Source organism: Battus philenor, unplaced genomic scaffold, assembly GCF_028537555.1.
Source record: "Battus philenor isolate CCGP_79_NKW_IND1 unplaced genomic scaffold, ilBatPhil1.0.hap1 SCAF_18, whole genome shotgun sequence".
Lineage (NCBI taxonomy): Eukaryota > Metazoa > Arthropoda > Insecta > Lepidoptera > Papilionidae > Battus > Battus philenor.
In genome coordinates this window covers 8221752-8798467 of record NW_027181680.1, presented here as the reverse complement: position 1 = coordinate 8798467, position 576716 = coordinate 8221752, and the positions used below count along the sequence as shown (strand labels likewise).

The 576716-nt window shown below is 33.3% G+C and overlaps 13 protein-coding genes and 2 non-coding genes across 21 annotated transcripts in view; 7 read left to right on the top strand and 8 right to left on the bottom strand.

Annotated features, from left to right (window-relative positions):
- Window positions 1-54037: 54037 nt before the first annotated feature.
- Window positions 54038-54110, top strand: TRNAV-UAC (transfer RNA valine (anticodon UAC)). The gene has a single exon. It is a non-coding gene; the product is annotated as a tRNA-Val (tRNA).
- A 21155-nt stretch (window positions 54111-75265) lies between these two features.
- Window positions 75266-112465, top strand: Delta (neurogenic locus protein delta). Its single transcript, XM_068763551.1, has 7 exons — window positions 75266-75583; window positions 84291-84590; window positions 96689-96749; window positions 103464-103721; window positions 108297-108357; window positions 108540-109901; window positions 110226-112465. Exons 1-7 carry the CDS (start codon window positions 75536-75538, stop codon window positions 110317-110319), a joined length of 2184 nt encoding a protein of 727 aa, XP_068619652.1. The 5' UTR covers window positions 75266-75535; the 3' UTR covers window positions 110320-112465.
- A 1854-nt stretch (window positions 112466-114319) lies between these two features.
- B52 (serine and arginine rich splicing factor B52) lies at window positions 114320-127570 on the bottom strand. Of its 6 annotated transcripts, none has more exons than XM_068763734.1 (10): window positions 127400-127570; window positions 126580-126708; window positions 124813-124883; window positions 123453-123578; window positions 122488-122572; window positions 120870-120943; window positions 120190-120369; window positions 119506-119604; window positions 118570-118713; window positions 114320-115524 (listed from the first exon to the last, which is right to left on the bottom strand). In XM_068763734.1, the coding sequence occupies exons 2-10, from the start codon at window positions 126703-126705 to the stop codon at window positions 115308-115310; spliced, it is 1122 nt and encodes a 373-aa protein (XP_068619835.1). In that variant the 5' UTR covers window positions 126706-126708; window positions 127400-127570; the 3' UTR covers window positions 114320-115307. The 6 variants fall into 6 exon arrangements, with proteins under 6 accessions (XP_068619835.1, XP_068619834.1, XP_068619833.1 ...); XM_068763733.1 differs by having other exon boundaries at window positions 127413-127570; XM_068763732.1 differs by lacking the exon at window positions 127400-127570 and adding an exon at window positions 126777-126883.
- Window positions 127571-130247: 2677 nt separating this feature from the next.
- Rlip (Ral interacting protein) lies at window positions 130248-152015 on the top strand. Of its 2 annotated transcripts, XM_068763520.1 has the most exons (10): window positions 130248-130458; window positions 131054-131192; window positions 132422-132641; window positions 136188-136404; window positions 141697-141806; window positions 145380-145531; window positions 148052-148232; window positions 148825-148949; window positions 149567-149750; window positions 150375-152015. In XM_068763520.1, exons 1-10 carry the CDS (start codon window positions 130374-130376, stop codon window positions 151023-151025), a joined length of 2064 nt encoding a protein of 687 aa, XP_068619621.1. In that variant the 5' UTR covers window positions 130248-130373; the 3' UTR covers window positions 151026-152015. The 2 variants fall into 2 exon arrangements, with proteins under 2 accessions (XP_068619621.1, XP_068619622.1); XM_068763521.1 differs by lacking the exons at window positions 130248-130458; window positions 131054-131192; window positions 132422-132641 and adding an exon at window positions 135881-135990.
- A 16232-nt stretch (window positions 152016-168247) lies between these two features.
- Window positions 168248-171282, top strand: LOC137920167 (uncharacterized). The gene has a single exon (XM_068763421.1). It carries the CDS (start codon window positions 168603-168605, stop codon window positions 169884-169886), a length of 1284 nt encoding a protein of 427 aa, XP_068619522.1. The 5' UTR covers window positions 168248-168602; the 3' UTR covers window positions 169887-171282.
- Window positions 171283-172011: 729 nt separating this feature from the next.
- On the bottom strand, window positions 172012-173720 carry LOC137920317 (putative glutathione-specific gamma-glutamylcyclotransferase 2). Its single transcript, XM_068763613.1, has 3 exons — window positions 173443-173720; window positions 172961-173189; window positions 172012-172332 (listed from the first exon to the last, which is right to left on the bottom strand). Exons 1-3 carry the CDS (start codon window positions 173575-173577, stop codon window positions 172154-172156), a joined length of 543 nt encoding a protein of 180 aa, XP_068619714.1. The 5' UTR covers window positions 173578-173720; the 3' UTR covers window positions 172012-172153.
- Window positions 173721-176252: 2532 nt separating this feature from the next.
- Rcd-1 (Required for cell differentiation 1) lies at window positions 176253-178057 on the bottom strand. Its single transcript, XM_068763463.1, has 2 exons — window positions 176952-178057; window positions 176253-176325 (listed from the first exon to the last, which is right to left on the bottom strand). The coding sequence occupies exons 1-2, from the start codon at window positions 177845-177847 to the stop codon at window positions 176310-176312; spliced, it is 912 nt and encodes a 303-aa protein (XP_068619564.1). The 5' UTR covers window positions 177848-178057; the 3' UTR covers window positions 176253-176309.
- A 931-nt stretch (window positions 178058-178988) lies between these two features.
- Window positions 178989-213506, top strand: LOC137920148 (HEAT repeat-containing protein 5B). Its single transcript, XM_068763393.1, has 40 exons — window positions 178989-179150; window positions 179819-179948; window positions 180889-181100; window positions 182027-182174; window positions 182879-183096; window positions 183888-183985; window positions 184786-184949; window positions 185408-185541; window positions 185769-185919; window positions 187630-187761; window positions 187987-188137; window positions 189773-189961; window positions 190791-190909; window positions 191521-191657; window positions 192200-192384; window positions 193353-193447; window positions 193980-194140; window positions 194320-194494; window positions 195097-195363; window positions 196008-196197; window positions 196536-196693; window positions 197650-197788; window positions 198299-198481; window positions 198941-199059; window positions 199733-199844; window positions 199940-200121; window positions 201261-201385; window positions 202069-202189; window positions 202279-202389; window positions 203113-203290; window positions 203965-204126; window positions 204863-204961; window positions 205319-205442; window positions 206098-206249; window positions 206906-207202; window positions 208024-208233; window positions 209108-209247; window positions 209632-209845; window positions 210905-211050; window positions 211861-213506. Exons 2-40 carry the CDS (start codon window positions 179823-179825, stop codon window positions 212035-212037), a joined length of 6201 nt encoding a protein of 2066 aa, XP_068619494.1. The 5' UTR covers window positions 178989-179150; window positions 179819-179822; the 3' UTR covers window positions 212038-213506.
- A 2075-nt stretch (window positions 213507-215581) lies between these two features.
- Trmt61 (tRNA methyltransferase 61) lies at window positions 215582-305115 on the bottom strand. Its single transcript, XM_068763523.1, has 7 exons — window positions 304871-305115; window positions 304251-304407; window positions 303642-303784; window positions 298312-298441; window positions 254488-254657; window positions 216885-217014; window positions 215582-215768 (listed from the first exon to the last, which is right to left on the bottom strand). The coding sequence occupies exons 1-7, from the start codon at window positions 305063-305065 to the stop codon at window positions 215668-215670; spliced, it is 1026 nt and encodes a 341-aa protein (XP_068619624.1). The 5' UTR covers window positions 305066-305115; the 3' UTR covers window positions 215582-215667.
- Window positions 226833-226959, bottom strand: LOC137920725 (U4 spliceosomal RNA). Its single transcript, XR_011106981.1, has one exon. It is a non-coding gene; the product is annotated as a U4 spliceosomal RNA (small nuclear RNA).
- Window positions 305116-305428: 313 nt separating the features above from the next.
- Window positions 305429-308607, top strand: MED24 (mediator complex subunit 24). The gene has a single exon (XM_068763472.1). The coding sequence runs from the start codon at window positions 305590-305592 to the stop codon at window positions 308521-308523; it is 2934 nt and encodes a 977-aa protein (XP_068619573.1). The 5' UTR covers window positions 305429-305589; the 3' UTR covers window positions 308524-308607.
- A 661-nt stretch (window positions 308608-309268) lies between these two features.
- On the bottom strand, window positions 309269-478069 carry LOC137920129 (PAS domain-containing protein cky-1-like). Its single transcript, XM_068763362.1, has 12 exons — window positions 477773-478069; window positions 460817-460950; window positions 430563-430744; window positions 394442-394503; window positions 390514-390603; window positions 375717-375890; window positions 345671-345855; window positions 336901-337007; window positions 324583-324736; window positions 310899-311222; window positions 310188-310795; window positions 309269-309519 (listed from the first exon to the last, which is right to left on the bottom strand). Exons 2-12 carry the CDS (start codon window positions 460825-460827, stop codon window positions 309473-309475), a joined length of 1944 nt encoding a protein of 647 aa, XP_068619463.1. The 5' UTR covers window positions 460828-460950; window positions 477773-478069; the 3' UTR covers window positions 309269-309472.
- A 42416-nt stretch (window positions 478070-520485) lies between these two features.
- On the bottom strand, window positions 520486-523986 carry LOC137920473 (vesicle-associated membrane protein 2-like). The gene is made up of 6 exons (XM_068763842.1): window positions 523922-523986; window positions 523587-523731; window positions 522642-522720; window positions 522151-522230; window positions 521100-521151; window positions 520486-520577 (listed from the first exon to the last, which is right to left on the bottom strand). The coding sequence occupies exons 1-6, from the start codon at window positions 523984-523986 to the stop codon at window positions 520486-520488; spliced, it is 513 nt and encodes a 170-aa protein (XP_068619943.1).
- Window positions 523987-544902: 20916 nt separating this feature from the next.
- Window positions 544903-546981, bottom strand: LOC137920472 (uncharacterized). Its single transcript, XM_068763841.1, has 4 exons — window positions 546957-546981; window positions 546193-546275; window positions 545738-545873; window positions 544903-544967 (listed from the first exon to the last, which is right to left on the bottom strand). The coding sequence occupies exons 1-4, from the start codon at window positions 546979-546981 to the stop codon at window positions 544903-544905; spliced, it is 309 nt and encodes a 102-aa protein (XP_068619942.1).
- Window positions 546982-561193: 14212 nt separating this feature from the next.
- LOC137920327 (PAS domain-containing protein cky-1-like) overlaps window positions 561194-576716 on the top strand; it is an 18156-nt gene continuing 2633 nt past the window's right edge. Inside the window, exons 1-9 of the mRNA XM_068763627.1 lie at window positions 561194-561204; window positions 570506-570687; window positions 571521-571594; window positions 571675-571764; window positions 571841-572029; window positions 572751-572935; window positions 574222-574328; window positions 575031-575181; window positions 575786-576091. Of these exons, the coding sequence (XP_068619728.1) occupies window positions 561194-561204; window positions 570506-570687; window positions 571521-571594; window positions 571675-571764; window positions 571841-572029; window positions 572751-572935; window positions 574222-574328; window positions 575031-575181; window positions 575786-576091 (1295 nt within the window). The remainder of the gene's footprint in view (window positions 561205-570505; window positions 570688-571520; window positions 571595-571674; window positions 571765-571840; window positions 572030-572750; window positions 572936-574221; window positions 574329-575030; window positions 575182-575785; window positions 576092-576716) is intronic.

Below are 576716 nucleotides of genomic sequence, written 5' to 3'. Positions count from 1 at the left end.
TTTAAGAAATTATCTGACTTCATGGAACAGGCATCGGATCATAAGGCTATATAGTGTAAGAATCCGACTCAGAGTTTCAAGAAGGTTCTGCTCAGATCAATGAGCGTTAGGAAGTCTCGCAGCTTTAAGTTGAAGGACGCGGTTATAAGAGAGTTCTTCTGACTTATCATGACGTACATAAGAAGTAACTGTTATTAATACCATGTGGATAATCATCATAATAAATGTGTAGAAAAATTGTTAATATATAAATCAGTAAAATTTTTTTAATCTACTTAGGTTGTTTCCATATTTTTATGTCGTTATTTATTTTTATTTTAATTATTTACCGTAATGACAATATCGTAATATTTTGTCTTTGTTAATTATAAGGCAAATAAGGTAAGACCTCGTAAGGTGGTGTATCCTTAACCGTTTCAATGAAGATTAACTTTATGATGATAGATAAAATAAAATAATGGAACTGCCAACGTGAACTTGTAACCTAAATCTCTACATATCGTAGTCTATTGGCGTTTTCAAACTTGCAAATCACCGCAAAAATCAATAACAAGGTTGCCATGTACTCATTACTCACCATGAAATTTACATAGTAAAAAAATTAATGTTAAAGGTCCAATCACGCACTACTTGCAAACGTAGTTAGTATGCTGTACAAGAAAGCCGTGTTGTGGGAAAAACTACCTCGACGCGGCCGCGGATAAAAATCCTTCAACTGTGATTTACGTATCCTGCAAACAGAACGGACGCTGTAGACATATATTTGAATTCTTTATAATTGTATCAACAGTTATGTAGAATTCAAAAATACCAAGATATGTTCACTGGTTCTTTCATTTTTAACATAACACTTCACTCAATAATTCCCCTATATAAGCAAACATTTAAAGAAAACATTTTTTTAGTAATGCTACTATTATATATTATTTATTAACGTGCTCGTCTTTAAGAGAGAGACTAAAGAATTCCTCCGTAGATATCACACAGGACCGGTAGCCCAACTACGAGATAAATGGTGAAATAAATAATAGCTAATTAAATAACTGAAAAAACAAATGTAACCTGGAATGAAGATGAGGGGGAAAAGGTGACCTGTGAAAGAAGATTAGAAAGAAATGAATAAATGAAATGTGGAGGATGCAAGGAAAAGAAAAAGAAATCGTATTAATACACAAAATGATAAACGCAAAACAATATCTAATTATATATTGCGTAAATGCGTAGAAAAGTGAAGTAATAAGCAGAAGTCCCTGCCAAATATATAACACATGGTAAGTCCATTTTGTATTTCGTTGATTAATTGCGTAAAGATGGTTTGCGTTAAACTATAGGCACAGATGCAGTAACAGATACAGTAGAAATTTAAAGAGAAAGTCTATGCTCAAATAAAACATTTCATAAGTAACATATATAAATAAATAATAGTAACAATAACTTTCGAATGATTCTGGAAATTAATATAAAGCTGGGTGGAAGCGGTCTGAAAACATCGTCTTCAAACGACCTGTATAAGTTTGTCAGTCCTCCTTGAGGGTGAAGGTCCTGCGCTGCGCTTGCGCATCCGTAGTCCACCCGCGAACCCTAACGCCCCAGCAACGATCCGTTCAGCGCACAATGCTGCTTACCCATTATTACTTCAACTTGCCATTCCGCTAGTTTCATTCATTTCCTCATTAAAAAAAATTCAAATTTTACATCTTTTCGCAATAAATGATTGGTATTATAATATAATCCATTTCATTACATTATGAAAATGTTTTCAATATTATCAAAACATTTTAATAACTGCGTAGAATGATCAGTATATTAATTGATATTTTAATATATTAATGCTATCATTTGTAATACCGAAGGCTTTAAAAAACGTTTTCTTCCATACTTTTTTGTAATAAAATCATCAGAATTAAATAGGATAAATGTATATTTCATTAGTTATCACATTAAGTATATCTTATTTAAATATAACTCATACAGCATATATAATGTCTTAACCTACTAAATCCTTATCTGGATTTTTTATTAATAACACAAGGAGGCTTGATGGTTTGAATGTATGTCAACTTGACCGCGTTGTAAAATGCGCTATAGTTGAAAATTAATTATTGTACCGTAAACACATACTTCTAGAACAACTGATTATTATTTTTTTGTTACGTAATCATATGCCATCAGTTGTATATCTATAATCAGATTTGTGATTCAAACGTGAGTTTTAAAAGATCAAGAGACTATTGCCTTACTGGCTTAGCAAAGCACGTGGTTTCTCTTAAATCTTTTGACCACATTGGCGTCATTAAGAAATCAAGTAGTTGATTATTCATATAAAATATAATTATTGAGTTTGAACTAATGTAAGTCACTTGTTTGTTGGTAAATATAAACAACGACGCATCGACTGGACGAGAGTAAAATCCGATAATACTGTAGAAGAAAGCAGCCCGTTCCAAGGCTGCCAAGGGATATCTCGAGCTTAACTATCGATAAAGAAGGTTTAGGCTAAATGGCATAAGCGCCCTGCTGCCTTGCAACCGCAGAAACCACTTATGTCACTTGGCAACAGTGCAGTCCAGTCATATTAAAAGGCACAGGAGAGCTGTCACTTGTACTGCCGGAACGTTCGGGTGTTTCTAGATATTAAGCTGTCACTTGATTATAAGAAGAATTTCCAACACTGTTATATATAAATTATGATAGCAATGCTTACATCACTCTTATAAATAACATTATTCCAATTCTTTCCACAACTTTTAAGCTTCAACTATAAAAATCTATATGTATATATAAAATAAAACGAAGTTATGTTACTTACACCATTTATCACTCAAGAGAGACTAATTAATGAAGATGTGTCTTTGAAGGGAATAGAATAATATTTATAAAAATATTATATACATCAATACCAAAAAAGGATATTAAAAAAGTCTAGCTATGTACTTAATAACTATGTATAAATCTGCTCATGCGTTGTCTGTCAGACGAAATAAAATTCACCGGACCAGCTAAGGTAGAATACATAGTATGTAGCATAGATGGACGCCGAAGCTTTAAGATTCTGAAGAGAAGACTATGGACCCACAAAGTGGACAGACTACTTGTTAAGGTCGTTGCAATAGGCTGGATGTCGCTTCCAACTGATCCTATTGAATATCTTTAAGGAGACCTATATCCAATGGATATCTGAAGGCAAAAATAATAATGATATTTTAACATCTATACTCGTTTTTTATAGCCCTCGCGGTTGAGGACCGCTCCTTCCAGCCCTATTTGTGAGGGAAAAGGGATTTTATATTTCTCGTATTAATTATTTTACATTCACTTTTTTATTCCAATAGTCTTCTCCGATACATCACAGTGTATATCTTTCCGTTCTTTCACTCTACCATTCTATCTTTCTCTTCTATTCTATTCTATTCATCGATCCTCATTACTGCAGTTTGGTCTTTTTGTATTTCAGTGTATCACAGATTTTTGTTTATGTATTTTCTTATAGGTATATTTATCACATTTTCAATACTTATCAGTCAATTTAATTACATTTTAATTTATTCCTAATATGATTCTTATTTCTTTTACACCTATAAAGTTTGTCATACTTACATAGATATGCACAGGGGTAGAAAATTATCTTGGATATCGCTTATTTTAATAACAATGATACAGACGCAGGTATACTACAGAGGGACCTTGTCCAGCTAAATCATTATTCTCTTTGTCAAACTTTCAAACTAATCAGGTGCCGGCTATTCACACTGTTGAATGAACTAACTCAAACATTAGTTTTTAACATTGAATATTCGACCTTATTCTAAAGAAAATAATACAAAACAATTTTGTATAGGACGTTTTGAATTTGGAAACAGTGAATTTGGCCAAAGACAGCATCTGTCTCAAAAGAATTGGCGAACAGAGAATAACTAGCAGCTGCTGACATTTGGTACGTGCCGTGTTCTTAAAAAAAACTTCCTAAGAGAAGGAATAACAGAGCACATAAGACGTCATTCAAATGACGCTTTCAATTTTTAAATCGATTTAAAGTAAAGCAAAATAAATTCGGTTAAAGTTTTTATGACACAATTTTCTTTTACAATATCAAGCGTACTTACATAAAAGACAAAAGGTACTATATCTTTTGAAGGCTTAAGACAACGATGCGAGCATGACGCAATGGTTACATTAAAAAGTATAATGGTTACATTAAATATTCTTTGAATAAAAAAGCATCACTTTAATTCTTAACTAATAAATAAAAAACAAATGAGACATTATTAAATTAGCAGGTAACTCGTTTGAACAGTCTTTACACGACTTGATTATTGATTTACAGAAGAATTCAAATTAATTAGTTTAGTTTTATAATTAACGTTTTTAATTAACATATTAATATATTTATATTTGCATTTAAGTTTAAATTGTTAATTAAGCAAATAATCTTTATAGTGGGATAAATCTTAAACTTATTTTATAAGAGCCGGCATATGACCAGGTAAAAGACAACGCTGAGTATCTTAAGTGGTGGCTTTCCAAGCTTACTTAAATTATTAATGTTACTTATATTTTACTAAATTTTTTACTTTTGTTTGATATTAATTTTTAAAAGTTTGTTATATTTTTAGTTCAACTGATGATATGAAAGGAAAAAATAAAGATTGACATCAGTCTAAAATTATCTTATTAATGATTACTATTACTTTTAATAACTTTAACTAGATCATGATTAATTTATATATTTATTTGTCTACATATTTATTAGTTTATTTATTTCATTTTTAAGTACATCGGCAACATAAATACAAACTAATCCGAAAAACCTTAGATTAATGACAAATGTGTACGGAATTTAATTTAAATTAAATACAATTAAAATATAATTCTAAGTGAATGAAAATTTATACCTTAGTAAATGCGTAATAATATGAATAATACTATAATGTAATTTTCTAGTAATTATGTGTTTATTAAACATGAGTCAATCTATAATAATAATAAGAGTAACGTGAATCATGTTTAAAGAACTAGCTGGTGTATTTGTCTATCATTTATAGAATAAACATAAAAGACACAACTTTGTTTTGTAAAATTTTGCCGGATACATGGTGATTGGCGATATGGCTATATTCGAATGTTGATGCGCGCTGCTAGCCGTTTTGGCTTTTACAGCTTCATCGGTGATTGAAGCTCTATTCACGTGTTTACGGGTGGGTGGTTGCCGCTCTACTATGACACGTTATGACACTAGGCCGCTGCCGTTAAAACCACTATTTCTGACTACGCATCCTCCTATCATCAAGGATATCCATGGGATTTTATCCCGTGGAAATCCGACATTACTCTTTCATTGGCGTTGCAACGGAGGGGTATCTCACATAAGATTTCTCCGACAAAAAATGGCTTCCGATCAGATCAGCTTCTGTATTACCATTTCAATTCGTGGATGCCCGAGAGCAGATAAACCTTGGTCAAATCGGTTGCTATTTTAGTTTTAGTAAGTCGAATAATTCGCTGTAATAGTAGTAAATAGCGGCAGGAACCGAGGTCCCCTGGCAATCCCTTGAACTTCGCTACTTTGAAACAGGCTTAAAGCTAAACGCCCCACACTTTCTTTTCCCTTACTACCGCAGAATCTGAAAATGCCATTTGAAGAACATTATAAGCCTCATAAAAAAATCATACTTCAATTAAATCACTTTACATATGCGCGCACACGTTTTATTCGGGAACAGAACTTTGTCTATTACGAAAACAATAATAGAGGATTAACTAGATAACTAGTGACTATTGCCCAGTGTATTCGATACATAGTAAGGCATCGGGGCCGCACTCGACCGCAGCCTCACGGATGCATTTGACATTTTACTTGTAGTCCCGGATGCCGGTTCGAGAGATGTTCGCGGTCTGTTATTGAATAAAATAAATGTCAGCGCAGGCAAGGTTTACGTATATCACAAATTGTATTTGAATCTCTTATTTAGTACATCTAAAGTACATGCAATGAAACAAGTATCTCCATATCTTTGCAAAATAATAAATAAAATGATTATCGTTTTCAGCCAGCAGCCTAACTATAAACCGTGTGATATAATAACGGGACTCTGTTAAAAGATAAATAACAATTAAAATTACTTACCGTTATGTGAATTTCCTAATCGCCGTAAAATACATAATAATAAAAATTGCTGTCCCACGCCTGCTTGCTTTGCTTGAAATATTTTTAACGCCTCCATACTGCCTTCTGTGCATGTTATTTTATAAAATCAATTCTTGATCATTTGTAACATGCCATTATTAAATATTCTGGACAAGTTTTATGCCTACCAGAGAATATGAAAATTTCAACCAATCCCCTCATTCTCTTTTATGGCTGCAATTTCGTAAAATTTATTCTTAACTAATCTTTACTCAGAAAGGAATATTTCTAACAAGTTTAAAATCTTTAAGCGTCAAATATTTAAATTTTTTGCCGTCGAATGAGCTCCAAATTTACCACTTTGAAGCTTTTACTTACAAGTAACCAATTATTCTGTAGGTTGAGTAAAACTCCTATCATTTATTAAAATAATTAATGGCTTACAGCACTGATCTATTAAATGTAAAACTATCGTTTAGATGTAAATAAAGCATACGTAAAAACCTAGTCAATATACAATGTGTCGAAAACGCATCTGTTTAGCTTCGTTCTCCTACCTGGTTGTCTTTCTTCAAATTGCATATGTCTTCCTCAAGAAAAAAATCTCATAATGATACAAAACTTATTCGAAAAGTGTGTGAAAAACATCTGCTGCCCAATCTCACCGTGACAAGCAACATTTGCAAACGAAAATAGATCTTACTGCGATATAATACAGTTCTAAATAGACTAAACAAGACCTCATATGTTGAAAAAAAAATGAAGACGCTTCTCAATGGACGTGATATATTAAAATTAAATTTAATGCGGAAACTTTTAAAGCTCATATTTCAACGATTGAAACTTTTACCGTTCGCTTTCGTCAGCAATCGCCGTTGTCCGTGGATCTTCGGGCGCGTGTCGCCTTATTAATATTGCTTCAAGGAAATGTTCAGCACTTAAAATGGTCGACGAACAAATTTATCTACGCTTAGCATTAAAGTGTAATTTATTTAAAGTATCTGTTTAGTACAATTATTGTCATCATGAGCTCGCGTGCAAGTTGTGATAAATATTGACTAAACAAAAATTTTTGTTGAAACCACCGATATTATTTATTTTGTAAATTTCGAAGTTTCATTTCCATACAGGATGATAAGTCATAAGTATAAAAGCTTCAATTTATTGCATTCGTCAATTTATTGCTCGTGTGCTGTAACGTATGATATGATACACATTATCAAAAATGAATGATATCAGAAATAATAAGGGTAGCAAAAAAAGAAAAAACGTTTTCAAAATTCGAAATATTACATTTTAAAATTAATTACCGAATACCATTTATCCATGCATACTTTGCCATGTGATTGGCCTGCTGCATTCATAATAAATAGGCCTTGTAATTTTTTCAGTGATAATATGATTTCAAAATAAAGTAACTCTGTTAACAAAATTATTATTAAGCTAACATAATAAGCATGTAGCCACACAGCAGTAAAGGTCCTTGTTTCAGCTTATAGGCGCCCATTACAAGGAGTAAGCCTAGATATCTTTGGAGGAGGCACTATAATCACGACGCCCAGCAGGAGGGCTGGCGATCACAATATGGTGTACGCAGAGGACGCTACTACCCATCCTCTGGAAACCAATTTGTGAGCCGAGGCAATCCTATTTCATTAATGCACAAAGTGTGGATTATATATAAGACTGTGTCCTGGTAATTGAAACCGCGACCTACGATCGTAAGTCTCAATTATCTCCTTGGTGAGTACCTAGCAAATATCAAATAATACTTCATTATCTCTTAAAAAACTTTCACACTTCATTAAGATTTTTTATAAGTTTAATTTGAATACAGTTCTTTCAATTTAAGGGTAATTACAGATATTTTTTGTCAAAATGTTGTAAGTAGTTTGAAAAAAAACGAACATTTTGAATTTATTGCATGTACCAGTGATAAACAATAATATTTTTCGTTATTTATTTCTAATGTACTGCAAGAAACCGAAAGAAATAATTAATGGAGTCCGAGGCGAAAGGTGTTCAATTTTTTTTTTTCGGGAAACACTTTCAAGGTATTTTGCGTGCATCTGCCCTATCTCGGAAGTGTTGTATTTTTAACAAAACATCTGCATAAGATTGTCGGCAAAAACCTGACCTAGAAAACTTAAAACATCTATGTTTTTTTCCGTTTAATTTTTTATATCGTCTCAAAAATCATTAACAAATAATTAATTGCAGTCGAAAGTCAACTTTAAAGCTTCGAGCGTAAAGTGCTACTCTAACGTTATTTCGAGCTTAAATAAAAAGATGCCAATTTCCGTTCAGATGTCGCGTATCCGTTCTTAAAAATCGGCTCAGAGTGATTAGTGTCGCATGTGAATAGTTTTTGCCATTTTAAAAACGTACGCAACCTTTCTGCAATTTATTAACATTTTGACAGGCAGCTGGTATTAAAACATTAAAGGGAATGGTGACAAAAATGTGAGAAACATACTCATAAAACAAAAAAATATTTATTAAACGTGAATTTCCTTTTCACTAGATGCCTTCTAGATAAATACCTACATCGTCAATATATAATGCCAAACAATACTATACTGTTATTGAAGTGTGGTCAATTTTCATATAGTTATCATGAAGCTCTTATAAGTCCTCATTTATAGCCAAGTAAAAGGAATATATGATTATAGTGGCGTCAACAACTGTGCACAAATCTTATGACACGTTTGTTTTTCTTATGTTTTACACTTATACACTTTTTTAAAAGAGCGCAAGTAACATTTTTATTATAATCCGTTACATGCTTTTATCAAAGTTTGAATTGTACTAACCTAAGTTCTGACGTTAAAAACACAATATGAAAGCAGGGGAGCCTGTCTGAACTATACAAACATCAAAAACATGTAAACGCTTCATTAACTCGTTATCACTATAGTTCATTCGCGTTAAGAATGCAGTATCTATTGAGATATAGAGGTGGTACAACAGGCGTGTTATCTATCACTCGAGACGACCAGAGAACGTGGTTCTAATTAGTTGCAAATAAACATCAATTTTACTACAAATTTAACAGCTTTCTCATTAACAGTACAAACCTTTCGAAAAAGTATCTCAAATTAACTAAACTTAAAATTTCATATAATACTTCATTACATGTAGTGGCAACACGTCACGCCATTTAATAGTTAAAAAGGAATGGTGTTGTTTGTTCCGTTATCCTTAATCTGCAAGAAACGCCACGTCGAACTTACCTGATCTAAAACTATACACACCCGAACACAGTTCACTTTCCCACACTCAACAAAGAGTCGAACATTTCCGTATCCACCTTCCTCAATAACCGAGTGCAACTTGTCGCCAAAAAACCGCGGGAACACACCTTGCTACCCTTTGGAAAGCAACCTCCGCATCCTCTCTGTGCGGTCCAAGATAATAGACAACATAGCAATAAAATATTATTTGCGTGGTCACACCTGAATTAGAAAGTTTTTTATCGACATCATCATATCAACCTGTTTTAATAAGTTTTTGTAGATCATTCTTATAGAAAAAAAGAATTAGAAATTTGAAAAAAAAAAACATAATTGAAATTTGTGAGTATATCTTCGCATATTACTGTTAGCTTTGAACTTTGCGCGGTCAACAGTTCGTCTTGGCAAAATTATATTGCCATTAACAGCTGCATCGGTTAGTACTTGCCGGTCATAAATCCGAACTTATTTTTGAATATCTTTGAAATAAATCAAGCGATTACAACATTAATGGCATTAAGGAGTCGCTACAACTTCAGCGTAAGTTGTTTTCAATCTCTCAACGGTGATGATCTTAAATCTTCTTTACTTCTTTCTTTTTCTAAAAATAGAATGTATTGCCTTTTTAATTTTGATTCAAGCACAATACTAGTTTATACGTAAATCCTTTTCAAGGAATTACCTAACACTTTCTATCTCTCTCAGCGTCGAATAATAGAGAATGCTTATATTCATTACTTTTACCCTATGCCTATACGTAAGCAAGAAAATCAATGAATGAATAAAATAATATATTTTTATTTAACATATCTACATACAGTTAACACAAACGTTGGTAAAGATTGACAATTTATTTTTAAAATTCTGAACAAAATATTTGTTTAACATCTTATCACTTAGACCACACACAGTACTGTCTACCGGCTGTGTTCAAATGGAACCCGTTAGGTGTTTTGTTAAAGCGCGGTTTGAAATGTTTACCGGTGACATCCCTTACCTCCACCCTTTTGTGTCTTACACGTTTCACATGTATCTTAATACTATATTTACTGTTCTACTGTCATCTTTGTAACGTCGTAATCATTATTTTAGCCATGGCTGTTTATTGCTGGATTAGCCTGACCCATTTTAGATCGCTGGATCAGGTGGCTACTAACCGGTCCTGCTTCGGCCTTCTGACAACCTTAACAAGGACATCTGTCTATCTTGTTCATGGAGGTTCTGCGCTGCGTCTGTCTGTGGTCTCTACTGCATAACCTTAAGGCACTAGTGGCAATTGGTTTTGAGCGTAACGTGGCTTGCCCATTGCCACTTCAACTGGTTCAAATTCGCTGGACAATGTTGGCTACATCCGTTCGTCTACAGATCTTCTCATTCGGATATACTTTGTGATGCATAAGTCAACTATTATGTTATTTCTTTATTTATATTGTTATGTCTACCAACGGTTCGAAACTAGTACATGTAACCGGATTTCAAATAAAAACATTAATTTAAAAGTGACAAATGATTATATACATACACAAAGCTTTCCTTTAAAGTAATGGCATATTTTAATTGCCTATTTATTACAAAGATTTTGTAATAGACAAATTAAGACAATTTTTTCGTGGAATACAACTGGTAAAATACCAGTTAAAACAGAGAAAAGAAAGAACAAAGACGAAATCACAGAACAGAAAAAAATTAACATTATTGGTGTCGTTATTTCAGAGATATCGAAATCGCTGCATTAGGCCTCAGATATACGCGCTGCGATATAAGCAAAGAAATATACCAATAATTATACTATTATTGTCATTATTATGTCAGTCGATAGACGCCCACTGTAAGACCTAAGCCTACGCCAAAGATGACCAGAATGACGTGTCTTGGGCTGCCCGCATCCATCGACTTTCTGCAACTGCAACGTCAGTTCACATATTGGAGGCCCACCCATCTAGTGTCCGGCTGGTCGTAGGCAGGCAAGCGTTCCGCTCTAATGGTCGTCGGTTTCATGAGCGATGTCCCGCCCATTGCCGCTAAATACAAATAAAGAAACTTAGTTATTCTGCGGACCTTATTTCTGATTCAGTCTCAAAGTTAAACTCCGAGAACACTTAAATGATCACGTAAAAATTACATCATTAAAAGAAATCTCATATATTTTCTGAGTGGCCTGACTCGATGTGCTTTTACTTTCATTATAAAAAAAACATGTAAATACATAGAGCTTCTAACGCGCTGTGAACGTTTCTGGCACTAACCTGCCACGCCTGATGGCCCGTCCGTCACGCGCTTACATCAGATTCAGAACACACACGTATCTTCAATTTACAACATTCACTTTACTGTGACGCAATTATAAAAAAACAACCATTCGTAATGTAATATTCTCTTTATAGCCATTAAACTAATACATTTGCTGGATCTTTTTTATATAGTACTTACTAAAGAAAAATTTAAAACTGTAATAAACGTTACTAGGTTATTATGTGGATAAAATTCTAATCATCGCAAAATAGACAGCGCCCACGAGGCCGCTGCTCCATATGCTGGTCCGATCGGGTACAAACCGCGCGATACCACAGTAGCTGAACCAATTCACATCGTCGAAGACCAGCACAGATGGCATTGCACACTGCGCGACACTTTTTTCTAAAAATGTTCAAGATCCTCTCATGTAATAAGGGATGCGACGTGAGGAGGAAAGAAAGGATGTTTCCAACAAAAAAAATCACTGGTCTAGTTAGACCTGGCAGAGTAACTTTTCAGTTTTGCATGTATTCACCGTGCGGTCTTGAATTTAATAAAGATTCCTAGGTATGTACTGACGTTTATCTTCAGTGATCAGTCTCCGCCCTACCTAACCAAATTTGGTCAGAATAGGTTAGCCTTGAAATAAGCCTTTTAAAGCTGTTTTAGAAGCCGTTTTCAAAAATTTGCTGATCGAAAGTGGACATGCGCTCTTAACAGGCCTAAATCCGTCAGCTGGTTATAAAATTTTCGCTGTTATACTTCTACCGCATACAAATTCACCATTACATCTTAAAAGAAAACTAGGAATAATGTCGATCAGCACCGAATTGTAAAAAGAAGATCTGGAATAATTTGTCTCATAATATTTTAACATTTAGCCGTGAAAGTTATAATGATTTAGCCATTAGACCATTACTGGATGGCCACTAAGCTTTTTATCACTTAGGCGGACGTCCCATGTAGTGACTCGAGGTGAAGGCCCTCGAGAGGATCTCGGTCAATCAAATCGCGTTTAGTATTTGCATTGGAAGTTACCAGTGAAGATTAAATTATGACTCGATCGATGGATATTAGAAGAACTTCAAGCTAACATTATTACAACTTCAGAGAGAAGTCTTTCTGGAGATTCTGTTGCCACTTGTTCTACCAGCGGCAACGCTTTCAGGAGTTTGTAGTAATGTTAGCTAGGCAATATCAAACGATCAAGTGGAGGTTCAGCTCTTTTTCGCGCCTTTAAGTTCTATTGAGCGAGCCTGTGAAGAGTGCAAAGAGAGGTTGTTTTTGAAAAACGATAACTCACTCCTAACCTGAGTATTAACCACTTCAATCATATAAGGACTCGACGGCTAATAAGGTAATATTGCATGTAATGTAACGGAGGGACCACATTTCAAGATCCCACTAACTAAGAGATCCCACTAACGTAAACAAATATTAGACAAAGGGTCTTCTACGCTCTGCCTCCTCAAGCACATGGAATCTGTAAACGTAAATAAGGCAACAATGTACATCCAAACAGAAAAAAAATCCTCGTAACTTCAGTACAAACATCGATGACCGTATCATCGATGCGATAAAACTGTTAAAGTAGGTAATTAGGTAACGGGTCAGCAAATAAAAGCAGACGATCGTCTGAAATAAACTTTTACTGTCGATACGATGTTAGACACAGGCGGTTATCTGCTTGGTACTTTTACTGCGTAACTGTAATGTATTTTGTATGATGAAACTTTCTTCGGTTTGTTTATCGTACAAAACTTTCTATTAATAGTCAGCAATAATATTCATCCACGTTAAATTAAATTTATTTTATTTTATTTACATCAATAGGGTTGTCACGAGCTACAAACAAAAGGCGTGTCAGGGTTGCAAATCGCATGGTAATAACATCAAAAACATACCATGTTCATTTTATCTCCGTTTCTAGGAGATAACCTTATCGTTCCAAATTAATTGAGGCCCGTGGCTTAATGGACATATTTACAGCACGTTGTGGCATCTGCCTAAGTGGTCTTATGCCGGTTTTACTACGTGTAAAACTATACCTGTTTAAAGCGCATTTTCTATAACAACATGGAAAATTAAATGATCGTAATTTAATAAACTTTTTTCCAGTTTTAAAATTAGCATATACGGCAGTCTGCCAGTTTCACATATTTTACAATTCTCTCTTCATCAAGAAGTTAAGATTAAAATCATAATTTATTTTACCGTTTGCAAAATAAGTAAGTTATTGCTTGAAATTAAGTAATAAGTGATAACATAGATACCACTTGTACGTTGCTTTGTCCATTAATAACATATGTTTAGGCTTTAAATTTTAAAACATGTCTTCTAAATAGATAAAAATAACTTAATCAATAAGCAATCAACGTCTTTTGAGAATCATTTTAAATACACACCTGCTGTTATCAAAGTGCGCCGATTATTGAGAAGTAAAAATATGGCTCCCAGATTTTCTATTGAGTGTTATTAATAGATGTTTTTCTAAATTTTCGTTATTTATGCTCACATCATCATCATCACTTAACCGGGGAAAGTCAGTGGACTTGAATATCTATGGGTAAAGCCAATGTTCAGATGTGACTTGGATTACACATAGGTCTTGTTGGATGGGGTCTGCATCCAGCGGCTTCCGACGAGTAAGGTTGTCTGACCACCGTGCTAGTGGGCAAACCCAGTTGCGTTTGTCGGTCGGTGGTCTTCATTTCAAAACCGTATTCAATAAAGTACATGTAATAAAACACTATAATAACGAATTTTGGGGAAAATAAATTTAAAGAGAACTATACTCGTATATTTCAGTTGTCGATCGGTGTTTGACAAAGTGCTGGCAACGGACCTGAGTAAATGGTCTTCTTGATCAATATATCTTTATGATATAATTTTGTGGATAATACTTAAATTAAATCCAAAATCATGTTTATCGTTACTAATCCGGTAAAACTATCTCAATAAAGATATCACTGAAGGTTAAGTTTAATGTAATACTTCATATATTGTAATCATTTAGATACAGTCACATCCAGTTTTTAATTGGACCAATTAATATAATCTTAAATATTTTTCCTATTTTAAGATAAAAAGAATGATTGGCACTATCCTACACTGAGTTTGGCTAATCATTATTTTAATTAATTATTAGAAAAAATTCCCACAAAAACTAAAGAAAAATTCTCACCACCGCGTGTTAAAACATCTCATATAAAATACCACTTATTATTAGCCTTGATTTAAATTAATTTATATTAATTTATCGGTGATTATTTTAGAATTAAATTGCGACGAAGACCGTATTTACATAATCTAATGTTAATTCTGTACGTAAGAAGTGTAAATTCCATTAACTGTTTAATTTATTGCGACGATCTGTTTAAAATTATGTTAATTTCAAATAGTGTCTTTGCAATAATAGCAAAAAATCATAGTGAAGTCTATATTATAGTGAACGAAAGAAAAGAATTGCACACGGAATGAAATTTGGTCACTATGGTAACCGTTTACAAAAAAAACAACAAAATCAAAATTCCAAAGGCTCATCGCTATCATGGCGTACAAGAATTTGTAGACAAAGATTAAGGCATACATACGAAAAAGATCCTAACACATCACAGCGTCTTCATGTCGAACTGAAGTGCACAATTCTAGATATACAATATACACTTTAATACATGAAATGTGGCCCTGAGGACCATAATCGAAAATGAGGTGTTATTAAGATTTTGTATTACAAAATTCAATATACCGCGGCATTTGCCTCTATGAACGTATCACACATCTCTTCCCCCTGAGAATTTATAAAAAAGCATATTTATACCAATGTCATGATCTATGTTTATTATCACATCCATAGAAGCCTTTCCAAGCAACTGGCGTTGCCAAATGTGATATCTGAAATATTGCAATAATTGAAGATACCGCAGTTCTGTATAGGCATATTAAAACAAACACCGCAAAGGACACAACACAATAAAAATTTTAATTTTATTTCATTAAATGAAACCTAAGCACACACATAAACATATGATAATATTATTTTAATATATAATAATGATAGTTTTCATATATGCTACTATATATCGGTATGTAGACAAAATAATAACAGAAATGTAATAACCTAATACATATTTTTGAAATGACTCCCGATTTTGAAAACCTCCAGTTCACATGTGGTAGGGACGTTATATTTCAGGTAAATGACTTTTTCAGATTTTCTAATTTTTATTCACAAACTTCTTTCTTTCTTCAGAATACCTTTTATGCCTTCATTTTGTCCTCCACATGTTCGATCTTTCCTCATCTGAGAATCTTCCATATATCGCCTTTCTTCCCTCATGTACATTCTTTGATCACAATTTTACATTACATATCAAAAAAAATTATGACTCATATTTATTCCTAGTTTTACAATTAGATTAAACCATTCCTTTTTATGTTGTTTTGCCGGTATTGCTTCTAAAACAAGTTATAGCACACTCTGGTAGTGGAAGATACGAAATAAAACGATAAATACGATTTATTAGAAAAATTCTGTTGTAAAATTATTAGGTGTGGATTACCAGTGTTATCAATCACATTATCAGATTTTACTTTTAGTAATCCATATTAAACACATCACCTTTCCGTACCAAAAAACATCTCCCACTCACTTAATAAGAAATTTTAAAGGATAAAGATTGGACTTCATACTGATATACTTAAAGTTATCACTTCACTAAGTAATTTTAATACAGTAACCAGAAATAATTTAAATAATCTTTATAGCCCATCAGAATAGAGACAGTCTCTAGGAGGCCATTCCTCACAGGACCCTAGCCTCTTTATCAAACGGAGCAATTAAAGGAATCAGGAGTGAGAGTTAAGAGGGGGAAAATTTAGGGTCCGGTCAATCTACACCTTTCCATCGGCAGGTGATATCTGTACGTTTATAACTTTTTTTAGTTTTTTGTTTTTTAATTAAAAACATCAAGGCGTCATGTGTCGCGATGCAATCGACTGACAGTCTGACCGCACACGCTAAGCTTATGTGCGATATTTAATTCGTTTTTATTTTACTTTGACCATAACTTTAAAACATACTGATAACCGTATACATAAGTATTTACAGCCAACGGTATCGCCCCTCTCATTGTCAATGTCACTTTGTTAATTACACAAAAAAATAGGTTGAAGACACGAGCAATTTTAAAGGCTTATAATGAAACTAAATCTTTAAAAATTTCATTATTGTTTCTTATTGGGGTTTCTACTAATAATATAAATAACAATACCATTAATATTCATATTCATGTCTGAATGCGTACACAAGGGTTCAATGTAAATAACACTATTCGGATATTTATATGAATAAATAGTACATCATCACAAGTTGATCTTCTAATTATCTTCTTTCTAATAGGACTGGTTGTGAGCAACTCGAATCCAACTTCTTCTGACGACCTTCACAAAATCGACTGGCCACCTTTTGTGAATATAAATAATAGTAAAGAATGACAACACAGTAAATTAATAAAAATATTTCTAAAGCCGCACCATAATTGTGCGCGCGCACAATAATTTCGTTCGCAGCAAGATTATCGGGGTCGGATGACATAAAAGTGTCTCACTGACTGCGTCCCATTATAACCCGTACGGTTTACGAGCGGCTGCGGGTTCAGTGCCAATATGCAGAGGCACGTGGCATTGCTGACACTTTATTTCTTTTTTTTTAAATTAACACCAGAGCACGAAGCATATGCTTTACGCTAACGTCAGAAGTGTCAGATGGTACCGCCGCAACATGTTTAAATGCTCTGCTGAAAATAACTCACATAACTGCCTTTTTTGCAACATGCTCAACTTAAGATGATCAAGTGCAAAATTCGGATGCAAATAATTCTTTGTGGAATATTTTCCTTTTAATTTTTATGGTTTGTATAACACTGCTGGAGCAATATTAGCAGGTTCCGCGGCTTTGATAGGACAGATTGCAATGGGCGCTAAGCTTAAAATATCTTTTAAGATAGCTCAAGGACTCGTAAGGAGCCTCGGCTGGGGTCATATTTCACAGAGCTCTTAGGTCGCTTAAACGGGCCCCCGACAGAATCTAACTTTTCGATGACATTAATTTTAGGTAATATGTTCTAAATCTCGATGTTACTGACGAAACAATTTATAAACGGTGTTGATAAATTATTATGATTCATACATTTTCATCTATCAAGCAATTTTCGTCAAGCGCATTTAGCTCTGACTTCAATGAATTTGTTAAGACCCAAAAGCCACGAATGGTTGACGATCAAGATACATCCACTCGCTAGTTTGTCTGCCATTAAGAAACAAACACTAACTTCAACTGTCATAGACTAAACTATTTTTTTATTGCTGAACCAGTCCAATTTTTCAAAAAGAAATTTTATCCTTTTGTTGGTAGCGTAATTAACCAAAGACATAACAGTCATCACGGTTATTAAAAAGATATTCTTATATCAATAATCAAATTTTTATGTGGTAATTAACGCATGGAAAATGTTATTATCTTTTTAATTGCGCACAGAAGCCGGTGATGTTAAGCTAGTGGCTTTTAGCACTATTGAATATTAAGTTATAAACACTTTGTCTTTTAATATCTTCATTTTATATCACTTTTACATATAGTGAAATTACATTCAATTAAAACACCGACATATCGTATATGCGTACATTTAATATATAATATGTATATGATTGACTATAGATACACGCTGTTTTTTTAATATTATTATTCTTGAATATTTTATATATGATAATATGCTATATAACATGTGTATGTTGTATGGGACAATGCCACCGATTTTAATTCTTTATTAATTTTACAGAAAAGAGCTTTATGGTATGTGTACATAACTTAAAAGCTGGAGATTCCCTCGGGAATTTTGTTAAAAAAAATTTTCATTCAATCAATTTCAAAACAATAAAATTTTAATAACATGTTATATTATGAAAAATAGTGACAGACAGATGATGAATTTCGTCTTCTAGTAGTTAGGTGTAGGGTTAAATAATAAAGTTCCACAAGATGTCTTAGACCTTTCGTTTCGTAGTTATTAATCTAAAATTGAAGGTATATATATATACATCTTTGAAGGAAGCCTATGCCTTGCAAATAGCGTCTATTTGCGGACATGAATTAATTAATTCACGGTGTGCTGACTGTAATTCAGCGAGAGTAGAGTGTTCAACCGCTCTTTGCTACATGTTGTACAAACACGAGTGCACAGGCGCCAATGCAAACTTATAAAGTATTAAATATGCAATATAATGCATTATTTTTCTTCTAATCGTATACTTTACTCTACTAAACAACCAAATTATGAAACTACTTTAAATTATCCGTGAAAATTGTGTGTAATTTTCTTTTTAACCATGTACGTATCATTGTTTTCTTTTTCATTTTAAAAATAAAAATAATAGTAAATCAGTAGGAGACAGATCTCGTGGAAATGGGTAAGAAAATAGAGGAGGAAAGTATCGCCTTTCTCATGTGCTACAATAAATGTCGCCCCATATTTCTCAGGTTTCGTAAAGAAGTAGTGCAGATCATCGTTAGGAATAAAAGTAAAGAATAAAAATAAAGGGTCGGGTAAAGCCCGACTTCAAGAACACAAAACAAAATAAGATATGGGATTAACAATCGATGTAATTTTTTTAATTAATAATAGTAGAATAACGTATAAAATTGTAAATAAAAAAACAAAATAAAACAGATGCTGTATTAAGAAGCAAATGTTACTAGGAATGTTGATGAGGGGGACAAAAGGTGATGTGTTAAAGAAGATCAGAACGCGATGAATAAATGAAAATGTGAAGGAAATAAGGAAAGTGGAAAAGATATTGTGAAGAAAGAAAGGTGAAACATTAATATATATATAAAACTAAGAATGCGACGTCTCTATCCCACACAAAGCAGGAGGGAGGAACGAGTAGTACCCCAAAAAGAGAGTAAGTAAAAGAAACTTTCATATCTCAGAGTATTTTATTTTTTTACTTACAAATTGATATTAATTAGCATCAAGTTCATTCATATATTAGAGTTCACTTTTCTGATGTTACGAGTACATGATATATGCGAATAGAACACATTAATCGTGCACTAATGTTACTCTGATTTGACATTTGAGTCGCATATCTTTTGCAGGTTCTATCTCATAAATTACAAGCTAATTTATTGACAACATTAATACGTTAGCTTTGATAAAGATTAAAGTTTTCCTAAATAAAGTATTTCCAGTTTTTATTTCACCACTTGTGTAAGTTTACCATTAACAGAAACTATTTCGGTAAATGAAACTTTAATCAGATAATTAATTATTAAATAAAAACGAGTTGTTCTTGATAATGCTGCACAAACTGTCATAAATATTAAATGTATATGTTGTCTCTATCATAACTAAAAGAAAGTATGTCAAAAATACAAAATTTATACAAAAAAGATTTAATAAATCTTTTTAAGTCACAATAATGCAAATTGTTATTGCTAAAAGGATGGAAGTAAATATACTCGACCATTAAAGTTTACAGAGAATTTTGCAAATAAATTGAAAATAAGACATATGTATTTTAATATATCCATAAGAATTATATGACAATATTTCTGTAGCTTAAATACATTTTCATTTTAACTAATATTCAGATAAATTATGCAGTAACCATCCATAATGAATCGGTGGATCATAAGAAATCCCTCAAACACAGTTGCTTTTTTTGTTACCAGCTACAATACCCAGTTACAATATAAAATTATGGGGATTTGAATATTTTAACACATCTGCTTACGAAACAAAAGCCTACCAGCATTGAAGCCGTTCTACACGAAAATTAGGTAAAAATGTTAGCGTTAATAAATCAGGCCGACGGGCACCCCATTCTCACCTCGGAGCCAGGTACGGGCCAGATGTTGTAACTTTATAAATCTCTCCGCCCGTTGTCTGTGGGCATTTGGACCTTTTTTAACAATTAACTGGACACATGGCCGCGGCGAAGCGCTTGTGATGGGCCGGCAGATGCTCGGAATTATCTCAATTCGCTCAAAACAATACTCGTGAACACTGAAAGTAAATAAAAAAATTCTTTCTTTTTTTTCATCCTAAAATGTCTCTTATTGTATGATTAAAAGCCGTAATTATCTAAAACAAACGTCATAAGTCACCTGAGCTCTATTCGTGATAAAAGTATAATCATTTGTGTAAAATCTTTAAAAGGGTAAATATTGCAAAAATCCTTAAAGCTTTTGACACACATTTCCAATTACTCTATATTAAATCATTCAGAATTATGTTACAATAATTTATTTTTTCTATAGATATACGACAGACCAATACAATTGGCAGTACAAAGTCTTTAGGAACGTATAGTGAACAATAATTGATTTTAATATGTATAAGACCCAATTTTAGGTTTTTAGGTAAGGTGTATCATGCATTAATTTAAAGGTAATGTGCTGATAAAGCCCTTTTAAGCCCTAAAAGGCTACCAATAATTCAACCAGTATAATTATAATATTTTTATTTATTACATAAACCCAAAGCGACTCACAACCAATGACCAAAATTTATATAAAAATCAAAGCACTGATATTTTACCGATTAAAACAAAAATAAGCAAAACACAAGTTTAACATCACATAATCTTGAAGTAATTATCGTAATTCCGTTCGATATCATCAAGTTTTTGTATGAAATAAGAGTAACATCGGATGCTGTGGGGGCGTCGTAATGTATTCGTTTTATTAGATTGTTATCTGTCAGATTCCTTTTGTAACTGAGATTTGGTCGTGTTCTACCATCTCGAACTCGCCTCCTGTACTGTGCCTAACTGCTCGGTGTTTATGGCCGTCGCCTCACCGTATTTCGTGTTTTAATCAGATGTCATCGGCGTCTAGTAATAGTGTGCTATTATTTATATACAAATCATAAACGAGAGATATTTGTCATTAATTCAGATCTAAATGCGTATGCGTACTTTCATTAGATTTGTCAAGAATCTGATTCAGATTTTTTTATTATTAATATAAGCTAAACTTTTTTGTGGAGACACGTGGGAATTTCATAAATATCGAAAATTTGCCATAAAAACTAACAAATTAAGACTAATAAAGTTTGTTGTGTTAAAATTATTTAATTTCCTTTCAATTACAGAGATGTTTATAAACAATTAAAAGATTATTTTTTTTTCAAACTGTTTCTCAAAACACACACTCAAGGGGTAGGATATAAAATAATGGACTCACAACTTTCGAAAATTGGCATGCCTCCAAAAACGGAATGACAAAACAGACCTGAATGCAACTGATGTTCGCCTGTTGGTTTCTACAGCTATGGCTTAAGGTGAATGCGCAGCGCGGTGAAGGCTCTTGTCCTAAACCTCTAAGAACGTAACTAAGAATTAAGTTTCCCATGGGGGCCCCGGGCTCTGGCAGTTTGTATACTTCCATATTATTCACAGGCCAAAATTTAAATACTCATCTAAAATAATGACAGGCAAATAATAAATACAAGAAATAAGACTGAACCCCTAACGGCTAAATTTCGTCTATAAAAAGTTAACAAATCCTTCATAAATATGAGTATAACATATGTAATAAAATTCCACAAGATATCGGAGACACATTTTCATAATTTTAAATATAAAATTAAATGTCTATTATTAAATTAATCATGCATTCAAGGGTTTCTATTTGATCAAAATGCGTGGAACTTGATTCGTTGATAGTGATGATAATGTAATGTATTTATCCAACATTGCTAAATTTAATTTAAAAAACAATTGTTTACTTTGTTGCCGGCTTTTCTCAACGGATCAGGATTAAGAGCCAGTTGTAACTTACTCACAGACTGACTACACTGTGCTTTTTATATTGTTAAAAAGACGATTAAAATGTACGTAAATGCTTACTTGAATCAACGAATTTTGAAATTGAATTTTGATTAACAGGTCGCTATATTGCTTAGGGTGCTTGCACGGTCGTTGCATTGTTTTTTCCCCACATTGTGAAGATAATGTAACGCTATAAATTAGTCCTGTAGCACTATGATCTACTAATCCCAAAATCTTTTTTTATTGTATACCCGTTGATAACTGGCAACAATTTTTTTTGCAAAAAAAAAAATATGATGTAGATTTTAAATAACATACAATATTACCACGTGATCAGCCTGCATTCCTTCTAAAATCCTACCGAAACAGCTGTACCGCGAATTATGAAAAAAGAGCATTAGCGACGCCGCCTCGAGCATTGACGACTGACGGAACGGAGCAGTTGATACTACCTCCTCCCTCTATTTTGCTGCGCATATCTAAGGCGCGGTATAGCGGTTTACGTAACACTGTAACGTTAATATAAGGATCGGAGCAAAAACAGTGAACATTCTTTATAATTTATATTCCTAAATGATTTAATCGTGTAAATATTGTCAAAACGAACTTACAAATGTCTAATTAAAAGTTAAAGGGACGATTAAGCAACGCAGAGTCCGTTTGTCCTATCTGATCTTTTAATAAAGCTCTAGCTACATAGACTTGGATAGTACGCAGCTATGTCGAGTGAAGGCAGTCCTTGTGGAATTCAGAACCCCTACTCCGCATACCGACGTTCGTCGGCTCAGACTGCTTGTCTAACTTTATGCATTTACTATATTCGATCTATATAGGTCTTGTTAACCGTTATAAGTTATACAGCTTCGTTGTACTGAATGAGACGAATAGATTGTGATGCAGTATACATTATAATGCCTGTATGTATGTATAGTGCTACCAAAACTGCTGTACCACACTATAGGAAAGCGTGGTGAGGTAGCGGCCAAATATTAAAAAAGAGCGCCGCCGCCTCAAGCGTTGACGGCGCACTGAGAGAGGTTCAGACAGAGATAATAAAGCCGATAACAACATATTAAAATTAATTATTGTTTACTATCTGTTCCTGCAAAATTTGTGTCGCCAGAAATTATTAGCCTGCCGCATGCCAATAAAAAAATTAATTAATTTAGTACACTTCAGAGTGCATATTTATTGTTATTGAAAATAGGTATAAACACAATAAATCTTTTTGTCCCTTTAAAAAAATTATACGTATTTGCAATCACGCTGTATGATAGGATGATTGAAGTAAACTAAAATTCCAAAAGATTAATACGGCATAATGGTTGTATAAAGAAATCGCATATGAACTAAGAACATTTAAATACCGCATAGCAGAATCGAACCTACACTATTCGGGTTGCGAAAGCGCGCCGACGGTGGCGGTGGCTGCGCCCAGGAGTGCCGGGCGCCGACCCGATCTCAGGGCCCCATCGGCCTTAAAGGTCGCCTCTCGCTGCCGCTGCTAGGGCTGCTACTCTTCAAACCCAAATTATTTGTATCAATTAATTCCTTTTAACTGTTTAATGCAAGCCATTATCATCATCAATTATGAAGAATGAGAGAGAAAAGAAAAGTCAAAAAAAGTATTATTGGAAAATGTATCCCTGTACCAAAAATCAGAACAAGTATAAAAAAGCTATTATCATAATGTCAGCAAATAAACATTCACGGCAAGGCATAGACTTCAGGCTAGAATTAGCTATACCACCATGCTAAATGCTATCTATTGGACTAATAATATAGCACACGAATAATTATAGTATTAAAATTATGATTTATATAGAATAATGATAAGAACGATAAGAGCTATAGTTAGGATAATTTCTTATAGTATCAAGGAAAGTAAGAAAAGAAAAAAAACTTTATAAATAATAAAGTAGTGTATGATCTCTGTCAATTTAGAGTAGAGGTGTATGTACATTGCTCTGGACAGCTTGAAATGTTAGCTAAAAGTCCAAAATGATGAACATCATAATAATGTCAACCAAAAGACATCCACTGTAAGCCTTAAACCTCTTAAAGATCGATACGTCAGTTGACAGTGTCTATATAACGGAAAATATTTATATATACAAAAGTATATAGTTACTTCTAATCTGCTGTGTGTAAATTTAATGTGTATTTATAAAAAATAAAACGAAACGATTCATTAAATGTTTTAATTATGAAAATGCCCACTATGATTATAAATTAAGAAAACTATTAAAAAGTAAAACACGATATTTTTTAGGATATTGTCAACCCTAAACGTCTGTCGCGGAATGCCGCTTTGCTTCACAATAAGGCTTTCGAAGCTGCTCTTAGATTTGGGTGACTTCAAATGTCCCAATTTCCGAAATAGAGAAGCGGTAACTCTAAATAACTTCAGTAAATCCAACCAAACTATTGCAACTTCAGCGTTAGATATTAAAACAATAATATTTAATATATTAAGCGTTTACAACATATAATTAAAAAAGTGGATTAGCTGTTAATTAATAAAATTACGTTGTTGAATCGATATGTAACGTATACATAAAGAATTAATCATCATCAGACCAGCTGAAGGACGTCCACTGCTGGACATGAGCTTCTTCCAAAGATTTCCATAAAAATCTGACGACCGTCTGTCCACCTTGTGGTTGAACAGGATACGCTACGTTTACCTGCCCGTGGTCTCCGCCCCAACACCTTAAATCTCCAGCGACCATCAATAAAGTAGCCAACATGACTACAGACAAGCCACATGACTGAATAACTTAAAAATAAATGAAAATTTAATCACTTACTCTAGTATCTAAAAAATCTCTCTTACACATATTTTTTACGTCAACGAACCAATGAGTGATTTTTTGAATGAATTAGTCGTGATCCGAAATTGTTGTAAATGTTTTAAAGAAGTAAATAATGCTCAATTGTGAGCGAAATGCTCTGAAGCTTTCACATATATTTCCAATCACCCGTCATTTTTTTAAATAATAAGCGTTCTTATACAATATTTCAAAGTAATACTCTTTGCAAATAGCAGATATTGCATTGACAACGACGATATATATGTAAATAATATCAGTAACAACCAGGTGAGGCATTCCTTGTAAAGTCGTGTAATGTCATATGGTAAAAATATGTATTGAGGTAGCTAAACAAAAAGCATGTATTTACGTACTTTTTCTAAAATCTTAACTAAGGATTGTTTTCTGCACATTAAAGAAAATAAAACATTTTGTAAAACACGTGTGCCTTCGATGAGTACCGAACTTTTTTTTCCCGTAAATACCTTCTTTGTTTCTTTACACTCAGGTAATACACGGGCAAATTGCAACAATAGAACAAAAAGTTTGGCGCATCTGGCACGGGAGATAACAAGTCAAATGACCGACATCTGTTTTTAATGCGCTTTCCAATTGTCTTAGTTCTTTCCTTGTTTAAACGGACCTCAGCACAGATGTTAGGGATTGTGGAAACCTGAAACGGATTTATTTACATTTCTTTGTATACGTTTTATAGGCCGTACCTTAATGGTTAACTTATTCGTGTGAAAATTTTTTCTAAGTGAAATTAACAAAAACATTAACAAATTAAAATTCAATACCCGTTTCTTATGACATACATAAATTTTAACAACTGTAAACTTTGGAAGTTCTATTTTACGTTTGGTATATTGAAACTGTACACTGGCTTTTGCAAAGTGGTGTGTGTTCTGTATGTGTATATTAGTGCTAAACAACAACTTATATTAATTAATTATAATAATTAATTATTAAATAATAATAAATCAATAAACTTATACTTCAGATATCGCTTAATTAATGCATATTAATTCGGTTAATCTCACCTTATGAACGAGTTCACCTTTAAATAAAAAAACAACTAACCCATTAACAGAAACGGATTAGCAAATTGAAATGGTAGTGGAAAATTTTCAAAGCGTACAGATCAGATGGCCGCTGGGGAACTAAGAATTCAGAATGGAGACCGGCAAGCATAGCGTAAGACTTCCACCTACAGACGGCCTGGAGAGACAATCTTGCTAAGGTTAAGAAACTGGACAAAGAATGTATATATATAAATTAAATATATATCTATTTATATAATTATGAAGAAATAAAACATTGAAAATTTAAATAAAAAAACGGCAATTGGTTGAAATTCATTATCATTAACTGTTTTAAACATATTTTATTAGGTTTACAGAGATTTTTTTACTACGAACAACTGTTATGTAATATATATAACATTAAATTTGCGCTCTTTATAAAGTAGTGGTTGATGTCTTTTTTATTTTGGTGACAGTTGCTCTATTGTCATTTATTGCTTCCACGATAGACGTGGCAGGGCGCAATTGGCGCGTATTCTAAACCTCTTTTTAGGTAGGAAAGTTCGAAGGTTCTCTTAAGAATTTTAGGTCGCATGTTGCCTTAATATGGTCAGATGATATTACGAATGTAACACATATCAGCAATCATTGTATCTATAACAATTAGAGATTGTAGTCTTTTGTAGTTAACGAGCCTATTTCGCCAGTAACCTAGCTTGTTCTTGACTGGATGTGAATTATTTTACATTTTGCTTATCTTATTGTCGTCGCATATTCAGATCATAGATTTATTGACGATCTTTTGTTGGTTTTCCATTGCTTTCTAATTGATATATTAAAGGTTATTATTATGCAAACATGATGAATCAATAAAAATAATCATTTTTACCTAGAACTGTTATGTTACAAAGTATTTATTAATTTCGTTGAATTAAAAAAATTAGTTCATAGGAACTAAACTAAATGATAAAATGTGCATGACAGTGATTGACAGACGAATGACCTACCACAGTGGTGACGTGTGATGTTCATCCGTGATTTATGTTATAATTTCATTTTACATAATGCACCATAAACCATTTAATGGCCGCGATGGTAATCTTTCAGAGATGTCGTTAAAACGACCCATTTTTCAATAAATATCAACAGGTTTTAGAAATCAATATTTTTTATTACTCTTATTGTTATTTAAATAGTTGTTTAATCGATCTTTATAAATATAAATTAATCTCCAGATGTTTTGCTGACGGTATACTTCGAGCATTTTAGACTAATTTTTGAATAACAGATTCGTTAAGGCACGAGATTAATTTATATGGAAAGAATAATGTAACAATTGCGAGAAAAACACTAAAAAATCGCAGTAATACTTTCCCACACAAAGCATAAAAAGGCGTAAATTGAAAAAAAAAAAACAATAACTTGTACCCAGTAGTCAAAAATTTTACTACTTGCGACAGGTTATTGTTTTAATATTAAATATCTCATATAACTTTAAAACAATTTTTATTTAATTATTTAATGATTATTATAAAAAGGTTATAATATTCGACGGAATATAACAAAAAAAACCAACCTGGTTTCGTTGGCGAAGGTTGTTTCAGCCCACTGCAATACCAAAGCCTCCCCCAAAGATATCTTAACTTGTTTTTGAGCTATAGCAATCCCATATAATTAAGGCATAGTATGAATTATAAAAGATTTTATCGAAGGAATCAAATTATTAATTTCTTTACCACTGGGTTACTTCTGCTCAGAGTGCCCACCCGGGTTTATATTTCTAATAAAATTAAAATAATTAAAAATGAAGTTACAATTATGGCAACGAGTAAAGGAATAAAATCTGCTTTGAGAATTGCACCGGGAGCATGCGCATATTATGCCGCATACTTTTGACATTTTTTAATAAGTTTTTTATTTTTACTGCCGATATATAAAATAAGAGAATCAAAGGTACGTAAAAACAATTATTTTTTTTTCCTTTTTTCATTAAATATTTAAAGAAAATCACAATTACAAACGCTTATCTCTGATACATGAAATAAGCAGGATGCTGAATTATTCCCCATGCTTATACGGAGTATGTATAGCTAACAGTTAGCTGGCACATATGCCCGCGGATCACGGAATCACGATCTTAAGAATTACAACCACAATGCTGAGTCACTCTCATCTCACGGCACCTGTATCGCCGCTGTTTGTCGCGGATGGTCGGGGCTATCGTTTTTTTGTTTATATATTGCGCGGTTAGTTAGAAATCTTTAATTCTCTTAAACACACCATTGTTCAAAATGTACCAAAATTAATAAAAGTTTTGAACGCCTTTTATAACTTTTTATTGAGTTTTACTGTACCTATGCTTCTATTACATGATATTAAAGCGTTAAGGTGTGAATATATGCACGAACTGATTACTCTGAAACTCTGTGCGGCAGGCCAATACCATATAGCAATACATTTTTTAAAATGATTTTGCTTACTATATTTTTATTACGTTATCTGATATTTCTAAAACCATCTTTACATAAGGTGTACAAAGCATTAATTGACAGCAAATTGATTACATTTTCACCCCTTGAAAGCTTTTATGCTATTGTATTATATATTTTTGTATTATATTACAAGTATCTAAATATAAAAAAAAAACATTTATTATAGAACTTGTTCCACTTAAAGGAGAGCTATACCTTTACTGCTGATACAGAATTCACATATAGTAAATAAAAGCAATTACGAATAACAGAAGTGTGAACAATTTAAAGTTAACAAAGCAAGCAATGTATGTACAACATACAATTTCAGTCGCCGTCAAATAGAACCGCGATAACTACAGGTGGGAAGTGATTCACAAGTCCAAACGTGTCAGTACTTTTTGTACATACGGCCTTTCTTCTGGTTCATTACTCATGAGCTGTCTACGGCACTCGACCCTCAATGACGTCTCGTTCTCATGGAAACCTGTTCAGCGGCCATTATTTTAACTAATCAAATATACTTGTTATACCACGACACTTCAAACTCGGTGATCAGTGACCTCGTCTGCCGAGCAACTGACTTCTTTGTAGGATTTAAAAAAATGTTGGTGTAATAATTTAATATTTTTCAAGTCTTATTAATTTACAACCTGCTTGCGTAGAGATCAGATAATCTTTAAGGGGTTAAGTTGCTTTTACAACATGGTTTCGAAGCCTGTTATCTTTTTTTACTTTTAACCAAAAGTTTATTTTTTATACAAACAAACTATCTACTTGTTAAAGATGTAATACAATTGAGGAACATATGAGTGACAAACTTCTGTCAACAAATATAATAAAAATTAATATGTTACGCTACGTTCTTGGCTTTATGAAAATAACAAGTGTAATTTCTAGCTGCCGTCCTAACATAAGTCCTTCTCGTAAACAGTGGTAATATATGTACACACACATACTTATATATATATATATATATATATATATATATATAAATATATAATTATATATATAATATAATAAGTATGTGTATGTGTATACAGGCCTACTTAAAAAAAGTAATAAAGAATTTTTAAATTAAAATTTTTTAACACATCGTGTAGATTACATGACATTAAAATCTTTGTAGATATACCTATTTAAGTAAAAATCCGGGTTCGTATTCCAACTAAAACCATTTATAATCCCAACTCTCGTCTCTTCTCGATAATTCACCAACGATTTTCTAACTACATTGTACCGTGGCACGGCGATTGTCAAGCTGTTTGGCCGCAAGTAATTCGCTTTCCAAAGAAGAAGATTCTCGACTTTCTGTTAGCAGTTAATGCATACCGCGGCCCCCGTGCCAGACGCGGACTGATCCACCGATGTCCGGATAAATGGATACGCTATCAATATAACGTCGATGATGGCATATGACATAAGGCACTGTTTCGTTCGGAGAAGGCATTCTCGGAATATCGCTTTCAAATTGAAACTTGGTTACTAATAGGAGTTATTCTTAAATTTTAAATTGTATTTGTCATCATCATTTCAACCGTAAACCATTCTCTGCTGAACATTGAACACTCTCACAAATTTCCAACAGGTAAAGAGACGGCTCCCATCCTCCGACGAACTAAACAAGGCCTTATGATCACCTAGTGGGATCTAGCATTCCAGAACCTTAAAGCCTCATCGGTCATCCATTCCAAGAGCTATGTGGCCACCCACCACTAAGAAGTCGATTACTTTCGTTCATATATAGACCTTCTTATTTCTGCGATTTTCTTTTTTATAAACAAAATGGACCTAATCAATAAAAGTTAACAATTAAAGATAACTTACACTCGTGTAGCTGTACATCAAGGACTCAGAACTAACATTTTAAATACATTAACAACTAAAAGTACATTAATGTCACGAAATTTTGAAAGTTTTTATTAAATTAATACAAACATATAGTGAACTTCGTTTCTCCCACACATGCCGGCTAATAGAAAAAAATGTATAAAATCAGCGCGAATATAATTTGCTATTGTCAAGTTTGTCCGATAGGACATCGATTAAGAGAAGATGGCAATACATAAATCATACTTCAAACAAGAAGCTAAAAGTCACCTAATTTATTCCGTTATTACATGTGTAGGTTGAAAAGGTGCGCGACATATCATCTAAGTCAAAATAATAGCTTGCCATTTAAATTGTTTAATAAATTACAAAAATCACTATAGATTAGTATGTGTTCAAAATAATCTCCTAAGTAAATAAATCAATAAACCATGTATGCATCACACAAATGCGTACAAGAAGGGAATGAAATAATTCGCATGCATTAATAATTGTAGCCAGACATACATAATATATGTAACTTTTAAAGAAACCGACAAGCGCAGCGGAAGTAGACAGACGAACTTGTTAAAGTCGTCAAAAGACGCTAAATGCGGGCCAGCTCCAACTGCTCGTATTGAAAATACACGAAGGAGGACCATATCCTGAGGTGAACCTTCTACAACTGAAATAATGTTAATGACTTTGTAGAAATAAGTTATTAATAATGATTGAAGCATTAGTGTATGTTCCGTTACTAGTTCTTATCTCAGAGCTAACGTTTGAAACTAGTGGTGGAATCTTTTCCGAAATTTTTGCTCAGACACTCGTTGGTACGTCTGCCTGAGCGACCTATGAACTTGGCGGTATTCCTACTAATTAAAAAATAAACACGGAGCACCTGAGCTTGGTTACTGTAAAAAGATACAGGCTAAGCATTTTTAGCACTCTGCCATCTTTAAATAAAAACTTTAAACTACTAAAGTAACACCATCTGTCAATCATCAAAACATGGCTATTATTAAGCTCATGTATGTATTATACTGGAAAAATCTGCAAATCTGTGACTTAAAGGTGATGAAAGTCCTACGCTATTATTATATGAATACAAATTGTATCGTATACAAACACATATAAAATGTAAGAAAAGTTTTAACATTTTCTATTCATACTCTAATACCAGACAATCACTTATAGACCTCTGTGACCATGGACTAGTAACGAAAGAACATTTATTTTTATCTTTCTCGCTCTTGTATTAAAGATATCATCACTAATGTGAAGGCAACAACATTTTTATCATCGCACGAATAACATGTCGTAATGTGAGAAATAAGTACTTGCGTTCTGAAGTATTTTGACTCCGGCGTAATTCTTCAAGCTCTCTTTCTTATCTTATTAAGGTCAAAATTAGTCTACTACCTATTTGGATAAAACATGCCTTAAAAAACAGGCGAGAGATACTATACGAGACTATACTTTTTTAGAAGAATATAAAATGACGTACTTAATTAATATTACTACAATACATCATCCCAAGGTGTGGTATCTTCTGTGAAGCTATTTACAATATAGTAACCGATACCACACAAACGTATGACGAAGAACGTTTTTTTTTAAATCTAGTAATAGGTGCCTTCTAAACTTTATCTATGTTCCTCTTGTAAAAGCGTATTGCTCAAGTTTTAAGTACACAACATTATATGTTATAGCTTTTGACGTTTACTTTCTTTGTATCACCGCTCCCATGAAATATGATAATGATTTTATAAACACAGTATAAATTTTCGTGTTGAGAAGCAACAGTCAAGTAATTGATTTCTTAATTCATAATTCTAAAAATTTTGTCAAGCTTAACCTTAAACGGTATAATACCTTGCAATTATTTAAATAGTTTCAGTTTTAAAAGGCATTTGTACGAAATTAATAAACAAAAACTGCCCTCTCCACAAACCGAATCTTTCGTATCTGAATGTAAATGAATAGCTATAATGATACGTCCCAACCGAGAGCTAGGTCGCAGGGCATGTGCCCAAAGGTCGCGCGCGATCATAGACACACAGGCAGACATATGCATGTATATATAAAACTATGAACACCGTTGTTAGAACATGACAGTATCAGTTGCATCCGTTGACTTCTAAGAAATTTTAAATTTAAGTAGCCCTATTAAATTTTAAATTTTATTTTCATAGTTACGATATATGAAGTCATTCGTTTATAAAATCACAATACCTAGCAGTTGTTTTATTTTTTTGACTGATAATCTCTGTTAACCACTGACATGTCTTAAATCTGCAGTTTTGAAGACGCAGGACGTCGGATACAGCAGATGCCATTTGGGCAACGGTGATAGTCTAGTCCAAAACAATATCTCAGGAGCTGTTTAGGTTCCTACATACTATTTTATTGTCACGTTGAATAGGTTATTTTACTAAACAATGTTAAATTGTTCAGCGTTAATTATTTAAAATTAATAAATGAATTATCTCAATGTGAGGATCGTCTACTACTTTCTCTATTTAATTTTATTTTGTATTAAAGAAAATATATAATTAAAAATTGTAAGTAAATGTATACTACTTAATCGTATATTCTATATATGGCAAGAAATCCACAATCGAAAACCCAGCTTCGCGATGTGGCGAAATAAATAATATCTCTGTCCAATCAGTACAAATTGTCTATAAATAAACGTCAGAGCAGAAGAAGTCCCCTAACTTAGTTATTGAATACAATCCTAGGTAAGCTACCTTTTTTTATTAGGAACGTCACAGCTGCCTTATTGACATTTCTAGATTTTCGCTTTCAAGTTTAAGGGGAGCAAAGCGCAAAGATTCTTTATCCTTGACATTAAGTAGCAATATTTCCCTATTTGTCTTCGTAAGGTTTGGGCTAGGCAGGTCACGTGGGCCTCGAGGTACTAAAACGAGAGGCAGACCTAATGCCAGATGGGCTGACGAGATCGTGGTTGGCACCAAGTTGTCATAGGTGGAAAAAATTTTAAGCTTTGGAGGGTCTTTTACCCTTAAGGGGTCCATACAAACTTAGTACAAAATTATTATAACTATTATCTAAAATTTAAAATTACTAATTTTAAGTCATTTGTATGTTATAAAATTTAGCTTTATTATTATTAGGTAGCAAAACTCGAGGACTCGCCCGGCAGCCTCGACTCGGACAGCTATATATTTTCTTCATTACTCGATCGAAAGACCGCCAACTCTTTTGGTTTTGCTTGGTTGGAAACTCCATGAAGTATCTTAGCACAAGGGTCTCTAAGAGGGGCATCGGTTTGGGGTATCGCTCAGAACGAGCTTAGCATTCTGGCACAGATGCGCCCCGAAGGTTACTTCTCCTTCAACAGCTGCTATTACCTATCCACCACTATTATGGAAGTGACGAAAGAAACTTTAGCACCGCTTCTAAGTATAATAATTAGGGTTTTATATATCACCTTCTACGATCTGACACCTTAATCCCAGTATAACTGAAAACAAATAGAATTATTAAACAACACATATAAACTTATGAAAAAATATATCTTAAGCAATGCATTAATGTTCCACAATGTGGTTATACTTGTTTATATTAAGAAAGGTAAATATTGAAGTCATATCCGTAAACTATTACGAACTCGTAACAATTTACACACAGGCCGAGCGAACACTTGGTTACATCAGAGGAAATTAAATATTTATTAAAACGCGATCATCGCCAATTCACATTATACATTAACCTAAAATGTTAATGGACTTAGAAACACTCCCCAGTTACACCTGGCTGAGTAACAAATAAATTTAAAATGCAATCGTGTTTGAACGAGCCGAACGGCTCTCAGCTGCCACGGGTCAGGTGATATGAAAATCTGATGCAAAGTTATATCGCAGATTAACTAATAATAACCAAGAAGAGACACAAATACAATAATAACCTTTAGTTTAGATACCAGTGAGTTCATAGAATATTAGAACTTACTTAATAATATTCTGCTCTTCATTTCATGTCCGACTTGAAACGCCTTGACGAAATAGACGAGAAGTTCTTTCCATACTATGCCATTTTATACTTTCCTTAGGGTAGTAGAATCAAAAGTTTCCACGTGGTCTATTTTCTCTAAAATCAGTGGTTTGTCGAAGTTATCTTGTTGTCTGTGGGCGATGTGGTATATACATATATAGATATTTGGTCATTTAGGTAAGGTAAATAAGTAACAGTCAGGTACAGTAAAAGTTAACTAAAACTATAATAAAGGTTTGACTATCTTTTTTTAGTTTTAAAATATGTCATAATTTTTATTCGCCATATTAGATACGCTATTTTATAAAAAGGCAATGTGTTTCCAATAAATAGATCCGACTTATAGCAATTAATTTAGTTGTTACTGGATACGAAAGTAAGTAAAATAAAATAATGTTTGTAAAGCGCCAAATCAACACTATTTAAATTATTAAGAGAACTGGCCGTCTATAAGCTGAAACGACAGACTTTTTCAGACTTTTCCTACTATATTATAAATACAACTAGTTAATATTTTGCTGTCTTTAAGTTTTACCACGTATGAATAAACCTTAGAACCTTGTTGTACCTGCAGAAGCGAAAATGATTAGTGTATCATATAACCTTGATCATATAACTGTCCCAATTTTATTGTATTAAAAAATTAAAATGTTAGATTTTTTAACAGTTAAGATATAATTATCATAAAACTATATTTTTATTAAATTTTAATTAGCTGTGGCAGCACCGCTATGTAATTATATGATCGAGTTCACTTGAAGCTAATAAATCGTCCAATTCGCGTACAAGTTACGTGCTCTAGCGTTAATAAATTGTATTTAGTGGGTACTGGTTCCTCTGCTTTAAATATTTGATCATAAATTGATTCATTTTATGGTTCCGTAACGCTAAGTCTAAACCCTTAGCTTTATGCCAATAATTTACCCAACCTTTTTATAAACGTAATTGTAAAGTAATTGGCCAACCTTTTTGTAAAGTAAAAATAACGCGAAGTAATTGGCTAGATGTTTGATATCAAACATCTAGCCAATTACTTCGCGTTATTTCATATAAAAATTGGTTAAAATAATTTTTTTTATATTTTTACATACCGAAATACCAAGTTTTAAACTTAAAATAGCAGTAGTTTGAAAATATACGTTTTAGTAAATGACGCCAACTCAACCCTCTTCCAAATACAGTTCGGTATAATTATCTTGGCTTATCTCTTCTTGGCACAAGGAACACTCCTTCCAAAATATCAAGTCATGACGCCTTGTGGTTTAGACATATCGTGGTTAGACAGTCGAACAGGTTCGATTCCCGGGATACAGTCTTTTTTAACTCACTTTGTGTATTAATTTTTAGGATTGCCACTGTTCTTCTAGAGAATAGGCAGCAATGCTCTGGGTATACCAGATTACCACACTATGCTACATACTAAACGTACCACTATGAAAACTTACAATGCAGATCTAATGTACACACGATATGTCGTCCCATCAAAGCCAAAGTAAAATAGGTTTTAAGTAAATACCAGTGAAGACATAAGTTACATTACCAATTTATTATAGATAACAACTAACAGTTCTTTGTGCACCATTTTTTTTTTTTTTAATCTTATGTACGGAACCATTTTACAAATTTTCTGTAATCAGTACTAACAAGCTTCTTCATTAAACGCAGCCGTAAAAAACATCTAAACAGTGCATAGGCCGTATATTATCCGCTTTCGGATAATTTATTTAACGAATTATACAATAATGTTACTTTTATGCCTTCACGCGGTCAAACGAGACAACACGTAACTGTAAAAGAAATTAAGAAGTTCAATGGCATCCTAAAATGAAATATTCGCACCGTGAGGCATTGTATTATTATTCCGAATTTATTACTAATTAAAATGTGAACTTGCTCTTTCTAAAAAACATCTGAAAGTCGAAGTATGTTTCGTCATCATCTTCATTTCAGCCGATAGACAGCCACTGCAAGGCATAGGCGTAACCCAAAGATCACCAGGATGACTGGTCTTGCGCTGCCTGCATAGTGATAGAGTGACTTGCCGCGACCTTCATTATGTCGTCCACCTGGTGAAGGCCTATCCACGCTACGGCTACTGCCTCGTGGTCGCTATTTGAAAATCTTTCGGCTCTAACAGCCATCAGTTGCATGAGCTACATGTCAATAGAGACGAGCAATTTTCAAGCTACGTGGGTGACCACGGTTCTTCTGCAGATCTCCTCAAATGTAATACATTAAATATTTTCAATATTTCAAATTTATCCGAAACCAGTAGCGTTTTAACTGTTGAAGATTACTTTGGTACATTTTGGAAGCATAAGAATCCTGGCCAAAAATAAACAATCATTAAATACAACGAAGGAAGTGAAATAAGTTGTACATTTCACATGTAAATACGTACGTCGTATTTGCCTGCATGGGAAACGTGCTATCAACTTTCTTTGTATGTATGTATTTGGGATATAACTAAAATAGATTCCTGGTTCAATATAAATAACAATATATAATGAATAAAGTCTTCATATTTCAGATATAAGCTGTCCGCCGCCCGATTCGCGAACTATAAACGCGCCCTTAACCTTGAGGGTGAAATTTCGTGAAATCCGTTCTTAGTTGACTTTTATTCGGTGTAAGAAATATTTTTACTAAATCTCTAGGTTTTAAGCCTTATGGTTCTAGAGATATCGTAATGATTTACTAGATAATTAAAACTCTTATATATCCATAGATAAATAGGACACTGAAATGTCAATGCATTGTATATAATGTTAATATCAGTTCATACTTTCATATATTCAAATTTATACATATATTTACAGATACATCAGCAGGTAAATACACCGTAAACTATGTATATACTTAATATACTATTTCCAATTGATGAATGATTTCCGTGATTTTACTATTGTTTTGAAACAAATGTTGATCTTACTAATTATTACTTTATGGCGAAATGTCGCTGTAGGCATTACAGTCGCTTACAATTGTCGGGTATTGGGAGGAGCGTTTTTTAGTAACTACGCTTGATTGCTCGAGTGCTACGATTCAAGATTGGGAGGTCTTCTTACTCTAATGTCGTTTTGATCACCATCATCATCGATCATCATTTGAGCCGTTGGACGTCTACAGATAGAGAAGCAGCGTCTTTTTTTTAAAACCTTGTGGGTATGCATCTTTGGCTGCGCTTACCAGGCCGTGGTTCCACTTCAAAATATAAATACACAGTGATGATGACACACACAGTGACCACCAAGTCTTTGCTCTTTGTGGCCTACTTACTGCCACTTTTATGGAGTAACCATACTTAAACGTCATTTAGAGACGACTTAGAGATTTTAGCTTATACCGTCACTCAATAAGTATTAAGTATTCAGATACGAATGTGTCAATAAAAACCGATAAATTTTATCAGTTGCTATCGTCGGACAATTAAATTTTGTTTAAGAAATAAAAAAAATATATAAGGGAAAAATAGAATATGCAAACTAAGCAGATTGATAATAAAAAAATGTTGTTTGTCTTTACATAGTAGATTATATCAAGCACTTTCGGTCTTTTAGTTAATATATTGGCGCTTAAGAAGTCACCTGTTGCTTCTCTGCACCTGGTCCCTACAATCACATCTGACGGAAGAATGCACACAAAAGCGACATCTATTGCTTGCAGCAAAGAATTCGTTATTGCACCACCCATTTGGTTACATTTTTTTCCGCGATTGACGTTAACTGGCCAAACAAGTCAAAAAAGTTTTTCGACAAGTTTTTTGTATTGAATATTAAGTTGTTTGAGATTGTTTATGACTGTAGAAACTTCAATGAACGTCGTATGCGATAATTTGGATCTATTTTAATTTTAATTGTGTTTTTATTCTAATAAACTGTCAAAAATTTATTTTTCTACGCCAGTTTTATTGTGTTAATACAAAAATTATTTAAATAATGAATTATGTATGAACAACAATGAGTGCGCTCTTGTCTTCTCTATCATATATTATAATCGGACTTCTCAAAAAGGAATATTGATTTTATGTCTGTTTTATACGGCCGTTAAATTAGATGAAATGGTTTTTTTTTTGTTTTCTCAATAAAAATTTAAATAATATTATTGCTTTCCCTACGTGGAATCAGGCGACATACAATTTGATATATGAAAATCAAGGAGTTTCAAAATTGATGCCACAAAGACTTTACTTCTGCCATTGCAATTTACTTATATATGTTAAATATGCGAGCAGCACAGAAAATAGGATTATTTCTAGAACCTTTCACAAAGTACTAAAAACGTATAAAAAGACAAATGAAATCGATAAAATAGTCCACATGTAATGCCGTGACCAACGGAAATAGACATTATTTATTTTTGTATATAGATACAGTAACATTGCCACTAAATAACGTACTAATACATTTTATAACTATAAATTACTACAAGTCTTAACCACTGGATTATTAAAAACTTAAAGGACCGCATGTTACTTCTTGACATATTATTTTCAAAAATAACACATGAAAACTCTATTGTTCATAATTGATACGTCGTCGACGACGTTTGAGTCTATAGACGCTATCTCTATGTAATAATATCTCTATTTCTGTACATGTCTGTGTGAAATTGTGGTAATAATTATAAATAATAATTAATTTTAATTAAGATAACGGGAAATAAGGTAATAAATGTGAGCATATACATAACAATTCTATTACAGTGTGAAGGATTTGTGAAAGTGACCACAAGAAAAAATCCGTCCAAGTTCATTTTGGGCTCTTTTCGGATCACGGCGACTTTGTACCCTCGTCGCTTGTTGAATAATGTTAAAGAATGCCATTATAGAGAAGCTCAATATGAGTCTAGTTTGTATCATAAATTTGGCTCTACGGGCATTCTTCTCATGAGGTACAAAAGTGAATTATCCTATGTAAATAGTAATATGAATAAATAAATATATATACACAATCCTAAAAGAAAAATAAAACAAAAATGTACCGCGACTTCGCTTGGGTCAAATACTACTGTGCAAATATTTTTATAATGATAACGGCAGACAATTATCTCTAACAAAGCATGAAACCATAAGGGTACTATCCGTCCCCGCTCTTATTGAGGAATTCCGTTTTTCCAGCGCATTTCTAACAAACAATCGTAAGGTTTTCTTTGCGCTGATCATTAAGCGGCGTCTGCCACTTTCTTGTCCTTATTCGGCGGCAATAATCACTTGTACGATCGAAGAAAGTTGTGACCGCAGTTGCAACAATGGCTGAACCGGCGCTCGTCTCCGCTACTGAGGTGCAAAGTTTATTTACATCGACCTGATTACAAGCCTTTCGACTTCATCCTCTAGGGTGACACCGCATCTCGATCTAACAAATCGTACATACTTTGTAGTCTCAACATTAACCTGTTTTTATTTATTTTAAATAACGCTACTCACATTTATACCTCAACTATGTAACGGCAGAAACCTTGCAATTTGCATGTATCTTATTTATTAATAATTTTTACGGTTTTTCTGTGTGGAACCAATTTTGAAAACTTATATTTATCGGTAATATTATTTATTTACGCACCTGAAAGTATAACTAACAAATCAAATAGATAATTCTTCTTTTCAGCTGATAGATGACCACTGCAAGGTATGCCTTGCCTCCGCCAAAGATCACCACGGTTAACGGTCTTGCGAAGCCGGTACCCAGCGATTTCCGTTCGAGCGAGTTATGTCATCGTTCTACCTGGCGGGAGCTTACCCACCTGGTCTACCGGGTCATGTTCGCTACTCGAGAACATTTCAGCTACAACAGCCAACAGTTGCATGCAGATGCGCCCACTGCTACTTCGCTTTTTACGGTTACTTGTGATACTACTTTTCATTTCTATTCCGTTTTATCCATTTACACTTATATACTATTATCAGACATTATTATTTATTATATTGTGCCTAATCCCAACTTTTATTTAAAATCATACTATTTTCAAGTACTATTTTTAAATATTTTTCTCACCCTGATTAGGTTTCTTATACTCTTCACTTATTTGCGATCTATCTGCAATAGCAATCTATTGTTATTAAACTATTAGTACGCCTGAGAATTTTTGTCATCTCAAGTTTAAAAAAATGAATTCTAAACTTTGGTTACATTTATTTGTGAATTATTATTGATCAAATTTTTATATAACTGATTTTATTACTGACATTACAATTACAATACACGAAGAAATGTAAATAAATTATATTTATAGCAGACAATTTAATGTTCTCTTGGTATCTGAAAATAATCTTTTCTATAGTTTTGTTCATAATTTAATTAAAGGCCCCCAAAATTATCGCAGATAAGTGACGTTTCTTGTACTTTCGTACAAGTAATAATTAGATAAAAAATAGTACATGCAGGAAACACCTTTCTCACATAATGGGGAATAATCTAAGTTAACAATAAATATTTAATAGAATCAGTCGTTACCTTGCGAAAGTCCATCCTAAGTCACTCTGTGTTTAGTTATGTTACACCGATTAGTGCCAAACACAGAGTGACTCTGTGTAAAATATAATCGGTGTAACATAACTCCTGAAGATGCCCCGTGGAGGGGTGAAACACGTGTTGAGTGATTTGACGGTGGCAGTTGTGTAATTCGCATTGTTTGCCGCATACGCATTTATCAGCGGGCTGGCGGACGGTGCACTTTGTTGCACGACTATCACTGCATGTGCGGAAGTGGCTAAATATTGGTCCTTTTCTTACTAACTATAAATAATAACAAAATGATTTCAATATCGTATCAGTTGTATAACATTTACCGCTAGACATAAGCCTCCTCCATAGTAATCCAACTTAATAAAATATATATGAAAAGTTTTTGAATTGCGACCACCAGTCGGCAGACGCGGCATTGGCAGGCCTCGCACTAGTTGGACCGACGACGTTGTCAAGGTCGAACGAAGTCGCTGGATATGGGATATATATAAGACGTGTCATGGTGGCGATCTTTGAGGGACCTCTATGCCTTGCAGTAGACGTCTATTGGCTGATAAGATGATGATGATTATAAAAGTATACAGATGTTGATGTTGTCTTATTCCAGGCAAGAGAAAAATCATTATAAAACTATCACAATGTTATAAAACGCAAAAAAAATACGTTTTCATTTCCATTACCATCGTAAACCGACGTTCCATTCACAATTATAATTCTCAACCCGCGCAGAGAGCACAGGCCGAGCCGGTTTACTCATCCTGGCTAGCTAACACCCATACTGCCTGCCTTTCACTTATCCAATCTAACTATAAGATTATTTGAATCTCTCCGCAGTTTCTTCGCTAATATATTACATTCCGAAACCCGTGTCGGGGCTCAGCTCGCATCTCGTTGCCTATAATCTCGCTGGTCGAACCCCGGTCAATGGTAATTGTGCAATAAATTAAAAAACTAGGCATTCACGTTTCGCTTATTTTACTTCTGCATTTTACATCTACTGGCTACGATGGCTTGTGTTTTTACATTGTAATAAATTGTATTTTTTTTATCGAATTCATAATGCGTATAATTTAAGATTAATAGATATCCAAACAATTTAAAAACGATGCGTCCGAAATAAAATATAAGAAACAAAGTGTCAAAGGTTTACTTTTTATACACAAACGTCATACCAAATTTACGTTTTCTTTTTAAATTTGAAGACAATTTTCAAATTTGAAAAGAACTACTTTACAATTATACAACAAAAAAGAATTACTTTACTTCAAGGAGATCAATACTCAATTACTGTTGTTACGTTTGTTAAGGACAATGTATGCGTCATCTGGCAAAGATAATAAAAAAAATACTGAACTCATTAATAAAATACCTGCTTAAATTTTATGAAATAAATAACATTTTTAATTAAAATCAAAGGAACAAGATGTAGTTTAACTTATAATCCTATTATATATAAACTAACAGATGATATCACGTGAAAACTCACAGAGTTTGTGATTGATATATTAAAGCTAATTATCATTGTAGAAAAATGTAAATAAAAATACATAAATAAATAATGAATATCTTCATAATATACAAAGAAATAAGAACTAATCATAGTATTCTGTACGTATCTGCATTACTCTATTGTCCAAGTGGCATTTGCAGATTTTGTAAGCACGATGGGCCAGTGTGAGGAGAGCGTTTAGCATAAAACCTCTTTTAAGATGGCGAAATTCGGAGGCTTCCTTGGCTTGGGTGGCATGCTATAGTTTCACCGGATTGTGTGGCATCCGAGTAGCATTTACTTTAATATTAAAGCGAATTATTTATTCTTTTGAAAGTACAGCCACCCTCATACTTAATCGCACCAATTAAAATTTTAGCAAGATACGGAAAAGTGTCTGACTAGACTTTTCTGACTAGTGGAGATGAACGCAAATCAATTGCAACAAGGCCTTCCCAAAACTGCGACGAAAGTCAGTCCAACAACGCGATGTACCTGGCACCCGCACGGTAATTTAACTCAGTTATAAAAGTTACGTCTCGTCGATGAAAAAAGAACTTACGAGGGAGTAATCAATAAATAAATCTTCGAACTTCTACAAAAAACAGCCAGTAGTAATTCTATAAAGAAAACTACTCATTTCATTAAAATACAAATGCAGCTTATTGTATGATAGTAATATCAAAACCACTATACCGCGCTTCAACAGAGTGTGGTAAGTGGAGAAAATGCGCATAATACAAAACGGAGCGGCCGATACGCTCCCCCTCGCCGCGGGCTTGCCTAAAGCGCGGTACAACGGTTTTGGTACTACTACCACCCCTTTATACTTACTCCAAAATAATCTTATAGATTCGTTTATAGTCAAACTAAATACTACATTTCTTATTTAGCCGACGTTTGAATAGAAGTAATACCAAAGCAAGGATATATAACTATTCTGTGTGACTTATTAGTTAAAACGACTAAATTAAAGTGAGTACACGTATAGAAATTGAATATTTATGACAAAAAAACATCAGTAGATTACATCAGTTTAATCTGTTAACAGGTTAATTGTGTTAATTAATGACTTCAAACAGAAAGGAAAATTAGATACAATCAATCAAAATCACATTTAAATAGATTAAAAAAAACTTAATCTATTTAAAATTCACCTACCGATTTTTTTCTTGAACCGGTTTGTCACTACTGCCCAACTAGCATTGGCAGATTCAGCTAGTTTGAGATAGCAGAAGGCGCCTAACTAAGACTTCAGTAGCGAAGCTCAACAATCCGGGGGGCTCAAGCCGCTAAATATTACTATTTTACCGGATCAAGAGGCCGCCGCTTCGCTAAACTCATGGCTTCAGCTGCCACTTGTCTATAATACATTAGCATTCCGAAACAAGGGCACCTGATACGGCCGAACTTCGGCTTGGCCGATTGATATTGCATGATTAATATCACTACTACTATTTCTAATGATGAAGATACCACACTGATTATTTTAGTTTTAATTCAATATATGTATAATCTTAATCTGGAGTGATAGAGGGCAGGGCATATCGCGTCAAATTGTTTGACTGTATAAATAAATAAATTATTTTAAATACTTTTGCGCTTTTTTAAAAAAAAAAGTAGCTTTGTGTAAACAAATCCTTAAATAGCCGTATTAATACAGCTAATCCCACCCTCTACAATCATCTGTCACTTGCTTTCAAAATGCGGTTGAAAGAGCACTTTATTAACTCTGACGAATATAGCACAGCTATGCTCTACAAATGGAACAATATCTTTTGCAACTATATTTCGTAAACGGCCGAAATATATGCTATATTCTCTTGATACTATGCGTTTTCTTAAAAATATATATATCATCATAAGCAAACGGCGGAGTATGAATGATAAATGATAACTTTTTTGCACGGATGCCCGACATTGCATTAACGATTTCGTAAACTAGCAAACAGATTAAGGGGCGGGTGGAAGCCGTACCCATTCTGATCCGATTAGGCCAAATAAAGCGTATCGCATCACCGCTAAAGTATAAATAAAAATCTACAGGGACTTTGATTTCGATACATTTGCCAACTATTTACGGCGAACAGTAATATAGGTGTTCTCTAATAGTAAATGATAACCCTCCTCTATAACACTGCGGATGCCAATCTTCAACTCACTTAGGTTTTGGGCACTGCACATCTGCATTGGCAACATAAGAAAACATCTCTTTCTATATATATAGTAAATATAAGACAATTTGTTTGTTTTATGTATACTTTTAAGATGTTTTACACCTATTTCCAACCACTCTGTATAAAATGATTACTCTGAAATATGTTACATTAATTAATTTTTTCTTTTGAAATGCCATAAAAAACTGACGGTACAAAGTACGCAGTGATAATAAGCAATAATTAATTTTTATATGTCGTAAATTGAATATTGAAAATGTTTTTCTTACTAAATTATCATTATGTTATTTATTATATTGGATACTATTGATTTTCAAGCTGGGGGAATAAGAAATAAATGTATCCGTTAGAGCTTTTAAATCTACTTAAGGATTTTAAGAGATATCCACTTATGTACTGACTCGTCACAGTATCTTTGCATCTATAAGATTTGACTTGAAGTTTGATAATTTTTCTTTCGCTAATTAGTGATCAGCTAAGAAAAGATTCCAGCCACAAAGGAGATTAGAGTGGCGTTTATTGTATTCGCGACGCGGGCGGATGACAGCTGATTAGAGGTACGGAATTTTCGCAAAAAAAAATCACCAATTTCGCATTTAAATTTTTCAAACATTGCAAATTTCGCATTAATTTCGCATTTATACTTTAAAACTTATTAAATTTGGGGTAATAGGCATTTTTCGACAAAAATTTTTCAAAATTAAAGGTGCATGCCTTAACATTTGACAAGTTTAGTTAATTAAAAAATCGTAAAAAAATTAATATTCGCAACCTTAAGCTTTTTTTTTTAGTTTGTTACGACGACATTGTACATTTTAAAGATGAGTTAAGCGTCCACTATGTAAAGTTGGATGTCAAATACTCTGTATTAGATTCTGCTCCATCAAAGGACGAAAAGTTGCATTTGACGGCCAACAAATTGTCATGCATATTATGATTTATATTTTTATTAATGAGTTCATGAATTAGCCCATTGATGGCAGAGTTCGAAAAAAAGATAAGGCGTTTTTCTATAATTAGGGATTTTCAACTGACCAGAGGTCTTTTACACAAAACAAAGAGCTTCTTAACTGATAAGTAAGCCAAGAAATATATCCCGTAGGCCTTAGGGGTCTATGATACGGGGTTGACATCACTGAATTTACCTATGAAAGTGTGTATATTCATCAATTAACTCATTTAAAAATGATCTTGAAGAACAGAAAAATTGCATACATTTCGCATTTATTCGCATTTATAAGAAATTTTCGCATTTATTCGCATCTATTTCGTAAATACGAAATTTCCGTACCCCTACAGCTGATTAATTATATGTAAAGAGCTTTTAAACATATCGAAAATAAATTGACATTTGGTAGTAGACGCCTTGACAGTAAAATAATAAAATATCTCTGGCAAAAGCTAATTCTTTTTAATTTATTTATTACTTAATTATAATTAAGCTAATTCGGTAAATAATTAATGTAACGACCCGAGCCAAGGCTCACTAGGAAACCGATAAGTTAAGTTAATAAAAGCGAGGTTTAAATCCGCGAAATCTTTAAATGCCAGTAAATAAAACAACATCTCGCTAGATATCTACATTAATTTCAAATGCCAATATTTAAATAAAAATTATTATTAAATTAACTCTATCGCTAATAACTTTGTTTTTTTTACCAGATTTTATCATTTCAGTCGTGCATAATATTTATGTGATTATAATTAATTTTTTTTTTAATTTTTAATTTACATAAATTAATTACACATTCGAGGAAAATTTTACAACAAGGTTACACTTGTTATCTAATATGGCATCAATCTATATCTTTGATCTAAATAGCAAAATTAGCTTACAAGTGCGAATAATTAAAAAATTAATTCTAAAATTCAATAGCGTATATCATGGTGCCATATTGATATATTATTCGTCTGATTCTGCATTCTTTAAATATTGAATTTAAACTCTTTTTATTTAGTATATGATATTGTAATAAAAATTTTATGTATGTTTTACAAGGGTTTTGTTTCAAAACTGATCGGCGAGGCTTCCATAAAAACATACCTGAATTAAAAAACTCCACTCTTCCTTAACTAAAACATTACTTTTAATTCTAAAAATTATAATGAATAATAATAATTTTGACACTTACCTACGTTGCTTAATATCGCCTTTTAAATATTATAATATAGTTTATTGCACATATACGTAATAAGGTGCCTGTATCCAGCATCTTCTGACGACCTAACCGTCTGTCTCACAGCGAATGAGATTATCCAATATTTAATAAAAATATAAAAAGGCATGCATGCAAATCAAAAACAGATCCTTTAATTGAGAACGAAAATGAATTAACGAAAAATATTGTAGTTTTAAATTATTGCATCTGCATGAAGTAACACTAGACGTATATAAACTGGGGGGGGCTATTCTACACAGTAGTAAGGATGAGGTATCCCCGAATTTCCACCGAGCGTGTGAGAGAGTCATGCTCCCAAAGAGGCAATGTTTTCCACGACGTCAATGTTCCTTCCCTGGTTGCAATCGAATAATGGTGCTTTGAGGCCAGCTTCATAACACGTTAAGAGATTGAAAATTATTTTTTCTATGTAATTTTCGCATTTTTCATGTCATAACTTAAGAACTATCTTATCTTTTTTACACATCTTTAAAAAAATCATTTTTCATTACGACTTACGTTTCCAATGTCGATACATAAACTGAAAGAGTGGTCTAGTGTTTGGGATCTTAAAAATCCATGTTTTTCGACCACATTATTTAATTACTGCCACTGATGACATAACTAACAAATTTATGTATCAAATACTATATTAATAAACAATTCCTCTTTTCAGCCGACAAACGCCCAATGCAAGGCATAGACCTCACTCAAAGACCGCAACGATGACTGGTCGTCCTGTGACTTCTCGCGACTTTTACTATATCATCGATCCACCTGATTAAAGCCTACTTATAACTAATACTAATGTTTTTGAAAAAAACTTTTTATTTCTTAAGGTTCGAATTGATTATTTATATTTTGATTAAAACGGGTCCAAGATAAAACCAACCGATTAAGTAGTCATTTAGAATTTTGACAAATAAAAACATGGAGTAATGATTTATAAATAAAGCGGACAACAGTGCAGTTGTTACATTGCGCTGCCGCTCTACTTGAGGTTTAAATATATTTAGTCCATGAAACCATAAATTTGGTCGATTCGAGTGAAGTGAGTCGCATGATTCGTTTTTCAAGCCAGCCGCCGGGGCTGACCGGTTCGGGACGATATCAATTAAATGGCCAGTCACACTCCACAAGATCTATCGCACCGTATGTGGCGCACGTTCCAATTAGGCGTTATATTGCTATGTAATATTTAATACGCGTGTCTTTATGTCTGTCTGTGAGATAGCACGCGAACCGAACGCGTCGTATACGGAATTATGCCGTGACCGGCGGCTTAGGCTGCGGGCACACTCATAGATTGACGTTGCGTAAGAAATGTCTGCAATTTATACATTGAAAGCGAGCTACAATAACAGCGAAAGTAAAAACGGTATAGCTTACAAGACCCTGACACTGTCATTGGCATATCATAATTTCAGCCAAAGGATGTCCAATATAAATAGTCCTCCCCCATAGGATTAGGGCCGATGGGACTTTGACAAGGTCGTTTGTACACCTTATGGGTTAACGACTGGTTAACTTCACTCCAAAATCTAAAGGCCCTAGTAAACCCATGCAAAGATACGAATTACACAAATACCACCGTTAAATCACTCAACACGTGTGCCAGAGACTCAGTGTTTGGCACTAATCGGTGTAACATTACTCCTGAGGATCGTGGAGGGGTGAAACACGTGTTGAGTGATTTAACGGTGGTAGTTGTGCAACTTGCATTGTTTGCCGCATGCGCATTTATCAGCGGGCTGGCGGGCGGTGCACTTTATTGCACGACTTCTGCTACATATCGAAAGTAGCTATATATTAGGCTGGACTTCCGCAAAATAACGCCTGAATCTATTATATACCATGCAAAGATAATTCACGCTGAAAAATAGTTATGAAAAAAACTACGATGCTTTGAATATGTTCTATCTAATTTCTTGTAATAATAGCATTTTTAATTTGGATACAGTAAATACCCTGGTAAATTTTCCTTAAGGTTCTGGGATGGATTCACGGATTGTCAAGTGACTTTCTTAACTCTGTTAAAATCGTCGATCGATACGGGCAGCTTCCTGTCGTTACTATTGGATGTCTATGGAAAAAAATCTACGTCTAGCTATGGACATCCTACGGCTGAAACAATGGTGATGATGAAATATAAATAAAGCTGATAATTCTTTCTTACCGCTTCCCATTTATTAATACCGCAGTGGTTTCTCGTTGAAGATTTTTTAATATATTTCGTATGTGACGATATCATTCCAGTTAAAATTTATTTTAAAAAAAACAACTAGGCGAGGAGTATAGTCCAAAAAATCAAAAAAAAAAAAACTGAGTAGTTTAATGTGGGGCATTCATTACAAGTTTTTTTATTTTATTTAAGTATAGTTAAACTATGTCATATTCAAATTAGATAAAGGTAATTAATGGTCTAATGCCCATATAAATATGAAAATGCCTAATATGTTTAACATAAAGACGTTAATTAGCTGACAGTTCTAAAAACAGAAATTTGTCAAAAAAATATTTGCATAAGCTAACATGATATATATTTTCCAAAATTGCTTTGAAATTAACATATTGATATTTTTTTAATCCGCAATAATTTTTAAAATTCCTTTTTAAAGCATTTTTCTCGTGGTATGAAACCATTTAAACTTTGATACATAGATGCGTTAATCCATATTATTATTTTTTGATTATTGATACTAAAAAATCCAAACTTTACGTAATAATAAAAAGCTTATTTCGGATAATATAAAATATAATTATTTGGATTTACCCTACTGGACATAAGACTCTCTCATAGATTTCGAATAGAAAGGGTTGGAAGCGGTCTGCACCCCGGATCTTCTTTTACAAGTCCTTTCTTAACAAGGTTGTCTGACCGCCTCGCTGGAGATAATTCTATGCTGGGCGTGCCGGTCTGTGGTCTCCTCTTCAGCACCTTAAGGCCCGTTTTATTTTTATTTATAAATGCAATTGTATTTAATAAAGTAACTGACGACGTACGTATAAATAAAATTGAATTATTACTTTTTATAAACTTTTATAACTTCTTTTATTTTTTTTAATCCGTTGTCTGTTTGCCGGTGCCGCTGGTGTGCGCGCGGCCGATGCACACGGCTCTTACGCCATCAAACCGTGTTGATTGCTAACGATCCATCGATTCGTCACAAAGCCTAAAAACTATTCCATATAACAACAAAATGTACATTCGTTCTACATACAACGCTCCCCGGCCGTCGTAACATCGCCACACTATCCGGGTTTTACGTTTTATTGATTCCTATAATGATTAGTTTAACGATTCAACAAATTCTTTGGGAGCAAGCGGGTTCCCGGCAAGTTTTTATTGAGAAAAAGAACTGAAATAACTCGAAAGTCGATGCATTTTGAAGTTAAGTAAATGACATACACTTGTATGATTATCTCGTCCGAATCTAATGTGTTTTAAAAGTATAACTTTAAAATTTTTATCGAATCAAAAACACATGAAATATTGTTATCGTGAAAAGCAAAAAAAATTGCGGTGTCATTAATGCTTGCGAAAACCAGCTCTGTGTAGTTTTCGGTTTTTATAAAAGATTGTTAGCTCCAGACGTCAATTTTTTATTATTTAGAAAACAAATTATTTTAAGATTAAATGTGGTCTACTCCAAAACGTTTTTATAGATTACTTACTACCAAAGCTAATCCGGAAATAACGACAGTTTGAAGGTACGACAGGTGTGCCGTGGTAAGTGCGTAATAAAGATCTGCATGTAGACTTGGAGCTAACGATTGCTCAGTTTTTAAAACAAGAATCAATCGATAATTACGACACTTCCGCTAACCATCCAAATTCATTAATTATTGGTGCCGCCAGCAACAAAACAATCAGGCACTTTCAACCGCTGAACCGTTTTACTTATTCTCAGTTGAAATTGATACTGTCAGCCCAGGGGCTTTTAGAGCTTCATCGGAGCTGAGTTCACAGGACGGAATAGTCCGTGAACTTAAAAATGAACATGGCTGGATGGGCGCGTTTCAGTTGCACGAAGTCGTTCGCACGTAGTAAACCGCTCTACCCGAGTAGAGGTGTGTAGTGTTGATGTTGTGTGTATGAGGTTTAGGACGGCAGCGTGGACCACAGGCGAGCCAAGAAGAGATCCAGATCCAACCTCGGTTGGCCCACGCTGTTCGCGGTTAGAGAGCGGGCGGCTGTCCTCTTAAAACAGGTGTTAGGGTCAAACCGTTCTGAGATCGAGACACTCGCTCGAGTCTCCGGACGTCGCATAAACATAAAAACAGGCTACATGCAAAATAATTCGAAGCCTCTTGAAAACCAAATGGCCTTGACGGCGCGGTCGGCTTGTGAATCATATCCTATGCTAACGCCATACGCCAACCTACGATCATAGTAGAAAGAAACGTTGTTAATATATTTTCAAATAATTTTTATCCCAACGCTAACGTCTTCCGAAGTGGTAGTGATGTTAGCCAGGCAATAGCAACTGACCAAGTTAAGATCTATCCGTAACCAGCGCCTATGAGTCAGCTTGGTTAAGGGGTAATATCGACAGCCCAAACTGAGGTCCTCTCAAGTGACTCCTCGAGTCGAAATTTCCACTCACGCCAAAAAAAGACTACCTAAACCAAAGCAATAATTTATTTACAATTTGTATTTTCAATTCATACTTACGTTTCATAGATATTTTGTAGTTATGCGACGAAGAAAGGCATACTTGGAATCATCCATGCGTCAGAACATAGAAATTATAGATCACGCTGTGCTTTTCAAAAATAAACCTTATAGTTATGAAATAAGAGTTAAATGGACTGTAAAATACTTGCTGCAAGCGCCTGTGACGTACAAAAGCCAATGTATGAAATAATTCGCATTACAAACAAGTGAGTTTCGTACACAACGTTTCGAATTGTTCTTTGAAGCGATTAACGACTGGACATGTGCGTTTAATGAACAAATGACTTTTTAAATAGTTTACAATGCATCCGTAATTATTAATTGCACGAGTAACAAATTGATCCACGTTGAGATAACTTGTTTTCTACCATTTTAGCAAACAGGAAGCATAATCAAATGTATTTTTTTACTTGATGAACGAAGCTGCAAATTTAGTACTTATGTGGACTTACCTTTTTAATACGTTCATTGTTATATGAAGCTTGTGTTCAGAGTAAGGAATCGGGCCGTAATCTAAGTATCTAGTAACAAACCGTACCCTATGCAAAATGGAAACAGATGCGAGTTAAAATATACTGACTGTCCCGAAATTTGTCTTTCACAGTGTACAGTTTAAAACCTTTTAACTTTAAGTTCATGTTTAAAACGTTCATTAATTGATCATCGATTTTACTTTTTATTTATCTTAGAAGCCTATTTTCAGCAGTCTTAAGGCTGAAATGATCACAATTATATTATACTGTGATTTAACATGATAGTACTTACTTCTAAATTTTTATCGCCCTAAAGACGACAGCGTCGGTCGTTATAAAATGGTTTGCGTATATCATTCTAAATTTCGTCCAATGCGGACTAGATTGCCAAATAATCTGCTGTCACCCTAAGCCCTAAAACTTGCCGCTTTCTGCAGGAATGGACACGAGGTGTTACTCAACAAAATTAATGTACTGCAAGTTTTCGCCGGCCGTTACGCTAGCCCGTCGTTTGGACACAAAAATTCCAACGAGACATTCCAATGCTTTTAATTATAGTTAAACAAAATACATTGTGCAAAAGATACAAACTATGAACGAGAGACTTATTATAAAAGTTGTGTTTTATATAAAAATAACAAATCCAAACGATCATCTTATAAGCTAAAATACTAAATACACGTCCTCATTAAATTATCCATACATGAACGAAAGCAATCGTCATAACTCAAAGGATCGACAATATTAAGTGACAGTGAGCAAGTCACATAGTGTGCTGAACCGATGGTCGCTGTTAGCTTAAGGTATTGTAGTGGACACCATCGATGGAGTAGATAAACGACCCTGATAAGTTCTTCGAAAGACGCTGTAGGGAAGGCTGATTCAAACCTGTCCTTTTAAAAGTTTTTGCGGGAACCTATATCTAACTGTGGACGTCCTGCAGCTGAAATATCGATGATAATACTCACACAGATACAACGAGTTTTTATAGCCAGTGCTCGGAAGACGCTTAGAACTCTCGCATACATTACTTCCTTCGAGTGCTCCCCCAGGAACAGTACATTACATCACATACAATATTATTAGATTCGGAGGACGCAGGGATTTTAGAATATTTAGGAAAGAAGGACTTCGGCCTAGGCTGCCACTGAATCCAAATTAACAATTCGTACGCAAAGGTACACGATAGGTCCGAACTTTGACTTTATCAGTGGTTATTGCCTGGCTAACTTGACTAGCAATTCAGAAAGCGTCAACTCTGGAAGACGAAGAATATAATAATCAGATGAAACAAATGCTTGCCATATAATAATGGCAAAAAATGTAAAATGTAATTTAGGAAAATATTTTACAATTGACAACTAGGGTAAAGAAAGGCCGATTGAGTTATCCATCGATCTAGCTTCGCTCCTAACTGATCAAATCCTAATTAGAAAGTTAAGTTCACAGTGACCAACTGTAAGCATACTTTCTAAATGCTTACATCTGTTTTTTAAATTGACTGCATTCTTAATGCAAAGGGTTTCTATCCATATTCCAAGAAAATCCCTGTAGGCTATGTATGTATTAGGCTAACAATAATTCTATTACACAGTTATGTACATAAGGCATTTTCGTTCGAGCCTTTCACAGAATTTGAGCATGCTCCGAGAATGTGGTGTTACGTAAGGAATGCTTGTTGGTGGCCAATGCGATTAAAATACACTGCCTACCCGTTTATGTTAACAGGCCTTTGCTATAACTTTACATGTTTCCGGCCAATACACTGAACGGCCCAGTGACAATAAGTCTTGTCTTGTTTTAGATTAAAATATTATTAGGAACAGTATTTGCTATCACTGATGTGCCTACTAAAAGAAATTTTTAATAATGTAATCTGAACTGTTAACTGAAATCTGTGGTATTTATATGTTGTAAATAAACATTTTATATTCATATATATCATGAATTTATATACATAATGCTAAAATGCTTATTTATAATAATAAATTTAAAGTTAATCTATAATTTCATAATATTGCTGTAATAGGTTCCGTGGTGTAGTGGTTATCACATCCGCTTTACACGCGGAAGGCCGCCAGTTCGATCCTGGCCGGAATCATAAACTTTTTGTCTTTTTGCAAGTCGATTATATTGTATTGAAATTTTTCAAAGAATACATTCAATTATTAAGATACGTTTAATGCTGTATGAGTAGAAATTTGCTACAACTGGAAATTTTTCTTGCTTTTTAGTCAAGTTTGGACATAATCATTGTTTCAGCTGAAGACGTCCACCGTTGGACATAAGCCTTTACGATAGATTTCCAATAGAACCGGTTGAAAGCGGCTTGCACCCTTTCGAGCACCTTAACAAGATCGTTTGTGGGCATGCAGAATTAAAATACTTTAATATATTTTTAACTTTTATTAATACGAGTATAATGTTTCATGTGATTTATTCTATATCTATATACTCACATTAAATATAAACCTAATTAATATAATTCTGATTAAATCTGATTTCATTATCATACCGAAAATGTTTAATGCATATTATAATACTAAATAGTATAAAAAAGGGAAATGAATTAAAAATGTGGTTTCATTTAACTGCATGTATTTATAATCTTAATTTATATATAATATGTAGGTTATCGAGCAGTACATTCACAAATATTCAGTAAAATAAATGGCATGACAATAAATAATTGAAGTTTAAGGCAAATAAAGCGAAATAGTTAGGTCAAGAACTTTTTACAATCAATAATTACGTAGCTCTTTCGGAATTTTCGCACATAATCGCAGTTACATATACTTTACAAAATTACATTCAATTCAAACATATGTGTTTTATTGTCAAGAGTATATTTAATGCTATTATTACATATTACATTTATAAAACTTGATTTTTAATTTATTTATCATCAATAAAATATTTATATAACATCCATCATATTTTTTTTTCAAAATGTCTTCTTGAGCGTAAGCATCTCTTATATTTTCGCTGCTATTTTTATATTCATTTTTAACACTGTTATAATCTTTTCTTTCTTAGAGAATAATTTGTTAAGGACGTTATATCACAGGTTAGTTATGTTTAAAATAAAAATATATTTCGCATAAGAAATTTTAATAATATTGTTGAAAAATATAAATAAATATACAGTGTGAGAAATTTTAAGCTTCTCTTTCTCTTTCTGGTTTCTGTTAGATGTCGTCGCTGTTAGCCTTGAGGGGCTGTTATAGCTTCGTTGGTAACAAGGCTCTAAAATTTAAATTTCTCCCGCTACTAGTTCTGACAGTTCCCGTGCGCCATTTGCATGTTATGTGTCGCGTCTGTGTGAGTGGGGTACACTGTTGCTTCGGTCCTCCGGGTGGTGTTGGGGGAAACACTCCCCGTTCCATAGCTGGTGCCGTCGTTTTAGTTCCTTCTGAAGCTCACAATGTTGAAGTTTTATACTTTCCCAGGTTTCTTTTTTCTGGCGGCCCTCTTGCATAAATGTGTCTAGTCATACTCATGTAAGTGATCCTGCTCTTGGGAATCGGCGCTTTACCACTTTCAGAGACGATTCGTCGAGTGGTGAAAAACGTGGCATAGCCGATGCTTTATTGTAGCATGGTTAACCTCTGGTATATAATTTTCCGCCGCGATGGTACGCTCTTTGACCAGAGTACAGCCCTCACCAAATCAAATGACATTTTTTATGTATCGTCATTTATAAATCTTTAACACTATAGTAGGAATTTTTTACATTTTATTTTATTTTACGATTATAACTAGCTTTCAAGAATGAGGCTAAACTTATCCTACACTGATATCAAAAAACTATTTTTATGACGGAATATCATTGAAAACATAATAAAGGTGTTTTATATTCCACCATATATTCACTTCAAGATATAGCAGGATGCGTTCAGTACAAGATGTTAGTTTCATAATTATAGGTATAAAACCTATTTAGTATCACTCGAAGTCGTCTAAACTAAGCACAGACCACTTCATACATAACCGCTGTCAGTGGTAAAGTACTCGGGTCGTATTACTAGCGAATAATGAATAGACGTGTTCTCTTCGGCATTTTAATTAACAGAGCAAACCTGCTGTGTACGCTGATCATCAGAATGCCTCACGAAAGTGAAAACCGTCGCACAGAGACCGTGTAAGGTTAGCATGCAAATATCTTGCTTCGCCTGAGACCAGTTTTATTGTAAATTTAGTTATATCTTTAATGGCGAAGGCTGTGCAAAAGATATAATATAATGAATAATGTTGTTATATCTTTGATTTTTTTATCGAATATGTATCCATTCATTGTCTCAACTTATTATCGACATCTATTTTATTTATAAGCGATCCGATATATTCCGATGTATTCCATAATTTTTCTTTTCACTTTTTTATTCTCACAAACACTGTTGAATTCTTGTCCTTTCTTTCTTTCTTCAAAATCCTTTCTTTCTTCAAAAATAATTCGTCTAAAAGAATTAGAGCTGATGTGATGTGTGACTTGTGTTATAAAAATTTTCCTAGAGAATTTTGGATTTTTTCCTGAAAAGAAATTGTGATATTAACCAAACTATTAAAAAAACTAGTTTACATATTTTACAAATTGACAAACAAGTAAAATTCAAGAAAAACTAAATATTTTGCTCAGTATACCCGTCTTAAAATACCGTGAGTTTTTGTTGAAAAGCGAATACAGTAAGGACTCAAGTACTACTCAAAATTAAAATATAAAACTGTGCGAGGATCCTCAATAAGTGGTAATTATATATATATGCATTTTCTTCGTATATAAGTAGTGCTAATAATAATATACATAAAATGATAAATCAAAAATATTAAGTATAGTTTAGTTCGAAGATTTTTATTTTATTAAGCTAATAATTTAAACATAATTTTTATATTTTCATAGACACATGCTGCAAGACATAGGCCTCACCCAAAGACCTGTACGCATCATAATCACCACTCTCAGCGGACGGATTGATGATGTGGTAGTAGACAGAGGATGCTGCTGTCCATCCTCTGGAAAGTTGTTTGTGGGCACATTGGTTTAATCGGTAATTAGAATTGTAATTAAAATATAGTCAAAGTAATCATGTGAAGAAGAAAATAGTACAATTTACCTAATAATCCTCATACTTACACTCTGGTAGGATGTCAATACTCGAATTCAACTCGGCTGGGCAACATTCGGGAAACTATAAAACATAATATCGTCCAATATTCCTCAGTACCTCAAGATGAAAATCTATAACCTATCTGTTGCCAGTTATGACTTACGACACACAAACGTCATTCTGGCCTTCATTAGCAAGCTCACTGTCACTAATCGAACCATCGAGTGATATACTCGGGATTTGTAATTGTTATTGTATTAGACTTGTAATGTTAACCGTTGAGAAAAAGTACATGCCGTAATATACCACGCATAACCAGTACAGAGGGCGGTTTATATTACATGCCTTTAATTTTTAAACCTAGAAAAATCCGACTTTCTCACTACAATATAAGTAACATAACCTGTTTACTTATTTATTTACACTTTTTCGTACGCCTCAAATAATTACTAAAAAGAGGAAACAATTCATACAAAGATACAAGAGGCAGTCTTATAACCAATGTACCAGATAGGTATCGAAGCCTCTGTTATTTTCGATCATAAGTCACAATTGTAACTTTGCTGTTCCGCAGTGATTCGAAGCAATAATTATTAGCAATATTTATAACATTTGTATTAGATTCGTATGTATAGTTCGTAAAAACTAATATTTGTTCTAATCATGAGCCGAAGAAATTCTACCTCTGAAAGATTTCCAGAGTTGGATTCATCGTTAGATCTATACTTTATGAGTACATACTTCATTTTTATTTTTTTGATCGCCATCATCTTCTTGGCAATCTTAATTTTTCTAACATCACGACTTTGAAGATCGAAAGGGTGCTCTTTCCAAAGCACTGGCGTAAAGCACTTACCATATAAATAATTTTAGGTAAACTATATGTATATTAAACATAATATGGAACGTATTGAATAGATTATTTTATAACTAAATAACTGTATAAATAACTCGGCTATCCCGTTCTTAATATAACGAGATTGCAAATGTAGCAACATCATCTAATATCAACAAGATGCGTTAACATAGCGACATCGTGTCATAGGTCGGAGTCGGGAACATGAAATTAATTACGTAGGTGCGTCCGCGTAATGGCCGATCTTGTTTCCGCCTAAATGTCAAATCGGACCGATGTACCACTAATAGAATTATTTATTACGTAATTACCTTTCGTGCATCTTGCATTGCTAAGAATCTAGACGAACTGCAATTTAATCTTTGTCATATGATAGATTTTGAATCTGATTTCGTATTACTATAAATCATTCTTAATTTTAAATATAAAAAAATACTAGTTCGACACTTCTAATGATTCAATTTTTCTATCGTGTCTTTTCTGTGGATGTAACGTTGGAATATACAAACTTTATGGTCGCAAATTTCTGACATATGCACATTCTAATTTTAAAATTGAGTAAATAATTTCACTACATAAATATTGAAATATACCATGATATGTAAATGTATTTTGTATAATTTATTCATATTAATCAAATGATTGAAATAATACATCCAGGGTTACAGGAATAAAAACTTTGAACAGGTGAATGTATAGCTGATTTGCAATCATTAATATCACCTTATCCAAAAATCAACGTGTTTAGATATAATAAGTAATAGTAAAAAAAACGTTAACAAAATTCAGATTACTAAATATTAAAAATAATAATTTTGACTTTATACAGGCAGAAATTGCCTGTTGCTTGTGGCCTGTTGCGTTTTTATAGAAAAAATAAATTAATGTAACATATTTCAGACTACTTTATACGTAAAATAAATTTAAAACTTTTTGCAGTCAAACAAGCTAAGCATTCGACCGTGAAAAGCTTTTCCACGTATAACCAATTACCTTGTATGATATAATTTTCGAAAATAAAGTGCAATACTTAATTAATTTTTTGATGCTGTGATTTAAAAGCTGGCTATATGTGAGTTTGAACAAAAAACTCGACACTTGCCTTAACGAATAGATATTCACTTATCGTAATTATAAATTTAAAAAAACCTTTTAATAAAAAACGTATTTTTGATTTTTGTTTACAGAGCTGAGCATACGTTACCAAAAGCTACATTATGAAAGTACAAGGTTATCAAGTGCATATTTCAACACTTTAAAATGTTTCTTTATTGTTTGTAAAAAAAATAAAAAATATATTTACAAATTGTAAATGGTAGTCGGCAGGCCACATGGCGCGCAGAACGGAAGGCTCTTAAGGATCTTAAAGTTCTGGAGTGAGATCCCGGACCGGCAAGCACAAGGTAAACAAATAGCTTTGTAAAGGTCGCCGGAATACGTTGAATATACGCCGCTTGCTGGAACCGTCGTATTGGAAATCTATGAGGAAGATCTATGTGCAACAACAGATGTCTTACAGCTGAAATGATGTCATCATGATGAACACATATCGTGATATGCGCTAATAAACAGTAAATACTATATAATATATATATATATATATATATATATATATATATATATATATATATGTATATATATATATATATATATGTATAATATTAATTATAGCATATAGCAACGCCCTCTGCCTACCATAATACTACATTGCGATTGCCAACCCGCATATCAAACATGGCGATTATGTTATTTCCCCCTCTTGGAAATCTTTGAGGTAGCTGCTATTCCTTGCAGAGGGTGTCTATGGTCTGAAATGACGACGATTGGGATTAGTAATGGTGATGTAAAGGTGTAACAAATTTTAAGGTCTATTCTGAACATGAACATTTGCTAATAATTAATTAATCAATAACAAACTTTCAATACACACTAAAAGAAACCAACGCTTTAAAAAATAATAAGTAACGTAATCCGTAAAAAGTGTTTTCAAAATTCGAATTACGATATAAATTTTTTTTTTTCACTCTGTCCTTTCGGGCTTTGTACTGCCAGAATTTATTGGCCTGTCTTATTCAGCCCGTAACATACTTCATAATGATAACTTTATAAAGGGTTGAATAGATATAGGTGTAAAATCTTTGAATTTCTCGCTGATAAATCAGCTGTACATTTACCCGTTAAAAACTTATACACCTTTAACCAATGTATTTATAAAAACACAAAATATTTATGTATTTAGAAATAACATACATCGATAATTAAAGATGCTTTTGAATACCGCGGTAATACATGTTTTACATTAATATTAAATTGAGAGTACATAAAAACCGCATAATAACTCTGGATATTTCTGTAGATTAATACTATTTTTGTGTCAGAATTCATTTATTACTCGACTATGTACGTACGTTATGGGATGCAATAAAATGGTTGTTTGTTGGAAGGTTTGGCGCGGAGTTAGATGCAGTGAGCCCGCTTTCTTGGGGTCCCGTCTCCCATTAATTACCGGTTGACGCGTCGCATGACGACGTAGAAAGCTCGACCTGAGGTCAACCGGGAGAGCCGCTCTAGTGCACGACGATATTCGCTCAAACTGGATTTTTGCGCGTCCAACCAATATTGTAATGTGCTAACAGCTTAACTGATTTTTACTAAAACTTTATTATTTAACTTTATTTATTTTATTTTAGTTCAGTTTAAAACTTACAGATATGTATTCAAGAGATTCAGAGTTACAATGCGATTTTGAAGTGCTTCGAAAAACTTACCTAAATTTAATAACACTGCAATCATGATATGAGAAATATTATTTTTAATCTACACACGTTAATAGATTTGATACATAAACAGTTGTTTCCTTGTTTATTACATTAATATTGTTACTGTTATTACAATTTGAATAAAAAATAATATTTCATCTCTTTAATCGTATCTTAAAGTTATACATCAAATAAAATTTAGATAGTCCTGTTCACCGTTAAAGTGTTATACTTAAAAAAAGTTAATCTTAAATTAAAATCATTATTTAAACTAAAATACACAATTTAATTTTTTTATTAAATTATAGAAATTTGACCAATTTACGAAGTTTCAATTTCCTTTTTTTAAAAATTAAACTTTTAAGTCGTATAAATAAAACAGGAACATATGCCTGACACGGCTGCGGTTTGGAGCATGTCTTGTCAAACCAAATCGATAGAATTTAAAAAAAAGCTAATCGATTTCGAATCAAGATCTCGACGAACGATTAACCCCACTTTACAACAAATAATTATATACACAATATACGAGCCTGTCGGTCATATATTTGGAGGGATTAATCCAAACGAACTCCAAACATTCAAAGTTCAAAGCAATTTGAGAGCGATAAAGAACGATCGATCCCCAAAAGAATCCGCCTTATAGCCTTCATTACGGAGACGCTGTAAATGCACAAGCCAACAAACATACCACCGCGCCGTACCCCCAAACATAAACGCCTAAACACTGATTTGTTAATTTATATTTGGATGACGTTATTACAATTCTACACCTTCAAACCCATAAGCGTCTCGGGGACCAATTTGTTGCCTTGTCAAAATTTCAGATTATTTTCGATTCGATGTCAGTGTGACCATATTTATATAAGCTAATTTCATTAAGTACTATCTGCTTCTACAGAATTTTCAATCAATAATAGTTGTCGCATTCAAAATAATACGTCAAATTTTAAAGCGATTACTTTTATTCATTGATTTTTTATCGATTTAATGTCTAAAGTACTTTCAAACATTATTTTTCTATTTCCTACCCTGTAACCTAGTTAAGCTCGTTGAAGACGCCGGAAGTAGGCCGCTTATAAAAGGTCCTATTGGAAATCTATAAGGGAATCCCATGTCCAGTAGTTGATGTCCTTTGGTAGAAATGATGATGATCACACTGTAACAATTTAATTAAAATGCGTTAGGTTGTCATTGTAATGCTATATGGTACATAACACACAGTACACTTTTGACAGTTAGGTACAGCCGTTAACTAACTCTGTGATTAATACGAAATAGAAAATTGATGAATGATGATTGACATCTCTTTAATTACCATTTATTTGAGAAAGATTTTAACATTTTTTACAGAAATGTTCAATTTATTCGACATAAAAACTTTCACGGTGCTTTAATATAATTTGTTTGTCCGCTTAGCAACACGTTATTAAGCTATTAATTTTTATTTATGTAAATTTACACAAATTTGTTCGAAACCGGCGGTCACAAATATTTTTTTTTAGAACTTCATGTAATCACATAGTACTCTGTGAAATACATATTTTTTGAGAAAATTTTTGCAAATACCCACGTCTGGCTAATTTAAATCATATCTATGTTACTGCAGCATTATATTTACCGTTAACACTAGATTGTATACCTATTATTATCCAGTAAAAAACAAATTCATAACGTTTACAAAAAAAAATTGATCACACGCAGAAATATAAGATTACAAGGTTATCTGGTATTGTTATACGACAAAAGATACCAAAGTATTGTGTTATTTAACAATAAAAATATCACTTAAAATATTAAGAAGATACATTTTGGTGAAAGGAATGTCCAAGAAGCGATAAGAGCTATGGTAACCCTACTCGTCAAGTTCAATCATCTAGACCGCGCTACATAAATATTTGCTTTTAATTAATGAAAACGAAGTTTAGTCGATGAAACGCTCCGCCGTTGAAGGAAATTTACATAATGCGATAGAAGAATTCGTGAAGATTAAAGATCTTAGCATCTTAGTTGTTGCGGCACTGGATTTCTATGGACACGAAATTCCTCGGTTCTGTTAATAGTTTCAAACATTGAACTGTTAATTTATATTTGAATTACTTAGAATAGATCTTTAGTAATTATATAACAATCAAATAATAATGATTCATTATAAAATGCTTCATTTTATACAAGTACGAACTAATGTCAGCAACATAACGCATCGGATTTGGCAGTTGAAGTGGCAGTTATTAGACCCCATAGCGCGCAGAACTTATGGCCGCTAGGGTCCTGAAGTGAATACCACTTACCGGCAAACGCAACGCAAAGTGTACAGACGACCTTGTTAAGGTCAACAACGCTCGATACCGGCTTCGAACCAGGTCTTTTGGAAATCTACGTGTGAGGCATGTATCCAGCAGAGAACATCTAATGTTTGAAATTTAAATAATGACATAAGTAAATTCTTTTCTAACTTTGTTACAGTTCAAGAGTCATCTACATTTAAAACTATCTCCATATAAAATTTAAAATTTAATAGACCAATAGTCAGCAGTTTTAACGATGTTTAAAAACGAACATTAGTCATCTTCAATTCAAAATGGATGAACATTTTCTTTATTAACACATTCTGCAGTGTTTTGGGCATATATTTAGAAAGTCACAAAAGATCCAAGATTTTTAAGTTCAATATATTTAATTGTTATTACTAAACAGCGCTTATATCTATGTGCGTGATGCAAAAAGCAAGTGCGATGAAATTCGTAAACACGAAATTTTACAATCTAACTTGCCTTATAAAAAAACGCAGCTGAATCAAAAACATGCAAAATTTGAATTGCAAGCAAAGCGTGAATACGAAATGACCGTAGAACGTTATCAGTTCTGATGCCCTCAATCTAAACAAAGCGTGTCCGTCTTATGAGCGTTATCATAAGGAAATAATGATCCATAATTACAATTCATTATAATACGTTATTCGGTAGTTGCAACTTTGTGGTAAAGGTTGTTCGAAGAGCTTCAGTATGTACAATGTTCTCAACAAACAAATTTAAAATATTACATTACAATTCAAGTGTGTGCCTACAAGCACCTTTGAATCGTCAAAATAAGTAATAAGCTACTAACAGGATCGGAAAGCTGATCTTCTGAGAAGAACCGACAAAAACTCAACAGTTGCTCTTTTAAATGAAATTGAACAATGTTTAATGTATACATTATAATATCAATCATGTAAACGACTCAACAAACCAAGTTCCATACATTTTTTAAACTAAAGACTCCTGAATGTTGTAATACGAATGATATAACAATGATGGGTCTTATAATAATGACAGGTATTTATAACGAAGTAATAAAGTAAACCAGTAGATATGGCACTTTAATATTTAGCCACACTGTGTCAACCAAACAGCGTACGCTTGCAAGAGTAAAACAAAACACTGCGACAGCGTTGTTCTTCCGTCAGGATCACTTTGATGGTGTAGTTGCGGCCCCACAGCAGTACATCAAATTTGAAATATTGTGAAAGTATGAAAGTAAAATTTTATATAGATAATAATAATGAAAGTTATAATAGTTTCGATTCGTTTTTTTAATAATGCCAATGCTAAGAAACAAGCCACTTCTTAAAGACGGTCGTGTGAGAACAAGTTGAAGGATGTCATATACGTAGCGTAAGGACTTATGAGGAATTTATGATCCTTATAATTGTAAAAGTGTGTACAAAAATAAAATTTACATTTTTTTGCTTTTATACCATATTAGACCCATTGTTGTATAAGTCGCCTATTATAGTGTAACTAGTTATTAAGTTTCCTCGAATAATAAAAAAAAAAAAAAAATTAGCTAATAAAAATAAACACTATAACGTACACGTAAGTATTTACTTCTTGCGGTACGTGTGAGACGAAAGAGGTAGACAAACAAAAGACAAAAGGTAGACAAGCCGTCTGTTCTCAAATATCTCGTGTGCGTCTTGACAATTTCGCATAATACAAGACGAATAGGTGTTCTTTGGCCGTGTATTTTTTTAATTATAATCACAATGTTTTTAACATTCGTTAATATCTGAGAAAACTAGTTTTTTACTTAAAGGATTAAATAAGCAAAATTACTTATAAGTGAGGGTCGCCAGACATGTTGCAAAATCGACCAATTCGATAAATCCACTGTCTCCATGCTATATCAATATGCAACTATAAACCTTTACTTAATCAATGAAACCAAAACGTCATAAATCACATAATGAATGTAAAAGAAATGTGTTTAGAAAAAAATCACGCTCACGATTGGTAAAATCATTATTATCATCATCATATCAGCGGATAGAGGTCCATTGCAAGACACAGGCCTCCCCCAAAGATCGTCACGATAACAGGTCTTGCGCTGCTCGCATCCAGTGATTTCCCGAGACCTATGTGACGTCATTAAAGGAATACTATATAATTGGCAAACTTACTTTATCAATAATATTTAAAAAATATTTATCACAGCAATAACTAACTCCGAGTAGGGCAAGGGCACTTGCTTTAAATGGTTTCCGAACTCAAACCAATCGGCATTTTAAAACACATACGAATAATTAAATGTTTATTGGAATATTCAACGAATTCTTTTGCTAAAATCATTAAACGAATTTTTGTTGCGTGTATCGACAATTATTTATCTACCCGCATATGTCCTAGCATATGAAAATATAAGTTATCAGTACTAGGTCCGTTGATGGTAGATGTATTGATGGCAGCCATATTTTTTTTTTTTGAATTAGACTTTCACTACTGCCCAAGTGGCATTTCCTGTTACGCGGATTCTAGGTGGCAAGACGCACAGGGCGTCTAGCTTATAACCTCTTTTAATGAAGCCTATTTTAGCTCGAGGGCTTCCTGGATGGGGCGGCCGCCAAGTACATAGATTGTTACGACAGACGCTCCATGGAGTGCTATGCTCAAGGGGCCAACAAATGGACTTCCACTTGCTCTGTCGCCCGTTGAAAATAGCCGTTTATCATTTAGATATAAGGCCACCAGAGAGCCCAGAACCAGTATTTCACAAGGGACAGAGCAAAGACTATTAAGGAACCAGTAGGAAAAAAAAACAAAAGTATATGACTAGTCAAACTAGTAAGACTAGTCAAAATAAATCCTAATATCTGTAATAAATGTCGTGTGAAAATGGAAAAGTATAATTAAAATACAAAAGAAAGTAAATATAAAAATAAAACAAAACGTTAACCTGTAGTATCCTAGTGGGAAGGTGACGAAAGTGATGTGATGAATGAAAGGATCAGGAAAGAATAAAAGTTATGAAAGAATTTGTGAACAAGAAAAGATGAATGAATAAATGACATTATGAATAAAACAGATGAGAACGTAATATAAAAATCTGTGGAATGTTTTTTTTTTTTGTAAAAAAAAAGTTCCTGTGTACCAAAGACAAAGAAAGTACGGGAGATCCCCAAAAACGGGGGCCAAATACAAAAGAAAGGGCAGAATCTCGAATTAGTTGCTATTACGAGGCCAATAACAATAACCACGGAAGAAACTACAACAACGCTTCTGTCTTGTATGACGGCGACTATGTGCATATATGCGACAATAAGTAGTTTTTTTTCTAAGGCCACAAACGGCTACGAAACGTGAAAATACACAATATCACTTGACATAAAGTTAGTAAAAGAGGACAGATTTTATCCCGCAATTCTAAATATCGCTACGGCTGCAAGCTCAGAATAGAAATAACGCCATAAAAAGATCTATGTTTGAAATTTCTCTACAAGATCGAATTAACAATAAAAGGATCTGAAGACGAACTAAAATAATTGACGTATACTGGCAGATTAGCAAATAGAAGTCGCAGTGGGCAGGTGATATAAAACACAAACCTGATAGCTGCTGGGGCCTGGAGTAAACACCATAGACTGAAAAGCGCCGTGTATGAAATCCAACCACAAGGTGGTGAAAAGGCCTTTTCAACGTCGTCGGAACACGCTGCATGCAGGCGACGCGACGCATGCATTCCAATCGGTGCTACTAAAAACCAATGGCAAGTTCTTTATCCAACAGTGGACATCTTATGGCTGTAATGATGTTGATTTATTTACGAAATCACCGACGCATCTCTTGTTTTCTTGACACTAATAACGGTGTATTATTTGAAAAACTGTTATTTGCTTTTTTATATTATGATATAGATACATACTTTACTGCCTAGTTACGTCCCCCTCAATTTCGAGGTTCGTAACACCCATCAGCTTTCGTTATATCTCAATCCCGATTACAACTGCTGGCTTGATTTACAGGTTTATGGCGTCCTAATGGCATCAAGTGCTGCGCGGATCTGATCTGACCATCGTATTGGTGGACTGCGTCTACTTACTCATTGTCTTTCTTCTTTATCAATAACCATTTTTCGTTTCAGTTTGTCCAAGTTATTTTTATTATTAGCAAAGACGAATATACTCAATCACTCAAGGAAAATGGTAGTGATTTTAAAATTATTAAGTATAAAGACATTAATTCGTCGCTTTGTATAACTAATGTACAAAATTCTCATATTTATTAACCGTAAATGTGATTCCCGTTTGTAATTTTCAGTGTGGACGTCTAAGCATGATAAAGAAAAATTTATAAAACCTGAAGAAACCGAAAGAAATGTTTTATAATGACGTCTCCAAGTCCGACCCATAATACGTTCACATCATAACAGTTAAGTCACTTACGTAAACGGTAAGCTTCTGACACACACTAGAGTTAACGCTGGAATAACAGTCCATAGAAATCTTCCCAGCGTAAGCCCGGTCATCTAAATAATGGAATCCGGCAGCAGTGCTATAATGACAATGACGTGAAACAATGGCGTCTCATTAAAAACGTTTGCTTATACAATGTTATAACGAGCGGCGTGGAGCAGTGGCCTCAAGTGGTAGTGTGTCAGGGACATGAGCAAGGAAGCGACGGACCGGGCGTGGCCGAGGGTGTGGTGAGGCTTTGTTCGTTGTAATTGATTCCATTGTTGCGAGCCACGCGATGCGAAATATTCTTTTTTTAAGATGAACGTACCTGCACGTTTAATTGGGTGCAAAAACGCTTTGAACACTAATTACTTTAATCAGAGTATTAATTGAAGATTACGCATGAACAGATGCGGAATATTTATGCAAAAATAAATTACTTTAATTTAAAAAATCCCAAATACAACCAACGAACGATTGTTTAACTGGATAAATTTATTATCACATTTAAAAATATACAGAATAATTGTTTATCAGTGTAAAAGCTTTGAAGGGGTGAATATATAAATCATTTGTTACCAAAAACCTTTTAAGTCATTAAACCCATAAACCTGTATAAAGTGATAATTCTGAAATATCTGTCGTTGATTAATTTTTTCCATAAGAATACGTCAAATATATAATTTCTGGCATTACACTCTGCAGGGGCAAATAGAATAATTATTTTTATATATAATATGTAATAATCAAATCACATAAACACATTTTCTTACTGTATTATCATTAAGTCATTATTTCTAAAACCATTGATTTTTGGGAAGGATGAACCATAGATTAAAATAAATAAAATAGCCTTCATTGCTGTTTACATTAGAGTTTACATAACATACATTTAATTATATCTTCATTAGGTAATATAAATATCGGGAAATGGTTGTTAGTTTCATTTAACTCGTCTTCCGAATAGGAATTCCTCTAAAACTTTCATATAATTTCCATGATCTTCTATACCTTCTCCATAGCTTTTCATTTCGCTAATCCTGATGACATTCCATTATATTTCTTCTATTGTAAGATCTAGTTTTTTTCAGTTTTTCAGGGGTTGAAATTACATCATTGTTTGTTTATATTTAAAAAGTCATGGATATTTTCTCCTGCGATGAGTAAACAGCTTGGAAACGTGAACTATACATTAATTAACAGCAAATGAACTATGTTAATCCGAAGTGGCAGTTGTTCGTGGTGGCCGTTGGGGCTGAAAAGGTCTCGATTAGCGACCACGTGCGGGAGAGGCGGCGAGGGTAAGCCCGCTCGCTACTAAGTAGACCGACAAAGTTATTAATATCGCTAGCAGTCGCTGGATACGGGCAACGCAAAACCGGCCATCGTGACGATCCTTGGAGTAGGCCTCGCAGTGGGCATCTATCAACTGATATGATGATGATGAAATGAACTATACATTTAACTCTTTGAAACTTTTACATTTATAATCAATCACCCTGTGTACATACTGCTCAGATGGATCTGGTGGCGGTGGAACAAGCCAGCGGTCTATACTGAAAGCATGGCACGTAATATTACATGTATCAGAAAACGTCGACAGTTCTTAATGTTTTTTTTTGAGGACATGTTATTTAAAAACAGAATTTTTTGGTTATAATAAAGCTACAAAAATTTCCATCTAGGTCGTCTTACGGAAGACCATTCGGCACACAGGTTCAGGGCGGGTAGACAGCTTTATGGATAGAGAAAAGTTCTCTATTCTAATTAAAATGAAAGACTTGTGTGGAGTAGATCGCACGGTTATTCCATACGGAACTCTTTTACACAAAACTTGTATTATCAAATTTAAAGTTATATTTATACACCTGCAGGATATATAATGATGACTTTCCATGCTCGCGCTGAGCATGCGCTATAGTTCTGTTGCATTTTTAGGATGGTCTATTGACTTATTTTTAGAGAGGAAAATTAACTTTGTGTTCTAGGCCTTATGTCAGTTTTTTTTTCTACCCGTATCTTGGTTGGGACGGGGTCTTTTTTACAATTTAATATTTTTTTCAAAGAGTTGTTATTTTATTTTATCTCTTTACGCACACAGGTATGTCACACAAATATTCGTATATGCCTTTTTAAGAACCCAATTGCAATCACTATCAGATATCGAAGATTGGAGTTCATTTACTTCGAATGTTAATATTCACTTATAAAGAAATATGAGAATTTACTGATCTAATCATAGAATTGATTATATTATAAAATGCTCGGGTCTTGGCCATTGCGGGTCAAATTCTGCAACGTAATTAAATTATCAATTATTTTTGGGATTATTAAATGCTGCCTTTAGAATTTCTACGCTTAAAAGATAATTGTAACAAATTATTACCATGTAACCAGAATACTTTTTATCTATTGAATATTTTGTATTGTACACGCTAGGTAACATTTAAATAGTTTCATAAATATAAACAAAAAAGTAAATTGGGCGGTCTTATCACACGAAGCAATCTCTTACAGATAATCATAGTAAGGAAACAGGAGAAGTATAAATAATGGTTAGTTAACGTTTTTACTGCAATAATTTTTAAAAAATATTAATACTATTATTCAGAGCCATTTTTATGACCAGGATATGATAATGATGATTTGATATGATTATAGTTACGGTGAGCCGATTCAGACTTTGTCCGCGAACTATGACCAGAATTATTAACGAGCTCTGTTCTTACTTAGAAGATCACACGCAAAAAGTAGCGAATCTTCGCACCCACGTATAACGTTTTCATCATTATTATTATTTCTGCCGAAGGATGTCCAGTGTCGGACATATACCTCCTCTGTAGATTTACTATAGGACCGCTTGCAGGCTTTCTACGTTTCAACGACCTTAACAAGCTTTTCTGTTCACCTCGAAAGTGGTTGTCAACAATCTTAAGACTCCTGCGTCTGATCCAAGCATCCATCTGTTCTGCGTTCATTCGCCAAAAGATCTTATTCCTGATTCGATAACTATCGTTTAACTTAATATAATTTTACCATGATCCTATTTTAACATCAATTGTACCAATTTGCGAGAAAATCACAGTTTTTTCAGTTACTATTTTACGTAATTTTTATTAAATAAATAAATAACTGATAAATTTCACTTGTATTTCTAGAGTAGCAATTAAAAAATAATTTTCTGAAATTAAATAAAGTTTCTCCTTAAACTAAAACATCAGATTGAAGTTCGTAAAACTTTTCCATTTGTACCAAAAAAATCGAGTTCTTAAATCGTAGCTATGTTATATACGTTTTACATTATTGAAAAATCAATTATATAAATAAAATTAAAAATAAACGTAATAAATACCAAAATCAAAAATTAACTTACGTAATTTTTATATCATTTATAAATCTCATTTTAAAGTAAACCTTATTGAACATAATTAAACTGAACAATGTGATTGCCGAAAATTGTATCCTTAACCAACATACGCAAGGCCGAGTGTAATTCACTGCGTTACCGACATTCCTTTACGCAGACTTCCAGTTGGCAGTCGCTCGAAATCCATATCTAACTAGAACGTATAAGATTTCACATTAATGTATAATTCTTACTGGAATTTTTTAAAATCAAAAGTGTATTAATTTAAGTTATTTTAAATTATACAGTTATATATAAACAGTTTACCTTTCGCTTCTCGTAGCCTATACTAGGTATGCTTGGTATATTTTCATAAAATTTCCTACAAGAACTATGACGTGTATATGCACTTTTTTAAAGAACGCCCCACTGGTAGGGTCCCTGATGATGAAATTCTAAAAACTCTTCTTAACTGACCTCTACTTTAGGAAAGAAATATTCCAATCAAATTTTAACTCTCCTAACTTCTTGATTTCAGAGATATCGTGATGAGTCAGTACATGGATCGAAATCTCTTATAAATATGTAGATAATGTCACATTTCTAAGAATATAATTACATTATAACAGTACATTAATGCAATATTATGCCATCCAAAATAAAGTTAAATGTAATTACATATATTTATTCATATTATATTTATTTATATATACGTATATGATTTTGGATACTCTTTTTTCCCTAATGATTTCTTTAATTAAGATGCATATTTTCTTCGCTATGATTTATCGGTAGAACTATTCACTTAGAGACATTTACATTGATCATTGTTGTGCGTCGTGAAAAAAATGCCTGAGGAACCGGAGTTCATAGAAATTAGAATCAGAATGAAGTCGCTTATAATGGCATCCTTCAACTTAAAGCTATGAGGTTTGCGCACACTGACCTATAAAGAGCCCGCAACAAACACTTACGAAGTTTTTTGAGATCACTTTTAAAATACTTAGATAGTAGTACAACAATTCATTTCAATTTTATTAAAAATCTTTCCCGTTGTAATGGAATTTCTTAATAAACTTTTTGTTATAAATTTTTACATTTATTAAACTATAATTCAGACATGTAACATAAGAGTGGGTTGTAAAATGACAGCTTCCCACAAAAGAGTTACTAATTTTACAAAGCCTACAAAAGGATGAAATGTTATATATTGAATCTGAATCTAAAAACGCCACGTATTCACGACACTTCTTAAGTAACATCGATTTGTATTTAGAAACTGTTTAAAAATAGTCTTTTCTTGGTATACTGATTGTTATCATAATCATATGAGTTAACTCAGGGCAAAACTCCAAGGACCACCAGTTTTATTACTTATAAAACTAATTATTTTTAAGAAAATAATTATTGAGACTAGCTTGCGTGTGATAACTTATCGGCACAAAGTAAAATGTAAGGTTTCATATTTTAATTAAATTACAAAACATGCTAGAAACTAAAATATTAGAAAATCATTACCTGCTTCAACTGACCGAAAAGTGGAAGATTAAAATCCCATGTTTCATTGTCTATAGCTTTTGTATTAAAAACTTAACGCAACATCTGTTTTGACTTACAACGGTGAATTCCTAGATATTGTAAATCTGTGGCATTATGAGCAACAATGCGCTCGGTTGCTGTTTTGTATTTAACATTTATGGTTAACATAATGAGCGAAGGTCGTGGAAAACATTATTTAAATACATAAAATTAGCATGCCTAAAGTTTTTAAATTAAGACTGTTTATAATTAAAACGATGTGTTATGATTGTACTATATTAAAAGATTATTAAATAGTTTAGGTATAAAACAATTTTATTTAGTTTTAATGCAAGGTTTAACGGGTGTACGGTTTGAAATTAAATTCTTTTCTTTCAGATTCGGCAGGCAATTCAATAACCTGATTGTTACATAAGAGAATGTGAATGTCAATGATTCAAAAAATAAAACTTTAAATCACTAAGCGGTAATTGTTTCATCTTAATTGTAGCTTTTAAGACAAACAGTACTTAAGTTTAAAGCCATGGTATCAATTGCAAAATGATGCTTCCTTCGTCTAGAAGTAGACTTCCAAGTCATTACCATCTATCACAAATAAACTTTTACAATTATTATTTTATAATTAAAATAAATGCTTCGTTTATTTAGCATTCTCTTAAATAAATTAATATATCGGACAATCTTAACTAGTCACGCCATCTCGCGGCGGGTGCATTCACATGTTTTCAAATCCCTCTATGACGGTAAATTACATCTTTACATCTGGCTAACCAATTTCGTTAAAGTTTATACTAAATTATGTGAACCTACATAAAACATAAATCTTAGTAGTGTCTGTACATAAACGAAATCAGGACAATAAAAAAATTATTCATAACAGAGACATTTTTTTTTTCTTTAAAATAAGCCATGAGAATTTATTTATTGTAAACCATACATTATTATAACAGTATTATTATTACAAAATCTAAAACAATTATAAAATGTTAAACATCGAAATATAATCAAACAACTTAAACGTGAAATATTATATCAAACCTATTTATAACCAAAAATCATATAGATTTATAACATTCATTTTTTAAAAACAATGATAGAACATTGGACTTATTATAACTTATTTATATGTATTATTTTATATTTGTTTCACAAAAGGTTTAGGCTTTTGCCTGTTTTATAATCACTTCTCATAACCGGTTAGGTATAACGAAAAGAATGAAAACATCACACTGAACGCGTCATACCTACAATAGGCGTGGTCCATCGCGTCCAATAAAACTATGTTAGCTGTTAGGTACAGTACATACTAACCACGTCACCCGTAGGCCATGCAAAAATTGTAACTTGTAATAAACATAACATTATCAAATTATTAAACTAATAAGAAAATCTTGTGAATGTAAGAATCTAATACCATGTAGTCATCTACTCGTCATAAACTACCGACTATTTTTTTTATTTTCTAATGTTTTCTATGTAACTGCTGTAGCTGTTATAGTAATAATAATAAACAGTCTATAAATTATTTAAAAATATCAAATACTTAATAACGGCTCTTATAGCTTTAATGCCTAATTAAACAGTTAAAAAAGAAACAAGTATGCAGCTTCACGAGTACTAAGTTTGTTTTTTTAAAGTATCTTTAATTTTTGTCACTTATTATAAAAAAATGGACAATTGAAAGCCTTATTCGTGTAACAAAGTACGTTTTAGTTCTCAGAGATACAATATTTTCAGCATGTCGATAGTCGAGATAACACCAAGGAAAATGTTCGACAGCTCGTTAAATATTACAAAAACATTGATTTTTAACTAACACTGTTACAAAAATATAAAATTTTTGAACGTTAATTTGTTAAAGGAAGAAGGTACAGACAAAAAATAAGCTTAAATACTATTGTTAGCTGCCTCAGTTTATTTAACCTAAGGGTGTATTATTAAATTAATTTGTTAGCTTCCAGGGCCCGAGGCTGTCCGGAAGCCAAGTCATGAATATTTTTATCACTTGCAAACGCTTATCGAAAAGCGAGCAGCTGCCGGTAATAATTGTGGAGATTTAAATTTGCATATGTGAATGGACCCTTATCACGCGATCCACAAAACATCGCCCAATACTTAATCAAATTCATTTACAGCGAATTTTAACTTAAATCGATATGTAAAATCATTTTAATGTCTTTACAAGCTAAACAAAAATAAACTATTACAATCAATAATACAGGTTTCATAATAAAACTAATATTGCAACATGGCTGTTAAAATCTTATTTTGTCGGGACATTAACGCTACTAAATAAAGTTAAATTTAAAAATAATGTCAAAGAACATTTGAATACTTAGGTTAGCATACTGTAAATTATTTCATAAAGATAGCACCTTAGAAATGATGTATTTGCCTTCAGCCTATTTCAATATCTATTAAATTATATAAAGTTTAAAGTTAAAAAAAATTATGGTTCCGGTGGTTTCTTTCCCCTGTTCTCAGGTTTGAGGCCTTTGAACCTAAAAGACGGTAGACTCAACTTTGTTTCAACAAGAGATCGTATAATTCGTGTAAAATTATGGAATTGTTAAAAAATGGTAGTGTAGGTAGATGCACCAATTGTTGTAAGTCAACAAAATGCTTGCTGCACAACATACGTGATAAGAAACCGCACACCGCCTGGATCTTAGAAGTTTTTACGTGGGCATTATGGTGCGGGCACGTGTTCGCGACATTCAGCAGAACACGGGACGGCTGTTTTCCGTGTATTTTCTGGTCGGCTGAGCGGCGCGGCGTCGGGGCGCGCGGGCTGCGGAGCGGGCGGCGGGGGCGGCGGGCGGCGGGGCCGCGGGGCCGACAGATGCGCCGCGCAGCGCCATCTCTCGGGCTCCGCGCGGCCGCCAGGTGCGCCGTCCGCGCCGCGGCCGCCACCCGCCCTCAGTTCGCCGTCACGCACCGCCGCGATCACACGTTGTTACGGCTGCCACACGCCAGCCGCACGCGACGCGCGCGTTTCGAACGTAGTGCACGATACACCTCGCGACCGGTTCCCGTGGCCGATGAGCGCGACCAGTGACATCTCGATATTTGTGCTGTGTGACTTACAGTGAAACGCTCAGTGCATACATGTGCGAGTGATGGATTACTGCGGATTCCTCTCCGTGGAGTGCTGACGGGCTTCGGTCCCGACGTATATGCTCCGGCGCCGATAGCCCGGACGCGCCACTATGCGCGCCCCCGCGGTGCTCATCGCCCTGCTAGGGTTTCTGCCCCAGGTACTGATACCGATATCGCAAACCGCGAATCCCTGTTTGTTTACGTTTCGCGACGGAATGGGCTTCGGTGGGCCTGCGATCGGAACGCGTCGAGTCGGTGGCCGCGGGCTCGAGGCCATTCCGTCGGCACGACCGTCACTTTCCCACGAGCGCGGCTCCGGCGAGCGGGCTCCTAGATCGTCCTGGATAGTCGGGAGCGAGGGTTTAGGTTAGGCCGCGCGTCGTGACCGGGCCCGGCCGCGGGCGCCGGCACACGCTCGCTGCGTTGCCGAGCAAACATAGTGAACTGCATAGTTATAAAGAAAGTTCAGGTTTTAACGCGGCCGCGCGCAGGGTCACTTGGGTCGCGAGGCTCTTCGTTTAAAATTAGATGCATTCCGAGGCTTTGCGATCAACTCGGTGCCCAAAAGGAGTAATCCGCGTACAAAGACAAGAATAACTTCCAGACGAGCCGGGTCCATCCCGACGCGTTATATTATTTCGGGCAGGGTTAGTAGTTCGGTCTAGTTTGCACGACTACTTTACGTCGTTATTCTTCACTCGTCGCTAAGTTACATTTTTCTTAAAAAGAATAGAAATATTTTCATTGTTTTCCAAAATAGTTGTACAATTTGATATAAATTATGTTATGGAATCGATCTTAGTTTGATAACATACTCCTGTTTCATAATAGAGGGTCATCGCACCCACGACGCGGTCAAGGTTAAATGTTTTATTAACGGGGATGATTTTCATTCAGATGTACTAAAATTTTAACAGTGAATATTAAATGATTCGATAACAGCATGCACTAATTGTTATCTGTGAAATATAACTGTATGTTTATTTATTCGTAACTATAACGTGCCAACCCTATTTAAATTAAATCGAAAATGATTTGAAGCTTTTCGTGTAAATTATTATAATAAAGCCAAATGAGCAGCGACCATTTCACCGATATACGGAAACGTTTGTTTATTTATACACGAGTTCCGAAGCGACTGAGAACGCAGAGTGAATCATCTTAGCATCGAATAATGTAATCTTAATGGATTTCTGCAATGGACATTTCATTGCTAATTTCGTAGTGCATTGCTGCTATGCTTGTAACGCAAGACCCATATAAAAATCGATTGTATTACTAGTTGAGTGTTCTCCCGCATGTTGTCCCACATCGGCTATTTGCGAGGGATCCAAACTCGATACGCGTTTAGTAACGACTTTTATTACGGAGCGTAGTGTACCGTTATTATTAAACACAATTATAGTTTGTTACTTACATGTTATTAGCCACGGCGGTGTGAGCGGCGACCGGTTGCAAGTTATCTCGGACCTATCCGTGTGATTTTAGTGCACTTTTCATTGTATTGCCAACATTTATCAGTTTTTATCTTCTTTTTCACTGTCAGCGGACTGGTTGTGATGGGGTTTAATGAGTGTTTTCGATTTATGAATAACGGGTTATCATATCCGCTGATATTGCGGTCTGCAATTTACAGATATAAAAGCTTTATCCGTTTTATTTTTCTTTTGAGACTAATCTATTTTTTACCTATATGTTCTAATTAAAGTTGAGAAATAGGTGAAACATATTTCTCAATTATTTCGCATCGCGTGAACGAATATCCTTCACTTGTTTCACACGTGTGGGTGTAACAAGAAGCATGAGTGTATAGATTTGAAGAATTGCCGTTTGTGTGCGAATCCAAAGTGCCATAATACATTATGAATGAAGACGCCTCGTTTTATTGAAAAAAAAAAGATGTTCTACCTCGGCACGACGGGTTTGAGTTGCTCCCGGGCGTGGGGGCGAGCTTTGATGTGATTGTCCGTCTATTTATGAAGAACACATCCGCAGGAATTAGTTTGCGCTTTTGTTTTACTTGCGGCTCTCGAGTTATCGCGTGATTGCGTTCAATCGGAAACGGCGTCGGAAACACGTCAGTCCCAAACCGCAGAGGAATAATATCCAATTTATTTATAATAAAACTCGAGGGTTCGTTCGCTTACCTACTCCATAAGTCCGCTGGCGTTCTCAAGAACTGCTACGATACATAAATGGACGTCTAGTATTTTTATAGGTTTGCAACATTACTGTATGTAATATCGAGATTGTTTCTACGGCGCCTACCGCCGTCGCATATCTGGGACAAGATATAGCAAGCGTACATTGGCAATTTCAGAACTACTACACCTTATTACAATTGTCTAAGGTTCATATTTTACTAAACTTTCAAATTATACGCCTATATGCCTGTAAATCTCCAGATTGCATTTTATTTCTTGGCATACAAGACTAACGCGCGGATCCGCTTGCATGTGAATGTTCTCGACGTCAAATCAAACTTCTACTCAGTTATTTCTACCAATGACAGATAGGAAAATAATAATATTTAGTAATGCTTAAATATCTCATGCATAAAGATTTTTTTCGTACGTATCTCATGGGTTCGCGCTCGCTGGTCGTTCGAGTCGAAACGGCAGGTGTGCTTTTAATGGCATTTCTTAAAACCCCTCAACATCTGCTTTTTTTCGTAATTTACTCGTGTACGCGCATTCTAATTGGCTTCACGATAATTTAATATTGAAATCAAACATCACTAACACGTTAACTAGATGCATTCTAAACTCATTTCCTCAAATCGTCACGATAACCGTTAATCATGAATTTAAGTGTATACATTTAAATTACATGTCGCTGTAAATTTGACAGTTGCGTCGTTAATAACATTTTTTTGACATTTTCCCAACGTATTCCGCGACATGCATTCTTGGTGTCCATTTTAACGTTATTTCTCACAGAGGAATAATTAATCGTCATATGTCATGATCGTCGCAATAATCTAAGTATGTGAAACGATTTAACCCTGTTATAATTTCGTCCATTGTCCGTTCTATGAGAACCGTCTCAATTATGTGAACGGTGTACGAAATCTGTATAATCGTCAAGTTTTTAACTGCCTAACTATGTGAAACTAAAGTTTCGAACTTATTGTCCGAGTGTGTGTAATGGCTCTTTTGTGCATCGAAATTGTCGCAGCTAAAATAACACGTACTTCTGATACAAGCCAGTCCAACCACCCATTATTAAGGGATAACCATACATATAAATATATATGTATATAGTGTGTGTGTAATACTTTCTATTATAATAAGAAAATCCAATGACTTCAGGGAGTGCATTCTTTAAGGACAGAATGCGTTTTTTAACTACAATATTGTCATTACGCTATATATTGTGTAATTATCCATTTTTGGACAGGGTGTACATTATCATACATTAATTAACAACTTTTGCATCTATTACCACTAAACATGTATACCACGACTATTATAAATCACGGCATTATAAATCATTAAATATTGTAAAAAGTCAATAAACTATAATAATTATTTTTATAAACACCGCATTTTCATTTTAATTGAGAAAACGATAAATGCATGCATCACTAGCTACTGCATCACGCTATTGTACGGGACGATCGCCATTTTATCTAATAACTGCCGGTTATCATGTTTGCTTCTTTTCAAATCCATTCCAACAATTAATTGATTTCTGATACTGACGTGAAAAAACACGACCGTCTGGATCATTGATCAGATTACGCAATGTCGCAGAACTGGATCCTAGACGCATTCAACATTATACATTATTTATTAACACCGATATTTATTTTATTAGGTTTGTAATTTTCACAAAATTTAGCAATTAAAGTTTATTATTTTATGCCATTATACTGGTTGATGGTTTTAGATGTATAAGCTTTAAAAGGTTGGATATATAGCTAATTTGTCAGCAAAACCCTTTAAAGCATTCGAACATTATTTCAATCATCCCCTATATAAGGCGTTCACTCCGAAATATTTTACGTTAATTTTTTTTATTTAAAAAAATGCGATAGGCCAATAACTTGTAGCCTGCAGCAATAGATAGTAAACGATTACATTTAAATAATTGTTTTAATTATGTAGTAATCAGAATTTTGAAAACTCTTTATATATATATACACATCTTTTACACCTCTTGAATTGACAGCAAATTCTTTTACACCTATAACAATTCCACCTGTATGTATTACGTCATTTACGTTCCATATTTGTTTTCTCATTAATCTATCAACAAGAGTTCTGTTTCTATACAATGCTAAATTCCGAATTGGGTAAACGTGTCAGTAACGCCCGAGTAGGTTGCACAATATTTCAGGCATAGCGTAAAGATGAGTTGTACTTACGTACGTGGGATGAAAGTTAAGGTCGTCTGTCGACAGATATGAATGCGTAAATCCTTTACTATGAACACTAATTACACCGTGTAGGTGTTTGCAGAAGTGTAAAGAATAATTAGTTATACCATTGTATATTATTGCATTGAGTTCATATAATTAGCAAAGATAACTTTTCGAATTGTATGCGCTTAATACAAATAAATTTATTGAAACGTTCGTGAGCTCTCAAACGTAATCATCATTTCGTGAATCGTTTCGAGCGTGCAGTAAGAGAAATCATGTTTTTCCGTCTATTTACTATAGTTAAAAAGGCAAATCTAATTTGTTTAAATAATTTTTTGCACAGGTAATAAAAACATGTACATTATAACATGTAATAACACTTAATTCCCTATTTATTGTGTCTTAGACTTTACTTGAATTAGGTCATCACGAGGCAGATAATCTAATATAATGTAGTTATCTAACATTCGAGTTGTGCAAGTCCACCGAAGTACTGGATTACATGACTCCCATCCCATCGCAAAGTACCAAACACCAACGCACGAAATCCCAATCCGCTTGTGCAACTTTTAACCGCAAAACGCTTTATTATTGGCTCTTCATGTACGTCCTTAGCCTATGTAGCCTATTACTCGAACGCTCTCCGTTACTTTTGAATTCCAGAGATAGGTCGCGTGTATTGCAACTTTTGTCGATAGCAGCTGCCAACTGAATTAACCACAGAACAAAGGTATTGCGACAAAAGTCGCTCGAAGTCGATTTTCAAAACCGTTTTGTTCCCTTTCAAGATGAATGTCCCTTTCATTCAGCATCGTGTAAAGTTCTTCGAAACGGTACCCCATTGTTGTGAACGTCCCTTCGTGTAATATTTGCTCGAGGTATTCTTAAAGTCAACGGATATCAATTAAATATAGCATTCAGCAAAAATCCACAATAAAATTTTTATTTTACACTATTCCTTATTAATTAATGTGTTTTACGAATGCTTTCTATTTATAAACCGATTGTTTTCATCACATGTGTATGAATGGCAGTAAAAAAAAGATGTTAAAAAGAGACCATATCGAGCCGTTCCAAAATTAAATTTCCATTTGCGAATTTTGTGCAATGGCCACATCGTCGCTCTATTAAAAGACCTGTGTTTGAATGTTTATTTTAACACATTTCGCGTGTGTATAACAGCCGAGATGAAAAACATTCCCCTGTGTTTCATTATTTCAGCTATTTTTAGACTGCGCTTAACCTGACTCGAACGAGTGTTTACTTTGTTGCCTCACTTGTACAATAGCCTTTATATACATCATAACTGGGTATTATCTACCCTGTTAAAACGACATCCTTGCGTAAAGCTCCAAGTAAAGCTGTTAAAAATAAACAGGACAACCGCGACAGGTAATCACTGTACGAGCGATTGCGTTTGCCTATCTTCAAAATTAGAATTAATGATTACATCAATTATCTAAATTATTATACCTTAAATTTATAAGGGTAATAACATCGCGTGTTTTTAAGATAAATCATTTTGACACGACAATTTTGTTTAAAATATCGTACGCAAGATCGTGGGCATATTGCACGGCAATTATAACGATAGAAATTGATGTAAGACGATATATCAAAGATGGTAACTACGAAACAGTCGATTATGTACTCGAAATCAATTAAGACTTGTATTTGCTTGTAGATGCCACGTACATTCGTATATTAACTGCGATCAATGTGTTAAATAGTTATATATAGGTTGGTTTCATTTAGTTTTTATAAATGATATATAACATTAATACTTTCGGTGAGCTAGGTTTGAACGCTTCACATAAAATTTTTATTGAATGATATACGTACGACGCCGAGTATCTCACCATAATGCGTAATAAAAATCATATCTCTAATTTATAAAACCCTTTTTTTTTTCAAATCATTCACAGATTGAACCATTGAACCATTTTACTGTAGAATTATAATTGTTATAGTATTTATAAAACTTTGGTACATTATTATAATTAAAAAAAACATTAAAACAGTTTTATTCGTAATTATAGGCGACCGGTAACCGGCTGTAAACAAAGTTAAGCTCCCGTTTTAAAAAGTTTTTCTTAAACTTCAATCAGACAGTCATCGCGTCAAAACGCCCGAAGACACTATAATATATCTTATTCGGTAGTCCGTAAGTATTATTTAATTGTTAATTTGTGGCCGGCCCGGGGCGAGGCGTTCAGACTCACGGCCGCTTGCGCTCGCTTCTTTTAGTACAGATATCTTTTTGATAGACTTTCAAATCCTTGAAAAAACTTTGAAACTTTAAAAACTTTGAAAAAAAATCTTTGAAAGAATTCGTATCGTTCTAAATATGAATTTTGAATTTAATTTTTTTATAGTAATATCACAAGTCTCTGCTACTACTGCCAATATAAACAATCCATCAACTTGCTCTAAAAAAGGGGATGTTTAGAGTGTCAGTGTGTTTTTTGGAGGCATTTTTTTGGTTCCGGCTTCTACCTGACGAACGAACCACGTGGACGTGTGAAAATAGCGTGGCGTCCTGTTCTGTACAACGTCAACGGAGTGGGAGAGGCGAACGTTTTGCGTTTTCAGATGTGAAATCCACGGATTCCACCCCCTGTCACCCGCGGCAGGAAGTCGCCCGAAATCTGGTGTCTTTCTCAGGCTGCTCTTTGTTTAAACTGTGGTTATATGTCGGTGGCACAAGTTTGCCGTCTGTTTACTAGATAAGATATTTTGAATGGATCATTGTTCATTATATTACTTTTGTTTGTGTTGCTCGAGGAAACTAAATGTTATTGTGGTACATGAGAAATCTTTACTTTCTCGATGTGAGATTTTCATCTAAAGCTATTTAAAATTCAATGGATTATTGTATACTGACTGTCGCCCGCCCGATTCGCGCGGCCCGCACTGTCGTTTGTGGGCGTTATTACATAAAATCAATCCTTAATCATTTTAAAGTTTTAACTTTTTTAAATAAAATAAGCATTTTTATTAACTCAGTTATAAAATCCGTTCTTAGCTGATCTTTACACAGGAAAATAAATATTCTTGCTAAATTTTAAGTCTCTGTGCCTTATGGTTCCAGATTTATCGTGATGAGCCGATACTTAGTAAGAAACCTTGTTTATACATATTGATAGGTACGGAATTCAGAATAACAGATTGCTGTGTATAATTCAGTACACGCGATATTTAACGAGCCTTGAGTAATCTTATACGAATGCTAATGTAACTGCACATAACCGACACATACACAATCATTTGGATAGAAAGCGCACAGGAAACAATATGTTTTTTACTCCTTTATCGACCGGCACACGTGAGCTGAGGGACCGGTAATGATCCGCCAAGACACGATACTATAACTTAATACCTACCACTTCCTTCCGATGCCTTATAATACAAACCGACAAAGACATTAAAAAAAAAGAACTTAAGCATAATGTTTGTCAATATTTTTAATTTTCATTTCATCCCACATGCAACGCGACCAACTGCGCATTCCGTATTATTAAAAGGGTTGCAATACCCTAAAGGGCGCCAGTAAGCTATTATTATTCATATAATACAAAAACCAACGGCATTAAGCTACTGTGCTGTCATCTACTTATCTTTCAGCGTTATTAGCCGTTTTTTATCAGTTCTGTTAGCGTAAAAATCGTTTAAAACAACGCTGGGGGTGACAGCCAGTACTAAATATTATTTTTTTTAATTTCTCACCAATTTTTTTTAGTTTTTCGATATTTGAACGCTTGTGATTTTTTAATTATTTCACATTATTATTATTCTTTATGTTTATATCTTTTTGATAATAGTTTTGCGTAGCGGTTTAGAACTGATACGTTCATTGACAGCTAATGTAATTTCACCCTTACACGTTGCAAAGCATTGGTCCGTTTGAAATATAACTCGGGCTTAGGGGAGTCGCGTAAAATTACCCCACGTGGTCTACTACCCCACTTTCGAGCACCATATTTTTATATGCGGAGTAAAACCGTTGAACGTGTAGTTGGGATCGATCAAACGGGCAGTTGTGCAAATAATTTTATTCGATTATTACTCTGCTTGTTTACTATTTGCTTACGTCATTGATCAATCGACACCGATCTACAGGCTGATTCGTAATAGGTGTAAAACTTTAAAAGGTTGGATGTGTAGCTCCTTAGCTATCAAATAATAACACACAATAACGTAACGCGTATAGAGCGAAAAGGTTTTTCAAAATTTGGATTGTTAACCTTAATTTATTATTATTTTTTATCTGTCCCTTCAGAGGTTATTAACCTAACCCATTTCAAGAAAAGAAATATTTCAGAGTAATCATTTTACATATGTTTATTGGAAATAGATGTAAAAACTTTAAAAGTCATTGCTGACATTATCTGTTCATTCATTCATTTTACCTTTACACCTATTTCCAATCTTCCTGTATATTCTTACGTTTTCGTCGTTTTCTTGTATAAAGACTAATTGTTTTTTTTTTCTTTTTGCAGGTGCTGTCATCTGGCTCATTTGAACTAAGGATAAAAAGTTTTACGAACTCGTTGGGTAGGTTAAATAGTGGACAGTGCTGTGATGAATCCTCAAATAGTGACGCGCCGTGCTTGGCGCCGTGCAGGACTAAATTCCGCGTGTGCCTCAAGATATACCAAGCTAATATCGATACGACATCACCGTGTACCTTCGGGGACATCACTACGCCGGTGTTGGGAGGGAACACCTTAGACGTTCCAAACCTAAACGTTGAAGGGTTCAGTAATCCCATCGTTTTCCCCTTCGATTTTACATGGCCGGTGAGTTTCTTTCAATTATCATTTTAGATTAGTTACTAAACTTAAAATAATGTTAAGTCATATTAATAAATAAAAGCCGCCCATTCGATGGCCGTAGTTAAATCAATACATCGTAAAAGATGCATTAAGTGGCAACCCCACATCCATAAATCAACGCTATGGTGTTGCCGACATTCAAATTCCGATAATATACGTATGCTGTGCTCCGTCGTGCTTGTAAATAGAAGCAACGTATACCGACGGCAGCCGCATAGAGGATAAGGTGGGTGCGGCGTTCTGCGTCAAGCGGGGCGCCGTAGAGTCATACACAAAGAAACTCAAGTTGGGCAACTTCTGCACCGTATACCAGGCAGAGCTGCTGGCTCTAGCTGAGGCAACAGGGTACGCGGCCGGCGAGTCGGCGCAAGTCTGTGCCGTACTGAGCGACTCGCGGTCCGCTCTCGAAACTGTCGCAAGATCGGACACCCTCCATCCCTTAGCGTTAAGAGTGAAGGAGAATGTAATGAAAGCGAGAGAGAAAGGGAAGGATGTAAGGTTGTTCTGGGTGAAAGCGCACGCGGGGATGGAGGGGAACGAGAGGGCGGACCAGCTGGCCAAGGAAGCGGCCCTGAAGAGTAAAAGACGACCAGAGTACGAGAGATGCCCTGTTTCATTCGTCAAGCGGCAACTGAGACTGGAGTCGCTCGACGAATGGAACAGGAGGTATGTGGAAGGAACGACGGCTTCGGTAACGAGGATGTTTTTCCCGGACGCCGTCTCAGCCTACCGCGTGCTCCGCAGCATCGAGGTGGACGCGGTCTCGGCCCAGCTCTTCACGGGGCACGGGGGGTTCTCTGAGTACCTTCATAGGTTCAAGCTCAAGGAGGACCCCTCGTGCTTCTGTGAACCGGGCGTGGACCAGACCGTGATCCACCTTGTGGCCCGGTGTCCCGCATTCGGGGGACTCCGGTTCGGCTTCGAGTGCCGGTCTGGGGTTCAAATCAGGGAGGAGTCAATAGCCTCCCTGATAGGCGGAGAATACCAGCAAGATTTCATAACCCTCTGCAAAGAAATAGTTAAAAGAACAATAGAAATAAATAAAAGACAAACATAAGTAAGTAACAAAGCGACAATAAAATGGGAAAAAATTAAGAAATAAGACTGTGATAAATAAAAAAATAATTATAAAATAAGAAATCCAAATGTAAATAAAAAGATAAAAATGTAATTATTAATAAGAAAAGAGGGAAGAATGAAAGCTGAATAGGGCGAATGAGAAAGAAAGATGAATTGTGGAATGAAAGATAGAAAATAGAATGAAAGAAATGACATTATAAGGAAAGAAAGAAGAGAAAGAAAATAATAAGAAATGTGAAAAATTATATTGATACAAAAGACCCTGTCCCAAACTAGATAGGGGTACGAAATAAAAAAAAAAAAAAAAAAAAAAAAATAGAAGCAACGTATGTTATCAGATTTAAATTTAATCAAACAAAATATGTTTCATTAAAGATTGAACGGTTTTAAAAAAAATAGCGCACACTGTTATGGCGGACATCCGTGGGTATTCGTTGAGGACATTTTTTTCCACTTATCCCGGACGGAACAGCGTAATAAAAAAAGTTTCCGTTTTAATTTTTTATGATCTCTCAACTACTTAATTAAGATATTTATATTTAGCTATGTCGCTTTAAGTTACTAATTTTTACCTGAAGTTTGGTTCTCATTAGGTTATTATGAATTGCATTATACAGTTGGCCACCATCATCCGTACATATGTTCATATATATCTGTATATCGTTTGACTTGAATTCAATGGTGTCATTATAAGGTGTACGTAAGATAACCTTGATTGCTGAGGCATTCTCATCTTCGCCGACAATTACGGCGAGGTCACTCGGGATCGTGATTCTATATCGTAATTATGTTATTTATTTACCTATCTCGACTCCAAGGATATCGGACATCTTAATTGGACCTCGGTGAATTCCCTTCCACGCTGCGTGTGTACGCATCGTTTCTAAAGCTGTTTGCATTTTGTTTAGCGGCTCACTTCAAATGTCGAACCGACTTGTAATATTTGAGCAAACAACAGGGCCCGGGCTTGCATAACCGACCATCTGGGGAAGCGTGACATTTGGTGAGACCAGGTAGGAGCGTTCCGAAATGAAATATTTTTTTTTTCGACAAAAATGTATATGTCCGTCCGGCTTCCACAGTATCATTACAGATGAATTGACGCTAAATTGAAACTTCCTGTTTAAATTCATACACGGTTGCCTATCGCCGGGGCGACGGGAGATCAGTTGAGCGAAAGCGACGCAAAATAATACGGTCTATCGAATTTCAAATGTGACAAGTAAAGCCTTAAACGTCTGCTGTAAAATTCACAACGTATGGCTTTCGTCCCGATCCATATGAAAACCGCTAACTTAAATTTTCTAAAACCCTATGGCATTTCAATTCCTTTTGATGTCTAACATACGCGATGACTTTTACTAGGGTTACATCTAATCTGCCCTCATGGTATTTTTTTTAATAATAAGGTCATTGCTGGTGTGTTTCACGAAGCATATCGTTTAGACAACTAAGTGCCGCGTAATGTATCGGTACAATAAAATACGAACGTTACCTTCGTGACTCGGTCGGCAGGTGAACGGAGAACTAACTTAAAAAGACGTTCGTTCCTTTTTTTTAATTTATTTAAATTATTCAAATTACAATAATTTTATAAATCTGCAATTTTTATGGTTTCTTTATAAATACGTAATTTAATTTTATAAATTAATATTATTCAATTGTATGTACAAGAACATGGTGCCGTAGTAGTAGCAGACGTTACTAGTACTATAATGAAACTACTCGGGATGAACTTGGAAAAATAAAAAAAATTTAAACGAGATAGACCCCTTCGATAAAAGACATCCAGATTATTAATATAACTGACAGCATCGAGCAGTGAAATTACAAGTAAAGCGGTACGGAGCTAACGACGCATAAAAACGATTTATCATACAGTCTTTAGAGTAAGAGATGGCTCACTCCGAAAAAGAAATCCTCATTGGTATTCAAGTGCTCGTTCGGCGGCGAGTATTCATTTATTTTACTTTTAAACAATTTGTGTTTGTAAATCACGAGTTTATATAGTAATGTGTTCGGCATCTTACAAGTTGAGCCGTCCGGTGTCAGAAGAGGCTTTGAAATTTGTTTACACGAAGCCACGCGAAGGGTTATTAAATGCACCACAAGGGAAGTCACCCCACTAGCATGAACGGACCCATTCAGAATTCCTCAGCGGGCACCGTTACGTTGTTTTAATGCGAAAAAATGTGACCGAGAAATTGAATATTTTTATGGCAACACCTGCCCTGAGCGAGCGAGACAGGCGACGTTGAAATGTCAAAGTATACATACAAATATCGGCGCAGGGCGTGCGCCAGGCGGCTTGCATTCCGACACTGAAGTACATTTTTATAGGCTAAACATTTACGTGAAGACTACTCGACAATAGTGTTACGGTGCAACTAAAATAGATTGTTTATAACGTAGCATACGATACGTAAGCATAACGTAAACGAGAATATTATTATCCCAAACTCTGTTAAACAACCAGCAGTTAATTTCTCATAGAGGTTTACATAAAAATGAACGTCTATTGTAGCTTCGGCTCCTTTAATTGCGACGTGTCCCAATCATTGTTAAAAAGCATTATGCGTTTTGGCAAGTCACTTTCCCACAATGATTACGACCGAGGTTGGGACACCGGGCTCACAAAAACATGATAACGCTCACAAAGCGACGGCGAAACGCATTAATTAAGTGTCCTTTTTGTTTGATTTACAGTCAATTTTTATACGACAAAAGGAATTTATGTCCAATAACAAATAAGATATTTTGATGTAATATTAAATTTATATCAAGAGACAAAATTAAATGAAATTGATTATATAAAACTGATAAAATGCATATTGTTTATCGATGGTTCATATTATCGAACTCATACATTTTATTTATTGTAATATCAAAACTCGGTAAATTGTAATTACCCTGTAAACTTTATTTAAACATTAAATAAATAAAATGTAATTTACTCAATTCTAACAATTGTTCTTGGAAATGATAATGTTGTTCAAAACATAAAAAAAAACAAAGGACCACTAGCATATCCTTTTAAACGTTCGATAACGTCGCACAGGTCGTAGAAGTATAAATTAGCATCGACTTTCAGGACGTTGCTATTTGACTTTAAATGTAATGTGATCTTGACTGGAAATGTTTTTTTTTTTTTCAACTTGGCAACACTCCTGACAGTTAAATATTAGAATGGTAACATTATGTTTTTACCCGTGAGACAACTGCTGGCGTGCTTGTAGTTAATTAAGGTTAATTACTTATATCAAAAGATCACAGTCGTGCTTGAATTTAAACATGGAAAAATAAGGGTTATTCTTCAAATATCATTAACTTTAAAAATGGAACATAATAGGAAGTTAAAATTTCAATGTTTTGATAGGCAATGTAAAGATGAAGTTAATGTTTATTTTAAATTATGAAATATAAAGAAACAATGGTTAACGTATGTGTATCTTAGCAATGAAGAAACGCGCATCTTTATAAGTAGACTAAGCAACGGCGTAACTAATTCTAGAGATTGTTAGTTATTTTGCATGTTTCGTCAGTGTTCACGGTCCAAATATCGCCACATATTCGGTGTGAAAGTTGTGCATCCTTGGCGCAATCGTGCCAGTAAAAGGACCATTTACTCTGTTACTAACTTTTTTTACGCAATTTTGTAATAAAACGGCGCATCAATAAGAATTTTTTCATAATTGTTTATGTACATGCACGAATCTTTAAAAAAATATTTTATAATTATACATGAAGCGTGCAATAAAATGTTAACGTAATTTAGTAAATAGCTGGATATTAATAATTATACAAGTAATATTAGATAACAAAAAAACGTAATACTTTATAATAACAGAAAAATTCGTTAATAACGGACAAAATAGCTTTTCTAAATACTTATGTAATATGAATTTCATTATTACTTATGCACGGTTGTTTAAGAAAATAGGATTTTTATCTACCACGAATTTTTCGCAGGCTTTTCCAAAGGAACGTATATGTCGTGTAAAAAGAGTTGGGTGTACATGGGGCGTATCAACGCGGGACCGGTTGTTACGGCGAAGTGTATAACGTAGTGTTAGTTTCGAGGAAGTTAACGTTCCAGTGACGTCAGCTGCGATTAGTTTCAAAACAATTGTACGGTAAAGCACGCGGCGACTGTCTTCAGCCTATTGTCGCGTGAGAACATCTTTCTTGCGCCCTAGAACGGCGTCTCCAATAGAAAGTATCTGCTTGCATGGATTTATGAATTTCTTTTATATTTACATGCAACATAAACAATAAAAACATACCATCACACATCACACATGCCTTCAAAAATTTGAATTAAAAATATTTTTTAATAATTAATATTTATTATTAATAATATTATATATTAATTCTATTTAATATTATCTGAAGATTATGATGATGTATTTGCAAATAAAAGATATCTTCATCGTTCATATTGTTGCATCATATGAGACATGTACCTATAAAAAAATTATTATATTAACATTTTTAATTTATCTGCTTTGTCAAAAACTTGATTTTATAAGTTAAGAAAATTTCAAAGTGCATATTTCGAATTTTAATTATGATTTCTTAAGTTTACAACATGCGATTAATATTACATTTTCGATGCTGGTAAAGATATATAATCAATGTTGTTTTAGATAATTAAATTTTTACATTTTTAAACTTCTAACACAATTTTAAAAATACGTATAACATGTTTTTATGGAATTGTACCGATTACAAATTTATAAGCTTCAAAGTAAAATAAACTAATTCCTTACCTAATTCTTTATTATTGTTGATAGAATATAAGCTCACTTGTTAATATGCCTTGTAAATAAATAAAAATTCGTCGAATCGTACCACTATATTCGCGCGCGAAATTGCAACAGCGAATGTGCGACTTACATAAACGACCGAAAAACCAAAAAGCGCGCGCCTTCGCACGGATCATCGACTTATTACTTCACACCGTAACGCGATATCCGTCGCTCATAAACTATAGTCTCGGAAGCTTCCGTCTGCGGTGTCTTTTTGTCGTATAGAGAGCTCTTAATAATTTCCTTTATCTCAATCCACTCCGTTCGGGATCCTCTTAAAATACTTACCCCCACATCCGCTTCTTTTAATATCCGACGAAGCTACGGAATGCTCTCTCGATCCTGTTCCCTCGACACAATCTTTTATCTCTCTCCTTTCCGACGAACAGCAATTAAAGGCGGACAAAAAGGGCGAAATGAAATTCCACGTAAAAGTAGTTCGAAGTGCATGCTTTAGACGTTCACCATTGCGAATACGGACTCCAGTTCAAATTAAGACAATTACACGCCAATTATAGTTCGCGTTTAGCTAACTTTATTTTTATTGCGGCTCTCGTCTCGGGGCAGATAGATGATCACGTCAAAAATTCCAATTATTTCAAGTGTACTCTAGGAACTAAAATAACAACCTGCCCCGATGGGCGCGCGGATCGTAAATAACGATTAGTCATAGTGCGGAGATAAAGAAAATAAGCTCATCACGGACATGACAGTGGAGATGAATAGACGGTAGAGCTTTTACTGACTTTGCGGCAGCGTTAAGAAAACACTCCTTTTTCAAATGCCCACTCGTTTATGGTCACATTCTGACATTTTAACTGCGTCTCAAACATTAACTGTTGCAATAAACTAATCACCGAATAATTACAGCTTACGATGCAGTAAAAATTTGCGAGAAATTTTCAGCTTTCAAAAATATTATATAGATAAAATATTAATAATTATTCTATGATAATCACAATTTGAATTAGGAACGTGGTTAAGACAGCGACGTCGTTCCGTTCCAAAATTAAATCGGCCTCTCCGTTTTAAGCTATCATTTATCGTCAGGGCTACCATATAAATATTTTTCCTTTTCGATCATATTTATTATTTACCTATTTGTTTACTAATTTCGTTAATCAATTACTAGTGTGTTCGTTTATAAAAATTGTATACACACAGAGAGCTATTGTTTAACACTCTGTTTTTAAAATATTTTATGTTTTACCATGCATGTTTTCATTTCAATTTCTATTAAAGACACAGTTCGAATTGGTTCTCACGTTTGTTAGGGGCGCGACGAGTCCTCTTATCTGCGGTGATGAAATTCCTCGCGTTCCCTTCTTTATTCATCACACGCGTTCGGCTTCTAGGAATTGTGAGTGGTAGGCAGGCTGGTAGCGCAGCGCTCGTATCCGCAATGTGCGAATAAATCCTCGTCATTATTTAGTATGGGAGGTGGTGTACTTACGTGCGTCGAACATACTTCGCTGAATTTATCGACGTGTCAAAGGACGAACGCCCTGGGAACCTCGGAAACGCGGTCATCTCTTATTATTTTATATTGTTGTTAAAAGATTAGGATGTAATACTTAAAGTTAACTTTCTTAATATAAAAATTTAAAATTATTTCTTACAGACGTTTTGATGTAAATACTCTATTATACTTGCTAAGAAATACGAAATATAGCTGATTAATATCAGAATAAGGATCTGTCCTATGTAAATTAAATTTGTAGCAAATAATCAAGGCAGTAACACCAAATGTGTCATAATCTTTTGTTAAAGATACATTTACATACGATCATAGCTATATTAAGCTTCTTATCATTTCGAGTATGCGTAATAGATTAGCATAAAAACAGCATCAGTTTGAAATCTCGACCAAATCATGTCTAAACTTGTATTAATAAGGATTCTCAATTCAATATGAACCGATCACGAGGTCTTGGTATTCGAGGCTAAGTAGGGTTGCCAGTGAAAACAAAATGTATAATAAGATACGGTTAATAAAATTGCGGTTATTAAATTAAATATTTTAGTGTTAACAGTTTAATCTTTACGTATGCGACAGTTATTTCCCGTAACTTCGGGAAAGTTGATGTGACCTGACAACCCTGTCGTTTACCCTTCTCAACGTTATCACCCGATCTACCGTAGCGAGGTCGGTCTCAAGAAATTTGTTAGGTCCGCTTTTATTTTTTAATTCTTATGCCTCATTCAAATCATTCCGTTGTTTATTGCCGACATTTTCATTTTTCGAATTCCTGTGCACCGGTGAGACAGTGTGCGTCCAGACTGCCGCGAATCCCACCTATGCCATGTGAAATTAAAAGTCGTTCTTTACTTTTTTTCGTTAAAATTTACTCCGGGATTCTTTCCTGGGTTGCGCCCGGTGATTGTAATTGTGGTCAATAAATTAATGATCTTTGTTTTGTTTTCCTAAAACGAGCCAAATACCAAGTCGACTAGGCTACGTAAAATGTTCGAGTATAATGTGTAACATTTCGTCTTAAATTACAGCCGTCTTTAACTTTTTAATGCTTCTCGGTATCACCGCTTGGGGTAATTAATCCTTTTATAATGAGCCAGAGTTTCTCCAATACAGCGACCTCTGTTTATTTTGACTTTCGACTATGGCAACACTTGTCGCTGGGAGTTACGTTTTATGATTGCCGTGAGAAATTTTTAACCGCTTTAATTGGAGGATATTAATTGCACGCGTGTAAATCTCTTGAGAAATGTTTCTATTGGTTTGTTGACAAATAAATTACACCTTTATTCTTTATACAGTTTGAAATATAGATAGTTAATCATTTGAAAAAAAATCATTATTTGAGATAAAATCGAATTTTTAAAACTATAATTGTTATTCCTGACCATTTAGGACGTCCTAAATATAGTTTTAAGAAACAACTTTTGTCTCTTCACGGCGTTGTCAGTATACCAACCAATATAACCCGTCTCTTTTACGACGTCCGCATTAGAAAGTCGCGAGCATAGTACAACCAGCATCCTAAATTCTGACGCATTGTCGGCTTGAACTCGCCATACTTACTCGTGTTTACCACGAAACTGTTTAGCATTCTAACCGTACCGTGCACTGTCGCCAATAAAGCGTCGACCTGGATATTTTTTTATAGAATATTCGTACATAAAAATTTTACATTCACACGGTTACAACACTGTATATAATTTATTCTATAATCTTTAACATTTCCTAAATTGTTCTTGTACGCGACTACACGTGTACGAATATAGCATTAATTTTTTTTTTCCTAGTTATAAACGCGTTATTAAATCTTCAAAGGCTTACACAAATTTCGATGAACTAAAACCGTTAAGATCTCCGTGAATCATGAGTTCGGTCCTCTCGTTCGGCGCAAGAATAGAATGCGATAAAGTTAATTAAAACCATTAATAATTCGGATTAAACGTGTCTGAAACACTTTAACGTCGAAACGCTACGGGTCCTTCATTATCGTGCATTTCGCATATCTTTTAATTTGATGGACGGTACACGATGCTCCCTCGGCCCGTCTACGTGAACCGGTCCCGTGAACCAGCTCACGTTTCGATGCACATAGAACCTTATTCCAATGCAGTTAAATCACAAATGCTATTGGGACTCGCGGGGATATAGTTAAATGAAAAAAAAACCTGTTCAAACGACGTTACCACACTAGCAAAGTGTGAAATATGAAATCACGATCTTCACCATTCGCCCCGCTGTTTGTGTTCCGAATAACTAGGTAGTTTCTTATGAGGAAAGGAGAACTGCTCTCTGGGTTTGCTTTAACATTTTATTTCAATAATTCTTGTATCACAACCCGAATAGTTACGCGTTGAACATCCCTGTTTTGGTTTTTAAATCTATAACCAGCCAAATTGGTAGCCGTAAAAAGAAATGAATACGGATCTGTACCTTTTATACAAAACAAACAAACAATAAATGTAAACAATGATGGTCGGTACACGTGGGCAAAGCTGTGGGTAAGTAAGTCTTAGGATAATTTCTTTTGTTCAGTAAAATGTCCGAAACAGATGACGTTATTGAAAAGCATAAACTGACCGTTTCCCACGCATCCCCGAGTGTCCTTAATTAATAAACGAAATATGCAGGCTCCGATATCATAGTAGCGTTTGAGGTACCCTCATAAAACGATTATGAAATAACTCTCGGCTATTCAATTCCCGATATGCCTACTTCTATCGCGTTTTCTTCCTAAACTCAATTTAACGTGTCGTATTCGAGGAATACAATTAATGGCGTCGCTTTTAGGGTTACTATTAAGTTTTATTATTTTATTTAAAAGAAATGTTCCGTACTACTTATTATAAATAGACATTAGATTATTCTATTTTTAAATTAAAAACTGGTACATTAAGAAAATACTTCATTACTTCAATTGGTAACACTAAAACGTAACACTCCATTGTATAATGTACAAAATTAAATAAAAACTTCAGCGCCAGATATGGAACAATATTTAAAAATGGAACACACCGAAATTCTTATCGAAATGCATTTAATAAATAAAGCGAGTTTACACCGACAAGTATGTTTCCTTAATTGCCGCGTAGCTAGTCTGCGCGAGCATTGTAAGTGTACGGTATCGGGCCCGGCACGTTTATAAAGGCTACCTGTACACGTACGCTTACGTCGGCGGCCGCTTTTTATGGGCTGCGCCGAGTCACTGTCGTGGGAACCGGCATACACTTACAGCGGGCACAGCTGACCGAAATGCGCTCTCCATACCCGATTAACAAATCAATACATTGTGTACTACGGCTTAGCGCTCACGACCACCCGACGCCCTCCGACGATTTGCTCCTTCGCCACCAACGAATAAAGTCCACGTTATATCGGACGATGAAATAAAGGATAAATCTGAAGTTTGTTTATTCAGATCGGTAGTGTTTGGTATTCAGAGCGGTGCGATAACGCGTCCGACCACGGCTCCGACTTTATTATAAATTCGTCAAAACCACCTCATAACTCGAAAAGAAAACTTTCCTATTACGGCGTGAGACGCTGAGAAAATGTGATTTCTAGTATCGATTTCCATCTACAATGATGATTGTTAGCGGGTTATGCTAAATAGCTCATTGTTACGTCTCTCGGCGCTTGTAATGTTTTCATTCGCCTCTAATTGACGTGAAGGGACATCTGGCGGTGAAAAATTGAATCATGCGGTAAGCGTGTCATATGAAGGAATTAAGTTGACCTTTCATATCCGCCGGTCACAGCTGCCGCCCCGTTGATTGCCTTTACAACGTTACGTCGCTCCGCGTCTAAGATTTTAAAGCCGGTTAATTCTAAAACAAGGCGATCGGCCTTTCTGATTATATACAATCTGCTTCTAATGAAAGCCAATTTCTTCGACTGTAATTATGAAAGCGGTATAAACAAATTTCGTCATTACTAAACAAATTTTATTGTTGTTATGCTTTTGGCTGCACTTTAACAGATGAATGTGGCAACCGAAGCTTTTTGCGATCGCCAACTAGACAATTATATGCGTCGTTCACACTCGAACAAGCGTTTATCCTTCATTGCGAGAACCCGCTGCACTTCGTCGTATGAATCTATTGTCTCAGCTAATTGGAGGTTAATGAACTAGACGGAAGCTACTACGCCATTTTTATAGACATTTTTGCATGGCCGGGAGTGTCCGGGCAATAAAAGCCATTGATAAACCGCGGCCAGGCGCCGCCGCGCTGCCGTCGTCCGCTATCGCCTCTAATCGTATTTTCGACAACCGTTTTGCCTCCTTAAGCAAACATTCACAAATGTCAACAGCGCACTATCTGATACCAACGCATTTCAGTACAATTTTTTATACGCGCACGTACGGAAACGATGATTCCATATTGGGCGAGCTATGTACGAATGGTCGGGTATTTTTAGCCCGTATTAATACAATTCAGAGTGCATCTGCTCATGCTTCACCTGTCTCTCTGTGCTGTTAATTTACACTCATCCGCCGCTCCGAAACACGTCGTAAAGTAAAGGAAATATTTGAAATGCTCGACCGCCGCCCATTCCGAAGGTCTCCTACCTATATGCTCGCTTGCTTTATCTTTACTTGAAACGAGAAAACGTGTACACTTTTGCTGCGAGAATACTTACAGGTTTTTTGTTATGAAATGTAATGATGAATGATTTTAATATTATTTTTTGGTTTGCAGGGTACTTTCTCGCTCATTGTGGAAGCGTGGCACGATACGAATGAGACCTCAAGATCTGACGGTGAGTACATGAGTTTTCATTTTATTAAAGTCGTGAAAACGCATATTTTTTTTTTTGTAAAATTCAAATCACGTACGCCACGAGACGCTCACATTCAGGTTTCACTGTAATTCTGGGTGTTTATCGTGCATTTAACGGACAGTATGTATATTTGAATGCTTATATTATCACATCGTGGAAGACAAAAATGTTCCCATGGTGTGGACACTTGGCGTTCTGGGCACGCCGCGTTGTGCGTGATTCGCGTGCCAATGCGGCCCGTATTCTAATAAACTCAGCCTTCTGTAGGACGAAAATTTAGTAGAAATGTTCTAATGTATTCCGGTGGCCGTTGACCGGTGCTTAGACGTCAGATCAAATCAAAAATATCTAACATATATGATACACTGTGTACGTTTTTGAATACGTGCTATTTTAAATTAGATGGTTTGCTTTCGATTCGACCTCTGCTGTAGATATCACCCGGGCGGAGACCCTATAAACTATTGACAGGTTACGTCGCACATGCGACATGGCGTGACCGAAAACCGATCCCAAATGAAATATAACCGCACCAAACGTAAATACATCATCATGATTATTTTCTCGTGCATCGATACTCGATTATTGAGCTCTAAAATTTCATACGCATGCAAATACGGCATGCTTCTGAAATGTTATCGCTAGCTTTTATAAAAAAAATTGTCGTTTTTTAAAATGAGAATGAAACATTTTAAAATTTATATTTTCAATATTTTTTCATTAATAAACCTTTTCTTTTAATCTGTTGAATAGACTTGCGACACGCCCGCATCGGGTTATGATATTCGCATACTCAACTCTAAGAACCGCCTATTTCATAATTAGATTTTGAACCCACTGCACTCCTGCCGTCATAATTACAACCCTGTTCAAAAAAAAAAAGAAACTAGCGTGATTTACTTAAAAAGAGATTCGAAGATATGGTGCGCTACGGAGCCGGTTACCGAAAATCATTAGCGTCCTGAGTGGATAACTTAAGATTAGGGCAACCATATCTAATGTCATAAAACAAGGACTTGAATTATTTGATTCGATTTGTTATTTGTGTATAATTTTAAATTAAGAAAAAACAAATGAATTGTATTTAACAAAAAGAATGTAGTATGATGTATATGTCAAGTATATCATTTCGAAAATCAATCGCATATTATGCGTCGCATATGGCAACACTAACAAGAGGACGGTGTATTTTTAATATGGCGCGGGAGCGATGGGCGTCGCCGCATCACTACCGAGAAACGTAACCAACAGAAATCTAATCAACCATAATAACAGGTTAGAGCGCGGCAGTTTGTGTGCACTCGCTATCCGCTGCACGACGCTTAATTAAATCACATTCGACTTTTTTTTAACTATTTCTAATATCAGTCGCGACTATTCGACCAAGAAAGAGGACTAGAAGTAACCTACAATATACAAGTTCAAAGAAAAAGTATTCTTTTTGTAATCCACATAGGATCATTTAAAATTAACCACTTTAGTACATCATGAGTAGAATACTAAAAGAGCTTAATTTGAAAGAAACTAGTTCGATACATCAGAATAAACTTCTCTATAAAGCATTCTCTAACTTAACCCTTAATTAGGCGCATTAAGAAAATCACTCAATTAGGCGCATGGGGTCTTAAATGACCCCAAAAAAATATTGGGAAAAGAGTATCAAAAAGGAATAAAACTTAATGGATTTCTATAGTAATTAATAAAGTTCTTTAATATACTTAACTTCAAGAAACAAATACTTACTATGACATTAAAAATATTAAAAAAAAACAAAACAGTAAACCTCTCTTTAAACTAATTTTTTTGGCATAGCCGAGATCAACTTAAGAAATAAAGTTTATTTAGCCTCATCAGCGGAATCTTCTGTTCTGCATCCGACGCAGTAAATCCTTGAGTATTGCTGACAAATAAATTTACGACACTTGAAACATTTTGGTGGCACTTTTTTGTCGTCCTTTCTAGGACATGATGAACAGCGCCCGCGCTTAGCTGTCGATTGATAAACCGCCGTGTTCACATTATAAACTTCATGGAGCCGTTTTTTTGTTGTCGCTGGTACAGCACGTAGTTGTATGCGACGTTTTTGGTGATCTTCCACAAGTGCCGCAGCTATTTTCTTCAAGAAAATCCGTCTAGTATATGTCAAAGTCTTCTCAGTATTCGCTTTGTGTATGACACATGGGTTGATGCCAGATATGTTTATACTCCAGGTAAATGTAAAATAATATTTTGTGCTCGGATCCTTACTGCGTTAGATGGTGGTACTTTACACCATTTCACTTTCGGGCCATTTCTCTGAGTATGTCGAGAAAAAAATAATTATCTTCCGTTGATACAAGAATGTCTTGGATATGTTCAGACTCCTCAATTTCGCTTTCTGAATTATGAGCACTATCAATGACAGCATCGTTTAAAGTTTCGTCTTGCGAATCCGAAGCAGCAACATCTTGCTCTTCATCAAGCTCTTCATCCAGCCATTGCAATACTTGTTTGTCGTTAGGCATTTCAATTTTAAAAAAAAGAAAATGCATAGAAAAAAACTCAAAAATACATAAAGAAATCATACCGGATCAATATACTCACATTCAAAGATAAACAGTAAACAATATACTAATATAAACACAAAAAAAATTACAAAAGTAAAAACTTACCTTTGCCAAAAAATGGAACGTAACTGGGCGCATGGGGTCAGCTCTCTAAAGGACAGCGATGTGTGGGCAAGAGTTAATGTTCTGGATGCGACTAATTTGCGTACCCTGCGGGGAGTTAGGAAGCTAGAAAGAGCGTTAGTACGCTCTGAAGACTGTAAGCCATTATTTTTTGAATTTCAAGCAGCCCTGACCCCATGCGCCTAATTAAGGGTTAAAGCTATGAGGGTTGAAACGATTCCTAATATAAGAGACCACAACAAACTAACAGGTTTTTTTGTGTTCACTTTTACAATATTCTTATTACAGTAGTTAAAGCAATTCATTCTCAAGCTATAACTTAAAATCCTTCACTTAAAACACGAAACAAGAATTTATTGTTTAGAATAGGCATAGCATTTTGAAAAAGATAAAACAATAATGTAAGGTACATTTAAAAATATATTTTTACATGAACTACCGCCTGGTTCGGAAGGTTGATTTAAGATTAGATACTTTTTCATACTGATACTATTAGTATATTTGTCACTTAAAAACCATGATAAATCAAACATTTTTATCTCTTATATTATTTAATATAATAATATGCTTTATTGATCAATCTTGTCTTAACTGGTTTTAAATTTTTTACCTTTAATGAAAATTAGTTTAAAATAGTGTCTGTGTTCCAAAAGAATTAAATCACTTTAAGTAAAAGAAAAATTAAGCAAAAAGAAAAGTGTCTAAAAGTTATTGTCCGGCTCTTATTAAAAGAGTGGTGGACGTTCTATTTTTATTTCGACAAATTTTTACAAAATGAATGTGAAGTCGTTGCACAAACTTTAGAGCTGACACTTGCAAAGTATCGAATGCAAGATATATGTTCGCCATTGTTGTAAATATAAAAGAGATTCTGCGACTTAACGAATCGCACGTCATTGTCGCCTACCTAGACGAACCCGCAGGGATTCAGAGAGATGTTTTACGCCCGGGGCGACGACCAACACACCTGGTGCGCTAACGGGCCCCGCGTTATTGTTCGAAAAATACAGAGAGCAGCTTCCTTACCTTGTCCATCGTCGTACGGCATGCTGGAAAAAATGAAGAGGCACCGGAAGATTCAATTTATGATGTTACCAGAAAGTGTCGACAGATGGCGAGCACATGCCTCGGGCACTATGAGTCGCTTTGTTTACCGGCGTCTCCGCTCACGATATCGCCGCGGTCTCGCCTTACGCCGCCGAGAGCGTGTGAAATAAAGCATCAAGTGATTCCTCCACAATGTTGCCCAGATATCCGGTATTGAACCGGACTGCGTCTATACCGGTTCAAAAATCACATTTCCTGTCTTATCTAAAGAAATTATCGCTTCGTGTAATATATATAAAAGTTTAATAAATATTTTCTATCGCCTTTGAATTAAATAAAGCGTTAAAAAGTAGTTGACGACAGGCGGATTATAAACTAAAATGGAATTATCGACGGCCATGTTGTGACGCCCGCTTATCTGTACGTACGTTATTAGTCAATTCATTACGCATTCCCTGATCTCAGTTCCCAGAGCTTTCTCGTAGCGACGCTTTAATTGCCTCTCGCCGGGCCTTGCGTTGCGCAATCCGCGATTCGTAAGTTTTCGGCGCGGAATTACCGCTTCCACAAATATAATGGGCAATTAACGCTTCGAACCACGTGCGAAAGATTTAATACTTCTTTAATCTCGTCCGAGTACAAGCTTCACGTTCGGAGACTTGCGAGATGTTTACCCGTCCCGCCGTGAAGCGCCGTTCAAATTGAAAACTCGAAGCATTAGAAGTGGACAGTTTTATAAACAAAAGGAGTGAGCCGTTTGTGTGCACAGTCCATTGATGAAATTCCGTTTCCCACAGCGTCGCCGCGGGCCGGTCGGACCACTGCCAGAAACGAGACGCTCGAATATACAATACAAACCGAGACGCGTCGAGACTCGACTTGCTTATTTACGCCTTACGTTAAAATCTACGTGCTCATATGCAAATTGATGACTCGATTCGCACGTCTCTCGCTAATTAGACGGTACAGGCCGAGTCCACATAGCACGATGTCAATCCGAGCGTAATGAGCATTCGCATCCTTTTGCATCGATGCCGTCCATCGGAAGCTGCATCGCGTGATCGCATCGGCGTTTTCTTCAAAATCGCATTTAATGCATCCCAAATCGTCCGCATCCGACGTATCAGCCAATCCAAATTGTTAAATCGCTTTCTTTTATTTCGTATAACTCGAGCTTGGTCTGACCTCTGCCCGTAATAACACGGTTCCTAAACACGTACACCGTCCTCCTTTAAATGGGTTATTTATTTATATATTAAAACATGGTGCGTATGTGTTCATTTTCTGTCTGCGTCGATTTACGATGATGAGTGTAATTTGTGACGCACAGGGTTTTGAGTGAGCGTGGTTGAAAACAAAAACCAGCACTCTTCCTACAAATTACCTACCGTAGCTAATAGGGTTAGCAAATCCAGTAAAAGAAAATAATGTATTTTAGCTACGGTTGCAAGTTTTAAAAAGGAATTTATTTATTTTCAGTCATTATCATTGTGCTATTTAAGAAAATAAAAGTTGCGAAACACTTTTGAACGTAGCAACCCTACCACACCTGAACGAACTCACGGTTGCCATAATTCTCCTGCGCACATTTGAGCTAAATTGTACGCCGTTGTGCTTGGTTCCCACACATCATTTTTCTAATCTCCTCTCCCTTCTACTCTACAGCCTTACTACAATAACATTTTCTTGACAATGCTAATAAATGCCAACATTATAAATCTATATATGCTTTCAATTTTAAATAAAACCTACATAAAATACAGTCTTGATAATATCACGAATGTAGAATTTCTTGTAGGACGTTATGAAACATGGTCGTCTTGTTGTGTAGACAGATTTAACTTTTTACGTAATGATATATCACAAGGTGTTCTCTCCCGTTCCCGATGCGATTGATTTACGCTTTCTATTCGTAATCGGAATAAATCTATATTTATTATGTTTTGTAGATGGTAGGCAGCGAGTGTATCTACGCGGTTTATCTGTCAGATTTATTGCTTCGATAGTATCGGCGTAAGCTTAAACAGTTGAATCCGACTCTGTTTTAACCAGAAATATCTGTCAGTTGAACAGATTATGAAGTGGATCTCACGCCAAAAACGTTCATAGCATCAAGCGTTCAAAAACGAGATAGATCGAGTACAGTGCGTTGATATCCATTAGCCTACAGGTTGGGTAATAAACAATCGAGCCGCGGAATGCCCGATCGGAGATAAACCACCATCTCATTACTCGATATCCTTTATCGCTGACACCCCACGCAACACAAAGAACAATCCGTCCGTGCCCGTGTACCATGCGCCACGAAATTAGTCGGCTACGATCGTTTTTATGTACCTTTTAATTTTGTTTCGCGTCTGGTTTAATTTTATCGGCCGTCGGGATTACCGGCTTAGGAATGTAGCGTCGGGATGGGCAAAAAGGCGAAGACGAGCGCGAGTGGAAATAAATAAATGTAGGAACTCCACGGCACCATAGCCCGCCTCGCCTTGCCGCCGCGAGTGCGAGTTTCATCAATGAAGCGCCGTTTTTTTATAACCCCCTGTAGTTTCCGCAGATACGGAGATGTAGTTTTTCCAATAACACTAGTTTTTGTGTTACTGAAGAATGTGTTTAGTGAGTCTCAATGAAAACGGACGCCGTCGTAGCAAATCACTGAATCACGTTTGGTAACAATGAATTCCCGCGTTCGAATGCGGGCGTCAAATAGACACTAACAGGTCAATTTACTCGTGTAACCCTTTCCCACGGCGATAAACAAACGCAGATAATACTTTTTTCGACTTAATCAAATTAAGCGTGTCGTTATCCTACACAGATTCGAATCTCTGGCGTCCGCACGAACTTCGCCTTTATTAACATGATCTTATGCTGCAGTTTTTCTATGAACATAAATCAACTAATACGGTCCGAAATATACACTCGTTTATAAATAAAGTCACAAAAGCATTATTAATAAAATAATTTTATTTTTCAGATTCATTGATTGCCCGTATGACGAAACAAAGTATAGCAGACGTTGGAGGTCCTTGGGTGGAAGAAGAGCAGCGGTGGGGCGGGGTTGGCGGCGTTCACTTAAGGCTATCGTACCGAGTCACCTGCGCAGCGCACTACTATGGCCCCGGCTGTGAGGTCCTCTGCAGACCGAGGAACGACTCCTTTGGACACTACACATGTTCGCCCGCCGGAGAAATCGTCTGCCGACCAGGCTGGACGGGCGACTACTGCTCGAAACGTAAGTTTTTTATTAACTTCTAATTTCAGTTCTAAAATCGATTTCAAATCGATTTCATTTAAATCAATGATAACATTTAGTAAATTCATGATTGTAGCACAGGTATGAAGCAAATCGGTTATACAGTCTCACGGTACTCGTGTTACACTACGTCAAGCGTTGTGTTACAACGAACTATTGAAATTTCGAGGCGAATTATGTGTCACAACGCGCTGCAATTTAAATATGGAACGTCCCCCCAATTCACTCATCCTCATTAATAACGCGTTACGACAAAAATTTTAGCCGAACATCCTCTCGTAAATGTATCTAATTGTAGCACGCGACCTTTCCACTAGCAACACCGGCGAAACGTTTTCTCTCGGCGTCCTGCTTTTTGCGGACAAGCGCCGCACCTAAGTGACTCATCGGGTCAAAGGCTCACCTTCCTTTATTTCAAAGATATTATAACACCATCGAATTCACCGCATTCGATTCAATTTCTTACATTTACTTATTGCGCACAAACACACGATAATACGATTGTTTTTATCCCTGGAAAGGTGCTATTTAATTTATTTATAAACACATATACACAAGTTACGTAATTGTTGTAGAACTTTGAATAAACCATTTTAAGGATTAATCGATGTTAATGTGCTAGAATAAGCAGGGATCAAAAACATTTTGTGTTAAGGCGCTCGTAAAATCTTTAACGACTCGCCTGCTTTATTAGTCTGCCGTGATGAATACTTTCAGAAGATATGAAACTGAAAATGTAGCCGAAACTTTGTTTTAAATTAATCCTTATAATGTCTTCATACAGCCCGAACAAAGAAACATTAAAGTTAATCAAGAGATCGAAAAATTTTAATTAAATAGTTCTCATTCATAGCTGTAATGAAGTCAATAACCCCATATCACTAATTTCTTAAAAAAGCATCGGAAGATTAATTACATGAATTTTTATTGTTAATTGTTTTAAGTCCAAGTTTCCACATAAAGTAATTAATACATAAAAACTATTTTTATGACACTCCGTAACGGCTTCAGCGGCCAACACTGTGCAACATTTTTAATTTTGTTGATTCTTATCTCAAGTATAATTAAACTTTATTACATAGATATCACGTCGAATATTTATTAAAAATGGCGTTGAGAAAAAATAACATATTCTATTAGTATATAGGATAAATAATAGTTACAGGTGTAAGTTAAAACATAGCTCCTTTGTCAGCGAAAAGCTTTTTCATCTGTTTCCAGACATTCTATATAACTTTTTTTTATATTGGAATGTGACTGGCCAATAATTTCCGATAGTTAAGTCTGACAGAATAAAGTAATATATAGCTTTAATTTCGGATTTTATTATTTATGCATACGTCGATTTTTGGATAAGGTATACCATACATCTTTACGTTCACCCCTTTTAAAGCTTTAACATCTATAACCAATCATCCTGTATTAGAACAACGAATTATTTATATTTCATTTACCCGCCAAAACCAAAACTGATAAAACTTTTTTTCTTCACAAGAGGCACAGATCAAATATCTATTTAGTCAACAGCGGTGTGGGCTTAATGCTCTTTTAATAAATTAACGGAGTAATAATTAATTGCATCGATTTATTATATGGTACATTAGTAAAGCCGTCTATTTGTACGTCGCGCTGTCGGATATGCGTGTGGTCTTTGTCAGCTTGTTTGTCCCCGTCTCTATAGATGTATGCGTAAACAATGGCATCCGAGATGGTCTTGATCAACACAACATTAATCAGTGTCTACCTGTACATTTTTATTAACATATTTCGGGCCACTTACAATTCGTATGAGAAATTAAAAGTAATAACTTGATTACTTAGTTGTTAAATCTTAAATAAGTTATATGTGATTAATATCATAACTGCTGTACTATTTTAAAATGGATATTTAAAAAATGACAGCAAAAAATCCTCCTGAGTTTGTTGTGGGCTTTTCTTAGATCAGAACGCTTTTGGTACCCGCATTACTTTAAGTAGGGGGATGACTTATAGAGGAGTTCAATCAGATGATAGTCTTTTTCAGATTGGGTTCTGATAAGAATGTCAGTTCTTATCATAACGTACACAAGTGGTCTCTTTAAATCATCATACGTGGATAATAATATAAATAATTGAATATTACGATAAATTCATAACGCGGTAACTGAAGCGTGCGATTAAAACAATCGATACGTACACGATTTGCAATTCTATCGAGCGGACGCGCACAAAAAGGGCCCGTCTAAACCTTTCAAACGCTGGCGTATGTTGAACGCATCGTAAAACAACTCGAGATGCATTGTGGCGGGGCGGATGTCATCGCAATCTCGGCAGCCCCACCTGCTGCCGCGTTCCCACACTCCGGCGCCGCAAAAAAACCCGCCAGACAGAGACAACACGTCCCTCCGTCCCTCTCGCGCGCCAGGGCTGACACCTCACGCATCTTCGGAACTTTTTTTTGACCTAGTCATTGTACTGCTGCCCAAGTGGCATTTGCAGATTCTGGGGCGCTTTGCTCAAGACTGGGAAGCCTTGGCTCAAACCGCTGCATACTACAATTTCACCGGATTGGACTTCGGAACTCCATTATCATGGACGTACTGATTTGTTACCGTTCACAAAACTTGACAGTCTCGTCAAATATTTCAGATAAACTCTTTAAAATTTACTTCGAAATTTATTCCCATTTAGATTAGTACTTTCGAGCCCGATTCCTTAAAATTTGAAGTTATTACAATCTATTATTTGCAGTCAGTCTAATATAACTTTAACATATATATATATATATTATTGCTTAAACCATGAAACTTGGCCTTTGTACAACTGGCGACAGCCCTACAGCGAAGTTTGTATCGTCGATTACGAAAATGTAAAAGCGAGAGAAGCGGCCATAATGAAATGAAAACAACGCTCGCTCCGCGCGCACGCACGCCGCGCCGACCGGGTCAAAAACACCTTTAAACGAGAAACGAAACGCCAATCGAAATAAACTCCGCACTTGACCGTGTCACGAACCATCTGCCGAACGGTATCCAGCCTTCTGGGAAAGCTTAACAAACCCGAAAAGACATTCGCATGCACCGAACGCATTACCATCCACCTTCGCTAATGACGGGGTAAACAACGCAATTTCGCCTAATTGTCGATCCGGGCCTCGTTCTCACGAGCGTATCCCGAATTGCGAATCCCACGCGGCCCGTATTTCCCTACTCGAACAGATGGAACGACTAAATATTTGCACAGGACCGGAACGCGTGTAACATGTCTAGGGAAGGTTTTTTCAACGACTTACCTGTGCCTCCCGTAAAGCACCCAAGAAATAGATGCCTCTACCTTCTTATAATTAATAACTCAGCGGGGGGTAGCCACCCGCGGCACTTGTTCTTTAACCCTACTGACACTTACTAACTTTTACGACTCCCGTTTTACCAACCGTTCAAGGAGCCAGATAAGATTGTAGTCGAGTGCCGTCGCTTTGGAGTGCATAGTGCAACGAGTCATTAACTTGACTACTTCAAACTCTTTGATCTGCGCCTTGATGCGCCTGTACATCTAAAATAAACTCGATCTTATTCACTAATTAAGCTAAATATTGTACTACGTCGGAAGTGTAACATGAATTATTAAACTAGCCATTTCAATTTGTTAGAACGAGTCGTAAGCCGATTAGCTCGGTGCACTTTCGGGAGCTTTGAGCGGCTTATGCGAAGTTTAAACCTATATAACGGTCCGGGGGCGCCGGGAGAGGCTAATCTCCTATATCCCAGCGCGCCGAGCCGGGCAAGATGCATCGTTTCAGTAAAATACACGCAGCGCTTCCTCGTGTGGTTCAAACGGGTATAAAGTTGGATTATACGCGATGGAAACGCGAGTGGCGGGCAAAATGGCGCCTTAGTATTTTTCTAGTTAGGGGACTAGTAACGGTCGAGCGTCGGTTAGGCTCCCCGCGCTATCTGCCCTCTTTGTATTCGCTCCGATAAGTTGCCCATGCGCACCCGAGCGCTACGACTACGCGCCACAGTTCTTATTTCCAAACACAATTTTTTACACAATACGACAACTTACATTACTGCCATCACCTTTATTATCTACGCCTCCACTAGTTTATAAACCGCAATGCACTCGAAACACTCGCACGCCTCGCCGTCACATATTCGCATGGTACTAAAACAGGGGTAAGGATCTTGCTGTGCGGAGCTATGATCGCATATTACGACTCGCATTTTCATTTAAAATTATTCATCTAAATTAATATACACCACCGTTTCTATGGCAACAGAATCGGTTTACAACAAGGAAGAGCACACCTGTTCGACGTTCGAGGTAAAAACGTATTTAATGCGGGCCGTAAAGTTTATAGAGGATGTTACGGCGCGAGATAAACTGCCGCCGCGCGCGACCTCGCCCGCTCGCTAACGAACCTCTCTCTTTGTTCGCGTCCTTTGCAAATCGAGATCCAAGTCACCTCGGGAGGCTACGACCATTTGGAAGACATAGTGATAATTTTGTGCAAAGATTAGCTTAAGCCATACTTCACATTTACCGTATTTTTAACGAAGGTTTTCTTTGTTTCAGCGCGCTGCCTGCCCGGCTGCGACTCCGAGCACGGCCACTGCCTAAAGCCCGACGAGTGCATGTGAGTATCCACTTCGCACCGCCGCGCTAAACGCTCTGCCTGCCTCCCGCCGCCTCCCGACGGCCCCCAACGCGCCTAAATCATTCATACGCCTCATTGTTCCGCTAGCACAAAATACACGCTTTTTAGACGCTTGTTATCACGTCGTGTCTTTACTGACCGATGTTTTGTTTTCATTTCAGTTGTCATTTGGGCTGGGTGGGCGAACTCTGCGATCAATGCGAGAGACATCCGGGTTGCGTTCACGGCACCTGCTCCAAACCGTGGGATTGTATCTGCGAGGAGGGCTGGGGCGGTCTGTTCTGCAACCAGGACCTTAACTACTGCACAAACCACCGGCCATGCAGGAACGGCGGCACGTGCCACAACACGGGCCAGGGCAGCTATACCTGCGTCTGTCCCGCCGAGTACACGGGCCCCGACTGCGAGAAGTCGCTGCACTCGTGCGCGGTGCGGCCCTGTCGCAACGGCGGCGCTTGCGTGACCGACGAGGGCGGGGAGTTGTCGTGCGCCTGTCCCTCGGGCTACGAGGGTGCTCGCTGCGAGACCAGGAGATTGACTTGCGCCGACCAACCGTGCCGCAACGGCGGGACATGTGAACCTCGATCCACCGGCTACGTGTGCTTGTGCCCTGCGGGCTACGCCGGCGGCGACTGCGCCGTGGAAGCGGACCCCTGCGCTGCCAACCCATGCCGCAACGGCGCCACGTGCTCGCGCGCTGGCGATGGCTTCCGCTGCAGCTGCAAGCCCGGCTTTCGCGGCAACCGCTGCGAGATCGACATCGACGACTGTACCGGCATCCTTTGTGAGCACGGCGGCACCTGTGTCGACCTGGTCAACGGGCAGCGCTGTCAGTGCGCGCCAGGATTTCTCGGACCGCGATGCGAGACCAGAGTCGACCTGTGTCTCGCGAAACCTTGTGCTAACGGCGGGGAATGTTTCGTGCTCGACAACGACTACGAGTGCCGCTGCCGGCCAGGCTTTGCCGGGAAGGACTGCAGCATCGACGTGGATGAGTGCTCGTCCTCGCCGTGTCGGAACGGAGGCACATGCAAGGATCGCGTCGACGGCTACACATGCATATGTCCGCGGGGTTGGAGCGGAAAGCTGTGCACCGTGTCGTTAGCGGAGCTGGCGGCGGTGAAGCCAGCCGGCGGGCACTTGCGGCGCGTGGGCGATGAGACTGAAGAGGTGGACGATGGGCGGTTGTCGCGCGGGCACGTGGCCCTGATCGCAGCGCTGTCGGCGCTGGTGCCGCTACTGGCGCTGGCGGCGGGCGCGCTGCTGTGCGTGCGCAGAAGGCGCGCCGCCCGTGCCGCCGACGCGGAGGCGCGGGCGCAGAACGCCGCCAACGCCGGCGGGCGCGTGATCCGCAACACGTGGGGCAAGTGCGACGCACCCGCCGAGTGCCAAAATGCGCATAACGCGGCGGCCGAGGAGTGCAAGCGCAAGACACTGAACACCGAGAGCGCCGCGCGCCTGCTCGCCGCGCTCGACCCGCGCTTGTCGCGGCTCTCCGCAGACTCCGCCTACTGCGCAAATAGGTCAGTACCTATTCACATACCTTGACAAATTTTGATGTCCCCAAATTTTCTCATAGACTAGAATTCTAAATTTCCTAGTAGACAAATTTTAGATTACCTCCAGCTCGAAGCAAATAATTAATATTTTCGTGGACTCCCCGCTTAAGAAGTTTGAACTACTATTTTGGGACCCATACATTTATATTAATGACACCTGTAAATAATTTCCGGCTGGTAACCGCCAAATCGCCATGATCTTACGTACCGTTTAACAATATTTTAGTTCTCTTGTGCGACTTCATCGTTCTTGTTAGACTATGTCTGAAGATTACGTTTTGTTTTCAGTGATACATCCCTAGTGAAGCGAGCGCTCGAAGGCGGAGGGGTGTACGTGCTGGACGACCACTGCCTGCCGCCGACGTTTGCCACACAAGTGTAGTGCATACTAACGCGTCAATGGACACATTAACTTATTTATTCATAACGGACGCTCGTGCGAAACAGGCTGTGCGCCGCGTGTATATATAGCGTTAATTGTAAAGTGACCCCCTGTATAGACGGCTAGTTGTAAGCATTCGGATGTATTTATTTGTGAGTGCGATCTGTACGCCCCTGTAAATAGTACCGGCGGAACGGATCGTGTTTTTCCGCCCCCGATCGGCGAGCGTCGCCCGCGGGCCTCGGCACGGCGCCAGCAAAAAGCGCGAAACGAGGAACGTCAAAACTAGAACTTTAGTGCTCAGCGAAGCGGCGTGTTGATCAGCTCAGTTCCCGGGCGAGGACCGCGCTCGTCGAGGGGCCAAGTGGACAAGTCCACGTCTGCGATCTCTAATAGGTAACGGTGCGAATATTCGCGCGCTCGGTCCGTCGCGCGAGCGCTTTGCGCAGGGAATCGATGCCACGTCATCGATTATCTTATCGATGTTAGTGTTAGTCGATACGTCACATCGATTCCGTGCTATTTTCACACACGCTATCCCTCTCCTAGACTCGCACTATCGCCAAACCGTGCGTATAATAAGTTTTCTTTTAAGACTAATTAATAAAAAAACGCTATGTTGCGTTCATCAGTTTTACATTGATTATATATTATATATTTTTGTGATTGACTAATTATTGTCATTTGTTCCTATGATTATAATTAATTGATAGTGAATGCATTCAAAAATCTTGTTCCGGTTTTGTTGAAAATCGACATAGATTTTTCTACATTTTCACTTCCCGTTTCTCCGTACTCGCTGAAATGATAGCACAAAGAGCGTTGCACGAGCGTCACCTGCGACGCCTCTATTTCGTTGTAGCACTTAGAGGCGGCGAAGGTCGCGCCCGGACGACGCCGCGCACCTTATTACTCCATAAGCTAAAATAATATGTGTACTTATAAGTTAACAAAACGTCGGAACCTAAGTCATTGTGTATAAAAACTATTAAGTTGTAGCGATGTAAGTATATCTCCGTTACTCCCATAAGAGTACTGTGACAATAATGTTGGGCAACGCAGGACACCTGTGCACTTTGTTTTTAACTTATTTATTGTGAGTAGGTTCAGCAGGAATGCTATCGTTGTGTACCGACCTCGGCACGACTCGCAGCGGGCCCGTCTTCGGCCCGTTGCGTCTCGTCACCGGATCGTATCAGTTTGTTAAATTTGCCGCTGCAGTTTGTAGATATTAATGTAATGATGTTACATCCTGTGTTGTCTCTTGTACTCGGGCATAGATTAAAAAGGTTAAATCGACAAGTTTGAAGAATTGTGAAATTTATATCAAACTAAGAATAGACTGATGATCAATAATAATGTTTTCGTATTTAATTTTGTAAGATGACAAAATGTAAGTTTAAATTATGTGAAAAGATGAACACCGACCCTATGTTGCTAACGTTAAACAATGTACTTAAAACGTTGATCACAAAAAACCACTGCTTTCATTTTTCTTATTGATTTTATTTTGATAAATTTTATTTTTGTCGTAATTTGATTTTGTTGGGCGCGAATAAAATGACAGCAGTATTTTAATATATTTAATAATAAAATACTATACATAAAGAAAAATCGATAGCATATTATTTTTTGAATTTACTTTACAATTGACTGAAGCTGATTTGTCTTCTGGATAAATAATTTGAACTTGATAGTTTGAGAATAACAATGCATTTAAAGTTGTGTGAGTATACTGAAAGATAAAATTTTAAATCATTCCATTTTACATAAGTATCCTTTTACCTTTTTTAATTACTTTTTTACTTTGCTATTTTTCTAAGTTTATTTTGCATGTATACCAATTGATTATTGTTTTAAATATACTATATTATCGTCTTAGATAAAATACAATTTCAATTGTTCCTTTCTTACCATGTACCTTTTAGTATATTCACATTGTTTGAATTTCAAAAGAAAAATGAAAGATTCTTGTATAAAAAATGTAATAAGTAATTCCATAAATAGATCATATCGAATAAAAGTCATACTGTGTGATGTTGCCACTGTTTCTACCCCATTATGGCGTTCAGGGCAGCGAGTGTTTGCGACGATTGTGTATTATTATGTGCAGAAATGCAACGAGATAAAATGTTAATAAACAATTGTTTACAAAAGATTAACAAGATATTTTATTTGACCTTGCCTTTTCGATTTAGTTATTTTTATAATTGAACGTTTATGAAGAATATATCATACCTACTTTGAAACATATACACATTTAGTCATATCTAATAAGATTATTTAATTTTTATAATGGTTTTTAAATTAGTGTTTTACATTGAATTTATATCTATTAAACAATTATTTTATAAGCTTCATAGAGCGATACATATGAAAAAAGCTTGGCAAATTACCGTAAATTCAAATTTCCTTTCCTCTCAACCACTTCGGTACGAGCTTCGATTATAGTCGACAGCCACAGGTGAATACGCACAGCCGGCACTTACCTGCCGCGCGCTGAACCAACCAGCGAAACTGAACCTGTCTTACTCTTTAACACGTTATGTAATTAGAACAGCGTTTGTTTTTATTTCGGTATTTCAATATGTTTACTTTTATTTTTATATATAAAATATTTTAAACAAAGGTTTATTCTATATTGCAAGTTTTAGAGTATTCGAGTAAATGTTATTTTTTTAATATCAGACCAAACATTTCAAAACATGGTAGTACATAGGTTAAGATTGCATTACTTTGTTGTGACAACCTTACGTCATCGTCAGCGGCACATCAAAAAGGGGAGTTCCACAGAAATAAAATTGTTGATTTACGTCGGTATAAATATGGATGAAACTCGAAATACACTTCTACTCCGGACTTGGTGTTGTCAAGACCTACCGGCCCTAGGGAGAATCTCATGTCTATAAGTGTCTGGTATTACTTTTCTTATAAATAGCAAGTAAATAATTCATTGTAGTTGTAGCGGACTTATTTTTAACGACGAACATATGTCTTTGCTGTGTGTAGGTAGAAACTATTGGTGATAATTACAATCTCTTGTACAAAATTTTCGAAAATTGCCTAAAAATATTGGAAGAGACACTAATAATTTTTGCTTTCGTCATTCCATACATTTTATTTCATCTTGACGAATCGGAATCCAATCTGAGTTGGAGAATTTTTAAAAAATAAATAAAATTTAAAAATGTCAATTGCACCAGCGTCCAATGGTTCTCGAGTGGCGACCACAATCGGCGAGCATGTGATCTCAACAACATGTTTATAAGGGTTAAAGTCATCACATAGTTACACTAAGTCAGATCAACCTTAGGTGGCCACTCGCACCAAGTAAATTGAATGCTTACTTTTTTTACATGCGTTAAGCTGGCTTGCAAATTCCCTTCTGATGTATATATATTCTTTAGTGTAAAACATGCCCGTAGTCTGCCCTTAACATATTATAAAACAGACGAATTTGGAAAACGTGCAACTAACCTTTTAAAATTTAAATCACATCTTTTCAAAGTCATTTAAACAAACAAGATAACATATGTGGGAAAATTGTTTTGGCATACGATGCAACAAGCTTGTATCTCGTATTGGAACTTCGTGTTGAGTTTCTAGATGTGTAGAAAATGTTGACAATTTGTTAGCCGATAGACGCCCTCTCCAAGGAATATGTCTCCGTCACGGCCTTGCGTTGCCCACATACTTCATGCAGCTTTGACTATCGTCGGTCCACCGATGGGAGGCCTTACTCATGTCGCGTCCACCTGCTCCTGGTTGCCAATCGATGATAACATACGGTTGCATGAGCGATATGCCCTGCCTGCCACTTCAGACAATTCTTGGAGTCAGTGGCAAACTCTTCTGCACATTTCAGATTCGACCTAGCTTAGAGCGTACCCCCATTGCTTGTGGATGACTCTAGGCCTTTTATAAATCCCATTGTAAACGTTTTAAACTGTTCCGTAGAATATGTATAGTACAATAATTTCGGTAAATAAAACAACCAAAATTAGCATCTTATCATTTATTGTATTTGGTTACTATAACAAATTTAGTATTTACAAAAAATACCGTTACACCTAACGAAAGGATTGTCCTACACAAAATATTTAAAAAATTCACCAAAAAAAACATGGTGAAACACTCCTAATATATCAATTTACATGAATTAAATGTGATACATTCAAAATGACAAGTTTCTGAAAATTTTGCAATTAATCTATCCAAAAAGTTTTTACTTCGATTTATAAATAAGTTTCAACAATGTGAAAAGGATTTTACAAAAATATTAAATTGAAAACAAGTTCTGCGTCACAGTCCAGAGGACTCTTGCTATGTACTTTCAGTGGTGTACATGACGGTAACAACGATGAAAATTGTGTAATGAAGTACCGCACATGCGGCGAGTTTACTCGCGTTACCACCGCGACCCCGAACACCTCACAACTGCCTGCATAAGGATACCTTATAACCAATAACTTCTTACTTAAATCAATCTTTTTACACGAATGCATACATTTTACATTCAATATTCTCATCTATCTATATTAAATCTCACCTTAGACGTTTAGGTGAGTATAAACATACAAAATATTACAAATGTAAGCATTTACTATTTTTCAGCTTTCCACTCAGGAATAACTTAATGTGCAAAAACTCAGTAAAATATTGAAATAGGAATCTCACAAATTATAGTTTATAAACTGTGTACAACCATTTCCTATTTGGGGAAAAGGTTGTATACTGGTTGTACTATGTTTTAATAATTTCATTTTCAATTTATATATTTTTATTACATTTGTAACAAGTGTCTAATAGTCAATGTCAGGAGCACAAGAATTCAAGTCGATGTACAAATAGCAAATTTCAAAGAAGCGAACGTATCATATCACGAGTGTCACATGAAAAGTATCCATATGCCTTATAGATAGATGCTCGAAGCCACGAGATCATAAACCTACAGAGCTAAGCCTATGAGATAAACTAATGTAAGTACGCTAGTCGGCACTGCGCGGCGAGCGATCTGCGCTGGGGCGCTCCTGCGCGGTGCCGTTTTGCCGAGGCGAGCCCGACTGCGAGCGTGATCGCGAGCGCGACTGAGAGCGGTCGCGCGAGACCGAGCGTGAATGAGACCGTGACCTCGATTTGCTCACGCGGCGCTCCTCCTCACGTTTGGGCGACGCCGCCTCCTTGCTTCGGGAACGAGATCTCTCCCTGCAAAATAACAAGTAAGTTGATTCAAATTGTACGTTCCGGCGTTTTTAGTATCGAGCAAGTGATGCGATGTCAAAATCGTGAAAGGAAACATCCACGAATCCCACGATATTAGGTGTCGCACTAGAATACAACACGAGCGGCCAGTAGTAGCAATGCATAACTATCTACGTCGAAAATCTTCCATACGAGAAATATGATTAAACGTATGAACAACAATACTGAATATTTTTGAATTAAAATGTAATTTACATCACTGTTAAATGTACAATAATTCAATAGTATAGACAAAAAAGATGAATATTATGAAGTAATTTTGATTTTTTTTAGTTGTGAAGCTGTGAATTAGGACAACATCGCTAATTATCATTGTAATTAGCAGTTTATTTGCGATCTATATCAGAAAAGCACAGTTTTTCATTTGAACGCAAATATAATTGAGCAGATTAAAAAAAATATTTCGCAGTTCTAAAATTTGCCGCAAGATACAATTTAACATAAACTAGATGTCTTCATTTAACATTAAAATATATTTTACCAAAATTTTATGTCTATTAACGGAGCTTTTATCTTAATTAATATATAACGCATAAAAACAAATCATTAAAAAATCGCTTATAAATTTTACTACCAAATGACCGTAATAAGTCATCAAAAACAAATTAGTTAACAACAACATATTTCAAATTAATCTAAAATTATAATATATTCTTAGTGGTTGTAAATCTGTGTAATATTCAGGAAGTCTTCTGAACTTTAAAATAGTATAAATGAAATAATAGGTGTTTTTGCACGTCCTACAACTATATTGTAGTTTATTGTACCACACTTCAAGACTTCTCATAAGGGGCCATTTTCACCTGACTTACGAAATTAACAATGCGCCTGTTCTATTTATCTATTGATATTGCTTAGCACATATAATTTATAACTATCCATGATCATATACAGTGGTACCTCGACATACGAGTGCCCCAACATACGAGTATTTCGAGATACGAGCCGACGAGCAAGTGATTTTTTGCTTTGAGCTACGAGCGAAATTCGAGATACGACTTCGGTTCGGGAGTAACTCAAGATACAAGAGTTACAGTCACAGTAGCATTCTGAGGTTATGCAAGGAATTGGTTTTGAGGAGTCAGAGGAGGAGGTTATTTCTACAAGTGAGATAAAGGAGATCTTAGGAATGTGGGAGAGAGTTTCACAGTTCGTGGGAAAAAAAACACCCAGAAAAAGTTGCAACAGTCGCATCTGACCTTTATAATGACACTTGCCTTATTCATTTCCGGAACATTCTTAGAGGGAGGAAGAAACAAACCTCCTTGAACATGTTTTTTTCTAAACGGCCTACGGTGATAGCGAGAAAAATGTAGCGAAAAAGGCAAAGACCAGTGAGGATATCTAATTTATTTCTTTACATTCTCTTTTTTGTTTTTGTGCAATACATATTTGTTATTTATAAATACGTTTTTATTGTTCAAAACCACGTAACAAAAATAACTAGGGTGACATTTTGGAGGTTGGAACGGATTAATGGTAGTTCAATTGTTTTGTATAGGGAAATTTGCTTCGAGACACGAGTAATTCGAGATACGAGTAATTCAAGATACGAGCAAAGTTGCGGAACGAATTAAACTCGTATGTCGAGGTACCACTGTATATATTCATAACTATCAATGATCGACCCCCATCTTGTCTGGCTTATGTTCACACACCTTCATCCCCATCATTCTTTAATTTCAATAAGTAACTTAACTTTTAAATTTATGTAGTTTAACCTTTGTATTTCTTGTTTCATAATTTGATTCATAAAGATCTCAAAGCAGAAGCATTTTTTATTTGATTGCCAACACAGCAACAAAACAAAAAAGTTGTAGAATTGTAAATACTACAAAATATTACAAAAGAAATAGAAAAAATACAGGTATCTAAATACAGAAGACACTAACAAGAGATTAAAAAACAAGCTGAAATAGGCAGATTACAAAAACAACACTCACCTTTTGCCATCAGCCTTATCTCTTGAGACGCAGGAAAACATGGATACAGAGTTAATAAAATGTTTGTGCTGTCAATTATTAGTCACATTCAAAAAATTTTGATAAATAAACACCAATGGATGAATGTATTGTTGCGTCGGTGGCCGACGGAATTGCTTCGAATGGGCATGAGAGATTATTTTTCATGGCACTAAACAATTATTAGCTACAGTAGAAACAGTAGTCTCAGTGATGTCAAATGAATTATGTTGACCTAACATGATGTGCTGCTCAAGTGGCATATGCGGATTCCGAGGCTGTGGGTCTCTTAGCCTAAAATCTTTTTAAGGTGTGAAGCTCGAAGGGAACAAGTACAATTCGGCGGAGGCTCGATGGAGTTACAACTAGGGTAGCAAAACACCCCCCCCCCCACCCCGGGGATACCTTGGCTTGAGCTGCAATTTACTTTACTTCACCCGAGTGCACATATTGTACTCCCGAATATTTAATAAAGGATAGACACGGTTTAGAACGAGGGAAGTCTTTATTGGAGAGTTAGTGACGTGTGCACTAAAATTAAGTTTGTCTTACTGACAATAAGACTTGATTTGCTTGGAGGTATTCCAAGAATATATTTTGGATAGAGAAGTATTTATGTTTACATTTCATACTTTTACAATGATTTTACAAAATGTGTGCTTTGACTTATAAATGCTATGGGGGGTGCACATAAGGTTAGGTTAAAATATAATACTGGACAATCACTACCAATGGCTTGATAGCTAATGACAATTGCAAAGTCTCCATAGTGAACAGAAGTGCAGTGTTAGGATTTTTGCACCCACAGAATCTATTAATGCCACTTGGGTAGTGGTAAGTAGAAAAAATGTTATTTTTTTTTGTTCATTTGGTAAATGTAGATTTGTGAAAGTTCTCAATGTATTATGCATAAACAGATATTAATAAAATTAAATTTCCCGCATAAAATCTTTGAAATGAACGCGAAGAGAAATAACCTCACATAAAAGCAGGCCCGTGGGCATATATTGAAAGCACAGAAACTTACTTGGAGCCTTTAGGTGAGCGGGATTTGGATCTAGAGGCAGAGCGGTGTCCGTTCCTGTCCGCGGACTTGTGCGACGTTGATCTCTCGCGCCGGTCAGACTTATGCGACGGCGAGCGGGACCCGGACTTGGAACGGCTGCGCTCCCTAGTGGTACGGTTGGGATAATCGAGACGAGGTTACATTTAGTTTGCTACTTGGCTACACCTAGTGTTTAGTCAAAACTATCATACAGTATACCCACAATACTTCTAGTATCAACAACCATTTAAAAAAAATGTATTAAGAAATATTAATAAAATATGTTACCTGTCATATTCTTAAAGTATTTTATTTTGTTTAAACCATAGATACAATCTTTTCAGATAGTAATTTTTATCAATTCTGTTAATTTTTAAACAGATACAACCAAAAAATTACCAATGACAAAAAGGATATCCAAAATTTGTTCAATTTTTATTCCATTTGTTAATATAAATTGCTATTTAACTCTAACTGATCTTTGTTTGGTTGTACTTGTAGTGAAATTAGTAATAAAACTTCTTATAAATGATTCCCAAAGTAAATCTAAACATACAGCTTCCGTCTACTTCATCACATATTATTAACTATGCAGTGTACTTACGTCTTCAAGTTTTGCTCAGCGCATGAAATAACACACCTAGCCAAATGAATACTAGGTTATTATTTTAGTCATGCAACATTATATATTTAATATTGTATATGAAGCTAAACTGCGGTTTAGGAAAGAGAAAAGAAGCATGCAAGCCAAATTAATAAAACTTTCAGAACTTTTGCAGACTTTTTAGCAATAATCATATTTTGATTTTTCTTTAATTTATAGTGTACGGACGGACATATTAACCTATTTTAGATCTGAGATGTTTCATCTGCGAACTAAAAAGTCTGCCCTGTAATGTTTTATTGCAAGTTACTCACTTGGATTGCGACCTCGATCGAGACTTTGCGACCGGGCTCTTGCTCTTCGGTCGTGACTTGGAGCGAGATCGGCTGCGAGATGAACGGCGGGAGCGAGATCTGAAACATTAATTATTGTTAATAATACTTGTATAGTAGCTCTGTCACCATTTATTAAATATAATTAACTTTTCAGTAAGAAATTTGTCATTCATAACATTTCAGCCCCGAAAGATGGTAGAAATAGTATCATCATGAAAAAGTTGTGTAAAGAGTACTAAATCTAATTGAATATAGTTATAACTTGATTTAATTTTAGAGTAAACAATTTAAAAGACTGACAGTGCCTTGCTGTATCACTTAGTGATAACAGGTAAAAGGATAAACATCATAAAGTTTCTGGTATAGATACTAAGTTCCGAATCAATTCTTTGAATAGACTATATTATTTATATAAAAGTACAATAACAAATTGAAAGTGATATCTTGGGAAGCATACTCGAGTAAACAATAAAAAAAAATTTTACAATGCTATTAAGTTGTTGTGTCAGTTGGTCCACAAAATTTGGATATACAGTTTCTGATAAATTAACAAGTAAATTTAGTTTCATTTAGAGAACATGACTGCATTGCATTCGAACTATGTATGTGTGTATATGTATGGCACAATATATTTTTTTTATGTAAGAGGAAAGGTATAGCGACCTGGAGCGTGTGCGGCGACGGTCGCGGGAACGGCTGCGAGAGCGGCTTGACGAGGAACGCGTGCGACGGCGTGACGAGCGCCGATCTTCCACCAGACGGATGCGACGACCATTCAGCTCTGTGCCGTCCAGCTTCTCGATAGCCGCACGCATGTCAGAGTGTGTAGCAAACTCGACGACCCTAGATATAAAAATATACAATATTGCCTTATAATTTTTATCATAATTGCAATTTAACATTGACTTAACGTTAGAGCTATGAGCAACCATTTTTTTATTTATAAAACAGCATTTTAACAAAATATATAATAAACAAGTCTGCTTTTTATGAGTAGGCCCTTCCCAATTACAGACTATTTTCAAGTTCAAAGAAAGTTGCTGGATGCAGGCAGTACAAAACTTGACATCAAGGTATTTATCCACTGACATGATGAAGTCTGCTTTTGGTGTATATTTATCGATAATACCACGTAATGAGAATGTGAAAGTAATATTATCACCTGTTACAATTGTTTAAGAATTTGATCACTTCTAAATTAATAATGTGAAGTGGTCTAAAATAGATGCTACGAATTTTAAACCTCATGTTTCTCCCTTTACTAAGAATAAGTTAATATTATTATGTTAACCCCAAAAATTATTAATGTAATGTAATTTAATGTTATAATCAACAAAACACACCCTTCATTTCTATGTTGTTTATGGGCGTCAGCGTACGTTACTTCACCAGCTTGCCGCATGTAATCCTTGAGGTCCTGTCAATCAAACATAGACATTAAACATTGTTTTGCAGAGATGATAAAAACATTGAATATTATTTTTATCAGATTAAAAAATTGGCATCAAATCTTTCAGCCCCGAAAGATGGTTAAAATACGATATCATCATTAAGACTAATAATTGTATTAAAATAATGAAAACCTAATTTTGGATGTTATTGTGTGTAACCTGATCAATGATAGGACCTGATGAACCAAATTAAAATGAAAATGCGTGTCGACACAAAAGTTTCGTGAATGTTTACTCATTAGTTATCATTGCTTAAAGTCTCCCAGATGAAATCTTGAAGTGTTCATATTGCGTCTGTCATCTCAAGCAGCAATTTCCATCCCTTTTGGATTGTCCTGAAGTCCGGTCCCTCATGGGTTTCTGTTCCAGCTCCTTCAATATATCCATAAAATACCCCATAGATTCATCCATCTCTTTTGATTGTTGATAGGCTTTGGAGGTCATTAGTAAAGCATCTTTTGCCTGCATTAATTTTGTGTTAGCATTGCAATGTTATCAGCTTCTGTTCAAAACTATTCCATTCTCGAGTTTGGAGTCCATACAGATCGGGCGCGGGCTTGTGTGACATCCACGTCTGCGCATTCTTCTTCTTATAGCGTTCCGCAATCCACCGAGACGTGCCATCTTCTTCATAAGCAAGGATAACAATGAACATGGAGCAAACACGAAACATTGTCCGAACACAAAACAAAAAAGGGGAAAAACAAAATGTTGAATGAGATTCCACAATAGTGGCAGATTAAAACGCAGAGACCGATACTCGTGTGTCGAAAATAAGAGGATGATTAAATGAAATATAAAATGTGAGGTTTGCACATAACGAGATCAGGTCCTGTTGTGCCCCCCTACTTTACCTTGTGTTCGGCGACGCGGTGGCGGCTGCAGCGACGAAACCCTCATATTAACGCCTCAGACCACATCACACTGCGCTACATCGGGGGCTCAGGGCACGAAACGCCACCTTCTGTCGTTTTTAAAAATCATCTATAAGCTCGTAAGTTTGCATTACAATAATATTTTGTATATGAACTCTATGCAATGGCTATTGAAACTAACTTACAATGTTAAGAAGCCTACATTTGTTTTTAGGTTACATTGCCTCCATAGCATATGGTTTGCGCCGTGGATCTCGTCCCTTCACAGTGGCTGAGTCATCCGTTGAGATTATCCCTCCATTCATGTCATAATAATCTTCGTCATTCTTCTTCATCAAGGATTCGCCTCCAAATAGATACATATAGGTTCATTATTTCCAGGGGTTTTTAGTCTTGTCTCCATTGAGTCCTCCAATTTTTTTTACTCAGTTTGTTGTGTCTTTTACCAGTATTTCACCAAGTCCACTTGTCAGGGCAGCAGTTTCCCGGAAAGTTCGTCAGTACCCGATTGCGCGTGTGAGTAGGCCAGTGTGATGCTACCAGATCCGCCCTCTTTCGACCAAGCTCGTCCAGACCCTGGGTGAGTTGTGATGGAATGATGATGGAGCCAATGGCGTTCCCGCTCAGTCTCTTACCTGCCAGCTAATGCGGCTAGACAGATTTTCGACGATAAGTCGATACTCGGTGCGCGTTGGCGGTCCGTATCTGTAATTGTAGTCACTGTAAACACAAAATGCCTTTTTTGATATTTTGGGAAAAAATTTACTTTCAGACTATCCGTGCTTATTTCATTTGCAAATTATGAAATATATTGATAATAATATGTGTGTATAATTAATATTAATTTTGAAATGATCTGCAATACTCAGCAAGTTTAAAAAAAAAACCGAATAATAGCCACATACTTTTATCATTTTCATAGTTTATCACGTTTTAATGGAATATTAACAAAAAATGTAATAGGTACTCTGTAAATTTGATTTCGTTTGGATGTAAAAAGCACATAAACGTAGTGCAAGTTAAAAAAATATTAATTTATGATGTCTTATTTTTTTTAACATATAAAAATTCAAAAACAAAATTACAGTTGCTTTGTTAAAAATCCTATAATAAACAATCAAAGTAAGCGAAAATTTCTCTGCCAACTTGTGATAAAAGTAGAACTAGTTTATTTGGTTTAAGCAAAACTATTTGCTTAAAGCTCCTAACATATTCATTGTTCTGTCCGCTACTACCACTGCTTTTATTACTACTTACGTGTGTATGGAGGGGGGAAGGAAAAATTATTTAATGAAAAAATAGTAGTATTCCTTTTGACGTGTGTATAAATTGTAACCGGAATACATATCAGCTGTTAAGTTATACCTAGTGTGACAATGTGTTCTATTTAATGTGAAAGTTTAAAAGGATATTTAACCTTTTGTCTATACCTTTATATTTACGGTTATTTGGCAACAAGAAAGTACTGTAAATAATTTCTCATGTAAGCTGTACGGCAAAGTTGTGCCAGGCCGCGCAGACACGGGCACATGGGTCAAAAGGATCACACCAAGGTGGATTAGGTGAAGAGAAGTGTGGTGTGCGTCGTGTGTGTACAAACGCGTCTCTGTGCGGCGGGTGGTGCGGGTGGAGCGGGTGGGGCGCGTGGGCACGCGGTGTGGGCGCGTCGCGACCACGGCGACGATCGGCGCCGCGAGGCACGCCCCGCGCGCGCTCCACCGACACCCTACAACACACGCACTCACTCGTATCGCGAGCGGCCACGGTCGCGCTCGTAGTAGCGGTCTCGCCGGTAGCGGTCCGCGCTGCGGTCGATGCCCCTCGCCGGCTCCACCACCACCCTGCGGCAACCCCGCGCGTTAGCCAACCCCCAGCGCTCCACTCAACCCCAAATATCGCAACTCTCCTCAGTGCTCACTGGATCTTCCATCAAAACCTGCCGTGGAAGCTTTTCCACGGCCTTTTTATGATAATAAAAGTGACAAAGAAGCTTAAAGTAAAGCCTTAAAATACTTGTGTAAGTAGGCACTGTGTATTTTGTTAACTTGCCGAACATGATTGCCCTCTAATGGTAATAAAATCTTTTACTATTAGACATTCCTAAACCTATTTTCTCATAGACCACTGTAGACACATGGGACTGAAAATGGAATGAGCTAGTTTTTCCAAGCAACAGTCACTATTACATTGAACTACTAAAAGGATATAAAAGAATGTTTTTTTGTTAAATCTAATGATTAAATTAAATGAGATTTTACTCTAGTGATTCAAATAATGAAAATATTAAAAAGCTTTTACATTATACTCATTTGTCACAATTATTACCATATTTTTTTCTAGTATCTATAAAATATGAGGCATAATTGCCTCAAGCTATACACCTCATATGGAGATCCCATGTTTTGTACATGAATAAAACAACTATTGCAAATACAGACACTAAGCTAATATCTCATTACCTTCTTGTAATGTCTAAATTTCTTTCAAGTCTAGAAAAAAATTTCAACTTTTCACTTTAAGAAGACAAACACACTGAAATATATGTAACACAAAATTTTGTTTAATAGGTATGTATAAAAAATAGTCATGTTTGAAATCCCTAATAATGTCTTTTTAACTGAAGAAAATAAAAACAAATGATCCATCCACTCAACCCTTTCATAAATGTGGAGCCGGCTGGTAAAGAAAATTGTTGTTAAAACATCATTAAATACTAAGATTAATTCTATATAATTCTACTAACATTTGGTATAGATTTGAGGCTAAGTAATATTTTCTACACAATTAAATCTTATTTATAAGCCTTGTAGATTGGTATAACTGGAAAGATTGCTAAGAAAAATGTAAAAATTATTCCAGATATTTTAGTTTTTTAGCACTGTGTTGAAATATAAACGTGGTATCACAAAAGATATGTTAAATTTTTTTTTTTTCTAAAATTACTATGATCTTATCCTTACCTTTCTCCAAGTAGCTCTTTCCCATTAAGTTCATACACAGCATCATCTGCATCTCTATAGTCTTCAAATTCCTGTAAAATTAATCACCACTTATAAACATAAAGGCATAGTAATATGTTCCATAAATTCACCCGCCTCTCGCACCAGGGTGAAACGACACACTAAGCTGTCAATACAATAGTCATTACTTTTTGGACAATTAATATATAGTAATATTGAAAGATGATAAAAATATGAAAAGAATGTTTATTATATGGCAATTTTCTTCCTTATATTATAATATAGACAACAAAATTTCAGTTTGATAGGACATATATCAGTGCATTGCAAGGGCAGGTTTTTACAAAACAATAAATTTTGCTACAGTATTACTGTTATCATTGAAACATGAGATAATAATTTCCACATCCACTAGTTATGAATGAAAGACAAATGTTTAGATTAAGACATTCATGTTTGGAGACAAATATATACTACACCAAAATAGTCTTAAGCAACAAAGTTTTCGCTATCTTAACTCTTTGTTATCAAGTTTTTATTTCACAGTTAAGCTTTAAATGTGGACGTGCGGTCTCACAGATCGCTTGCAGTTAGTAATTTTTGTGTTTACCCCTTTCACCTTGCTCCCCGTGTTTAAAGCTCTCAGTAGGTTTAGTTTTAGCGCCGAAACATATGTTGAGATGAGAGATCGTGTCGGCGGCCACAAATTAGGTGAATTATTTAACTTTATACTTTAACCGCGGTCTGTCGGACCGCACGTCCACGTTTCCTGCGTAAATAATATAAAGATGATTTTGTTTAATTTGATTGTTTTATGTTATTTTCATTCAAAATGTCAATGAATATTGAACAAGATGGCCTATGCTCATTTTATGTCAAATTCTGGGCTTGTGTGGTATAAATGCTCATGTACTACACAATGAGCATCAGAGCAAAAAAATAGAAAGAGGAGAATTCCTAAAAAAAATTGCACGATCTTTAGTCGTTCCGCATATGCAAAGACGAACAATAAAACCAAATATCAAACGAATTGAAAACGATAATGAGGCTAGTTTTAGGGGAAGATATGCTCCTAGTATATCTATATGAACCCCCTAGCCAGGAAAGTGATCCATTAAAGCGAAAAACATGTCGTCTTTGTCCACCAAAACTAAAGAGAAAGTCCAATTACACTTGTATAAGTTGTAGGCAGGTCATATGTTTACATTATTCCAAACCCTTGTACAAGGACTGCCAATCATTTTAAACAATAGGACCAATGTCAAAAATTTTGTATTTTAATTTGAGAAGACTTTTATTCGTTTTTATATTAGGTTATACCTTACATTTATAGTTTTGATTGCTATTTTTTCTAAACAGTTTAATTCATTCAAGTTTTTCGTCAAAAATTGATCTCTAGTATATGTATGCCAAAAAAAGTGCCTTTAATTGTTAGTATGCTTAAAATAAATACAAAAGTGTACAAATAAAATTAATATTTACGTAATATTTGGACTTCAAAACATAGCGGTCTGAGAGACCGCGCGCCCATGGTAGTGTGACAAAAAAATGACGTCCATAGTTAAAGGTTAAGGTAACGTTTTCGTATGAAACCATTAATACAAAAGATATAGAAATGTCAAATTAATTCATATAATAAACAAATAAGAGAGTACTGTAACAGATTTTTTCGGAACTTAAGTATTGAAACTAAAGGGTAGTCAAAACATTAATTTGATCAGTTAAAAACGAAGATATACATAAAAACTATACAGGTATAATACTTACCACAAAACCATATCCGTTTTTTATAAGAATGTCCCGTATGCGACCGAAACCTTTGAAAAATTTTTCTAAATCTCGGTCTCTGACGCCAAATGGTAGCCCGCCGACGTACACCCGTGATCCCACCATTTTCTAAAATAAAAAAAATCCCATTTTATTTGCAATATTAAAAAGATGATGCAAAAAATTATTCATCTCACCATAAAATTAGGAAATTGTATTTCTTGCTTTAATTTATAGTAACTTCAGTAAGATTGTATGCACAAACAATAACCACATTGCACAGCCTCGTGTTTTAGCAATAAACAAAATGGCGGCAAGAATGTATTCATTAAAATTTTGGTAATATCGAAAAACACCACTTTATCAGTGATAATAAAAAGCAATTAGTAACTATTATTAATATTTTTCCCCTGTTTAAAAAGTAAATTACTCATATATTCATAAAAATGAGTGTTATAATATCCAACGCGTGAATTTATGAAACCTTACTTAATCCATCTTTAAGAATACACAAATCATGAATATGCAAAATTAAGATCAATAGTAACGTATATTTATTAAATTGTAGTTTTAACTATTCAAATTGAAAATTTAAATACAAATGGTGGCACGATTAATACACTTGCGTACAAAATAAAACTCAACTACGCATGTTTTGAGATTCATTATAAACTGAAAATTATCAAATTAATCATTAATAACTTCTAATCACCCTCCCGTAATGCTCTCGTAGAAAGTTAATCATTAGGTAATATAAAACAATTTAATCATGACAAAATGGCGACTTAAATAATAAATAAAACTGAAAACTATCAAATACTTTAGGTACTCACCACCTTCCACTGCTTTATTAAATATTGAAAAAGAGAGCGATATTATTCAATAAAATTAACAAAATGAAGGCACAACTACAATTGTTAAATTTATTTGAGAGTAATTAAACACGTGCATGGACTGACAACTCACGAAGCACCGCGTTCCCGGAAATGGTCATAAATAGGGCAATACTTTTTGCCTCTAAGTTCTCATGTCTATGATTTTTCAATGTCAAAAAAAAGGAATTGTTGATAATAAATGAATAGTAAGCTTTTACGACCAGAACATAATAAGGCTTTATTTACAATAAAAATTACCGTTAAAAACCTTTTTATTTGTTAGTAACAGACACTAGCCACATAGTCAAGTATTTCATAAAATATTTTTTTTATGACGTGTTATGTTTTTTTATGAAATATTGATCTATTACTTTAAATACTGATTGTTATAGTCAAAGTTATATTTTTAACCCAAATCTATTTACTAATTTTCCATCAAGCTTAAAATGTTTAAAATTCTTTTTCTATACTGTATTTATTACAGTACGTCACAGCAATGCAATATTTCCACAAAACTCTGCAATGAATTGATTACATTAGACGTTAAAAGTATGTATATGGCAATACAGATTGTAATGCTATGCTTTATTTTAGTACTTGCATTTTATGTTTATATTTAGGCATAAAATTAATAAGTTATATTTTAAATTAATAAAATTTTATTTTAGCACAATATTTAATAATATTTTTAACATAAAAAATCACCACAATCGAAGTTTAAAAATTCAACACCGTCATGCTCTGCCTACAGGGGAAAAGACTACCTTGTTAAGGCCATCGAACTACAAAAATGTTGGATAACGTCCGCTTCTAACTGGTCCCGTTCGAAGTGTATGGAGGAGCAGCAGTGGACGTCTCACAGCTGAAATGATAGTATTTTCCTGAACGTCTCTTCATTTTCAATGTTTTGAGTCATCATTAAATGCTATTCATCAATATTGCTGCGATTATCACGCATATGTGCGTTGGGCCTCTCCCATGGATTTATAAATGGACCACTATAATTTTATTACCAAACTTTTCTCCGAGTCTTTTATATTATATGTTTCACGAACAGCTCTTTTACAGCAAAAAATTGTATCTACATCAAAAATATTACCTCAAATAAGTACCACATCATGTTGTAAAAGTAACTAAAATACTGAGTTTATTCGTAGCCTCCCCTCCTCATCATTCATACGTTTGTAATATACCAATCATGTAATTTTGCCTATGAAGTTAATCAAAGAAAAACTGCAATGTACTAATTACCTTGTTATTGAGTCGCACATTAATTTCAGTAATTTTAAAAGTATTGTTATATATAAAATGAAACCACTCTTAGTATAATATTTTATTTATTAAAAAATATTTTACCTCTCAACCTCTCTGTCTTCTTCCAATTCCCTTTTGTAATATATTTTTCGGTTCATACATGAAAAGTACAACTTTTCACGTGACCTTTATTTTAATTAATATATTGACTACAATTCATAATGAATTTATAGTCAATTTCATCTCATATCATAAAAAAATAATTTTTAAATGGATCCAAAAATTTTTATGTAATAATAAGTAACCGAGGCCACAAGTTAAACATTTTGACAAAAATCTTTAGTAATTTTATTTAATGAAGGTTTACTTAAGCTATATTCTTTCAAGTTTGTGAATATGTGAATGATTCTTGACAGTCAGCGACTTGCACAGTTATTTTGTCCAAACTTCTTAAAAATAAAGCGATACATTTACATGCTTTTCTCTCTGGTGGTTCCACTTTTTCTATTGCCACTTGACCAACTTATAATGATGCGTACTATTGATGAAAATATAAATTATGTTAAAATATATACATTCATTTAGCATTAGAAACCTGAAATCTTTACAATCATACAGGCTAATCATAACATATCTCTTCTTTAGTAAACCACCCCAAGCTTGGTAAAATATTATCTGTCTACATTGATAAGTAAAGTTAAGCCAACTTTTTAGTTTTTCACAATCGACAGCAGAAAAATTGCCGTCCTCATACTAATTGTGAACTCACATTTTCTGTCACATCATCGTAGACCCACTTAGAATCTCTCGTGGACGAGCCGACTCAAAGCCGATGATGTTTTAAGTTATTTTGCTACTCCAGTCTGCGTTTTAAAAACCAGCCCATAAAAGGAATTAGAAGATTTAAAACTTGTATTTCCAGTATTACATAAATATGCGCAAATATAATAAAGTTGTGCGTACTTCTATACCCTGCAGAAGAATATTCTCTAAAGCGAGCGCAACAGTCACTGCACCTAGAAATCATCTAACAGACAAACACAGAAAAACTAATATTTCGGGGAGTATCACAAAAACTGACTTATTCATAATTTCTTTTATAAACTTATTTACATATTAATATAGATTGAATATCTCTGTTAGGACTTTTATCTGCTTTATTCTAAAACGTGGAAGTATAGATACTTAAAGTCCGATACCAAATAAGTAACAATCATCTACAACCGGTACTGTATAGATAAAAGAAATTTATACTACGATTGTGTCGTTTCCTCCGTAAATGTACTAGCCAGTAATTTCTTGAAAATAAAAACACAAAAACAAATTAAAGCTACGTTCAAAATTGTAAAATTATAAGAAGAGAATTGCAATGAAAACTGTTGTATACATAAATATTAGTTTGTAAATAATTGCCTTTCTGTTGCCAGTTTTTAGTTTAACAACTTAATCAAGTCCGTAAATAAAGTAAAAAAATATATTTTTTAAATGGTATGCTCAAGCATTATATCTAGCACATGTACATGTGTGTGTTAGCAATTTTTTTCAATGCAGGATGACAGATCTTGTTGACGTATATTTTGTTGTTATTTGCAGATAATTGATAAGCGACATAAATGTATTGAAGGATAAATTAATACAATACATCGAGTATTATAAATATTTACAATGGACTTTGAGAGTCCTGACGTTGAAAAAGATTTTCCAGGTTTATACGCCTCGGAAACGGGACGCAAAAGTAATGAGAGTGATTGTAAGTACATATTATTTCTTAAACTTCATTTTATAAGCTTAACTAGCAGATTATAATAATGGATTATCATAACACGAGCGGTTTTAATTATCGGGTAAAACCTTTGAAAAGGGTTTTGGGAATTATTAAGGAAATTTAAAAAAATAGATCAATAGAAATATGTCTTGCAATTTTCTTCGTAAATATGACATGCGTTAATGTGCGATGCGATTTAATTTTTCTAATGGTAAACTATTTATATAAAATACCATATACTATGCATTTGAATTTTCTGAAGTGTAAAAATGCGAATCCCTATTATAATAAGGATTTCAAGTATGTTTAGTCAGATTTAAAATATATTAGAAATACATAGCAATAACATTCAGTAGCTAAAGGATAAAACAAGCCATGGTTTATTATTCTGGAGCAATCTTGGTTCAATGAAATATGAGAAAACTATAGACCTAGCCCAAGTCATCTCTGATGGCTCTTGTGCAAAGTCAATCTATGTGTATGTAAATGCTTTTAGGTAAACAGCATTTATTAATGATTTTAAAAAACCTGTACACCATTGAATTTTACATCAAATACATGTAATCTTTAATAATTTTAGTTAGTGATGGTGCTGACCATGAAAAACCCAGTAAAAAAGATTTACTGGGTCGACGTAAAGATAAAAAAGAATCAAAAAAAGATAGGGGATATGCAGCATTGGAAGGAGAAAGCTCCCCTGAAGAAGACACAGATACAAAGTTAGTATTTCTTTATTTTTGATTACAGGTAAGATTTTGATTCCTGAATCTTACCTGTATTAATTTTTTTTACTATATTTCAAATTATTTACTGTTGTTATTTGAATATGAAATTCGCAAAGCAGTAACTGCAAGATGGTTAAACTGATTATATATTTGGTTAAAATATGGCCCATACTAGAACACTTCTTACTGAAACAAGGCTGATAAGTGAAAATGCTACTATATCTTTTTTTGTGCAAGTGAAGCAACAAGTTACACCTGCGGGTGCGCTGGTAGTTACCTAAATTATTTTCTTAATTTAATTATTAGTAACACATTGAAGTTAGCAATGTGAGAGGTCTCTAGAAAAAAATGATGTGAATGAAGAAACAAGATGGTTAGGAGTAGATAAATAAAGAAAAAGAATCAAATTACTTAGTAGACATACTTGACCAAATAGACCAACAGAAATGGAGATGACCCAGACAGAATCCAAGAGAAACAAAACAAATGATCCACAACATTTCTAGATATGTACCCTGGAATGGCAACATGGTAGATGGGAAGATGATCTTAAGCTCTCAGTGTAATATTACTGAAAACATTAGAATAGGCTTATGCCAAAAGGCACACAGAATTCCAGAAGTTATAATAGAAGAATATTAATATAATTACTGAATAAAAAACTTATTATTAACACCTTGCAAAGCAAAGGTAATAATTGCTGTGCTTATAATATGCATCATTTATTTGTTTATCCTGTCTCTAGTTATAACATTCATGTTAGTTGATAGATGGTTGTTGCAAGGCATAGGCTTGCCCCAAAGATTGCCACAATCGGTATTGTGCTGCCTGCAACCAGGTACTTCCTGCAACCTTGATAATGTTGTTGGTCCACTTAGTAGGGACCTACCCATGTTGGTTATAACATAATAATTATTATTTTGTGTATTCATTACTGCCTATGATAGTTTAAATTAAACTGCAATATGCTTACCAAAGATAAACAATAAATTTTGTCTAAACATTGTAATGGGCGTAAGGCGATACAGGGAAAAAAGAGTGATAGAAATTGTGAATGATAAATGAAGAAAAATGTAAGATAAATAACATTAATTATCAAATTTTTTACCCTGAAATTGTGAGAAGCAGAGGGAGAAAAAAGTACCAAATTTTAGGTTTATTCTGAATAATTTTCTTTACTAAAACTTAATGCTAGAGTATTTATAGCAATTTATTACTTTTAGAAGTCCATCGAAATCAAAAAAGACAAAGTCATTTAAATTTCCTTCCAAGAACAAAGAAAAGCGTGAAAAATCACGCGATAAGGAGAAGGTTTTAGAAGATTCTTTGAAGCATAAGGAACATAGTGAAAAAGATAAGAAAAAAGAGAAGGAGAGAGAAAAGGAACGTGAGAAGGAGAAGAAAGAAAAAGAAAAGCGGGAGAAATTAAGGGAGAAAGATAAGGTATATTGTTATGTATCAAGTATTTTGTTTTCAATTCACTGATTAACATTACCTCATACTAGAAATGTAGTTTTAACAAATACATTCTTGGCACTTTTTAGGTCCATTGGAAATCTGTGGTGAGAGACCTATGTAGTAATTTGTAAAACAGATTGTCTAATTATTATAAGTTTAACTTCCCTCTGCCTAAAAATCTATGCTGACTAGATTTATAAAATATCCTGCTGATCACTCTTCTTAACCCATATGTGTCTCCAAGTATCTTTGACCGATGGTGCTTAATAGTATTATCTTAAAGGAACTAAGGAGTATTACATTCTGCTATTCATTCACTGTACAGAGTTAGTACAAGATAACATAATTAATATCACCGATTAGTGATAAAGAGTTAAGGATGCGTTAACATGCACCTACTATTGCACACTTTATTGTTATATATCAAAAGGTTAGGAGTTGTTTCCTATATTGAATTTTCTTTTTTACCGCATGTTCTTATGTGGTTTTGGCCTAAATTTCATTATATGCTTAATTCATGATGAACCTGTAAAAATACATCCAGTATACAGTATTAAAAAAAGGTATTTTTCACATAAAGAATGTTAAAAAAAAATCTTCTAAAAATTATTTTCTGTACAATTGTTGACGGGTTACAATCTCGTATTCGGTATCACTCGATATAGATATGGCATCGTGATATCAACGTTACTGTTCATTAGTATATGTTATGAAATAGTTTAAAATAATTTGGTACACACGCTTTGTTGTATAAATTTATTGCGTAAATATAGACCGAACTAAGGGACAAATTCTGATAAATTGTCTCCAAATTTTGGAATCTTAACTACTGTCACGTTGGCCAATTATTTTTTTAAATTTTATTGTAATTTGCGTTATTTGAGAATCATTTATAGAATATCGTATTCTTTTATTGTTATTCTAGCGTTAAATTACAAAGTAGAAACAGGAATGATTAAAATCAATTTAACTGGTAAATGCGATTATAATGTATACAACTTTGTTAAATTACATTAACGAGCAAATGTTGAGTTTCTCGTTAATGTTCACAGCAGATTATTATTCCAAACTGATGGTATTTTTACGAATAATTTTACGAAAAAAAAGGGGCCTTTTTATAATGTTAAAATACTTTGTATTTGATAACTTTATGACGCGATGAAATGAAAATTATTTCTGACAAAATACAGAAGGTCTGTTGACACAATGAAAGAATAGCTTTAGAGTGTGGTGCATGTTTAAACCTAATTATTAATAACCAGCAGTAAGATAACTGTCATCTTATGTTTATATAAGAAAGATAATAAAAAGAAATGGTATACGACATTATAACGTGCTCCCTCACTTTTTTTTCTAGCACCATTTTTGGGCCATCTTGTTCCTTCCCTATCAGGAGTTGTGTGACAATCTTTTCTTAATAATTTATTCACGTAAATAATTTTATTCTTTTCTTTCATCCGTCACAATTTCTTTCATTCTTTTCTATATTTTTTTTATTAATTCTAATATGTATCGTTAGGGTTTTTCGTTTACAATATATTTTTTCGTGTTTACTAAACGCAGGCGAGGAGGGATTGTCGCTATTTAATACGGATTTTCTCACAGTTCATTTCTTTTATGCTCCACCATCTTTCCATCGCCACGTTCTCAGAGTATTACATTTCCGTACTATTTTTTTGTTTTATTTCTTTTATTATTCACATTTCATTATTTAATTTATTTCATTATTCTTATAAATATTTTATGCGATCTTTTTGGTCCACTTCATTATTTACTATTCTTGCCTTATTGTATTTTGTTTTTCTTATTGTTTTATTTATTGTGAATAGTAACCTTATTTACCCGACCCGTGACGCGTCTTTGGGTCAAATTGACAAATTCACAATCAATGAACGAGCCATAGTCGAATATCTCTACAAGATAGGATCAACAAAGATGAGATCAGTAGATGAATGAAAGTAAATAAATAGCCCAGCGTATGGGCAAATTAAAGTGACAGTGGGCCGATCACATAGCGATGACAGATGACAGGTTCTATGGTGGACACCACGGATCAGAACTCTCCTTCAAGATTAGGGTCGTCGAAAGACACTGAATGCAGGCCGCTTGTAACACCCCATTTTAGGAATCTTTTGATGAGTTGGCCCGGCACATTGTCTTGAACCTTAACACATTGAAGTCTGTATATGGCGTCCTTCAGCTGAAATTGTTGACGATGTTGATCCCATACCAATGACAATATCTATTTTCTGTTGAATTAAGATAACCATAATTATTCTATGGTAGATCGAATACAAAACCATATTAAAGTAATAATATATGCCTACATGCCACGTTGTATCAGCGTGATCAATACTTATATGAATGCATGCAATTCAGTAGATTACTTCGCTAAGTAATCATGTGAAAACATGATAAAACTTTTTACAAAATTAATCACTACTTCTCAATTACTCAAAAATAAAGACGCTCGCTTTTTAAGTTTAATTTAAAATAATTATGTAATCGGTAAACCTTATTGAAGCCCAAGGAACTGATTTTTTTATTATCCTTTACGAATATAAATAACAGAATTCCAGCTACAAATATTGATATATGTAAAAAGTGAATCATTTCAATAATAAGTGCTGCTGCGTTTGTCCTTTCGTGGCGTCCTCTTGAAAACCTTAATGCCTCTGCGGCTATCTATCAATCCGAAAAAAAGAACGTACTTATATAAACCAACAGATCCATTTGATATTATATAATATAGATATTTTTAAAATACAATTTTCGATTAAATTTCCACTGGCTATATAATTGCAATCTGTTATAGACGATACAACGGCCATTAAATTTAATGTCTCGGAGTTATTATAGTCAATACCTCTTTTTCTCATTTATACGTTATTACGAGAGCTATTACTCTATTTTTAGCTTCATTTTTTATTTACTATATGAAATATTATGAAAATATGCATTTTAACCTCGGTTAAGAAATGGAAACTACATTAAGTGTCTCATAGTTTTTATTACTGACCAATTATTTAGCGTGCAAATATGTAGCGAGTAACAAACTGATCGTCAGAGGGTAGCATATTACAATAATATAGCAGGTCAGAGGTTGTTTTAATGAACAAATAGGACAACTCTTGTCTATTCAACTTGTGTTATTATATTTGACAGTATATATTAATAATTTCACAGTTCAACGGCTCGACTGTGGCTTATGCATAAATTTGACGCTTAGTTGTTAGACACTGCGACCTTGTCGGGTAAACACTCGTCGAAGAGCGCCCATTCAGTTGGCTTTTGAAATCGCGACATGCATCACCTGCGCAGCGTTTTTACAAAGGTGCCATTTTGTTTGGCTACGTGTCCGCAAGATACGTGTTATATATTTTTTTGTTATACAAATATAAATAACTCTTTATATGTACTACAAATCTTTATTTGATTTATAATAATCAATACGAAATTTGTTGTTAAAAGAAAACAAACAAAACATGATAATAATTATTATTCGCTTAACAAAACAAAAATATTTAACAGGAAAAAGAAGAGAAGGCGAAATTCAAGTTGGAGTCTAAAGAAAAATTGAAAGATGATAAAAAAGACAAAGTCAAAGAGAAGGAAAAGGAGAAGGTGAAGGAAAAAGATAAGGAGAAAGTAAAAGAAAAAGATAAGGACAAGAAAGATAAGAAGTTAACTAAAGTGCCTTCGACAGTGACTTCTGGAGTTCCTTTTGAAGAGATTTTTACTTTAGGAGGTAAGACGATTGGAACAATCTGTTTGGAAAATATTTACTTCTGTAAAATATTTTGTGCTCCTTACCGGATTGCTATCTCTCCCTTTAATTTTAACGTTAGTATAGTATTGCATAAATTCTTAAAATTATTAACGTTAATTTGAATGGTTTACTAACAAAGGTGTTGAATCGTTATACACATTATATAAAACAAACAAGTGTTGTTATCAATTTATCTCGGATTTCAAACTATTTAAATAATGTATGAACGTTCTCCCAATACAAACATATTGAATTATTCATTAATGCAAAGTGTTCCGGAATATTTTTGTCGGGAATCCCAAATATGAATGTCAATAGATATGATTATATTTAACGAAAATCGCAAAATAATTTCAGTTTAGACATAGCAGTTGTGATAAAATCTATGAAGAAAAGTGTCTTTAACATCATTTTTCCCTCTTAATGAAAGAAGAAATTTCAGATATTGTATTGTTGGTTGAAATTGATCAAAACCTATCTGATATTCCGCATTTTCTTAGAAATTAATATAAAAACTACAGCTGACCTATGTGTCCTATGCATTTTTCATCAGAACTATAAATGACCTAAACGCGCCAGTAGAATCCTTAGGCCATGGTCTGTTCAATTCCAAATCGTTTTTTTTTTAGAAGATACGAGGTATTAGTTTCTCCAGTTAGACTTATTTTAATCAATTACATTAATACCTCGCTTTGCGTAGTTTCGTTTTGCTTTTTTTTCGAAGTTGCGTCGCTGCTTAATTAGTACTAATTTTCATTGTGCGCCGTTAGATTTTCGAAGTTGCGTTGTTTTGGGTTCAAGTTTTTAATTTTTTTTAATTTTTTTTTTTCTAAAAGATTTTACCACTTTTTAACATTTTTGTTTCTAATTGCGCCATGCCATCAAAACTCGGGGATTCCATTTCTAACTTAAAATCAACGCAATTTTAAAACAGTTTTATTTTCACTTTGCTTTGCTAATTTTAAGAGTTCAGTTTCAATTACGTAGTGTGTTGTGGTTTTTTTTTAAAGAGAGTAATAAATTTATATAAATTTTTATGTGTCGTATCTGGTTACAAAAAAAGTAAATATTATTCCAACTTATTTATTGGCAGAGTTATATTATTTTTGTTTTTAAATGTTTCCCTATGTTCAATTGTCTTTTTAAAAAGTAGTATTTTTGTGACCCTGAAACCTATCTTCGATCTTTACATGGTTTACTATAGAAAATCATAATTCACTTTGCGGCGTTTCAATTTGCGTCGTGTTTTTTTGGAACGTAACCACGACGCAAAGTGAGTTATTGATGTATATATATAAGTATTATAAATAAATCATATCAATTACCTCGAAGCTTCACTATGAGATCGAATCAGAAATGTGAAGATCCGCAGAAGAACCAAGGTAAAGGCATGACACATCGCTCATGCAATTGACGACCAGGATGGTGACCATGAACCGGTAGACGCGGCGTGGGTAGGTCCTCTAGGTTGACGGATATAATCAAGAATGCGGGCAGCGCACAATCATTCATCGTGGCGATGTTTCGAAGGGCCTTTGCCTTGCAGTGGAGGTCTATCAGATAATGATGATGAGTTTTAGAGAGTGTGCGTCGGAGTTACATCAATTAATCCCTCCATCACATTTCTCCTATCGGACAACATGACGCACTGATTCACAATATCCATACACATGAAAGTTGAAATCGCTTCAACCCACACTAACTGTGTTGATATAACTTTTATAATACGAACAACCAAAGTATGGTAACTATGACTCGGAAGCCTTTAAGTGAAGAGTGAATAGGTTTCTCCCAGGAAAGGAACATCGGAGTCACATAACATCAAGCGTAACAGAGTTCAAATGCTTTGCCTATCGATAGAGTCGATAAAAAATTCGAGTCTGTTTTATATATACACTTTTATATATTTATTTTACTATATTTTTTAATTATTGTCCTCGAAGTAAGCCTGTTACATGCCTTATTTTTTATCGTTTCGAACAATTAATTATTGTATAGATATTTATTTTGTCCTCATCTTTTATCATTTTCTCCCTAAAATAAATATATTAAAGTCCACAAATTAATTGACTTCTCGGTGTAATCGTGAAGTCATTCTGGTTTTGGTATCAGATTTAATGGTGCTTAAACACCCTTCGAGGGAATTACAGTAAAAAGTTTTAACATTTTCAAAATATATTGGAATCACCACCGTCGAAGAATATTGGCGGAAGCCCACTAGGTGCACCAGAGGATCTGGTTAAAGTCGTTCGGAGACGCAAGATGTAAACTGCTTCCTGCCGGTCCAATTGGAAATCTGTGAGGGAGGTTTATGTCCATCAGTGGCTGCAATGACGATCATGAAACAATATTAACAGCTTGTGAAGATAGTACTTACGCGGTTGAGTATCAGGATTGATAGTAAAAATTATAATTCGTTAATAGCAAACGAGTGATTAAGGCCTCTTCGGGCGTTTTCGAACTGTTATACTAACGCGTTGCATGTTATAGCTTAAGCTGTGGTTATTCCAAGGGTTTTTGCACCCGATCACTCTAAGGACGGTACACCTAAATTCCCAAGAACTAGGCGACTCCAATCTGGCTAATAAAATATGTAACTTTTCGATCCGTGACTTTTGAAAATTCCCGTAAACTTATTATCTATAAAGAGGTCTAAACGAAGCTCTTAATTGCTCTACCGCGTCAAATCCAATGAACCTGTAATTGTCAACAAATAAACGGTATATGTCTACGACAAAAATAAAGTTTCGTGTAGCTCTGTTTAGATTAAGGTTCAAACAAATATTACTAAAAACACAGCAATAACAGAATGCCCCGCCCCGTTTGCAATAAAATAAGTATTCCGTAAGGCGCCATATATGCGTTTGGATTCACTACCACCCACTTAAGTTTAAAACCAATGGGGGGACTGCGCCATACTCGATATTATTAATGTTAATTTAATATATGAACTGTCCTATTAGTAGGTAAATTCTTCCAAAAACAATTGCATGATGTAATTAGCTTATCCAGCTACGAGGTCAGAGACCTGGAGCTTAAAGCTTGATGGAGTATAAATGTTTCTAGAGATTCGTTATTGACTTAAGACGCTGCAGATTCTGTGAAGTAGTTTCAAAAGCACGCAACACTGTCTTGCACGGCTCTTTAAAACATTTGCAAAATTGTACAGCCTGAAAAAAGAAGGTAGCAGATACATACTTGAGCACGACCTCCAATCATGAGGAATATTTTACGCGATCTCAAAATCATAACGTGGGTTTCTCCTATTTTCTTGATTCTTTCTTTCTTCTACTATCTGTCTGTGGCGACTAACTAATTTTTTTTTGGTCATTTAACCTGCAAAGACTACTATAACTTCGAACAGCTGATGGTGATTGGAAAAGTCTAGGGCAACGTCACCATGTCTAGTCGGTACAGTCGGACTAAATTCGCTTGCTGCTTGGCATTAAGCTGCATAACCATATGGGAGCAGCATGATATAAAGATTACTACTACGTGTCCAGAGTATCACGACATTACGCCATATAGATAACGATACGTAAAGAAGGCCATAAAGCAATGTCTACACTGTTTTCAAAGTTTAGGAGTTTCGATTTAATATGTATGAACCTTTATCAATCGTTTGAGTCACGGTAAATCAGTGACCATTTTCACGTTACGCTCTAATAATTAGAATTTGTTTTGGTCTTTCGAATATTGCGTCTGAAGCCATTGATTTTATATGTTTTATTTGTACAAAATACTTCGTATTTTTATTGATTATAGTAAAAAGTAGTAGTAATTACCCACTAAAAAAATTAATTAATTTTTAGATTAAATGTTTTTTCTAATTTAGAACAATTCACTAGATGATTACTGCGCTATACATAAAAGCGAAATTGAGTAATTCTTCTTTTAAAAGTTTGAAAAAAAAAGCGTTAATTTTCGTGAAATGGAGAAGAAATTAATATAAGCGCCTAGCAATTATAATAAGTCATCTTTCAAACTATTTGATCGAAAACAGGTGTTTTATCTTTGGCCGCAAAATAAAACAACATCGGTTCAAGGCGACAGATAACAAATGCTCGTAGGTTTCGTAACGTCTTGTTATAATAGCGCTAACTTTCTGTTCTTTATTTTTAAAAAGTGAAAATGAATCCATTTTTAAACGGTTTTCCCATAAGCGGTAAGTTCAATTTGTTTAACCTCAATTTTATTACAGTATTTACGTTGTGTTTTTCCGGTGATGACCTATGGATGTGAGACGCGGTCGCTTACGATGGACCTTATTATTACTAGAAGACTTACTACTCATAGTGTAACGGATCGAATCAGAAATGATGAGATCTGCAGAAGAATCTAGGTCACCGACGTAGCTCAAATTGCTGGTCCGAAGTGGCAGAGACAGTGGCGGTGGTGGCCTTTGTGGTCGAAAGCTACTCTAGTGGCTGCCACGAACCGGTAGATTAAACGACTAGGTGTACCGATGACACAGTCAAGGTCACGTGACCTAGAGGCGGCCAGTGCAGCAGTACCTGTCATCGTTATGATCTTTGGGGGAAGGCAATGCCTGGCAGTAGGTTTTATTAAGTTTTCAATTGTAGAAAAGTTTATAACTTGTAAATATTATTGCACTCTTCGAGATTATTTTTATACAGAAATAACTATATAATAATAAGAATACTTTTTGTGCAAAAAATTGTCTCCACAGTTTCCTTATGCCGGTTGCTGCTATTGTTCGGTGACGCGTTACGTTTGCGACATTGAGTTTAGTTTATGATCTGTCTTCTATATTAGGCCTGCAAATTTGTAATATAGATATACACTGAATTAAAAAATTCTATGTAATACCAAATTTATTAAACGGCTCTTTGAAGAATTATTTTTGGCTCTCGATAAATGTTCCCGAAATCCCATTTCATTTGTGTAATTGTATTTTAAAAAAAATATTTCCTTCGGTATGTGTTTTTAAACTTCTTTTAAATTAATGTAATATTTAACTAGTATATATATTTCGTATTTTAGTAAAAGAATATTTCCATACCTTTTAAAAACGTATTTATTTGAGGCACGCGAAAAATCTTAAATTTTGAAAAAAGTTTTTGACCATCAACGTGCTTGGCCACTCCTGAAGTACATAATACACTCTTTACATAATTAATAATTGATTGTATTCTTTAAATATCATCAAATTAATTTAGCTTTTCGTTTATTTGTTGTGTACGGTCCTACACAAAACAATATATAAAGTTCTATTTTCAAAGCCTTATTAAGTTGAACGATTTATTTTAGTGGCGTTGCCGATATTCGGAGTGCCCCTTCAGCAATCAGTGGAGCGCTCAAGATGCCACGACGACACGGGGCTTCCTTTAGTAGTGCGCGATAGCATCGATTACCTGCAGGTAAGCAAACATAAACACTATTTGGTTCATTATGAAGTAGAGTATGTTATATTATATGTATATATTATTTATATTATCATCTTTCCTAGTTATTAAGGTTACCGGTTACCGGTTTACTGTGCCAAAAAATGGTGACTATATAGCAAATAAAAGCTGAACTCTTTCCTAATTACCATACTCGACAGCCAGCTTAAAACTAATTATAAATATGCATACTTATATTTAAAAATCCTACTTAATTGAAAACATATAGTATGGTTAAAAAGTGGACCGAAACAGTAGTAGCGGTTGAGAACTGTGACTTGCGATCGTAGGTCGCAGGTTCAGTTTCCGGAATACTATCTTATATAATTCAAACATTGTGCATTAATTATATAAGATTGCCACTGCTCACAAACTTGATTCCAGAGGATGGGCAGCAGCGTCCTCTACGTACCATAATACCACAGTGCGATCTCCAACCCATTTGCCAAGTATGGCGATTATGGTATATCCACCGATAGATATCTTTGTGGAAGGCCTATGTCTTGCAGTGGGTGTTTATGAACTGAAATGACGACTTCGATGATGTTAATAAGATAATTATATAAAGTTAGTCATGTATATTTGATAAAAATTGTTACCACTTAACTTGAGATAAAATTAAATGACAATAAGCAATGCACAAAAATGACAGAATCGGAAAAAAAAAGAAAGTCGTTCATAACGGTACAAAATTATATTTATTTGCATATGTGATAAGCTTGTTGTTAGCTACTTGAAAATACACTTGAAAAATTCATATGAATGGTTGAGAAACAGGTTTAACACCGCTTCCAGATATTTTACATAATCTATTTTAAACATTAAAAGTATAATTTAGTTCATCTCGGAATATTTTTTTTCTAAATTATAATTTTTTTCTGCTATATGTTAATTGATAGATGATATAACAGTGTTTTTGGCCTTCTTCATATTTTTAAAATGGATCGAAAGATATATATTTGTATTCTTTATGACGATAATATGTATTCTTTGTGACGAGGATTTGCACATACCCAGTCTATGATAGACAAGAGGACCAAACCGCCTTCTCCGCTATTCCTCGCGAGTGTAGCTGGCACGGTAACGGCGCAGTAGGAGTTGTTCTATGATCTTTAATGATCTTACGTATCTAAATCTATGAATGAAGTGTACGTCTTACTGTGGACGTCCCAGGGCTAAAATCGTGATGATGATTTAACGTATTTTAATACAAAAACCTTCAATTAATCCTAACTCAGTGCCATAAGACGAAAGTCTGCGGTCAATGTGTGTTACCAATGATGACTTACTCCACGAGTTATGGGGAAGATTATGTTAGGGATTTGTTCAGGAATGAAGAAATACGTAGATATAGCCCAGCGGATTGGCAAATTAAAGTGACAGTACGCTCGCCGTTGTGGCTCCAGGGGCCTTATGATTCTGGAATAGATACCACGAATCCAAGAATTTGTCACATTGACATGCAACATTGTTAAGGTCGTCAGAAGACGCTTGATGGAAGCCGCTTCCAACCAGGTCCTATTGGCATTCAATTTGGTAGACCTATGTCCGTCCAAAAGACCTATGAGCATCCTTTGGCTGAAATGATAAGGTTGAATCTTATATTTGAACGCCAATTTACTAAAGAAGTTTTGTATAAGTTATGAAGGCAGAGGAAGTTTACTAATAGATAAATTAACAATGGGATATGTTTCCGGATTACACAAGCATTTCTACCTTCCACCCGCCCAAACAGATATTTTCGTTACAAGAGTGCTTTCCATACTAATACCAAATTCAGAATTAAGTAAATACCGGATATTCGATCTGTAGTTATTATACCATTCATACACGTAAAGTACACTGATGGTCGATTTTACTATTGTATTATCAAAGCCTCCTGCGATCGTCCGCGCTGATTAGAAAAATAGATTGAGTTGTAATAATCACACACACATATATATACACATACATACTTACTGTACGACCGTGCTGAAGGATTTGCGAAAAATAGAGCAGGAGCGGAGGAAGCTGGCCTGAACAGCCAGTTTATCAGAGAAAGCTGCGGCTAAATCCCCCCCCTCGAAGTAATGCCTAGCGGCCATGCCGTGGGGACCAGGGATACCGAAGAAAGAGTATTGTTTTTGTGACATACGGGGCACCACCATCAGGCCCTATGATACGTAAACGTATTTTTAAACCTCTTCGAAAAAAAAATACACATACATACACATATATATACACAGAATAAACGTAAAATCGTTATACTATTTTATGTAGAATATGTGTGACATTGCAATAGCTTCCATGGCGATGTAATTGTACTAATGATGTCGAGACTAGGCGATACAGTGCTGATATTATATTGTACATTCTGCACATTCCATAGGAGAATTTAAAGCAATATACGGCGTATCATGGTTTTTTTTTTAAATAGTTACTTTATTGTTATTTAAACAATAAGCACTTTTAACAATGTTTATTTTATATAGTCGGAACAAAAACATATCTAACGCCATTAAAAAGTTTTTGCAGTGACGATTTATTAAATATTATACGAATTAAATCAGAGGAATTTCATTGTTATCCTATAATGTTATGTATGCTGGGCAATTATGTGAGCAAAGGCATTGAAAAACTGCCGGCGATTTTTTCAATGACATTGGTTGAAAAATAAATCTACTCTGACTCACCAGTATGCGTTAAAAATTTTATACAAATTATTTTTCATGACAAATAGAATACCAAATTTTGTGCTCTGGAATTATACCGATAAGCAATTTGATCTACAGGCGAGACACAATTAATTTTTTGGCTATTAAGAACAGGTTCACTTTGATGTTTCTGACAAGAAAATATCTGTCAGACATTTTAAGGTTTTTATACATAACATGGACTATAACTTACTATAGGAAGAAATGTTGAAAACTTTTTTTGTCACATCTCGGCAAAGTCAAATTCTGCAAGTCTAAGATAAGTTATTTTGTTACTTATCTGTTTAATTGTAGTTATTTGTTTGAACAAATTTTCGAATTCTATACATCAATCAAAAATTCTACCTAATCCTTTGATCTAAGGCACTTATCTCTTTAGATCAAGGTTGAAGAAACGTACAAGAAGATTTTAATGAGTGTATACGTTTATTGCAAATTGATATTAGATTGTTATAATTTATATTATATAGGCGATTGGAAATAGGTGTAAAAACTTAAAATGGTGAATATATAAACTTATTTGGTGTCAATTATTGTACGTTGCTACCAATTCAAAAACCAATGGTTTTAGAAACAATTAAAAACGTTATCACAATATAAATCATATAGTACGAAAAGGCGTCTTTATTATTATCTGCTGTTCCTGCATACTTTGTACAATAAAATATATATGTAATATATTTCAAAGTGATCACTTTATACGGATTGATTACACAGATAAAAAATTGCCGGTAAAAAAAAACTATAAATCGTTTCGATCATACCAATTGCGATGTGCAATAAAATTTATAACTTCTCTGTACTCCTACTAAGATTTATTTTTTAAGTTTTAGTCTTTGATTTTCTCGATCCACAGACGCACGGCTTAAAGTCGACGCAGATCTACAGAACCGAGCCGGACAAGATCAAACTGCAACAGCTCCGCAAGCTGTTCACAGACCGCGGCCCCACCTTCCCCTACCACTGGGACGTGCCCGTCGCTTGTGCTATGCTTAAAGCGTATATAAGGTATGCTTCGATACTCGAACATGCTGTTTTATCCTCTACTTTATTTAGAGCAGCAGTAATAGGGACAAGTTGTTGACTTGGTTTGATTAAACCAGTGGGCCGTTCATAAAACACGTCCGCTTTGAAGTGGAGAAGCGGGGCATTGCTTAGCGAGTAGGATCAAAGGGTAGGTAACGATCACCATTAAGATACATCAATGCCGATTATTGATATACAAGAAATTCTTGAATATATGTACAGTAAAGGAAGTATTCAAAATTTCGTTTATACCAAAAATCCAAATTTTTGCACAACTATTCACTATTTTCAGGGGGAAAAAGGGGTGGATTTTGTCATGTAATATTTCGGAAGGGGCTGACAGAAAGTGTGACATGGTCGTCACACCACAGAAGGGGTTTAGATAACAGAAACTTCGAGTGACGTTCTTTATAAAGGGCCCTCAGGTCATCATACGTGGTCTTTTACTGTCTACTTTCCTCTTTCCTCCTCTCGTACCCCTATCTTGTTTTTATCCCTCTTTAATTTTTTTTAATATTCTCTTTTTATGCTCTTCTGTCATTTCTCTTAAGTTTTATCTTTCCTCTTCTTTCATTCTACAGTTTTTTTTATCATACTAATTTCCGTTCATTCATCGCCTCACTTCCCTCGCCTCGTTTCTCAAATATCACAGAATTATCACATTTGTATATTTCTTTATGCTATTTTACATTTTTATTCTCCTTATTATTAGGTAGTTTAGTCGGATACTTAATGGAGTGATTTTAGTGTTATTGAAAGCGCAATTACCGCGCTTCCGGAAAACGCAGAGAGTTGATGCCCCGTGTGATTGCCCCGTCAATAGAGCATGGATGAATGAGAGTCTATAGGCGCAATGGAATTTTACTTAGTTGTAATTTTAGTTATATATACGGAACGAGTCAGATACTTTCATAGTCGAAGTTTATGCCCGTACATGCCCACTGCAAGGCGTAGGTCTCAAACAGATATCTATGATACACAGATATCCCCCTCCCCCTCGGATGTATCATAGTCGCCACACTTAGCACGCAAAGGTGTTGCCCATACTCTGGAAACTTGTTTGTGAGCAGTGGAAATCCAATATAACTAATGCACAAAGTTTGAATTATATAACATTGTATCTCGGGACTCAAACCCGCGACTTATTATTGCATGTCATGTCATCACTGCTCCATGATCCTTTAGATAAGGAAAATGAGTATTTCAACGTGAAGAATACAAATGTATCTAGATATATGCATCGCTAATAAACTTCGCATTACATTAATAGGAATGTCAAGAATAATGAATGTGCACCTTCAACAGGTTTTACTGCGTAGTAATGTAATGTATATGTAGGCGCTTAAATATGTCTTAACTCCTCAATTAGTATTGTATACAAAGTTAATTCTATACACAATTCCATCTATTCGATTAATTAAATTCGTAGTCATCTTATATAATTTTTATTTTTGTATATTTTAATTCACGTCAATCGGTACTTGTTAATGATCAGAGTATATTTTGTTCGAATGCTTATATATAATTCTATTCATTACAAATGGTAAGAGTGATATTATCCAAGCAATAGCAACCGACCAAGCCGTGGTTGAACACTTTCGGCTACCTTGTGTCGGAATGCTAAGCGTGTATTATCGACGAGTGACAGCTCAAGCTGAGGTCCCTTCATGGGGGGGGGGGAGGCGTGAGCCTAATCTCTCCATGGAGCGGTCTCCCATTCCGATAAAATAGCAGTAAAAAAATTCTAAATTTTCTTTCATATATTTACACAAATAACTCAATAACAAAAAAAGATAATTAGGCGAAATGTCTATCTGTATTTAGTCGGAACATCTCTCTCTCTTTCTCTCCTAGCATTATTTATCCCATCTGATCATGGGGTCTGCTTTCTTTATCTTCTTTCTCTACCTCACGCGATTGGACACGTCGTTCTCGGAAACTTTGCAGCCAGTCATGTCTTTCGCTATGGTGTCTGCCCATCTTGTTTACGGTCTTTCTCTTCTCGACCCAAAAATGTTTAGATTCATAGCGACATTTCCGATGTGTTTAGGAGATCTCCTCTTTACGTTTCCGTACCATCTAAGCCGACTCTCTTGTAGCTTATCGGCGATGTCACGTACCCCGAGGCTACAGCGAACGCACTCGTTGCGTATTTTATCGAGCCTCGTTACTCCGCACATCCACAGAAGCATCTCCATTTCAGCGACTTGAACTGAACGGATATGGCTTTTGTGTCATAGCCCATGTTTCACTCCTTTAAGTCAGAACAGCTGTTATCATGCTCTTATATATCAGGCCTTTAAGCTTCACTGGCATATACTTCCCGATTTAGTCGGAACATAAATACTGCAATATTAAAAAAAAAACAACATTACATTTAAATTTGGAATTTGTCATTTTTATATAAATATTGATTGTGTATTTTTCTTTTTCCGTGAGAATCGGTGTTTAATATTTTTGTGATATTAAAATGAAGGTGATTTAGAAACTATATGTTTACAGTGAACTACCGGAGTCTATCTTGACGCAGGAGTTGCACGGTCAGTTCGAACAGGCCACCGCCATAGCGGAACCGCAAAGAGAAGCCACTATGGTTTCGCTAATTGCGAAGCTACCCACTTGCAACCACAACTTACTCGCTTGGCTGATGAGACATTTTGCGAGCGTCGTCGCCAATGAACAGGTAAACAAGTTTTTCAGCAAAACAGTAACAGTACAAGCGTTCCTTTCTTTGTCTTTTAAATTTGAGCGACTGCATTTGAAATTTTAATATCAATAAAACAATAGCTATAGGACATCAGTTTACTTAGTGGTTTAGGTGCGCACGGGAAGTCGACAGGGCCTGCGTTGGCGTGACAAAGGTGGGCGTTCACAATTCGTAAGAGGGAGTTCATGAAAATTCACCTGCTTTCGAACACTATCGACTTCACTATAAACTTAAATGTTGGCTTGATTTTACTTATCGATCTGGACAGATAATATTTGAAGAAGTTCGGGATCATATAAGTAACATACTTATGAAAATATACATATTTTATTCTGTCAGTCAAATAATTAACTAATCAATTCTCATTAAAAAAAAAAAACTATTAATTCGTGGTTGGATCTCAGCCGTAACGCAATTTTTCATAGTTAAACCTAACCTGTAAATTTTTTTGGAATTATGAGAATATGGTAAAAATTTACTGCAGAGGGTACACTGACTGGAACCTCTTAAATTAACTAAAAAAAATTAGGTGTCAATTAACTTTTTGATTTTATTTTGTATATTTCAGGTAAATCAAGCGAACATGCAGACGATCGCGAACGCTATGGCTCCAGGTCTAAATATGTCCCACAATCTGCTAGCGTACCTAGTCGCGAAGGCGGACAAGCTGTTTCCAGATGTCATACTCTCCAAGTAAGTTTATTCGTATTTTTCCTCTTGCGATCAGCGCTGTAGGTAATTTGATTGTATGACGCCCACTTTTGTCAGCTTAACTTAGCTTTAAACATTATTGTTCTTATTTAAACTATAGTTTAATGTACCTACTGGTATAGTGCTACCAAAATTTCTGTACGAGGCCTTAGGAAAGCGTGGTCAGATAAGAAATGTTATCCAAACAAACAAGCGGGGAGAGTATTGGCAACTTTGGCCAAATTGGCCTTTCCGTTAGTACACTGTTGTCGTCATTGCGTTTTTTCTAAGGACTCCGAAAAAAATATTAGTATTGTTATACATCCTGATCACGTGTTAAAAGAGCAAAAAAATGTTATATGTAAATTATGACAAGGTAGTTTTTAATACGTCATATGTTTAAATTGTCCAAAATATTATAAGACTGACTATAGTTATCATGAAGCCTAATAATTTTGTTTATTAATTAGATCGCTTTATAAAAATATTAAGTAAATACGGATAAATATCCAATGAAAAAATCGTTCAGTTCACAATATAGTTGAATGTGATTAGACAAAAAAAAAAACACGAGAAAACGAAAATAATATGTTAGTAATATATGTCGCGTTTGTTTACAGGTACGTTCCTCCGCTTCTGTCTATTCCGGCTGACTTCCCCGAGACGGCTGCGGAGATAAGCGCGGAGCTGCGAAAACAGGAGTCACTTCTCAGTCAGATACACGCCGAGATGCACGCGGGCTTCGTAACCAGCACTCGAGATCAACAGCTGTGGGAGGCGCAGAGAATTGTCACCCAACTTAAGGTAACAAACTCCTCGAATCATCCACTTATACAGGGATGATTGTTTATAATGTTATGGTAGGTGTAAAAACTTTAAAGGTTTTTACTGATAAATGAGCTATATTTAAATCTTTTATGCTTATAACTAATCACCCTGTATATATCGTCATCATCATTTCAGCCATGGGATGTCCACTACTGAACATAGTTTTCCCTCATAAATTTTCAATAGAACTAGGAGGAAGTGGCCAACATCCAACGCCTTCAGAAAATCTTAACTGTCTAACTATCTACTATCCACCTTGTGTTGCACTTGTTATGTCGTATAATGTTTAGAGAACTACTGCTAGAATTAAAATGTCAAAGAACTGCGGACTACCGAAAAGAAGCGTAAATTCCGTTAAATTAACAGTTAAAGAATTTAAATGAATTGAAAATTTTAACAAAAAAAACTATTTTTGGAACATCTACCAGCGCACAAGCAATCACTTGTCATGATGTATAGTAGTAGTAGCTATAAGTCATGTATATTCGCGCATCAAAACTTTAATTTTATATAAATATGCGTTCTAATATTTATGCCATTAAGTTAGATTATAAACAAACATATATTATTCAGATCAAAATACTTCTCAATTTATTTCAGAGAAAACTACGATCGGTTCAGAAGTCTGTAGAACCGAATGCCTTACATCAACAGCCTTCCGTGGAGGAGAAAGCTCCTGAAGACGAGGCAGTGAGAGATGCACAAGCAAACGAAGCAGTTGTTCATGAGGTCGAAATAATCAAAACTCCTACAGATGCATTCCAGGTCACTAAAGAATCTCCAGATATGTCTGATGGTGCATTCCCAGTTGAATTTGAAGACAATTTCAACTTCCAATCTGAAGTCAAAGAAACGCCAGAAGAAGAAACGTCACAAACAGAACTCGCAAAAGAGAAACCAAAATTAACAGAAAAAGAATTGAAAGTACTGAGACTTGAACTAGAGAATGCAGAATACCTGCAATTAAAGTCTCTATTACAAGCGAAAATAAATTCAGAACAGTTCGAAATAGTAAAACTAAGAAGTCATGTCGCTTTGAAAAACAAGCAAGAAGGTAACGTGCAGAACAATAAAGAAACAAAAGAGAGTTACACAGCAGAAGAACAAGAGTTGAGACAGAGATTGATGAAGGAAAACGCAATGTTAGAACAGAAAAGACTGAGTCTTGTCAACCAGATATTTCAAGAGAGAGTCGCTTGCGTTCAGCTCAAAATAGAGCTGGCGATGAAAGAGATTCTCTCTAAATCATAGATTACTTTATTATACAATTTTATTTATTTTTATATATACATGATTTTTATAATCAAATCTTTAGCTTTTAGTGTCATTTATATGTTTTAGAATATTTATTATTCCCTTAACGAGTGTTTGTTAATTGTTTTTGTTAGTTTATTCTTTAATATTACTAATAGATGGTGTCTTTATAGTAAAGATTATCCCATAAATCAACGTCAAGCAGAATTCGAACGCATGTAATTGGTAGCCACAGAAAAATAATAAAATTATCATTTCACCAATCTTTAAAATTTTATACAATCTGTAATGTTTTTTTCATGTCAAACCAAGACACTTTTAAAAGTAAAATAGAAAAATAAAGAACTTCTATAACGGAGTAAAATTCGTCTTGCAAAGGTTGGTTGGTTTTGCAAACTATAACTACATTTTACTTATAATTTTCTTAAAAATACATTGCGTAGATTCCTTCGATTAATTTACTAAGATTAGATACTATTTGCCATATCATCAGATTTTGGATAGACGTTGATTTATGGGAAAACCTATAAGTAGCTGTGACAATGTTGTTAAATAACGTAAAAGCGTTAGTTATTTACAAAGCTATTATAGCAATGCGCCTGTAGCATAGTCGGCAGTCAGTCGGCATATTCTATTCTATAGAAATAAATTTAAAAAATGGAAACATTAAAATGTAAACTTCTACTTGTCATAGGTATAAAAAAATACTTATTTAAGAATATAACCTTTTTTACGGTATCTTCTCACTGAACTACAAGTTGCTAGCAAGCCATGGTTTACCGACTTTTAAGATCTCATTAATATCCAATTAATAATTCAGAATCAATGAAGTAGATGATAAGTTTTATGTTTTTCCACTAAAACTAAACATGTGTCACTTGTAATGTGATCCAAGAAAAAAATAAGTAAATGTGTTTCGAAATAATAATACATAAGATTGTTCAGTATTGTAACACTAATCAAATTGAATAAACCAAATTACCCATGCGCTGTTTTTTGTTTCAAATAACCTAAAATTTGACAACTAAACTATATACATATATATTTATCTATATAAAAATGAATCCATATTTCCCTGGTTTACACTATAAGTTGAGACTGGCTGTAACAATTTTATCATTTACCTCATAGTACTTTGTAGAAATAAATCATGACCATCATAATAGGAGTGACAAGACGAAACATTGTAATTCCAATTTTTGTAAAAAAGAAATTAGCAATGAGATTTAAAAGAATACTATATAATTACATCGCCCGTTAGGCAGATGTAGTTAAAAACCATGCCTTTTTCGAAAACGTATTTTCATACTTTAAAATATTAATATTTGAAATCGGACCGAAACATGATACATTTATTTTTTCCGATAAGAATACATATATAATTTGTTAACAAAATATGTTAAAAAGCGTAATAAATAACTTTTACAGTTATCTATTTATTAAAATACGTATTTTCTTTTTTAGTACAAAAGCAAAGTTCGACTAGTTGGACCGAGGACATAGTTTAGGTCGAGGGAAGTCACGTGATACGGACATCGCAAGGTCTGTCATCTTAGTGGTCTTTCAGGGAAGCCTGTGCCTTGCAGTGGGCGTCTATCGTCTATCTTTACACTTTTTCAATACTGCAAAGCTATAATTAGCGAGTAAAGTTATAAATTTTTTTATGCATTACGTACGCGGTGGTATAAAGTTATCTATATTCGACCCTATAATACATGTTTTCAAGAATCCTTTGTTTTTCAATAAGAACTGCAAATGGATTGAACAGAAAGTATGTGTTAATCATATACCCATAGAGATTCCAAAGATTTCAATAATTATCATACTATCGAAAAATCAACTGTTTTATAAATACACAATGTGATTTTTTTTTAATTCGGATTACTATATATTAAAACTGATTATTGTCTACCCAGAAAAAGTTATTGGTCTTTCGCATTTAAAAAAAAAAAACATTGACACAAACATTGCCACAAATTGACCCCTAAAACTTTAATACCTATAACTAATCACCTTGTTAATCGTTTTTATACTTTTTTTACGTTATCTTGTAGAAACTCTTGTTGTAAGATAATATCTAGATACAGAAGGTTCTTCCCAGAGTTCTTAATAGAATTATCGTAACATTATAATTTAATATATATATATATTTTTAGCACGGTATCAAGTCAGCTTAATTTCTTATGATGGCTTTGGTCGATCTATTTCTGTTTTAACCATTTATTTACTGTGAAGACACAATCTGCTCCTTGCTATTTTTAAGCAGTTTTCTTCATATTAGATAAGACGTCATTTATTTCCAAATCTTGTCAACTGATTTTATGGTTTAAAAAACCCCTTTCTCGATGTAGACCAGCCAACTTATTCCATATAACCTTTTCGTATTTCCCAATCTTACAACTCTTCAATCTGACTTTGCAAATAACAATAATAAAATTGTTCATGTTTTCTACCGTATCGATTAATTCTCTAGCTGCCACTTGAACCTTCTTATTTTATCAGCTGCTTGCTAATCCGCGAGAACTGGCTGACGCCAAAAGAATGACAAACAGACGTCGGACTTTGAATAAAAGAACAATTATAAGCGGATTTTTTTGTGAGCACTTTCACTACATCCCTAATGCAGTAGTTGTGCAATTCAGGTTCAGGCTTTATTATTAATTATACATCTTTTACGCTATCCTAAAAAATTGTAATTGTTGAAAAATTAAAAATAGCGATCTTTCCTTGTAGAGCCAATTCTTTCACACTACATAAAGTAATCGAAAACCTGCATGTTCAAATTTATAATGAGGTTCATAACTATACTATATTATTTTGGGATACTTTGAATCTTAAAAATTAAGGATAAATGTTACAATTTACCTGTTATTTAATATAAACGATTGCTATAAAATTTAGTAAATAAATATTAAAACTCAAAACTCCTCAGACACATAGAAATGTTGGATGGGTTTTTGATAACTCATTAAATCTATTTTGTTGTTGCTACTGATTAAAAGCAATCATAATAGATAATTATCAGTTAAATTTCACAAAACACCATAAAATATTGTTAGCGAAATAATTAAAAAACACGATTAATTGAATTTCTAACTAAAACATTGCAATACTTAATAATTATTTATTTCCGCATTATTCTTTGGTACTTTTATTAAATTTGTATGTTTTGCTGCCACGTTACATCTTTGTACTCTTGTATGTCTGTTAGTTAACCGTATTAGTGAACCAAGTTCGGTAAGTGTTATTTAAAATGTATAAAATTTTGTAATAAATTCTACCTATATATAACTATACTCCTTCTCCTTGCGTGTTTAAAATACAATATCTCTTTGACCTGGCTTACACTGCTGCCCTAGTGACATTGCAGATTCGACGGATGTAAGGAGACAGGGCGTTGAAAACGCTTAGCTTAAAACCTCTTTAACGGTGGTGAAGCTCAATTACTCCCTGGGGAGCCCTGGCTCGTGCTGCATTACCATCAGCCATACGATATCATTATAGTATATACTATAATTTTACTGGATTGGTAATATCTAACACGGTAATTCAATGGCAGTGTTCAAATTCGAACGGTTATTCAAATTTATTTTCGTACAAAAACTATCACTTTTTTTTCTTTTATAGACGAAGCATTTGACCTTTGTCTCGCCTGATTTTACGCAATGATAAGGTCTACAATGGTACATGCTTTCCTATAAGAAACCTATTCACTCTTATCTTGAATGCCGGTAGGTTGTATACTCGTACTCCTTGACTGTGCGCAAATAAAAGTAAAAGTATAAACAAAACACTTAGTGCGGGTGAATGGAATTTCAACCGTGTACGATGTCGTGAATCCGTACCGGAAATGAGGAAATTACTTGGAAATGTTTGAAATATTTGTAGCTAATGTAAGTCCCACACTTGTATACAATAAACTGCTCTAAATTGTCACTCAATGACTATAAAATATCCTAAATCAGTGTAAAGGATATTAACGTGAAAATTATTATAAAAAAACCATTTGATAAATTAAGTCGATGTCATTATAGGTGACCATAATTTATTTGAATAATTTTTGAATTTATTTGGTAAACAAAGAATAGATTCACACATGTGGACACATTACAGATTAAAATAAATGTAATATAAAAAAGACAAGTGTTAACGACGTCGTATACGGGTTACATTTGTAAGTACATGCTAAATACGAGTGACAATAGTGTGATACACAACAAAATATAAAAAATGAAATAGAGGAAAAGCTGGTCATAAAATGAGTGGTGGATCATCTCCAAAATATCGGAACCACAGGTTGAAAACCAATGAATTTTGTTTACAATTATCTGTATCTATATCATAATCTATAAAATATTTATTAAAATTAAAAGTAATTTATTGTAGATGTGTGCGTTACGCACGCACATCATTGATCTGAAAAAAAAAACGGCAAAAAACTTAATCCACGTACATCCCGTTACTTGTGAGTTTTGTTGGCAAAAATGTAGTTTTATACCAGGGGTAGCAACACCTTAATAGAACGACCCAATTTTCTAAATATGTAATATTCCACGAATCGTAATACGTACGAAAATACGAACTATATGTTTTTAAATTAAATATTATAGTAATCTTAAAAAAGTTTTGAAACATACGAAACTCTGTTATATATCGCGAATTACAAATAATCCTCCAAAGAGCCACATGTGTCTCCGGAGCCGCAGGTTGGCTACCTCTGTTATATATTATAATCACAAGAAGCTTTCTCTACTCGGACGTTACATAGATATGTGTCATTCACTTATTTTCTACACACAGTGCGTTGATTATTTTACAGTCTTCACTTGGGATTTTGCTATAAGATCGGAACATACCGATACCGTATAGGATATGAAAGTAAACGTCAGAGCTCAACGGAATGGCTGTATTAAATATAATGGGAGTGGCAGTACGCATGCCTTATGGCGTGCAGAATTGATAGACACAGGGATCTTACGGTCCTGAAGTTTAGACCAAGAACTGACAGGTACAACGTGGGTCTATCTACTCACAAGACTATGGATGCAACGCGTTTCCAACCACTCTTATTAACATATGGGGGACATCTATTACCAATAATGGATGTCTTACGGCTAAAATGATAACGATGACTAATTTTCTCTAGTCACTCTTCTGTAGAAGGCCTATGTCATAGTCTTCTTCACTATTCATTAAAGTTTTTATATACAAGTACTTACGTGAATTCTAAATAAATGGAATAATGTTCTAGAACTTGTACAATATATGAAAATAATCTGAGCGTGTAGACGTTGTCCTAATTGCATAACTATGTATCGATGTTATCGCATATATATCAATTATTTATCGCAATAAGTACACAGATATCGTAATAATACTCAGATACACTTCTTATTATAGATAATGTTGTAATGTTACACTTAGAAAATACAATGAGGTAATTAGTTTCTACTACCAAATGTACATTATGTATATTTACTTTGAATTAAGATTTATTAAATGACAAATTATATATAATCATTATAAGCATTTCAGACGTAGAATGTCTGTTTCCAAAAAGACAAGCGAAGGCAGGAGCCATCCGCACCTTCCAGTATATTACAACCATGTTCACTGCGGCTTGAGGTCGATTCAGCCTCATGTTAGACTTTGCACTGGTGCGGCGCGTAAAATTCGTGTTTTCTCTCTAGTGCGGCGGCTGTTAACACTCAACCGTATGAGGTATGACAAAGACAAATATAGCTTTCTTAATGTCTGCGAAGCATTGACACAATATTGTAAAAAAATATTGATGAACATGAGGCAGAAAAGGCCTCAACCGCACTACTAGGAAGTTCAGCTTGAGGCTGATTCGACCTCAGCCGCACCAGCTGAAAGTTCTTCAAAATTGGGCCCGCAGTGAAAGTGTTAACAAGAGCATTTGTCAACGTTGTGAGTAGACGTCTTAAACTGCGATTGCCGGTCCAGCGCCTTAACTCTATAACCTTAGGCCCCAATCTGTTCTGCGCACTATGTGGTCTGTCCACTGCCAGTTCAACTTGCCAGCCCACTAGGCAATGTCGGTTACTCCGTTTTTTATCTACGTATCTTCTCATTCCTGCTTCAATGTCGAAGAGAATTACCAGCATAGCCTTCTGGTTACTCTTACGCTGCGCTTTTTCTCATGGCCTCCGTTTTTGAGTGCCTTTCGTACTTCCTCCGTGACACAACAGGATATTAAAATAATTATAAATTCTTCACAAAATTCTATTATATACATCTTCATTTTTCTTCCATCTTAAGATCTATTATTCTTTCTTCGTTTATTCCTTTTTATTCTTTTTTCCGTTCATACCTCACCTTTCTTTCGTCGCATTCTCTTACAAAATTTAACAGGTATTATATTTTTTGTATTACTTTATTTTGTCTTTTTACTTTTTATACAATATGCATATATATTTAATTTTACGTTTTTATTTATTTCTACTTATTTATTTTATTAATATTATTAGTACTATATCACAGTTCTTTACAGATTTAATAGTCTACCACAGTTCGCTTCACAATAATAATTTGTTTGTCCAACCTGTTTGTATCTCTTTGTGTACTTTCCTATAACCTTCCTGCAATACTCCAGAAAGATCCGGCGACTCTCTTTTCTGTTCATAAACGAGGCGATGATGTCTTCACTGATCCTATCCTGCAACCCAGACTGATATTCTACCCTCAGCACCACAAATACCGGACAGCCAATGATGGTGCGTTTACCGGTCGTGGTTTGTTCCTAAACTTACAGATAGCATGTAATTCTCAAAATAATGATATGCTAGATTTTATATTTTTATATTAAATTGGTGTAAATACACAAATTGTATTTATTATTTCATAGGGTAAGTGACCATTGATCTTTATCGTAATTGGCGGTACCTTTATGAGTCTCAATAGAGTTGAAATGCTAAAAATGTGAGACGAAGATGACTACAGATGTAAGATTATTGACCCTGACCAATAACCCTTGAGATTGATCAATGGTAGCGGGTAGCCGATTGATACCGTTTTGAGCACATTGCCTATCAAATACACATGTACATGCACGCAACATACGTACATGCAACATATGATGCATACGTTGCGCCAGTGCAATAAGACAATGACCTAAAAAGTTAATAGAAACAAAACAGTATAGATAAGTAGGTACCAAATAAACTGCACATAAAATAACTAGTCAATTAATAATAGGAAAAATAGACTAAAAATAGAATAAGATAAGTGTAGTAATGTAGAAGACTGTTTTAAAAAAATAGAATATGTAAATAATAAAATAAATAATAACAAAATGTACCTAGCTACTTAAGAGTAATAAGATGATAGAAGGAAGGCGATGAAAGCAAGAAGGAATGAAAGAACAAAATGAAAGATATTGTGATGGAAATAAGTTAAGAAAAAAAGAAATTGAGAAGTATGACAGTGAGTGAAGAATAAAGATGAAAAATCTGAAAAACTTATTTGTAAACAAAGACCCTGATCCCAACTAATTAGGGGTACGGAAGGCCTCCAATAGCGGGAGCCATAAATATTATTATTAAATTAAATTTAATATTTATACATAAATTTCAAAAATACAACACATTTTGTGCTGCTTTAAAATAGTAATCGATTTATTCACGTTTTTTGTTTATACATTTGTAAACAATTTTATTAAATGCACTTTGTGACTTCTGACAAAATGCACATCATTTTAGTCACCAATTTAACATATTATATTAAATTTTTTATAATTAACTTTATCTAAAAACGTTTAAAAATATATATATTGTAACGACCTGTTTAAAATATTTATTTGCCTTTTTAATCCGCTTATAATTATTAACACTGTGAACATTTTTATAAGCTCTTGTTGATACCTGAGAACACGTCATCTTAGTTTAATTTATAAAAAGTTATATATTTTTATAAATTAATTTATTCATTATAATAATATTAAACTACATGTACAAAATAATTATAGCTTATAATGGTTTGATTTATTCTGAATCTTCTAAATCTGAAAATTCTTTTGTTGCGTATAATTTAATTTATTTATATCCAAAAATGACCTATACCGCTAGCTATAATATTGCGGTTCCTAACAGAGTCCCAAAAATACTCTATTCAGCATCTCTTTTGCACTTAAATAATTAAATACCTAGACCCAATACCACCCTTACAATGTGGAGTTTCCTTGGAGACGACAGACTCCACGTTTTAAATCCGCATAGCCTATGGTACGATCTATCTTCTTTATTTCCCTTAAATTATAACCCAAGTCTTCTCAGAGTCAGACTGAATAAGTGCAACTGAATTTGCGTATATCATGTCCGACCACGTCGAACTTCTATTAGGCGAGTTGATGGGTGGACGCGGACATGATACTCGTGGCTTAAAAAATAATAAATAATTTCCCCGGAATATCATCGTCATCGTCATTATTTGATTTCAGTCGTGTACTACGGCTAGGGACTTCCCCCAAAGATTTCCTATAAAATCTGTTGGTAATAACGGTATATAGAATTCAAGTGTTCAAATATTAAAATTTTAATAATAAGTAAATGCTGTTTATGAAAGAGAGTAATGATGCAGGCAAAGAAAAAGAGAAACGAAATTCTTTTTATTATTATTAACTAGCACGGAACCCTTATAACTTTATAGTAATATATCATTCAACCCAAATCGTAAGTCTTGAGAAATTCATTGAGAGTGAGCCACGTGCACTTAAAAGGTCGAATTAAATTATGTTCCTATAAAGGAGTGAGTCAGAATTGAACGGCGTTCCACGTATCAAAAACTTCCAACCAAAAGACTTAGCAACGTTTTAACTACTGCATCAAGTTTTGCCGTTTTAAACCCACAGTTGATTAAAAATACATATTAAAAATTTCCCCAATGATTAACTTATCAAGATTTGTAATCACGATGCTTCAAATTTGGTACAATATGAGAATTAAAAACAATTATAAGTTGCGAACAGTGCACTGCACATAAAAAAATTAACGCAGCCCATTAAATTGAGCAGCGTTTCACGTTCACCCGGTAATTGATTGTGTAGTGAACACAGCCTTTCTCTTTTGTCTAATTGCAAGTAATCGTTACAATTCAGGTGAAATCAGCAAAAATAGAAAATATGAACCTAATGCACGAATGCTGGCCTATCGTTATATTTGAAACATTTATTATAGTGCTCCGAAATCGCTCGTCAGTAAAGCGCGGCGAGGTCGGACGAAGAAAAGAGCATGAGCGCCGCCGCAAGTAGCAATGTAGCAGGTGATAGCCCTTCCTGTCTCACCGTGGGTATATTTAAGGCGCGGTACAGCGGTTTTGGTAGCAATATATAAAAGCAGATTAGGACACAAGTTTGCTGCACGGAATGTACTGACTCTCGTATCTTTTGCAACGTTATTATTATAACTTAGGTATATCCGATAATTAAAATGTTCATTGTTACCATAGATAATAAATTACCCGTCAATATTTTATAGGATAATAAAGGTAAATTAATCGACGCTAATAAAAGACGTATCTCGTCGTCATCATTTCAGCCCACAGACGCCCACTGCAACTCATAGGTCTCGCCCATAGATATCATAGGTTGGCCCATAGATATACCATAGGTTGGCGATTGCAATTTGATACTGTGGTGTTCGAGAAAACTGCTGCCTATCCTCTGGAGAGTTGTTTGTGAGCAGTTGCGATCCCATATAAATAATACACAAAGTGTAAATTACATAAGATTGTACCCTGGGGATCGAACTCGCGACCTACGATCGCAAATCTTAGACCTCTACCACTGGGCTACCATTTACTTCAAGTTATTTACGGTTTCTGTATTCGATATGTACATAATTACCAACAATGTAATGGAATCGTTATTACTTACTACACGTTATTACACTGCGATGTAGATTAAAGTGAATACATAGTTGTTTTTATGTACATATTTACGAGTACGTGTAAATACATCTTTGAAAACTTTAAAAAATCGTGCAACAGTAATATAAAGTCGTAAGGAAATTTTTTAAATACTCTTAATTATCTTTTTTTTATAATAATAACTAATCTAAACAGTGACTCATGCCCTATGAAATGATAATCGAATGACCAAAAATGTTAGCGAGCGTGTGGACTGTATAAACGGATTAAATAGATGAAAATGATGGTGGTCATTTAATTATAATTTTACAAAACTAGCTAACGGTAAAATAATACGTAACAACTTTGTCTGTGAGCAGTAGTAATCCCATACAATTAATACACAAACTGTGATATTCATAAAATTTTATCCCGGGAATTGAACCCGTGACCTGCGATCGTAAGTGTTACTCTTTTACCGCCAGGCTGCCACTGCTATTTTTGCATTATGTATTAGTAATTAAAGCCGTTTAAATGATTTCTTAACTGAAATGAGTTTAATTATATATACATCGCAATATTCGACCTCCGACCAAAAGGAACTCGTTAAAAAACCTATTATATAAAAAAAAACTTTACACTATTACACAAAATAATTAGCATTTTTTAAATATTCAATTAATAATTGGCAGCTAATATTAAAATGTAAAAAGTGAGACGTCAAAGAATAGACGTAGATTATAGTTATTATTGTTTCTAAGTTTATCGTGTGAGACCTGAAATGAGAGCATTAAATTTAGTACCTTTCATGTTTACTGAGGAAAGTAATTTTATTATTCCATTTAAACATAAAGAAAATAGTTTTATGAAAATTATTTTGCATATATTTAATTAAATTAAAAAATCTATTCAGAAGTAACAATATTTTTTAATAAGAACAAACGAACGTTAAATCTACTTTTAAAATTGTTATCTACGTTATTAATTGTTTTAAAATTAAATATAAAAAATCGTTTGTCCTGCATATTGAAATATCTCTGTCGTTGAAGATAATATTAAAACTATAGTGCTTGTTATCTAGTTTTCCTATAAGGAGTTTTTATAATCTTTTACGTTATTTTAAGAAATGATCGGTAAAAGCTTCGAAATATAAATTGTTAGCTTTGCACGATTTTTAACACGCTGGATAAACTTTTTGTTTGAGCAGTCTTGTTTTCGTAATGTAGCTAAGGATGGGATTAAACTTTAGTTTAATCATCTTTGTGGTCGTCCAGTCTTGTCTGAGTGGTTGTGGTTATGTCCCGGTCGTTTGTGATGCTCCCGCTGCTCTTGACATGCGTTGCCATGGAGCTGGTGTTTGGCCAAATAACAGCATTAATTAACTGCCTTTTTTGTGGCAATTTTTATGAGATCTGTCCATCTTGTTGGAGATTGTCCACGAGATTGTTTGCTTTCCGGTTTGCCTTGCACCACCAAACTTTCTATTACGTCCACATTACAGGTGACATGTCCAAAGAACTTAAAAAAATTACGTTTGCACCATCGACAATAATTTTTTTTTTATGTTGAGTTCTTTGAGGGTAGAAATGTTGCTTTGCAATGTTTGAGCTTAATCGTAGTCTCATGTATATTTAACATATAAATATGATATATACTTCAATGATGGCAGAGGACAGGTCATAAAACGCGGAGAACACATAACCGCTGAGGACTTGTAGTTCTGAAGTCAACAGACCGTCAAGCGTAGCAGTGGACGTTTCCTCACAAAGTGAACAAACAGCCTAAGGTCGTCGGAAGACACTAAATGAAATCTAAGAGGGTTCGACTCGAATGTCGGTTGGGTAAATAGATTAGTGAGGACAACATCGCCTCATGGATTCATGATGATCAAGACAGGCCGGCGTTCCTCAAATGCTGCAGGGCAATAGTTAAGGCAACAATAAAAAGAAACAAAATAAAAAAGGTCAGGTGAATAATTAAATAAATGGAAAGTAATCAAAACAAATGAAATATGAATCACAAATAAAATAGGGAGATATTAGTAAAATAGAAGTAATGTAAAGATTGAAAATTGTCTCATGAAATGACTGATGTCTCATGAAATGTCTCATAAAATGTGACAACCTATGTTAGATAAATATAAGAAATAATAATTAAAAATAGTATAGCATAAAAATAAAGCTAAAAGCGAAAAAAATGAAAAAAACCTAAACCTGTGATATTTGAGGAACAATGTGAAGGTAGAAAGGCGATGCATGAAAGGAAATTAGTATGTAGAGGAATGCTAGAGAATTATAGAATGAAAGAAGAGAAAAGTTAGACCATATGATGAATAAAAGAAGAGAAAAGAAATAAAAAAGTATGTGAAAAGAATTATTAAAAAGAAAATGTGAATGCCCTGTCCCAAAATCATACAGAGGAGTACGAGAGGTTCTCAATAACAGGGATAATTTAAAAAAAATGTAAGGGAGAGTTATCTGGGGCTTTATGATTCTGGAATGAAGACCATGGTCCGACAAGTGCAGCGTATGAGGTCCAACGACGTCGTCATCAATACACCTTGTATTGATGACGACATCGAAAAACACTGGATGCACTCCACTTTAACCTGTTTAATTGGAAAAATATGGAGATAATACGTCCTACGGCTGGAATGACCAAAATTTATATGAATATAGAGTAGATAAAATATGGAGGAAAATGTATCATACGTCAACTAAGAAGTCGATGATAAAAATTGTTACTAACACACATTTTAATAAAATTACTGCATGTAAACCCATCTTTAAATTTCTTTGAAATTTACTAAAATCCTCTATCACTTTCACATAACCACAAATGTACAGTTGAAAGTGCTATTCACTTCGGAAAGTGAAATATAGCTAGATCACGAATTCGCTGCTAGGTATTGAAAACATTTGTTTATTCAGCTAAATGTCACAAGTGCCTAGCATCTACCTACATAGAAGGATAAGCACGTCTCTACACCCATATATGCAAAGATTACTCCGAACTTGTATGCAAATTGAATGAGATCACTGTCGGAACGGAATTTTCGCAACACCTACTATCGGACAGTCGTTTAAATATGTAAATTATGAAAAATGACACATTTCAACGACTATAAACACTATTTTATTTATTATTCCTATCGACGCATATGTCGTCCCAAGCTTTTGTATTAGGTTATATTATATTTTAAATAGCCCTGTTCAGCTAATGTTTTTATTTAATAAATTCTTCATTGCCGTTTTTCGGGGAGGCTAATGTGCAACAGTTGACGTGCTATAACTAAAATGACGATGATTTAATTGTTTTCGTTTTGAACCACCTTGTAATATTACAACGGAGAAAAGGCCACAGAAGCTCCAGAGACAATGATGCTGTAGATTAATAAATCCAGCCAGTAGGCTAGGAGAGGCTACAGCATAGTGCTACGCTCGTACCGCTTCCTTCCCACCTCCCACTATCTCCCTATCAATCGGTAAAGCCATATCTCTCAAATCGGAGCATACTGGAAGTCAACACGTTAAAATTACCGGCTCTCCAAAACCCTGCTCCAGCTTTCGCGATCCAGACAGCGTCTGGTGAATGGTGTGACAACTGGTCATTGTCTTTTTAACAAACATCTGTTTACTTTAGGGCAGCCGCAGGGTATGGCTGGAAGAGAAGGAGTCTACTGCTCTTTGCACGTAGTACCCCTGTGTACTATTACTAGTACTACTAGTGTATACTACAAGGCCAACCACATGTGTTACCGGAAAGCCTTATCAAAATTGCGGCGACATCGTGGGTATTCTGGGATTTTTCGAAAAGTTGGATTGGCTAGATTAAAGCCAACTTCAACGCACAGTGAGCTATTTACGTGAATTGACAGTTAAATCAGATTTATAAAAATTATATGTACAATATGTAGTCAATACATAAATTTATTTTTTTTGTAATCAAACACTTAATTGTGGTAAGCAAACAATATCGCACCGCAAGTTTCAACACCTACAGACCGAGAAATTGCAACATGATATAGCAAATAATGTATCTCAATAGTATACAATTTTAATTACAAAGCAAATCATTATCAGGGAGTTAAAATAAACACGAATGTTATTGAATTCCGATGCAGGAAAGAGGAAAAATATTGTTGTTTAACATCATCATTAGTTTAATGTACATTTTAGAACTAATTAAAGTTTATTTATTCATTTGCACTCAAAATTCCCTCGGACGAAAACATAGGTCCATAGACTAAAAGAATATTAACCATAGAAGAATATTTTGTGTAATTCAAATATGGAACGCTACAATTTAAATTGTAATTAATTTAATGATAAAATAATTAACATGAGATGTAATTTTATTAAATTAAAAAAATTGGTGTTTAGTTAATGACTTTACATTAGTAGTTAATGACTATATTAATGCCGGTTCAAAAAAATAACAATAAGTTTTTGACATTCATTTTCCTTTTTGCTGTCACAGAAATCAAGGCGCAAGTAATGTTGCAAAAGGAGACTGTGGAGAGATAGAGAAATAACATAAAAGTTACTTAGCCCCAGTCGGAGAGACCTGAACATCGGAGGAGGTTATAACAAGCCCTTTTCCAACATCAATAATATATAATAGCCATGTAGACGAATTCGAGTTGATCTGTTGCGCGTATGACAGTTTGTGACATTAGATAACGCGTGGATGGCTATAATTCTTCCTTAAGACATTGAAGTGTGATAGTTAGCGAGAGGGTTGGGCCGTGGCCAAGAAAACGGAGTTTTAACGGGTAGTCCGGGAAAACTCTTTCGTTGTCCCCCACACGACAGATTTCCCCACGAGAAAAATAAGGTTTAATGTGAAGCCTTTTGCAGTTTTTTTACATATTGATTTATAGGTGATTCCGTGAGGGCTTTCACTTGATCTGTCACTGTAAAGAGTAAAGTCTTCTGGTATCATTCACTTTACCAGGGTCACAAGTTTTACCATAGTGCTGTCTTCCTTTCGCATGAAGCATGTCAAAAGATACTGAATTATTGCTGAGAGGCGTTACACAGTTTTAAGCTCTTAGTGGATATCAGCAGTGTAGTCTGTTATGCGGTTTTTTATTATGATTTGGATGAAAATCTATGTTAATTTTGAGGCAACCAGCAAGGCATTGTTTTAATTTCTTCATATTAAGTCAAAAGCTAAACGTTATTAAAAGTGAAAACAAGCTTATATCCAAATCTATAAATGCTCTAGATTTCTCTCATATGTTTTTTGTCATAGAATTATTTTTTTACAAACCTTTTTATTTGAAAAATAGTTTTTAAATTTCGGAACACGCTTAAAATCTTCTTTAGTTACATCCTTATGTAATTCTTTGGCTTAGTCATTTTTTAATGACACAACCTAGGTTCGTGATCAAATATGTCAACCTTCGCTACCATTTTTCTCTAGGCTTTTCGGTTTTCGGAAAGTTTTATGGAGACGTGCACGATGGTGTTGCACGCTTTTATAACTGCGTCAGTTCAGCGAATAGGTGGCTTCTAGGCTTTTCACCTTCTACATCGCTGACAAATATTAGCTTTTTACGCTCTGAGTTCCTCCGTAACGTGGCTGAAGTATTTGAGGCTTCTACTCAAGGAAACTGTTAATAGTCGGGTCCTTATTTTGAGTTCTTTGAGGATAGATAAAGTAGCAGTGGGCGGGGAAATAAAGGTCCTGCGACCGACGCCTGTTGGAACAGATTCCCGAGTCGGTAGGCATCGCGTGGGTAGGTTACGAGAAGTCGCTTGATGTGGGCAGCGCAAGACTGGTCAAAGTGACCATTTTTGAGGAGACCTTTGCCCTCTAGTGGGCGTCTATCGGCTGACGTATGTTAATGATGTTGGTCAAACTAGTACAGTTATGGTGTATTTACAGATGTATAAAAATTTATTAGTATAAAATGGAAATATATAAATATTATCAGTAAAGAAATTACGAAATTCTGTAATCATTATTTAATATAAACAACCACAAAAATATGATTTATATTTAATTTTTGGAGAAGTAAGTACGCTAGGGGCTGTATACTGTGATAAAATACAAATAGAACCGTTGAAAATAAAATGTGTACAAAACCTCGAACCCAGAACAAAAACCCGATAGAATAGCTCATACGTATTATTGTCTAGCGTCTCTTTGTCACATGTAATACAAAATCTATATGAATATTTTAGATGGCGTTATTAATAGCGTGACTTCACTATGGGAGAGTTCTATTCATAGCTAAGTACTGCAATAGACGAACATTTTGAGATTTAATAACAATTGTATGTTATAAAATATATAGTCACCCTAATGCATATCAAACTAGGTTTTATTTGTCAATACTAGTAAGCGCTTTACTATTATATTACCATTCCATTTTTGATTATCAACTTTGGAGAATAGTAACGTTTAAAGTAATGTATATCAATAATATCAATTTGATGTACATTCATTAATTATAATCATAGACGAACAAAACTGTCGGATGTGTCATTTATTTTTTAATACAAGATTGTAACAAAGAGTTTTACATTGCAATAATGGTAGAAAATGTTTTAAATACACTATTGTATGTACATATTTTTCAGAATACGAAACAAATTATTGCCTAACCTAAAAACGTAACATCGGTTCAGTTAAAAATTACCGTAACTATGTAAGCTGTTTACCTCGCTTCTATTTTTAACGATCACTTATATGATAGGTACTTACCTACTTAACTGTAAATAGAATAAGGTGAAAATTGGGTGCGCCATGAGTAATATTTGCTTCGCTACAAAAAGGAATATTTTGAGTAACAAATTGTTTATATTAAAGGAAATGTGTAGTGTTTCATTTAATGCTTGAAACGTATAGTCTATTTAACTGAAATAATTTGAGTGCGTTCTATTTTTAACAACAATAAACATAATAAAACTAATACATAATACCAAATTATTTGAATTTGTTATCATATTTAGTACAGAAATAAGGAAAGTTGAGTTAAAAATCAAAAATAATACCCGTGAACTGTCATAAGTTAACTATTTATAATTAAAATTTCTCAATTATTTACTATTTTAAACCGGCTTTGACTGTTATTTTAAATTAAACATTATACCGTTATATATTTTTTGCTGCGCCGCCATACTGAACTTTTGCTATTAATTAACTAGCTTAATTAGTGTGCAACCATGTGAATAATTACGATTCACTTTTTAGCAAATGTTCGAAAACATAAGGTCGCTGTAAGCGTCTACTTAATATTCGTAAGATTGTCAATTAAGTGCAGTGTCTCTAGCGTGTCGTATTTGGGACGTTTGTTTTATTATTCATTACATAAAGAGCGTTCGCCGAACGGCGGCCGCCCGCGGTCGGCTTTCACTCGGTCCGCGATTAATTACGAGTACGATTGTGTTCGTTCGCTGCTATTTACTCAACTGCTTCCAATGCGTGAAGATAAAGAAACGGCTAAGCACCGCGATACGCGACGTACCTATCTTATCGGAGCCACTCTATTGATCACTCATCATTATAGCGCGAACGGCTCGCCATATACGGACGACGCGACTACCTTTATTGTCCAATTTACCGTGTAGACGTGTACTCTTTTATAACCGCGATGTTACCGGTGAAGTCATAATGTGTGCTGTACGAAAATAGAAACAAAGTGGTTTGCAGGAAAATAGTATCAATAACAAAAGAATTGTGGTTTGTAATCGAACGGAAATGGCGGCCAAATCGCCTACGGCCAGTGTGAGGTCGCGAGAAATCATCGGAGTGGAGCAGTTCAGTCAGCGGCGCGAGGTGTTCGGCAAGCACGACACCGTGTTCATGCCTCTAGCGTCACCTACTACTCCCACACCCGCTTACAAACAAGTGGAACCAATTGTGACGTCAAATCACGGGAAAACAACGTCCAACTTCAAACGCAACACACCAGGGTACTCCAGTATGCGCGAGACGAGGAGCGAAGATCGAAACCATTTCGACTTTCGACCACGAAAGTACTCCGATAACTTCACATCCGAACTCAACCAGAGCGATGATGTCGACTACAGGCACACTATGACTGAAAGAACTCGGCGCCTATCCAAACTTCGAAGGGATTTTTTAATTTCTAATTTACATGACCCAAGCGGCAGCCCTCAGTTCACTCGCGCTGGTGTCCGTGCGTCAATGCCAACTAATAGTGCTTCGGTGGTGAAATATAAAATTGAAAGTCCTAATTTGTTCAAGTTTCCTTTTGCGGAGCCATATTCCACGCCGACACCTGTACGTAAAGTAATTGTTGACTTAGGATCTTCTGAAATCGATGGAAAAGAAAATCAAGATCCCGACGATGTAAAGGTTAGGCATAAGAGCTTGCCAGAACAAGAAGCGTCACCAAAATCTGATCCACAAAAACTGTTTGAAGAATTAGTTAAGCGCTATTCTCCTCAACGCAAACCCGTTGACTGGACTTTACCTCCAACTCGGCCTAGAGTTGTAGCTTCAGTCCCTAAATCCATTTCAAGTGCAACCGATAGCGTTGATAGTGATGACAAAAAGCCCAACGATGAAAAAGTCAATAGTATGGAAAACGATGATGTATTTAATAACAACAAAGATTTAAGAAGAGTAGAGAGCACTAAGGAACTTGATTCAGTGCAACAAAACAATACAGAGATAGTGTCAAACGGGCCCGCAAAATTACCTGAAGGAATAAGTTTGTCTGATGATTCTAAAGACATAAACCCAACCGAAGTAAGGACCGAATTAAATTCTTCTTTATCGGAGTTAGAAGAGAAAAATGATAAAGTTCCTGAATTAACAATACTACAAAATCAAATAAGTAGAGAGAGTAGCAAAAGACAACCGAACGAAACAATTACAGATTTGTCCATCCCGGCGTTAATAGAAAAAATAACAGTGGAAGGTGACACTGTAGAAAACAATAAAACTAAAAGTAAGAAAGTTAAAAGAAAAAGAAGTTTCTTAGATAAACTGTTGGGACGCAAAAAAGAAAAGTGATAAAGAGATGGAAACATGACAATATTATATTGCAAAGTTGCTTTGCAGTAAAAAAAACCTGCCAAAGATTAATAAAACAATATTATCCTAAAGTTCCGGCTAAAATGACGTCAATGTATGTAATCTTTCTGTATTAGATATATGTATATATAATAAAATATTTTACTTTGGATATTGATAGGTATAACGCTGCGGCAAGAAATGAAGGCCGAATTTTTATTTTATTTTATCTAAATGCAATGGGTGGGTTATCAGTAGCTGATTATATTTGTGCCATGTGACACTCCATATCTACAAAGTTCTAATTCAAATGTGAAGAAAGCCGTGCTGTTTTAAAGTTTATTAAATACGTTAATAAAATAGGTATTTATTAATTGCATGTTACCGGGTACTGTTACCATGTGTGGTTGATTATTTTCTTAAAATTTTATATATTTTTTTATTTTACACAAATTTTAAATGTAAATATCAGTTTTTAAAGTATTACTTTTACAAATTATTCTTAAATGTCTGTCTTTGTAATAAACGAAAATATTATGTATGTTTTTGCTTATTAAATGTTTTCATTAAAAAGGTTTTATTCCAATTGCAATGGCAAATAAAACATGTTGTGAATAGATTATAAATGATAAACTGATATATGAGCAGTTGCGGCCTGCATATGTGTCAAAATATTATCACTACTCGGAAATGATGAACGATTGCGAGATAATCGGTACATACTTAAACCAAAAACTCCAAATGATAAATCCTATATTTATCCACCAATCATTATATGCCCTATTCGATTATGAAGGTACATGACCTTCATTTTAAAAAGTGCTTCATATCCCAGCAGAAGTAACAGTAATTACAAGTTTGAAAAAAAATATTGCAAGTGTAACAACATTAACGATAAAATTTTATTTAAATCGTACTATTAACAAAATATTGTTGTTCTTTTGACATTGACAACACCAAGTTTCTGTAAATACATAAAGATCGCCTATTTCACGTAAAAAGGAAATAGGTTCAAGAAACAACTCAAATGGGATGAAATTTATCATACTGGATAAAAATTATAATAAATAATGCTCGAGAACTCTGAAAGTGAATTATTATAAATCTAAAGATATATAAATCATGTGAAATTAATTTCCAATCATTTCCATTTCTTTAAAAAAATATTACGTAACTAATGAAACCAACCTATAATAAACATTTAACAAATTTCAAAATAATATATCACAATAGTCATCTTTTAGTCAATTTTATATGCTCGATAAATATATATTTAAGATAAACAATTACATTTAGTTTCAATGCTTAAAGTTATTATTAAATGTGATTAATAAAAAATACAACAGTGGAAATCCTTAACGAAGTTTGTTTTAAAATATATTTATATTTCCGTCAAACCAAGCAATATGTATTGATAGAAGTTTAAGACAGATTATATATTTTGCATGTAATACTTAATAATAAATTTGTACTTTTTCACAAGCATTTTCCTTGCCTTTGTATATTTATTCTTAAAAAATTCAGAAGGCACATTAAACCATAGATCACACGAAATGTATGTATAGAGGTTAAAACTCAATACTTCACATTGTAATATTTGCAATGTGTTTTTCATACTTGTCCTCTGAAAAGACAAATGTTCAGTGAATAATTATTAACCAGTGTAGCGAAAAAAAAAACCACAAATATGACATTATAATTCGTGTACATATATGAAAATTAGCAAAATACTTTATTAGAACAACTCTAATGGTTACTTAGATGCATTTCAAACTGACCAAATTATACAAGTATAAGATCAAAAAGATTAGCTAAATTTTCTTAGCTAAATTTAATTAGCTAATTATTCTTTATTGGCTAAATTTATTATAAAAATATGACAATCTTCACCACAATATTTAACTTCTTATTTATTGCAACTAGGGCAACATAATTCATTAAATGTTATATGCCTTAAGATCACAGGGGATCATCACAGGACATTTTTTATAATTAAGAACCTATTTATGAATAAAAAATATGCAATGAGATATTGCACTAAATTAAAAATATTGTTACAACTTTCAATACAACTTAAGTACAACATTTTTAAAGAACTTTGAAAAGAATTTTATTTAAAAAAATTTTATCTTCTTATCTGTAAATATTTGACTGTATAATATTAAAACTATAAATTTTAAACCAAATATTTAATTTGCATATTATTCATTTTATACAATAATTTAAAAAAATTGTTAAGATTTTTTATTTTTATTACACTATATTTATTAATTTTTTTTTTCTAATTTCAGCAATGCTTCTTCTAGAGAAAATAAGTGTTCATCTTCAACATCTGGAGCAATTTCCCGCATGGCTTTTGCTAAATTATATACATATTCCTTATTAGTTCCACTTGGACCACAGCAATTAATTACTTGCTTTGCTATCTCTTCTACAGACGCTGGACCTATAATAACTAATAATAATAAATTTCCACCACACCACATCAATGTAAAAATACATTTAAATAATTGTAGATGAAGTAAACATCATTAAATTTAGTAAATTAAAAATATTAATATTTGAGAAATATAACTGTTGTTTATAAAAGGTGGAAAAATTTTAAAGTGGAGAATTTGTAGCATTTGTTGTCAATTAATATATAGTACACTCAGTCAACAGTTTAAGAAATAATCAATAACATAATGATAATACTGTGAGAAAAATGTTTTTAAAATTCAGATTGCTACATATCAAAATTAATTATTATTTACTACCTGTTCGTACAGGCTTTGTACTATCAGAAGACATTGCCCTGTTCCATTTTAACAGAAAAAATAAAGTAATATAACAATTTTCAGAGTAATTCCTTTGTACAGGTGATTAAAAATAAGTATAAAAGGTTTAACACTTTTTGCTGAAAACTAAGCTATACATTTACAGCTTTCAAGCTTAAACACTGCATTAAAGATCTCTTATGTCTCTACTCAATATATGTATAAGTATGTTGATAAAAATCTACTACTTCAAGAAAATTCTTTTTGTTAATTTAGAAAATAAGTAAGTAATTCTACAAATGTAATGTTATTTTATACCTGCATAAGACTCATTTTCCTTTGTAGCTACATATAATGTTAACATAAAAGGGTCTACACTCTTATCCCTGGGATAAAATGTAACAACCCTCTTACAATAACCATTCTTTTCTCTATAATCTAGATGTTTAGTTACATTTTCTACATCCTCTTTTCTAATTTTATATGCCACGCCCCAAACCACACTATTTGGATCTTCACTTGGAACTAGAGTTACAACTCTCCCAGGCTGTAATATTAAAAAATTTATATGTAAGTGTTTACAATGTAGATATAAAAGTTCATCTGCAAATCCTTTTATTCTTTCCTGATAATCGTAAACAATTTGTGTTTGCATATGAAATGCTAACAGTTCTGTAGCATCGTTTATCAGCTTTGAGCTTTATTACAAAATGAACGAAAAATGTATATGTAGTAATTATATGAAAAAAATAAGATTATCATTAAAATTTAATTAATAGGGGCAAAATTCCATTACCTACTTTTTCAGGTATTCCTCTGTGGTCAATACTGTGTTGGTAAAATCTTCTTAAATATCCTTTGATATAACCTATGATTTTGTACTCGAAATCAAAATCAACTTTCCAAACTAAAGACCCGTACCCAAAAACCCACATGATGGAATGTTAAAATTTAAACATATTCAAGTTTACATTTAAAGCTATTTATCTGCTTAAACATTTTAATTTAATATTTTTTAATTTATTAACCATTTTGCCTAATAAAAAACCTGACGGAATATCAGCTGTTAAACTGACATTGACATATTATTTTACAAGCAAAGTATTATTGAATTTTCCTTTAAAATATTATAATTTTTAAAAGTTTTAAAGTAAAGAAAATAAACATATTAATACGCTATTACATTTTTTACGGAGAATCATAGGTGTCAATAAAAATAGAACATATATTTCAAAGACGTTTAATGCATAATTTTAAACCAATTACGATTAAATTTGTCATCTATTCTTTGTTTTCCTGCCGGAAGGTGATTGTTCGCCCTAGTAATATTACCAGCTTCCCTGAATTTTAGGTGGTAATTAGTTAATCGAGCTCTTAGTACACGACGTCCAATAATTTAAATAGCAAAATTCAAAATTTTTAATGGTTTAATTGTGTTCACGGTTGCCTGAAGCTGAAGGTCCCCTTTTAAAATATTTAATTAACTAAAATCACGACCTGTTTTAGAAGCTTCGCTGAAACCATTACATCCGTATTTTATTGCTCCATTGTGTTACCGAAAGCAAGAGCGAGCATGGGAGACCTACCTGCATTGAGCGAACGAATAAAGTTGAACTTACTCGATAGAGCTAATTCTACTCGATCAGTTGTTATTGTGGGTTTAATTCCTCTCGAATCCAAACTCTTATTTTTTTAAATTAATATTCTGTTTTGGCATCTTTTCGATTTTGACTTTATTAAATCCCAGGCCCAGGCATTCGAATCTCAGTAGCTAAAATAACATGAATTGTAATTCTAAACAGGTAATATCTTTTCATCTATGAAAATAATTGACAATTAAAAAAGCTTATTTTTTTCCGTGAACGGTGGGAAAAAACTGATAACATTTACTGAGATACTGTTTTATGACTATCAGGGATAAATCCGCCGTAATGATAGTGAACCTGCTTGGTTATTGATAAATTTTAAAAAATAATTCTCTGTTAATGCATTATTTTTATGAGAAAGAGTTCTAATCAAATAGTTATTTAACTTTTTTTGCTTTAAAGTTAATTTTGATACCTGCGGTCAAGTTATGTAGTACATTTAGAAACTTCTATGTACGTAAATATCTTTAATCTGATTACTATAATATCAACATAGTGTGGGCAGTTTTACTAGCTTACTTACAAATAGACTTACTGCGTAAAGTTATATTTCCTGTAGATTTTTTGAATCGTGTTAGAAAATTTCTAATAATGAATACAGAGATAATTACTTCCGTTTTCAACATTTTAACAGTACCCTATGAAAAATATATATGTTTAATATTTATGCGTGTAATCGCCCAGCGGAGATAATTAAAAAAAATTAAAAGGTAGATAATACACATAACGTATATATGATAAAAAAATTAATTTGTGTTAATTTATTTACTATCTTTGCAATAAATTTTGGAACACCAATTCCTCCTGTCGTTAAACTATACATACTACAGCATAAATATAATGTGGACTAAATTCACGATCATACATAAGAAACACCGATTAATTTCAAGGTGTCCATAAGATACCAGACTATATTTACCTTTTCTTGATTCCAAGTTCGTTTACCCCTATTAATTTCTTAATAATAATTAATAATGTAATAAGTACTTGAGTAGAAAACTAACATTAGAAATATTAGTAATTGGCATAATGTTTATTGTCATTGACAGTAAGGTAAAACAAATAATTTTGATTGATATGTAGGCGAAATGAAAATTTCTTATTTTCGTCAAAAATAATACAAAACTATGAGTTTAAACATTTAAAATAATTATTAAAATTAGATGTATGAGATTTGACATTATATATTAATGCCCACCATAGCTCAAAAACTGTGCAGTGACATAGTAAATCCTGTTCTTGAGCAGTCGTCACAACCGGCGTCATATTTTTCACATAATAAAAAAACCCAAAACATTGAAAACACTACAAGATCTGTCTTGATAGAGAAAAGGAAAGTTGTGAATAATATCATACCTAAGGGCAAGACTAAAGTCGTTATTAATAAATATAAAACTCGGGAAACTTTGTACAACAAAGAGTTTGTGGACAGGTCATTAAACACAATTATTTCAGGACCTTTAACTACTAACAATTACTGTTTAACGAACATTCGCCAAAGGAATCGCCATTGCAAGTGTGGTCAAAAACCTGATACTAAGAATGTCCATACTTCAAATGTTCTTTTGTTCTGTCAAGCAGATAAAGCTTGTTATAATTTTACCGAAACAATGACATGTGGTACACAAGTTTTGGACAGCACAGGAGCTAAACAGAAAAATTCTCCAACTTCTACGAAATATAGCATAGATGACATTTATAGACCTCAATCTGCTAGAACATTTGAAAATCCAATCAACATCAATCATTATAATGCAAGACGTTGGGCATTGTCAAAATATCCCATTAGAGGACCAGACTTTTAAAAATACATTGTACTTTATATGACCCATATTTTTTATTTAATACTTATGTACTTTGTGTTATTCTAATATTGTAACAAAAAATAATGATTGTTCTACTTATCTAGAATGCTTTGAACAGATTTTTAAATTATGTGCAAGAGGAAATAACAATAAAACATAAACATTTTTAAAAGTGTATTTCTATTCCAGTCCACTACACCTGCATACAAAATGTTTTCATCGGGTTTTGTACCTAAAAAAATAATACATTTAAAACATGTGACAATAGAAATATACTTCACACAGTTTCATTCAGCAAAATATTAGGAGAACCAGAAAGTATGTCGCTTTCTGATGTTAAATTCACACACTACTACATTTTTAACAAGTTTTTATTTCTAATTAACAATATATTCACCTTCATTATCAACAACCTTTTGCATCTAGTATACAAATTATCAATGCCAGAAAAGTAAAAATCAGCCAGTTTTTCTGTAATGTATGTTGACAGAATCAACATTACTTTCCAGTCCCTCTAATATGTTTGTATGGTAAATTTTGAAATTGTCACAGTATATGGTGGTATGTAACAGAAGTCAATGAAAGAAGGGATTAACAGTACTCCTTAACATAAAATATAACAAAAAAAAATAATGATTCATTTTAATTGTCGATTTGTAGAAATTACTAACACTTCAGAGCAACAAATCTTTGTAGACCACAAAACCATTGCAAATAGATTGCAGAGCACACTTTCATGAGAATCTCAAGAAGTTTGGTAATAATGTAAAATTTAAACTACATGATGTAAATGTTTAAAGATTTATCAAAATAAATTTCAATAGATTTGCAAATATGGCTTCTTTATTTGATGCTCACATGTTCTGTTGAGCAGGGCTTGCAGGTGGAGGCTGAGCTTCCAAGTTCTTTATAAGTTGTGCCAACCAATGTTTAGTGGAATTGTCTTCTTGCAAACATGCAGTAAATGTGGCATCACGCAGCTGATCTGGAAGACACTGCCTTAATGCTTCTCTTGCTCTTGGATTATCAGATAAACGAAGGTAACAACGAACAACATGTTTTAATAATCGAGCCGATGGATCCTTTGCAAGAGACAGCACCATTTTACCAAGAATCATGGCTACATGAGAGAATCTGTCATAAGTTTGGCAAATGTAACATAGGCCACTGTCGTCCAATAAAATTTTTTGAAGTATGAATGTGGCCACTGTTTTGGAGAGCTCAGAACCATTTTCCATGATACGTAAACAAAGCGGTATGATTTCAGTTGTCAGCAGGAAAGTGATCACTTCCTGCTCATCAGTTTTCACTAAAGCTCCTATCACACCTAAACTGGTCAAACGCAGATATTCAAAAGGGCGAGTTTTAGACACTGTGTGAAGAAAAGGATACAGGAACAATGGCACGTGAGCTTGAAGAAAAGCAGACCTTGTTTCTGGATGAGAAGCTACACATTGCATCAAGGCTAAAGCATTACAGACACGATTGCTTTGATGGGCTGTGAGAGTTGGAGGTATCATAGCAACATAAATATTAGTGATTTCTTGTAATAAAGCGGCAATAGTTCCAAAACTATGCCATAGCATAGGAGCTAGGTCCTGTACGACCTCCCTTTTCTTACTCAGTTCCAGTAAAGCATTTTCACGAGTCTCCGGGTTACACAACTCCAAAATCCAAGTATATACTTTCTCCCTATCGACCGCCGCTTGCATATTTGTTTGAGCCGGGCTTTGTTGTGCACTCATGTTATTCATTTATTGTGTATACCCTGCAATTTTTTTTAAACATAATTTCTTTTAGCATGATACAACTGGTAACGATTAGCCAATCCAGCAGGGGTTAGTGTTTCAATGGACACTTTCTTTTTCTTTAGCAATTAAAGAAAATTAAAGTTGATTTTAAGTGTATACAACAGGTAATTAATAAAAATCACACGCGAGCACTCCTAAGTAATCATAGACGCACAGGTTTGCATTCAAAGACAACAGCACAGATTATTTAAAGAATGATTTTAAAATAGTATGCGTAAAATTTAACAAAAAATTAAAAATGTCATCACTCTAAGATAAATTATTATACCACCAAATAATTGTTCAACATAAAAATGTTTATTGTTACATATACATTTAGTTAATTTACACACTAAAATTTAATATAAACCTAATATCATTTTCAACTAAGAATGTAACATAGTTAAGTAAAATACGTTTCCTTGATTCCACTTGAAAAATTGATCTAACGCTTCTGATTTTTTGTTTAAAATTAACTTACTTTTAATGGTAAAAACCGAAATAACGCCCACAAGTATAAATATTATTGCTACCATCTTTTTAGAAAATATGTTAAAATACTTTTTAACCTTGTGTTACATATAATAATTTTATTTTAAAGTAATAATATGAATTATTAAAATTTTTTATTTTTTCGAAAATGACAGAAAATAGCTTATGCTGAAATATTAGCCAATTATTTGTGCTGATTTCTGTTTGAACATTAGACGTTATGGTGGGTCACTAAGCAACATCCTGTTTATTTCGAAAACGAATTATAACGTAAAATATAATTTAATTTATCTATAATAGTAAATTTTTGCGGTCAAAACCTACGTTATTTTTTTTCCAGTTTTTTTTACCTTATTTATCGCCTCTGCAATTTATTATGATATTATGAGTACTAAAATTAATTATATTTTAAATCATATTAAAATAATCTGCCTTCTTATAGTTGTAAATTAAGAAATAAATAAAATAATGAAGTAGATATTAAAAAAAATAAAGTACTATCAAGATTAGGGAATTATTGTTTAGAAATGTAAGACGGCTATAATATTCAAATGTCAATTTCGTAATTGTCAAATCGATCAATTATTAATTTTCGTTTTCGTTCGGTGCTCAATATTTATTTCAAAAGTTGTTACATTAACCCAATTTGTCGTATCTTTTATGTAGTACCCATACGCAGCAATTACTATCTAACTGTGATGAAATGATATAATTATTTTTGGTAAAAATCTGTAATATCAATAATATTATCGGATATTATTCCAGTGGAAACTAGGTTTGCTACACAATTACCATTTATTTCCTCTTATCGTTAATCTATATCAAGTATTCTAACGTCTTTTATTATACCTTATATTCTAACATTCTTCCATCAAACGTACATTGATTCATTTCATGTATGACGCCATTGTTTATATAAACCGAACTTGATTTGGATTGTTTGTGAATTTGAATTTCACCTGTATTTTGTTATAAGATTTCGCAGTTCTTAAGAAAAAAATTTTTCATCAAAAGGTCATGTCATTTATAGCTTCACTAAGTTTGAAGTAGCATAATGCAGGCATTTTACATAGCCTTAAGTCTTTACAGTATTTTAACAGCTCCTTTGCAGGTGGAATTTTGTAAAATTAGTTCTTAGCTATACTCTACTTGGAAGAAGGAATATACCTACCAAAATTCTAAGTATCTAAGTTTAAAATGATTGTGATAAGTCAGTACTTAAATAGAAATCTCCTATATATACATATTGGGTTATTCAAATTGTTCAAGCATTGAACATTATAAATTATAATTAATAAATTTTGACTAAGTTTCAAACAATTTCCGATGAGGACTTTGAGGCAAATTATACATTTTATAAAATATTAAGTTACTTGTTTATTTTCAAAGTATATTGTATAAGAAAATATAAATATTATTATTGTATAAGAAAATATGTTTTAGCAACATGGAAGTATCTCACTCACTGACTTTGAATGAAACTGCGCTCCAGCAGTTACCAGATGACAAGAAACCTCATTTTATTTTTGAATGGCTACGTTTTCTAGATAAAGTTTTAGTTGCAGCACATAAGGTATGGTCTAATGTTATATTGAAAAAAAATGTTGAAAATTTCATATAATGCAATACATATGGCAAGTGGTGATTTTGTCTAATATTTAGGGTTGATGGATTACAAAGAATTTAGTAATATAATATTCATGATGTTATGTCTCATCAAAAGGTTTTTGATGGATTATATGTTGTAGCATTTTGGTTTAAGTAAATTTATTATTTATTGGATGATTATAACAGTTGTACTGTAATGAATGTATTGTCAACTATAATCTATTAAATGCCTAAATTGTAAATTTGTTTTTGTTAAGTGTTTAGTGTTAGGTTCCTTTGCAGTTACATACATCAGTGGTGTAGATAAATAGATGTAGAAAATGAGTTTAGAGCCCAAAAAAGATTCCTGAGGAATAACTTAATATACTTCTGCCTCACTATGTGTTTTTGTTTAGTAACATGATATATGTCATTAACCTGGTAACTTACCCTTGCCTTTTTAATAAAAGAATTCAGGGAGTAGTTCAATTGGAGGATAAATATGCTATGCAATATGTATGGCTAACATGGATAGAGACAGCCTTCAGCAAAAGAAAAGTATTTTCATTGAGTTAGGAGGCTTCCAGAGACAATTATTGCTTGCAATTATGAAATGTAGTTATTATAAGATAACATCATTATCATGTAAGACATAGGATATACACTGCTGGGCAGAAGCTTCCTTCATATATCTCCAATATTAGAGGTTTAAAGAGGCATGCATCCAGTAATTTTAGACAACTTAAAAAAGGTCAATAATGTACATGCATTTTATGCTGTGATTGTCTGTTCATTGTCTCTACTCCAAAACCATAGATTATGTTGATTGTTTGCAATTGTCTTTTGATGGCCTCATTTGTGATTTGATCATTAATTCATTGATATATATTTATTGTTAACAACAGCTTAATAATTTCGTTTTCTAGTCTGACATCAAGAGCTGCCAACAAAAATTAGTAGCTCAGCTTGTTAATCTACTCAGAGAAACACTTGGTCCACCGGCTCGTCGATTGCTTGCAAGATGCTTGGCAACTCTGTTCTCTGTTGGCGATACATTCCTACTTTTTGATACAGTTAATAAATGCAATGATATCATAAAAGTGAAAGATGATTCTCCTTCATATCTACCCACTAGACTGTAAGTGTATTAAGAATTACCATTTGACTACTATTATAATATAGTGTATTGAATGTAATGTATACTTCTTATATACTATTGCTTTACACTCAAAGTTTTATTCATTTATATTATGGGTAACTCCTAGAGATATTAGAGAAAAATAACATTAAAAGAAAAGTTTTTGTGTTAAAAAAAAAACAGAATTATAAAATCAAAGATTTTATTCTTTTGTTGAAAATTTAAAATCATTTGTATTGCCTCCATAGCAAAGCCTTTGGAGTGCAAAGGATTAATGTTTGCTTTTATATAGGCACTATTTAAAACTTTAATTTTTTAAGCTTCATATTCAGTACATAATTAACTACTTTGCTGCCTTTGTTAGGTCTTAAAATAATATTTTTTAATAATTTATGTACTATATGTGTCTTTCCTGTGATGGAACCAACACTCTTTCTTTTGTTAAAAGAATTACCTATGTATATTCTATAATTTAATAAAGGAATACTTCATGAGAAAAAAAAACATGTTGATGTCATCTGTTTATTATGTTAGGTACCATCACTTGAATGGCGTCTTTCTAAACCTTATCACAAAAACAGTTCTTAATATAGATTTTATCTGCATAGAAGTCTTAAATATTAATTTTGATAATCAGGGACTAATAAATCGCAAGCTCAAACTGTCGAACTCTCGGTAAAATAAAGGATAAGAGGCCTTAACAAATACTTCCTAATATTGTAGCTGCCTACAATATTAGGAAGTATTTATATGTGGTATATATTATATATGGTAATAACATTGTATAAAAAACTTATTAAATTTTATAAAAAAGGGGGATGGCTTTTTGTTGTTGTAAAAAGGTGTGGTAGTCCATAAAAGGTTGAAAGCCTCTAATAGTAATGTTTGTCAGTACGTTCTATGTAACTTTACATGTGTCCTTGCAGAGCTGCTATTTGTTGTCTTGGAAGTATGTATGAAAAATTGGGACGAATGATGGGCAGGTCATATGAGGAGACAGTTGCTACTTTGGTGAGATCTCTGAAAAGTTCCGAATCACAGACTAGGTTGGAAATAATGATTACATTGGAAAAGGTAAATGTTTTGAAATATTAACATTATTTACAGCACATATAAAATAGTACTGTTTTATTGCCACACCATTGTAGGCTCTCATTGAGTCTTCTAAGTATGCCTAGAAGTTCACCTGGAGTATTACAGAAGCTAAGGATTCAAAGTTGAAAATATTGAAAACAATTCATTGGGTTGTTGATATGGTAGTTCTAAGAATTTATTTTTTCTCTGATCTCTACGAGTACAAAACAATGCGGGTTCACAATTCGTAAGGGGGGTCCACAAAAATGTATCAGCCGTTGATTTGACTTCACCTATCAATGTAGGCAGATAATTTTTGACGTAACCTTATCAAATCAAAAATACCATACTTAGGATTTATCTTCACATTTTTGTCGATTTTTGGGTATATGAAAGAAAGATAGTTGGACATTTAATAGACAAGTTAAGTTTTTAGTGTTCTCTGAGAAAAAAAGTCTCTAAAAGACTGGTTTAAGTAAATTAAAACGGAGTTTCAAGTTATTCCTAAATATATTTTTGTCTTAATATGTGCTAGTGTCATTCAGATTTTTTTCTTCTATTTTTGATCAGAGGCATGATTATGTTTTTCACACAGAGTGATACTGCCCGATCGTTAACTACGGCTTAACACTAAGATTAAAATATTAAAATAAATTACTTGGGTCATTAAAATAATATTGTTCTAATATTTTTTTGTTTCTTAGATCTGTATAGGTATGGGAACGGCAGCGGGGCCGGCGTTGCGTGAAATTTCTCGTGCCTCTCGCACTGCGTTGCTGAGTGAACGAGTGTTTGCCGTGCGCGCCGCAGCTGCGCATGCGCTGCGACGAGTGCTGCCGCTGTTGCGCCTCGCGCCCGCTGATGTGGACGCGATTGCCGCCGCCTGCCTACGTGCCGCCCACCCCAGTGACTACGCCCTGCGGTCAGTCTTTCTCGGAACAGCTTACAAACCCTTTTTTACACGATAGATATGTACCTTAGAAAAGAATTTGGGGACCTGTTCCACAACTTTAAAAAACGTCAGTTGTAACAAGTTTATTTTATCATAAGCATTTATAAAAGAAAAACAATTTATATTTATTATAAATACAAATCCAAAAGTACTAAACATATAAACTGAAATTGAAAATAATAATCAATTTTGTAACTATTCTTCAAAATGCTGTTGTCATTGGTAAATGCGTCCGATATGCAGATGTCCAGCACAACTTTTGCGTTCAAAGAACTATGTATGCTCCCAATTGTAATTAGTTGCAGTATAGCTAAGTTTCAAAATAAGAATTAGGAAAATTGTACAAGTCATGTCACAAAAAATCTTGTTAATTATATTTATTCTTATGGGTAAACTGCAGTTTTTTAAAATCGTAAACAAGGTGGGTGTATATAGAGGGGACCTTAGCTTGAGATGTCGCTCCTCGATATCCTGGGATCACAGCGCACGCCAACCTCAAAATCATACTAGATAAAAGTATTGCCAAAGTTTCTTCTACCACTTCCTCCAGCGAAAGCCTTTTGGGTTTCCGAAGTGTTGTGTGTTGTTACACCTTAAGTACTTATTTTAAGTATCAATGTATATTGTGTATGTATATTGTATATGTAATATACATAAGCGATTAAAAATAGTGTCATCCGAATAAATTACAATAAAAGGAAAAAATATACATTAGATATTAAGTTGATGTTGTATATTGCAAATGCATTTTTTTACTCTAGGTGTGCTGTAGCAGAACTCTTAGGTGCTCTTATCGCAACCACTCAAGCTGGAGAAGTAACTACCACGAGTAGTAAAACGAAGATCGGCATTCAATCAGGTAATCTTGGTTGGTATTTGTTTTCGAGGATTAATAATTTTTCATACACATATTGGAATTATTACAATTTTATATGTAATATTTGTTGTGTTAATAATCCACTGTTACCGACAAAGCATAGTCATATATTTATTTATTTACACTTTTTGTATACCATAGCCAATAATATCCTTCCATATTTTACGCATAAATACTTTAATATTTATACCATATATATGAATACCTTGTTTAACGAGGGTTACTCAACAATAAAAAAATAGTTATACCTTAATTTAAGCTCCATAAGATCAGTAAGTCCTTTTAGGCACTTTGACAATAAACTCCATGCTATGCAAATATAAAAAGTGTATCAAATGTGAAAGTGAAAAAATTATATAGCAGTGAACAGGATTTTTAGTAAATCAGCATCACCACAAATCACCACAAAAAACCAACTGCGTTTGTTGTGGGCTTCACTTTAAACAGAACGCGTGTAAAACCCTTGGAGTTACGTATTTTAACTTAAAGTTTTCATTATAGTGGAGCATCTTTTAGTATTCTGTTTATGACGTATAAAAGTGATCATTATAAGTGATTCTAACTTGATAAATTAACAAACTAAATGCTTGTTGTTAAGCTATCATGTTTATATTTAATTTATTAGTTTTATATGATTAGTAAACTTGAGTAGTGTATAGTTAGTTAATGATAAAGTTTAGTTTTATTCATCCGATAGTCGCTAATGTTTTCTTGAATATTTATTCCATGTTAAAATCCCACCTTTACTATGAAATATTTATTTATCAAGAACATATTTTCAGTTCAACAAAGCAAAAAGGATCCACAAAAAAACGTGGTATCCTTGGACGAAGCTTTAAACCTGCTGATGAGTGCCTTCTTAAGAGGCGGTACATCATTTTTGAAGGGCGACATCATAAAATCCGGTTCGGGTGTGAATAGAGAAGTTCGTGTTTGTGTGACGCATGTAAGTAATCAAAGTATAACTACAGTTAGTTTGTAAACTATTAGAAAACTAAATTCACAATGACCATTTTTTTAATGATTTGTCTATGATTTACTTATATACATTTATTCAACAATTTTTGATAAAATATCTAAAGTTAAAGCTATATAAGCATTTACCCACAAAAAATACATATATGTAATTTATCTTATTAATTGTAAAATTTAATAAACAAAACAGCTTTAATTTCCGACATTTTAAACTTTTTTTCCAACCTTTTTAGTTTACTTTAAAAAAACTAACCTGCTTAGTACATCCTCGTATGTCTTTTTTTCTGACTTTCTCTTTTTAAAGGTACTAAAACTTAAGTAATAAGTGGCATTGACTTGTAAAGTGTGTCACAAAGTAATTTACAAATTTCATGTCTAAGTGACAAAAATGGAATAGTGTACTAAATTATAGTGAATGTTGTGTTTCAGGCATATGTTATCTTCGTTCAGAACATGGGGGGCGTGTGGTTGGAGCGTAACATGACAACTTTCCTTACACATGTATTAGATTTAGTTGCTAATCCAAAGGCTGCCAGTTCCCATGTGGATGCTGTTTATTCTAGGTAATATATTTTTACATATTTGATTGCAAATGTTTGCGTGAACGATGTATCCCCGCCCACTGTCACCTCAGATGAACAATTCTTAGACCTCGAGTATAGCCCTCTCCATTGTTCTTTGGGTGACCTTGAGCCTTATTCAATCTGTATATAATTTAATACTTATTATTCATTGTAATTCCATATATTTTTACAACGAAAAAAATAGTTACAATATGTTTACATTACAGAAAATGCATTAACTACATACTGCGTAACACTCTAGGGAAGATGCTCGGTGAAAAGGCACAAGCGTCGGCCTGTCGAGAGATTATACAAATTGTCTCCAAACAGATGAACAGCATCGACTTTAATCCTGAAAATGCCAAGGACTGTAATCAGGTGAAACTTTTCAATTTCATGTCGGATATTCATGTAAGAACACCTAGAGAAATAGTTTCATTAGTGTTTTATTTTATAATTTCGATTGCTACATGTGTTTACAATGAAATCTCTATCAGACTACCTATTTAAGCGCAGAAAGCATTTACAGTAATATCTCACTTTGCGTTGTGATTACCTTCCGAAAAAACACGACGCAAATTGTATTGCGATTTTCTATAGCAAATCCATGTAAAGATCGAAGACACGTTCCCAGGTTTACCTTTTTTGTAACCAAAAAACAAAACTTTAAAATTAAGTATTCTTAAGTAAAATTCACACTACTGTATTTTTAAGAAGCCTTTATTTGTAATCAACAATATACCTTCATTATCAACAACCTTTTGCCATGTGGTATATAAATATGCAATTCCGGAGAAAATTAATCGGTTTTTCTTTAAAATATGTTGACAGAAACGACATTACTTGCTGGTATTATTTCATATTACAGACAATTACATTTTTTTCTTTATACACTACTTTACAACACACTACTTAATTGCAACTGAACTTTAAAATTAGCAAAACAGAGTGAAAATAAAACTGCATGGATTTTAAGTTACAAAGAGAATTCCCGAGTTTTGATGACAAGGCGGAATAAGAAACAAAACTGCTATATTTTAGAAAAAAAAGACTCGAATCTAAAACCACGCAATTTTGAAAATGTAACGAGGTGAAAATTAGTATTAATTAAAGCAGCGACGAAACTTCGAAAAAATGACTTAAAGCGAGGCATAAGTATACAATTACATTTCTTCAGATGCTCTCCTATTGACCTACTTGAAATTTGAATTGACTTATTGGAAATTTAGAAGAGATGCCATGGACATCTCGTATCAGGTTCTGCAGGTGAAGTTATGGTGTTGACAAGTTTAATGTACTTTTAAATATGTCTGGACACCCTTTTTCGAATGAGGATATGTTACCCCAAGCAGTCACATAAGTAAGGGCTGACGGGCCGCATGAGAACTTTAGTTGTCACCTGAATATGACGTTGGATGAGAATCTATATTGTCACCGTGATATGGTTGACAGGATAGTCAAGTTAAGAGTGGTGTCAGTTTAACCCATGTCACTAATATTAATGATTACTTCTAATATAGATGATTTCAATCGTATTTGCTGAGGCTCAAGTGAGAACCAATGTATTGTTATTTATGCCTCATACAGTATGTGTCTATTAATATATTCTTACATCCGCTGCAGACCCTCACAACACTTACAAGCGTTAACCACACAGCAGCAGCGACTACTTCACCTGCGACACTCTGCACAGGACATCGTGTTATTCACAATCACCACACCACAACACTCATTCTTATGTGGCGGCCGCCCGATCTGTAACCGCGAACAGTGAGGGCGAACCGAGGTTCAATCCGGATCCTAGGCTCACTTGTGGTCAACGCTGCTGTCCCAAGCCGGCATATACACAACATTACTACTATACAGCTCTACTCGGGTTAAGCGGTTTACTACGTGCGAACGTCATCGTACAACTGGAATCCGTCCGAAAGTTCCGATGAAGCTGTAAAACCCCCCTGGTCTAATAGCATCAACTACAACAGAAACCAAGCAGTAATATATTCAACCAATTTTTCCCGATTTTTAATCACATTATTTACATGTGAATAAGTCGAAAGTATGTTAATAAAATATATATTGACATTTCAGGAGACATTGTTCAGTCAACACCTGCTGGTTTGCGCATTGACTGAGGCCGGGGAGTTGGCGCAACAATTGGGCACGTCTGTTCACAATCTGGTTACGGATACGTCTCTTAATATGATCGACACGGTTTTTACGGTATGAGTCTATTTTATTGTATTTTAATAAATATTGATTTAAAAACTATTTCATTACTACCTTCGCTATACATAATAAATTTGAACCATTATTAATAAAAAGATGTATGCCTAGTACCATTATATTGAAAACCATACATATTTACTGCCAGTCCAATGGAACCTGTTAAATTTTGTGGTGTGAAAGTGATCTCTGAGAAATTAAGCCTGAAAATCTCTGCTGTAGGTGCTACAGCATCCTTGTGTGGCGGCTCGGTTGGCAGCAGCGCGGTGCTTGCGGGGCGTGTGCGAAGCCCTGCCGGCTCAGATCGCTCCGCTTCTTGATCGTTGCGTAGATGCGCTGGACGCTGCACGTCCCACTCCTCATCACATATCCGGTATGTCATTTATTACTTCATCTGCAGGACATCCCATGCTGGATATGGGCTTCTCCCACAGTATTTCAAACGGCTTGCATCGAGCGTCTTCTGATGATTTTACAAGATTTTTTTTTAAATGTCTATCAACCTAGTGTGTTCACACCTTACGCTGTGCTTGGCGTTCCATGACCGCTTCCTAAAATCCTAGCGATCAGTAGCATTTTCGAATAAGATTTGCAAATTGATAGTACGAGAAATAGTAATGAAAAAGAAGATTAATCTCTAGAACCTAGAAAAATAGATTAGCCTTTCTTAATATCGATTGGAAGCGGCCAGCATCCAGCGTCTTACAATCACCTTAAAGGTTGTCGGTCTACCTTATTTGATATTCCATGCTCTTGCTGATCGATGGACCTCTGTGGGAATACACAGGTTTACAATAGATAGAGAAAAAAAAATAAGATGTGCCGTTAATATTTATGAAATGGTAGATATTTTCTTTGAATACCTCTATAAAATTTGGTTAGTCTAAAGCAAGCATGGCGCGGGGACCCAATTTTCGAATGTTATTTGAAGAACTGACGCTATGCGCCATTATAATAGAAAGACGATCAATAATTGGGTGGTTCTGTTTATTCAGGCATATGTGAACAGATATCTCCAAAATACTGGATATGATGACCAGTAAAAAAGGAAACCAATAAAATTGTTATTACTGGTTATATTGTTATCGACTTTGGATCATTTTTCCAATATGTACACTATAAATGCCAGTAGAGTCCAATTTGACAAAAACTGGTATCAAATTGAGCTTAAATTATAATGGTATGTTTTAAAATAAATCTAAGAGGGTTTACCGCTTCCTGGTCAGAGAGAAGCTCAATCTATTTTTTTATTCAATCTAGTGATAAAGCATTGATCTTTTAAGTTAAGGACTAATTGGTCCATCATTAACTTCAAGGCTCGGGTATAACTTAATCTATATTTTAATTTATATGCTTAAACATATTATCAAGTATGTTGAAAGTTTTTGAGCCGTTCAATATGAGGTAATAGGCCTTAGTGAGAAGAGAGTAGGCCTAGTAGAGTGAGGATATAGGAGCGCAATTAATAACAAATAAACTGTAATTTGAGATAGTAGAGCTTCGGTTAACTATATTTTATGTTCTTCCTTTGACTAGATCTTCACAGGTGTTTTTGTTTATACAACTTAGGGGTTCTCTTATAAAACATTCATACCATTATTTGTGAACATCTGTTTTTGCTATAAGTAAATATATTAAAAAGTGTTTAAGAGTACTATTGGAACAATTTAATTAATCATATTTAAATATTAACTCTTTATGTAAAGTTATTAATAAAAAATATTGTGACGACACTACCGTCAGTAACAATTTTTGAATGACCGGAATCTATCAAATACATTTAAAATGCTTTAAAAGGGCAATGAATGAATAAATAAATATTAAAAATTATATTGTTGAATAATTAGCTTGATAATGTACTCAAAATTACCACATAAATCGCTATTGTAAATGTTCAGTGGTACTTCCTCGAGGCTCTGTTACTAACAGTTCATTGCTAATTTTTCTAATTCTGTGATGTTTATAATTGTGTGGGTAAAATCTTAAAAAGGCGTTTGGTGTTAACTAGGTTACTCAGCGGCACTTGCTGCGATACTTGGAGCAGTTCGTCTCTCCCCTCTCGGAGTTCCGCACGGCAGAGGTAAAGTCGCGTTCAACGCCGCGGAACAGCTGCTGCGTTCAGCCGGTCAGAGCAGCCGTTTGACAGCCGCCAGAACCAACGCCGGCTGGCTGATTGTCGGCGCCATTTGCACCTTGGGTAAGTTTTATATAAATTGTGTGATTTTTAGTTACTATATATTCTTTCTTCTTACATTTCCTTTTAGATGTATTTTTTACGGTTATTTTAGCGGACAATAAAGTTTAAACATACAAATGAATAAAGTACCAAATTATTTTGCACAGTCTATCGGCAAATTAAAGTGGCAGTGGTTAGGTTCAATAACATACGTAACAGATGGCCGCTGGAGCCTTAAGGTTGTGGAGTAGAAACGCCGAACCGAAGAGCGCAGTGAAGGTCATTGGGCGTTGATGGATGCAGGCCACTTCCAACCAGTCTTATTGGAGATCTACGGGGGAAGCCTGTATCCAGTTGGGGACTTCCAACGGCAATGATGATGAATTATCACATTAATGTCGGACGCAACTCTTACATGATGTGCTTTATTTCTATCTATAAAAATTGGTACAGATAGCTTATCCTGGAAAGTTTTTATGAACATGATTCAGGAAATAACCCTGGGTGATCATGTGATTCTTATTATTTACTTAATGTTCTATTGTACTTAAATATTACACATGTCATACTTATATCTGAAACTTCATGGTATGCACCTGAAACACAATAACGCGTGTAGGTGCTGTTTTATTAATTTAAGTAAGTGCCAGGCAATAAACCCATGTGCTTTTTTACAGCCATAATTTTTTTGATAATTAAAATAAAAAAAAGTGTTATTTGGAGCTATGTTTACAATTGACTAAATGTATTGATTATTTTATTTATAAATAAAATAGTAGTGACGTAAAGAAATTAGGATTTATAACGAATTTTAAATAAATTCTATAGTGAAAGTGTTTCTTTAATGCAGGTGTTCCAGTTGTACGTGGCTTGTTGCCGCGAATGTTATTGCTGTGGAGGAATAGCTTTCCACGATCTACTAAAGAATTGGAATCGGAGAAAGCCAGAGGAGATGCTTTTACTTGGCAGGTAATCACTCAACGCTAAAATATTAATGAAAATAATGTTTTTATTTCCTTTATATCAATGTGTATCATCATCCTTATTTCAGTTGTATGACGTCCACCGACAGATTAAAGATTCTTCTATAGATTTACAATGCTTTTTTTATGAACAATAATAATTTTTTAATTTTCTAAACAAAAATGTTAATAATTTTGACGAATTTCAAAAACTAATTCAGGCCTCTCATTAGGCCAAGTATAAAAATTAAAATTTTAAAATTGATGCTAAAAACACTCAATGATTGCTCTTTATCAATTTAGTTGTATAATGTCCACTGCTGGATTTTAGCTTCCTATATGGATTTTCAATAAGACCGGTTGGAACTAGCCTGAATCCAGTTTCTCCCGACAACCATAGCAAAAAAGATATCCTTGTGGACGTCTTACACCGCTTTCCTAATCATGATCTCCTCTCTAAAACTTTAATGCCCCTGCGGCCAGCTGTTTTGCTTTCTATATAGCCTGCCTGCTTACTACTACTCCAACTTGCCAATATTCTGAGCTAAATACACATACATTTATATTTATTGTTATGATGAAATCATATGACAGGACATCTAACTTTTTTTGTCACAGGTGACGTTGGAAGGTCGTGCTGGAGCGTTGTCGGCGTTACACAGTTTGCTTATACACTGTCCATCGCTTGTTAACAATGAAGATACGGCGAAGAGGCTTACGCAACCCATCGATGGTGCTATTGCCGTTCTTACCAAGTGAGTTTTAATTTTTTATTGTCTTATTAAAATCTCGCTTACCATAAATCAAGATTTCTTTTCTTATGTGACTCACATGACAAGTTGCTTCGATCATCGAAGAACTTGAAATTGACTATGCATGCACATTCTATTGTTTCAAAACTACTTTCTTTTCAAATACTTCAAATTCTTTAATAACGTGGCGAGGATGTATTTAATTTGGACTATCTAATAAACTTATTAACGATTTAAATCTAAGGTAAAAACAAAAAAACTATTTATCACTTTTTTATTTTAACACCTAAAATTGAAATAAACAACGTTAACAAACGGCAATCCTTTTATAAATTAGCGCACACCTTAAAACGATTCTAATTAAGACAGTGTCTCTCTGACAATAATCTTTCTGTTTTTAAAAAATATTTCTAAGGATACCTACACTTCTATCACTTGAAATTCTTTTCATAAACATTTATCCACAACATTTTATCGCCTAATTGTAACAATAATAAAATTTAACAATGATTATAATATACATTTGTTTCCCTATTTCAATTCAGTGTGGGAACCGTGGTCCGAAACTATGGTGGTGCTTTGAAAGCCCCGGGGGCGTTACTACGGCTTCGTTTGTACCAGGCGTGCGGTGCTTTGGGCGGTGCTGGAGCTCCTGCGGCTCCGTTGTTGCGACTGCTGGCTGCAGAACTAGCAGGCTCCGCGGACCCCAGTGGAGCTAACGTTGCAACTGGTAAAATCTTGAAAAATAAAAGAACGCATGTAATATTAGATCTATTATATATAAGGAACACAAAACAAAGAAAAGCAAAATGATTAAAAAGAAAGTATAATATCATGTAGTGTACAACTAAAAGAATGGTTATTTACACATTCTCAATAGTATGTACTGCGCTTTACGAATGCGCACGGAGAGACGGTGGTGGTGGTGGTGGTGGTGGTGGTGGGGGGGGGGGCGGTGGAGTATTGGCCGCTTCGTCCGATGGAATGACGTTCTAGTTCGTTCTCCTTGCTTCCCAGCTTTTCTGAGGCGAGATACACCGTTTTGCTATATCTATAGACTGATTTTTTTTTCAACAAAAAGTATTATTATAAATATGTAGTAAAATGTTCTGAACTGAAGTCTATAAGACTTCAAAGTATTAGAGTGAGAGTATAAAGGAAAGAGATTATGAGAAATGGAGGGAAACTATTGGAAAGTAGTCTGAAGAAAGTTTTGCTGTCATGGCATTTGGACAGATGTTATAATTCATAAAAATCTCACTTTAACCGTAGGACGTCCATTTCTGAACTTAAGCTTCCCAAAAAAAAGTTCAAAAGGACCGACTTGAAGCGATATTCCTCCAGTATTTTTCGATGATCCTAACTAGATTGTTTGTGTACCTCGTGGGAGGAACTACATTCCTATGCGGTGTTTTTTGTTCTACGATCTCCACTTTTGGACCTAAGACCCCAGCAGCTATCTGTTCTGTCAGCTACGTGGCCTGCCGAATGCCATCTATGACTTCGAATATATTTACGTTCGTCTACGAATCTCCTCATTCACGATGAGATTTTGCAGAGAAAGCCCATACAGACAATGTTTGGGGTTTCACTTCATGGTGTATTCTTCGAGGTGAGAGATTGTGAATTTGGCAATAAGGCCCGAAGACCTTTACGTGACGTTGTTAGATTTATGAGAGTTAATTTTTTTTATTTAAGGCATGCTGAGAAACGCAATGCATCCCCGAGACACTATTTTGCTGGGCGAAGAGAGCTGGATTTACGATACTGATCATGCTGAAATAGAAGAGCAGGTAACAATAATAAAAATATAATAAAAATAAAATATACACATATTAATTGATACTCAATAACCGTCGAGTAGGTGCACTTTCACTTTTTAATTAAACTTATGATAAATTTAATTTACAGGTTTTATATGGCTTGCATGTTGCTGGGATTTAAATTGCGTAGTCAGTGTTTATTTATACATTGTAGTCATGTTCTTATTTTGAAAAAGAAGAGAATATCCGCATCGAATAAATGCTTGAGAAACGACCATCCATTTAACGACCATCACTCGACTCACTGTTGACCAGTTCCACGAGCTACATCAGTAACCTTAGTTCTTCTACGGATCTCATTTTTGATTTTATTTCGTAGTGACCTCCCAGCATAACCCCAGCTTCATTGATCTCTGGGTGACCTAGAGCCTTCTTTAATAAATATTACCTGTATTTATTTAAATTTTTTGTATCAAGTTCGATGTGTATATTGTATTAATTTTAAGGCGAGGCCGCTGAAGAAGGGAGGAAGGTTGAATAATAAAGACTTGGTGTGTTTCAGCTGATCTCACCGCTCAGTGCAAGCGGTTCTGGTGCATTGGAGCATGATCCTTGCTGCTTGTACCGCCTGGTGCCGGGCGCACAGCCGCTAGGCGTCGCAGTCATCGACGCGTCGGTCATGCTTTTCCCGCAAATATTCTCCAGGGCGGCCAATAAACATAGGTATACCAGTCTCTTTTCATATATTGTACTCATCCAATATCGATGTATTCTATAAATGCCTTAAACCAAAAATTAAGCTTTTAAATTTGTGTAAAATATTTGTATAATCAAGTATATCTAATTAAATTCGTCTTTTTGCCAAGTAATCTACTTCATCCGTTAAAATAACTTTGTTTTAGGCAACAGATGCTGGAACATTTCGCCGAATGCATTAAGATGTCAAAGGGTGCTCGTCAAGAGGCAATTCAGATCAACGTCTACACAGCTCTGTTACTTGCGCTGCGTGCTCTGGCGGAATTGAAGACCTCTTTGGGACAGGAGGCGGTAAAGAATATCGCAATAGACTTGATTATTGTAAGTTTTTATTTTATACTTCACCTACTTCTAATATCTTTAATATTTATATTTACACTGTGAAATTAAAATTATCCAGCAAACATTGCCAGGTAAACGCCGTGTAAGACCTCTCCACCCATAAGGAGAATAGACTGCTAAGGTTGCTCAGAGAATCTGGATGCAGGCAACTTTTATGAGGAAAGCCTATGTCCAGCAGTGGACATTCTATGGCTTAAATGATGATGCTGATGATATATTGCGAGCATCTGTGCGTTGTTTGCTGTGCTTGTCTTGTAGGTCATTGTAATTATTATTTTTTTTAATTTCTTAATTTATAGTAGAACTATACTGATGTAGACCTCAACACTTTTTCCTATTTACTTTAGGTGATTGCCTCGCTTGATAATGTATAATACATCTTCATCTCCTTGAAATGCAGGAGTTATGGATTATTACTATTCTTAAGCTTCATCATTCATCCAGCTTCTTCCGAAGACATTAACACAGCTATTTGCTGTCCACATTATAAGTGGATGGCAAAAAGTAGTACCACATTACCTTAGTCTACCATTTTTTGCTAATCTGAAGATGTGTTCCTAATTTGGTATATTGTTATGCAGAATGGCTTATCAGCGAATAGTAGTACTGTTCGCGCGGCGGCGGCGTCGTGTGCCGGTCGCTTGTGTGGATGTGTTACTGAAGCTGACTCCCAGGCACTGAGTGATCGTGTCATAGCGCTTGCAAGGACCTCCGCTAATCGCTCCATTCGAGCGGCTGCAGCAGCCGCCGTCGGCACCGTACAGCGAGCCAGGGGTGCTGCATCAAGCGCTGCAGCGCTACCAGTGTTACGAGCGTTAGCGCAAGACACGGCTGCTGTTGAATTGCAGGTCAGTACACGAAACTCTTTCGACTATGAAACTATGCGGTCCATTAATAAAAATAAATACACTTTTCTATAGGAATTTTTTGTTTCAATACAAATATCTATTTTTGTATTCTATTTGACTGTTTCTTACAGAAACTCATCTATTTATTAACAAAGCATATTTGAGTGGATACCGTAATTCCTGGTATATATATAAAAAGAAACCATAGGTCGGTTTATGACCTTAATCTTTTTTTAAAAAATGAACGGTCTCGGAAATCATAAATAGTGCAAATAAGAAAGCGTTTTAAAAACTTAGGTTACTTGTTAGTCTGTTTCTGGAGATGTTGTACTTCCAGAAGTTATAGGCCTGTTTCATTCCACTTCCAGAGGTTATAGACCTGTTTCATTCCAATAGAAAAAATATAACTTTGTGTTTGGAAAAACGTAAAAACTTTAAAGCTTGCTGCCAAATGATATACACTATTTTAAAAACCTATTAATATTTTGCTGTTATCAATTTAGCTTTTTATTTTATGTAGGCTGCGATAAACATTAGAAAATACTGATAATAACTCATATATTAGTAGTATCTCAATTTGTCATAAATATTATATTTAAAGCATTTAAACTAGTACAATAATCTGATATACACTTTGTTTACAGGTGTGGTCTCTGCATGCATTATCGGTGCTTGTAGACGCGTCAGGGCCCATGTTCCGTGGACACGTGGAATCTACTCTTAACCTGGCATTGAAGCTACTTTTCACTTCACCACCATTTCTTGAAGATTTACATCGTAGCATTGGACGTTTGTTGTCCGCTTTGATCACTGTCGTCGGACCAGAGTTGCAAGGTGATAAAATTAAAACAACATTTATTTATATAATAGTTTTTACTATAAGCCCTAAACTAATAAATAAAAACATATATGCTTACGAGTACTCATTAGGACATACTTGGTGGCGATGGTTTCAGAAATAATAAATAATCTAATGATAATATAGTAAAGCGTTTCCAAAATGCGGATTACTACATATTAAAATTAATAGTTTATTATCTGTCCTAGTGGATTAATATTATCTTGTAATAATATTTTACACAGATTTCAAAAATGATCGTGATAATCAGTTTTGAAATCGGTGTAATCACACTTTAAGTTTGCCACATTAAATTTATGTATAAATTGTGCAGTTGGCGGCGGTGCAGTGAGTCGGTTCATATGCGCATGCGCCGCACTGCAAGAGTGCAGCGGAGGGGGCGCTCGCGCAGAGAGTATTGGCTGCTTGCAGCAACTGCAGATGTTCTCACCACGCAACATCAACTTGCACCCGTTAGTTCCACAGCTTTGCGTGAGTATATTAAATTATTAGAACCATTATTACCATCACCGTGTCAGTCGGTGGATACATACAACAATGCTATCCGCCTTCTGTGACTTCCCATGATCTTGGCTATATCGGTCCACATCGAGAGAAGCTTTTCGGCTCCAACAGCTGTCGGTTTCACGAGCCTGCTGCGACTTCAAACTTGTAATTCTTCGAGCTACATCCAGTAATTTTGGTTTATATATTTTCATATTTTATTGATAAATAGATTACCAATATATTTTAAAACAAAAACATTATAGGTTATGAATATTTTGAAAAATTTATGCCAAAAATTGTTATGTGGTGTAATATTATGAGAGTCGTTTCACCTATCGCATTTGAATCATGGTTGCACAGACTTATTAAGACTAGGGGTCACTCGGGCAAATCATAAACTAATTAAACTTTTTTGGTTTTATTCTGGAATAGAATTCAATATTTTTCGAATGTACGAGAGTATTATTTTTGCTGTCGGTGGGCCACCAGTATTCGACCGGCGAACCGCTTGCGGCCCGCAGGACGCTGTCTGTGCAATCATAAAAAAATCATGGAGATTTGAATATACAAAATAAATTAATATTAATATATTTTAGATTGATCATTTTGTACAGGATGATTTAAAGCTTTTTGCTGAAAAATGAGCCAAACATTTACACCTTTAAAACTTTTACTTTTAATAATGAATCATGTTGTTTATCTAATTTTGAAAGATTAATAATATCAGAAAATAATAACCATTGCTACTCCAACAGAAAACGATAAGCATGTAGGATGTTATTAAAATAAATGTTACGACTTGTTAGAGAAATCAAAATGTCTTTCGCTTTCGTATTAAAACAATAATTTCCTGAATTTGTCCACATTAAAATAAATGCAAATATTTTTTTATTGCAAATAAGATTAAATTATTATAAATCACCTTGTATTTGTGTTTGCAGCGCGATTTGTCAAGTCCAGAATTGGCGGTGCGTCGGGCAGCGCTATGCTGTTTGAGGCAGCTGTCGCAGAAGGAAGCGGCCGAAGTCTGCCGCTACGCTTTGTTAGCCAAAGACTATGTACCGGCAAAACCATACTGTGGTATGCTTTAAATTAATTTATGAAACAAATAAAATATCTCTACAGAAACAAAATAAAATGGGGCGTTTACGAAGTACTTTAAACCTAACAGTTGTGCCAGACATCTGCATATCTGACATTCAACTGACTATAGCGTGGACTTTATGGAATTTCTTGTTGCTTTAAGACCTGTGGTCAAAAATAAAATAGATTAAAAAGTATCAACCAATCAAAGTTCTGTTAAAATTGCAATGTTGATGAAATGAATTTTATCTATATCATTAGCATTTTTTTTTCTAATTATACTTATGGTTTGAATTTTGTCTGTGCACTAATATTATTTGTTTTCGTTATGAAAATGAAATATTTTCGTTTTATATATATTTATACACTATGGAATTAATTATCACTTCTTTATTAAATTTACCATGTGTGACATTAATTTATTTACTGAATTTTTGATCTTTTTTCCAAGGAACTTCCTTGTAAAAAAAGGTTGGGTGTACGTATATAGAGAAAGTGTTTGTGTAGGTGTGGCGATAACGGAGGGCGGATTACCAGGCGCGTTGTTCGCTTACCTGGACGTGGAGCGAGATGTGACTGCGCAAGCTCACGCTCGCGACGCCCTCACCTGTTGCCTGCTAGCGTCTGCCGGCGCTCGGCTACTGCGTGACTGGCTGTTGCTTGCCAAGCGCGTACTCACTCTGCGACTTGGTTTGTTTATATTTTCTTTGATAATTTTAACACTATATTGACCATCGATTCCAAAATCATATTTTCCAATAGAATTACATAATGAACTGATACCTCAACCCTCCTAGTCAAATTACATTCAGAATCAAATACCTCGTTAATTTTTTTTTAAATTGCTTAAAAACAGTAAATACCAAACGCACTTTTGTATTTTTGCCTGTCAGGCATTAAAACTTCGGTTTTATAAAATCATGGTTTTAATGTATAGTTGGGCAATTGTGTTATATTATTCATAAAAAAGATATCCATGATTTACACAACTTAATTTCATCATCATTTTAGCCGTAGGACATCCGCCGCTGGACATAGGCCATCTCCATAGATTTCTAGCGACCTTAACCTAGGCTAAGCTAAAGTGTATACTTTATCACAACTTAACTTGGTATAATTAATTGTATATATTTTCAATTTTGTTAACAGAAGACACCAGCAACCAGGAAATAGATTTAGACGGCGAAGGTGATGACGATCAGGCAGAGTTTCACGCAGAGTCAGAACAGTCCACGCACCCGGCTATTCAGCCGAGATGGTCTACAAAGGTTATTGTTTTAATTAAAAAATGCCACAGTCGATTGACATAAATATTAGAGGTACAGATGACGCATAAACTAACTCCTGATTAAGACTGTCTACCTGTTACAGTCAAACTAAAAAACTAAAATTATTTTCTAATGCAAAATTATAAAAAATTAAAAAAATCTTTTCAATATACCTATAACTTTTATAATTTCTCTTCAGAATCAGTTTTTCTCATTAATGTTCTTAAAGATCATTAACTTTGACTCAAGTTACTCAGTGAACTCAACTTCATATTGCTGCAATATCACCAACATCATTAAAAGTAAATTGGTTGCTATGTTACGTAACACATGCAGCCTTAGTGTTGTCCTACAAAAATTATTTTTTTTACACAAGCTGTATTTTAAAGTAGAAAATTCGTTTGCGCAATCAGTTGCAGATAATGATATGATAAATTCAAATAAAATATCTTCTTTTTTATAAATTAGTAGAATATATTATTTGTCAAAAAATATTTGGTGGATGGTGCTGGTTGCGTCATTGTTAAGTTCCTAGGCTATTTTAAATAGCTTACAACTTATAGAACTGTTTTTTGTTTCAAATGATGTGATGTTCTCGTAATTAAGGTAAATTTGTAGTGCTTTTTTTACTTAATATTTGATGGTATAAGAATATTATTTTATTCTACTATAGGTGTTCGCAATGGAATGCATACAGAAAATAATGGGGGCATGTGAAGCAACTGGAGACAGCGCGCATTTCGATCTTGTGAAAGCCAAAGAAAAGTTGCGAAGCGAGCCTAATGGTATGACTTTTAAAAGTTCATTGTAATATCACATATAGGTTTTATTTATTTATATATTTACGATATGTAATTAAATTTGTTTAATATATTTTCAGGTGATTATTTATCTCTCCATTTGTCGGATCTGGTTCGCATGGCGTTTGTGGGGGCGACCGGCGAGTCCGATGCCTTGCGGCTGTCTGGGCTTCACACACTCCAGATGATTATCCAGCTGTTTGCCCGCGCTCCCGAACCGGACTTCCCCGGCCATCTGTTGCTCGAGCAGTATCAGGCGCAGGTCAGTTCAGTTAATGTTACGAATGATGTCGTCTATGGCCCATAAATACAAAAATCTACAACGATACTGAGTTTAACTTGTAATAGCGCCGTCTAGCTGTAAGAACGAAATAAGTTCGTGGTAAATTCGTGATACACTAAGCTATATTTAATTATGGTCTGTTATTCCAATTCAAATCATCAAAGGATTTGTAGTGAGTCGAGGAACAACTTACTTTTTCCCCTCTTTCTTGAAAAGGGACTTTAAAAGTCCTATTGTATTAATTTTATTTGAAGGAGAAATATAATGATAAGCGATATTTAACAGATGATTTCTTGGCTAAGGAAACGGGGCGGTATAAATTTCATCATTAGCCTCATCATTTCAGCCGTAAGATGTCCATTACTGGTTTTAGCCAGAGTTTTTTTAATATATCGTACCCCGTATCCATTTGTCTTCTGATGATCTAAATAAGGTCATCAGTCTGTATGTGTTAATTTATTCCAAATAAAATCCGCAGCCGACATATAGCTGTGTCTAAAGGTTGGAAGCAGTTCTTTTTTTTAATACTCTTTCCCCTAGCTTCTTTTTGGGGCAGAATACTTACCTTCCTGTTTTCATCCTCTCTCGCTCATCCTTCGCAATTTCCTTCTTTCTTCCCTCAGCATTCACCAACATTACATTCACGCAACGCATCCCATCCCCCGCTACATTTGTTGGTTTATTGCCCTTAATTACATCACTCACCACCCTACAACAAAACCGAAAGAAAATGTGGTGGCTCTTCCCCTCGTCCAAAAGCGATGCTTTCGCAAGCAACGCTGTAACCCATTTCCACTTCAAAAGCCACTCTTAGCCGTGCATATACGAGACAGAAGTAATTGCGTGCACCATGGTCTGGTCTGGTCATGCTGGTCACAGATGCGCTAGGGACTCATTTTGAAGTAAACCTATATAGGTGCTTTGAGAATCTGAAGACTGGTATGGTAAAGTGTGTAGTCTCCCTACAGAGGGTAACGTTCACTCGCAAAAGGTCAGACGACTTTGTTAAGGTCGTCGAGAATCTGTGGTCGAGAGAGCTATGTTCAGCAGTGGATGTCTTATAGCTGAAATAAAGATGATGATTAAACTGTGAGACATAAAATTGTGTGTGTTTCCAGGTGGGTGCTGCAGTGCGGCCTGCGTTCGCTCGCGACACGGCGTCTCACGTGACGGCGGCCGCCTGCGAGCTCTGCTCCGCTTGGCTTGGCTGCGGAGTAGCTCGTGATATTGATGACCTGCGCAGGTATTTCTCCTTTAGACATATTATTTTACAAATATATTATATCATTTACTTCATTTTTTAGTAACAACGCCCTCTTTTATCACCTTAACGTAGTAAAGTGTCTGTGACGTATGTTCAAGTTGTTGGTATTTACAGAATGCACGTCTTTTACATATATTTTGCTATTGCCAGAAATGCTTTCTTTCAGTATATTTTTTTTGTACTTTTTGCAATGGATGGTCATTGCTATCCCATTGGTGTTTATAAATTCTTAGGCTGGGTTTGAAGGATTAGGGCGCAGATGTCGCTTAACATAAACTTCTATTTGAGTAGCAAAGCCAGAAGGCTATTTCACGGGCCTTGGTTCAGGCCCGCCACATACTCTTTTCGTACCGGTTTGGGAGGCCATCGAGCTCTAACATGGCTTGAGCGGGTGTTTCAAAGAGGGCAGCTCAATTTAGGATGTCTTTATACGCGTTAAGGTTTTCGACTTAATGTTGTCAGAAAGGATGGAATCTCGACATGATCTTTTGCTATGGCTGGCTAAAAATTTTCTTGTTTTGAAAGATGTATTAATAATAAATATTAACATTAACTTATAACAATAAATAAATTAAAACGACTTATTAAAATTGACATTTTTTTTTAGATTTTTTGTTACAAGTATCAATTATTAAACTGATCATAAAACAATTTAATTTTAGAGTACACCAGCTGTTGGTATCCAGTTTAGACAAATTAAACAAGAAAGGCAATACGACGCTTATTTACAACGAAAGTATGGCGACATTGGAAAAATTATCCATTTTGAAAGCATGGGCAGAGGTATGTAAACAAAAATAAAGTTAATTAAAGAAATATGTATAACTTTTTGATAAATAATATTTTTTTAATGAATAAATTGGCGATATCAGGTGTACATTGTGGCGATGGTGAGCAACGACAGTGCGCCAGGCAGTTACGTGAGGCAGCTGGACACCAAGCCGTTCAACAATAAAGCTGAACTGGCTAAATGGCGTAATCAAGTACGTTGTTTATATTAGTCCTGCATTAAAAAACAAAAACAATTTCTTCAGATTTTTCTTATGCTCATGCATTGCGGTGAAATAATTAATTTAATGAAGAAATTAAAAACATTAGAAGTAAAGTAACGAAAACGAAATAATGTTGTACAGACCCCGACGCAAAATGAGCGCAGTGCCGCTTGGTTGTGGAAACCAGCCCGCCGAGACAAAATAATGTTAAACAAGCCACAAAAAAAAATTGCTGTTTTTAACAGCTGGTTTTTTAAACATCATTTTCAGTCTAGGCATTTGTTTATTAAAGATGAAACTTGGTCTAGTCATGAATCTATATACCTAGTCAGACAAAAGTTTTAATATTTATAATAACAGTAAATAACATTGTTGTAAGCTTACGAGAAAACTGGATCAATATTTCACATCGATAAGTAGATTTCTCTCGAATATTTTATTTAAAATTGACTGAGTCTATAACATTAACCAAAAAAATCTATGTTGTTTTTCTTAACTTGGAAATCATACTAAAGTCTAAGTCCTAAGTTGAAATTTTAACAGGCCGTATTCATTTAGCCCATGCCTAAATGCGGCCCTGGTCGAAACCTTTGAAAACGTTATAGAATGCAATGAAGAAAATTTTTTTGCCAAAAAATGTTTAAAATATGAACATATTTTTGTAATCAAACCTCTTGCTTTGTATTATGTACTAGATGCGTTGTTATTTTACAGCTGTTGCAAAACAACAATCAAATTGACAACGCGAGTGCAGAGGAAGAGGATGACGAGTACGGAGAATTCGAATCCAAGGGCGAAAGTCTTCTGAAGCTCGTGGAACCAGAACTGGAGAGCTTGGGGGAGAACTGGCTGGCAGCTTTAAAAGATCATGCACTTTTGAGTCTACCACCTGGTACGTACCAAAACTCGAACAAATTAACATTATTGCGTCTGATAATTAAAGTGTGTTGAAAAGGGAGTGTATAAGAATAGAGATAAAATTCATTCAACATTGGAACTTTATACTGGACTCTTATCGATCGTAATTTTTTTGTAAATCTATTTTATTTTTAACTTCGCAATGTGTTATGGTTATGGAGGAGAAACAGGAAAAAACACTACAAAACACACAACAAGAAACACATTTTTTTAAAAAGATTAATGTCCTGCGGCGGAAATGGCAAATGTACAATAACATTTTGGCAGTAAGGCGTTTATAAATCAAAGTTCTTGTTAAAAAGTGCTATTCTAATTTTTATACATATGTTTGAATTTATGCGTATGAATATGCATGTATAGTACATTAGTTTTTTTATATAAAAAATATAAATGTGGTCAACCATCTCGAGAAAAAATAAAATTAAAAGACTACTAAAAATAGTAAAAAAAAAGAATAACATTATCGTTAGTAAATAATTCAAGAAGGCACATTAGTAAATTAAGCATTGATAAGCAAAAGTAAACACTGTGTTTTGAAGAAGCCAAAACATGGGCGAAATAGAGTAAAACGTAAATAATAATTGTAATAAAAGGCACCGACTCTAATCTCTGTAAGATAGACTAATAAAAATACGCTTTTGGTTACAGAGTTCGCGTCGCAGCTTCCCCACGGCGGCGGTGCTTTTTACTCAGCGGAGACGGCTGAAGCTTCCCGTGCGCATTACGCACGTGCCTGGCCTTCTTTACTCTACGCTGCTTCACTGCGGTACAACTCCAACTTTAGAGATATACCCAGTTCTGCCGATACAAGTAAGTTTAAGGAACTTTGTTCAAGAAAATTTTTGTACTTTCATTTCGGTCAGCGGATTATTTTTAGGACATGTGACAAGTTATTTTGTAAGAATCGATGGAATCGAGGGCTTAATGACATCAGCCTAGTTTGAGATTATTATGTATTTATTTATTTAATAATGTAGAGTAAAGAGTTCAGTATGTTCACTGGGTCTATACGGAAACAGTCTAAATTATCTTTAATTAATACTAGAATATAAATTGCACAAGTAGACGCGACTGGAGTGTATTAACACAAAAAATACGGTATTTTTAAATATTGCACCATATAAAGTACTTGTTTGTGCTGGTGCTCAAATTTATTTATATTTTGAACTAAATTAAATAGTTATAATTCAAATAATGACAATTAGATTAATTACATCAACTTAAAATAAATTATTTTTTAATACAGAATATTGCCTAAAAAAAAGAACATGTTTACTATTTATTATGCTTAATGCCTTCAGCCGTTTATTAATTTATCAAGATCGTCTACATAACTAGATCTTAAACTTTTTGGAAGTGTTAGGCTTCGGAATTTGACTATCCCATATGATTATTCGATCACCGAATATTTCTTCTGTATGTAATTCTTTTTCAAAATAAAGATTATTTAAGTATTATTTATGTGTAATTACTTTTCAATTCATGACGAAATTGTGGGTTCGTAGAAAATGTGTGTTAGATAAAAGTATTTATTGGTAATTTGCAGAAAACACTGACAACGCCGTGGACAATAGATCTACTAAGACTGAAAACGGCAACTTTGAATTCTTCGAACCCGTTGACGAAAGATTCCATCTGCTTTTTGGTAAGTTGTCTACCAACAATGGGGAGAGATGACCTCGTCGAAGTCCCTGAACGCAGGAAGCTTCTTTATATTTATTGTAAATGTATGGGGGAGGCCTGAATCTAAATAGTTTTAAAAATGTGGAACTTAAATTTAAAGTACGCACAGTGTATACAAATGTCTTATTAGAAGAAAATTATGCACTATAAATTATTGATATAAATTTACAAGAGATACCAGTGTTGTTAAAATTATACCATACCCTCTTTTTGAATATATAATTAGATGTCCCGCTTTTCTAAAGCGCGGTACAGCAGTTTTGGTAGCGCTAATAAAATACTTGTTAGCTATACTTTAGCTTGTTGTTATCTCTTATAGGAATATGCATGGAAGCACTGTGCGCGCAACGTGACATGAGTGACAGGAACACGGTGTCTGTGCTACTGTCTTTAGTGACTCTTTTGGATGCCCCTGAAAACAGGGCGCGTTTGCTGAAAGATAGGTAAGCTATATTTTTGTATTCTTGTAAATGTGTAACTAAATATTTTATTTATAGCGTTATTAGTTAACTAAATAGTCAATATCAATAGTTGTTAATGATTTTACTTAATATTTCACTAAATATTAATTTTGATTTGTTATATGTGTAAAAGAGGTGAATATATAGCTGCACATTTGAAGGCAAAAAGATTTTGCATGTATTTTCAATCTCTCTGTATGAAGTGACTACTCTGAAATATGATTTTTTTTTAATTTATGACCACGTCTTGTTGTCACTACTGTAAAATCACTGAACTTGATGGGACATTCACTGTTGAACATAGGTCTGTCTTATAGACTTACAAAAGGACCGTTGGGATGCAAGCAGCGTCCAGTGTTTTCCGACATTCTTATCAAAGTCGGCCTGTCCACTTTGTCGGTGTATGTCTTCCACTGCGCTTGCTGGTTTAAGATCTCCATTCAAGAACATCTTGAACATAGCGGCCAAGGTGTAATACTTTAATGAAATAGCAGAAAAAATAGTTTTTGAATTTTCAGATCTTATGTAGTAATAAAAATTGACTTTCATAAACATTTCTTGACCAGACCAAGAAGAGTTCAAAATTATGTTTTTTTTTGGATATTGATACGTATAATTTTAAATGTTAAATTTACAGAGCATTGGCGATAGAGTTGTGTCAAATAATTCATCGCACCGGCCTCACACAGGAGAATATCGAAGCATTGCTTCTGGCGGCCGATGTACTGCAATTAATCATTGTCGGAGCCAAGGAACAACTGCAGGCCAGCATGCAATCGAAGATCAAAGGTTTGTAATATTTATTAATATCCCAAGTAAACTACAAGTCACTGTTATATATTAGCCTGAGAAAGTGGACACCACAAAGCTTTTATATTAGTGATAATGAGCTAAGGATGCGTTTACACAAATCTGTCGTTTGCACGGTGTGAACGTGTTCTATAATTTAATTATTTTTGTACAATTAAATGTATTAATTACAGAAGATTCTTCATAACTTTGTTTTTTACCGATTTATATTGAAGCCATGATAATGCTTATTATTGATTCCTGTTGAATCTCTTACATAATTTATTCCTTGGACAGCCCGAGAGGTTACGAAATCATTTTATGTCAAACGACAAGCAAGTGATGGGAAAATAAGCAAACTGTTACTTGCACCCATTTTAAAAAGCATCTACATGTAAACACATTTTATTTTTTTTGTTGTCCACTAATCTAGTCGGACCATAATTGTATTTTTGTAATAATCTAAAATACGTCTATGTTGCAATTTAAATAAAGTTGATTGATCAAAAGTAATGATTCATTAACTAGTGTTATTAAAAATATACAGTTTGTGCCTGTAAGTTCATATTTTTGAATATTTTATAAAACATTGTAATGCATAAATTTGCAGTGGTTTATGTTTGCTTTCAAAGTTAAAGTCGTTATTTTTTCTGCAGAGCTAGCACCAAACGCATCAGAGGGGAACATACCGCAGTCTGTACTGGAAGTAGTTCACACTCTTGGGGAGGGTGGTCCTACGGGTGATCTCCCTCCCTCCAAATCCGTTGTGTTCGCTTGTCTGGAGGCGTGCGTGTGCCTGCTGGTGCGCAGGCTGCCTGCTCTCAGTCCGCTCAAGCAGGAGGGCACCGTGGGCGTGATCGGTGTACCGAAAGGACTCGGTGTCCACGGTGACACATTGCTGGTTAAGAGTTTGGCTTCTATGTCTGAGTTGACGTCTCTTACTAGTCCGCAAGGTGAGCGAATACATTTTTATTCATTGCTATAGTCGTTTTTTATAATTCAAATGATGTGGGTTGCCAGGTTTTTGCAATACAATAGTAATGTGCTATTATCGGAAATTTACTTTAATAAAATCAAGTGTTTTATTTTTGTTTGGATGCGAAAAATGCATGTCTCAATACTTATTTTAAAACATAAAATAGAAAATTATGATGTAGACATATATAATGTGAAGAATATATTTTATATATCAGGAAATAGAAGATTCAAACTTGATGAAAAAATAACTATTGAAACTTGATGTCGTATGAGGTGATTCAGGTAAATAAAATAAAGCCCAGAGTTGTTCCTGTGAAATTTATCGTTTCTGTATTAAAAATCTATAATACTTATTATACATTATTCCAATCAAACGCACTATAATTAAATTAATTTATGATAATTATATATATATATATATATATATATATTATATATAATAATTTTAATAATGGCCATAGTATGGCAGCCCCAGTAAATGTAATAAATTGTTTGTGTTAAAAAAATCATTATTTACAACAAATCCACTTCCTAAGCTTTAACAATTTATCTATACATTAATATTTTTTTCTCAAGGGCTACCACGTGTTTTTAATTTATTGAGGAGTCATTTTCTAATAAAGATAAAGTAACAACAATAATATTTTTTATTTATAAGACTTGAGGCAATAAAATTTGTTGCCTTATTCTAGGCAATAATGTAGACAAAAGTAGGATAAATAAAAGATCACTGTATCATATTAATGATGTAATTTGTAATTTGTCGAAATTAAACAAAAAATGTTGTTATTTACAGGTGCTCTGTCGCTACTGCCAACCATATTGTATCTGGCGACGGAAATACTGAAAGAGAGCAAAGGAGATCCGGTGCTGGCGGAGGCCGGTATTCTCTTGCTGCAGCAAGCAGCTGAATGCAGAAGCGCGCGGCTGCAGGAAGATACTCGTCAGCAGCATGCACAGCTTCTTCAGAGTGCGCTGGCTAAACTCGTTGAGAGCGTTAAAACCGGTACGACACAGACACTTTGATGTTATATTTCACTAGCAACATACTTTTTTATGTTTATTAATAAAGAACTCAGGTAATACAGGAAGACCTTAGAATACGTCTCTCGTTCCTGACTTTCAGTGGTTATATACGAAATAGAAAAATGTAAACTAAACATACTATCTTTGTAATGTATAGACTAGTTTTTTGTTTTTTATAGTAATAAATGATCATCTTGTATGTTAATTTATGAAAAGTAAATATTATTAATGTTATTTTTTTGGATGTCATAACTTTCATGGATCACATCCGAAAGCGGTCGAAGTTGAATTTCAGTGTTACAAGAGGGACTCTACGGGGCTCTACGACGGTGTGTTAAGGGTTGACAACTCGTTAGCGGTTATTTTAAGAATTGATTACTTCTTTGAACTGTGTGTAGATGTCTAAAGATGGTTAGAATTCTTCGATTGGTCAAATTTAATATTTTGACATCCACTCAGAGTTGAATCAATTAATTAATAAGATTATCAATTCACCCTTTTTTTTCTAATACTATTATTTTCTGCTTGGAACTCGATAGCAAATGGAATTTCTATATGTCTAATCTTTATATTTTTTGTCGAGTTTTGAGAATACGATTGAAATGTTCAGCGGAGGGTTTTAAATTTCAAAAATTGTCTATGAGCAAAAAGGTATATGGGGATCTCCGGTATAAGCGATGTACACATACCTAACCGCTGCATAACCGTTCATATAACGTCCAATGACATTGTATTTTATACATAAAAAAAATACAGACGGATTTTTGAGTTCCTACTGATTTATTATTATTACTGGTTTGAAATTGAATTGTAGGTTTTGATAATAATAGTATTTTTTTAATAATGATGAACAGAAGAGCCGGAGCAGCGTATAGAGGCGATCACGGGCGCGCGCGGCATGGCCGCTGTTCTGGGTCGCGCAGCGCCTGCTCCAGCATTGCACTACCCCTGCATCAACCACTTCCGACAGTGCCTGGACACGCGCGACAACGACGTACGTCCCTCTCTATCTCCATCTCTATGATAGCGTTAACTGTATCCTTACACATTTATTACGTATTATGAAATATTAATTCGTCGTTTCAACACTTAGATGCCCACTACAAGGCCTTCTTCAATGATATCTATAGGGGGATATATCTGGAAACTTGTTAATGAGTAGTGGTAATCCATCATATTTAATGCTCAAAGTGAAACTGTGAGATTATATCTCGGGAATCGAAACTGCGACCTACGATCGCAAGTCTCATTCCTGCTACCAAGCTACCACTGTTTCATTAAAAAATATAATCGAAATGACCCGGCGCAGCGCAGCTGGCAATCGAGTTAGTTAAATTCATTTAAAAGATTTAAAAGTAATTTGCGTGATATTGCGCAGGCGTTCGCGTCATGCTGTGCTGTGCTGCGTGGCGTGTGGGGCGCCGGTGGTGGGGGCGGCAGCGCGGTGTCGTGGTGGGCTCGCGCACTGGGCGCCCGCGTGGTCGCGCGCGCTGCCGCCGCCCGCAGACCCACCGACGCGGCCCATGTGCGCGCTGCGTTGGCTGCAGTCACCGCACTCGACGAGCTGGTCGCCTCAGCCCCGGACTCGGCGCGTGAGTTTAGCTCTGCACTTCTATTAGGGGGACCGGAAAGAAATGTCGTTTTTCTCGACATATTTTACGGAAAAACCGATTGATTTTTACAGCTCCGGCACTGAAAACTTGTATACTAAATGGCAAAAGGTTGCCGATAACGAAGGTGAATATTGTTGATTAGAAATAAAAACTTATTAACAATGTAGACGTGTGAATTTATTTTAAGTGAGCGTCATTACTTTCCGGTCCCTCCAAAATAATGCTACGATGCTGTGTTCTCTGGGGCCGTTCATAAAATACGGTCCTTCTAAGTTTATAAGCAGTTAGCAGTGACACATTTCAAATTATGCAACTAATGCTAAAATTTCTTGATGCGTATGTATATATAAACATATATAGTTATAAATATTTATGTTTTCGCTGCTTTGCAGAGGATCCTCACCGAGGTAAGGATTATTTAAAAAATGATTAGAACTCAATGAATTGAAATCTGGTGATTAAAAATACAATTTCATCCCACGTTTTCTGCCATTATTCATTTATTTAAATATTAAGTAATAGAATAATTTAATTAAGATACAAACATAGGTTTCTTAGTTTTACATATATAACCGACATACATTTTTGATATAAAATGTGTTAACCATACCATTGTCATATATAGGCCCTCCAAAAGTTTCTTATAGATTCTGTTACTGTCGACCTGTTCAGCGTCTTGAGACGCCGGTCGGCTGCCAACTTTGTAGGTGGATATCCTACACTGTATTTGCTGGCCCGAGGTCTTCATTTGAAGAACCCGTAGGACCTAGGCAACCATCTGTCCGACGAGCGATATGGCTTGATCACTGCCATTTTAACCAGCCAATCCGTTGGGCTACAATCGCTTAATCTAGGGATCTCTTCATTACTAATTCTATTTATTAGAGAAATCCCAGGTATAGCACTTTTCATGAACTAACTGTAACAACACAGATTGGTTTGGCGCGATGTTTCGAGTTTTTCAAAACGTTGTCCAGCCGAGATGATTTGCAAGATTGGCATTTTTGTGAAAGTTGGATGTGCTTATTAAACTCGCAGGTATACAAATGCTGCGCATGCTGGTACCCATCGTGATCTCGTACCTGCGCGAGGGCAGCGAGCTGGCGGGCGTAGCGCCACACGTGCGCACGCTGCACGACTTCGCACTTAACTGGCTCATGCGAATCGGACCGAAGTACCCGCAGGTAACGAATCCGCTGATTCAGGGCCGCAGACCCAGTTTCGTCAAATAGACATCACCGGATAATTATGAGCGAGAGGAGGGGAGGTACTTCCTGTGCCTTTTTGTTTTTCTAATTCGGCCCAAATTCAATGGCAGCGACCACATAAATGTATATAGTGGCCAGCAACACTGAGCATTCTCATGTAACGTTGCAGAGGTGATATTAATCGAGACGTCCATTTTCTTTTTTGGGAAATGCTGGTAGTCCGATACCTCGCGATATTTTGTACGTCTGTTATAGCCGCAAGACCGCTTACATAGGTCGCTCTATTTTTATCTCTCAGGGTGGAGCTGGTGCTCCCTACACAACAAAATGGCGCGGAATTACCTCGTTTCGGCTCCGTCCAATCCACGGCTTAATCCTTAAGGATCTGAGGCACAGGTCATCCATCCTTGAGGTGAACAGAGGACCTTGTGAAGGTTGTCGGGTAAAACAGGAAGTAAACCGCTTCCAAAATACTTCCAAATGGTGCAGTATTGGAAACCATCAGTAATGGACGTCCTTCTCAACGAAGTCTTATTTTGCGACATAACTTAATGTGCAGCAGACCCTGGCGTATGTTTTTAACATCAAACAATGAGTAGTGTGGTCTAGGTCCTTACTGGTGAAATTGTTTCGATGATTAACAACCATGAATTTGAATAAGATATTTTATTGCAAACTACTGTACTTGTCACCTTGCCATGCAACATCAACTGAACCCTTCTATTATTTAATCTCATAGTAATATTCCTTCTGAATGAAGTAAATAAAGAATTAAAAACATTTCAGGAATTTAAAACGATGATGCAGCAATCACCGGAGCTTCGCAGCAAGTTGGAGGCCGCTATCAAGGCGAATCAGACCAGTCGCGCTAACAAGCAGTCGCAGCCGCAAAGACCCGTGTTCGATTCTCGACCCGCTAAGCCCACTATTCAGCTGAAGACAGACTTTAGCGATTTCAGATAAACATTACTTTGAAGAAATTACGGTAATTCGTTACGAACAACAAAGTATAATGATTCTACAAAGGTTACTAACATTTAAATTTTAAATTTATAATTAAATGCGTAGCGTGAAAGCAATGAAGTATACGTTAATTAAATAAAATAAAATTATTGGAACAAATTTTATCCAACTTTCAGATTTTTTTTGTTAAGGTTTTGTGTTGCTTGTTTTGATAACACACACTTAAGAGGGTTATTCTCTTCATTGTTTAGATCTCAAATTTAATCCAGTGAATAAATAATCAGGCCTGATTGGGCAATTTGAAATTCTTTTAGTTTAGAGTGCGTGTTTAAAATTGTATGACATATTTACGATTAGTTTTTATTAGTCTCTACTTTATTAAATATTTTCGAAGCACTTAGCTAAAACTGTTTCGTAAATTTTAAACTATTATAATATTTTTGGTAACTATACCGGTGTTCTTTAAATGAACGTCAAGCCGAGAAGGTAATAGGGCAGACAGGTAGTACTACCAAAACTGCTGTACCGCGCTTTAAGAATGCGGCAAAGTGGGAGCCGAGGAGAAAGGGAGTGAGTGAGACCGTAAGCGTTGACAGACTGACAGGATCTGATCTGATACTTCCATCTCGCCTCGCCTCGCGACTATCTGACGCGGTACAGCGGATTCAGTAGCGCTAAAGTTTTAAATTCTTAGAAAATTTATTTAAAAAATCTAGACACGGTTATAGTTAGTTGGATGTAGTAATAAATTTTAGCACTTGTTTTGATTAAAAGTACTATTTACTCTTAAAAATAAATCATTGCAGAATTTTTATCTCTTTCACAAAAAGGTAACTAAAAAATTATAGTTTTTACAGTAGAAATACCATCTAATTCATTTACTCAAAATATAGCCAAAATCCTTATTATATATTTTTCTGTTTTTAGGCAGACCTTATCAATGGATTTCAGTTTGATCTTACTTTTTGGGACAGTCTATGTATTCTGTGTTGTGAAGTTTAGTGTGTGCTAGGTGAATGTTAATGTAGTTCTTAAAACATCTGCATACTGTTTCCATAAAAGTAAATTAAGTAGTATTGACTTCAAAAGAGATCATTCACACATTTTGCAAATCTGTCTGATAACAAAGTTGACTATTGTTGATCATGTGAGATTAACCTCTATTAAACTATACTTCATATGTAGTACTTCACTAAATGTAAACAAGATTCAAATGTCAGACTTGGTATATTATTAACAATCTAAAATGTCGGATACCACAAACCTTTAAAAAAATATGCGAGAAATGTTATTTAACTAGATTAAGTAGCAACCGGACGCCATGACAGATGAGGAATCTGTTAAATGCAGGCGATATTTTTGTTTTCACGAATTTCCTTCCGATTTCTTGGTAATTGTATAAAGTTTACTATCTGATTATTTTTATTAATTTTATTAAAGTCTATTGAGATAGAACCTGCATTTTAGGAGCAATGCAACTTTTTTGTATTTGATCGTAAAAAAAAATGTTAATATTTTTAAATGTATCAAGTTGCGTTATATTTTGTTTACATTTGGTCATTGAGTACCTAACCTATAAAGTGTAGAAATTAAACCCAAATGGAGACAATAAACATTATGTATTCATATTAATAATGCATTTCAAAACTAAAATTTTCTAACTCCCGATAAAGTCAAGTAAGTAATTGTAATGTGACGAAATGTCTGTAAGAAGTTTCATACTTTCATACATTCATACATTTTTACATAAAATTATGATATTAGTTATATATAAATAATTATAAGGCAACTAATTGCATATCCATGATATTTTAAAATAAGTTAATATAATTGTAACGTTAGTACTTTTACAACTAATGAAAAAATAAGATTTTGTGGTATTTCCACGCCTGAATCGTAAAAGTATAAAATTACCTGGTTACATCATCAAATAAAAATGAATTTTTAGATATATAGCAATAAAATTTCAAAACATTTGATTGTTCTTGTAAAATTTTAAAAGTATTTTTTTATTATTGATTTATAATACTATATTATTTAAATGTTTAGTTTTAACATGCTTACAGATTTTATAGCAAACAATAAATACCGACAATAGAGTCGCAATAACGAAAAGCTTGCTATTGAGAACTGGTTATTTGTGCGCCATTCGTAAAAAATAGGCATGTTTATGTATTAACATTTTCTTAGCTCTGTAGCGATATAGATAACCTTGTGTTTTATATTTGTAGCAGAGATTTCATATTCGGATATGTCTTTACTTAAACGGTTTATTTCTAAGAAATTTTGGAGGTGGCTTCAGACAGTAATTATAGTGTTGCCGAAATTATCGCACCGCGCCCTAAGAAAGCGCGGCGGGAAAGATGAAGAGCGCCGCCGCTGTGAATGTTGACTGACTGATAGTACGGACTGGTCGATACCCTCCTCCGTCATACCCCGCGCATAACATGGCGCGGTACAGCGATTACGGTCGCATTGTAATAGATAAATTAACGAAGGGAACTATTTTGACTACATTTTTTGTTATAAAAGCGTTTTCCATTCTAAGCCAACACTTAGTTCTTTAGTATGTATGCCTCCGAATATCAGATGTCCGGTTATATTAGTGCATACGTTTACGATGTTCCTTTGGATTGATAATACCGTAGTAAATCTTACTATAATATCTGTATGAGAATTAGGTAATTAGAAATTTTGTTTAAAAGTAGACTTAAATATGGTTACATATTTATTTTATTTTTATTTCGACTGGCAACCCTGCTACACGGATATAGCATGTAATCAAATTTATCTATATATTTGTTTGTAATGTTTACGCTGTTATTGTTGAAAATATATAAACTCGAATAAATCTATTCAAATAATTGTGGATCTAAAGATACACACACCATGAATTTTTAGATTTAGGAAAAGTAAAGCAATATATTAAAGTTTGCCGATGTTAGCTGTGATAGAAAATATATAATGCACACGTGGTCAATACCTAGTTTGCCAAATTAATGTATGGGAATCTACTCATTCATCACTGCCTTTCACTTCCAAATTATGAGGCTACTACTAATCTACAGTTTACTGTAAGTTAGATTAAGTTATAAAAACGATATTAAATTCCTTATTTAATCTGATGTATTTATTTAAACTTAGTTTTGTAGTCAATTTTTCTTTATTCAATAAAAGTGTAACAAAACTTTTTGTTTTATTTACATTTGAAGCTGAAACTTTGACGTTTTTGCATAGAAACAAGAAGCTAAAAGTTTCAGATTAAATTATTATCCAATATGTAGTAGTGTGTCTTTCAATGAGATTTTTGAGTTAACGTGACAAAAAAACTATCTTGTTGTCCAGCATTATTCAAACGCCGAAATGTCAAAGGCAATCTGTTTCTCCCGACAGTAATGTAACATAAAATGAACAAATATTCCCTATTTTATAATCAGATTTGTCTTCTAAATAAAATGAGAACATTTGATTAGGTTTATAAATATTCAAGGTGATTTTTTAAAATTGTTTTTTGATTGTTGATTATAACTAGCAATGAAAAAAAGTTGAAAACGTATTCATTTATTAAGAATATTAATAGAGTATTATACATATATTTATGAATTCATAGTAAATAAAACTTTTGCGGCATCACGTGGCAGCAGCGGCTATGGCCATCGGTTCGTTGTTTGTTACTTCCATAACAACCTCTCCACTCTTTACGGGATCCTTCAGGGTGGGTGTAGTTTTGTCTGGAACAATTGCATAACTTACAAAAATTTTTATCCATCAGTAAAAGACAAAGAACTTTAGTTATGATTTTTTTTAACAATATCAAAAATCTGTTCTTCGAAAAGTTAAAAGCATTGCCGAGGCATATTTTATTACGAACTAACTACCTGATCCGATAGACTGTACACACAAGTCACGACCTTGTCGCATGACTGAAGAAAAAAATAATTATTGTAATTTGTTAGAATTATCACTTTATTGATCAGAGGTGTAATAAATTACTTTTCTGTTCGATATATACAGACAGACTGTTTCAGTCGTTTAAAGATAATATGAATCTACAGTGCGTTAACTATCAAACGCGCAGTTTCCGCGAAATATTAAGAAATTGAAAATGTATATAGCATTACCAAAGGAAATAGGGATTCATTTATTTATATAGATTGACGTGGTATAGACATTACGCAATAAGAAGTTTTACCTAGAAACTAAATGGTGGTTAAGCAATACTGGTTCTAATTTGATTAGAGTGACATTAGGAATATGGATTTATCACTTGAGTACAGGTTGCCATGCTCTGAGGGCACTGAGCCTAAACTTCTGAACTAGATGAACTCTTAAAAGCAAGAAGTAAATAATTACAATTTAAAATGCATAAGTTCTATAATAAAGCAAAGAAAAATAAATGAAGTAAATAAACAAAATGAGACCTGTAGTTGTTCGTTAAGGGAAGGCGACGTAAGAGAGGCGAGGTATGAAAGGAATACAAAGAATGAAATGGTAAGCAAGAAATTATGACGAACCAAAGAGGAATGAATGGATGACATTAAGATGGAAAGAAAGAAGAGTATGGAAAAAAGTTAGTTTTATGCTTAAATTATTATGATAACTGTTATCCCCGTGTATTCAGGACAGGGGAAGTACGTGGGTCCCCCAATAGCGAGAACCGTTAAAAAAGAACTAGATGAACTCTGAAATTAAAGGTTACAAGGGCTCGAAGATCTCGACTTGGACTGTCAATTCACACCAGTATAGCATTCCAACTCGTAGGCTTCTAGAGCAGCTAGATCGGGTGCTGTGTTTGGATCAAAATTTCCAGAGCAGTGTAAAGAAAAAGTTGTCAGAATTTTTCATACTTCGTATAAACGTAGGCGGCAGCGTTGCGACAGTGAGGTAACCCGTGTGACCCGTGGTGGAAGTCGGCCACGTGGCCACCACATACGCCTTCTCGCTGTTGGGCTTCTCCTCAACTGGACTTTCAGAACTCTGAAATGAATTTTTTTTAAGAATATAATTATCCTTACTTTATCAATTGTTTTCATTAAGACTATGTAACACTACATCGAAAGAGTCGTTTTTTGACCTTTTAAAGTTTTTAACACCTCATTATAATAGAATTTTCGAGTAAGCATCTAAATAATATATGTAAAAACAACCTTTTGTATCTAATAATTTTATGACACACGATTTGTATTATAATGCACAGCTTATAGGGATTAGATAATAAAACCACTCTAAGATTATGTTGTCTAACTGCTGACGATAACTTTGGCACATTTTTGGAGTATGGCCATTAAATAATTTAAAATCTGAATAAAAGAAATTTGAACTATATTATTATGTTTTAAGTATGTTATCATTTTCATAGGATATCTAATTATTAAAAAAAAAACTTGATAAATAAGGGCATCCCACGTTTTTGTCGTAGATTAAACCGGACTACATATTATACATACATCAGTCATTCAGTTATTTTTATTAAGAGCAAAACCCTCGCAAGGTAAATGTTGCTCGTGGCACCAGTATTTCCAAGTGAGGAAAATTAATAAGGTTATACCATTTTAATTCATCTTAAAAGTGATCAATAAAAAATAGAGAAATCGATTGATTTATATTTTCATTTGATAAGGATCATAAAGCTGCCATAGCGACGGCCAGTCGTTTTAAATGCGTAAAATGCAAGCGTTTAAGATTGTGACAGAGGAGAGATAAAAACAATTTATATTTATTGCCCCGTTCGGGTAAACAGTTAACGCTGTATAGACAGGAACGTTAGAGCATAAATATATGAATAAATTATTACTATAAAAACGGTCTTAATATGTTCAAATTCTGATCGAGATAAAGAAACTATTTTAGTGTTAGTTTATATTATTAAGCTCGAGAAATTCTCTAAAGAGGTCCAATCTGATGAAATAAATAATAAGTCGAAAGAATGATTAAAACGTAAGCCAAACTTTATCCTACACGTAATTTTTTTTTGAACGATGTAATGTAGTTGACATATTTAATGAAATCAGGCGTTACCTTGCGGAAGTCCATCCTATGTAAGAAAAAGACCATTATTTAGCCACTTCCGCATGTGCAGTGGTAGTCGTGCAACGAAGTGCACCGCCCGCCAGCCCGCTGATAAATGCGTATGCGGAAAACAATGCGAATTACACAACTGCCACTGTCAAATTACTCAACACGTGTTTCACCCCTCCACGGGGCATCTTTAGGAGTTATGTTACAACGAGTAGTGCCAAACACAGAGAACTCTGTGACGGTGGCAGTGTGGCTAAATATTGGTCCTTTTCTTATGTTGTTGACATTTATTAAAATGTAAAGAGCCAGTAGACACGGCGTGAGTATGCCCTCCATTATGTGGACCGACGACATAGTCAAGGTAGCGTGATGTCGCTGGATTCGGGCAGCGCAGGACCGGTCATCGTGGCGATATTTAGACTTGGCCTATGCTTTTCTGTGGGCATCTATCACTTGACACGTTCTTGATGGAAGAGCGCAAAAAGTTTATTTCACGGCTTCTTACCTAAAGAATCAATGTTTATTTAAACGGTTAATTAAAAAATCAACGTTAATCAACGATAATTAAACATAGTTGCTGATAAATACTCATTATCATTAGTGTTTAACTTTAATAAAATATTTTTGTTTCGAATAACAACGACTTTAAAAAAAGAACGCCGCCCGAGGAGATAAAACATCATCATGACATAATAATAATGTACCTAATGAAATAACTTTGAAATAACAAGGTAACGGCTAAGGAGTCTTGATTGTCCCTTTCCAAAGTCGATGTGCAATATTTATCGCCGGGTACTGTAGCTGAACGTGCCACAAGGCAAATCATACAGGTATATGACAAAACAAAAAAGGTACAGTTAAAAATAATAGACAATACGTCTTGTTGTTTCTGTGGACTTCAGCAAACTGCACATAAAGTTCCTGTATGGAACATATTTAGTTGAATGTTTATGAGTTTCTAGCAACCATAGGTGTAAATGATAGAGCGGTATTGGCGCCACGCCGTCGATAATGATAAGCCGCATTGTCGCCATATCAGCTGCTCTGTCATTTTGCGGGATCGCTACATGTTTTATTCTAATTATTAGCTTTGCTCCCACTGTTGGAAAAAGCTCCTTTTAGAGATAAAGAATGAATCGTAATCTAGCGCGGGCCAAATGGATATTATTATTGGTATTTATACAACATCCTAGATCATCAGTTGTTTTTGCTAAACTGAATAAGAACGGATACACTGTCAAGGCGTTTAATCTGTAAACCAGTGATTTATTGTGTTATTCAAGGTAATTGGTTATTGGTGTAAAAGTTTTAATAGGGGTGAATGTAGCTATACATTATACTATACATATTTGTCATAGAAAGCTTTTTTATATCACTAAAATTTGTTACATTAATTTATATCTTATATTTGAATGTGACTGACCAAAAACTTCTGATAGTATAAATGCCCTACAGATAGATAGCAAATAATATATTTTTTTTAAAAACTGTTATCCCAATGCTTTTTCTTACTATGTCATCATTAAGTTATTTATAATTTCTGAAAACATTGATTTTTGGAAAGGGTGTATTATTGACAGCAAATGGGCTAACAAATTACTTCGTATATAACTATGAATAATTTTTTCCTTTAGGTTTGAGGTGGACAAGCTAAACTATTTACAATAAATAATGCTTAGTCTCGGGTTCGAAGCTACTAGAAGTTTGGGCCGTGACATTGTTTATTTCATAGCTTATGCCCACATTCTATAGAGAATATACAAGCTAGAGAATAGAATTTATAGAATTACATGGTTAACTTATATGATTAAGTATCTAAACAGCTTTACTTTAACGAAATAAACGGTTCATAAAACAATCAACGTGCCACTGAATTCAATCGAGGTTGTTGTGTTAAATTAGACATCGTTAAAAATATTTCATTAAATCTAAAACGATTCCACCTTTACGTTACTTATAAACTCGAACATAAACTCGATAAAACCAAATAAATCTGTTTAACAGCCTCCTAATACCACAGATTAAAAACATAAAATACAGATTAAAACATAAAACCTTCACGCTGTCGACACAGAATTTAACTTCCCACTTGATGACAAGTTGAAAAAAAGTAAAAGGTGATTTTAAAAAAAGAGCGAGGAGCAAAGAGGCGCATTAAGAATTGAGATAAGAAGATGGACGTGCACTCAGACGGCCGACCGACTTTATTATTTATTGACACTTAAAATAATTACTGGCCCGTTGGCCCGTGCCGCGTGGTCATCGACCATCGCCTCTGACTACAAAATATATAATTCGGCGATGATTTACGTTACGACTTTATAAAAATATAATTTTTATTTTAAAGACAGATTGTGTTGAACATCTCGATTAAAACGAATTAAACAGGTAGTCGATTACCCCGGGGAAAACATAATCTGCGTTTATTATCCAGCGACCTCCATCGCCTTTGACTGTGCCGTTGATCCACCGATTGAGGGCATACCTATGCTACGTCTACCAGCTAGTGGTCGCCACATGAGAACCTTTTGGCCCCAATGGCTGACTGTTAAGCGACCTGTCTGCCCCGTCCACTAACAGTTCAGACGATCAATTCTTCAAGCTACGTCGGTATTTCTGATTAGGTCTAGTGAAGCACCGCGCATAGCCCTCTTTCAAGTAAGACCGGTCATAGGTGCAATCTTTTGATGAGACCTGTGCCTTATAGTGGGCGTCGACCGACTGACATAATGAAATAGATTTCAAAGTGTAATAATTCACGTCATTGTGTTTTCTTATAAACAAAATCAGATAAGTAAACTTGATCCAATCTTACATGAAATAAAAAGATCAGCGGGATACTCCTGCTATTAGACGGAGGCTCCGACGAACAAATTCATTATCCCTTAATGACTCCTAAAAGTTCGCAATGCCGAGATGTTACAGCGTACTTGAAATACCTGCGGACCAGTTTCAGATCTGATAGCAATCGGCGACCACTTAAGAGAGAAGGAACCGCCTCCGTGCTGTGTGCCCATCGGGTAATTAAGTTAGCTTGGCGAGCTTCGACGAAACGTACGCGAAGAAAAAACTACATTTTGGGTTGGAGGCCTACGGCATGAAACGAGCGGAGCAGAAATAAAGTACCATTTCCGAGTTTAATTACGCTTAGAAGTAATGCGTTTAAAACTGAATAGTTTTTTTTTGAATTATCTGAATTTATTCTTTCGAATAGGCTTTCTTAAGCACTCTTGAAAAGTCAAGACAGTCTAGGTTTGTTATGTTGATTCTATCGAGAAGAACCTAGCAAGAAATTTCTTTGAGCTTTTTTGTATTTTGATACTTTTTTACTATAGTGCATACTTTTATTTTTTCTCGTACACAGAATGATTAGTCATAGGCGTAAAAACTTTAAAGAGTAATCTATTAAATAATATATGGTACACCATATTTAAAAAAATAATGGTTACCGAAATAATAATATGGTTTAAAAAACCTTTACAAATTTCTGATTTTTACTCATTAAAATTAATTAATTATTCATTACTTCCTAGTCCTTGTAGATTTTAAGCATAAAATGACAGTAGCCAGAAGTCGTATTCCGACTGAAAAAAATAAATTATTGTACCATTCTTCAGAGTGATCGAAAATTGGTATGTAGGCTTTAAAGCTTTTTACTGACAAACGAGCTATGCATCCTTTAAATTTTTTATACCGATTACCAATCAAACTAATAGAAAAGTGGCTTTAATTGTATTTTGTTTTTTCAATAAACAGCAAATAATTAAATTAATCCATCATTATATTTTTTTTCGTTCCTTTAATTATTTTTATTCACATAATACGAGCTACGTAAGGAATAAAGTTACAAAATTTGATAAGTCAAGTCAAAAACTTGTATATATGCATTAAAATACATCACACTACTAATCGAGGCGCAAAAATTCCGACAAATTTACACATTTAAATTATTATCATCGATAAGTATTCCCGGTACGGAGTGTCGTTTCGCGCCAATCGCGTTCGCGCAAGATGACGCTTCGTAGAAATGATGCCGCACTCAAAATGAATATGCAATTAAAAAGAAAAAGACTGCAGCTGTCTAAAACTTGCGACGAAACATTACCTTAATCGCGAACACATAAAGTTAATAAATTTTTAAATTATGTAATGAAATTTTTAAAATTTTTAAGGTATGAAAACACTATATATTGAATTCCAATACATACAGAGCAGAGAAATTTTAGAAGAATAAAAGAAAACACCAGTCGTGGAAAACGATAGATAAAGGTAATTAAATACACGTACAACTAAAAGTAATTTATGCAAACAACTACAATACGTATATCACAAAGGAAATACTTTTTTAGAACAAATAATTTTAGGGACTTTTATACTTGTTTCAAAATGAGGAATTTCTTTAAGTGATTTGTACACAACTTTTTTGTATAACTTTGTAAACAATTGAAAAAATCAACACTTTTATTTCATGTCTTTTTAACGAAATAATGTTGGTTTCTTTACATTTTTGATTTTGAGTAATATATTATGATTTCACAATTATTTAATAATACAAAACAATTAAAATTTCACGTAAAGACAAATGATTTTTGGTTTGATAATAAATGTAAGAAAAATACATAAGTACATGAGTAATACACGCTTGATAGAACTTTAAATAGCTCTTTTGTAGGAAGTTTTCTACACTTTTACAATTAATTTCCTAGTAACCCCCCTAGAATTATCAACAATTTACAGTGTGAAGGATTTTTAAGAGACAATACAGTTTAATAATGAATTGCTTAAACTAGTGTGTGATGTATAATGACGATACGTAATAATCACAAACAAGAACTTGGTTTTCTTCAGACCTGGTGGCGTTTGAAACCCTCATAATTTTATTTTAAGTGAAATGATGCTATTATAGGGAAGTCCAATTTGTTTTTAGACTCTATCAAAAAAAAAATCTGTAACAATATTTCACGCAATAAAGACGCTTGGGTAGATTAGTAGATAGTATTTTTAAATATCAAATGTTTAGGGTAAAAAGCAGCGCAACCCGAGATTATGTGCATGGACGCAAAAGTTGTTATGTCATCCCGGTCGGTCTTGTTTTAATACAAAAAAGCGAATCCGTGGATGATAGCAATTGATATATTAACATTGCGATCAAATCCTTTAACACTTTTAACGAGTCCATTATATAAAGCGCGAGCTTCCGAATTGACATTCCACGCATATCAGACGCACCCGACGGCCGCCGAGCCTTTAAAGTCTTTATCTCTGCTGCGACACGGTCAATCGTTTTGAATGCTCACCGTTTAAAACATGCCACCAACTTTTTTTTTTTATTTCTTTTGTCACTCAACGTCAAGTACGATATACAAACTGCAAATATATTTATTTTAAAAGAATCATGGCTACACAAAAGTGTTACGAACGGCATACTTGATACGTAAAAAAAACCGAAAAAGTTTGTATATTAAAATTCAAATAATAGTTTTACAAGATGAATAACGAAATCGAGCAAAAAATCATAATATATTACGTTTATGTTTGGTGTTATAAGTTTTTCTAGTTTTTAAAACTTCGTCAATTCAAAGTGGACTGCATGTCTGGTCCGCTTGCAGGTTCCAACTTTTATAAGCAAATAGATGGCCGCTGCGATCTGAAGGTTCTGAACTAAAGACCATAGACCGGCAAGCGCCAATATAATAATATTAACTGTGTTACCAGTGTTGACTTACGAAACATAAACGTGCTCACCGTCGCAATTCTCTATGAGATCGAATCAGGAATGAAGATATCCAGACGAGAGAAAAGGAACTCATATCACGCACCGAAAATGGCACCTGGGACTTTAAGGTTCTGGAGCGGAGACCACAAATCAGCAAGCGTAATATAGGACATCCTCACTCTCGTTAAGGTCGTTGGACGACACCGGACGCAGGCTGTTTTATATTGGTGATCTCACGTGGAAGCCTACATCTAGCAGTCGTGCGCGTAAAATGATGATGACAATAATGCAGCTTTCATAAGGTTGCAATATTTTGAAATTTCAAAACGGAATTGATATTGTTATTAGATATAATGGAGCATTAAAATTTGCATATATTTTATCGCGAAACGAGCACATTAAATGTCCAAAACACACAAGTTTACCAAAACAAGGTGAGCGGTGACTGACATTAACTTCCTTACAGCTTTATATTTAGTCGCGGCTTCTTTAAGGTTACATGGGCATCAATCAGACGGGCACTTAACCCGTGTTTAAAGGACGTTTCATACACGCTCATGCAGACAAAACCCTTGATAAAGTTAAGAGTTTAAAGAAGAAAAATATTATGTCGTCAAATGTTTCTGTTTAAGTTTTCTCTAGTGTTAATTCAAGTTAATTGATAATTGGTGGAAATTTGATAATTTTTACGAGCTTTCTCAGTAAATACACAGACTGTCCCATGAATTAATGCCAAGCTTAAATCGCGTGATTGTAGCAAAATGAGGAAAAAAAAATGTTTGCATTTATTTATAAATAAATGTTTGAAAATAAAACAAAGAAATTTATTAAAATTAAATTAACTTTGACTTCATTTCAATTATTTAAGTTATCGAAAGACGCTGGATTCTAGCAGCTTCCTACCAGTCTTATTCGAAATCAAAGCCGATGTATAACAGTGGACGTCTTGCGGCAGAAATGAAGATGATGATGATTATATAATCAAAATACTGATTAATTATCATAATACTAATATATTTATATCATAATACTTCTAGTTACTACTGAGTAACTAGAAGTAAAAGTTCAAATTACAAATTTAGGCTATTTCAGATATATTCATTATGTTGAAATAGACGGAGAAAAGCCGATGCATGTAAGCCCGACTTTACATTGGACCTTGATAGCAAACACGATCCAATGCAAATGTACAAATCGATACTTGACTTTCATTAACCGAAGCCAAAGTTACCGCAGCATGGGCCACGGGCCACGTGGACTACGATATACAGGCGATTATATAGGTAAATATAGTTTCGCCTGGATATAATACCTTATTATATAGCTTAAAAAAACGTAAAAAAGTTTTTTATTTTTTAAAACTTAAAACGCAGCTTCTTAAAATCGTCTCCAGAGTTAATTACATACAAATAAATAAAGAGAGATTTTCAACAAATCAAGAGGCAAACTAAAAAAATCGAATAAATTGGGCTCCCTTTTAGTAAAATTCTTTAAGATTAATTACTATGAAGGTATCAAGCGCAAGGATTTAAAGAGTCCATAACAAAAAAGGTCAGATTTTTTTGTAATAAGAAAGTAGTTTTATAGCAAAAAAAAAACTGTTTAGCCATTATTTCATACTATTCGTGTTTGATAATGTTATTAAATGTATTGCGTCATAAGTCAGGGAATTTTGTAAAAGATAAAAGAAGAAGAGAACACGGTAGAGTCACTGCTTTTATAAAGTCTAGAGAAAAGTATAACAAGTTTGATTTTATATCTAGTGCTAACCTTATATATACATACATTGACATTCAAAAATAACTTTTACAATTATAGTCATTGCAAACATAACGGTAATAATTAATTCTATATATATATATATATATATTTGAATATACGTGTAAATTTAGTTATAATTTGTGATTCATGATGGACTTATACGTACGCTGTCCATGTCGGTTATAAATTTAAATACTTGTTAATAAAATATGTAATCATTATTAATAGAATGTAAGTGTTTACAATGTTGACATGCCTTGTAAATAAACGAATAAATATTTTTAGTTCCCAGATTTAGACACGTACTGGCTATTTATAAAAAAGGATTTAAATTTCATGTTATTAAGAAGATTACAACTGTTAGAGTGTATGATAATACTATACATTAACTGGCAACGAACTCTATTCCGTGGGACCACCCGCGGACCAATAATGCGATTATACAAAGCAATCGATCGATTAACAATCGATTCCATATTTAATAAGCCAGCACTTTCACAAGTATAAATGTCATATCCCAGAGATGTTATTAAATGTGTATCGTGATAGAGTAATAACTCTTGCAGACATGCTCGTAAATTAGTCTATTTATTTATTTTATCGTATAATTAAATAAGGAGTAAATAAATATCATTAATATAGAAATCCAGACGAATGAATGAATTATCAATGTTTTAAGAAGCACTTAACTCTTTTGGAAAAGGCCTTATTACTTACGTTTGTTTTCTAATGAGCCGTAGAGAAAATGCGATATAGTAAAATATCCACACATTAATTATATTCATATTATTAAAGTAACGCGCTACATCAGCGTAAATATACAATACGTATTAAATAAGAAAAATAATAATAAACGTAAAACCGTTTAATCGCGTTTAAATATTAAGTTCAACTTTATATAGCACTGCTATAAAAATTAACCTTGGACTTATTGATATTTTTTCAATTTTGATTTAGCTCTTATTAAATAAGGAAAATAAAGCTTAATTTTTTTTCGCAAAAAATATTTGTAACGTTTAATAATTAAACGGTCATGTCAAAAACATGTTTCTTGGCGTGTCTAAATTGTTTTGAATATCTACATCTAATTCCCAATATAATCTAAGAGGCTTTCTGTTCTGCTTAGAAATCCCTTTTGTTACAGTTGTTTAATTTTAAATATGATTTGAAGTATACTCGGAGAAAACTTTTTATGCCAGAAAAATTGTTAAATAGTCAAGGATATTACTAATAAAAAGGATACATACATAATCTACTCGCAATGAAGGATATTGGTAACTATCCAAATAACATTTATCATATATTATGGCCTCGTTCAAAATTTGTCATAGCATTGTATTAGACGTTCACAAGGCGGAGTTTTCAACTAGTAATAATCGCACCCCGGACTAACCTCATTGGTTACGATATCGCGTCTGCGCAAAGTTATCTAACAACGTATTTTCATGTGATTGTTGTCTCTACAAATCACAAACTAAGTGCGTGTTGTAAAAGGTTGCTAGCGCGGTATAAAAACATATGGCCCAAATAATTATTTTAAAGAAATTATATTAAAGAAGTAACTAACTACTCAAGTAATTGAGACAGTAAGCAAAAATAAAGTTGTGAATGTCATTTGTGACCATAAATTAAACTTTTAATAACATCGGTATAAATAAGGAGTTATTTTATGATTAATTTCTTAAAATGAAAGATTAGCATGGGTTTTTCCTAATTCATTATTAGTTCCGCAAATCAAGCGTAACTAACAACAATAAAATGTTCGATGAGAGTGACCATTTCTAAAGTCGTTGATTGTGCAGGAGCGCGTCGAATGTCCCGCGAAAATGCTTGCACGTAGCGTTTTCTCAGCTGAATGAGCCGGGGGCGTCACGACGGGATTGTGGATGTTTTTTGTTGGGTCATGACTCCTCCGTGTTCTGTGTCGGAGGTCGCCCGACCGTGTGCTTGTCCACTGCCATCGACTTTTTTAAATTGATTTAATTTATTTCATAATAATACAAGACATCATAAAAATTATTGAACTTATGAGCCATAGCAACTGGCAAAAATTCGTAACAAAATTGAGAATAAAATGCTTTAATCACTGTCTTAAATGTAAGTTTCCTTTAAGAAAAATTTATTCTTACGGATTGCTAATAAATCACATGGATTCGTGTTGGATCTTCTCATCTTTTCTATTTCAAGTCTTTAGGTTCTTTTGTTTAAAAATGTAGCAACTTTTGTTTAAGATTGTGGATAGTAAAGAGCGCATGATGGAATCGAACGCGTCCTGCGACCTTAAGGCAGACTTGATTAGCTTGAAATAAATTATTATCATTTCCGAACAAATATTTTAACAAGAAATATTTAATGAAAATTGTATAATATATTGGTTTGATTGTGATTATACATATATACGTGTATTAACGTTACTTACATGACATGTTAATTATTAGAGGTTCTTAAAGTTAGAGATACGTAACCACATTAAAACTTAAGTCTTCGAGATAAGTGCATACATGACGTGAACGTCATGCCGATGAATTATTCAGTATTGAATTCTAGATGAAGTGATAACCTCAGTGAAGCATTTACGAGTAAACACATAATTCATGTACTCATGGAATTAACATCGCGAAGTGCATGTGACGTCACCGCTTTATTTCCTTATATTTATCGATGTTATTTTCTATATAATTACAAAATAACACTAATTTAGCTTTTGACTGTTACCTTCCTGTATAAAATATTGGTTATGTAAACTCAATTATAATTTATGTTCAAAGTGTTTTTATAATTTTATTATTCAATTATTTTAGTTTTTTACTATATTTAAATAAGCTTTTAGTCAATTTAATAGAGAAAAAAAAGTTCTAATCACAGTAGTTTTAATCGGAATCAAGCATATTTAAATCATTTAAAACAATTTGATGTGTGCATAAGACTAAAGCGGCCGAAATAAAATAAAATAAGACAATGAATTAACATGTAAATGACTTGCTTGGTATGTTATAGGTAAAGTCATTTTAAATTGAAAATATTTTTTTATGTCAAATCATATTTAATTATATTTGGATGTAATCGTACCAAAGAAGTTAGAAGTACATAAACAACATAACGTTAAGTAAATAAAAAGAAAAATAAAATTTGAAAACAGGGATAATTTATAGTAAATAAATTCAAATATTTAAAATTCCGTGTCGACGCCAGTGGGCACACACCAGGTCGGCGATCGGAAGCAATGTCGTGACCTGATCCGGTTCAACTGTTTTGACGTTCGACTCTTCAAACAGCAGCCTTTATTCACAAAACTCAACTTCTTTACAAAAACCTCTCGCCCACTGAAATTTGGCGTGAAACCCGCGGAGCTTCCTTGACCGTGCAATCACGACCTCAATGGGTTGGATAGATTTATTGTTCCAATGGAAATATATCTTTACAAAAGGAACTATAGCAACTGTACTCCAAAGAGAGAGCCTTTTATAAAAAGTAAAGAAGCTTTAGTAACGCTGTAACGTTTAAATAACGAAAAGAACGAAGTCATTAAAATATCGAATCTACTTAACGTTATGCTGTGTGGTATAGTTTTTCTCGTGGTATTAAATAAGTGGAAAATCCTTTGCTACATCAATAAAAAGATATTTAACAATTAAAAAAGTCAAAATTGGAACTCCCCTAGCCTTAAACTCTCGTGGCATGGTACAGGAACTCTATTGGATTCTAGTTTCGATCTAGTTGGATTTTTCTAGCATTATACACATGACGTACACCTATAATGACTACAAATATTAAAAAAAAATTAATAATAATTCATGACATAAAACGTCTTCATTAATAAGAGTCGATATGATCGTCCTTGAATTAAATATTATGTTTCTCATGATATCGAAAAAGTGGAAAAAACTTTAACTATTTTAATAAAAAAAGTACAATTCACAAGTTTCTGTATAAAGTTACCTGTTTGGTGTTCCTTTTATTTAAATAAGGTAAGTGACAGAGATCATCATATGAATATTAACAACATATTTAATTTTTTTATTTACACTTTATATTTATCGTAACGTCGGACGTTTCTATTTTTTGTTAATACTATTTTAAATATTAATTTAAATATAGTTATTGAAGACATATAGGATCTTGAATCCTGTATGTTGAACAAAATATAGGTGTCTTAGATTTATACATAAAATTTAACAAACTCTATCCATACCGAAGTACCAAAGGCATAAATTATAAATAAACTATTAATAACAAGAGTTATTTGTATTTCCCTGTATCCGGCTATACTTGTAAGATTTATTGCTTTACTTATTAAACCAGAATTTATTATTATAAAAACAAATTAAAATACTTCGTTAAAGGATCTTTTCATAAAAGATTAAATAATGATTTTAATAATTATTTTATTTTATTACGATAGTAATCTAATTGAAAAAATAAATCAATAGTTCAAGTATATGTAAGTGGTCCTCTGTATATTACTTATTTGTCTCGGTTTTTCATACTTTTTACATAGTTACGTACTGGTACTGTAGTACCGGAACAAATATTTCTTTATCATCAAAATCATTTTAGCTGTAGGACGTTCTCTAGTGGATGGATCCGTAAATTTTCAAGGAGATTAGTTGGAATAGGCTTTCATTCAGCGAGTTCGTCTTCTGAACTTAGTTAAAGTAACTTAAATAATCTTTCCGAATAAGTAAAATAAATATTAGTCGCTGTCCCCTTCACGTATTTTCGTAATTGTTTAAAAAGGTTAATTCTAACTGAATCATTGAAAGTTTACAATGAATAATTTAAGCAATTACTGGTCCTGTTGCAACGCAACATTTTAATTACACGCGGAGAGTGACGCAGGGCGACGTCGGCCGGTAATCGGAACGAACAAGACGCTTATCATGTCCGACAAAAGCCTAGCGTTTGGCAAGCCCGTGTAACACTGAAACCGAACAACGCGAGTTATCGCCCGGGTGAAAACACGATCGATAAGATAATATCGATATTATGACGTTATCTTGGGCCGCGGCAAAACGCCGCGTTGTTTCACTGACAGCCGACGTGAGTTTAATGAAATAATGAAAGCGTTTTCTATGAACTGCGGGTGTCAATCATTATACAATTTTATCATCGCCCCATCATCGATATATGTATCGGCTTATAGAATAATGTGAGTCGAGATATCGATGAAAGTTTTAGGTGTTTGATTATTTCGTGTTAAGTAACAAGTGGCGCGGAAGTCCAAATCTGTACCAAATGATCTGAATTGACTTTTCATTGCGTACTAGAAAAATATTTAAAAACATATACAATTTTTATTTGTCTAAATTATTTTTCAACATTAACAATTTTAAATTACATTTAAGATTATTATATTCTTTAATTTTTAATATAGTTATGGAAGGTTCGATCGAAAATCTGCTTTTGTGTTTCTTATGATAGATATACTCGTAGAATGAAAACAAATAAGGTATTAAAGGCTTTTTTAGTAGATATTAAGCTCATTGATTTATACTTATTTAGTTTTGCAGTGACTGTTAGGAATATGTAATAACGACCAATCAAGACTTGTTATCACATTTTATCATAATATATAATTCCGTCAATGAGTAGGTTTAAAGCTACTGATAAGGCGCCGATGGCAATCTTCAGCGCTGCCGAGGTCGAATGTCAGTAATGTTATTAATCTGACCGTCGAAGACAATGGCGTCCGAACGAGCTCATGAGGGCTTTCGCAACGTCGATCGCTTTGTTTCAATTCATTTAAGACTCGACGGGGGCGTAAGGCGACATGTAATCGCGTAATTATAAGCTTTCGCTCCCGTGACACGGGCCTAATGTTATGCATAAATGTATGCCTGCCCGTCGGCTATAAGCGTATTTATGGCGAAGTTATTTTTAATTGCTTTTCGAGCTATTTGACGATTTATACTCCATGAAATAAATTTAATTTTCAACGGATTACATAGCGGTTTATAGATTTTATACTCCCCCGTTTCGTGTCCTTTGCAGATCTCATTGTCATGGGTTAGACATGTATTAGACGTCCAAATGTCAGTAATTCTTAGATATTTTTAAAATTGTTTATTAGTTTTACTTCCTCAATAATATTCGCGTGAAATAAAAAAGTCACAAATTTTATTTTTTTAAATGTAAACCGGATGAAACCTATTATCTATCAATTTGCACTTGTTCTAGCCTATGCAGTACGCTCCATACTTTTTCTCTGATGCTGGTGTCCATATGGGTGAAAATTTACAACGATACATCTTCTTTATCTACCAATTTTGATTTTCTTTCTATGGCTTATTATATAGGTGTCTTAATTTATTAAATTTTATATTCTATTATGTTGCAATTATAAATATTTATTAACACAGTGCGCAGTGGTAGTCCAGCGATAAAGAATTGAGACTCGCTATCGTAGGTTGCGGGTTCGATTTCCGGGATAGTACGTTATATATTCCACACTTTGTTCATTTATTATATAGAATTGCCACTGCTCACAAACAAGTTTTCAGAATATGGGGCGTAGTGTCTTCTGCGTATCATAATACTACACTGCGATCGTCAACGCCTGCCTAGCGTAGTGTTTATAGTATATTCCCCAATAGATATCTTTGGGAGAAGCCAACATAGAAGAGTAACAGTAATTTACTTACTACAGCAGTGTAGTAAACTTTTCTGGCAGATTTTGGCTTCATTTGCATTCTACAGCAACACCTTTTTTGCTCTATTTTCTTCTAAAGAAAACTGTTATGTGTTTTTGTTGACATTTTTTAGAGTTATATAAATATTTTACGTATTGAGCGGTAGTGACGGTGTACGTATCGCTATCGCGTGTAAGATGAATAAAGTCCGCTTCGAATACTCGGTAGAATGTTAGTGGTAACATTATTACATTCATATCGTTAATTACAAAAGGAACCCTCGCTCGCGGTGCTTTATAATTGCTACCATGTTAAATGTAGCAACTTATAAACTGTATCGAGCAGAGACAATAGCTTCGGAACGGGTACCGGATCGGGGTCAGGGCGGGTCACGAACCGACGCCGCCGGATTTTGGGTCACGAGCTACCTATGAGCTTGCAAGATGCTTACGTGCAAGCGCTTAGGCGGAACTTTGTCAATTAACAATTATGTTCAAGCAACATTTTTATTAACTTTGTAACTTGAGGAAAAATCTTAATTAAATTGTTTATCTATGACTAGTAGGTACAGAGCAATTTAAAAAAGAAAAGATAGAAAAATCAAATCTTGGAAAGACGATTTTAAAAAGAAAGCTTTTTCTAAATGTCCACATATTGCAAAGGACAGGTCAAAATAGAAAAAAATAATGGAGATCGCTTGATTAGTTAAAATTGTAAACACTTTAAAGGGGTTAATGTAATGCTCATTTATTGAAAAAAAAACCTTTAAAGCTTCTGCATGAAGTGATCCCTTAAAAAATATTTCGTTAATTTATTTTTTAGCCGATGGCTTTTAGCACTACTAAGTTTGCAGGGACAGGCAGTAAACAATATATATTTTTCATTATATAATAATCCGAATTTTGAATACGCTTCTCTAACAATATTATCATTATATTATTTATTATTTCTCAAACCAATGCCCCATAAAAGTTTTTATAGCTATTTCCAATCACTCTGTATTGATCACTTCACAATAAATTTCGTTAATTTATATTTTCTATTGAAATGCGACAGGCCAATAGCTTTCAGCTCTACAAAGTCTGCAGATAGTAAACAATATAAAGTAGTAATCCGAATTTTAAAAACGGTTTTCTAACTGCTTCTTGCTTTTTTACTTTTAAGTTATTTAATATTTTTGAGACCATTGATCTTTGGATAGAGTGTATCATATATTCAGTGACAGCAAAAGAGCTATACTCTTACTCCTTTAAAGCTTTTACACCTATAACCTTTATTATAGTAAAATTTATTTCTTCTCAAAAAGAATGACTGCACACACGAAGTTTTACACTACAGATTTCAGTGAATTGATTTGTTATAACAGATAACTTGGTGTTTCCTGTTATTATATGGCTTATGTAATGATTTTGCACGATGAACTCTTTGATATCATCTTTAAAAAGCATATTTTAATTTTTTTATCATTATTTAGGAAGATCGTCACATGTTTTATGAAGAATATTAAGTGTAATACAGATATAGCATGATTAAGTACAATATGTACGTTGTAACGATGTAAATTGTCTACACGACTGAATCCCGTTCCAATTCCTTGTATTACAGGGTAGTAACTACCCCTGATATTATTCTGCAACAGATTTGTATGGTTCAACTTTTTTACCTAATTTTCAAAGTAACGTTTAAAGTGTTTGTATTGTTTGCTTAAAAACGGTTGAGCAAATTTTCCAAAAGTAGTTTCCAAAAGTTTTATATTCTAGTAAATTAAAAAGCTTAAGCGGATCTAACTTAACAAAGTAACAGATTAAATAAAGTACATATGTATACATATATACACATGCACATAAGTAAGCTTTGGAAAAATTAAAAACTCCAATTATTGTCTAAAAGTTTTTATTACACTTTTTGTTAAGTGAATTATATCATATTTATATACGTTAATATTGTAAGTAGTGTGATAAAGGATTTTAATCTAATTAATCTATATGCTATTGTTGTAATTACTGTGCTTTATTAAACTGTCGGTTGCTAATGAATGGCATTTGTAGTAATAAATCTTAATTAATTGTTCCATTGGAACACTGTCGCAGTACTCGAGGCTTTTCTCAAGAATATTTTTAACATGTATAATACATGCTATATATATCATAATAATCTTTATTTCATAAATACAATTATGAGTACAAAATTTGTTAGCTTCTTAACAAATATTCCACTGTGTTACAAAAACCATTGTTTTACGAATAATAATCTAAATCTAGAATTCTGCTGTAGATTTGTTCACAGATTGTATAGTCCAAACAATTAAATCATGATTTAGAGAGATTTTATTATAATTAGAGAATGTATAATAAAAAAGTATGTATATAAATATTATGATAATTAATTATGTATCCATTAAAATTAGAAATGGTCACGTGCTATGACTTTAATTTGGGCGTTACAATACAGTCATTGGTTATAGATGCAAAAGCTCTAAAGTGTTAAATGTATGATAATACTGTCAATTAGTGTATAGTACGTCCAGTCCGACAATGAATAGTTTGAAGAATAATAAAGAATGTAATAATAAAACGCGTTTTTAACATTAGGGTTACTAAATATTAAAAATAATTATTGTTTACTATGTGTCTGTGAAAATATTTGTACTGCTAGAAGTTGTTGGGCTGTCGTATTCCAATAGAAAAAATTAATTAATGTACCGTACTTTAGAATGATTATTATACAGGATGGTTAGAAATAGGGGTAAAAGTTTTAAAGCATTTTTACTGAAAAAAATAGTAATACATGATAAATGATCGACTTGGTAATACAAAAAAAATTAGATATTTTTTACCACTAAGCAATGGATTAATGAACAACATCCTATGATAAGAAATTTGGTTCGCTCATTACAGTGCTGTTTTTTATATAGGATTTTCTTACGATTTTAAGTGGAGGAACGGAGTGAAAATAAAAGAGTGGTGAGAAATTTATAAGAAATGTAAAAGTCCCTTTTTCACAATTAGTTGGGTGAGTACGAGAGACCACCAAAAACAGGGGTCATATAAAAAAACATGAATTTAAAAAAGATGGATGACGTATTTGTTTATAAACATTATGAAATCAGAAGGTTGTGTCCAAGTATCGAGTATCGTAATTAACCAGACTGTGATAAACTCGTAAACGGGTTGACTGCTTTCATTCCGGCTCCAGATTCGAACCTATTAATAGCTCATAGCGTCCACTGGCGGCCCACGTGGCATTCCATTGTCCGTTGGATCGATCAATCACAATTACGGATGTAGTGCTTAATCATGTTTATTCAATTAATTAAAATGAATACGGTCAAGGTGAGTTCTATTGTTTCGTTATTCGAAGGCCCGTGTAAGAGTTAGTGTTTAGGACACAAAATTCTTTTTTTAATTAATTGCACACAGCTAATTGAAAAGTTCAGAGGTTGGGTAACTTATTTTTGGAACACGGCCTTCACTTATTATATTTAAAAATTTATATTGTCTTAAGACCCGTAGAATGGGAGTCAACGATCGCAATACTTTGATTTTCCTTTAAGTTGAGGACACAAAATCGACTATCGTACAATCCGCTTTAACACAAACCAAGATTTTTAAGAAAATTGATTAATTACCAGTTAAATATACCTGGAGTATATTTAACTGGTAATAAAATGAACTAAAAAGTTTAATACTTACAAATTTGTGACAACTTCTTTTTGTTTAGATCTTTCCGGTACTAAAATAAATATTATTATTAATCCTCAATTGCGTTTTAAAGAACTAAACACGGACGGAATGACGAGCTTTAATGAAGGATCGCTGTAATTTAAAAAAAAATCCTAACCCTATGTTTGGGAATAGACGTCAGCTAACATAAAAATAATGCCTCTTTATCGATCACGCCATAATCTGAGAACAACTTTATCGATTTCATTCATCTCTCTTCCACACATTGTAGAATGTTGTTATGACAAAAAATTGCAATTTACTCTGCATATTTATAAATAATATAAATATCATTCTGAAAAATTCGAAGTTTTTCAGATGACCAGTCTTATGTCACCTGCTATCCTGCCGGAAAAGCATCAACCTTGTTTAAATTTCGATAATAGAATGTTTATGTTACTTTTTTGAGATAAGATTTTTATAATTTATTACGTTTTCAATTGATCATTCATAGCTAAGACAGAACAACGTCCGCCGGGTCAGTACGTAAATGAAATTGATATATAAATATTTGATTTGAGTGTATTTACCAAAATTATAAACATTCAATATACATGGAAGTAATTTGTATATTCTTTCCAGAGAAGAAATGTATCTTAAAACTTATTTTATAATGAATACAGGTAGTGTAATAAGTCTTGATTTGTTCAATTGGTAATCTGAAAACACTTCTATACAATTTCTATTCTTTGTTTTGTTTGAGAATGTTCTAGTGCTAATTTTATCTTGTCACGTTGTTATTTTAAGCGATACTAAACAAACCTAGATTATAGCGGAATCTACATCATATAACTACAAGTCTCCGCAGGCGTCGATTGGTTTACAAGGGTATAAATAATAGCATAATTGGAATATAATGTGCTTACAATCGCATTGTCCCTATACTCCTGGTATCGAGTGAGTCACAGAGCTGCCGGTACAAATGTTTGAATATATTAGACGAATTGATTATACAAAGTGCATTTCATACTTTGATATAGATTATAAATTATTACCTTCATGAATACGTCGAATACAGCGAGTTAAAAACTGTTTGGAGCTTCGTACCGTGAATTACCGGATGAGGATAGCGTGTAATGTTTTAATCAACTATAAAGTTTTTCTTTGATAATAAATGCGCAGGATTAAGACATTAACAATCCCTCGGAGCGACGTGCCGGCACTTCGGCAGTAAAACCAAGATCATAGCAAGATCTAACCGACAGCATCTATGCATCGCCCTGGGCGGAATAGTTATAGTTTAAAATATTCACATTAATAGGTTTCTATTAGCACCGGTAACAAATGTCGTCCGAATAACAATATTCACGAATATAAATCAGTTTTGAATTGATTGCGGTGTAATATTAATGACTCCATTTGCGTAATCGTTAAGAAATTTCGATAGAATTCGTCAGACTATGTGGGACGATATAAACAATTACATACAAAATTTTATTTATTTCACTATTGACGTGCAAATAAATAAAGAAGCACCTATAAGTTATTTTACTTTGAGTTCTGGTTCTAAAAAAATTTATACTATATATAAAATGTATTAATAATTAATAATCTAATTAAATCTTTATTTTTTTTCTTGTTTTCCTTGAAGGCCTATGCTGTCTATCAGCTCACATGATAGAGAGGATGTAAATCTTTACATACAACCAATATAATGCAAGGTCCGCATTATCAAGAGGTTGTAAATAGCAATTAGTAATAGGTCATGGATGATCAGGATCATTTCCAATAGAGTCGTTAAACAATATTATTTCGTTTCAGTGTAATACACAAGTTATCAATTCACGAGTATGGAAGAGTAATTTCGCCTCGTTTGCGTTGCGTTCGAGTGACAGGTAACAAAACTCAACAAAACGTCACGTCGAGAAATAAACGAGACGCGAAAATAAAGCGTCCCCGTGTCCCCGTTCGGAGCCCGGGCGAGTCGCTCGCGCTCATCTTGATAGCGGCCGCTCGTGGGAACGGTTCCGCGGCGAGCGCTAATTTATGGCCCAGCCCTATGCTACATGCGACTGACGACTATATCACGGCTAGGGTTGCCATTGCTAAACGGATTGACGTCTCCCCTGGGAGCCTAAAATGATACAATTGCCGAACTTTACCAAAAAATTATTCAACTGTGTACAATAAATCAAATTACTAATTTACGCTGTTGAAACCATCACTGCGATTAGTTAGGTGGGTAGTCGGAGAAATTTGATTCAGTATAATAGCATGTAAAAATATAAATGTAAGGGCAAACCGGCATATGCCTGTAACCCGAAATAATTTAAAATAAAATCCTGTTCCTGATCCTGGGTGTCTTGTATATGTAATAGTATACTGTTAAAAATAGTTTCTCTATATCATCAATGCCATTGAATCCCCTCATCGGGGTAACAAGAAAAATATATCTTCATGTGTGTAAATGATTACGCCGAATTATTTTTAAAATAATAGCTGTTTTTTTACTTGACTTGCAATGCTGCCCAAGTGACATTTGTAGATTCATGATGAGCCTGGGCGCTAAGGGAGCCGAGCCTAATCTTTCTCAAGGTGGCGCAGCTCGAGGGCACCCTGGGGAGCTTCGGTTCGGGCCGCTACATACTACAATTTCACCGGATTGGTATGGAAGTGCAATAATAGATTGTTAAAAGTTACATGCCGCTCGCAATACAATAATAAATTATTTGTAGATTTATTGTTATATAAAGACTACTCACAAAAATATTTTTTTTTCTAACAACTCAATACTTAATCCTAAAACCCCCTAAAATTTTCAACACTTTTCTATTGACTGGCGTGAAATGAGCAGCTGTTTTTAATTACTCTGTAGTATTTACGGCAAAACAAGTGTTGTTTTAACTATTTCTTATCCGTACAAAACTATCTTCGTACGTAAACGAAAATATGTTCAAAAATTGTTGAAACGAGTCAATCACGATTCCAAGTTTTGTGCTTAGCATAGTATATACGGTCTATATTTGGATATATGTTTTTATTTATAAAGTACATCAGCATATACAACAGCTATTTTCATAATGATATCAATATGTAAAAAAATTCTAGCTCATATTTAGACGGTACCGTAAACGAGTCTTTATTGTAATATAACTGTACTTCTAGATGGTGTCCGTGTTATAAATACGATCAATATAGGGACAAGATAAACGCTCCTAACTGCCTATATGTGTAGCAAGACAAATAAAAGTACACAGATTCTAATTGCCAAAGTAATGTACGCAATTAGATGATACTTTTTAGGTTTAGAATTACAAAAGATGCGAAATGTTTATACAACTACTGTTTAACTACATAGACAAACGGACGTAAATCGGAATGATTCGGTGAAATAACTTTACATGGTTACCCTTTTCCCGCCATCCCCGTGTCGTAAATCCGTACCACAAATGAGTATTCGTACCAAATTCTGGTGCGACGTCTCGCGTTGTCGCGTGCTGCAGTGAATTATGCGGGCGTACTGTTACTTTTACACTCGCTCTTGTACCAGTGTACGGTTGATATCAGAACGTCTTGTTCGAACGATGTAAACATTAGGGATGTTACAAAAAACTTATCAATTATTGACGCATGAAATTAAAAAATAGCGAATGGCGATATGAAACAATTCGTAAATTATTTTTGAAATTAATATTTATTCAAAGCTATAAATATTAAAAACTCTTCTAAAATGATTGATAAATAATATATGTTAAAATTAATCTTAATAATTGACACAATATTTATGTGTTGTATTTTCATCTTGGAAATGAAATGACATTTACGAAACAAGATGATTATATTTTAGTAGTTGTAACAGAAAAATATTTTTTTATTAACACGTAAAAAAATGTTACATATAAATAAATACGAAAAAGACGATTGAAATGGTTTTTTGATAAATATGTATGTGTTACTAAGTTTTACAAAGTGTATACGAAATGATTTGAATGTGCTACGGGCTGTTTCAAAATGAGTGCATCGCGCGGTCGTAATTTTAAGCACATTGCATATCCTTTCTCGTGTACAATTAAAGATTTATTATAAAATAACCCTTCACGGAGTAATGGATATCTTCACGGAGCGTTGCGCAAGGGGCACAGCGCATCAAGCCATATTTCAATGTGGTTGTGTACAGTAAATCAGATTACTAAATTGAGTCAAACCGTTCACTAAGCAGCGCATAAATAAACACCAGCATGTTAGAAATGAATGCACGAATTCTGTGCTAACAATCAACTATTGTTGTGTTTCGTACGCTCGTATGTCATATTGTTTATTTCGTAAGTAAAGTTTAAAAATAATATTTTTATATATAAATGATCAAACACATCAACTTTGTACTATTTTAGAGAGAACCATATTGGACTATACGCATAGTAATTTTTTTATTTGTAATTCCGGTCATTGTAGTGATCTTTGGGGAAGACTATGTCTTGACGATAGCGATGATGGAGTTAATCTGAAAAATCTTCCCTATTGATAATAAAAAATAGTTTAACAAAATTAGTTTTCAATTTTCTGCAGTTATATTTACGTTTTGTTATTCAATCTACTCGATATTTCATCATTGCATATTTTTTCTTTTTTCGATTTACATTGGAAAGAAATAGTAATAAAGTTAGATTAAATACATAACACTTGAAGTCAATTTTAAGGTCGCACAAGAATTTTTTTTAAAAAAATCTGGTGACCTATCATCTACGCTATTTTTTACACAGCGATTACGTATAAGAATTCTTTGGAGCAAGTCTTCTTTATGTTTAACTAAACAACTATCTGTCGGTTACATTCGGTACAAAATTAAAAACCTAATAATGAATATAACTCAAAGGTTCTACATTATTTAAATTAATTATCATTTACATACTTAATTGAAATGAAAGTTCTTATTTTTAAAATTAATAATATTAATGCTAATGTATGTATGTACAGTTGTTTCAATTTAACACTTTGTGTCAAACCATATATTCCGCACATACTAATGGAACCAGGTGTTGCTAACAATATCTCTTTGGAATGTTGAAATTATGGCGCCAATATAGGTTTGATTGCCGAAGTGATAATGAACCGGTCGTAATACAAATGGATCGTTTTGATATGTACGAATTCGCTGCGTGTACGTAAAATTAAGTATAGGTTACCGTCGCGGGTCACTTTATTAACTATTGATATATAGTTGAAACTTGAACCTTTGTTGATATTTGTTCGATTAGTAACACGACTTATTAAAAGACAAAATATCAGTTTATGTGTATAATGAATTTTAATTTGACGAGATCGAAACAGAAATAAAAAATCTGTAAACGAATGAAAGTTACCGATATAGGCCAACGAATTCGCAGGTTGAAGTGGTACTAGGCAGGCTACACGTGCAGAACGGACGATCACAGGGGGCCTCAAAGATTGGAGACCTCAAAAACAAAACGAAAGATGTTCACCCAAAAGGGGGGCAGACAACGTTATTAAGAACGTCGAACGGATTTAACGGAAAGCTATGTCCAGCATTGGACATCGTATGGGTAAATAGATGACGATGACGACATCTGTATATAAACAACATTTTTGACACTAACGGATATAGGCTTTCCAATACGGTAAAATATAAGTAACTCTGCACTCCTTTTTTTCGTCTACTTCAAGCAGCTCTTCTAAGGTCATAAGTTAACTTAGAGGAAGAATACCCTTCGGTGCCTCTTCGTAATGTATTCGAAGCTAACTTTCAGATTGTAGACGGCCTACTGCTACTATCTTTTTAATTTATGACAATATGTCATCTACTTTAGTATTAAAACTTCATAGTTCCGGATAAGACCAGAAACATATTATTTCAACAAATAATATTTCATTGGCATATTATATTTCATTTTTGAAAGATCTTGGACAAAACTCTCACTGTTTGTTGTAGGCGATCAAAGCGCGTTTGGAACCCTCGTAGTCTCATTTTTAAATTGAAAGATGTCATTAAGTACAATTTGATTCTATCACCTTTTTCCACCAAATTAGGCACTTCTGATGTAAATAAGTGATATCTATAACTGACCCAAAGTGAAAAATCAAATAAGTAAGCAAAATTTTCTCTTCTCAGCTTTTTGGTCATCAATCAGAGTCTATAATACCTCGCTATAAGTTGCGGTAAGAATTAGGCATTGAAATATTTACTAGTACAGATGAAATGAAAGCACTGAAAAGCTAATAAATCTACATAAATTTCTTTGGTGAAGTTACTCTGGCTAAACTCACGATTTTAATCTTGACCAAGTAAATCTTCAATCCCACGCATAAATACTGCGTTTAGTGTACGGCTTATCGTCTCCTTATTCTCTGATTAAAACCAAGTTATTGGTAAATCTGAAATGAAAATACACTAGCTTGGCCACACAGCGGATCAAAGAGATGGCTTCTGAGGTCTTAGGGATCTGAAGTGGAGACCACGGAGTAGCAAGCGCGACGTACGACGTCCACTCATAAGGTGGACAGACGTACTTTCTAGAAGTCACTGGAAGCAATCCCCTTCCAGTCGGTTCTATAGAAAATTTATGGGTTCAGCAGTGGATGTCTTAAAGTTGAAATAATGATAGAGATTATGATAAAATAACCAGGTCAATGTCTTGAACATTTGTCAATTTTTAAAGCTTAAACAACGTGCATTGTCTGACAGTTACATCATAAGAAATTACAAGGTTTGGTTTTAAATAAAAAATATGATAATTACTAAATATTTTCGTCTTTAATTTCAGAATATTTTTGTACATTAAAAATGTGACACTGTTTCTTAATCTTGCGACCTCAAAGATAATACATACTATAGGATATATATTATTATTCTGTATCCTAAAAATTTTTGAAAAATTGCTTTTAAGAAATCTTTTCGTTCATAAATTAAAACATTAGGTTTTAATTCCTCAAGATGACATCAGTAGCAATGTATAGTATGCTGTTCGCATAATCTATATATTTTTCATTAATTTTTGAATTTGAATATCACGACACCAAAAATATTATCCTACTGTAAAGACTGATCTCATTAAATGCGAACGGAACTCAACGTGAAAGCTTCGAACGTCTACACATTAGAATCCACTCCTTAGGTTAACGCTTATTTGTGAATTGCAAGGACTTTCCTGTTATTAAAATAGGATTTATATTTATATAAGCAAAAGTCTTATGCTACATTTAGATGTGTGAAACACCATTATTTAGTAAGGCATTATGAATTTTGACTAAAAAAATAAGGTTATCGTGTTTAGAATGGTGACCACGAGCCGGAAGACAAGACATGGGTATGTCATCTAGTTTTTTGCTGGGGTGTTTTGCTTACAATATATTGTTTGTTTTGCGTTTACTAAGCGCAGACAGGAAAGTGCTTGCTGCTATTTGACACAGATCTTTCTACTACCAGCCCTGAGTCACGCGACAGCACTTTAGTAGACCAACGGCATAGTCAAGACCACGGAAAATCGCATAATGATGATGATCATAAACAGAAAGAATCATTTATTACACAAAATTTTCATTTTAAAATAAATATGATCTCGGGTTTTCTAACAAAAGTATGGTCATATCAGCATGTAGCATGTGCCGGCGTTGTTAAAGTCCCCACTATGCTACACACTCGTATTTTGTGCGAGCTTATGCGCAAGTCGAACTATGCAAATTTACCGAGGAGTGCATAAACTCGGACGCTGTTCAAAGCCATTACAGCGACTGCTTGGTTCACTTCGGGGAGGTAGTCGGAGGGAAGGGGTATTTTGTTTTATTTCATGGTTAAATGCGGTGTTTATAATTTACGCGAAACGAGAATATGTCCAAAACTTTTGTTATTAACTTAACTGCTTATATATATATATATATATATACAATATATATATATATATATATACATATATAATAATACCAAAGTCAATAATATATTTACGGTCGCCGGTAATCGCTGGACGTGAGCAGCACTAGATCGGTTATCTTGGCGGTCTTTGGGGGGGACCTACGCCTTGTAGTGGGCGTCTATCAGATAACGTAATGATGATGTAAAATATGCAATAGCGATGTCCTTTAATAATCTAAAATTAGTAACACATCAATTCTGTCTTCTTCCATTATAAATTAACCCAAAAAGGAAAAAAAAGGTTATTACTGTCGTAAGCACTCACATAACGAACTATTTTCGATGATATTGTACTGTAAAAGTTTGTAAAACATGTGCAGGAAGTTTCCTTAGCGGGTATTAATAAGTTTTTCTGTTAAAGGTTATATTCAATTAAAATACTGTAAATGTTCTCTCTTCAACTGTTCAATTTTTTTTTTACTAAAATACATACCATTGGTTCTATTATACATACAGAAATATTAAGACTATTAAAAATACGCCGTGAAAATTAATATTCAATTTATATTACAACCGTATTTCATTTATAGCGTAAAAGTCATCGTACAATAAACCATCTGGAATATTTTATATGCTCTTTGAGTTTTGTAATAAACGTTGTAATTAGAGTTAAAACTAAAGCTATAATTTACATCCTAAATATCTGTCTCATTATCAAAGATTTTCTATAAACAGTAAAAAGTGATAGTTTAATTAAAAAATTGATTAATTGGAAGATGCAAAATGAAACTTGGATGTTATATCGAACGGAATTTATCACTTTATCTCGTAGGATCAGAGGTTTCTATTACGGAGGCCTGTATTAAGGTATCTGATTGAGGTGAGTAGACTCAATATATCTTTCTAGGCGTTAATAGCGTCGAAGTATCGACTCCCCTATTATTTTGTCAAGCGGCGAATTTATAGATCGGTGTGGTAACGGTAAAATAGTATCGCAGTCCCAGGAACATTCGCCGATGGTGTTGCAAAGGTCGGCCGAGATGTTCGCGACACGGGCCTTTACTGCTTACAGCTCAGATGCTATCTGAGAAAAGTGAACGGAATTGGGGGAAAGTGTGCTATCGATACGGGAAGTCGTTGGGGAAAATTATAGGAGCTAGATTACGAGGAAGGTTAACTTCACATTATTTTGCTGAGGTACAATTATTTTTAACTCTAGATCACTAGTTTTAATTTAGTTATGTATGGACAACACTAAATACAAGTAATTAAATGTCATATCTTCAACTGAATGGAATTGTGGAGAAGTTACTACAACTGAGCTTGTATATGTAATATACTTAAAATAAATAAGGGAAAGAATCCTTTTTGTTCGTCGAATTTCATAGTTAAGAACTAAATAATTTTATCGATGTTTTATATCTTTACAAATTTTTTAATTCCTACAATTTCACAAAAATGATATCAAAATCAATATAAATTAATAAAATTTAAAACACCGAAATATTTTTTTATTTCGGTGTTTTATATTTATATTTTATTTTTTTATTAATATCTCAAATCACAAAAAAGAAAGCAATAATAAAAAACTGCTGATATTTAAATCATTAAAATGTATTTAAAATTTCTTAAAATTATTGAAATATTAGAGGAAAGAATAAAAACTATCACTAAACTATAAAAATAAATATTAAAAAAAACTATTATAAATTGTCACTAAAATATCTCTAAAAACATTTAAAATTACCAGCACATAATTAAATAAAGAAAATGATAAAACACTAAAACTCATTCGAAAGTTATTCAATATTCGTTAAGAAAATAAGTTAGACGACTTCCCTATTCGACAATGTAATCAACCCGAAGGCTTTAACTGAGGTTGCCGAGGCAGATCATGGGCTTAGTTTCTATAAAGAGGCAGGTTCGGCTTTCATCTACACTAAATTGGCCAGGCTTTAAGTGCCAATAGGCATACAATCAAAGTCATGAAAAAATAAATCATTTAGCGGTATAAAGACATTACAGGTTCTGGCATTACCACATTGGTAACAAGCGATTTCACGGCACGGGCATCCTTTAGCCACGGCCGTTCTCGCGCGGCCATATTGTCGCACAACAGACTCATTGCATCATACCCACAACAATATGGAAGATCGTGTTACACTGCCCTGAATCTCTTTGTTGGTTGAATCGCGTGTACCAGTTGTCTTATGAATGCGCTTATGTCTATTCGTTTTATTCTTCGGTATTGCAGATTGTATGGCAAAGTTCAATTAATTATTCTGTGATTTCAAGAAAAATAGATTATGCAATAGATATAGTTGTAAATACTGTTTCCTAAACTGACTTATAAATTTTTTGTGTGAAAAATTATATCTCCTTAAAAAGGGTCTAAAGAAATACGTTAACCACCAATTTGTGTTAAAATATTCTTATATTTTATATAAAACATGTTTTCTTTTTATTATTGAAGGAAAGGTTTTATTTCCCTCTAGTGATTTATTGAAATGATTTCTTTTTTAGGAACTAGCAGCAAATGGAGGAATAAGATTACACAAATATGTACACACCATTGTTGGTTTTCTATAGTAAACGAACAACCCAAATAATGAATATTAAGTTAAGAGGTTATATTTGTACTTATTTCACATTTATAAGAATGCATAGACTGTAATGTAAGTATTTATAGGAATAGGATTCTTACGAAAATCCATTGAGAATTTTTTAGGAGATTATGGAAATGCAAAAGAATTCCTGTGGGAATCATTGCCGTTATGTCGTATTGTCGTTCTCTAGACGAATCGACCGAGTAATGTTTATTTTCATTTATTTTGCTATTTAAAGGAAGCTTAGACTATAGTGTTTCATTGAGAATCTTATAGAAATTTTACTAGAAATATTAAAAAAATAAGTTTACGAAATATGTGTGTATTCTACAGTAATAAATTTCCAACAAATTATATAATTTTTCAACTCGGTCGTACAGGTATGAACTAAAAACTATTCAACGTACTAGTCAAAGTTACATTATAAAGGCTAATGAAGATGCTAACAGTGAAATGTATGCATCTTAACACCGAGACGCATTCATTGAAACAATAGAGCGACGACAAGGCGGGTATATGGCCACTGCCCATAATTGAGACAACGGCGTCCACCAATCATACAGACTAGCTGCCGCCACCGGGCTGCACTCAACCCCTGACCTTATTCGGCAATCCAGCGAATATACAACCGACTCCAGAACTAATATTATCATAATAGCACACTTGATGATTTTTATGGGATACGCAAGACAATAGATATAAGCAATATTTTTAAATGGATCTTCATTACATAATTTGCTAATTAAACAATATAAATTTTAAAACAGTTTAAGTTATTATAAATCTCTTAATTTACTTTTACGCATTTTTATTCTTTTCTAATACAAAAGTTGTCGTTTTCGAATTACATGCAAAATATTTTTAATGTGTATGCAATAATAAGCCTGCATCTTTAACAAATATAATAAAAAGTGCAAGTCCAATCCATTCACAACGAATGTGTCCATAGCAAGGTGCTTAAATCCTAACTTTTTTTAAATAACTTTTATCTCTCTCTTTTAAATAACATTAGTCCATGTTGTCGCTTATACATTTAATATAAACTATATCTACGTGACATATCTATTAGCTCATATTTACCTATAAGACTATATATAGTAATAAAATAAGTAAATATTTATTGATGACTAATAAGTATTTACTTGTCTCAAACAGTACTTAAAGTCAACTAGTTTAGAGTTAGTCAGATTTTAAAAGCTGTAAGTTTTTAATATCTTAAATAAATAAACAAGTAGATAAGTAAATAAATAGATTCAAAAACAACCAGTTGGTTCATAAACACTAAGGATTTATATATTAAATATTGATTCGATTTAAAAAAAAAGTTGTTACTTTTTTTAGGTCAACTAAAGTTATTTACAAAAAGTTAAAGGTTGTTTTATCTATAGTTTTGCTCGGCTTCTTTTATAGTCTTCAGTTTCCAAAAGACTATATCATATATGTTTCAAGTTTGACCAGTTTTTGTAAATAAAAGATATGGTATTCATTCATTAAAAATATTCTAAGAATTCTTTTATGTGATGTTATGATGTATGTACCTATTTTATTTATAAAGTTATTAATTAATTAATTTACTGCAAACACCGCTAGTGATTTACGGATCTGGGACGTGGTCGCTTACGCAGGGTCTAATAAGAAAACTCAAGATCACCCAGATAACGATAGAGAGCTTTGTTCCGAAAACAAGTCACAAGTCACAAGAACCGAAATCATCGACGTAGCTAGAAAAATTTCTCGTCTGAAGTGGCAGAGGTTGGGGCCGAAAGGTTCTCGAGTGGCAAGCACGAGCCTAAGACTGGATGGGCTGACGACATAGTTAAAGTCGCAAGAAGTCGCTGGATGCAGGTACAGCGAGATTGTCATCGTGGCGATCTTTAGGGAAGGTCTGTGCCTTGCACTGGGCACGTATTTGCTAAAAGGAAGAAGAAGGACCGCCAATATTGGTTAAAATATTATAAACCGTAATTAAACATTAATTGTTCTAAAAATTAAAGACTCACATTTACCATTTGTGACACTCATTAGAACCACGTTCTTTTTTTTTAAAAAAGGGGAGGGCAAAATCTTAAATAAAAACATTAGAAAAGAAACTATAACTAACTAAAACTATAAAGAAATATAATAACTAAACAAAACTAAATTAAATGAGAAAAAAGTTTATGATGTAAATTAAAAATGTAACTATAATCAATTCAGTGAAAGGTTTTAAATATTTAAAAATTACGCGTATTTGCAGAATCCAACTAAATACTGTAACTATACGGTAGGGCTATACGGCACGTAACTTGGTCAGTAAGAAACCAGCTCAGTGTGGTCGCGGGTGAGTAATTGCCTCGTCTTTAATGTTGGCAATGGGACCGGACAGTTTGAGACCGTGGAACAAACAGCGAAAACATTTCTTCAGCCTTTGTATCCAATTAAATTACGTTTCATGAAGTTTCAATAGCTTAGATTTCATTCGTAATTGATACTTGTAGCAATGTAAGTTTGGAAACTTTGCAATAAACAACTGAGAAGAATTTTGCATTTATTTTGATTTTAAATGCAGTCACTTGTGTACATTAAGAAAAAAAATGTCAAACGAACTAAATTAACCAATTATCATGTTCAGCCTCCCTTGAAATTCCCCAACATTAAGTAAAGCCACAAGAGTTTCATTTTCATAAACTTTTTAATGAAGCTTTTAATGAAAAAAAGTTACTTTATTGACATTTGCGTTTATAAAATTGTTGATCATTTTAATAAATGAAGGAATCGGCTGCGAGAGGAGAACGTGTACTTAGTTGTGATATAATATTAACAATATTTTTTTACAAAAAGTCTAATATAATATTATCAACAGAGATTTGTTCAATCAGGTATACAATATTATATTTATTAAACTCATATTATACAACACGGTGTGGTGAAACTTAATCAAAAATTATTAAAAGTATTTTGAATATATACGATATTATTTTTTAATTATGTAAAGTAAAAAATAACTTTCATTTAAAATTTGCTTTTTAATTAGCTTATTTAGTAGCTTAATTAATTTCCGAAAATTTATTATCAATATCAGAATATCTCTCACGTCCTAAGAACCCATTCTGAACGTTGCATTCTGGCATGACCAAAGTTGGTGTTCCATCTTATATGGGATAAAATAATGCACAAGACGGTAATCTAATGCACCTAATTTATGACTGCTAGGGCAAAAGACCTCGGCTTTTAGCTAGATTTTAAAAAGCTATTCTGATTTTCCCACGGATTTTGTCTTGGGTAGAGTCGTATGCGTTGACTTATCGATAAAAACATTAAAATATTTTAAAAATCATTTTATGTATGTATATATAATATTAACAATAACTGTAAATATTGATAATATTAACTAGTAATTGCAAAATCTATCCATTATTAATTTAATACAAAGGTGAAAAGTTTTAGTTACTGTATAAATGATTAAGAGGTCGCATACAACTTAATCTACTTTTTAATAGCATCTGATCATTAAAATTCTAGTTTTGGGTCTAGTAGATAAAAAATAAGTATGTCAACCAGTTGCATAACTTTATTATTTTTATTACTCGTAACTCACAGATGAGAATAATCTTTTAAAATATCGATAGCGTTGATCGATCTGCGCTCAACACTACTTGCTACCGTCTGCGAAACGTGACTGCTCGCGACAAACGGCGGGCGTGATGTTTCAGAACGCAGACCGATACGTCTTTGATACTGTTGCCTTGCACACCTTTACATCTGCACCAATATTCGGTGTATTTAAGTTTTACATAAAGATTATAACAGATAAACATTAATAATATTTTTTTCTTAAATCTATTTAAATTGTTTTTTACTTTACTTTTCATTTTATCACATTAGGTTCATCGTCATCATCATTATGACAGCGTTTGGACGGTCACTGCAAAGTCCCTAAAAGATTATCACGATTGTCACATTTGGTAATAAGACTTTAATTAAATGTGTTCCTCTTATAAAACTGTAAGTCTATTGAAAAAGACTATTACAGGATCCCAGTAGGTATTTTCAATAGACTTAAAATAACATTAAAAGTGTCAAACACAAAGACAAATGTTTTCCTCTCATCGATTAAGATGTTATTAGAATGCAAATGAATGCGTAATATGATTATAATATACAAATATATTTGCTTTAAATATGCGAAAGTTTATAGTACACGACTATCAAATTCGAAATGACTTAAAAACAACTTGACAGATTTTGCTTTGGTACTGTAGAGTATTATGCTTTATATTGTGGTATTCAATATTTTTATGTTCACTATATATATAAGAGATTTAGCCGTAGCAATATCATGTTAACCAGGACTTCTTATGCCACAAGTTTTGTAAGGTTCATTGCGTTAGGACTAAAAAGGGCACTAATACGTTACGTTCTGTTTATGGACTTAATTACCGTACTAAGGACGCAAACCCTAAGAATAAGTTATGCGATATACATATCATCCAGAATTAATAAGACAAAAATGCTGAGGTTACCACCATTAACTGCAGGAGGTTCCCTGCAGGACATAGTCTTCGTCTCTGTATTTTCAACAGGACTAGATGGAAGCGACCTGCATCTAGCGTCTTCAGTCAACTTTAACAAGTTTGGCTGTTTTGTTTGCAAGTTTAGTCGCTGCGTTTGGCGGATAGATGATATGACCAAATGTACTCCGCGCGTGACGAACTCTATCCACTTCGTATTTTTTACAATTTCGTATTTATCGTCTTTCGGCTTCAAATATAAAATAACCATCATGAGTCATATATATGTATCAGAATTTTTAGGTACAATTTTAATATTTAAATTATGCAATGTATTATTAACAGAGTACCCAAATACACACAAATTTGTTCTACATATTTGTAACGATAAATAAAAAATTAAAAGAAGTATTTCAGACTACAAACAAAGGTTTAAACTATGTTTATTCAAATGTAAGGTAGTGGAACTAGTAGCAAATACTTCACAAATGGTGTTATTCGCACTGATCCATTGATATATTGCCAGTTAGGTTTCATAATAGGCCCCCCGTGTATCGACAGACTACTTTTTCCGCTTCGCGCCATTTATATCTACCCTCGCTCCGATAAATCAGCGCTTCAAATGCAATTTTATACCGATTGAATTCGAAACACGCACTGCGATTGCGACGATGGGACGGTGCGTTCGCGTGAAGACGACCGGGAGCTTAATCTACGTCGTCCGTCACCGGAGATCTATGGCCGCATTCACATTCAAGAGATCCGCGACCCCCAATTATCTGGCCGATCTAATCCGCATCTTGTACACCCATTGATGAATTTTGTCATTCAGTCTCTGTGAGTTAGTTGTTAAGTCTTTTGCGAATCGCTTTGAATTTTAGCGACTGAAGCGAGAGTTTAATTTAAATATGCATCTTGCAAAAATACTGTATACTAGTTTTCTAATATTTTATGTCATTAATATTTATATTTATAACATGTATTTATATTGTTGTGGGTTTTTTACCCTTCGTTTCATTCATAATGGGTTTTCATAGTCCATTTGTATAAACAAATATAAATACTGCCACAGATAGCTACTAATATGTATTGTTAACCTTTAAACAAGTAAGGAGGAAATCTGAAGACGATTGAAAATAGTCCGGCGGGTTGATAAGTTAAAGTGGCAGTAGGCCAGGCCGCACAGCGCTCAGAACAGATGACCGCTGGGGTCTTAAGGTAATGGAGTGGAGAGTATGGCCCGGTAAGCGAAGCGTTAGACGTCCACATAAGCTTGACAGACGGTCTAGTTAACGTTATCGGAAGACACTGGAAGCAAAATACTTCCAACCGGTCCTACAGGAAATCTATGAGAGATGACTATGTCCAGCAGGAAACGTCTTACGTCTGAAATGATAACGACGAGAATGCTGAAGGCGACTAATCCAAGTAACCATAGCTCGACAGGAATCGCGCATATAAAGAACGGACGAAATATAAATACGCGCATATAAAGAACGGAACTAAAGCACGGTTACGGTTGACGGACTATGAGTTCTAGAGCTACTTCAGGGCCTTGGTTCGGACCGTTATATTAGTAATTCCTCCGATTGGGAGGTCGCCTAGTTCACAGGAGATTAAGAGGGAAACTCAGCTCGGGTTCGGAAGCCGAGAAGACTGTACCACGACTATTTTGATTTATTATCAGTTTATTGGGAACATGTAAACAGTTTGTGCTATATAAAAAATAATGGTTAAAAAATCTCTCACCCTTTATTAATATCGAGGGATTTATTCAAAAGGCACATACGAAACAACACAGTTGTGTAACATGGTGGGGAGTGTTACAGATTTCGTTGTGATTTATGGAGTTACGACAGCTTGGCAAGATCATAAGCAGCGCTTCGAATGCGCACCTACAGGTCAACGGTGACAAACAATTCTAAACTTATTATCTTAGATATTCTGACAGACTGCTTTTACATCGCTAGTGTATAGAATCATGAATATTTGTTTCATATGACAGTAGCTGTCGCTAACTTCACAGATTTTTTTTATATTTTTTCGTTTAAATACCATAATCTTCAATTAATTGTGTTGAAGTATAAACACTTTAAATGTTCAAAAGGATAACGTAATTTTTAACACGTCGTCATCTTTTAAGCCGCAGGACTGCACAAAGACCTCCCCTATAGGTTCCGAATAGAACCGGCCACAAGCGGCCTGCAACCGTCAGACTTCCGGTTCCGCTGGAATCTTTATAAAGTGGACGGTCTTTGTGGGTGGACGTCATACATCTTTTCACATAAACAAATGAAAATTGTTGTATATATATTTGAAAAACTCTGCTCTCGTGTCTAGAAATTTCGTGCCGATGTACCCGGTCATACTAACGTATGTGTTGTGGGACTTTATATATGTGTATCAAATCATAGGATGGGCTGACTTTTGTGTGTAGCCCCTGTTGTATATTAAAGGATCTAAAGGCTCGGTGGCTTCACATTCTGGTGAATTCGTTTGTTTTTCGGTGTCCAAAAATGTGAATAAACCACAGTAAAAAGTTAAACACAGTTAAACCTGTACATAAACTCCAAAAAAATTTTAGGGAATATCGTTAATTTCTATGATGTTGTTAATTTGCTAAATATTCGAAGCACGTTCAATAGCAAATAAAATGTCCCTGTACGTTAGTCAAAGGTTATCGGCGTAGAACCCGCCCGCTGACCTCACAAAAACTGACACATTAACTTAGCGGAGTTACGAGGCGTCAGAGGCCAGGGATCGATCAGGCTTAGCGAGCCGATAATTGACAGTATACCTTGCTCCAATATACAGGGGTTGCGACAGACGCCGCACACGCGCCGTGAGCATGTGTGCGTGTGCTACCGTGCTCGTTTGACTGAGTAATCGTGAGGTGGCTGTGCATAAGGCGTTTAAATTATTAATATGTCGCCATATGTGGCGAATTGATTCGTTATTTAAGTCACAATAACAGTGGACAATATAGTTTGCTACACTTAGAGAACATAATAATGAACGCATGTATTTACTAACTACCTGTCTGAGGAAGAAAACAGAGGATAGGATGGTATGGTTAGAGCTTCTAAGCAATTCCGTCAAGGCGTTTCAAGATAGAAACGACGAAATGATTAAAATAACGAGAGGGAAAGAAAAAGAGGGGATATAAGAAATTGCTACGACATTTGTTAATAACATGTGGTTTATCCGATGGCTTTACCGAGTTTAAAGCGGCACAGTAATAAAGCCGCTTATCTCTGACTTCAGTACCAAGCTCGAAGGTTCTATGGAAACCCCAGCTCTGGGTTGTTAAATTACATATTCTACGGAAGGCTAACAATTTACTAGGTCAAGAAAACTCAAAGGCTAAGGCGATCTCGGCTTGGGCTGCAAATTTCTTTATAATTGATTGTAATATATTTGTACCGATATATATTTTGTAACATATTTCTATTGCTAGCTTGATATATGTGTTAAATAGTGGGCTCCTTCGAAATGTTTGATTTGGGATATTATAATGTTTATTCAGCTATGTTGCGAGATGATCCAGACTACGTCGTGTACACTCAAGTATGTTCAACTATTTAGAGTTAAATAAAATATAAAAGTCGTTTTGCTGTTTAAACCAGCGTGAAATATGATAATATTCAACATTGCGGAACTTTTTAAGTAAAATGCATAAGTCGCTCGATGTGTGCTGCACTTACCTTGTGCTTGAGGAATGACAGATCTCGCACTGGTATATTACGCCTGGTGACTTTCAGCTCGCTCTGCAAAACCTCCATCGTGGTCACGTCTTGGAAGCCATGTTCCTTCAGCGCCAGGCAAGTACGCTGAACTTGTTCGATGCAGGGCGAGAACGAACAGAAGCGACCTCCTGTTCACAACAAACAAAAACTATTTATATTTATTTTCTATTTATCAAAGGCCTTTACAACGATCTACTAGGTCGTTTTTGCAATGCTTGCTTTGACTGTATTTTTATTCATTGACAATTGTTTGATTGATCGCATTTAAGATTTTATCATCATCATTTTAGTCGTATCATGTAAACTGGACATATCTTGCCCATTGCCATTTCGACTTGCCAATCTTAAGCCAATTTTCTAGAGCGTAGGTGTCGTGAAAAATGGGTTAAAACATAAATACTCGAAAAAAAAACTCGCCGGTTTTCTTAAGGCACGGTATAACGGTTTCAGTGGAACTATAGTCTAACAGCCTTTCTCACAAAACAATTATTAATAATTTGGTGACAACATTTAACAACCATAATTTACTTAATATAAACTAATTATAATTTTTTTTATTCGAACATGTCACAGCCATCTGTTTTATACTGATGGTCGCTTCAAAGCTTTTGTACTTTATGGACAGTTAATATTTATGCCATCAAAGACGTCGAGCTACTCATCATATTACTCTAAAATATAAAATGTAGGCTATATTGAATGCACAGTGTTTTGTTCCTCTGTTAAAAATTCATACAGTGGCACGATTAAAACATTTATAAAATTTATTGCTATGAAGCAAGATCACAAGTAAATATGAGAGTAATAAAAACGTGCTTGTGAACAACTGCCACGTTCGGCCGTATTTCAAAACGTTGCGTCACATAAATAGCTTACTATTATTGGCTATTATTCAGGGCCCAGGTATCCCGTTACGCGTGCCTTATTATATCATCCACGTGCTACACATTCTATAACAGTACCAGTTTAAAGTCGCCCCCCGCGGCGACGCGCCCGCGTCTACAGATTGGCAGATTGAGTGACGTGCGACGTCCTTATTGGTCGATAAGATGTGACAGATAAGAGCATCGGGCCGCATTAAAGCACCCGATGTCTCCCCGGACGGTTTTCGTCTTGTAGAAATTCAGAAACGGTATCGCCGCCACAAAAACTTAGCTCCGCTATCTGGCCATCACTACCATCATGGGAATGGAAACATCTGTCGGGATATCTCCGACGCTTTTTACTTGGAGCTTTTTGTTCGTTTAAAACTTTTGCTTTAAGCGCGAACTGAAGGTCTTGGAATACCTAATAGCGTCGAATATGGTCCCGAAGTAAAAAGTTTAGGTCATGCCTGATTGCGATAAAACAATACCCAATTTATTATATTTTTTGCTGTATCCTCATTTTGCTAGCGAAGATTATTTATAATTTTAAGGTAATAAACAATAAGTGAAAATAAGACAATAAGACTATGGCACTTTGTAAAATTTGTGTTTGCGGATCCTGAGTTTGCTTATAACGCCAATGACAGGCTTATGTTAAATTGATCACATGATGTTTTGTTCTATTGAGTCGTGGCGGGCGCGACCAGTTTTCAAATGAACTTCATCTGTCCTGTCTCTAAATTCTAAATAAATAAAAATCATTATGTATATACAATTGTGATCGACAAAAAAAAATAATTGTGGATAAAATCGCGTTGGAGTTTAGCCTTTAAGCTTTGGATGTACACCTTGGGTACATCATATTAGCTCAATAACATTATTATATGGGTATCAAAAAGGCTGTTTCAGTCCTTAGATAAGGGAGGCGAAGTGGGGACTAAGGTAAAAAGATCATAAGCGCAGCCATCGCGAGGGTCCTTGACGGACTAATACCCGTCCTTCGTCTCGCCGCGCACATAAGAAGTGTCCGAAGTATTATAATACACCTTCTAACACTACTATAATTGACAAACAAAGATGCACTGTTTTAAAGTTCTTAAGACCATTAAAAAAATTATACACAAAGTAATCTAGTTGCCTGGATAAGATATCAACGCGGTAACACAGAATGTCCTTGCTTAAATGTGATGCGGGAGCTGTTTTTGCGAAAAGATACCTTAGATCAAATCTGGAGACCAAAGATCCTTTAAAAAAAACAGTATTAATGTTTTATATTGTTGTCACATTTTTATTGGCATTTAGATAGTTATCTAATAAACGCTTTTAAAAAATATTATGGTAATTAATTTTTGTTACGTATTTCATACAATATAAACTACATTTTCGTACCAATTAAACCAACTCTAACCAAAGCTCTATTCCTAACAGCAAACCTTAGAGTCCCCGTTAACCTAATTCCCGCGTACATCTCGTGTCGCGTGACAGGGAGGTATAACGCCGGTAAAATGGTCTATTAACATAATGCCCTCCGAGTAATGAAGCTGTTACGAGTAATATTCTTATGAGCACGAAAATAGAAGTGAAGTATGTATTCACTATCTTAATGTATCTTGAGTCACGTATAAGTAAACGAAGTGTGAGGAACTCATTGGATTATTAATTTAATTCGTATTATGCTCCACTCTTAGGCAATGATAGGCTAGCATAGGCCCTCCACCAGTAGGAGTGACGATATAATCAAGTTCGCAAGGAAGTCGATGCATTCGATCAGCGAAAGACCAGTCGTAATAGCCTTGCAGTGAGCATCTATCGGCTATGATGATAATGATCCATCACCTAGTACATTTACAGTTCTTCGTTTGTGTACGTCACAGGGAAATTGATAGAATACCTCAATGTGATCGAAATTTGAATTGAATTGAGTCTCTAATAGCATCCTCTGTCTTAAAGGTACGAGTGTTTCCAATGTGCTTTGATCTGAGAAAAGCCAACAACAAACTCAGGCGAGTTTTTTTTTTGAATCACTTATGTTCTTAAATACATCCAATGTAGGTAGAGACTGTATTATATTTGAAATTAAAATTCAACAAATTTCCACATAATTCAAGATTATTCTTTAAATAAATTAAACTTCGTTTCTCTTTTTTGTTTTATTATTTTATATTACGTACTGAATTTAGTTTTAAAAGTATTGCCATCACAATAAAAATAAAAGTTTTAGCGAAAACAAATCCATAGTTATAATGCAAAAATAAGTTGAATATCATTAAAAATAACGTGTAAGTTAGGCGTTAAAGTTACTATAATATACTAAATGGCATACGTAATTTATCTAGTAGATAAATATTAAGTTAAACAACGGCTAAATATGTGAATGCAAAGACTTAAGGGTTAACAATGGCCGTTAGTCATCCTCTGGGGCTTACGACAGAGAGTGTAGGTCATGGGACAGGAATGCCGGCTAATTGACAGATTAGTAAGGACATCAATTGGGTTTGAATTATGCGCGCCGACGTTGGTAAATTTAGTTTTATTGCTTACTCCATTGTGGTTACCGCTTCGGTAGTTTATCGTGTGACCTTTGCCGGAGCATTGTGTAATGTTTGCTTAATATTTGCCATCATCTGCGTTATTATTTTAAAATTTTATAAAAACGTACAAAACTTTTCTCTATTTTTTACTTTATTTAAACACAAAATAAGTGTACAATGAAGTTCAAGTATGATTATTTTAGGATTAAGTTATTAATCACTCAACAACGTTTTCATGGATTACTTAAAATACATAATTTATAAAACACTTATATACCGGATAAAATTGTAGTAAGAAATACATATGATTTACGCATCATTTTAACACGTATAATTGTTGTTATGCATTATTTATTAAAGTAAGTATATCTGTATTAGTTTAGCTATTATTTTTTCCTAGCTTATGAAGGAATGCATTTGAATTCAAGTGCAAAGTTGAGTAATTTTATCTTTGGTTTTGAGAAGCGAAAGCAGTGGATGGGAACTTAGTCTTGCAATTTAGTGAATTTTAATTTATTTTAACGGAAGAAAGTAATAAAGTCGCTGTCGTACTGCCATAAATAAGTAATCGAATCACATTTTACTTCTTTTTCTTAAGTTTGTATAACTTAGTTAAAGCAAATTTCTAAAGTTGTGCTCGTGCATGTATGTACAATTTATTACTACAAATAATAAATATATTTTTATATAACTGGCATAGTTAATAAGTGAAAGTGATCGAATGAACTTCATTGCTCATTCATAGACGAGTAACAATAGCTGACATAGTCCAGGAGATGAGTAAACTGAAGTGGGTAGCACATATGTTGCACAGAACTGATGACCGCTGGAGCCTTAAGGTTCAAGAGTGGAGACCACGAATGGCAATCGCAATAGGACTTTCACTATCAATGTGGTCAAACGATTTCCTTTAGGTCAACGGAAGGCGCTGACTGCAGACTTTTTTTAATGCTTGTTCTCCCTGTTTTGAGAGGGACAGGGACGTTACAGTTCCGGGTTAAAAAATTTTTTTTCCAATTTTGTACATATTTTTTTTTTGCTTAGTGCAGGATGCTTCTTACCGTTTCTAAATATTTTTTTAAATGGCTTCTGCCATTGGGTACCCCTATCTTGTATTGGAACAATGTTTTTGCTCATTTTTTATTGATTTTTTCACATACTTTTAAATTTTTTGCTCTTCTATCATTCCTTTTAAGATTTATCTTTTATCTCTTCACTTCATTTACCTCTTTGTTCAAATATCACAGAATTATCACATTTGTATATTTCTTTATGCTACTTTATAACGTTCCTATAGAAGATGTATGAAGGAATGTCGGTTTAATTTATGCTATTAACAGTTCATCAAATATTCTTTAACATATAACACAAGAAATAACTGGATAAAAACAAAAGAGTGAACAAACGCTTTAACAGTATTTCCATCCTTATTCAGTTTAGCAAAAGCAACTGATGGTCTCAGTTATTGTGAAATTGTATAGGCAATTTATCGTAAAGTCGACGATACTGTCTTAGCAAATCTTCATACGAGCTATATACCAAGTATTCGATCCGGGTCATTGGCCGGCGTCGCCCCGCAAATATCAGCTGACTGAGTCTGCTCCCATAGTAAATGGGACCGTATTAGGAAATATCGAAAATCCAACGTTTCACGCATTGCATTATGACTTTGTGTAATGCAACTTGGCATTGTAAAGTGCAATTCACATGTGGCGACGTCTATCGCCTTCTATTTATTGTAATGCTTTAAACGTCTATTGCATGTCTTAATTTAAGATTGGCCTGGCGATGGAAAGTTTCCCGCAATATATATTACTTTAATTTACATTAGTAACTGGAAGTTATTGTAATTTAAGACATTTGAAAAAAAAATTACAGCCAATATTATTTTCAAACATGGCAAAATATTTACATATTTGGGTCATCGTTTCAGTTCATAGACGCCCACTGCAAGGCAAAGGCCTTCCCCAAAGATATCTTTGACGGGAATTACCATAATTGCCACGCTTGGCAGGCGGGTTGGCGGTCGCAGTGTGGTATTATGGTACACAGAGGACGCTCTTACCTATCCTATGAACATTTGTTTGTAAATAGAGGCGACCCTATATAATTAATGTACAAAGTGTGAATCATATAAGTTTGAATCCCGGGGAACGAACCCGCGACCTTCGATCGCAAGTCATGGTTCCCTACCGCTGGGCTATCACTACTCAAGTCTGGGTTAATAGTAATTACACAGTATTGTAAATGTACATTTTAAAGGAAGTATTTACAAGAAAACAATATAAATAGTTGTAATTTAACGATTATATACTATGAAAAATCGTTTTCAAAATTCGGATAAATACATATTCGAATTTATTATTTTTTTCTATCAGCCTCTGTAACGAATTTATAAGTTATAACTATGTCCAAGTTGATTGAAAAAATGAAATATAAATGTGTAAAATTTATACATACAACCAAATGGTCTGTATAATAACAATGTCGAACGGTTAAGTTGCAAACTTTATGATTTAACATGATTATAATATATATTTAAGCTAATAATTTACAGTACCGTTATCGTAATTATTTCTTCAGCCGAAAGACGTCTACTGCTAGATTTAAATCTCCTCTATATATTTCCAATGAGACTGATTGGAAGCGGAACGCATTTAGCGTTTTCCGAAGACCCTAACAAGATCATCTGTCTGCCTTGTGGATAGGCCTAGGCCTCACTTACTGTTCCGTGGTCTGTAGTGGAGGGCTGCCAACTGCTACTTCAACTTGTCAATCTGATTGATTATGTTATGAGTAACGTGTAGAATAGTGAACATTATGTTAGATATTTTGATTATTTGTTTCTTTATACAAATTCTGTTTTACATCTGTTATTGGTGAATAAAGAATGTTTGGTATAATAATTGTTGTGGCGACAAACAATAAAAAAACTAAAATAATGTTTTATTACACGACATAAAGGGATGAAACGCACAGAAAGTGTCATAAAGAGTGACCGGCGATATTTAAAAAGCGCTGCTTCAGTACTTGAATATTTTGTAATCATAGAAGTCTTTCACAACAAGTCTTTGTGCCATGAGCACTCCACTGCCATTACTGAACAATAAATAGAGGTGGGCCAAAATGATAGGCCTCGTTATCGATGATAAACAGTGTATAATTATTTCACCGCGGGCTACGGGCCACAGTTTCTATGTAAATGTTAATAAAATAGTCACAATAGTGACAGTCGATCTGTCTTTGAACGGACCCTTTAAGATCAAACCTTTCTAAAATTAATTACCAATATTTATTTAGAATTTTAACTTTAGAGCGATTATATTAGATACGTTCTGTATCAAAAAAAAAATGTAAAAATAGTATTAACGTCCTATTGGAAATTTATGGGAAGACAAATATCTTAGGCTCAGGGTATATCGAATGTACCGATTCTCGACACACTTAGGATGTTAGTCGATTACACTGATCAACAAAAAAAAACTTTCGAAAAATATCTTGGAAACCAACACTTGTTTAAGACAAGTAAGACATGCTGATTACAATATTAAACATATATAAATGGTCAATGCCAAATATCTCAACAACGGTGGGTGATAGAGACAGATTTTTTCAGATTTGTTATTAGCACGAAAAACTGCTTTAGAAAATGTAATCATCAATCAAGATATTTTTGGGTTGTTATTCAGTGTTATATTTTGAAACATTGTCGGGATATACTCCTCCCTATCTTTCGAGATTTTTTTTTCTTAGTCGGCCCGTACCGCAACTACTGGATGAGGGGTTTGGGAACTATTTGTTGCGGTGTTATCACCCGCAAGTGCTCTGATTTATTTTTTGGCTAGTTCACAGTCCCTCTATTAATCATGGTGGATTGACCCGCTAGGAATTTATCTACGAGATTCAATTACAAATATAAAGATCCGTAGACGATCGAAAGTAACAGACTTAGCCCAGCATAGACCAACATGGATTGACAATTTAAAATGGCAGTAGGTAGGGCACATAGCTAGTTGTTAATTAATCTGTACGATTGCCGCTCTGGTGTTAAGGCTATAATATGGACAGATGACATTGTTAAAGTCGTCGATAGACTTTGACAGCAGGCCGCTTCTGCTTCCGATTTAAATATATGGAGAAGGCATAGGCGTCAAACAGTGAACGTCTTTCGGTTGAAATGATATTGACGAATCCGATACTTTTAAAAATTACATATGTTTGATTGTAATATAAAAACACTTTTCTAACGTGTGAGCCCTGATCTGCGCAACATCTAAAATATATTCGTATGAAAGTAGTTTCAGATTTAACAATAGCTTCCGATAGTAAATCGAACCAAATCGATTTCGAAGCGATATTGAGGCAGATAATTTAAAAAAGTTACATCAGGACTCAACAATCAATGGTTTGGTTGCGTCAATGGCGACGTAACGTATTGTACCTCGGTTGCCTGAAGTCTCGTCGGCAACAATACTGGACACGCCATTGATGTATTAGTCGAGATAGCGTAGCGGTGAAATCATATGTGCTATGTAGGGTTGCCAACTGATAAAAATAATATTACATTCATAAATAACGAATGATGTGATTTTTTTTATATCAATAAGGCTATAGCAATTAAAAAGGAAATGAATAGCGACGATGAAACCGCAGCCGCACGCGCTGGACAATCAGATTATAAACACACTTGACACCATAATAGCGAAGCAATACACACCGCCGAAGACCGGCATAGACGACATAACTTAATACACAACAAATTTCTAAAAATAGGTCGCGATTTCTAGTGGGAGGAAAGCAGCTGTTCTAGAAACTTCTACCATACCAATGTGTTTTAAAAACAGATATACAATATTTATTAAAAAAAGTTAATTGAACTGGCACTTAATATAATATTTAAGGTAGTAGTATCATGTGGTCTTTTTGATTTGATCACACGTGGTCACCGCATACTGCAGAACATAATGAGGCCGGCACACGCACCGCATTGTTCTTGCGATGGGGCGATTGAAAAATAATTATATCGATATACTCGCCCGAGACCCTTTGTTAATGCATTACGCATCGATACGCTCGCAGTCGTAATCGAATTTCATTTGTTTTGTTTCTGTTTAGGTGGCCTATGATCGTTGCAATTCTTAATATTTTTTTGTAACTAAAACTGCAAATGTAATTAACTGAATAAATTAAACAAACCTTTTATATATATATTTGTAAATGTCTACTTTTCACATTAATTTATCTACAAACTAAGACCTTTTTTCAAAATTCATGATTCGTGGGTTGTAAGTGCGGTTGGCCTACAACCCCTTTTAAGGTAGCAAAACCTCAAGGTCTCTCTGTAGTGTCTCAGTTCGTGCCGCTACATATTATAGTTTATCTGGATAGGGAGATCATCGAGCATTTAGATCCCTTAGGCAGACGCTTCATGGTTTCTAGGCTCTAAGGCTCGAGATAGGCTTTCGCTGGACCCGTTCAAAGATGCCCGAAAAGAGAGAAACTTGACTCAGTTGAAAACTGGGATCATTTTATGTATTTTTTAAAGTAGTTTCAGTTTAAATTCTGGTGGTGTGTTAAAATAATTAGGATTTATTGTATTTTTCAGATATGGCTTATATTAGTCGTATATTCATACATACACGCGATCTTAATACTTTGAATGACATTTTGTCGACTTTGACATTATCAAAAAGCAGTTCAAATATAGTTATTTTATTTATTGTTTGTTAACTGATAAAGGCGAACACTGATATCTAGACGGATTTTAATAAAAAGTACTAGCAAAGATAAGAGCAGTTTAATTTTCAGTTAAAAATAAATATAAAGTCTGTATTTCCTAAAATTACATTCCCAACGGATGTACGTAGTTGGTGGAATAGTACCTAATGTACGCGTCCTATTACTGCCGGAATATTTTATCTCTTCATACAATCTCAACGTCAGTATGATAAGCCCTAACATCTCGGCCAATTTCCCTCAATTTAACAATATCTATTAAAAGCTTTTGCAAAGCGGTACCGGAATATAACCGGCACACAAGTTTTCAATCGTCTTTCACTCTTGCCTTATCTGAAGTAAATCATTGATACAATCGGTGAGAAGTTTGAATAGTGCTGGAAATATGGAAGCATTTATAATATATGAAATAAACCTGTACTAGACTTTCATAACTGGCGCTGAAATCCTGGTTCTAAAGGGACAGAATGGAGTCCTATCAGGAGATAGAGGCTCATTCTTGACCGTGATGACTAAAACATATATCTCGTATATTCAGTTGATGTATTATGTTACGTAGCATTTCTTATTTTGCATAATCAAGACTTTTGAGATATTATTCTGCTTAGGAACTTACGAGACGGGCCGCTACATCCCACATTTGCACGGCCGACCCTTACGGTTTCCAGCGAGGAGACCTCAGCTAGGGTTGTCATTTGTGGATAACACTTGTTTAGCATTCTAACTCAAAGGTACTTAAGAGATAATTAATTAAAGCATCGAGTAACAAACTTTGGGTTATTATTGAAGAGATTTTGCCCACGCAACTCTAAAAGGATACGGAGTTGTCCGATGACGGCAGAAGCCAAGTGCAAGTGACACATCACCGAATCGCATTCTCTGACCTAAAGAGGCATAAATTAATAATTACCTATACTATGAAATTATCGTATTTTCCAATAAGCTGTAAATATTTTTACGTTATTTCAGCTATAGGACGTCAACTACTAAATGTAGGATTTTCCATAGACTTCCAATAAGACGTGTTAGAAGCGACCTGCTTCCAGAAATTTCGAACTTAACAAGATCGTCCACTACTGACAAGAACGCCTGAAAAATACAATTTGATAGAATCTAGTATAAATTGTACCTGTTTAATATAAACATAATACATAACAAACTTACTGTTTTTACGAACTTTGAAATATTTTTTATATAAAGTAATTTGAGCAATCTTCCGAAGGTTTATCAGCATTAAAAATCCTTTGCACTGTATTATATTCTTTTACTAATTCTCGTTTTATAAAACATTAAAATTGATTGCGTGATAATTTTTAGGTTTTGTAAGAGATTTATTGTAAAAGCTTACACAGTTGCGTAAAAAGGGGTTACTAATTTTATGCAGCCTAGAGAAAATAACAAGCTTGCTTTAATATCTAGTGGTGTACATTGCTATTATTCTTTAGTATTAATTGTGTTTTTCTTTAGTCTTATGTATTACCACTAATTTTTATATGGCGTGAGGACGTTAAGTCGCGTAATTGTTGAAAATTCATTGTTTTGTTGAATGGTAGATGTTTTGTAAACACCCGATCGTTAAAAAATTATAATTGACAGTTGACAAAAATATGCGAATCCTTATGAATGATTATAAATAAAGATATATCGACGGCAAGAGAAAGAGTCGCCGCTTGAACTGTTTGTGTTGTTACCCCATTACTCAAATATTCGTCGCAGATTTGCCAAAACTGAGTTTAATTCGACCATTTGATAACTAACCAGTCTTTTGAATTTTTGCTGGAGTTTCTTTCACCACTAGTGCCAGCGGTAACGCTTTCCGAAATGGGAATAGTATTATTAGCCAGGTAATAGAAACAGAACCAGTAGATGTTCGGCCCTCTCGGTCTCGATTACCGACAGGTGACAGCAAAAGCCGAGGTCTACTGGCGGAGGACCTTGAGCATAGTTACTCCGTGGAGCGTCCGCAGCGATCTAATAGCTCAATGCACTCCCTATCCTTTAAATTAACTATTTTCACACATCGGACCGCTATACACTACCGTATGTAGCGGCCCGAGCCAAGGTTCCACTGAATGCCCTACCCTAAAAGATGTCTTAAGCTAGGCACCTTCTGCTTTCTGTTGCCTCGGAACTGTGGAATCTGCAAATGCCATTGGACAGCAGTGAGAGTCCAGTAAAAAAAAAAATGTTTTATCGAAAGTGTGCAATAATTTCTAAAGTTATATCAGTGGTACCAGAGTTGATGATAAAACTCTTTAAACAAAACTGCTTTTCTCTGACATATACATATATCGACCGCGTAAGTGTCGATGTCAAAATTAATGTGTATGGTCATTATTTTTACTTCAATACTAGAGTACCGTCACTTTTTAAATGTAACAAGCGTTATTTGTGAAGTAAAATTTAGACTCAAAGCTTAAAATTTGTAGGCGGTAATAGGAGTAGAGAAATTTATTTAGATACAGGAAAGAGGATAAAGTCGGCAAAGGTCGGTTGCGCAAATTCTCCGCCGCACGGCACGTCGCCGGGGTGGCCGCGGTCCGCCCCCGCTCGGGGCGAGCCGACGCATGCCCTACGTAACTCAATGTTACAGAGCGACGATTGTCTTGCTTACCTTTAATACTCTTATATATTTTTATACCTCAATTGTTTGAATATCAATTTTGGAGAGATTCAAAGATATAGTTTTATTATAACATCACAGAGTGTTTAATATTTTAAGTCGTCATTTGAAATGTTTGTTTAGCTAATCATATTAGCCAATAAGATCTTCGGATACAGGCTGCTTGATTAATCATTGAGCAAACTTTTGCTCTAAGATTGTAACAGAGATAATTTTTAAATAACCTGAATTTTATTTAATATAAATTATGATATAAGAATATTACATAAATATGATATCGCAAAGTTACGACCCTTCATCAAAATGTAAAACTTATAGACTATAAGTTTAGCTTAAAGATTTTGGATACCTTTGACTTTGACATTTATAAGCTTTGATTAGGTTGTTATTTGTCTATTAGATTTGATGAGATTACTATAACAAATAACTAAACCACAAATTACTATGAAAGTCTGACAAGTTACGATCGAATCATTGAGTTTATACATTATTTACTCACAGTGTTTGTGGTTAAGAAAAAATATCAAATAACGACTACCAAAAATAGTAGGGACTGCTATATTTTTGCATGCGTAAAATTTTCGCTCCGCTGACCTGTTTCAAGACAAGTGACAAGAGTTTCGTTTATCTGTGCTAATAGAGTGATTCTATTAGTTCATAACAAATACATTCCGTTCGTTGCTACGCAGCTTAGTTTTTTTAATTGACTTACACTACTGGAATTTAGATATTTATGGAAAAACATGAAGCAGGGCGCAGAAGGCGCTGAGGCTAAACCTTTGTTAAGGTAACGAAGTAGGGGGGCTTCTTTGGTTACTTCAACTCAGGCCGATTAAAGCTGTTTACCTGTTTGACTTGAAAACTTCACTGCGTTAAAAGCGGCCAAATATGAGAGCTATTGACGTTAAATCTTTTTGTAGTATCTAAATTAGAGTTTAAATTATATGGTTTACCGATTTTGAAGCTAACAAGCTAAGAGACTGGACGACGGAGGTCCCGAAATAAAACTGTCATTGGATACGTGTTTAGCATTTGGCATAGGAGAACAGAACTTTAATTTCATCGGTTTTACAATCCAATAATTATGAATGCTAAAACCGTCTAGCACCGCACCATTGTGGGCGGTATTATTTAGCTGTTTTATTTTCTCTTTATTGTACGTCAACAAGATATAAAAAGAGACCACAAGTCATCATCATTTGAGTAATAGTACGTCCAGTGCTGGACACAAGCCTTTTCCATAGATTTACAACAAGAGTGTTTGGACGCGGCATCAACTTCCGACGACGGATCTTCGCTTGCCGGTTCGGAATTCCTACTCTAAAACTTTAAGGATCAAGTGACCATCAAAATAACAAACATGCAAATGACCTTGTCAAGCGTATGTGATGGCAAAAAAATGAAGTACTAAAAGAGTGGTCTTAACGTAAAATGCGATTTCTTGGTTCAAATCCTTGGATAGATTTAGTTAATAATGACAAATAGAGTGGTAGTCGACAGTCTTTATTTAAAGGTCTGAAAAATCTCTTCATTTGTTGGTATAAAAAAATGATTGGATACCAAATGATTTACTTCGGAGACAGACGCAGTGTTCATCAGTGGGAGGGACCTATATTACTGAGAAGCCAAGTCGTTGGACGCATTTCGATCCCGGATAACGCGAGTTCCGAGTAATGTGCGTTCAATTAATTTAAAGGAACATTCGTTAATTTTATTAATGCGCGTCCAGCCTAAATCTACGATCAGGGCTTTGATGTGATCTTGGGCGCCTTCTCATTTTCGAAATTAGCAAATGAGTAAAAAACAAACTGTTGAAAAACCGCCAACAGAGTGGACGAGATAAAGAAATATACGAAGAGGTGCTGCGTTCGAGAAGCAAGATAACACCATTAACGCCGGGGATGTTGAAGAACAAAACAACAGAAAGGGACAGAGATTGTCAATCCTATGTCAAAACGTCACAAAACATAATGTTAAAAAAATTAAATTGAACTTTATGGTTACGAAGTTAAAGATTATTTAGGAACGGTACTCATTTACCCATTTGATGTTTTAAGTATAGTGGATGATGTTATGGCAACTGCGGGTGCGTAAGGGATAGATAACGATGGTAGTGATAGCGAAATGAGTGGAGTAAGCTTTTCTCAGCCACCCAGCCAGCAACATAATTAATGATGCTCGTGTCGCAGACGTATTTATAAATTGCCTTTATTCCGTTTTAACAAAGAGTTGGACATGCGTGATAGCGATGATAGGGCATCTACGCAAAAACGACTCAGTTATAATTTTTACTTTGAAGCACTTTGAAACACACATGGAAAAAATTTGATTACATATTTTTTACTTAAGGCACTTATGTAAAAAATATAATATAAAATTTCATGATATTTTAAAAAAGTAAAGTTATGGAACTAAGAGATGTCTTGACTATTTTGAAAAAACCGTATTTTTTATTTTAATATTTATTCTAATGGTATTAAATATGATTATATTTTAAATGTAATTCGCTTTGTCTCATTCGACAGAGATGTTTTTCTAGTAATACATAAATTAAAAAAAAATAAGAAATATTAATATTGCACCATAGCAATTAAACTAATCACCATAAACAATTACTAAACTACCCATTATGTTTACTGGTTAAATAAAATAAATTCAAGTAGCTTTTAAATTAATTACTACAACTACAGATTTGAAATCGGAACATCTTTCGTATAGGCCTATGTTTAGCAGTGGACATCCTGCGGCTGAAAAGATCACGATTAACTTACATTTTAGGACTACATTGAAGTTGTAATACAGAGTTTTTTGCAACAACAAATCTTTATGTATTTTTAGTATCAGAGAGTTGCTGATCGCCTTTTGATATTAACAGTATAACTAGTTTCATGGTTGTCGGGAACAGTAACTAAACTATAAGATAGCCACGTGATACTCGACTTGCGCTCAATATATTTAAAGTATAACATTGGGTACTCATTCCTGGAGACAAAGTAATATTTACATTTAGCGTAATAAATTAGTCGTCTTCGATGGCATTAATTTTGGAATCAATATTGCATAGCCATTATAACTATTTTATACCACGAAAGGTAGTTCTACACTTTTCGTAAAAAATACAAATACATTTACAAAATTGAAGACATGTTTATGCGGAATTTCTATCTTCGACGATTATTAAACTACAATACTTTGATCATCATTATCATCATTTTAGCTGCACGACATCCACATCTGGACATAGGTGTTCACTATATTTCCAATTGGATCGGTAGGGTTTATATCCAGTCTCTTCTGACGATCTTAATTAGGTCGTCTATCTACCCTATGTATGGTCGTTCTTCTTCACTTTAGAATCTTAAGGCCTCACCGGCCATTCGTTTTATAATGCAGTATGGTCACTGCCACCTCATCTTTCTTATCCGCTGGGCTATATCAGTTACTTTCGTTCGTCTATAGATCTTAAAAAATGCCGAACTTGGCCCCCTCTGTGGTTTGTTAAGTGACTATTAGCTTGCCAATGAGGCTCTAAGTGAGAGACTACCTTTCAGTACTTTAAACTATTAAAACTACCACACATTGTTTTTAGGTTTTCGTCTTAATGCATGGAGGAATATTGAATGTAAAATGCCTTCAGAACGCTGGCCAGATGAGTGGGTACACTGATAACATACTTTTGTACATTTTTTGTTTTATTATATATCTAAGGTTAATTACATTACTGTGATGTTATAACAAATCCATTTATTTTGTTATAGTTAAATGTGTTTAACTCAAGGGGAAAAACCAGAATCTATAATTATATTAATAAATATGCACACAATTTTATAATAAATTTATACATTCATGTAGGTATTATTTACCCACTTCTTACACTGAACACTGGGAATTTATGCGACTCGAAAAATTCACGTTCTATTTATTATTATTTTTTGAAAAAATACTTTTAGCAGTGTTATAACGCATACAATAAAAAATAATAGAAAAGCATTGATATTCAATGTAATATATAATGTTGATAGCAAGTCTTTAATCGAAGCGAATCTATTCCCACATTGCAAGTAATAAATATTCTCAAATTAGATCCATAAATTAAAAAGAAAATGTTGCAGTGCGAGAGCATTATTTGGTTCGCATGTAATAATGGCATATTTAGTGTGCGATATCGTTTAATGCGGCGAGGCCGGGATAAATCGCGGGCTGCGATCTAGCGCCGGGCCCCCTCGTCCCGCCTCCGAGTAAGTCACTGCTATCTGCCCCGAATATTGTTAATCAGTGTATCATTAGCTCTGGAACGGCGCACACTACCCGACTTATGAATTATTTTTTCATAATTATTCATTAAACAAATTACAATTTGTCATCATCATCGTGTCAGTCGATAAATGTCAAGAGCAAGGCGTAGGCCTCCTCCAAGATGATCACAATGACCTGTTGGATACGCTGACAACATCCTGGACTATATTGTTGATCCATCTAGCCTAGGGCCTACCCACGCTGCGTCTACCGACTCGTGGTCGCCACTAGAGAACATTTCAGCCATTTCTCCAAGTTGAGGCAATATACAATATTTTTAACAACTCATCAACTGTGATTTAAAAAATCTAGAGTATAAGTAAGAATTGTCAATGATTTAAGAAGCAGTATGTCGTGAATATTAATCAGATAAATAGAATAAGTATTTGGCTCAAGTAGATTATTCATTTATTCACCTTTTTTACAGTCTCTGTAATGGCAAACTTAATTCCTTTAAGCATTCTCTACTAGTCAACTCAATTTACAAAAACTAAAACCTAGTTAAGGTTGTCGGTAGACAATGGATACAAACCAACTGACAAAAATATTCCTATGCTCGATTGAAAGCATAACGTCTTGAAACAACTCACACACGTCAACGTCATTTATAACCACAAGTTCAATAACAATCAAATTAAAACAAGTTATTTTTTATTACTTTACCGCTAATAATTACTTTTCAACAATCAAAAGTTTTCAGAAAATATCTAATGAAGTTAAAAAATAGGAAATAAAGCAATGTATAAATATACGAACTTAAAAAACACGCCGTGTGGTTCTTGGGCTAAAGTCCTAAGCCGAGCAGATGGTGGTGGGCGCGCGCGATAGCTCCATAGCGCACCGGAGCGATATAGATAAAGCTAACGGGGAGGCGCTGCTATAAATCCAAAAAACAACCAAACACAATCAACTCTGTCCTTCTCGCGCACGTGAAAAAACTTACTCCTACCCGCCGCTTCTCGCTCTCAGTGTAGTCATTCCTCCAAGCATTGGTCTACACATTGTTTTTAATCGTATTACAAAAAAGCTATATAAATCAAATTAACTTATGGCATATTTTAATAGAACAATAACTTGCTCGATTGTCTGCTTCAACAACCGAAAACGAAATACTTCATCAACATTAATTTCTTTATTCCTTATTATAAATGAACAGGACTTAAAAAGAAATGTAAAAGGCTTTTCAAAAGCTTTCATTTAGACAGCTAACTAGTTAGGGCGGTTACCAAACGATGGGTGATAGAAATGGATGCACATACACATTATAGATTATTATTTATAACACAAAATACTAAGATATAGTATTTTTCAGTTAACCTAATATAGAGAGATAATTACACTCCTTGTACAGTGTAATTGCTTGCAGCTATATAATCTTTAACAGCTTGACTGTCAGTGTCTTGAATATGACAGTCAGACAGAACTCAACTTTCTTTTCTGTTATTCATTTGTTTAAAAGCATTCATATGTTAATAATTAAGCAGCATTTATTAACATAAAGTTATTAAAATAAAATGTACACGTAAGCATATTACTTCACGTGATGCCGGCGCCCTACTGGCTTATAAAAGTTGGTCGAAAGGCATCTCGACTGGTATAGACAGGCAGCACAGTTGTTAAAGAGGCTTAGGTCATTTGCTGTCAATAAATATATATATATATATAGTAAAGCCTATCCAAAAGTCAATGGTTTCAGAAATAATAAATAATCTAATAAAAACTTTGTAAGAAAAGGCGTTTTCAAAGGTCCAGTTACTATATATTAAAATTAATTATAGTTTTCTATGTGTTCCTGTAGACTATATTGGCAGAAGATATTGGCCTATCGCATTCTTATAGAAAAATTAATTATCGTAACATATTTTAGAGTAGTCATTTTAAGTAGGATGTTTGAAAACATATGTCAATGCTTTAGCTCTGTATATTTTGATATTTAAGAATTTTTATTTGTTTTTATATCCAAATAACCCATATATTACTTGAAGACGAAATGTTAAGATATACGGCTTTACAGGACTGAAGAAGGACTACGCTTTCATCTTAGAATTGTTTTAATTGAACTGACAGAAAATTGTTTCTGTTTGGAACTTTCTGTAACAATATAACCGACAGACAGAAGAATAAACAAAAATAAATAAAGTTCAATGACAAAATGTTTACATCGAAAATCGGCCAATGCACAACATGCCGACTACGGAGCAATAAAGTATTCTACAAGTGATACAAGAATGTACGCCAATCGGCGCGCCGGATCTGCCTCGTTGCTTTAACTTTATAAATACTAAGCTATTTATTTCTGGAAATCAGCTATGTTTATCAATATCGGTTTAGGTATTAAATATATTTCAAGTTTCCTCTTCTCGTCTAGAAGACCTGTACTAATATTAAGGGAAAAAGTTTATAGTATACAGTGCACAGCATATTGTCAAACTTTTGTGTCAAAAAACTAATTTAAATGCATCCCATAAATTGATTAAAACGAAATATGAAATCTTTTTTTTTAATATTTGGTCTACTTTTTTGATTTTAGTCGTATTTTTGGATATGTAAAAACTAAGATCAAATCATTGACGACTTACGGTACTGAAAACGGTCTCTCAGTTCGGGGCTCGATGGCAAGTTCAAAGTCCATCAACGAGCCACGGAGAGGGCTATACTCGACATTTCTACGATTTAATTAGAAATTAGGAGATCCGAAAACGAACGAAAGTTACTGACATAGTCCAGCAAATTGGCAAGTTGATGTAGCAGTGGCCACATAGGGTATAGACTTGATGATTGCTAGGACCTTAAGGTTCTACGAGTGGACACCAAGGACCTGCAAGTGCGACTTAAGACGTCCGTTTCCTAGGTAGATCGACCATTATGTTAAGATCATCGGAAGGACACCTGGCGCAAGTCGCTTGTAAGTATTCCTATTAAAATATATGAGATAGCCTTCGTCTAGCAGTGGAAGTCTTGCGGCTGCAATAATAAAGACGATGACAATATTTAACGTATAATATTATTTAAAAGAACTTTGTTATCTATTGGATTTTAAAAAACATATCGCCGCATGGAAACTAGACGTGCGTAAGCGACGTACAACCTTTGGATTCGCAGTCTATCGACTTAAAATGAGAGTCCACTTATTTGTCAAACTTCATACGCAAATAAGGCTTCAGTCCATGTTTAGACTCTCATATATCACGAACGGCTACGTAGACGGTGGCGACAGTGTGCTCATGTACCGTCGACGGGACATCTTGCTACTGCCATTTACGCATCGTATCGCGGAGAAGGTGCGTGTTTCAATCCTTAACAGAATATGAGTATTTTTATTATATTTTAGTAAAAGCAACTGCTTTGTTATTCACACAGGTTCCACTTCTATCACCTCGACAGATCCCCAGTCACAATATAAATTATTCCTTAATTTCTCTTCAATGTTTATGATGGCTAGACAAGTCTAGAAATGAGGCTATTTCGCTACATGAGTTCTTTTTATGTCTTGATGCTATCTCTTCATTTATTTAGTGAAACGGTCAATCTTTTATTGAACAAGCGCCATAATAGTAATTCTCATATAATCATCATTACCATGTCTTCCAATAAACGCTAACAAACTAGCTAACACACAAGTATTTACATTTACAAAAAGCGCTATCTATTATCCGGATTTATATCTATTCAACATAACATCTTTACATAAGAAACATAAATGGCCAATTTAATTTCTAATTATATCTTAATATTAAAATACTAAAAATTAGTTTTGAAAATATACGAATGAAAAATTAATGGTGTACATGACTCAACTAAAAAATAATATAAACATAAAAAGTACCTTACTTAATAGAGCTTCATAAGCACATATCACATTCTCATCGATACATATTTAATCTGTGGTATTTCAAACAAACGTTTGTGGAGGAATCTAAGCACGGTCTCGGTAAATCATTAAGGGACGTGCCAATGCCTCCTTACCTGATACCGAATCGAATAAGGCAAATGAAATTCATTCACACGTTCGTCAAGCTCACAGATGCCTTATTAAACATGTTCCATGAATCGATTCTATAATCTATGCGCCGTTCGATTTATGTATCGATGTTTTCGATTCGAATTAACACTAACCGTTGCGTTTATGTATTCGATCGATTCGGCGCACGGATAAATTTATTCATGTTCTATTTTGCAAGTGGACAGTGTTTTCGAATAACAACTACGGAAGATTTATTTTCGAAATATTTCAGGTTTATATGTGTTTTAAGTTTGTTATTAAAACACGGAATGCTGATGGTAGTTAAGAATTTGATTACAGGCTTATGAAATACATTTGTTTTTTAAACACAGACTTAGATCATAGAACGGACAATGTTTATATCTTTATCAACCACTGCATTTATTATGTGTGTATGAAAGACTACCTATAACGTTTTTTGTTTCAATTGTTACTATAATTTGACGTAGATAGGGCTTAATTCTGAGTTCTTCATGTACGCTGAGTTTAACGAATTTTCTTCGTTTATGAACTGGTATAGAATGAATTGAAGTATGTTTTCAAATTTGATGAAAAGGGTATTTAAAAAAAAACACATTCAGAGAAACAACCAAAACATGAGAAAACATAATTTATAGTTATCGATGAATAGTTACTGAATTCAGTGTGATCAATTCGACACGTCTTTGATTTTTAATTATATCATGGAAAATACTTGTTTGGCATTTATAACTTTATCAGATACTGCGTGCTTAGCCTTAACCTACTTACAAGAACTAAGTTAAAAGGCTTCTTTAGGAACCAAGGCTCGGGCCGTTACATTTATTTCATCAGTTCGAGTTGCAGCTAGAAACGTATCGCTGCAAAGGATTATTGATGGACTGAAGTTGCAACCAACCCGTTAGAAATAAAAGGAGAGTGGCCACCTGTCGGGCTGCGGGCCGCTTCCCTAATTACCCGGGCTCCAGATAACGAGTCTAATTCGCGGCTGCGTGCGCCGGCGCCGGCTCTCACGCACGCATTGTCTTCGGTAATTGCCGATCCTGTTCAATTTGTTGGATTTGTTGCCTCTCCGCGCTGTGATTCCTTTAAGTGGTCTCTTACGACTGCTAAATAAAACGCTCCAATCGTTCGCTTCCTTCGCTGTTAAAGCGGTGGGATTTTTTCAACTCGGTAGTAATGGTTAAATTTTTACTGTCAAATTACGAGTTAGCTCTCTTTATAGATGTATTTTATGTTCATTCGGGAAGCCTCGAAACATCATCTAGTCTAAAATACCACAATGTCTGAAAGTCATGGCCTTTGACCCGTGTGTGTTGTCGATCTGAGAAGTGGTCGTTCAATGGAGAGGATTATGCTTGGCGCTTCGATTGGACAAGAAATGAGGAGATTCCAATAATAACAAAGTTTACCGAAGCAGCTCGAAGAATTACTCATAAGACGTGGCAGGGGCGGTCGTCGGGGCGGCAAAGTAGTCATTTAAGTAAAAACCATTGCATACAAACAATATAATTTTGCTGTTTTTCTTTTCTCGTTTTTCAGAATATTTCTTTCGATGTTTTTTTTTTTCATACTCCATTATCCACAAATTTATTTATCTTATAGTAAATTAGAGATTGTATGTTGGAAATACATTATTATTTATTTTGCCAGTTATAAAAACCTTAAGTGTCACCCAACGTATATAATCATTTTAAAGTCCTACTAATTATTATATATAACATAATTTAATGTATTATGTATAATTATCATAAAATTTTATGATCAAAAGCATTTTAACAATTTTACCACACTTGCACAGATAAAAGAGCTTGGCAGTGTAGATGTGCAAGCTCAGGGCGTTACGCCTGCAGGCGGCTGATGAAGACATCACGTTGCGCGCCAATTGATTAGTCGCGTGACGACCGTCGGGACGTGCGGACGTGTTATTATGCGACGTTAGACACGCGCCTGCTATAGGAAAGATGAGGGATTTGTTCGAATTATGAAAATCTCGGCGTATCGTATAAACTATGAGATAAATTTAAATTATGCATATATGTAGTTATTAACGGATCCTCAATCAATAGATATTTTAAAGAAATTCTACGCACTATTTGTCAAAGATCCTGGTAAACAATATTAAGATAATGTAATTAATATCTGTAATTGTCTTTCTGTAGATATATCATATAAACATTTGAATATTTATTAACAAATTACAAGGGCTTATATTTGTTTAACAGTTGCACTAGAAGTTTGTAATCAATAATGAAATATTTGATTAAGTATAATTTACAGTGATTTATATTAAGTAAATGATGACAGTACTATTTTAATATAACGCCATAATGTTTTATTTTAGTTTAGGTACAAAAAAGTTTAAAGTAACCATAAAATTTTATTTTCTGTTAACGTTGTATGTTATTATCCATATATTTTACAGAGCCCACTCGTGTGTCATAAAAAAATGTCAGAAGACTCCAACATGATAGAAATTAGAATAAAGTTGAACTTAACTATAACAGGCATATTTAAATTTAAGTTATCGCTTTACTAAGCTTGTATAAAAATTAATTACCAAGCATTATTATACGAAACATTATTCACGCCTTCATGTGTGGATATGCTCCTCTCTAAGTGGATTGACTATATAGTTAAGGTCGCAGAAAGTAGTTAGATATTGGCAGCGTAATACCGATCAACGCGTGGAACGGACCGCGATCCACCTGGTAACAGAATGTCCCGCATTTGGAGGGCTCCGATACGAGACGGAATGCCGGATTAGCACAAAGATAAAGGAGGCAACACTTGTCTCCATTATAAAGGAAGAGGATGGGAGAGAGTCTGTCATCAAATTCTTTAGGAAAGTTGCACACTACGCAATAGATAGGAACAAAACATAGCATCATATAAAATATTGTAAAGTTAATAAAATAGTCATTGAAATTAAAATAAAAGATGTGAAATAAATCTGTGGTAAAAATTGATGTACACGAGAAAAATATATAAACCATATAAAACTGTGATACTGTAATAGAAATAGATAACTGAAGTGATTGAGGATGGATGAAAGGAATGATTGAGAAAGGAAGTTGGAATTGTGGAATGATAGAAGAAAGTAAAAAAGATAATTTGACCTATGGAAGATGAGAATGAAAATAAAAATATCATGTAATTTTTTTTTTATTAAATAAAAAACCTTGTTCCCAACTAAGTAAGGGTGAAAGGAGAAGTTTCCAATAGCGGGGGCCAAAAAAAAACCGATCATCGCAGTTATCTTTACGGGAGGCCTATACCTTGCAGTGAGCTTCATCGGCTTAAAGGAAGAAGAAGGGAAGTAGACCCCTAAATTAGAATAATGGGATATACATTTTTATTAATTTTTGTTTAATTAACTTATTACACATGTAAAAAGATAATTTAAAGAGTTGTCCACCAAAGAGCTATAATAATTTTATGAAGCATATAAGCAACAAAAAGTCACAAACCAAAACAACACAACAAAATGACGATGAAAATAAAATTAAGACTTAAAATTAAAATGTATTCGTTACATGTTTTAGACTATTAGATACTTTTTCGTTTACGTACTTTTCCAGATTATATAACATATATTGTTAAAACGTTATGTCAGAAAGTTTTATGAAATCTCGAAAAAATAAGCAAAAAAGCTAACATTTTGATGGTAATTTCTTATTTTTAGTGACTTTTTATTTATTGCTGTTTATTTACATCAACAAGTTTACATAGGTTTACTTGGCCGCGAAAGCTAAAACAAAAAATTATCGCAAAGATCGTTTTTAACCACATTTATTCGAAATTATTCACCATAAACTTGAGTAGATCATAATCATATAAATTTAGCTAGTAACTTAATATTATTTAATACAAATTTCGATAGAGTACATAAACGAGCTGACAACGGTTATCAGATGGCTTACTTTGTTATCAATTGAATATCAATGGATCCTAAATAATCACAGATAGAATCGCAAAATTTTAGCCGTACAATATGTAACGCCGGTGAAACCAACGCAACAATGTAAATCTCGATTAAAGTCAATGGCACCAATTATCGATGGAGAAGAAAACACTGAAGTAATAAACTCATTCAATTAAGTGAACATTTCAATGGGTATTTAAGTCTCAAATTGCCTATTCCCTTGCTCAGGATACACTTGACGGAGATAAGTTTCACATCAAATTGTTTAAAATTACTCGCAAACATCAGAAAAAAAACATAGTACAAAATATTTATAAGAAAAAATTCATAGTCAAATCTTTTGCGTCGAACGTACGGTGTGTTATTTACTGTATATTATCATCATCAACTTCATTGCTTATTTCGTTTTCATTTAGGCTAAATCTGACAAAGTGTTTATGTATAAATCTGTATTGTTAAACTTTATTACAAGATGTGTAAGATATGTTGTTGTGGAGTTTCTTCCTACTTCCTCTCTACTACTATAACACTTGCGAAGCAGAGCAGACAAAAATAAAATAGATAAAGAAGATCGATAAGAGGTCTGTTAAAAGTTCCAATGTTGAATAAATTGACTTTGTCGTTTTATGTTTTAGTCGTAACATGTCCACGGTTGGACATAAACCTCTATTAAAGTTCTCCAATAGGTTCGGTTGGAAGCGACATGCAATCTGCATTATTTTTAGTTTATATTGCTCACTTTAACAAAAATATTAGAGTCGGAGTGAGCAAAGTAAAATTATAACTCCCGTGGTGGCCGATGCAAAGAAAAGTCCCCACATCGTCTTCCCATGGTTGCTATAAACGCCGATAGGGGAAATATATTCACGGACGATTGGTAGTAGCATCTCTAAAATATATTGAGATTAAAAAATTGCACGTCAACCCGTTTATCAATCGTGGAGAGAATCGGCACAAAACTACTTATGAGAAATCATTAAACTACCTGTATCAGCTATAGTAACTGCAAAGCAGTGGTGGAAGAGAAAAAGGGAGGCATATGTACAGCAGTGTACGCCCTAAGGCTGAAATGATGATGAAAATTGTGGGGGAAACTCGAGGAGAATCTTCCCACTTGGAACTAATATAAAAAAGGTGTAAAGGCTAGATGTAATTGTAAAATACTCGATAATACAGCAAACTCCTCGATGTATTACAATAAAAAATAATAGCTAATTTAAAATAAAATGCTTTCAATTAAAATTTTTCCCATCTTTCCCACGTGCACTGCAATAACTTGTAAGCAGGTATAGCTTCTAATAGTTTTATTTCTCCCCGACAATCAATCAGCGACAGACAAGTAAACAATGTTAAATTGTGAAATGGTACGGCAGTACAGCGCGGTGTTAAATATTCAAGTTGAAACACTATTATTAAAGGCCCTGCCTACTATTACGAGATTATTCGTAATTGTGTAATACATATTAAGATTCCCGGGTTTCGTTTGCTTTTATAAAGAAGATGAATGGTACTATTATTTAGTAGTTCTTTTAGTAGTAGTAATTAAAGAGAAGATTCCGTAAGATAATTTTTAATAACATTTTGTAAAGTGATATTGTAATTTCGAATATGAAAGGTATTTGACGTGACGGAATAAAAATCAAGTACTAAATATTGGTCCTTTTCTTACTTAAAATCAAGTAGGGAAATTGACAATGATCATTATTTAAATTTAGAATATTTTATTGAAAATAAAATGTTCTAAATTTGTTTCCGTTCACGTCAGATGACACGAGTCAAAAGATCGCAGTATGCTGATCTGATTGTACGCGGCATGGTACCTATAACCATAAAATGCAATTTTAAAATAAATAAATATTTTATTAATAATGAAACAAATGAATTAAAAAAATATCACAGGGCCTAAAAACGTTTTATGAGTTTTTTTTCTCTAAGTTACTAAAAACTTCGGTAAAATAAATAAAACAGCATTCTAGCTCAAAAAATGTCCATGCGACTGTTAGGAATTTTAATTAAAGCATCTATTTTGCATTGATTACAGTATTCGTATCTGTAAATAATATCAATAAATTAAAAGTACACAGACGTACAAACTCACGTAGGTATGCATTTACGTCTAGTACGTAGCAAGTGAGCGAATCATACACGACTGCGGAATAGCGTGTCTCAGCCCATTTGCCGCATACAACACCGTCGATAGCCCCGGGACAGAGTTGAATGGAGATTGTTTTAAAACCCCCAACGCGTATTAATTGCCAACATAAATGATTTTAATGCGAGCCATTAATTTAGAGGTTTTATAAAGCTGATGCTTACTCACGCCGTTTATGAACGTACAGACAGAATGTAGTTTGATTCTATGAAAGGCGGTTTTCAAAAAAATCATATTAAACTAATTACTAATATCATTTTTATGACAGGTTTTGATAAATGCATACTAAAATATTTGGCGTTGTACATGATAATAGTAGATCATCATTTCAGCCGTAGATCGTCCACAGCTGGACATATGCCTCGCCCATAGATTTCAAACAAGATCAGTTAGGTTCTTCCACCCTCTGCTCTGCCGTAGGAAGCCCAAAGCTGGAAATATGCCACTCCTACAGATTTCCAAAAGGATCAGTTTTCTTCCACACTCTGCTCTGCCCTAGGATGCTTACAGCTGGAATATTCCTCCCCCATGTATCTTCAACAGGACCGGTTAGGTTCTTCTACCCTCTGCTCTGCCGTAGGGTGCCCACAACTGGACATATGCCTCTCCTACAAATTTTCAATAAGACCAGTGTTTTCCACCCTCTGCTCTGCCGTAGGACGCCCACAGCTGGACCTATGCTTCCCCCGTATATCTCCAATAGGACCGGTTAGGTTCTTCCACCTTCTGATCTGTCGTAGGACGTCCACAGCTGGTCATTTCTCTATCACATAGATTTCCAATAGGACCTGTAAAGTTCTTCGACCCTCTGCCGTTACCATGATTGCTACCCCCTATTGGAATAACGGGGCCAAGTGTATGTGGGGTTTAGACCTCTCCATATATTTACAATAAAACCGATTTGAATAGTCCTTAACTAGCGTTGACCTAAATAGTACAAAATACAGATAAACAAAATAGCAAAATAAAAAATTGTAAAAAAAGTCGTCCAGGAGGAAATGGTGAGTGAAGAAAAAAAGTGATTCATAAGAGGCAAAGGAATGAATGATTTTGTGAAGGAAGAAAGAGGAATTAGGCAGAGATATTGAGACGGGTAAAAGAAGAGTGAATAAATAATATGAAAAGAAAGAAAATATATTATTTATTAAAAACTGTTCCTGTGAAGCCAAGACAGGGGTTGTATGAGAGGTCCCCAATAGCGGTGGCAATAGAAAAAAAATATTACATATCAAGGGCAAAATATAAAAAGAGAAAATTATACATACTTAAGTAACTTCTCTAGAAAAAAAAAACGGTTGCTACGTTATCAGAAAACCACAACCATATAGTACGTTATTAAAATAAATGCTGCGACTTGTCAGACAAATTGACAATGCGACGGAAAGTAAATGGCAATTGCATTCGCTTTCAAACCATTATTTCATGAATTTGTCCACATTGAAATTGACATATTTGTTTTATATAACATAAAATTTAATTGATTTCTGTAATGTTTAAAAGGAAATAAAAATTTTATTGAAAAGAGCTAGTTTGAGAGAATCACTACTTATGACACAAATGAATCAGCTTCTTTGAAACTACCTGATTTTTGGAGCGACTTTTTTTGTACTAAACATTGTACAAACACTTGTTTGTACTAAACATTCTTAATGGGTAAAACTATTTTATTCAGAATCCATTAACATTTCTCTAAAACATAAGCCTTTGATTCTGTTCGCACTGTTAGCACTCTCTGCCAATATACTGTTCTATTGATAAAAATACTTTTTGTTTTAGTCTTTTTTAGCTTTAGGTAAATACATTATTAAAAAAAGGCTTGAAAAAGGGTAAATGCGTCCAACCTCCGCTTCTACACTTTTCAACAAAGAAGGCATTGTAGATGATGAAATATGGGATTAATAGAAACAACATTACACATCACAAGGTTCTTGAAAAATGTCTCGTTGTTCAAAATTTTTCAGAGTATTTAAGCCGTATGCTCTACTCATTATGTGAAAGCCAAAGATGTAAATCTTTGTGTCTCTAAATACATTTAGTTATTTATATATTTAACAATGAATATACGTCAAAAATAACATTATATATCTATGTACATTATCATACTTTGTCGAATTATTGTATTTCTCGATTCAAATAATTAAGTATGTTTCAAAATTTATAGAACAGATTCGAAAGTCTACCGCAGAGATTATATTGGTTACAACAATTAACAACCATTTTTTTATCCTTTCTATACAAAATCATTTCCAAATAGTGCATTTCATCATGTTATGAGAGAGTGTGGGTGCTTATTCTGTAAGGTATTCCGGAAGGTGAATAGGGTTATTATAAGAAACGTGTAGAAATCCCCTCAAGGCGTCCGGTTAAAACTGTCCAATCGCAACCGAATAAAAACGACCGCGAGCCGAGCAGTAAAATAAATTTCCACGCGTACCGAGTTTATTACATAAGCAGCACAATAATAAACAAGCATGCTCCGGGTATAAATTACTCGACAGCGGACAGGGGCATTTGCGGCGACGTACGCGAATATTGAAACTAAATCATTTCTACGTGATCCGAGGCCCGTTCCCTACAAATAGCCGCGCTAATGAACTTTGATTAAAATCTTATTTATTCCACACGATTGCCGTTGGACTGTCAATGAAATGGATGTCTTACAATGTTATTTCATGAAAGTCCTTGTGCCACTCCTGATGACCTTAATTCTTTTTTATTCAATATTCTCAACTTTGATAGCACAAATATAAACGAGGATGGTTTTTTGTGTTATCTACTGTTAAAAAACTATACATTTTTCATAATGATAAATTAATGAAAAACCAAAATTACCTTCAACACACCAGAATTTTTTTTTTGGATGAAAAATAATACAGATGTACCAGTTTTTCATCAGATTACGATTTATTCTGGATGCTGGCTAAAATTCACAATTTGACCTGCTGTCAAAACTGCAAGCGCTTTTTCGAATACTACTGACAGTACAACGGTATATCTATTGTCCTAACGACTTGGGAATAGACAAAGCACCCCACGCATAATGATGCGATCGGCATTAATTTAAGCATTACTGGAAGCCTGAACATACATGAGACGGTCTACCAGGGATGCAGCGCAAAGGTTTGGTTATGGAGGTAGGTTATGTCCGCGGTCCGAGCGACGCGGTAAATTTGTTTCCTAATAAATTCAAAACATTTGTTAAGCACAGGCTTTGCTTACTACTTACTCTATTAAAGACTTTGTTTAAGATTAAGATGTTAGGAAGTTAAATGTTCTAATTTTAGGATTTCTTTTTGTTAACACTATATCAAAAAAATTACAAATCCCAATGAGTTTCTTGTTAATGTTTTCAATAGGTGGCTCGTTACGAACTAACATAAACTTAATTTTAAGTTGAAGTTTATAAATAAATATAATGGTCGCATATAGTAAAGCTATTTCGACTTTGACTGTCCAGGTTTGTAATTACGAATAAGGAGTCCTGATGTTCTCTCTCTATCCTTCACACAACCTCATTCTACAACAGTAATATCATCTTTTACCCCTAATAAAAATTATTTCCTAAGTTTGAGTGCTTTGTCATCTTATTTTTTTTAATATAAATCTGATATAAAGGGATAGAAAGAATAGGTGACATTTTTGAAAAAAAGTAAAAATTCTCATTTGAAACCGCACCTTAAATAGAATGGAGCAATAATTCAGAAGCGAACGTGACAATGAAAAAATGCTAAACGACTGTCCACAAGGAGCGGAAATCCTTTATTTAAATCACAATTAGACATTCAATTAAATATAGAACAAATGTATAGGACCCGTAGGCGCAGTGACGTGTATTACGGTATGCGGTACGCAGGGCGCGGCGAGTCAAGGTAAGGGGTCACAGAGAGAAAGGCGGCGGCTCTAATGTCTATATTAATTTTATTCTACCTCAATTATTAATAACGGGCGTAAACAAACACGCGTGAGTTGAATTCCACACATGCGTTCTTAATTGACCGATGTGACGCATTTGGCAGTTGGACACTCAAAAAAATGTACTTGACATGTTATCTTTTGGTTGCAATAAACGTAGAAGTAAAGAAACCTTTAAAACATGAACTAATTTGAAAATATTTAACGAATGAGCTATCGGATTTATTTCATTTAGATATTATAACAAATTAGATTAACTTATGGCACATCGTCGTTTCAGCCTGCCCTTAATATATCTAAGGGGGAATACACCACAATTGCCACGCCTGGCAGGCGGGTTGACGATCGCAGTGTGATATTATAGAACGCAGAGGACGCTGCTACCCTCGGGATTGTACCTCGGGAATCGAACCCGTGATCTACAATCGCAAGTCAGTCCTATACCGCTGGGATACCACTGCACGATGGCGCATCATTACGTTATAATTCAATACACTTTCAAATATGTACCAGTTTCATGTTTTTAATATTCATACAATCTTAACTGAAGAACGTCCACAGTTGGACATAGGCTTCACATATTGAGTTCCAATAGGAGAGGTTGGGAACGGTCTGCAAAGGTTCGCTGTAGATGTAGAAGCTTTGAAGGGTAATTGTATCGCTCCTTAGTCAGCAACTAGCTTTAAAGCGTTTACAACTATTTCCAATCATTCTGTATAAAGTGGTTAGAAACTGTTCAAATTCGGCAGACCAATAAATGCTGGCAGTACAAATTCTGCAGGGACAGATAGCATATAATAATTAATTTTAAAATGTAATATGTAATCAAAAATTTGAAAACATTTTTTCTTACTACATTTTTCCTACATTATTTATATCTAAAACCATTTCGTTTTTTATAGGATGGACTACACATTCATGGACAGCAAATTAGCTATTCACCCTTTTAAGTCTTTTCACCTAAAAAGAATAATCATGTATGTTAAAACATTTTAAACTTAGTTACTTACTTAACCCATAGTTCAAGGTCGTTTAAGCTGTTTTTAAGAATATGTGAAGCTTTTCCTAATTTCTCTTTGATTTTTCTTTAATAATTGTGCCTACCACGAAAAGATATTTTTAAAAATTTATAGTCAACATTTGTACTGTCGTCTAACTTATTCAATAATACCATTGTTATAAATAGGTACACGTAAATTGGTTTCAATTGCGGTGGGTGTAAATTACAATCAATTGCAGGTAACGAGATGAAAATATTGCTTATTAGAATTAAAGTAATAAGCTATCGTGTTATTGGCTGTAATAGAATTTTGAGTGTTATTATTCAATGATCTAAATAATGTGAAACGATTTTTAAGTTTCCGCTTTTTCAGCTTACAGATAAGCATTTCGAGCCAGAGCTACAATACTACTGACATAATAGTTATAATAATAGACGATTTAGAAGCCGCATGAAATTGCACGCTTGAATAAATATATTTTGAATTTGAATTAATTGGAGTTGTTTCCCTTTTGGTCGTTTAAAAAACCGCAATGTTTGAAAGACGCAGGTCTTTGACGAATTGGTGTCACCCAGTTATCTATGGAGACGGCTGTGCTCGGCAGATATGAGGAGTTCCGCAGAAAAACTAAGGTTACCGGCATAGCTCAAAGAATTGCTTGCACTGTCTGAAATGGCAGTGGACCGGGTACATGGGTTTTGCAATCGTTGGCCGATGCTTTATAGTGACCAAGCTTGAGCCTCGATTAAGGCCAATACGTCATATACTGGGTTGAAAAAACGCCAACAAAGGAGGATTCTTAAACGGTTCAATGACCGGGGCAGAATGGGCCCCAGAGGTCTATTGAAAAAAGGACCGAGGAAAAAGACCATGAACGTTATTAGTAGCGGTCTAGTTCCCGCTCCCCCTCGTTTTGCCGTGCGCTATATCGCTCGCCGTATCTCAGGCGCGGTACAGCGGTTTCGGTAGCATAGTAACAGTTGAAACTGTGGATGGTGGAAGCTATATTTCACCCTACCTTCTATTAAACACTCCTTGTATCGATCGCTGTCTGGTTTGTCTCGCCGCGTGCATACCTAAAGTGCAGTACAGAAGTTTCGATGCCACTATTTGTAGTAGTTGCTATTGTTTCTAATGTAAATTATACAGTTCCTTTCTAACACAAATGAAATGATTACTTTTTGATCAAAATTTTATAAAAACCGGTTATATTTTATACAAATAGCTGTCCGCAGTGTATCAGAAGACTCGCTTGTTAATCTTAAACAAATCAGAGTATAAAGCGATGCTATAATATTTTGATATTCCAAATCGATTAGAGAACTTCCAAGTAATTAACATGTATTTTGACAGGATCTCTAAATGATTGTGACAGTAATCCAATAGAACGCTATCAATATTTAACGTAACTATATACGGTTCAAATCACAGATAACGATTCGGCTCAGTCTCCTTAAATCAGTTGTTCTATTATTGTATCGGTGGTATCGATTTCTCGGTACATTAAATCGGTATGTCTGTCAGATCTAGATCAGATATTTCCCTCAATAAATTGTTGCAGCTAACTAATTATATTTAGATTAAAATACCAATAGTCTAAATTCGAGAAGTGTAGTTGGAAATCAACTGGTTCTTGACGTACGTCTGTTACAAAACAAATTATGTATTGTTTGAACCGAAGCTTGAAATTGGCTAAATCAAAGAAATTTTTGTTCATTTATGCATCTATATTATTATATATAATATATCAATTACAGTGACGACTTGATGTCATCAATATTATAGAAACTATAACTTTCAACGTAAAGCTAAGTTTCCGAGTGGTAATAATGAAATTTTTAAATGGACGTATCGAGAAGATAGATTAATAAGTTTTATACTGTTGCAAGTTACTGTTTTATATTGTAGTAAGCAGAATTACGGAAGACCTTTTATATTTCTTGATATTAACTGTCTCTCTAGTTTGATAAATGATAATCTAATATATAAATAGCAGCCAACATATCTTTTCAGGATATGCCACTATATATGATTCAAATACTTAAGCTATATATACTAATGCTATGTTTGGTTTTGAGTGGTTGAATAGTTTCAATGCTATATTTTATATTTTAGAATATTGAATAATACATTTAGCTACAAATCAGTTTTTCACTTTGAGTTAAATTATATTTTTAGTAGAACTTTAGATAAAAGTTATGTAGATATTTGTTTCTGGTGTAACTGTTATGAAATAATACGGCAACATGTTCAAGTACTTAATGTGATAATATTTTTTGGACTACCACTACTAATAAATAATCATTAACAAGTTCAAGATCACCGGCATTGATAAATGATCGGTTCCACTAAAGTGCATTTACTAAACAAAATGACATGCAAGTAGCTGTCAGAAATTGAGAAGTTTTTGACAGTTATTTGCAAGCTTACATGTTTAATATTTTTTTTGGTACTGAACCATTACTCAAAATATTAAGCAACCAATGCTCGAAATATTTAGGTGAAGCAATTTAGTGTTTGCACAATGAAGTCAAGAATACGTTTCTTTTAGTCTAGAATATTCTTGAAATGAATTTTAATTGGCGAAATTTGAAGTTATTCTGTCAGTTAAACGGCGGACACTTTAAAGCTTTAGATCTGAATTATGACGTTCCAATTTGGAAGACTTCATACTGATTTTAATGCAAATCGATTAATAAATAAGAATTAAAATGGCGTTAATCTATTCTAATTTCCAGTGTACTGACGATGAATGAACATTCGGAACTCCCGAAGTACATTCATTCATCATTAGTAATCATATTTGAAATCCTATACCCGTCAATTACTCCTTCTAATCCGACCTAATATATATATATATATATATATATATATATATATATATATGTATATATATGTGTAAAATACATAGAAGAACCAAGGTAGCTCGAAGAGTTGCTCATATGAGGTGGCAATAGGTAAGGCACATCGCTCGTGTACCCGGCGACTGTTGCGACAGAAAGGTTCTCGGGTGCTGATCGCGAGTTGATAGACGCAGCTTGAGACAGACGACATAGAAAGCGGGTTGCATAAGTCTGTTCATCACGGCGACATTTGGGGCAGGCCTATGCCTGGCAGTGGGCGTCTGTTATTATTTCATTTAAAGTTTCATATAAACATCGTACTGGTTGTTCTAAAAATTATGGTTATTAGAATAATTCATACAGCGTAGTATGTTTCTGATAAATAATCATCTCACAACAAAGTTTATTCCATAATCGACATGTTCTACCATAGAATACATCGGGCATTCATTATTAGGTAATAGGAATTCTATTCACAACAGGCGGCCTGGTTGTAATTCAGTTAAGCAAACAAAACGCCGGATTAGTCATATGCCCTATTGTCCGTTGCTGTCGTTTTCTGAGCTTTATCTTAATTGACTGCGATTTGATTTACTAGCACAGTATTTACCAACTTACATTTAGGACTCACCAATTTAAGTATAACCTTAAAAACATACGCAATAGAAGTCAGTTTGTTTTTTTATTAAGCAACTGAGATGCAAACATTGAAAATGTATAATGAAAGTAATTACAAATTTAATGTTGCAGTTAATGAAGTATTTGTCAGTATGTTATCAGTATTATTAGATAGTGTATACGGCTAAGTAAAAGATAGTTCGATTGAAAACTAAAGTTGTTGTGGCGTGTTCGCTAGCGGCGCCTGAAGCGACAAGTTATGTCACATGGCTATTTCATACATGAGACGTCTGGTCGTAAAGCAACAAGGATATAAGATTTTTATCGCGCAGTAGGGAGTTCGATTCAAGTTCAGAAACGTTCGCGCTGTACTACAGTGCCGTCGACGTTCCTTGATCGTTATCTGTAATTATGGTTTTTTTTTGTAATTAAACGTGTCAGGGAATGTGGTATTCGAATAATTATTCATTAACAAATTCAACCTTGTTTATGGCGCGGCGTACTGTCGGTCCTTTCGGTGTTCGGTCAGTTCCATTTATATAATTTGGGTTGCGTAAGTTATTTTGATGTAGTCAGTGTTGCCATGCATATTTTAGGTCCAATCACCGAAATCCAAAACCGTTTGACACTTACACCTAAATCTCATTGCTGTATTTATTTGAATGGAATAATTTAAATATAATCTTGTCTATTTGCTACCACGCTTTTAATTAAATTATATCGCCAAAAATAAATACATTAAAATAAAAGTAAGGTAAATATTTTAAAATGTATTACAATTAATACCAACTACCCTATGTTTCCTTGTTTCGAAGATGAGACAATAGTTTTTTTTTTTAATTTTAGCTCTAAAATATATAGATATTTTTAATACCCATTACGAATAAATTATGAATATCCTTACTATACTGGAGCTATTTAACTAATAATTATTATTTCTTGAACAATCACTCATTGGCAACATTCTAAAGTGCGTCGAGTAATCACCTACTAGCCTTCCGGAACGCATTAAACACTTCTTGTCAATGGTCGCCCTATTGATGAACCTCTAAAAGTGCTGTCGTATATTTTTCGAAAGTATACACAAAGTAAGACTTGCGGATAAAAAAATTTAAATTTAAAATTAACGAAATTACAGTATTTAGTAATAACAAAATTCACAAATTCAACCTTTCACCTTGAACCCAATCTTGGAAAGATTTTAAATCGACGATTTGCAACGGTAACTAAAAGCATAAATTAACGATTTGTTAAGTTTCTGTAATAACTTACAATGGCTGTCCGCTATTCATTTATCAATAGGTGGTTGGCAAACTTATCTAATTAATGTTTCGTTAAAACGCGAGATAGAGACAAATCGCCACAGTAGAGCAGCGCTTGCACTTGCAGCGTTACGATTATAGAATACTGTATTTGTTACGTAAAAGTATACAGATTAATCATATAATATTTGAGCTTCGTGTGACAAAGCAAATAAAACCTTGATTTAGACTTTCTTGTAGTTTTATTTGTAAGAAAGCAAGGTTATAGAATAATATTTACATACATTTAACAGTAACATCTGGCAATTTGAAATCGGGAAATTAATAAAAAAATTTAGAACAACTCTGAAAAAATAATTTAAAATAATAGTAAATTCTGCTTAGTTTTTCAACCATGTTAAATAATTCAAAATAGAGATACTATAACTTTGTCATGGCCTAGTTGAAAAATGAAATTTACGACATAATAAGAATGAGATGTTTAGACGTACGAAAAGAATCGACTTAGCCCAACGGATCGAAAATTTACTGAGATCTTAACGGAGTGGAGTGGAGACTACGGATTAGCAAGCGTACTGTAGAAAGTCCACGCACAAGGTCTACGAAAGACTATGGATTTAGATCACTTGTGGAAACCTGTAGGGGCGACCTATGTCTAATAAGTAACGTCCTACAGCTAAAATGATGACTAAGCAATGGATAAAGTAAAAACAAAATCTTAGAAACAACCGTAAGGCAAACTATTATTATTATAAAACTTTGGTCACACGGAACATTTCTCGCGCGGTCTTTCTATTGCACAAAAGGTGCTATTTTTCACGTAAAGATAACGTCGAAATAGCGACAGGCGAGCTAAGGAGCTGTCCTATTAGACTTTAGTTTGTTCTGACTCCAGACCACCGTGGTTGAGTATTTAGTTTCATTGATATGTCTTGTAGTGCAGCCGGACATTTGTAAGTGTTCTTAATGCGCCGATTAAGGCTAAGTACTCAGATGTGCTTTAGTGCTCGGAATATCACAGAGTGTTTTATAGCTCTCTGCTCATTCTAAATGTTTACGTCAGTCATGATATGCCTGAAATTCACTCTTACCGTCATCTTTTTGTCTGTGGGGACTAATTATTCTCATTTGCTAAGTTTTCCGTTATTACGTAAGACTTGAGATAACCGAACAAAAATATAATACGTAAGCATTTCTATATTGCAGTGAGAATACCTGCAGATTATTCGAGTCAATATAGTACTCTATTAACCGCACTTTTGTGAGCAAGTGAAAGAGACAGATGTTTTTTTATAATATTAGGTGAGACCCTTGAATTCTGCTCTATGATTATTCGATATAACTTTGCTAAAACGCGGACAAATAACAATAAATAGTTTTTTTTTTAATTTGGTTTATTTTTGTGGAAATACCTATACGTTGTTTATTTAGCATCTTCTTCTTTTTCTTTTTAACCGATACATACTCACTGCAAGACATAGGCCTCCCGTAAAGGTCACCACGATGACCGGTCTTGCGCTGCAAGCGTGCACCGAATTTCTACGACCTAAAGTATATCGTCGGTCTACCTAGTGGGGGACTCACTCATGCCGCGTCTACCGAATTGTGGTTGCCACTCGAGAACCTCTAGCCCCGAAGGCCATCGATTGCATAGTGTATAATGTGCCTCGTCGACTGCTACTTCAGACAAGAAATTCTTCGAGATACGTCGGTGATCTTAGTTCTTCTGTGGATCTCTTCATTTCTGATTCGTTCTTGCCATGAAGCTTATTACTTGTAATCGCTGTCCGTATAATACTAACGTACCAATTTAAAAGGAACCAATGTCAAAATACGCGATCACAAGTTAAATAGAAATCAGTCCTAAAAACGAGTCATACGGTAACTGGATGATCAATAGGAATCACAGAAAGCACCTTTACATCGTGCAAACGAAAGACGCATGTAAATGCATCCTTAACTCATCACAAATCAATGCAATAAGCTGTACATTTTCTGTCATAACTGTCTATCGAAAACAATATATTGTAATTACTAGGCTAGTTCTTTTGGCCTCTTTGGCAGGCAGTCGCTCAACAAGCTATGGATGAGACTATGCTCTGGAATTCTCTTTTTCTGAACGTCTAACGGTCAACAGTTCTGTCTAGTAACAGTCTGCCCATTGCCACTAAAATTTTTCAATTCGTTGGGTTTCGCCGGTTAATTTCGTTCGTTTACCAGTTTCCAGGTTCGATCTTTTAGAGAAATACCAAACATAGCCCGCATTGTAAGCTTGCCAATGAGGTTCAAAGTGAGAGAAAGCATACATTCTTATTTATAATTAAAAGAAATGATTTTTTATTTTATCAATTGTATCGATTTATTTGAAGAGCCTGCAAAAAAATGGTCAATTTGTTACATCGCGTTGCTTTTGTTGCTTACGACCCATAGAGCCTCGTCTGTCCATTTATTAATAAGACATATTTGGACAACGGCTTGAACGTGATAAATACTTCTTTAGAATTGTGTAGTAACTTAAAAAGTGCCCGTTAGTCTCACATATATCAATACGAGCATATCAAAATGCTATTGTGCCTGTCTTATTCACACTATGCGTGCAATAATGATCTTAATAATTTTGACTATAAGATATAAAATTCGATGCTTTGATTCTGCATAGAAAAAGAGACACTATGGCTTATGATTTGAGAAATTATTTATTGAGTGGTAGGTCTATTGGGTGTTAACAAAAATATATTTACCTTGACGTGAATACGTCCTTTAGAGGAGAAATTGTCTTGGGAACAGTTGACAGAAATAATATCAAAAACTATACCCAGAAAGGTTCTCAAGTGGCGACGACGAGACGGCAGACGCAGAGGGGGTGAGTTTTCACAGGGTAAACAGACGACATAAACAAAGTCGCGGAAAATCGCTGACTTTGGGGGAGGCCTAAGTCTTGCAGTGGGTGGCTATCGGCTGGCATGAAAGAATGAATATTCAATTTGAGAATATACCGTTTATTTAATCAATATTACTACTATAATTATTTGCGTTGGAAAAGGTAAAGATTGATTTTTGTTAATAGTATAATTTTGTTATAATGGTATTTTATTCTATTTTGTAGTGAATACGTGACATTATTATATATTATTACGATTATTTTACTGTTTACGATGATTATTGTACATATACTGTTTATGTTATAAAATTATACGAGAGTAATTCTCTTTTACAAAGACTCTATAGACTCAATAGTTAAGTTATAATAATCTTCAATTAAATAGACCGAGTTTAATTTATTTTAAACTGGTTAAATTATAATAATATTCATAGAAACTGAACATACCATCTTCAATTAACATGTTTTGCCTTACTTTCGAAACAAACTATAGACACATAAGTGAATTGTCAGTTATGTAGTACTATTTGTTACGAACTAAAGAATTGATTCATGTTTTCACTAAGATTTTAATAGTTTTTATCCTAATCCCGACGACTAATATAAAAACACAAAAATCATAATAATTGCTCTAGCTGATGTAAATAACACAACTTTGTCATATATACTCGTATGTAGATGTAAAAGCATGTCTTTTTACAAACTAATTACATTAAAACTTTTAAATCCATGGAATAAATTTGGGCTTGCAGTATTGAAGAAGGAAAGACGTAACTAACTTAGTATAGCCAATTAACAAGCTCAACTGTTAAAGATAATCGGAAGAAAATAGGTCAACTCTTGTGTATTTACAAGCATTGTTGCAGACGTGAGACAGAAACACGTTAGATCTTGTCTAATAGGTAAACAGGCAACATGTACTAAAGTAGGGTTTCCTCGAGCTTTAGATTTATACCCTTTGGCAAGAGATGAAATATGAATTATTACAATGTTCATATTACGAACGTTCATTTTACGTAATTGTTGTGTTTTTATTAAAAGCTTCACACTTTTGTTTTGTTTTCATTATTAATATTTTCAGTAACGTAAAGAAATTAGTAGTTTCACATTTATTCATGTGAATTGAGATGATAATATTTTATGTTAACGCCTTCTCGTGCCATTCAGCCCGACGAAACTTGAACCCAAATGTCACGCTTCAACGCGTAGTAAAAGATCACAATACGTGGCGAAAAGTAAATGCCTCTAATGTAAACAATTATTTTTTTAAATAATGGCGTTTCTATTACTGCTCTTGTAGTACAATACTGTTGTATATTTGATTTTTTTATTTGACTCATTAATCAGCTCGTTATGTTTAAGTTTGGCTCGACAATCATGAGATGGCTCAGACTGGCTCGACATATTCATGTATGTGCCGAAATTTTCATAACGAGACAGACTCGTTAAAGCACGGCAAGGTGTTAAATTATATTTTGTTATAATATGATTGTGTGATGTATATCATTTTGTAGGTACATGCAATGACACAATAAGCATAGACGAAATGTTTGTAAAACATTAGGCATTTTTTATGTTTGAATAGACAATACATTTCACGATTTTAAAAGAAGAAACGAGTTCCATATTTTCTCTGTGCAAATGCCGAGTTCGTCGCTTAGTAAACAGAGGGGCCGGGTACGTTCTCTAGCCTGACAATCCGCGTAGCTTGATTAGTTAATGCTTCTTGCAATGTATTGGTATTCTCCTTCATCGACCAATGCTATTGTAGAAGTCCGTTCGAGAAGTAAGCTTATATTAGCTTTTTAGGCCTAAATACTTCTGCATATTTGTAGAGAGACTTCGCTATACCACGCAAGTCATCCTTTACTATGAATTTATTTCTACTATTATACCTATTTATACCTATCATTTTTGTTGCTTAGTCTTAATATGCACTTATCTGTTTCACAGGAAACATCAAGTTCTTTTAATACTACATGTTTTAGCCTTCTTGAAATTATCAAGGTCTAGAATACGTCACTGATATCCTGAAAAATTCTTTAAATTTTTTTAAAATTCTTTGCTACATTTCATATGTGTCCAATTAGGAACTGCTTCCAGTATAGAACATGACCTTTGCTGTACCTTAATTTTTGAGCCACCTATCACAAAATTATTGAGTCTTTTGCTCATCAAAATTTATCTGCGTCCTTGCTATTAAAAGAATAATTCCTTCACGTATAATTTCCTAAACTCTATCGCGGATCTAATTATACTCATTAATTTTTTGTACATATTGATATTGTTTTGAAGGTTTTATGAATTTGGAACAATAACTTCTCTCCTTTGAATATTTCCGTTATTGTAGCGGACATTAGGCTACAACTGTCCGGCTTCGGAATGTATCCGCGGCACAAATGTCGTGCAACAATGGGGCAGCTGAGAGCACTCTCAAGGTTAACTAACGACCGCTAATGTGTCGTTTGTTGGTGACTGGACGTGATCGCCTCGCGATGCATATCTTACATCGATATACTCTTTAAGTGGTTCCATAGCAATTAGGCAAATTGATTTAGGGCTGACTTTCGACGTAATTAGCGTTTTTTCCTAATTCAAAGAGGTATAATTTAGTCAAGGTAAATTAAAGTAGGCTTTTATGGAAAGAGTACAAAAAATATGATGAAAAATCTCTTATTACATTAAAGAAATGTACAACGTACAACTGGCCTTTCAATTTTTTTTTTCATTTGTTATTTATACTCAAATTAATTGTATTTGGAGTAAGTTTTATAAAAAATAATGTAGTAATGTAATATGTGCAAGTTGTAACCACATCAAGACATAGGCCTCTCTCGAAGATTTCCAATAAGACCTGTAAGAAGATGCAGAGGTCTTACACTGCGCTTGCGTGTCAGTAGTTTGGAATCCAGAACTTTAAGGTCCAGGCGACCATCTGTTCTGCGCGCTGTAACCTACCCGTTGGTACTTCAACTTGCTAATCTGCAGGGCACATAGCCCATCAAGTAGAAGACAATATTTGAGAAAATAATTAGTACAAGATATATTTAATTTGTTATTGTATTGTTTCGTAAATCGGATAAAATGTTATTTATTACAATGTCTATGTTCTTAAGTTAGATGTTGCAATTTTGAGTAAAAATGTTAATGAAAATGTAATAAAGGAATTATTTATAATTAATCTCACGGAAAGATTATATTGACAACCCTATCCGTTACAAAGAGTTACACTACTTTCAAATCGATATATCGATCCTAACTTCGTTATCTAGTTGTACGCAAGCAAATTTAATGAATAGAATCGAATAACTTACAAGGGGATTGGAATAATCGACACCGAGTAATCAGATTGCAATCGTTTCGCTCGATTTATAAGGATCCTACTTGTTTCCTGCTGCGTATCATCGATACAATATCTAGATACTGTTGCGAGGGTTTACAGATGTAATTTGTTCAAGACTACTAACATTGATATATGGATGTGGACTCAGCACCAGCTCAGTGCATTGCCAAGAGCGTAAGCATTATAATGAATAATGTTTCTACAAATATAGGCAAGGCATAATAATATGCCTATGTCCAGAATTTGATGTCCTATGGCTAAAATAATGACTCTGTTCACTACGATTTTGAAATTTAATCATTTTAAATATATTGTAGAATACCACGTTAGAGCTTGATTCCTAGTGATACAAACTGATTGATGTAAAGCTGATTATGACATTCAGGCCTTTGCAATACACTGGTGGGTGGCGAAAAGACAATTTAAAGAAGTATGCGCTTTTACAGTATCTTGCGGTCGACACCTAGATTCATATTATTCTGCATAGAATTTATTTTTCCAAGATCTAAGAATATATAGCACGAAATTATAATAAAGTTTATTAAAGTAGTTTCTTATTCATGATTTAGCATAGCATCAAATTTCGATATCGTAAATTCAGGCCTATCCTAAAAACTATGCATAATTAAAACAAGCTGAGATCAATTAGCATTGTAACTCCATATTTAATTCAAAACATTGATAATAAATTGAACGCGATTATTATTATAGACGGTCGGCACTTTTGAATTTTGTGATTGGTGTTTGTTTTAATTATGCATATTTAAAGATAAATCCTTATTAATAATAAGTAAACGCTGAGATTTTAATACATTGAATTAGTTTATTGGGTTGATTGTGTAATATAGTTTTATGTTATATACGCTAATTGGTCAAAAGTGTAAAATCATTGAAGGGGCAAATACATAGCTCATTTACTCTAAATTATTATATGGTATAACCTAATCTCTGCACTTTATTTATGGTTTTAGAAATAATAAATAATGCAATGATACATAGAAAGAAAAAGAGTTTTTAAAATCTGAATAATATATACTGAAATTAATTGTTATTTATTACTTTGTAAACGTTCTTCATATCTCAAATTATATAGCAAAAAATATGTCGAAAAATATTGTTGAGTTTTGATACTTTTATTTATTTTAAAATTTCACTGCAAAAAATGTTAAAAAAGAGCGGGCTTAATATACTTTGATACTTCCTCTATCAGTTAACTCTGTGAGAGACTAAATGTTATTAGTGGATCCAAAAAAATAAAAACAACCTTTCTATAGATAACATCCATCTAAATGCAATAAATAAACTTAGTGATTACGAAAACAATACGTACTTTAATGTGAAGGTTTTTCTATTACTAAATTTCTAAGTAAAAGGCATCGTGCATGTGGTTCCATGGATTTTATGTAGAACCAACGAATCGGTACTAATGGAATTATTTTAAGTTCAGCCGGACTCTTACGCTTCGTGAATTCAGTTTCGATAAAGCTCTAACAGTTCCCGAGCTAACAGCGTCAACTTCACCAAAACGCAAAGCAAGAATGGAATTCTGAGTGTCCCAACTCTCTTTCACACTATATAAACAAACCGGATTGAGTTATTCGGACATGCAGTAAAAAAGCGATGACAAATTAGAATAACTTTGCATTTCCGAAAAAGTAGTTAAGAGGCCGCAGTTCCATGCGCTGGTCTAAACCACTCGCGATATTACAGCGGCCGAATACACAAGCCAAAGACCAGTACAGATGTAACATGCACATCAAATTTTCCAAAAAGAGTAACAATTCTTAAAATCTCAGTTTTATGAAACATACCGTGGTTTTTAATAGCAGCAACTGCGTGTGGCACACCGTCCCAAGGCCTAGGTAAGTCAAGAAAGACGGCATCTGCTTTTCCGTTTAAGTCCGTACCAAATCCTTCGGCAAGAACATCCCGATGTTGTATCTAAAAAAAGAGTAAGCAAATAAAATATTTAGTATTTTTCTGATGTAGTGCGATAAAAGCAAAGTTACTTTTTTTTGGGACTTGACGTTCACAGCTGCGCAAATGGCATTTGGTTCAAGGCGACTGGTTTTAGATATCTTTTAAGTTCAGCGAAATTCGGCTTAAGCCATTGGATACTAATATTTCGTTGGATCAGGGAGGCAGGCGAGCGCTTAGATCGTTTAGGGGGACGTTCCATGGAGTGACTAGGTAAAAGAGTCCTCGAAAGGGATGTCGCTCGTCGATAACACCCTCTTAGTTTTACATCAAGTTTAAAAACTTTAATAGGGTGTTTGGGGTGTTTAGTTTTGACTTTTAAAGCCATTATAGTCTTATCAATAAATTTATGAACTAAGATTTTTTGGATTTTCTTATGTGATTGATTGGTTATAGGTGTAAAAGGTTTTAAAATCTTATTTACGGTCAATTAATGTATGGTACACCTCATCCAAAAATCAATGGTTTCAAAAATAATAAACGACGTAATGATATTTGGGACAGGGATATATTTTATAATGATGTTTTCACAAACTTTCCTATTTTCACTCTTTCTCTCTTCCATCCTTCACAATTCCTCTCTTTCTTCCGTATTTCATCTTTCATATTTTCTATCATTTTCACAGCATTCAGTAACATTACGTTCAAGTATCGCCTCCCGTCCCTCGCCACATTTCTTGACATTTTAATTGTTTACGTTTCCAATTGATTATTTTTACCTTCAATTTTTCTATTTTGTATTACTTTATACAATACTATTATAAATTTTTCATTATCTTTATGATAATTTCTATTCAAAATTTTAGAGTAACTCAACATATTACAATGTCTTCTTACATAGTTAAGTTACGCTTAATAACATCACTTTTGTTACTTTGTATTTATATTTTACATTGAAAACTGAAAGAAGGTGCGGTGGCTCTTTTTTTCTTCCAAAAGGGAAGTGATGATGCCTCAAGTAATGATCTTACCCATTTACATTTCACAAGCCACTCTAAACCTTAATACACGGGACGGAATTATTGGGTTATTGCATACGAAAACTAATTAATCCCACATATTTCAGAGGGAACAGTTTCTTTTGCGTCGTTTCGGTTTGCGTTTTTTTCGAAATTGCGTCATTATTAATTAGTACTAATTTGCACTGTGCGTCATTAGATTTTTGAGGTTCCATTGTTTTGGGTTCGAGTTTTTAATTTTTTTGAAATTTTCTCTTTTTTTCTAAAAGAGGGCAACACTTTTGTTTCTAATTGAGCCATCCCATTAAAACTCGAGGATTCCCTTTTTCACTAAAAATCAACGTAATTTAATCAGTTTTATTTTCACTTTGTTTTGCTAATTTTAAGAGTTCAGTTTCAATTACTTAGTGTGTTGTACTTTTTTTAAAGAGAATAATAAATTTATATAAATTTTTACGTTTACGTACGTTATTTCTGGTTACAAATAAGGTAAATATTATTCCAATTTATTTATTGGCAGAGTTATATTATTTTTGTTATTTAAATGTTTACTTTGTTCAATTTTCTTTTTAAAAAGTAGTATTTTCGTGACCCTGGAACCTATCTTCGATCATTACATGGTTTACTATAGAAAATCTTAATTCAATTTGCGTCGAGTTTTTTTGGAACTTACTACGACGCAAAGTGAGGTATTGGTGTAGATGTAAAAGCTTAAAAACTTTTTGCTGTAACCACCGTATCTATATTAGATCTATTTGTATCACTGTATCTATTTTAGAGAGAGAGAGAGCAAGTTTTAATAACGGAATATCATGACTATAATGGATTATATAATATTGAAAGAAACATTCTGTAACAAAAAATATTACAGCCTAACAAATTCGTTGCACAATTTGTAACATTTGTTTGATCCTTTATTTGGCAATCAATGTCATAACCCATATTAGGTGCGTTTTCAGAGTGAGTTAGACACTTGAGAGAGTTGCGCTTTGAGATGTGAACGTCCATCGTTACATTGACCGTGTTTATTGATTATTTATGGTACCAAACACATATTTTGAGTAATTATTAAGAGCTACACTAATATTTGTATCCGTTGAGCGTTCGGATATCTCAAAATATTGTTACGCTGGTAATCGAATATAATAAGATTCTCTAAAACTGTTTTGTAGCACAAACGTGTTTAGTAACAAATTTTTCGTGTGTTGTAGTTAGCAAAATTATATTAGTAATCGACGAAGCAGACGTTACTCTTTTAAAAACCACCACTGGGGCTATTTCTCTGACATACTAGCATATTTTATATTCCTTTATAGTATACATATTTGTAAATAGTTACTGCATTAACAAATATGTTGTTGTATTTTTCCTAGGTCCAGTATGTCTTGAGGTATTAACATCAAGAAGTCCGAAGTAGAAGTGTGTATATTCATTCGAGCTTCGCCTTTGTTTATTTCGACAAAAATGAAAATTTTTATTACTGTGGAATTCCCCTTTTCGATGCGGCTAGGATGATGACGTAATATTGCCCGTACAATGTATTAGCTATAAAATGTATAAAGAACGATATAGTAGATTACGTAAAAAAACATAGGTCAAAGGACATTTCTCACCGAATTTTATGATTATACCATATAGTTTTAAGCATGGCATTATTTTAATAGTAACTTTGTTAATAAAAAGAAGTCTTAATTGATCTGCGATGTCAAACTCACTCCATTCAGTTTATTGGAACTCGTTACGGCTAACACGACGACAATGTAGCATAAATACGAACACAAACCTAAATTTAATAGCAAAGTTCATATTACAAGATATGTTTATTGATAGCAAAGTGTTTCGATATCGTTAAAGGCTTTCGAAGTGTTCAGATTTTAGAATATAATACATTCAAAATGTTACACTTATCTTGAAAGTAAATCTAAATATTGACTTTTTAATGGCTGTTTGTTAGAAAAAATCCTTTCGAATTAACTGTCAAGCCTTGTCACCTGTCGTAACCTTGAGGCCTTTAACATTTGCATTCTAAAAATCTTAGAATTAAACATTTTGAAATGACAACAATGAAACTTCGTTTCGTTGTATTATATAAGCGTTTGTGTTTTTGTGGCGATCAAATCGGAATTTTTTTCTCGGTTTTTGGACCATTGTTTATAGATAACACAAAATTTTAAATCATTTTAATCCTTTCTTACCGCAGCATGTTCCGCCGAAGTGACGCTACTGAACCGGGCAACGCGCCTCGAAATGGGCACATTGCATGGCAGTAGGTTGATATTCGAATTTTCTTATTTAAGTGTTAAATATTTAAAGATTTTACTGGTACATTACATAAAAAAGGAAGTTAGGATAATTCTTGGTAATTTATTTGGCTGTGATAAATCTTAAGACAGGGAGCTACACAAGTCCACATTACAATTTTTACGTTCATATTAAGATTCCCGGCTTTTGCGATTAGCACTGCAAACAACGCACCTTCAACTTCGATTTATAAATTGAAAGTAAAATGGCTCTCGGTCAACCTTAATAGATTATTGCAGTGATACTTTTTTTTTAATTTTAATTTTAGTTTCAAAATACATACTTTACTTTCGATGAATTGTTTTTGAGTAAATGCGCATTCAGATACATGATTGTACCCCTTAGAGGAATCGATTGAAGAACAATGTAATATAAGGAACGGCAAATGAACGCGACGTGTGTCTAGTGGATGCCGTCTAACTTCGACGCTGGTAACGAAAGGGTTAAAATTATAGATGTAAGGCCGGTTTAAAACGAATTAAACCAATCGGTTTAAAACTAAAAAAACCGTTTAAAACCGAAAAAAACCCATTTTTTTCGATTTTAAACGTTTAGTGTTGTCGACTATGTTTTTCTTAAATATAAACACATTATCTATTCCAAGCGTAGACATTACCTAGCTAAGTTGAAAAACTATTACCTAGTTAACTATATTGGTTATTTTGAAAAGATTTATCAATCAGTTTCATTCGGTTTAAAACCAAACTCACACACTTGCACTTCTCACGCGGAGAGACGTCAAGAGACCTTTGAGTAGACCTTAACTACTTGGAAATAAAGGTCAAAACTCCTATCCACAATTTCTTTATGATTTAGGTACATATTTTAATCTATTGTATGTAATATTGTTTCTTTATAATTATAATACTTTATATGTAATATACTTACCTACATAGGTATAAACTGCATAGGTAACTAACACAAGACCAAGTATTGTCGATAATGATGTGTAAAAACACTGTTCTTATATTTTAGTAGGCGAGTTTTAAACCGTTTAAAAAGATTTATTTGGGGTTTTAAACCGCCACTTTTGGTTTTAAACGTTTTAAATCGGCTTTTTTACATCTATAGTTAAAATACTAAATTTGTTAGTTTTGTTACCTTTAATTTTTGTATACCGCGGTATTGAATATATAGAGCGCGGAAGGCGCTGTTTAAACCACGCTTACGTAACTTAACTCGACAGCTCCCTCGGGAATCTCGACTCGGATCGTTAACCGACATATAATATTTCCTGATTGCCGCTGAGCTCTAAGATCGCTTATGCGGGTGCTTTATAGAGTGGTAGACTGCAAGGGCCTGGTGACCTCGTCTGTCACTCAGTATGGGTTTAGCTTTTCGAGATAAAGATGCCCGAGAGGGCCGAACATCAATTTAGATGAGTGTCATTGCCTAACTAACATTCCTACCACTTCCAAACACATAAGCGCCGGGATAAGTCGCCGAAGAAACACCTACAACACTTGTATCTAGGATGATTGAGGATTATCTCCCTCCATATGTACTAAAACGTCGTCGCCGGCGAAACCAAAACGTTTTTGATCGGCTGTGAAATGCTTTGTTTGCTATCTGTTTTATTGTGTCTAGTCGTACAGTGCGTTGATTGAATGTCCTCAAGGGACTGTGGTAGGCAGCAAAGTTGTTTTGTGTGCTAGTATTTCTTTTACCACCTTCTTATTTTAAGAAACTAAATATAATCATTACACTCTTAGTTATTAAATCAAATTCTATACACCCTATAGCAGCGCGTTGGACGATGTCACCGCGACATGAATGACGGCTTCTATAAGAGAGGCCTCCACTTCTACTTTTTCTAAAATTGAGCTACATTATTAACAACGACTTGCAAAAGTAACATCTCATAACCACGTCATTTTGATGATTGATTTTTTACATTGACTTACTGTAACAAAATCGTCAAGTCCATGTTCTTGAAATTCTTCGCTGGCTATTTTAACTCTGTGCTCATGGAAGTCAAACGTGTAGACGTGACCACGTGGGCGCACGCGACGAATGAGTGCATGCGTTAAGGATCCACTTCCGGTACCTGTACGAGTAAATATCTGTTATTAAATGATTGGCCTGATTTATATTTACATGTTATTTCTCATGTTCAAGAATTCCTTGCAGTGAGCGTCTACAGGTTGACATGGTGATAAAGATGCTGGTGATTATATTTTCATTTAAATTTCATTAGAAAAAATAACTTCTGTGTAAATAAATCAGGTTAATGACAGCAGTTAAGATCTTAAAAATTACAAAATAAGCACCATTGACCTCTGAATAATATTTAAATGAATAGGAAAAAAAAGCAATGATAAAAAACGGACTGTAATGAAGGTTACAAATCCTTACGAAATACAAAGTAATGTTCTAAATATTTAAAGACAATCAATTTTTTTAAGCCAAAGATATGAAGAACAAATTTTTAAAATTTATTTAAGGACACAACAAATAGGTCTAATTCAGAATGTATTAATATAATTTACTTCTTTATAAAATAGATAGACTACCTGCTTCAATAACAATGCTCCCAGGCACTAAGTCAAGTTGCAATAATATCATACTGATGTCGGGTGTGTAGATTATTTGAGTGCGATGTGGTAAAGTCTGAGACCACAATTCCGGAGTTGGTTGTAAAACATGTCCCCAGCCTTTAGACAGTTCAACCTATTTGTAGAGGAAAGTTTTAAAAAAATGGTAATAAGTAAAACACAAAAATTAAAAATAAAGCAATCTTAAAGTTGATTTATGTAATTTGTAAATCATTAAATATTTATATATTTAAAATTATTAGAATATGACATAAATTGAAAGTATTTCACATATTTATTCACTATAATATAAAAAATGAAAATTGTTTTGACCATAACAAAACTTTTGCAATTAAAAAAAACATATTATTTGTTAATCTTTAGCAAATGAGGTTTTCAAAAGAGGTTTGCAGTTGCTAGTGATGGATTGACCTTGACCATTAGGTTTTTATTTTATGCAATTTTTATAGAAAAAAAATATTTAAAAATAAACTTAGATGACTTTTGCTATAAAGTATAAAATTGAACAAGTTTTTTTTTCTTTTTATACCAATTTGGTTAAGTTTTATTACAAATTAAAAAAACATTGTAGCACTTACTCGGCTTCCGTAGTCAACTCCTATAAGGTTCCTAACCTTTAAAGCACCATAAGGTGTTTGATAAACATTTTCAACCATATCACCTTTTTTATTTTTTATTTCTGGACTTACTTCTATAGCATACAAATTATTACTTAAATACAATATTACAGTGTCCCCTTCATCAATTTTTTCTTTGTAATTCCTGAAACTCATTTTGATTTTTTTAAACTAAAATAATAACTTTCAGTTTGTAAATAGTAAACACTGTACATGCGGATTTGACATTTGTAGCATTTACGTTTCTACGCTACATGCTATTTAAGAAGAAATTGAGGCATTTTCACAATCATAAATAATTTATAATTTATGACGGTCTACATCGAATTCCATTGCGGTTATTAAAAATTAATAGTGTATTTATGTTCTTCTATTGTATAATTTAGAAAAGGAAAGGAATACTTTATTTTAAACAAAATCGTGTACAAGAAGCGGAACACTTCTATGCGTAAAATGTAGCGTATTCTACTTGATGTGCCACAGGTTAACAATTTAGTTTATTTGTAAAGTTCAGTGTGAACTCTCTTAAATAAATAGATGACATTGATCTAGGTTAGATTTAATTAAAATGTAAAACTTTTCGTCGATCATACAGTGTATCCCATAATTATGTGACGTGAATTTCAAGTGGAACAGAGGTTCGAATAACTTAGCAGAACTGGATATTGAAGTCTGTAAATATGGATGCCTCAAAAACAACAAGTAAAACCAGCTCTCTAAAAGCTTTAATCCTTAAAGCCTGGCGAGAGCGATGGACCGATATACAGTGGGGCATAAATATCAAAACCATATTACCCAGAGGAGTCAGTGGCGATTTATACAACCTCGCTGACTGTATTCTTCAGCAAGCGATGGTTGGATGCGGTGCAAATCAATTAGTAATATCATATCTTAAACATTCTTTGGCGTCTCACCTAGTTTCATATGCAGCAGTTTTACAGAGAATTGCAAAGTTTGATGCGTTCCACAAACCTCATTGCATTTTGAGTCTTCTTGAATTTCTGGAAAGCTTTCTTGACAGTGTTACATGCCGTGGAAAAATGGAAGAGGAAATATTGGCATATGCAGTTTCATCTATAATACTGTGGCTTCTTCAGGTATATCATTACTCTTTAAGTAAATACCCATCATCTAATCCTATTCAAAGTCAAGAGTTATTGGAAAAGTCAACTTCACTTTTAAATTCAATTGTACACACAGACTTTTTACTAGCCATGTTTTACTTAGCTAAACAGAATGATCCGGATGAGTATAATGAAGTAACAAAAAAGTGTCAAGAGATTACTGCTTTCATGATGATGAACACACAATTCAAACCACCTGCTACAATACATGAGACATTGCAGAAGATTTGTAACATGTCTATTGATAAAATTGCACCCTTAAACAATAAACCAGAATCTGTTACATATTGCCTGCAAGCATTAGTTGCAATTAATGTTTTATCAAATCCAAGTGCAGATATACAGCAGCTCTCTAATCAATTTCTGATGGTACAGAGGATAAAAGGTTACACATTATCAAGACTATATTGTGAGATTATTAGAGCATACTTTATATCTCTCAATGACTCCAGTAAAGATGCTTCTAGGCAGGCTTTATGGGCAGCTTTTACATTTCTCAAAGTGCCGCAAGTAATACATTACATACATAATACTTATGGTACTAATAATAAAGACGGTGACTCATCAGAGGTAATTGAATCATTTGAAAAGTTATTACAATCTACACCACTACTTGATATTGTAGACACCAAAAATTGTTGCAATTGTGTTGTTTCTCTTCTTGAACCATTAGTAAAATTGAATGTGGTGTCTGAAAACCATTTGTCTTATTTTAAACAAAAACGAGAGACTAAAGACTTGAAATTGCAGAAGTTTGAACCTATGGGTCTTCAAGGTTCTGTACCATCATTTATTACTCGTGCTGAACCTACTTTAGCTGGTCTTTTGAAAACAATGGGTGGAGATTTTCATAAGACACTAGAGTCTTTCTTTGCTATGTTGTGCCAAATTGTTGGAGGGACTACCTTAGATACAATCTTAGCTGTAGCAACAGTGGAAGGAAAGCTAAAGCTATTTGTATCTAGGCTAATCAAGTTCAATGAATATGCATTACTTGCTGCCAGTGAAAAAGGTGCATCACAATCCAAGGTGTATATATTTGATATGTCATTTTTAATTCTCTGTTCCATTGTACAAGAATATGGGGCAGAAGCTGTTTTGGAAGATAATGGTGATTCATTTTTTGAACAATGGGTGAGAGACTGTATGGTCCATAAAGGAGTTCATAAGTCACCTGAACAAATATTACAAAAATGTGACCCACAACTTGTGGATATTTTTATTCATCACCTTAGTGCTCCAGATTTTGATTTTAAAAACACCAATTTAAAACCACATGACCTTTGCATGAATGTAAGTGGTGTAATTAAAGAAATATTATTTGCTTGGGAACATGGTTCTATTTCTTCTGCTGATGTAAAAAGAATGTTAGATTCATTGAGACAAAAAATGGCATCACTTGCAGTGTGTGCATCTGTTTGGCTGTGCTCATACATCAATGTTGTTCACCAGGATGCATTTTTAAAGCCTATAAACATGGTTCAGCAATTTTTAGCACCATTAACAGAGGTAGAAATAAGCCAAATTGATAACTTTAAAGAGCGTGCAATGTTGATGTGTCAAATAATTCGAAAGATGCAATATGATATTCATCCACCATCAGTTCCAAAATCTAAAGCAATTACTTTTTCACATAGTATAGTATCTCGTCAACCTATACTGGAACAATTGCACACAGTCTGGGAGGATGTTAAATCTAGAGGATATCTGCATATAGATGCCACACATATTGTTCAAAGCTTACTAAACACTGCAGGTCCGGTTTGGTTTGTCACAAATTTAGTGAAAGAAACCCTTAAGTTCTGCTATCAAGATGATTTAGACCGATCAGTGGATATTGTACTCGCAATGTTACATTTAGATATTGAGAATTGCACAGAAGCCTTGTTACTACATGTGCTGCCTCAGTACTTATATAATGCTAAATTATGTGAAGAATTAGTTGAACCTCAATGTGCAACATTAGCAAAATTATCAGTGTATTGTATTTATGCTGCTCTTGAATATAGTAATTCCACGAAAGCATCAATTTCTAGAAAACGTCGCCATGATGAAAGTGAAGATTTGGATGCATTGTGTACAAGCAACAAAGTTCGCAGATTAAATGATAATTCATCTGATAGTAGCTCTATGTATTACACACAAGGTCAAACTGTTACAGGGCCATTATTAAAAGAGCCTTTGCAATCTGCTTTAGAGATGCTTTATAAATCCTTCTCACAATTGGCGGGGAAAAATGGTGATGTTACTCCACAAACACACTTTATTTTAGAGTTTTTGGTGTATATTGTTCAATGTGGACAAGAGAGAGCGCAAGCAGTATTGCAGAAGATGCCAAGTGAAATAGTTCCAACTTTAATAAAGGCTCTACCTGATAGTTTTAATATCGGATTGATTTTGCGACTTTATGATCTGTCGACTGCTTATGGGAGGCGTGATACAGCAAGAGACCTCTGCCTGTTACGTAACATGCGCTTAAGACCAGATTAATTTGTGAATTAATTTAGAAACTTTATAATATTTGCATTTGTCATCCATAACAGATTTGATTTATTAAATATGAAATGAACTAAGTATTATTAGTTTTATTTAATATTCTACTCAGGTAAGGCAAAATAAAACATTAGTACATAAATCATATTTTTTACTCTTAAGAATCAATCAACAAATGTAATGAATTAAATTACAATCATTCTTTTTAATGATGCAAGACATTATTTTACAAATATATTACACATACTTTGTATACAAATTTTGATGATAAATGTAGATAAATACATCTCATAAATTACTAGCTAATAGACTAACTTATCAGTTTTTTGTTTTGGATAGATTTAAATATTATTGTACTTTAAGTCAAAATTTTCTATGGATGTTTAGGTATTGTAGTAAAAATTTTGTATAAAATCAAATTGTGTACTTTCAGGTCCATTGTTTATTTATTGGATTAGAGAAATCGGTATCATAATTAAATCATAGATTCATATTTTCTTTTTTTTTTGCCTCTTGAATAGACTAGGTGAATATTTTGAATTTTCAGTAAATATTGCAAAATTATTTCTGTTTTTTCATTAAACACTTCATTGCTTCTCATTAACTTCCAGACCTATTTATTGTCTACACATGTAAATAGACATTTATGGATTCATTAAATTATTTATACAAAAATAATACATCATTATTTCTTATAAAAAATTTTTCACATTTTATGTGATATTTTAACATTTTATTTATACTATAAACATAAGTTTGTACAACCTTTATTATTGTATTTTAATTATGTACATCTACACATAAGTTTATGTCTTAATAATACATAGATCACAGGAGAGTTCCAGAGCTTGCACTATAAGTAGGTATTTACAAAAATTATCAATAGGATTGGGTAACAAAACATTGAACTAAATACAAAAATTACATATTTATAAATAATCTAAAGTTATAATGCAGGCTTCTTGTTACTGGGCGAATCTGGATGCGGCTGATCTGCAACAATTAGTTCATAAATAATTATGAAATAGTGTCGGTTTGTCTAGCTACAGCTAATTTAAATTATATAACCTCTGTGATATTTCTTTTAAATCTGTATAGGCTAGCGCTTCATTGTGGCCTCATTTACATGGACTCTTCTTGTTGATGTCAATGTCTTACTTAAAAACCCTGATCGCAAATGAAATTAAATTTTACTCAAAACCTACTAGATTTAATGGTTAAATCAGTATTTATCGTATAACACTAGATATTGCCGGACGTTAGGCCTCGTAAATCTATTTAAATTATTATTATTATTATGTCATTATTTTTTTAACACCATAGTGTAGTGACGAAAATCTAATTTACATGATACATGGTCTTAAAATAATAAATTCTACGGAGCAATAGTTGTAATATGTTAGGGTACATTAAACCTATGATTGCACGAACTAAAGTTCTCCTTAAATGTGAATATGATAATAGTACATCTTTGGCAGGAGAGACCAATCTGAAGTAAAATGTAATTAATAAATTTATATAACGCCTGAATTTTATACAAGCTTTATTTTTAGATGTAATACCTATTTAGCTTAATTTGATATAATCTTGATGCAAATTTCTTTGAAATTGATATAATATATATAACCTTTATAGGTTATCTGCTTTACCGTTAGACTTACCAATTTGCCGTCGCAGGATCTCTCCCTCTCTGTTAGTGCTGTATTCTGTCGAAGGGGTACTGACTCTCATTGGTAAACTTAATCTATTAGGATTACAGTTCTCGTCGACTGCGCTTTCTGCGTTAGTAAAACTCGTCCTTTGACCTCTATTCCACGTCTGCTGATAGGAACTTTCCGTTGTAATAGTACTACATCTATTGTTAGTGTGAGGAACATATTGTTCGGGTGACCAGTCGAAGACAAAAGTGTGGCTGTAGTTCTGAGTAAAGGCAGAAGGAGTGCCAGACGGTGTCGGTGGGGTCGTTGTAACGTAAGGGCTAAGGTCCTGGTGACAAACGTCCGGTACCTTTTGCACGGCCGACTCTGACCACGTTGGGCTTGGGTTCCACTGATCAACCATATCTGTTTCTGTTATATTAAAATTCTTCGAGCCTGGCCTTCGATTAGCTATAGACCCTGTCGATATTGCAACAAGCGCTTCTCCCCCAGAATTAGATGAAAAGCGTGGGGAAATATTTGTAACAGGAATGTTAGATTTATCATCATGTTTTCCTTTCCTCTTCGCATTAGATTGAATCCTTGTATCCTCTAAGCGTATGTTATGGTACCTAGAATAGAAATCTGAAGTTACACATAGTGAATTTTTATAACGAAGACAAAAAAGATTTTTAAAAACAAATACGTTATGCAAAATTTGAAGTTTTTCTTTACCTGTTGTCTTGTAACGATACAGAATAGTCTACTGGCCCATTGTCGGTTCTTTCGTAAGCATAATGAATTGGTGTTAAATGCGGGGTAACATGCGATATGTGGGGTTGCAGCCCACTGTTCATCATGATTGGCTGATTGCCGTTGACACACACAGGTGGCGTTTGCGTGTACTGCATAGCTGGTGGGTAAACTTGAATGTCTGGCGGTGGAGGTCCGTACATCCTGGTAGCCGCTTCGTACGCAAGTCCGTAGTGAAGTTTTGACTGGACAGCGTAATAGTGGTACAGCCACGGGTTGGCCTTCATCACGGCGGCTTCCTGTTCACTGTGAACAAAAATTAAATTCTTATTCTATATTATCTTTTTAACTAACGAAGATTTTTGGGTTATACTTGTTAATAAGATACGGTTGAGTTAAATTGAAGAGGTAGTTGTAACCTATTATCTCAATGTATTCACCCATAGTTCTTAAAATAAGACATAAGATAAGAACGGGATAAAGTAACAAACTTAAATGCGGTTTATCTTAAAGATAATCAATATTTATTGCGGTTTTTAAATTTGTTTTTGTTAGTAGTGATAATTGTGGTACATTAAATTACTTTAACGTAAACGACCTATGCTGTGAAGATTGGCGACACTTTTCAAACTATGTTACATGCTTTGCCCATTAGTTGGGCTGGGGAATGGTACCACTAAAGTTTAATGTTTATATTAAGTAGTATCAGAGGTACATGTAAGTACGGTGCATGTGTAAATTGCTTTACATTTTATAATGGTCCATAGCACTAACTAAAATCTAGCCGACGTTAGCAAGGCTTGTATATTATGCAGGCGATTATCATTACAATTTCGTATTGGATTACTGTATACAGTAATGGCAAGAGTTACTAAAATTTCAATAATTGTTTTTGTTAAATTAAATTTGCGTTGGTCGAAGTTATAATCTGTAATTTACATTTATTAATGTGGTTGTGATTGTTCAATTTAAGATGTTGAAATTATAGCGAAAAGGATAAGGTAAATGATTTGATTATAATTGTTGGTAAGAGTAATTTGAAAATATTGAAGTATTATATATGTAACTATTATAACAATATAACAAAATTATTTTTAAAATGTTTTGATTATTGAATTACTATCATTAACACATGTATAATTACTAACAAATTATTATTACTAAGTGTTGTAAAACCATTAATTGCCTTGACTTTTATTATTAGAACGTTTCTCTCTCAAATAAATTAGGAATAGGAATTATTTTATGTTTATTTATTTTATTTCATTTTTAGAACATCAATAGATCGCCGATTTCGGATCTGCGCCCTAGGAATTTACTGGAAAGTCGAAGCCGTGGAAGCTGTAAAGGTCAACAGCCGGACGTCAATGGAATATAATCTTTAAAAACCTGTTGTAAACAAAATCCCGTATAATGTTTTTTTTATTAGGAAGGAGAGAACGCTAGGATAATGTAGTTTTAGTTGTCTAGGAAATCAACAAAAACAAAATTTGCAATTTTGTTTAAAATTTTAGCCCTTATCGCAATTATTAAAGGAAATTCTAATCATAGCTATATTAACAACATGTACGATAATTATTTTACAATTACTGGTGGTACAACTAATCTAAACTATGGATTCCTTCCTCTCTACTTTAGCTGTATAGTCGCAGAGTAAAGCTGCAGTGTTACATACTTTTAGCATTTATCGAATTCTCTAACAGCTCGGCTATAAAGTGAATACTGTCACGACTTGAAAGTATTTAAATAATCATGCATATTTTGGTTATTTTCTTCTTCTTCAGTCGATAGACGTCCACTGAAAGGCATAGGCCTCCAAAGATCGCCACGAAGGCCGTTTTTGCTCTACCCGCATCTAAAGCGACCTTAACTCTGAAGCACGTCTACCTTGTGGGGGACATACATACACCGCGTCTACTGGCTGGTATCGCCGCTCAAGAATCTTTCGGCCCGAACGACCGTAGGCTGCACTAGCTATGTGTCTCGTCCACTGCCATTTCAGACGAGCAATTATTCAAGTTACATCTGTAACTTAGTTACTTTAGTTAATTTATTTCTTTGAGAAAGCCAACAATAACGAGTCTTAGTGTGTAATTCATATACAAAAGTGAAAGGTTATATATTAGGTGCAAAAGCTTTAAAGATGGGTATGTATGGCACATTTGTTAGCGAAACTCAGGTTCTTACATTTAGTTTCAACCAAAGTTCTGGTATAAAACGGTCACTGTAAAATATGTTAAATTTTTTTATTTTTTCTATTAGGCTAATAATTTCTGCCAGTATAAAGTCTGTAGGAACAGATAATAAACAATAATTAATTTGAAAATATAGTAATTCACATTATGAAAACGCTTTTTCTTAATACATTATCATTACGTTATTTATTTTTATTATTTTTGAAACCATTTACTTTTGGATAAAGTTTACAATACATTAATTGATAGCTATCATCTACACTGCCCGCACTTTGTATAACGTTAGAATGTTGCTTACAAGAAAAAAATGAAATATATATTTTATTCATTTCCCGAAGATTAAAATGGTCTTTTTATAATTTTTTATTACATTACTAGACTTCTGAACCTGGATTGAACATATGAAAATTGCTTAATAGTGGTATTAAATTCGTACAACAGTCTCGCAGTAACCTTTTCGCGAAATCATTTGGAGTTTGAGAAGGCAACCTTTCAGTTGGGGAAAATGTCACATAGTTGGACTCAGCCCTGGACTTTAATAGATACAGTCAGTGCTGAAAGTGATTTTAAATTAAAATTATTTTCACCTGTTACAGTTTTTGTAATTTTTTTTATTCATTTAGCCGATCACATTATTAACCTACATAAAATTTTGTGAAAATACTGATTTTGAATTTTCAAAGCTTGTGCACCATTGCATATGCATTGCTATGTTCAGAGTAAGAAAACTACTATTAATAATAAAATTAGATTGTCTTGTCGTTCTATAATATAAAAAATTGATGCAACATTTAGTCTTTATATAAAAGTTAAGGAAACAAGGTTAAGTATAAACGCCTTCCGTTCTCCGCTGCCAAGAACTACAAGCGCGCAGAATTTGGATATGCCAATAGGACCCAGACTTAAAAAAAACTCACACGTCCTTATCAGAGATTTTTCTAATTTTTCAAAACATATATGTTGTTCAGGAACTATAATTTTAAGACATTGTCTTGTTGATTTGTTAGATGAAAAACCTCATCAGGTTATTCGTAAATTAAATAAGGTAGTAACGAATGTATTGGGTTTTACGCGAATGTACTTAAAACTTAGATGTGTGTTGGACGCCGACAAATCGTTTAGCATTCGCATTGAGAAAGGGCAGATAGGTGGGAATCGAAAGGGCGTGCGGATAAGGCGTTCCGTGTTTACATTGCGGCACATGTACTGCATAATGAACTTGAACCTCGAACGCCGTCTGATTCAACTCCAGAATAGTAAGCAATGGATTCTTGTAGACGTGATATGACAGATAATTTGGATATTATTGCGTTTACATGTAGCAAGTAAGCTTATAGATTTCGGGCTCTTCAATAGTTATTATCATTTCGTAGCCTAATAGAAAAATAAAACCCATTCGAAAAAATTAATAGTTTTATTGTATTACAATTAAACAACGATCATTTACCTAAACATGTTTTTTGTAGGTAGAGACTTTTTGTAAGGTAGAATAGTAATACGTATAGTACTACATTGTAAGTATCTTATGTGTGTGCATTCATCAAACTTTATGATTTATGTATTTTAAATTACTTTAGTTCCTAAAACTTAAAATACTTTTCTCTCAAAAACTTAAATAAAAAAAAGATTTTCTTTTGCGAATGTAGCAGGATTGTAATAGTATGATTATGTAGTTGTTATAATACTTTATGGTATGCGATATTTTTTTGTTGATTACTTCCTAACACCCCCTTTTAGCAATTTGACAAATGTCAAAAGTCTGAAAGCTGGGGACATGTTTTAATTTTCTCTATGGTTTGTATTGTGAAAGAAAATTGTTGATTTGTACTATTTAGTTACGTTTTTTCAATTTTTTAAATGGCTCGTGTATTGCCGAAATTATTAACACAAAATTTCTTGAAATTTGTTCTTAGTAAGAAATTTCATGATTCTTTTTTGTTTAAGTACCATAAACCTATTCTTAAGATTATTTTCGTCATGTAAAATGAACACTATTAAATATGTTTATTGGTATTATTAGACAATTTTGTTAAAATAAAGCCTATTTGTCTAGAGGAATATCTTCACTTTTGGGTCTGGAGCCTACTTTTAGTGAGGGAGTACGGACATGTGCGAAACTTTGGATAACACATTCTATGTTTTTCTCGGAGAGAAGTCGCATATTTTCCTTACTAAATATTCATATTTAAGACTTTGTATGACTTCAGCACTGTTGCGCCAATGTTGTATTATACAAATAAAATATGAGCCCGATTAAACCTGTTATTTTGGATTCAAGACACAGTTACTAAAAGAACTAAAGGAGGTTGACGCACAAGGTTTTGAGAAGCAAGAAGAGGCTAAAAACCAGAGCTCCGTGGAACTATCGTTTCGCTCAACATAACCTGAGCCGCCTCTTTATATCTTTGTTATATACTGAATCGATGAAAGTGTAAACAAGGCAATAAATCGATTTTCATATATAATAAAATCTATCAGTTTTACATAGTAATTTATTTTATATATCCACTACAGTTGTTTGAAACGTTCTCCCTTCAGCTCGCAAGATTCGTAGACGGATTTAAATGTACGCGGACGGATTGGCGATTAGTTAAACTAATTAGCGAGTTCAATTCATCGTGGCGATAAGCTCGGCTTTGTAATGCTAGCGGCGGTTGGCGATAGTTTCCTACCTATTGACATTTAAGCGACATTGCCGATTTCCCGCTTCCTATACATCGCTTTCAATATCGTTAATCTTTTTCAAAACAGTTTAATGGTTCATGATAAATTCGCTTACAATTTATTTCTTGATTTTCCATTTTTATATGTTTTATTAAACACGTATTTCTAGTGCTAGAATTCTCAATGATAAACACGTTTTAACTTTTTGAGAAACATCACAGGTAGCTCTGGAAGTACCCCTCGAGCTGGGCGACCCAAAATGAGGTGTTGTCTACTTTTTTTCGTTCATAGACCACTTTCAAAATTTAGCTGCTTGCGGTAGATCCCCTAAAGCTTTCAACAACCTTGCGGAATTTCGACCATATTTTCAAAACTCGATAAAAATTTTTAAGGTAAATTTAATTATGGAAATTTACATTGCGGCTGAGTTCTAACACCAAACTTTTTACAAATTACAGATGTTGAGCGTCTTAAAATATTCCGCCTATGTTTATAGATAAAGTCTAGCCAGCATTTTAGTTTTTCATTATCGAAAATAGATATTTTTTGGTGGACCTCGCTTACGAACTTCTGTCGAGTCGCCCCAGGATCCATGAGGTCTACTGGACCACTTTGTGAACTAAAGATTAAGTGCATTTATTACTTTCGCTAACTTTGTCTACATTGCAATATTAATCACTCTGAATTTATCATAAATCTATAAAAAATAACGGTATGGGTTATATGTAGATCACCGATCTCGTTATGCATAACGGATGTAATGTCGTATTTTGCCCAGGTCCGGCTCTTGGCCAATTTGCGCGTCTGTTTGCTTCGGACGCATAAATCTTCGCGCGACATGAGGTGGGCGGACGACATGTCCACCACACTGCACCATTTTACGGGACGCAAATTAGACGTGTTAGATTTTTAAAACAAACTAAAACTCTAATTTGAAAAATAAAAGCCAGTCTTGTATATGTATGTTTATGATTAAAATGTGTGTATTTTTATGGATAAAAAGAGTTTACTACACGCCATATATACGGGTGATTGATTATTAAAGCTTTAATGAAGTGAATGTATGAGTAATTTGTTGGCAAAAAGCTAGAGAGATTCAATATCTATTTCCAATCACTCTGTATAAATAGATCACTCTGAAAGTTGTTGTATAATTTTTTTTGAATGCTACAGGCTGTAATGGCATGTAGTACATATTAAAATTAATTTTAATATGTTGTAATCTGAATTTTCGTTACGCTTTTTCGCGCTCTATTATCATTATGTTATTGAAAACTTTTACACTGATTTCCAATCATCCTCAATATCAGAGATAAAGCGATGACATTTGTTTTGATAGGAATTAAGGTTATCACACCGATTTACTGTTAATATTTATTACCGGTAGTTTAATCTTAAAACTCAGTAAAGTTATGAGAAATATCACGATTTTAGATAATTCACAATAAAACAATCATAAAGAATGCAAACCTCTTTTTTTTAAATGCCATGTAATAAGCATTAGAACCCGGTAGCTGTAAATGGAAATTGAAAGTCATATTAACCAGTTAAATGTAAATTAAAACAATAGGCAGGACATGTACGCCTTCGTTATTTAAAATTTGCTTTATACTAAATTTCCTGTAGACATACGAGTACGTACATAATTACGTAAACACTCATTTCTATACTGCATATATATATAGAAATGAATATACTTATTAATTCTGGTGTCATCAAGTTTTTAGACGTAAGTTGCTCTCAGATGTATGGTACACATGAACACATGTCCCTACAAAAGAGACGTTCGTCAGAGGAGAGCACAAAGTGACACGACTATATTGCGCATACGCAACGTGACAAATGAAGCAATCCTGCGTACAATGCCGACATGCTTGTGTGCCAGCCTTTTGTACAGATGAACTCGCGGACTAAGTGGCGAGTTATACTTCATATCAGGCTATACCAAATATAATTATTTTTTTTAGCCCTTAATAAAATAAGTTCAATGTAGCGAAAAGTCGAGTGTGCATCAATTCAGTCATCTACTGCAAGATACCGTCTAACGAATTCTTTAGTCTAGCTGCGTGGTACGATAGATTTTGTATTTTAAGACTAATGGCCACTGTTTTTGGGGGCCTATCGTTCCCACTATCATATTGTTAGGACAGGGACTTTACTTTGTCACGAATGATAGTCTTTAATTTATTTATTTATTAATAGTTTACCTCTTTCTTCCTTAACAGTCTCTTTCGCTCTTTCCTTTCATCCGTCATAAAATCTTTTACTCGTTTGGCATTTTTGTAGTTCGTTCATCCCTCTACTTCGTGGAAAAATATTACAGTTATAATCCCAGTATTATTATTAAAGTTTTCTTATCACATTCATTTATTTCCTATATTTTGGGTTTTGTCTCTTAATTTTTATTGTGTTAGTAGTTTAAGGTTGATCTTATGATCAGTTCTGTTATTATTTACTTCTGTTTTATACCCCTTACAATTTTTTTTATGATATTATTCTCCTTTACAATTGCTCTGAAATAATTTAGATATGGCGGGCGACACTCCTCGCTGTCTAAAAAGAGGAAGGCGATAGTTTCGCTCTTTATTTTTATCCCAATCTCCATCTCACAATCTACTCTGGATCTTTCGAATATAAGACAGCAAGTGATAGTAGATATGATTGTGACTAACAATTAAGTGATTGCTCTATCAAGAGCCATAATCAAAGCGTCTCCCTTAACAGTCTAAAAGAGTTTGGCGGCCTCCGAAATCTAACCTAGCAGCTCGAGCCCAGATTTCTGAGGGAATCCTTTAGATCAATTACAGTTAAAATGGCTTAGTAACTTAAGGTTCTGCTATTTCAAGTCCGGGAAGCTAAAAATGTTAATGGACAAAGAGCATTTATTTAAAAGTGGGGAGAAATTTTAATAAATTATTGATGTCGAAAGTTTAAATATCAAAATTAATTAATCCACGAAAACCAAAAGCAGTGTCCGACTTCGCGCCCTTATGAACACTTCGGCGGGTCAGGCGCCCCGTCGCTTAGTTGAGCTTTATTATTAATTAAGATTTACTATATAACAGCCTAAAACCTATTAATTTGGCCCGCCTTAGTCATAGCTCCCTGTTATGCATACTCGCGTTATTACCGAGTTGTCTGTTTCAACAGTAATTTTGACGTTTAGGCGTGGACAATTTTAACGCAATAAATCGTTGCTGCATTACTTATGAGAAGTAGATTAAATATAGAATTTGTTATGCTGTTCCCGAGATACAAAGTTGCAGCTGCATGCAATAACGTGCGCTGAAATATGCAACTCTAATTAGTGATTAAGGCTTCGGTAATCGCAATATTGACTGAACTGTTTAGCATGTTCTTCTGAAAGGGAACCATGAAGTATCTAAAGTAAAAAATGTACGTTGTAACTTTTGCACAAAAGTGTACTTTTTATAGTCATCATCATTATCATGACAGCATAGATCGCTGAGTCGACCGGTCTTGTCCTGCCCGGACCTAGAGACTTCCTGCAACCATGACGATTTCGTCAGTCCACCTGGTAGGAGACCTTTTTATAGCGATATAATTAAATTATTCCTTAGAATATATCGCATTCGTACCGTAATTAAACATATTTACGACTTTTATAAGTACCCAAATTTTTACTGTAAAGTTAAATAAAATACCAGAATACAGGAACTCGGCAATGGTGTTGTAATTAGTTTTGACAGTAAAAGAATCTAAAAACGGAACAGTGTTTTGGTTCTACTTTAAAACCTATCAATATAATTTCTTTTACGAAAAAATGTTCCGTGGACTGGAACTCAATATAGTCCCATTTTGTAGAGCACATAACTCTGTATGATCATTAAAGTATATTGTTAATAATGTAATGTTACATACATTTTTCATCATCATTGTTTCTTGTTGTTTCCTTTGTTACATAAAATAAAAAATACATAAATAAATGAACTATTGGAGCGTGGACTTAGATAATTTGTAATAACACACTAGTTTTATAAATAGTCAACCTAAACTCATTCTGAACTAGGTACAGGTACTTCAAAAAATGTTCGCGAATAATAAATAACAAAAACTTCGTTTTTTTTACAGCAGTATTGTTTATTTAATAAATGATTAGGTATTGGTATCAAAGCTTTAAATTAATTAATGTATAACTGATTTATCAGCTAAAACCTTTAAAGCTTTACATCTATTTTCAACCATCCTGTGACACTCTGGAATAAGTAACATTAATTTATTTTCAGCCTGGGGGGACAGTAGTAAACAATAATTCAGTTAATATGTAGTATACCAAATTCAAAAAATGTTTTTTGCTATATTATCATTGCGTTATTTATTATTTTGGAAACCATACATTTTTACACAGGGTGTAGGGAGTGCCGTAAATTAATTGATTGTAAATGACCTTTCATCCTTTAAAGCTTTTACCTATAACTAATCACCCTGTATAGACGTAACAAGAAAACGTGCAACAACAAACCAACAGAGATAACTTTAAGGTAATTTCATAGAATTAACAAATTTTACCATATCCCGGCGCAAAATACGAGCTCGGGCAAGTGGCAGGCGCGCCATCGATCAAGCACGGCGCTTGTAGCTTGTTAAACACCGTTTCTCACATCACAACAATAGCCCTCCGAGGGCATATTTCAAGCCATCCCGATAGCAACATCGGCCGCCCGATCGGCCCGCGAGCCGCTCTCCGACTTAATAAATCACTACCCTTACAATATTTATTCGCTGTGAACCTTTACTATGGGAACGCGATCCAATTTCTACCGTGAAATAGGGACGATGCCAATATTGTGTACACTCATAAATGCGTACATATGTCTCTTAGAAAAAGCTTTGCAACCATTTGGATGTATATAAAACCTACACTTTTCAGAATTATTTATATAAAAAGCAATAAACTTATTAAAGTTTATTAATTTTTGATGTCCATCTCTTATGTTTATTAATATTTTAAACTAACATTCATTTATTAAATCTCAGAATATAATTTACAATTACGTAAAACGAAGTCGATTAAAGGTGGCGTCGTAATTTATTGAAGGCTTTAATCTTTCATGACGTTCACTGTTGAAAATATGCCTCCCCCATTAATTTCCAATTGAACCGGCTAGAAGCGGCCTACATCCAGCCTGCTTCGACAACCATAACACTCACTGTACATCCCGTGGGTGAATGTTATATGCTACACTTGCCGTTTCACGATCCTCTAGAATGTTAAAGCCCTTGCATCTGTTCTGCGCGTTATGTGCATTATTACTTAAATTGCTAATCAAGCGGACTATATCAGTTACTTTTGTTTATCAAAGAATTTTCTCATTACGGGTTCGATCTTGTTAGAGAAATACCGAGAATAGCCATGATACTTTAAGTGACTATGAGACTGCCAATGAGACTCGAGCTGGAAGACAGTTTCACTGCCGTCTTTCATCACTGGTAACGCATATTGGTCGTAGTTAGTGTGAATTTTTATTATGAATTTTTATGGTCAATTGACCATTTGTCCAGTAGCAGACGTTCTATGGCTGAAAAGATGATGGTGATTATGAAGTCCTAACCTGAACTGAAGGCCTGTTTGGTTGGTTATTATTTGCCCAGAGCAGGCATTGATAGCTCCATCGTGTTTGGGTAGAGCATCAAAGTTTAAGATGCTCAGCCTGAACCCTATACAGTAACTAAACTAGAGGGTTTCCCCACAAAACAGAACAAAAGAGTGCACTCTTCATCGTGTAATAGTAATTTTAAACAAGGGTTACCAAATAAGAGATTAATAATATTTCACACCGCGAACGATAGTAAGGGCCGTGTTTACGAGAGGCGTACGTCGTAGAACGTCATCTAGTATTGATATCTCAATAGGGAAGTCTGTAAGTGACCGCGTTAAGTTATGGCAGCTATTTTTCAAAGTCCGCTGCGCCGCTCTGTGGGGAATTATCGGTCGGCTTAATAGAGCAGCTTTAAAGCCAATTAGTTGGCATAACGGCCACTTTTGAATGCTTTCTGTAATAAAGACACAGAAGATACAAGAGTGTATGTTTTTCATCTATGGCATTGATTGCGTCGGTAACCAAATATAGTATAAGTTTTAATATATCATCTTTTTTAATCAATATATTGCTATGCGCACTTTTCAGATATTTTTTTTGTACAGATATGACTTACACACAAGTGGGTATGTCTAATAGTGCGGCCTTAAGGTTCTGGCATGAAGACCACTGTCCAGAGAGCTCAACCTAGCACTTCCACCAACAAAATGTACAGAAGATATTGTTAAGGTTGCCGGCGACATAGGATGCAGGCTTGAGGTCTTGCAGATTTTAACATACCTGGTTTAAGTTTTAGTATTTTAATTATGGGTTTAAAATTCTATGGCAGTGTTCTGTGATGGTAGTCTGTTAACCCCGGAATACGCTGGATACATGCCCTAACCGCTCCTATTGGAAATCTTATATGTAAATAAGTCTAACAGCCGAAATGATGAAATGCTATAAGATATTTTAAAATCTCCTTTAAAATGATCATGTCTTATACAAATGTACAGCTATGTATATACAATTCAACTTGTGCCTTATTATGTTGTTCTTTGAGTTTGTGAGCGTAGCAAATAAAATTGCGTAGAGCCAAGCCCAATTACGCGCAGATTCGTAATTATTTGTTCGCATAGCATGTAAGTATTAAGGTCGCGATCATGATAGGTTCCATGGGTTATCCGCCGCGTTGACGATCGCTATCGGATATATTAAGCATGGTTTACATAGATCCCAAATAATTATTTATTTTTAAATTGCAACGAAAATGTTTTAGAACGAAAACGAAACGAATATATAATAACTTTTTAGAAACAATTAAAATTTTTTTTTCCAAAATTTAAAATATAATTCACATTGATTCATTTCGATTTGCACGATACAATTATATTGGTAATGATCGTAAGTTGTTTCATATCGGAGAGTTTTAACATGGATAATTTATAACGTTGCTCAAGTGATATTAATATCCTTGCAACTGTGATTAAATACTGCATCCTGCTAAATGCATTACTTGAATTTTTGTTATTTAATTTTATAAGGTGCTTCAACATTATGAAATGCACGACTTCCATATTTATTTATTTATTTAATATCATTTTATACATTAAAATATTATTACGTAACTTATTAACATAATATTAATTAAATTGTAGTTTTGTTCGGTTGATATTTGCACTAGGCTCGCAGGCCTGATCTAACATTAATCTATTACGTATAAAAGAGTTAGTAAATTTTTCGATTGAAAATGCACACACTTTAACAGTACGAATCCATAAAATGTGCAGATTGCTTCTAAAATATTAAGGAATAATTGTGTACCAGGAGTTAATACAATGTAAATAACTAAATATTTTAATCTTTGTAAACATGTACTTTAATGTTCTTTTAAAAAATATAGTCAGGTTTGAGGAATTTGTCATCGGAACAGGTGGTAGTTTCTTTATGATGGCATCTGTAATCTATCTTATGTTTAATAAAGAAATTTGGGATTAAATAATTAAAAGTTTTGTCTAAGCAATTTTACATGATTGCGGAAGACGCAATCATGTAAAAAGAGTACACATGTCATATTACCTGAATGATCGGCTACTGTAAAATATTTTTCAGATTTTAAAACTTAGAATATGTCGGTTTACTCTAGATGTTTTGCTTCACCGTATGTATTCAGTAATAGTGTTATTTACTCCATCAATATACATTTAAAGTATACTATCTTCAGGATTAAACCCGCGACGATAGTCGTAAATCACCGCCTTTAGTCATTATATTTCTACTGCTCAGAAATGATTAAAATTATTTGTTACAATTTATACAAGAACATTAATAGGATATTCAAATTTATTGCCAGATCGTTTCTTACATTTTGTAACTATAAACAACAACTGGCCTTTATAGCCATTAAATAAAAAAAAAAAACAATATTTTTTAATGGAATAGTGTGTTGTCAGCTTATCTATAAGCCATCTTGTGGTCGTATCTCGAGTACGCATAGTACGTATAGTAATTGCCTTGCAACGTCGACCGCCACGATAAAGTTATTCCACTTGCGAATGCTACAACATATTTTATTTTTAAATCTCGATTTTACTTTTTTTTTTTTTTTCGTAAAATTTTAATGTTATCACATTGATATTATTATTATATCTTACAAACATATATTCTTACATTCATATATTCTTATATCTTACATACATTAATACCACATCTTTCAAACTAAATACAATGCAATATATTAGGGTTTATAGTGTCGACTATCTCATATCATTTCATTGACATAGGCCTTCCTCCATTACAATTGAAACGGTTGGAAGCGGACTATATCCAGCGTCTACAGATGAATTTGCCAAGAACTGTCTATCCACGTAGTTGACTGACTTCCTACGCTGTGTTTGTCGGTCTGTGATCTCCTGTTCAGAATTTAAAGGCCACAGCGAACATGTAAAGATGTAAACTGCGCGCCATGTGGATTGTTTACTGTCACTCACACTTCCGTTACTTTCGTTCGTGTCAGGATCTCCTCATTTCAAATTTTATCTCCTCGACTATAATTTAGTTCTTATACACTAATATAATATAACAAGTAGAATGTCTTCAGGGAAATTAATAAAATCAGTCTTATAGTCCTTTGTAAAGCAATTTACTAGTTTCAATTAACCATATCTTCATTGAATTTAAATTAGCAGTCAAAGTTGTTAACACTTTTTGGTACTAGACATAAAAACAATTTTAAATACTTACAGTGTTTGTAATGATTGTACTTACCTTAACACTTGGTTGGTGCATACAATGACTGGCCGTTGGGAGTTTTCCAAGTTATCCTTAAGTTGCAGAACTGCATGCACCCAGAGGAACTGCCCACAGCGGCGTTGTAAGCGCAACAACGCTATGCAGGAACGTTCTTGCTCGGATTGTGTTACTGAGAGAAAATGAAATACACGTCAGAAAAAGGTGTTAATGTATTCGTATTACACAATATATGTTTTACTCGTTCAAGAACAAATTATTTTTGGGAAATTTTAACAGTTTTTGATAGTTATAAAATTATCTTTCTTGTCTCCTTATATACATGATTTACTTTTATAAATTCCAAGAATTATATGAAATTGAGTTAAATGATTACTTTTAAATTGTCTTTTAAGTAAAGTTGATTTTTACTAGATGTGTGTAAATTATTTTATAAAAACACTTAGAAATTTATAATACTGTTAACAAGTATCTTCGTTTTAGTAACAAAAAAACAATTACCCGACGTGATACACAAACAGGCAATCATAGATTCAAACGTAATTGGGCGTGAATTGTTATAATTGAATGGATTCAAAATTAGACCATTGTTAATACTCGGATTATCGAGCATGAGCTAAACACCCGCCGTCTAACTAGACACCTGTCGGACAACTACAGAACTCGTAACTTATTTTTGCCAAAAAAGACTTTAATCCTTTGTCTTACCGACTCAATTCAAATGTATGGCACATGATAGTGTGAAGTTTGACAATGACGTTGTTATAGTAATTTACATGTACTGAGAATAGAGAGAACGAATGATGATTCAGGAAATGGTGGTCGTCCATATATAGAATTCAATTCAAGTCTGTCGGACCGTCTGTGTACAGTTTGTCTATTGATTTGAACGATAGATAGCTGCTTAGAACCCTTGTTGTATTTATAATTTGACAATTGGATAAGATTATAACTCATAATCTATAAATAAGAAATAAATTCTATTTTTAACTTCGAAATATTAAGCAAGATTGTCTGTCCACTTTGTGGGCGGACATCCCACGCTGCCCGTGCCGGTGGTCCCCAATCCAGGTTAAAAAATCTGTGTGAAACTTTCTGGGTCCAAACTTGGGTACAGTCAGTTTTTTACGGTACCTTTTAAATACACTATGGACGTCCCAAACTTTTTTTTAAATTATTGTAAATGTTAATAATATTATCATAAACATATTATGACGCCACATTGTGAATATTGACTTCTTTAAATTAATTTCTCAAGGAAATTCGGAGGATCTAAGCCGTTAATAGCTTGCTACGTACTACCTCTTTCCGAATTGAGATTACTATTTCATTTTTTTTACAAAAAAGTTAGTGAGCGCGCAATTGCTCGCCAACCCTGAAGTTTGTGGGCGGCAAAGCAGCGGACAGATTACTTCTTCAGTTCATAAATATTTATTTAATTATTTTCAGATATACAATTTATTATTTTAGTAATAGCTATTAAACTAGTTGGTCTAGAATGCATCTTAATTATTATAAATAATTGGAACAAATGTTAAAGTTTCCGGACGTCCCTAAATTAGAGCCTAAATATTGCTTAACATGTTTCTGCTAGTTAACTTAAGTTCAAAGTTTAATAAGAAATGAACTCGGAATAAGAAATTTGATTGCGACTATTATTTAATTCAGCGGTCGATAAATTAGAAAAGCAAATAAGCGATAAACAGAATCTCAAGCGGAGTTAGTTTTAATGACTCTCTAGGGCCGCCACACGTTTTGATTTTTATTTAAAACGATTTATCCAAACACCAATTACATAAAATGTCTAATTAAAATTGAAATTATTGTTTTTTATTCAACATGGAATAGATTATATTTCTTATTAACAACAACTGTTCGGAAGATAAAACACTCAGACCTGAGCACGGACAAAAAAACTCGGTTGGATTATGCATTTTTAATAGAACATAGAATTACATGTATTTCAAGCACGGCAATGATCCGGAGGCCCAGAGCGAGACATGATTCTCAAGGTATCACAAACAAAATTTGCATTCCTAAGACTCGACTACAAAGAGTGATTTTTTATGGGCAACAAAATACGCTTGCGCATTAGGATCCAAGATAATGTCCAGAAAGAAATGGAAAATACGTTTATTTGTCTGGAGTCACTACAACTGAAACATCTTCATACTACATAACAAGCTGTTTCAATGTTCATTAAATTTATGATTTAGAATCTCCAGAAAAAAAAATAGACTAACAGATCTTCTTTCGTCTTGTAAAGTCTGAAGTATTTAATATTTGAACAGGTTGTAGACTAGTTTTGGCGTCATTAATAAACATAATTCATTCTATGTTGAATAAAGAATTTTTAAAATTTAAACAACTTGGCTATCATGTCGAGAGCAATGAATAGATTCAAACGATTATTTTGCGCGGCATCACAATGCTAACGTTTGTCTTATATTAAAAATATATTCTATCCTGCTTAGTAAAAAATTCTGGTAACCCGAGAAGTCCAGCGATTGTCAAAGGAAATATAGCGTCAATAAATATTGATTCGGTCTAAGGTCGCTATTAAATATGCGATCTAAGCGCAGTCGGCTAGGACATCCGTGTGGGCTAGAACATTAAAGGACCTTCGCTCACCAACATTCATTACTTCTATTTATGTAACGTTCGTCTATTCCACCTAATTTAATAACATTCCTCTCTCTTAAGCGTTCCATTAGTTATGACGATACGTCTGCTTCTGTTTTAGTAATCTAAAATTAGGTAATATATACTTGGAAAATATATTTAAACTATGACAAGGTAAAATGAAGCGTATTTTAAAAATTTAATATAATGCCTTTTTGCTAGTAAATGGCCAATATATTTTTTTATATTTAAAGTCGTTTTTATACATACAATCGACGAGACAAGGAAAACATTAACTTTAAGCTAATGGCCTTGCTTATAATAAGGTGAAAATTATTGGAAATCTATGGGGGGAGGCTTATGTTCAACAGTGGACCTTCTAAGACTAAAATGATTGGTTGTCACATGACAGATGTCAAAGCTTAACCGCCTCAGTAGAGACGGATGTTAAATTTTTCAATTTTCCTTGTATATTTCTTAATATTTTTGTGTTGTGTGAAGAAGTGAATTTGAGTGACAAATATTATATATAATGATACATACCAATAATAAAGTGTAGTGTATATATAAATAGCGCAAGTTTTGCAGTGGGCGTCTATCGGGTGAAAAGAAGTGTTTATAAAGATATTTTTTTAGTTATATCTTTTTTTTTATTTACACTTTATTGTACAATAAAGTGTAAATAAAAAAAAAACACCTGCAAAATTTGCTAAGGAATATCTTTAATTATTTATACATAATTATCGTCTTTAATCAATTTATTACCGAACACCAAGTTTCTTTGTTATATGTTTTTTTTCAGAATGTTAAATATGTTACATAATGTAATAGTACACTATAATTTCTTTATTCTAGAACTATGTAGTAATAAAACCATATTGTTATAATTCTTCTTTTCAAAATTTAAGTGATTTAATTTCCAAAAAAAATATTAATTGAATTTGCGGTTTTTTATTTTTTAAGATTTCTGCTAGTACGTTGCTTGTGTACGTTTTTGAAATTACAACTAGAGGCGAACATGTAATTTAACTATTGAATACAGGTTTAGTGCTTTCCGCGACTTATCTTGGCCTATTAGTTTTAAACGAATTCGCATTTCAATCGTTTAACGCTTGTTTGTAGGCGTTAATAAATTAACAAACACAATAATTTCCAGCTCGGCGTTATCAGATGCCAATAATTGTTGACATTCCCACGAAACACCTCCGTATCTGATCACGCCACGCAGTAAATCCAAAGCGACAGTTAGCGGGCAAAGAATGGAATTAAATGCTAATACGCCCAGTATTATCTACCCACTTAGATCGCAAAATAGGAAAGTTGACAGACGCATGTTGGGTACGTCCGTTTAAGTTTATCTTTTAAATGTCATCTCATTAACAGTTTCTTGTATTTGATCATTTATACATAATAATATTGGAAATATGGTAATCAGCAAAACTCAGGTGACCACAGTGGTAATAAAATATTACTTAATTCTCTCTTACTATCACTTTTCGAGGTATTCGTTGGATAGTAGACATGGACAATACAAGGCTTCCATTACTTTACTACTTTCGAATTCATCTATTAAAATATTAAAAAAGTGAATATCTCTCATAACAATGGCAACATATACTTTGGTCAGTGGTGGCCCAGCGGTACAGGATTGCGACTTGCGATCATAGGTCGCGGGTTTTGATTCCTTGGATACCATGTAATATAATTCATACTTTGAGCATTAGCTATATCATTTGCCACTGCTCGCAAACCAGTGTCCAGAGGATGACCATCAGCATCCTCTGCGTACCATAATACCACACAGCGCAAAGCAAACCCTCCCGCCAAGCGTGGCGATTATGGTATATCCCCCATGACGACCAGAGAATTGACGATTACGACAATATATACTGAATCGGAGTGATATAATTTTTTTGGTTCACCACTAAGCGAGTAATACGTACGCACAGTTATTTTGTAAGTATACACCGATAATAATCACAAAAGTAGTCAATACTGTAACATGATACTGCATCGCGAAGCACTCATAGAATTTTATTTAATGAAAATAATATGAATACAGTAAACGGCTTGAATATACATTTGTATAGCAAATAACAAGATTTACATATCTAATATCTTAGATAATCTTCAGGTGTGTTAAAAATATTGTTATTCCTACCAACGTGTAAGAGAAAGTTGACGAACTCGCGAAACATAAGCCACGTGAGCGATTTAATCGTGTCGCAAATGTAAGGTATACTTTTAAGTTCGTGGTAGGACTTTTGGCCTACTATTACATGGAAATATTCTCACTCCTAAGTTTATTTGTTTGCGATATTTATGCGTAGCAATCAAAGCAAGTGCCTCAATATATCATCCTTTCGAATTCGTCTGCAGTACTTAATCTCATATAATAATATGTAGTGAAATCATATAAAAATCAGATACAGTGTTAGAAACTGGAAACATTAATAAGTTAATTTTGTTAAGTAATTTTAATTATCTGTTTTGGATATTAGAGACAAATAGAAAATAAAGCTTATAACAAATTTAACTAAAATACAACATCATCAACATGTTAGCCGACAGACGTCTACTGCAAGGTATAGGCCTCCCCCAAAGGCCATGCGCTGTCCGTATCAACGACTTTCTGTGGCCTTGACTATTTCGTCAGTCCAGATCGCCGATTGAGCAGCTTTCGGCCCTAATGAAAAAAAGTTATACACAAGTCAAATAAAACTAATGAACAAGTTATTATAGTTTTATTCTGATCTAAGAATGAAAATGAAGAAAGAAAGGCGATGCATGAAAGGAAATATGAACGTGAAGGCCGAAAAGAGATTGTGAAGAACAGAAGCTAAGCATATAAGAAATTGAGAAGGATGAAAAGAGAATGATGAATATTAAATTACGATAATTAAATGTAATTTAAATACTGAATTAACAGTTAACCCGATAATGCAAATAAAAAGGAGAAAATAAAAATGAAATAAGACATTGTATACATGTATATGGAGGATATGTGGAGGTGGTCAACACATGCTAAGGGAGGGGAAGGAATTGAACCAGACGAGTATCGGAATGGTACCCACGTGAAAGAAAACCAAAAAACAAATAATCCAGACTTTGGAAGACGACTAAAAGAACATGTTTCAAAATAGACACGTAATACAAGAAAAAAGGATAAAGTTTAAAAAGTAGGAATTAAATTGATTTAAAAAGTAATATAGTATAAGTAACAGATTAAGTTTCAGCAATAATAATTTATATTAAATAATTTTTTCTATTATTTAATTTTAATTGTACTTTTTAAGTAATATTCAGGATTTGTCGTCGTATGTTTATTTTATTACTTCATTGTTCATAGTTTAAATATTTGTTAAAGAATATATTTTTAAATGTTATGAATCTAAATAAAGCTCGTGACAAGGCACTTCACAAAAACGTAAGATGAGGTAAATGTTTAGCCGAAACACTTTCGCTTTGTGACGATGGTGCTTGATGTTCGCTGCGCGAAGGTGAGGACGGGTCGAGAGCGTGATCTGTGAATTGATTATAATCATACGACGGTTTATGTGTGACACGCCATGTGAAAAAAGAATACAACTGTTGAGTAACGTAAGGAGCGAGGCATCTTTCTCCTTATAGTAACATTGGACTCACGATATACATAGCATTAGAACTATTAAGCCAATTCGTAGGTTTAATGACACTCAGAACATGAACATATTACAAGAGTTTTCCTAAACTAACAACGAAAATAACCGCCGCGGGAATTTGTTTTCATGCCGTTGTTATAATATATATATAAATTTAGGGCCTTATTGGTAGACACACGGTTGCTCCACGAGAGATGGAGAGAGCTATGCTAGGATTTCTCTACGAGGTTAATTCAGGAATGAGGAGATTTGTAAATTTCGACATAGTTCATCAAATTTACAAGATAAAATGGCAGTGGCCACATAGAGCGCTCAATAGATGCCAGAGGCCGCCAGAGGCTTGTAGTTCTGGACAGATGACTTGGATAGTGTTGTTGAAAAACGTTGGCTGCAGACCCCTTCCTACAGGTCTAATTGGAAATATATAGGGACGCCTATGTACAGCGGTGGACGATCTACGAATCAAATGATGGTATGATGAAGCAAAATAAAATCTTTGTAACTATATTAAATACGAGTTTGTAGACTGAAACGGTAGACAGACTTAACTCTTACAGCTGTTTTTATTAAGTTTTTATGTAATTCCCAAGACAACAAGTGACGTGAAACGAATGCAGTTATTGAACAATCGCGATCGTATCCTAAGAGGGACTAATTAAAAAGAATATGAAGACATTAAGTAAGTTTAATTTAGATCGAAGTTGTGTACCTGTTCCGCGCACTTAAAGAAAGCCGTTAACTGACCTTAAGGGTGGAATTTCGTAAACTCCGACAAATCTTGGCTAATCTCAACTCGTAAGGAATATTCCTATATTCATTTTAAATCTCTTAGCCTTTTGAATGTAGAGATATAATTATAAGTTCGATAAGTTGAAAGTATGTTATATAGATAGATTAATCCTTTCTCCTTATAAAATGATATATCATTATTTTTGTAAAAAATATTCGCTATCTCTTCAAATCTTTACATCTTAATTAAGAAAACACAGAACCACAGTTCAAAATCCTTTCGAACTGTTACTATATTACACCAGTCACATACAAAAAACACACTTGGGGCAGAGACAACAATACGGACGTAAATATTTTTTTAATTTTTAACTATTATTGCTCTTTCCTTTTTCTTTCGCTACAAATTCTTTCTCTCTTTTCCCCACATCCTTCACGAAATCTTTAATTGTTTGCGTTCTGATCTTCTTTCGCCTAACTTTTTTGTCTATCTACTAATTACATTGGATGTTATTTCGCAGCATTTATTATGTGTTTTCTTTGTTTACAATTTTTGTTTAAACATTTTATTTATTTATTCAATGACACACTTAATTAATATTTTTTTATTTAGGCTTGTATTCAAGTAGTCGGCCTTTTTACCTGACCCTTTATTTTAATCCTTGCTTTTGTTCTTAGCAATGGCATGCAACATCTTCACCAACAAACTGTGTATAGTATGGCAATTTTCTATTTACTTTTTTCGGATAAATACAAAGAAAGTAAAAAAATTTTTGGTATACTAACTTATCTAACTTCCGGTGCCCATGATACGAAATAGTTCCTACCATAAGTTTGTTTTTGATAATAAATATAGATAAAATGAAATATCTTCAAATGATAGTTTTTCGAAAAATTAAACGTTATGATACAAATTACTCTAAAATACTTACAAGACATTTGATATTATTAAACTGTAACAAGAAACCTGCAACAAGTTTCGATCTGAGGAAATGCGAACAGGTTACATATCAATCATTCTGATAGTTATCCTCATTACTAAGCAATGCAGGTAAATGCATGATATTGCAGTTTCAATACCAACACCAACACAAACATACAAGCTTTCGCACAAACACACCCGTATTTACCCAAGCCGTACACAATCGTACACAATCGTACCACTCGTCAATCTCTTCTAAAACTAACATTCAAGACTGCACAAATAACTATCATTAACCTTCATTACATATTTACAAACGTACGTATTACATTTATATAAACAAATTTTATCCTTAGTGTCTTTGAATAAAGCGTCAATTTCAATAACAAAGGTTTCAAAAAAGAACTATGGTTGTATTGAACGCAGTGCAGAAACGCGTATATGCGCCTCATGGAGAGAATCAAAATAATTTGAGTAATCATTGGAATTGTTTGATAATCGGTGACGACAGGGACGGGCTTTTAAAGTGACCTTGATAAAATACATTCGTCTAGAGTGAAATCTATTTTTTTTTCTGAAAGAATCTAGAAGTTTGGGAGAGTTTCAATGACAAATAGTATACTTGTTTAAGCGACAGCTGTGGGGCCAAAAAGTTATTATCTCCATTCGTCTACATGTACAGTACCCTGTAAGTACTTGTATTTAAGTAATAAATAATAAGCATATATTTGGAAACTTGTGTATTCTAGAAACATAGTACCCCAGTCTTGATTTGGGTAACGTAAAATTGTTGCATATGATAAGATATCAAACGTAATTGATATTCATAACATGCATAGCCAACTGTAATAAAATTACGAATTAATAGAATAAATGGTTAACACGATATATCAGCTTGGTTCATCGCCTTCGTAGAATTACTAGAATCTTAAATAAAACTAACAGGTAACTCCAGAAGTTCGATAGTTTTTATGTACATGTTTTAAGAATATTTTTTTCAATAACTTAAATAATTTATTTTAAAAAGTTTTAACAGAGATACATTTTAATTTACTAAATATTATTTACTCTAGGCGGACCAACGAAATAATTAAGTTCGCAGGAAACATCGTTGCAAACTTTGGTAGAGGCCTATGCTTTGCAGTGTGCGTTTATTGGCTGAAAAGAAAAAGAGAGGAAGAAATATGATTTCTCCATTTCTTATAATTATAGCTTTTTACCGAGTAAAAGATTTTTGAGTCATGTAATATGTAACGATTATTTATTGCGATAATCGGAATGTAAACAGAAGTTTATTAATTTTATTATGTTGTCGACAGTCTAATATTAGCTTACTTATCTCACGTCTTTCTCTTTCTTCTATCGTCATGATAAATAATTTATTTTTCTCACCTATAACACTTTGTTAAAAATGTCTTTTTTGAACCGCTAATAGTGTAGCAATTCAATTTTAGACTTCGATTGTTTTCTGTTCTCATCACTCTTCACTATCTTTTAGAAGTGCGGGTATAATTCTACTCTACTAGATTTTTACTATAGTCATTAAATTTTATAGAAAGCCCTGAAAGATTTTAGCTTATTTATTATATTACTCTCCTTTTCATTGATACTTCATGAACATAATTTTTATCGCTGGACATCTAGTAGATTCGTCAAGCATGTTCTGTTACAAATTAAAAATGTAACACAACATATTTGTATCTATAACTTCTTTAGTTACATGCTACATCTACAATCTTATTTAGAGGCATATGTTTGTTTTTTTACTGAAATAGTGTCGATTATTCTCTTTTTACTAATGTCCGTTCGACCTTAACGAGAATAAATTATGTTAAAAATTATTTAATTTTACTATTTTTAACAAGGTCCAAATTTTATCAGTTATTATATTATCAATTATCTTCTATGCTATTATTTTGCACGAAGTTCGTATTATCCTGATAAGAACCGAAAATGCGTGCCGCCCCGTAAATTTTGTCTTTTAATTACAAATGTAACAGCGGGATACTGTTATCTTTACGAGGCATAGTTTCGACGCGGTCCCCATAAATTAATAGGCGCGTCCATTAATAACCATCAAATATTCAGGACACTTAAGCATCGGCCGTATAAATCATAAGTTGCGGATAAATGCGTGCCGCTTGTGCAGAAATTCATAAGAGCACATTCACATTTTAATCCAGCCCAAAGAGGAACTGACTGCATATTTACTATAATTAAATTTAATTCAAAAAGTGAATAAAGTTGAGTAACTGACGTATTTATGAACCTTGTGCCTCATTAAATTTAGTGGTGTTCTGTTTTGCACTGATGTAAAAAACCAAATATCTGATATTTTTGCGCACAGCCCGGTGCAAGAAAAATTTCATTAACAATATTTACAAATGAAAAGTGAACGTTGATTTTAATATTTGTACAATGAAATGACTCTCAAAATTAATCACTTTCGATAAATAACGAGAACAACCAAATTTTAGTGTTAGGATTGATTTTCTCCTCGAAAAAAAAATAGTTTAGGTTGCCGTCATAGCGGCTATAAACTTCAACTGTCTTCAGCGACTTTGTATCGAATGTTATGACGTAATCTCGATCCGTCGTGATAAGGGATTCTTGGAGTATAGAATAACGAATGCCTTGGGATAGGCGATATAAAATATCACAGTGCGAGGAACTGCGGTAAACAAGATTACAACGAAGTTACAGGGGTGCCGACGTCACACCGGCATGAAAGACGAAGGGGTTTTAGGGAAGGGAACCCTCACATCATCCTCTGAAGGCAGGGAACGTTGAACATCCAAAAATTTTGAATCTCGAAACCAGAAAAAAGTTAGTTTACTTAAATATCTTTAATGCGGATTAACATATAATCTAATAGTGTTGAAGAAAGAAAGCCTTCAAATTATGTTATGTTATGTATATATGTTAAAAAAGTTATGCAAGAGAAGAAAGAACTTCGTTTATCATTTAATAAGGTAAAACAAAGATTGAATTCTTCAGGTAGTTTAGCGCTTTCAAATTCGATGTGAACGAGTCTTTAGAGTTCAAAGTAAGCGGTCTAGACTGACGGCTCGGCTCGTATTACGCGTCGGCGGGAACGATTTATCATTACTACTCACAAATGCTCGGTGTCTGGACGTATGAATACGAAACATCGATTTCTAAGTGATTTCGAGGCAATTATCAACGTTATTAAATATTACGACAGCGGGGTAGATAGGTTTCCTTGGGAGGACGGTTATGGAGTTACAACGAAAGAGCAAACTTCCTTCGCTAAAGAATAGTCGCCAAGACTAGTTTGTTCCGGTTTGCAGAATACCATATTTTATATGCATATACTTCTATTTTTAGTTATACGTGTATATTTATACTGTGTAATTTTTGTATTAAAATAATATGTTATAATTTTTATGAGTAATTTGTAATATATACGTTTCTGTAATATATAAGTTTACTTTGTATAATGTATTTTATATATATTATAAGTAGGCTTCAGTATGCCTGCAGGTTATATTTTTTCTTATTAACAAATCCTTCCAACGATTTTTTGCACAATATCGCCCTTCTTTGCCTATTGTATATGATTTATATTTTTATTATCTATTGGTGTATAATAAAGAGTACATATATAAATAAATAAAAAATAATAAAAGGAAAGTTTTGGTAAATGACTTTTTTGTGATTAGGATGGATTTTATTGAATTTATGTGAACAGAGATTCTCCATCTCTTACATATATATGTAAATGTATATGAATCCTTTTAATTTTTGAATAGTCCTTCCGTTAGCTGTTTGAAATAACGAAACAGGAGCTGCAAACGTAGGTGGAAACCAGTTGTTGATGGTAATTCAAAGCTTCAAAATTATATATAAATAGCAATAAATTACTTGCATCTATCAATGAGGATTATAAATTCTAAACTTTGACTTTTCCTTTACAAGGTTAAAACGTTCATCTATGATAATATAAGTGGTTGCATTCTCAATTAATTCTTCCAGTTATTGGAAACGCATACATTAATAATAGACATTATATTGTAAACATAATCACAAAAAATATACGACATATTTGTTTAAAAATGTTTTCATTATTTTTAAGGTCCCAGAGGTCAACTGTTCCGTTCGGTAAGTTACTTGTTTACTGCCATTTTAAAAAATAAAATATTCAACCGATATTCTGATATTCTCATCCCAGTTCATTAGGTAAGCTAATGAACAAATGTACTTTACATAGTTTTTGTTTATAATCAATCGGGGCATTAATTAGTTGAACTGAATAGATTTTGAGTTAATTTTAATAATAAACCATATTATTCAACGATCTTAAGAAAAAAAAAAATGCTACAACAAAAACTTTAACACTAGCCAAAATGTAGTTCTAATTTAAATTAGGCGTATTGATCCAGAAAATAAAGAATGACTTACTTAATCGATGTTTACTTTGTGCCTCCTTGCAGCAATCTGGATGCAGAAGGTGATACCAACTGACGCCGTGGAGTGAACTTCGATCCCATCCAAGATGCCATTCGCTACTGGAGAGAAACAAAATCAATATTAGGATTAAAATATTACATATTTTTGTATATACTTTAGTTTCAGATTTTTAGACTGATGTGTTAAGTATTAAACAGTAAGTTCGAATTCGTAAACAATGTTATGACACAAGCCTTAGCTTTGAATGAGGTATCTCACTGAACCACTCCTACACTTTTTTTATTTTCCTTTATTTAATATTAGTGATCGATATTAGTAATAAATCATCGGGGCAATTTTTGGTGGAGACCTACGTCTTGTAGGGGGCGTCTATCAGCTGAAAAGAAAAAGAAGTAATAGATAACCATAATAAGAAAAAAATATGAGAGATCGGAAAAGTTGTTCTAACTTTTCCGATGACGAGGCGTGACTAAAGGATACAGGTATTACTTTTTTTAATTTCGCAACGAGTTTCAAACAAATGAAGTCTTCTTTCATCTAATAATCAAAGAAAAGTATTTGTTAAATAGAAATTTTAACTTATACTGAATCATAACTACCGTGTCAAAATCTTGCAAAACATTTAACGCCCTGAGCGCAAGGCCTAACATTTGATTGATCATTGAGTTGACCCCATCAGATATTTGCTTAGCTGCGCCAAGTTCACTTTAATTACATTTATCATTACTTTTAATCGAATGCCGATGTAACAATTGTACTAAAACAAGGTTAAGAGTTTTTAATTGCACGGCCATTTATTTATTTGTCTGTAAGATTTATCTGTAAAATGATTTAATACTAAAAAAACACTGATTGTAATTACTAATAACAAGCGTTATGGATATGGCATATTTTCTCAGAGATATCTTTAGGGAGGCCTGTGCCTTGCATTGAGTGTCTATTGGCTGAAATTGCAACAACGTTATGTCTACATTATTATTTTGTTAACCATTATAAATAATTTTAGAAAATTTATGAGCCTGAGTGTTACGTATTTTATTATATTTTATTTTAAAGTCCCGATCCTCATGCAGGGATGAGACCCCTGGAAAAGGGCTATTTCTTTTAAAAATTAGCCCTGGCTTCTAAGTTATGCCTGTCCTGCGTTATCAACGCAGGTTCTTATGATACAATCTTACACACTATAATACATAAGTTATTTTAATTAAAATTGATGTATTTCAGAATATCGTTCGTGCAAGTTTACAGAAAGTTAGACAAATGAAACCTTAAAATGGGTTCATGTGATTATTTATCTGGTTCTCTTTACACTATCGGTAATTTTGCTATAACCTGGGGATATATAGGTTTTTAGAGTTTTTAGGGTTCCCATAGATATAATAATATGTTATGTGAATATTTTTTCGCAATGTTATAAAAGTTTATTTTTCTAGTTTCGATAGCGCTTACATTTAAAACTTAAATTTATAACTGAACTGTCTTTTCGGCCTATGAACGAACTTATAAGATATGCAAATAAATTTTGAAATTGTAATTAATTTGATAAATGTGATTTCTGCGAGTTATTTGGTAATTAACGTTAATTTATCTTTATTATTTAACGAGGTACATTATGTATGTTCATACAAAATTAAATTAAATAAACGAAAAAAATATTATACATAAAATGTTACTTAACTCTTGTGTTATTAATAGTTTCCTTTTTGTATTTTTATAATGATTAAAATAATAAGCTATTACTTGCTGTGTGTTAATGAAATTTGATCATTATTGTGCATTATTGTATAGATATGTTTTTTAATAATATGGGAATATATATTTAATAATAGTTATGATAAAATATTGGAGGTTTACTTCGACTGTCAACTTATAAAAATAACTAGTCAGTTATTGTTAATGCACTCATTCCAATAGCTTAATCCATGACACCGTTTATAAGTTATTGTAGTCAAGAAAGATGCAAATACTGTATGATTATTTGTTTTATGACAATTTTTCTGAACGAAAATTCTCCAAAGCCTCTTCTTCGATTGCAATAAAGTTCAAAATGCAATAGCTCCAACTATTTTTTGCTGTAATATGTTCAACATTAAAACAAACAAGAGTAAGTGATGTACAAACTAAAGGTCTTGTGGCGTGTCACTGCTAGAGTATCATTATTTAACAATTAAAAAGGTCAAGCTATTATTAAATGTAAAAAATTACAATAATGTCTACAAGGTTTTTTGTAAATAAGACAAAATAAGGTTAAATAAATATTTTTCTATTGTAAGGTTTATGCAAAAACCATTTAGTTGCATAAAATTTCGTATTCTTTGTATTGTTTTATTGAAGGAATAACTTTAGTAAAGAATATTTTTTTTCTTTTCAGCCAATAGTCGCGTACTGCATAGCATATTACGCTGCCAGCATTCAGCCACTTCTCGCGATATTATTTATGTGGTGGGCCTACCTGTGTCTGTATAAAAATATTGTCTACAATAAATTCTTACAATTGGAAAACTTTTGTTCATATATTATGTAATCGTAGTTTAATATTACGAACATAAATATATAAGTTGTAGCTATAACTACTACGAATAACCAGCTATGTATATATACTATCTATAATTAATAATGATAGCTTACTTTTACAACAGGAGCACATTATATATCGCGTCTTTTATATAAGCCGCCAGATATATTGCATGAGGATTATTTAGTTCCGGTTGTTATAACCACTAGCCATGACAAAGTTAAGCTGTAGAAGGAATTTTACGTAATAAAATAAAGAGCACGAACATCTCTATATTTTACATTTTATAACTTTAAGAATCAAACTGTAGTAAATATTTTAACGCCAAGCGATCATCTCGCTTTTAGTATGGTATGTACGTTTAATAAAAAAATAATTTCAATTGTTAAGGTCTCATTGTTAATTAAAAAGCAAAAATAGATTAGCGATAGCGAGTTGAATCCGATATTAATTAATTAAATTTAAAATAAGATAAATTGTATTCGTGTTGTTTTTATAAAATTTTGAGCCTCATGTGACAATTTCCACTGCTCAACGAGCAATGGAAAGCGTTGTGCTCTAAATTTTGTTGACGTACGTACAGACTGCTTCTAAGTAGTCCGATTAATCCATGGTGGTGGTCTATGTGCAGCAATAAACGTCCCATGGTTGAACTGATGATCCCATAATTAATCAGCGTATCTTACACACAGGATTAATCTCTGCTGTATGATTTATAAAAAAAGTGTCGGTGAACAACACTTGTTTAATATCAAGGATATATTAATAAAATCCTGTTGATGTTATATAAAGTAAGTTCGGCAAAGGTGACGTGCACACATGTTCAAAACAAACGAATGCTAAAGTTTATATGTTGCGGCAATTATACGAAAAGATTTATGCTCGCCCGTGCTCATGGTACATAAAGGGCAACATGCGATTATATTGGAATCGATTACAAAACTCGCAAGAAACGGTATGCGATCGTACGAGGATACCGTGTCGACTGCTTTTTGTATACAAATTCAATTAGATTTATTTTAGTTTTTTTTTTAAATGCCTCTAGTTTTTGTTGGCCGGCAATAGAAATAATACGTAGACCACAATGCAGCTACAAACTGGTTGTTGTATGAATGGAGGACCGGGCAGACTACTTTGTTGTATTCAATTTTTTATGTATTACATGAGCATGATACTGTAGTTAATGTTTTTAATTCCAAATTTGTACTTCTTTACTTGTTAAATGTTATAATCTGTAGGAATCTATGAAATATATAAGTAAGACGGATTTTTTTGTGTCCTCATAATAAACTATTACTTACAAAAATATGTTTTTCTGCCGGTACACTGCAAGACCGTAATGAAGTGATTATATTTTCATTGTGGAGGAGTAGTAGCCCGTCGGTAGAAGACTGAGACTTGCGATCGTATGTCACAGGTTTGATTCCCGTTTGACTAAGTAAGGTTTAGTATAAGTAACACACGGTAATAGGCAGGGAAATAGTGAAAACAATACATTTCCTGAACAAAAAATGAGGAATGACACATGAACAACATATAGATCCGTGTTGGGGTGTAAACAATTTAAAAAATTGTTTACCTTTAAATATTACAGCGACAATCTGTCTACAGGCATAGGCCTCCCCCAAAAATGTTTATGGAGTTATATGCTATAATCGCCTGGTGGGCGGGGTGGCGTTCGCAGTGTGGTACGTAGATGATGCTGGTGCCTATCCTCTTGGAAACTTGTTTGTGAGCAGTGGTATTCCTATAATAATTTAATGCACTAAATGTGAATTTTATAATAATGTTTTGCAGGAAGTCATTTACCGCTGGATTTTTACAGCGCGATTTTTATTGCCACTAAAGTTATGGCGTTTAGGTTTTGTGGTCATAAAACGTGTGCCTCTTGGGGATCGAACCTACTACCGACGTTTGCACAAGTCAGCCACTACAGCATCTTGCTTGGCACTGTTTTAAAAATTTTTTAAAACATGTAACGTAATAACGTATTTACGTTAGGAATAGTAATATATACTTTAAGAATAAAAACTAGTTCGTTAGTTGATTAGTTTATTGTTATGAATTCATTTTACTCGGTATAAAGATAAATTACAATTTCTTGTACAATTTCATCTCAATACATTCAATGGACGTATTTAGACATTTGTTTTAATGTATTGAATTTATTCATATGACTGATAGATTTATGGAAGTCGTTCTAAGGTACGTACGTACAATATTGTCCAAGAGATGTATTGCGCGAATGGCTTTATTGACATTTCTAATGAGGCGCCTAAGTTCATTGGAAGTCACACAATGTGTAATGGAGACAACACAATGATGTTTACTGCGGTCTGATATTATAGAGTGTTATTGTCGTTATACGCGTATTATATTATATGCATGATATGCTTGAATGTTGTGAAGCGACACGCATAATGTATCTTTAATTCTAACAACTGATGACATTCGTTATTTATGATATAATTAAATATAATTATAAGCTTATATTGGTTGTCACGGAAGAAACAAGGTTTTAACTATGCATGTTTTTTATCTTAAATATAACAAGCGGAGATTTATTTAAATAAGTAAAAGGAAACTTATAGTGTACATAAATATAATAAATAAATTTTGATTGATGTTCAATGTGGTTATTTCAGTCTCAGCTTAATTAAACATGGTTTTCTTTTCGCTAAATTTATCATCATTTCATCCGTAAATTCATAGCTGCATACAAGCCTTTACGCTTCCAATAACACTGGATCGAAGCGGCCTGCTTCTAACGTCCTCCGACTCCCGTAGCTAGGTTATCTATCCATTTTGGGGGTCCATAACCTTCAGTCCAGAACCAAGGTCCTAGCGACCATCTGTTATGTGCGCTATGTGGCCTAGATTTAATGTGTTTGCTATAAATATGGCCCACTTTCCTCTTTGTTCTCTGATCTTTAAATATAACATTCTTTTTTAGTCATGTCTTTCAAAGAACACTCATCTGTACGATGCAAACTCGGTAAGTTTTTCCGTGCATCACAATGTCAGCGGATTTATTTTTATATTTATTAATTATAAGTGGTATATGATAGATTATACTATACATGCGTGCAACTAAATCTACTTAAACGTACTAAATGTAGAAAGTTTTTTTTTCTGGATTGGCACGACTGTACGACTAATTATATCAAAATGTATATTTTCTGAAAGAAAAAGCCTACTCTTTCAGAAAATATGCATTAGGTTTAAAATAATATCATTAAAAATCCGTGAAAATTATACGTATTAATAATTTACACACTGGGTGTTCTTATGACCCCTTCCTAAGTGTTTTGATGAAAGACGCTTTGTTTAATTTTATTATGGGTTTTGAAGTAAAGATCACAGACTGTAAATTGCACTGTAGAACTTTCAAAACATGGGTGGATCACCGTATTCAAGTCATCGGAAAAACCTGGATACAGGTCCCTTTCAATTGTTCCTATTGGAAATTTAGGGAAGAGTCCTATCTCCTGCAGTGGATGTTCTACGGTCAAAATGATGATGATAAAATGATCACATTCCTAAGGTGATCAAATCAATCTGATAAGCGGTAAAGATAACGACACTGGACATAATGAAATATAAAATGTGCACATAATCCGTTAAAAAGACAAAGAGACCAGTTTGAGCCAGCAGTTTTTGCCACGAGATGGCATTGCGAAGAATTTTTATTTCAGAATCGAATAGTGAAAATAAATCGCTGTTTGTTCTGATTCTAATTGCGATATAAAATCTTTTTTAATTTAAATTCTTGTATCAAATCTAAAAGTGGCACGTACATTGGTCTGGTTTATACCATTACATACGCCAGCCTGTATATCAGTCATTGTATGCAGAGTGTGCGCTTCCGAGCAGGTGATCCGTTAATATAATCGCGTCAAACTAAAAGAACGCGGAAAACGGCGCTACAGTCGAGTATTTTCATATTAATAATATTTTTTACCTGTTATGATGTTTTATTAATGTTTATTGATTAAGTGAAAGAAAAGCAATCCTACTTGTGTCTAATTTCCGTGTAAGTATTTATTTATTTATTTAAAATACTTTTTATACGTTTTATTTAACGGCGAACTTAATGCCGAAGGTATTCTCTTCCAGCTAAGAGGTAGGCGGTGCTACAGAATTAAAAATAATCACATAAAAAGACCTTACATAAATATACTAATGGATATTACTTACTATAATTTTGTATGATATATATATTTAAATGACCACATATACTTTTTTATATAAATATAATGAATAATGAAACTGAATTATGGTAATCCCGCCAGTTTGTCAAACAACAGCTTTCGAACCTTCACTTTTAATCCATTTCATAAAAGATAAAGTTTATTTTTTGATTTTTACTTCGATTTTTGATCTCATAATAAACAAATAAATAAGGCAGTTACCTGCGGCATATAAATACGAAATACCAGATTAGGAAGCGCTTTAAATATTGGAATTACTGGTATAGAAAGCCTTCATTGAATCTTTTTGGGACTAGCGTAAATATTTTGGTATAAAATATATTTAATATGTTTTAGATTGTGTATGATAATCATTATTATCTTAGCCGTATGACATATACTGCTGAACGTTGGCCTCCCTTTCGGCCCAGAGATTTTCAGAGAAGCGGCCTGTATCTAGTATTTTCTGACGACCTTAAGAATGTCATCTGTACACCTGTGTACCTACGTTATGTTTACCGACCGTAGCCTCTACTCTACAACCTAAAGGCTCCAGTGACCATACTGCCCCTTCAACTGCGTACAATATCCGGTAAAAACATTTTTACATCCGTACGCGCACTTGGTAATTACAATGAAACTTTTATATCGCTCAATTTAATTGCATTTATATTATTGCGGTAAATAATGTAGAGAAAATAGAATTATTTTAATAAACTATGTATCTCCTTAAATAATTATTAAAAAAAAAATTTGAAGAGTTAGAATTATAAGATTATAGACACACAACAATCTTTCCAAGATGTTTTACCTAATTATTATTTATAAAATACGGTGATTACCAAGCATCAGATGGCTGTAATTATAAGTTGTTGAAAACAAGTTATAAATTTATATCAGTGAATTATATAATCAGCGAATGTTTATATACTTGTATCATAAAAAAATATATAATAATAATATGTTGTATTTTCTTTATATTTTTTACCTTAACGTTATGTTGTTTCTCAGTTTATATTGATGTTAAATGAAATAAAAAATTAAAAAATACAATTAATAATATGGTTACCTCAATGTTACGTATACTTTATCCGGCGGTTAACAAAAGCATTAACACATAAAAAATAGATTTTACCTTTATTTAAATTGTATTAGATACTAACATGGCGAAAGAGAATATTCTTAGAAGCTTACAAAAAATTTCGGGCTAAATTTTTTTATTAATTGAAAACAATTTTAATTAATACATATTGCTGTGTTTCTAGATAAGTAAGAGACCATTAAACATGTTGCTGAAGTGGCGAATAATGGACAGCCACCTCCAAAGTGATCCAAAGCGATCGGTGTTCCGCACACAACCACACATTATTCCACTCCTCTTATTATTTCGCGGCGCCGATCGCAGTGCTGACGTCCATGAATATGAAACGGTTTCAATAGAGACGTTGTCATCTGCGACTCTTTGACGTACGGTAGCCCTCGGCGACAGACACGAATCCGTAATGCCGTGCATTGTCTCGGGCCTTGAACTAGTGCTGTAGGAAGTATCGAGGGGGTACTTATGCGGCCGATCGGACCAAAGATTTATGAGCTCAATACTTTTCCGCGCCACGCCTGTGACATTATACAGCGCGTTGGATTTAAACTCGATCGAGATTGTTCTTTCAAATAAGCTGAATTATATATTTTACAATATACCGGAGCAAAGTTAGGCTACATACATACATCAATCTTTAGTAAAGATATATGATGGATCTATATAGAACTTTAACTTAGCAATAATGTTTTTCTATTCGCAATTTAACAAAACCGCATCTATAATCAGCTAAATAACTTTATCCAAATATACGATTACTTGATTACTGTTCATGATGTGGTTTTAGCGCTAAGATATTAATATTGTATAAATACGATATTTTAGTTTATACGATATTTTGTTGAAGTATGGTGGATTTATATTCCATGTATCTAAAACTTCTGGACTAATCTTTGCAGACTTTGGTATGGTTTCTCATAGAGCGAAGGAAAATAATGTGTGGTAACATTAAAAACTAACTTGGTATCGATGTGTAGTATTTTCATGTCCATCGCGTGGACAGTTGTGAAGACGTTCGTGGCGCCGTGGACGACGCACTCGCGGGTCTCGGGCATGGCCAGCGGTGTACACACTGCTAGGAATACCGGCTCGTTGCGGCTGCATAGAGGCAGGTACGATACATAATGACCACGTACGAGCACAACCTGCGAAAAGAACGAAACGTTGAAACATAAATAATAACTTCTATAATCCGTTAATAGCAAAACAGGATATATATATATATATATATATATATATATGTGTGTGTGTGTGTGTATAACTTTTCAAGCTTTTACACCCATTACTAAACATTCTGTATCACCTGAACATGTAACAATAATTTATTTTTTTCTTTGCAATGCGAAGGCTAATAATTTCTAAGAAAATAAAATTTTGCTTAGCAACACATTTGGTGAATTATTATCATTTATATATAGATTTTACTTTCACCGCAACTGTAGGCAATAATAAATGTTCCTTCACGGCTGTCGAGTTAATGCATACATTTTATTACTAAGCATACAAAAGTCAAATGTGACGTAGCCTGACATCTCAAGGTCGCAGTTTTGACGTGAACTGAAAAGCATTTCTATTACAAGTGACGGCTTCACGGAACTCTAAACCTATATGCACGCACTGGGTACGCCAACTCGTAGGAATATTATTAAAGGACACGCTTTAACGGAACTAAAGTTTAAGTAAGTTATTAGTTTTACATGATTTTCTATGATTCACTACACTTTACCAGTTATTGAGTGAAGGTTGCAGATATGATTTACTGAAAGCGCACGACTGTGTCGAGGGAATAGTATAACTAAAATCTTCTCTCGAGAGGTCACTACGCAGATCACCTCGAATTCTTCACCAGGCTTCGCTGGCTGGCAACTGCGGAGGGGGCTCGTACGTACAGATAGCGACTTATGCCAGTCATTATTCATGTATGGTTTAATTATTATAAAATCACCTCATTTCATTACGTGTAAAATTCGATAGTCATGCTTCAATGGGTGAATCTTTACGTTTTCAATTCAATTTAGAGATAGATGTTATTCTGTAATTGTAATATTTGTATCTATTATTATGTAATAACTTATGGATTGTTACATAATTATAGATAAATTTGTATTATAAATATTTTCCAAGTATTAATTACGAAAATTGTAGTTTTTTTTTTAATTAAAAAAATCTTGTGCGTAAGATTCGCTACCAAACCTAATAATGCCTTTTTTTCAACTTCTTTTTGTCTGTTTATGTTTCTTTTCTCATCTTGTGATATCAAAAAATATTTCTGTTAGAAAAATTATGTTTATTCTTTATGCTTTACTATTTTATTACTTATACTATAATTACTATCCCACTTAATACAAACGTTTGGTTGCCGCAGTTAATTTAAAAGGCGTTGCGGGCGTGTCGCATTGACATTCTTTTAAGTTTTAACAACAATGGATAGATAAGTTCGACACTATAGTTCACAGTTGAACCGCTCACCGCGCCGAGAGATCTTCGATCCGGATTCATACGGCCTTGGACGATATATTTTATTGTATTGTGCGCTATCGTATTCATACTATTGGTTTCTTAACTGTCTGTAATGCAATGTAACAGAATTTTATATAATTCTGAATGTTATTGCATATAATAAAATATGTACATGCAATAAGATATTATTTTAGGTAACGATTTTATATTTTTCTTTAGATTTGATTAAAACAGATACTATTGTCTACCATGGGTGGAGTTGCTATGCACGCTTTTAAAATAAAACTTTTCAGTAATGTGTTCTAATTATAATTTAAAAAAAATCATAGGAAAGTGCACCAATAACTATTGCCAAGGATTTTAGAGGACATCAAAACCTTGGAGATTATTGCTCTAATTACTTCATTAAGAAGTTTTTGAAAGTGATCTCATAAGAAGTTTATATCAAATTGAAGTCTTTTTGCATTCTTCTCTTCATGTTAACGCGCAATCTGTATAATTTATTCTTTAATTAATTTATTCGAAGTGAAAAATAAAACGTGTAGATCGATACATTATGATTACTTTAGGAAAAGCCAAGTTTTTAACTCCGAGCAGACTTAAGCTACCATGAACTCATTCGAAACATTGCTTTCGAAACAAAAACAATAATTAATAATTTTGAATATACCCCGAAATAACAATGATAAATAAAAATCCAACATTTACTTCCTTTCCGAGAACATAAGAGCTGTAGCACATGAAACGGCAGAAACATGAATATATAAGTAAATCGCAATAAAATCCGTTAAAAATTATTTGTATTTCATGAATATACGAAATCATTACTATGAAATTAATTGTAATTTTTAAAAGAAAAGTATATTCGAATGAAATTTTTACAAAAAAACTTATTCCTGTAAGATCCTTACCGTCGCCGTAAGGTGTCTAGGCTTTTATTTTTTTAACCTATTGTTTAGAATCTAAAGAAATTAAAAAAAATACTAACTGTACTAAAGTTAAAAGGAAAACATTTCAAATCGCATAGTTAAGTAATCTCATTACAGCGATCTTTATATAAAATATATATTTTTTAATAACTGTAAATACGGCCAAACACAATGAATAGTTAGGATTGGGTAATGAGGTTGTGCAAAAAGTTTAATCTACTTACCAGCATATTAGCAATATTCCCAAATGATTCCTTTTGGTTATTGCTGGCTGATTATATCTGAACATAAAAAAATTCAATATACAGTATTGGATTTTTTTTAATTCGCTATAAATACAATTGCTTCGCAGATAAGGAAATAAACCCGTTCATGTTCATATAAGTGTAAGTATATTTTTACGATCACTTATTAAGTTTTTATCTAAATTTGCTTAAAAACGGTAATGCTTGTGAAGTAAAAATATTTAAAAATTGAAATGTAATTACAGTGAAATTTCCACTACATTGCTAACAAAAAAAAAATTACGACCTATAAATATGACTTACTCTGATAAGAATCTTTTTTGCGGGTTATATGGTATGCTCATTGCATTTAAACTTGTTTTCCGCCAGGCTATACTGTTTACTTTAGTTCACCTAAGTGATAAGTTCATTTGGAGACCTTAAGATAGAGCAAGGTGTAAGTCGTCCGTGCATAAGGAAGACGATGTATGCAGGTCGCTTCCAACCTGTCCTATAGTGGATGCTCTATGACGGAAATGACGATGATGATAGGGAACCTTGCTGTAGAAATAATGTTCTCTACTTATCTATAATGTTTATTTTACTTATTTAAGTAAAAAAAAACTCGACGATATAACACTGGAAAGTGATTACCGATCAGTAGTGCGGTTGTCAGTACTTCTTCTTTTATATCATTACTATCATTATTTGTCTCTTTTTACACATAACTATCATCTTATATGTCTATCTATCTTCATCTCATAATTCTTGCAGTCGGCTATTCATTATTTTGGCTACTCTCGTAGTGTCCTTAAAGACAAAAATATAACTGGATATTGCAAGTATAGCTAGCTGTCTAATGAGAAACTATTAATATATAAAACGTTACCAACGCTATATACATGTGATATAGATATATTCCAATTATCCAACGTATGCAAAACATTATACTTCGAAGAACATGTGATGACCTCTGATTCACAATAAACTCTGAGATCCACGAACATCTAAAAATGGTTACAGTCAAGGAAGGGATGAGAATATTTACTTTTTTACCAATGACTGCTAGAAAACCATTCAAACCGTTTGTCCTACTTTTTACTTGGACAAATTATGACAAGCGTCTGAATAGACATAACTTCCTGAAGCTGCATTAACTGACGGAGATTTGTGTACATGATCAATGTCAACTCTTGAAAGTCGTTTCAGACTATAACCGCAAAGCATCGCCTCTACTAAAGATATATATGGGGAGATATGATACGATAGCAATGTGGTATTATGGTACACACAAGATGCTGCTTTTGCTCTAGAAACTTGTTTGTGAGCAGTAGCAATCCTATACAATTAATGCACAAATTATTTATGTCCCGGGACGTGAACCTGCGACCTACGATCGCAAGTCTAACTCCTTCACCTCTAGGCTACCACTGCTAAACCCTTAAAGCTACTCTACCCTAAAAAAGTTACACAAATCATCCGTTCATAGTTAGGCTCTATCATTTTGTAACTTTAGTTATTTAGAGTGACATTTCTACTTTCGATAAAACACAAGATTCTTTTATTTATATTATCCTGTGTTAGTTGTCGTTGGGCAAGCGAAGGTGAAGCCAACACAATATATTCAAAGTGTTATTTAACAGCAGAAATAGATAAAAAATATGTACACCATAAATGTTTGTTGGATCTCAATTTGTTCTCGTAAAATGTATTTCGCCTTGCTTTGCTCTTGCGAAATAACTGAATAACAAACAAATAGCATTCCTTTTTATGGTTCTAATTAATATTGATGTTTCATAAAACAGAAATGCAAAATATGTTAATTCTATTGGAACTAACAGGTCGTAAAGTATTATATTTTCATATTAACGATTATCGGTGTCGGAGTTGTACGAAATTAATAAATTCACAATCTAACAGAATTAATTTTATTTATTTTCTTGAATTACGTTGAATATATGTATTTGTTTAATAATGTTTTTAGTAAATCTATTGACAAGGGGACATAAATGCATTTCAATGTATACTTAATTTTTGTTTTGTGAATTTTAATATGAAACAATATTTAGTTTCTTCTTATCACGATAGTATCACCGATTATTACACGTATATTAATTTTACTTGGTGATTGGTTATTGGTGTATGCAGCATTAAAAAAGCTAATGCTAACCTCATTTGGTGTCAATTAATGTAAGGTACATCCTATCTGAAAATTAATGGTTTCAGAAATAATACACAGCGTAATGACAAAATAAAAAGAAAAAAACGTTTTTTAATTTCGAATCACTGTATATTAAAATTGGTTTTTATTTACTATCTATCTCTGTAGATTTGAAGTTATTAGTCTGACGCATATTATTAGCAACAAATAATTTAATGCAACATATTTCAAAGTGATTAACATAGACGGTTTAATTGAAAATAAGTATAAAAGCTTTAAACCTTTTTGCTGACTAATGAGCTATATATACCTGTTTGAAGCTTTCCCATCTATATGTGTATATCACGCTGTTAATAAAAGATTTGCGAGTAATAATTTTTACGTTCTTATAGTCCAAAATCGAATGGAGTACGTTACATTTGAAAGAAATAAATATTTAGTTATTTAACAGTTCAGATTCAATTTAGTGTGATGATTATAAATTCTAAATTAGTCATCTAGTTGTCCCCGCCCACAATAACAGCTAAATTTAATGACGACAGATCAACCGGATACGAGGTTTTAGATTACCGCAACAGACGTATTAACGAAACGCCCAAACATACGGCACTGATTTAGCCTATGGTCCAATTAGTATTATGAACGCGATCTTCATAATGTTTTTGTCTCTATTTTTTTTAACTTATTGATTTTTTTTCAATCGAACTAACTTAAATTGTACGAGATTCCAATTGAACAGGATTTATGAACTTTTCCCGAAGTAAATTCTCGCTAGCGTTTAATTGTTGCATTGCAATCTCATTCGTAAACTTATAATAACACCGTTTATTAGAATTGCGTTATATTAGTTTTGTAATAACATTTACTTTGCAAATATTTAGAAACAAGCAAATATATAGTCTAATATTGTACCAACGGATAGCCAATATCTTGGGAAGTCGATAGATATTGGCAGCCCAAGACCGGTCGTCGTGGCGGTCTTCGGGCTAGGTCTATGCCTGATAGCGGGCGTCTATCGACTGCCATGATAATGATAAAGATGAATATTGCAAAATAATTACTTTTAGATATGTTAAGTAATTATAAATAAAAGTGTTCTATGACTCTACAATAATCCATTTATTTAAAAATAATTTATAGTATTCAACGATGTATTTAACCTGTGGAGTTTGTAAACGAACTACTTAATTTTTTGATTCAATATTAATCTACAGTTAAAAACATAAAATAAATATTTTGATTATTGTATTCTTTAACAGGCTGCCGCTTGTCACTTGGACCACATGACTAATCTCACTTTATAAAGTTGAGTAGGTATGACAGCGGCGAGCGATCAATCGTGCCTTATTATCTTGCCAGCTGTACCTGAATCCATCAGACGCAGGAACTCTCACCGCCGAAGTGAACAATGAGCCACGTGGACCACTTTCTAACCATAGATAACACTTTGAAAACGTCGTGACTGCCCGTGACCTGACATCGCGTCTGACCACTGCATCTTTGTCCCTCCGCGTACCTCCAGTATGTTCTATCAGACCTCTCTGATCTACTGTCTCTCCAGGCTACGGCTTGTGCCATGGCTTCACGTATACTGGTAGGTTGATAAGGCTCAGTGAGCCGTCAACTCTTGCAACACTATCTAGTGTCGTTGACAACTCATATTGTTCCGATTGAATTTGTGTCTTAATTGATTAATGATAATTTAGTGCGTTCAATCAACATAAACCTGCATTACAATGTTTTCTGAGGTGGTTTAAATGGCTTAATTACCAAGCTGTTGTTATAATTGAAATAATATATTTGCGCAGTTAGCAGCTTAGTGTATTGAATGGGAATAAAATTTATTTAGCTTGAACTGTTTCTATTGTATTACTGTTTCTTATGGAATTTTTAGTTTAAATTAGTTAACGTTTATCGATGCTATTTACAAAACTGGGAAAATAATAATGAAATTATTTTTTACATTAAATAAATATATATTTTTCTTGTTCTTAATAAAAAACCCTTTTTTCTGTTATGTTCGAAGATGGTTTTCGACTAATGTGTGTTATCAGTGTTGGCTTACTGCATTGTAACCTCGCACAAAAACGCATGAAGAGAGCCATACTCGAGATTTTTTTACGAGATAGAATCAAGAATAGGTAGACGAAAGAGTACCGACATAGCTGAGTGAATCGGCAAACTGAAATGGCCTTAAGGTTTTGGAGTGGAGATCACGAACTGGCAAGCGCAACGTAGGATGTCTGATGCTGTTTGAAAACTATGGGATTGACCTACGACCAACAGTGGACTTACGGTTGAAATGATTATATCAATAACAGTCACGTTACCTGTTTTAAGATGTAAATTAAAATAATTTTAATAATTTTCGGAAAAATATTAATAACTAAGATATGCGGATATATTCGCATCAATTATTTCGCTGGTCGTTACGATTACGTCAAGGAAAAAATTTAGCCAAGGAACCAAAATTCGGATGAGAGGTGTGTCTTGACGTCACACGTCGTGACTTAGAAATGTCGAAACGTGACTTAACTGGCCATACTTTTATATTTAAACCTTTAATTTTGTTACTTCAGTTCACTTTTACGCTCGCGCCTATTCATTTGACCTTTTAATATTTAAGACTGATGTCATATCGGGGTATCCATTTTTAAGATTAATTGAGAAATGTCAATAAATAATTGCTATTTATTTAGAATGAGGATATGCCTTAAAATATACATTACACATAGTACATACATTGGTAATATACATTGGCACATACCAATTTAAAGTATTTTGTGCTTGTTAAATATTATGCTCACTAGATATCCTATTTTATATTAAATAAAGACGAGTAACCATGTCTCTTTTTAAGTCATCGAAATTGAATTTGAATAATACCTTATTGTTTGTATATTTATGAATATATTAACTGCGTTTGCTTCGCGTGATATGCACTGTCTTTTATGTGAAATTTCATAAAATTCATACTTGGTAATTTTTAACATGTCCAGGAATATATTCTGACCATGTTTTCAAAATAAAGTAAAAAAAGTCAGTTTTAAAAATTACTCCTAATTAAGGCCGCCTTCTGCCTTAGAACGGATTTTACAATTATATTTTAAAATCCATTCGTAGGTGACATTTACTCGGCAAAAAAGAATACTCATGTGACAATTAAATTGTTAAAACCTTTTGGTTTTAGAGATCACGATGAGCCAATATATTGATGGAAATATAATTATGGTAGACATTATAACTTACGTATATACCTATAATATTTTCTGAACGATCATTTGTAATGTTTAAAATGATTGCATTCGATATTCTATCATTAATTAATAGCTCATGAAAGCAATATTTCACTCTTAATCTTTAATTTTAATAGCAATACTCATTAGCGTAATCAACTCCGCGGCGTACAAATGTACTTGCGTATCTCATTTCGCGTATTATCGCGATTGAAGAATTTACGGCCTGCGATTTGAGATGCGCGAATGATCAGTAATTCTGTCGCTATGTTATTGTTTAATGGTAAAAGCAAATCGAAAGCAAATAACTTGTTTGAGTTTAACTTACTTATATACATATGTTTATAGTTCGGTTTATCTTATAAAAATAAAAACACATGTTTAAAGAAAGTATAGCTCTTTGACTATTCCTTTTATTACTTTTAATACAGCTATAGTGTTCACGCCCAGTATTGCTTTCCACTACGGCCACAATACTTTTAAGAAAAATCATTGTTGAGCGTTTTGAATTCAGATGCGGTCAGTGATATGGTCCGCTTCCGTTGAGTTAGGGTTCTGTAAATTGTAAATACTCTTTGTACATATGTGAATACAGTATCTCGATCAACTTTGGCTATCAGTTTACTTTCTAACATGCTCGGATGGTAAGTCAGTTCCTACAGCTAATCACGTGTAATGGTAACACCGACGTGATTTGAACACTCAACTATGTAATAAAAAGCAATATGAAATGTTCAATGAACGCAACGCAGTTTCTTTTAAACAGCGATCGCATGTTCGATGTAGTTATTGATATACTCTATAAACGGCACTGTATGTAATGACGGCCGACGCGATCGCTAAAACAAACTAGTTTTGGAAATACGATAGAATTCGCTGTGAATTTTGACATTGGATGATTGTTTATTTCGTGTGTTAAAAGAAGTTGATAATGTAAATAATAAACTTTGAACGTCATTTCTATGTACTCAGAGCAATGCTATTGTTAAATTCCTAATAAATTTTGAGAAATTCTTACGTACGTATAACTCTAGTCATTTTTGACTAAATACAGCTGGAAAGGGTATTGTGCCGAGCAATGAATTCTGTACATAAAATTAAAAAAAAAAATAATTCTAAATGAAGTTCATTGTAAGGGATCACGAAGATGAAACACTTTTGAATAATTTTGCTGTGGACAATGCAATTTCACCGGGTGTAAAACCAGGTCGAGAGGCATAAGTTGGACGCTTAATCTTTTATAGGGAAAAGCGTTCCATAAATAAAAATCAAATCAAATTCAGGTGGTAAAGCAGGACCAGAAAACCTCTCCCGAAATTTGGAAAATTTTTAAATCACACGTTTTTTAAATTATTGCCTCTAAAAAATTTTTATATAAAATTCGCCTTCTGAAGTTATTTTTTGTAATAGTACTATGACTACAAAACTTATATTTCCGATCGTAAACGGTAGAAAAAATTTATAATGCAGTGAATTGATTTTGGAATAAAATAGCACTACTAAAATATTAAAAATGATCATTACATGTAACTTTATACGACTATGCTCAAAAATGGGTTTTATTTAATTTTCTGAGTGCTATTCTCTACTGCGCGATTTCCGTATGACATTGATTTATGGGAGACTATTTACACCCAGAAACTCTCGTGTTGTTTCCTAGCATGATGCATCTGGTATTATTTTTTTCTGTCTCTATTTTTATTAATTCGGGCTATAATTTTTTGTGTAAAATTCATAATATTTTATGAGAATTTTTTATTTTTCTTAAATTTGTAGACAAAAGTATATTTTATTTTATTTTTAGTCATACCTTACGATTGATTATGTATTGATTCAGTAAACAGAATAGACACGCGCCGTCCGTCAGTGGATTGAAACATTTTTTAGCCGAACAGGAAACTGCAGCTGTCGATTCATTGTATGTTCGCACAATATAATGTTTCCATTTACACACTAATCTTTTTAGTTTTATCTTGGTTGTATTTAAACTAGTTTTTGCTCGATTAAAACACATTTATCCGTAGACATGGCTGAAGATGGTGCACTTGTGGTCTTTTTATAAATATTTTTGTCCTGTTGGAATATAAATATTGAAGTGGTAACATAGTGGTAAGTCTCCAGCCATACGATTGCGAAAGAGTCCCGTACCCGTAGGTCAGTTATCTGGACTCGTAATAATTGTATATAATCTTCAATAGTCAAATGATGTAGTAAAATATACCAAGTCAATACTTGGACAATTCTATAGATCAGCAATTTGGATTTATTATTTTTAGGCATTCAAAATTCTCTATAGGGATCTAGTTGTGACCAGACATTGTCCCCCGAGAACTTCACTGTGTTTCATCGATAACATTACATAGTTAACAATGAAAACAATATAAATATACAAATCAATTTTCAAATAATAACTTAATAAAATGACATAAAGAAACAGTAATGACATAAAGACAGAAATATTCAGTGCATAATATGTATAAAAAGTTAAAGTCTACTTAATCAAATAACGATGTTTTTTTTTTTGATTTCTCTTAGTACAGAGTATATTTTTAAATTCCTTGAATTTTAAGTTTCACATAATGATGAGTTTAAAAGACTATAAATCGAGCTACAACATGGATATATAACAAATTAGAAGTTTCAATTCAATTTTTTTTGATGCTGTCTTTTTAAACAATTATATTCTAGCACATTGACTCATCCCCTTTTTATTTAATAATTTTTATTTTAATTCGCAAGTGGGTTGGCGATCGCAGTATTATGGCACGCAGATAACGCTGCTGCCCATACTGTGGAAACTTGTTTATGAGCAGTGATGATCCCATCTCATATAGTTAATGCACAAAGTGTGAAATATTTATATATATATATATGTATAGTTGAGCTACCATTGCTCTTTGTTATTTTATTTGTAAGTTTGACATATTTTTGAATAATTTGATAACACGTAAGTAGCAAAAGCGTAAATTACTTTTTGAAAAAGCAATTCTCTTTTTTAAAATCAAGTAAAGTGTGGTAGAAGCTCGTGTAAAAGATTACTATAGGCAATTTTAAATGTATTTATTACTTTATGATACTTCATTTTAAATTTGATATTTTTATAAATAAATATTAAAAGACAAGAAATCGTAACTAAAACTTTCTTTGAACTTACTGAATTTTTAGGACTTCTTTATTAGTATGTACCTTTAGACTTAAGATACACTTTGTTTTTTTATTGTACTTTTAATGTTACTTGTAATTTCTTGTGCGACCTTTTTGAAGAACTTATGAAATTATTAAGTGCTATTTAAAAAAAATTCCAATTTTTAAAATGTGTTATTGAATTAGTTTTGCAACAATTCTTTAAAAATAAATTATTTGTCTATATAAATATAAATGTCAGATACCTAGCTAGTGGCTGGTGTATCAGATGTTAGTGACATAAGAATCGCTTCATTCATTCGGTCGTGTGGTGTCTGAGAATTCGGGCACGTTGCGCACGCGTGGCCGCTTACGCCGTCACGAGTCCACATCGGAAGATATAACGTCTTTAGTAAAAAACGAAACGAACTCGGACTAAATAATCCAATGACTCGCCGTGTAATAATTATTGACTGCATTTATACGATTTATACACTACCGTTTCCAATCGATCATATTGGAATTGTCTGAGAGTGGTCTATGTCTGATATTGGACTTCATACGGCTGAAATAATAAAGATAATGAAATTTTGATAATGAATAAATAATTCAGCTTATTTCCAAGTTGAAGTGGCAGTAGAAAAGCCACACAGCGCGCAGAGATAATGGGACTTGAGGCCTTAAGGTAATGGAGAGAGGGGCACGGGCGCAGGGTTAACGGAGGTAGGAGGCAGGTTAACGGTTAACGGAGCCTTGCAAGTAGTGAACATCCTACGGCTGCAGTGATCATGATGACGTTTATTATTAAAAAATTAAATAAGTTATTATAGTTGAAATAAGACCAAAGGTTAAAAAAAATTATGGTTATAATATATAAGACCTATCGTTTTTAGATCCATTACTGACAGACGTGAAGAAATATTTTTAAATTTGTATCGTTGTATGTCGATCTTTGGGCAACCAAGGTAAGTTATTAGTTACTTTAATTTTGTTTTGTGTCAATTCTTTAATACCTGTGAGAAAAATACTGATAATATTTGTAATTCTTAAAAATATGTGTTATTTCTTTATGGTAAAGTATGGATTTGAATTGAAGGTAAATGTATTAAATTTTCCAAGCAGAACACCGCAGTGTCGTCGCGTAGCTCTTATATAATCAATCGTCCGTCAAGGCCAGTGATGAGCGAAGCACCGAGAAAGGCAACAACTTGACAATGAAAGAAATAAAACACGCCAAGAGCCATCCGTTACACCCGAGTCACACGTCCCCCAACAATCGTATACAGTATGCAAATCTTACATCTTAATATAGAGAGCAGTGGCTTGCGGTTTTGTTATTACAATCAGATGGATTTACATTTCATAAATAAATGCATCTCCGCTGGCCTAACGACGCCAGCCTGAATGTTTTTGCAGACTTTGAGACTTGTATCGCTTGCATCGAATGTATTCGAGTACGTGTTGCACTCGGCTTAGAATGCTTTCAGACCAATATTGACGACTGCCTTCATTTAAAACAATGTGTAAAATATTCGATCGCATTTTATGAGAAAACTTAAGTTTAACTTTAATAAAATCATACGTTTAACGTTTATAATATAAATTCATTTAAGAAAATGCAATCCAAGTTTAAATTTTTATATCAAATGAATATCCTTTACAAAATTTGTTTATGTTTATCCTTGTTATGTATGTGTGAATATCAAATCCGTAAACATCTAGAATTTTGCTTAAAGGCATGAGATCAGACAGATTGTTACATTATTAGTTAATAGATTTCTGATATCTGCTTTTAGATGATATACATGTAGACATTTGTACGGATATTTTATAACATTTTTTAAACGATGTGTAATATGGCATTTTGGACGTCAATACTTTATCTATAAAATGTAAATATACTCGTAAATATAAAAATGTTACCACGTGTAAAAGTATCATTACACACAAAAAAGTCAAGAGTTTTTTAACAAGCATAGTTTTTTAAACAGGCGTTAGTGATTAAGGCAATATTTTATTTATTTTTTTTAGATCCTTGTTGTAAGTATCGCGAAATAATAAATTGCCTATTAATGTACTTGAAATAGTGCTATGGTTTTTTATGGCTACATTAACGTAGGAATTTAAAATCGAAATACTAAAGTTTTATGTTGATTATGGTTATGTTAATAATGTATTTTTCCGTTTGCCCAACAACAATGCGAATCACTTTTATTTCTTAACAATACGTATATTGGAGAAACACCTTGAGAAGTGTTCATCTCTAACATAATTTCTGAGATTATATATACTAAATTGCTAATATACCACAGTCTCAAAGAATCTTATATTCGACAGTTCGACAATTCTCTCCCTCTACGTCGCCGGTGTGTAATTACTTAAGCGCACTATTTAAAACTTATTTAAAATATACGTCCATTATTAAAATTATTTTTTTACGTTGCCATAATCAATTAATAACAATTACGCGTTTTTCAATCATGCTAACGTAAATACAGGTTGTTAAGTTTTATAAATAGCTTTTCTATACATCTGTAGGTAAACCTAAAAGCTTTAGGGAGATGAATTGTAAACTTATTTCGAATCACATTGTATATGCCGATGTAAAAATAATAAAAAAATTAAATGTATGTACTATAAATACTGGATGCATTACGTTCGTTCTATGGATATTAAATCGATACCATAAGGAGAGAATTTGCTCATTCGCCTTGATATATTAGTTCGTGACAGTTACACAAACTAATGAGCGTTTTAACCTTCATTCTCGTGTTCGGTATGGCATTTCATAAAGGATACAGTTTGCTCAAGATTGCACATGTAAATTGTCACTGGGTTATTACACTAGTTTATGTTAATTGGCCTCAAAATGGCTATAGGTTTATTTCTATTACAAGAAGCGCGCTCATTTAGTGGTGATTCAAAACGACTATAACGGTGCGGTGTTACACAATTTTGTAAAATTTAAGATTTAGACGTACATGTTAAGAGCTTGCTAAAGTTGGTGCAGTTGCCGGTAAGTTACGTAAAAGAAGAATGAAGAAGAAAGAACGTGTGATCAGGCGTAGATGTTGACTTCCAGCATACACTTTCGCTTTCGCTGGAAAGGAATGTTCCCCGGTATTGGTATCAATACAACACTGTTTCTGCCTCCTGAATTGAAGTCTAACATGCTTGTTAAAGTAAATAGTTAACGTTAGATTATATACGAGTAGCTGAATCTAGTGGAAGTTTATGGCCCGCAGCAAAACCCACGACTATGAAGTTTGATTTTATTGGGGAGAATTAATTCCTAGAGGCCCATTATGAATTACTGTAACGAGATCGGAGCATAAATAATCCTTTTTTTGTTTTCGCAGCAAATCTTCTAGATCAGCTGCCCTTTGGGACGAGGACTTGGTTATGAGGAGCTCAATACCTTCTGAGGGCTACTGGAATCTTTTACGCAATGTGCCGGTATCCGTCAGTACTATGTCAAGGCATGTCTTGGGGGAAGTTAGATCTCCTGCGAGATGGTTGCTGCCTTTTTCGGGTTTTGCATGAACGATGAAGGATCCCATCTCGTAAACTAGACACCTCTTTTATTTTCTATTAGGCTTTTCATTTAGTTTAGTATCTTTGAGATTTATTGATTTACATAATAATTTAAACAGTTTCAATTAAATAATTTTAATACATTAGTGTTTATTAGTAGACCTGTGGTATAAAAGTCAGAGTCCTTATCCATAAATAAGAATGAAAATTTAGATTTAATTAAAAATGTGTACAGAATAAAGTAAACAATCAAGGGACTGATTATACGTGTTACAAATATACGGAGATTTTCTGAATCTGTTTTGGAATTGAATTGTAATTAAGAACATAAAAAAGCAGACTATTTCTGCAACATGTATATATAAAACAAACCATTTAATTTTATTTATTTTTTTGATTACAAGAACAACGAAATTCGCTGAATGAGGAGGTGATCGGTCGTTGAGAATCAGGCGATGATGAACGATAAATCAAGCCACACCCGTTAATTTTTATTAAAACCATCTTTATTATAATTGAAGCGTGTTTATCTCCATGAATACGAGAATAGATATTAGCTTACGAATTACCTTTCCAATTTGATTGATGTTTACAGCAATTTATAGTTAAAACAATCTTGTGCCAAATGCAATCACTACGCATTACTCAGAAGCAGTTCAAAGGTCGCATCTTATATAAGAACCGAACAGATTAATTGGCTTTCTGAAGTTACTCATTGAATTTGAAATGACTGTGTTCGTAAAAGCAGATAAAAGAAACAGTTGCGGCCTGGAGGGTTTTAATGAAAAGAATTTAATTAAAACAACCAACTTAAAACACACAGTAATAAAAAAAATTATATTAGATTTATGTAAGGTATTCTTAGTTATTATTTGATATTCTATGTTATTTTCATAAGTAAATTAACTGTGTTAATCCGACAGTCTTTATACTGTCGTCAACTTTACGCATATTGCATTCTAAAATAAAAAATATATTACATGTATATTGTTTAAATGTGAAATAAATTAATAAACTGTCAAACGCGCGATGTTCAGTGCAAACTGTCAAACGCGCGAAGTTCAATGCAAACTGTCAAACGCGTGAAGTTCAATGAAAATTGTCAAATGCGTAAAGTTTAATACAGATTGTCAAACGCGCGTAGTTCAATAGTAATTAAACTTTGTGAAAGGTTTATGAGCAATTTTTTAAGGTTTTCCATGTGGTTCAAGGTTCCAGGTGTTTCCATTTTTAAAAGTTATAACAGAATTTAAGTGTTATAGCGTGATTAAGGTAACAAGGGATTAACTTTTATATGTATTCATAAAGTTTCAGGTTATCTTTCAATCTGAAATGTCTGTTGCAAATTGAATTTATATTACTATCGTAATAAGTCGCATGCAACTTAAATTTACTTATCATTTTTTATCCACAAAGTATGTTGTTACACCGAGAATGCTAACCGCAACATAGTATTTGTTCTGTTTGCAATAGTACGACTTTTAATAAATACTATGATAAGTAAATGTTATGATTGAGAGAAAACGTTCACGTACTGCTGACTTATGGCGTGAATGGATGACTTTATAGGCGTACGGCATAATGCCGCTAATATTCCAGAAAACTGTAGTTCGCAAGTAGGAAGTTATCCAGAATAAACTGTAAACCTTAAAAACGCGCCCCAGATAGTTATGTCCGCCATAATCAAAAGAAATAAAATAGATAAAAATAGTAGTTGCAATAATCTGTACGAATCTTCTACGGATCAAATCTATTGATATCATTTTAATTACTAAGTCGATATTCATTATTATAAAGTTATGAAACCGCACACGGAGGTGCGATTCGCCAGCCGAAACAATTAAAAAAAAAGCGAACGCCGAACCTATCATCAGCGAACACAAAAACGATGTTACACTCATTACACTCCATATCAATAACTCGTTACGTTTCAATAATACATGAAATGTATTAACCTATTGAGTCTTGCAGAGACATATCATTTGGCTGGGTTCTCACGAGCGGTATAAAAATGCAGGCCGTTCATTACGGAACCTCTCGAACTGACACGTAGCCATATTAATTCCAATAATGACCATAGCAATGAGGCATCTTTCGTCACAGCGCGTATAGAAAACATCAAATACATATAATTAGAGGCGTCTATAAACTACGGTAATTGTAATACGTATTCTTTAATTACGAAGGCCGATGTTGAAGGTTGTCGGTGTTGGGAAATAGTGTTTTGATGTTGTGAACAATTGGCGGTAAGGGCGATGATGGTGCGGTGTCACAACGGCTTGCTTGGTTTTAATTGAAGTCACAGTTATATTCTGGTCAATAACGCATGTTCTTTGTATGCGATTTGCCATTGAGGTCAAATATTAAATTATTTTACCAATTCGTGGTGTGCATGAGGCGAGAGAAAATCCATTTAGTCACCTATGAATTTCGATTTTATTGATACATACGTATGAAATCAGAGGGTTTTTTTCTTATAGTCGACTTTAAAATTTAGCTGGATCCGGTGGAACCCCTGCAGAACTTTAATATGGAATGACAAGTAATACTTGCGGAGCTTCATAAAATATTATCTGAACACATAAAGTGAAGTCCACGTTTTATTTCTTCACTATCGAAAGCAGATAAATTTTCTTGGACCCTACCCTCCACGAACGCGTATCCCATGTCTTAGTAGTTGCCCCTTACGACATGATACGTTAGACCTGTTTTTGAATTGAACCCGGGCTAAAAAGTTGAGGATTCTCCTAAACCACTTTGGGTAGTATGGTTTTAAATCTTCAAATACGCTATAATTGGTTGAGGGTAAACAATATCCGTCATTGATTAGTTATAAAATGTCAAATGTATCTAGTACCACCATCTTTTGTCTTGATACAGAACTTCCATTATTTTTGACCCAGTACTTTAAATAACAAGACAAGCCAAATGTCTAACCCAAAATCAGACATAACTACACAACTCGAAGATATGAGGGTATCCGAAACATAAGATAAATTAATTCATAAATGTATAAAACTTTTAAGTCATCCAGTGTTATATCTACCCTGTGTATCGTACCGTGGTTTGTATGTTTCAGCATGTCCGATGTAATGTCGGTTGTATTCGTTTACCGTTACACCGCTGGTATAGCAAGAAATGTTTTGCCGTCGGGAAATGATCGTACCATTATTGTTATATGGAATAAGGTTAGCCCGCTGGTACAGATCGATGGTACCGTCCGCAGCCTAAACAAGAGCGTTGTAAATATAATTAAACTAGTATAAATCTTTCAATATATATGCATTTAAATTTATATTTACGTGTGATGTGTTTTAGACTTTTTCTATGTCTTTTATAATATTTATGTTGTGTTATTAAGCAGTGCTCCTCGATCATTACATTAAAATTAGTAACTCTAATTTGTTAGGATATAATTTGTTATAAAAATGAAACAAAACATTTAAAATTGTGTTCCAAAAATGTTGTGTATTATAATAAAATAAAACTGTGTAAATATATCAACGGATACCAATTAAGATGTGCAAAATCAAATGTCATAATTAAGCATGCGTCTATAACTTTTTTTCCTGTCCCTACCGAGAGATCATACATTTTAAGCAGTTGCACAAGTTTCTTTTGTCATTGTATAATGACGCTCATCGTTTGTGATGTTTTGTGTGTTGGAATGTGCTACGATTAGACTTATGTGCCGTACAAATACAGATTATTCTTGCCGCAGTAATAACCAATGCGCAATATCATTCAAAACACCGTTCAATCAGAAGGAGATAGGGTTTAAATTTTATTACTAAAGGTATAGTGAATGCAAATGTGTAAGTATTTTAGAAATGTCCACGTGATCGATGGATTTGGTGACGGTACTCCGTTAAATGAGTTAAGGTTATATGAAATTTTGACCTGTTATTGATGGAATTGGTTCATAAGCATCGAAAACAACTATGTATATATAAAAATTAATAGAAATCCATCTTGTACAGGCATATGAAAGGTTCTGACGAAAAAAAAATTGCGAGGTAAATAGTGAAACACATCTCTTTTTAACAATAGAAACCGCAGAGTAGATTCAAATATGTCCATAGTTGTCAATCATTCTTCTGAAGTGTAAATTTGTAACAATATAAAAAAATATGAATCTTGAAACATCATCATAAAACTTAATCATATACTGTTACTTAAATCATCATGCATTAAATTTTACGAAACTGAAAATTTATTAAAGTAATCTTTGTTATTTATTTATTATTACAATAAATAAAGTTATCATTCTGAATAAACATATTTTTAACGGATTGCGAATGACAGCTTTTTAGAAGTATAAAATCTGTTTGGGCACGTTTTTAAAAGTCAATGCAAGTTTTTAAATGTGTATTTTCATCGTAGATGATTGAAAGTAATTGGTGTTACCCAGTGGATTGACAAGCTGATGTGGCAATGGGAAGTCCACTAATCGCGCTAAACAAACGGCAGCTGGGGCATTTAGACAAAATAAACCGGCAAGCGCCATGTAGGATGTCCACCTAAGATTTGGATAAACGTTGACGAGGTCATTGGAAGACGACGCGAGCCGCTTCTGCAACCGGTCCTATTGGGAATCTATGTCCAGCAGTGGACATTCCTAAGGTTGAAATAATGATGATAGTGGACATATAGTTAATAATATCTGTTTCTGAATGTATAAAACGTATTTCATATTCAAAGTTATGCAAACACCTGTGTCTATAACAATGAATTCTAATCAATCTCCTTTCAATTATTCATTGTACCGTGCATTAACTCTGGCAAGCAATAAAAATCTATTGACTAATAAAAAGTTAATATCGTAATTTTTTCATGTCACCTTAACCTTGTAGAGTTCTGTGATAAGTGATAAAGTAAATTTTTCACTACTATCTAAATTTACTTTGATTCTTTGATGTTTGTTTTTACGTTTGTATTTACCTAATCGAAATTAACGCCATTTGTAATCAAAATTTGCGATGTCACGTACATGAACAAAGAAAATGAGAGTGTTCGTCTCATTTTTGATCAATTTGCTGTGTCACAGTCAATTAACATTATCTACTATTGATATATCAAAGCAGGAATTTGAATACTTGGCTCGCCATTTAACGAACGGCGAGTGTAGAAAATTGGTCGCTTCTCTTTACTTCTTGTCGACTGATTTGCCCGAAGTTTTGACGTCTGCTGTGAAGAAAATACCATCAGATATTACCTGTTACGATCTACTCATTAATTGGAATAGTGGTAAGGAAAAATGGCAGGGTTGGGGCAAAACCCATGAAATTGTAGAGAGACGATTACGTCAAATATACAAAACTGATTTATCTAAATGGTTCGGTGTTACTGTTTTTCATAATTTAGCAACAGATCTAAATGTTTCAATTATCAATGCTTTTAAGGAAACAAGAATTGATGAAGCTAGTTTTAAGCATAAAATACCCGTTAGGCCTAAATATTTGGGACATAATCGTTGGGAAACTTTGGATTCCATCTTGTGGGCAGGACTCATAAGCATAGCCGGTGCGACAATGTTAACATGTTGTCACGTGCTGTACAAAGCTTGCGGAAGACTCACAAAACGGAAATCCGAGTGCGAAGATGAATTGCAATATTTATTAAAGGATCACGTTGCTAACAAAAGTCGTAAGTGAAATGTAAAAATTATAATATACAATCTAATTGCAAATGTATTACGTAAAAGATGTATTGATCAATAAAGTTAATTAAAATTTCTCTTCTTGTACCAATATTTACACACCTACTTCTTATATCAGGGCTACTTTGGGATGAATAGAGAATATTTATAAGGCATTAAGTACATTCTCCAATGTTGTGTACAAAAGATACTTGATGTTATGTCACCTATAAAGGAACACATAACAGAACCACAATTTGTACGGTACGTTTTAATATATTTTTAACTACTGTGTACGGTTTACTTAAATAAATAAATATATTCGCTCTTACAGTGTATAATGTTTTAAATAAATAAATATTTTTTTGGTAATTATTTACTTAAACTCACTTTAATAAGAAAGGACCAATATCTAGCCACCTCCGCACATGCAGTGGTTGTCGTGCATGAAAGTGCACCGCCCGCCAGCCCGCTCGTAAATGCGCATGCGACAGACAATGACAAAAATAAACTCACTTTGTCAAGTTCGTAATGGCCCTAATAATATAATAGCTATGTTATTTTTAAATACTTTGTAAAGAAAAAAAATACAAAGTTATATAATATGTTTGTATTTATTATGATTCTATTATGTTATTGTCTATATAGGATCATTTAAAGTTACCACTTGTATGCGTTATAATATTTAATTGACAAATATTTCTCTAAGAAGATATCTCTTTTGTAGCAGAAAATTGTACCGATATCAGCAGCATTACTCTATAAAAGTAAGTTTATTGACCATATTACCGATTAAAGAAAAAACTATTTAATTGAAATGTAAAAAATTAATATTTGTTACTTAAATCTAGATTAAATTAAAAATTAATGTAGTTCGAGATCGTAGAAAGGCAAATAAGCCGATCACATTTCCCAGAATGCTACCGGTGGCCCCTCATGGCTGTCGGCAGGGCCATCCACTAACAAGGCGTGTTTAGGCTTTATACGCAGCCATCGTTCGTGTCATCGCTGCACAGGAGTCGATAAGGCTCATTAGCGGTAGTTCTTCTTAACTTCATCAAGCGATACCGCAGTAAACGCAGTATCGGCCTCTCCAGTCAAGCGAATTGAGCAAATAGTTGCGCTTAAGTCCACTGTAAATGGCAAATGCGATTTAATAGTACAAGTCTTGTAACTATCTTGCATACGATTAACTGAGTAATTCGAGTATTTAAGAGACAAAGGTTAGTCGGAATGGGCAGCTCTAATTTAGCATCGATAATTCTTAAAGTAATTGCTTTAAAGCTTCCAGAAATTTCTTCGACCTTACTGGATTATTCTGACATCATTGTTTTTACTTTATACTGTGTTTATGCACCTATATTGATAGTATTAAAACATTCCATTTGTGAATATAGTAAATATTTGTAATAGAAGAGAAAATGATTTCACTGTGGTAGTGAAAAAAAAAATACAGCGAAGGCATGCCAAAGTAAGAGCTAACTTCTGCGTTATTTATTCTTAATATATAGTTCAAGAAAGCAATGAACTTACAAATTATCATTACGTCATACTAATCAAGTGGAATAACTACATTAATTTATTTTATTCAATACTGGTATGTGTGTGTTGGTTGCCAATTTTTTAAATTTAACATTAAAAAATTGTTGGCGATCAGTGAATGAAATAAAAATAAAAAAAGTTACAAGGGCTAGAGATCGAATTTTAAAATTTACAGTATCATCCCATTGAGTTCTGATACAGCCTGCTATAAATTTTAGCATACAATCGAGAATAACACGCTAATAACACAGGGAACAGATTAAATATTTCGCTTATACAAGTTAATTTATTCACGAGGGTACGGTGTAGCGGGAATGTACGCATAGGTCCGATTTCCGATATGATTTATGAAATGCTGCGGCCGCCTATTGGGGCCATTATTTAATGTACTGTGTTACGGCGTTCGAAGCGTTTTACTCTGGATTTAATTCATTCGGCGGCCTAGTCACTTGTCTGTCCTCTTTGCGATAGTGCCTGTAAATATAGCGACGGTTTGTTAATTCGGAAGATTTTCTGTTCTATTTTCTTTTTCTAAATCACCTGTGGAAACCTGACTTGACCTGAATGCTTTTCGTTACTACATTTTTTCTGCACACAAGATTTAAAACAATCGGAACAGAGAAGAATGCAGACCTCGGGAACGATGTCTTTGTGGCTAGGCTATTTCAATGTTTATCATAAATGTGCGGTGTGCGGGTTTTGTTAAGTGGTCTTGACATCAATCTTGACGACGATAAGACAGGTAATCTGTCTAATGTTGTATTAAGATTTTTCAAATTTGAATTTGAAGCGGAGTTCATTGCTTTGGTGGATATTTGTATATGCTTTTGATCTTGGAAACACATTACATTGAGCTTACGAGTTTTATAATGAAAGAGCATTTGCTAATGTATCTACGAAAATGCACATGGCCACGTCTCTTTGGTTGGTCCACTATTGGTCGCTAACATCTGTCTTGTATTTGTTTGTTTGTACATTATTTATTTTACTAATTAATGACAATTTCTCTGTTTTCACTTCTTTCACATTTCGTACATACATTTAACAATTTAGTTGTTTTAGTAAATGTTACTTCTTATTTCGAGTAATTTTCGTCTATGCATTGTTTTTGAACAAAATTTTAAAATAACTAACATCTATGTGTTAAAATAGCTGAAGGTAATTGATTTATCTCCAGGACAAAGAAGATAGACGTAACAAATGTCGAACATTTATTTTTCATTCCAATGCTTCTCGAACTACAGGGAAACTTCGCACGTTAAGTGATTCCGTGATTTATGCAAGCAATCAGCACTGAAACGTGCGACAAGCACGTCTAGTTGCCCAGCTAGTAGCACGTGCGTCCGCGTTATTAATTGGATACAATAAAAGCGTTGATTGCGAGCATTTGTAATTTTCAAAGTGTCCCTCGAGGGCGGGGACGTTTGTGCGTAAATATCGATACTTTTAATACTTAATGACTATTATTATGAGTAAGTGGTATATTTTTATAATGTTTCCAAAAAATTGAGAGATAATATTAAATTTGATTGTGTTTAAATAATAATTGTATGTTATTATCTTTAAGGAAACGCAAAATAGCTTTAGTGACGTATATTAAGCGTGAATACCAATTTTCTCTTTATTTCTCTGGTATAACGCCGCGTAAATACAAGATCAGATCTCCATAATATTTAACAAAGTGTTCATAATGATTACTACTATTATTGAGAGCTGAGCTTTAATATTAAAAGCTATTCATATTATCGCCTATTCTAAAATTGAAGTCTTTTTCCGATACACGGACTCATTTACTGTCTGCGACATAATAGTCTGCGGCTTATTGCGACTTAATTTCTTGATTAAGTTTTAATATTCCTAAATTTATAATAATAGGATTATATGTTTTAGCTTAATTTGAATAACGTAAAATGAAATGTCAATTTTTTTTACATCATCGCTTTGTGTATTAATAAGCATATATAAATTTCTCTCCTAAGAAACTTAGATACCCGACCATATTTCAAAATCTGTATTTAAAAATTAAATGCCTTTTTCCTTTGGTCACGGTATTACTTGAGAACAACTTTTCCGATTTCATTTATCTTGTTATATAAGTTAGGTATAATAGTTTGCTGAAAATTTTTATGAGATAATAGAAAATTATTGCGCAAGACGCTAGAAAACATAATGACTATTTAAAATTTGCGCCTTTCACCGTTCGCTTTGAGATCTGAATTGATTATTCATCACTAATGTAAGACGTCTGTTGGATTAGCTAGTACAATTAATAAAGGTACATAATTATTCTTGATTGATTTCCAATTTAATAACCTTATTTTTAATTAATACTTATATACAAAATGTACGTTATTAATATTTTGTTTGTTGGTTACGTTTAATAGATTATAATCAATGTTGGCGAAAAAAAAGCATCGTAGACAAAACACCCCAGTGATACAAAATAGAGTTAATAAAAAAAGTCGTATACATTTTGTTGTGACTGTGTGAATAAATTTGTTTTTTAATATTTAGGCTTCAGTCAAACATCGATTACAATAAGTTGCTACGAGCTGCGTCTCTACGCTTGCCACACGCTCTTTATCCAGTTTACCACTTATTGCCAGGTGTGGGTGTGGACTTATATTTAAATAAGCCATTTCAATTGCATACATTGATACGGTTGTGGCTTCAAATCCCTGCGCTATTTGCATCTGGGATTACTATTTAATATAACTAATGCGGTACTGTGTTCTTTTGATTGACCGTTCAATAGGCGTTTAAGTGACACAGAACATGCTTTATACAGGGTGATTGGTTGTAGGTGTAAAGGCTTTAAAAGGGTGTATCTATGGCTCATTTTCTACCTGTTAATACACGGTTCACAAAATCCAAGAATTAGTTGTTTCAGAAATAATAAATAACTTATTAATAATATACTGATAAAGTTGGAAAATACCTTTTTAAATTCGGTTTACTGTGTCTAATTAAAACTAATTATTGTTTCCTTTCTGCAGGCTCTGTAGTCTCTGTATTTCAATAAGGGCTTGAAGTGATTGCTTTATAGGATGATTGGAAACAGATGTAAAAGCTTAAAAGCTCTTTGCAGAAAAATGAGTTATACGTTCACCCGTTTAAAACTTTTATACCTGTAATTTATCACGCTATATTATTAGAAATTATTAATTACTTTACTTTGAACAATACTTCAACGATTTCTATAATAACTATTGTACCTTTTAATTAATTTATCAATCACAAAACGAACAGATTAGGGCCCAATTAAAGTATAACTATGAAAAAAATATAAATATTTTACATTAAAATAACATACAGAAAAAACGAGATGTAATGTCGATAGAGATATTGATCCAAAGGATGGCCTGTTCTGCAGAAACATAAAAAAGACAGGCACATTACTATACCTAAAAATTAAATCTAGGATAATTATATAGGATCGCAAATTTCTATGCAGTGTTTCATAACAATCTTGATAGTCTAAAATATTATATATTTTAAATTTTGATGTATGACGTAAATCGTCACATCATTCGGCTCTCTTAATATTGTCGTAAAATATAGAAGTACACTTGGTAAAAGTGCACATATAGTCACATTTTGTAACATAAATCACAGCAAAGTGGTGGTTTTTTCATTTAATTGACGAACAATTCTCGCACATAATTCTTTTCACTTCTTTACGATATAATCGTGCTACTAAAGTAACCATATTTGATTTTTTTTAAAATTAGTAACTGTTATAAGAATTTTATTATATTCAAGCATTAGATTGATTTAATGTTATTAATTCCTTCTATTCTTTTATCGTTTTTTTATATTTTATTTATTCATACTAAACTATTTAAATATTTCATTATTACTGTTTTATTGAAAGGGCTTATAGAACAACGAAGAAGTTCAAATGGCTATTTCTTCCAGAGAAGCATTAGAAAGATTTAGTTAAAAGGAACAATAGAGCATTAATCAAATGATAGAAGGTATTCGAAGTTTGATATATATATGTACTAAAACAAATTACTCGTAATACATATATCATATTGTTACCTAGTTGAAATAAATACACACGTCTATTTCGTGTTAGCGTCGTTCCCATCGTACATGTATTTTAGATTAAAGAGAGGTTAATGCCGGAGTCAAATACAGGAATTAGGCTGTGTTATAAAATCAAGCGAGATCAGAGACTGGCCTTAGGCATACATAATATTCAGTTATTTTAAATCACCCTGTTGTATTTTGCCTGCATATAAGATTTATGTACAGGGACCGGATATTGGATATATAATTAACTGAATATGAACTGATGAATTACTGTGGATAGAACTTTTGAGAAGCGTTTTGTGAATGAGAGAGTAGAGACTAAAAAACTATGTATGTTTGATTATAGATTTTGAATAGGACCAGTTCGAAGCCGCTTAGAACCAGGGTCTTTTGCCAAATTAAACGAGATCATTTGTACACCTTGTGGGTGCTCGTCTTATGTTCTTCGGTCTGTTGTGTTCACTCCAAAATCTGAAGAACCCAGCGACGCTAAAAAGCGAAGTGAGAGACCACGTTTCAGCTCTGTAAAACATCACTATTAACATTGGTCGTAGACCTTCCTTTTAATGCACTGAAGGCTGTAAGAGATGTTCCGTAATGTCTGTGTCTTTGTGTAACTTATACAATTATATAAAATACTTAACTTAATTTTATTTTTGGTTTAGAAAACGGTTTAATGCTATCCATGTTTTTAATGCTGTTAAATTTTTTATTGTATTTTATTCATCGCATACTTTTTATTTCTATACTTATCATGACGTTGTGCTAGTAAAAATATGTACCTGAATATTTAAAACAAACACGGCAACAACGGATTTTGATATAATTTAGTGGTTTTAGATTTTAAGAATAGGTAATGAAAACATGTTTCGTTCTTGACTTTTGTTTTTCACTGTATTGTTTAGATTTTTTTCACAAAAGGATGTTCAGTCGCGGTTATACGTCGTAACGAGGTGCGAGCGACGGACCCGAGGCTAATGCGCACTCCGACCGATCGATCCGATAAGCCTGATTACGCTGATCATATGATTTTACGGCCGTACGAAAATAATTACAGGAGACTGCCCGATTCTCTACTCAACACTTTCCAGCTCGTGAGCATTCAATTACCGGTAATAACTCTACTCTATTGCGGCCTATCAATTTGTGCACAGGGCTGTCAGACACAACTTATCGATATTAAACGTTTGATTATCGAGATAATGCTTCAGATGAAAAATTATGGGCATTAAACAGTTAGTTCTTGTTGCTTTATTTTTTAATGTCTGTTCAAATGTAAATCGAGATACACTGATTTCATAAGAAATTAATACATCTTCTTAATAGTTTCCTCATGACAATGGACTTGACCAATATGTCTGTCTCCACTACCACTTTATTTATAAAAGATTCAGATTGCTTTGCCACCTAGTTAAATAGTTTAAAACTTAAGATATGTACATTTTTAGTGTAAAAGATTCATAAATAAATTAATTGTATGTGTGGCTTATTCAATCAATTATACGTAATAAAACGTAATAAAAATTTGGTTTGTAACTTTTTATTTCATAACTTTTCACTTTGGACCATTTATTCTGGTAAGTTTTTCCATGAAAAAGTCATGAAAATTTCATAGAAACAACGTTTAATATTAATTTCTTTATAAGGATATTCTGATGATAAAACATATGAGTTGAACTCGATCAACATCAAATCCGCAGTGACTAGGGTTCCTTGCGCGTTGATGTACTAACAATCTTTAAAAAGTCTTTACAAGCTGTTTTAACAATAAAATCCTTTACACCCTAGTAGTATGTTTTAAAAGATATTATTTAATGAATTTGTACACCCCCGCATATATTTATACAGGTATGTATACTTATAAACCTTAGTACGTGACTGTTTATTCCTTCCTCATATAAATGTCAGAAATAAAAATTATATTAGTTTGCAAAGAACTACTCAATAGTTGGTCAGTGAAAAATTTTAAAATAAACGATTTCAGTGTATTAACATGTCCATGTCGACATCGGTGATGGTCCTGACATCGAGCCGACATATTTACGTTCACTAAAACGATTCGAAAGTCTACTTGTTAATTGCGTTCTCGTCAATTTCATTTATAATATTTCAATCCATGTGCGTTACGTCGGTTGAGTGACGTTACAATTTTGATAGGAGCGTGCTGACGAAGCGGCTCATCTTCCGGCCATGTTCTTAGCGCGTTAATTAACTTTTGAGTTGTACGAACATTTAATTTTATCGTTTTGTATTCAATTAATATCACCTGCTATTTCGTACATTTCACTATACGCTCGCAAAGAGCATCGACGTACACTTTATTTAAATCTTTTGTATCATGTCGTTATTATTAGATAATCCTTTTCAATCATGTTCTGATAGAATTGGAAATAAGACCATCTATATTAGTGTTTAATAGTAATTGCTAAACTAAGTTCTAATCTCTTTAAGTAAATCTATCTCTATTCTTTTTTATCATATTTACCTATTTTATCAATCTCCTTTAATTTATTTCTGCATCGCCAATGTAGTTAACTGGTAAAAAATTTTTACGTTAATAAGTTCGCTGCAGTACTTTGCATAGTATAAGAAATTAACTAAGAATATTTTTGAATATCGATTTGATAAGTAAAACTATTCTAAAATTCATTTCATGTTCTACTTAATTTCTTATTTCTCAAGTTCACAATAAGGCTGAGATTTTACCGCTATTATTTCACTATAATCGTTTTTTTTGCTATTATTCTATACGAATTAAATCGTTTACGTTTTTCTTTTCATCATACAGAATCCTTTGACAAAATCATTATATGTCGATTGCGATACAAGAGATATATACTCAAACAGACAGAGTGTATCAATTTGGTATTGTTTCTGATAGAGAGCTGTATGGCTGTAATTTATCACATATATAGTGAGGATTAGCAAACGTCTTATATATATACATACATATATTTATATATATATATATATATACATATATATATGTATGTATGTATATAAATACACGCCATAAATTGAAAAAAATAAATTGCTATTTACTTTGGTCACGCTATAAAAATTTTTCATAAATCACGTGATAGAAAATTTATATGGAAAGAAATATATTATTGAGCATAAGCTGGAAAATAAAAGGACTATTGAAATTTAGCGCATTTAATAGGTTGCTATGAATTTCTCGAGTTCAACTGTTCACGCGCTGCAAGCTCGTATTGTCTTTTAATAGCTACGACGATCGGAAGTAATCGAATTTTTCATAAATTGATCATTTATTTTATTTATTTTATTTAACAGTTTATTGTACACAATAAAAACACTAAAGTAACAATACAAATATAACTGACACAACAGGCACTACTTATTTCTAACCAGAAATTTCTTCCAGTAGGCCTACGGAAGGAGATTCATAAAAAGTGAGGCAGACACAACGTGCACAATAATTAAATTGAAATATTTACAATAGATACGACTTTTGACCATAATTACATACTTAACATGAACATAAATGTATACTTACATATTATATACTTACATAAATAAGCATAATAAATAATATATATACATAATATAAGCATAAATACATATATAACATATATAACTAAAAATATTATATATACTAGACAACTAGCGATAAATAGTGCTCTTTGACTCGCTTTTTAAATACAGGTAATGATGGACAATCACGTACTTCGTAGGGGAGAGCGTTCCATAATCTTGCAGCATGGACAGTGAAGGAATAGGAAAAGAAATCAGAGTGATGGGTGGGGATGGCCAGTGACGTCCTTACGTTCGTACGACAAGGTTTGTCCTGGGCCCGGGAGAAGTGGAAGAGGTTACGGAGATAAGAAGGAGCAGAGGGATTGTATAGGATGTTATAGAGAGTAGAAAGAACATGAGCGTTCCTGCGGTGACGAATATTTCATATTTCTAATTTAATCAATAAAAATTAATTACTCTGAAATATGTTGGCAGCACAAAGTCCGTCGGAACGGATAGTTAATAAAATTTCTCAGTTTTACAATATTTTTGAATTAGCCCACTAATTATTGACGAGTTATGATGTAGTTGCAAAGGATAAATAAAATCAGCGTCGTCTGAAAAATTTTAAATGCACCTCTCACCTTTTGGTCGCCGAACCTCATCTGCCTTCTTGCATTCCTTGCCACGTTCATTCTACAGAGGAATACCCTGTCTTCTCCGTCAGATGGCGCACGCGAGAGCTCGGATCTGACCGCCTGTTGATCCTGTTTATCGATCACATCGTAAACGCTATCGCCATGAATTAGCAGATCCTCCTGAAAAGACAAATTTTGATTTAGGATACTAGCAAAGGGCACGAAAATACAGAGTTATCAAATATTATGAAGAATTCATTGAAATTGCATTTCGTTGATTATTTTAGGAAAATAACTTAATAACACAGCACAGAATTTTAAATTATTTTGCAAATATTTGTATAAGTAGCCAGATTTTATTGTATCTCAGACGCACATGTGCAATCAAATTGTGTATATTATGACTCCATCATCAATAAACCCGTCTACATATATATTTTAAGCCGGTCATAAAAACAACATAATACCCATTTTTTTTACAATATTTTCGGATTAAATTTTGAAGATTAATTGAGTTGATTGAATCAATACATAACATTATCTCTGTGCAAAATTAATTATAATGTTAAGTAACACTCGCAGCAGTTACACTGTGCAGAGTAAAGAGGTTTCGAAAAGAGTGCAAAAGAACATATTACATAAAACTTGCAATTTAATATTTATTTTTGGTACACATACTCTTTATAATATAAACAGAAGAAAATTTAGAAATGGTCTTATTTAAAAATGTGTGCTCAGTAAGATTTAAAATTTTGTAGATTTGTTATCACAGTTAAGTTTTGCACTCAACTATACAGAGCGATTAAGTATATTTATAGTAGAAGCTTTAAAGTGGTGAATGTTTAGCTAATTTTCGTCTGTTAATGAATGGTACATCCGATCCAAATATCAATGGTTTCCGATCCAATTATCAATGGTTAGAAATAATAAATAATGTAATGATAATATGGTAACAAAAAGCGTTTTACAAATTCGGGTCACTAAAAATAAATATCGTTAACTACTAGTCCTTGCAGATTTTGTACTGTCGGAAGTTACTAGTTTGTCACATTTCTATAGAATAAATATATTTATGTGATATTGGGTGTTTTAAATAAGCTGAAGCTTTTGTTGACATATGAGTCTTTAAAGCTTTAACAGCTGTAACCAATCCCCTTGTTTATTTTAAACAAATAACTAAAATCACCAAAAAAGTTGTATAATTTCAAGTAATATTAAAAAAAATATTTGTAAGTTATATACAAACGATAGCTATAAAATATTCAATCCCTATATATCGTATAGCTTATACATATTTTTTTTTACTGTCACATGAATACACCTGTCTACTTGTAATCTCTGCACCACACTATGTCGACTAGAGAATGCCTCCACTATTGCACCGAATTTAAAAAGAATAAATAAATAAATGGGAAAATAACGTAAATTATCTTTATCATTTCTCGTTCATAGCGCCCAATGCGGCCGGTACGGAAATTACGTGTAATTATTAGGTGGAACGCAGATATCGACCCGTACTGGACAGGGTTAATAAAATTGTGGTTCGCAGTCAGCTTTCTACATAAACAAATTTCAATTACATTCACTCGCCTTTATTAGCTCCAATTAAATCATAATTCTAGCGTAAATTCCGTGCAAGTTTTCTAGGCTTGACGTAGGGTTGACTAAGGTTCATTAACTAAAAATATTCTATAAGAAGTATTTAACTGTGGTTTGGAAGTACGGTAATCAATTATTTGTTATTTGAACAAAAAATAAGTTGCGAGTTAAGAAAAATTAAAATCTGAAGAAAGATAGTAATTTACTTTAATAATGTTAAAGTTTAATCACTTAAACACGTTCAAAACTTTTGCCATCCTAATCCAAAAATTTTGATAATATATGTACATTGGCATTTGTGGCCTAGTGGCGGTGGACAAACCACATAATGCGCAGAACTGGTAATCACTGGGGCTTTAAGGATCACAGACAAGGTACCGTATCGTGGGACGACCCCACATTCACAAAGTTGACAGTCGACGTTGTTGAGGTCATCGAAAGGCGCTGGATAGGCCGCTACGGACCGGATCTATTGGAAATTTCTGGGAAATGCATCTGTTCAGCACGTGGATGTTCTACGTGTGAAATGATAAGCATGTTAAAATACTGTTTCGACTACAGATATATAGCTTTTTTTTCATTACTTTAGTAAACCATTTTTGTGTTATAAATTACAATTTGCAGATATTTATGTTCTCTTTTCAAATAGGTTAATTTAATAACATAAATTATGCATTGACATTTGCATCCTGTAATAAGTCGTGATTGGCAGCCCTGGGAGTGACGTCACGGTACGTCATAACGCCCCTCCCACCTGTCGCGGGCAGTAAGCTCTAGCCCGAGCGCGTGCGGCTCTACCGCCCACGTGTACACTGTGGGGGGCGACGTACAAAATTCTTGCGGGGAAATCATTAAGCTGTCTTTATTATACGAAGTTTATTGTTGCTGTTATCTTTTCCTGTATCTCACTTTGCGATGCTATAGTTATGTATGAAAAACCACAGCAGTTGCGCTCTCTTTAAAAACCAATTCTATTTTCAAATATCCCTTAAATTGGTGACAATTGCTAATTTTAATGATTTAAGTCTACACTTTAAAATTTCAGTGAATTTAACTGTACTTTTTCCAATGTTATATTAGTTATAAAAGGCTTATATGAGCATATACAACACAGTCTAGAACCTAATTTAAAACATTTAATTCGACTGGAACACAATCAAAAACTAAACGTTGAAGATTTCTGTAAGGCGTTTAGGTATATTAGAACTTAAATAGCGAACATCACCAAATGTCATCGAATCTTATCAAAAATATTCGTTATTAAACTCTATGATTTTTATAAGTTTACCTGTTTTATATAAACAGGTTCATTCTGCTTTAAATAAATGCCATATGTGTGTTAGTTGTCGAGAGTTATCATGAGCCCGTCGTTCATTGATAACTTAAACCAAGCCTTCAAAATGAATTGATGATATGAAACACAACTTAAGGTTATTCATTTAACAAGAATATAAAAACAAAAAGTATGATAACATAGCTAGACTAGTGGTCATCTGTCAGTTTAATACTGAGACTGTTTGCAGGCTTGATTTTCAGTACGTTACAAACATCGTCATTGCTAAAAAATGAAAAAGAAAAGCATTGTAAAGTGGCCGACATAACAGATCAAAAATTAAAAATATATGCTATGGACTTTTTCCATACGGGGGTTTGTTTCTTTACCATCGGGAAATAATAAAACTTCTCAAATAGTAAATATAATGACAACGTGGCGGCGTGGTAAAATTGCGTAACTAGAAAATTGATTATTGTATAGTAGTAATTATTGGGGTGGATGAGTATACGTAAATAGATTGTTGATATAAATACCAAAGTACCGATGTCAGAAAGAATATAAAGTTTTTATTTGAGCTACTGGTGCTTTCGTAACATTCATATATAAAGATGTTACACTCTCGGTTAAATATAAGAATATTCTCCGAAACTATGTTGTATTAGAAGTATTTGGTAATGATAAAAATAATGTTGGTAATGAGTTGCTGATATTTTGCTTTTAAAAATTGCTACTGTGTCTATTTCTTCCAGAAATATTTTAAAAAAATAGCGTTAATTGTTGTATTTATTTACTTACCACAATTGTTTAAAACCAATGAAATAATTAATAGTTGCCGCAAAGCGTTAAGATATTAATGCTATGCCCCAGGCATACTCTGTCGACAACGGCATGAACAGCGGCGTTGTGTATATGCAGTAAGGAATTTATTAATTTACATGATTTTCATTTAGAGGTAATTTTTATATGATATTTTTAAGATTTATCTTCGTAATCGTGTAATGATGGCAGTTTTAGTCTTAAAAGTTTTATTGATTTTAATACGTTTTTGAAACTTCCTCGTCATGATGCTTTAGATTAAATGTTTGCTGATGTTCTACAAAGCATGCTGTCAAGATTCGAGTAAGATATTTCATATATTCAATTTTAAATTGTTAAACATAGTATTTGTACCCGAGCGGGCTCCCCCTCAAATTCAGTTTGACTTTGAAAATGAGTAATTAATTAAAATATATTACTAAATCACGCTACCATTGCGTTATATAATCTGAATTTATTAAATATTTATTTATTCACGCAAAAATTTAAATGAAGATGAACCATACAGATAGTTGTTAACTGCAGTTCTAAGTGTAACTATGTCACAGTTAACGGTGTCCATATCCGGACAGGAAGATAAATAGTTGCAACATAAACACATAGTAAAGATTATTAAAAGCCAAGTTATATGAGAATTGGATTGGAATGGTTTAAATCAAAACTAATTGTCGATGTTGTCTAAAAAATAAATTATTTAGAAATTAATAATTTACATAAGCTATGCAGTTTAAAGTATTCAACGCACCAGGTGTCGAATTATTCTCCATCGAGAATTCGCTTACGTATAAAATAAATTTTACTTAAGAGCAAGTTAATCGTGATACATGTGCTTAAATCTCTAGGCTTCACCGGGTCAAAATACTTAAACAACAATCAGCAAATTGTTGACAATAGCTCTAGCATTAAATGGAATTTGTGTCTAACGACTTGCAAATTTGTTTGTTGATTAAATAAATCGCTAATGTTTTAGATATAGTTAGCGCGATTTTGCACAGAATGTGTTAACGACAACAGTAGATAAAGTTAAGTTATTAGAAACGACGTTTTGAAAACTGATAGTGAATTACATCAAAAGGGACAGACACTTGAAATTTATACGTACGTGTATGGTCATACCTTTACGATAGAGTCGTAAATAATGTTTTTTAAGCCATTGGCATGTGTCGTTTGGTCATCATGATTAACATCTTTATCATACTTGCACTTGCGGTGGAGGAACTTTTTGGACTGGATCCACATTGTTACCGTATGGACATTTACCGACTTTGCGGTCTCCTGGCGACAGAGCGCTAAGCTTTCATTATGAATATATAATTAGCTGGGGCCGTTACACTACATGCAATATCACAAGACTAGAAGGCCGGTTAACTCTTAGATCACTTAAGCAGGCGCTCCATGGTAGTACTCGGTGCATAGGTCCAGACGAACCTCGACTTCTTTAGTTACTATTGCCTAGCTTACATTACTACCATTTCGGAAAGCGTTAGACAGTTCACCTATCTATCAGTACCGTCAAGTACCTAGACCGCTTAAGCGGTAGTTCCATAGAGTAACTCGACGCATCGTTTCCTTATAGTGAATATGACAGGTGTCAGATTATTTACAGTATTTCTAAGTTAATGTCATTTTAATTATTCGGAAAGTGATAGCACAGGTAGAAATTTTTACAGAAAAAAATTAAAAACACTTCTTATGATGCAATATTTAAACTTGGGGGCACCCTCGAGAGATACGGCCTTAATACGAACACGTTCTAGGATGTGTATCTATTGCATCTATTTAATTTTCCATAATAAATGTAATATTTTATTTTTAAAGAAAAGATTTGAATCTTAAGTTTGTGTTGTAAAATATTCTTGATGACAGAACTCTTATTTTCTTAATTTAAAAAACGTTAACAAAAGTTTGTCTTTATTCATCTTAGTTATTAAGGAAAAATAAAAATCATTTATGTGCAAGAGTCTCTAAGATGTCGATTAAAAACTTGTTCTTGTATTTATATAAAAAAAATCAAAATGCACATAGCGTATGTTTTTCACGGTATCGGATAATGTAATACATAATCTTTATGGCATCTAACTTACAATATAAGCTTGATTTATAAATTTAGTTATCACAGTTAAAAAAACAAAATCGATTATCGCCGTGCGGCAGATATTGACCAATAACTCGTCTAAACCGTACTTGTTTAAATTGTCGTTTGTCTGTATAATTATGCAGTTTCCTAAATCCCTGTCTGATAACAAAGATCGTTATGGAATTGTTTATTTAATAACACTAAGCACTGGCGCTGCGGTGGGGCTATTGGAGTTATCTCTGTATCGTCAGAATTACTCTGAACGACGCAGGGCCGGATTGGTATTTTGTTATTTTCAATTGATTCCGCATCGTACTATTGTAATCTAGATGGATGCACCGTTAACTCAACATTTAGATTGGCCGATGATACGGCAAATTATTGGTCCAGTTATTTGTGATTGTGAAATTTTCGTTCGTTCATTGTATTTACATGACCTTTATAACAGACTTAATCGTAATATGCTTGTTTCGTAACATTAAAAGTATCACTAACTCTTTGAATAATTCTGTTTAGGTTAACAATATTGTTGAATTATTTATAATTATTTGGGCCAATTAAAAAAATAATAATTAAGTAAAATTCATTTCACGTATGAAACTTTTAAAGATTATAATTATGATACGAATAACATATTTGATTGTTTATAAGTGTAAAGGCTTTTAAGAAAGAACAAATACCGTAACTATAATAAAGTAAGAAAAATCATTTCCGAAATTCGGATTACTAGGTATTCAAATTAATTAGTATTTGTTACTTTGTACTGTCAGAAGTTATTGTCCTGTTGCAATCACAGAATAACAGAGTACTCACTTTACATATAGTGATTGGGAATTAGTGTAAAATCTTTAAATATAATCTTTAAATATTCACCATTTTGAAGCCTTTATCCCTATAACAAATCATCCTTGTACATGATTTATTATAAAACAAGAAAGAGAAAACTTGATTGTATTAGAAGTGTCAATGATATTGAAATAAGTACAGACAAAGAGAAAACATTGCTTATATAACATTGCTTTTCACAGGTAATTAATCATAACCCACTTCAGCCTCAAAGGCATTGCCGCGGAGCTGTTAATAATTATCATATTATTAAATTCGACGTCAATTGCAGTGCCGGCAACGAAACGCTGTTACAAATGTTCGAACAAACAAACAAGCAAGCCCCCGGTTGTACAGATTAATGACGTGAACAAAAAACCAGACCCCCTAATTGTGTTACAAATGATTGTGTGCTTTCAGTTTGATTTATAGTTCGTTAATTTTTGATGTCCATCTTTTACATTTATTAATGTTTTAAATATTACTTATATTTATTTATTACCTCGCAGAATATAATTACGTTAAATGAAATTGATTTAAGCTGGTGTGTCAATTTATTGATAGCTTTCAGTTATTATTATCATAATTTCTGTTGTAAGATGTCGACTGCAGGACATGGGCCGCTAGGTAATTTTTTTTTGATAAGAACGATCGTCTTCCATCAACTTTAACAAGGTCGTCTGTACACCATGTAGGTGGGTAGCCCTTACCGCGTTTGCTGGTACTTGGTCTGCAATTTCCTTACAGAACTTCAAAGCTTCAGCTAAAGTGTTCTTCGCTATATATTTACCCAATATCTGCTTAACTCGCCAATCTGCTGAGCATTAACGGTTACTTTCGGTCATCTACTCTCGTGGATCTCTTCATTCCTGATTTGATTTTGTAAAGAAATCCCGAGCATAGCTTGGCACAATAAGCAACCCTAAGATTAAAATAAGCCAGAAATTTGTGTAAAATAATAATCATAATTATTGTACACAAGTTAATAAGATACGGTTTTAGTCACGTAATATGTACATACGTTTCAGTAGTATTTGCTAATTAGAGACTTAAATAGCAAATAATTTACTTATAAAATTAATAACTTTTAACCTCTTTAACTTCGAAGAGAACAAGAAGTTACAGGTCACAAGAATATGAATTGAAATATTTTAGATTTTTACATAACTGTTATTTATACCTCTACTGTTTTCATATTGTACACATTTCCTCGTGTACAGTACTCGGCGATAAATATTGCACATCGACTTTTGGAAACAGACAATCGGCTAATTTCGGCTTCGTAGAGCGTTACCTCTGTCGCACTTCTGACAAAACATCACATAGTTAGTGCCCATTGTCTCTTTCCAAAGGTCGACATGGAATATTTATCGCCGGGTACTGTAATAAGAACGCCTATCGTATTTTTATTATTTTGCAACTATGTATATATTTTCTAGGGTGTACAATAAAGAATATTAAATAACAGAAAAAATACATTTTTGTTGTATATTATTAAATCTTATAAATTACATTGATGGTGTTAATTTATACGACCAGCATTTTCAGGCGTTCTTTCATTCCACAAAAGGGCACAGTTACAACAACAATGATAAACACAGAATAGCCACAGGCATAGGCGAAACAAACCGTACTTTCGAAACAACCAGTCATAAAAGATCCACCCTTCTTCCCGCAGTTCTAGTATTTACTACGAAAACGGGGAACGTGTTATGCGTAAAAAGGTCAAATTACATTGGTTAATGTTATTACAGAGGTATTAATAGGGAACATCAATAAATCGGCACAGTGGTTAAGGCGACGAAAGAGCATTGTCTATGGCATTATCATTACATTGTTCGGTTTGCATATTGAATTGTGCGTTCACTATTGTTTATGGTTGAACCGTTCGCTACGTGTGTGGTTTTGATTTTCGCTTTAGTTTGTTCTTATTTGGTTATTAACAGGAAGTATGTGTGGTTTGAAATTTATATGTTCATTACATACCGTACTTCTTAACAAACACATTTTACTCGACTTTCTGAATCCTTTATACGAGATTTTAAGAACTTTTACAAGATAATTTCTCTTGGTCGGACAATTACATTACGAATTATTTATCGTTATAAATAAAACAGTTATTGATGTTTCTTCCACCATTTTTTTACCTGTGCTAACGCTTTACGAAGTGGTAGTAATGTTAGACAGGTAAATGAAACATACCAAGAGGATTATAAACGCGTCTTGAGTGTCAGTTCAAGCTGATGTCTCTTTGCGGAGAACATTACGCCAGATTTGTTTAAGGAGCGTCCGCCTAAGGGATTTAAGTGGTAAGCAGCCTCCCTAACTCAACCTACAGGCTAAGTTATGTGAACATGGTTTCGGCTAGCATCTACTCTATCCTTCATTGCTGTGGTATCAGTAAATGTTAATAAGGAATCATGTGATCCAGAAAAAATTATATCTACTTTTTCAATAAATTATAGCCAGTATCTTCAATAGCTAAATATTAAAACTGTTATATTTAATAAGACCCACCCATAATATAATTTACCTTTATAAACGGCATATTAACGAGACCGGCATTGTTTTTAACTAGATATTTGGATTAAGTACTTACTGCCTCTAAAATCTTATCATTAATCTTAATTGCGGAATAACAATAAAATATTGCCTTTGGGTCCTGATTACTCTGTTACAAATTACACTTAGAGATGAATGTAATAAGGTCCAGTATGCGACTTTCATTGATAATCATAGAGTGTATAGATCATTATGTTGCGGGCTTATAAGAACGGGATCGTGGGAAAACTGCCGATACTTGAGTTATGGAGAACGATTGAGATCGTCTTTGAGACGACGTAATGAAGCTTTAATGGCTGTAAAAGTCGGGAAATGCCAACGTCTGGAGTTTGTGGGCAGGAAGAAATACATCTGTCAAAGGATATAACCTAACTAGAAATAAGTTTTAATTAGTAGATCCGTGTGCCACCTAGATTTGAATCCTTCGAGCTTATGATCAAGAATCTTTTTAACATAATGAAATCTAAACATTTTCTAACCTTATTTTTAATCTATTTAAATACAAATGAATTACTAAACACAGTAAAACAATGTAGAACGATTAAACCAGTTCAGTAAAATATATTTATACCTATTTTCTCTTTCATTTAGAGCGTTCTTATGATAAAATAAATACGTAATAATTGCGGAGTAAAATAGTAAAAATGTTAATATTCTTTATCCATACAAACTATAGAGTAAACACCTGTCGAAAACCAAACCTTTTACGTCAATCAAAACTTAAGTGTGTTATGAAGTAAGCTAACAAAAAATATGGTGTAATATACAACATTGTAAAAACTCACTTTTGTTAGCTACAATTGTATTATTATTTAGATGTTAAATTAATAAATAAAGCGGATACTATGAACAATGCTTCTTCATCTTTTTTATTGGACTATGATTTTTATTGGCAAATAAAAGTGGCAGGTAGTGGTACATAACGCAGAGCGAATGGCGGCCGGGGCCCGAAGAATCTGGAGTAGATATTAGCGACCGTCAAGAGTGGCGTGGTCCGTCCACCCACAAAATTATGTCCTGTCCACTTTGCTAAAGTCCTTGAACGACGTCACTTCCAGTTGATCTAATAAGAAATCAGTTTATAGGGAGGTCTATATCCTGCAGCGGACGTTTTATGGCTGAAATTATGATGATTATTGGATTACGCCTGGCCAATTAAACTTATAATTTCGAATTAGTAATATAAAATGTAAAAAATCTTTATATATTATCTAGTATTATATGGTCTATTTATGTTGAATAATTCTTGTTGTCTATGATATACTCAAAGGTGGTCCGGTGCAATTCTAAAGAAAACTCTAACTCGTATAACCGCTCTAATCAATTGGTATATTTAAGCGGTCAATAAACGAAAACAAGATCGTTATCGGGCAGCGGCCGGACGTATAGATCGCATTGGATCCGTCAGCGTCGTATCTCGTGACATCTGACAAACCATACCGGCTAGAGATCAAAACAGAATCAGCGGAGCGTTTGATTTGAATTTTTGAAAGAGCTTCGCCAATAAACCTTACGTCTTGCTTATGCCAGTGATTTCTTAAAAGCACATTAGTTACTCGTAAAACTCAAGTGAAGACATTTAATGTTAATGTCTTTTAAAATTACTCTTTATCTTTTGCGGAATTGGTTTAACTACCATATGACGTATTAAAATATAATTAAAATACGCTAGTCAATGGTATAGTTTTTATAAAATAGGTTTTCGGTCACTCTTTTCATGACTTACATAGATGGTCAATGTAAATATTCTCTCATATGACTAAATATACAAATACTTTTTACATGATGATCGATAAACATTGGAGTCTCAATTAGTTTTAAACTTAAAATGTATTTATAAGTAATATATAACAATTGGCGTTTGTGATAATTTTTACTTTACAATCAAATTTTACGTGGAAGGCATTCTGATGTTAGTTGGTCGAAATATTGTTTGACTGACTTTGTTTAATTGAACCATATTAAAGGAAGGAATCATGGGCTAGTAAACAGTAAAGGGCCAGTGATCTAGATTTTTCATGTCGGTTAAATAATTCTATTATGATCATCTAACGAAAAAAATATCGAAAAACTTGAATATAATTTAGAATCATAATTATTTAATAAACGCTCACGATCTTTTTAATCATTGTGTACTGTTTGACCTATCTTTTAATAGGCAGCGAATTTATATTATTTACCTGTCTTATTTATGTTTAATTTCTTGATTAATTTACGAAGATACAAATTTCGTTTTAAATTATGAAGAACTTTAGTTAAACAAAACCTATATTTAGAGAAGAAACAATTTCCTGTAATTCGTCGTTTTAATTCAAAGTTATATATAAATATTTGTAAATAGGTATATCAAGTGGACAGCTAGTATTCGATACAGTTTTGATGGAAGCTTTGCGCGTACATAACACTGTACCAATCAATCACAATTTGGATATATTGACGAGCTATCATTACGTGTAGATACATCTGTACTGAGGTGGTTTCACATGCGGCGACCGCCAAATTCATCGACGACTACAGGCTGATTCCGATTTCGTTATCTTTAAGTTACTTTTTATTTTTTTATTTGGGTAACTTTTTTAATATCACCTTATATACCTTCCTCTCTTATTTGTCTTATAAAGTTTTAATAGTTTAAAAAATATAAATAATTATTAAATAAACTATTGCATACGAAATATTCAATCTCAATGTGTTACCCTTACAATATTACTATTGCTATTCGATTTGACTCAGTCCAGTTCCGGTATTGCTTATGGTTAAGAAGGTTAACTGGTGATATTTTAACACATTTAATTATTTGATGACCGCTTCTAATATTTTCCCAGCATAATTCAATGGTTGCCTGGAAGAAATCGCCGTTTGTGATAAGGTCGCCATAAGCACTGAATTTTTTGCCTGTTTGATTCAATCTGTTTATTTATTCCGTGCTAATGTACAATTAAAATTAAATAAATAAATAAGTAGGGGTTGTATGTTAACAATTTGAATTGAACCCATTATCTATAAATATATATAGTCACTGATCTTAATCACTTCGCTTGCCTGTGTGTGAGAGTGTTAATTATAAAAATATTCAATAAGAATGTATTTTAATTTACTTTTTCTAATATAAATTAATTATCAATAAGAAGCGTTAAAAGATAATTTTTATGAATCAGCCTGTAGGTGGTCTATCGTTTGCGGACGCGGTCGCAGCGAACAATAAAGCATAGTGATTAATTTCCCGACGCCGGCGCAGGCTAACGAGGAACTATTTGGGGTCAGATGCGGTACGATTTGTATCCGGACTGCGGACCCACCGGCGCGCTTTGTGCGCCGAGAAAAATTGGGCATATCTAGATATTGATTTCGCTTTTATTACAACACCGGTTTATGTTTGCCGTTCCATTACTCGCTAATGCAGCGATTGTATGAACTTTATACCTGGTTATATATATGTTTTGTGTTTACTATTTTCACAGGATGATTGGAAATAGGTGCCCCTACTCCCCGCTGCGCTGTGTCCCTGACTTCTGAGATCTAGAATTTTTTTGGAAAGTTCATGCCACACTTTGTTACGCCATTTGTGCCGGTTTTGGGCGATGTGCATTGCTTCGGCTACTACTAATTATGTTTTATTCGCTGTCAATTGATGTATTGTACACTGTATCTAATAACCAAAGGATTTCGAAATAATAAATAACGTAATGATAATATCGTAAGAAAAAGCGTTTCCGAATTCGGATCACTGCATATTGAAAATTATATTTGCAATCTGTCTATGCAGGCTTTGTATTTATAGAAGTAAAAAACTTTAAAGGGGTGAATCTCTTACTTGTTAGCAAAGACCTCAAAAATTTTAAACTTATTTCCATTCACTTTATTTAAAGTGCCCACTCTGAAATATGTTACGTTTATTTATATTTTCTATTGGAATGTGACAAACCAAGAGATTCTTGCATTATAAAGTTTACACAGGCAGACAATAATAGTAAATTATAATTTATCTTAATATTAATCTTAATTTTAAAAACACTTTTTCGCAATAAAATTTTACTACCAATTCATTACATATTATTTCTGTAACCATTGATTTTTGTATAGAGTGTACCAATCATTAATTGACAGCGAATGAGGTACATTCACCACTTTGAAGCTATTAATTAATCATCCTGTGTAAGTTTCCCCCAGTAGTAATAAATGGGCGTCGAATGAAGGTCACGCTGTACAGTTAATCCTGGCCGCATCTTAGATAAAGTCATTTCTTGTTCAAAGCTTTGATGTCAAGTTTGCAAGTTATACGGAACAGTCTGCAATAACGAAGGCAGCTCTAAATAAAACTAAGACAATTTTGTATCGCCATGTCTCAGATTTTACATTAAAACGTCAGTTATTGTAATAATTCAAGCGATTTAAACTTACAATTGTAAATACACATTATTGCTAACCCGTTTTTCTGTTTTTACCGGTAAAACCGTATTTTCGATGTTCTTTGGATTAAATAATTTAGATAATCCATTATTCATGTTTTCCTTTTTTGTTTCATTTATGATAACTTTTTTTTAGTAAATATTTTTTTAAATCATAATGGTAAGTAATCATCAAGTAAATTAACTTAATAAATAGATTTCACTTAAATTAAGCGTATTTGTCTAAATTCATTAAGATAATATTGAGCCATGTTTTCACTTTTAGTGTTGATAATACATTCCTATACCTACATATGTTGTAGTTTAATTAAAACAAATAATGAGCTCAAATAGAGGTTAACGCAGACACTATAAATCTTATTGCTATGGAACGACGGGAACATACGTGTTAGTAGTGAGTTATTACTGTAATAAATAAAATCTTTAATGAAAGCCAATACATTTGTTTTATCGTGTACTTGCAGATAATCTTCAGTACAGTTACAATAAATATATAATCCTAGGAATTTGGTAACTATAAAATAAGTTGTAGGAGTTATAAAACGAGAGAGCAATCCATATTACATTTATAAAAATCATTTTATATTATAGTACTACATCAGCACCTTCTCGCCGCACACATACCTTAGATGTGGTGCAAAAGCCAAGGTATTACTTTAGTTTACCTTATTTTCAAGAAAAGCTTACCTTTCTTTTTTCCTAAAGTATACATTATATACTAAAAAAAGAGGTTTGTAGAGAAGAAATATATTATATAATATAAAGCAAGATTTTCAAATAAGGAAAGGAAAGAAAAACCCGAAAACCCTATTTACCCTAAATGTAACGTCCCTGCCCTACACATGGCAGTGAAACGATAGGTTCCCAAAAATGGGAACACAAACAAACAGAAAAATATACAATATACGCTCCGAAATCCTAAGATATGCTGTAATTAAATTAAAAGCAAACCTAATTAAAATGACAACGAGCCAGATATACAACATACTTGAAGTTACCAGAGTTGAACTTTAAAATCTACAAATTAAACAGGAGAATCCTATGAGGAAAATAAAGTATCGAAAAACCATCTAAACGGCTGGCTCATAAAGTGATACGAAAAAAAAATTGAAATAAGAAAAGCACGAAGAAAATCTTTACTGAAACTGAGTTTGAGTTTAACGCTACAACACGATTATAAACATTTAAAGCGTGAAATTAAACTAGTTTGTTATTATTAATATATAAATTGATTCTTACCATAGAATGTCCAAGATATTCAGCGGCGTTGTCAGATATGTAAAGAAGTTTGCCGTTCTGTGTCATCATCATCAGGAATCCGTTGAGTGCCTGAAATAAAAACTTTATAAATAATAAAGAAAATAGTATTTAATAATAAAGAAAATATAATATCAATACAACATGGAATTACAAAATTACATGTTTTATTTAAACGCACACATACGTCAATTTTCTTTATTCACATTACAAAACTGTACAAAATGAATGATTAGATGTCCACCAGACTCCACATAAAAACGTCGATATAAAAATTTTCATCTACATTTTGGCGAAAAGCTGGCCTCTTTTGGTAACCTCGTCTCAGATTGTGAATTACTACGCTAGATTGATTAACTCTATGTAAACTCTGTTTTCCACGTCCTTACGAAAAACTGTCCAGTGATATTGAATTACGTTATTGGGGAGTTAAATTATCATAAAAAATTTGTAATGAAGATATCTGTATGAGTTGAAGTACAAAATTCTCATCAATAAATGTTATATATACTCTGGCATTGTTTTCTTATATAGGCTTTAGATAGCGAAAGTGTTTTTGTAGTTTTCAAATCATATGGATGGGCCGAGGTCACCCCATCAGGGTTAAGCCTGTAAAAACTTGTATAACTGTTCTTCTCTATAGAAGAGTATCCTTAAAAATACTGCAATTATCACAAAAAACAGTCTTTTCATATATCGGATTTTAGTGAGTTTTATAGGTTGACAATATTGGTAATATGATATGTAAGTTTACTTAAACTTGTGTTGTTATGAAAAAATCGGTTTCATTTCCTTTTAGGTTTCATAAAAATCGACAGAAATGTACAGTGATTTTTTTAAAGTTATCTTACATATTTGATTCATGCAATATATTTAAGTTTAATTTATAGATATCATAGCGTTACGACGAAAAATGTAGTTTTATATTCTTATAATTGACGCAATAACCTGGTACATTTCCTTCACGTGAATAGGTCCGTATAGTGATACAATAATAATATGTTGAGTAATGTGTTGAGTCAGAGTCCATCTAGATGGCCTTTGGCTAAAGTTTAACACTAAAGAGTGCGAGTCCTGCATTTATTTCTCGTGAAAGTAAATATAAATATTAGTCTATTATGTATATCGGTTTTGTGTTGCCGCTCTCCATTCTATTATTTGCAACGCGATACCTGAGAGTTATGGCGGGAATATATTAAGTTGCCACACAATCGAGTCGCCATCTCGCCACACGACGACAACTGGGTATTTCTCGCACAAACCGACGAGTTTGGGTCACAGCTGTTCATTTCTATAGGGGAATTAGTTCTATTGTAACTTATACTGTCACTCTGGGTTAGTACCGACATTTTGTTTATGCCCCTTACATTTCAGTCAATACTAATTAAATGTTCTACTAAGCTTTGATCATATTTCTCTGTTCTAGAGTTTGATCAATTTTTAAGTTTGTATATTTAAAAACAAACAATTTTGTACGTGTATTAAAATATATCTTAACACACGTAATGAACCTAAATTAGAAAAAATAGAAAGTTTATATAATAAAAAAAAAATCATTCACGCATTCTTTACATTTATTTTGACACGTAATACTTTTTTGTAGTTGTTAGATATATCCTACTTTACTACTTCACTAATCATTAACGAGCTATCAAATATATATGTATAAAGGATAATGGTAAAATTTCAACTATTACGTGTTAGTATAGAAATGTTACAAACGAATTATTGATAAGGTAATAAATGCACAATTATTATTAATCTGTAGCTCCAATAAAATATCTAGTAAATCATTCATTATTTATTAATATACAGTCCCGTATAATTCGTATAGCGAATTTTTCTATATTTTTTAAGTTCGTAAAAATTTAAAAATTAATTTTTAGAATGAATTAATATTTATAAGTAGCTTGTTGGCAAATTTAAATAACGACGTGCCAAAGGCACAGGAAGAACCTGAGTTATTGATCTATTAAGACTTTGTTACACTGTTAATTGAATATAAGAAAGTATTTCGAAATTGTGTTGTAACCACCGGAATTTTATTATTAATGTTGACAAAGCGAACGCTTTAAATTAAAAATACACAATGGTGTATTTTTAAAAATCTTGAACTAGCCTCAATGGAGGCTAGTTCAAGATTTAAATGATAATAATATATTATTTTTACTAAATACGTGCCCGGTGAAAAATTTAATAAATAATAATATAGATAGTAATAATCAATAATACATCATATTGATTATATCAACTATTTTACTTAACCACATAAAATAAAACTTTAACGTGTTTTGTTATGTTAATACGAGAGATTTCGAAAAGCGATGGAGAATATGCCAGAATTATATCATAAGATCAAAATTATGCAAAAGGATTTCCCCGCCCGGTTCGTTGGTTTCGCGTTTATTATATTTGCACATAATGCACCGTTTAAGTTCTATTATTGGAGGTTGTGGTATAATAAGTAAGTGTTTAGAAAATCAAGGTAATCGAATGTTCACAGCAAAGTTGATTTTCTTTAATATACATAATGGAAAGTTTTTTTTTTAAATTCGAGATAGAAAACTAATTTTTAACATAGATTTAAAAACGGTACCATAAATAAAAACATTTTTCTGTTTAGTCTCAAACATTTTATTTACTAGAGACTATTTTAAATATGTTAATTAATTTCTAATTTTCGATAGCACTGTGAGAATGCTCGCCAGTTAGCCTCACTTTTATTCACGTGTTATAATTTCAGTTTGTTTTACATATATTTAAAATACAAAACCAATTTTATCGCTATTTTTTAAAGTTTAATTCTGGAAATCACTGGCACTGTTGACGTTTTTTTTATAGTATGAAAAAGGCATCTTTTAAAAATACTAACATCTACCTTTTTAGAGGACATTTTAATTAAGATCTGAGATGAACCGAAGAACAGTAAAGATAGAGTCAGTATTATTGTCACTAGATGTCATTAGTAGCTGATTTGTGCTGGAGTCGAAACTTAAACATGTGGAACAAGTGATGCGTAGTGACTAGCTATACTGTAATATAATGTAATAATTATAAAAATTATTTCTATTTTAATGGATGCATGTGTTAAAAGACGCCCTTGTTCTGTAAACGTATAAAGAAATTATAATTTTAAAATTTGATATGTGATAAAAGTTTTCGTTACAAACAATAATAATAATATATACATAATACATCTGTTTGTTACAATTCAATCAGCATTGAAATAATCGTTTCGGAATTATGTCCAAAATGCCCAAATCAGAATTAATGAGCGGTTCCAGCTGACCACGCCTGTTTAATACAAGCTTGTTCTAAAATTTAAATTAACGTACCGTCCGTTCTCTCCTTTTGCCTTATTCATTTGAACACGTGCTAGAATATGACAGAAAATATGAACAGTTCCTGAAGACGTCAATGCTTATCGTGGGAAAGACGGGAACAATACGAGAATATCTAACTTAACTGGCTCCGAATATAAATATAGAAATGGATAATATTAAAGAAAAAACTTTGACTTCTGTAGTTAAGATATCTCTAGGAAGTATATTAAGATACAATTATCTAAAAAACGTTTTCTTAATTTGTATCCGTATGACATGAGTAATATTAAAAAAAGAGTGATGAAATGGTTGTTTCGATACATTATACAATTCGATACATATAAATAAAATTAAAAAGAAAATACTTTTTAATTTTATTTCTATGTAAGAATTTTGAGCTTATTTAGGTATTTTTATACGATTTTATTGCCACTTTCTGGACTCGGAAAATATCTAAAACCCAATATTTTGAGTATTTAATTGAGGCCAATAGAATAATAAATATAAGAAAGGAACAGAGAAAAATTATTCATTAAGTTTTAAAGTAAACATTATTTTTTTATTAAATAATAATGATGTAGTCTTACCTTAGAAAATCCAAAGTTCGATGTGGTAGCCGGTTGTTGATTTATGTCAAAGCGTTTGAAAACTGTAACAAAAGTAATGATATTTTTAATTGTAATAGGAAAAAAAAAACTCACACAGCTGTTACAATGCTAGAAAGAATTAAGTCAACAATAAAATACGTTTTCTTCTGTCAAATACTCTTCAGGGTTACATTCTTGTATGACTACATATATTACGTATATTCGACATTATCGGTTTCACGTCATAATGCGACAATAATCGTTCCGTCTGCACATTGATAAGGAATTACAATCACTCTGAAGTTTTTCATGAATTATCCTGCAAACGTTTTTGGTACTAAATAATTATTTGTCAGGCAAATACTTTTACACAACAATAAAGAATATTAAATTTAATGCATGTCTTGTGCAGTTCATACATTTCCATATGCAACTGAAAAACAGTTTTTTCAATTTGATAACAAATTTTTATTTTCATCTGTTCTTGTGAAACGAGTTTAAAAAAGTCAAGATAAAATTTTCATCGTAAAATACCATATAGTTACATGGTCTTATACACTATATAAAAATATCCAAATTGTAAACATTAAAGTTTAAATCAGGGGAGGTCAACCCGCGGCTCGAGAGCCACATGCAATTCTTTGAAGGACTATTTTCGGAATAAGTATAACCTATAAAGTCACGTCGACTTTTAATATTTTGTAGTTATATTTAAGAAAATCATAACGTTTTTTTTGTGATTCAAAAACTTCTTTTAAATTAATGTACAATGTAGCCTTTTTGGCATGTCTTTTAAATACGTATGTATTATGAGGCTAGTGAAAAATTACAAAATTTGAAAAAAAAAAATATTCAGATTATCAAGGTGTTGCTCACTCTCGTTCTATACAGTAATTTTAAGGACAAATCATCAGCACCTAGAGTCAATAAATGGAAGTTGTGTTTAATTTCTTACTTTTAATTGCGTTCATTAAGAGAATAAACTTTGATCTTTACTTAGCAACTTACATATAAAACCTTAGTTAGAAATACTTTATAATACGCCCTGTCAGGGTGTATGGTCAATACTTTGGAGAGGCATCGAGATCTCTTAAGATACGCACCGGTGTCCCTCGGTACATGCGGGAGAATGACTCTGTCATGTATCATATATATGCCATATTTATCCGTACCACTAGTTGGCTTCTATGTATATTATTTTCTTATTATTGTAATCTAATTTTTTGACACGTAAGAGACAGTTTGTTAACATTCCATGGATACATCGTGAGGGTGCCGGGTTCATCGTGTTGTAGAGAGGAATTGGGTGCAGTGCTCGGGATTGACGATCCGCGTAGCAGAACTAAGGCGACCTTTGGTGTTCAAACGTAATCAGATATCTAATGACTCTACCAACGTTGTTTAAAGTGCCGTTCTAGATATATATATATATATACGTTCTAGATATAATCTTCGCATTTGATAGGCCCAAATCCTTTCGGGGGTTAAAGCGAGATGTTATATACATCGCTCCTACCTTTCCCGCATATAAACCAGTTATGATGTTTTTCCTAATTATTACGTTGAATAGGCCGTAGTAAATACATTTAGTACCATAATGTGTGATTTTTGGGTATATTTATTTCTAAGAAAGAGTAACTTCCATTAATACTATACGTTTCAATGTACTTTGAAATGAGTCCAGTATAGAGAACGTAGGTACCATAAAGCTTGTCTCAAAGCGTAAGTTAATCTGAATATATAAAAAGAAAAGGACTGGAATAATATTCCACAAAGGAGATTCGTAGTAACTTTACATTCTAATATAATAAATGTCGAATTTTTCCTATTTGTCGTAGAAAGTATATAAACCTGTTTTTAAAGCTAATGCTGTATGTATAAGATGTGCGATAAATATGACCATATCATACCGCATAGCAATGAATACAACTTGATGTACATGAGGAAAGTCGAAGATCAATAGCGTATTGTCATTAAGATGTCGCATACTCACACAAGTGTACTGGTTTTGTATATAAAACAGTTAATACGAACATAATGCACCCGTAGCTTATAATGTCAAGGCAAGAAATTGCAATGTTTGCTTAGAATGAGAAATGCTAGCATAAAGGCTGGTATATACTTACATATTCATAATTCAAGAATGCAAGGAATAGATTTATTTATACTTTAAAAACTGTGGCCACCAGATGGTAAGAATAACTTATGGTGCTAAACGAAGCTTATTAATGAGTATCCTGACATACACCATAGATGACTTACCCAACTAACACCACAATATAAATACGTCTTCAACTTATTGATTTCAACAGTAAAATCATTACAAAACCGTTAAGCAGTAACGATTTATGTAAATGTATTACTTATTTTTCATTTTAATTCTCATTTGTATCCCAGAGTTCGTATTACATTTTTTTTTCGCTTTTACTAGGCGCAGACAGTTGGGAGAGGAGTTCCTGCTATTTGATACGGATCTTACTTCTCCCGGCTGCGAGTCGCGTAAATTTACTTACTCGTACTTTAAAGTAGAAATACCACAATGTAACCTTCTCTGTTTCTAATATTAAACATCATTATCTTCATTTCAGCCGTAGGATATACGTTGTTGAACATAGGCCTCCACTATTAAATTATAATAAGATCAGTAGAATCCGGAGAACAATCAGCGTCTTTAAACAAATTATATCAAGTTAAAACATTATTTGCGGCAATCTATTTTACATTCTGTCGCATAGCTAAACATTTTATGTTTATTTAAAGCTATTAATAAAAGTAATTTGCCACTCAAAGATTATTACTATTAAATAGCAGAATAGTTGTCAACTTATGCTTGTAATTTGACGGTACCTTATTTTCAATCTGTCAAAATTTTTTTTTTTAGAAACAAAATTCAGCTGTCGTGTTGTCATTGGTCATCCTATAAAGCGGTTCTTCTTAATGTAGTAAATCAGCTGGCTAATCTAACCTTTATAAATGGATAACATATTCAACCGTATTATGAAATTTACGGTAAGTTTGTTACGGAACCCTAAATCCATGTTTAGTTCCATTCGCGTAATTAATATTTTTTGGTCTTGTTTCTGAAGAAAGTCAGCTTTACCGATATTACTAATATAATTTTGTATATAACAAAACTTTCAATCCAACGTAGTTACGGAGAATTTGCTTATATTCTACTAACAACAGAACAACTTTTCCTCTCTTCTTTGTCTTATAAAATATATTAATTTTCAATTAAAATAATTTAAAGGCACGACCGAAATTTTAAAAGTCAAAAATATTATGTTTCTTACTATCGACAGATGTATCAATAGTTCATAACAAAGAATAGATTAGTTAATAAATTATAAGTGTCGATTAATCTCTACTGTAGATAAGCCACTTCACTGTAATTAGACCGTTAAATCGGAACCGACGTCGATGGAATACGGTTTAAAAATCTCGATTTAAGTTTGACGCTTACTGCGATATATATTTCATTGTGAACTCACCTTAATAATAAGCGATGAAACGCGAACAATCGATGATTTCGAACGACCTATTGTATGTACTATACATCAAGAAACGAGATTTTACGTATATTTACTAAATTATTTACACGGTATTTAGTAGTAAATTCAAAAATAATCGTTTTCTGCAAGCAAACAAATGTACTATCCTAATACATAAAACCTTAGGATTATGAGAAAAACACTATAAGATTTATATTATTACTTCAGTAATAATATTCCTACTGTATTAATCATTTTTAACGAAGTACTATAAAACAAAATGTTTGCTTCCATTATATGAGAAACATTTTTTTAATTCAATTCAATTATAGTAACCACTTATGGACATTACGACATCCCTTTTTGAAAGAAATTAGAATCAGACAGAGCTTCACTATTTTCTCTTACTCTTTTTTCTCTTGCTTTCTATCCTTCAACTTAAACTTTCGTGGGTTTCTACCACGCCTCTGATCCCAAATAATAAATGACTATGGGGAATATACAATAAGGGCTTGGCAGGCGGGTTGACTTGAAGGTATATACTAAAGGTAACAATCAGTTTGATTCGGTTTGTGTTAATAAAAGATTAATATTATCGTGCCAAATAAAATTTCGGATGTATTAAATGTAGTAACATCATTCATTATTTGAAATGTGTAATTTCGTCTTGTTTACATTTTAATTCGTCTATAGAGATATTTCTATTCCAATAGTTTAGTTTGCCTGTCTGGTTAAATATTATTTGCATGTAAACGCTAAGAAAAAAACAATATGTACTATAGTACATTCGCACAGAATCTTCATGTAAGTGAAATAATACCACTGGAGTTAATTTTATCAAAAATAATAAGAATTAATCCGTCTATTTATACAGCTAGTTGGCATATACTTCAAGACATCGGAGACTGTTAAAGTGTTACCGAAATTGCTGTATCTCGTTTTACTTATTCTCTGTTGCTGTTAGCACGTGGGCATTTACAGCTTCAGTTAAGCTGACTTCAAGAAGCGGAAGGGTCCGTGAACTTAAAAACTTAAAAAAAGCTAATCGCTATCGCTCCACCCGTGTAGAGCTCTGTATCGCATGTGTTGATGTTGTGATATCACGTCTTAGGAAATCCCGACAAGTTAGGTTCGTGAAGCATGAGTATTGGCGCCGTCGCCACGCTTCCGCTTCCTCGCCGTTGACGGCGGACTGATGAAACTGAGCAATATGTCCATCGTCTCGCCACGCGCATGTCTTAGGCGCAGTACAATACTTCTGGTAGCACCATTCTTGTAAATAAGGCAAAATAATTTTGAGCTCAGAGTGACGTTGGCATATAAACAACAATGCTTTTTTTATATTTTATTACGATCAACTTTTAAAAGTTTTGGTTTACATTGCAACACAAAAGCAAACGTACAAGTATATGTATATAGACAAAATATCTATAGAATTTTATATGCTTTATAGAATGTGAACTTTGAATTTATACGTTAGTTAGTTCGTAATCCAGTTTAGCAAGATTACTGAAAAAAAAATGTATCTTTTCAAAACAATTGCCGTATTAAAGTACAAATCGAATAAACCCTGAGGCAAAGTATATCTTGTATTGTTGAAAAATCGATGTCATTGCATGCACTTACGGGACAACATTCATAATTAATCGATTTTATCGATCGATACTTTCTCGACCGGCGGCCTAGGAAACGACGATAAACAATAACTAAGAACGGCCACCCGATTATGTCGATAAGATATCGAATAATTCCCGTCTCTAATGGGCCCGCCATGGTGTATAAGGGGATTTACACTTTCTAAACTATCTCTAAAGGAGTTCTCTGGAGGATGGATTAGAATACTGATAAGTCATAACTCCGGTAGTTCTTAGCCAGTGATGTTATATGAAAGAATATAGAGCAGGGAAGTTATATTGAGTTAACTTGTCAGTATGTTTGATCGTGGGCACACACAGCTTGAGAAATCAGGAGTCAGAAAACAAGTGGTACTTGGTCTAAACCTCTTTAGTTATTCAGTTCTAGGACATTCAGGGACCTCTTCTAGGCAGTCACGTTACTTGTTTTACCCCGTTATTTATTTGTAAGCAGATAATCTCTTAGGTTACTTCGGCTTAAGATTCATGGGGCAGTATGGGCTTCCGAGGACTTTGGTTCGGAATCTCACTTTAAACGCGTTTACCATTCTGTTTCAATCCGGCTGAACTTTAGCTGTATGAGGTGCTATTATAAAACAGACTGGACAAAGGAATATTTGTATTAAATTTTACATCTCTGAGCCTTAATTTTCTAAAGATATCGCGATGATTTATAATAGCGATTAGAGACTTGTACTAAACAAGTCTCTAATCGCTATTATAAATTGTTTTCATGTTTTTACTCTGTTCGTATTTTATGCTTATATATTTATGTACTTATATGAAAATCGGAACTAGTCGCTGCGACTTTTAGCGCCTTAATTAGTGCCTGACCTGTCTCTATATATCGAAAATATCTCATAATGAAGAGAATTCTTGGTCGTTTTCTCATGGATGAGGGTCGTAGTCAATCATATTAGTCTTTGATACGATTTATCTTCGAGATTTTTTGTTCTGGAAGTTTTAAAAAGCCTTGCATAGTTATGCAAGCTTAACTGCGTCAGTTTAGCAAGCAGATGACCGTCCTCTGCCCCTTCTATTCTGCCGACAATTATAGACTTTTCCAAGGTTCTTATAAAAAATGTATCGGAGTTTAAACTTTACGGAGTAGTAAGAATAATTTCATTGTTCACACTTCCTAAAAAATTATTTTTTGACTATCTAAATTTTGTATGTAGATGTACTTTGCCTCCATAGATTTGATACGCATACATAGTTTTGTTCTATATTTCTAATGTTAACCTAAAACTTGTAATAAAATAAATAGTATTAACATTAGATTGCCTCTGTTAATTTTTAATATGAAATAAATTCCTCTGTAAATTATTAATACAGATGAGCATTACCCGCATGAATGTTAAAATTACTACAAATGAATACTCATTAATTGTAATAAAGAATATAACACTATTTTATTATTGTAAATTAAGTACAACAAATATTATCGACGACATAGTAAATGTGGTTTATAACGATCCTGCTAAATTCCTAGCGAGTCTGATGTTATCGTACCACCGTAGAAGTAGTCGGCATTTGAACCCGGGCTATTGGTCTATGTATTTATATTATATGAACATCATACTATGCTACTTGCGGTAACTATTTTAATGTCGTGTTATAACAACCTAATAAATTTCCTTTAAATATGTAGGCATAATTTACGTGGAATGTCTACATTTATAGATATTGTTTACTAGAACACTGGGTACAAGAGACACGTGGTTAGTACTAGATATAAACAGCTCTTCAAGCTTATCTATAAGCCGTGTAAAATTGCATATCATATCAAGTCATTTATAGACATATGAGGAATAGAAAAAGCGTATAAGCCCTTATTACGAGTGCGTATACGCTTTTCCTCTTTTTGGTCACAGAAAACATTTCACAAAATAATCATTGCTACGGGCTTTTCTAAAATCAGGACGAGTTTGAAAGCCCTTTAGCTTTAAGTTAAAGGATGTAATTATACGGAAACTCAATATAGTTATAACTTAGTATTTATGTTATCAAATGTCTAAAAGCAAATATTTTTTAATTAAACATTATTGCGATTTATTTTAATACTTACATTGAATATATGTAAATGTAAGTTCACGCATATGCTAAAGTTTTAAATAATTCTTTATATGAAATATATTACAACAAGCATAGTTACTAGATTAAAGATTTCTTTTAGGAAAATGACCACAATAAATATGAGTTTTTTGTGGCCTCATCTCAAAGCTGGGCGTCTATGGAACCCTGTTAATTTTATTTGAAATTGACCTCTCCTATTATCACCATAGGAGAGGTCTATTTGGTTTTAGTTCCTTTCAAAAGGGCTTTTCTAGCGTGAACCAAATATTATTTAGTACGTGACAAATACCTGAATAAAGGAATAAGACGAGCAGGACTCACTTCTTAATTAACCTGTAAGATAGTAAAATTGGACTAGTATATAAAATCACTAAACCTATTACCAATCTAAATGAAATGTACATAACCATGATTTTTGATTTCTAATGTTTATATAAGAATCGCTTAAATTGATTTTACAGAACCCGAGTACAATTTTAAATATTTAGGAGAACCGGAAATGGATTTGTCATTTAGAATGTGTAAAAAGAATTTGTAAGTTAAATGTTTAACATTAAGTAAGTAAATTTTAAGAAGTAAAATAGAGAAAGAAAGTGGAAAATTTTTTGGTTTTTAAATTGTTTGGCAAATAAACGAATCGAAAGCATTTTTTATTGTCTTTATTAACTATTTGTCCTTGCAGACTTTGTACTGCCAGAATTTGATGGCTTTTCGCCTACCAATAATTTTTTTTAAATATATTTTAAGTAATCACACTTCTTAAATTTTTTTGAACAAATTGACCCCTTTAATGATTTCAAACCTATTTACAATCACCCGGTATGATGTAAAACTAGAGTAATCTTTTAGGTTTTCACGACACCAACCCTCCTGTAGACAAGACGAAAGGATACGATTGCCAATATTAAGAAGGTTAGTTATATAATTAAATATTTTTATTCGTTTCTAAAAGAAAGAATTTTTTTTTTGAAATTCAAATTTGGAATCCAGTTTTTCGTTGAAACGAATAAAAGAATACACGAACTTTATGTTTCGAAACACCGAGCTACGAATGGGTACTATGCGCGCTAATGATAACAGGGCACTGCATATCTCGCACTCAGAGCGAAAGCGATGGCTGTACAGCGCGGGCTAATGTGTGAGATTGCATTCCGACCGCTACACTGAATCATTGCTAGTGCACTGATATTTCTAAATAACGTGGAAGAAGAGCCGAGGAGTTCTCAGGCCCGCTTCACGTGCTTAAACTTGATTAATGACAGGCTACGTTTTAACTTAATGCAACATTAAAGTTAAAAAACGTAAACCCGAGTGTAGCGTTTATTTTTTTTCCATAGAATTATGCTTAATTCATCTACATGGTGTTTTACAGACTAGCATTATCTGTTTTATTACTAACTGTTCCGATTGATATTGATATCGAAAGGTTTTGTACAGTTCCATTACGAGTTTAATAAAAAATTATATAAAACGTATTTCAAAATAGATACGTTATTTTATGTTTTATGATTTTTTGGATTTGCTTCAATTTATGACATTTTTATTTATTTATTAAGAATTTGTATGTGTTTTAGTAGCTAACTTTCTTAATTACTGAGGCTGTTTATCTGTGGGTATTTATGTACAGTTCCACCGGAGTTAGGGTGCTACATACTGCCACCCTACTCTCACCTGCAGAAGATGTGTTCCAACACCGCCGGGGCTGTCACATGCCTTATTTTACCACATCGGTAGTTGCTATCTTTCGTAACTTAATGGCTAATATTTCCAACCATAGGCCGTGGATTCATTTCCCGACAAGTGTAAAGTTTGAATTATACAAACCATTAGAGTTATTCACAAATTACATGAAAAACGTTGTGAGTAAAATGTTATGTGTCAAATGACGTTTTAACTTAATTACGGTCTTCAACAATCAAATTGCCATTGAATCCTTTTACAGTATTAGTAGTAAAAGCATTTCGGCCGCTTCTGCCAAGTTTTGCAGAAGTATGCAAATCCTTTTCTTTCACGTCGTCTATTATTCCTTTTTTAAATGAATCATAATCGTTTCCTTTTTTAACCAAAAAAGTTTATACTATTAGTTCTTTATTTAAAATCAGTTAAAGCGTTTCAGGACTGGAATGGTAATCTTGAACAAACGCTTCTTAAAAGTTTACGGAATTTAAATTAATTGTTAATGTGATATATCTTATGATCCAACGATGTGCTGCTTCCGCTGTTTCTTAAGTTTTAGGCAGATCTATAAACACTTTTTTACTAACAGCGTATTTACTTTATAAACAGCCAAAACAGCCTGGTATTAATGATGTATGAAATAAATATAATGTGTTAATAGGTTTTTAATTTTTATAACATATAGTTCTCATTTCAAATTTTAACCGTCAACGTTTATTTCAAAGGAAACATTGCGCACTCTTAAATATAATAGCTGGAGCGACTTACGTATTAGTCAGTGTCGAAGCAAATGAACCTCATGAGCGGGTTCTAACTGATTCTAATGCGCCGACTATTCATCCTTAGCTAGTAACGCCACGAATTATTTCGTTACGTTAAAGCTAATGATAACACAGGAAACCTGGATGAGGATAATTAAACATCACATCAGACGGAGATAGGTAAGGCTAGACGCTAGTTTGCATTGATAACGACTTGCAACGAGATTGTGGGATCTTGTTACGAAGAATGATAACGACTAATTCAACTAATAAGTATTAGTTTACAGTTAATCATTTTTAGTCTTACTACTGCTTTAAAATCTTTTTTTAACTCTATCAGAATAATATAGGCAGAAACATCTTTTAGTTCAATATGTTCCGGTGTTTTAAGTCGAAGGTCTACGATCTATGTATGTATCATTTTAAGACTTAGCGGCAAGCTTATATTCGCTCAACGAGTCATGGAGAAGGCTAAGCTTTTAAGTTCTCTCCGAAATCGAATTAGAAATGAAGAGGTCTATAGGCGAAGTAAAGTAAGCATGGGCAGCAGCGGTCTTGCGTACCATACTACCACACTGTGTTTGCCATCCCTACTTATGGGCTGAATTTGAAAAGATAACTAGGAATTTTCCGATCTACAATTATCATCCACATTTAAAATTAATCAAACGATATGTTCAAAAACGTATAGTCAATTTCCGAACGCAATGCAAACAGATAAATGGGTGCCACTTAGAATTGATTAGCCGAGGCCCGCGAGCGCATTTCAGAACGATCTTCGCCGCGTCGCTAATTAATTTGCTTAACAATATACCTCGTGGAGGTTGCTTTTGGTTAAAATGAAAGCATTTTACGTAATTTCAAAATTTTAATTGAGTTCATACACAAGATTTTGATTTTTCTTTTCTGATGTCTTTAAAGTATATCACTTACTACAAATTGAATGCTCTCTTCGACATGTTATATAAATATTCACTTAACTGCGTGTGTACTAAAAACTTTTTAAAAATATTTTTGTTTTTAAAAAATTATAATGATAATATGGTTCAGATCGTAAACTGTCAGCACAATGCTTTTTAATTTGCACTTTTTTGACCATCTTGTGTAAGAAATTGGTAATAATAATATAGATGAGAGAAAAGATTCTAAAGTCATAATTAGTGAACTACGTCGGCTAAACTTCTAATAATATAAGCAAAAAGAAATTCCAGTTATATTCATTTTATCGTGATTCGCAGTCATTAATTTTTTGACGACCAATGATTTTAAGTGTAAACTAGATCACAATGTGTAATTGTGAATATTTATTCACAGTTACACATACATGTAAATTAAAATTAAAAGAGACCACATAAAATCTCATTGCAAGCGAGAAATGAGGCGTCATTGCTGGAAACCGGTCGCGATCCCTTCAGAATATCCTTCGAGTCTAACGCCGAATTCCATTGAAATAGACGTTGGTTTTATTTAAAGGACTCGCTGGAACCTATCGAGGCAGGTGGTTAGCTAAATTGAGATGTTCGTTAGCTCCCTAATGGTATGTATCGCGTCAATCTCGGGGCCCCAGTTATTCCTGCCGCCCGCGAAAACTGCCCGTGTGTGATTGGGAGACACTGCAGAGACTCCTATCTGATTCAGTTTTGAAGTAATTCAGACCTTGAATTCTCAATGCGCCTCGTCTGCGATTTATGTTCTAAATGTATTGATTACGAGTATTCAAACTCAAAATAATATAAAATTAAAACGGTGGAACAATTTCTTTTAAGCTTTTAAAATATGTATATATTAACTCTACAGTTTTTATAAAAGTTAATAACCTTTTTCGTTTTATTTATAAAACTACATCAATTCTCTCGAATAATGTACAAAGGTTATTAACGACTCAAAAAACATTTTAATAAGTATGGTTATAATCTAGTGCTACCGAAACTGCTGTACCGCGCCGTAGGCATGCAAATGGTAAAATGGAGGGGTGGAGGGGGTATCGGCTGCTCACTTCTGTCATTACGTTAATGCTCGACTTCGGCTTGGTTTTTTTTCTCGACTCCCACCTCGTCTCGCTTTCTATGGCATGTAAAAATTTGAATAAGTAATCGAATTCTTTCACTGTGGATTAAATGTAAATGTTTATACATCGACAACCTGCCCGCACATGTTTACTCGTATTAGTTTTAGATGATTGTAATAACATGGAACGTTTTATTTTGCCTGGACAATATCCAACATCTACAAATCACTCGCCTACACAATGAAAATAAGGCTTTTATTTATATTACTGTCCTCATAATATTATTCACTTGTATCCATCATGAGAAGAGCCGAATTCGATAGAGCCTTGAAGAAAATTTTTCTTCCTTATAATAATAGTATCCTTCAGCTTAAAACTACGAGAGTTCCAGATGTGCCCTAATTTGGGTAGAACCCACAACAAAATCGAACAGGCTTTTTTCTCATCACTTCTACGATATCTATTGGCATTCTACTGTATTTAGAAGTAGAGCAATTTATTTCCAAGCTTTGCCAATTTATTTCTTTCTTTTTTTCTTTTTAGCCGATAAAAACCTACTGTAATGGCTTTCCCCAAAAGGTCGCCATCATGATCGGTCTTGCTCTTCCTTCATCTAGCGATTTCTCGCGATCTTAACTATGTCGTTGGTTTACCCCAGAAGAGAAACAAGGGGCGGAGGATACCCATGCCGCTGCTACCAGCTCGCGATCGTCACTCGATAATATTTTGGCTTTAACTTTATTACAACTTGCAAATATATATACTGTACTTCGCTAGTGTTTAAAATCTTTTTATATTATTATTCACATAGCCCAATTATTAATTGTATAAACAGTTATTTTACTTAAGTTCATTCGTTGTATTTGATTTATTATAACACTTGTTTATATATTTTTATGTTTGCTTTGCATTACAAGTATGTAGTGAGCTTTAAAAACCGTTATGTTAATTGCCAAAAATGAATTTTATTTCAATCAATAGTCGTTCTTTTATTGTTGGAGGATTTCTATATGATTACATGTTACAACCATTAATAACGAATAAACACGGATCATTAAGATAGCACTCATTAAAGGGCCACAAAAGACGATGCGTTCACACATGGCGCACTTCGTACCACAATTAATAGAGCGGAGCTGACAGACAATGGACGTATTTAAGCTCGAACCCGAAAAGGCATCGCACGACCGTGGTGCCTTTAACGCTAGCGTCGCTCGTGAGCTAACTTAGGACCATTTCTTTTGTAGTAATTGCCAATAGCATTTGCATAAGGAGCTCCGGGCGCGGTTTCACGGGTGCCCCGATTGATTTGCTTAGCGTTAAGGACCGCGCCGTTGAGTGGACGCTGTGCGAACGGAAATCTGTCCCTTGCATTAACGCTGCTCTCTACGGAAACAAGTTTGAAGATAAAGAATATTTCAACAAATTAAAAGGAACTTTGTTAGATAAGTCCTAATGGGTTGTTCTCTGATGTTTTTGTAACTCATCGCTGTAAACCAAAACAAAGACGTAATAAACTGACGATACATAGTAAAGAATCTTTAGAACTAATGCCGTCTCTCACCAGTCCAATTGGAGATCATCGGAAAATACGTTTGTCCAGCAGTGGACATCGTACGGCATAAATGGCGATGATGATGACGACTACAGATTAAATAATTACTGCAATCACCCGATGGTTACTTTCCCGGCATTTTTACTAGCGAGATTATTAAAGAGTTTGAAACGAAATAAAGCGAAGCCTTGTTTACGGTAACTAATTTTAAAGAGTCGCATTATAATAACTATAGTATTAGCAATGTAGTGAATCAAGTAATTGTTGCTTGTCAGCTAACCTTATAACCAATCAAATCGATGAAAATAAAAGCCGTTTTCCAACCACCTTAACAACTTCGTTTGTCCACCCCCCTTATGGGTGAATGTCTTACATTGCACTTGCCAATCCGTGATCTCTCCTCCAGGATTTTAAGATGTGACCTGTGACGCAGTGTGACCTGTCCGCTGCCATAACTTGCCAATCTGGTGGACTATATCTGTATATTTTTCGACAAAACGTTCCTCGGCGCCTTCGTAATTTTTATTTATTTTAAAGTAATTAATTGTGTACAAAGCGATAATCTAAAGCTTTTAATTGTCGATGGTCACGGTGGCCGTTCGATGCGCAAGATGAAATGTCAAGGGAAACCGTTATTTTTAATAATTCGACAACGAAACGTGTTGAGGAACACTTCCTAAATTATTATATTTAAAATGGAATTTAATATTTATTGCTTTTGGTACAGGTGTTCGGAAGAAACGCTCGTAAATTTATTAGTGTACATAAAGTCTTTATTATTTGCTGTTTTTATTAATTTATGTTTTTTTTTAATTTATTGGTGTAATATTTTAGTGGCTTCGCTATTCATTATTAGGTATTTAAGATACTACAAACTTTACATACTCTTATTTTCAATATTGTTATAAATTTTAATCACTGTTAATGAACATAGCTTCATTTATATCACTTTTATAGTTATATTAATAAATAAAAATGATATTTAAAACAACGTTACTTTTAAACATCCGAGAAAACAAACGTCTTAATTGTGTCTAAACAACGTAGGATTTCGAAACATAAAATCCCGTTTAGTCGAAGAAACATTACATAAACAACCTTTAATTACAGATTAACGCTACAAATAAGTTTTTTTTTATAACAAATAATATTAAGTTATGCAAGCAGCGTGAAACGATGCCTTTTAGAAGCGTTTCATTAGATTTGCTAGCATCTCTAAAAGCCAAAGATACTATGTTCCTTTAATTTAAAAAATAATAAAACATTAAATTGATAGTACTTATTTTATCTACCTACGCAAATACAGTATTGTCTGTACATTATTACTTGAAACGATAAAACTAGCGTCACAGATGTCAGACGCCTTTTCCCACGTAAAATAAAAAAAAAACTAAAACAAATTACTTATAATTATAATAAATTCATATCGTATATAATTAAATAATATTGATATAACAATTTCGCCTTATTATTATCAATGCGCCACCCTGGATTTATTGGTAAACAATGCTTGAAAGACGTAAAACCCGTAATATTTTTATTTAAAAAGGTAAATAGTTGGTGCTACTGAGGCCTGTGGTTTCGGATTTAATTATTAACATATTTACTGGTGGCAAATTAGGACTTGTTAAATTACAGGAGCAACGTATAAATATTTTTATTTTTTTTGTGATATAAAACAGTAAATTAAAATGTTTGCACTATAAATAATCTATTAACAAGAAACGATACGTTTTGAAATCTATAGAACGCATTTATTTTGACATTTAAAAGATTATAAATCAAATAAAATTATGAATCTACAAACATACATAAAAATAATTAAAACTATAATCGTTAGATATAACCTACAGATAACGATCGAATAAATGTTGTTTATCAAATTAGAAACTATAAAATAAAGAGGGTCCATAAAAATTAACAACAAACCTAAGTAAACTTCATCAATTTGAAATCATTACTTGAGTTTTATAAACCACAAATACGTTTTGATGAGTTATTATACATTCATCGTTTTATGAAATGTTAAAAATTACAATTAAATTACTATTAAAATTTAATAGCTATATTAACATTGTTTATATATTGTATACGTTTAGTTTTTCTAGTAGTTGACTAAAGTTTTGGCATTCATCGTTTTATGAAATGTTAAAAATTACAATTATATTACTATTAAAATTTAATAGCTATATTAACATTGTTTATATATTGTTTACGTTTAGTTTTTCTAGTAGTTGACTAAAGTTTTGGCAATGTAATAAAGTTTAGTCGTTTAAAGAAAAATAAAGATAATTAATAATGGTATCTTTCTGTAGATTTACACTACAGATAAGTTCCCGACAAAACAGTGTAAGTTTAAATATCAAATTTTAATTTAATCGTTTAAAACGAAAGCATCCATTATTAATCATTCATTCATTCATTCATCCATTATTTTATTAGTATAATAAGAGAATAAATGGCAGGACTAGACTAGAAAAAGTACTCTTGACTCTGTGTTGTGAATGTACTTTACGTTTTCCGAACTATTTGACTTTATATATCTACTATAGACTTTTTACATACATACCTGTATCATATGCTTGCATAGCGTGAAGTCCATAATATATATGTACAAATGAAAATTTAGTTTTATTACTCTATCTGTAGAGGGCTCCTGTATTAAAATATGGGCGTCCTATGACTGTATGAATATAACTTGAATAATTCATTCTTTATTGTTCTAGTTGTAATATAAAGTTAATAAAATATTTGCCTTGCCTTTGCTGTATGTTATAACATGACATTTCTCCTTAAGAAGTTTTTGGTTTTAACCCTAATTAATTAATAGAAGAGACAAATCAACAGTCAATACGTGTAAACAGGTCAGTGTTGTTGGCAGTTAACGTGTTTAACCATTACCATGACAAGCCAATTTGTTTGACGAGTTTGAAGAGTTAATTGATGGAACATCCGTAGATAGGACGACCTCTGATGGACAAGCCTTGCGTTTCGTAACATCTCTTAACGTCGTTTATTGGCCAATTATTTTTTTTGTGGTTGGCGATTGTGGTCGGCAGAATGAAGAGTACGTTACAAAATTATAGTATTGATTTTAAAGCTTTTCCATTTTTAAATTCAACTTTACAATAATAGGCCTTTTGTTATAAATTCTTTAGTACGTCTAACAGACATCATTTCAAACAGACAACAACGGATCATGAGCCGTTCCAGTCTACTGTAATAACAAATAAAACGTATCCCTTAATAATAAACAACGGATACTTGTAAATTAAAGTCTTGTACCAAACACGACATTTACACATCCTGATACGACTCCTTTTTAAAGTTTTGTATACCAAAACATTAGGCGATTTTTTATATACTTACTTACTTAGAGACTTGAAATTTGTAATATTCTTTTCTTCGTTTTAACGCAATTTACCCATATGGTGGGTTGAAGAGGTGTTCATAAAGTAAGTGCATATTCTCTGATGATCTCTTTTAGGTATAAATCTTAGTAAAAACATTTTTTGGGATATAGAAATTATCACGAATGCATTTTATGAAATTACACATATAAAGAGCAGTGCGGGTTATTTGTAGAGGGATGGGGGCGGTTAGTACAATACAAAAAAAAAGGATTAAATAAAAAAATATTATTCGATGTTTTAATATTGTGATACTAAATAGTGTGATATATATTATAGAATAGTTACTTTAGTAATTAGACATTATTGTTATAAAATACGAGGCACAAGACTAAAAGACATGGTTCAGACTTTATAAATGACATGTTTGGGCACATGGGAGTAATAATTGTTAACACAATCGTGACACGTTCATGCTGAATATAGACCTCTACAAATATTTTTAACTAGTTTTTACCAACGTCCTTAACAATTGCTGACATTCCGATAACATTGCACGGAGACTTCGTCTAGCTTGCATTTAGCTTATACTTCTTTGATACAACTTTAATCTCTCGTAATCTGGTGATATTTTCTCATCAAGAGCAACTTCCTTGGCCAACACACCCGCTAGCTAGTTACCTTCAATACCCACCTGTATCCTCACTCAAAAAAGTCTCAACTTCATTTTCATTCCTACATTATTACATTAAAATTAATATCTCCAGTGAAGATCTGAAGTTGTTAAAAATGTTCGTTAATACATTCTTTCCTTATAACTTTTGGGCAGTCAAAATAGCAAATAATTCTGCTTGAAACACAGCGCAGTAAGACCTTTCCTGTCTCATTCTGTCCTATTTCTGTTATATTGAAACACGTCGAGCTATTAGTTAAAAGAAAACAAAATATTTTGTACTTCGGTTAACATCTAAGATAATTCATAAAAAACAGAGGCCGCTATTGCAGCACACCGCTCGCAGCCGTTTTATATCAAACCATGAAAAAGCTCTTATTCCTCCGTTTAAATGATCGATGAAAGCGGAAACCAACGATACTGTCCGCTCTAATCGAATCGCCCGAATCGATACAATGCGTAAATACAGGCCGTTCCATTTATAAATCAAGTCCGAAATCGAATTCAACAAGTGGCTATTAATTAAGTTGTTGTTAGATTAGAAATTAGATAGAGTAACCGTTGGGTGCAGATAGTATCTGATATATGGAGCATTCGGGAGAGTACGAATGGTTTTGTGATATAAATAAGAATTATATTAAGTGTTGAGTAATGCATTGATTTATACGATTCGAAAGTGTTAAGTGCTTGTTATAATTAAGGTAATTGTAATTAAAAACGATCGATTTACGTGCGCACAAAGATTTAACTACTAACTATTAATAGAACTTAAATTGCGTGGGATAGCAGCTGTTAGATGCTTAAAGGAAATTGCCAACTTATAGTTATACATTTTACTTGTTCATGAATACTATAACAATTAAAGAAATATGACATAATATTTAAATTAAAAAATTCTCATTGTTATAGATACTTTTACTACCAATTGGTAATAAATATTTTTTACGGTATTAAAATGATGCACTTTGATAAAGAGAACCCAATCGCTGTAATGTATATATGCATTACATAATGTACATATGACGACAAATGTAATATTCAAAACTTTCCATCTGTTTGATGTTAGTCAAATAATTGTATACTGTGCTATATATTGGTGAAAAAAAACTGCACAGAATTTTTTTGACAGAATAAAAAAATGTCTTTCTTCGTAGCATTTGTAAGAAAAAGGCGATCAAAGCACTGAAAGAAATATTTTATGCGGAAGCTAATGAAAATTGTCTGGTGAAATAAAAATAGAAACTATAAATAGATAATCAAGTCGGTTTTAGAGAATATTCCATATTCTAAAAGGCATGATAATTTGAAGACATTGAAACGATTCTTAAAAGTTTCAGTAAAAAAAAAAAACGCATGAAAAGATTGCATGGCACTAATGATGCGTTAAAACTGCATTAAGCCCAATGACGATCATTTTGAGTGAGCTCTGTATATTTGTAACATTGCTATATAAATTTTAGGATACGACGATATATTTAAATTCGCGAGAACTTGCTGGATGCCGGCAGCGTAACACCGGTCATCGTGGTGATCTTCGGGAAAGACCTATGTCTTGCAGTGGGCGTTTATCTGTCGATATAATGATGATGAATAAAAGAAAGAATTTTTCCTTCTAGAAAAAGGTAAAAATTACAAGGACTATATTAAAAACTGTTTTTATCCACAGACATTGGCAGAGTAATTTCAAACTTCTGTTGACAAATTTACTTCAATCAAAACAAATAAGGCATGTAAGAATTCTTTTTTTTTTTTAATCATATTACTAAAATATTGCATCGTAAATTTGAAAGCATATCTTAGTTAGCAATCTTTACTTTTTATTAAACAATTAATTCGATAAATGAAATGATGACTCCAATGTGCGTAGTATTTTTTTCCCTTGCACTTCGTTGGCGACAAGTTTCTCCAGAAAGAAGTCTGTCTGGGTAACCAATGTTAAATAAATTGAACACGTGTACAATTACCTACGTACGTTCCGTTTCAAGGTATGCGGTTTTAAAAAACGTAAACATCAAACAACAATGCAACGATGACAACTGTTTTGCTAAACCGATTTCATATAAATCATGTGAATATCATTCCGTCTCTCAACCTTCGATAAAGAATATTTCCGATTCAAAAATTAATGAAATATTATACGATATATCTCTTCATTAATTCGCCAATCAATAACGATTGTGCTGGCGTGTCGATTGAGTCATCAATTTTAATTACGAGTCCAGTATTAAATGTCTTATACAAATTATACTCGAAATCGCTTTGTTATGAAAAATTATATAGTTTTTTTAAGTATTGTGTGTGGGCTAGCGGCAATAAGGTTATTGCTATTAAAAAACGTTAAAAAATTTCTCTCTAATACTTAAGAAAAAATGTAAAAATGTTTCTTGAGATATTCGTTAGTTTGATTACTGAATTATAGCAAATAGTTTCATTTATAGTGGCTACTTTCCAAGGCCTACGAAAAATCGTACAGGAATAAAATTTCATGAGGAGTTAGGCTGACTGAATTATATAAATATATATGTCTCTATTCCTAAAGCGAAGGTGAGATTCCCCATTGGTGATGTGGTCGTAACATCGTCTTTAATTGCATGACATAACCAAACCAAAAATAGTTTACAATAATCATACCATCAAATTTTGTATCAAGTTTTTCAAGTTTTTTATATATGAAATTTATAAATTGATTAAAATTTGTATTTTTGTTTCACAATAATTTTATTAATTCATCGACATCTTCGGATCTATAAGTCAGTCTTGAATATACATATACAGGGTGTCCGATGGCACAATTCGGATTTCAAATTCAATTTTTTTCGTATATCGTTCGCGAGGTTAGTCCTATCACACGATTACTTCCGCAGCGAGTGGCAAGAAAAATCGAGGCTAAATTCCAAGACTGAGTCCAACATGATCATCAGCATTTAGACGAAATAGTATTTTTCTTTGTTATTTTTATAAAAATTAATGTGTAATTATAGTACTTTTTAATTGAATTTGAAATCCGAATCCTTCCTGTTCGGCGGTAGAAATTTGATTTTTTTTTCATATTCACAAATTTAAAAAAAAAAACTGTAAAATTATTAGGTAATCTGGACAAGCTATTTGTAATCTATAGTTTTATGGTGTTCATATTATACAAAAAAATAGAAAGTAAATATTTAAATTATCATAGAAAGTTGTTAACTATTCACGTATTAACTAACTAGTCTAAATTATTAACCATCGTCGCAGCGTGTATTTTGTTTGCTACAAATATCTTGTATTGATGACATCACCTTCGCCATCGACCGAATTGACCTTTTCTTTCATGATGAAATTACTTTTTATTGTTAAAACAATTGAAACGAACAAATAGCTCACTGTGAGGTCATGTCATGAGGGAATTTGATATAGTAGACATTTGATGAGCGGTCAATACCTTAAATATTAATTTGTTAATTGTACTTGCATATGTTACAAGGTCGCATGCCAGTAAGAATTAATTAATATTTATAATTAATGAAATGAAAATGGTTAATAATTGTAACGTTAACAAGAAGTGACAATAAGGCTTTTATTTAATACTAAAAAATAAACTAATTAATAATCAAATGATCGACGTGGATTCTGTTATGTCTATATAAATAAAGGCATTTTTTTACGCAATACCTCTAAATGTTTCGGTAACAATGGAGCATATATCAGTCGAATTAAAATCCGATTTTCATTTTTTTTAGTTTCTTTAATCTAAAACATAAACATTTAATTTCAGAGTATAATATAATAATAACAAGCCTTTACATTGATTTATAACAGAGTGATATGATAATAAAAAGTTCGACAGCAAGTTCATGGATAAAATTCTTTCATAAGAGAAGATTAAACGTTCTACTGCCATTGCGTTTGGGTCAACTACAATGGTAAGTAGTTTCTGTAATATGCACCATATATAACTCGCACTTTTATTATCCTTACCAGCGAAGAAGGAAACATATATATAGGTGGTTTTCCACCGCTTTGTTGTATTTTTCCACCATACGCAAGTCGCGCATATTGGTAAATATCATGTATACATTATATAACAATATATTAATTATGTTACCATACCACCAAGCATACTGCTTCTAACGGGTTCTATTGGAAATCTATATGTTTATCTATGTACCCATGTCCAGCAGTCAATGTGTTACGGCTGACATGATGATGATGAAACGGAAATTCAACATCAAAACAATCAAGTACACACTTACCTGCACTATCGGTTCGGAATACTGATCTGCTGAAAAGAGCCAGTAAGAAAGGAAGCAGTTGCTCTTTCTAAATAAAATTTAACAATTAAAATACAACCGTCCTAGAAGACGAGATTTTATGTCTTAGTTATTTTTTTTATCAAATAACTAACGGAGATGCTGTGTAGTATTTTATTCGCAGTAAATTGTTATCAAATTTGTTAAAATTAAAATCATTGGTGGTATAAATCAACATCTTAAAACTTTAACGCGTATAAATATGTAATTAAAAGCGATAATTTAAAATTTATTTAACGATTCTTATCGATAGAATTCTGTATATAACCTCTCGTTATCAGATGTAATAGTAAACGAAGATTATAAGCCTCATCATGATTAAGTAATCTACCTTATCACTGTGTAGGGTCAAATCGATATTTTTCGAGTCAGTCGTGTAATTTTTATTCGAATTAAGTTATCATTTTAAACAACTTTGTTAGTAATAAGTCGACGGGTTTGACCCAATCTATTGGGTTCAAGTTTAACACGTATTAAATCGTGAATGCTAAATGGTTGGTGATTGTATTCTTGAGCCATTAATTTGAGAGTTACGCCTTTTTCTATTATATTGAATAATATTATGTATTTAAAAATGTATTTTTAATTTTATCACCGACTCAACTTAAGCTATGTCTATTTATTACCTCATGCAATTAATATTTTAGGATGGTGCTTTTTCATATCAAAGTTTTTTTACGCCCGAACAAAGGCTAAGTTGACACGAAAAATTTGCCTAGAAACGAACCCTGAACTATTCGATTCTAAAGTACTAAGGTGATAAGGATAAGGAAGGTGATAAGTGATAAGGAAGTCTAGGATTAAGGTCCTCGTAAATTATGTTTTAATTGTACTCATTAGTATAAAATAATATTAAATATAAATAAAGAAATTTCCACGTGCTCCTTTCTTTTCCATTTAACCAAAAAATAAAAAGTAAAGGTAAAAATTTATACAAGTTTTGTGACATGGACATACATTTGCATAAAATGTACGAACTACTACTACAAAAAGACTACAAAACTACCAAATTTTAACTGTAAGCGTTACTATTTAATTGTGTTCATCGTTATCATTCCGCCACAGGACGTTCACTCCCGGACATAGGCTTTCTGCTATAAATTTCCAGCTGTGTTGATAAAAATTTATCAAAGTAAAATGATTTAATCAAAATATAATTTTAATTGATTGTAAAATAGCGAAAATGGGTGTCAGGATTTTTTATTCAGTTATATTATTACTAAAGTCTTCCAGTGTGAAAAATAGCAAACATATTTTTATTTGTAAAACATCATTATTCAACATCACTGTTCTACTAAGAACAGTTTATGGTTGGATCTTTAAAAGGATTCCGTCATTTATGAAACTCAAAAACATTTATCTAATAGGTTCAGGCGTTACCTTGCGAAAGTCCATCCTAAGTAAGAAAGGGACTAATATATAGCTACTTCCGCTATGCAGCAGTAGTTGTGCAATGGAGTGCACCGCCCGCCAGCTCGCTGATAAATGTACCAGTAACAAACATGAGACTTTATTGCACGACTACTGCTGTATAGCGAAAGTAGCTATGTATTAGGCCCTTTCTTACTCAAAAACGTTTCTCTCGTTCTATAATATTCATACCAAAAAGATCCCGTTGGAAGATGCTGGACGCAGGTCGCTTACAAAAGTCGTATTAGAAATATATAGGGGGAGTGGCCGTCCGTCGGCTGGAACGATGATAATGATAAAGCTATGGGTTTGAATAATCATAGCGGTGTTGCCTTCAGTTTTGTGTTACTTAAATATTTTATAAAATTCGTATTTAATTTGAGCAAAATTTTATTTGTACTTATAAGCTTTAATAGTTTTATCTTTTAAAGTATGTTATACTTTACAAATGTAGTGTGTTACTGTATTATAAATTAATAGAAGAATTGTAAAAAATTATAATGTATCGCATTGAAAACATGCTGTGTAAAACTGATAAATAGTAACACGTAGTTAACCAGTACGCACGGCCTCTAACCAAATAGCCTCTAGCAGTAATCCGTTTGCCACAAGCAGCTCGTTCACAAAGCCGAAGACTCTATCAACCGAATGCCTGTCCACAATTAACGCTCAGCATCTCTCAACGATTCGATCCGCTTATTGTGTTGAATCGTAATCGCGTATCATAATCGATTTTACAATCGATACGAGAAATAATTATTTCCGACCTTACCGCGGGAGTTAATTGTCGTTAGAACAGCCTGTGAGCAGCACACAATTAATTTAATTAAGAATGTTGCAGCACAATCGTTAGGCGGTTACATAAACTGCTTGGACTACCGAATGGAGAGGTCATGGCGCACCGGGTAAATGCTCGATGTGATGACCATCCATGTCTAGAACTAATTTGGTATTTCTTTGTAATCAAATATAACAAAATGATTTTTGTTGGTCGGTAGTCCGTTCTACCTTTAAATAATCATGACATCGCGATTTGCTTTTCGCATTGTGTTTTGTGCACGGATATTTTACAGTCAGAAATGTCTTTCGTTTTGTTCAATACTTAACGTACTTTTTTACATTATGATTGTTTCATAATGTAAGCTATTATAAATGAATAACAAAACAACATGTTGTTTATCTCCTCTTTTTCTATTTCGATATTTACACACCTAACTTCTTGTTATCTCTACATCACATAAAGTCGACTGGTAGAGAATGCCTATAAGGTATTAATTCCGCTATTTCACAGTGGGTAAGAAGTGTACATAAATAAATAATACTGACAATTTCGAAGTGTAGCAAAAATAACAAATCGTCACTTAATTTGATCTTTTACATAGGCTGACTGGAAATAGGTAACAAAGACTTAAAAAATTTGAAATTTGAAACCGCTTTTTCTTAGTCTATTATCGATTCGTTATTTATTACTCCTGAAATCACTGATTTTTTGACTTAAAAGCAAATGAGCTAAATAAAGTGTGATTGGAAATTGGTGTAAAAGCTTTTAAAGCTTTTTGGAGACTAATAAGCTATGCTACGACTAATACGAGTAAGAGTTTTACCACTCACAACCAACCATCATATATATTAATTACTTACCGTTATTGTTAAAAACAAGAAAAAAATACGCATAAGCTTTATGCTATTACATGTTTTGATAACATGTTCCTCCGTGTTGTGTTCGAAAGTTGAATTGACCCATGGCTACCAAAATATTTATTTGTATTAAATAATTTACAGAATAGACGTCGTATTATTTTATAGTCAGTAGAATTTCTTCATAAAACTTTGAAATATATATCAAATTAAATAAATAACTTAATCACCCCACACATTTAGTAATTATTCCATTAATTCAAGTAAGAACCGGCCGAAGAGAATTAGTAATTCAGGGTCACGGTGGCTGTGCGGCACTCGCACACAACGAATGTACGTATATTTATCAAAAACAATATTCAATTGTAAAATAAGTAATAATGGTACACAAGCGGAGCGATAAATCTTAGAACTACGCGTGTATAGCGGAGTCAGAGCTAAACGAACCTTGACCCACTCCGTAATACATGTGACCCAATACCAGTTAGTCGTTTAGCGTGAGTGCGTTTAGAAATCTCTACAAATGTTCTTATAGAAAAGTCTTCAATTTTTAAAAAAGTTGATACAAAAACCATATTAAACATTTTTTACAACGCTTCTAGACAACTAAGACATTCCATAAATTGTAATATTTCTTTATTAGATTATATTATTAAAATCACCATCAACGATATCTTCTATAAAATTTTCTTTCTTCACAAAGTCAATTACGACATGCTAAATTGTTAATTATTTTATTTACAATTAATATGTAATACTGTGAAAACCTCTAAATGGCCAATTATTTTTTTACGGTTTATTTTTTAGCTGTGTATTTTGAAATAAATAACTTATAAACTTAACTTTTAATCTATCATTAAAAATTATTCGAAATTTGCAATGTATTTTACTTTTCCTTTTTTAAATATAAGTAATGTAGTCTTTTAAACCTATATATACATGTGGTAGATAAATAAAGTATGTCAATATTGTGTTATTATGCAAAGATTACAAAATTAAATTAAATACACTAAATACAAATAATTTTGCTACTCCAAAAGTTTTCAAATAATGAAAAAAAGTTAAAGTTATGGACAAAGATAGACAGATATTCAATTCCAACCGAAGAAAAAACGTATTTCGGATTTATTTAATCATATATCTACACTTTATTAGGAAAGGAAAATTTGTATTTTAGTATAAATGTAAAAGTATTTTAGAACTTTAATTTAAATAAATCTCGAAGCAGTGACTGTTCCATATACATAAGTGCTGATTGTTATTGCGATAATTGTCAAATAATGGTTAATCTGAGCAATGATTATTGACATAATCTGTAGCCGCAGACTCCAAATCCATTGGGCGGACACTTTTGATGAATTATATAACGTTTCGCTATTCATAAACGGCAAAGTTAAAAACAAAAGTAACCGACGTAGCTCGAAGAATTGCTAGTCTGAAATGGCGTTGACGAGGCTTATTGCTCGTGCAGCAGACGACTATTGGCGTCGAATGGTTCTCAAGTAGCAACCACGAATCAGTAGATGCCGCGTAGATTGGCTCTTCTAGGTAGACCTACGACATGACCAAGGTCTTGAAAAGTCGCGACGTGGACAGTGCAAGACCGGTCATTGTGGCTATTTTTACGGGAGGCCTAGGCCTTGCAGTGGGCGTCAATCAGCTGACATGAATGAATGAAAGAACTGTTAAATAATGCTATCTGAGCAATGATTATTGACATAATCTAAGGTCATAGGCTTGAAGCTCAGGAGGCGGATACTTTTGATGAATTTTATTAAATTTCCACTAACTAAACGGCAAATTACAAAGGGAACCGGCGTATGTTCGGACCTAAAATTCGATGTTGTCAAAAACCCATATTTACTGAATGGACGCATTTATCCTCGAGGTACAAGATACAAGGTCATAAAATTGGAAAAAATTAGTAACAATGAAAAAACAACCTTGTTTCGTAAATATTTAAACTGTCTCTTTCAGCTTAGTTGATTTGTAATATCAGTGACCAAATCTATATTCTATGTATTAAATGGAGCAACATATACTGCCTTACTTATCTATCTACACCTGTCTTCGCCTCAACGTAGCTAGTCACTAAGTAATTTTCTGCCTGCTTTGAAATTTAAATGAATGTTAATGTGACACAGGCGTGGATGTTAATTGGATTAACGTCTCTACGGACATACATATATTAGTTACATAACTTTTTAATGTAAAATATAAAAAGACTTTGTCGGTAAGAACATCGTTAAATTTTGAGATTTATTAATATAACTCTTTATTGTACATTAAGACAGAAGAAATTAACAAAACAAAATTAATAAAATTAAAGATACTAACGTCAGTCTTACTGTAAATAATATTATTGTCAGACAATTATTTGATGTCACGGAAAGTCAGATATGCGTAGCGCAAGACGAGTCAGCGTGGCGATATTTAAGGGAGGCATATGCCTTCCAGTGGAAAATGGAACCATTGGATATACTTGGTCACCAAAGAAAATTAGAGCAGATAGTCATCAAGTGATAGAAAGGCCTGAAAATTTACCATCATCGTTGTTCCGCCTATAGAAGCCTTCTGCAAGGCATAGGCTTCCCCCATGGATATCTATGGGAGAGGAGGGTATACCGTAATTGTCAGGCATGAAAAGCGGGTTGGTAATCGAAGTATTATGGTACGCAGAGGACGTTACTGCCTCTCCTCAGGACACTCGTTTGTGAACAGTATCAATCCTATAGAATTAGTGAACAAAGTATGAATATATAAGCTTGCATTCCGGAATGGAACCAGCGACCTACGATCAAGTACGATACTCTACCACTTGGTTACTAGTACTCAAAAAATCTGACGTAAACGTGTATAAATGTTACAGTACATAATAATAAAATAGAACATATATGTTGTGAATGTGTCAGTGAATTTTATTTGATTCTGTTGTTAACTTTACTGTATCACCGACCCACATTTAAATCCAGATATATCTTACGTTACATATAATAACGCTGAAAACTTGTTTTCAGACTAATTAGCATAGTTTTTTCATCGGTGAGAATCGTGATTCGCTGGCTACCGATTAATCTTTACCTTCATTGTGTTGCACCACCTGTTCCAGTCTTACATCGTGGAGAACAACGTGAAGACTGTTGTCAAAAGGCGAGAGGATTTGGTCCGACCAACTGATGCTTTCCAGTCGCCACTACTACTACTACTACTAGTAGTAGTAGTAGTAGTAGTAGTAGTAGCAGCAGCAGCAGTAGTAGTAGTAGTAGCAGCAGCAGCAGCAGCAGCAGCAGCAGCAGCAGCAGCAGTAGTAGTAGTAGTAGTAGTAGTAGTAGTAGTAGTAGTAGTAGTAGTAGTAGTAGTAGTAGTAGTAGTAGTAATCATTCCTCGTTACGTGGCCGAACATTTTCAATACTCGGCGCAGGCAGATGACAAAATGCCTTGAACAGTTTTGTTTTTGTATTTCTTGTGATATTACGGTCTCCCCATATTTTTTCTCCCTAAAGTTTAAAAGCATTAAACTAAACATAATAAGAAATAGAAGTGAATAAATTATTTAGTATATAAAATAGCCCTCGTGGACCCAAGATAGGGGTTATACGAAACGCACCTAAAAATGGGCTACATAAAAAAAAATTGTAGTTTTATTGAGTTTGACTTATTTAAAAACATAGTGAGCAACCTACTCGAGAAAAAGTGTCTTGATATGTCTTGTGTTATAAAATATGGAGACATATTACTCTCTTAAAACAAAAAAAAATTTAACAATGTTTCTATGTAAAAATAAAGTTAAATTTAATAATCGTATGAAAATGGGAAACGATAACCTAAAATATTTTATTTGTTCTGCCTGAACTTTATATTATCGAATTGTTTTCGCACCGTTATAATTATTATTATTGACAACTAAGCCAAATCGTAGACGCAAATCTAGAAACAATTGCGATACCGCGATAAACGTTTGCTAAGTGTTGGCATTCAGCTCTGCCGCTCCCCTCGCGGTTGCGGCGTAATGATATATTGATGCGCGCGTTTGGAGCATTATTACCCTACCTAGTTTCTAGGTTAGTTATAAGGTTGTGAGAATAAGAGCGTAAGAGGGATGTGTTTGCAGCAACATATGTTATTTTCGAAACACACGCTCAGTTGTTTTCGATTTATACTACCAGTGTTATCCAGGAATTTTTTAAAAAGCTTTTATTTGTTGCTTTTGCATTAAAAAAATATGCACAAGTTTTATTGCAAATACCTTGTAGCAATATATTTTGTGTGGAAGGATCCAATTAAGAATTAATTTGATTCTCGTTTAAATACAATTTGATTCCTCTGGTACTATTCTTGCATGTGATAAGAAATAAAAAATGTTTGTAAGCTAATATATACGATAACAATTTAACTGCCAATATATTATACAGAAATAATTATTCTTTATTCAAATCATCATCAGCTTTAGGATGTCTTGCATGCAGTGTAATAATTCGGTTATTTGTCCACTACGTACGTTCTTCACAGAGATTACTGGTAAATAAACTCTACTGATAGCTGCATAACCTTAACTAAATACTATAGTTTAAAAATGCTTTATCTAAAGCTGACCGTCGACCGAGGTGGACCAGTGACGTAGTCAAGATAGCTGGAAGTCTCCGGATGCAAGCAGCGTAAGATCGATCTACGTAACGATCTTTGGGAGAAGCATATACCTTGCAGTAAGCATCTATGGGTTATGATGATGAAGATGATGATGAAAATCTTCATAACAGGTAACAATGCAAAGTGACAATAAAATTAAATTTTATGTTATGTTTGGATCAAATTATATTACATTGTATGTGAAATTATTCATTACGCAATCGATGTGAAAGAGTACTCGCGTTGGTGAGTTCTCACTCGAGATCATCACATTTACGTTATCGCGTAAATAACGTAGGTGTGCAATTAATATCGTAGCTTTGTAAACGATCACTTAAGCCGCGTATCTCGCGCCGTCGTGACGTGGCGTTTCGCGATGAACACTTAAGTACTGATTATTTTATTGCTCTTGTAAATAATTTATATTAAGCGATAGTATCGAATGTGCGCTGTAATTATTAATGACCGCATTAACGGCATTCGTATACGAAGTCGCGTTTAATTGTCAGTAACCATAAAAACATACCACTTTATATTGCTCTAAAATGCAAATATAAAAAATCGCTGTCAATAATTTACGCGTAACTTGCCTTCAATCTCATTCCAGGTTAAATAGCTACGTAAGTTTTTGGTTTATCCAAAGTAGCCAGGGTGTTGGCGAATTGATAGCGCGCAGTGCCGCTTGGGCTTATAGTTCTAGATTACCCAGCTTGCTGGTTGAGTCGTATTGCGCAGAAAGGCGTCCACCCATAAAATGGACAATAAACCTCGATAAGGTCTTTGAAAGACAATTATGATGATAAAATTTTTGATGATAGGCACTCTCGTTTTAGTAGCTTAAGTTCTTCGTGTACTTTTCACATTGATGTAAAAAAAAATTTTTATTTTATTTAATGTCAAAAATACAGGATGATTTTTATTTTAATTGATTTTCCAGGAATTTAAGAGTCCAAAAATTAGTAATATAATTTTAAAGCTAAGTTGTTTGTATTGTGAAATTGAAATGTTGATTTTATAATACATATAGTTATAACAAAATAAACAATTTATTTTTACTCAAAAATTTAGACAAAGACGTTCAAAAATACATACTGCCATTGGTTTTTATCATACTCAAATAATTATTTAATCACAAAAATATTAATTAACATTTATCCGTCATGAGTATCCCAAATCCATTAAAACCATAAGATAAATCGCGATCAAAAGAAACTTTTAGTCCCGGGTTATTTTTAAATACAGAATGCGATACATAATAGCATGACGAGAGCGTAAACATTCCAGCATTCCTGTACATATTATTCATGAGAATGGAAATACGTCAATACACCGGTATCGATGCACTGAACGAGTATTACCAATCACCCGGCACTTAAGGGTTAATTAGGCACAAGAAAGGGGCATACATCTCGCTAGTTCCCATGGCGGTATGCAAAAATTGTTGAGAAAATACGTAGCGGCTGTGCGTGCCTGCTAATTCCCGGCTCTCTTGCTGTAATTTCAGCATTTAGAGCTATAAGACTGGGAACCGTAATCGACTCTCCGAGTGGGTGCAGAGCGCAGCTGTCGTGGTGGGATACCTCCACATCAATACACGTGTTGCGGATTCGATTTTTTGACAGAATAATAGAGAAATTCAAAACTCAGTTTCTTTTTTATTATTATTATCATCTTTATTATTAACTTTCGCCTTAACAAAAATCTATTAATTGCTCTAATTAATTATAAAGATTAATTGGGTTTTAATAAAAATTTAATTATAAAATAAATAAATTTGAAGGTAAAGATATTTATGAATATGTCGCGAAAACATAAACTATCTGAATTAGGTATTTTTGATGATGCGTTGTCTTATTTTATAAAAATAATTCAGACTCATTAACATAAAAAAAGTACAGAAAAGTCCCGGTAAAAGATGGTGTGAGTAAAAAAAAATTCAAGAGACTGGAAGCAACGGATTGTTAAAAGTAGAACGATGTTACTTAATATAGTAGATGATTTATCAACAATTTTTTCAAACAATTTTAATAAACATTTAATCAAGAAAGAACAAAAGCTCTCTTGAAATCTTCGTAGACATTATAGTCAGTAAGAATAATAGTAAATAATACATATATTTTATTTTCTTTGTTTTCAGGTCATGAAAACATATTTATAAGATTAACAATTAGTTGAACTTTTGTACTGAATTATAAATTTAAATTTATAACAAATATATAAAACGGCTTTTATTTCACGTTTACTGTTTATTATATCCGTCGATATTAAAACATTATTAGTAATAGTAAAACGGCATAGATATGCAATATAATATAATATAATATATATAATTTTTATTTTAATAGAAATGTAATTTACTGGATAATTATTGGTTCATATCCTGTATCAAAAATAAATTCTTTGACTCCAAGAGTGAAGTCAGTTTAAGTAGTAATAATTTATTTATAATATTTGACAATAGCGATTAAATTTTATTTCGATCAATCTCAGGCATTTGGATTCCATAAGACCGATTGGATAAATAGTGTTGAGGAAATCATATGCAAATAACGTTTCCCACGTTCCGTGGACAATCGGGCGTTTATCGAATCCCCCGGGCGTGCGGACGAGCCCCTCCCGCGGGAACCTCTCCAGGATTCGCTCGCATGCCTTGGGAAACGCATCTGTATTCATGAAACGAAGATTCTTAAAAAATATAACTTAAAAAATGCTTTGATATTTCTACTCGTATACATAAATATATGGAGTACTTCTGTTTATAAAATACGGAGTTATTGGTTATATTAGATGCAATAGTTTTAAAGGTATTCACCCATTTATCATTTTTTCAATTTCAGGTTGAATGGAAATGGGTGTTACATATTTATAAAAAATTTAATTTTTGTGTTGGAATATGACAACCCAATAATTTCTGGCAGTTATCTAAATTTTAAAAAGCATTTTCGTATTGTATTATTGTTATTTTTATTTCCAAAACTATTGATTTATGGGAAGGATGTACCATTCATTGATTAACAATAAATGAGCTAGCACATTCATTCTTTCCAAGTTTTTGCACCTATCAACTTGTCTCAACAAAGACCATCTGACTTCTGTACGATACAGTTTCAATAGAGGATTTTATAAGTACGAAATTATTTTTAAAAATTTTACAAGTTTAAATGGTTAATTTTCGAAACACAATATTATTTTAATTTATTACAATTTCAAACGTGTATTATCACGAGCAAAATTAATAGGGTGCAAATTATTTTTTTAACTTCTGCACCGTATCGAATCAAAATGAATGCCCATAAAAAATCAAAATGGAAAATGACAGTTGGCCCGTGCGAACTTCGTTCGGATAGTAGCGTGCACTGCGGGCGTGACACGAACTGACGGGGTTCGATTCCCCGAAGGCACCATTACGTCCAATAACAATCAGCCGGTAGCCGGACGAACCCGCTAATTTTCTCTAATTTTCTTATCAGATACGAACCCCTATTTTGTATTAACAGTAACGTCACCTAACTGCGGCCGGGATCGTGTGAACTTCGGCTCCTTATTAATTGTTGATCTGCGCATGAGTTCAGTTCAAGGCCGAGTTTTGATGCAAGCGTGCACAAAATTGAGGTCTCCACGGAACACGGCCTTGTGGTGATGCGATTAATTGAGCTTGAAAACGTTCCCAGATTTTGTCTATGTTTATCGCAAGTTGGTTTGCTCAACGCATTAATTACGACAATTTTGTACATACAATTATTTTTATCTATACTATTAAATGTTTGCAGTTAAAATAATTGTTTAGAAGACAGTTTTATTAGACACAGTAAGAGCTAATAACAAAGTTGATTGGTGTACCTTGGTCAAAATTATGGTATTTGCTTTTTCAAATAAGAAAGAAATGTTTCGTTATTATGACAGCTTTTCAATTCAGTAATATTCAATTATGTGGTATTTCTAGTTGTGTTGACACACTTTGTACTGCCAGAAGTTACTGGCCAGTCGCAACCCAAAAGAAAATTAACGCATTAAAAATGTTCCAGAGTTTTATCTTTAGTAACTGTTTAAAAGTGAACTAAATATATTAATTTGTAATCGAAAACTCGACAAGTGAAACTGATCGATACAGCGTTAATCGACAAAAAGGAGAGTCACATGTTAGCATAAAGTTCACAGCAAAATTCAAGAAGCCATAAGCAATTGTAATAGTAAACAATGGTTTTAAAATAAAATCTAGTATTTTCCGAAAATTTTGAAGTTTCTACGCAATTTCTTTAATTTTATTTTCCATTATAACTTTCCTTACATAAAATTAAATATACAATTAAAAATATTCCAGCCTATTTGGAGCTTTTGTAATAGAAAAATTAAGGAAAGATAGAAAATAAAACCAAAAGTAAATTTTCGATATAATATATGCGTTATTATATAGCGCAATGCGAAGCGGAGACTGAACACTATTGCACTTGCAAATTTAAACAGTGCACTAGAAGTGCAACAAGTGCGCGGTGTGTTTGACGCGACGACAGCTGGTACTGAACGCGTGTTAGATATTAATTTATTACCAACGGAGACGGCCGACTGTGCAGGTGCTCCGAACGCTTTGCTTTATCCATAGTATCGGTCTATCTGGTCGAGGATCTGTTTAATACGTTATCATTAAGTGCTAATGTAAAGAATATTTAATATAAAGTAGGTTTTTTTCTTATTTCAAACGGTAAAGTACTGCGGCGACTATTCTAAGATAATGTTATCATTACTTCATTATTTCTCAAGATGATGTACGCTAGTGTGGTTTTTTTTTGTTATTGACGAGAGCTGTTCGTCAAATGATTTTAATAGCTAGTAATGTTGGGATCCAGCCCAGTGGATTGGCCAGAAGTAGTAGTGGATAGACCACATAGCGCGCACGCCACTGGGAGATTAAGGCTCCAGAGTGGAGATCACGTACCTACCATATGGCGTCCACCAACTAGGTAGACAGATAACCTTGTTAATATCGTAAGAAGATGATGGCAGATCGTTTTCAACCGGTTCTATTGGAAATATGTATGAAGACCTATGTTCAACAATGGACGTCCTGCACCTGAATGATGATAGTGTAGCAGCGGTTTAAGTTGATGAAACGCTAAGGACTTCTTACAAACTAACACGAGATATACATTGATGCTTGGGCTATTGGGAATTCCTACAAGAGCCTGATAACTTCTTAGGTCAAACCAGACGCTCTTTAGAGTGCTTATTATAGGAGACCATGCCTTGAATTCTCACTCCGGGTGCGAGTAGTATTCCGATTCAAAGCCTGTGAGGACCAATACATGGCTCTATCGGTTGGTTTGGAAGCGTCTATTATTACTTTTTTGTTGTGTATGGGCCCTCGTTACTGCGACAGTTTTCAATATAAATTGTCACAGAAGTAATTAATCATGTGTCATGTATATTTGAAAAACAAAAGCAATATTTTCCCGCTGGGTTTTTAATCTGAGTATATTTTGCATAAATTTTCATTTTCATACATGTGTATTAAATATGTATGTTTTGGCTTAAAACATTGCTAATATTAAAAAGATTTTAAATTTTTGATTAATAATATATATTTATCGTTAATAAATCAAGACAACATATATTTATTACACCAGAGTGTGCTCAGGATCATCACTATACCGCAACTGTCTCTTTTGATTAGTAGGTAAACATGATATAAATAAATTCAACTGACATCACCTAGGTAACGTTCTCGACGTTCTGCTGCAACTGGATAATTATAGTGTTCTATCTGATAATTGGCAAGGCTAGTCATGGGAGTGTTTTATGAGAATTATCTGCAGTCTAAGAGTTTTTATCTCTAATTTCATAGAAAAATAACATTATTATGTAATATAATAGCTCATATTTATTTTTTATTTATTTAAGATTGCCGTCAAAATTAATAATTCTATATATCAATAAAAAGTTTAGAATTTAAAAAGATATAAATTTTTATTTGTATAATAGGCCATTAACATACGCCATTAAAATACATTATTATCGATACAATTGATTTTTTAATGTATTTACATTAAAACTGTTGAAAAAAATTCCGACCAATCGATAAAAAAAATCAATTAGTAGTTAGTTTTATTTTGTTTTGACCTGTTTAAACTCAACTTATGCATTTGTAACCTAATAACGAGTTTAGCGTGAAATTCTCATTATAAGAAAACATTCTTAAATTAAATAAAATGTAAAATAAATTATTAATTATAAATAATAAATGAAAATTATTAATTATAAATAATAAATTTTTGGATAATTAAGCTTTTTGTTATAGTCGGTCTATCATTGAGCTGTCTGTTAATTAGCTACAACTTCATAAGGAGATTCTGCTATGATAATATCTATGTGTTGGCGACTGACTGGGTCATTTAAAACCTCTTTATATATTCATTTGTTTTTTATACTTTTTGTATTGACAGTTTCAGGCTTTGCATTTTGTCGTGTTCGTTGGCCGTCAGTCTACTGTCACCTAGTTTTGTAAAATTATTATTAAATTACCTCCATTATTTGCATATATTTAATCCGTTTTACAGTCCACACGCTCTCCAAGACTAAAAGATATTGGATCATGTAACTGATGTCTATGAACTAATATAAATATGATATTGTTTAGACGAATATATCAATAGATAATTTTATCGCCAATGCCTAATTACTGTCGAAGAGTAAGCTACACGCCCACAGCACTTTGCCACCTTACATCCTATCAAATTGTAAATGCCAAAGGGTAAACAAGATTTGTACACGATAAAAGAAACAACTCGCTTATTAAATTAGTTGTATAAAAATATGTTTTTTCTGTCTACTTATAAAATTTATGTATTTAATATGTTATAAAAAATATTGAAGGATTTTTTCATGATGCACAAATTTAATAAATAAAGGCATGTATATAAAAATGTAGAAAACACTTACCTTGCTGGAAATAGTTGGACTTTCTCACATAAACGCAAACGAGGGCCATGAGCTGGAGCTGTGATAGTCGCTGTCGCGTGGACGGAGGTAGAGGCAGAAGGTCCCTCAGGTTGGCGATCTCTGCATTGATGAGGTCCCGCCGGAGCTTGCTTGCACCTTTCGTTGATTTCCCCTGATCGAACCTGGAAAAGACCTGTAAAGTTAAAGATTTCAAATAATCGTGTCGACGTGTGTGGTAATTAATTTAAAATAGTGGAAGGAGGTATGGTTCGATGTTCATTATGAAAACAGGTAACCGTCTGCGATCATAAAAGATTCAAATAATTGGCGGTGATTAAAGATATCCCATGACGTGATACACCTATCTAGAAATAGCCTTGGCTTCAAGCGATCGGAATGCGGTTAATTAGTTTCGCAAATAGTTGCAATTCCGTGCGTGTTACATCGCGTTAGTGTGGTTCAATCATGCAATTTTCAGATTTGTACTGTAAATGTTAACACTTAATTTTCTTTCCACAAACATGCTACCGGTTTTTAAATAGCCATGGATTACGTTTTTAATATTTTTGAACCATTCACCGATACATAACTGTCTTCCTTATTTTTTATTATTAATCCGGATAGAAGATGATGAGTTTCTTTATGGTTATATTTCTCGGCAGTGGAAACGCTGGAAGTTGCTGCATATTTGATAAGCCATTTAGTGTTCCTACCGAAACACAAGTCTCAGTCATATGTTCGAGAAACATCAAAACATTTCCAAGTCCAATATCCTTCAGTGCTTAAAGAAGAAGTTTTAAGTCCAATGTCATGATTTATGGAACTGAAAAATTCCCATGAAAAGGGCTAGGTTCAAGATTTCACTATGAGATCGAATAAGGAACTATGAGATCCATAAACGAACGAAAGTGACTGAAATAGCTCAGTGAAGTAGCATTGGACAAATTACGTAGCATGCAGAACAGATAGTCGCTGTGGCTATAAGATTTTGGTACAGAGGTCACGGACTGTTACTGTAGGACCCACAAGGACGATGTTATTAAGGTTGTTGGAAGATTCTGGATTGTTCTTACTGGTCCTTAGAAATCTTAGATGTGCTAATATTGTTAGGCCTATGTCCAAAAATGGACGTTTTACTTCTAAAATAATGATGATATCCATGAAACGTAAGTCGTCACGTTTTTATTAGATTGTAAGTAGGTGCTACGACGACTCTCATTTTAAAATAAAGCGTGAGCGTGTAAGCAAAAGGTACATCAAATTAATTTTCTACTCTATTATATTCGTTTCTTATAGTATTTTTGCTCAAGATTTTTACAAGTTATTACTACAATAAATTCAAAGTGCACTACGATACCAATAAATGGATGTATACCTGTCAAATATCTGACTCGAAATTTGCATTTCATTTACATACATTTATAACATCTATATATAGCTTCATCAAAAGTTATATAATTATAAAAACATAAAAAGGGCAATGAAAGTCTAAAAAAATAATAAACTGTTCTACCGTAGATGTAGTCCATATCTAAAAAACTTTCACAAAATGACAATGATAAAGTGTTTAGGTAGCGTATTAACTACAAATTAAATATAATGCAACAAAATATATTAGTATAGGTATAGAACTTTATTTAACATTTAAAACTTTTAATAATTTGATCCACAAAAACTATAGCTGCCCAATAAATTTGTTACGCGTCTGTATTATCAAGCCGACAGCTATAGCGAATTTATTAACAATTTAAATTGATTTAGACGTAGTGAGATAAGATTTATTTGAGCTCTACTTCACTAGTTGATTTTGTGTGAAAAAGTTATTTATCATTTTATATGTATATTTTATTTTTTATGTATGACATTGCCTCATTTGAGTATATTGTGTTAGGCGGTTATTTACATAAAACTGTTTATATTTCTCTCTTCACCGTCAGAAGGAAGGTAAAGAAGTGCATGGTTACAATGATATAGTGGAATTGAATTATTAAGTAGTTAATTTTAGGGAATAAATATTTACAAGTTATTCCTTTAATTTTGTATTAGGTTGAGGTATAACCTTCCATTAATATCCGTTAAATACTTAAATATTTAAACCGTATGTTATTATTATTTCAGCCGTAGGATTTCCATTCTAAGACATACTATATAGTCTCATTTATAGCTATATATGTATATATAATTAGAATTAGATTTAAGAATTGCTCTTCTGAGGTGATAGTGGGCGGGGTACATATCTCGTGCAACAGATGCCAGTTGGGGTCCAGAGATTCCTGAGTGGCGACCACGAATCGGTCATCGGACACTGCGTAGGTAAGTTCACCTCTAGGTATATGGGCAATAAAATTAAAGTCGCAGGAAATCGCTTGATAGAGGCAGCGCAAGATCGGTCTTCATGGCGATCTGTGGGCCATATTGGCTGAAAAAAAGAAGATGTACTAGATATATAGATCAGAGGAATTCTGCCTTTAGATTTACCTAATCTCATAAATTTATTTTGTTACAATACTCAAAAGATAAGTTTAAAGCAAAAGGGTATGAAGATAGGAAAATATTATACTATATTAAAACATAACTTAGTTTCAAGTTTTACGCAGTTTGTAAGAGAATTACATTAAATTGTTCCAATAAAATTGGTTACACTTGGTTTCCTAGTCGTTTGTAGCGAGAATCGATGTTATTATTATTACTGTAAATCGATCAATAAATGTTTCTCGACATTATCATTGGAATATTGTTTTGTATTTCCTAAATTTTTGTGTTGGCCTTGAACGTAATTGAAGTGAAATAGAATAAGGCGATTGTAATAAAGGTCAACGATTATTTAGAATACACTTTGCTTATATCATGGTATTAAAAATGTTTTTATTATTGTAGTGCTTTTGGGTATATTAAAGCCTTGGTAAGTATAAATAGTTTTATATATTCAGCTGCCACAACAAGACTTTAGCAAAGGTTTATTATTTTTGTTGCTTACTATGTTATTGGTTTTAGGTGTAGGTGTAGCCCAGTGGTAGAGGATTGAAACTTGCAACTGTAGGTTGCGGGCTCGGGTTCCATGGGACAATGTTATATAATTTACAATCAATGAATTAATCATATAGGATTGCCAATGTTCACAAACAAGTTTTTAATGGACAACAGCGTCGTGTGCGTACCATAATACCACACTGCGATCGCCAACCGGCTGCCAAGCGTGGCGATTATGATTTATCACCCCATAGACATCTTTGGAAGGGCCTATGCCTTGCAGTGGGCGTCTATGGGCACAAGAATGAATTTTATTACTAAATATATATCACTAATTTTCTTCCACACACTAATGCTTTTTATCAACAAATTTGCTAAGAAACCATATTAGGAAATGCTCCATAAAGCATATAAGATACAACAATTCATTTATTCGTTTTAGATCCTCATTTTTTTTATTAATTGAAGAGGTGAATAAAACGTCGCCGTATAATAAGCGACATTTTTACTTTTAGTATGTAATTGGCTAAATTTTAGAAGAGTCTGAGCTTGGAGTACGGCAATACTGTATGCTCTTGTGTGTAATAATAATGTGTGTAGTTTTGTCCCATCTCTTCTTATCGATTATTTAATTTTTTGCATCATTTTCAATAAGGCAGATATACCAAATTCACCATGCTTGACAAGCAAGTGGCGATCGCGGTGTGGTATTATGGTATGCAGAAGACGCTGCTGCCCATTCCTCTGGAAACTTCTTTGTGAGCAGAGGCAATTTCATAAAATTAATGCAAGTTTGAATTATGTATAAGACTATATCCCGGAACACAAACCCGCGATCCGATTACAAGTCTAAGTCCAACCTAAGTTTTAGTTGTATTAATTTTTTTGTATCTAAATCTTTGTCGCTATAATCTTTTCTTAATTATTGTGTAATTGCACGCCAATCCAAAATATTTTTTCAACCGAATTCACTCTACGAGATCGATTGTGACGAAAGCGGAATGATTTATTAAGCAGTAAGGTCTTTTAGGACTTGAACAATATTGAAACAATTATTCTTGAAAGTAATTTTAAATATCAAATACTTTAAAGTAATTTATTCAGCACTTGAAACATTTTCAATTAAATATTACAGAAGTGCGTTGTTCGTTGCGCTTAAACAGTTTTAGCCTCACTTCACTTGCTGTATTAATTTGCATAAACTTTAATTTGTATTCAGAGGCCAATTATCAACATCACTGCAATAGAGCCTAACTCCATTTAAAGTAAAGCTCACTGTTTGAACCCGCGACCCTGCAACCATAAGCTGTCCATCTGCATATTGCACGGTCTACGTTATTTTAGCTGATGAGGCTTTTGCAGTATTATGTGACCTTTGGTCTTAAGACACCAGCGATTGTTATCCCAGAAGGCTTATTCCAGAAATATCCATTAGTTCTGTTTACCTATAAATTTCAATGGGTTTTAATTAAAACTATGAATTCTTGATTTGTTTATTACTTTATTTTTGATCTTATAAACACATAAAACATGTGAATATTACGATAGCAATACAGAAGTACGGTTGGCGATCTTATCGCATTGTGTACTTTCTTGATTTAGTATTTGATTCATATACGATCTCGATAGGATTTTGTCGTATAACTAATAGCTTTCAAAAAATAAATACGAAGATCTTCTATAAAGTGTATTTAAAATATTTTAAATTAATTTATAATTGACTTGATTGTTATGAATTCTCTAACACAAGGAGACAAAGACATTTGACGTATGTATTTGAATACGTTGCTAGCCCGGTCTTAAGTTCTGTCACAAAGAAAATATTTAAATTTTGAATATTGGCCTCAAAATGTTAATGAAAGTTGTACTTCGACATTCGGTTTTGAAAATTAAAAATTATGCACAATATGGAATTCAATTTATTTTTAAGCATGGAGCAGACAAAGACAACCGAGATACGAATACGTATCTATAGATTTCCGGACAACTTAAAATTCTAATAAAACTAAACATTCTTCTATCACTCCATAAAACTATTTATGGTAATTCAAGTGTATAGGATAGAGAAAAATTTTTATCTGTCACACTGTTATGCCTCCAGCAGTGATAAAAGCTGTGAAGACACGAATCAAAAAACATCGCATGCGTAAGTAAAAAATATCCACCTTTTAGATGGAGTTAAATTAGGTTGAAAAGAATGTTGAATGAAGACTTCGGGCTCTGAGATTATCAAAGACGAAAACAAACTTAACCAAACGACACCCCGTTAGGTTAAGTTTGTTTCATAGACTAAAAACTGAACATGGGAACATTTTTGAAGCGTTACGTGGAAAAAAAAATCTTGGAGGAGAGTGTTGTAAATGAAACGACACATTTTACGAAAATAATAGTGAAGAATCAACAAGTCATATTATTAACTTTCTATATACAATAGAACAGCTTGTATACCACGGTGAAGATATAAGCAGGAATAAGACATAGACGCTTTAAAGATATTTATAATAAAATATATATTTACAAAAATATACCTTTATGTTATGTGATGTACATTGAATAACAAATTTTTGTCAATGTGTGGCATTCAAACTCCGTATTTCTGACCACTACGGCTACAATGTTTTTGTGTTTATTCATTCGAATTGTAATTCGAAAGCTGATTTGACTTCGGACGATAACAGTGATGGCTGACATTGCGCTCGGGTCGAAATTGTAAATTGCAAATAATATATGTAAACATGTAAATACACCGCCTAGGTCAATCCTGGTTATCATTTCCTCTATCTCAGGTGGTTACCGCCACCTTGTAAATGTGTATATTGGTAACCTTGCCATTAATGAGGAATAGTTCTTGGATTACCACCGTCAGTGGGTAGAGGTGAGTAGTAACTATCTGGTAACATGGTAATTCTGCACAACTGGAGCTCATCGTAAATTCACGCCAATTTAGCTTATAGAACATAGACTAGAATATTAAGAACAAGGATTGAATGATGATTTAGCACCTATTAAAATTAGGAGCATGAAAAATACCGACAAAAATACTTTAACTACGACTACATCATCAAACGATATGTAACCCTCGATTGAAAGTATTATGTCCATTATTTAATTGGTACATTTGTGAATATTTTAGGATTATTTAAACACAACCACGTGAATTAAGTTACCGTATAAAATAAACACTTATAAGTTAACATATTAATTAAGTGGAAATAGAATTAATTTTAATATGTTTTATTATGATAGATAGAACATATACAATAGATATAGAGTGTGCACATAGAATATTGCAATAAAGCTAGTAGCATTAAGATAATGCATTTAATGGTACTAAGACGTTGTGTTTGAGCAGTTTCACCTGAAAACTTCGCCTGATTTCCCACGGTGGGAGCCGTTACAAAGGCACTCAATAATTTAGACAATTTTCCAATATCAATCCATGTTCCGTGCAAGTCACGAATGCAGAGCGAGATCTCTTACAGTATCAGATTAAAATATATATTCATTTTTAATTTACAATGTTTACTCTTTGTTTAATGGCGGACTAGATATCCAGGGTGCAGAGATATCAAGTAGGCAGATGTGTAAATATATAACTATAATGTAATTACTCATAAACACATACTCATATTGTAAAATATACATATACAGATGTCACATACATATACAGATACTAATAGCATACAGGTGTAGTAAATATGTTTTAGTAGAGTTTTTACAAACTGAGGTAATTGAATAATATTTAAATAGCAGAAGTATTTAAATTTGTTTTCAATTGTAACAGGAATCTGAGAGGAGGTTAGGAGGCCCAGAAACGATACAAGGAGAAGTTTTATAAACATTAGCGTCACAACTTCTCAGGACTCTATGGAATCACCGCGCCGGTGCCAGGTTCTTTTCGTCGCTTTGGGCTGCCGGCCCATTTGCAGCTTAAAGGAGTATTAGTTTGCAATGTACTGGGTTCATTTTGAATGACCGAACTTCTCTTGCTATTTAACAAAATTTTAAATGATGAATCTAAGCTGCTTTGAAAGGCCTATATAGAAATGAACTGTTATTCACTTCCGGGGGTCTAAATGATATAACATTCGATTCAGCCCATAGACACCCATTGCAAGGCATAAGCCTCACCACAGATATCTTCAGGGGATATACCATAATCGCCATACTTGACAGGCGGATTGGCGATCGCAGTGTGGTATTATGCTACGCAGAGGACACTGCCGCCTATCCACTGCAAACTTGTTTGCGAGCAGTGGTAATCCTATATAAACAATGCACAAAGTATGGATTACATAAGATTGTACCCCGGGAATAGAACTCGCGACTTACAATCGCAAGTCTCATTCCTCAAAAAATAGGCTACCACTGCTTAAAATCAAATATCATTGATATTTCTTAATAAGATGAACAAGTAAATATATTTTATTTTCTTTTATCTAACCAGACTTTTACATATTTAAACTTACATGACCTTGCTATCTTATGTTGTACTTGTGTTATAAAATTTATATATTTATTTGTAATTTTATTTACGTTTCACTAGCACAATTTGTGATTTGTGGAGGTTGCAAAAGAAGTTACAACTATGTTCTATATAATTGTTTAATATAATTGCTTTTGTCTGATGATGGTGTCCTTTTTATTTTTATTAATGGTTAAGTTTTATTTTTACTAGACTATCACGATTTAATGTTTTTCGATAACTTATTCACTGAACGATTAACAATAATTCTAACGAAATAATCGATTCAAGTATCATATTTAATGTAAATAAAAAATAGCATCGACATAACTTTATAACAAAATGTAAGAAATCATTGGGCGATGACTCTTTTTAGCAAAAGACCTTACATGATTAGATCACCTCGGCCTATGTTTTAGCCTCAAAACACTTATTAAAAATATTCAAGTAGACATTTACATACACTTTTGAATCGACAATTATGTAAAATAATAATAAAAAATAATTCGGAAGTTGATCTGTTGAGAAGAACCAGCTAGAAACTAAACAGTTGTTCTTTTTAAATATAATTTAACAATTTTTATATGAACATTATAATATCAGTCATAAATGAGTCAACATACCAAGCTTCACATACTTCGATTACCCAATAGAAAATTAATAAGATACCTTGTGAAACTTTATAAAATATATATTCATCATGACAGATAGTGCGAAAAAGTTAGAATTTTTACGTATATTAGTGTATTCCTAAGGCAGGACTGAAAGCTGTATGTATTCATTAGCATACGGTGAAAGTTTCGACTTTTTCGTTATAGAAGAATGAAAATCGCCAGTCGCTGACAACTTGGAGTAGGTTTATAGTGCTCAGCGTATAAACCGCAACAGCATATCGGTCGTAGGCAGAACACGGGCCGCGCATTACTACGTATGGGGAGTTACTCTATCTCCACTTTTAGTGCGCTCTATAAATTCTAATACCATGTTACTGGACCGAAGGCTTTATTACTACTTCATGTTTATGTTATCTTTTGTTCGATATGGTTTATTTAATTTCTTCTGTATCTCGCTCGATATCACGATATTATCTGTTTCGGTATAATTTATTATCGTTAAGCAATCCCGCTGAAATGTTGCGGAGTTATAATGGAATGGACCTGGCACAGTGGCATGGTATAAAAGGGAAATGAATTTTTATACGAAATTTCAAAAGATTTACAATTTTTATTTAGTGTTTTATTGTTTTCCGTGTAACTTTTTTATTTAATTATGATAGCAAAAACTAACAACCACATCTGTCTTAGAGTTTTGATGGATTTTATAAGACATCTATTTTATTTGTTTTACAAATTTATGTTTAATTTTAGGAGTTAATCTTTCTTACATTAAGTAAGAGAGAAAAAGAAACAATAGCTTGTCTCGTATTTAACCTGGTGGTTAAAACCTTTAACTCTTTACTTTTTAATTTATCAATGTGATATGTTAAATAAATTTACTTTTGCCTTTAGAATCATACAGGCCAATTACTTTAGACATTAGTTATAATAATTCATTTTAATACGTAGTTATCAGTACTCTCGAAACGCTTTTTCTCACTTTATTATAACAAGTTATTTTTTCCAAAACCTTAGACTTTTAATACCTTATAATAATGCCACAAATAATCTACCTTTATTTGGATTGTGTCGGGGGTAATAGATTTAAATGACAATAAAATTTAAATCTTAATAACGTAAATTATGAAACGGTACCCCGCAATAAAATCGTTTATAGCCGCGGCCTTATGTTTATTAGAATGACTGGTGTATTTAAATATCTTGTAGAGGCGTAATTCTGTATTATTCAGTGATATGCAGGCGTTTAAAGGATTTTATACTTCTAAGTTTGTTCATGTCAAGTCAGATTAAATGCTGTCACGTTAAGTAGTGCATGTTTCATCTTCCTGGGTACCTACAGGTCTCTTGATTTTAGTCCAGGTTTTCGGGTTATTATTCGTGATAGTATTATAAATAAAAAAAGGAGATCTATGGAAAAATTATAGTATCACTTGTGTACGTCACGAGAACAATGCTAGAAGGGTCCAATATGTTAGAAATTAGAATTAAATTGAGCTCCTATCCAAGGGCATTTTTCAACTTAATGGTACAAGGGTTCAAAATGTCCAGGGTCTGAGAAATTTTCCTTTTCATTTCCCAGAAAAGAAGTTACCAGAAAAAACACATATAAATGTGTTTTTTCTGGTAACTTCCTTATCTCATCTACATTTATGTGGTATTTCTGATTTATTACACGAGACTTTATTGTAAAACGTAAAATTTATGGAACCTAGAGACAGATATAACAGGCATCTAACATCTAACAGGTAGGTAACAGGTATCTTTCTGGTGCTAACCTTATGTACCTCGTTATTTTTTATATTTTATTACTAATAATAATATTTTTATGTACGTTGACAAAATTACCATATGCGTAATATATGGACTATTTATAGTAATATAGTCTTTACGACAATTTTTTAGTCTACTTTTGATGTTAAACTTAGATTTGGTAAACAATTATCTTAAAAAGTATTATTTTTAATCGATAACAATGATTCTCTAAGAGTCATAAGTCATAAGAAATAATCAGACAGTGTATTTAATACCAAGTGTTGTTCAAATTTGTTGTAGAAATCCATCTTCAACAGTAAACATTCATAATAAAACAATGTTCGACTTTGAAATTTCGTAAAACGAGAAATATATTTATACAAATGCTTGTAACTTTTTTCCGAAGTACTTAATGTATATTGTTTTTATTTCTTTCGTGACAGTTAAAGTAAAAGCTAACCTTATTCAGTAAAACATCTATGTAAATACATGAGTATAGTGATCAAAGCTTTCGAGGCACTCTTTACGGTAAAAGGCATTGTACAAATTATGGCACGCAGCCAACAAAACGATTAACGTTCTATTAAAGATAATCACAACTCCTTCGCTAGCCTCTTTAGGCACATCTACAACTTATATATTGACGTATTATAGATAAAAAATTACCCCAAATATTCAAAACTTATTTCTTAAATTAGTTACAACATAACAGTTACCCTAAATAAGCGTGTAAGTAAAACAAAAACTTAATACTTACAATGACAATGACACAATACTAAACAAAGACAATCATCATCATTTCAGTCGTAAGACGTCCACAGCTGGACATACCTCCCTTTCATTTTTTCCGGTGGCTGAAAGTCATACAACTTACTAATGCGCCATTTACTTTCGTTCGATTAAGAAAATAATCAAGGTTTTACCTTGATTATTTGACGCAATAAATTAACAACAGCCAAAATTAAAACTGAGGAGTTTTTTCTCTATTACTTGGCTTGGTCATGAAAAACATCCAGGACATATAGTCTGTACCAACTTTTATACGTGGAGCTAAACCACGCCACAAAAGAATTGCGTCTGACATTAATGCAATATTCAGCTTGCAAGAACTAACTATAAATTTTGACACTGATAGGATCACACCTAAACGTGTATTCTAAAATTAGTAAAACACATTAACATCCATAATTTTCCTTATTTCTTGCAATTATTTAACATTTCTGACATTACTCGTATCAAATCAAAAACAAAATTTAATTTATTATTTTAATCTTGAAATGTGTGAATTAACAACAAAGTACGTTGGTTTTGACAAATTTTAGATTTAATTTATTTATACGTATATGAGAGGGCGCCTATAAGCCGACGTGAATTAATGAATATAAGACAGCGATTGGTCACCCTGGCCTATGCCTTGCAGTGCGCGTCTATCAGCTGACATACGATGAAATGTATAAAAAATAGTTTCCTTATGTTCTGACTCGTCACCATAACCCTCGAATCAAAATGCTTAGTGACTTCAAACTCCAGCTGCTGAAACAGATTTCAATAAATTACAGCCGCAAAGCGATTGAGGAGGGTTCGTAAAGATCGCGAAGTGGATTAGGTTTGTCAAAGTTAGGCTAGTTTTTTAATAATTGCTTACAATTTATTTTCAGTTACCAGAGTACAGATGGACGAAAATATTAACGAAATAACACGTAAAGTAAATACAGATACAAAATGTTAAAAGGCGCCAAACACATATGTATCCCTAGCTATAACAAAAAACATGCGAAGTGCCGGACATCGGGATAGTGACACGGTCGCTCGGTGTCTTAGCAGTAGTCGCGCTGCGATAATTAGCGCGCGCGAATAGCGTACTAATGAGCATGCTATTGTGTGGAGTGCGGCGTCGAGCGACGACCTCCGACAGAGATGTCCTCTTGACGCAGCTTTAATCATTGCATGAATTGACTTTGTTGTTTGCTCAAGTTTCCTTTATCTTCAATCAATGTTAACATATTGTAAAGAAAACACAACAGTTTCTATTTAAAAGCTATTGCTATTTTTAATTAAAGGCTTGGAATCGCTTTCAAGGTTTAAAACATAAACAACCTTTTTAAAAAATAGCTAACAATTATTAACATGAAATTCAATAAATACTACTCATGAGTCATCGTTTCATAACTACGAACCATATTAAAATATGAACGTTCGTAACACAAGGACTGTTAAAATTATGTTCCATAAATACGGACCATTTATGTCCATGTTTACACACTTTTCTTTATTAGTTTCATATCTATCATTGTTATATCATTCTAATACTTTTCCATTGGCCTTATTGGAAAGCACTGGATGCAGACTGCTTCTAACCCGTCCTATGAAAATATACGGGATAGGCCTATATATAGGTATATAGGTGAACAACCTACGGTTGAAGAGATGATAGTGAAGGACGGGTTTTATTAGACTCTTTAGTTTATATGGAGAATGCCTACTTTCAGTAGTGTACGTGCTACTGCTAAAATAATGATGATGATGGTGACGATCACCGTTTATCACAAATTTAACACGGATATGTTTTGGATGCTTGCTTAATTTAGAGAGCCCTTTCATTATCATTTTTCATTTTTTTTTTTAATTTATTAAAGTTTAGTTAAAGGCAAACAGCTTTACACTGCTTTAGCTTACTTTACAAAAGCAACAGCTTTAGCTTACTTAAAAAAGCCTTTAACGATATGTTATACGTTATAACACATTGTTATAACAGTTGATTAATGATGAATAATTTTGACAAAAAACGTGTTCGATTTTTTAATTAGCATAATTCACCAGATGTGACTTTTTATTTGCTGTTTATATTTGAAATAAAAGGTAACCCCATTGAAAGCCAACAGAGTGTTGATATATTTTACAACTCTGATATGAACAATCCCACCATCATTACTCACCGTTAGGTCTGACAGATGTCTAGTGCTTAATCGAAGGTTAAAAATAGCCCGTCCTAAGGGCATGAACACACGTTAATAATCTAATATTTTAAGTAATGTTTTAATGCAAACATTTTCTACCGTAACACTATTGAATTTATCATATACTTGTGATAAAAATATAATTAATATACCATGAAAATTTATAGCGCAATTTTAACATTAAATTCCCTAATAAAAAAACGTTCGTAAACGGGTTCCAAAAAAAAACTACGACTAAGTTTTTTTAAGGTTCTTCTCCGGACGTGTTTAAAACTTAAAGTACTTTAAATTAAATGATGTTTCTATAGAAGAACTCGCATTACGCTATTACACATTACGCTAGCATTTTTCTCCAGACTATAAATGTTAATAATATAAATAATACATTTAAGACTGGACAATTAGTAATTAATATAAGGTCTACAAAACACGCCTTCTTGTTCTGAGTCGTTATTATCATTTCAGCCTATAGATGCTCTTAGGCCTCCCATAAAGATATCTATAGAAGGATATACCAAAGTCGTCACGCTTGGCAGGCGAATTGGCTATCGCAGTGTGGTATGACGATACGCTGTGGACGCTACTACCCATCCTCCGGAAACTTTTATCTGAGCAGTGTCTATTCAATATAATTAACGCACAAAGCGTGAATGTTATGAGTTTATATTTAAGAAATCGAATCCGCGACCTACGATCGAAAATCACTTCTCTACCGCTGAGTTATCACTGCTTAATTAAATGGTAAATATTATTAAAAGTACTCAAACATTTATTCATAGTTTTATTATTCAATTAACTTAAAAATTCTCTTTACGGGTTTCTCCTTATAAATATATAATACTTTATAATATTTGTAGAGTCAAACACAGTAATTGTTTCTGAAATGAAAGTTTTATTTTCGTTAATACTGTACATTACACAAATTTAATATCGGAAAACATATTACAGACAATTTTTTCATTAATTCTCGTTATTAAAGATTGAAGGATAGGAAAAAAATACAAAATTTGTTTTACATAAGCCATTGATACATTAACACTTTGAAATTGAGAGTTAAGAAGTTATGAAATTATAGATAATTCAAATAAATTAATTATTATAGGAAATATATGTTCCTAATGAATATATTCTTAAAATTAATTAGACTTATAATTCTAAAAATTATAAGTCTACAATACTGGCAATAATAACCAAATTTAACCTCTTGATCGACTAATGCATGCAGTCTAATGTATAAGTCGCTAGTGTGTGAACAACCTTAATGAACAAGCGGCGCTGGAGTTATTTAACACCACCTCGGATATATACGATTAATCGAATCATAATTGTTTTTCACGCTCATTACTTGTAATTGAAATAAATCTTTTGTCTTACGTTTATTGTTATTTTATTTCCGAGTTATGCACTTATTGAAGCTTTTAATTTTTTCCTTTGTATAAATTCATTGCCAGGCCATACAAGAAATATTACAAATTATATTCAATTATATTCGTGTTAGTACCTCTTATAGTTTTTATTATGAAGGTTAGTGATGACTTTTACAAGGCGTTTATGCGTCGTAATTGAAACGGCCATTGCATAGTAAATCAACATTATTTTAGATTTTAAAACTTAGAATCCTATACAGTACAACATTAATTACACTTTGTACAGCCTATGTAATTTAATTGTGAGTGTTGGTAACCCAGGGGTAGAAAATTGAGATCATGGTATATCTCCCCATGAATATTTTAGAGGTAGGCCTATGCCTTACAGCTGATATCTATGGGCTCAAACGACCACACTCTTTAAGTCGTGAAACACATAACCTTGCGCTTATTTAGTGGCAGGGAACATTTTTAAAATTTATATCTCCCAAAACCGCTTTATAACTTGAGATTTTAAGTTGCGTTATATAGGAGATGGTAGACTCAACTTGACAAGGGATGTAATGTTTATATTAAATTATGAATTCGAAAATTATACACAATTTTTAAGTGCAGTGTTGATTTTAATCGATAAACACTTACACGCTTATCAATTCGTCGACATACGTCAACTACTACAGAGACTAAGATGATTAAAAATATTTATGATACAAGTTATAGTTTACTATGTACGACATTTTGATAAATATACCCTATCACAAAATAAAACACTAATATAAATTAATATCTTGCTAATAAATTAATATCTGTGCAATGTATATCTAATATAATTATTATTTCTTGTGAAGGTAGACCAAAACCAAGTAGTACTAAGCATAACAAAAACAATTTATTATAAATTCACTTTTTAAACGTCGTCTGATGTTCTTCTTGGCTCCATTCTAGAATCTTAATGCTCCAGTTTGGCTATTTATTCTGCTTGTGACCTGCCCACTGTCATTTTAACTTACAAATCCGCTGGGGTATGTTGGTAAATGTTGTTCATCTACGGATATCATAATTACTAATAAATTTGACTCAGCCAAAGAAACAAATATTGAGTGTATATTAATTTAAAACGTAACATATCGCTAGAATGATTCAGCAGTTTTTAAGTCTATGTATGAATACTCAGTGATACGGATTAAGCTCGCGATTGTGAGGACAAAGCGTATAAGGCACAGTCATTGTTTTACGACCTTGAACGGAACGCAGATGAACAGGAAGCTATGATAAAGCCTTTTAGCCTACCAACCTTTATTGTTGTATTAGTAATGCCAAAAATAACCTTGTAGTCACAAACAAACATCGACACACACATTCTTATGCGCATTCACGTGTACAAACGAGAATGTTTACGAGGTGCCTAAGTATCAATTAAAAATGATAGGTATAACATTTTGCTTTAAATAAAACGTTCTTAATAAAAACAGTACTAAAGAATGTACATAAAAAAGTTAAATAAATACATAAATGAAACCTTTAGAACAGTCACGTCATGTTATCGATGCTATAGAACATGAGATGTCATGTGTCATTTATTCTGAGTTACACTTTTCCTAAGAATGCCCTGATTACACTATATTTGTACTCGTACTATAATCATTATGATCATTTCAACGCCCATTGTAAGGCAAATGTCTCCTCCGAAGATATCTATGGGAAGATATACCATAATCGCTTCCCTTGGCAGGTGGGTTGACTATCCCAGTGTGGTATTATGGTACACATAAGACGCTGCTGTCCTTTCTCTAGAAATTGATTTGTGAGCAGAGGCAATAATAAAATTAATACACAAATTGTGAATTATTTCAGATCGTGTCCAAGGAAACGAACCCGAAACTTATGATCGCCAGTCTTAGTACTCTACCACTGGGTTACCAATGTTCGCAGAATAATAAATACTTATTAATATATAAATAATAATTGAAACTTAAAAAATTACGAAATTTCAATTTATTATTTCCATATATGAATCATTAACATGTTTAAATAATTTTGTTTTTTACATCTCTATTTACACATAAAATATTTTACTTTATTTTATTAATGTTTACTAAACTTTAAGTTTTTACTATACAAGGATACATATTTTTATAATAGATTCGATTATGTCTTTTCATAGTTAGATAGTTTTTTACGTTAGTTTTTTATAGCTAACTATTTAGACTACTTGGTTTATTTTGAGATTTACAAATGACTAAGACAATCCCTGTTATAAATAGTTCACCGTTAAATGTTGTCAAGAGATAATGTTTAAAAAAAAGTTTCTCTCACGTTTATTTATATTGACAAAGGTTTCGTATGAAATAATAAATAAGTCATGTCATTCTCAATACAGTCTGTAATTGGTAGTGTTTTTGATATATGATCTGATTAAATAAGGTAACATAATTATACCCGCTAAATCGCTCAGGGTTGGTACGACAATTTATCTATTATTATGAACTGTTAAGCTGTTCTTGAACTTAATTGCTAACGTTATTTTAAGCGAGGACATGGTGGGATTGATGGTAGGCCTGGGTTCGTAAATTCAGTCCTTGATAATTGCTCTAAATTTTTTTCTGCGATTTTTTGGAAGAAGTACATAGTGAGATAATAAAGTATGTCTTGAAAGAACCATCACCACAATTACTATTTCTGTCGAGAAACCACATAGTACAAATATTAATATCATTAGATTTGAACCAAGGTCTAGCAACAAAAAACTAGCTAAAGTGGTATTTACCCGTGGTACGATTTTTGTTCTATTTGTGTCATAAAACTTAACGTAGTAAATCCTTGATTACTGAATGTCGCTTTACTTCAGAAAATTTTATTACTTAATTTAACTATTTGTAAAATGACAGTTAAATTTAGATTTTAAAAACGAACACTCTTAATAATTACGAATTTAATTCACTTTAACGTGAAATAATAATACTGCGCAAATTCTAACAGTACCTACCAGTATTTCTACAGAGTTTTATTTACAAATTGGTTCAAATGCAATAATAAGTTATAATATTTCTAAATATACTTTTATTTCACAATATGATGAAATAGTTAAGCTAACTTGGTAATAAACAATATTTTATTGTAAGTCATTCTAATATAATGAGAGTTTTGTAGAGTTATTGTATTACTAATTAAATTTTGGACCTGTTGCGTTAGTAAGAGGTAGCGACAGAATTTGGTTTCTGTCGCCTAAAGCCTCGCTGCAACCTGAAGATCGAGTAATTATCTTTCATATTAACTATAGCACTTTTAATGTTTAACAACTGTACACATTGGCCTTTGGCCCTAATTGTACCGCCAGTTTGACAATTCATTTATCTCACTGTACTAATGGTTCATTACGCAAACGATTCGACGTTTGGCAAATCTACAAGGGCAATGAGATTGGGCTTACAAAGCTCTAGGTTGCTCATACGATATACAAATTTCATTCTTAGACGTTTAGGATAAAGTCCAAATTAAAAGGACTACAATACATTAACTTAAACGTGGCGAAGATTTATGTCGATAACTATAAGTTATAGTACTTGTGAAATAATTATAACTGTTGGAAACGTTTGAAGGTTTTTAGTTCGAGGAATAAGTTAAAAAATATTTGTAGTAGAATAACATACGTTAATATACTGAAGGACATAGATAAAATAATATCAGTTGAGGTTGCAAAATCCAATTATAATAAGATATATGTATAAAAGCATTTTAAAAATCGTACAAAAGCAACAAAGAAACTAAAAAACTAAATAGATATTGTCTATTTGTGTTTATGTTTGTATGTTTGCGCTAAAACTTAAGTAGACTATGTATGTACATTTACATAAGCGTCATAAAAACAGATCGACTCAATTAAAAAGTAAATTTTGACTTATAAATGTTATATAGATATAAACACAGATAAGTTAATTATACGAAAGACTTAAGCCTCCATTTAGTGGCAAAAAACATCCACGGGGTGGGTGCAATTTATCAAGAATTATATATTATCTGATTTTATAACAAAGAACCACGCTGTGACCATTTTACGAGAGAAACTGTTGTGTATAAATGCGTGTACAACACTATATTACGCAGTAGAAGATTTAAATATGAAGCGAATGAAGTTCCGCGTACCGGAACTGTGATTTAATGTACTCACTGTTATTGGATCCTGATAATTTATCGGCGTACCGACCGTGGGAACGGGACGCGTACTTAGAATAAAGGCGACTCCACAATGTTATAATGCGGTTTTGTCTCTTTCGTAAATTGGGTCCGAAAAGTCAGTCTAAATGATTGATTGTAAATTATATTATCATAAATATATTATATTATAAGGATTTTAAGACTTGATATACCTTAGTGACAGATGTGCGTATCATTTTAATTTTAATAAATCCTTATTGAATATATAAGCATGACTAAAAATTGTAAATAAGATTTGAATATAACAATAATTAAGCCTTTTATTTCTTTTCATTCATACCTTTACTTTTGACTAATTGTTTGTCAATGGTTTATTTGTTATTGCGGGATATGCATCCTTCTTTGTGTAAAGGCCTTCTCCATCTTCTTCCGTGCGTCTCTTTCTCTAGTTTAGGTCAGTTAGAATTTCCCTGCTATGTCATCAGCCTACCGACTATTTGGTCTTTCCACTTTTTTCTTCCTTTCTGGTTTGTTTGTTTTTTTTGTTGCCTATATGGTCGACCAGTTGTCAGTGTAACGTGATATGTGACTGGCGTATTGCCACTTTAATTTTATGACATGTTGACGCATCAGTTATTTTAATATTTTGCCGTTTACATGACATTTCATTTTTTGTATTTTTCTTATTTTCAGTACGCTAAAAAGAGAGAACTTAAATAACATCTGTTTAAAGACAATATTAAAATCAAAATGTGTATTAAATAGGATAGCAATAGAAACAGGTCTGTCTCCGGGAGCGACATCCAGGCTGCTAGCCGCTACCACCGTGGGCGATCCGAGGTAGAACCCATATCCTTTCTCGTTGCCGAGTGGTCCACGCTACCATCCCAAGCCACTCATGTAGCCATACATGGCCATACTGTAAACCTACACCCATAGAACTGCCACCTTCGTGAGAACGTCATTGGAAACGGAGTACAAAAGACCCTTCCATTGCGTGAACTCAACTGAACCGTTTAAGCTCTAAAACCCCTAGTATCAATAGTGTAAACATCTATAGAAACAATAAGACAAGAACTACAAAACAGGAGTTTTTTTTTTTCTAAATGTCTTGGCCCGTTCATGAAAATATCTAGAATATGAAAGAACTGCTCCCAACATTAGTACAGTAGTTTATTTATTATAGGAAAACTTAATAAATTTTAGTTTGAAAAATATGTCAAATTATAAAACTTATCTTTCAACGTGATCGCTTTATTTATCAAATTAATTTCTTAATGCAAATCAACTATGATTACTTAAAAAATTAAGTTTTTTTCGCACATATATTCATTATTAATGTAAATATATTTTCATTGTAATGCTTTGAAGTAAAAGGTGTATTTTGTTAGATAACATCCTAATACGTCTGTTTAGTTTTTATAGACGTCAAATGTTTGATACCTTGGGACAGGTGTTTGTAAATCAAACCACCTCACACTTAGTTTCGTAGTTTCGTAATGAAGAGTTTTATTTATATTGTTTTCTATTCAATTATTTAATTCTATGGTATATATATATATATCATATATTTATACGAACAATTAAAAATATCTCATCAGTAAATTTGTTCCCATCTTTTGGGCTTATTAATTTTAATTTATATAGAAGATTCTTGAATAAGTATTTAAATAATTTTTTAGTTATTTTTTATGAAAGTCTCTCTAGCAGAGGGAAATTAAAGAGAATTTATGTGTCTAATGTAAAATGTAATGTACGTTGTACATAGTCGAAAAGATTTGTTAAGCATATCTCTGTAATTACTTAAATGTGGGAATGTGGGAAATGGACTCGTAAACAACTTAAGAAATCTTTTATAGTCAGATATTCTTCGTAATCTTATTTCCATTTATATAAACACCATTAAAATATTAAGAGACGAATACAAACTAGAGCACAATGGTAGCGGTATTATATTTTTAATTTCATCAGTCGAAACAATAAGATAAAGGTCGGTACAACAAAAACTTTAAAACGCCCAGGCTGCGGACGTCGAAATGGATCTATCAATTAAACGCATGGAGCGTAAGCCGGCCATTGATTGATGTATCAATAAGTACATAAATCCATTAAGGTAATACGCATGAGTCTGTTAATTGTATACTTTCTGCGGCTGTCAGGTGGGCCGTGATGAGATCTAGCTTCGAAATATTTTGATTGAATTAAGACCATTGATATATTTTAGTTTTATACAATATCATACCCTGCATGTCTTGTTATTTTCCTCTGGTTTAACGTCTCATCTCAGAGGAGGGACGAGTCAAACAACATGTTATAAAAGGAATAAAAATTATTGCACTAAAATCGATTTATATAGGATATAAATAACTAGAGTCCACACATAATCTGAAGGTTGGCGGCAGCGTGCCTCCAGTTTTCTGACGATCTTAAAAATGACGTGCACCTTGTGGGTGGATGTCATACGCTACACTTATAAGAACATGGTCTTCACTTCAGAAGCTACCTTTAGCCGGTAGCATATTCACTGCCACTTTATCATGCCAATCCACTGGACTATTTCAGTTACTTTCGTTTGTCTACGGATGTCCTTATTCCTTGATCTCAAAGAGAACTCCCGAGCGTAGGCCTCTATATGGCCCGTTGAGTGATTGTGAGCGTGCCACTTAGACCCGGAGTGGAAGATTATGTTTAAGTAGCATAAATCGTCACTAAAACACGCATGGGTCGTGGACTTTGTTTTAAGACACTTAAGGATTTAAGTTAACTAAGTGGCAGAAGTGTGAACATGGTTTATATAATTTCATCGCAGTATTCGTAGTGTAATAGATATATTAATTTAAACAGTTGCAGTAGATTGTTTCTAATGATATGAAATGAATCGAATAGTATATTTATTATAAATCAAGTCTTAGATTTACATCCGGCTGCATATTAGTCATATGCAAACTGAATCGCAATTTTAAATCTCAAATACAATTTGGTAAATAACGTATTATTTTTTGTAGCTGTATAAAAGCGTATCTAAAAACTATGCTAGTTTATCTTTATGGCAAATGAAGTTTTTGTTTTGACTGTTTAAAACAAAGGTCAGATTAAAGTTTGTAATGCATTTATAAATAAACAGGAAAACAAATTCAAATTTTTGATTTTTAATTCGTTTTCTTTGAATTGCATATCTTATTTATTAACATACATTACCTCCAATGCACATTAAACACATTACACCTTGGAGGGTTTAATATCATATAGTAATATAATGCTTATAGTGCTGCATAGATAACAGTAAGTAAATGTGCAAATATTTGAATAGATAAAATATATTATATAATAAACACAAAATACTGGACACTATAACATACCAGGGTGAATCAAAAAGTTCTTAGAAGTGCATATATATGAAATCTTTTTGGATCAAGTTCGATATTCAAAGTAAAGAGTGTCTATCACACTATATTTATGCAGACTGTCACTTGTTTTTGTCAGTTCGTTCGCATGTAATAAATTTTTTTGTGCAACGAGTTGCTAAAAAGTCAAAATTATGGATAAAAGTGAGTAACGTGCGGTGATAAAATATCTCAGTTTGAAAAAAATGTCTACGAAGGAAATTTTTTTTTCACAAGGAATAAGGAAGTTAGAAACGCGTTATTCTAAATGCATTGCATTGGAGTGAGATTATGTAGAAAAATAAAATATTATAATATAAATCTTTGCATTTTTTAATATTGATTCCAAGAATTTTTTGATTCACCCTCGTATAATTCTTAAAAAAAGTACTTAAATCATTATCGTCAACTTGTCAAACGCTAGACGCTCACTGCAAGGTGACCATGACTAGGATTGTCGTCGATCCTCCTAGTAGGGTGAGGCAAGAACCTTTCGGCCCCAACAGCTGTCAGCTTACTTAAATACAAACACATCAGTTAATATAATAAAGTCATGATAGCTGCGCCAAATTTTCCGCCGATAAGACTTGAACTCTCTTTTTAACAATTATCGGTTTGCTGACTCTCTAATTCCGATAATTCGCTTTGGGCAGGAAAAGAAGAATTATCGAAAGCCGATGAAATATTTCTCCCGTACTTTTTGTAGTGATCATCGCCATCGCTATTACTTCATCCCTTGGACATCTACCGCTGGTTCCAATAGGATCTCTTGGATCTTCTCTTGAGGTCTGCATCCATTGTTTGATTACTTTGACTTAACGAATTTTCTCTTTAACTCAATAAAGTTGAGTGACCTCATTGAGAGGAGAGTTTCGTCCCAACACTATTGGCAACAACAGACATAAGTCCAACGACAAACTACTATCAGCCCTTCAATCTTCATTATAACACGCATGTGTTAATCCAAACTACAATGGTATCATTAAGTGTAGTGCGTTCATTATCATACCGCGTGTCACAACATTCCCACTCCAGCGCCGTGTCATCCGGACGTCACAGAGCGTCTCACATTTTGCCCTCGCTACGTTGATTTTAGTACGGTACAGTCGCATACAAAATATTTAAATTTTTTTATTTTCTTTTTTCCTATACAGTAAGCATATATATACGTTTACAGATGTTCTTTAAATAAAATATTTTCTTATGCAATAACTCGAAATCTCCGAGGGAGGCCTGTATGCAGCAGTACACGTGCTATAGCAAGAAATGACGATGTATTGATCGCTTCATCTGTCAGTCAAGACATCGTTATAAAAGATAAGCTCACGTGCTCCCACGGAAGGCTTAGCTTGGTATTACTTATTTATTTAAAATCACCAGTTACAGTTTGAAAGATATTATAATCAAACGCAAAATATGATTAATAACCAAGAACTGTGGACACGATTGTTAAAAGTGAATACAGCTTTACAACAATTCTGTGAAAATAATAACAGAAATTTGAGACGTAAATTAAAAATAGTAAATGGTAAAAAAAGTAACTTAATGTACTCTACCGGATTGAGAAGCAGATATGGTTTTGGGTTGCTTTTTCTAATTTATTATGGCTCCGTTTTTGGGGCCTCTCGTTCAACCCTTATCAAGAGTGGACATGGTCTTTGTCCTGAACTTATTGACTTAGGTGATTATAGCTTATAGACTTAGATACAGGCTACTAACCGGTCCTTTTTGAAATCTGAGTAGGCCTATCTCCAAATGTGGAATGACGTCTTGTAGCTGAAGTGGTGAAGAAGTAACTTAGTGTAGTGTGCGTTAGAATTTACACAAAATTATCGTGGAAGTTACTCTTTCAAATAAGGCATTATTTCAAAAATTACTTCGTTTATTTATAATAAATCAAAATAAACCGAGGCTTAGGATTTCAAATGGTTATGAAATTTTTAAAATAATTAATAAAACTTCAAAGATTTTCTTAGTCGCATGTACAATCACTGGCACACAAACCTGCACAAGATGATCGGCTTATGTCACTATCTAAGTCCCCATCGATGGCAGTCCACGTGCCTGAATTAAATGCCATGCGACATCTGATTGTACACTTATTTGTAGCGGTAGGTGTATGATTAATGGTGCAGTGACGCAACAATCAACGGAACGCCACATTAATGGCGCGACTTGAAGAATTGATGCTAGATTACTGAGGTAGTAATGGTAAGAATATCAAATATAATATTATATTATTCATGTCGGCAGTTTACGAATAACGCCATCATCATCATTATTTCACCCACAGAACATCCACTGCTGGACATTGCACATAGATCTCCAATAAGACCAGATTAAAGCGGTCTGCATCCAGCGTCTTCCGAGAAACTTAACAAAATCGTCTGTCCATCTTAATTAATTTACCTGTTTTAGGCAACTATAGTAACTGTGCTCAGGTTTATTTTCAAATTCTTAGAAATTGTATATTGAGATAAGTTTATTTAGCATTAGTTGATACGCAAGCATATGCCTCGCGTATTTTTGATCTTTTAAAAGTTTTTACATAATTTAAATATATTTATCTTTAAAAAACAATCGCTACAATATTTCATCATTTTCAGAATACATTCATTTATAAAAATTGAAATAAGTTTGTTAAGAAAAGGGTTTAATGATAATTCTATGTACTAAAATTAAAACATTGGAATTATTTTAAAATATTAAAATTGGAGTAATATTTTATCTTTTAAATGTGCAAAAAAATAACACATCTCATTAGACGCGAAAACGCGCTTTAGTGAACACTTTATTTTAAATGGCTCCGAAATAATATTTTTTGTCAACTCGCAATGGTTTCTTTATTTTATCTGTTAAAACATTTTAAGCCTACTATAAAAATTTAAAAAAAAGTTTTAATGAACCCTACAATTCATCGCATAAGTTTTTTTATGTCACTGCTCTAGTTATGGCAGAGGTATTTTTTTAATTCATGTTATTTTTGCTTTGCCGCAACAAAAAAACATGTATCTATATGAAATAGTATACTTAAACCTATATGTTCTTTACATTGTATGATTTGTTGATTGATTTAAAAAAAGCTAATCTTACTTAGACAATTAATAGCCCCATGAACTCTAAAATATCAAACACTACATCTGATAAAAGTATTTCTTTTTAATGTATGTAACTTAAGTTTTTGAGTTTTGTTTTCATCTAAATTGATTTTACTCCGCTTCTAGCTGTAATGGATGTCGTCCAGTACAATTCCGGAATGTTCCGGTAAATGCGTGTCAGCTTTTTAGTTGTGCAATAAGTGCAAGTCATCACGTCATCTACACAAATAGCTTCCATTAATCTGAATGATTTTAGACCCAAAGCGTCGGACAGAATCTACTTTTGATTGATTATTTGTATATACGAATAGAATATTTTCAAAAACAGAATAGGTCTTGCATAAAAATGTTTCCTTGAAAATATTATTTGCAAATTAATAAAGTTCAATGTAATGGAGAGGTATTAAGAACATGCCGAAATACGAAGAAACTTATTTTCCCAAGAAATTAATTATTAAACAAGAACTCACTTGGTCGTTCATTTATTCACGTTATTATCCAGTTTGATTTATTTACAGCGATCACATATATACATCATGAGAAGACAATCCTAATTTGAAAGAAATTAAAATTAGATTGAGCTTCCCTATAATATGATCCTTCGATTAAAACACATAGTTAAGATGGTTCCAAAAATACTCTGGTCAGATGGATTTAGGCCATTTTCACAAATGTCATCTGTAGTTGAGCAATTTATTGTAAAGTTTTATTAACAATTAAAAAAATTATACATCGCAATAGGATAATTTTATGAGTTTTTATTTAAAAAAAAACTTTATAAATTTGTTGCGTCATAATTCAGAAGCATTACACGAGAGTTTGTTTTAAAACTACACCCCAATGGGAAGAAGAAAATCTTAGACATTTGCTACGTTTTCGTTATAATATAACTTTAAATAAAAATAAATGCGAACATTATTTATATGTATAATATGTACAAGCAATTAATATTATTTATTTTAGTATAGTAATATTTATGTATAGTTGTCATATTACAAAATTTTTGATGTGATTATAGCTAAAATTTAATGGTCTTATTGTTTAGACATAAAGTATAAGCAGTTTAAAAAAAAACTTCTTAGTTAACTCTTTCGCAACAATATTATTGTGTTATAAATAGTCGCTGCAGTAGTTTGTTTGTCCTCAGAGTGACTTGGGGAAGTCCAAGTCTCGCGTTGTGTTCAGACTGAAGAAACTGAATAACAAGGTATGTATAGCGTCCGTGTTTCCATTGAACTTAGCTGGTACAAGGGGAGAACCTTCACCTCCAAAATTTTGGCTGCATGAACGACCGACGCTGTAGAGGTTCAAAGTATTTTCATAGTGTTCCCATCATAAAACAACAACTAAATTTTACTTTATGCGCATCCGTCATAATGCTTCTTCGCCCCCGCAATAACAATGGTATCAATTTATTAGGGATCCGGAAAATAATGTCGTTTTTGTCGACATATTTTACGGAAAAACTGATTGATTTTTACCGCTTCGGTATTTAAAATTTATTTACTTGATGGCAAAAGGTTTTTGATAACGAAAGTAAATATATTGTTGATTAGAAATAAAAATGTAGTCGTGTGAATTTAACTTGAGAAAATGATATTACTTTCCGGTCTTCCTAAAATTCTATTCACAACAAAAGTTCTTGCATGTTAATACTTGATTTACGAAATAGATGTAATCAAATCAGTTGTATTATAAGTGACACGTAGCCGAATGAATTCTTCCCGTATGTGTAAGTGAAAATATATATTGACATGGATTGTTGAACAGCAACTTCTAACTTCAATTCGTACGTAAGCAAATTTACTTTTAAACTGAATAATCACGGGCTATTGATAATTTTTTTTTCATAAACCACCACTAACTAATGATATTAATACATATATACATAAGTGAGGCGACAAAGGCGACAAATTATGCAATCAACTAACAGCAAACGTCAATAATGGGAGACATTTTGTGACGCGAAATGTACACTTAAATAAATTAGCGAAAATTATGTCGGTTCGTTTGATGTCGTGTTGCAAATTTACCAATGTTTGTTGTAATATTTAACGATGAATTTAAATATTGGTTAGATTATACTGTGACTTTATATAAACTCTTCAATATTTATGTAACAAACAAATGTTATCTTTATGCCGACGAATAATCGGTAACTACGCAACATCTAGTTTTGTGATCTGTATAAAAACGGCACTACTTATTTTAGGTTTAGTTTTTATGTTCATTTATTTTTACAAATAATTGACTGAACGTATTAAAATGTACGTATGAACAGGTCCACATACAAATTACCGATGTAAACCAGAATTCACTTAATGTAACCTATATTACATAATAATAGAAGTAAAAGCAGAACAAGGTTTATAGATAATTTTCGCGATGTTAAAAAATAACCTTTAAAGGAATAATAAATCATTTTCAATTACGCCAAATACGCATTTCATTATTTGTATCTTTTAGCATAAATTTTACAAAATATTTCGACAAAGATTCAAAAGATCGCATACAAGCCCATATATTGTGTAACATTCTAATTCTATTCTAATTTTACTCCCGAAACTAAATCTAAAATGTATTTCTCCTTTTCATATGTGATCTTAGTTTCGGCCAACTTAATGCGAAATAAATCGTGAAGTACACACCGAAGATTATATTTAATTATCAATGCCAGAGATAATTTTTCTTTAACAAATCTTTTCTCCTTTTTACGTTTCAAGAAAATCTATATACATTATAATAGGTAAATGCCTCTACATTGATTGTACATTTGGTGTATGAAGTGTATTTCGTTACAAAACATGGTAACAGAATAAAGTTAGCACTTCTACGTCAGCGGTGCGCCGGCCGCGAGTGCGACGTCACTGATTAGTACATTTACCACCCTACGAAATCAGCTACGTACATAAACTATCAAATTATTATATGTATCTGTCATACATGGAACTAAATTTGTTTTACAAGAACAAAAATTAAATGAAGGACCAATATTTAGCCACTTCCACACATGCAGTGGTAATCGTGCAATAAAGTGCACCGTCCGCCAGCCCGCTGATAAATGCGTAGGCGGCAGTTAGCAAAACAGAGTGACTCTGTGTTTGGCACTAATCGGTGTAACATAACTCCTGAAGATGCCCTGTGGAGGGGTGAAACACCTGTTGAGTAATTTGGCGGTGGCGGTTGTGTGATTCGCGTTGTTTGCCGCATACGCATTTATTAGCGGGCTGGCGGCCGGTGCACTTTATTGCACGACCACCACTGCATGTGCGGAAGTGGCTAAATATTGGTCCTTTGCTTACTTAGGATGGACTTTCGCGAGGTAACTCCTGATTCCATTATATATTTAAGAACAAAAATTATTAGATTTTTCTTACATCATCATGTCAGTGGATAGACGATCACTATAAGACCTATGCCTCCGCCAAAAATAGCCACGATGAACAGTCTTACGTAGCTCGTATCCAACGACATCGAACGACGCTGATTATGTCGTAGATCCATGTAGTGGGAGGCATGAATTATACAGATAACTCAATAATAATCTGCTACACTCACAGGCTGCCAAGTTATCAGGTCGTCAAAAGACGTTGGATAGAGGTTGTTGTCTACCAATCTTATTGGAAATATATAAGGAGAGTTCAGTGCCCAGCAGTATACATCCTCCGAAATAAAGATGATGATGATTCTGTCTTCCACTATCTTCAGTGGAACCAACGGGCACCAGCACCATCTGTCCTTTTAAATAAACCGACGAGTTTGTGGTACTTGGAAATGTAAGTAAATAAAATTATCTAAAATAGGATAATTAAATACCTCAATACCAGAAGACATAGGTCTTTGACCAGTATCACAGTTAACCAAGGTCACAAACGAAGCACGAAGAATTACTCGCCTTAAGTGGTAGTGGTGGTGACACATCGCACGTGCAACCGATGGCTGTTAGGGCAGTTGGGTAGACGAAGCGTCGGTAGGTCCCACAATAAGCGGATCGACGACATAGTCGTGGAAAACCGTTGGATGCGATCATTTCATCATTAGATTGCATCGCAGTCGGCGTCAAGCGACTGATACGACGATGACGATAGCAACATATTTATCCAAAATTGAAATAATGTTACTTATACTAACGTATTAATGATATGAAAAACTGATTTAAGGCGCTTTTTTCAACAGTATAGATCAGTTTTTCAAAACCTTTAAAACCCAATAAAAACTCTTATATGAATTCTGTGGCCACCGTACGTATTCATGTTTATACATTTTGTTTCATTTTAAAGTTTGAAATTATTAGAATGTAATTTGCATTTTTATTTAATACTGTTTGAAAAGTATTGTCTTATATATATAAAAGTATTATATTGTCACAAAGTTGTAAACACAAATGTGTCGATACGTATTTTGTATTTCAAAACCTCTGGCAGAATAATTTTTTTTTATTGTCTAATTAGAGAAAATAATTAAAACAAAATGAAGTATAAAAAGAACCGAAACAGTGGACAGTTCTGTGACTGACTTTAATTTAATACTAAAACACATTTACATATAAGAATCACGAAGCAATAGTGACGTGAACCATAATTGTTCGCATTTCGTCGAAAACTCGTGACGTTTCGTAGTAAAATAATATGTTAATTAGAATTTCACAGAAGCTCTAACGGTTTCTCGTGTAAATGTGATCCTTGATCACGATCGGTCGTTAAAATTTCGTGACTTTTGACTTTGTAGCGCGTACTTACGTACGTGTGTAACTGTACGAAATTTTAGAATGGGCTAATCACGACTTTGTTCGGTGTATCTTGGTCGCAAGTCGAATTCTATGTTAATGAAAGTTGTTGAGTGAATTAATGACGTAATTAATAAATTAACTACTGCGCAAGGGTTTACTATGAGCAAGGGGTTAATGGTTATACCCAATTCGATTGGGCCGCATTCGATAAACTACGAAACATTTTTTTCCAATATCCCTATGTGTCTTAAGAATAAATATGACGATCAATGTATGTTATTTGACATAACTTACTGTACAGCAATGTCGTTTACTACCACGGGCCTCACTGCCAAAGTTCCCTATATGATCTTCATTCAAATATAGCCCGAGATCTATACTTAGGATTTTTTTTTTATTTTTTTTTTCTTATCAAATCAGTAATAAGGAGACCTTTAGACTAACGTAACCAACATAGTCCAGCAGATTGATATATTGAAGTGAGAATGAGCAGGTCGCTGGAGCCTTAAAATTAGGAAATGGAAACCACCAACAAGCGCAACGTAATACGATCACAATGTGGAGAGAAAATTTTCTCAAGGTCGTTTGAAGATGCTGCGTGCCGGTCTCTTCCCAATGGTCCTGCTGGAAATCTATAATAGACGCATGTGTCCAACAATGGACGCGAGTAAACCATACAATAATATTTTACCAATACCTTCAGTATGGTGTTTATTTGCTATATATAAAATAAGGTGTATTAAAAGAGGTAAGCTAAAAACCTTGTGAACATGATGACTGGCTGATGGCTGGAGGCGAGACAGTGACACGCTGTCAGTGGCGTCTCCCCGCACTTCTACCGTTGGCATCATTCGTTTCGATCGCTGCCCCGGCCTGCAAGCGACGCTCCGACAATCTGTTGAAGTATTTAAAAAATATTAAAAAGTTAAGAAATAATTTTAAATTTAAAAAGATATACGTTTCCTTGATCATAATTTCATTTTCTATTTATTTTTACATTATTCTTTCATGTTATACTTATATATATATATATATGGAGAATATAAGTAAGCAATCATTCGGTGCTTTATTATAGAAATGTATAAATAGTTTAAAAATCGCATTGCCATAAAACTTAAAAGATAATTATTTTATACGATTTTTTTAAATTATTAATTTACTCATACACTATTCATGATATAAAATCTAAACGGTTTCGCTGAATATAATGATAATATATTTAGCGAACATAGATAGATACGGAAATAAAAATAACGCAAATTATTTTGCTTGCGATTATGATAGACGGTATAGTCAAACACTTTTTATTTTTACGTATCATGTAGTATATAGCACATCTCTATAATATAATACTTTAAAAAATCCATTTTCTATAAACACGTTTTTAGCGCTAGTTTGTTAGCGGAAACTGGGCAGTTTTTTTATGTGTTTAAATTTAAATACATGTTCGTCCAGTACCGTACTGATACATGTATTTGAAAATATAAGATGCAGGTATTTTTAATAAATTGACATCCCCATAATACAAATTCTAATGCAATTTATTTCTTGAAGTACATTATTTACTCCACAAATATCGAATAGAAATCGGCTGACCATTTCTTGTTATCTATACCACCTTGTATGGTCCGCATTATGTCCTTTGTTCCAAAATTGTACGTGTCATATTTCTATTATGAAACCCATAGCAATACTACCGGTCAATGTAAATCGCGCCAACCAGAGGCGAGCATTTTCCAAAAGCTTTAAAAGGAGATAGGCGTGGCGCTAATAAATACCTCACCAAGACGCATTTGGTAAGTCAAATATGCGCAGTCGACTAAGATATTCGCTCGTAAAAATGCTAACAAGCTGCCTTAACACAGAGGACAAATCAGAAAACAGTAGGCAGCATTTAAACGATTCGTAGAAAAAACTTACTTATCTGCATATCGTTATTTGGTCTTTCGTTCTCCGTTCTGTCGACATTAATTTACGTATATTATTTTTCATACAGGATTATTTACAGTAACTACTTGTATGAAGAAAAATACCAGAAGAGCCTAATTTCAAAGATACTAGAATAGGATTGAGTTCTAATCAAATATTCTAATTGCATCGTATAAATTAAAGTTACCATTGTTCCAAGCGAATCCTGATCTATAAATAGTGTATAACAAATTCACATAAGTTTTGTAGTCACTTTTACATTATAATCAATGTAATAGCATCGTTTTACAAGTTTTTAAACAAATCCCCAAATTTATTACGTGTTTATTCATTTATGTTTTATTTATAACAATATTAAAATACACTACGCATACACTGCATACATTTCCATACAAAAAGTTACTAATTTTATAAAACCGTTAAAAAGTTTACAAGATTATTTTCACTTACAGTACTAACCATATGAACACCGCGAATCATTGAATATTAGCAGTTAGCCTATTTGTGATAACGCGGCCAGTGTTTGTGGAGAGCACGGACCGGCATATCATTGAACGTCTATCTATAAGCTGGATAGGCAAAACTTGTTAAAGTCGTCGGAAGACATTGGTAACAGACCGCTTCCAACTGATCCTTTTGGAAATTTATGAAAGCCTATGTACAGCAGTTTATTAACTGCTGGAACTATTCGAAAGAAATTATGTCTATGATACGACTTATTTTTTTTTATATAGAACAGGTAAATTGTAATTCATTAAAAGTTATAATTAAATATGACATTTATCTTACATTAATTGAAATTATTTTGCCAAACGATGCACTAATTAAAAACAGTAATGTATGCCGATATAGTCACAACGATTAATGTGGAAAATATTTCGGCTTTTGCACCATTACTGACAATTTGCATAGTATTGTAGCAGTTTTTAAGCACTTGTACTCTAATACATAAAAATTGGATATAGAATGAATATTACTTTGTGACGAAATAGTGTAATTGAAGATAATTTCATTCGCATTATAGTAATATAATTTAATTTACACGCTCTGAAGACGTTGAACTATTACGTCGATAAAACGTGTGCATGTAAGCTATTTACTATTCTTATTATTAAGAATTTCAATAAAGTATTTAAGAGAGCCGTCGTTGGGGACAACGTGAATTTTGTCGTCAAATCACGTTTCGTCCTGTGAATTGCTTGAGTTGTTTATTATTAAAACCGGTATGTATCTTGGATTAAATAATTTATGTAGATTAGTTAATAATAATCATCATTAAAGAAGGTACATGCTGGACTAAGGATTGTTCCATAGACTAGCGCCTTCAGATAATCTTTACAGGGTCGTTTTCTCCCCTTTGGGCGGACGTCCTATACGTGTACGTGCCAGTCCATGATCTGAAGGCTCCAGATTTCTAAATCTCAGAACTGTTCTGCGCGCTTTGTCGTTGTCTTTCTTACTGACATTATCACTTATCCTGCCAATCCGCTGGACTATATACTGAAATAAAAGTTGTCATCACATTATGTGTATTTTTTAATAGTGCTTTAAAATATTGTAAGCATCTTCTAAGGAATAATTACGATCCATAATGTGCAGACACTCTAAAATATACTAATATACCCTATATTGGTGTGTTTTAGAGTATCGCCATCTCGTTAAATAGAGATTTTAATCCTAACAGTGAACTCACGGGCTACTATTAAGAAAGTAAAAATTTATTAAAATAATTTATTATTATACATTGATGAACTCATCCATTAGCTGGGCAATGTTCTCTGCACAACGTGGGAAATTTTTAATAATATTTGTTTATACGTTTAAACACCCACCCAATCTATTTTCCTTTCGTACGCAAATTACCATCGTTACGTCCTGCCGCTGACCATTATGGATTAAAATAGTTTGTCAATATGTAATTTATCGCCATATTTCTTAACCTAGTCTTTATGCCTTTAACAAAGCTCCATTTTGGATCTCCAAATTACTGTATTCAATGCATGAACATCGATTTCATTCTAAGTATACTAAGGGCCTATTAAGAGTCATTACATCCACTTTCGTCTGGTAATTGGACCATTTTGCTTCATTTTTGGACCTTTATTGACACAAGATTGTCGATAAAGAACCGTTTTGTGTTTTAATAAAACTTTCTTGTGTTTTAGAATGTATTTTCTTTAATATTTGTAACTCATTGATTCAGTCTTGACGTTGACCGTCATCGCGATGATCTTTGGGGGAGGCCTATACCTTGCGGTGGGCGTGTATTGGCTGACATGATTATGATGAGAATCGAGTTACGTAAATAAGTTAATCAATAACTAAAGCCCTTTTAATGTTTATGTTTCTATTACATAACTAAATACAACATGCACCGTGTAGTGATAAAATTTTAATAATTGAATACTGTTTTTTTTTTTAATTAATCCGTCACCCATCTGTGCTAAAATAGCCCGGCTACATCATTAGAGAAACTCTCCACTTCCCACAAACCTTTTTTTTTCCAAATAATTAAACATCTTTAGCAATCTGATGTACGTGTCTATAGAAATAATATACATTATGTTTAATTTATTTAATCTAAATTGTATAGTAAATTATTTATGCATTTTATAACCAAAATTAGCGATACGACGGCATTCTACTATTGACTTTTAAAACAAAAAAATTACCTAACGGCTCACACTAAAGTCCGTGATTAGAGTTTATTTAATAAAGAGTAGGTAAACATAAAGGTTTGATGCCTTCAGCCTTTTCCCACTTTAAACCCGTGGAATCTGTAAATATATTATTTGCTTTAGTGGGAAAACACCTTCGGTATCGATCAATTAACAGCTTTTTTTTTCGTAAAATTTTGCGATCGGAAAATTTGGCTGATAGTAAATAAGTACATTGTTTCATATATTCATTTATACATAATACCCAATTAGGATCATTAGTTGCGGACACTAGTGTACATTATAAGAAGAATGCAAATAAAGCTCAATTACGCTAACTAGAATCAGATTGAAGTCCCCTCTGTCATTACTCAACTTAATTAAGTTAGTGGAGCCCACGTAGTTACATGGGCTCCAAATGCCCCATCTGGGGAAAACCGAACGCAAAAATGTTTTTTGTTGCCACGTTCACAATATCCTTGATAGAGTAGTAGAGCAATTTATTCCCAAGCTAAGCTATCCCTAAATATTCATTCACAATATGTTTGGATTTTACCAATTTTTCATCAATATTTATAAAAAAAATTACATAAAAACTTACAGACAATACGTTAAGAGATAATGTCAAGTTGATACCATATTTGATATTCGTATCTATTTAAGAAAGATCTCATTAATAAGTAATAACGTCGAAACTAAATTCTCTTTTCATAACTATTAGGGGGACCGGAAAGTAATGTCGTTTTTGTGGACATATTTTAAAGAAAAACCAATTGATTTTTACCGCTCCGGCATTGAAAATTAGTATACCAATTGGCAAAAGGTTGTTGGTAACAAAGCTGAATATATTGTTGATTATAGATAAAAAGTAGTTAAAAATGTAGTCGTATGAATTTAAGAAAGAAAGAACTGAACTTAAGAAAGCAACATTACTTTCCAGTCCCCCTAACACATGATGATGGTCGAAAGTGATCGAAGAAAGTGTATTCACATATTGTATCATATTTACAATTTACACGGTTCTAAGGCAAAACAGTGACCATGTGACTGATGGCGTCCGAATTCAAATCTTTGAATTCGAATGCTGAAGAATGGTTTGTCAAAAATATTGTTGGCCGTTGTGGACAGCAACTACTACACATTACAATATATCTAGCAACATGGAGCGTGGACACTACTTACGTTACTATACTGTGTAGACTGAAAGGTCGTATACATATGTATATAATAAATAAGTTATAAATAAAAAAAAAATATATATAAAAACCATTTATTTAAAATTTCACAATGTAGTGATGAATAAAACTATACCAGTTCATTTTTTGCTTTTAAATAAGTATTTATTACTAAAACAACAAGAACTTTAACTGTACTAATATCCTATATATATATAATTATAACATCACTTGTACTCTCACACAAAAAATATATTTATGAACTTGCACTTCAATATCCTATGTATACTTCTCGGTTATAAAGTTATAACTTATTTCACAGATTGTCAATTATATTTGCTGATATTATCATTTGAAGTACTTCCAGTGGTCATAATGAGTTAATTGTTACCGTGGATACGTTATGGGTAACTAATTATTATTATATATAAGCGCTTATATAAATGGTAGTATAGTGCGTAAATAATATTTCTTTTACCATTTAATTCATGTTATTGGAATAAAATTTCATTTAAACTTTAAGAAAGCAATAGTTATTTCATCTTAGTAAGGATTTTTTTAAGAATTTGTAGATACATTTTATCATAAAATTATGCAGACGTTCACCATACATCATATTACATAAAGCTACCACAAGAACAACCCATCAAAACCATCCCAAAGGAGAATTTATCATTCGTAAAGTCATGAACAAAAAATAGCATCGACAAAGCGCTACTAAAGGAACAATATGAGAAACTGCAACGTATACTGAGTCCTAGCCACTTGCAAATCGTACAAAACGAAACCATATTGTATTATAGCCATCTCTCTTACGTTTCCCACCTACTGAGGCTGAAAAGGACAAAGCTACCGGTTAAAATGTCGTAGGTCATTAGGTTCCGACCATGTAGGGTTTGCAATATGCCAATATGGAAGGAACCGTGACTTTTATATGGTTAGTTAGGTTGCATTTCGAACAATAGATTTAAGTAAAATACGCCGATGACCCGCGCTGTACGCTCCCAGATGACATTGATAAACCAACACCGCAAGTGCTGAGATTAATTGTTTGGTCCGTGCCGGAGTTATTGTGTTGTTTCCCTTCATTTGTTGCGGCTAATTTGAACGGCTCTCGCGAGACTAATTAGTGTTCTCTAACACAAATACCTGAATAGCTAATAATTAAAATGTTTCCTTATGTTTATATAAATTCCAATTCATCTTAAAGATAGGACTTGAAATATATATTTTAGACCAAAAAATAACTTTAATAACACTAAAACGAAAAATATTTAAGCGTCCAAAAATATTGTGTATTTTCAGATGGTTTTAATTTTTATGTCATTGTATGTTGTATCATATACAAGATTTGGTATTAATGCTTCGTGTTATACTGTACTTGTTACAAAGGGTGACTGAACTGGTACAATTTAACCGTTTGATGATCACAAAAGAACGAGGCTCTTGTACAGCTACGTAGTAGAAATTAATAACCGTATAAGAAAACATAAGTTTGTCATCCAAAACTCATCCAGATCGTCGATCCAAATTATGATAAAGCCAAGTTCATTAGTTCTGGTAGGGCTTAATGGCCCACTATTTGGCTTGTGAGTTACATAGAGCGTAGAAACGTAGATGTGGTATGAATATAAATACTATTGCGCTAATTTTCCGATAGAAATATAATTTCTATTGAAATTAATTAATCATTAATTTAATGTTAAATTAACAATGCCATTCATTAAAAAAGAGTTTGAGGTAGATATTTTAAAAAAACTACATTGTTATTGCAGCCCATTGACGTCCACAGTTGGCTTAGGCCTCCCTCAAAGTTATCTATTGGGGATATAGCATAATCGCCTCGCTTCGCAGGCAAGTTGGCGATCGTAGTGTGATATTATGGTACGCAGAGGATGCTACTGCTCATTCTTTGGAAACTTGTTTGCGAGCAACGGCAATCCTATATAATTAATACTCAAAGTGTGAATTATATAACATCGCAAACTGGGAATCGAATCCGCGTTCTACGATGGCAAGTCCTCTACCGCTGGGCTATCACTGCTCTGTAAAAAACTACATGTTTCGTACAAATTACTAATTCGTACCCATATAAAATAAAAAGTTAGGTAAATATTTTTAATAGTCCTTAAAAAATTCTCTTCTTGTTACCAGAATTATTTAGAAATGCCACTAATAACACCGACGGCCGCTGAAAAACGATTTCCGAAATCTCAAATTATCATAATAATAACACAGGAAACTACCATTGCCGAGTGCTGGTGAATTGATTCTATAGGAATTTAATTTATTAACTTATTTGTAAACATTGTTTCATATAAAACAGATGACCAATTCGAAAAATATTATTAATGACGAAAGTTGGAAATCCTAAATGTCATCGTGTCAGTGGTGTCGTGGTCGACTCCGAACGAGCCATTAGAGGTGAGCAGTTCCGTGGGGGGAAGGTTGACCGACGACATAGTCAAGGTTACAAGAAGTCGGCGGCGAAAAATCCATTATTGTGACGAACTTCGGGAAAGGCCTATAGCTTGCTGCGTGCGTCTATCGGCTGACTTGGTGAGAGTTTTATATATTGCAATTTTCGATTTTTTTTTTATATTTTTCGATATAATAAATATTTTAATAATACAATTTCTCCAGAATCAATCAGCTAGCACTCGAAAATAGAAGTTTCGTGTGTTATTATTATAAACGAGTAAAATAAGAACGAAACATTAATTTTAAAAAACAGACAAAAGCTTTAACAAAAATCCTTTTTTTTATTCTCACTTAATAACAAAGAAGCTCGTCACGATGAAGCAAATTTATTTGTTCTGGCGCCACCATTTTACAAAAAGTAACTGTGTATCGTACAAGAAAACATGATTAAAGGCGTTCGGTAGGCACTAAGTACGTTGAAACCAAAACGAAAATATGCGCCTTGTTAAACAAAGACCACCTGGGCCAACCCTGTAAGCAAGGTGCTAAATGGCGGTGTTAATTCGACGACTATTTACCACTGCACCCTGTCCTGGTCCTCCAGGCTCGATGTGCTAATGCGCATGTTAAAAATCTGGGGTAAATATTGGTAGATCGAGTACCTTTATCATTTTATGCTACATATTCGAATTAATGACTGTTCAATGTTTTTAATACATCAAGTATTGAAAACCGTGAGTTTTGGTTTTTCTATGCTATGAAACTTATCCAAAATGTTATAGAAAACATGACATCGAATATGACAGAAAAATTAACTCTGAGTAAGTTTGGTATTCATCGGGATTGTACAAAATGTATTAATGTTAATTATGTCACTTTTGTGCCGGTTTTTTAAATTTGCCTGCTGTGGATTCACGTCATTAAAGAATACGTTACAAAATAAATTGTAAAAATTTGACTCAAAAATGCAAGTTTTTGTTCCTTTGTTGGAAGTTTTTAAATAACATTATTTTTGTAAATAAATTAATAACTGTTAAATTCGAATTGACAAAAATGTTTGCCACCTCTGCCATTAATAGTTGTTGTAGTACAAATTACGTGTACATTCAACGACACACTCGATAGATGATTTTAAAAAAGAATTAATGAAATAGAAATTAGCAGAATACAAGATGCTTGCTAAATTAAATTATTTAATATTTTATCTGTCAAAGAATTTATTGTAATTTCTTTTTGTGGTCCTTTCAAGTACCTTTATAATATTGTAAACTCGACGTACATCGCATGTACGCTTAAATCTCAAATAGTGATATTGAATCTCCCTTGACCTTGTTTTACTCGTAACGTAATTAAGATTTCAATATAAATAGTTTTAGAATTAAATACACGTGATGAGTAAGCGTAAGCCGGAATCGAATCCAGAACTGAATAACATCCTCGTGCATTCTCGAATATTCACGTCGATGATCTAATCATTAACATTAAACCCGTGCGTTTCTGTCTTAATGTTATTACGATTGTAATTATGTTAAACTGGAATCGACCGCTAATGTTTATACCCATACAACTCTACCTGTATTGATCTTTTTACTAGATAAAATCGATTCACTGTTATTATAATACGTATATAAAGATGCAGTCATCTTAACTTCAGAAACTAAATATCTTTTATGACATATTCCTCTTGACTAGAGATATACAGATTTTTCAATTTCCACCATATTCTGAAAACTTGACAAAAAATGTGGAGATTAGATCTAGCTTTTGAAATATGCATTTCTGAATTCCAACAAATAAAAAAAAGTTTTCGAAAAAAAAGGTGAAATTTGATTGGTTAATTAATTAATTAATCATGCTATGAGTGGATGCCAAAAAATTAAAGTGGACCAATCAAAAATGTGATTTCATTAAACTTTTCTTTTTTGAAACTAACTTAGTTCAAGTAACTAATCTATTAACACTTATTTCACACTTGGGGTGGACCCCCTCTCAATGAATTTCGGAAACATTGCTTTAGAAAGTTTGAAAATAAGAATTAAAATCTTTAAGACCCAGCTCTCATTTGCTCTTAGAAAACTAAAAAAAAGCAAACAACAGAGTTACATCGTATTAGTTCAATATTTAGGCAAAAATATTCCAATAGTCTCTGTAGAATATAGAAATGTCAATCCTTAATAATGTTAATGCGGCTTTCAAAATTCCTACTTCATTAACTGTCAGTTTAGACATGTTAACGCATTCGCTTATAACATGTAAGCTTTAACACTTTAAAACAAATTCGAAATGACTCATCAATGACGATATAATTGAAAGCCAAAGTGTTCAGATATAACTTCGCTTACTACATATAAATGTTTACGAGTTTCTCGTTCACGGAAAGTGATAATTCCCTTCTACTATGAATTTGTAATGTCATATTAGAATTCCAATATAAAAAGGAAAATAAACTCTTTAATACTCGTATCCTATTTACACTGTTGCGAGAAATAAAACACGACAAGCAATTTCGTATTCGTATAATTATTTCATATTAATATTAAAATATAGTGTACGAATTTGTTGTACTGTTTAAAAAAAAGGGACATAATAAGTTTTATTAAAGAGTAGACATAATTATTTACAACGTAGCTTCTGACGATAGACCGTGTTTGTGATCGGAAAAAAAGAATCACATGGATGCAGTAACAAAGAAAAAAGTCAACAAGATGCGTCGAAGTACGCCAAGATCTCGGTCAGGCGGGAGCCGACTTCTTTTGTTTTCAGCCTCGAATCAGCCAGTGTTTCGAATCTAGATTCTGTTTTCGAATTGTTCCTTTTTAACCTCTTTTCCCCCTATGCCTTTTTCTTTATTGTCTCTGTGCGGCCACTACGGCTTTTAAGAAAAAAATAAAACAAGCACTCGGTGGCTTATGGCTCCCCATTGATATGCGACGTTCGAATTGAAATTTAAATATTTGCTTACGGATACCGGACGGGCTCCATCGGGTATTTTGTTTTAAAAAGTTCAACGCGCTTTCATCTCAATATTTATAATGCCGGTGTGTACATTTTTGCAAAGGAATGCTTCAATTGTTATTCTTATGGAAATGACAATAAGAAGTGTGATTACTCAAATTTATGTTAACGTCTTATACATGAATATTAATATAAAATCATTGGTTATAGATGTAAAACTTTAATCGGGGGGAATATATAACTAATTTGAAATATGCTACACTAGTTAATTTTTCTATCGGAATGACCAATTACTTCCAATTTACGACAGTAAAAAGTTTATAAACAATAATTGATTTTAATATATAGTAATCTGAATTATAAACGCATTTTATTACAAAATATCAATGCTTTTTTTGTTTATTTCTTCAACTATGTTTATTGATATTTGTATAAGTTGTACTACACATTTATACAATAGCTTTTACACCAATAACCAATCACCCCGTATAAAACAAAATGTTTGAAAATACTTTTCCTAATAAGGTCACCATTATCAATATTGTGTCAAAATTCGATAACGTAACTAATGTATATTTGACGCTGGTATTAAATGTTTCGAAATAGAATTTGGGTGCACCAAATTCGTTGAGCTCGCAACTCGACTAATCTCCCAGCTAGCACAGAAACCACGTAAATGAAGCTTGATAAAATTGAAACGGAACCTGTTCTCCGAAAAAGGCAAACACAAGTATCTGGAGCAAAGAAATTTAATTGCGCTCAACACAGCCGGGGTCATGGGGCGATATCGGAGGTTTTATTTGTAACAGTTCCGATGACTGACTATTACTAGTTTTTTAATTGAACGGACGCGAAGATTTCGAGTTCATGTTTTAATTACTGGAAATGATTTTAATATTTATTTAAAGGAAAATATGATATGTTCTAATTATGAATAGGATAAATATTGAGTTGAAGTGTTAACTTATGACGTGAAAGTACTTTGCATTCAAAAAATTATGAATGATGAAGACAGACAACTAGACCAGCTTATTCCAGAGCAGGAGGGACGGCGAAATATACACGTTTGTGCGGAAGGAGTAATAACTAAAACAGTTCTTTTTATAAAGAATATAAAGAATATAAAACAAGCAGTGTGGCAGTATGGTATGCAGAGGAAGCTATACCCATCTTCTAGAAACTTGTTTATGAGCAATAGCAATCCTATATAATTAGTTCAGAGCGTATTTTATAATATTGTATGCCGGGAATCAAACCTGTGACCTATAATCGCAAGTCTCAGTCCTCTACTTCGATTACATATGCTTTTACATTTCTTTTTTTTAGTCCAAACAATTTTTCCTCGCCGTCTGAGAATATGTTATTTCGTCCCTAAAAGTAGTTAGTGATGTTTCAAAACTAAAACTTAATTTTTACAATTATTAATGAACTTTGAGAACTAAAATTCTTTTCATATATTTTATAATCAAATTATATAATGAAAAAATCAATTTTAACCTGTGAAGACTATTTGTCCGACGCAGTTCTTTGTTTTTATAAATAGTACATAATTCTATGTACATCCAGAGGACATAGATTCATCAGCAAAAATGTAACCACTTTAATTAAATTTCTAATCTGTTAATACTTTTAATGCACTTTTCATAAACTTTTGCTCCGACTTTTAAAAATTAGCAGTGATACCAAAATTTAAGAATAGAAAATCGGTATTAACCTGATAAAAAAATCACAATAAAAATAGACAATGATAATATTTTACCGTAAGAGAAAATCTCCAAACGGATCAAATAGATCACTTATTGACAACTTATTGCAAGCAAGCGTCTTTGTTTTGCGCATAAATGATTTTTTTAAAATGTGTTTACGTTCTTAACCAAGTATTTTTACTATATTTATACATAAAAAAATACACGTGCGTGTTTTTTTAGACATATTGATTTAAAATGCGTGGATGCCTAATGAGGCAATCATCAAAGTGATTCACGCACGCCTGTCAGCCGGTTTTAAAACAAACAATTTATTAAAAATGCTTAAAATTAATAAGTCCGCTGACAACCAGATAAAAAGTCAGACATATGCGAAGGCATATTTTATTCTTTTATAAAAAGGGTTAAAGAGAGGTCTCCTAAATCAAGTTAACCAACCTTACTTGCGGATTCGATTGCTAACAAAGAGACACTTTGACTGAGTTTTAAACTAATACCGGTGGCGTGAGTCCCTGTAGAGAAAAAATTATAATGACATCAACAAACTAACGTAAAATTAGACATAGTTATGCAGACTAGAACCAACTTACAAAATTTGTCAAATGAGTTGGATACACAGTGAAAACTTAAAACTAATTATAATCTTCCTAAAAATATAAACTATGCATTCATCGACTTGCCACAAATTTACGTACTCCCAATAATATCATCCATAACATGTGTTTTGAAAATTAAGTTATATGTCTCTTGGTTCCATAAAAAGTATGAATTACAATTAGCAACATTGCAACCTTCTTAAAAACTTCTACTAATTTTTTTGTTTGTGGTCTATCTCGTTTTCTTCTGATTAACATAATTTATCTGATAATGTTACACTGTAATCTAACTCTCTTATACTGATTTAATTAAAACTCATTATTTATCTATAATAAATGAGAAAGTAATTTTTTTCTATCCATTAATTGATTTGATTTTAACTTTATTTTTATTTTATATTCCCTATGGGAGAGACTCGATTAGTGGACACATGTATGTACTCCGGAAAGTAATGTCGCTTTCTTAAGTTAAATTCACATGACTACCTACATTTATTAATAACTTTTTATTTCTAATTTATACATTCACCTTCGTTATCAACAACCTTTTGCCCTCTAGTATACAAATTTTCATGCCGAAGCGCTAAACATCAATCGGTTTTTCTGTAAAATAAATCGACAGAAACGACATTACTTTCCGCTCCCCCTAATAAAATTCGCAGATTTCAGATAACTGGGTTCTGAGGGTGCCTAAACTAAGCTTAGTTTTTACTAAGCTCAATGGCTTTTCGGTTTTTTATTGAATATGAGAGCCTTTGAGGTTTCAGGTCACTTGGGTTGGTGCTCAAGGTACAAGTGTCCCGAGAATGGACTTCGACGTGCAAAATCATTCAATACGTTTAACATTCCATGTATGCTAGATAAGGTAGAGCTAAATATAAAGAAGGTTCTACAGTTATTATTTAAAATATATAAAACTTAGAATGCAAAACGTTTTTAAATTGTGTACGAATGGAACAATAAAGCTCGAATAACTTAATGCTAAATACAAAGCGGGCGCACAGAGCAAAAACGTTAAGTTACGAAAAAAACCGATGCGTCATAACTTTGACCTATAAAATATAATGATGCGATTGAAAAAAAATTGGATTATTTTGTCGTAAATGTCAAGTGTATCATTTTGAGCTTTTATCAGTGATATAATTGAATTAGATTTATTTTACGAATTAGGCATATATATAAAATATAATAATGTTAAATTCATATTAAACTTTTACTAAGACGAATGTTAAGTTCAAATTGAAACGAACATACATGTAATAATCAACATGTCACTAACGTTTAATGTCTTTAGACGATGAAGATCACGTATAACTAAGTGACTTCTATGAACGTTTGTTGATGAGAGTAACATTAGACCAATGTATTCAAAGGAACGAAAGTAACTGACTTATTGACCAGCGGATTGTCAAGTTAAAGTGCCGGGCAACTTAGCGTGAAGAACAGAGGAAGACTCTGAATGCAGACCGCCTTCGAGGGATCTAACAGTGTAAGTCTTGCGGCAGATATGATGACTTTGGTGGCTTTGTAAAAGGCTTTGCAGTTTAGCAAACACTTTTTTTGTTTAGTACGACCCACCACCAACCTGTATTTAACATTAATTATTTTATGTTATTAATTATGTATGTATGTAATTATTCTACTATTAATAAAACATTGTGTAAAAATACGAAAAAAAATTACCAAGAAACTATAATTTGCTACTCTATCATTTAGAATTTTAAAATTTAGCGTAACTAGAGGTTTTTTAATAATCAGACAACTTAATTTCACAAAGTGTTGTGAAATTTCTGTCAAAAAGTGATTTAGGAAATTCAACTTTTTTAAATAATTTAAAAAGATGAGTATCATAAGTTATAGCTATTTGATTTTGTAAACTATCTAGATTTTATTTATGTAATTTATATAACGTTGGTTAACATTAATTACAATCACGAGCATTATTTTCCAATAAAAAACTAAATAATTGTCAAAGAAATTGTCTTCTTTGCTTAAAATAGTTTAAGGTCATTGTTTATACAATTAAACGATTTGAAAAGAATGTTATTAATAATTTATATAGATATTATAACTAGGTGATTGGAAAGCAGTTGTTTTGTAAATTAATACTTCCTCAGCGTCTCTTTTCACCAGCAAACAAGCTGTCACAATTATTGATTTGTTCTAACTTAAAGATTAAATGACACAGACATATGCAAAAATATCACAATATCATCTTAAGAGAGACCTACTATCGGATCGTCATACGTGTTGTTAGTAACGTAAAAGTGGTTTATAACAAAAAATTAACCGACAAATACACAAGACAGTGTACTCTTGTGTATTAGTTAAGAAATGTAATTTGTGACCTACTGTACCCCATATTTTGTACAAACCGTCGTTACCATAAGCTACTTTTAATTCACATGGAACATTTCCATTAGCTGATTTGATTTATACACGTTTATGAACACATGATATTTGGCTATAGGTGTTAAAACTAAGTAGTAAAGGGAGAAAAGTATAGCTAATTTGTCAGCAAAGTTCTAAATCTTTTATATTTATTTCCAATCATCAATGTACAGATTTTAAAAAAGTTCGAGGACTCCTGGGGGAGCCTCTGCTCGGGTCGCTACATATTACTATTATACCGAACTAGAAGGTCGCCGAACTCTTAGATCACTTCGGTGAACACTTCTTGGACTTGGACTGCCACTCGTCGATAATACATTCCGACACGAGAGCTCCCGCAAGGGCCAAACCTCAACTTGACCGGTTGCTATTGCCTGGCTAATATCACTACTGCCGCTTTGGAAAATGTTAGCGCTGGAATAAGTAGCGGAAAAAACTCCAGTTAGGCTTCTATTTAGAATGATCTGGGTTAGGCATCCCCTTTAATCTACAATCCGACTTCGTTTCTGATGAGACCGGTTGGTTATCGAATGGCGACGATGACAATGTACAGTGTACGTGGCTTGTCTTATTGTAGTCGCGTTGTCAGGGAACTGGAGTACGTGTTTCGGTCTCAGGACGGTGCGGAATTTTATGTACCGGGTATGATCGTATCATAGGTGGTAGCACCTACAATCGACGAATTTTTGAGCGGCAGAGTCAAAGTAATGAACTGATGCCCGTTTAATAAACTGTGCCATCGTCGGCAGTTCTATGTCAACAAGCAGATCTTCATTACGTACATACCATGGCGTACCCGTTGCCCTACGCATGAATCTGTTCAACTTCTGTTACTACAAAAACTGCACTGCAAATGGATAATAAAAAATAACTATTTTTATTATGTAGTATCCCAAATTTTCAAAACTACTTTTGTTACTACATTATCTTTAAGTTTTATATTTATTCTACAACCATTGATTTTTAATAGAATGTACTATGTATTTATTGACAGCAAATGAGCTATACATTCATTCCTTCAAAGCTTTCAATCCTAAGGACTTATAAATAAAAACAGATCATTTTTTTTTCTTAATTTCGATCATGTTAAATATGTTCTGAGTTTGACGAAAAATTTAAAACATTTGTTAAATAATACTTCGAAATAAATTTATTTGTCTGAATAGAGTCGTAGGTTTTAAACCGAAGGTGTTCCAAGTTATCAACGAAGACAATACGCTTCGATAAAATACAATCTTTCCAAATTACACTATTTTGTATTACGGCGTCATTGACTGCGGTCCGGAGGTCACGTGTCATCAAGCTGATTATAGAGATACATAATCATATGTAGTCGAAAATGTTAACCTCAAATGCGTATGAAAAAATGCACATAATGATTTGAATGACTGTATGTAGATGCTGATGACATGCAAATGATTGATGACGGCTTTGACATATTATCAAATGCTCAAATTACGCAGTTAATGTTATTGTGCACGAAAATTTGAAATTTGACCTTAAGAATACGTCTAAATTATTAGTAAATAAATTTCTTTCCTTTATTATTAAAATGTATATGTATTTAAACTTTTTTATAGATATTTTATATATTAGAGGGATCGAAAAGTAATGTCGCTTTCTTAAGTTAAATTCACACGACTACATTTTAACAAGTCTTTGTTTCTAATCAACGATATGTTCACCTTCGTTATCAACAACCTTTTGCCATCTAGTATACAAAGTATTACAAGTACGTAATAAACTACCAAATGACAATCAAATATCAACATGCGCAGAAACGATATTTCTTTCCGGTCCCCCTATTACATTATTAAATATTGTTCATAGTATAACAACACTTTTTAATCCTTTGTAAATTAATATTTGTCAGACATGAGTTCTTACCTTTATATTTACGTATACCTTCAAGAATTCCTCGATACTCTAAGTACCGCGCTGTTACAAGTGCACATTTATTCCAAACAATATAGTTTACACCTTTGCAGTTCACACTTCGTAGCAGTCAATTTACACGCCCTTGTAACCACTGAACTGACTAATCAAAATTAAGCAGACCTTACGAAATGTTTAGCACACGAATTCGGTACACTTACACATTTATTGTGTTTATTTAGAACCTAATGTCACTGCATATTTAGAAGCATCGCTTGATTATGCAAAGTTTGCGAAAGGATTCTCGGATAAAGTCAAGTGAGGTCGATAACAAAGAGGTTGGATACTCTCTGTTCCATTTTACAGATACTGGCCAATCCGCGTTCCGTATTCAAATTCGGAACTGTCACCCGCGAGTTTGACAGCCCGTATGCGCACGCGCAGGTTGCTCTGAGCGTGTGCTGCGCGCGAGCCTCGGCGCCACACTGCGTTCGCGCGCTTTTCGTGCCACAGAACCTTCGCTCAGCCTCCGGCTCTCTAGTATAGGATGTGTTAGGACTCAGCCACACGGGTCACTAATCGAGATTTAGATAATGCGTGTTGTAATTTAACTGATTCATTCGTTCAGTACGTTTTCATAGGGTCGATCGATGCTGATATTCTAAAAACCTAAATAAAGCAATTTGATGTTTCGCTTATTAAAACATATTTGATACTCGTTACCATACAATTTAACATAACTTTCTTATACAGGATGCTTCGTTATAGTTGTAAAAGATTTCAAGGGGTGAACGTATAGCTCATTTGCCGTCAATTAATGTATGGTGCTTACACTCTATCCAAAAATCAATGTTTCATAAATAATTAATAGCGTAATGATAATCTGATAAAAAAAAACATTTTAAAGTTGGGATTACTGCATATTGAAATTACTATTATCTATCTCTGACTTTTAACTATTGGTAATAATATTTAGTTATATATAGAAAGTGATTTGAAAAAAATTAAGGTGCTTCACGTGATTACATCATATGTTTTTGTCTCTCGTATGGTATGTGCATTAATGCGATTAAAGATTTTGAACCTAGAGTGTTTATACATTTTTTAGATATTTAGCTAATAACTATTTTTTACATTAGATATGTAAAAAATAGTTATTTTAAACTTAGTAAAATAGTTTTTTTAACTTAAAACATACATTAAATGTACTCATTAATTTTTATCTGCACCGCCCAAACGGTTAATTGGTAAAAAATGCCTTCGTTATTAAGTTCACTGCTATACAAAAATGTACAAAAAGTTTTTATATAAATAAATAAAAATAAATTTCTAGCAAGTTCTAATTCCCTTATAATTGTTTTCGAATTTGATATATCCATATATTTGTTAGGGATTTTCTCACGGAAGATATGCGAGGCCGACGTACCGAATATCTTCGCTGACTGATACTGATGGCTGAGTGGCGCGTTTTGTTTTCGTTTCGACGTTTCAAACGTCGTCTTTTTTCGAAACGGGATTACCCGATGGATTATGTATGCTGTAGTTTTATGAAGCGTGTTGAATCGATGACGCTTTTTGTTCTGGAGAAGACAGGTCTACTTAATTTTTTTTACATATCACAATAATAAATAGAATAACTATACAGTGTTAAATATAATCTATGTCGGCGACGTTCCACAGGTTAATATTTCAGTAATATTAATATATTATGGTAATAATGATGAAAATCAAAAAGAAGGAAATTCAGGAACCAAAATCATTTTGTTTTAATTTGTCTATTATTTACTTAATCATACTTTTTTATAATAATAAACATTTTCCATCTTATTTCTGTTGTGTGCAATAAATTTTTGAAACTTAAAAAGACATCAACGCGTTCGATTATGACATTTTTATGTAACTCTACGAAATCATTAATTTGATTATACAAATAAAAATTAATATATGTTTTGTTCTCTTTATATAATTAGACTGAAAAAGAGAGTAACAATTTTTATATAGTAGATATATCTTAATATTCAAGCCATCAAAGTTGACACAGTAAATAAAAATTAAAACACATGAAATTAATTTAATTTTATAGGATGAAACGAAGAAAGATAATAATAACGATGAGAATAAATGAAAGGTGTCAAGCCTCTGTTTGGAAGGGCACTAGAAGTCAAGGCTATATGTATTAATTAAATTTGAAAATAATTAAATAAATAAAATACGCTTAAAATAATGTAGTTCAGTTGGCAAAATGTAGATAATAAAAAATTGGACTTGATAATATCAAAGTAAACCACACGTCAACAGACCTAGGTAATTCCATAACAATAGTATTACATCAAGCTGTCAACATATTGTAAAAAAAAATGTGCGAGTGGGACGTCTACTTCGTACTCCGTTCGTCGTTTCCTCTCTAAACAGAACGGCGGTCATGCACCAGCGACAAAGACAACCCACAATAAAGCGAAGCTGAGCATTTATCTTGTATCTCTTTTACTCTCTTTTACGTAGCTACCAAGAGAACGTTCTCTCCCGAAACTGTTCTTTAATTTTTTGTTTAATATAGATCGTCTGTAAAATAAATGTCGTTGAACCCTATTCATAAGTTCCGGTAAATATAGGAGAATCTGTTGGAATTAATCAAGGAATTTCAAAAAAATACATACATTATTTTACATTAATTAAAAAATGCTTTTAAATACTCAACCAGTATTACCGTTAGTTTCAATTATTTTTATATTACATTCAGTGTTCTAGAATGCACTTTAATATTTAATAACTTTCTAACTATCAGTGTTATAAAATTACTACACAACAAGACTTCTTGCATTTTAAGTGATCAGAAGATTCTTGTAATACAAAATCCCGCGATAATCCACTACAATAAGCAATTAATGTTTCGATCAGGTACCTGAAAGTCGGAATAGTAATCGTGTATCAAGCGAGAATCCAAGCTAAGGTTCCCTCTCTAAGGGTTTTAGTTTCCTGTCACTTCGCAGAAAAAAAATTGTAAACATCATCATTTCAACCGCAGGACACTACTAGACATAAGCCTCCTCCGTGAACTTTCATAATGATTGGATAGAAGCGGTCTGTCAAATCAATCGGAGTATATTTCTCTGTGCCGTGACTGCCGAACGAACTCTCAAGCTTAGTTACTTTAAATGCCTTCAACACTCTGCTTCCTCGAAAACCATAAAACTGTAAATGTGAAAACGGCATTTATAAATAAAGAAATATTAATAATTCTAATTCTTTTTGTATATTTACTACCGAAAGAATTTTTACAACTTGTTAATTCTGTTATTAAAACAGTCAATAGAATTTTGTTTTTTTTTTTAACCACAACACAATTTCACAGCTTATTATTTTGTATAATTTTATAGCTACCATTAATAATTTTATACGTTTAAATCGTTACGTTACCTAACGTTACTACAAATAATTAAGACATCAGTGATGACGGCCAAAACGGTCCACACTAAAAGAACCATTACTCAGTATCTGGAAGTTTACAAAAATTGTTCTGTATACGATTTCAAAATTCAAACAAAAAAAAATTAAAAATTTATAAAATCGTTATATTGCAGAAAATAGCAGAAGCACGAGTAGTACATCTAAATAAAAATACGTGACATATGACGTAATTTTGTTTGACTCCTAAACATTGTATTAAGTGTTTATAACAATAATGAAGTTTCCCTACAAACTACATAAAATATTGAATAAAATCATTTTACTTAGCTTATATTTTATTATCATGTTTAATTTTTATTAAAAATGTGTATTCGCGAAAATTTTTGATGAAATGCTGGATGCTACTTCCAACCTGTGTTATTACCTGTGTTATTTATAGAAAATACTATTCCCAACAGCGGACGTTCTATGACTGTAATAATAATTATAATGATGATAATGATTCGTTTAATCGTTATAATTATCCGCAATTAATTTTATTTCAATAAAGTTACAATTACTTATTATTTTATTGTCTTCTAAACTATCAACACAACGAAAGCAAAACTTTGAATAAGTGGGTTATTGAGCTCACTGGAAGTAAATAGACAATACATGCCCCATTTCGACCAATTTCTGTAAATAATAATCAGTTTAACGTCAGGAAGTAAGTTCTTAATGAAGCTAGTGTTCTATAATGGTTTCTTGTAGTTTTAAAATTCTTACTGACCACAACAAGGGCTCGGGTGTCTGACGTTGCGATGACCCGTGATTCTCACGGCCCGTTGCCATGGCAACCGATACCCGCCACATCAGCGCCGATATAGCGCGTAATTTGTAGCCTCGTGGCGGGCCGAGATTTACCGGCCCCGAGATCAACGGGACCACGCTGTAAGGCCACGTCTAGAATCAAATCGAACAATGCCAATACACTTACTTCTATTTATTGCCATTTCATCTATGATACTCCATCTTACATTTACGTGAATTATATTCTTTTAAAGATTATTTATGTATATGAACTATTCAATAGCGGTAATAGTCAATTTCTTTATTTTGCTAAAGATAATCATAGAAGGTTCATGTTGCCATTTTTATTATTTTCCTTTAATAAAATTAATTAAGTATTGTATATTTATAATGTTATATCAAAGTACTTAATTCGACTGTGAATATGAATAAAATATTAAACAAAGCACTTTTCCAACAAATGTGTTTATAATGTAATTCTTTAATTAAAATTACTAGCAATTTTATTCATTTTATCACTATTTTTAAAAAATGTACATACGTACGTACACATGTACTTACAAATGATTAATACGTAATAGTCTCATAGTTACAAGAATCGTCAAATATTTATCACCAGAGACTTAATATTTGCAAATCTTAGATTATAAATAAATTCTTTAAACAAAAATGTTTAAACTGTTTCAAAGCAAGATCTGTACAATGCCTTATATAGAAAGAGGAAAGGAAAGATTTATTTCGCCAATTGGATAAAGGTTAAACTTCTCGCTTTAACCAATCTCGTTAAAAAATCTTTTGTGCAGTGAAACAAACGCTTTGGATGGCCGATAGTTTACGTCATTAATATCACTTTACATAGAACATACAAAACCACTATTTCATTCGTAGAATAAAACATAGTAACTCGTAAATTTAAAAAACTTGAAAAAAATAGCATAATATTAACATCATAAAAATTCGTAGCGTTTCTCAAAGATCTTAATAACGTCATCTGTCCACCTTATGGTTTTTTGTGGAGCTGGAGTAGGACATGTGCTAATAGAAATCTGTAGAGAAGGTCTACCTTCAGCTATGGACGTCAGAAACGTGAATAGTAGAATACGTGGTAAATAGTAGAATACGTGGTGATGGAATTCGGTCGAAAATGCGGAAATTCTTCTCAGACGCCGACAGCTCACCGCGCGCTCTGTAGTATCGAGCTAGACACAGTCTTGGTTCAGATACTCACGGGGCACGAGGTATTCTCTGAGTACCTTCATAGGATTAAGTTCAAGGAGAGTTCTTCTGTGAGCCGGGGGTAGGCCAGGCCGTGGTGCGACTGGTGGCCTGCTGTCCTACATTCGGAGGACTCCGATTCAATTCCGAACTCCTTAAAGGAAAAGAGATTAAATTAAATAAAACATATTGTTATTTAAATAAGCAAAAATTGTTTAATTATTATAAAATTTGAAACTAAATAAGCTTTTTAATTAAATATACTATATATTATAAATAAGATTGTAATGCCCTGGTCCATAAATACGACAGGGGAGCACTAGAGCACCCCCAATAGCGAGGGCCATAAAAAAAGAATATGTTTAACAAAAAGACAGTAATTAGTAATTTAATTATTCAATATGATTCTGAGACAACCAAAAGAAAGAAAAAAAGATGATAAAGCCTACTATTAACTAAAGTAGACGATAAGGATATTAAAATTTAAAAGTAATAAAAGAAAGTGTAGCAATAAAAACATAAAGTAAAAACCGCTAACCGTGAGTTGTGACTGCGTCTTTCAAATGTTCCGCGTGCATTAAATTCCGACAAATTAGATACGACAGTGTTACAAATAAATCAAATTAAACCTAATAAACACAGAGTAAGCTATCAACAGAGCACAGTTTTAAAAAGCTTCGGCAAGAACATTTACTTCGCTTCCAAAAATTCCTTACATTCTTAGGTGTCCATAATAAATCGATACGATTCAGTCAGACCGTGTAGATATTTAGGTAGCAACCATTTGTATTGAACCTTTCGATTTAGCTAAACTTAACAAATTCCCTTGCATAGAAAGTAGTATTAAAACAACGAAGGTCTGCTTACATTGGACACTCTTAAATTTTTTAAAGAAATAAATCGTAATGGATCTCTTAAGGAATCTCATGAATGCTTACAAAAAGTTTTTTTTTAACGAAATCAACTTATCATTTGATCCAACATTTTACAAAATTTGAAACTATACTGGTATGACAAACTTATTACCGAAGCTTTTTCTACAAATCAACAGTTTATCAGGTGTAAAGATAAATTTGTGGCGGTAAGTGAAGTAAATAAATCTCATAAAAGAAAATATCAATCGTAACTATGATAAAAACTGACATAAATATACATATGAATAATAAGAACTATATTTTTTTATAATGTTATAATACATATCTAAAGTGTAACTAGACATCGTGTGAGTATTTGTATGCTTTTATTTTTATTTAATATTTTTCATTATAAGCACTAGAATATGTATAAATAGTTTCATAATAATAAACAAGAAAGTACAATGGGCGGTCTTATCACATGAGAAAATTCTTCTAGACAACCGTAGTATGAAAACAGTAGAAGTATAAATACATAAGTATATAACATATTTACTTATAATAAAAAAGATTATGTATAACTGTATAATACATTTTATAAATACAATTGTAAATAAAAACATCAAACTGACTTGAATTGCACTTGATTCAGAAAGGATAAAAAAGATACAAAGGAAAAAAATGAATTAAAGGATAAGTATTCATAAACATATATATTATTTAATAATTATTTAAATTATACATTACTATAAAGCAACTCTATAAGTTTTGAATCGCCTTTATTACAATTTCTATAACAATCTAAATTTCTTACAATAAAAATTGTAATTGAAAGACTAGAAATGAAATATTCGAAATTAGAAATTTTCATGTAAGACGTCGAAACTGTCAGAGAATTTATTAGAGAATTTTTTGGCAGTTAACTTTTAGTATTGAGAATCCAGCCACATAGTGTGACCTTGCTAATTCTTCTTACAGATATTTTTAATGATTAAAGGAAAAAAAGTTGCACCATTTAACGAGCATGTCATATACATTGAATAAGAATCAACCATAGAGCCATAACGTAAATGTGATACGTAAATGCGCACACTATTCAATCTAATCCATCATCCGTACAAAGTAATCGATGATATCAAGAAAATACCACATTATGCGTGGCGCAGGCACGTGCAACTGGCTTGTTTTATACGCCACGATACATTTCAACACACGCCCGCTGCCCGGCCAAATAAAACAAATGAAGTAGTAGTGATGGGACGCATTGATAAATTGCAAAGATATTTTTTTTTTAATTTATTATTTAAAAAAAAAACTTTCGCTTTTAAATAATATATTTTCATAATAACAATTAGTATATTATGCTTATCATATTTATTATTGCTTCTAGAAATCAGATAATTTGCAAAAGGTATGGAATTTTAAAGAATATTAATAAGTTATTTCATCTTTAAGTTAAACAATTATGTGGTTTTCTATTTTAAATTGTAACATGAAATTGTTGATGCGTAATATTGGACATAAGCACTCTCTCCTACATTTCCAATGGGCCCTGGTGGAAGCGGCGTGCATCCAGCTTTTTATAACGAAGTAGTTAATTCCAACAAATAATCAATTTCCTTTATACAATTCCCGTCCCTAGCGCAATGAATCGCATCACACAGCGGTACGTATGAGAGATCTTTGCATTACGCAGTATCTTACTTTCCTTTTCCTGACCACATTATAACTTTTTTTAAGAAAATTTATATCTAACTATGATAAAAAAAACCTAATACTCATGGATTGCGGTAACCATATGTTGGCAAAGTATTATTTTCTTATAAAATAAGAAATACGTAAATATTTAGAAAATAATGTGGATTTTTACAATTAATTACAATTGATCGCAATGTTGCTATTTGAATTCTTAGACATAAATAGACAAATTTTAATACGTTTTTAATTTTTTAATAAAAAAAATAAAACGATTGAATTGGGATCTTTGGGAAAGACCTATGCTTTCCAGTAGGCGTCCATGAGGTGACATGATGATAAATTTTGTAATAAAAGATCAAATATGATAATGTGATATTTTTTTACTAATTAATAGTGTAACAAGTCTATTATACATACAAATTAAACATATGAACCACTTAACTGTAAAATTTTTAACATCCCTCGTCTATCACCTAAACGGACACTTGAATACAGAAGTTATCATACTCATTATTTTAACTTTAGAGCGCTTTCTGCTGGCAATAGGATTCTCCTATACATTTTCAATAGGACCAGTTTAAAACGACCTGAACCCAACGTCTTCAGACGACCTTAACAAGGTCATGTGTCCACAATGTGGTGGAACGTTCTACGCTGTGCTTGCCGGTCCGTGGTATCTGCTATAGAATCTTAAAGCCCCGGCAGCCATAAATAAGTACTGCCTGTTTATAAAAAAATAATAACTTTTATTAATTAACCATGAACTCTGATTAATCCAAAAATAACATCAAAAATCCCGAATAACAACAGACTACAACCAGGAACTCCGTGATTTAAAATGCTATACCAACATTTCGATAGTACACGGCGGCATTCGCTAAAAGGCAATCCTTGCGCATATTGAAACGTATGCTGGATTCCTTTCGTTGCATCATGAGGATAAAAGGTATTGTTCCGATTGTTTATTGAACGTCCGCAATATCTTGAAATACGCGGTAGTCGAATAAGCTTCGCGGACATAATAAATACGCTCTATCTTATATTTACATTGTAATATACTTCGCTCAAATGTCAACGAGCTTTACCGAGACCTTCATAATGCATTACAAAAGATTCATGAACAAGGTTTTTAATAATTTAGTAATGATAACAAACAAAAACAACGAAAATTTCCATAAATTTTATTAAGTGTGAACTCTATACATCTTTGAAGAAAAGATTTATGTATGTAAAAGTTATTAATTAGTGATGTGTGAACGTAATGTAAATGAATGCGCTAAGAATGGTAGAAAATACGAAGGTTAAAAGAAGTAACAAAGAGAGAAATTATGAAGGAAGCGAGTGATGTGAAAATAGGAATTTTTATATCTCCCTCAAAAATAAGATGGAGAAAGAGAGGCCCCAATAATGGGCCATTAAAAATTAAAATATATATATATATACCTTCTCATTAACTCAATGTAGATATTGACACTTGTATAACACAAGGTGACTAGAGGCGCAATCATTTTTTTCAAACTAAAATTAAAAAAATAGTATTAGCCACATACTTTAAAAGGAATGGAACAATAGAATAGAAATGCAAATTGCATTTTTAAAGACATTTCATTCAATTGTTTTCCGTCGATTTGTACACACTTCAAAACAAAGCTTTGTGTTCTGCGCTACTCACTTCAGTTAATTTGGTTCAATTGAAATGATTTTTCGTCGAATATTTACTTTCAAATTTACAAGAGTTCTAGGATTGTTACTGCAAACTCTCTCTTTGAAGTAGCTTTATAAAACATCCATGAGAGTTAAGACGAGTAACCTAGGTACCCACTGGATATCCCCACAGCAAATGATGTTTTTGTAGGAAAGCTTTTGGAAGCAAGTTCTTCTGAGCTCTAGCCGTGCCGTATGTGAAGTCGCACTATTCTGTCGGAACCACGTGTATGAGCTCGAATATTGTTAGCCATGAATATTTTCGAAAAAGACTATTTTGTCTTTTATGCCATTCAAGGATAAAGTCACACCAAATATTACCCTGGGATAGTTTTCGATGTTTCAGTCGAGGGTTGTGTGTTCTTGGAGTCCAGTTACGGTAGTTTTCCTTGTGGTTAAAATAAGCCACATTGTTTCCAAAATTGGAATCAAAAATGTTTGTGTGAAAGTCAGTTTATTTCAATTCGTAATAAATTTGTTTTTAAAAAGAACGGAACTTTAGATCCTTTTTTAATTTCATGCTCTTGGAAGTATCAGTGAAACTGCCCTTTTTCTCTCATATCTGTCGAATACCAAAGTGTGAACAAAATTGTAGATGACAATTTACGTAACAATCATTATTCTTAAAAAATGTCTCGACAACGAACGCGCCATTTTTACTACCATTGCAACATTATGACTAAGAAATACACACGGTTACTGATTCCAATAGCATCACCATCGTCGCATAGTGTATAACTTTTTTTAAAGATAATCGTATTTAAAGATTAATATTCCATCAGACTGTTGACATTTTTTTGGATGACGGTCATTGTTACCTTACTGAAATTTACAGGTTTCGCGGGTTTGAAGTTGTAGAGTTGTATCTCGCTTTAGGTGGCAAAGCTCGAAGGGTTAACCCACAGCTTGGCCGCTAGTTATTGTTTTCATAACCGAATTGAGTGGCCTTTCGATTGCTTAGAGAGTTGCTCCTAAGTGACCTGGTGCAAAGGCCTCTGAAAGAGTATCTCCGCATGGGATTTCACTCAGTTCTCGTTTATGATTCTGATTGTAAATTGCCCAGGAAATCTGAACTATAACTTGACCGGTTACTATTTCCTGGTTAAATTTATTGCGGGGAAACGATGGATGTAAGCGTCCTCCTATCTATAATAATTGAAGGGTGAAGTCTTCGCGAATTCCTCCATAGGCTTAGGCTCTCGTTCCTCTACCTTGAATCTACGTCAAGGACTTCAGTTTCAAATATTCTTTATTTGCCTTTTCTTCTGTCATCCCGCACAAGTTATTTTACTCTTTCTTCTGTAATACTTTATATATTCTTGTGTACTCTTTTCTTTCATTTACAATTCTTACCCACATTACCTGTTTGCTTTCGTCACATTTTTTTAATCCACGATCATCACAGAGCTTCGCTGCATGATCAAATAAAAAATGAAGAGATCCGCAGAAGAATCAAAATCACCGACGAAGCTCGAATAATTGTGCCCACGGTCGTTGAGGTCGCAAGATTCTCGTGTAGCCCCTCATTGGGTAGACCGATCACATAGTGAAAACTTAGTTCCTTGATCGCAATACTGGTCACTGTGTCGATCTTTGAGGGGGAGCTTGTGCTTTGCAGTGGGCGTCTATTGGCCAACGTGAATGAATAAACAGTTAAACTTAAAGTTCTATTTTCTTGTGTAACTTATGTTTTAGTAAAACATATTTAATAATTACATGTTATAAACTCTTTGTTAAGAGAAAATGGTGGCGAAACGTAACTAATGATAAATAAGGTAACCAAGTTCCCTACGTTGAGTTAACATTGTTTAACATTCACTTAACGTTCGCGCTGTACATAATCTGAGTGGCCGTAAATTTTAATTCATGACGTTGAAACCTTTATCGTGTACAGAAAACTATTATTATTAACAGTTTGTACTACATTTGCGAAGTTAATTTTATAATTTTACTTGTACAATTTTATATATTGTACCACAAAAACATATACAAAAACCTCACATTAACTCATGAAAACCCTTTAGTGTCCGAGTCATATCAAGGCTCAGCTAACTTTAATAATAACATTCCAGGCTTACAAATCTTCCAATTCCCTACTCCCACAGACACAGTCAAAGCATGCATTTTCAATCTGTAATAATACAGCAAATAATACATAATTGAGTAAAAGTTTTAAATTATATTATTACTATGTATACATTTTAACTGTATTTACCTAAAATAAAAATTGAAAATAATAATAATACGCTGTCGTGACACGCAGCTGGGAGAAGAAAGATCCGTATCAAATAGCGGTAATCCCTCTCCCAACTGTCTGCGCTCAGTAAACGTGGAAAAAAATGTTGTAAACAGAATGTTAGAATTACAACAAACGAACTCATGAAAGCCTCTTATCCCGAGTAAAACAAAAGATAGAAAAAAACACCACGGGAACGTAAATCTAAGAGTTGGAGCAACGTGAGTAGATTACCCATATAAGTACTTAAAAATTATTCCCTTTTCTCTCTTGGTCAAACCATAACTTAAAAACCACTTGTTTAGTGTTGTAGTATTAAAGTTACTTTTCTACGCACCAGTAGTATTAGCTATGTTGTGTATTAAAAAAATAACTTTTTTTTTTAATACACTTCGTCATAGAAATAACTCTTTATAAATTTATAAAGATTTCAGATTCAAGGCTGTGACAAGACGACGTCTACGTCTGATTATCCGAAATTAATCGGCGAAGTTCAGGTTAATGCACTGGGCCACAAGAGCGTTGCGGTTCATATTTATGTACAGGTTACATAGACCTGGACCTACTAAATACAGCTCAGTTCATCAAACGAACATAATTTTTGACTCAGCCTTCATACATCTAAACTCTTTGGATTTAGGGGCTGTAAAGTAACAATTAATCCTTTGGGGACCTTCAAATGTCACGCCGGCAACAGTAACAAAAGTTACTTGTTAAAAAAATTCGAAACTGTTTTAAAATGTTCCATGTTTGCAAGGTAAACATTCACCGTCGCCTCCGTAATGAAAAATAAACAAAGCCGCCACAATTTTTTATAACATTGTTATAAAATAATAAAAGAATTGTAAAATAAGAAACTATAATAATAGAAATGAAATTAAGAATTTGAAGTTGTAAACTAAATTGCCTTCTTATTAATCTGTTACTTGCAAAAAATCATAAAGGAATTAAATTAATAAATCTGCAATATTTGTACGCAACTACGTTCTCATACGCGTGTCTTTATTAATCAAAGGCTTCTTTATGAAAAATTTATTCTACTCTTTTATATCATAAATGTAATATATTTTTATTTTTATTTAAAAATGGATGTGTTGTTAATAAATAATTAAAGTAGAACGAATTTTTTTATAATTAAACACTATAAAATCATTTAACAATGTTTATATTTTGAATTGTTATAATAATCTCGGCATTAATAATTATTGAGCAATATTATAACTCATCTTATCTCATACTGTTCTAGTTTATTTAAAGCCTGAATGGTGCTTTTTTGTTCATATTAGAATTGGGCGAGCCACGTAAAGGTGCTTAGCGTAAATTTTTTATTTAACATCGGCAACCACGGTTCTGGCTTATTCTATTATTTATCTTATTTCGAATATGTTGTTGATTATTCACCATCATCACCATCATTATTTTAGCCATATGACATCCACTGCGGCCACAGAACTATCCTTTATGAACTTCAACATGCCTATTCGCAGCGATAGGTCAAAATAATATATCGTTCGTTTGTTTTCATATCTCTTCATTCCTGGTTAAATCTCGTGGAGAAATCCTGAACAAAAAGTGTCTCCGTGGCTCGTTGAGCGTCTATAAGCTTGCCAATAAAGTCCGAAGTAATGGTCTACATATCACTGCCGTAAGATATCACTTGTAACACAAATTGGTGGTCGACCTTCATCTTAAGATACTGAGGAAATATTAGAAGATGTTTTCTAGATATGTAAATAATTATAAAGCAATTAAATATTTAAAATATTTCAACGTAACGAGTATATATTCATGTAACTGCTTTGTAGAGATAACAGAGAATTATCCGTTCTCAGAATCCCGCATTTAAATGCAAATAAATTACGAATATAATACGGATTGCCTATAAGCTCGGACGCTAACATAAGTAAAGTAGTTGTTTATTCCGAGGCGGTGCAAGAGAATTATTACGTTACTGCAGTGAACACTTGAGCGTGTGTGCCTCGCGCGTGAGTTATGTTTGGCTAGAAACACGTAATGAAAACAATATATTTGCAAATGTTACTTTTTAAACCTATGATGTTTTTCTGAACTATTTACCGAAATAAGGATATCAAGTAGTTACCAAATGACTGAACTATTTCTTCAAGGTCGTTCATCTTCCTTGCTGAAGATCACGCCCTTCTTGAATCTAGTCACGGTTGCGGATTCGAAGTATTTCTTCCATGAATCTGAGAGTGTCGTTATTATGTCGTTAATTCCCGCGCAAAAGTCGCTCATTGGATTGTTGATTACCCTGTTGTTCCTTCCCTCTCGACTTTTCCTGCGACAATCAACTTATCAAGTCTCCTAATTATATGTTCCTAATTAAAAAGTCAAGTTCACAGTCACCAGTCATAATAACATACGTTTAAAAGCAATGGTTAATTATTATATAAATAATCAAAGAGAAGATTTAAGGTTCTAGAATAGAAGCTACCCAAAAATTTTATAGATGACCTTGTTAAGATCGTTAGAAGACACGTGGTGCAGACCGCTTCCAGGTCTTTCAGGTTTATTGGAAATCAACGGCGGAGACCAATGTCGGGCACTTAACTTCTTACGCTAAAATGAGGGTGATGATGATAAAAGCGCTAATTGATCTGCTCACAACAATACTCTGCGGCCAATAACTTAAAATATAAGATTTGAACCGCGTATTATAGTATTGGTTCATATAACATTACTAATCAGTAGCTCCTTTTTATGGCTACAGATTCTTGTAATTTTTTAACAGTGGAATTGGCAAGTCACTGTCTTTGATGGCTTCTCAACTAACGTTACTTCTCTTTGTTACATACGACAGGTTTTACTACAAACATTATTGTTTGATATTTATGTTATATATGGAGAATAAGAACGTAAAACACTTTTGCAATAAGCATAACCTCTCAATCAAATACATGTTAAATGCAGTTTAAATAAATTCTGTTAGGTGTGAAACGTGAATAGCCTTGATTTGCTGCTTAGAGGCGTGTAAATTTAATAGTAAATCTCCAATTTACAGTTAAATCAATGTAAAACCAGAATGCCGTTGCTATAAATTTTATTATCAATGCAGGCCCGAAATGCGGAACGCATAGGGTCTCGTTACAGAGGTGAATGAGCATCTGACACTTCATTAGAGCCGCAAAAACATCGGCCGTCGACTCTGTGACCAGACTACTCTATGCATCTTGTATGAGATACAGCAGGGACATCCTGAAACTTTACTGTTAAGGTACTAAATACATATATGTAATATCCGATATCAATTAATAGGACCGAAAAGCAAAGCATTCGTAAAGAGATATTCTTTAAATATAATGATTTCCCGGTATTAAAATATATTTTACTCTTATCTTTTCTATATGTACTCGTATTTAGAGTTTTTGTGTCAAATAATGTATGTAAATAAATGGCTGATAATAATTTCTGTAAAACATAATCTTCCCTACTTAAATTATAATTTACACCTTGTATCTCCACACCTGGCCGCCGTGTCACGTCAATGAACGAAAATCGACGCTAGATGTCATAATTATAAGTTGAAATACAGGCTGCTCCTTAAAAAAATGTTAAAGAATTCCGTGTAGCTAGTAAACATTTTGTAAGATAGATATATAGAGATATAGCTAAATAATTTAACCTCTGGCACTAAGATACATGACATTAAATCAATTCTTTTGTAAACTTCGCAGTCTACATTACAATTAAAAAGGTAATTGTAGCATTACGCAACATTACGCAACTACAACCGCGTTTATAATGGTATATTTTTGCATAAATGTTAGCTTAATTTTCTTCACGATAACATATTTGATCGCATCTTCAAAAGCCTCAGAAAATCTTTCATTGATTATCAATTTTTTCGCTTGTTTACTCCGTATAATGAAATTGACTATATTTTCTACGCTGCTATATATTAGATCGTGTTTTGTTTTTATTAGGTAATATGAATTTGAATCATGAATTTATTCTAAAATTATGAAATACTTTTGAATAATGTATTTTAACTTGAAATTATTAGTAAGAAATACAAATTGGGAATCCGTCAATAGTTTTGAACGAAAATATTATTAATGTTTTAATACAGAATCACCCGCCACGGTCTGACTCTCGGGGATGTATTGCGTATTGTGCGACTACAAATTGATTGGGCCGCCACACAGGAGACGCCGCTTTCGCGCCTGTCACTTCGTCACTCCATACTCGTAACTACTTGCAACCTTACACTTCATTTCACGATAAGGTTTGCTGTGGGAAATAGAACTTTATCGATGTTCTTTTAAAACACGAAAACGTTAACATAACTGTGCGATTACAATTTGTTTATTTTTTTGTCTTGTTCAAAAAATAAACAAATTTGAATGACCATTATGTTTTCAAAACCTTTTTTTTTTGATGCATAGATTTATAGTTACTCCGTGCATGGAAAAAATGTTGGTGTAAACTCAAATATGTCTATTTAATTTTTCTGTTAGGTAAGACCATAGTAGCTTTTATATTCTCAATTGTGTCACCACCCGAATAGAGGTCCACTCTCGAAGACGCTTGCGTCCAGTCATTCCATGAATGCTCCTAACTTTCTTCGTGTTTAGCTGATTTCGAAACAGAAGAATAACCAAGATTACTGTATCTTTCTTGTTACCCGGAGTAGATAGTTAAAGACGTTCCTGCTTTTTATTTATACATATTACCTTATGCTAGCTCAGCTGTTATACCTAATGCTTGAAAAATAAATAATTCAAAATATATTTATTAAAATAGGCATTTACACGCCTTTTAAAATCGTCAATAATTTCAATATTATAGATCGTCGTAGTCAGTTAGCTGCTACCGGCTTGGAGTACTGATCCGCTAAGTAGAGCTGGTCAACAACTCAACCGTTAATCTTTTTGAACAAAATGAAACTCTTTTTCATGTATACATTACAAACCAAGCCCTGCATATAGCAAAATAGCTTCCACACATTTCTTCCGATTAAAAACTATATGCTATAACGAGGTTTATTTCATAAAATTCTTTTAATTTTCAATTAAAAACCAAGAAAACGAAGCTCTGTGAGATACCTCGTTTAACTTAATTATAAAGGCGTACTTTAAGCATGTAGCTGTAATTCGGTCTGCCTGGTTACTGTTAGCTTCTAAATACAAGCGTCGTTGGAGTTCCTTCTGCCATTTCTTTTCCCAGCGCTAACGCTTTTCGAAGCCGTGGAAGTGCTGTAAGTCAGGCAATAGCAGCAATAGATGTTTGGCTCTCTCGAGCACCTTTTTGGCGCAATGATATTATATATAATCAGATATTAACGGCGAGTGACAGCCAAAGCCGAAGTTCTTCGTGGTTTCAATCGAAGCAATCTATGAACTCGGTGAGCCCTCATTCCGGTGAAATAGTAGTTTATAGTCGCCCAAACCGAGTCTCTCGGACTTTTTTCCGAGAGCTCTCGTGCTGCGCTATCTTAAAAGAGACTCCATCGGCGTCCTCTACGTCATGCCGCCATGAATTCGCTGAATCTACAAATGGCATTGGGGAAGCAGTGAGAACCCGATAAAAAAATTTGTTATTAAAGTAGGGTGTAAAGTAGGCTAAATGTGCTCACCGAAAGGCAACCTGAAATGAGATAAAATACTTACAAATTAATCCATGTCGACAACAAAAAAGTTATTCTGATAGTCATTTTATACATTTTACTTCAATTACAAAATCCAAACGGTGATATTATTTTGTCGGTTGTGTCAATTTCCTCAACCGATAAAGTAAACCATGAATTTAAAAAAAGTAAAGTCGAAACGAAAAAAATTTTATAATCTAGCAGACTCCGCTTTCCAATTGGAATTATAAATAAAAAAAAATAAATATAAAACGATCCGAAGTAAAAAAGAAAATAAAAAAGTGCATCCCAGCGATAACAATGGTAGCGAATGCATTCAATAAATAGCCTTACAAAGAGATGCTTGGACGAGAATGATCGGTATTATTGCAAATGCAATGTTTATGCTCGGCCCTTCCCGGGAGGAAGCCCGCGACCCCGAGCTACCGTACCGGTAATGGTGATGTGCTACTTTCGAAAATACATCTTTTACTATACTTGCCTATTCATTTATCACTAGATGGAAATACATCCTCTTAGAGTATATTTTATGTAACATTTTTTTGTACAACCTCTTCATAAAAGACTTGTCTACGTTGTATACATGAAATATTTACTTACATATCTCGAAGCTGACAATTAATTTCTAAAATGTTTGTCTGCATAGTTTTTTACTGAACGTTCGTGGGGGGGTCCAAACAATGCAAAAATCTCGTTAACGTTTGAACTTTTTATTCGCCGGATGAAAAATGCCTACTTATCTCACCGGATAGCAATAACATGTCAAGGATGTGTTTACACGGAACAATATTACCATAAAATTTGTTTTTTCTCTCGTATTCTTGATTATTCTTATTGAACTTACGATTTGGTGTGTCTTGAACTAATTTATTTCTAATATGATGTGGTCCTAACACCGTGAGAATTATTTGAAATATTAATGTTGCTTAAGAACTTTTTTTTTAAAATAGCCATCATATGTCTACTCTTTCCACTTTTTTATAAAAATATGGTTAAAAGAATGTTATATAAACAATAGCTGACGAATGGCATAGAATTATTAATAATTTTTCCTTCTCATAGAACCAAAGAAATACTGTAATTTATGACACATGTAAATTTATATATTAATCTATACCAAATGCACTTTAAGAAGTAAAGTTAATTGCACAGTATGGTAAATATAGATATAATTTATATTTCAAAAATCATAAACATGTCATCGTGAACATAAAGTGATTTCAAAATGTTCGCTTAAGATCTTTTGATAATATGACAAGTGTCTTTAAATAGTAAAATTGATTAAAGATTTTTCGAATCGATATGTGTCCCATAATATATACCCGTTTAATTCTGTTACAGGACGAAGGAGCCCCGGGTGTTGGTGCGATACGCAGTGGAACTAATCTAATCTATCTAACTTTGAACTGAGAGCAATAATAAATACGCACTAAGTTATTGTGCGCCGGCAGCTCAGTATTGGATTAAAGCCGATGCGCAGAAATTAAAATCATGGTAGTTTTACTTCACATCAAAGCATTTTGAACTTTAATTTGAATGGAATAAGGTTCATTATTTACACAGAGATTAAAATCGTTTCATCGTTGTATAGATTTATTATTTGAACAATTCGTATTGCATAATTACGTTCATCTTGCGTTTAAATGAGCCTCACAATATTTCACAAGAGTTTCTTAAGCTTTAATTATTAATGCTAAATAAGCGAACCGTAAACACCGGTAAGGCAGAATAAAATTTCTAATTCAAATTCAAAAATACTTTATTTAACTTATGTATTTATATCTTCAATTGACTTCAATGTAATCAACTCAAAACAAAACTGCACAAAAATGAGCTCGCGGTTCGGCAACCATTTTTTTTTTAAATTAAATGCCAGAACTTTTTGAATATTATCCGGAATTCTAATATAAAAATGTAAACGCTGCCCTTAAAGATTTATTAACTCGAAGTTTCCACCAATCGAAAGCCAATTGGTTTCTGGAAAAAACGCCTGATCGTATATCACAATGGAGGCCATATTATACAGTTTTAATTATACTAGGTACAGTTTAATTATACTAGGTAGAAGCGTTGATAGAGTTTTTTCTCAACCCAGCGCGAACGCTTTCCGAAATTATATTATAGCCGAGCTTTAGCAACCGACTAAGATGAGATCCGGCCCTCTCGGACGCAAGAGTGTCATTTTACTCGTCAAGCGCTTTGATCATTCCGAAAATTAAACAATTTCTTTAAAAACATTAGTAAGATAACAAACAAGTAATATTCGTAAGACAAAATGAAACTAAAGCCAAAGCACTGTAAAGATACGAACTATAATCACTATCGGAAAATCTTCAAGGCAATTAAAGAACAGTTAATAATGAATTATTAGCACTGGCGTATATTGTCCGATGTATAAAATAAATCGTTAGCTACGATTGGAACATAAATTCACGGTCTTGTAACATACGATCAACATGAAATATTGGACGTTTACCGCAAAAGACATAATAATGCAGTATTTAAAGCCTATATATCAACACGAACATTATTATTCTCGTATAATATCACGAGTATCCTTGATCGATTCTAATAATAATGGGCTGGCAATACTTTTAAAGCTGAATTAATAATTATTCATGTGATATCGATCGATGACTGCTCGTATCCGCGCTTGCATTGTCTGATATATTATTTAACGTGTTATGTTCATTGTCAGATAGCCTAGCATACTTTTGTATTTGACTACGTATTAAAATAAATTAAGTTTTTTATTTTTTGTAATTGGTTATTGTTATTAAATTTGCATTTGGCACGGGTCTGCCAATGTAGGGCCCAAATGGCGTGTAAACATTAACTTTAACTTTTGTAATCTGTATTCTTAAAATAAGTATACTTTACTTGAAGTTAATCAAGAACTCCTGATAATAAATTCGAATAATATAACTTTTAATCTCGGGCCTTTGTAACACATGGATTATAAAACTAAACAATATTTGATACCTAGATTATAAATGTAAAAATATAAATAAAAACGTCTATTAAACGTCTCTTGGTTATTTGAATACAATGGTATAATCCATTTCGCTGTAATTATGCGCATGGGTTTTTCTGTGTAGAGCAGAATAAAAAGAGTAATAATTATTGATGTCATAATTATGAGTAATTTCTCGAATCAGATGATCTTTATTGTAATCATAAATGTACAATCATTCTCTATGTAGACAGGAAAATCTTAATTTAAGACGTCAATGTAAGTTCTAGGAACTATTAATAACTAACATTAGCAATAACATTTCAGAGAATATTTATATTTTTAATAAATATGAAATTTCTAAAATATAGTTCGTAATATTAAGTCAATACATGCCGCAAACAAATAGAAAATCGCAATGCCGACAAAAACCGCAAAGCGAAAGATCGCCCAGATTGAAACGTTCCACAATAAATCCACCACGTGCCCTTTAAGGCTTTCAAAACATAAAAACACCGCCCGAGGTAATAAATTATAACAACATAAACACCCAATATCGGTTCGAGAGCGAGTTCGCACAAAAAACGACCTAACTGAACACTTAAGCCGAGTAATGACTAACAAAACAACGCCATAAATTTGAACTTAAAGAGGTGTTATAATTAATGTAGGGAACTTAAAAGGACGACCGTACAGGGCAGGTTAATTTCTCAACCTTTTGTGCGGCCACAATGTCATAATTTGTATGAAATAAACAGAAATTATTTGTACACATCCCCGCGCTCGTTTGTAATCCCTATTTGTACTTCTTATAAATGATTTATAAACACGGTTTTGTAATGTAAATTTAAAATATTTTTGAAAAACATATTTATTTGCTTATCTATATCATTTATACATTAGGTTTTTGCGGAATTAATGCCTTACGGGCATTAAATAGTACGCAGGTACATATTGTACTTGTGTATATTTGTCTTCATAAGAGTCATATTTTATAATGTTTCTTAAAGTATTCTCTCTCTAAAGTACAATCGAAATTTATTTATTCCGATTCAGGTAATTTTTCCAGTGATGTAACGACCCAAGCGGAGATTCCCGAGCGAGCTTTCAAGCTAAGTTACAGTTAGTAAAGAAGAACACCTTAATGGTCGTAGCCGTGAACCTTAACGATTTTATCGCTTATAGAAAATTCTCAGGAAATATTTAGCAAGTTTTTCAGTTCATTTCCACTGATTATAAACAATGAAGAAAAATTTAAAAACTTACAAGTAAACAAGAACGAAACACAGATAAAAAGTGACATCTTTAAGACAGATAATCAGATTTTTTTTGTTTCGGTTGGGGAAATCTTCCGGTGTTCAAGATGCCCTGCCTCTTGGGGGACAGGGGAATCCTAACCACTACCCAACCCCCCTCGCCCCCGGTGATTGCCCTCTGCGCTATACGGGGGACCGCGGTATCTCCCGGTCAGGGATCGCCATACGGTCTTCCCTCGTGCCGTGCTATTTTTTGATAGCCTGTCCCGGGGTATGCGTGTATACGCTAACCCCGAAACCCTCGTGGTGTTATCACGATGGTACGAGACTACGACGAACCATCGTCTGCCTCAGAGTCCCACCCTAAACTCCCGCGAAGATAATCAGATTTTATTCTAACATGACGTGAACGTGTACTTTTGGCAATAAGACTTGACGTACAAATTCCAATCAGTCAACTGTTATTTAAGTATTTAATGATAATGTTTTTATTTATATTTTTGGACCAGAGCCTAAGGCATCTTTTACATTAGCGAACCTCGAAGGCTCCGGGGGGACCGTCAGCTCTGGCCGCTACTTACTACTATTTTACCAAATTGGGAGGCCGCCTAGGTCTTAGTTCTCCTCCACGGAATGACAAGCCCCCACGAGAGGATCACGTCTTGGGCTGTCTGTAATACCCGCATAGCATTTTATTACAAGAACGCTCTAGGGCGTTAGGGCGGGGGGGACCGTGTTTTTTAATGTTAATATAACTATATAAGAAAAGTTATTAATTTAATGTTTATTATTTAATTTATCTAAGGGAAACAAAACTACATTTGTGTATTTCCCATGTCCTGTATTTTCGGCAATGCTTTGGGTCAAGGGCGTATGACTCACGAATCATCTTCGTGCAGTCCGACACGCAGTTCTGACTAACGGGTCACTACGCGGGTTCAGACGTGCTGACTCATAACTTTATAAACAGTATTAGGAAATATACTAGTACATAAATCGTGCTCTAACGGGTAAGTTTACTTATTTTTCGGATTCTCAACGACATCAACATTATCATCGAAGTCCACTGCTGAACATTGCCTCCACCGTAGGTTTCTAATAACATCGCTTGATAGTGGCCTGCATCCAGCGCGTTCGATTACCGATGGAAACTATAACTTATAGGTGGACAGATGACTTTGATACTTAATATTTCAAGTGTTGATATTTTATTTGCATTAAACAAAGTAAAAATGAGTATAAGTCCAATACTAAATACTACATCAAAAGTATATATATTTTTTGTTTTATATAAACCTTTATTAGCTAGCAACGGTTGTTCATATTTAATCACGTTGTTTTAATTTACTTTTAACATTTTAATTTTTTAACTGAATCTATAAAAGGTTTGAAACCTACATCTATTTTTCAAAAGTTGAGCTTTTCATACCATCATAAAGCTACTCCTTTAAGTGAGTTCATGACATGGTTTTCCCCTGGAGAGCTTTTGTGCCAAATCACTCCCTGGAAGTTTCGCACAACAGACCAAAGATATTAGAGGCATCTTTTTTGGGAAACCCTTTGGGTTAATTTTAGGCAGGGTAACTGTATAAAACATTTATCCAAATAAAAAATAATGATTAAAGAGCTCGTATAAGTCATTACCATCGCATTACGATTATATTTTATTACTCAAAGCAGAAATCATAAGCTATGGAATTGATAGGGCGTAATTATAAATAATTAAATATCTGCAATGACTCAAAAGTATATGGTTTACCGCACAGACTATTATATTATCTCAAGTCAGTCACAGAACTACTTTGTTAACAAGCTATCGATTAAAATAACGACAATGCTAAAAGTACAGTAAAACCATAGACGTGATATAACCCCTGTCATCCCGGGCAGTGCATCTCTATACGCATCTCGCCACAATATAGTACAAGCGAAGAGAAAACCATAAAACTGTTTGTCACGGTATATCTTCGATACTATTTACGCGTGTTGAAGAAAAAGTAACTTAGCGCAAAATTATGTACGCGCCGATTTGCGCATTCGTCGCTGTGATTGGGTGCGTTGTTTCTGGTAACAATTAGTACACTTGCAAAGAGAAGTGTTAAATTTTTTGTTTTACTATTATTTTCTTCTTCACGTCCTAGCCAATGTAGAGTGGTAGATATTTTCTAGAAGAGTTAACACAGCAATGTATGTCAGTATTAGACACAATACTGATTCCTTAAATTTCATAAAGTTTTTTATTGCTTAACTGCTCAGAGTTCAGAAATATATATATCAGTATTTATACCTTTTAGACATATAGATCGTATAGATACTACAGATGATAACAATTTATGTGTATATATATATTTATTCAGCCCGCATAGGATGTAAAAGATTTTTAAAAAAATGTTCCCTGAGAAGATTTCACATTAAATCATAACGGTTGTTGTATAAATTCCCTTTAATAAAGAATTAGTTATATAGAATACTTATACATTAGTAGCTGTATTTAAATTAGCAAAATATTATCGGAATAAGTGTAACTCCTGTAGGATTATATTCAATAAATAAGTAATAATACTTAAACCATGTCTATTATTATTTCGGTTCTGCATTTTCAATTCAAAGCAATTCGTAATTGATGAATTGTCTGAATTCGATTCGTAATAACACGAATCACGCGTTGAACCCAATAGGTAATCACAAAGCCAGGTGTGACCGCGAGGTAGTTTATCTTATCCCTTGCTATCACTATATATCGCTCAATCTACACCACCCGGTGACAAAGTTTAGAAATGACTAAACATATTAATTATAATTTACACCTGGCTAAATTAATTTATTGTTACAAGCCTGTATTTAACCCGACGTCGGCTTCCAACGTCATTCAATATGAATTCCGTTCCATTCACTTGTAAATTACATTTAACATCCTATTATTTGTTCATTATTAATTAGAAAGGTTGGTATTAAATTAATTGATTATTTTGTGTTAATGACTACAACTTTGTTAGTTCATAACAATTATGGAAGATAAAATTATTATGCGGGATTCATCAGCAACTAACATTTTACTACTTAATTAATTATAGTTACTTTTCTGATTACAACTGAATGTCGTGCTAAGTAATTTTAATGAATAATAATTTTGAGTCTTATTATCCTCATTGATACCTAGCAGAACCTTATAAATGTGCGGACACTAACATACATAGGTCACGCGGTTGATTCTAACGTAAGGTTGACACATTGTATAAATTATAACTACATTTCGATATCTTACTACACCAAATCTACCGATCGTGATTAAATTGGCATATCCCAGGACCAAAAACCGCTTTGTGACTTTCGCTAAATTAAATTAGCATGCGTGCTAGATACTGAACAATATTTGCACCCTAAGCGAAGGCATGTAAGATCTTATCTTCTTGATGGTTTCTTCAAATGGTGGTAATATTCATCGTCACCATCATTCGACGGACGTCCACTGCTGCTAAACCTCCATCACAGATGTCCAATAAAACTAATGTTATGCTACGCTTAATACAATCTTTATTGACTATTATACAAATCTAGAAGTATAATTGATCATAGTGTAAAAAGAGCAAGAAACAAAATTTTAATTTCCCAACTATTTTATTTATTATTTGAACATAATTATAACAATTACTTGCTACCACCACTCTAAAATTAAAGAATGATGATTGTTACCTAGGATAAACATTGAATTTTATTAATGTGATATGCATGATGTGACAATAGTTGACAAAACTAGTAAGATAAAGTCATAAAATAAAATTTCAGAAGAAGAGAGCTCTGACCTAGGGTTTCATTTCTTCACAGTTGTGTAATCTTACCAAAACAGAGATAGTGATAGTTGTTGTTGGCATTTTTTTGGTCACTTGTTATTTCTCTTTTACAGAGGCAACTCGCTCGAAAATACTTTGATACCATTCTAGAAAAGATTGTTCTTAATTTATACACAGTTAAATGAATGTTCGTCAGAATGAGGGTCATTAATTTCCCTGCTCTTAATGACCCGAAACATGAACTACTTACGTAAATTAGAAAAGTATTTCATAAATTAAGAACGAACGATTGCCAAAGGTAGTCTTTTAATATTGAGTTGTGTAAGTGGAGTAACCTTTAGTACATTAGTTACTGTCCTTTGAAGAAAGAAACTTCCAACAGTACGTAAGGTGATTTTAATGTCTTCTTCAATTCTGTAACATGGCAACATTATTTATTAACAGAGATACCATCCCCTCAATTTTGAACCGTTAGTGTATACTTATATAGTCTAATTTCAAATATATTTGGTTTAATGCAAGATTTTAGAATTATTTTTGTGCAAATGTTTTCTAACCGAATCTTTTGGATATCTCTGACAAACCGATGTCCAGGAATATACGATCTACGGCTGAAAATTTGATGTTTAAGTATTTTTTTTATCGCGGTTTTTTCTTTCAGAATATTTAAATATTTTAAACTTTCTTACATATTACAGTGACTTTTACTCTAACTATATAATAATAATAAAGCTCTTTATTCAGACCTCTAAAAAGTAATATTTCTCTAGCTTAATAATTAACCAATTTTTTAAAGATCTGTTTGCCTGTCGACAAATGTCTCCTCCAATCTCCTCAATTCCATCCTATTTTGAGCAACTTTGTTCCAAGTCACACCCACTGCTGCACTGCTTGGCCTAACTATATAGTTGTGGTGTACAAGAATAAAGAATTAAAGGTCACTGATGAAGAATCTTCTATGTTGCTTTGATTGATTATCATTAAGATACCTGACAATTTAACGTCGTGCAAAGTATGTTACGTAATTATAGGTAATATTTATAGATAAAAGGGTACGTTGTTAAATCAGTACTGGTTTTGTAGACTATTAATCTAGAACCATTTATTAGCATTAAGTAATCGCATAAATTAATAACTATGCGTGAAATAAAGCGCAGTTAATCATGTATTTGGGTGTTAGCACTAAAAGTCGCGGCATGCGCGCTAAGTGTCGTAAATAGTCTAAGTGCTCTCAGACCGGGCGACGGGTAATTAACGATTTCAACTGGCACGAATATAAATACTTTTAAAGTATTAGCATAAATGATTTTTTATAGCTTTGATCAATGTGTATGTACCAAATGTTTGCCCTTCACGTTAAGACAACCACTAGATTTCATCATCATATAGCTGCACTAGTTTTAACACACTGCTTAGACATGATGAAATCTCTTTTGGTAATGGTCCAAATTGTTTTATGAGACATTATAGCAAATAACATTAAAGGATAGAATCCAACCCAGGTATTCTCTCATAGGCTCATGCGGTCAGTTCCGCTACGGATCAGACTAGTCTAGGCGATATAGCTTGGGTTACTCGGTAGAAAAACCAAAGTAACTGTGCCAGCCTGTGGGCTTCCACGAGAGCTCAGTACTCACTAATACTGCTATATACTTATAGCTAACAATGGTTATGAAAGTTTTGGCTTTTCTTTTAAAGCCATCATGACCGCCGCTTTCGTTAGGTACAGCGCTTTCTTGAGGTTATACTTAATTACAAACTTTATAGAAGAAGACATTACCTTTTTGATAAATATACCTATGACATTGTCATCATAAACCAGGTAAATGTAAATCATAAAAGTGTTGGTTAATACTTAAAAGAGTAGCTCTTTTTTTCTCTCGTCTCCAGTGGCAGTGGGCGGGCCTTATCGCTCTTGCAATGTTTGATCATTGGGGACAATAAGTTCTTGAGCAGAATCCACGATCCGACCCCCCTAGGCACAAGAGTCTAAAAATGGTTGCAACTCATAACTAGTCGTCGTTGCTATCTTTGGGAGAAGATTATACCTTGAAATGGGCCTCTATCGGTTTAAAATAAGAAGAATAACTCTTATATTCGCATTTTCAAATCTCCGGCGATTCTCATTTAGATACAATTTCATAATCACTTTGATCTTAAATGCTATAAAATCTTATTAATCCCGTCATGCATTAAGCAGCTTAAGTATAATTTTGTTAAAAACTAACAATAAAAATAATAAAGGCTAAAGTATAAAGATTTTAAATTAAAACGTTAACGTCGAATTATGTTTTTAGTGAATCAGTATGGTTTCAGGTCTCTTGCTAGTAGTAAAATTTTATTGTATTATCCACTTACCCAGTTACATGTATTCACTTGAATCAGTGATACTTAGCTCTAATAGTTTGATCGTTATAGTAAATTCAGAATTTACTTTATTTAACAAATTGTCGGTCTGTACTGTATCTTCATATTCAAGTTCTAGAAGAATTTATCTTAAACCTACTTGTTTGTTTATTTATTTACTTAAAGATCTCCAAAAACGAATACATGGCATACGTTTATGTTCAAACATAAGTACAAAAAAAGCTGAACAGAGCCAGTCTATCAATAATGTACTAAGACTTCATCGTAGGTCCCGAGTTCAATTAACGGAACATAATAACATTAATTTTAACTTTTGTGCAATTATTGTACAAAGATTGCCACTATTGTACAAGTTTTCAAAAGATGAGCAGCGACGTCGACTGCATTCCATAATACAACAATGCGATTGTCTTATATCCCGCTATAGGTATCTTTGGGGAAGCCTATGCCTGCCAATGGGCATATATAGGCAGAAACGACGACACCAGAAAAGAAAACAATATGATTACAAATGAATTAGATATGTAATGGAATTTTAATTAATATTATGCTAAACAGAAAATTGTAGGATTTGTTTACTATAATTAAACATTTCCTCGATGTCAAGGTCAATCATTCTTGCTAGACAGTTATATTGCCTATGGAACGTTGAGGCAGCAGCGAACTGTCCCAAGTTAATTATTGACCCCGATAGTTGTGCGAATATTTATTATATTAAGACAATTTAAAGAAAGTTTTTGATTTGGGATTCCTCATTCTTAATTAAAGAAAACCGAAACATAACGTTTTAGTAAAAATATACCTAATAATGTATTTCTCTAGATTATCATTAGAAACGAAAAAACGAAAAGCAAGCCTACACGTTTTGTAAGAAGTCTTATGGAATAGAAGCTGCTGGCAATTTAATGAAAAAGCCCAAACAGCTCAGTGACGCACAAAAAAGAACGATGCAGTGATTATTATTCAATTTTTACGCTGGTGAGAGTGAATAAACATTAAATAAGAAAAATGGCATTACTGTTGTTACATTTATATTTTTATCATTAATCGTTTTTTTTAATGTTTGACATGAATGGATTTCTTTAAATTACAATTATATTGCTAATATTGCTAATTCTTAACTTCATTTTTTATCATGAATAGTGGTAAAATGGCAAAATATTTTTAAAATAATGCTATTTTTCACCATCGTCTTAGCCTAAATTGTCACCAATAATAGATTTCTAACTCACATCATTATTTAATTCAAGTTCCGTGAGCGTGAGATATTTTATTATACATGTACCAATTCGAAAAATCTACGTCAGTTAAATTTAATAAAAAATAAGTATGCTAAATAGTTATTATTGCTTTGTTTGCTATAAAGTACTGATGCATTAAAGAGGCGATAATTACAGAACGTGTTGCTTCTTTACAAAGAAATATAATAGCAACTCATAGCCGTCTTACCAAAAGCTCACACCTAATTCATGTTGGTAGTTAATAGTGTACATGCATTTGTTAATAGTCTTACTCTCTCGTCGATTAGTAAAAGTTATGCCACAGTATAGCCGCAACAGTAGTTCTATTTGAAGTAATTTTACAAAATATCAATTCTTAATTTCTTCTGGGAACTACAATTTAAACGCATCATCTTTTCATAATTATAAATGTTTATTCTTAAACTTGTATATGGTGAAGCTAAGGTCGAGAAGTATAACCACGAATTCTCTCTTAAACCAGCTGCTAAAAGATTAAAGATTATTATTTAGCCTATCAAAAGCGAATTAGATCTTTTATGGAATAAGCTTTCAAAGCAGCACTGATAAGACCATTTAAACTTTGGTTAGGTTGAACTCTCTTTACGTGAACAAAGTCCGAATCTGGTCGGTGAAGGTGATCACCAATACAGGGGTGCCTCCTTAAGCCTGCCACGTAGAACGTCTTCCCAAAGCACTGTACCGGCCTCTCTCCCTACAACTCGATGGACCCAGCACGCGCTAAATGAATCCATAGTTATCAGCACATAAAGTTACATTTCTTTAATACTTTTATATGAATAAAATTGAACTTCATTATAAAGACGACAAACTTCTTTTATATATATATTATACGTCATTATCTTGGAAAAATAAAAAAAAACTATTTTTCTGAAGTTGCTTCAATGATGTTATAAATTAGTAACCAGGTTTTATCAAAGAGGTGACCTAACTTTATTTTATATGTTGATATGTTAAAATTGTTTAAATGAAGATATAAATACAATAAATAAACTATTATCATTTATTAAACATGTCATTTCCACACTAATAAAATTAATAATAACTGTATTGTAATCAATTTTCCTGACCAAAGTGTTGTACATTTTGTTGGTACATTTATCAGAAACAGTTTCCAGATAGGCTTCACAAACAAATAGCTTTCTGATTAACAATTAGGCGATAACAATCATATAAACTCGAACGGGTAATTTATTTTATTCAATATACCACTGAACACGAGAACCTAATTATTTAGTGTCTGTTTAGTTCAAGGCATTTGTTGGTAAATAAGTAAGCAACCGTAGCGTCAGATATATATCCCCCCAAGGTGGACAGATGTCATTGTTAAGTTCACTGGAAAACCCTGGATGCAGGTCGCTTACAACGGGTCCTTTTGAAAATCTAAAAGAAAGACTTATATCGAGTAGTGGACGTCTTTTAACTAAAAAATGATAATTTGAATATGGTTTGGTGACCCGTTAGATTCTAGTGTAATAACAATAATTCTATCAAATTAACAAAAGTTTGTACACTCTAGTATTGGTTCTCTTGGTGGATAATTTAATCAGGCGAAATAAACAATGTACCGAAATATTGGCTATATTCCTTAGGTGCTGGACGCTGTTAGCCGTTCTGGCTTTTACAGCAACTGGCATCATACCTACACAAGCCGTGGTTTCTGAGATAGCTCTCGAAAATAGTTACCGTAAAGAGGTCAACCTCACAAACACAGGGATGATCTAAATGCTGTAATCTCTAATAGCAGATAAACGGCATTTTTTTTTTGTATATACATTTAAAGAATTTTTTGTGGTATATCTTGGAATTTCACAAGTTTTTTTTTTTAAATTTTATAAACAGGGACAATGTTATATTATGATTTTTTATTTACTTTACGATATTCAAAGTAGTATACACGACATACTGCGGCTTGCTCAATTATAGATGATCATAAATCAAATACTAAAAAATAAATCAAATTGTTTCACAATTAATATTAGCCAATTACAACATTTTTATGAAAATTTCATAGTAAACAAAATGCCATAGGACCGGTTTGTGTACTTAAAAATACGTATTCTTTACGTATATGAAAAAATAGTGTGTAAATATAAATTACAATGTTATCACTTAAAAAGCATTATATGGAACTTAAAGTACAAAATTTAAAACAACATTGTCAAAAATAATATAATTTTATTTTGTTTAAAACTAAGTTGTGTAATAAAATCGACAACATTATTCGATGGGAAAAATAAGGACAAAGATTTAAAATTGGAATTCCTTCATTTCTTGTATTTCCATCTTGTTTTCATCAGCACGTATGAGCACGCGCCGGTAGCGCACATCGAAACTACAGTGAACTTGGATAACGAAATGTGTTTAAGTTATATTTATTTTTGAAAATGTTTTATTTAAATTAAGTGCACTAATTTTCATTTGATTCTTAATAGTAATTAAGATAAATTAATTTATTAATTATAATTGTAGTAATTTCAAGTCGTAAAAAGAATATGGTAATTTACCGATTTATAAGGTGTTCGCCAAATTAATGAAAAAATGATTAAGTTATAAATAAGGAGTTGAAATCTACATCAACAAACAAATTAAGACTTGAAGTAAATACGCAAAAAAGTTTTAGAATTGAAATAAAAGGGCTCATACCTCTATGAATAACACGTCCTTTGTTTTATGTTTCAACACAATACATCAAATAATGATAATATAATATAATTAGACAATGCTTTTAGTCGATAGTTTTTTTAGTTGTCAACCCGTTAAACATCATCATCATAATTTCCGCCGCAGAAAGTCCACCACTGTACATAAGCCTTCGCCATCGATTTCCAATAGAACCGTTGGATCCGGTTGGTACCGGCTTGATATGGATATCCTACGTTACAGCAACCCTATTAATACTACACCTTAATTAAAAATAGTGGACACAATTCTAGCTGATAGAAGCATTGTAAAACGTCCGACTGTTGTAAACAAATGAGTATTCAAAAAGACAATAATTTTTAATTGGTTGTAGTTTGCTTTTGCAATGTTATAAATTTAAGGATGTCATATTTTAAACTGATTGAAAAAATATTATCACATCCAAGGTATTCGTTAAACATAGATTCTTGTACTGTAATATAAAATGCAGTAAAGAACAATACCATTACAATCATTTTTGAAATTGTTCCTTCTGTAATACTGGCGGCGGCGTATCCGCGGTGATTGCATTATGATTGTCCGCTTACCAACCAATATTTTAGAGACGGTGATACATTATACAAAATGCTATTTGAATTTCGTAAATATACTATTCTATTATTTTAACTGTATATTGTTCTTCGATACAATTGAATAACAGAGTTGATGCAGTATTCATTATTTATTTATTTATTCCTCATATTTTTCTTTTATTTTATTTCACTTGTATACGCTAAGCGAAGACTGACCGAAGAAGTACAATTAGATAGACACTAACATAAACTTGTACTCCTCTATATGACATCTCTCAAATTAAAATAAAGTAATGATGGTATCAAACGCGTGCTTTGAGTCCCGCGACAAATTAAGGAAAGTTTTATTTGTGTCATTAATATCACGAACTCTTTAATATTTTAAATACGTAATATAAAGAACAACAAAGCTGGTTTGTATGATTGTGTTAAGTAAAATATACATAATGTGTTTGCGGCGAGTGTTATTTATTTATTGTACTTTAAGTTAATTCAGCTAAAGCAGTGTGCGTCTTTCATCATTATCAAAAATTGCCCACCCTCCTCAAAGATTTTTAATAGGATCTGTTTTCATTTGTTTTATTTGACTCCTTTGATTGACGACCTCTCGTACTCCCTATCTTGTTTGTTATAGGACAGGGTTTGTTGATATTCTTTAATAATTTTTTCAATTTATTTCTGTACTCTTCTATTTTTCTTTATATGATCTAGTTTCCTTTTTCTTTCATTCTATAATTTTCTATAGTTCATTTTCATTCTTATTTCTGTTCATTCATCACTTTGTTTCAATAGGACCGATCGCAAGCAGCTAGCATCCATCGTCTTCTAATGATCTTAACAAGGTTGTCTATCTATCTTGTGGGTGGACGTTGTACGCTCCGCTTTTTAGTCCGTGGTCTCCGTCCTAGAAGCCCCCAGGGGCCATTTGCTCAGCGCGCTATGTAGCTACAATTAAGTATTAAACTTAACGCATAAATATTTACTAGAGTTACCTCTGCAATAATAACCTATCACGCTGCTGGATTACCTAATATAAATAAATAAGCTTGGATATCTTCACATCAGGAGAAACCAATTTTTTTATTTTAACAATTTCAAACGGTTTCACTTTCGCGAAACAGTTGGATAGTCAGGACGATCATTTGAGTAATTTCATTATATCACTATACGAATAATATACTACTTAATAATGTGTGAACTTTCTGTTCCACTTTGAGGCACTTAACACGCGCAGCCGGTTACTTCAATTTGTTTTCCATCAAAATACTAACGAACCACATATCTATTTAGTATTTTCCCTCACTGTTGGGAACCATTGGTCTTGACTTCGTCATACAGCGGTCTTTTTTTTCGTACCGTTGCACATTGGTTAATATATCATAACACTGATTGTAACTTCAATTTCTGTGATACTTGATATTCCCATAACTTCGGCGTCTCGGTTTCTTTTCTTCGGCTTTCCCACTCACTATCCAGCTCGCAAAGATATAATCATATCTACATTTAAAGTGGCCAGAATATCGCACGTATTAGAATGTATACTATGAATAGTACGTATAATAATGTTTACATTAAATCCGATAAATCAAAGTCTAATCTTCTGACATGCATTGTCAGAAGATTTGTTAAAAGTTAGAACATTTAATTTGTATCTTTGTAGTACTTCTTTTTAACGCTATAATAATATATGAGAATAAATCTCTATCTCTCTTATTTTTATGTTAGCTTGAGTAACTCTTCTGTAAAGGTCTGGCAAATATATATACTGCAACAGCTTTGTATGTAAAAAAATAAGGTGCCTTTGGTAAAAATATACTACAAATTTTTACACATTAAATTTTAAAGTAGTCGTTGTGTCTTTTCCTAGGTTACCCAATATCTGACATATCATTCTATTTCGACTTGACGTTGATTTGTGGGATGTTTAAAGTTCCTAACCAATAGTTGCTAATGTGATTTATGCAACTATTACAAGTTTTAATAATTATTTGCCTACAAAAGATTTTTATAGTCGATTTCCAAATTGTAATAATAAATTCTGTAGTAAAATATTTTACATCTACATTAAATCCTGTATGAGAGATACGAAGAAATATCATCATAGCAAGATATATCATACATCGCTGTCCTATTACAGTAAATGTTCTAAGCCTACAGGAGGTAATGTCTGACAGATTAGACTTTAGAGCAATCGTAATTTCAATTACCATTCCGCTGTTCCACTGCTACGATTTAAACGCCTTAAAACAATCATTTTAACACTTTTTCGCACGATCACGTTACTGCATAATATCTCTACTCAGCCGACAGATAAAACTGCCCACTCTTGACACGTAATTAAATAGTGCTCCGAGTGTTAATACTAAATTTAATATCTCAGAACAAACTTTACCAGTTGTAGGTGCGAAATCCTGTAGCCCCTACCATTGGCTAATAAAAGAAATAAACTTGACAGTACGCAGAATACAATCTTTAATAATCATTTTCTTTGCTTAGAAAATATGATTTTTTTTTCTTAGCCCCCGCTATTGGGGACCTCTCGATCCCTATCTTATTTTATTTACGGTGTATTACTATCAATAGCTTTTTCATTTTACATTTTTATTTTCACGCTCTCACTTTCATCCTTCACATTTTCTCTTATTCTCTCAGCATTCGCTTACATTTCATTTTCACATCACTGCCCATCCTTCGCCGCATTTCTTAGAGATTTTAATTATTTACATTTTCAATTATTATCATTACTATTATTTATTTTCTCCGATATTTCTTTTCTAATGTAATTTTAAACGTTTTTCTAGTATTTCATGTCACAGCTCAGTCTTCTTCTTATTAGGTTTTAAGTCGTCTTATTACGTCACTAATCGGATAATGATTAAACCGGAGGGAAACCGCGCGGCTGTTCTCGTCTTCCAAAAGCTAAGCGATGTTCCCGTAATAATGCTCCTACCCATTTCCATTTCAGTAGACATTATTAAACCTCCATACACGTAGAAAATATGATTACCTAACCTATAGGTGATCTATAGTCATGATGAACTGTAAATTCGTTGTTCGATGTAGTATGTTGTAAACCTAGTGGCAGAGCGTATATTACAAAGATTTAATATAAACTTTTATTTCTTTTTGTTTTTTTAAGGCCAATCTGTTGTCCAAGTGACATTTGCAGATTCTGCAGGTTCGAGGTAGCAGGAAGCAAAAGGGGCCTATTTTTTAAGGGAGCGAAGCCACATGCATACCGGAGGAATCTCAACTCATCAATCTCAGTGTTGGGCACTATATTTTCTTGGTTCTAATAATTATAAATTCTATATTGAGTGTTAATTATAGATATTTTTTTATATAATTTTAAAATAGTAAAGAAGAAAGACAAGTTATATATATACACCACGAAAATTTAGATAATCATAAATCTTTGGAGTACATTCATACGCTTGCTCTTTATTTAATTTTTTATTACCTTAATTATCTATCTTCGAGAATAAGTCGTAACACATTCAATACGAAAACGGTTGTAACTTTAGACGCTTTGTTTTCTTAGACAGTTTCCACAGTGAAAATAATTGACTGTCGGCTCTAAGAAATATCGTTTTCGCTTTTTATTTTTTGTAACAAGGCAAACAAATAACAAAATTGTACTTTAATAGCACCAAATTAGCAATAATCTTACACGCTATTTATATGTTTATGTAATACTATAAAGTTGTACATACACGTATGTTTAATAATGGCTACCTATTAAAACTAAGTAATATTTTATTAAAGGCGAAATTGGGCGGAAAATCTCGACTTTTTCAAATGGACTGGCAAGTGTATACAGAGGATTGAGGATTGAGAATTGGTAATAGGAGTAGAGCTTTTTTCACCTGAGTACAAAAACAATATAAAATTACTTTTCTTAATAATATGTTTTGGAAACTTGGTATAGTGATTCCATATAATCCTGAGATAATTTTCGCATCATTAATAATTTTTTTGGACCACAACTTCGAATAAACACATACGCTTTTGTTAAGTACATACAACCTACTGTAACTACTTCACAAAAGTATATAGTATCGTTAAATTTGTGTACCTAATATATTAAAGACAGATGTCATCATATATATTAGTCCTATTTATTATTTTATTATATTATATTTTATGTACCTAATATATTAGAGACATCATGTCATGCTCCGTTTAGATTTTCCAAAAACTTTAATTTTAATAAAAGGCAAAGAAGCCGAAACGATGTCGCATAATTGTAATAATTTTTAACTTATTTTATAAATGTATGAACAAAATAATGAATGAAATATTTAAAAATTGAGAATCTTCGCTTTTATTTGTTTAATACAATGGCAAACAAAAACGTTTCTAGTACTGACTTCATATCTTTAGAGTTAGTAAGTTTAAGCCTCTGCACGTATACAAATATCCTCCCAAAATTAGAAATGGGTCGGAATCGACCATAAAGGTTCGCTTCGAAATAGTCATACATATTTAATTTCCAAGATTTGGTATAATATACCGTTGACAGGTAGCTTAGCGGTAAAGGCTTCTACTGTCGATCGTAGATCACGGGTTCAATATTCGAGATAAAATCATATATAATTCACACTTTGCGCATTCAACCCTCCTACCAATCGTGGCGATTATGTGATATCCTCCCATGGATATGTTTGGGGGAGGGCCATCATTTACAGTGGACGTCTGTGGTCTGAAATGGTTACGACGAAAAATATACAGTTTCCGTCACTATATTTTCTTCCCTCATTTTTAAATAATGAGTAGGTTTTATAATTTACATAAATTATGTGTCTCCCGAAAATCGAACCTATTAGGACATAGGTTCGATTTTCGGGAGGATCATAAATTATTCTTTAACCACTAGACCATTACTATATGAAGTTTGGTTTCTTTCAAGAATACTTATCATAAATGTAGAGTGCCCATCATTTTATTTCTTAAGAAATATTTTCTACTTGTTAGTATTAATCTTTTTCAAACAAAAAATTTTGAAGAATAAACGAAAGGTCATTTCATAGTACCCGGATATATCATTTGAACTCCGACGTACCAAAACAAATACTGGATTGCATAGTAACTTAAACAGAATGTTGAGAAATATATTTAAAACTCTCTTTTAAAATGTTTTCTAAGAACATAAATTTATTCATTGTTATCTTTAAGTTATTACAGACATTAAAATACAAAAATATGCAATCTAAATAGATACCGCCCAGCAGACGTAAATAAAAACCCAAACTCGTACATCAAGTGTCAGCCATTACGCCGAATAGAGATCTTATAAACTTTATAAACACTCTTCGAGCAATTGTTATTCGATTCAGATCGCCTAGGCACCCTTTAATTTAACCTCACATTAAGTGTTCGAATACTACCGACATTACTTTACCTTTAGTGACACGAGCGCATAATTCACGTCATAGCGGCCATTACTGTAAGTCAAAATGGCGGGCAACTATCAAAGAGAAAGCTCGCAAGCTCTCACATCATTCTCCATGGTCTTGTCTACGAAGCGCTCGTAGAAACAACTATAGCCCTGAACAATGCACTCCGTTCTCAACTTTATAACAATGGAATAAGATTAAATTTCTATGTTCATATTAAGTAATTTTGTTCATTTCACTATGACAGGACTAAATTTATCAATTTAAGAAGATTGTCCGTTGTCTTGCGGTATTAACACGTTAGCGTTGTGTCGGAGATCGTTGCTAAATATTAAATTATGGAAGTTTCACGCTCTACCGATAACACACTGTGCAATATCGGCTTAATGGGTTTAACATAAGTGAGTCATTCCAGCTGCTATAATGCTGAAAATCGATTTATAAATTTGCATGTTATATATATACACATACAATTCCTCTGTCGGAATGATTATTATTATCGACGATTAAAAATTTTAAGTCATTATTATTAAAACCTAGTACCGAATACTTTAATCATTTCGTGTGAAGTATGTAGATACGAGATAAAACAGTGGCAAAAATGCACTCTAGTCCGCAGAATAAAAGAACATCGATTTTAATATGGACATGATACCTCTTATCTCTATCCCAAACATTCAACCGTGCTATTACTATTTTTTCTATTTATATTATATATTTTATTTCTATTTATATTTTTTTTATTTATATTATTAAAAAAAAACATTATTATCGTTATACAGAGAAGTAAAAAATGAATACGAGGAGTGTCTGATCAAACTAATATATATATTATAGCCTTCCTTATCAATTTCTGAATAGACCGGCTGGGAGCCACCTGCATCCTACATCTTTTGTTGACGTTAACAAGATCGTCTGTCCACTTTTTGGGTGGACATCCAACTATTCATTTACTAACCCATCGTCCACGCTCCAGAATCTTAAGGCGCACGAGCAGTTCAACATGCCAATTCTTTGGATTATGTATATTACAAGCGTTCGTCATTTCCGAGTAGAGTCGTGGAAAATTCCTGAGCAAAGCCCACTAAATGGCTCGTTAAGCAATAGTGAAATGTCGCATTTATATAGTTACCATTGAAGCAATGAATTTAACTATAAAATTTTCAATGAATAATTTATAAACAATAACAGTGAAATGGCGGTAAGTCTAGTCTAGTTATCGTTAGTAAATTGACTTATTAATGCATCAAAAGGTTTCCTAACAATAATAATTACAGCACTGTTATGATATCACGAATGAACGATTAGGCATACGTAAATTTATATTGCACTGCTTTCATAGGCTAACATTATCTTCGCATGCTTATTATTGGATCTGGCGGTGTCGCCACACGTAACAAACTCGTGGATATCAATCAGTGTCACTAGTTTAGGGATCTATTTTTTTCGTCATCGAGCATTCGTCACATCATTGAAATTATTTCGTATTTAAAATAATAGCATACATAGTTATATTAGATATACAGAGTTATTATGGTATTAATTTGTTTATACGTAATTTTTTTCCCTTTTCTATTTAAGTTTTTTTTTCTACTTTCATTTTACATCAATAATTATAAAGAAGCATTTTAATTGGGGCTGCCAAAATAAATATTTGTAACCTGCTATAAGTGAACTTGTAATTGGCTCCCGGTTTAACAATATCATTGGTATATATAAATTATGTCTGCTTTGAGCTCATATAAATAGGCGAATGTTCTTTCTAAACGTCGAAAATAAATTAGGTGAAGTCACTTGGAGAACTGCGTACCGGTTAGATAGCACACCGATAGGCCAAAATTTTCTGGCAAAGAATAATGCGAGAACTTTCTTATGTTTTCGTTTATGGGAGCCATGACAATACTAAGATATCTGGACAGAGTAACTTTTTTACGCTGCACACAAGTTTAAAACTTGCGTTGCGTTGTTCGAATTCGATATTCATGATAAAGATAATAGAAAAACAAATAACACATATATATATATATATATATATATATATATATATATATATATATATATATGTGTGTATATATATATATACATATATATATATATGTGTGTGTGTGTGTGTGTAAGATCTGTGCTTGACCAAAAAAATGCATTTAGTAAATAAAACATTGATTTCAATATACATCTTTATTTTTATTAACATTCGTAATTAAGAAAATTTATTAATAAACAGGATAATAACAATAAAAATCCTTTCTATGGTTTTATTTAAATAATAACAAGTTTTAAAACATGGCCGTTTATGAACAATTTGAAAAAAATTGATATAGTGCGATCTGCAATAAATTTTAAAAGGAATTCAGCCCCTGGAAGGAGTGTTTATAATAAAAAAAGTTTTAACGATTTAAATCTCAGTTTTTCCAAATGTGTTTTTAAATGTATATTGTGATTTAGATCCAAGGTTAACATATTTAATTGTGCATTTGTTTAATTGAAGGCAAAAAAAAATTATTTTTAGTATATTTCTAGTTTAATTAAGATATCGGTACAGAGATTTAAATACATTGTTGGCACTATATGTTAAGAAATGATTTTAAATACACTATTATTATTTAAATTGTAATTGAATTAATAAACCATTGAACGAATAAAAATTTCTTTTTTATTTTCTACAATAAATCGAATATTACTTTGAATACAATACATAGATCTTTGAATAATTTTTAACTTTATACAAACATTTTCTAGACATACTATTTAAAGCGAGGAAACAATCTAATATACAATATAATTAACATTGCGTGTTTATAACATTTACACCGATAAGATGTTTGAACATCACTATAGTAAAATATCATACGTGGTTATAAAAGAACTAATATTGTCGATGGCACCATTGTGTTTTCAGTACGTATTATGAAACTAAGTAAATATTATTAATAAATTCAAGCTTATGCAGAAAAATTACTTTACATATCTCTATGTGTGAAGACGAATCTAATACTAAAATTAAACTGTAAAATACCTTTCACTTTAAATACTCACTTACCAATTGACATAGATATTTTAAGTGAAATAATTGACAATAATATTGCATTATTAAAAATAAAATTAATTTAGTTCTATCCACTCCGTCGAATATGTGTTAAAAATACTAAAATAAGCAAAGAAGATTTATGTTATGCAAATTCTGATACATAACTTACAATTATCAATTCCTTCGGATACTATTTCATGGTATATATAATTTTGCACAACATTGTGCAGATTAAGAATATACAATTATGCGTAAATGTGAAAGTAATTTCAATTAAGAAGCGATATATATTATATTATTCAAAAATCGTAATATTTTTAGACGCTATAGATCTTTTTAAACATTTTTAAATTTACAACATTCAAAAACTTCTAAATTTTTGTTGGAATTCCAACCAATCGTAATCACTTTTGCGTCATTGTAGTTTGTGAAAAAAATTAGACATTTTAAAGATCTGACTTATTTGATTTATTTAAACGTTGCTCTATCTATCAAGTGATTGTAATTATTTCAGGATACAGAAGTAAATGTTATTGTTTCATATTTTTTTATAAAAACATTCCTTTCTTACAGAATAGTCATTGCTTTCATTAATTTCTTGCGCGTTTCTTTTTCGCCTTTCCCGTCATTTTGTTTTTAATGTTTATCGAAGGTGATTACTAAGTAAATCTATATATTTTATAGACGCTGTATATAATTAGAGAATAACTATTGTTTGTAATAAATTACGCACCCGTTTATTAATATTCATCGTCGGGCATTTGTATCCAAGTTACATATACTTTCCTGAAAAATTTACATGGTCACATTAGTTATGTTTTTATTATTGGTAGTCAATTGCAACGATAATCATAGTAAAAGTATAGTGTGGAATGAGTGAGTGTCAGATAGTTCGCACATCCCATAAACTACAGCATAAATTCACTTAAAAGAACATAAACATATTTAAATTACAAGGCATAAGATATTGCGTTAGCGTATTATTACATACTAAAAAGCATTACCATCTTAATAAATATAACATACCAATCATTAAACTGTATGTGTAGAGAGAAAAGTAATAAAGCTAAAAAGATAAATGAAATGTGATGTAAATTGTAAAAAAGTAATAAAGATAAAAAAGGTATCCATTAACAAATGTTAAACGCGTGATCAATAGCTTAACTGACAATTCTATCTATAACAAGCTTAAAACTTGTAATTAGTGTGGTGTCGTGCAAAAATTAAACCATTTAAAAAGTATATAAATCAAGCGATCAATTTCAAATTAGATTTGTTCTTTAATTCACACCTGTTGTACTTTCTTACTTTTAAGAACATTAAACTAATAGAACTTATAAATAAGTACTACGATTTAGTAAAGGAATTAATTACGAATAAATTCATAGTGATTTCTTTAAGCGGTAGTAGGAGGTACAATATCAAAACTACTCTATATCCGGCACAAACATTTAAGCTTGACAAATGTGATTATCATCTCATTTCTGAAAAGGGCTTCTAGCACAACATTGATAAGCTCATTTACAATTCGGTTAGACGGAAAGAAGAGTCTGGTTGATTAGGGCGGACCCCAATCCAATACTTGGAGGCCACCTACACGAGTCGCAGTCGTTAGCTCCCTGCATCATACCTGTCCCACTCTCTACAACGCGATCCACCCAGCGAACGCACGGTGAATCCATTGAATGTTGTAAGTTTCGTCTCCTATATTCACTCAATGGTCTGTTATAGTGAATCCTACATTAGCATAAATCTACTTTTAATGAAAAATTAAGAAACGTATTATACTGTCACTTATTATTTCCTATTTTAAAATAGCACTTAGATACTAAAAAGAATCAGAATCATATCAAAAGCATAGATAATTAAATTTAAAGCAGATACAGGCATGACACACACATGACAAGAAAGATTGATAAAAAAGCAAACGAATCTAAGTAAACCTATGTTACTCACAATTTTTAGCAACGGGTGGTACAGTGCTATTGCCGGGCGCGCCTGAAGGAATGCTGGGCAAAGTCGGCGTGCCACGGTACCGAACTAACCAAACATTTCTTTAATATTATCACCTGCAACAGCCATAAGCGGAACATATGCTGGGAAGCGACTAGCTTCTACACTACCTCCGCTATGTTCAGTTATGACTTGGAACATATTAAATTGTTTCGTACAAATTTACGTAGCAATTGTTAGGTTTAATAGTTCATTATACTTCTCTTGTAGGATTACTTATAACAAGTTTTAATTGCGTATTGGTATGTTTGCTATCAGTAAGTTTGTACCGTAATTTTAATGCTAAACATTCACATCTAGAAGAGGGAAGCATAGACCACAGATCGAAGACTGAAGAAAAGAATTGTTGTTACGGTTATTGGTGTTGTATTTTGAGTGTTAAAACCTATGATAATTAAAAATGTACCACAGTTTTATTATATATGATGAAAAATATATTTAGCAATAATAATTTATTCCATCGACTTTGTTATTATTGTGTTAATTAGTTTCTGTTGTTTTAAAAAAATTACGTCATAGTTTTTATCGATCATACTTTGCTGTACTTACCAAACAATAATCCGATTATAACCAGCCCAATCACACCCATAATAATCATCATCTGAAAACATATTGCATTAAAACTTTAGTTGTGATAATAATATTACTATACAAATTAGAATCAATGGCACAAAAACGTGGATGGCATTGCATAAATCAATATAAAACGATTATTTATTCTAGGTAAAGAAATATTGTACAGATAATTTAGTTCTTTTCTTTATACTACACTACCAAGGAACAAGATGTTAAACATATGTTAAATAATAATGGCTGCCCATAACAAATGACTATATCGCCTTATCTATGGTACACATATCTTAAAGTGGGTTCGTAATATTATTATCATTAATGACTTTTGTGGGCACAAAGACTCGTGTCGTTCGTCGTCGATATCATCGGCTGAAGCCTGTAAACTGTAATGCATAAGCCGCATTCAAAAATTTCTATGGGGGATATACCAAAATCGCCATGCTCGGCAGAAGAGTTAGTGATCGCAGTGTAGTATTATAATACGCATAGGGCGCTGCTGCTAATCCTCTTAAAACTTATTTGTAATATGTGGCAATTCAATATAACTAATGCACAAATTGTGAATTATATATATAAAAATTGTAACCCGGAAATCGAACCCGCAATATACGATCGCAAGTCTCAGTCCTCTACCGCTGAGCAACCTCTGCTTAAACCCTCAGTTATTTTATACGGCTCCTTTTCGAGCTTTTCGATCTACCCCTGTCATAGGTGAACAGTGACAGATTTTAATAAGATTTTTTTTCTTTTTTTTAGTTTGTTTTTTCCCACTTTAGTACTTTACTACTACTTTTTCCTCTTTCCTCTAAAGATCAAAATTTTGGATTTACTTTACATTATATTTTTTTATTTTAACATTTATATCATGGTTATCTGATTATGTGTTTATGACGAAATTATTGTAAAGCTGTTAGTTGGTCTTTGATTTTATACATACCTCGTGATTTATTACAATATTTATTTTACCTGTTCCTAATGGAACTAAATAAATAAATAAAATTGTTGTACATTGAGAAATGTTTGTTACCTTTAAGTTTTGTAGCCAAAATTTATTCTTCAAGCTTTTTGCTTGCTGCTCGAACTGTGACGCACCATATTGTAGAGCATCTGTAAATATATTAAAAGAAATTAACTATATATGTAATTAGCATAACATAAGTAATTAAAGTAGTATTTTTCATGCATATATTGCATATCGACCATCTTGGGTTGACCTATAAGGCATTGAGTCCGTCATTACATAAGTTGTAAAAATTGAATAAATAAATAACTTTTATGAAATTATTTTTATTTACGATCAAATTAATCCTCTATTTCGTCTAAGGCTGTTTTGAGCTCTTCCTAGATGGTGGTGCGTTTGGAACACTAGCTTAAAGTAAGGGAGTGCCATTACAGGAAAGCTCATTCTCTATCAAGTTGAGCTCTTCCGGTATTCTTCTTGTGGCTTATGTAAGTGATAATGTTAATCCTATGTGGATAATAATGTGAATAGTAGTCATATTAAACTTTAATTTTTACCTGCTCTATCATCCAGTTCAGACAATTTAGCGTCTCTGTCTAATACTTTTTCAACATTTGCCTTCATGATGTCAACAACCTAGAACCCAATTCCATGTTAATAAAAACACAAAAACGTAAAGTAGCTTATTACTCCTTCGTGGGTTTTTGTAATATTTAATGCTTTTACAAACGCAATACCATCGCTATGTCAAGTAATAAAAATACACAATTTTTTTACAGTCACGCGATGGATAACACTGGCTTCGTTCAAAAATGGACATAAATAATTGTAGCTAAATATTACAAACAATCACCAATAACAAAACACTAAATATATAAATGGAACTGAATTGAACTTCTGATTTTTTATATAATTCCTGTTGAAGAAATTGACACCACAATGAATGAAATCAAGTGTAAATAATATCCGTGATAACGTTGGCTCTTATTAGGTCCTTTGAATCCTTGTAATTGAAGCTCTGCTCCCTATCCTCCAGGGTTTAACATGGATGCCAGAACACCTCTGCGAAAATGAACACTGTACAACAGTTTCTCCTGTAGTTTACGCAGCATTACATCATAGTCAGGATTAACGGAAAATCTGGAACTATTTTAACTGTTAAAAAATAAAATTACTGTCTTTATATAACATCAGAACAGGTATTTTTATTTATTTTTATAAGGAGTTGTCAATAATTGTGTATACTTCCTAAAGAGTCTATAACTTAAGCAGACAATATACAAATATAACAGTATAAAAACAATTTAGAAGCTAGTTCCACGTGTACAAAATAGAAAAAAAATGTATTACGTATTTAACAATAATTATTACAGTTATTCAAACTGTAATAATTAAATACTGGTCTTATTGGAAATACGGAAGAGGCCTATATCCACAACTTGCCGATTACTATGAAATCTAATGTGTCTAAGATTTTAGTATAGGATATTTTCAAAATACACCTCATCAACTTGAGCTTGTGTCTGCTGTAACCTGCGCTGCGCTGCGATTTGCTGCGGGGTGCGAGGTCCGCCGATGATTTCCCCATCGGGTCCAGTTTGGGGTTCCGCTGGGGCCAAACCTCCGGGTGTCTCTCCTTCCGTTGCCCTTGAAATATTGAATCCATATATTAATGCGACAAAGCTTATGGCGCTAAGATTTTTTATAGAACGTTAAATGTTGTCAATTATAGCTTTACAGTAATTAAACTCGAGAGCTCACTCGTGGGTTGCTAAAAGGGCTGATACATTAGGTATCCAGTGAATTGGATGGCCACAAAACTCCTAGATCTACTAACAGTTTGGTGTTCCATGAAATCCAACTTGGCTTAGACCGTACTTCTTGGCTAAGAATGTCACTCATTACGCGACTGTGTAACACGTGGTACAGTGTTCTTCAAACCATGTATCAAAAATTGTAAATTAAAATAAGAACTTGTGGAAAACCTATTTACAATAAACTGATATGCATTGATAAAGTATATAAATTTACAGTTATTCTCCGCGGTTTATTTACGTCAAAAACAATTACGCTATAAAAGGGGTTTCTTTGTCTAACTGTAAAATTTTATCACTTAAATACATGGGTGCTAACTAAAAAAACGGTTTATTTTTGTTTTTTTTTGCAGTAAACAATATGCTAATTAAAATTTATCAAATAAAATACTATGATAAAGAACAAAGCCCTAATTGTGTGTAACATTTTATTCATGAAGCCTAAATAATAATTTAATACCTACATCTTAAAATTAGTGTTATGGTTTCAAACTCTTACTCACAAACAAAATCAAGCAGTGGCATTAATTAAAAATATTTTTTTATATGATTTTTACTTATTTTTTTATTTTTTGCTATCAGAAAGGCAAAGTTAAGTTAATTTTTATATTAATGTGAGCTTGAAAAATAAACTGATATCAGCTATCGTGTTCTATGATCTTTGGAAGGTAATAACACTGTACTAGCGCCTTTTGTATATTTAATACACCAAGCACTAAGCCAGTATAATAGTAATGCCGTCTAATCAATAGAATGGTTGGCAAACTGCCATGACAGCCATACTAACACTGCGTCATTACATTCAAGGTATTATGTAAAAATGTTGACGATTACGCTAAAATAAAGCTGCGGCAAATTCTACTTTATCCGCAATGTTCTTTGAAAAGAAAACTGCAACCTCGTACAAGTACTTACAAACTTACTTAGTAAAAATCTCTTTTAGGGGTGCTTACGCGTTAAGAGTCCATATGGTAAAACAAACGTTTTTTAACACAAAGGTATTTATCGTCCTCCGCATTAGGACAATTAATGTAAATCAATAGAATAACCTTGTAACCGATGTCAGTATTAACTTTGAACCTTGCAACCTTTTCCACGACTAGTAATAACTTTTTTATTTTTAAACTTATCAAATTAATTTTATTAATTAAGATTCAAGAAATAGTTAAAATCTTTGCTTACTAAAATTTTAAAATTACAAAGGGATACCGAGAGATACCGATTTCTAACACCTCCTCGATGGTCCCTGAAATCGCATCGTAATAATATTTACAACCTTTCCGTAAGCGACGCTTGTGGTAAACCTTAAGATGACACAATTCACTAACTTAAATTTAACTTAAATTTAAATAAATGACGTTTACCAATATTTTAGTAATGTTTGCGAAATAATAATCCTACACTTTATTAAACCTCACTATATTTTTTCACTTTGGGACCAATTTTTTCAGACCTGTAATATTTTACTATTTATCTACTAGCAATTATACTCAGGATTTGATTGAATCAATTGTCATTTAAGTATGTAGTATATGTACCGAAAAATATATAAAGTACGCATGTATAACAGATAACATAATTGATATTGTATATTGTTTATAAATGATTATTATTTCCGACGAAAGATATTTTGCATCTTGCCAAATAAATTTTCAGATATTTTACCTACTAGCTTTAATTACTTGATTTCTGAAATATTTATCGATTTTAGGAATTTCGTTGCAGAATAATGTTAAAATACAACTTTAAAGACAACGTTGATTATAAAAGTCTTTAATTTTGATTATTCATAAGATACACGAAATTTATAGAACAGAAAAGACCTGAATATAACCGAAGAGACGGGATGAGTCAATCGTATATCTCATGTCAGGTGAAACGCCCTTTCTAAATCAGTGTTTTGAGTTTTGAAATACAAAATGAGTCACCAATTTATGACTCTGCATCTCTTCATCTAATGTTTTCAACTTTACTTTTAATTTCTTTATTTTACACTGTTATTAATTTCATTATTAACATGTATATCTATATATCTATCTATCGTCATCATGAATCTGTTTGGCACTATGTTAATATAGATTATCTTAGTTGGTGGTTGTTGCGTTGGGGCACCACCGCACTTGGTGAATCTAACTAACTTTATATAATAACTTAATTTGTTCGTTTGTCTCTATATTTAATTGTTTACCATTTACTGTTATTATTAGATTGTATCACTTTTCCCACCCAATTTTCCGTAATTTCTTCTTTTTTTTTTCTATGTAAAGAAGTAAATAATGCAGAAAGTAAACAAGATATTTGGCACATTAAACAAACTTTTTTAAAATTAACTACCAACAAAAAATTTTTCGACACTAGATTCTTATTTCATTAGTTTTTCTATGCCATTATCATAATTAAAAATGTCATGGCACGCCTTTGAAAAAACATGCAAAAGCTCTTCGTCGCCAGTAACAGAGATATTTTGCAAAAATATGTAGTCCTATTGCTGAAAAAGTTTCTAACTAAAAATTACGAAGAGGTTTAAATAAGTAATAATTTTTTATTACTAAATATTATTTTTATTAATAAATACTAAAAATGTATATATAAAAATATACACTTTTTTATTTATTATATTAGTATAATTTAAAAATTAAATTCGTTATACATAAATTCTATTGTTATACTCAATTATTTTGAATAAAACGCCGGTTACACAAAGTTTCATGTAATATTTCCTGAAGTCTTTGTTATGTCAAATCAACCGGCTTACCGCAGTGTGATCTAACCGCATTATTAATACATAAATACCTATTTAAGTATTCAAATTTAAAGTAACAAACTTATTTTTAAGTGGGATACAGTGATTTAATAACTATTTACACAGTTTAAAGGATTTGATTGTAAAATAACCTCTAAAAAGCCGGTAGCAAATTTCTAAAAATAAATAAAATTACTTACATTTTTGCTTGTTTCGTGCCGACTACGGTGTATCAAGCTGTATCAATGACAATAAAGTTCTTCACCGTTTAATTACGACGTGTACTGAAGAGGATAGCTTTTAAGCTCTCACTTGAGTTTTCAGGAGAGCGCGATTGCCGCATACTCGGTCGGTGTTGGCCGCAGTAGCGTTGCGCAGAGAGGTGCTTTGCGTCACTTTGTTTTTCATTCATAATTCGAGTATCGTTATGTGTAAAATTTTAACTTAAATTTTAACAAAATTCGTTTTATATTAAGATGTCGATAGAGTGTTTAAACACTTCTCCTTTTTTCTACAATATCACTTTTACGAAAGTATATAATGACTATAATTAATTTAACTTAAAACATATTGTTTGTGTATTGTTTTGTTATTATTTACAGAGCAGATATTAGTGATATCTCTCTATAGACCGCTAAAGGATTTAGGCCTTTCAAGAGCAAACAATAATTTATTTTAAGTGGGTTTCCGAAACAATATAGTTGTGATGAATAAAATTTTAATTAGGTTTGAAAAAGATCTAGTCTATGAAGACGACCAATGCATTGCAAGGAGTTCTCTCTAAACCTTCTCCGTACAACGCGATGATAGCTCGGTAAATCAATGGAATGCTCAGAACATCTTATCTTATTTATTTTAAGTAGCATGAAATTTTAAAAATATTTAAAAAATTTCATTAATATGATTTCGATCGCAACTGTACTGCATTAATCGGTTACGCATGCGCTCCGGTTCGCTCGTGCTGCCCCCATCGATTGACGCTACTCGTGAGGTAGGTCCGGGGTACAGTGCACGTCTCGTATGAGCTCAATGAAAGTATATAGTAATTTAATAATTCACAAGAATATCTCTCCTAACTAAAAAGGGGAATTACGATACAAACAAGATCTCGGCACAAATACTGAAGTCCGCACGAGGTTTAGGTCTCCTCCACGACCAGTTCTAGGCTGCCCGCATCCAATGGCTTGTTGCAACCTTAATTATATTAAATTGCAACCGCCATACTTTAATCAGAAGTTATAGTCAGTGGAAAAATTACATGACCAATTTGAATATGTTAGAATATAGCGAGCCGAGTCGTGACTCCCATGGGAGCACTCAAGCTTATTGCTACCTATAAAAGAAGTTTAGACTTAGCGCCTTTGCCGCTGAAAAAAAATTAAGTTATTTCAATGAGCACTGAGACCCCTGCTGATCATAGGTCGCAAGTTCGATTCTCGGGATACAATCTTATAATTTACACTTTGATTTATTTATTTATTAACACTTTATTGTACACCAAAGCTATTTAAAAATAAAATGGAAATATAACAAAATAACATCGATAATAACTAAAAAATGACAATTTATATACAGGTACAAGAGGCAGTCTTATCGCTCGTTATGATTTCTATCACACAACCTTTGGATGGAGCTGAGAGAAATGAAGGAGAGGACAGTTTAGGGTGTTCATAATAAAGAAAAAATTAAACAAATAAAATATAGTAAACATTTCAGAGTATAATACACTTGCACATACATAAATATTTTAAAATATATACACTTACGCTTATATATATTTTATAAGGAAAATGTATTACATAAATACGAATAAATAACAAATGCTACACAAATATCTATTTTAAAAGCTGGGTGCTCTTTTACCATCTTTACTTTACTAGCGTGTCTTATTGCTTTTAGTAACACATGGCATAACGTGACAGCGACGATATTGCACTTTGTGCTTTAATTGTATAGGATTACCTCTACTCACTAACAACTTTCCAAAGGATAGGTTGCAGCGTCTTTTGCGTATCATAGCACCAAACTATGATTTCTAGCCCGCCTGCCAAGCATTCCGATTATCGTACATCTCCTCAGAGATATTTTTGGGGGAGGCCAATACCTGACAATGTCTATTGGCACAAAAGGCAGCGCAGGAAGAATAACGACTCCTAGCATAATTACTATTTCATGTGTACGTCAAATAACGTTCATTTTAAGCATAAGCAAAACATCTTCACGAGCTATCTAAAACCGAAGCAATTATCATTCGAAGAACTATTTTCTTTCACATAATGAACTACTGCCCAATTTCAAATACAACTGTATGACGCTTACTAATCGTGTATAATTCAAATATATTTTAGCCCTGATTTCGACGAAGGTAAAAAGGACAAAGGCCGTAAATATTGACAGTATCTAACATTACCGAATATTAACAACACAACAACAACAAGAAATTTACAGGCTTACTTCATAAGAAGACATTTCATAGCATAGTTATTGTTGCAGCCTAAATTATAAAATAAACCCGTACAACCAAAACCAAACAATAAACCGTATACCATAACAATGCGTTATATAAAGTTTTAAAATATGAAATAACATATAGTACCACATTGGTGATTACTTAAAAAACATGTGTTTACGATATTCATTTTAAATCCAAGTTCATCACACGCGACATCAGCCGGATATGTCGATCTTCAGAGCCACATAAAGCATTATAATTTCTACACAATACTATATACAGATTATGGTTGTTACAGTTGTAAAATGAAGTAGTAGATGTATAACTATGGTTTAAGTATTTGCTGTAAATTAATCTATTGTACACCCTAACTATAAATCAATGTTTTCTCAAATAATAAGTAACGTATTGATAATATATATTAAAAATTCGAATTAATACATAATAAAATTCATTATTAATGATACATACTCTACAGTGATCACTTTAAACAGGCTGATTAGATACAGGTGTAAATTATTTAAAGCATTTTGCTGATAAATGAGGTATATATTAAACCCTTTACAGCTTATACACCTATTTCCAAATACCATGTTGATGAACATTAACAGCAAAGTTTTAAATGTATAATACAATAGCTAGGGCTTAATAGAAAAATAAATAAATAACAAAAGCTTTAATAATAGATTGTATACCAGTACGAGTGTTTTGATTAAAGAGACATGAAATAAACCTTTTTTTTATTTCATATTTTTTCATTGTTAATGACGCAGAAAATATAACCTTTTAATTTATTATGATATTTATTTATTTACATATATAGTAAATGTATACGTACACATTATTCATTATTATATATCATTATTCACCGTTTCCGCAGAATATGTCCACTCCTGGACATGGGTGGTACCTTCCAATTTCAAATAAATCCGCATCCAGCGTCTTTGACTTCCGTCAACTTTAACAATGTCATTTGTCCATCACAAAGCTGTTATAAAATTCTCCATCTTCTGTTCTTATTAAAATGTAACGTTTATATTTGTGGGCGTAGGATTCTATTACTACATTAATTAAGTAAAAGTAAAAAAATACTAATTTCTGTAATTAAAAAGTTTACCGGCAGCTTTCATCGATGTTTAAATAAAAGCTTCCTTGGTGAACGATAAAGATTCTACGTCTAAGCTAATGCATGACCCCCGCGGTCACCGAGTTAAGAGATTGCAACAGACTCCGTCGAACGCTATGGATCTAATAGGTATATTATTATTTTATTACATAGAAATAATCAGTCTACGATTATACAAAAATATTTAAATATTAGTCTATATAATTAAAAACATAGATTGAATTTCTTGAATTCAAAAGTATACACATGAATAATGTTATCACCATCATTTCAGTGGTAATACCACCGTTAATAGATATAGGACTCCCCCACAAATATCCAAAAAGACCGGTTGGAAGTAACCCCAATCCAACGTCTTCTGACTAACTTAACAAGATTATATGTATACTATAGTCCATTATTTTTACATAATATGATTTTATTAAATAAGAGACTATAAGGCAGCATTCTCAAAACTCGAATTCGTCTTCAAGATGAACCAGTCAGCCCACCAGAAAACACAAATATTGTACCATTGCTTTTTTTTCAGAAGAAACATTAGAACCACCAATGAAGACATAAATAAATTAAAGGTGGCTCAAACGGCTATAGAAAGGAATCTAGTGGGTGTAAAGGACTGGTACAGGTCTGAAAGTCAGTGGCTTAGAAATCAGAGAGATCACAAATATTGACCTTAGACTCGATTGAAAATCTCCATGAATTAAGTTTTCTGGTACAACCACCTCCTAGAATGGGCCCTATATTGGACCACAGATTAGCAAGGCCAAGGTAAGCCACAGAAGCAATAGAGGGAGGACTCCATGAAGGTAGAGAGCAACATTTGGATCCTCCAACACTGTCACAAGGAAAAGTGGAAAAAAACTTAAGGAAGACTTCGGTAAATTTACAGTCGAGGTAGACCTGAAAAAAAATCGTTCTTATTTAAAATTGTGTCATCCCTTTTTACACACGATTCATTATAGTTATCTCCTGCAATGGTTTAAATAATCTTGTTAATCTTGTTTTGTATAAGATATATTTTTTTGTAAATAAGTTACAAACGTTTGACAAGTAATACAAGCGATACAAGTAATAAATCAAATTTATAGCCACTGCCATAAGGCCTTTTGCAAATTGATTGACGTTTACACTCATCCAAACACTATCAACCTCTCATTACAATCAATTACAAGACACCCATACTAGCGTTCATAAGTCCTGTACTCAGTTGAAGAATATCCACATCAATCTCTCTTATGATAAATACATTAAAAATAAATTTTATAAGCCCATTAAAATTAGGGCGGTCGAGCCGCAAGCAAATTGTTCAGAGCGTCGGCGAGCTATACAAAGGACGCCGACTAATCAATTGCCTCTAGAGGGGCCCGCACCGGCGCTCAGTTCCAACGGATAAACGTACTAACTGATGAATTTACAATTATAAAGTTTTCCTTTTTTATTTACGAAACTTTAACTTTAATTGGTACTATAAAGAAATAATCCTTCTGTCTTCTGCCATCATTTACCACTACACCTATAAATAACATTAATAAAAATCGTTAAATACTATATGCCAGTTTTCAAAAGCCTGGTAAAATTTCACTTGTAACCCGAGAATCGAATCCCCGACATACGATCACAAGTCACAGCGCTCTACCGCTGAGCTACCACGGCTCGTTAAAGTACAATAAAGAGTAAATTAGTGATATGATTTATTTCAATAACTCGTGTTTCATGTACCCCAAAATAAAACGCTAATTCTTACATATATACATACACTTTCTTGAAAATTTTTCTTGAAACAATATAAAAGTTATCAAATAATAAGTTACATGTGTTTAGCTCTGTGACGCTGCCGTTGTGAGGTACCAAATGCCGACCTCTCATTTGTTTTATTAGCGATGCTTCAAGAGGCATCGTAACTCACCATTCTAATGCACTTGTATATTATTTCAACTACACATTTAATTATATAAACTTTGGAAGCAATATTTTGACCGTTGCAAAACATTTTTAAGTTTTCGATTTTACAATACCATAAGTTAGTGGACTTGATTTTACACATCATGTTTATTCGTGATTATCGGTAATGTATATCACAGAAAAGGAATTATCTTGGGAAATCATTAATTTTAAATTATTTTCTCGATGTCCCTAACTAGACAATCATCGTCATCATTTCCGCCGCAACATGTCCACTGTTGGATTTGAGCTTCATCCCTAGATTTCTAATAGGAACGGTTGCAAGCAGCTTGAAATCAGTACCTTCCGACCACCTTAACAATCTGTTCACCTTGTGGGTGAGCGTTCCACACTGCGCTTACCGGTCTTTGGTCTACACTCCAGAACTTAAGTTCTTAGCTAACTTCTATCTACTTATCTCAACTTATATATTATATCCCAACTATGTAGATCTATTTAAACATCCACTAATAGTTATACTAGTTATATAATATGCATTTTTATTTAATAATTAATAGTAATTTTTGCAGAGATGATAGTCGATTTTAATTTTAATTTTATATAACCGAATTGAATAATTTTGCTATCGCTAAATTTCTTGCAAGAGGGATATAAAATTCTTGGTTTCCGTAACCTAAGTCAGGTGCAGCCTTTCTGGGCATTCTATCAACAATTAGCCCACTTAACCTGCAACTAGGCGTTGTAAACAAATCCCGGCTTTGTCCACCAAGTTAACATGGTCCAGCTAAGTGCTGGCCGATCCTTGTTAACTTTTTAGGTTAACAAGGCGACCGAGATGTTTACGTTCCCTGTTATTGGTACAAGGAGCTAGCGCCTTGCAGGTTTTTGTGTGGTCCAAGTTGATATTTTTAGCGATTACAATTATTTATTTCTCTATTTTTTTTAAGAATCTCATCATCATTTCAGCCGTAGACATAGATCTACTCCATAGATTTCCAATAACACCGGCAAGAAGCGGCATGTCTCCAGATTCTTTCGGCTACCTCAACAAGATTGTCTGTCCACCTTGAGAGTGAACGTCATTCGTTCTGCTGCGGTATAAGCATGTATACTTAGTCAAATTCATATTTTGTATGTAATGTTTTTTACTAATACAGTAATAGAGTCCTACACTGATAAACATTTCTAACTAATCTAACACTTTATATTTGTTGTTACTATGACTATGTACGTAACACAGTTTCTGAAAAACAAGGAATTTTTTCTTTAAAGAAAGTAAAAGAAATTTATACGTAAACCTTTTAAAATAGTAAAAATGGACTTTTTATGGAGCATTAAATGAAAAGCTTGATTTGATCACAAAAGTTTCTAAACTTGGATATATATCCTATGATCTCGGAATACACTTAATATAATAATTTTAATTGTCTGTAAGAGAAAGAATAAAAAGTTTTTTTTTATTATCCAAAATGATTAAATATTTGTGGCTGTTTTAATAAATAGAAAATAAATTTAAGGTGATCAATGATAACAATTTTTCGTGTTATGAAGTTTCTTAAATAAAAAATCATCTTAGAAAACTCTGGAAATACAAAAGTTCCAGTTACAATACATTGACATATTACATTGATTGGTAGTAATAAGAATTATAATGAAACGGTATAGTTAAAACATTCGCTTAAATCTTATGCCTTGAACATTTAGTTCGTCTTGTTTCAAATAGATATAATATTATGCGCGTAGTTTACTCCGACGACCTAAACTTGTTCGTTGATGAAAATTATTAATATGAATAAACATACAAATATAAAGTAAAATAATTAGGATGACAAGCTTGCGTAGAAACAAATATAAGGATTTCAAATCCTATTCGTTAGTTTAACATTGACATACTTAGCTAATGTATTAAGCAATATTTTTAAATATAAAAAATATCGTTTAAAAATAGATGATACTATTATAAATTTATGTAAAAAAAAAATATTTTTTCAAAACAGTGCAAATTTCAAATGACTTTATTTAACATTGATTCTAACAAGATCGGTAGTTTAATGATTAAATGTGTTTACGTTTTGCACAAAATAGATCATTATCATACATTTCAGCTGTAGGATTGATTTCCGAAATGGCCGACTTCCATCCAGTGCATTCTGATGACTTTAACTAGACAAATTAATTATGTCTAATTGTGTGTTATTGTGACTATAAATAATTTAATCAAGGAACCATCCCACATTTGTTACAGCAAAAATTATTAACAAAATTGAATTGCTTATAAAAAGGATTGTTCCAGCCTTTTTGCTGTAATTCACATCTTTTTCGATGATTAGTTCATGAAATATTCCAGAAAGAAAATAAAAACCAGCACTTTTTTGGACATATTTATTCAAACATCTTTATAATTTTTAACGTAACGTAAAAGAACGAAAAAGTTTTATTTAATCAAATTAAGAGTTTTTATTATTAAACACAAAAATACTGAAATATACAGCTATAAACTTGAAGATTTTAGAGTTTTCATTTGTGATTGTAAGTTATTATCTTAATTACCTTTTTTCAACAATGTAAGAATTTTTTAACAAAATTTTTAGCTGAACAGAGAAGAGGCTGAATTCGTTTCGGCCGAAAACGCGTTTTGCTATTGATGCACGAGGTGTCGCTGCACTTTGACCAAGTTCCGGTGAGCGCTCCAGTCTTCTCATAACCTTTACATTTTGACACGTAAATGTTTGCCGGACGCGGGCTCCCTATGTTTGTGGACGCGTGTGTGTCAACACCGCTCACACTACTCCAAATATTTTAAACTTCTATTGATCTCCATGTTTTACAATAAAATCTGAAGATATAATTCATTAACACACAAACCGACTTCCGGCTAAAGCAAGTAAATAATTATAATATTTCTTTTAATATTGACTAAAGTAACTGTATGTATCCCATTAGTTAGGCAGTCGTCTCGCTGCTGTAAGTGTGTTGCGTATGTTAGATTCAATTCCTTTACATAATAAAGCGATAACAGTATCAAATATATAGAAATATAATGTCCTTATAAACAAATTTTAGACTTTCATATCAATTGTATCAATGCTTACGTATGTTTTTTTTTCAGAAATAATTTCTAGCTTATTATTATTGAGAGACAGAAAATAACAGTAGGAGAGCCACATAACGCGGAGAATGGGAGACCGCAGGAGCCTTCCGATTTAAGATTATACGGACACAAGGTGACTAGAAAACTTTGCTAAAGTCATCAAAAACAATTGTATGCATGGCGCTTTCAACCAGTCCTATTGGAAATCTAGAGTCCAGTAGTGAATGCCCATTATTTTAAATGATAATGAAGATAGTGATGGTACCTCGCATGCGTGTGGCAAAAAAAACATTCAATTATTCGTTTTAAATTTTAAAAGCATGTACGTACAGACATGATGTAAAAAAAGTAATTTTAATATAAATATTATAATATGATAGACAAAAAAGCCTTCATGTAGAAACATTAAAATAACTTAATATTTTCAATTCAGTTTTAGGTATATAGAAAATGTCTACATAAATACTACTTGTTTGGAAATAAATGGCATTGTTAACGGATTGCATTACGTTTTTATTTATTTTTATGTTCCTTACTTTTCGAGTACTTTGCAGCACTCATAGTCACGGGTAGGATTTCTGAATGTACAACTTCAGTTCTTTATGTAACTATAAATACATAATGACGCACATACAAACGTTGAGGTTAGATATCAGAATACTGAGCTCACGATGTTTTCATATCCGTCTATTTTATATACGCCATATTATTTTCATTCCCTGAGTAATGTAGTTATGTCAAGCCCGCTCTATAGGCTTCTATATTCGCCTCACAAAATTTGCACTTCATAACTAGAGCAAAGTTCTTGTACAATTTTCAAACACGAGCACACCGATAGCCAGTAAAACGTTTATGGTATGTGTAATCATGGAGAGACTAATTCTTATGCAAGTAACTGTACCGTTTAGCGTATCATTGTAAAGAGCAATGTCACCCTAAGTCGGTCTTAGTGAAAATTCGGCTCTTTTTTCGTTGGTGAACATTATCGTGTACACGGTAATAGGAACGGCGGGTGCGCGTGCGTCGGCATCTGTGTAAACACGTGGATTGTGAGAAAGGTTCTTCGATGCTACAAATGGTTTCCTGAAATGCGTCGATTTCAACATAACTCCTTTAGATTTAAATCAGAGGTAACTTGGGTGAAGAATTGTATAACCTTACGATTAAAGGTCGCGGGCTCAAACCTGACGAACACAGACGGACTTCATATGAGTTATATGTGCGAATGACATTGTCTAATTTATTTCGATTTGTATTTACTGTACTTTTATATACTATGTTTATTTGTAAGATATGATTATAGATGGTGATTATCTTAAATCAAGAATATCTTTAAAATAAATGTATACATATGTTAATACAGTGGAGATAATAAAATTATCATCTTCATCATTATCACAACCGTAGAACGTTCACAGCTGACCATAAGCTACTCCCATAGATTTCTAAAATAAAAAAAATATTTACATCAATATTGTTATCTTTTCAAAAAAAGACAATGACCTGTTTATTTTAATATTCCACTAGATCAAGATCGAAAGAAGTTAAAATATTACAGATTAATAAAGAAATTATTACATTAATAGAATTCTCTTTACTCAAGCGAGTCAGAATATATGTAATATAACTTAGAACATTAACATATTTCACTGAATCGTCTAAATTACTTAGGAAAAAAATAAGTGATTCCTTAAAAATATGTGAACACAATATGCAAATGCATATATGCATTTAACTTCTATGTGTATGCATTAACGCGTACAGTTCTGCTACAAATAATAATATTAAAATTTGAATAGAGGAGCATGTACATTTTTACCGGTGCAACGACCCCATGAACACAGTTTCCAAGCGATGAAGGAAACTCCTGTGAACAACAATATATCCTGGCAGTATCGCATACCTAAGACAATTCGCAATCCGGTAAAATAGTAAATTACAGCGGCCCGAGCCAAGGCACCCCAGGAAGCCCTCTAGCTTTACTACTTTGAATGAGGTGTTAAGCTAGGCGCACTCCGCGCCCTGCCACCCAATACCCGCGAAATCTGCAAATGCCATTTGGGCAGCAATGATAATCTAATAAAAAAAAAACTATTAACCAATCTGCATTTGTTCAGGAATGTGGACCACGACTCTATTTTTTTGAATAGCCTTAATAATTCTTTTGTAATTATTTCTACTATTAGTGCATAGGTGATATATAAACTAGAAGCAAAAAGCATCATTTCCTAACTACAGACCTAATGAAAAGCATATTTAGTTCTAAGGTCACTGATGAAGTGGAGAGTAAAGTAGCACATGTACATAGCCCAAAATGATGGTTCTACCAGATGCACACCAAACGTCACCACGGTGTACGACATACTGGTGGTTAACAGTCGAATTCGATGGTTTAACTAGAGGAAGCTGGGTGATACTACAAAGTTGATTCTTCTCTGGAGTTTGATTTTAAAATCATAAATCTGTATTATCATGGCATCGTACATATGGTCACTTTATAGTATATAAAAATTCTTTCCTACCTATTTTCAATTATGATAAATATTTCTTTAGTTTATTATTTAAAAGATCTACAGTGGAATAAATCAAATTATTCTTTAACGTTTTGCAAAGTTCACAAAGGCAATGCACGCTACGAAACAATAGAGGTTTTAGAGTTAAATGCTCTTCAAAGGTGAACTTTATGGAAATGTTAGGGGTCCGGCGATTTGTCATATCGGTTTCCCATAGACCCGTTAAGGATCGAACTCATCTGTTAACATCGCCCGTGTCTCGTGGAATAACATAATATCGATTCTGCATCAATATTTCATTCTTGAATATAAACAGTATAAACGATTGTATTGTTTCTGCATAATAAAACAATTCAAAACATTACTTAGTGTTTGTTACATCGTCATTATTGACGATAATTTTTAACAAACATGGCAACTATTCTATTTTGTTTTTATATTGAAAATCATTGAAAAATAAGTATTACCTTTAATATACGATATAACGTATAACTGAAATAACTTAAAACGTCATTTAAAATTAAAGGCTAAAGTATTTTATGTATATTTACTATTATGTATATTTATTTTGTCATTATTATATTTATGAAAATATCATTATGAGTCTATGTACTAAATCATAAGAATAAATAACTTAATAAGTGTAATTTAAATTAGATGATACTTACCAAATACATCATTGTTGCACGAAGTTGTTTAATTTTTGCTAATAAAAAATTAAATAAACTACTAAATACGTAAAATTTTACAGATGAAAGAAAAATATTTTAGCGAATCGTATTTCGTACTCGAGATGCTAAGAATATAAAAATAAAAATAAAGTCTAATGTAATGCGCTAAAAACATTTTTTTATAAACAAATTCAAAATTATTTTTAAATTAATTGTTTCAGCACAAACGACTTTACTCTTTAGTGCATATATACTAAAACATGAAGTTTATTTTTAAACTTCACTTGTAAATAAGTGTAAATTATCACCAAATATATAATAATATAAGCTAAAGGTCGAACGCCAGTGACTTTTTGGCGAATGATTACAGGCAATGTGCTTGTAAACATTGAAATATCAAAACCTATTGAAATGCTGAAGTCAGAGTTCAAAAGCTGACATACATACTAACATACGTAAGGCAATGTTTGATATCCGAATGTTGAAAGTCTTTAACGTCGCTGGAATAAGGAAGGTTGAGTCGAGAGGTCGGGCCCAGGCGAGGTCAAGTATCCGAAACGAAGCGCACATTTGTGATCACACGGCTTCTTGCTGCACCAAAAGCAAAATAAATAAGTAGAAAAATCTACACAAGGTAATAAAATTCTCATCTTAAAATATTTATCTTGAGTTTCCGTGTTTTTCACCGTATATTTAGGGGCAAATAGACAGAAACAAAACTAACAAATGTTTTGACGTTCTATAAAATATTGGGTCAACATGGATTCAAAAAGGAAAAAGATTTTTCACTGATATGGTGAATCTTAGTAATGTTTCTTGTAAATTGTTAGAAGAAGAAAATGTATAAAAATAGTATTCCACAGGATGTGTAAAACTTTCGGGTAACCAGTACTGGTAAAAAAATTTACATAACACCATTGTAGGGAAAATATTTTTAAACATTAATTATTCTGTTTCTATAGGTTGATATCAAGTCTATTTTTTTTTAAATATTGCAGTAAATCTAACATGTGAATAAAGGCACTGAAATGATTTGAATTTGAATAAGCTTTGTAGGTAATACAAAACCATCAATCAGTGCAAAAACAAATTATATTTTTAAAGAAACATTTTTTAGTTGGTTTAAAAAGTAACTGAATATTTCCATTTAAAATTTATATTATCAATGATAAACATAAATGTGGCAGACAACGCATTTAATTATATGAATAAAATTTCTCTCTTCCAATATCTTTAAAAGTATTACAGAGTATTATTAATTCTGTAAATTACATATTTTACATAGGATAAACGCTCATATTTTCAAAATTTAGGAACTGATATAGGACATGTATATAGGACTTGTATATAGTAATGTAGGAAATATCTTTAAAATATTTTTCATCGCTGTATAACAATATTTCGTTTTTATTTCAATGAAACCGTTTGCCTTTTAACAGTTCACGAATAAAACTCGTTTTAAAATAATTATACCAGTTTATTTAATACTATATAAATTTCACGGTAATAGGATAAGAACTCTCAAAATGTGGTCTTTTTTCCGTAAGTAAAAACATAAGAAGTTATGATAAAAGGAGATTTTGAGAGTTTTTTTTAAAGGTTACACCTATAAAATTCTGATTTTGTGCCTTTTACATACCTTATTATTACCGAAACAAAATTTAAATTCTAAAGTTCTATGTTATACTGTTCATCTCATCCCTGAGAAAACAGTCGAAAGAAATTCAACGGGCCTATATATTTTTCAAGGGAACAAAGAATTATATTTTTATTTAACACTGATATAGCAAGGAAGCGAGCATATCGTTCCCGAGGTGTGTTATCTTATAAGAAGTTATTTGCAGTATAGTAGAGTTTAGCACACAAACCTTTTTCAACAATTTTGTTTAAATATAGCAATGAGAGGATTTTGAACATCATCTAGGATTCTATTTTTAAATTCAAAATATTTCTTTATCTCTTCTGAATCGATGAGGTCGAGGTCTTAGGTATACAAAATTTGTTTTTGTTTTCGGTAATTACATTTTGTACATCATACTCCCTGGAAAAATGTGTAATGATTTTGGTGATAATAATACATTTTAATATACGCCTTAAGAAACAACCAAGTTATTCATGGCAAAAAATTTAATCCAAGTAAAATAGAGCAGTGTTTAAATTTATTTATTCTGTATATATTTATGTTTAAAAGAAAATAATACGCTCGCCGTAAATCCAGTTTGGAAGCGTAGTTTCATATCCTTACCAATTAACTCCTCACATTTATCGACCGCTAGACAATGTCCTGCTCCATCCAGTAACTCGTTAACATGAGAGTATCGGCCGCGTTATTAATTGGGCATTGTGCGCCGTGTAATGGGACCGGACCTTGCGCAGGCTCGATCTTTATGAAGACGTACTCGCGAAATATTAGGTGTTCGCGTTTATGCAATATTTAGTTTCAGATGATATTTAAAAGAGATTAAACCGATCCACTGCCTGTAAATATTAGTATCATTCTCGGCTTTATGTTATGATTTCGGTATTTTGTATAATGTGTTTCTTATAAGAAATATTTTTAGCAAGTCTAATTATACTTGTTATATTATTTTTAAAGGCGCCTAGCTCTAGTATGATTAATATAAATCATGCTTGTTATTGAGTGTAAAATAATTTTATGGTAATAAAGACAATTTGATGGTGATACTTATTTCTGTTACCAAACAGGTGTGAGTAGAAAATGTTGTGTTCCAATTTTAATAGCGCCGTATCTGCGGAAATTACTATTCCAGTATTTATATCATCGCAACCAACGCACGATCACAAAGTACAACACACAAACACAAAGCAAAAAAATACCTTTTTTCCTATGTGTTGTAATATTTGTGATTAAATTTTTCCAGTTAAATAACAACAAAGAATAATAATTTATACCAAATTATAACGTTTAAACATAAACTTTGTTCAAAGCATCTTTATCAGCAAAGCTTTGTTTTAAGCCAAATTTTACAAAAACTAGAATCAAATTGAGGTCCTCTATAAAGGCACCTTTCAACTTAAAGTATGTAGCTAACAAGTTTCCAAATACCTTTGCACCTTAGAAGAAACCACCTTTATATAATTCCTATTACATATTTCCCTAATACAGTAATAAAGATAATTTATTTGCTTGCTGTATTATCACTTAAATTCCTCAACGGGATATTAAATGTTTTTGATTAGTTTGTTTGAAAAAAGTTTAAAGTTTATTGCATAATATATCACAGTCATCAAAAGCGAGTTTATTATAAACGCAAACACAGTTACGCTTAAATGAGTTACTAGTTTTATAAAGCCTAAACAAAGATATGGGAGGGTAAACTTTTATTTACATTCGGCTTCATGGAGGAAAATTATATTTCTTTATAGTAGAGCTATATCACCTCTCCGACAAATAATACATGCTAATTTTTTAAAAGATGCCACCTTTTTGCGACGTTCTATTTTCGGATTAACAATCAATAAAATGCTGCCACTTTTCCAAAGACCAGTTTTAATAAATGGCTTTATAAGGATAGCCTTTTGGCAAAAGAGAATTATTACTAGAAGAATCGTATTAATCCAAAAAAGAAATAAATTATGTACTGTTAAATAATCGTTAGTTTTATTTATATTCTTGTCAGCCGATAGAAGTCCATTTCAAAGTATCCAAAAAATCGCCACGATAACGGGACTTGTGGTGCCCGCATCGATCACTCTTAACTTTTGCAACAGTCTTGTTTTCACAAGCGATATTCCCTTTCCACTGCTACTTCAAACGTGCAATTCCCCGAGCTGCGTAAGTGACATTGATTCTTCTGTGGAACTTCTCATTACATTACCTTTTTATATTCTTATAGATACACATTTTAAATATACGATGAAGTAACATATGCTTAAATTATGTGTTACTTTTCTCAAATGTTTAAACATACAATAGAACAATAACAAATTTATTTATCATTTTCCATATTCCTTTATCGTCTCCGATTTCTTCTATATAGTAGTAAAAATATAAAATTTAATATTTAAATACACATCACGAACAATAGAGGAACATCTAAGATAACTAGTCAATTCTATTAGCCATCCAAGAAACCAGTTTAGATGTGTTCGCTTGACGGCACAGTAAACAATAATTAACATACGAGAATCTTGTTATTGTCACCAGTGCAGGTTTACATTAAAGGTCTCCTATACTGCGGTACAACACTATTATCGAGTTTAATCGATGCTATTCATACGATATACTCGGTCTGTTGTAATATTTTACCAAAGAAAATTAAATGTTTACAGATATATTGTTTCGGTTACTATTGCAAATGTATTTTAATATATAACCAAATAAGAAATTGCAGTATACAGGGTAATTGTTTACAGGTGTAAATGCTTTAAAGTGGTATAGTCCATTTGCCGTTAATTAATGTATTGTACACCCTATTCTAAAATCAATGGTTTCAGAAAAACAAATTATGTAATCGAAATAAAGTTAAAAAGAGTATTTTCAAAATCCGGATTGTTACATGTTAGAAATTAATTATTTTCTACAGCATGGATGCACAGACCGCAACCCGCCGGTCGAATACTGGTGGCCCGCCGACAGCAAAAATTATTCTCTCGTACATTCGAAAAATATTCAATTCTATTCCAGAATAAAACCAAAAAAATTAATTACCTATACTTCTGGCGGCTGGCCCGCCATCAGTTCATGATTTGCCTGAGTGGCCCCTAGTCTTAATAAGTCTGTGCAACCATGTTTAACAGTCTGTCCCTGCAGACTTTGTACCGGCAGAAGTTATTGACCTGTCGCGTTCTTACATATTCCATAGTGATCTCCTTCGAAAAAGGTATAAGTTTAAAAGGCTTAAAGTGTTTACTACTCTAATAAATCGCCCTGCATATGCATTGGAATATTAATAATATATAAGTATGAAGGATGCTAAAATGCACAAAAAAATCTCTAGTATTTTATATTTGCTTCAGATAAATCGTCGCGCAGCAACAAAACCCGCTAGAAGCACTACAAATATAAAACGTTACTAAGAAAATGTTCCCAGCTCCGTGTTACATTTTCTCCACTGCGCACACAGTTCGTAGAATATGTAACAGTGGCTGCGTATTTGTTCGTGACGTCAAAGTTGTGAAGTTTACTTACTAGCCGCCGAGCACTCGCAACGGGCTCAGTTTGCGTAGGGCGCTTTCTGCAAATGAGATGATTTATGCGCGGATCTATTTACACTAGTGCCTCGAACTAAGTTATGCGGCGACCTTCTCGGAAGCTCCAAAACAAAAATAAAAGCTGCCTTCTTAATCGTTTGGTGTACTAAATCAGTTTTTTTTATAATTCGCAACTCAGGCAACACCTTTATGAAATTAAGAATTATCACCGGAAATTCTGTAAATTATTTATTTACATTGTCATTATAATTTTAGTCGTAGGATATCCACAGCTGGACATAAGACTCCAGACTACTAAGACCCCAGACCGGGTTGCAAGCGGTCTGGATCCGGTGTCTTTCGAGATAGTTGTCTGTACACCTTGTAAATTGACATCCTATGCTGCGCTTGTCAATTCGTGATCACCACTCCAGAACACAAAGGCCCCATCTTTTTTACGCGATATGTGGCCTACTACTTCAACCTGCCAATTGTACAGACACGTCAAAGTGTCATTAAAAGTCCATGTGCGATATCGTAATTTAGTTAACTTCATAGAAGTTTTTTCTGATGCAGACAATTTAAATTTACAAAATATATCAACACTTTTGACCTAAGCTTTAGGTTCATAGAACTATAGCGCTGGCTTATATTGTTATAATATTTTTTAATTCATATATTTACTTTCACTGTAACTAAGGTATTCTATTCGTATTCCGTATTTAATGAACGCCATATTAGGGATAAATTTGTACTAATCACGAACAGAATCATTAATTTTTTTTAATACTCAACAATACTTTTATTATTTTCTACTTCTAACAAAAATTATTCATATCATACTTTTTTATTCAAAAACATTCTACCCTTATATAAACATCCCCTTGGAATTGGAGAATCAAGCAATCCATGTTAAAAAATAAGGTGGTATTTTTTCACCGTATCTTATTACGTATATGTGTAATTAATTTAGAAATATGTAATATAAAGATATGTATGTAACCGCATATTAAAGTATGTGTTTAACTGTAATTTTGATAATAGGTATACATAGTCTGTACTGTATTATACAATATAATATAGTACATTGGATTTGAAATACATGGTTTTAATTTCAATCACTTTTGCAGACCTTCTTGTTATGCGGCATAGGTCTTATTCTTCGTTGACCGGTAGAAAATACAAGGGCCTTTAAGGCTTTACGGCGGCCATTGTACTACTAAAAAAACAATACTTGTAGAGAAATAAATCAAAATAAGTGTATATTTACTTTATTAAAGAATAAACTAAAAAGTTTTAATTCATAATTACGTATTTATTTTTATTAAAACAATTGCATTTATTGATTTTTATCACTTTGCTCTCTCAGCAGCAGCCGCCTCGTATTTGCACACGTCCATTTTTACGTGACGATATTCTGTAAAATCATTAGTCATTGTATTATTTTCGTACAAAGAGATACTAGCAAATCGGTACGGCATAGTAATTCCAGCAGTCTAGATAAGTATCACAGCATTGGGGTGTAATATTAACTCTCAGTTTATATGACGACGACACAAATGATGACGTTACATTTAACACAAAAAATTCTAGTCATATGAGTCTAGACAAGGAGTGTTCTTATGTTACTATTATATGGCATGATTCTATATTCCGAATTTGTATGTGACGTATGAAATATTTCTTAAAGTTGTTTCGATCTGTTTGATACATACCATAATAGCCTCGCTTAGCAAGCGGGTTAGCAATCGCGGTGTGGAATTATGATACACAGAGGACGCCGCTACCCATACCTTTTGGAAACATGTCAGCATTGGCAATTGAATGTAATTAATGAATAAAGTGTGTATACGTATAACGAATAGAACGAATTGAACCCGTAACCTACGATCGCAAATCTCAATACTCCAGCGCTGGGCTACCACTGCTAAACATATATAAGAAAATCATTGTGTGATATATAGCGTAGTGATCATTATTAGTGTATCTAAGAAGATTGTTTGTATGTACATTAATTTTCAATAAGACATTATATAAGTCGTAAGACACCTACACATAAGAATACGTAAGTATTGATCATGCACTAAATAACATTAATTTAGTATGGGACTTCAATCTAGTTTAATAAAATATCGCAGGTTTTACACAATTTGTGTAACATTTTCAATTAATAATGAAAAGACTCACGTTTCTTCTCGTCACAGTTGTACTCATACAAGTCACAGTTATCGTTAAACATCCGTGTTATTCCGAGAGAGTCCTGTCCGCAGATAGGTACGAAGTCGTGTTGACACTGATCGGCCATCTTGCAAAAATTAATTACCTATGAATTTAAAAATAAATATATAACCCTATTTTCTATTTAAAAATGCCAATATATATTTGGAGGTCAGCAGTCTGGTGATGACAAGCCTGGTTTCCATGAGAAAAGGCTTGTGACGTAAGGTTTACCAGGCTTAACATTGCCGGACCTAGTCTTTTCTCTGCGAGCTGGTTTCCACAACCAAGTAGCACTGCTCACGAATTGCCTCGTCGCCATTCATCACTATCAATAATTAACCTACTAATGACTATTAATGATTCCAAATGAAAAATAAATAATTAACAGATAAAAATATCTAAATAATGGTATACATACTCACCGGCTCTAAAGGAAAGAAATAATCTTCTGCTTCTATCTCAACGTGTGCCCATACCTCTTCCGCAAATCCCAATATTATGAAACCTTGAAAATAAACATACAATTTGTACCCGTTCGACAATCCACCATCGTCATCATCATCATTTTACCCATAGGACGTCCTGGACATACGTCTCTCGCATAGACTTTCGATGGGACCGGTTGGAAGCGACTTCACCCGTGTGAGCGGTCACTCCATACTATGCGTGCCGTTCGTCCGTGTTCTTCACTCCACAACCTTAAGGCTAAGGCTTTGATCTGCCCGACGTTACTTCAGCTTCCCAATCTGCTCGGCTATATCGGTACTTTGATTCGTCTACGAATTCTTGTTCCTAATTGAAACTGGTAGACATCCACCAGTTTACTTACCTTAAAATAACTTTTTAAATTATAGGGTTCCTGTTTAGACTACATGGTATAAAGAAAAACGACGCTGAGGACAGATATGACAACTATAATAGAGTGATGAATGATACTAGACCCAGAGCTCATACAGCATTATAGTCAGGTGATGGCTTTCACAAAACGCCTAAGAATTATTGTGTTTAAAATGCCGAAAAAAATGAGGCTCATATTCCGGGTAGATATCTATATATAAATAAATAATTGTTAATTAATAAATAATAAGATGATGATGAAATAAATATACATTTACGACTGTTCTGCAAAGAGCAACAAAAATTTAGCAAATATTTTTTTTGTAATAAAAAATCTTTCTGTACTTACTGGACATAATTATTCTAAATATCATAATTTACACACAAGCGGGCTTCGCTACGTCCAACTTTGTCGTAACTAAAGCGGTTGGATAACTTTGTTTACAATAGGCAATCATAACTATGGCTCTAGGGCAGGAAGTTATGATATAACATGCGCTTGTCGAAAGTTATATGGTGCATAAACTGCCTACAATCACTGATACTCAACATTTTAGCGTGCTTCTTCTCCTCTGATCGAGTTAAAATTATTTAGTAAGTATGTTCAGTTCGCCAGAGTATTTTAAGAATAAAAAAATTCTAACTTCGTATATATTTGTTCTATATTTATTATAATATAATAAAACATATGTTCAAAATGTACTAAAATTGCATTAATTATACGATGGTGTCATTCGAATATTGGACGGTTATCGCAGGCCATATCGACATACATGTGAAATATATATATTTCAGGGCTCAATAATATTATGTTATAAGACGACGTTTACTAGTTAGTAGAACATTAAAGTGTCCTACGTAAAGCGAAATCAGAATTTTCTACATTGTTGAAAGTAATAATTCATTAGCCCAGTCATTTACTAGCTAACGTACTTAAAAGGCATTTAAGACCTTTTTTATTATTTTTTGTTATACGGTCATATTTGAAATATATTAAAATTAAACGTAATAATTAAAAAAGTTTAATATATAAACACAAAAAAAACATTTCTATATGACCGTACTTTTTCTTGTATCAAAATGACAAGCGTAGTATCTCCTGTATTAAAGTGATGAGCGTAGTATCTCGTGTATCACGCCGGTGAGCGTAATATCTCCTGTGTCATAGTGATGAGCGTAGTATCTCTTTTATCAAGCCGATGAGCGTAATATCTCGTGTATCATAGTAAAGACGCAGCTCGTGTATCAAGATAATGAGCGTAGTATCTCTTTTATCGATGTGATTAGCGTAGTTTCTCGTGTGTCACAGTGCTTAGCGTAGTATCTTGTTTAACAAGGTGTTGAGCGTAGTATTTTGTATAACAAGGTGATATGCGGATTATGTGTATAAGATAAACTACCACTGAATTATTATCTTCACTTTCTCGAGCGCGGAAAAAATGTAAAATAAAGCTAATGTACAAAAGGTTCGATACCCTGATTTGCAATGCGCTATGTCAAATAAACGTATGAGCAAACCTCACAAGGCACCACAACACCAGCGAATCGGATATTATCGTTTATTAGATCAATACCACCCCGGGATGCGGATAAACGGCGGGATTTATTGTAAGCAAACTTTTGCATAGTCCTTCGTCGTTTGAATGCTTAGTCTAAACGGCATTCTGACCCTTGATTAAAGCTACTGTGAATAAATTAGCATTCAAATATATTGACAGTAACATTTTATAAACTTACAACATTGATTAGTTAAAATTAAACTTTAAAATTTAATTTATCTATACGCGAAATTGTAAAATAAACAAGAAACTTTCCACGTCAAAACATTGATAAATATACTTATACATAGTGTTATTGATCTTCATATATCATTATCAAGTTCGGAATGTTGATTCTTTCAAAAAGAACCAAGCAAGCTACGTAGTTACCTTTTTAACACCAAGTTTATACAATGTAATGTTTTTAATAATATTTTCCTTGACATATGGCTTCTTCGAATGTATTCGCGGATAATTGTAAATCGTATCATAGATTTTATTTCACTATAGATTCGTACTCCTATAAAAAAAAATTTGATTCATCATTAGAGAAAACAAGCTTCGATTTTCTTTCTGTATTACTTCGCACGCGGTGTACCTAATTAAATAATCTATATATACATATAACGTTTTTGTTATTACTTATGCGATTTTTTATGAATTTTAACTGGAGCTCTCCGTGTAGTTTTCCACTTACTTGTCTTGATCAATGTTTTATTTTTACATAAAAATTTCAGATTTTATATCGTGTCTGCTAGCTACAGCGAGAGGTCACCTACCAGACTACGCAGCCACTCCATCCGTAAGATCGATAATTTATGTCATTAATAACCTTCATTTAAATCCTATTTCATTCAATTTATACTAGTTACAACTAGTTTAATCTTTACTATTCGCATTATGACCTTATTGTACTTTGCCGTTGAATTTAATATTTTGTATATTTATTATTTGCGACCTAATTATATTCTAAGTGGCCTGATCCTTCCATGTGACGCCACACAATTTCCAAGTATCGTCATAACAGCCCATAGACGCCCACTGTAGGGCATAGACCAAAAGATATCTATGAGAAGATATATAATAACATAATCGCCAGTCTTAACAGGCGGGTTGCCGACCGCAGTATCGTATTAGAGTATGCAGAGGACGCTGCTGCCTTTCTTCTGGATATTTTTGTGAGCAGTAGCAATCCCACATAATCAATGACAAAGTGTAAATTATATAAGGTTGTATACACGGGAATCGAACCCGCGACCTGCGATCGTATGTGTCAGTCCCCTACCGCGGGGCTACCACTGCTGCATTTCCAAATATATTTAACTCTATTTCTAGACATTACTATGAAGGACGTTCATTGTTTTACAAAGAATTTATGGTACAAAAAGCTGGAAACTGATACTCTATTACTTAGTGGTGATGTATTTTGTCAATAATATGTAATGAGTGGTGATGTATTTTGTCAATAACATTTAATGTAAGAGATAATTAGTGTTTTATAGGATTTTTTAAAAAAGGTTTAACATTGTAAAAGCCCGAATTGTTGCGCATAGGCCTAAGCAAGCTGAGCTTGTAACATACTAGGGTTCTTTTTAGTCATTCGATCTTATAATAAAGAGAACACCATCAGGATTTTTACTACGCTAAATCTAAAGAAACAATATATGATATCAGGCAAATAGCACTATATAAAAATGTGATAAAATTGGAATGATAATTATAAAAAATATAGATTATATACCTATGAAAAAAAAATAGAATTAAATGCAGACGAATAAGACAAATTTTCGAACTATGGCAATAAGAAAAGTATAACAACGTAATACAGTTAAATAATAGTTTGTACATGGAGTCATGTCCGTGAGTATCCGCGTCAAGGGCACAAGAAAAAAAAAAATTATGATGCTTTTTTTTTCGTAAGCCATTAATAACTTACAAAAAATTAATTTTAGTTAAAACTTATTGTCTATATGATACTATGATAATGTTTATTTACTCCAGAAACAAAATCTCAGGACGAAGATAATTTAATTGAACTCTTTTATTTCGCTTTTCAGAATAAAATTGATCAATTTTGTCAGCTTGCTGAGTCATGTATCCACGACACAATTCCCATATGTGGAGCCATGGGTGACGAGAAGAGAACGTTTTTGGACTTGTGTGACCTGTTGGAGTATGCTTGTGACACCAATAAAAGTATGTTTAGTAATCTTTAGTCTGGACAGTGACCTCTAGGCCGTTTGAGATAAGAATACAAGAAATATCTACGGTCTGGCAACCTAACCATACCCCGTAACCAATCTAATCATTTATAATTAAAAAGTCAATATTTCGATGCACTGGCAGCTAGCACAGAGAACAATTTATATTCTCTATATTCTTAACTTAAACGAACTACTATTACTACTTATAAGCTTTAGTTAGTTTAAAATTCCTATTACCAAGCATTTAGTTACTATTTAAGTTTTTTTTAAATTGATGTCCTCTATAATATTACGATAATACGTGCAGCATATGCTAATGAATTGAGGCTTTCGTAGTTTAAGGGTTTGGATATGATGTTGGTAATTATAGCAGCACTTTACTTTTAGCACTTTCAGAAGAAGCCAAAATGCTCAAGTTAAACTTAAAAATATATATACATTGCTTTTACGGACTTAAGATTCGAAATTGGAAAGCTCTGGTTTTATCTAAACAGAATTATTTTGCCAAAAGCACGGGGAGAAGATTTCTGTGCTGTGATAGTTCACGCTGACCCCTGGACGCGAACTCAAAAAGTACCTTCTAGGTGTCGTTTACATTCACCCGCTTACCTACACGCTTTTAACTATTTTCACCTCTTTACACTATTGTTTTTTTTTTCATTTATTCTTTCTTCCCTCGTCAGAGTCGCTCTGTTTTCACTTGCACCTGAATTTTTAGAAAATTTTCAATACTTATCTAAAATCAAACTTCCGTAATCGAAGGTCATATGGCATATTGTCTATGCATTGGTCAAATTGTTTATACTACACTTAGTTTATTGACTAATCATTTTTATTGACTTGCGAAATGTCTGAAAGTTGCCGCGTTCCAATGTAAATAAAAATTTGGCACAGTCGTTTCTAGAATTTTCGGACATCATTATCATCATTTCAGCTATAAAATGCCCACTGCTGGAAAGAGGCTCCCACAATCTCCATAAAACTGGTTAGAAACAGCCTGCCTCCAGCCTCATCCGACGACTTTAACAAGATTGTCAGTCCACATTATCGGTTGGCATTCTTCGCTACGCTTGCCCGCAGTAATCTCAGCGGCAATAATACTCATTAAAGTGTAGTAGAGTATATTGATTCTATTCACTTATAAAGGCGATTAAATCAACTTTGCCAACCAATAACTGGATGCAACAATTTATTTCTTAAATTTAATGTAAAACCAAAACGAATCAAAGTATTCGTTAATTTGATTTCTGCTATACATTGTAGGCAACAAAAAAGAGCTAAAACTAAATTGCTGCAACTGTTACAATATAAATTACTATTTTTTTTTCAGTTTACTCTCATGTCGAGGACGTGGCTGGTTGTCCAGTCTCAAGAAAGAACTGATAAAGATACAATGCAAGCAATAAACGCCCTACTCACCCATCCATTACTCTGCATTTCATGTAATAATTCCACTTGATATTACCTGCAAGAGTGTGTACTCAGACGTAACTTTTTACGCAAAAAGAATCTTTACTTAAATATGTGTTTAAGTATCATTATGGTAATACGCTTCAGTCTGACCCGAGTCTTCTGAGAGAGATGGTTCATAGAAAAAAGTAATGTGTGCGAAAGAGGTAGAGTTATTTAGAAGGTTGACCGGGTAACAGGTTGGGGCAGACAGAATAAGTATAGCGAATGCGGTAACGTACCTTGCGAATCCAGCGCATCTTGTTGCGGTTCTCACCTAAAGACTAACGGATGTTTAAACAGAGATTAAAAACGATTGATAGAGTACTATAATACATTAAAACACATGTTGTAAATTATTTTTTCTTCTATTAAACATGTTGTGTAAGTGTTTACAAAAAAACCTGTTTGAGTTTATGGTAGGCTATTATCAGATCAGGGAGCGTTTGGAACCCCAGACCCATTCTGTTCGTGTATGATATTATGGAGAAGATCAAATGACCCTAGGTGGATAATAATATGAATAATTTAATTTGATGATTTTTTGTGCAGTGCTAATAATAATTTAGTATTAATATTATCAATTTATTCGAAGGTCACCTGTTACAAGGCATAGACCTCTACCAAAGATCGCCAGACCAAGACCAGTCTAGCGCTGCCCGTATCCATTAACTTCCTGCGACTACGTGCTACTTTAACTATCTCGTTGTTTTTTAATTACATTCAATAATAATTAGTAAAAACTTAATATTAATTAAATATAAACAGTCAAATGAAAAAATGTTTAAGCCAATGATGGTGAAACCCGGCCAACGTAATCCGTGAGAAAGCTACAATTTGAACAAGCCATAATTAGCGTGTGCGGTATTAAATCACGGGCACCGGCTCACCGCCCTCGTCCGCGCCGGACCGTTTGTGGCGATTTAGTTGATTAGCCCGATTTAAGGTTCGGTGCAGGTGGATTTCAGAGGTCAAGGACACAGGCTTGAACAAGTTTTATAAAATCTTCGGATGGCTGCGAAGTACCGTGGATATTTTACAAGCTCTAGTGAAAGTTATGTAACTTAAAGTTTATCAAATATTAAAAAGCCTCCATTCAGTCATTTTTTATCTCTTACACATTTATAAACTGATACAGATAAAAACTAACATGCGTATTTTATAGTAATGTATTAATGATTTATAGTTTTGTATCTATAGTCATTGAGAAAAATAATTTCAACCATAGAACTATTCACAGCTGGATTTTGGCCTCTTCCATAGATTTCCAATAAGATCGATTGTTAATGGCTGGCACTAAACGTTTCCGACAACCTTAACGAGGTGTGTACATCCTACACTGCGCCTGCCGGTCCATGGTCTTCACTCCTGAACCTTAATCAATAGCCAATTAGCTGGGCTCTTTCGTTTTTTTTTTATTTTCGTTCGTCTACGGATGTCCTCATCCCTGATTCGATCTCATAAAGAAATAGGGAGCTATGTCTATGACACGTTAGCTTTGAGCTTTTGTTTGGCCCCTGTCCCCTTTTGTCTTCCCTGTTTTTTGTGAGGTACAGACGTTACAATTTTGGGTTATAACTTTTAAAAAAATTATTTATTAAACTTTCTCTTTTCTTTCTTCACAATTTTTTTTTTCACTTTCTTTATTTCCCTTAAATTTTCTTTTCTTCATTTCGTTATAATCTTTTTTCACACGTCATCTTTTTTCCCTGAAGTAAATTCATGGTTATATTTGGTTTTTATTACAGCATCTTTTTATTTTGTATTCCTTATTAACAATTTAGTGTTCTATTTTTATTTATTTATTAAATTACATCGATACGTTTTTCATCTTTTGTCTTATTTTCTTTACTTATAGTCGTGCTTGACTCGACGCTTTATTTTAATTCTTTGCTTTTATTCGATATATCGATTCTATGGTGCACCACTTACTTACGAAACCTAAGAAATATAGAGCTGTGAGCTTGCCAATGAGACAAAGTAAGAGACCACGTTTTGCTTCCGTTAATCATCACTGGTAACACAAATTGATCTATACAACCCTCGTCTCAAGGTACTGAGGGATGTTGGATGAAAATATGTTTCGTAGTTTCTCGAACGCTACCCAGTAGAGTTAGATGCCAGGATTGCCCTTGGTGTTTGGCACTAATCGGTATAATTCCTGAGGATGCCCCGTGAAGGGGTGAAACACGTCTTAAGAGATTTGACGGTGGTAGTTGTGCAATTCGCATTGTTGGCTGTGCTTTTATCAGCGGGCTGGCGGGCGGTGCACTTCATTGCACGACTACTGCTACATAGCGAAAGTAGGTATATATTAGTCCTTATCTTACTTAGAATGGACTTCCGCAAAGTAACGCCTCAATCCATTAGATATTAGCCTTTTCCTCAAAGTTTATGTATTTTGACTGTTGTTCTAAATATTGTACAGTATTGTGTTTAACATAACTCTTTTCTTGAATTGTATTTATAAATCAAATTAAAAATAAACTGTTTGCATATTTATTTCTTAATAATATCGACAATCCCAGCGAATAGGACTAATGTCGACTAAATTAAAAGTGATGTTGAGTATGAAATAGTGAATTTTCTATTATTATATTTATTTGTTGACCCTTTTTACTATATATGCAATGGTGGACTCAATGCCTTATAGGCATTCTCTTTCAGTCAACCTACTAGAGTGGAGTAGAGACACGAAGTAAGCAGGTAAATAAACGTTACAGTAAAATAAAACTTAATTCAAGGATGAATCAGTTACAGTTAACTTAAATAAACTTAAAAAACATGTTCTATGCATGAGTCATAAAATTTATTTCTTTCCGCGAAACTGTCGATCTGCAGAAACCATTTAATAATTTAAAATCATGCATATCATCTGAGAGCTTCATAATCCTTAAACCCTAGCGTTTTTATGATTACACGTTTCAAAAATTATACGTAACAGCTTTGCAGCCCTTTATTTAACGGCGTATAAGTGTGGTGCGCTAAATTTGAAAACCCTTTAACTGCCTAACTTGACGTGCTGAGCATTAAAAATTATCAGCCCAATAAAATCAGAACATCGATTCAAATAATACTCCAAATTCAATATCCGCCATCAATCATTGTAAATCGGAGAAAAATTATTTTAACATGTAATATGATTTAGTTGTTATGATAATAACACATAGAACTTCTTTATAACGTTCTAGTGTTTGCAGTGCTAGTCACCGACTGAGGTATGGAAGCAGTGAGATAGGGAAGGGTGTAATCGATAAGACGCACACGAGATATTAAAGTATACTACTACTTGACGTTGATCTACCTCCCATGTCCTGCTTCTCACATTTACTACTTTAGGAGGTGTCTAGCACTTGCACGCACACTGCAGTATCGTGGTCCGCTAATCTTGGCCAAGTACCGTACGTCTTTGACTACTTTATGCAATTCTTTTACGTTACGTTTAGAGCCGGCATTATATAAACATATGTAATTAATCCAACCTTAAAAATAAAATATAGACTGTTTCTTATTTACAACAACTTTCCTAAAGAATCTGGGTCGACGTTTATTCATAAAAAAAATTATATGATGTGCAGTTTAGTTATTCGTGAATAATATACAAGAAAGGTTTGTTACATAATGTAAATAATAATGTAAATACATACTTTGTATTTAAATAGTTACATATGCAGATCGAATTTTCGGTGGCTTTTATAACATGTCGACAATCCGCTCTATTTTTATTTGGTGACTAAATTTATCCAACGGTTGCCTGGAAAACATTTTCATTTGTGATAAGACTATTTGTACTTCATCCTTCACTAATTTAATAATAATTTGACGTAATCAATACGAGTTCTGTTACAAGTTCCAATGATGATTTTTTTTTACTTTATTATTTACTTACAATACCAGTAAAGATCTCGCTACACTCTTTACAGAAACATAAAGAGTATCATATTTCATTTCATTTTGCAATAAACACTCATGCTCCAGTGAACGCAAGATTAGATACTTGAGAAAGGGTGACTAAATAACTGATATTATTGACGAGTGAAACCGAGAAGCCCTCGTAGCGGAAATTGAGCCTAGACCTGGGCCATGGAGCGTGCAAACCGGTGGAATAGTAGCAGCCCGAAACGAGACTCCCCCGGGAACCCTTGAACTCAAAAGTGGTGTTAGACTAGATGAACCCGTGGGATTAGCAGTAGTGAAAATCTGGTAAAAAAAGACGTAAAAATTTAAACACCACTATACTGCAACTTTACACAGTTTGATATAATCTGAAGTAGCCTATTTAGCTCCAAAAAGCGCTAGGCTCGGAGCACCCTCAGCGACAGTATCGCGGGTATTCCAGTAACTGAGTCAATGGTATCCTGATCATAATCGTCTGGCCTAATAACCCGGCGGGTCCTTTGTCTATTGTTTACATAGGGGAGGTTGTACGTGGTTTTGTAAGTCACGCCGGCTCCTTTGGCGGGACCTCCCTGCTGTTACTGTTAAATACGTCGTCATTGTAATCCTGCGCGTAATTAAAGGATGTGACTTTTTCAACAAAAAAAAACTAAATTGTGATCGTTTATTTATACAGATTATTGAAGATAATATTAAATATAATGATAATAAGATATACGGTGCAAGGTTTACTCAAAATTTTATTTTTATTTTATAAGTATATCATACTGTGAGGATTATTTTGTAATTTTTTTACAAAAAAAATCCTAATTAGATTCTAAGTTAATCACTCCCTCTTTTACCGATATTCTATGTATAAAACACTATTATTATTTATTTATTAATTACGGATTATTGCACTGCTGCTCTGAGAAAGTCATCTACATTAAATATTACAGCGGTCCTTATAACCTGTCACTCTAAACTGATTTGATGAATAATTACTGTTTTGATATAAAGAGCGCCAGTGTAAATAGACTTAATTAAACTAAACAAAATTGCCCTTCATAGATAAACGAAATGACTGGTTAAAAAAGTGCTATTGACATCCTTAAGTATTTGTACGGAGGAAGTAGACAAACTTCCAATAATCTGTTCCCCAATATCTCGTGTGCGTCTTGTTAATCACATCTTCCCCGTCGTTCTGTAATATAAAGAGCGAAAAAGAAGAGAGGATTGTGTGAGATTTTAATACTAAAATACTTTATCGAGTAGATATTATTCAAAATTCTGTTTTGACTCTGCGTTGTGAATTTTGTAGAATAAAGGAACAATATAAAATAATAGTCAATTTATTTAGATTCATTGAGTTTTAGTGTACAACTTCTTTATATAAAAGACTCTCATTTTTGTACATTTCGCAACTTTTTGATTATGTTTTAAATGTAAAACATTATAAATCGATTTTTAACAGAAACCTTAAAAGGCTACTTTTGTTAATGAAAACGCTAACACTAAAATTTAACTAAAATTAAAAATATGTGGTAATGATTATTGGGACATGCTGTATGTTCAAAGGGTGCTCGTCCCGACGGCGCACGCAGCACGTGGCGCAGTTTAGCCGGCGCGTGAGCCGCGCGCTAATGACACAATGTCACCGCCGCCCCCGACCGCCCGGATGCGACCGCGCCCGATTTCATACTGTCTCGCGCTTTGATGTTCCGCTCTTATTCCAAATTCCAATTTGTTTCAAACTTCATATTCTTAAACTTTGAACACTTCTTCCTAGTGGATAATTGAGTATTTAATCTAAAGATTACACCTTAGGAACACGGCATTCAAGGTAAATATAAAATCTGAGAAATGTGAGTACATAAAATAAATCTGTCATTTGTTTTATATACTAACATTTTATAAGTTTTGTTTACACATATAAAAATTAGAACTAACCTATACAGAAGAACTAACTATATTAAGAATCTAAAAAATTATAATAGATTTAGATAAACAACAGTTTGGCTATATTCTAATGTTGATGCGCGCTGTTAGCCGTTTTGGCTTTTACAGTTAGTTTAGTGTTTAATTGTGTATTTAAATGAAATTTTCAACCTCATCAAATCTTTTGAAATCAATGTTGGAGGGGAAACAGACCCTCTTTTGTCTCAATCCCGCTGTTTGAAAATGAAACCTTTTTTTGTTAAAAGAGAATAAATCATGTAGTTACAGCGATATAACGACTCTTTACCCAGCAAAAAGAAAGCCACAAATGCTAAAAATAATAACACTTAACACTTTACTACCTTATTTAACTTTGATATCAAATTTTAAATAAATAATTTTAAATAAAAACATCTCTTCCTTCAATCATCATCAACTGTAGCACTCAGCTTCTGCAGTGAAATATATTCCATCAACTTTCTTAAGCGTCTTTCTTTAGCTCGTAAAGCTTGAAATATACGACACTCTTTCTAATATCTGATAGTGTAAAAAAACATGTCTCCCTTTTCATTGTATTTCCTAAAAATTAACACTCTTAGTAATCTTAATATTATTTTTCTTTGAATAATTATTTTTATTTATTGCTAATAATAAAACACAAGGTTCTGTACCAGAGATTATCATAAACAACGTGGAAATAAAGTCTTTCTGTACATAGTTATGCGTTATGCGTCTTAAAGTAACTAAATCGATATTTTTTTTACCCTTAATAGCATTGATCGGTCAGTATAGAGCCAGTGTAGATCGTCGAGTCATGCTGTCGCAAAACTCTTCTTTTATACGAAGTTTTACTACGCAGTATAGTAAAACTTCACTTCCCTCAATTTAACACATGTCACCGTCATCATGTTGCTATTATAACTTAACATATAGCAAAAGCTTTTAATTTATCTCTATCCTTATAAATATTGAGTATTAATTGATGTTCTATTAGTATTTAGAGCGATTAAAGTTAGATTACACAAATCTTTTTAAGCATTAAAAGCTACAAATTTCTTTGATAAGGGCATCTATGCATTGCTCTTTAGAGGTCACAGCGCATTTAGGCCTGCATATCACGTAATATTATTGTAAATATATTTATCATCCAATTGTCATATAAAATCCTAGGAATTTTTAATTTTTCTAGACCCGAATGTGAAATCGGTCTAGCAAAATTTGTTATTACGGTTCGCAGAGCGATCATAAACGCTGTTCATAAGATTTTAAAGAAAGTAAAGTGTAACTTTTGATTAAAATGTATTATTCATTGTCAAAATATTTTAGACTAAAATGTATCATTCATTACCAAAATACGTATCATGCAGTCTAAAAAGAAGTAAAGTCATAACAAGCTGTAATCACAAACGCCGAAACTTGCCAAGAACGACTGCAACTTATTGAATTTTTTTGGCATCTTATCTCTGAAGAGGTAGTGATTCAATCTTAAGGTGTTCCCACATTAGCGTGTAGATGCGGAGATTATGGTGTTTATCATGCGTAGCTCGGAAGCTGCCCGCAAGCGACGCACTCATCTTCAATTTAAAATCTTTATCCGTAGTCCTCGACTTATCACGATTCTTTTGTTAATTTGCTTAAGTTAAATATTGTAACAAACGCTTTAAGATGTTTACTCTTTTTTTTTGTCTTGTGACCACACACCATTATTACATATACTAATGTAACATGAATATTATTCAAATAAATACTTTGTTTCTATTTTTATGATCCATTTGCTGAAGTTCATCTGGGAGAGGACATCGCAAGATAAAAACATTTAGGTGAAATAATAAATGAACGGAGAATATAGTTTAAAATAATTAATATTCAGTCGATTAAATATTAAAAAAAAAATGTTCTTGTAATATAAAACTGTTGGGATGTAACGGTTCGCAATCTCTTTTCGACAGTATGGTGGTGTTACTTGCCCTAAAGAGCTACACAGTTACCTCTGAGTTAACATAAGATTGTCATACACGTGTAACATAGTGAACATGAACAACCTTGTAACACTATAACGGATATAAAGTCACAGCGACTCCAGAGACTACGATACTGTAAATGAATTGACCAAGAGAGAGACTCTATAATAGATAGAATATATAGAGACACATCGAATAACGAACAAACCATAAGAAATGCCGACAAGCTAGTAAGTAATGTCTGCTATAAGCTGCCGGCTCTCCAATGCCCTACTCCGGTTGTCGCGAACACGTATGAGTCTGATGGCAGAGGTCTTATCTAGTCATGGTCTTTTTTTTCAGCAAACAGCTGTTGATTTCAGGTGTCAGGGACAATCTTCTGTACAGGCATGCCTGTAAGAGAAGGTGAGTGGTGGTCTCTTACTACGTCAGTATTTGGGGATACCATCCTACAGGGCTTCCCATCTCAGATCACCCCGAGGACATCAATGACATCAAGGGTCTGCTAGGATTTCTCGAGAAGAGGGGTCGGCAAAATTAGAACCAACATCGACGCATAATAATCGTTTGGTTGCGGAAACCAGCCCGTTGTGATAAGATTGAGACAACTATTGGTATGCTCATTTGTAATATGTACTATTTTCACGTAACTTTAATTTTATGATTTAAACATTATCAAATGTAATCTTTTTATTATGACTGTGTTTTTAAATAAGTTGTCAATCCGGTGTAATTAACGTCGTTATCTTTAGATGCGCGTGCGCATGGCTCCGCAAATTGCCGCAACGCGCGAAAGCATGTTGTTATCAATAACTGTCATTTCATCCAATCAACATGCTATCGTCTCGTTTACACTGCACAGCAGTAATTACCGCACAAGTACTATCTCTTTCGGACCTATTAATTTAAGGTTACATACGCAAACAACAGCTCACTCCGTTTCTTTCCAACTAGAACGAAACAAAGGAGCGCAAGACGGTAACATGTAGCCATCTCTTTCCGTCTTTCGTACTAAACGATGTAATAAAGTTGTACTTCATTTCGCTTTATTCTTTTTTAATCTAGACTTTTTTGTTTAATGACAAGTCAAAAATGCTTGAAACAGTTTTATACATTCAAAGTGTCCCCCACGCGACGGGTCTTGTAAGGCGCGGGAGCATGTTTCGATTAAAAAAAAATAACGCGTGAAAGAGAGGCTTCTTGGAGGCTTTTATAGTTGCTGTCCCGATGCGCTCGCGCTCGGTGGTATCCGAGCTTCGGGATATTTCCTTAATCTCATTATTGTAATAAAAAGTTCACGCAAAGTTGACGTTTATCGGTTTATTTATTCATCGGCTTTTTTACCGTAGCGGACTATGACAACGCGATGTGTGTTTGATAGTTAATAAATTATGCCGGACACGTGCCGTTTACGGTTTTTCTTATAGACAAATTATAATATTAGTATTGTTTAGTGCGCGGGGTGTTTTGTCCCTTTGAATAATCATTGACACTTCATCGGCTCATCTGTGTGGTCGTGTTTAATTGTTTCATGATAAAAAATGGATTCAATTTGAAGTGTTTTAGTGAAATTAATTATTAATTTTCAACTGCTATAGGACATTTTATTCGATTTTCAAAATGTTTTTAAGGTAAGTTTATATATTTTCATATTTTAATCAATGCTTATTTTTTGAAAAATTTTAAATATAACGGTAACAATTATTCATAAATATAAGTTTTAGGTTTCTAATTATAAATTTACTTTATTTAGATTATTTACGTCAACACTGATAAAAATTTAATTTGCCTATTGCCAAAAAGTGCCGAAATATTTATTGATACATTTTCTATCAATGAGCAATTTTAAATAACAATCTTTAATCGAATAATATGTTATTAATTATATGTTATAAATTATGCTTTTTAATATTGTTATTAAATTTTAATCAAGAAATATCCAAATAGATAGAAGATCCTGTAGACATATTCTTGAAGAAGACGTATCCTTAATATGAATAACACAGCATACTTCAACAATAAAAATTCCTTAGCACCCTATTTTGCTACAAACCAAATTTAGCTGACTACCGTTTTGAAAACAACTTTCCTCTTATTCTTAAGGGCGCCTCAAATAAAATAAGGGTATAAATTGATATATTAAATCTAGATACGACGATTGCCAAATAATTACGCATTTTACAATTAAATAAAATTACCTAATTATTGATATTTATCTTAGTGTAAGCGTGTTGACTTATCTGGTCATCTAGTAAAGCGTTCGACTCATTTTGTAACAAAATTAACAACCAAATTATAAATACAATATGTATAATACATAGCCATAGTAGAATATTTTAAATGATCAGTAGTCAAAAACAAATATAGAAATATAGTAAATACTAGTATAAAAAAATTAACGTTTCTCCAACGTTGATTATGTTTCTAGTTTTTCTTTAAGAGTTATTAATTTTTTATAAACGTTTTAAGTTCTCTCTTTCAAATTAATATTTTATTTTCAATTTATCCCTGTATTTTATTAGCCATTGAGTCTTTTTTATGTTTTGATTTCAGCGATAGACTATTGTTTCGCGTTTATAAATATGATAAAAAAATCACATACATCTCTGGCTATGGCTTTAAATGTAAGCCACAAGGCATGTGATATAATATACCTGTATAAAATTAATTATAATTTTTGCAGGTTTTCCGACCTGGTAGCTGATTAGGAAATATAAATTTTTTCGAACAAATTTTGACTTACGTTTTTCACTTATCTTTTGATTTTGTTCATATAGTAACGGAACTACGATTAAAATTCGATATATTTTCTGGTTCTCTGGTCTCTGCTAAAATGACTCATTGTAAAATACTAAATCAATCATAGATTTGACTATCCTAATCTTTTTTTGTATATAAGGTACTCAAGCTAAATACTATTTTTATAAAATACGTAATTTTCCTTTTTAATTTAGGTAATTCAACAATATCGGTATACTTTCCAAGTTATAAACAAATATAATTAAATATAGGATTCTCATATCACGTTCGCCCTGATTATCACAAGTCGTAAAAATCATTAAATAAAATTATTGGGGCAGATTTTTTTTTTTTAATAATTAAAATCAAATTCTTCTTTTTTTACACGAGGAAGTAATACATCAGGTCTATCATGTAATAGAGCTATTAATTCGTGAAAAACAAAGCACACAAACCGTCAAGTTGAAATAGAGTCTCATTGTTACCTAAGTGCTAAATGTACGCGACGCCGACTGCCTGATAAGTACAGCAACACAGTATGCACATTATTACCCATACCATATAAGGAAATATGGTCTGAATTGGTCCAATAATAGGTACGAAAGCTGCTTGCTCTTTAACATCCACTTCGCATGAGATTGTTGGGGGACACCATGAGACTATTATGTAACACTGAAGTAGCCTTGTACGAAAATAAAGTATCTATGTACTATCTGTTACGTCTTAAAAGATTTAATTCAATTTACACACTTAAAGTCGCTCACGATTTTTAAACGTATAATTTTGACATCCACTGTCGTATTTGTGGCTGTTTAAACCATTTCATATTTTACATTTTTATCAGTAATAAAGGCAGCGTAAGACGGATCATTGTGGCAATCTTTGAAAGATGCCTATGCTTTGCAGTGATCGTGTATCGACTGAAATTATGATGATATTTTAAAACGAAGTAATCGACTATCAAGCTTTTTATTTTAATTAAACTTATTAACATGTCCGTAGTAGTCCAGCGGTGAAGCATTATTACTTAGAATATACTTCATGGGTTTGGTACCCGTGTGGTAAATTAAACGTAACTACAGCACATTCGAATAATAAAATAAATTAAACAAAATCATGAAATCAAATTATGACGAAAAGTGTTATCTATCAATCCACCATAGGCCTGCCTTCTTTCTAAAAAGAAGCTTGTCTTTTAACAGTGACAAAAAATTACAAGAACAGTTCATTATCCTGTTACAGAAGGATTTCTTTCGAGTAAAAAAAGTATACGAACTTAGTGTATATGGTTGTGAATCTAAATAATAACAAAACTCGTACAGCCTTGTTGTATAAATCCAATATGTAGTCAATATAATAAAAAGCAAAAAAATGCAATCTGATTATTTCATCTTGACTTTGACTATTGTTAGCGGACCGATCTACGTCTTCGATAGCACGCGATCAAAGCGATTACATTTCCTGACCGTCATTATGTCAAATGTCTTCGGTTTCTGACGTTACTATCGGGTGCGCTATCGTTAAAGCCGGAACATCTCCGTACCAAATACAGTAACTGTTCTATTTGAAATAAAAACTGAAAACTATGTACAAAAGCTTGTAGATAATTTTCAGACGTGTAACTGAAAACTACTTCTGCTATTTCTCTCAACACCCTACCTTATTTATTTAATTAATTTTTCATAGACCACTCTCATAAATAAATAGACGATTAATCCATTCTTCAACTTTGGTTATACCTAAAGTTTTCTAATCGAACATGAACAAATATTTTTTAACACGCAATTTTCTTTTTTACTACAATTGTAGATTTATTTACTCTTTATTACACCTCTATAAACATAAATTAACAGTTAATAACAAAGATATTATATTTTTAACAGGCTGCTCAACAATAACTATATTTGGTGAAAACTACTCGGGTGATGTATTTTTTTTTCACTTTCATTTTCCGTTCAATAATAATCGTATTAAAAGTTCGCAACATTTGAACAAATTCAATTGAAAATCTTTTCCCTGTTTGTCACAACTCACTTCACAGATTATATTTCTTGCACATATCACGTTAAAAAAAAGAAAAATATTCTTAACAATTAGCACTATGTATTCAGTTTGTTAATTGTTTTTTTATTTTATTTTAAAATGTCTTCACTAAACACACTTCCGCAAGAGCAGTAGCTTGCATCACACATTTCTAGGTTTTTTTTATTACAATTCAATATGACGATGGAAGTGAAAAGTTAATAACAAAATTAAACAATAAAAAAGCCAATCTGTAAAGTAATGTGTCAGTAAAGAATTTACACGGTCCAATAGATGAGGCACCGTGAACGTCCGACTCGTTTCACGCCGTCGAGTATGTAAGGAATTCTCGGTTTTTGTAGCGTCGAACGCGTAAACGATTGCTTATTACACCGATACATTCTTGATTTGTTATATAAGTAAAAAAAGCTGGGGTCACTTTCTTGTAGCAGACCACGTGACCCGCACAAAAACGCCAAAGACTTCGGGACATTCCTCTGAAAACGACTCTATCTTAAGGAAAGTTTTTATCGCTTCCAGCGCTGTACGTGCTTTGCGTCTATAAAATTCGACAGTCATTTTAAAATACAGGAGATTAGAAATCAAAATTAAACAATCAATACGATAAATGTGAACTTCATGTAAGTTGATTTGAAGTCATTGCTGTATTTATTACAAGTACATATAATCATATGTATGTATTTATTTATTTAATTAACTAGTATATGTGATATTCTAAAATGTCTCGTATATGATATACGTAGACTATATGTTAATAGAAGTTCTATTTCTATATTATAATAGTCTCTTAAAAATTGCCTTGAATGATGAAGAATAGAAAAATAGAATGTCCATAGTACATTATTTAGTTGCAATTGTTTCAAACCATAGACGCCCATAGCGAAGCTTAGGCCTCTCCCAAAGATATGGGAGGATGAACCATAATCGCTACGCTTGGCTAGCGGGTTGGCAATTTCAGTATAGTATTAAGGCACGCAAAAGACGCTGCTGCCAACCTTCTGGAAAGTTGTTAGTGAGCATCGGCAATCCGATATAATTAATGCGTGTTCGTGTTTAAGTGTGAATTATATTAGATTGTATCCCGAAAATCGAACCTGCGACTCACTATATCAAGTTTCAGTCTTAGTTATATAATAACTCTATGTGTTTCTTCTGTTACGTGTAGAACAAAAGAATTTTAAAAAAATTGTGACCGACCGAAAGTCTCAAAATTTAAACTAATATTAGTTTAAGTGTACCTTGTCGTTGTACTTGTACCTCTATAATTATTGCATCAGAGTAGAAAAGGCGCCCTGCCACCCCTCGTCTGACAGCTCTCTGTAACCAGCTCTAACAAAGTAAAAGCACATTCAATGTGATTCGTTATCTTTATTCAAACAATTTTTTTGAGAATACTAATTATTAGTGACGTTCTAATAACAATAAATAAATAAATTACAATTAGCGACTCGTCTTGAATTTAACGTAAGTAAAATAACAAATTATTAAGTCAAGATTGGCACTTTGTTGTTAAAGCCGAATTGTACATATACTATATGAATAGCTCATCTTCCACTGCTGGACATCGATTTCGCTGAGGATTAGTTGGAAGCAACTTGCATTCAATGCCCTTCGACAACCTTAACAGGAGTTAGAGTTGGAAGGTGTTTGGTTACTTGGCAGACAATTTTGCCAATTCCTAACCTATCTTTGATATCCGTGACCTTGGTGATACGTTATTAATAATTTTACTTACGCCGTTATCACCTCACCATTTAAATTTCTTAGTCCGTCTCTTCCACTTGTGTTGAACGCATGCGCAAGAAACTCTCGGTTTTCCAAAAATGTTGAGGATCTGGCGTTCACATGCTTCTTGGCTATAGAAGAGTAAGAAATACCACAAATAAAGCCTACACATTATCTTTATGTAACTTTTAAACAATGTAAATAAAATAATTTTTACAATACTAATTTGCTATGTTTATTAAATATATTAATTATTTATAGCATTTTTCATAGTCTTCATGTTTTATTTAATTTTTTTTAACAATAATTATTTAGTCTCCTGACTTTTGTGCTGGGTAGGCCCACACCCTTGTTTCAAAAGTCAAGATCCTCATCCTTAATTACAATTGACTTACAGTTCGTATGTCATTTACATCTGAATTATTATTCATAATCATTCCCATTTTATCCTGATAACGTCCACGGCTGGACTTCAGCCTCCCCATAGACTCTAACAAGACCGGTAAAAATCTTATTGTGACGACCTTAAAAACGTCGCCTGTCCACTTATGGGTGGAATAGTTATCATTTACAACAAAAATTTTAAAGGATTTAGATCTTTTGACAAAGCTATTTAAATGTTTATTGCCACACCAAACAGTAGAACCTTATTTTTGAGGTGGCAAAGTGATAAAGGTGCTAATGCCAAGTGTTTTTTTTAAACAATTTTGAAAACCTATCAAGCCATTATATTTTTTTTTCTTTATCTTTCTTTTTATTCACGTTGATTAAAGGGGTGCAGCATGACGTGATCGGTAGTAAAGACCCCTAAGAAATAACCTGGGTTTATGCTTCCATCCTGGAAGATGCCCAAAAAGTCTCCTGGCACTTTTGGTTGATAAGTAGGTTATCATACTATAACATATTTTATTGTTTAATTAAAAATCTTGATAATATAAACATTCGATTGATATTAGGCGCTTTTTTAACCTTAAAACTACATTCGAAATCCGAGGTGTGTGAAGTTGTAATAAACGAGATTTTTGTATTGTACATGTTATATACAATATAAATCGTAATAATTATACAATGAAAGTCGAAATAGGTATTAAAATATAAAAAAAAGCTTAAAAGGCGCGTATGTATAGCTTATTTGCTGTCGATGAATATATAATATACCTTCACTACGTATGTATGTTCGGAAATAAAAAAAACGTCACGTAAAAATCCCGTTCATAATTCCAATTAATTCGTATTAAAATTAATTATTGTTTAATATATGTCTCTGTCAACTTAGCGATCTTTCTTTTACTACGGGGAGGGCAGGTGTCTATCAGCTGATATGATGCTGGTTATAATGATGATTTGTCCCTGCAGTTATTGGCCTGTCGCATATCAATATGAAAGTAAACTTCGTTCACCCCTTGAAATCTTTTAAACCCATAACCAATCACTTAAATTAAAGTTAAATAAAAGAATCGATAACTTATTACATAACTTTAACGCCTGTTAACGTTTGTTAACTCACCGTAAGGAATCACTAAACAACACAAATAAAATAAACAACAATCACTCAATACAATGTTTAAGTCTTTTATAATGCAACGACAGCCTCACCAATCATCCTTCATTTTTTCCCACAATCAGCGTGAAGCATAAAAAAACCTAATCATTCGAACAAATAAAAATAAAAGGCGACGTTAAAAAGGACTCCCAGGTGAGATGAAAGGGCCGCTCGCGCAGTGTAGCGCCGAACAGTCGGTCAGGCGCACGCATGTTAACATGGCAGGAAAGCTACTTCCTTTACCGTTTTTATTCCCGTTACAACCGTTTCGGCAATCTCTTTGATTAGTCTACACATTGTAATACAAGCAGATACACACATCCTATTATAAACCGTTTTATCCACATTAACTTCAAACCTTAAATCCATTTTTATATTATAAAGTCTAATACAAATATAATTACAAATATAAAAATGAATATACAGCGTGTTTATTTAGAGACGTAAAAGCCTTAAAGAAGTGAATATATTGCTCATTTGTCAGCTCATAAAGCTTTAAAAATTTTACACCCTTTTAACCATATAGATGCCTTGTGATCGCTCTTAAACATGTCGTATTAATTTATTTTTTCCGTATAAATGCAACAGACCAATGATTTCTTGTTCTGCCGGAATTGATAGTAAAAAAAATATGTTGCGAACAGAATTTAGAAACGCTTTTTATTACTATGTATGTTTTAGAAAAGGTAAACAATACATTAATTGACAGCAAATAAGCTGTATATTCGCTACTTTAAATCACACACAGTACATGGTACTTTCTTGACAAAAAATTTAATCATCTTTTGCTAAAATTCGGGTTTATTTCGTTTCAATTTTAGGGATTTAAGACTGCAATCGATTTCTTTAACTGTGTATAACGTCTATCTTTAATCTACACATATATATATATATATATATATATATATATATATATACATACAAATATTCAATAATTTCAATTAGTATCATTGGAGCGGTTACTTAACAGCTTATTTTTGTAAATTCATATCCCATCGGAAAAATTGGTCACCTAGGAATACATTATTTTAATGGCATTGTGGCGTGGCACTAGCCTGTTTAAGCCATAGTATATTTTATCTTTTACAACTTTTTCTAAATTTATTATAAATTATAATATGACTTGGTAAAGAGGCTACTAAATCTAAAACTAGCGACTTCTAAACAATTACAAAATTTGTTAATTGTTGTGTAAGTATTAACAAAAAAGTAATAACAGCATTGGCTGATAAAGAATGCTCAAAACAACGAAGAAAAATGTTCGATTTATAAATAATACCCAAGTATCACATTTTAATTTATGAGTATATACTCATAAGCTAAAATATAGTATAAACATGTTTTAATTATTATTCGTAGTTATGTGTTCATAAAGTTCTATGTTTAAGTTTACGGTCCGTGGTTTAATAAAACATGTTACAGATAACGTCTGTAACGATGAAATGAAAAAAAAGGTTCATTAAAACATTTATAACTAAACTGCAGTCGTTTCATTAAACATATTTAAGAGCGGCAAATTGAATAACAGGGGACTGGCCACATAGCGAGCAGGACTAATGTCCGCTGAAGCCTTAAGTAGTTCTGGAGTGGAGACCACGGACCGACAAGCGCAGCGTTGACAGATGACCCTGTTAAGGTTACCGGAAAACGCTGAATGCAAGCCGCTTCCAACCAGTTCTATTGAAAATTTATTGGTGATGCAGCAAATGACGTTAAGGAAAGTGACATAAAAGAGCTTCGGATCTTGAGCCTCTTACCCTGGAAAACAAGTCTATCCATTCATTCTTAAACGCCGGATGCATGCCGCTACCAACCGGCTGCAATAAAAATCTATGGGAAGACTTATGTCCGCGTAAAATAATGATGATGAAGTAGTATGACATGTATTCTAGAACAGTCTTTTTAATTAGTGATAGATGTATTAGTTTTAAGGTACCTGTAAAGATATTGTACATTTCTTTAACTTTGTCATATATAATGCCGGAATAAGAGCGTTTATAGGAAGGCAAGTGATATGTTTTAAAGTCTTTAGAAACAAGTCATTACCTGCGCTAAATGCGTTCGTCACCTTGAGACATTAACCTAATGCACGTTGAAACGTATCTGTAACGTTTGCAATGAAGGGAAATAGTAAAGAAAAATCATTGAACAAAACATATGCAAATTATATTAAATTCCACTTATAATAGCAATATCCGCCAAGGACCCAATAGATCTTGCGAATTATGGAAATACGCTTCCCATAACTCGGAGCTGATTGAAACGACACCTGTCCGGAACACTATTTCCGCGCATTGTTTTAAATCCTAGAATATATTATTTAAAGTTTCTCAAAGACATGCGGCGTGATAAAAAGAAATCCGGAACATATATCAATAACTGTCCAATCCAAGGGAGACGAATTCAAATCACGTATCTACTTTACACACGCAATTATAATTTTAAGCTTATATCATATTCCTATCGTCGCAAATATTATAACAATGTTATAGTGTTTCAGTGTAATTCAATTCCGAAAAACAATGTCAGTGGTTAATAATGAATCTCTTTATTTTACAATTTATGCCAGAGTACTACTTACTATTTTACGATATATTATACGAACAACTTTTACTATTTTATACCAAAGCTAATACGTCTAACACGTCTAAGCCTCGATAATGCATACGAAATAAATATAAACTAAGTAAATGTGATAAACATTTTTGTACAATTCTAGCATACTGTCTATGTTCAGTCGATTTATCTACATAATTTTTACTTACCTTAAATTAAAAAAATACTTTTACAAGTGTCGGTGAATTCAAATCCTGTTAATTATATTTTCAAAGGTCATTATTATTTTAAAATTATATCATTATTATTTCTTATTGAATATTTAGGTTTGAGCCAACAAAATCAACCAAAGGAGCAAGTAAAATGCGCCGCGACCTCATCAACGCGGAGATCTCGAACCTTCGCGACCTGCTGCCCCTACCGCCGTCCACCCGACAGCGACTCTCACAGCTGCAGTTAATGGCCCTCGTCTGCGTATATGTCAGGAAAATGAACTACTTTCAACAAGGTAAGCGCCTTTAATTATATTTAGTTGTAATATTAAAGTAGCATTTCGATAAATACAATTCTGTGATGTACTCGTATTCAAAGGTATATATAAAATGTTAATATAAAGATAGATATATATATAAAATGTTTTAATATATTTATATATGAATGTATTAACTTTGTAATGTTCAAATAGACAATCCGCAATCCACCACGTGGTACCATTGCGAATTAGTGAATCATAGATATTTCGTATTATACACTAGTTTTTCTTCAAAATTTAAAAGCAGTGGCAATAATATATAATTTACACAAAGTATGTACAATTTTGGATTCGAATCTCATAATGGTACGTCCTTAACTGCTTAGCTACCGCCGCTCTAAATATATATTTACTAAAATTTAAGTAGCAAATTTTAGTAAATATATACCTTTATTATAATTTATAATACAAACATAAATTATTTCTTAATAATAAATAGATGTAATCAATAGTAGATACTACTGCGTACGTAACGACTGCATGTATGTAGGTAATTACTGGCGCGTGTAATTATAAGTAAGCCTCTAACATAAACCTTGTCGAAGTGAACAAACACGAAGCATCAAAACCTTTACGGTATATCCGTGTAAGATTTCCCCGCATCTTTTCCCATGTTCCAAATCTTCGTCTTACCATCACGTCCATTGTTATCCGAAATCTCGTCCTCTCTTTGAACCGTCTCCCAAACTTTGTCAGCTCACCTTCAGTCACGAAAAGGCATATTAAGACGTTTAAAATGCATTTAGCTCGCTATCTTATCTCTCTTTGCTATTACTTCACCCATAATTCCGTCTTTCTTTTTGTTTTAGTGTTCAAAAGTCACGATTTCAGCTATCAGTATCAAGAACAACCGACTCCTACACCTAATATCGGATTTTCAAAGGTATATTTTTTTCAAGTTTACGACCCGTTACCGTGAAACCATAAAAAACAGTATTACTATCATTTACAATGTCTTTTCAGGCAATGAATGGTTTTATGATGATGATGACACAGAATGGAAAATTGTTGTACATATCGGAAAATGCTGCGGAATATTTGGGACACTCGATGGTTTGTATTTGTTAATATAAAATAAATTTGATTCTTTATTAATATCAAATAATTAAATTGGTTTTGATTTTTTTAGGAAGATTTATTGATACACGGGGACAGTGTATATGACATTATAGATAGACAGGATCACCAAACAGTTCAATTGGAATTAAACAGAGGAAGTAATGGCGAGACTGAAAATATACCAAAGAGTAGGCATTTCTTCTGTAGGATGAATGTCTCGAGAAACGCGAGGCGCCAAATGAGATTTGGCGACCAAAAAGTAAGTAGATTGTTAAAAAACGAACTCAATGTCAGCGCTGATAACTTCATCGTAACGTGTTTAACATTGAAAGATGTTCGCGCTTATCTTTTTGTAGATTTGTTTGACACAAATGGAGATTTTACTTTTTATTTTTGTTTCAATGTTATACTTGGCGAAATATTGTCAGTTTATTTCCTTATCTCCAAATAAACTTTAGAGAAGTTATATCAAAAGAATAACGTGTTTATAATTTTAGTTGTTATTATTCTCACAACTTAGCCAATATGAAAGATTATAGGTAAATAAGAAATAATATTCTCTACTTTTGTACATGGTGATTGATTATAACTGTAAATGTTTTAAAGGAGTGAATTTATATACATATCTAATTTCAAACACTGTATAATGCGACAGACCAACGGCAATGCAACGGAAATGTGTGTGCATGGACAGATAGTACACAATAGTTAATTTATTGTAATTATTAATACTTAATTTACTCCTAATTTGGAAAATACTTTTTCTTACTACATTATCAATGCGCTATTTATTATTATTGAAATTATTTAAATTTTGCTTTTTTTAAACGATTTGACAGTAGAAGAACTATGATAAATTCGTCCCTTTAAAGCTTTTACACGTACGACCAATCATTATTTATTCGTTGTGTATACTTTATTTAATCTTTTGATTTTATGTGTTTGGCTTCCCTTTTAACTTCTTCTCGTTATGGTTTTAGGTAGTTCTTGTAAGAGGCCACTATGTATCGTACCTGCCTTTATGTAGTCGCAATGAACCAGTATTCCTAGCAGTTTGTACACCGCTTGCGATGCCGGAAACTCGGGAGTGCGTCGTGAACGGCGCCACAAATGTCTTCACCACCGTCCACGCAATGGATATGAAAATTCTACACATCGATGCTAAGTAAGGACGTCGTCATAAAACCAATAAACAACTTACGAGTCATTGAAATATACATTGCGCTAAACGATATGCAAAGAATAATAACATCTTAAAATATATAAGGTGATAAATAACATATTGAGGAAAATGACAATTATATGGATAAATATTTTTGACTTCTGCATAGCCTAATAGTCGGAAGTACTAAGATTAAACTTTTAAATCTATAATTATATTAGATGGGCGAGTAGAAGTAGCAGTGGGCAGGCCATATAGCGTGCAGAACCGATTACCGCTGGGGCCTTAAGGTTCTGGAGTGGAGACCACAGACTATCAATTCAAGAGATTGACAGACGACCTTGTTTAATTTATCGCAAGGCATTACACGCAAGCCGCTTTTAATTGGTCCTATTGACAATCTATAACTGAAATGATGATGATATTGAATGATACAACTTGGTTTCAATGGGCACTAAATTCAAAACTTGAATGGCCTGTCTTTGAAATATGTCACACGATAATAAAATTAATTATACCCTAGTTTGAAGTACGTGATATATAAATAATAATAAAAAATAATCGCATAATTTCCAAAAACAACAAACACGTTAATAAATACGACAAACCTAAAAATTTAGTTCAAGATTTTAACGTGTATTTGTTAACTTTTTTGCAAATTTTTGATTCGATTATTTTCAAAAGAAGCTTGTTATTTGTAAAATAACCAAATAGTACCGATAATAAATTTACACTCAATAAAATAGTTTATGAAACTTCGTATCGTGCCTAACGGTCTCAGCGATTCCCAAAGACTTGGTGCTTCTGAACAACGGTATTTTTAATCTACTTTAGACTAAGATTAATGGAACCAGTTTTAATTTGATTATAACAAAAAACAATTAAGTCTAGCTTTTACAAGCTTTCTGTTTGTATCCGGTTCGAGACAAAGGTTATATTTATAATTTATTTATAAATAGAGTAATTATTTGTTAGTAATAATATTTAGTGTGAATGTGTTTTTTGTGACTGTTGGTTAGTTAGTCCACATATAAACTTTTAATACACCGATTTTGACACTGTTTAGCTTATATCATTAATTTGCTAACACGTCACTATGTGTAATCTTTCGTTAAGATTTAAACCTACATTGGTACTCTACAATTAACTATTCAATATATTTAATTTAGTATAATTATTAAAAGGATTTAGTATCATTACATAGTAAACATTTCATCAATTTAGTAACTTCTTATAAGTGCTGCATTTCCCACTATAGTTATGTTATTTATCTAGTATTTTTGTTCCAGCGGTGAATGGTATTTAGGATGGAAGAAGGCCGAACTGACGGATGTTTCGTGGTATCAAATCCTACATTGGGAAAGTTTACGAGAAGCGCAAACGAAACACAGATTAAGTAATTATCATTGTTTACTTTTAATCAAACAATTTTTTAATATTAGATGTAGATTACGAAATCAAGAAATGACACGTAGTAAATACCATCAGAATAATTCAATAATAGCAACCGATCGAGTCGACGTTTAGTTTTCTCGGGCATCCTTAAATCAAAATGCTAAACGCGTATCAAGTGACAACTGTAGCCGAGATCTTCCCTCGGGGTCTTGCAAAGTCTGCCAAAGCAACATAAGAGCTTGGCAACGGCCAAGATCTAGATATATCTTATAATAGAAGAAGCCAAAGATCTCGAGAAATTTCACCTGCTTAACTAGTTTAAAAAGGTATAGGCATTTACAGATTCCGCGGGCTAGGGTTCAAAGCGTGGAAGACGCTTAGCTCTTGTCTACATAATTTATATCGAAGGCTCCATTTAGTACATAGTTTTGAATTAATCTTAGGTTTCTATAGACTACACAGCCATAGCAAGAATTAACTTGTGTTATGTGACCGTAGGCACCATGGCGACGTAGGTAGTCCCCCCACTAGGCGGACCCAAGATGTTGTTAAAGTCGCAGGAAGTCTCTGGATGCAGGCAGTGCAAGATCCGTTATCGTGGCAGTTTGGGGAAGGCATATGCCTTGCAGTAGGCGTCAATCAGTTGATATTGTACTGATGATGGACAAATCAATGGACATTAAATTATACTTTATTGTTGTAGTATCGCAATCAGAACAGGATAAGTGCTGCATTCTCCTGGTGAAACTGCAACAAAGGAACGGTCACTTTGTGTGGGTGCATGTCGTTTTACAAGTGAAAGACGCCGCGGACACGCCCCGTCAATTCATCGTCGCTACCAATCAGATTCTAACGTAAGCTTAAAATTATTAACAAAATAAATTATTGTACATCTCAAATAAAATACAGAGCGTCTAGTTATAGATGTAAATCTATCTTTTGCTGGTAATTATTATACGATACAGGCTAGACTATACATGAATCAATAGTTTCAGAAATAATACATAACTTAATGATAATATACAAAGAAAACGGGTTTTCAGAATTCTGATTACTATATTAAAATTAATTTATGCTGATTATCTCATCTTGCTGACTATGACTATGTACTATTAAAAATTATTTTAATTCGTATAGTGATCACTTCATACATGGTGATACGAAATTGTTAACTTATAAATAAGCTATAAATCTACCCTTTTAAACCAATAATTCTGTATAATGCCGACTCGTAACACATAGTGGTTATACGCTGGATTTCGTGATTATGGTTTTGTTATTTTACCGCACTGTCTAGTTACAGCGTTCAAGAATTTACTTTATAAAAAATTATGTGAATATTCTTTAAAACTACGTAAATAATAAAACGTTTATTAGCCTTGTTTCGCAATTCGCCACGCAAGCTTACATGAGATTAGTTATATAATGTTTTGTACAAAGAAATATCAATATTTATAGCGAAGAAGAGGCATCAATAATGCTAGCAAACTCCTGGTTATACCAATACTACGGCTATCAGAACCAGCCCTGCGGCATGCTAGACCCGCGCTGCCAGAAATTCTTCAGACGAGAACAGTGCTATCAGGACCCATATCAAGAACCTTATTCATATATAGAGAGCTCCGAGATCGATTACACTGGTTATCACATCTCATCCTATGTTACGCATAAACCGGAGGAATATGGCTGTGAAAGGATATACACGGATAGAGGACCTGTTGACTATTCTACGCATTCTCCTCAATCAACTATTAGCGAAGAAAGGTAAGTTTTTGTTTAAGAAAATTATAGGTCACGTGATAACTCGAGTTTTTAGCAATTTGTTTTCCAGGCTTTTCAAATGCGAAATCCCTATATGACTTGTTTCTTACATAATCAATTATAATTAAGATTACAAATTAGTTCTTTTTTATCAAACAGTTGTCCTGACCGACTTCGTACAGACAAAAGTAGTTGTAATCTAGTTCGACAAAGCAAAATTACCTGCGAAGCGCGGCCGTTGTTGTACATCCCCAATAGATATCTTTGATGTAAGTCTTACAGTGAGCGTTTATCTGCTAAAAAAAGAAAGCAGAGAGTCCGACAAAAAAAATTTCAACGTGAGAGCTTATTGTAAAATGTAAAGCATAAAAGCTTATGTACCTAATTCATCTAAAAATATAAATTTAATAAAATGACAAAGCCAGTGAAATAAAAATGAAATTATTTACATCAAATTTATAAGTCACAATAACATTTTATTTATTTTAAAAATGTTTATTTTTCAAGTACGCGTTATTTTCTTTGGATTTGTAGATAAAAATAATTAAATAAATGTAGTCATGTGAATATACATTTCTGCTGCTTTATTATCGGGCAACTTTTTTTTTTTTCGATATCGTAAATTAAC

Bases quoted from the DNA above. Each gene is read 5' to 3' on its own strand.
- Delta (XM_068763551.1), top strand. From the start codon at position 75,536: ATGCGCGCCCCCGCGGTGCTCATCGCCCTGCTAGGGTTTCTGCCCCAG. The intron at 84,591-96,688 runs GTGAGTTTCTTT...TTTGGTTTGCAG, and splicing joins CCTTCGATTTTACATGGCCG to GGTACTTTCTCGCTCATTGT. The intron at 103,722-108,296 runs GTAAGTTTTTTA...TCTTTGTTTCAG, and splicing joins GGGCGACTACTGCTCGAAAC to CGCGCTGCCTGCCCGGCTGC.
- B52 (XM_068763732.1), bottom strand. The intron at 119,605-120,189 runs GTCGCTATACCT...TTAATGTTTCAG, and splicing joins CGTCGCCGCACACGCTCCAG to ATCTCGCTCCCGCCGTTCAT. The intron at 115,525-118,569 runs GTAAGTTTCTGT...GTTATTTTGCAG, and splicing joins CGCTCACCTAAAGGCTCCAA to GGAGAGATCTCGTTCCCGAA.
- Rlip (XM_068763520.1), top strand. From the start codon at position 130,374: ATGGACTTTGAGAGTCCTGACGTTGAAAAAGATTTTCCAGGTTTATAC. The intron at 132,642-136,187 runs GTATATTGTTAT...AATATTTAACAG, and splicing joins AATTAAGGGAGAAAGATAAG to GAAAAAGAAGAGAAGGCGAA. The intron at 141,807-145,379 runs GTAAGCAAACAT...CTCGATCCACAG, and splicing joins ATAGCATCGATTACCTGCAG to ACGCACGGCTTAAAGTCGAC.
- LOC137920167 (XM_068763421.1), top strand. From the start codon at position 168,603: ATGGCGGCCAAATCGCCTACGGCCAGTGTGAGGTCGCGAGAAATCATC.
- LOC137920317 (XM_068763613.1), bottom strand. From the start codon at position 173,577: ATGTGGGTTTTTGGGTACGGGTCTTTAGTTTGGAAAGTTGATTTTGAT. The intron at 173,190-173,442 runs GTAGGTAATGGA...TTAATATTACAG, and splicing joins ACAGAGGAATACCTGAAAAA to CCTGGGAGAGTTGTAACTCT. The intron at 172,333-172,960 runs GTATAAAATAAC...TAGTTATTATAG, and splicing joins GGAAAATGAGTCTTATGCAG to GTCCAGCGTCTGTAGAAGAG.
- Rcd-1 (XM_068763463.1), bottom strand. From the start codon at position 177,847: ATGAATAACATGAGTGCACAACAAAGCCCGGCTCAAACAAATATGCAA.
- LOC137920148 (XM_068763393.1), top strand. From the start codon at position 179,823: ATGGAAGTATCTCACTCACTGACTTTGAATGAAACTGCGCTCCAGCAG. The intron at 179,949-180,888 runs GTATGGTCTAAT...TTCGTTTTCTAG, and splicing joins TTTTAGTTGCAGCACATAAG to TCTGACATCAAGAGCTGCCA. The intron at 188,138-189,772 runs GTATGTCATTTA...GGTGTTAACTAG, and splicing joins CACTCCTCATCACATATCCG to GTTACTCAGCGGCACTTGCT.
- Trmt61 (XM_068763523.1), bottom strand. From the start codon at position 305,065: ATGAGTTTCAGGAATTACAAAGAAAAAATTGATGAAGGGGACACTGTA. The intron at 303,785-304,250 runs GTAGTCTATCTA...TTACTCGTACAG, and splicing joins GAGCATTGTTATTGAAGCAG to GTACCGGAAGTGGATCCTTA. The intron at 298,442-303,641 runs GTAAGTCAATGT...CTCTTTTTTTAG, and splicing joins GACTTGACGATTTTGTTACA to ATACAACATCGGGATGTTCT.
- MED24 (XM_068763472.1), top strand. From the start codon at position 305,590: ATGGATGCCTCAAAAACAACAAGTAAAACCAGCTCTCTAAAAGCTTTA.
- LOC137920129 (XM_068763362.1), bottom strand. The intron at 375,891-390,513 runs GTAAGAATCAAT...TTGTCTTTTCAG, and splicing joins AATATCTTGGACATTCTATG to GAGGATCTGCTAATTCATGG. The intron at 311,223-324,582 runs GTAAGTACAATC...TTTTGTTCACAG, and splicing joins TGCACCAACCAAGTGTTAAG to TGAACAGGAAGCCGCCGTGA.
- LOC137920473 (XM_068763842.1), bottom strand. From the start codon at position 523,986: ATGAGTGACATTCTTAGCCAAGAAGTACGGTCTAAGCCAAGTTGGATT. The intron at 522,231-522,641 runs GTAAAAATTAAA...ATATATTTACAG, and splicing joins TGAACTGGATGATAGAGCAG to ATGCTCTACAATATGGTGCG. The intron at 520,578-521,099 runs GTAAGTACAGCA...ATGTTTGGTTAG, and splicing joins TATAATCGGATTATTGTTTG to TTCGGTACCGTGGCACGCCG.
- LOC137920472 (XM_068763841.1), bottom strand. From the start codon at position 546,981: ATGATATTTAGAATAATTATGTCCA. The intron at 545,874-546,192 runs GTGAGTATGTAT...TTAAATTCATAG, and splicing joins ATTTCTTTCCTTTAGAGCCG to GTAATTAATTTTTGCAAGAT. The intron at 544,968-545,737 runs GTGAGTCTTTTC...ATGATTTTACAG, and splicing joins CAACTGTGACGAGAAGAAAC to AATATCGTCACGTAAAAATG.